This window comes from Heptranchias perlo, unplaced genomic scaffold (genome assembly GCF_035084215.1).
Source record: "Heptranchias perlo isolate sHepPer1 unplaced genomic scaffold, sHepPer1.hap1 HAP1_SCAFFOLD_169, whole genome shotgun sequence".
Taxonomy (NCBI): Eukaryota; Metazoa; Chordata; class Chondrichthyes; order Hexanchiformes; family Hexanchidae; genus Heptranchias; species Heptranchias perlo.
The window spans coordinates 168,005-744,720 of NW_027138958.1; the positions used below are offsets into that span (position 1 = coordinate 168,005).

Here is a 576,716-nt window from a genome sequence, read left to right on the forward strand (position 1 = left end):
TGTCTCTACACACTGTAACCGATGGTAAAGTCCCTGTCTCTACACACTGTAACCGATGGTAAAGTCCCTGTCCCTACACACTGTAACCGATGGTAAAGTCCCTGTCCCTACACACTGTAACCGATGGTAAAGTCCCTGTCTCTACACACTGTAACCGATGGTAAAGTCCCTGTCCCTACACACTGTAACCGATGGTAAAGTCCCTGTCTCTACACACTGTAACCGATGGTAAAGTCCCTGTCTCTACAAACTGTAACCGATGGTAAAGTCACTGTCCCTACACACTGTAACCGATGGTAAAGTCCCTGTCTCCACACAGTGTAACCGATGGTAAAGTCCCTGTCCCCACACACTGTAACCGATGGTAAAGTCCCTGTCCCCACACACTGTCACCGATGGTAAAGTCACTGTCTCCACACACTGTAACCGATGGTAAAGTCCCTGTCCCCACACACTGTAACCGATGGTAAAGTCCCTGTCTCTACACACTGTAACCGATGGTAAAGTCCCTGTCTCTACACACTGTAACCGATGGTAAAGTCACTGTCCCCACACACTGTAACCGATGGTATAGTCCCTGTCCCCACACACTGTAACCGATGGTAAAGTCCCTGTCCCGACACACTGTAACCGATGGTAAAGTCCCTGTCCCCACACACTGTAACCGATGGTAAAGTCCCTGTCTCTACACACTGTAACCGATGGTAAAGTCCCTGTCTCTACACACTGTAACCGATGGTAAAGTCCCTGTCTCTACACACTGTAACCGATGGTAAAGTCCCTGTCTCTACACACTGTAACCGATGGTAAAGTCCCTGTCTCTACACACTGTAACCGATGGTAAAGTCCCTGTCTCTACACACTGTAACCGATGGGAAAGTCCCTGTCCCCACACACTGTAACCGATGGTGAAGTCCCTGTCTCAACACAATGTAACCGATGGTAATATCCCTGTCCCCACACACTGTAACCGATGGTAAAGTCACTGTCTCTACACACTGTAACCGATGGTAAAGTCCCTGTCTCTACACACTGTAACCGATGGTAAAGTCCCTGTCTCTACACACTGTAACCGATGGTAAAGTCCCTGTCTCTACAGACTGTAACCGATGGTAAAGTCCCTGTCTCTACACACTGTAACCGATGGTAAAGTCACTGTCTCTACAAACTGTAACCGATGGTAAAGTCCATGTCTCTGCACACTGTAACCGATGGTAAAGTCCCTGTCTCTACACACTGTAACCGATGGTAAAGTCACTGTCTCTACACACTGTAACTGATGGTAAAGTCACTGTCTCTACAAACTGTAATCGATGGTAAAGTCCCTGTACCCACACACTGTAATCGATGGTAAAGTCACTGTCTCTACACACTGTGACCGATGGTAAAGTCCCTGTTCCTACACACTGTAACCAATGGTAAAGTCACTGTCCCCACACACTGTAACCGATGGTAAAGTCCCTGTCCCCACACACTGTAACCGATGGTAAAGTCCCTGTCTCTACACACTGTAACCGATGGTAAAGTCCCTGTCCCTACACACTGTAACCGATGGTAAAGTCCCTGTCCCTACACACAGTAACCGATGGTAAAGTCCCTGTCCCTACACACTGTAACCAATGGTAAAGTCCCTGTCCCCACACACTGTAACCGATGGTAAAGTCCCTTTCTCGACACACTGTAACCGATGGTAAAGTCCCTATCCCTACACACTGTAATCGATGGTAAAGTCCCTGTCTCTACATACTGTAACCGATGGTAAAGTCCCTGTCCCCACACACTGTAACCGATGGGAAAGTCCCTGTCTCTACACACTGTAACCGATGGTAAAGTCCCTGTCTCTACACACTGTAACCGATGGTAAAGTCACTGTCTCTGCACACTGTAACCGATGGTAAAGTCCCTGTCTCTACACACTGTAACCGATGGTAAATTCCCTGTCCCTACACACTGTAACCGATGGTAAAGTCACTGTCTCTACACACTGTAACCGATGGTAAAGTCCCTGTCTCTACACACTGTAACCGATGGTAAAGTCCCTGTCTCTACACACTGTAACCGATGGTAAAGTCCCTGTCCCCACACACTGTAACCGATGGTAAAGTCACTGTCTCTGCACACTGTAACCGAAGGTAAAGTCCCTGTCTCTACACACTGTAACCGATGGTAAAGTCCCTGTCCCCACACACTGCAACCGATGGTAAAGTCCCTGTCCCCACACACTGTAACCGATGGTAAAGTCCCTGTCTCTACACACTGTAACCGATGGTAAAGTCCCTGTCCCCACACACTGCAACCGATGGTAAAGTCCCTGTCCCCACACACTGTAACCGATGGTAAAGTCCCTGTCTCTACACACTGTAACCGATGGTAAAGTCCCTGTCTCTACACACTGTCACCGATGGTAAAGTCACTGTCTCTACACACTGTAACCGATGGTAAAGTCACTGTCCCCACACACTGTAACCGATGGTAAAGTCCCTGACTCTACACACTGTAACCGATGGTAAAGTCCCTGTCCCCACACACTGTAACCGATGGTAAAGTCACTGTCCCCACACACTGTAACCGATGGTAAAGTCCCTGTCCCTACACACTGTAACCGATGGTAAAGTCCCTGTCCCCACACACTGCAACCGATGGTAAAGTCACTGTCCCCACACACTGTAACCGATGGTAAAGTCCCTGTCTCTACACACTGTAACCGATGGTAAAGTCCCTGTCTCTACACACTGTAACCGATGGTAAAGTCCCTGTCTCTACACACTGTAACCGATGGTAAAGTCACTGTCCCCACACACTGTAACCGATGGTAAAGTCCCTGTCCCTACACACTGTAACCGATGGTAAAGTCCCTGTCCCCACACACTGTAACCGATGGTAAAGTCACTGTCTCTGCACACTGTAACCGATGGTAAAGTCCCTGTCTCTACACACTGTAACCGATGGTAAAGTCCCTGTCCCCACACACTGCAACCGATGGTAAAGTCCCTGTCCCCACACACTGTAACCGATGGTAAAGTCCCTGTCTCCACACACTGTAACCGATGGTAAAGTCCCTGTCTCCACACAGTGTAACCGATGGTAAAGTCCCTGTCCCCACACACTGTAACCGATGGTAAAGTCCCTGTCCCCACACACTGTAACCGATGGTAAAGTCCCTGTCCCTACACACTGTAACCGATGGTAAAGTCACTGTCCCTACACACTGTAACCGATGGTAAAGTCCCTGTCCCCACACACTGTAACCGATGGTAAAGTCCCTGTCTCTACACACTGTAACCGATGGTAAAGTCCCTGTCTCTACACACTGTAACCGATGGTAATGTCACTGTCCCTACACACTGTAACCGATGGTAAAGTCACTGTCCCCACACACTGTAACCGATGGTAAAGTCCCTGTCTCTACACACTGTAACCGATGGTAAAGTCCCTGTCTCCACACACTGTAACCGATGGTAAAGTCCCTGTCTCTACACACTGTAACCGATGGTAAAGTCCCTGTCCCCACACACTGTAACCGATGGTAAAGTCCCTGTCCCCACACACTGTAACCGATGGTAAAGTCCCTGTCCCCACACACTGTAACCGATGGTAAAGTCCCTGTCTCCACACACTGTAACCGATGGTAAAGTCCCTGTCTCTACACACTGTAACCGATGGTAAAGTCCCTGTCCCCACACACTGTAACCGATGGTAAAGTCCCTGTCTCCACACACTGTAACCGATGGTAAAGTCCCTGTCTCTACACACTGTAACCGATGGTAAAGTCCCTGTCCCCACACACTGTAACCGATGGTAAAGTCCCTGTCCCCACACACTGCAACCGATGGTAAAGTCCCTGTCCCCACACACTGTAACCGATGGTAAAGTCCCTGTCTCTACACACTGTAACCGATGGTAAAGTCCCTGTCTCTGCACACTGTAACCGATGGTAAAGTCCCTGTCTCTACACACTGTAACCGATGGTAAAGTCCCTGTCTCTACACACTGTAACCGATGGTAAAGTCCCTGTCTCTACACACTGTAACCGATGGTAAAGTCCCTGTCCCTACACACTGTAACCGATGGTAAAGTCCCTGTCCCTACACACTGTAACCGATGGTAAAGTCCCTGTCTCTACACACTGTAACCGATGGTAAAGTCCCTGTCCCTACACACTGTAACCGATGGTAAAGTCCCTGTCTCTACACACTGTAACCGATGGTAAAGTCCCTGTCTCTACAAACTGTAACCGATGGTAAAGTCACTGTCCCTACACACTGTAACCGATGGTAAAGTCCCTGTCTCCACACAGTGTAACCGATGGTAAAGTCCCTGTCCCCACACACTGTAACCGATGGTAAAGTCCCTGTCCCCACACACTGTCACCGATGGTAAAGTCACTGTCTCCACACACTGTAACCGATGGTAAAGTCCCTGTCCCCACACACTGTAACCGATGGTAAAGTCCCTGTCTCTACACACTGTAACCGATGGTAAAGTCCCTGTCTCTACACACTGTAACCGATGGTAAAGTCACTGTCCCCACACACTGTAACCGATGGTATAGTCCCTGTCCCCACACACTGTAACCGATGGTAAAGTCCCTGTCCCTACACACTGTAACCGATGGTAAAGTCCCTGTCCCCACACACTGTAACCGATGGTAAAGTCCCTGTCTCTACACACTGTAACCGATGGTAAAGTCCCTGTCTCTACACACTGTAACCGATGGTAAAGTCCCTGTCTCTACACACTGTAACCGATGGTAAAGTCCCTGTCTCTACACACTGTAACCGATGGTAAAGTCCCTGTCTCTACACACTGTAACCGATGGTAAAGTCCCTGTCTCTACACACTGTAACCGATGGTAAAGTCCCTGTCTCTACACACTGTAACCGATGGGAAAGTCCCTGTCCCCACACACTGTAACCGATGGTGAAGTCCCTGTCTCAACACAATGTAACCGATGGTAATATCCCTGTCCCCACACACTGTAACCGATGGTAAAGTCACTGTCTCTACACACTGTAACCGATGGTAAAGTCCCTGTCTCTACACACTGTAACCGATGGTAAAGTCCCTGTCTCTACACACTGTAACCGATGGTAAAGTCCCTGTCTCTACAGACTGTAACCGATGGTAAAGTCCCTGTCTCTACACACTGTAACCGATGGTAAAGTCCCTGTCTCTACACACTGTAACCGATGGTAAAGTCCCTGTCTCTACAGACTGTAACCGATGGTAAAGTCCCTGTCTCTACACACTGTAACCGATGGTAAAGTCCCTGTCTCTACACACTGTAACCGATGGTAAAGTCCCTGTCCCCACACACTGTAACCGATGGTAAAGTCACTGTCTCTACACACTGTAACCGATGGTAAAGTCCCTGTCCCCACACACTGTAACCGATGGTAAAGTCCCTGTCTCCACACACTGTAACCGATGGTAAAGTCACTGTCCCTACACACTGTAACCGATGGTAAATTCCCTGTCTCCACACACTGTAACCGATGGTAAAGTCCCTGTCCCCACACACTGTAACCGATGGTAAAGTCCCTGTCCCCACACACTGTAACCGATGGTAAAGTCCCTGTCTCTACACACTGTAACCGATGGTAAAGTCCCTGTCTCTACACCCTGTAACCGATGGTAAAGTCCCTGTCTCTACACACTGTAACCGATGGTAAAGTCCCTGTCTCTACACACTGTAACCGATGGTAAAGTCCCTGTCTCGACACACTGTAACCGATGGTAAAGTCCCTGTCTCTACACACTGTAACCGATGGTAAAGTCCCTGTCCCCACACACTGTAACCGATGGTAAAGTCACTGTCGCTACACGCTGTAACCGATGGTAAAGTCCCTGTCCCCACACAGTGTAACCGATGGTAAAGTCCCTGTCCCCACACACTGTAACCGATGGTAAAGTCCCTGTCTCTACACACTGTAACCGATGGTAAAGTCCCTGTCCCCACACACTGTAACCGATGGTAAAGTCCCTGTCCCCACACACTGTAACCGATGGGAAAGTCCCTGTCCCCACACACTGTAACCGATGGTAAAGTCCCTGTCTCTACACACTGTAACCGATGGTAAAGTCCCTGTCCCTGCACACTGTAACCGATGGTAAAGTCCCTGTCCCCACACACTGTAACCGATGGTAAATTCCCTGTCTCTACACATTGTAACCGATGGTAAAGTCCCTGTCTCTACACACTGTAACCGATGGTAAAGTCCCTGTCCCTACACACTGTAACCGATGGTAAAGTCCCTGTCTCTGCACACTGTAACCGATGGTAAAGTCCCTGTCTCTACACATTGTAACCGATGGTAAAGTCCCTGTCCCTACACACTGTAACCGATGGTAAAGTCCCTGTCTCTACACACTGTAACCGATGGTAAAGTCCCTGTCTCTACACACTGTAACCGATGGTAAAGTCACTGTCCCCACACACTGTAACCAATGGTAAAGTCCCTGTCTCTACACACTGTAACCGATGGTAAAGTCCCTGTCTCTACACACTGTAACCGATGGTAAAGTCCCTGTCTCTACACACTGTAACCGATGGGAAAGTCACTGTCTCTACACACTGTAACCGACGGTAAAGTCCCTGTCTCCACACACTGTAACCGATGGTAAAGTCCCTGTCCCCACACACTGTAACCGATGGTAAAGTCCCTGTCCCCACACACTGTAACCGATGGTAAAGTCCCTGTCCCCACACACTGTAACCGATGGTAAAGTCCCTGTCCCCACACACTGTAACCGATGGTAAAGTCCCTGTCCCCACACACTGTAACCGATGGTAAAGTCCCTGTCCCTACACACTGTAACCGATGGTAAAGTCCCTGTCCCCACACACTGTAACCGATGGTAAAGTCCCTGTCCCCACACACTGTAACCGATGGTAAAGTCCCTGTCCCCACACACTGTAACCGATGGTAAAGTCCCTGTCCCCACACACTGTAACTGATGGTAAAGTCCCTGTCTCTACACACTGTAACCGATGGTAAAGTCCCTGTCCCTACACACTGGAACCGATGGTAAAGTCCCTGTCTCTTCACACTGTAACCGATGGTAAAGTCCCTGTCTCTACACACTGTAATCGACGGTAAAGTCACTGTCTCTACACACTGTAACCGATGGTAAAGTCCCTGTCCCCACACACTGTAACCGATGGTAAAGTCCCTGTCCCCACACACTGTAACCGATGGTAAAGTCACTGTCTCTACACACTGTAACCAATGGTAAAGTCACTGTCCCCACACACTGTAACCGATGGTAATGTCACTGTCCCTACACACTGTAACCGATGGTAAAGTCCATTTCCCTACACACTGTAACCGATGGTAAAGTCACTGTCTCTACACACTGTAACCAATGGCAAAGTCCCTGTCTCTACACACTGTAACCAATGGCAAAGTCCCTGTCTCTGCACACTGTAACCGATGGCAAAGTCCCTGTCCCCACACACTGTAACCGATGGTAAAGTCACTGTCTCTACACACTGTAACCAATGGTAAAGTCCCTGTCCCCACACACTGTAACCGATGGTAAAGTCACTGTCCCCACACACTGTAACCGATGCTAAAGTCACTGTCCCCACAAACTGTAACCGATGGTAAAGTCCCTGTCCCCACACACTGTAACCGATGGTAAAGTCACTGTCCCCACACACTGTAACCGATGGTAAAGTCCCTGTCTCTACACACTGTAACCGATGGTAAAGTCCCTGTCTCTACACACTGTAACCGATGGTAAAGTCCCTGTCCCCACACACTGTAACCGATGGTAAAGTCCCTGTCCCCACACACTGTAACCGATGGTAAAGTCACTGTCTCTACACACTGTAACCGATGGTAAAGTCCCTGTCCCCACACACTGTAACCGATGGTAAAGTCACTGTCCCCACACACTGCAACCGATGGTAAAGTCACTGTCTCTACACACTGTAACCGATGGTAAAGTCCCTGTCCCCACACACTGTAACCGATGGTAAAGTCACTGTCTCTACACACTGTAACCAATGGTAAAGTCACTGTCCCTACACACTGTAACCGATGGTAAAGTCCCTGTCCCCACACACTGTAACCGATGGTAAAGTCCCTGTCCCCACACACTGTAACCGATGGTAAAATCACTGTCCCCACACACTGTAACCGATGGTAAAGTCACTGTCCCCACACACCGTAACCGATGGTAAAGTCACTGTCCCCACACACTGTAACCGATGGTAAAGTCACTGTCCCCACACACTGTAACCGTTGGTAAAGTCACTGTCCCCACACACTGTAACCGATGGTAAAGTCACTGTCCCCACACACTGTAACCGATGGTAAAGTCACTGTCCCCACACACTGTAACCGATGGTAAAGTCACTGTCCCCACACACTGTAACCGATGGTAAAGTCCCTGTCTCTACACACTGTAACCGATGGTAAAGTCCCTGTCTCCACACACTGTAACCGATGGTAAAGTCCCTGTCCCTACACACTGTAACCGATGGTAAAGTCACTGTCTCTGCACACTGTAACCGATGGTAAAGTCACTGTCTCTGCACACTGTAACCGATGGTAAAGTCCCTGTCTCTACACACTGTAACCGATGGTAAAGTCCCTGTCTCTACACACTGTAACCGATGGTAAAGTCACTGTCTCTGCACACTGTAACCGATGGTAAAGTCCCTGTCTCTACACACTGTAACCGAAGGTAAAGTCCCTGTCCCTACACACTGTAACCGATGGTAAAGTCCCTGTCTCTACACACTGTAACCGATGGTAAAGTCCCTGTCTCTACACACTGTAACCGATGGTAAAGTCAATGTCCCCACACACTGTAACCGATGGTAAAGTCCCTGTCTCTACACACTGTAACCGATGGTAAAGTCCCTGTCCCCACACACTGTAACCGATGGGAAAGTCCCTGTCTCTACACACTGTAACCGATGGTAAAGTCACTGTCTCCACACTGTAACCGATGGTAAAGTCACTGTCCCCACACACTGTAACCGATGGTAAAGTCCCTGTCCCCACACACTGTAACCGATGGTAAAGTCCCTGTCTCTACACACTGTAACCGATGGTAAAGTCCCTGTCTCTACACACTGTAACCGATGGTAAAGTCCCTGTCTCCACACAATGTAACCGATGGTAAAGTCACTGTCTCTACACACTGTAACCGATGGTAAAGTCCCTGTCTCTACACACTGTAACCGATGGTAAAGTCCCTGTCTCTACACACTGTAACCGATGGTAAAGTCACTGTCCCCACACACTGTAACCGATGGTAAAGTCACTGTCCCCACACACTGTAACCGTTGGTAAAGTCACTGTCCCCACACACTGTAACCGATGGTAAAGTCACTGTCCCCACACACTGTAACCGATGGTAAAGTCACTGTCCCCACACACTGTAACCGATGGTAAAGTCACTGTCCCCACACACTGTAACCGATGGTAAAGTCCCTGTCTCTACACACTGTAACCGATGGTAAAGTCCCTGTCTCCACACACTGTAACCGATGGTAAAGTCCCTGTCCCTACACACTGTAACCGATGGTAAAGTCACTGTCTCTGCACACTGTAACCGATGGTAAAGTCACTGTCTCTGCACACTGTAACCGATGGTAAAGTCCCTGTCTCTACACACTGTAACCGATGGTAAAGTCCCTGTCTCTACACACTGTAACCGATGGTAAAGTCACTGTCTCTGCACACTGTAACCGATGGTAAAGTCCCTGTCTCTACACACTGTAACCGAAGGTAAAGTCCCTGTCCCTACACACTGTAACCGATGGTAAAGTCCCTGTCTCTACACACTGTAACCGATGGTAAAGTCCCTGTCTCTACACACTGTAACCGATGGTAAAGTCAATGTCCCCACACACTGTAACCGATGGTAAAGTCCCTGTCTCTACACACTGTAACCGATGGTAAAGTCCCTGTCCCCACACACTGTAACCGATGGGAAAGTCCCTGTCTCTACACACTGTAACCGATGGTAAAGTCACTGTCTCCACACTGTAACCGATGGTAAAGTCACTGTCCCCACACACTGTAACCGATGGTAAAGTCCCTGTCCCCACACACTGTAACCGATGGTAAAGTCCCTGTCTCTACACACTGTAACCGATGGTAAAGTCCCTGTCTCTACACACTGTAACCGATGGTAAAGTCCCTGTCTCCACACAATGTAACCGATGGTAAAGTCACTGTCTCTACACACTGTAACCGATGGTAAAGTCCCTGTCTCTACACACTGTAACCGATGGTAAAGTCCCTGTCTCTACACACTGTAACCGATGGTAAAGTCACTGTCTCTACACACTGTAACCGATGGTAAAGTCCCTGTCTCTACACACTGTAACCGATGGTAAAGTCACTGTCCCCACACACTGTAACCGATGGTAAAGTCACTGTCCCCACACACTGTAACCGATGGTAAAGTCCATGTCTCTACACACTGTAACCGATGGTAAAGTCCCTGTCTCCACACACTGTAACCGATGGTAAAGTCCCTGTCCCCACACACTGTAACCGATGGTAAAGTCCCTGTCTCTACACACTGTAACCGATGGTAAAGTCACTGTCTCTACACACTGTAACCGATGGTAAAGTCCCTGTCTCTACACACTGTAACCGATGGTAAAGTCCCTGTCTCTACACACTGTAACCGATGGTAAAGTCACTGTCTCCACACACTGTAACCGATGGTAAAGTCACTGTCCCTACACACTGTAACCGATGGTAAAGTCCCTGTCCCTACACACTGTAACCGATGGTAAAGTCCCTGTCCCCACACACTGTAACCGATGGTAAAGTCACTGTCCCCACACACTGTAACCGATGGTAAAGTCCCTGTCTCCACACACTGTAACCGATGGTAAAGTCCCTGTCTCTACACACTGTAACCGATGGTAAAGTCCCTGTCCCCACACACTGTAACCGATGGGAAAGTCACTGTCTCTGCACACTGTAACCGATGGTAAAGTTCCTGTCCCCACACACTGTAACCAATGGTAAAGTCCCTGTCCCCACACACTGTAACCGATGGTAAAGTCACTGTCTCTGCACACTGTGACCAATGGTAAAGTCCCTGTCTCCACACACTGTAACCGATGGTAAAGTCCCTGTCTCTACACAGTGTAACCGATGGTAAAGTCCCTGTCTCTACACACTGTAACCGATGGTAAAGTCCCTGTCTCCACACACTGTAACCGATGGTAAAGTCCCTGTCCCCACACACTGTAACCGATGGTAAAGTCCCTGTCTCTACACACTGTAACCGATGGTAAAGTCCCTGTCTCTACACACTGTAACCGATGGTAAAGTCACTGTCTCTACACACTGTAACCGATGGTAAAGTCCCTGTCTCTACACACTGTAACCGATGGTAAAGTCACTGTCCCCACACACTGTAACCGATGGTAAAGTCACTGTCCCCACACACTGTAACCGATGGTAAAGTCCATGTCTCTACACACTGTAACCGATGGTAAAGTCCCTGTCTCCACACACTGTAACCGATGGTAAAGTCCCTGTCCCCACACACTGTAACCGATGGTAAAGTCCCTGTCCCCACACACTGTAACCGATGGTAAAGTCCCTGTCTCTACACACTGTAACCGATGGTAAAGTCCCTGTCTCTACACACTGTAACCGATGGTAAAGTCACTGTCTCCACACACTGTAACCGATGGTAAAGTCACTGTCCCTACACACTGTAACCGATGGTAAAGTCCCTGTCCCTACACACTGTAACCGATGGTAAAGTCCCTGTCCCCACACACTGTAACCGATGGTAAAGTCACTGTCCCCACACACTGTAACCGATGGTAAAGTCCCTGTCTCCACACACTGTAACCGATGGTAAAGTCCCTGTCTCTACACACTGTAACCGATGGTAAAGTCCCTGTCCCCACACACTGTAACCGATGGGAAAGTCACTGTCTCTGCACACTGTAACCGATGGTAAAGTTCCTGTCCCCACACACTGTAACCAATGGTAAAGTCCCTGTCCCCACACACTGTAACCGATGGTAAAGTCACTGTCTCTGCACACTGTGACCAATGGTAAAGTCCCTGTCTCCACACACTGTAACCGATGGTAAAGTCCCTGTCTCTACACAGTGTAACCGATGGTAAAGTCCCTGTCCCCACACACTGTAACCAATGGTAAAGTCCCTGTCTCCACACACTGTAACCGATGGTAAAGTCCCTGTCTCTACACACTGTAACCGATGGTAAAGTCCCTGTCTCCACACACTGTAACCGATGGTAAAGTCCCTGTCCCCACACACTGTAACCGATGGTAAAGTCCCTGTCTCTACACACTGTAACCGATGGTAAAGTCACTGTCCCTACACACTGTAACCGATGGTAAAGTCCCTGTACCCACACACTGTAACCGATGGTAAAGTCCCTGTCTCTACACACTGTAACCGATGGTAAAGTCCCTGTCTCGACACACTGTAACCGATGGTAATGTCACTGTCTCTACACAGTGTAACCGATGGTAAAGTCCCTGTCCCCACACACTGTAACCGATGGTAAAGTCCCTGTCTCTACACACTGTAACCGATGGTAAAGTCCCTGTCTCTACACACTGTAACCGATGGTAAAGTCACTGTCCCTGCACACTATAACCGATGGTAAAGTCACTGTCTCTACACACTGTAACCGATGGTAAAGTCCCTGTCTCTACACACTGTAACCGATGTTAAAGTCCCTGTCTCTACACACTGTAACCGATGGTAAAGTCCCTGTCTCTACAAACTGGAACCGATGGTAAAGTCCCTGTCTCTACACACTGTAACCGATGGTAAAGTCCCTGTCCCCACACACTGTAACCGATGGTAAAGTCCCTGTCTCTACACACTGTAACCGATGGTAAAGTCTCTGTCTCTGCACACTGTAACCGATGGTAAAGTCCCTGTCTCCACACACTGTAACCGATGGTAAAGTCCCTGTCCCCACACACTGTAACCGATGGTAAAGTCCCTGTCTCCACACACTGTAACCGATGGTAAAGTCCCTGTCCCCACACACTGTAACCGATGGTAAAGTCCCTGTCTCTACACAGTGTAACCGATGGTAAAGTCCCTGTCTCCACACACTGTAACCGATGGTAAAGTCACTGTCCCCACACACTGTAACCGATGGTAAAGTCCCTGTCCCCACACACTGTAACTGATGGTAAAGTCCCTGTCCCCACACACTGTAACCGATGGTAAAGTCCCTGTCCCCACACACTGTAACCGATGGTAAAGTCACTGTCCCTACACACTGTAACCGATGGTAAAGTCCCTGTCTCCACACAATGTAACCGATGGTAAAGTCCCTGTCCCCACACACTGTAACCGATGGTAAAGTCCCTGTCTCTACACACTGTAACCGATGGTAAAGTCCCTGTCTCCACACACTGTAACCGATGGTAAAGTCCCTGTCTCTACACACTGTAACCGATGGTAAAGTCCCTGTCTCCACACACTGTAACCGATGGTAAAGTCACTGTCTCCACACACTGTAACCGATGGTAAAGTCCCTGTCTCTCCACACTGTAACCGATGGTAAAGTCCCTGTCTCTACACACTGTAACCGATGGTAAAGTCACTGTCTCTACACACAGTAACAGATGGTAAAGTCCCTGTCTCTACACACTGTAACCGATGGTAAAGTCCCTGTCTCTACACACTGTAACCGATGGTAAAGTCCCTGTCCCCACACACTGTAACCGATGGTAAAGTCCCTGTCCCCACACACTGTAACCGATGGTAAAGTCCCTGTCTCTGCACACTGTAACCGATGGTAAAGTCCCTGTCTCTACACACTGTAACCGATGGTAAAGTCACTGTCTCCACACACTGTAACTGATGGTAAAGTCACTGTCCCTACACACTGTAACCGATGGTAAAGTCCCTGTCTCTGCACATTGTAACCGATGGTAAAGTCCCTGTCCCTACACACTGTAACCGATGGTAAATTCCCTGTCCCCACACACTGTAACCGATGGTAAAGTCACTGTCTCCACACACTGTAACCGATGGTAAATTCCCTGTCCCCACACACTGTAACCGATGGTAAAGTCCCTGTCCCCACACACTGTAACCGATGGTAAAGTCACTGTCTCCACACACTGTAACCGATGGTAAAGTCCCTGTCCCCACACACTGTAACCGATGGTAAAGTCCCTGTCTCTACACACTGTAACCGATGGTAAAGTCCCTGTCTCTTCACACTGTAACCGATGGTAAAGTCCCTGTCTCTTCACACTGTAACCGATGGTAAAGTCCCTGTCTCTACACACTGTAACCGATGGTAAAGTCCCTGTCTCTTCACACTGTAACCGATGGTAAAGTCCCTGTCCCCACACACTGTAACCGATGGTAAAGTCCCTGTCCCTACACACTGTAACCGATGGTAAAGTCCCTGTCCCTACACACTGTAACCGATGGTAAAGTCCCTGTCTCTACACACTGTAACCGATGGTAAAGTCCCTGTCCCTACACACTGTTACCGATGGTAAAGTCACTGTCTCTACACACTGTAACCGATGGTAAAGTCACTGTCTCTACACACTGTAACCGATGGTAAATTCCCTGTCCCTACACACTGTAACCGATGGTAAATTCCCTGTCTCTACACACTGTAACCGATGGTAAAGTCCCTGTCCCCACACACTGTAACCGATGGTAAAGTCCCTGTCTCTACACACTGTAACCGATGTTAAAGTCATTGTCTCAACACACTGTAACCGATGGTAAAGTCACTGTCTCTACACACTGTAACCGATGGTAAAGTCCCTGTCTCTACACACTGTAACCGATGGTAAAGTCCCTGTCTCTACACACTGTAACCTATGGTAAATTCACTGTCTCCACACACTGTAACCGATGGTAAATTCCCTGTCCCGACACACTGTAACCGATGGTAAAGTCCCTGTCTCTACACACTGTAACCGATGGTAAAGTCACTGTCCCTACACACTATAACCGATGGTAAAGTCACTGTCTCTGCACACTGTAACCGATGGTAAAGTCACTGTCTCTACACACTGTAACCGATGGTAAAGTCCCTGTCTCTACACACTGTAACCGATGGTAAAGTCCCTGTCTCTACACACTGTAACCGATGGTAAAGTCCCAGTCTCCACACACTGTAACCGATGGTAAAGTCCCTGTCTCTGCACACTGTAACCGATGGTAAAGTCCCTGTCCCCACACACTGTAACCGATGGTAAAGTCCCTGTCTCCACACACTGTAACCGATGGTAAAGTCCCTGTCCCCACACACTGTAACCGATGGTAAAGTCCCTGTCTCTACACAGTGTAACCGATGGTAAAGTCCCTGTCTCCACACACTGTAACCGATGGTAAAGTCACTGTCCCCACACACTGTAACCGATGGTAAAGTCCCTGTCCCCACACACTGTAACTGATGGTAAAGTCCCTGTCTCTACACACTGTAACCGATGGTAAAGTCCCTGTCTCTACACACTGTAACCGATGGTAAAGTCCCTGTCTCCACACACTGTAACCGATGGTAAAGTCACTATCTCCACACACTGTAACCGATGGTAAAGTCCCTGTCTCTACACACTGTAACCGATGGTAAAGTCCCTGTCTCCACACACTGTAACCGATGGTAAAGTCACTGTCTCCACACACTGTAACCGATGGTAAAGTCCCTGTCTCTACACACTGTAACCGATGGTAAAGTCCCTGTCCCCACACACTGTAACCGATGGTAAAGTCCCTGTCCCCACACACTGTAACCGATGGTAAAGTCCCTGTCCCCACACACTGTAACCGATGGTAAAGTCCCTGTCCCCACACACTGTAACCGATGGTAAAGTCCCTGTCTCTGCACACTGTAACCGATGGTAAAGTCACTGTCTCCACACACTGTAACCGATGGTAAAGTCACTGTCTCTACACATTGTAACCGATGGTAAAGTCCCTGTCCCTACACACTGTAACCGATGGTAAATTCCCTGTCCCCACACACTGTAACCGATGGTAAAGTCACTGTCTCTGCACACTGTAACCGATGGTAAAGTCCCTGTCTCTACACACTGTAACCGATGGTAAAGTCACTGTCTCTGCACACTGTAACCGATGGTAAAGTCCCTGTCTCTACACACTGTAACCGATGGTAAAGTCACTGTCTCTGCACACTGTAACCGATGGTAAAGTCCCTGTCCCTACACACTGTAACCGATGGTAAAGTCCCTGTCCCTACACACTGTAACCGATGGTAAAGTCCCTGTCTCTACACACTGTAACCGATGGTAAAGTCCGTGTCTCTACACACTGTAACCGATGGTAGAGTCCCTGTCTCTACACACTGTAACCGATGGTAAAGTCCCTGTCTCTACACACTGTAACCGATGGTAAAGTCATTGTCTCTACACACTGGAACCGATGGTAAAGTCCCTGTCTCTACACACTGTAACCGATGGTAAAGTCACTGTCTCTACACACTGTAACCGATGGTAAAGTCCCTGTCTCTACACACTGTAACCGATGGTAAAGTCACTGTCCCCACACACTGTAACCGATGGTAAAGTCACTGTCCCCACACACTGTAACCGATGGTAAAGTCCATGTCTCTACACACTGTAACCGATGGTAAAGTCCCTGTCTCCACACACTGTAACCGATGGTAAAGTCCCTGTCCCCACACACTGTAACCGATGGTAAAGTCCCTGTCTCTACACACTGTAACCGATGGTAAAGTCACTGTCTCTACACACTGTAACCGATGGTAAAGTCCCTGTCTCTACACACTGTAACCGATGGTAAAGTCCCTGTCTCTACACACTGTAACCGATGGTAAAGTCACTGTCTCCACACACTGTAACCGATGGTAAAGTCACTGTCCCTACACACTGTAACCGATGGTAAAGTCCCTGTCCCTACACACTGTAACCGATGGTAAAGTCCCTGTCCCCACACACTGTAACCGATGGTAAAGTCACTGTCCCCACACACTGTAACCGATGGTAAAGTCACTGTCTCCACACACTGTAACCGATGGTAAAGTCACTGTCTCCACACACTGTAACCGATGGTAAAGTCCCTGTCTCTACACACTGTAACCGATGGTAAAGTCCCTGTCTCTACACACTGTAACCGATGGTAAAGTCCCTGTCTCCACACACTGTAACCGATGATAAAGTCCCTGTCCCCACACACTGTAACCGATGGTAAAGTCACTGTCTCTACACACTGTAACCGATGGTAAAGTCCCTGTCTCTACACACTGTAACCGATGGTAAAGTCCCTGTCTCTACACACTGTAACCGATGGTAAAGTCACAGTCTCCACACACTGTAACCGATGGTAAAGTCCCTGTCTCTACACATTGTAACCGATGGTAAAGTCACTGTCCCCACACACTGTAACCGATGGTAAAGTCACTGTCTCTACACACTGTAACCGATGGTAAAGTCCCTGTCCCCACACACTGTAACCGATGGTAAAGTCACTGTCCCCACACACTGTAACCGATGGTAAAGTCCCTGTCCCTACACACTGTAACCGACGGTAAAGTCCCTGTCCCCACACACTGTAACCGATGGTAAAGTCCCTGTCTCCACACACTGTAACCGATGGTAAAGTCCCTGTCCCCACACACTGTAACCGATGGTAAAGTCCCTGTCTCTACACACTGTAACCGATGGTAAAGTCCCTGTCCCCACACACTGTAACCGATGGTAAAGTCCCTGTCCCCACACACTGTAACCGATGGTAAAGTCCCTGTCTCCACACACTGTAACCGATGGTAAAGTCCCTGTCCCCACACACTGTTACCGATGGTAAAGTCACTATCCCCACACACTGTAACCGATGGTAAAGTCACTGTCTCTACAATTTGTAACCGATGGTAAAGTCCCTGTCTCTACACACTGTAACAGATGGTAAAGTCACTGTCTCCACACACTGTAACCGATGGTAAAGTCACTGTCCCCACACACTGTAACCGATGGTAAAGTCCCTGTCCCCACACACTGTAACCGATGGTAAAGTCCCTGTCCCCACACACTGTCACCGATGGTAAAGTCCCTGTCTCTACACACTGTAACCGATGGTAAAGTCACTGTCTCCACACACTGTAACCGATGGTAAAGTCACTGTCTCTACACACTGTAACCGATGGTAAAGTCCCTGTCTCTACACACTGTAACCGATGGTAAAGTCACTGTCTCCACACACTGTAACCGATGGTAAAGTCACTGTCTCTACACACTGTAACCGATGGTAAAGTCCCTGTCTCTACACACTGTAACCGATGGTAAATCCCTGTCCCTACACACTGTAACCGATGGTAAAGTCCCTGTCTCTACACACTGTAACCGATGGTAAAGTCACTGTCTCCACACACTGTAACCGATGGTAAAGTCACTGTCTCTACACACTGTAACCGATGGTAAAGTCCCTGTCTCCACACACTGTAACCGATGGTAAAGTCACTGTCTCCAAACACTGTAACCGATGGTAAAGTCCCTGTCTCTACACACTGTAACCGATGGTAAAGTCCCTGTCTCCACACACTGTAACCGATGGTAAAGTCCCTGTCTCTACACACTGTAACCGATGGTAAAGTCCCTGTCCCCACACACTGTAACCGATGGTAAAGTCCCTGTCCCTACACACTGTAACCGATGGTAAAGTCACTGTCTCCACACACTGTAACCGATGGGAGAGTCCCTGTCCCCACACACTGTAACCGATGGTAAAGTCACTGTCTCTACACACTGCAACCGATGGTAAAGTCCCTGTCCCCACACACTGTAACCGATGGTAAAGTCACTGTCTCCACACACTGTAACCGATGGTAAAGTCACTGTCCCTACACACTGTAACCGATGGTAAAGTCCCTGTCTCTACACACTGTAACCGATGGTAAAGTCACTGTCTCCACACACTGTAACCGATGGTAAAGTCACTGTCTCTACACACTGTAACCGATGGTAAAGTCCCTGTCTCCACACACTGTAACCGATGGTAAAGTCCCTGTCTCCACACACTGTAACCGATGGTAAAGTCACTGTCTCCACACACTGTAACCGAAGGTAAAGTCCCTGTCCCCACACACTGTAACCGATGGTAAAGTCACTGTCTCTACACACTGTAACCGATGGTAATGTCACTGTCTCTACACAGTGTAACCGATGGTAAAGTCCCTGTCCCCACACACTGTAACCGATGGTAAAGTCCCTGTCTCTACACACTGTAACCGATGGTAAAGTCCCTGTCTCTACACACTGTAACCGATGGTAAAGTCCCTGTCTCTACACACTGTAACCGATGTTAAAGTCCCTGTCTCTACACACTGTAACCGATGGTAAAGTCCCTGTCTCTACACACTGTAACCGATGGTAAAGTCACTGTCTCTACACACTGTAACCGATGGTAAAGTCACTGTCCCTGCACACTATAACCGATGGTAAAGTCACTGTCTCTACACACTGTAACCGATGGTAAAGTCCCTGTCTCTACACACTGTAACCGATGTTAAAGTCCCTGTCTCTACACACTGTAACCGATGGTAAAGTCCCTGTCTCTACAAACTGGAACCGATGGTAAAGTCCCTGTCTCTACACACTGTAACCGATGGTAAAGTCCCTGTCCCGACACACTGTAACCGATGGTAAAGTCCCTGTCTCTACACACTGTAACCGATGGTAAAGTCTCTGTCTCTGCACACTGTAACCGATGGTAAAGTCCCTGTCTCCACACACTGTAACCGATGGTAAAGTCCCTGTCCCCACACACTGTAACCGATGGTAAAGTCCCTGTCTCCACACACTGTAACCGATGGTAAAGTCCCTGTCCCCACACACTGTAACCGATGGTAAAGTCCCTGTCTCTACACAGTGTAACCGATGGTAAAGTCCCTGTCTCCACACACTGTAACCGATGGTAAAGTCACTGTCCCCACACACTGTAACCGATGGTAAAGTCCCTGTCCCCACACACTGTAACTGATGGTAAAGTCCCTGTCCCCACACACTGTAACCGATGGTAAAGTCCCTGTCCCCACACACTGTAACCGATGGTAAAGTCACTGTCCCTACACACTGTAACCGATGGTAAAGTCCCTGTCTCCACACAATGTAACCGATGGTAAAGTCCCTGTCCCCACACACTGTAACCGATGGTAAAGTCCCTGTCTCTACACACTGTAACCGATGGTAAAGTCCCTGTCTCCACACACTGTAACCGATGGTAAAGTCCCTGTCTCTACACACTGTAACCGATGGTAAAGTCCCTGTCTCCACACACTGTAACCGATGGTAAAGTCACTGTCTCCACACACTGTAACCGATGGTAAAGTCCCTGTCTCTCCACACTGTAACCGATGGTAAAGTCCCTGTCTCTACACACTGTAACCGATGGTAAAGTCACTGTCTCTACACACAGTAACAGATGGTAAAGTCCCTGTCTCTACACACTGTAACCGATGGTAAAGTCCCTGTCTCTACACACTGTAACCGATGGTAAAGTCCCTGTCCCCACACACTGTAACCGATGGTAAAGTCCCTGTCCCCACACACTGTAACCGATGGTAAAGTCCCTGTCTCTGCACACTGTAACCGATGGTAAAGTCCCTGTCTCTACACACTGTAACCGATGGTAAAGTCACTGTCTCCACACACTGTAACTGATGGTAAAGTCACTGTCCCTACACACTGTAACCGATGGTAAAGTCCCTGTCTCTGCACATTGTAACCGATGGTAAAGTCCCTGTCCCTACACACTGTAACCGATGGTAAATTCCCTGTCCCCACACACTGTAACCGATGGTAAAGTCACTGTCTCCACACACTGTAACCGATGGTAAATTCCCTGTCCCCACACACTGTAACCGATGGTAAAGTCCCTGTCCCCACACACTGTAACCGATGGTAAAGTCACTGTCTCCACACACTGTAACCGATGGTAAAGTCCCTGTCCCCACACACTGTAACCGATGGTAAAGTCCCTGTCTCTACACACTGTAACCGATGGTAAAGTCCCTGTCTCTTCACACTGTAACCGATGGTAAAGTCCCTGTCTCTTCACACTGTAACCGATGGTAAAGTCCCTGTCTCTACACACTGTAACCGATGGTAAAGTCCCTGTCTCTTCACACTGTAACCGATGGTAAAGTCCCTGTCCCCACACACTGTAACCGATGGTAAAGTCCCTGTCCCTACACACTGTAACCGATGGTAAAGTCCCTGTCCCTACACACTGTAACCGATGGTAAAGTCCCTGTCTCTACACACTGTAACCGATGGTAAAGTCCCTGTCCCTACACACTGTTACCGATGGTAAAGTCACTGTCTCTACACACTGTAACCGATGGTAAAGTCACTGTCTCTACACACTGTAACCGATGGTAAATTCCCTGTCCCTACACACTGTAACCGATGGTAAATTCCCTGTCTCTACACACTGTAACCGATGGTAAAGTCCCTGTCCCCACACACTGTAACCGATGGTAAAGTCCCTGTCTCTACACACTGTAACCGATGTTAAAGTCATTGTCTCAACACACTGTAACCGATGGTAAAGTCACTGTCTCTACACACTGTAACCGATGGTAAAGTCCCTGTCTCTACACACTGTAACCGATGGTAAAGTCCCTGTCTCTACACACTGTAACCTATGGTAAATTCACTGTCTCCACACACTGTAACCGATGGTAAATTCCCTGTCCCGACACACTGTAACCGATGGTAAAGTCCCTGTCTCTACACACTGTAACCGATGGTAAAGTCACTGTCCCTACACACTATAACCGATGGTAAAGTCACTGTCTCTGCACACTGTAACCGATGGTAAAGTCACTGTCTCTACACACTGTAACCGATGGTAAAGTCCCTGTCTCTACACACTGTAACCGATGGTAAAGTCCCTGTCTCTACACACTGTAACCGATGGTAAAGTCCCAGTCTCCACACACTGTAACCGATGGTAAAGTCCCTGTCTCTGCACACTGTAACCGATGGTAAAGTCCCTGTCCCCACACACTGTAACCGATGGTAAAGTCCCTGTCTCCACACACTGTAACCGATGGTAAAGTCCCTGTCCCCACACACTGTAACCGATGGTAAAGTCCCTGTCTCTACACAGTGTAACCGATGGTAAAGTCCCTGTCTCCACACACTGTAACCGATGGTAAAGTCACTGTCCCCACACACTGTAACCGATGGTAAAGTCCCTGTCCCCACACACTGTAACTGATGGTAAAGTCCCTGTCTCTACACACTGTAACCGATGGTAAAGTCCCTGTCTCTACACACTGTAACCGATGGTAAAGTCCCTGTCTCCACACACTGTAACCGATGGTAAAGTCACTATCTCCACACACTGTAACCGATGGTAAAGTCCCTGTCTCTACACACTGTAACCGATGGTAAAGTCCCTGTCTCCACACACTGTAACCGATGGTAAAGTCACTGTCTCCACACACTGTAACCGATGGTAAAGTCCCTGTCTCTACACACTGTAACCGATGGTAAAGTCCCTGTCCCCACACACTGTAACCGATGGTAAAGTCCCTGTCCCCACACACTGTAACCGATGGTAAAGTCCCTGTCCCCACACACTGTAACCGATGGTAAAGTCCCTGTCCCCACACACTGTAACCGATGGTAAAGTCCCTGTCTCTGCACACTGTAACCGATGGTAAAGTCACTGTCTCCACACACTGTAACCGATGGTAAAGTCACTGTCTCTACACATTGTAACCGATGGTAAAGTCCCTGTCCCTACACACTGTAACCGATGGTAAATTCCCTGTCCCCACACACTGTAACCGATGGTAAAGTCACTGTCTCTGCACACTGTAACCGATGGTAAAGTCCCTGTCTCTACACACTGTAACCGATGGTAAAGTCACTGTCTCTGCACACTGTAACCGATGGTAAAGTCCCTGTCTCTACACACTGTAACCGATGGTAAAGTCACTGTCTCTGCACACTGTAACCGATGGTAAAGTCCCTGTCCCTACACACTGTAACCGATGGTAAAGTCCCTGTCCCTACACACTGTAACCGATGGTAAAGTCCCTGTCTCTACACACTGTAACCGATGGTAAAGTCCGTGTCTCTACACACTGTAACCGATGGTAGAGTCCCTGTCTCTACACACTGTAACCGATGGTAAAGTCCCTGTCTCTACACACTGTAACCGATGGTAAAGTCATTGTCTCTACACACTGGAACCGATGGTAAAGTCCCTGTCTCTACACACTGTAACCGATGGTAAAGTCACTGTCTCTACACACTGTAACCGATGGTAAAGTCCCTGTCTCTACACACTGTAACCGATGGTAAAGTCACTGTCCCCACACACTGTAACCGATGGTAAAGTCACTGTCCCCACACACTGTAACCGATGGTAAAGTCCATGTCTCTACACACTGTAACCGATGGTAAAGTCCCTGTCTCCACACACTGTAACCGATGGTAAAGTCCCTGTCCCCACACACTGTAACCGATGGTAAAGTCCCTGTCTCTACACACTGTAACCGATGGTAAAGTCACTGTCTCTACACACTGTAACCGATGGTAAAGTCCCTGTCTCTACACACTGTAACCGATGGTAAAGTCCCTGTCTCTACACACTGTAACCGATGGTAAAGTCACTGTCTCCACACACTGTAACCGATGGTAAAGTCACTGTCCCTACACACTGTAACCGATGGTAAAGTCCCTGTCCCTACACACTGTAACCGATGGTAAAGTCCCTGTCCCCACACACTGTAACCGATGGTAAAGTCACTGTCCCCACACACTGTAACCGATGGTAAAGTCACTGTCTCCACACACTGTAACCGATGGTAAAGTCACTGTCTCCACACACTGTAACCGATGGTAAAGTCCCTGTCTCTACACACTGTAACCGATGGTAAAGTCCCTGTCTCTACACACTGTAACCGATGGTAAAGTCCCTGTCTCCACACACTGTAACCGATGATAAAGTCCCTGTCCCCACACACTGTAACCGATGGTAAAGTCACTGTCTCTACACACTGTAACCGATGGTAAAGTCCCTGTCTCTACACACTGTAACCGATGGTAAAGTCCCTGTCTCTACACACTGTAACCGATGGTAAAGTCACAGTCTCCACACACTGTAACCGATGGTAAAGTCCCTGTCTCTACACATTGTAACCGATGGTAAAGTCACTGTCCCCACACACTGTAACCGATGGTAAAGTCACTGTCTCTACACACTGTAACCGATGGTAAAGTCCCTGTCCCCACACACTGTAACCGATGGTAAAGTCACTGTCCCCACACACTGTAACCGATGGTAAAGTCCCTGTCCCTACACACTGTAACCGACGGTAAAGTCCCTGTCCCCACACACTGTAACCGATGGTAAAGTCCCTGTCTCCACACACTGTAACCGATGGTAAAGTCCCTGTCCCCACACACTGTAACCGATGGTAAAGTCCCTGTCTCTACACACTGTAACCGATGGTAAAGTCCCTGTCCCCACACACTGTAACCGATGGTAAAGTCCCTGTCCCCACACACTGTAACCGATGGTAAAGTCCCTGTCTCCACACACTGTAACCGATGGTAAAGTCCCTGTCCCCACACACTGTTACCGATGGTAAAGTCACTATCCCCACACACTGTAACCGATGGTAAAGTCACTGTCTCTACAATTTGTAACCGATGGTAAAGTCCCTGTCTCTACACACTGTAACAGATGGTAAAGTCACTGTCTCCACACACTGTAACCGATGGTAAAGTCACTGTCCCCACACACTGTAACCGATGGTAAAGTCCCTGTCCCCACACACTGTAACCGATGGTAAAGTCCCTGTCCCCACACACTGTCACCGATGGTAAAGTCCCTGTCTCTACACACTGTAACCGATGGTAAAGTCACTGTCTCCACACACTGTAACCGATGGTAAAGTCACTGTCTCTACACACTGTAACCGATGGTAAAGTCCCTGTCTCTACACACTGTAACCGATGGTAAAGTCACTGTCTCCACACACTGTAACCGATGGTAAAGTCACTGTCTCTACACACTGTAACCGATGGTAAAGTCCCTGTCTCTACACACTGTAACCGATGGTAAATCCCTGTCCCTACACACTGTAACCGATGGTAAAGTCCCTGTCTCTACACACTGTAACCGATGGTAAAGTCACTGTCTCCACACACTGTAACCGATGGTAAAGTCACTGTCTCTACACACTGTAACCGATGGTAAAGTCCCTGTCTCCACACACTGTAACCGATGGTAAAGTCACTGTCTCCAAACACTGTAACCGATGGTAAAGTCCCTGTCTCTACACACTGTAACCGATGGTAAAGTCCCTGTCTCCACACACTGTAACCGATGGTAAAGTCCCTGTCTCTACACACTGTAACCGATGGTAAAGTCCCTGTCCCCACACACTGTAACCGATGGTAAAGTCCCTGTCCCTACACACTGTAACCGATGGTAAAGTCACTGTCTCCACACACTGTAACCGATGGGAGAGTCCCTGTCCCCACACACTGTAACCGATGGTAAAGTCACTGTCTCTACACACTGCAACCGATGGTAAAGTCCCTGTCCCCACACACTGTAACCGATGGTAAAGTCACTGTCTCCACACACTGTAACCGATGGTAAAGTCACTGTCCCTACACACTGTAACCGATGGTAAAGTCCCTGTCTCTACACACTGTAACCGATGGTAAAGTCACTGTCTCCACACACTGTAACCGATGGTAAAGTCACTGTCTCTACACACTGTAACCGATGGTAAAGTCCCTGTCTCCACACACTGTAACCGATGGTAAAGTCCCTGTCTCCACACACTGTAACCGATGGTAAAGTCACTGTCTCCACACACTGTAACCGAAGGTAAAGTCCCTGTCCCCACACACTGTAACCGATGGTAAAGTCACTGTCTCTACACACTGTAACCGATGGTAAAGTCCCTGTCTCCACACACTGTAACCGATGGTAAAGTCCCTGTCTCCACACACTGTAACCGATGGTAAAGTCCCTGTCTCTACACACTGTAACCGATGGTAAAGTCCCTGTCTCTACACACTGTAACCGATGGTAAAGTCCCTGTCTCTACACACTGTAACCGATGTTAAAGTCACTGTCTCCACACACTGTAACCGATGGTAAAGTCACTGTCTCTACACACTGTAACCGATGGTAAAGTCCCTGTCTCCACACACTGCAACCGATGGTAAAGTCCCTGTCTCTACACACTGTAACCGATGGTAAAGTCCCTGTCTCTACACACTGTAACCGATGGTAAATTCCCTGTCCCCACACACTGTAACCGATGGTAAAGTCCCTGTCTCTACACACTGTAACCGATGGTAAAGTCCCTGTCTCTACACACTGTAACCGATGGTAAAGTAACTGTCCCCACACACTGTAACCGATGGTAAAGTCCCTGTCTCTACACAATGTAACCGATGGTAAAGTCCCTGTCTCCACACACTGTAACCGATGGTAAAGTCACTGTCCCCACACACTGTAACCGATGGTAAAGTCCCTGTCTCTACACACTGTAACCGATGGTAAAGTCCCTGTCCCCACACACTGTAACCGATGGTAAAGTCCCTGTCTCTACACACTGTAACCGATGGTAAAGTCCCTGTCTCTGCACACTGTAACCGATGGTAAAGTCACTGTCCCCACACACTGTCACCGATGGTAAAGTCCCTGTCTCTACACACTGTAACCGATGGTAAAGTCCCTGTCCCCACACACTGTAACCGATGGTAAAGTCCCTGTCCCCACACACTGTAACCGATGGTAAAGTCCCTGTCTCTACACACTGTAACCGATGGTAAAGTCCCTGTCTCTACACACTGTAATCGATGGTAATGTCCCTGTCTCTACACACTGTAACCGATGGTAAAGTCACTGTCCCGACACACTGTAACCGATGGTAAAGTCCCTGTCTCTACACACTGTAACCAATGGTAAAGTCCCTGTCTCTACACACTGTAACCGATGGTAAAGTCCCTGTCCCCACACACTGTAACCGATGGTAAAGTCCCTGTCCCGACACACTGGAACCGATGGTAAAGTCCCTGTCTCTACACACTGTAACCGATGGTAAAGTCCCTGTCCCCACACACTGTACCCGATGGTAAAGTCCCTGTCTCTACACACTGTAACCGATGGTAAAGTCCCTGTCTCTACACACTGTAACCGATGGTAAAGTCACTGTCTCTACACACTGTAACCGATGGTAAAGTCCCTGTCCCCACACACTGTAACCGATGGTAAAGTCCCTGTCTCGACACACTGTAACCGATGGTAAAGTCCCTGTCCCCACACACTGTAACCGATGGTAAAGTCCCTGTCTCTACACACTGTAACCGATGGTAAAGTCCCTGTCCCCACACACTGTAACCGATGGTAAAGTCCCTCTCCCCACACACTGTAACCGATGGTAAAGTCCCTGTCCCCACACACTGTAACCGATGTTAAAGTCCCTGTCTCTACACACTGTAACCGATGGTAAAGTCCCTGTCTCTACACACTGTAACCGATGGTAAAGTCCCTGTCTCTACACACTGTAACCGATGGTAAAGTCCCTGTCTCTACACACTGTAACCGATGGTAAAGTCACTGTCTCCACACACTGTAACCGATGGTAAAGTCCCTGTCCCCACACACTGTAACCGATGGTAAAGTCACTGTCCCCACACACTGTAACCGATGGTAAAGTCCCTGTCCCCACACACTGTAACCGATGGTAAAGTCCCTGTCCCCACACACTGTAACCGATGGTAAAGTCCCTGTCCCCACACACTGTAACCGATGGTAAAGTCCCTGTCCCCACACACTGTAACCGATGGTAAAGTCCCTGTCCCCACACACTGTAACCGATGGTAAAGTCCCTGTCCCCACACACTGTAACCGATGGTAAATTCCCTGTCCCCACACACTGTAACCGATGGTAAAGTCCCTGTCCCCACACACTGTAACCGATGGTAAAGTCCCTGTCTCTACACACTGTAACCGATGGTAAAGTCCCTGTCTCTGCACACTGTAACCGATGGTAAAGTCCCTGTCCCCACACACTGTATGCGATGGTAAAGTCCCTGTCTCTGCACACTGTAACCGATGGTAAAGTCCCTGTCCCTACACACTGTAACCGATGGTAAAGTCCCTGTCCCCACACACTGTAACCGATGGTAAAGTCACTGTCTCTACACACTGTAACCGATGGTAAAGTCCCTGTCTCTACACACTGTAACCGATGGTAAAGTCCCTGTCTCTGCACACTGCAACCGATGGTAAAGTCCCTGTCCCCACACAATGTAACCGATGCTAAAGTCCCTGTCTCTACACACTGTAACCGATGGTAAAGTCCCTGTCTCTACACACTGTAACCGATGGTAAAGTCCCTGTCCCCACACACTGTAACCGATGGTAAAGTCCCTGTCTCTACACACTGTAACCGATGGTAAAGTCCCTGTCTCTACACACTATAACCGATGGTAAAGTCCCTGTCTCTACACACTGTAACCGATGGTAAATTCCCTCTCCCTACACACTGTAACCGATGGTAAAGTCCCTGTCTCTACACACTGTAACCGATGGTAAATTCCCTGTCCCTACACACTGTAACCGATGGTAAAGTCCCTGTCTCTACACACTGTAACCGATGGTAAAGTCCCTGTCTCTACACACTGTAACCGATGGTAAAGTCACTGTCTCTACACACTGTAACCGATGGTAAAGTCCCTGTCCCTACACACTGTAACCGATGGTAAAGTCCCTGTCCCTACACACTGTAACCGATGGTAAAGTCCCTGTCCCCACACACTGTAACCGATGGTAAAGTCCCTGTCCCTACATACTGTAACCGATGGTAAAGTCCCTGTCTCTACACACTGTAACCGATGGTAAAGTCCCTGTCCCTACACACTGTAACCGATGGTAAAGTCACTGTCTCTGCACACTGTAACCGATGGTAAATTCACTCTCTCCACACACTGTAACCGATGGTAAAGTCCCTGTCCCCACACACTGTAACCGATGGTAAAGTCCCTGTCCCCACACACTGTAACCGATGGTAAAGTCCCTGTCTCCTCACACTGTAACCGATGGTAAAGTCCCTGTCTCCACACACTGTATCCGATGGTAAAGTCCCTGTCACTACACACTGTAACCGATGGTAAAGTCCCTGTCTCTACACACTGTAATCGATGGTAAAGTCACTGTCTCCACACACTGTAACCGATGGTAAAGTCACTGTCCCTACACACTGCAACCGATGGTAAAGTCCCTGTCTCCACACACTGTTACCGATGGTAAAGTCCCTGTCCCTGCACACTGTAACCGATGGTAAAGTCACTGTCCCCACACACTGTAACCGATGGTAAAGTCACTGTCTCCACACACTGTAACCGATGGTAAAGTCCCTGTCCCTACACACTGTAACCGATGGTAAAGTCCCTGTCTCTACACACTGTAACCGATGGTAAAGTCCCTGTCCCCACACACTGTAACCGATGGTAAAGTCCCTGTCCCTGCACACTGTAACCGATGGTAAAGTCACTGTCCCCACACACTGTGACCGATGGTAAAGTCCCTGTCTCTACACACTGTAACCGATGGTAAAGTCCCTGTCTCTACACACTGTAACCAAGTGTAAAGTCTCTGTCCCCACACACTGTAATCGATGGTAAAGTCCCTGTCCCCACACACTGTGACCGATGGTAAAGTCCCTGTCCCCACACACTGTAACCGATGGTAAAGTCACTGTCCCTGCACACTGTAACCGACGGTAAAGTCACTGTCTCTACACACTGTAACCGATGGTAAAGTCACTGTCTCTACACACTGTAACCGATGGTAAAGTCACTGTCTCTACACACTGTAACCGATGGTAAAGTAACTGTCCCCACACACTGTAACCGATGGTAAAGTCCCTGTCTCTACACACTGTAACCGATGGTAAAGTCCCTGTCTCCACACACTGTAACCGATGGTAAAGTCACTGTCCCCACACACTGTAACCGATGGTAAAGTCCCTGTCTCTACACACTGTAACCGATGGTAAAGTCCCTGTCCCCACACACTGTAACCGATGGTAAAGTCCCTGTCTCTACACACTGTAACCGATGGTAAAGTCCCTGTCTCTGCACACTGTAACCGATGGTAAAGTCACTGTCCCCACACACTGTAACCGATGGTAAAGTCCCTGTCTCTACACACTGTAACCGATGGTAAAGTCCCTGTCCCCACACACTGTAACCGATGGTAAAGTCCCTGTCCCCACACACTGTAAGCGATGGTAAAGTCCCTGTCTCTACACACTGTAACCGATGGTAAAGTCCCTGTCTCTACACACTGTAATCGATGGTAATGTCCCTGTCTCTACACACTGTAACCGATGGTAAAGTCACTGTCCCGACACACTGTAACCGATGGTAAAGTCCCTGTCTCTACACACTGTAACCAATGGTAAAGTCCCTGTCTCTACACACTGTAACCGATGGTAAAGTCCCTGTCCCCACACACTGTAACCGATGGTAAAGTCCCTGTCCCCACACACTTTAACCGATGGTAAAGTCCCTGTCTCTACACACTGTAACCGATGGTAAAGTCCCTGTCCCCACACACTGTACCCGATGGTAAAGTCCCTGTCTCTACACACTGTAACCGATGGTAAAGTCCCTGTCTCTACACACTGTAACCGATGGTAAAGTCACTGTCTCTACACACTGTAACCGATGGTAAAGTCCCTGTCCCCACACACTGTAACCGATGGTAAAGTCCCTGTCTCGACACACTGTAACCGATGGTAAAGTCCCTGTCCCCACACACTGTAACCGATGGTAAAGTCCCTGTCTCTACACACTGTAACCGATGGTAAAGTCCCTCTCCCCACACACTGTAACCGATGGTAAAGTCCCTGTCCCCACACACTGTAACCGATGTTAAAGTCCCTGTCTCTACACACTGTAACCGATGGTAAAGTCCCTGTCTCTACACACTGTAACCGATGGTAAAGTCCCTGTCTCTACACACTGTAACCGATGGTAAAGTCCCTGTCTCTACACACTGTAACCGATGGTAAAGTCACTGTCTCTACACACTGTAACCGATGGTAAAGTCCCTGTCCCCACACACTGTAACCGATGGTAAAGTCACTGTCCCCACACACTGTAACCGATGGTAAAGTCCCTGTCCCCACACACTGTAACCGATGGTAAAGTCCCTGTCCCCACACACTGTAACCGATGGTAAAGTCCCTGTCCCCACACACTGTAACCGATGGTAAAGTCCCTGTCCCCACACACTGTAACCGATGGTAAAGTCCCTGTCCCCACACACTGTAACCGATGGTAAAGTCCCTGTCCCCACACACTGTAACCGATGGTAAATTCCCTGTCCCCACACACTGTAACCGATGGTAAAGTCCCTGTCCCCACACACTGTAACCGATGGTAAAGTCCCTGTCTCTACACACTGTAACCGATGGTAAAGTCCCTGTCTCTGCACACTGTAACCGATGGTAAAGTCCCTGTCTCTACACACTGTAACCGATGGTAAAGTCCCTGTCCCCACACACTGTAACCGATGGTAAAGTCACTGTCTCTACACACTGTAACCGATGGTAAAGTCCCTGTCTCTACACACTGTAACCGATGGTAAAGTCCCTGTCCCCACACACTGTATGCGATGGTAAAGTCCCTGTCTCTGCACACTGTAACCGATGGTAAAGTCCCTGTCCCTACACACTGTAACCGATGGTAAAGTCCCTGTCCCCACACACTGTAACCGATGGTAAAGTCACTGTCTCTACACACTGTAACCGATGGTAAAGTCCCTGTCTCTACACACTGTAACCGATGGTAAAGTCCCTGTCTCTGCACACTGCAACCGATGGTAAAGTCCCTGTCCCCACACAATGTAACCGATGCTAAAGTCCCTGTCTCTACACACTGTAACCGATGGTAAAGTCCCTGTCTCTACACACTGTAACCGATGGTAAAGTCCCTGTCCCCACACACTGTAACCGATGGTAAAGTCCCTGTCTCTACACACTGTAACCGATGGTAAAGTCCCTGTCTCTACACACTATAACCGATGGTAAAGTCCCTGTCTCTACACACTGTAACCGATGGTAAATTCCCTCTCCCTACACACTGTAACCGATGGTAAAGTCCCTGTCTCTACACACTGTAACCGATGGTAAATTCCCTGTCCCTACACACTGTAACCGATGGTAAAGTCCCTGTCTCTACACACTGTAACCGATGGTAAAGTCCCTGTCTCTACACACTGTAACCGATGGTAAAGTCACTGTCTCTACACACTGTAACCGATGGTAAAGTCCCTGTCCCTACACACTGTAACCGATGGTAAAGTCCCTGTCCCTACACACTGTAACCGATGGTAAAGTCCCTGTCCCCACACACTGTAACCGATGGTAAAGTCCCTGTCCCTACATACTGTAACCGATGGTAAAGTCCCTGTCTCGACACAATGTAACCGATGGTAAAGTCACTGTCTCTACACACTGTAACCGATGGTAAAGTCCCTGTCCCTACACACTGTAACCGATGGTAAAGTCACTGTCTCTGCACACTGTAACCGATGGTAAATTCACTCTCTCCACACACTGTAACCGATGGTAAAGTCCCTGTCTCTACACACTGTAACCGATGGTAAAGTCCCTGTCCCCACACACTGTAACCGATGGTTAAGTCCCTGTCCCCACACACTGTAACCGATGGTTAAGTCCCTGTCTCCACACACTGTAACCGATGGTAAAGTCCCTGTCTCCACACACTGTATCCGATGGTAAAGTCCCTGTCACTACACACTGTAACCGATGGTAAAGTCCCTGTCTCTACACACTGTAATCGATGGTAAAGTCACTGTCTCCACACACTGTAACCGATGGTAAAGTCACTGTCCCTACACACTGCAACCGATGGTAAAGTCCCTGTCTCTACACACTGTAACCGATGGTAAAGTCCCTGTCCCTGCACACTGTAACCGATGGTAAAGTCACTGTCCCCACACACTGTAACCGATGGTAATGTCCCTGTCCCCACACACTGTAACCGATGGTAAAGTCCCTGTCCCCACACACTGTAACCGATGGTAAATTCCCTGTCCCCACACACTGTAACCGATGGTAAAGTCCCTGTCCCCACACACTGTAACCGATGGTAAAGTCCCTGTCTCTACACACTGTAACCGATGGTAAAGTCCCTGTCTCTGCACACTGTAACCGATGGTAAAGTCCCTGTCTCTACACACTGTAACCGATGGTAAAGTCCCTGTCCCCACACACTGTAACCGATGGTAAAGTCACTGTCTCTACACACTGTAACCGATGGTAAAGTCCCTGTCTCTACACACTGTAACCGATGGTAAAGTCCCTGTCCCCACACACTGTATGCGATGGTAAAGTCCCTGTCTCTGCACACTGTAACCGATGGTAAAGTCCCTGTCCCTACACACTGTAACCGATGGTAAAGTCCCTGTCCCCACACACTGTAACCGATGGTAAAGTCACTGTCTCTACACACTGTAACCGATGGTAAAGTCCCTGTCTCTACACACTGTAACCGATGGTAAAGTCCCTGTCTCTGCACACTGCAACCGATGGTAAAGTCCCTGTCCCCACACAATGTAACCGATGCTAAAGTCCCTGTCTCTACACACTGTAACCGATGGTAAAGTCCCTGTCTCTACACACTGTAACCGATGGTAAAGTCCCTGTCCCCACACACTGTAACCGATGGTAAAGTCCCTGTCTCTACACACTGTAACCGATGGTAAAGTCCCTGTCTCTACACACTATAACCGATGGTAAAGTCCCTGTCTCTACACACTGTAACCGATGGTAAATTCCCTCTCCCTACACACTGTAACCGATGGTAAAGTCCCTGTCTCTACACACTGTAACCGATGGTAAATTCCCTGTCCCTACACACTGTAACCGATGGTAAAGTCCCTGTCTCTACACACTGTAACCGATGGTAAAGTCCCTGTCTCTACACACTGTAACCGATGGTAAAGTCACTGTCTCTACACACTGTAACCGATGGTAAAGTCCCTGTCCCTACACACTGTAACCGATGGTAAAGTCCCTGTCCCTACACACTGTAACCGATGGTAAAGTCCCTGTCCCCACACACTGTAACCGATGGTAAAGTCCCTGTCCCTACACACTGTAACCGATGGTAAAGTCCCTGTCTCCACACACTGTAACCGATGGTAAAGTCCCTGTCTCTACACAATGTAACCGATGGTAAAGTCACTGTCTCTACACACTGTAACCGATGGTAAAGTCCCTGTCCCTACACACTGTAACCGATGGTAAAGTCACTGTCTCTGCACACTGTAACCGATGGTAAATTCACTCTCTCCACACACTGTAACCGATGGTAAAGTCCCTGTCCCCACACACTGTAACCGATGGTAAAGTCCCTGTCCCCACACACTGTAACCGATGGTTAAGTCCCTGTCCCCACACACTGTAACCGATGGTTAAGTCCCTGTCTCCACACACTGTAACCGATGGTAAAGTCCCTGTCTCCACACACTGTATCCGATGGTAAAGTCCCTGTCACTACACACTGTAACCGATGGTAAAGTCCCTGTCTCTACACACTGTAATCGATGGTAAAGTCACTGTCTCCACACACTGTAACCGATGGTAAAGTCACTGTCCCTACACACTGCAACCGATGGTAAAGTCCCTGTCTCGACACACTGTAACCGATGGTAAAGTCCCTGTCCCTGCACACTGTAACCGATGGTAAAGTCACTGTCCCCACACACTGTAACCGATGGTAAAGTCACTGTCTCCACACACTGTAACCGATGGTAAAGTCCCTGTCCCTACACACTGTAACCGATGGTAAAGTCCCTGTCTCTACACACTGTAACCGATGGTAAAGTCCCTGTCCCCACACACTGTAACCGATGGTAAAGTCCCTGTCCCTGCACACTGTAACCGATGGTAAAGTCACTGTCCCCACACACTGTAACCGATGGTAAAGTCCCTGTCTCTACACACTGTAACCGATGGTAAAGTCCCTGTCTCTACACACTGTAACCAAGTGTAAAGTCTGTGTCCCCACACACTGTAATCGATGGTAAAGTCCCTGTCCCCACACACTGTGACCGATGGTAAAGTCCCTGTCCCCACACACTGTAACCGATGGTAAAGTCCCTGTCTCTACACACTGTAACCGATGGTAAAGTCACTGTCTCTACACACTGTAACCGATGGTAAAGTCACTGTCTCTACACACTGTAACCGATGGTAAAGTCACTGTCCCTGCACACTGTAACCGACGGTAAAGTCACTGTCTCTACACACTGTAACCGATGGTAAAGTCACTGTCTCTACACACTGTAACCGATGGTAAAGTCCCTGTCCCCACACACTGTAACCGATGGTAAAGTCCCTGTCTCTACACACTGTAACCGATGGTAAAGTCCCTGTCCCTACACACTGTAACCAATGGTAAAGTCCCTGTCCCTACACACTGTAATCGATGGTAAAGTCACTGTCTCCACACACTGTAACCGATGGTAAAGTCACTGTCCCTACACACTGTAACCGATGGTAAAGTCCCTGTCCCCACACACTGTAACCGATGGTAAAGTCACTGTCCCTGCACACTGTAACCGACGGTAAAGTCCCTGTCTCTACACACTGTAACCGATGGTAAAGTCCCTGTCCCCACACACTGTAACCGATGGTAAAGTCACTGTCCCTGCACACTGTAACCGACGGTAAAGTCACTGTCTCCACACACTGTAACCGATGGTAAAGTCCCTGTCTCCACACACTGTAACCGATGGTAAAGTCCCTGTCCCCACACACTGTAACCGATGGTAAAGTCCCTGTCTCTACACACTGTAACCGATGGTAAAGTCCCTGTCCCCACACACTGTAACCGATGGTAAAGTCCCTGTCTCTACACACTGTAATCGATGGTAAAGTCCCTGTCCCTACACACTGTAACCGATGGTAAATTCCCTGTCGCCACACACTGTAACCGATGGTAAAGTCCCTGTCCCTACACACTGTAACCGATGGTAAAGTCACTGTCTCTACACACTGTAACCGATGGTAAAGTCCCTGTCCCCACACACTGTAACCGATGGTAAAGTCACTGTCCCTGCACACTGTAACCGACGGTAAAGTCACTGTCTCTACACACTGTAACCGATGGTAAAGTCACTGTCTCTACACACTGTAACCGATGGTAAAGTCCCTGTCCCCACACACTGTAACCGATGGTAAAGTCACTGTCTCCACACACTGCAACCGATGGTAAAGTCCCTGTCTCTACACAATGTAACCGATGGTAAAGTCCCTGTCTCCACACACTGTAACCGATGGTAAAGTCACTGTCTCCACACACTGTAACCGATGGTAAAGTCCCTGTCCCTACACACTGTAACCGATGGTAAAGTCCCTGTCCCCACACACTGTAACCGATGGTAAAGTCACTGTCTCCACACACTGTAACCGATGGTAAAGTCACTGTCTCTACACACTGTAACCGATGGTAAAGTCACTGTCTCCACACACTGTAACCGATGGTAAAGTCCCTGTCCCTACACACTGTAACCGATGGTAAAGTCCCTGTCCCTACACACTGTAACCGATGGTAAAGTCCCTGTCTCTACACACTGTAACCGATGGTAAAGTCCCTGTCTCTACACACTGTAACCGATGGTAAAGTCCCTGTCTCTACACACTGTAACCGATGGTAAAGTCCCTGTCTCTACACACTGTAACCGATGGTAAAGTCACTGTCTCCACACACTGTAACCGATGGTAAAGTCCCTGTCCCCACACACTGCAACCGATGGTAAAGTCACTGTCTCCACACACTGTAACCGATGGTAAAGTCCCTGTCCCCACACACTGTAACCGATGGTAAAGTCCCTGTCCCCACACACTGTAACCGATGGTAAAGTCACTGTCCCCACACACTGTAACCGATGGTAAAGTCCCTGTCTCTACACACTGTAACCGATGGTAAAGTCACTGTCTCTACACACTGTAACCGATGGTAAAGTCCCTGTCTCTACACACTGTAACCGATGGTAAAGTCCCTGTCTCCACACAATGTAACCGATGATAAAGTCCCTGTCTCTACACACTGTAACCGATGGTAAATTCACTGTCTCCACACACTGTAACCGATGGTAAAGTCCCTGTCTCTACACACTGTAATCGATGGTAAAGTCCCTGTCTCTGCACACTGTAACCGATGGTAAAGTCCCTGTCTCTACACACTGTAACCGATGGTAAAGTCCCTGTCTCCACACACTGTAACCGATGGTAAAGTCCCTGTCTCTACACACTGTAACCGATGGTAAAGTCACTGTCTCTACACACTGTAACCGATGGTAAAGTCCCTGTCCCCACACACTGTAACCGATGGTAAAGTCCCTCTCCCCACACACTGCAACCGATGGTAAAGTCCCTGTCCCCACACACTGTAACCGATGGTAAATTCCCTGTCCCCACACACTGTAACCGATGGTAAAGTCCCTGTCTCTACACACTGTAACCGATGGTAAAGTCCCTGTCCCCACACACTGTAACCGATGGTAAAGTCACTGTCCCCACACACTGTAACCGATGGTAAAGTCCCTGTCTCGACACACTGTAACCGATGGTAAAGTCCCTGTCTCTGCACACTGTAATCGATGGTAAAGTCACTGTCCCTACACACTGTAACCGATGGTAAAGTCACTGTCTCTACACACTGTAACCGATGGTAAAGTCCCTGTCCCGACACACTGTAATCGATGGTAAAGTCACTGTCCCTACACACTGTAACCGATGGTAAAGTCCCTGTCTCTACACACTGTAACCGATGGTAAAGTCCCTGTCTCGACACACTGTAACCGATGGTAAAGTCCCTGTCCCGACACACTGTAATCGATGGTAAAGTCACTGTCTCTACACACTGTAACCGATGGTAAAGTCCCTGTCCCTACACACTGTAACCGATGGTAAAGTCACTGTCTCCACACACTGAAACCGATGGTAAAGTCCCTGTCTCTACACACTGTAATCGATGGTAAAGTCCCTGTCTCTACACACTGTAACCGATGGTAAAGTCCCTGTCTCTACACATTGTAACCGATGGTAAAGTCCCTGTCTCCACACACTGTAACCGATGGTAAAGTCCCTGTCTCTACACATTGTAACCGATGGTAAAGTCCCTGTCTCTACACACTGTAACCGATGGTAAAGTCACTGTCTCTACACACTGTAACCGATGGTAAAGTCCCTGTCTCGACACACTGTAACCGATGGTAAAGTCCCTGTCCCTACACACTGTAACCGATGGTAAAGTCCCTGTCTCTACACACTGTAACCGATGGTAAAGTCCCTGTCTCTACACATTGTAACCGATGGTAAAGTCCCTGTCTCGACACACTATAACCGATGGTAAAGTCACTGTCTCTACACACTATAACCGATGGTAAAGTCCCTGTCCCCACACACTGTAACCGATGGTAAAGGCCCTGTCTCTACACACTGTAACCGATGGTAAAGTCCCTGTCTCTACACACTGTAACCGATGGTAAAGTCCCTGTCTCTACACACTGCAACCGATGGTAAAGTCCCTGTCCCCACACACTGTAACCGATGGTAAAGTCACTGTCTCCACACACTGTAACCGATGGTAAAGTCCCTGTCTCTACACATTGTAACCGATGGTAAAGTCCCTGTCTCTACACACTATAACCGATGGTAAAGTCACTGTATCTACACACTATAACCGATGGTAAAGTCCCTGTCCCCACACACTGTAACCGATGGCAAAGTCCCTGTCTCTACACACTGTAACCGATGGTAAAGTCCCTGTCTCTACACACTGTAACCGATGGTAAGTCCCTGTCTCTACACACTGTAACCGATGGTAAAATCCCTGTCCCCACACACTGTAACCGATGGTAAAGTCCCTGTCTCTACACACTGTAACCGATGGTAAAGTCACTGTCTCCACACACTGTAACTGATGGTAAAGTCCCTGTCTCTACACACTGTAACCGATGGTAAAGTCCCTGTCTCGACACACTGTAACCGATGGTAAGTCCCTGTCTCTACACACTGTAACCGATGGTAAAGTCCCTGTCTCCACACACTGTAACCGATGGTAAAGTCCCTGTCCCTACACACTGTAACCGATGGTAAAGTCCCTGTCCCCACACACTGTAACCGATGGTAAAGTCCCTGTCCCCACACACTGTAACCGATGGTAAAGTCCCTGTCCCCACACACTGTAACCGATGGTAAAGTCACTGTCTCCACACACTGTAACCGATGGTAAAGTCCCTGTCCCCACACACTGTAACCGATGGTAAAGTCCCTGTCCCCACACACTGTAACCGATGGTAAAGTCACTGTCTCCACACACTGTAACCGATGGTAAAGTCCCTGTCCCCACACACTGTAACCGATGGTAAAGTCCCTGTCCCCACACACTGTAACCGATGGTAAAGTCCCTGTCTCTACACACTGTAACCGATGGTAAAGTCCCTGTCTCTACACACTGTAACCGATGCTAAAGTCACTGTCTCCACAGACTGTAACCGATGGTAAAGTCCCTGTCCCCACACACTGTAACCGATGGTAAAGTCCCTGTCCCTACACACTGTAACCGATGGTAAAGTCACTGTCCCCACACACTGTAACCGATGGTAAAGTCCCTGTCCCTACACACTGTAACCGATGGTAAACTCACTGTCCCCACACACTGTAACCGATGGTAAAGTCCCTGTCCCCACACACTGTAACCGATGGTAAAGTCCCTGTCTCTGCACACTGTAACCGATGGTAAAGTCACTGTCTCTACACACTGTAACCGATGGTAAAGTCCCTGTCCCCACACACTGTAACCGATGGTAAAGTCACTGTCTCCACACACTGTAACCGATGGTAAAGTCCCTGTCCCCACACACTGTAACCGATGGTAAAGTCCCTGTCTCTACACACTGTAACCGATGGTAAAGTCCCTGTCCCCACACACTGTAACCGATGGTAAAGTCCCTGTCCCCACACACTGTAACCGATGGTAAAGTCCCTGTCTCTACACACTGTAACCGATGGTAAAGTCCCTGTCCCCACACACTGTAACCGATGGTAAAGTCCCTGTCTCTACACACTGTAACCGATGGTAAAGTCCCTGTCTCTACACACTGTAACCGATGGTAAAGTCCCTGTCCCTACACACTGTAACCGATGGTAAAGTCCCTGTCTCTACACACTGTAACCGATGGTAAAGTCCCTGTCTCTACACACTGTAACCGATGGTAAAGTCCCTGTCTCTACACACTGTAACCGATGGTAAAGTCCCTGTCCCTACACACTGTAACCGATGGTAAAGTCACTGTCTCCACACACTGTAACCGATGGTAAAGTCCCGGCCTCTGCACACTGTAACCGATGCTAAAGTCCCTGTCTCTACACACTGTAACCGATGCTAAAGTCCCTGTCTCTACACACTGTAACCGATGGTAAAGTCCCTGTCCCCACACACTGTAACCGATGGTAAAGTCCCTGTCTCTACACACTGTAACCGATGGTAAAGTCCCTGTCTCTACACACTGTAACCGATGGTAAAGTCACTGTCTCCACACACTGTAACCGATGGTAAAGTCCCGGCCTCTGCACACTGTAACCGATGGTAAAGTCCCTGTCCCCACACACTGTAACCGATGGTAAAGTCCCTGTCCCTACACACTGTAACCGATGGTAAAGTCCCTGTCTCGACACACTGTAACCGATGGTAAAGTCCCTGTCTCGACACACTGCAACCGATGGTAAAGTCCCTGTCCCTACACACTGTAACCGATGGTAAAGTCCCTGTCTCGACACACTGTAACCGATGGTAAAGTCCCTGTCCCTACACACTGTAACCGATGGTAAAGTCACTGTCTCTACACACTGTAACCGAAGGTAAAGTCACTGTCTCTACACACTGTAACCGATGGTAAAGTCCCTGTCCCCACACACTGTAACCGATGGTAAAGTCCCTGTCCCTACACACTGTAACCGATGGTAAAGTCACTGTCCCTACACACTGTAACCGATGGTAAAGTCCCTGTCTCTACACACTGTAACCGATGGTAAAGTCCCTGTCTCTACACACTGTAACCGATCGTAAAGTCCCTGTCTCTACACACTGTAACCGATGGTAAAGTCCCTGTCCCTACACACTGTAACCGATGGTAAAGTCACTGTCCCTACACACTGTAACCGATGGTAAAGTCACTGTCCCTACACACTGTAACCGATGGTAAAGTCCCTGTCTCTACACACTGTAACCGATGGTAAAGTCCCTGTCTCTACACACTGTAACCGATGGTAAAGTCCCTGTCCCCACACACTGTAACCGATGGTAAAGTCCCTGTCTCTACACACTGTAACCGATGGTAAAGTCCCTGTCCCCACACACTGTAACCGATGGTAAAGTCCCTGTCCCCACACACTGTAACCGATGGTAAAGTCCCTGTCTCTACACACTGTAACCGATGGTAAAGTCCCTGTCCCTACACACTGTAACCGATGGTAAAGTCCCTGTCCCCACACACTGTAACCGATGGTAAAGTCCCTGTCCCCACACACTGTAACCGATGGTAAAGTCCCTGTCCCCACACACTGTAACCGATGGTAAAGTCACTGTCTCCACACACTGTAACCGATGGTAAAGTCCCTGTCCCCACACACTGTAACCGATGGTAAAGTCCCTGTCTCTACACACTGTAACCGATGGGAAAGTCCCTGTCTCTACACACTGTAACCGATGGTAAAGTCCCTGTCCCCACACACTGTAACCGATGCTAAAGTCCCTGTCTCTACACACTGTAACCGATGCTAAAGTCCCTGTCTCTACACACTGTAACCGATGGTAAAGTCCCTGTCCCCACACACTGTAACCGATGGTAAAGTCCCTGTCTCTACACACTGTAACCGATGGTAAAGTCCCTGTCCCCACACACTGTAACCGATGGTAAAGTCCCTGTCTCTACAAACTGCAACCGATGGTAAAGTCCCTGGCTCTACACACTCTCACCGATGGTAAAGTCCCTGTCTCTACACACTGTAACCGATGGTAAATTCCCTGTCCCTACACACTGTAACCGATGGTAAAGTCCCTGTCTCTACACACTGCAACCGATGGTAAATTCCCTGTCCCTACACACTGTAACCGATGGTAAAGTCCCTGTCTCTACACACTGTAACCGATGGTAAAGTCCCTGTCTCTACACACTGTAACCGATGGTAAAGTCCCTGTCTCTACACACTGTAACCGATGGTAAAGTCCCTGTCTCTACACACTGTAACCGATGGTAAAGTCACTGTCTCTACACACTGTAACCGATGGTAAAGTCCCTGTCTCTACACACTGTAACCGATGGTAAAGTCACTGTCTCCACACACTGTAACCGATGGTAAAGTCCCTGTCTCTACACACTGTAACCGATGGTAAAGTCCCTGTCCCTACACACTGTAACCGATGGTAAATTCCCTGTCCCCACACACTGTAACCGATGGTAAAGTCCCTGTCCCTACACACTGTAACCAATGGTAAAGTCACTGTCCCTACACACTGTAACCGATGGTAAAGTCCCTGTCCCGACACACTGTAACCGATGGTAAAGTCCCTGTCTCTACACACTGTAACCGATGGTAAAGTCCCTGTCTCTACACACTGTAACTGATGGTAAAGTCCCTGTCTCTGCACACTGTAACCGATGGTAAAGTCCCTGTCCCCACACACTGTAACCGATGGTAAAGTCCCTGTCTCCACACACTGTAACCGATGGTAAAGTCCCTGTCTCTACACACTGTAACCGATGGTAAAGTCACTGTCTCTACACACTGTAACCGATGGTAAAGTCCCTGTCCCTACACACTGTAACCGATGGTAAAGTCCCTGTCTCTACACACTGTAACCGATGGTAAAGTCCCTGTCCCCACTCACTGTAACCGATGGTAAAGTCCCTGTCCCCACACACTGTAACCGATGGTAAAGTCCCTGTCTCTACACACTGTAACCGATGGTAAAGTCCCTGTCCCTACACACTGTAACCGATGGTAAAGTCCCTGTCTCTACACACTGTAACCGATGGCAAAGTCCCTGTCTCTGCACACTGTAACCGATGGTAAATTCCCTGTCCCCACACACTGTAACCGATGGTAATATCACTGTCCCCACACACTGTAACCGATGGTAAAGTCACTGTCCCTACACACTGTAACCGATGGTAAAGTCCCTGTCTCTACACAATGTAACCGATGGTAAAGTCACTGTCTCTACACACTGTAACCGATGGTAAAGTCCCTGTCCCTACACACTGTAACCGATGGTAAAGTCACTGTCTCTGCACACTGTAACCGATGGTAAATTCACTCTCTCCACACACTGTAACCGATGGTAAAGTCCCTGTCCCCACACACTGTAACCGATGGTAAAGTCCCTGTCCCCACACACTGTAACCGATGGTTAAGTCCCTGTCCCCACACACTGTAACCGATGGTTAAGTCCCTGTCTCCACACACTGTAACCGATGGTAAAGTCCCTGTCTCCACACACTGTATCCGATGGTAAAGTCCCTGTCTCTACACACTGTAACCGATGGTAAAGTCCCTGTCTCTACACACTGTAATCGATGGTAAAGTCACTGTCTCCACACACTGTAACCGATGGTAAAGTCACTGTCCCTACACACTGCAACCGATGGTAAAGTCCCTGTCTCTACACACTGTAACCGATGGTAAAGTCCCTGTCCCTGCACACTGTAACCGATGGTAAAGTCACTGTCCCCACACACTGTAACCGATGGTAAAGTCCCTGTCTCTACACACTGTAACCGATGGTAAAGTCCCTGTCCCCACACACTGTAACCGATGGTAAAGTCCCTGTCCCTGCACACTGTAACCGATGGTAAAGTCACTGTCCCCACACACTGTAACCGATGGTAAAGTCCCTGTCTCTACACACTGTAACCGATGGTAAAGTCCCTGTCTCTACACACTGTAACCGATGGTAAAGTCCCTGTCTCTACACACTGTAACCGATGGTAAAGTCTCTGTCCCCACACACTGTAATCGATGGTAAAGTCCCTGTCCCCACACACTGTGACCGATGGTAAAGTCCCTGTCCCCACACACTGTAACCGATGGTAAAGTCACTGTCCCTGCACACTGTAACCGACGGTAAAGTCACTGTCTCTACACACTGTAACCGATGGTAAAGTCACTGTCTCTACACACTGTAACCGATGGTAAAGTCCCTGTCTCTACACACTGTAACCGATGGTAAAGTCCCTGTCTCTACACACTGTAACCGATGGTAAAGTCCCTGTCTCTACACACTGTAACCGATGGTAAAGTCCCTGTCCCCACACACTGTAACCGATGGTGAAGTCCCTGTCCCCACACACTGTAACCGATGGTAAAGTCCCTGTCTCTACACACTGTAATCGATGGTAAAGTCCCTGTCTCTACACACTGTAACCGATGGTAAAGTCCCTGTCCCCACACACTGAAACCGATGGTAAAGTCCCTGTCCCTACACACTGTAATCGATGGTAAAGTCACTGTCTCCACACACTGTAACCGATGGTAAAGTCACTGTCCCTACACACTGTAACCGATGGTAAAGTCCCTGTCTCTACACACTGTAACCGATGGTAAAGTCCCTGTCTCTACACACTGTAACCGATGGTAAAGTCCCTGTCCCTACACACTGTAACCAAGTGTAAAGTCTCTGTCCCCACACACTGTAATCGATGGTAAAGTCCCTGTCTCTACACACTGTAACCGATGGTAAAGTCACTGTCTCCACACACTGTAACCGATGGTAAAGTCCCTGTCCCTACACACTGTAACCGATGGTAAAGTCACTGTCTCTACACACTGTAACCGATGGTAAAGTCACTGTCTCCACACACTGTAACCGATGGTAAAGTCCCTGTCCCCACACACTGTAACCGATGGTAAAGTCCCTGTCTCTTCACACTGTAACCGATGGTAAAGTCCCTGTCTCTACACACTGTAACCGATGGTAAAGTCCCTGTCCCCACACACTGTAACCGATGGTAAAGTCCCTGTCCCTACACACTGTAACCGATGGTAAAGTCCCTGTCTCTACACACTGTAACCGATGGTAAAGTCCCTGTCTCTACACACTGTAACCGATGGTAAAGTCCCTGTCTCTACACACTGTAACCGATGGTAAAGTCACTGTCTCTACACACTGTAACCGATGGTAAAGTCCCTGTCCCCACACACTGTAACCGATGGTAAAGTCCCTGTCCCTACACACTGTAACCGATGGTAAAGTCACTGTCTCTACACACTGTAACCGATGGTAAAGTCCCTGTCCCTACACACTGTAACCGATGGTAAAGTCCCTGTCCCTACACACTGTAACCGATGGTAAAGTCCCTGTCTCTACACACTGTAACCGATGGTAAAGTCCCTGTCTCTACACACTGTAACCGATGGTAAAGTCCCTGTCTCTACACACTGTAACCGATGGTAAAGTCCCTGTCTCTACACACTGTAACCGATGGTAAAGTCACTGTCTCCACACACTGTAACCGATGGTAAAGTCCCTGTCCCCACACACTGTAACCGATGGTAAAGTCACTGTCTCCACACACTGTAACCGATGGTAAATTCCCTGTCCCCACACACTGTAACCGATGGTAAAGTCCCTGTCCCCACACACTGTAACCGATGGTAAAGTCACTGTCCCCACACACTGTAACCGATGGTAAAGTCACTGTCTCCACACACTGTAACTGATGGTAAAGTCCCTGTCCCCACACACTGTAACCGATGGTAAAGTCCCTGTCCCCACACACTGTAACCGATGGTAAATTCCCTGTCTCTACACACTGTAACCGATGGTAAAGTCCCTGTCTCCACACAATGTAACCGATGATAAAGTCCCTGTCTCTACACACTGTAACCGATGGTAAAGTCACTGTCTCTACACACTGTAACCGATGGTAAAGTCACTGTCTCTACACACTGTAACCGATGGTAAAGTCCCTGTCTCCACACACTGTAACCGATGGTAAAGTCCCTGTCCCCACACACTGTAACCGATGGTAAAGTCCCTGTCTCCACACACTGTAACCGATGGTAAAGTCACTGTCCCCACACAGTGTAACCGATGGTAAAGTCCCTGTCTCTTCACACTGTAACCGATGGTAAAGTCCCTGTCTCCACACACTGTAACCGATGGTAAAGTCCCTGTCTCTACACACTGTAACCGATGGTAAAGTCCCTGTCTCTACACACTGTAACCGATGGTAAAGTCCCTGTCTCCACACACTGTAACCGATGGTAAAGTCACTGTCCCCACACACTGTAACCGATGGTAAAGTCCCTGTCTCTTCACACTGTAACCGATGGTAAAGTCCCTGTCTCCACACACTGTAACCGATGGTAAAGTCCCTGTCTCTACACACTGTAACCGATGGTAAAGTCCCTGTCTCTACACACTGTAACCGATGGTAAAGTCCCTGTCTCCACACACTGCAACCGATGGTAAAGTCCCTGTCCCTACACACTGTAACCGATGGTAAAGTCCCTGTCTCCACACACTGTAACCGATGGTAAAGTCCCTGTCCCCACACACTGTAACCGATGGTAAAGTCCCTGTCCCGACACACTGTAACCGATGGTAAATTCACTGTCTCCACACACTGTAACCGATGGTAAAGTCCCTGTCTCTACACACTGTAATCGATGGTAAAGTCCCTGTCTCTGCACACTGTAACCGATGGTAAAGTCCCTGTCTCTACACACTGTAACCGATGGTAAAGTCCCTGTCTCCACACACTGTAACCGATGGTAAAGTCCCTGTCTCTACACACTGTAACCGATGGTAAAGTCCCTGTCCCCACACACTGTAACCGATGGTAAAGTCCCTGTCTCTACACACTGTAACCGATGGTAAAGTCCCTGTCTCTACACACTGTAACCGATGGTAAAGTCCCTGTCCCCACACACTGTAACCGATGGTAAAGTCCCTCTCCCCACACACTGCAACCGATGGTAAAGTCCCTGTCCCCACACACTGTAACCGATGGTAAATTCCCTGTCCCCACACACTGTAACCGATGGTAAAGTCCCTGTCCCCACACACTGTAACCGATGGTAAAGTCACTGTCCCCACACACTGTAACCGATGGTAAAGTCCCTGTCTCGACACACTGTAACCGATGGTAAAGTCCCTGTCTCTGCACACTGTAACCGATGGTAAAGTCACTGTCTCTGCACACTTTAACCAATGGTAAAGTCCCTGTCTCGACACACTGTAACCGATGGTAAAGTCCCTGTCCCCACACACTGTAACCGATGGTAAAGTCACTGTCCCCACACACTGTAACCGATGGTAAAGTCACTGTCTCCACACACTGTAACTGATGGTAAAGTCCCTGTCCCCACACACTGTAACCGATGGTAAAGTCCCTGTCCCCACACACTGTAACCGATGGTAAATTCCCTGTCTCTACACACTGTAACCGATGGTAAAGTCCCTGTCTCCACACAATGTAACCGATGATAAAGTCCCTGTCTCTACACACTGTAACCGATGGTAAAGTCACTGTCTCTACACACTGTAACCGATGGTAAAGTCACTGTCTCCACACACTGTAACCGATGGTAAAGTCCCTGTCTCCACACACTGTAACCGATGGTAAAGTCCCTGTCCCCACACACTGTAACCGATGGTAAAGTCCCTGTCTCCACACACTGTAACCGATGGTAAAGTCACTGTCCCTACACACTGTAACCGATGGTAAAGTCCCTGTCTCTTCACACTGTAACCGATGGTAAAGTCCCTGTCTCCACACACTGTAACCGATGGTAAAGTCCCTGTCTCTACACACTGTAACCGATGGTAAAGTCCCTGTCTCTACACACTGTAACCGATGGTAAAGTCCCTGTCTCCACACACTGTAACCGATGGTAAAGTCACTGTCCCCACACACTGTAACCGATGGTAAAGTCCCTGTCTCTTCACACTGTAACCGATGGTAAAGTCCCTGTCTCCACACACTGTAACCGATGGTAAAGTCCCTGTCTCTACACACTGTAACCGATGGTAAAGTCCCTGTCTCTACACACTGTAACCGATGGTAAAGTCCCTGTCTCCACACACTGTAACCGATGGTAAAGTCCCTGTCCCCACACACTGTAACCGATGGTAAAGTCCCTGTCCCGACACACTGTAACCGATGGTAAATTCACTGTCTCCACACACTGTAACCGATGGTAAAGTCCCTGTCTCTACACACTGTAATCGATGGTAAAGTCCCTGTCTCTGCACACTGTAACCGATGGTAAAGTCCCTGTCTCTACACACTGTAACCGATGGTAAAGTCCCTGTCTCCACACACTGTAACCGATGGTAAAGTCCCTGTCTCTACACACTGTAACCGATGGTAAAGTCCCTGTCCCCACACACTGTAACCGATGGTAAAGTCCCTCTCCCCACACACTGCAACCGATGGTAAAGTCCCTGTCGCCACACACTGTAACCGATGGTAAATTCCCTGTCCCCACACACTGTAACCGATGGTAAAGTCCCTGTCCCCACACACTGTAACCGATGGTAAAGTCACTGTCCCCACACACTGTAACCGATGGTAAAGTCCCTGTCTCGACACACTGTAACCGATGGTAAAGTCCCTGTCTCTGCACACTGTAACCGATGGTAAAGTCACTGTCTCTGCACACTTTAACCAATGGTAAAGTCCCTGTCTCGACACACTGTAACCGATGGTAAAGTCCCTGTCCCTACACACTGTAACCGATGGTAAAGTCACTGTCTCCACACACTGAAACCGATGGTAAAGTCCCTGTCTCTACACACTGTAATCGATGGTAAAGTCCCTGTCTCTACACATTGTAACCGATGGTAAAGTCCCTGTCTCTACACACTGTAACCGATGGTAAAGTCCCTGTCTCTACACATTGTAACCGATGGTAAAGTCCCTGTCTCTACACACTGTAACCGATGGTAAAGTCACTGTCTCTACACACTGTAACCGATGGTAAAGTCCCTGTCTCGACACACTGTAACCGATGGTAAAGTCCCTGTCTCTACACACTGTAACCGATGGTAAAGTCCCTGTCTCGACACACTGTAACCGATGGTAAAGTCCCGGTCCCTACACACTGTAACCGATGGTAAAGTCCCTGTCACTACACACTGTAACCGATGGTAAAGTCCCTGTCTCTACACATTGTAACCGATGGTAAAGTCCCTGTCTCTACACACTATAACCGATGGTAAAGTCACTGTCTCTACACACTATAACCGATGGTAAAGTCCCTGTCCCCACACACTGTAACCGATGGTAAAGTCCCTGTCTCTACACACTGTAACCGATGGTAAAGTCCCTGTCTCTACACACTGTAACCGATGGTAAAGTCCTTGTCTCTACACACTGTAACCGATGGTAAAGTCCCTGTCCCCACACACTGTAACCGATGGTAAAGTCACTGTCTCCACACACTGTAACCGATGGTAAAGTCCCTGTCTCTACACATTGTAACCGATGGTAAAGTCCCTGTCTCTACACACTATAACCGATGGTAAAGTCACTGTCTCTACACACTATAACCGATGGTAAAGTCCCTGTCCCCACACACTGTAACCGATGGCAAAGTCCCTGTCTCTACACACTGTAACCGATGGTAAAGTCGCTGTCTCTACACACTGTAACCGATGGTAAGTCCCTGTCTCTACACACTGTAACCGATGGTAAAGTCCCTGTCCCCACACACTGTAACCGATGGTAAAGTCACTGTCTCCACACACTGTAACTGATGGTAAAGTCCCTGTCTCTACACACTGTAACCGATGGTAAAGTCCCTGTCTCGACACACTGTAACCGATGGTAAAGTCCCTGTCTCTACACACTGTAACCGATGGTAAAGTCCCTGTCTCTACACACTGTAACCGATGGTAAGTCCCTGTCTCTACACACTGTAACCGATGGTAAAGTCCCTGTCTCTACACACTGTAACCGATGGTAAAGTCCCTGTCCCTACACACTGTAACCGATGGTAATGTCCCTGTCCCCACACACTGTAACCGATGGTAAAGTCCCTGTCCCCACACACTGTAACCGATGGTAAAGTCCCTGTCCCCACACACTGTAACCGATGGTAAAGTCACTGTCTCCACACACTGTAACCGATGGTAAAGTCCCTGTCCCCACACACTGTAACCGATGGTAAAGTCCCTGTCCCCACACACTGTAACCGATGGTAAAGTCACTGTCTCCACACACTGTAACCGATGGTAAAGTCCCTGTCCCCACACACTGTAACCGATGGTAAAGTCCCTGTCCCCACACACTGTAACCGATGGTAAAGTCCCTGTCCCCACACACTGTAACCGATGGTAAAGTCACTGTCTCTACACACTGTAACCGATGGTAAAGTCCCTGTCCCCACACACTGTAACCGATGGTAAAGTCCCTGTCTCTACACACTGTAACCGATGGTAAAGTCCCTGTCTCTACACACTGTAACCGATGCTAAAGTCACTGTCTCCACACACTGTAACCGATGGTAAAGTCCCTGTCCCCACACACTGTAACCGATGGTAAAGTCCCTGTCCCTACACACTGTAACCGATGGTAAAGTCACTGTCCCCACACACTGTAACCGATGGTAAAGTCCCTGTCCCTACACACTGTAACCGATGGTAAAGTCACTGTCCCCACACACTGTAACCGATGGTAAAGTCCCTGTCCCCACACACTGTAACCGATGGTAAAGTCCCTGTCTCTACACACTGTAACCGATGGTAAAGTCACTGTCTCTACACACTGTAACCGATGGTAAAGTCCCTGTCCCCACACACTGTAACCGATGGTAAAGTCACTGTCTCCACACACTGTAACCGATGGTAAAGTCCCTGTCCCCACACACTGTAACCGATGGTAAAGTCACTGTCTCCACACACTGTAACCGATGGTAAAGTCACTGTCTCTACACACTGTAACCGATGGTAAAGTCCCTGTCTCTACACACTGTAACCGATGGTAAAGTCCCTGTCCCTACACACTGTAACCGATGGTAAAGTCACTGTCTCCACACACTGTAACCGATGGTAAAGTCCCTGTCCCCACACACTGTAACCGATGGTAAAGTCACTGTCTCCACACACTGTAACCGATGGTAAAGTCACTGTCTCCACACACTGTAACCGACGGTAAAGTCCCTGTCTCTACACACTGTAACCGATGGTAAAGTCCCTGTCTCTACACACTGTAACCGATGGTAAAGTCCCTGTCCCCACACACTGTAACCGATGGTAAAGTCCCTGTCCCCACACACTGTAACCGATGGTAAAGTCCCTGTCTCTACACACTGTAACCGATGGTAAAGTCCCTGTCCCCACACACTGTAACCGATGGTAAAGTCCCTGTCTCTGCACACTGTAACCGATGGTAAAGTCCCTGTCTCTACACACTGTAACCGATGGTAAAGTCCCTCTCCCTACACACTGTAACCGATGGTAAAGTCCCTGTCTCTACACACTGTAACCGATGGTAAAGTCCCTGTCTCTACACACTGTAACCGATGGTAAAGTCACTGTCTCCACACACTGTAACCGATGGTAAAGTCCCGGCCTCTGCACACTGTAACCGATGCTAAAGTCCCTGTCTCTACACACTGTAACCGATGCTAAAGTCCCTGTCTCTACACACTGTAACCGATGGTAAAGTCCCTGTCCCCACACACTGTAACCGATGGTAAAGTCCCTGTCTCTACACACTGTAACCGATGGTAAAGTCACTGTCTCCACACACTGTAACCGATGGTAAAGTCCCGGCCTCTGCACACTGTAACCGATGGTAAAGTCCCTGTCCCCACACACTGTAACCGATGGTAAAGTCCCTGTCCCTACACACTGTAACCGATGGTAAAGTCCCTGTCTCGACACACTGTAACCGATGGTAAAGTCCCTGTCTCGACACACTGTAACCGATGGTAAAGTCCCTGTCCCTACACACTGTAACCGATGGTAAAGTCCCTGTCTCGACACACTGTAACCGATGGTAAAGTCCCTGTCCCTACACACTGCAACCGATGGTAAAGTCACTGTCTCTACACACTGTAACCGAAGGTAAAGTCACTGTCTCTACACACTGTAACCGATGGTAAAGTCCCTGTCCCCACACACTGTAACCGATGGTAAAGTCCCTGTCCCTACACACTGTAACCGATGGTAAAGTCACTGTCCCTACACACTGTAACCGATGGTAAAGTCCCTGTCTCTACACACTGTAACCGATGGTAAAGTCCCTGTCCCCACACACTGTAACCGATGGTAAAGTCCCTGTCTCTACACACTGTAACCGATGGTAAAGTCACTGTCCCCACACACTGTAACCGATGGTAAAGTCCCTGTCCCCACACACTGTAACCGATGGTAAAGTCACTGTCTCTACACACTGTAACCGATGGTAAAGTCCCTGTCTCTACACACTGTAACCGATGGTAAAGTCCCTGTCTCTACACACTGTAACCGATGGTGAAGTCCCTGTCCCCACACACTGTAACCGATGGTAAAGTCCCTGTCTCTACACACTGTAACCGATGGTAAAGTCCCTGTCCCCACACACTGTAACCGATGGTAAAGTCCCTGTCCCTACACACTGTAACCGATGGTAAAGTCCCTGTCCCCACACACTGTAACCGATGGTAAAGTCCCTGTCTCTACACACTGTAACCGATGGTAAAGTCCCTGTCCCTACACACTGTAACCGATGGTAAAGTCCCTGTCCCCACACACTGTAACCGATGGTAAAGTCCCTGTCCCCACACACTGTAACCGATGGTAAAGTCCCTGTCCCCACACACTGTAACCGATGGTAAAGTCACTGTCTCCACACACTGTAACCGATGGTAAAGTCCCTGTCCCCACACACTGTAACCGATGGTAAAGTCCCTGTCCCTACACACTGTAACCGATGGTAAAGTCCCTGTCCCCACACACTGTAACCGATGCTAAAGTCCCTGTCTCTACACACTGTAACCGATGCTAAAGTCCCTGTCTCTACACACTGTAACCGATGGTAAAGTCCCTGTCTCTACACACTGTAACCGATGGCAAAGTCCCTGTCTCTACACACTGTAACCGATGGTAAAGTCACTGTCTCTACACACTGTAACCGATGGTAAAGTCCCTGTCCCCACACACTGTAACCGATGCTAAAGTCCCTGTCTCTACACACTGTAACCGATGCTAAAGTCCCTGTCTCTACACACTGTAACCGATGGTAAAGTCCCTGTCCCCACACACTGTAACCGATGGTAAAGTCCCTGTCTCTACACACTGTAACCGATGGTAAAGTCCCTGTCCCCACACACTGTAACCGATGGTAAAGTCCCTGTCTCTACAAACTGTAACCGATGGTAAAGTCCCTGGCTCTACACACTATAACCGATGGTAAAGTCCCTGTCTCTACACACTGTAACCGATGGTAAATTCCCTGTCCCTACACACTGTAACCGATGGTAAAGTCCCTGTCTCTACACACTGTAACCGATGGTAAATTCCCTGTCCCTACACACTGTAACCGATGGTAAAGTCCCTGTCTCTACACACTGTAACCGATGGTAAAGTCCCTGTCTCTACACACTGTAACCGATGGTAAAGTCCCTGTCCCCACACACTGTAACCGATGGTAAAGTCCCTGTCTCTACACACTGTAACCGATGGTAAAGTCCCTGTCCCCACACACTGTAACCGATGGTAAAGTCCCTGTCTCTACACACTGTAACCGATGGTAAAGTCACTGTCTCTACACACTGTAACCGATGGTAAAGTCCCTGTCTCTACACACTGTAACCGATGGTAAAGTCCCTGTCTCTACACACTGTAACCGATGGTAAAGTCCCTGTCTCTACACACTGTAACCGATGGTAAAGTCCCTGTCTCTACACACTGTAACCGATGGTAAAGTCCCTGTCTCTGCACACTGTAACCGATGGTAAAGTCCCTGTCTCTAAACACTGTAACCGATGGTAAAGTCCCTGTCCCCACACACTGTAACCGATGGTAAAGTCCCTGTCTCTGCACACTGTAACCGATGGTAAAGTCCCTGTCCCCACACACTGTAACCGATGGTAAAGTCCCTGTCTCTACACACTGTAACCGATGGTAAAGTCCCTGTCCCTACACACTGTAACCGATGGTAAAGTCCCTGTCCCCACACACTGTAACCGATGGTAAAGTCCCTGTCTCTACACACTGTAACCGATGGTAAAGTCCCTGTCCCTGCACACTGTAACCGATTGTAAAGTCCCTGTCCCCACACACTGTAACCGATGGTAAAGTCCCTGTCCCCACACACTGTAACCGATGGTAAAGTCCCTGTCCCCACACACTGTAACCGATGGTAAAGTCACTGTCTCCACACACTGTAACCGATGGTAAAGTCCCTGTCCCCACACACTGTAACCGATGGTAAAGTCCCTGTCCCTACACACTGTAACCGATGGTAAAGTCCCTGTCCCCACACACTGTAACCGATGCTAAAGTCCCTGTCTCTACACACTGTAACCGATGGTAAAGTCCCTGTCTCTACACACTGTAACCGATGGCAAAGTCCCTGTCTCTACACACTGTAACCGATGGTAAAGTCCCTGTCCCCACACACTGTAACCGATGCTAAAGTCCCTGTCTCTACACACTGTAACCGATGGTAAAGTCCCTGTCCCCACACACTGTAACCGATGGTAAAGTCCCTGTCTCTACACACTGTAACCGATGGTAAAGTCCCTGTCCCCACACACTGTAACCGATGGTAAAGTCCCTGTCTCTACAAACTGTAACCGATGGTAAAGTCCCTGGCTCTACACACTATAACCGATGGTAAAGTCCCTGTCTCTACACACTGTAACCGATGGTAAATTCCCTGTCCCTACACACTGTAACCGATGGTAAAGTCCCTGTCTCCACACACTGTAACCGATGGTAAAGTCCCTGTCTCTACACACTATAACCGATGGTAAAGTCCCTGTCCCTACACACTGTAACCGATGGTAAATTCCCTGTCCCCACACACTGTTACCGATGTTAAAGTCCCTGTCCGTACACACTGTAACCGATGGTAAAGTCACTGTCCCTACACACTGTAACCGATGGTAAAGTCCCTGTCCCTACACACTGTAACCGATGGTAAAGTCCCTGTCTCTACACACTGTAACCGATGGTAAAGTCCCTGTCTCTACACACTGTAACTGATGGTAAAGTCCCTGTCTCTGCACACTGTAACCGATGGTAAAGTCCCTGTCCCCACACACTGTAACCGATGGTAAAGTCCCTGTCTCCACACACTGTAACCGATGGTAAAGTCCCTGTCTCGACACACTGTAACCGATGGTAAAGTCACTGTCTCTACACACTGTAACCGATGGTAAAGTCCCTGTCTCTACACACTGTAACTGATGGTAAAGTCCCTGTCTCTACACACTGTAACCGATGGTAAATTCCCTGTCCCTACACACTGTAACCGATGGTAAAGTCCCTGTCTCTACACACTGTAACCGATGGTAAATTCCCTGTCCCTACACACTGTAACCGATGGTAAAGTCCCTGTCTCTACACACTGTAACCGATGGTAAACTCCCTGTCTCTACACACTATAACCGATGGTAAAGTCCCTGTCCCTACACACTGTAACCGATGGTAAATTCCCTGTCCCCACACACTGTAACCGATGTTAAAGTCCCTGTCCCTACACACTGTAACCGATGGTAAAGTCACTGTCCCTACACACTGTAACCGATGGTAAAGTCCCTGTCCGTACACACTGTAACCGATGGTAAAGTCCCTGTCTCTACACACTGTAACCGATGGTAAAGTCCCTGTCTCTACACACTGTAACTGATGGTAAAGTCCCTGTCTCTGCACACTGTAACCGATGGTAAAGTCCCTGTCCCCACACACTGTAACCGATGGTAAAGTCCCTGTCTCCACACACTGTAACCGATGGTAAAGTCCCTGTCTCGACACACTGTAACCGATGGTAAAGTCACTGTCTCTACACACTGTAACCGATGGTAAAGTCCCTGTCTCTACACACTGTAACTGATGGTAAAGTCCCTGTCTCCGCACACTGTAACCGATGGTAAAGTCCCTGTCCCCACACACTGTAACCGATGGTAAAGTCCCTGTCTCTACACACTGTAACCGATGGTAAAGTCCCTGTCCCCACACACTGTAACCGATGGTAAAGTCCCTGTCTCTACACACTGTAACCGATGGTAAAGTCCCTGTCCCTACACACTGTAACCGATGGTAAAGTCCCTGTCCCCACACACTGTAACCGATGGTAAAGTCCCTGTCTCTACACACTGTAACCGATGGTAAAGTCCCTGTCCCTACACACTGTAACCGATTGTAAAGTCCCTGTCCCCACACACTGTAACCGATGGTAAAGTCCCTGTCCCCACACACTGTAACCGATGGTAAAGTCCCTGTCCCCACACACTGTAACCGATGGTAAAGTCACTGTCTCCACACACTGTAACCGATGGTAAAGTCCCTGTCCCCACACACTGTAACCGATGGTAAAGTCCCTGTCCCTACACACTGTAACCGATGGTAAAGTCCCTGTCCCCACACACTGTAACCGATGCTAAAGTCCCTGTCTCTACACACTGTAACCGATGGTAAAGTCCCTGTCTCTACACACTGTAACCGATGGCAAAGTCCCTGTCTCTACACACTGTAACCGATGGTAAAGTCCCTGTCCCCACACACTGTAACCGATGCTAAAGTCCCTGTCTCTACACACTGTAACCGATGGTAAAGTCCCTGTCCCCACACACTGTAACCGATGGTAAAGTCCCTGTCTCTACACACTGTAACCGATGGTAAAGTCCCTGTCCCCACACACTGTAACCGATGGTAAAGTCCCTGTCTCTACAAACTGTAACCGATGGTAAAGTCCCTGGCTCTACACACTATAACCGATGGTAAAGTCCCTGTCTCTACACACTGTAACCGATGGTAAATTCCCTGTCTCTGCACACTGTAACCGATGGTAAAGTCCCTGTCTCTACACACTGTAACCGATGGTAAAGTCCCTGTCTCTACACACTATAACCGATGGTAAAGTCCCTGTCCCTACACACTGTAACCGATGGTAAATTCCCTGTCCCCACACACTGTTACCGATGTTAAAGTCCCTGTCCGTACACACTGTAACCGATGGTAAAGTCACTGTCCCTACACACTGTAACCGATGGTAAAGTCCCTGTCCCTACACACTGTAACCGATGGTAAAGTCCCTGTCTCTACACACTGTAACCGATGGTAAAGTCCCTGTCTCTACACACTGTAACTGATGGTAAAGTCCCTGTCTCTGCACACTGTAACCGATGGTAAAGTCCCTGTCCCCACACACTGTAACCGATGGTAAAGTCCCTGTCTCCACACACTGTAACCGATGGTAAAGTCCCTGTCTCGACACACTGTAACCGATGGTAAAGTCACTGTCTCTACACACTGTAACCGATGGTAAAGTCCCTGTCTCTACACACTGTAACTGATGGTAAAGTCCCTGTCTCTGCACACTGTAACCGATGGTAAAGTCCCTGTCCCCACACACTGTAACCGATGGTAAAGTCCCTGTCCTCACACACTGTAACCGATGGTAAAGTCACTGTCCCCACACACTGTAACCGATGGTAAAGTCCCTGTCTCTACACACTGTAACCGATGGTAAAGTTCCTGTCTCTACACACTGTAACCGATGGTAAAGTCCCTGTCTCTACACACTGTAACCGATGGCAAAGTCCCTGTCTCTGCACACTGTAACCGATGGTAAATTCCCTGTCCCCACACACTGTAACCGATGGTAATATCACTGTCCCCACACACTGTAACCGATGGTAAAGTCACTGTCCCTACACACTGTAACCGATGGTAAAGTCCCTGTCCCTACACACTGTAACCGATGGTAAAGTCCCTGTCCCTACACACTGTAACCGATGGTAAAGTCCCTGTCCCTACACACTGTAACCAATGGTAAAGTCACTGTCCCCACACACTGTAACCGATGGTAAAGTCCCTGTCCCCACACACTGTAACCGATGGTAAAGTCCCTGTCTCTACACACTGTAACCGATGGTAAAGTCCCTGTCTCCACACACTGTAACCGATGGTAAAGTCCCTGTCTCTACACACTGTAACCGATGGTAAAGTCACTGTACCCACACACTGTAACCGATGGTAAAGTCCCTGTCCCCACACACTGTAACCGATGGTAAAGTCCCTGTCTCTACACACTGTAACCGATGGTAAAGTCACTGTCCCTACACACTGTAACCGATGGTAAAGTCCCTGTCTCTACACACTGTAACCGATGGTAAAGTCACTGTCTCTACACACTGTAACCGATGGTAAAGTCCCTGTCTCTACACACTGTAACCGATGGTAAAGTCCCTGTCTCTACACACTGTAACCGATGGTAAAGTCCCTGTCCCTACACACTGTAACCGATGGTAAAGTCCCTGTCCCCACACACTGTAACCGATGGTAAAGTCCCTGTCTCTACACACTGTAACCGATGGTAAAGTCACTGTCCCTACACACTGTAACCGATGCTAAAGTCCCTGTCTCTACACACTGTAACCGATGGTAAAGTCCCTGTCTCTACACACTGTAACCGATGGTAAAGTCCCTGTCCCCACACACTGTAACCGATGGTAAAGTCCCTGTCTCCACACACTGTAACCGATGGTAAAGTCACTGTCCCCACACACTGTAACCGATGGTAAAGTCCCTGTCCCTACACACTGTAACTGATGGTAAAGTCCCTGTCTCTACACACTGTAACCGATGGTAAAGTCCCTGTCTCTACACACTGTAACCGATGGTAAAGTCACTGTCTCTACACACTGTAACCGATGGTAATGTCACTGTCCCCACACACTGTAACCGATGGTAATGTCACTGTCCCCACACACTGTAACCGATGGTAATGTCACTGTCCCTACACACTGTAACCGATGGTAAAGTCACTGTCTCTACACACTGTAACCGATGGTAAAGTCCCTGTCCCCACACACTGTAACCGATGCTAAAGTCCCTGTCTCTACACACTGTAACCGATGGTAAAGTCCCTGTCCCCACACACTGTAACCGATGGTAAAGTCCCTGTCTCTACACACTGTAACCGATGGTAAAGTCCCTGTCCCCACACACTGTAACCGATGGTAAAGTCCCTGTCTCTACAAACTGTAACCGATGGTAAAGTCCCTGGCTCTACACACTATAACCGATGGTAAAGTCCCTGTCTCTACACACTGTAACCGATGGTAAATTCCCTCTCCCTACACACTGTAACCGATGGTAAAGTCCCTGTCTCTACACACTGTAACCGATGGTAAATTCCCTGTCCCTACACACTGTAACCGATGGTAAAGTCCCTGTCTCTACACACTGTAACCGATGGTAAAGTCCCTGTCTCTACACACTATAACCGATGGTAAAGTCCCTGTCCCTACACACTGTAACCGATGGTAAAGTCCCTGTCCCCACACACTGTAACCGATGGTAAAGTCCCTGTCTCTGCACACTGTAACCGATGGTAAAGTCCCTGTCTCTACACACTGTAACCGATGGTAAAGTCCCTGTCCCTACACACTGTAACCGATGGTAAAGTCCCTGTCTCTACACACTGTAACCGATGGTAAAGTCCCTGTCTCTACACACTGTAACCGATGGTAAAGTCACTGTCTCCACACACTGTAACCGATGGTAAAGTCCCGGCCTCTGCACACTGTAACCGATGCTAAAGTCCCTGTCTCTACACACTGTAACCGATGCTAAAGTCCCTGTCTCTACACACTGTAACCGATGGTAAAGTCCCTGTCCCCACACACTGTAACCGATGGTAAAGTCCCTGTCTCTACACACTGTAACCGATGGTAAAGTCACTGTCTCCACACACTGTAACCGATGGTAAAGTCCCGGCCTCTGCACACTGTAACCGATGTTAAAGTCCCTGTCCCCACACACTGTAACCGATGGTAAAGTCCCTGTCCCTACACACTGTAACCGATGGTAAAGTCCCTGTCTCGACACACTGTAACCGATGGTAAAGTCCCTGTCTCGACACACTGTAACCGATGGTAAAGTCCCTGTCCCTACACACTGTAACCGATGGTAAAGTCCCTGTCTCGACACACTGTAACCGATGGTAAAGTCCCTGTCCCTACACACTGCAACCGATGGTAAAGTCACTGTCTCTACACACTGTAACCGAAGGTAAAGTCACTGTCTCTACACACTGTAACCGATGGTAAAGTCCCTGTCCCCACACACTGTAACCGATGGTAAAGTCCCTGTCCCTACACACTGTAACCGATGGTAAAGTCACTGTCCCTACACACTGTAACCGATGGTAAAGTCCCTGTCTCTACACACTGTAACCGATGGTAAAGTCCCTGTCCCCACACACTGTAACCGATGGTAAAGTCCCTGTCTCTACACACTGTAACCGATGGTAAAGTCCCTGTCCCCACACACTGTAACCGATGGTAAAGTCACTGTCTCTACACACTGTAACCGATGGTAAAGTCCCTGTCTCTACACACTGTAACCGATGGTAAAGTCCCTGTCTCTACACACTGTAACCGATGGTGAAGTCCCTGTCCCCACACACTGTAACCGATGGTAAAGTCCCTGTCTCTACACACTGTAACCGATGGTAAAGTCCCTGTCCCCACACACTGTAACCGATGGTAAAGTCCCTGTCCCTACACACTGTAACCGATGGTAAAGTCCCTGTCCCCACACACTGTAACCGATGGTAAAGTCCCTGTCTCTACACACTGTAACCGATGGTAAAGTCCCTGTCCCTACACACTGTAACCGATGGTAAAGTCCCTGTCCCCACACACTGTAACCGATGGTAAAGTCCCTGTCCCCACACACTGTAACCGATGGTAAAGTCCCTGTCCCCACACACTGTAACCGATGGTAAAGTCACTGTCTCCACACACTGTAACCGATGGTAAAGTCCCTGTCCCCACACACTGTAACCGATGGTAAAGTCCCTGTCCCTACACACTGTAACCGATGGTAAAGTCCCTGTCCCCACACACTGTAACCGATGCTAAAGTCCCTGTCTCTACACACTGTAACCGATGCTAAAGTCCCTGTCTCTACACACTGTAACCGATGGTAAAGTCCCTGTCTCTACACACTGTAACCGATGGCAAAGTCCCTGTCTCTACACACTGTAACCGATGGTAAAGTCACTGTCTCTACACACTGTAACCGATGGTAAAGTCCCTGTCCCCACACACTGTAACCGATGCTAAAGTCCCTGTCTCTACACACTGTAACCGATGCTAAAGTCCCTGTCTCTACACACTGTAACCGATGGTAAAGTCCCTGTCCCCACACACTGTAACCGATGGTAAAGTCCCTGTCTCTACACACTGTAACCGATGGTAAAGTCCCTGTCCCCACACACTGTAACCGATGGTAAAGTCCCTGTCTCTACAAACTGTAACCGATGGTAAAGTCCCTGGCTCTACACACTATAACCGATGGTAAAGTCCCTGTCTCTACACACTGTAACCGATGGTAAATTCCCTGTCCCTACACACTGTAACCGATGGTAAAGTCCCTGTCTCTACACACTGTAACCGATGGTAAATTCCCTGTCCCTACACACTGTAACCGATGGTAAAGTCCCTGTCTCTACACACTGTAACCGATGGTAAAGTCCCTGTCTCTACACACTGTAACCGATGGTAAAGTCCCTGTCCCCACACACTGTAACCGATGGTAAAGTCCCTGTCTCTACACACTGTAACCGATGGTAAAGTCCCTGTCCCCACACACTGTAACCGATGGTAAAGTCCCTGTCTCTACACACTGTAACCGATGGTAAAGTCACTGTCTCTACACACTGTAACCGATGGTAAAGTCCCTGTCTCTACACACTGTAACCGATGGTAAAGTCCCTGTCTCTACACACTGTAACCGATGGTAAAGTCCCTGTCTCTACACACTGTAACCGATGGTAAAGTCCCTGTCTCTACACACTGTAACCGATGGTAAAGTCCCTGTCTCTGCACACTGTAACCGATGGTAAAGTCCCTGTCTCTAAACACTGTAACCGATGGTAAAGTCCCTGTCCCCACACACTGTAACCGATGGTAAAGTCCCTGTCTCTGCACACTGTAACCGATGGTAAAGTCCCTGTCCCCACACACTGTAACCGATGGTAAAGTCCCTGTCTCTACACACTGTAACCGATGGTAAAGTCCCTGTCCCTACACACTGTAACCGATGGTAAAGTCCCTGTCCCCACACACTGTAACCGATGGTAAAGTCCCTGTCTCTACACACTGTAACCGATGGTAAAGTCCCTGTCCCTACACACTGTAACCGATTGTAAAGTCCCTGTCCCCACACACTGTAACCGATGGTAAAGTCCCTGTCCCCACACACTGTAACCGATGGTAAAGTCCCTGTCCCCACACACTGTAACCGATGGTAAAGTCACTGTCTCCACACACTGTAACCGATGGTAAAGTCCCTGTCCCCACACACTGTAACCGATGGTAAAGTCCCTGTCCCTACACACTGTAACCGATGGTAAAGTCCCTGTCCCCACACACTGTAACCGATGCTAAAGTCCCTGTCTCTACACACTGTAACCGATGGTAAAGTCCCTGTCTCTACACACTGTAACCGATGGCAAAGTCCCTGTCTCTACACACTGTAACCGATGGTAAAGTCCCTGTCCCCACACACTGTAACCGATGCTAAAGTCCCTGTCTCTACACACTGTAACCGATGGTAAAGTCCCTGTCCCCACACACTGTAACCGATGGTAAAGTCCCTGTCTCTACACACTGTAACCGATGGTAAAGTCCCTGTCCCCACACACTGTAACCGATGGTAAAGTCCCTGTCTCTACAAACTGTAACCGATGGTAAAGTCCCTGGCTCTACACACTATAACCGATGGTAAAGTCCCTGTCTCTACACACTGTAACCGATGGTAAATTCCCTGTCCCTACACACTGTAACCGATGGTAAAGTCCCTGTCTCCACACACTGTAACCGATGGTAAAGTCCCTGTCTCTACACACTATAACCGATGGTAAAGTCCCTGTCCCTACACACTGTAACCGATGGTAAATTCCCTGTCCCCACACACTGTTACCGATGTTAAAGTCCCTGTCCGTACACACTGTAACCGATGGTAAAGTCACTGTCCCTACACACTGTAACCGATGGTAAAGTCCCTGTCCCTACACACTGTAACCGATGGTAAAGTCCCTGTCTCTACACACTGTAACCGATGGTAAAGTCCCTGTCTCTACACACTGTAACTGATGGTAAAGTCCCTGTCTCTGCACACTGTAACCGATGGTAAAGTCCCTGTCCCCACACACTGTAACCGATGGTAAAGTCCCTGTCTCCACACACTGTAACCGATGGTAAAGTCCCTGTCTCGACACACTGTAACCGATGGTAAAGTCACTGTCTCTACACACTGTAACCGATGGTAAAGTCCCTGTCTCTACACACTGTAACTGATGGTAAAGTCCCTGTCTCTACACACTGTAACCGATGGTAAATTCCCTGTCCCTACACACTGTAACCGATGGTAAAGTCCCTGTCTCTACACACTGTAACCGATGGTAAATTCCCTGTCCCTACACACTGTAACCGATGGTAAAGTCCCTGTCTCTACACACTGTAACCGATGGTAAAGTCCCTGTCTCTACACACTATAACCGATGGTAAAGTCCCTGTCCCTACACACTGTAACCGATGGTAAATTCCCTGTCCCCACACACTGTAACCGATGTTAAAGTCCCTGTCCCTACACACTGTAACCGATGGTAAAGTCACTGTCCCTACACACTGTAACCGATGGTAAAGTCCCTGTCCGTACACACTGTAACCGATGGTAAAGTCCCTGTCTCTACACACTGTAACCGATGGTAAAGTCCCTGTCTCTACACACTGTAACTGATGGTAAAGTCCCTGTCTCTGCACACTGTAACCGATGGTAAAGTCCCTGTCCCCACACACTGTAACCGATGGTAAAGTCCCTGTCTCCACACACTGTAACCGATGGTAAAGTCCCTGTCTCGACACACTGTAACCGATGGTAAAGTCACTGTCTCTACACACTGTAACCGATGGTAAAGTCCCTGTCTCTACACACTGTAACTGATGGTAAAGTCCCTGTCTCCGCACACTGTAACCGATGGTAAAGTCCCTGTCCCCACACACTGTAACCGATGGTAAAGTCCCTGTCTCTACACACTGTAACCGATGGTAAAGTCCCTGTCCCCACACACTGTAACCGATGGTAAAGTCCCTGTCTCTACACACTGTAACCGATGGTAAAGTCCCTGTCCCTACACACTGTAACCGATGGTAAAGTCCCTGTCCCCACACACTGTAACCGATGGTAAAGTCCCTGTCTCTACACACTGTAACCGATGGTAAAGTCCCTGTCCCTACACACTGTAACCGATTGTAAAGTCCCTGTCCCCACACACTGTAACCGATGGTAAAGTCCCTGTCCCCACACACTGTAACCGATGGTAAAGTCCCTGTCCCCACACACTGTAACCGATGGTAAAGTCACTGTCTCCACACACTGTAACCGATGGTAAAGTCCCTGTCCCCACACACTGTAACCGATGGTAAAGTCCCTGTCCCTACACACTGTAACCGATGGTAAAGTCCCTGTCCCCACACACTGTAACCGATGCTAAAGTCCCTGTCTCTACACACTGTAACCGATGGTAAAGTCCCTGTCTCTACACACTGTAACCGATGGCAAAGTCCCTGTCTCTACACACTGTAACCGATGGTAAAGTCCCTGTCCCCACACACTGTAACCGATGCTAAAGTCCCTGTCTCTACACACTGTAACCGATGGTAAAGTCCCTGTCCCCACACACTGTAACCGATGGTAAAGTCCCTGTCTCTACACACTGTAACCGATGGTAAAGTCCCTGTCCCCACACACTGTAACCGATGGTAAAGTCCCTGTCTCTACAAACTGTAACCGATGGTAAAGTCCCTGGCTCTACACACTATAACCGATGGTAAAGTCCCTGTCTCTACACACTGTAACCGATGGTAAATTCCCTGTCCCTACACACTGTAACCGATGGTAAAGTCCCTGTCTCTACACACTGTAACCGATGGTAAAGTCCCTGTCTCTACACACTATAACCGATGGTAAAGTCCCTGTCCCTACACACTGTAACCGATGGTAAATTCCCTGTCCCCACACACTGTTACCGATGTTAAAGTCCCTGTCCGTACACACTGTAACCGATGGTAAAGTCACTGTCCCTACACACTGTAACCGATGGTAAAGTCCCTGTCCCTACACACTGTAACCGATGGTAAAGTCCCTGTCTCTACACACTGTAACCGATGGTAAAGTCCCTGTCTCGACACACTGTAACTGATGGTAAAGTCCCTGTCTCTGCACACTGTAACCGATGGTAAAGTCCCTGTCCCCACACACTGTAACCGATGGTAAAGTCCCTGTCTCCACACACTGTAACCGATGGTAAAGTCCCTGTCTCGACACACTGTAACCGATGGTAAAGTCACTGTCTCTACACACTGTAACCGATGGTAAAGTCCCTGTCTCTACACACTGTAACTGATGGTAAAGTCCCTGTCTCTGCACACTGTAACCGATGGTAAAGTCCCTGTCCCCACACACTGTAACCGATGGTAAAGTCCCTGTCCTCACACACTGTAACCGATGGTAAAGTCACTGTCCCCACACACTGTAACCGATGGTAAAGTCCCTGTCTCTACACACTGTAACCGATGGTAAAGTTCCTGTCTCTACACACTGTAACCGATGGTAAAGTCCCTGTCTCTACACACTGTAACCGATGGCAAAGTCCCTGTCCCCACACACTGTAACCGATGGTAATATCACTGTCCCCACACACTGTAACCGATGGTAAAGTCACTGTCCCTACACACTGTAACCGATGGTAAAGTCCCTGTCCCTACACACTGTAACCGATGGTAAAGTCCCTGTCCCTACACACTGTAACCGATGGTAAAGTCCCTGTCCCTACACACTGTAACCAATGGTAAAGTCACTGTCCCCACACACTGTAACCGATGGTAAAGTCCCTGTCCCCACACACTGTAACCGATGGTAAAGTCCCTGTCTCTACACACTGTAACCGATGGTAAAGTCCCTGTCTCCACACACTGTAACCGATGGTAAAGTCCCTGTCTCTACACACTGTAACCGATGGTAAAGTCACTGTACCCACACACTGTAACCGATGGTAAAGTCCCTGTCCCCACACACTGTAACCGATGGTAAAGTCCCTGTCTCTACACACTGTAACCGATGGTAAAGTCACTGTCCCTACACACTGTAACCGATGGTAAAGTCCCTGTCTCTACACACTGTAACCGATGGTAAAGTCACTGTCTCTACACACTGTAACCGATGGTAAAGTCCCTGTCTCTACACACTGTAACCGATGGTAAAGTCCCTGTCTCTACACACTGTAACCGATGGTAAAGTCCCTGTCCCTACACACTGTAAGCGATGGTAAAGTCCCTGTCCCCACACACTGTAACCGATGGTAAAGTCCCTGTCTCTACACACTGTAACCGATGGTAAAGTCACTGTCCCTACACACTGTAACCGATGCTAAAGTCCCTGTCTCTACACACTGTAACCGATGGTAAAGTCCCTGTCTCTACACACTGTAACCGATGGTAAAGTCCCTGTCCCCACACACTGTAACCGATGGTAAAGTCCCTGTCTCCACACACTGTAACCGATGGTAAAGTCACTGTCCCCACACACTGTAACCGATGGTAAAGTCCCTGTCTCTACACACTGTAACCAATGGTAAAGTCACTGTCCCTACACACTGTAACCGATGGTAAAGTCCCTGTCCCTACACACTGTAACTGATGGTAAAGTCCCTGTCTCTACACACTGTAACCGATGGTAAAGTCCCTGTCTCTACACACTGTAACCGATGGTAAAGTCACTGTCTCTACACACTGTAACCGATGGTAATGTCACTGTCCCCACACACTGTAACCGATGGTAAAGTCCCTGTCCCCACACACTGTAACCGATGGTAAAGTCCCTGTCTCTACACACTGTAACCGATGGTAAAGTCCCTGTCCCCACACACTGTAACCGATGGTAAAGTCCCTGTCTCTACAAACTGTAACCGATGGTAAAGTCCCTGGCTCTACACACTATAACCGATGGTAAAGTCCCTGTCTCTACACACTGTAACCGATGGTAAATTCCCTCTCCCTACACACTGTAACCGATGGTAAAGTCCCTGTCTCTACACACTGTAACCGATGGTAAATTCCCTGTCCCTACACACTGTAACCGATGGTAAAGTCCCTGTCTCTACACACTGTAACCGATGGTAAAGTCCCTGTCTCTACACACTATAACCGATGGTAAAGTCCCTGTCCCTACACACTGTAACCGATGGTAAATTCCCTGTCCCCACACACTGTAACCGATGTTAAAGTCCCTGTCCCTACACACTGTAACCGATGGTAAAGTCACTGTCCCTACACACTGTAACCGATGGTAAAGTCCCTGTCCCTACACACTGTAACCGATGGTAAAGTCCCTGTCTCTACACACTGTAACCGATGGTAAAGTCCCTGTCTCTACACACTGTAACTGATGGTAAAGTCCCTGTCTCTGCACACTGTAACCGATGGTAAAGTCCCTGTCCCCACACACTGTAACCGATGGTAAAGTCCCTGTCTCCACACACTGTAACCGATGGTAAAGTCCCTGTCTCGACACACTGTAACCGATGGTAAAGTCACTGTCTCTACACACTGTAACCGATGGTAAAGTCCCTGTCTCTACACACTGTAACTGATGGTAAAGTCCCTGTCTCCGCACACTGTAACCGATGGTAAAGTCCCTGTCCCCACACACTGTAACCGATGGTAAAGTCCCTGTCCCCACACACTGTAACCGATGGTAAAGTCACTGTCCCCACATACTGTAACCGATGGTAAAGTCCCTGTCTCTACACACTGTAACCGATGGTAAAGTTCCTGTCTCTACACACTGTAACCGATGGTAAAGTCCCTGTCTCTACACACTGTAACCGATGGCAAAGTCCCTGTCTCTGCACACTGTAACCGATGGTAAATTCCCTGTCCCCACACACTGTAACCGATGGTAATATCACTGTCCCCACACACTGTAACCGATGGTAAAGTCACTGTCCCTACACACTGTAACCGATGGTAAAGTCCCTGTCCCTACACACTGTAACCGATGGTAAAGTCCCTGTCCCTACACACTGTAACCGATGGTAAAGTCCCTGTCCCTACACACTGTAACCAATGGTAAAGTCACTGTCCCCACACACTGTAACCGATGGTAAAGTCCCTGTCCCCACACACTGTAACCGATGGTAAAGTCCCTGTCTCCACACACTGTAACCGATGGTAAAGTCCCTGTCTCTACACACTGTAACCGATGGTAAAGTCACTGTACCCACACACTGTAACCGATGGTAAAGTCCCTGTCCCCACACACTGTAACCGATGGTAAAGTCCCTGTCTCTACACACTGTAACCGATGGTAAAGTCACTGTCCCTGCACACTGTAACCGATGGTAAAGTCCCTGTCTCTACACACTGTAACCGATGGTAAAGTCACTGTCTCTACACACTGTAACCGATGGTAAAGTCCCTGTCTCTACACACTGTAACCGATGGTAAAGTCCCTGTCTCTACACACTGTAACCGATGGTAAAGTCCCTGTCCCTACACACTGTAACCGATGGTAAAGTCCCTGTCCCCACACACTGTAACCGATGGTAAAGTCCCTGTCTCTACACACTGTAACCGATGGTAAAGTCACTGTCCCTACACACTGTAACCGATGGTAAAGTCCCTGTCTCTACACACTGTAACCGATGGTAAAGTCCCTGTCTCTACACACTGTAACCGATGGTAAAGTCCCTGTCCCCACACACTGTAACCGATGGTAAAGTCCCTGTCTCCACACACTGTAACCGATGGTAAAGTCACTGTCCCCACACACTGTAACCGATGGTAAAGTCCCTGTCTCTACACACTGTAACCAATGGTAAAGTCACTGTCTCCACACACTGTAACCGATGGTAATGTCACTGTCCCTACACACTGTAACCGATGGTAAAGTCCCTGTCCCTACACACTGTAACTGATGGTAAAGTCCCTGTCTCTACACACTGTAACCGATGGTAAAGTCCCTGTCTCTACACACTGTAACCGATGGTAAAGTCACTGTCTCTACACACTGTAACCGATGGTAATGTCACTGTCCCCACACACTGTAACCGATGGTAATGTCACTGTCCCCACACACTGTAACCGATGGTAATGTCACTGTCCCTACACACTGTAACCGATGGTAAAGTCACTGTCTCTACACACTGTAACCGATGGTAAAGTCCCTGTCCCCACACACTGTAACCGATGGTAATATCACTGTCTCGACACACTGTAACCGATGGTAAAGTCACTGTCTCTACACACTGTAACCGATGGTAAAGTCCCTGTCTCTACACACTGTAACCGATGGTAAAGTCCCTGTCTCTACACACTGTAACCGATGGTAAAGTCACTGTCTCTACACACTGTAACCGATGGTAATGTCACTGTCTCTACACACTGTAACCGATGGTAAAGTCCCTGTCTCTACACACTGTAACCGATGGTAAAGTCACTGTCCCCACACACTGTAACCGATGGTAAAGTCCCTGTCTCTACACACTGTAACCGATGGTAAAGTCACTGTCTCTACACACTGTAACCGATGGTAAAGTCCCTGTCTCTACACACTGTAACCGATGGTAAAGTCACTGTCCCCACACACTGTAACCGATGGTAAAGTCCCTGTCTCCACACACTGTAACCGATGGTAATGTCACTGTCTCTACACACTGTAACCGATGGTAAAGTCCCTGTCTCTACACACTGTAACCGATGGTAAAGTCCCTGTCTCTACACACTGTAACCGATGGTAAAGTCACTGTCCCCACACACTGTAACCGATGGTAAAGTCCCTGTCTCTACACACTGTAACTGATGGTAAAGTCACTGTCTCTACACACTGTAACCGATGGTAATGTCACTGTCCCCACACATTGTAACCGATGGTAATGTCACTGTCCCCACACACTGTAACCGATGGTAATGTCACTGTCCCTACACACTGTAACCGATGGTAAAGTCCCTGTCTCTACACACTGTAACCGATGGTAATGTCACTGTCTCTACACACTGTAACCGATGGTAAAGTCCCTGTCTCTACACACTGTAACCGATGGTAAAGTCACTGTCTCCACACACTGTAACCGATGGTAAATTCCCTGTCCCTACACACTGTAACCGATGGTAAAGTCCCTGTCTCCACACACTGTAACCGATGGTAATGTCACTGTCTCTACACACTGTAACCGATGGTAAAGTCCCTGTCTCTACACACTGTAACCGATGGTAAAGTCACTGTCTCCACACACTGTAACCGATGGTAAATTCCCTGTCCCTACACACTGTAACCGATGGTAAAGTCACTGTCTCTACACACTGTAACCGATGGTAAAGTCCCTGTCTCTACACACTGTAACCGATGGTAAAGTCCCTGTCTCTACACACTGTAACCGATGGTAAAGTCCCTGTCCCCACACACTGTAACCGATGGTAAAGTCCCTGTCCCCACACACTGTAACCGATGGTAAAGTCCCTGTCCCTACACACTGTAACCGATGGTAAAGTCCATGTCTCTACACACTGTAACCGATGGTAATGTCACTGTCTCTACACACTGTAACCGATGGTAAAGTCCCTGTCTCTACACACTGTAACCGATGGTAAATTCCCTGTCCCTACACACTGTAACCGATGGTAAAGTCCCTGTCTCTACACACTGTAACCGATGGTGAAGTCACTGTCTCCACACACTGTAACCAATGGTAAAGTCCCTGTCCCCACACACTGTAACCGATGGTAAAGTCCCTGTCCCCACACACTGTAACCGATGGTAAAGTCACTGTCCCTACACACTGTAACCGATGGTAAAGTCCCTGTCCCCACACACTGTAACCGATGGTAAAGTCCCTGTCTCCACACACTGTAACCGATGGTAAAGTCCCTGTCTCTACACACTGTAACCGATGGTAAAGTCACTGTCTCCACACACTGTAACCAATGGTAAAGTCCCTGTCCCCACACACTGTAACCGATGGTAAAGTCCCTGTCCCCACACACTGTAACCGATGGTAAAGTCACTGTCCCTACACACTGTAACCGATGGTAAAGTCACTGTCTCTACACACTGTAACCGATGGTAAAGTCCCTGTCTCTACACACTGTAACCGATGGTAAAGTCCCTGTCTCTGCACACTGTAACCGATGGTAAAGTCCCTGTCCCCACACACTGTAACCGATGGTAAAGTCCCTGTCTCTACACACTGTAACCGATGGTAAAGTCCCTGTCCCCACACACTGTAACCGATGGTAAAGTCCCTGTCCCCACACACTGTAACCGATGGTAAAGTCACTGTCTCTACACACTGTAACCGATGGTAAAGTCACTGTCTCTACACACTGTAACCGATGGTAAAGTCCCTGTCCCTACACACTGTAACCGATGGTAAAGTCTCTTTCTCTACACACTGTAACCGATGGTAAAGTCCCTGTCTCCACACACTGTAACCGATGGTAAAGTCCCTGTCCCCACACACTGTAACCGATGGTAAAGTCCCTGTCTCTACACAGTGTAACCGATGGTAAAGTCCCTGTCCCCACACACTGTAACCGATGGTAAAGTCCCTGTCTCCACACACTGTAACCGATGGTAAAGTCCCTGTCTCTACACACTGTAACCGATGGTAGAGTCCCTGTCCCTACACACTGTAACCGATGGTAAAGTCCCTGTCTCTACACACTGTAACCGATGGTAAAGTCCCTGTCTCTACACACTGTAACCGATGGTAAAGTCCCTGTCCCTACACACTGTAACCGATGGTAAAGTCCCTGTCCCCACACACTGTAACCGATGGTAGAGTCCCTGTCCCCACACACTGTAACCGATGGTAGAGTCCCTGTCCCCACACACTGTAACCGATGGTAAAGTCCCTGTCCCCACACACTGTAACCGATGGTAGAGTCCCTGTCCCCACACACTGTAACCGATGGTAAAGTCCCTGTCTCTACACACTGTAACCGATGGTAAAGTCACTGTCCCCACACACTGTAACCGATGGTAAAGTCCCTGTCCCCACACACTGTAACCGATGGTAAAGTCCCTGTCTCTACACACTGTAACCGATGGTAAAGTCCCTGTCTCTACACACTGTAACCGATGGTAAAGTCCCTGTCCCCACACACTGTAACCGATGGTAGAGTCCCTGTCCCCACACACTGTAACCGATGGTAAAGTCCCTGTCCCCACACACTGTAACCGATGGTAAAGTCCCTGTCTCTACACACTGTAACCGATGGTAAAGTCCCTGTCTCTACACACTGTAACCGATGGTAAAGTCCCTGTCTCTACACACTGTAACCGATGGTAAAGTCCCTGTCCCCACACACTGTAACCGATGGTAGAGTCCCTGTCCCCACACACTGTAACCGATGGTAAAGTCCCTGTCCCCACACACTGTAACCGATGGTAAAGTCCCTGTCTCTACACACTGTAACCGATGGTAAAGTCCCTGTCCCCACACACTGTAACCGATGGTAAAGTCCCTGTCCCCACACACTGTAACCGATGGTAAAGTCCCTGTCTCTACACACTGTAACCGATGGTAGAGTCCCTGTCTCTACACACTGTAACCGATGGTAAAGTCCCTGTCTCTACACACTGTAACCGATGGTAAAGTCCCTGTCTCTACACACTGTAACCGATGGTAAAGTCCCTGTCCCCACACACTGTAACCGATGGTAAAGTCCCTGTCTCTACACACTGTAACCGATGGTAAAGTCCCTGTCTCTACACACTGTAACCGATGGTAAAGTCCCTGTCCCCACACACTGTAACCGATGGTAAAGTCCCTGTCCCTACACACTGTAACCGATGGTAAAGTCCCTGTCTCTACACACTGTAACCGATGGTAAAGTCCCTGTCCCCACACACTGTAACCGATGGTAAAGTCCCTGTCCCCACACACTGTCACCGATGGTAATGTCACTGTCCCTACACACTGTAACTGATGGTAATGTCACTGTCCCTACACACTGTAACCGATGGTAAAGTCACTGTCCCTACACACTGTAACCGATGGTAAAGTCACTGTCCCCACACACTGTAACCGATGGTAAAGTCCCTGTCTCTACACACTGTAACCGATGGTAAAGTCCCTGTCTCTACACACTGTAACCGATGGTAAAGTCACTGTCTCTACACACTGTAACCGATGGTAAAGTCCCTGTCTCTACACACTGTAACCGATGGTAATGTCACTGTCCCTGCACACTGTAACCGATGGTAAAGTCCCTGTCTCTACACACTGTAACCGATGGTAAAGTCCCTGTCCCCACACACTGTAACCGATGGTAAAGTCCCTGTCCCCACACACTGTAACCGATGGTAAAGTCCCTGTCTCTACACACTGTAACCGATGGTAAAGTCACTGTCCCTACACACTGTAACCGATGGTAAAGTCACTGTCTCTACACACTGTAACCGATGGTAATGTCACTGTCCCTGCACGCTCTATCGGTGGATGGAGAGCTGACCCTTGTGATTACCCTAACGTCAGACTCATATTCCATGGATGGCCCTTGATTGTAACGGCCCTGTCAACACTCTGTGCTCTGTTATCTGCAATCTCCTCAGAGTGTTTTTTTAAATTGTGAAAAATTGTTATTGAAGTGTACTTTGGTTTTTAGTTTATAAATCTAGTGGCATGCTCTCGAGGGTTCAAAGCCAAGAATTTGGTGTATTTTTCGGTGGTTCCGGCAGCCTGTTTCTGTCAGCCGGCACTGTTCTGGTAATGGCATTGGATTCATTCCTTGCCGGCTTCATGTCACCAAAAGGCCTCAGTGATGGTGGCCAAGCAGAAGATGACAGCAGCAGCGGGGGAAGGTCACAGTTTTAAAAGCTATCGAAAGAAGTGTAAGGGAATGCGATGTGTAATTCACAGCACAGGTTTATATTTGTCACCTTTCTCCAGCTGCGATGGCTGAGTGTTACACACCCTCATGGATACCTCAGTGTCCGGTATCTGCTCCTGGGAGGAGTCATTGCCAGTTCCTGCATGTGGGGTTAGTCCTCCTGAAGTGTTGGGTGATGATGCTGAAGGAAATCTGCAAGCGGGAGCTTGAGCAATCACCATTGGCCAGGCCAGACCAGATCAGACCAGGCCAGGCCAGATCAGATCAGATCAGACCAGACCAGATCAGACCAGACCAGGCCAGACCAGATCAGGCCAAGCCAGACCAGACCAGATCAGGCCAGACTAGACCAGACCAGGCCAGGCCAGATCAGACCAGGCCAGGCCAGACCAGATCAGACCAGGCCAGGCCAGACCAGATCAGAACAGACCAGACCCGGCCAGACCAGACCAGACCAGGCCAGGCCAGACCAGATCAGACCAGGCCAGGCCAGACCAGATCAGACCAGGCCAGGCCAGACCAGATCAGAACAGATCAGACCAGGCCAGGCCAGACCAGATCAGACCAGGCCAGGCCAGACCAGATCAGAACAGACCAGACCAGGCCAGACCAGACCAGACCAGGCCGGGCCAGACCAGATCAGGCCAGGCCAGGCCAGACCAGACCAATTCAAGGAGTGACGAAAGGAGCAGTCTGTTTCTCGAGCAGCAGCACACCAACTGTCACGTCCAAGTTACTTATTCCGTGGTTTATATATTTGGTCAAATATGCAGTTTGCAAAATTACACGTTGAACTCTGAAAATTCATTTTTCCCTGTCCCAAAATGGGGCATGTTTCTGTGGGGTTTGCTGCCACCTTGCCTCTGTTATACTGACAGTGACTGGAAGTACCAAAGTCAGTGTCACTAATAGATTCTTTTCACTTACTCTGTCTCTTTTGCAGATCCCTCTGGCCACCTCATCTCCCAACCCCAAAGAATTCCCTTCTAACTTCCAGCACGTTCTTCCATAGTCATCCTTGCACAAGCCTTGTTCCCCTAAAGAAGCCCTCCCACTGTCTGTGTAACTCATGCCCACCCCTCACTCTCACACAAATCTTCAAAGCCAATACCACTGTCAATCAGTTGAGTATCCGTGTCTCCATTGGCCGCAGGCGATTGTTGCTTCCGAGGGAGGATTAAAACAACATTATCCATTGATCGGATCGAGTCCTCGGGGATATCAGGTGAGGAAGGATATCATGAAGGAATCGGAGCAGGCACGCCAGCTCACCCCGACTGTATCACGTGGAGAGAGCAGCGTGGCAGGGGGGTCAGGGTCTCTAGGCGTAGTAGGTGTCCGCTGTCACTGCCTGACAGTACATCGTCATGGCAAAGGTCAGCCCCACAACCTGAGGAGAGCAAGACAAGAAATTCATCAGTGACGACATGGGAAACTGCAGATTACACTGTAATATAAAGAGGGGCTGGATATAGAGATTACAGTACAGTATAAAGAGGGGCTGGATATAGAGATTACAGTACAGTATAAAGAGGGACTGGATATAGAGATTACAGTACAGTATAAAGAGGGACTGGATATAGAGATTACAGTACAGTATAAAGAGGGACCGGATATAGAGATTACAGTACAGTATAAAGAGGGGCTGGATATAGAGATTACAGTACAGTATAAAGAGGGACCAGATATAGAGATTACAGTACAGTATAAAGAGGGACTGGATATAGAGATTACAGTACAGTATAAAGAGGGACTGGATATAGAGATTACAGTACAATATAAAGAGGGGCCAGATATAGAGATTACAGTACAGTATAAAGAGGGACTGGATAGAGAGATTACAGTACAGTATAAAGAGGGACTGGATATAGAGATTACAGTACAGTATAAAGAGGGACTGGATATAGAGATTACAGTACAGTATAAAGAGGGGCTGGATATAGTGATTACAGTACAGTATAAAGAGGGGCTGGATATAGAGATTACAGTACAGTATAAAGAGGGACTGGATATAGAGATTACAGTATATGTAAAGAGGGACCAGATATAGAGATTACAGTACAGTATAAAGAGGGACTGGATATAGAGATTACAGTACAGTATAAAGAGGGACTGGATATAGAGATTACAGTACAGTATAAAGAGGGGCTGGATATAGATATTACAGTACAGTATAAAGAGGGGCTGGATATAGAGATTACAGTACAGTATAAAGAGGGACTGGATATAGAGATTACAGTACAGTATAAAGAGGGACTGGATATAGAGATTACAGTACAGTATAAAGAGGGGCCAGATATAGAGATTACAGTACAGTATAAAGAGGGACTGGATATAGAGATTACAGTACAGTATAAAGAGGGGCCAGATATAGAGATTACAGTACAGTATAAAGAGGGACTGGATATAGAGATTACAGTACAGTATAAAGAGGGGCTGGATATAGAGATTACAGTACAGTATAAAGAGGGGCCAGATATAGAGATTACAGTACAGTATAAAGCGGGACTGGATATAGAGATTACAGTACAGTATAAAGAGGGACTGGATATAGAGATTACAGTACAGTATAAAGAGGGGCCAGATATAGAGATTACAGTACAGTATAAAGAGGGACTGGATATAGAGATTACAGTACAGTATAAAGAGGGGCTGGATATAGAGATTACAGTACAGTATAAAGAGGGACTGGATATAGAGATTACAGTACAGTATAAAGAGGGGCCAGATATAGAGATTACAGTACAGTATAAAGAGGGGCTGGATATAGAGATTACAGTACAGTATAAAGAGGGGCTGGATATAGAGATTACAGTACAGTATAAAGAGGGACTGGATATAGAGATTACAGTACAGTATAAACAGGGGCCAGATATAGAGATTACAGTACAGTATAAAGAGGGACTGGATATAGAGATTACAGTACAGTATAAAGAGGGACTGGATATAGAGATTACAGTACAGTATAAAGAGGGACTGGATATAGAGATTATAGTACAGTATAAAGAGGGACTGGATATAGAGATTACAGTACAATATAAAGAGGGACTGGATATAGAGATTACAGTACAGTATAAAGAGGGACTGGATATAGAGATTATAGTACAGTATAAAGAGGGACTGGATATAGAGATTACAGTACAATATAAAGAGGGGCCAGATATAGAGATTACAGTACAGTATAAAGAGGGACTGGACAAAGAGATTACAGTACAGTATAAAGCGGGACTGGATATAGAGATTACAGTACAGTATAAAGAGGGACTGGATATAGAGATTACAGTACAGTATAAAGAGGGGCCAGATATAGAGATTACAGTACAGTATAAAGAGGGACTGGATATAGAGATTACAGTACAGTATAAAGAGGGGCTGGATATAGAGATTACAGTACAGTATAAAGAGGGACTGGATATAGAGATTACAGTACAGTATAAAGAGGGGCCAGATATAGAGATTACAGTACAGTATAAAGAGGGGCTGGATATAGAGATTACAGTACAGTATAAAGAGGGGCTGGATATAGAGATTACAGTACAGTATAAAGAGGGACTGGATATAGAGATTACAGTACAGTATAAAGAGGGGCCAGATATAGAGATTACAGTACAGTATAAAGAGGGACTGGATATAGAGATTACAGTACAGTATAAAGAGGGACTGGATATAGAGATTACAGTACAGTATAAAGAGGGACTGGATATAGAGATTATAGTACAGTATAAAGAGGGACTGGATATAGAGATTACAGTACAATATAAAGAGGGGCCAGATATAGAGATTACAGTACAGTATAAAGAGGGACTGGACAAAGAGATTACAGTACAGTATAAAGAGGGACTGGATATAGAGATTACAGTACAGTATAAAGAGGGACTGGATATAGAGATTACAGTACAGTATAAAGAGGGGCTGGATATAGAGATTACAGTACAGTATAAAGAGGGGCTGGATATAGAGATTACAGTACAGTATAAAGAGGGACTGGATATAGAGATTACAGTACAGTATAAAGAGGGACCAGATATAGAGATTACAGTACAGTATAAAGAGGGACTGGATATAGAGATTACAGTACAGTATAAAGAGGGACTGGATATAGAGATTACAGTACAGTATAAAGAGGGGCTGGATATAGAGATTACAGTACAGTATAAAGAGGGGCTGGATATAGAGATTACAGTACAGTATAAAGAGGGACTGGATATAGAGATTACAGTACAGTATAAAGAGGGACTGGATATAGAGATTACAGTACAGTATAAAGAGGGGCCAGATATAGAGATTACAGTACAGTATAAAGAGGGACTGGATATAGAGATTACAGTACAGTATAAAGAGGGGCCAGATATAGAGATTACAGTACAGTATAAAGAGGGACTGGATATAGAGATTACAGTACAGTATAAAGAGGGGCTGGATATAGAGATTACAGTACAGTATAAAGAGGGGCTGGATATAGAGATTACAGTACAGGATAAAGAGGGACTGGATATAGAGATTACAGTACAGTATAAAGAGGGACTGGATATAGAGATTACAGTACAGTATAAAGAGGGGCCAGATATAGAGATTACAGTACAGTATAAAGAGGGACTGGATATAGAGATTATAGTACAGTATAAAGAGGGGCTGGATATAGAGATTACAGTACAGTATAAAGAGGGACTGGATATAGAGATTACAGTACAGTATAAAGAGGGGCCAGATATAGAGATTACAGTACAGTATAAAGAGGGGCTGGATATTGAGATTACAGAACAGAATAAAGAGGGGCTGGATATAGAGATTACAGTACAGTATAAAGAGGGACTGGATATAGAGATTACAGTATAGTATAAAGAGGGGCCAGATATAGAGATTACAGTACAGTATAAAGAGGGACTGGATATAGAGATTACAGTATAAAGAGGGACTGGATATAGAGATTACAGTACAGTATAAAGAGGGGCCAGATATAGAGATTACAGTACAGTATAAAGAGGGGCCAGATATAGAGATTACAGTACAGTATAAAGAGGGGCCAGATATAGAGATTACAGTACAGTATAAAGAGGGACTGGATATAGAGATTACAGTACAGTATAAAGAGGGGCCAGATATAGAGATTACAGTACAGTATAAAGAGGGGCCAGATATAGAGATTACAGTACAGTATAAAGAGGGGCCAGATATAGAGATTACAGTACAGTATAAAGAGGGGCCTGATATAGAGATTACAGTACAGTATAAAGAGTGACTGGATATAGAGATCACAGTACAGTATAAAGAGGGACTGGGTATAGAGATTACAGTACAGTATGAAGAGGGGCCAGATATAGAGATTACAGTACAGTATAAAGAGGGGCCAGATATAGAGATTACAGTACAGTATAAAGAGGGGACAGATATAGAGATTACAGTACAGTATAAAGAGGGGCCAGATATAGAGATTACAGTACAGTATAAAGAGGGGCCAGATATAGAGATTACAGTACAGTATAAAGAGGGGCCAGATATAGAGATTACAGTACAGTATAAAGAGGGGCCAGATATAGAGATTAAAGTACAGTATAAAGAGGGACCAGATATAGAGATTACAGTACAGTATAAAGAGGGACTGGATATAGAGATTACAGTACAGTATAAAGAGGGACCAGATATAGAGATTACAGTGCAGTATAAAGAGGGACTGGATATAGAGATTACAGTACAGTATAAAGAGGGACCAGATATAGAGATTACAGTACAGTATAAAGAGGGACTGGATATAGAGATTACAGTACAGTATAAAGAGGGACTGGATATAGAGATTACAGTACAATATAAAGAGGGACTGGATATAGAGATTACAGTACAGTATAAAGAGGGACTGGATATAGAGATTACAGTACAATATGAAGAGGGACTGGATATAGAGATTACAGTACAGTATAAAGAGGGACTGGATATTGAGATTACAGTACAGTATAAAGAGGGGCTGGATATAGAGATTACAGTACAGTATAAAGAGGGGCCAGATATAGAGAATACAGTACAGTATAAAGAGGGACTGGATATAGAGATTACAGTACAATATAAAGAGGGACTGGATATAGAGATTACAGTACAGTATAAAGAGGGACTGGATATAGAGATTACAGTACAGTATAAAGAGGGACTGGATATAGAGATTACAGTACAGTATAAAGAGGGACTGGATATAGAGATTACAGTACAGTATAAAGAGGGGCCAGATATAGAGATTACAGTACAATATAAAGAGGGACTGGATATAGAGATTACAGTACAGTATAAAGAGCGACTGGATATAGAGATTACAGGACAGTATAAAGAGGGACTGGATATAGAGATTACAGTACAGTATAAAGAGGGACTGGATATAGAGATTACAGTACAGTATAAAGAGGGGCCAGATATAGAGATTACAGTACAGTATAAAGAGGGACTGGATATAGAGATTACAGTACAATATAAAGAGGGACTGGATATAGAGATTACAGTACAGTATAAAGAGGGGCCAGATATAGAGATTACAGTACAGTATAAAGAGGGGCCAGATATAGAGATTACAATACAGTATAAAGAGGGACTGGATATAGAGATTACAGTACAGTATAAAGAGGGGCCAGATTTGGAGATTACAGTACAGTATAAAGAGGGACCAGATATAGAGATTACAGTACAGTATAAAGAGGGCCGGATATAGAGATTACAGTACAGTATAAAGAGGGGCCAGATATAGAGATTACAGTACAGTATAAAGAGGGGCCAGATATAGAGATTACAGTACAGTATAAAGAGGGACCAGATATAGAGATTACAGTACAGTATAAAGAGGGGCCAGATATTGAGATTACAGTACAGTATAAAGAGGGACTGGATATAGAGATTACAGTACAGTATAAAGAGGGACTGGATATAGAGATTACAGTACAGTATAAAGAGGGGCCAGATATAGAGATTACAGTACAGTATAAAGAGGGGCCGGATATAGAGATTACAGTACAGTATAAAGAGGGGCCAGATATAGAGATTACAGTACAGTATAAAGAGGGGCCTGATATATAGATTACAGTACAGTATAAAGAGGGTCCAGATATAGAGATTACAGTACAGTATAAAGAGCGGCCAGATATAGAGATTACAGTACAGTATAAAGAGGGGCCAGATATAGAGATTACAGTACAGTATAAAGAGGGACCAGATATAGAGATTACAGTGCAGTATAAAGAGGGGCCAGATATAGAGATTACAGTACAGTATAAAGAGGCACCAGATATAGAGATTACAGTACAGTATAAAGAGGGACTGGATATAGAGATTACAGTACAATATAAAGAGGGAATGGATATAGAGATTACAGTACAGTATAAAGAGGGACTGGATATAGAGATTACAGTACAGTATAAAGAGGGACTGGATATAGAGATTACAGTACAATATAAAGAGTACCGGATATAGAGATTACAGTACAGTATAAAGAGGGACTGGATATAGAGATTACAGTACATTATAAAGAGGGACTGGATATAGAGATTACAGTACAGTATAAAGAGGGGCCAGATATAGAGATTACAGTACAGTATAAAGAGGGGCCAGATATAGAGATTACAGTACAGTATAAAGAGGGGCCTGATATAGAGATTACAGTACAGTATAAAGAGGGACTGGATATAGAGATTACAGTACAGTATAAAGAGGGACTGGATATAGAGATTACAGTACAGTATAAAGAGGGGCCAGATATAGAGATTACAGTACAGTATAAAGAGGGGCCAGATATAGAGATTACAGTACAGTATAAAGAGGGGACAGATATAGAGATTACAGTACAGTATAAAGAGGGGCCAGATATAGAGATTACAGTACAGTATAAAGAGGGGCCAGATATAGAGATTACAGTACTGTATACAGAGGGGCCAGATATAGAGATTACAGTACAGTATAAAGAAGGGCCAGATATAGAGATTACAGTACAGTATAAAGAGGGACCAGATATAGAGATTACAGTACAGTATAAAGAGGGACTGGATATAGAGATTACAGTACAGTATAAAGAGGGACCAGATATAGAGATTACAGTGCAGTATAAAGAGGGACTGGATATAGAGATTACAGTACAGTATAAAGAGGGACTGGATATAGAGATTACAGTACAGTATAAAGAGGGACTGGATATAGAGATTACAGTACAGTATAAAGAGGGACTGGATATAGAGATTACAGTACAATATAAAGAGGGACTGGATATAGAGATTACAGTACAGTATAAAGAGGGACTGGATATAGAGATTACAGTACAGTATAAAGAGGGACTGGATATAGAGATTACAGTACAGTATAAAGAGGGGCCGGATATAGAGATTACAGTAGAATATAAAGAGGGACTGGATATAGAGATTACAGTACAGTATAAAGAGGGACTGGATATAGAGATTACAGTACAGTATAAAGAGGGACTGGATATAGAGATTACAGTACAGTATAAAGAGGGACTGGATATAGAGATTACAGTACAGTATAAAGAGGGGCCAGATATAGAGATTACAGTACAGTATAAAGAGGGACTGGATATAGAGATTACAGTACAATATAAAGAGGGACTGGATATAGAGATTACAGTACAGTATAAAGAGGGGCCAGATATAGAGATTACAGTACAGTATAAAGAGGGGCCAGATATAGAGATTACAATACAGTATAAAGAGGGACTGGATATAGAGATTACAGTACAGTATAAAGAGGGGCCAGATATAGAGATTACAGTACAGTATAAAGAGGGACCAGATATAGAGATTACAGTGCAGTATAAAGAGGGCCAGATATAGAGATTACAGTACAGTATAAAGAGGGGCCAGATATAGAGATTACAGTACAGTATAAAGAGGGGCCAGATATAGAGATTACAGTACAGTATAAAGAGGGACCAGATATAGAGATTACAGTACAGTATAAAGAGGGGCCAGATATTGAGATTACAGTACAGTATAAAGAGGGGCCAGATATAACGATTACAATACAGTATAAAGAGGGGCCAGATATAGAGATTACAGTACAGTATAAAGAGGGGCCAGATATAACGATTACAATACAGTATAAAGAGGGGCCAGATATAGAGATTACAGTACAGTATAAAGAGGGGCCAGATATAGAGATTACAGTACAGTATAAAGAGGGGCCAGATATAGAGATTGCAGTACAGTATAAAGAGGGGCCGGATATAGAGATTACGGTACAGTATAAAGAGGGGCCAGATATAGAGATTACAGTACAGTATAAAGAGGGGCCTGATATATAGATTACAGTACAGTATAAAGAGGGTCCAGATATAGAGATTACAGTGCAGTATAAAGAGGGGCCAGATATAGAGATTACAGTACAGTATAAAGAGGCACCAGATATAGAGATTACAGTACAGTATAAAGAGGGACTGGATATAGAGATTACAGTACAATATAAAGAGGGACTGGATATAGAGATTACAGTACAGTATAAAGAGGGACTGGACATAGAGATTACAGTGCAGTATAAAGAGGGACTGGATATAGAGATTACAGTACAATATAAAGAGTACCGGATATAGAGATGACAGTACAGTATAAAGAGGGACTGGATATAGAGATTACAGTACAATATAAAGAGGGACTGGATATAGAGATTACAGTACAGTATAAAGAGGGACCAGATATAGAGATTACAGTACAGTATAAAGAGGGGCCAGATATAGAGATTACAGTACAGTATAAAGAGGGGCCAGATATAGAGAGTACGGTACAATATATAGCGGGGCCAGATATAGAGATTACAGTACAGTATAAAGAGGGGCCAGATATAGAGATTATAGTACAGTATAAAGAGGGGCCAGATATAGAGATTACAGTACAGTATAAAGAGGGGCCAGATATAGAGATTACAGTACAGTATAAAGAGGGGCCAGATATAGAGATTACAGTACAGTATAAAGAGGGGCCAGATATAGAGATTACAGTAAAGTATAAAGAGTGGCCAGATATAGAGATTACAGTACAGTATAAAGAGGGACTGGATATAGAGATTACAGTACAGTATAAAGAGGGACTGGATATAGAGATTACAGTACAGTATAAAGAGGGACTGGATATAGAGATTACAGTACAGTATAAAGAGGGGCCAGATATAGAGATTACAGTACAATATAAAGAGGGACTGGATATAGAGATTACAGTACAGTATAAAGAGGGACTGGATATAGAGATTACAGTACAGTATAAAGAGGGACTGGATATAGAGATTACAGTACAGTATAAAGAGGGGCCAGATATAGAGATTACAGTACAGTATAAAGAGGGACTGGATATAGAGATTACAGTACAATATAAAGAGGGACTGGATATAGAGATTACAGTACAGTATAAAGAGGGGCCAGATATAGAGATTACAGTACAGTATAAAGAGGGGCCAGATATAGAGATTACAATACAGTATAAAGAGGGACTGGATATAGAGATTACAGTACAGTATAAAGAGGGACTGGATATAGAGATTACAGTACAGTATAAAGAGGGGCCAGATATAGAGATTACAGTACAGTATAAAGAGGGACCAGATATAGAGATTACAGGACAGTATAAAGAGGGGCCAGATATAGAGATTACAGGACAGTATAAAGAGGGGCCAGATATAGAGATTACAGTACAGTATAAAGAGGGGCCAGATATAGAGATTACAGTACAGTATAAAGAGGGACCAGATATAGAGATTACAGTACAGTATAAAGAGGGGCCAGATATAACGATTACAGTACAGTATAAAGAGGGGCCAGATATAACGATTACAGTACAGTATAAAGAGGGGCCAGATATAGAGATTACAGTACAGTATAAAGAGGGGCCAGATATAGAGATTACAGTACAGTATAAAGAGGGACCAGATATAGAGATTACAGGACAGTATAAAGAGGGGCCAGATATAGAGATTACAGGACAGTATAAAGAGGGGCCAGATATAGAGATTACAGTACAGTATAAAGAGGGGCCAGATATAGAGATTACAGTACAGTATAAAGAGGGACCAGATATAGAGATTACAGTACAGTATAAAGAGGGGCCAGATATAGAGATTACGGTGCAGTATAAAGAGGGGCCAGATATAGAGATTACAGTACAGTATAAAGAGGGGCCTGATATATAGATTACAGTACAGTATAAAGAGGGTCCAGATATAGAGATTACAGTACAGTATAAAGAGCGGCCAGATATAGAGATTACAGTACAGTATAAAGAGGGACCAGATATAGAGATTACAGGACAGTATAAAGAGGGACTGGATATAGAGATTACAGTACAATATAAAGAGGGACTGGATATAGAGATTACAGTACAATATAAAGAGGGACTGGATATAGAGATTACAGTACAGTATAAAGAGGGACCAGATATAGAGATTACAGTACAGTATAAAGAGGGGCCAGATATAGAGAGTACGGTACAATATATAGCGGGGCCAGATATAGAGATTACAGTACAGTATAAAGAGGGGCCAGATATAGAGATTATAGTACAGTATAAAGAGGGGCCAGATATAGAGATTACAGTACAGTATAAAGAGGGGCCAGATATAGAGATTACAGTACAGTATAAAGAGGGGCCAGATATAGAGATTACAGTACAGTATAAAGAGGGGCCAGATATAGAGATTACAGTAAAGTATAAAGAGTGGCCAGATATAGAGATTACAGTACAGTATAAAGAGGGACTGGATATAGAGATTACAGTACAGTATAAAGAGGGACTGGATATAGAGATTACAGTACAGTATAAAGAGGGACTGGATATAGAGATTACAGTACAGGATAAAGAGGGGCCAGAGAAAGAGATTACAGTACAGTATAAAGAGGGGCCAAATATAGAGATTACAGTACAGTATAAAGAGGGACTGGACATAGAGATTACAGTACAGTATAAAGAGGGACAAGATATAGAGATTACAGTACAGTATGAAGTGGGGCCAGATATAGAGATTACAGTACAGTATAAAGAGGGGCTGGATATAGAGATTACAGTACAGTATAAAGAGGGACCGGATATAGAAATTACAGTACCCTATAAAGAGGGGCCAGACATAGAGATTACAGTGCAGTATAAAGAGGGGCCAGATATTGAGATTACAGTACAGTATAAAGAGGGACGGGATAGAGAGATTACAGTACAGTATAAAGAGGGGCCAGATATAGAGATTACAGTACAGTATAAAGAGGGGCCAGATATAGAGATTACATTACAGTATAAAGAGGGGCCAGATATAGAGATTACAGTACAGTATAAAGAGCGGCCAGATATAGAGATTACAGTACAGTATAAAGAGGGGCCAGATATAGAGATTACAGTACAGTATAAAGAGGGACTGGATATAGAGATTACAGTACAGTATAAAGAGGGACTGGATATAGAGATTACAGTACAGTATAAAGAGGGACTGGATATAGAGATTACAGTACAATATAAAGAGGGACTGGATATAGAGATTACAGTACAGTATAAAGAGGGACTGGATATAGAGATTACAGTACAGTATAAAGAGGGGCCGGATATAGAGATTACAGTAGAATATAAAGAGGGACTGGATATAGAGATTACAGTACAGTATAAAGAGGGACTGGATATAGAGATTACAGTACAGTATAAAGAGGGACTGGATATAGAGATTACAGTACAGTATAAAGAGGGACTGGATATAGAGATTACAGTACAGTATAAAGAGGGGCCAGATATAGAGATTACAGTACAGTATAAAGAGGGACTGGATATAGAGATTACAGTACAATATAAAGAGGGACTGGATATAGAGTTTACAGTACAGTATAAAGAGGGGCCAGATATAGAGATTACAGTACAGTATAAAGAGGGGCCAGATATAGAGATTACAATACAGTATAAAGAGGGACTGGATATAGAGATTACAGTACAGTATAAAGAGGGGCCAGATATAGAGATTACAGTACAGTATAAAGAGGGACCAGATATAGAGATTACAGTGCAGTATAAAGAGGGCCAGATATAGAGATTACAGTACAGTATAAAGAGGGGCCAGATATAGAGATTACAGTACAGTATAAAGAGGGGCCAGATATAGAGATTACAGTACAGTATAAAGAGGGACCAGATATAGAGATTACAGTACAGTATAAAGAGGGGCCAGATATTGAGATTACAGTACAGTATAAAGAGGGGCCAGATATAACGATTACAATACAGTATAAAGAGGGGCCAGATATAGAGATTACAGTACAGTATAAAGAGGGGCCAGATATAACGATTACAATACAGTATAAAGAGGGGCCAGATATAGAGATTACAGTACAGTATAAAGAGGGGCCAGATATAGAGATTACAGTACAGTATAAAGAGGGGCCAGATATAGAGATTGCAGTACAGTATAAAGAGGGGCCGGATATAGAGATTACGGTACAGTATAAAGAGGGGCCAGATATAGAGATTACAGTACAGTATAAAGAGGGGCCTGATATATAGATTACAGTACAGTATAAAGAGGGTCCAGATATAGAGATTACAGTGCAGTATAAAGAGGGGCCAGATATAGAGATTACAGTACAGTATAAAGAGGCACCAGATATAGAGATTACAGTACAGTATAAAGAGGGACTGGATATAGAGATTACAGTACAATATAAAGAGGGACTGGATATAGAGATTACAGTACAGTATAAAGAGGGACTGGACATAGAGATTACAGTGCAGTATAAAGAGGGACTGGATATAGAGATTACAGTACAATATAAAGAGTACCGGATATAGAGATGACAGTACAGTATAAAGAGGGACTGGATATAGAGATTACAGTACAATATAAAGAGGGACTGGATATAGAGATTACAGTACAGTATAAAGAGGGACCAGATATAGAGATTACAGTACAGTATAAAGAGGGGCCAGATATAGAGATTACAGTACAGTATAAAGAGGGGCCAGATATAGAGAGTACGGTACAATATATAGCGGGGCCAGATATAGAGATTACAGTACAGTATAAAGAGGGGCCAGATATAGAGATTATAGTACAGTATAAAGAGGGGCCAGATATAGAGATTACAGTACAGTATAAAGAGGGGCCAGATATAGAGATTACAGAACAGTATAAAGAGGGGCCAGATATAGAGATTACAGTACAGTATAAAGAGGGGCCAGATATAGAGATTACAGTAAAGTATAAAGAGTGGCCAGATATAGAGATTACAGTACAGTATAAAGAGGGACTGGATATAGAGATTACAGTACAGTATAAAGAGGGACTGGATATAGAGATTACAGTACAGTATAAAGAGGGACTGGATATAGAGATTACAGTACAGTATAAAGAGGGGCCAGATATAGAGATTACAGTACAATATAAAGAGGGACTGGATATAGAGATTACAGTACAGTATAAAGAGGGACTGGATATAGAGATTACAGTACAGTATGAAGAGGGACTGGATATAGAGATTACAGTACAGTATAAAGAGGGGCCAGATATAGAGATTACAGTACAGTATAAAGAGGGACTGCATATAGAGATTACAGTACAATATAAAGAGGGACTGGATATAGAGATTACAGTACAGTATAAAGAGGGGCCAGATATAGAGATTACAGTACAGTATAAAGAGGGGCCAGATATAGAGATTACAATACAGTATAAAGAGGGACTGGATATAGAGATTACAGTACAGTATAAAGAGGGACTGGATATAGAGATTACAGTACAGTATAAAGAGGGGCCAGATATAGAGATTACAGTACAGTATAAAGAGGGACCAGATATAGAGATTACAGGACAGTATAAAGAGGGGCCAGATATAGAGATTACAGGACAGTATAAAGAGGGGCCAGATATAGAGATTACAGTACAGTATAAAGAGGGGCCAGATATAGAGATTACAGTACAGTATAAAGAGGGACCAGATATAGAGATTACAGTACAGTATAAAGAGGGGCCAGATATAACGATTACAGTACAGTATAAAGAGGGGCCAGATATAACGATTACAGTACAGTATAAAGAGGGGCCAGATATAGAGATTACAGTACAGTATAAAGAGGGGCCAGATATAGAGATTACAGTACAGTATAAAGAGGGGCCAGATATAGAGATTACAGTACAGTATAAAGAGGGGCCAGATATAGAGATTACGGTACAGTATAAAGAGGGGCCAGATATAGAGATTACAGTACAGTATAAAGAGGGGCCTGATATATAGATTACAGTACAGTATAAAGAGGGTCCAGATATAGAGATTACAGTACAGTATAAAGAGCGGCCAGATATAGAGATTACAGTACAGTATAAAGAGGGACCAGATATAGAGATTACAGGACAGTATAAAGAGGGACTGGATATAGAGATTACAGTACAATATAAAGAGGGACTGGATATAGAGATTACAGTACAATATAAAGAGGGACTGGATATAGAGATTACAGTACAGTATAAAGAGGGACCAGATATAGAGATTACAGAACAGTATAAAGAGGGGCCAGATATAGAGATTACAGTACAGTATAAAGAGGGGCCAGATATAGAGATTATAGTACAGTATAAAGAGGGGCCAGATATAGAGATTACAGTACAGTATAAAGAGGGGGCAGATATAGAGATTACAGTACAGTATAAAGAGGGGCCAGATATAGAGATTACAGTACAGTATAAAGAGGGGCCAGATATAGAGATTACAGTAAAGTATAAAGAGTGGCCAGATATAGAGATTACAGTACAGTATAAAGAGGGACTGGATATAGAGATTACAGTACAGTATAAAGAGGGACTGGATATAGAGATTACAGTACAGTATAAAGAGGGACTGGATATAGAGATTACAGTACAGGATAAAGAGGGGCCAGAGAAAGAGATTACAGTACAGTATAAAGAGGGGCCAAATATAGAGATTACAGTACAGTATAAAGAGGGACTGGACATAGAGATTACAGTACAGTATAAAGAGGGACAAGATATAGAGATTACAGTACAGTATGAAGTGGGGCCAGATATAGAGATTACAGTACAGTATAAAGAGGGGCTGGATATAGAGATTACAGTACAGTATAAAGAGGGACTGGATATAGAAATTACAGTACCCTATAAAGAGGGGCCAGACATAGAGATTACAGTGCAGTATAAAGAGGGGCCAGATATTGAGATTACAGTACAGTATAAAGAGGGACGGGATAGAGAGATTACAGTACAGTATAAAGAGGGGCCAGATATAGAGATTACAGTACAGTATAAAGAGGGGCCAGATATAGAGATTACATTACAGTATAAAGAGGGGCCAGATATAGAGATTACAGTACAGTATAAAGAGGGGCCAGATATAGAGATTACAGTACAGTATAAAGAGGGGCCAGATATAGAGATTACAGTACAGTATAAAGAGGGGCCAGATATAGAGATTACAATACAGTATAAAGAGGGGCCAGATATAGAGATTACAGTGCAGTATAAAGAGGGGCCAGATATAGAGATTACAGTACAGTATAAAGAGGGGCCAGATATTGAGATTACGGTACCATAGAAAGACGGGCCAGAGAGAGATTACAGTACAGTATAAAGAGGGGCCAGATATAGAGATTACAGTACAGTATAAAGAGGGGCCAGATATAGAGATTACAGTACAGTATAAAGAGGGGCCAGATATAGAGATTACAGTACAGTATAAAGAGGGGCCAGATATAGAGATTACAGTACAGTATAAAGAGGGGCCAGATATAGAGATTACAGTACAGTATAAAGAGGGACCAGATATAGAGATTACAGTACAGTATAAAGAGGGGCCAGATATTGAGATTACAGTACAGTATAAAGAGGGGCCAGATATAACGATTACAATACAGTATAAAGAGGGGCCAGATATATCGATTACAGTACAGGATAAAGAGGGGCCAGATATACAGATTACAGTACAGTATAAAGATGGGCCGGATATAGAGATTACAGTACATTATAAAGAGGGGCCAGGTATAGAGATTACAGTACAGTATAAAGAGGGGCCTGATATAGAGATTACAGTACAGTATAAAGAGGGTCCAGATATTAAGATTACAGTACAGTATAAAGAGGGGCCAGATATAGAGATTACAGTACAGTATAAAGAGGGGCCAGATATAGAGATTACAGTACAGTATAAAGAGGGACCAGATATAGAGATTACAGTGCAGTATAAAGATGGGCCAGATATAGAGATTACAGTACAGTATAAAGAGGGACCAGATATAGAGATTACAGTACAGTATAAAGAGGGGCCAGATATAGAGATTACAGTACAGTATAAAGAGTGGCCAGATATCGAGATTACAGTGCAGTATAAAGAGGGGCCAGCTATAGAGATTACAGTACAGTATAAAGAGGGGCCAGAGAAAGAGATTACAGTACAGTATAAAGAGGGTCCAGATATATAGATTACAGTACAGTATAAAGAGGGACTGGATATAGAGATTACAGTACTGTATAAAGAGGGACTGGATATAGAGATTACAGTACAGTATAAACAGGGGCCAGATATAGAGATTACAGTACAGTATAAAGAGGGACCAGATATAGAGATTACAGTACAGTATAAAGAGGGGCCAGATATAGAGATTACAGTACAGTATAAAGAGGGGCCAGATATGGAGATTACAGTACAGTATAAAGAGGGGCCAGATATAGAGATTACTGTACAGTATAAAGAGGGGCCAGATATAGAGATTACAGTATAGTATAAAGAGGGACTGGATATAGAGATGACAGTACAGTATAAACAGGGGCCAGATATAGAGATTACAGTACAGAATAAAGAGGGGCCAGATATATAGATTACAGTACAGTATAAAGAGGGGCCAGATATAGAGATTACAGTACAGTATAAAGAGGGGCCAGATATAGAGATTACAGTACAGTATAAAGAGGGGCCAGATATAGAGATTACAGTACAGTATAAAGAGGGGCCAGGTATTGAGATTACAGTACAGTATAAAGAGGGACTGGACATAGAGATTACAGTACAGTATAAAGAGGGACCAGATATAGAGATTACAGTACAGTATAAAGAGGGACTGGATATAGAGATTACAGTACAGTATAAAGAGGGACTGGATATAGAGATTACAGTACAATATAAAGAGGGACTGGATATAGAGATTACAGTACAGTATAAAGAGGGACTGGATATAGAGATTACAGTACAATATGAAGAGGGACTGGATATAGAGATTACAGTACAGTATAAAGAGGGACTGGATATTGAGATTACAGTACAGTATAAAGAGGGGCTGGATATAGAGATTACAGTACAGTATAAAGAGGGGCCAGATATAGAGAATACAGTACAGTATAAAGAGGGACTGGATGTAGAGATTACAGTACAATATAAAGAGGGACTGGATATAGAGATTACAGTACAGTATAAAGAGGGACTGGATATAGAGATTACAGTACAGTATAAAGAGGGACTGGATATAGAGATTACAGTACAGTATAAAGAGGGACTGGATATAGAGATTACAGTACAGTATAAAGAGGGGCCAGATATAGAGATTACAGTACAATATAAAGAGGGACTGGATATAGAGATTACAGTACAGTATAAAGAGCGACTGGATATAGAGATTACAGGACAGTATAAAGAGGGACTGGATATAGAGATTACAGTACAGTATAAAGAGGGACTGGATATAGAGATTACAGTACAGTATAAAGAGGGGCCAGATATAGAGATTACAGTACAGTATAAAGAGGGACTGGATATAGAGATTACAGTACAATATAAAGAGGGACTGGATATAGAGATTACAGTACAGTATAAAGAGGGGCCAGATATAGAGATTACAGTACAGTATAAAGAGGGGCCAGATATAGAGATTACAATACAGTATAAAGAGGGACTGGATATAGAGATTACAGTACAGTATAAAGAGGGGCCAGATATAGAGATTACAGTACAGTATAAAGAGGGACCAGATATAGAGATTACAGTACAGTATAAAGAGGGCCGGATATAGAGATTACAGTACAGTATAAAGAGGGGCCAGATATAGAGATTACAGTACAGTATAAAGAGGGGCCAGATATAGAGATTACAGTACAGTATAAAGAGGGACCAGATATAGAGATTACAGTACAGTATAAAGAGGGGCCAGATATTGAGATTACAGTACAGTATAAAGAGGGACTGGATATAGAGATTACAGTACAGTATAAAGAGGGACTGGATATAGAGATTACAGTACAGTATAAAGAGGGGCCAGATATAGAGATTACAGTACAGTATAAAGAGGGGCCGGATATAGAGATTACAGTACAGTATAAAGAGGGGCCAGATATAGAGATTACAGTACAGTATAAAGAGGGGCCTGATATATAGATTACAGTACAGTATAAAGAGGGTCCAGATATAGAGATTACAGTACAGTATAAAGAGCGGCCAGATATAGAGATTACAGTACAGTATAAAGAGGGGCCAGATATAGAGATTACAGTACAGTATAAAGAGGGACCAGATATAGAGATTACAGTGCAGTATAAAGAGGGGCCAGATATAGAGATTACAGTACAGTATAAAGAGGCACCAGATATAGAGATTACAGTACAGTATAAAGAGGGACTGGATATAGAGATTACAGTACAATATAAAGAGGGAATGGATATAGAGATTACAGTACAGTATAAAGAGGGACTGGATATAGAGATTACAGTACAGTATAAAGAGGGACTGGATATAGAGATTACAGTACAATATAAAGAGTACCGGATATAGAGATTACAGTACAGTATAAAGAGGGACTGGATATAGAGATTACAGTACATTATAAAGAGGGACTGGATATAGAGATTACAGTACAGTATAAAGAGGGGCCAGATATAGAGATTACAGTACAGTATAAAGAGGGGCCAGATATAGAGATTACAGTACAGTATAAAGAGGGGCCTGATATAGAGATTACAGTACAGTATAAAGAGGGACTGGATATAGAGATTACAGTACAGTATAAAGAGGGACTGGATATAGAGATTACAGTACAGTATAAAGAGGGGCCAGATATAGAGATTACAGTACAGTATAAAGAGGGGCCAGATATAGAGATTACAGTACAGTATAAAGAGGGGACAGATATAGAGATTACAGTACAGTATAAAGAGGGGCCAGATATAGAGATTACAGTACAGTATAAAGAGGGGCCAGATATAGAGATTACAGTACTGTATACAGAGGGGCCAGATATAGAGATTACAGTACAGTATAAAGAAGGGCCAGATATAGAGATTACAGTACAGTATAAAGAGGGACCAGATATAGAGATTACAGTACAGTATAAAGAGGGACTGGATATAGAGATTACAGTACAGTATAAAGAGGGACCAGATATAGAGATTACAGTGCAGTATAAAGAGGGACTGGATATAGAGATTACAGTACAGTATAAAGAGGGACTGGATATAGAGATTACAGTACAGTATAAAGAGGGACTGGATATAGAGATTACAGTACAGTATAAAGAGGGACTGGATATAGAGATTACAGTACAATATAAAGAGGGACTGGATATAGAGATTACAGTACAGTATAAAGAGGGACTGGATATAGAGATTACAGTACAGTATAAAGAGGGACTGGATATAGAGATTACAGTACAGTATAAAGAGGGGCCGGATATAGAGATTACAGTAGAATATAAAGAGGGACTGGATATAGAGATTACAGTACAGTATAAAGAGGGACTGGATATAGAGATTACAGTACAGTATAAAGAGGGACTGGATATAGAGATTACAGTACAGTATAAAGAGGGACTGGATATAGAGATTACAGTACAGTATAAAGAGGGGCCAGATATAGAGATTACAGTACAGTATAAAGAGGGACTGGATATAGAGATTACAGTACAATATAAAGAGGGACTGGATATAGAGATTACAGTACAGTATAAAGAGGGGCCAGATATAGAGATTACAGTACAGTATAAAGAGGGGCCAGATATAGAGATTACAATACAGTATAAAGAGGGACTGGATATAGAGATTACAGTACAGTATGAAGAGGGGCCAGATATAGAGATTACAGTACAGTATAAAGAGGGACCAGATATAGAGATTACAGTGCAGTATAAAGAGGGCCAGATATAGAGATTACAGTACAGTATAAAGAGGGGCCAGATATAGAGATTACAGTACAGTATAAAGAGGGGCCAGATATAGAGATTACAGTACAGTATAAAGAGGGACCAGATATAGAGATTACAGTACAGTATAAAGAGGGGCCAGATATTGAGATTACAGTACAGTATAAAGAGGGGCCAGATATAACGATTACAATACAGTATAAAGAGGGGCCAGATATAGAGATTACAGTACAGTATAAAGAGGGGCCAGATATAACGATTACAATACAGTATAAAGAGGGGCCAGATATAGAGATTACAGTACAGTATAAAGAGGGGCCAGATATAGAGATTACAGTACAGTATAAAGAGGGGCCAGATATAGAGATTGCAGTACAGTATAAAGAGGGGCCGGATATAGAGATTACGGTACAGTATAAAGAGGGGCCAGATATAGAGATTACAGTACAGTATAAAGAGGGGCCTGATATATAGATTACAGTACAGTATAAAGAGGGTCCAGATATAGAGATTACAGTGCAGTATAAAGAGGGGCCAGATATAGAGATTACAGTACAGTATAAAGAGGCACCAGATATAGAGATTACAGTACAGTATAAAGAGGGACTGGATATAGAGATTACAGTACAATATAAAGAGGGACTGGATATAGAGATTACAGTACAGTATAAAGAGGGACTGGACATAGAGATTACAGTGCAGTATAAAGAGGGACTGGATATAGAGATTACAGTACAATATAAAGAGTACCGGATATAGAGATGACAGTACAGTATAAAGAGGGACTGGATATAGAGATTACAGTACAATATAAAGAGGGACTGGATATAGAGATTACAGTACAGTATAAAGAGGGACCAGATATAGAGATTACAGTACAGTATAAAGAGGGGCCAGATATAGAGATTACAGTACAGTATAAAGAGGGGCCAGATATAGAGAGTACGGTACAATATATAGCGGGGCCAGATATAGAGATTACAGTACAGTATAAAGAGGGGCCAGATATAGAGATTATAGTACAGTATAAAGAGGGGCCAGATATAGAGATTACAGTACAGTATAAAGAGGGGCCAGATATAGAGATTACAGTACAGTATAAAGAGGGGCCAGATATAGAGATTACAGTACAGTATAAAGAGGGGCCAGATATAGAGATTACAGTAAAGTATAAAGAGTGGCCAGATATAGAGATTACAGTACAGTATAAAGAGGGACTGGATATAGAGATTACAGTACAGTATAAAGAGGGACTGGATATAGAGATTACAGTACAGTATAAAGAGGGACTGGATATAGAGATTACAGTACAGTATAAAGAGGGGCCAGATATAGAGATTACAGTACAATATAAAGAGGGACTGGATATAGAGATTACAGTACAGTATAAAGAGGGACTGGATATAGAGATTACAGTACAGTATAAAGAGGGACTGCATATAGAGATTACAGTACAGTATAAAGAGGGGCCAGATATAGAGATTACAGTACAGTATAAAGAGGGACTGGATATAGAGATTACAGTACAATATAAAGAGGGACTGGATATAGAGATTACAGTACAGTATAAAGAGGGGCCAGATATAGAGATTACAGTACAGTATAAAGAGGGGCCAGATATAGAGATTACAATACAGTATAAAGAGGGACTGGATATAGAGATTACAGTACAGTATAAAGAGGGACTGGATATAGAGATTACAGTACAGTATAAAGAGGGGCCAGATATAGAGATTACAGTACAGTATAAAGAGGGACCAGATATAGAGATTACAGGACAGTATAAAGAGGGGCCAGATATAGAGATTACAGGACAGTATAAAGAGGGGCCAGATATAGAGATTACAGTACAGTATAAAGAGGGGCCAGATATAGAGATTACAGTACAGTATAAAGAGGGACCAGATATAGAGATTACAGTACAGTATAAAGAGGGGCCAGATATAACGATTACAGTACAGTATAAAGAGGGGCCAGATATAACGATTACAGTACAGTATAAAGAGGGGCCAGATATAGAGATTACAGTACAGTATAAAGAGGGGCCAGATATAGAGATTACAGTACAGTATAAAGAGGGGCCAGATATAGAGATTACAGGACAGTATAAAGAGGGGCCAGATATAGAGATTACAGGACAGTATAAAGAGGGGCCAGATATAGAGATTACAGTACAGTATAAAGAGGTGCCAGATATAGAGATTACAGTACAGTATAAAGAGGGACCAGATATAGAGATTACAGTACAGTATAAAGAGGGGCCAGATATAGAGATTACGGTGCAGTATAAAGAGGGGCCAGATATAGAGATTACAGTACAGTATAAAGAGGGGCCTGATATATAGATTACAGTACAGTATAAAGAGGGTCCAGATATAGAGATTACAGTACAGTATAAAGAGCGGCCAGATATAGAGATTACAGTACAGTATAAAGAGGGACCAGATATAGAGATTACAGGACAGTATAAAGAGGGACTGGATATAGAGATTACAGTACAATATAAAGAGGGACTGGATATAGAGATTACAGTACAATATAAAGAGGGACTGGATATAGAGATTACAGTACAGTATAAAGAGGGACCAGATATAGAGATTACAGTACAGTATAAAGAGGGGCCAGATATAGAGAGTACGGTACAATATATAGCGGGGCCAGATATAGAGATTACAGTACAGTATAAAGAGGGGCCAGATATAGAGATTATAGTACAGTATAAAGAGGGGCCAGATATAGAGATTACAGTACAGTATAAAGAGGGGCCAGATATAGAGATTACAGTACAGTATAAAGAGGGGCCAGATATAGAGATTACAGTACAGTATAAAGAGGGGCCAGATATAGAGATTACAGTAAAGTATAAAGAGTGGCCAGATATAGAGATTACAGTACAGTATAAAGAGGGACTGGATATAGAGATTACAGTACAGTATAAAGAGGGACTGGATATAGAGATTACAGTACAGTATAAAGAGGGACTGGATATAGAGATTACAGTACAGGATAAAGAGGGGCCAGAGAAAGAGATTACAGTACAGTATAAAGAGGGGCCAAATATAGAGATTACAGTACAGTATAAAGAGGGACTGGACATAGAGATTACAGTACAGTATAAAGAGGGACAAGATATAGAGATTACAGTACAGTATGAAGTGGGGCCAGATATAGAGATTACAGTACAGTATAAAGAGGGGCTGGATATAGAGATTACAGTACAGTATAAAGAGGGACCGGATATAGAAATTACAGTACCCTATAAAGAGGGGCCAGACATAGAGATTACAGTGCAGTATAAAGAGGGGCCAGATATTGAGATTACAGTACAGTATAAAGAGGGACGGGATAGAGAGATTACAGTACAGTATAAAGAGGGGCCAGATATAGAGATTACAGTACAGTATAAAGAGGGGCCAGATATAGAGATTACATTACAGTATAAAGAGGGGCCAGATATAGAGATTACAGTACAGTATAAAGAGCGGCCAGATATAGAGATTACAGTACAGTATAAAGAGGGGCCAGATATAGAGATTACAGTACAGTATAAAGAGGGACTGGATATAGAGATTACAGTACAGTATAAAGAGGGACTGGATATAGAGATTACAGTACAGTATAAAGAGGGACTGGATATAGAGATTACAGTACAATATAAAGAGGGACTGGATATAGAGATTACAGTACAGTATAAAGAGGGACTGGATATAGAGATTACAGTACAGTATAAAGAGGGACTGGATATAGAGATTACAGTACAGTATAAAGAGGGGCCGGATATAGAGATTACAGTAGAATATAAAGAGGGACTGGATATAGAGATTACAGTACAGTATAAAGAGGGACTGGATATAGAGATTACAGTACAGTATAAAGAGGGACTGGATATAGAGATTACAGTACAGTATAAAGAGGGACTGGATATAGAGATTACAGTACAGTATAAAGAGGGGCCAGATATAGAGATTACAGTACAGTATAAAGAGGGACTGGATATAGAGATTACAGTACAATATAAAGAGGGACTGGATATAGAGTTTACAGTACAGTATAAAGAGGGGCCAGATATAGAGATTACAGTACAGTATAAAGAGGGGCCAGATATAGAGATTACAATACAGTATAAAGAGGGACTGGATATAGAGATTACAGTACAGTATAAAGAGGGGCCAGATATAGAGATTACAGTACAGTATAAAGAGGGACCAGATATAGAGATTACAGTGCAGTATAAAGAGGGCCAGATATAGAGATTACAGTACAGTATAAAGAGGGGCCAGATATAGAGATTACAGTACAGTATAAAGAGGGGCCAGATATAGAGATTACAGTACAGTATAAAGAGGGACCAGATATAGAGATTACAGTACAGTATAAAGAGGGGCCAGATATTGAGATTACAGTACAGTATAAAGAGGGGCCAGATATAACGATTACAATACAGTATAAAGAGGGGCCAGATATAGAGATTACAGTACAGTATAAAGAGGGGCCAGATATAACGATTACAATACAGTATAAAGAGGGGCCAGATATAGAGATTACAGTACAGTATAAAGAGGGGCCAGATATAGAGATTACAGTACAGTATAAAGAGGGGCCAGATATAGAGATTGCAGTACAGTATAAAGAGGGGCCGGATATAGAGATTACGGTACAGTATAAAGAGGGGCCAGATATAGAGATTACAGTACAGTATAAAGAGGGGCCTGATATATAGATTACAGTACAGTATAAAGAGGGTCCAGATATAGAGATTACAGTGCAGTATAAAGAGGGGCCAGATATAGAGATTACAGTACAGTATAAAGAGGCACCAGATATAGAGATTACAGTACAGTATAAAGAGGGACTGGATATAGAGATTACAGTACAATATAAAGAGGGACTGGATATAGAGATTACAGTACAGTATAAAGAGGGACTGGACATAGAGATTACAGTGCAGTATAAAGAGGGACTGGATATAGAGATTACAGTACAATATAAAGAGTACCGGATATAGAGATGACAGTACAGTATAAAGAGGGACTGGATATAGAGATTACAGTACAATATAAAGAGGGACTGGATATAGAGATTACAGTACAGTATAAAGAGGGACCAGATATAGAGATTACAGTACAGTATAAAGAGGGGCCAGATATAGAGATTACAGTACAGTATAAAGAGGGGCCAGATATAGAGAGTACGGTACAATATATAGCGGGGCCAGATATAGAGATTACAGTACAGTATAAAGAGGGGCCAGATATAGAGATTATAGTACAGTATAAAGAGGGGCCAGATATAGAGATTACAGTACAGTATAAAGAGGGGCCAGATATAGAGATTACAGAACAGTATAAAGAGGGGCCAGATATAGAGATTACAGTACAGTATAAAGAGGGGCCAGATATAGAGATTACAGTAAAGTATAAAGAGTGGCCAGATATAGAGATTACAGTACAGTATAAAGAGGGACTGGATATAGAGATTACAGTACAGTATAAAGAGGGACTGGATATAGAGATTACAGTACAGTATAAAGAGGGACTGGATATAGAGATTACAGTACAGTATAAAGAGGGGCCAGATATAGAGATTACAGTACAATATAAAGAGGGACTGGATATAGAGATTACAGTACAGTATAAAGAGGGACTGGATATAGAGATTACAGTACAGTATGAAGAGGGACTGGATATAGAGATTACAGTACAGTATAAAGAGGGGCCAGATATAGAGATTACAGTACAGTATAAAGAGGGACTGCATATAGAGATTACAGTACAATATAAAGAGGGACTGGATATAGAGATTACAGTACAGTATAAAGAGGGGCCAGATATAGAGATTACAGTACAGTATAAAGAGGGGCCAGATATAGAGATTACAATACAGTATAAAGAGGGACTGGATATAGAGATTACAGTACAGTATAAAGAGGGACTGGATATAGAGATTACAGTACAGTATAAAGAGGGGCCAGATATAGAGATTACAGTACAGTATAAAGAGGGACCAGATATAGAGATTACAGGACAGTATAAAGAGGGGCCAGATATAGAGATTACAGGACAGTATAAAGAGGGGCCAGATATAGAGATTACAGTACAGTATAAAGAGGGGCCAGATATAGAGATTACAGTACAGTATAAAGAGGGACCAGATATAGAGATTACAGTACAGTATAAAGAGGGGCCAGATATAACGATTACAGTACAGTATAAAGAGGGGCCAGATATAACGATTACAGTACAGTATAAAGAGGGGCCAGATATAGAGATTACAGTACAGTATAAAGAGGGGCCAGATATAGAGATTACAGTACAGTATAAAGAGGGGCCAGATATAGAGATTACAGTACAGTATAAAGAGGGGCCAGATATAGAGATTACGGTACAGTATAAAGAGGGGCCAGATATAGAGATTACAGTACAGTATAAAGAGGGGCCTGATATATAGATTACAGTACAGTATAAAGAGGGTCCAGATATAGAGATTACAGTACAGTATAAAGAGCGGCCAGATATAGAGATTACAGTACAGTATAAAGAGGGACCAGATATAGAGATTACAGGACAGTATAAAGAGGGACTGGATATAGAGATTACAGTACAATATAAAGAGGGACTGGATATAGAGATTACAGTACAATATAAAGAGGGACTGGATATAGAGATTACAGTACAGTATAAAGAGGGACCAGATATAGAGATTACAGAACAGTATAAAGAGGGGCCAGATATAGAGATTACAGTACAGTATAAAGAGGGGCCAGATATAGAGATTATAGTACAGTATAAAGAGGGGCCAGATATAGAGATTACAGTACAGTATAAAGAGGGGGCAGATATAGAGATTACAGTACAGTATAAAGAGGGGCCAGATATAGAGATTACAGTACAGTATAAAGAGGGGCCAGATATAGAGATTACAGTAAAGTATAAAGAGTGGCCAGATATAGAGATTACAGTACAGTATAAAGAGGGACTGGATATAGAGATTACAGTACAGTATAAAGAGGGACTGGATATAGAGATTACAGTACAGTATAAAGAGGGACTGGATATAGAGATTACAGTACAGGATAAAGAGGGGCCAGAGAAAGAGATTACAGTACAGTATAAAGAGGGGCCAAATATAGAGATTACAGTACAGTATAAAGAGGGACTGGACATAGAGATTACAGTACAGTATAAAGAGGGACAAGATATAGAGATTACAGTACAGTATGAAGTGGGGCCAGATATAGAGATTACAGTACAGTATAAAGAGGGGCTGGATATAGAGATTACAGTACAGTATAAAGAGGGACTGGATATAGAAATTACAGTACCCTATAAAGAGGGGCCAGACATAGAGATTACAGTGCAGTATAAAGAGGGGCCAGATATTGAGATTACAGTACAGTATAAAGAGGGACGGGATAGAGAGATTACAGTACAGTATAAAGAGGGGCCAGATATAGAGATTACAGTACAGTATAAAGAGGGGCCAGATATAGAGATTACATTACAGTATAAAGAGGGGCCAGATATAGAGATTACAGTACAGTATAAAGAGGGGCCAGATATAGAGATTACAGTACAGTATAAAGAGGGGCCAGATATAGAGATTACAGTACAGTATAAAGAGGGGCCAGATATAGAGATTACAATACAGTATAAAGAGGGGCCAGATATAGAGATTACAGTGCAGTATAAAGAGGGGCCAGATATAGAGATTACAGTACAGTATAAAGAGGGGCCAGATATTGAGATTACGGTACCATAGAAAGACGGGCCAGAGAGAGATTACAGTACAGTATAAAGAGGGGCCAGATATAGAGATTACAGTACAGTATAAAGAGGGGCCAGATATAGAGATTACAGTACAGTATAAAGAGGGGCCAGATATAGAGATTACAGTACAGTATAAAGAGGGGCCAGATATAGAGATTACAGTACAGTATAAAGAGGGGCCAGATATAGAGATTACAGTACAGTATAAAGAGGGACCAGATATAGAGATTACAGTACAGTATAAAGAGGGGCCAGATATTGAGATTACAGTACAGTATAAAGAGGGGCCAGATATAACGATTACAATACAGTATAAAGAGGGGCCAGATATATCGATTACAGTACAGGATAAAGAGGGGCCAGATATACAGATTACAGTACAGTATAAAGATGGGCCGGATATAGAGATTACAGTACATTATAAAGAGGGGCCAGGTATAGAGATTACAGTACAGTATAAAGAGGGGCCTGATATAGAGATTACAGTACAGTATAAAGAGGGTCCAGATATTAAGATTACAGTACAGTATAAAGAGGGGCCAGATATAGAGATTACAGTACAGTATAAAGAGGGGCCAGATATAGAGATTACAGTACAGTATAAAGAGGGACCAGATATAGAGATTACAGTGCAGTATAAAGATGGGCCAGATATAGAGATTACAGTACAGTATAAAGAGGGACCAGATATAGAGATTACAGTACAGTATAAAGAGGGGCCAGATATAGAGATTACAGTACAGTATAAAGAGGGGCCAGATATCGAGATTACAGTACAGTATAAAGAGGGGCCAGCTATAGAGATTACAGTACAGTATAAAGAGGGGCCAGAGAAAGAGATTACAGTACAGTATAAAGAGGGTCCAGATATATAGATTACAGTACAGTATAAAGAGGGACTGGATATAGAGATTACAGTACTGTATAAAGAGGGACTGGATATAGAGATTACAGTACAGTATAAACAGGGGCCAGATATAGAGATTACAGTACAGTATAAAGAGGGACCAGATATAGAGATTACAGTACAGTATAAAGAGGGGCCAGATATAGAGATTACAGTACAGTATAAAGAGGGGCCAGATATGGAGATTACAGTACAGTATAAAGAGGGGCCAGATATAGAGATTACTGTACAGTATAAAGAGGGGCCAGATATAGAGATTACAGTATAGTATAAAGAGGGACTGGATATAGAGATGACAGTACAGTATAAACAGGGGCCAGATATAGAGATTACAGTACAGAATAAAGAGGGGCCAGATATATAGATTACAGTACAGTATAAAGAGGGGCCAGATATAGAGATTACAGTACAGTATAAAGAGGGGCCAGATATAGAGATTACAGTACAGTATAAAGAGGGGCCAGATATAGAGATTACAGTACAGTATAAAGAGGGGCCAGGTATTGAGATTACAGTACAGTATAAAGAGGGGCCAGATATAACGATTACAATACAGTATAAAGAGGGGTCAGATATAGAGATTACAGTACAGTATAAAGAGGGGCCAGATATAGAGATTACAGTACAGTATAAAGAGGGGCCGGATATAGAGATTACAGTACAGTATAAAGAGGGGGCAGATATAGAGATTACAGTACAGTATAAAGAGGGGCCTGATATAGAGATTACAGTACAGTATAAAGAGGGTCCAGATATAGAGATTACAGTACAGTATACAGAGGGGCCAGATATAGAGATTACAGTACAGTATAAAGAGGGACCAGATATAGAGATTACAGTGCAGTATAAAGAGGGGCCAGATATAGAGATTACAGTACAGTATAAAGAGGGACCAGATATAGAGATTACAGTACAGTATAAAGAGGGACTGGATATAGAGATTACAGTACAATATGAAGAGGGACTGGATATAGAGATTACAGTACAGTATAAAGAGGGACTGGATATAGAGATTACAGTACAGTATAAAGAGGGACTGGATATAGAGATTACAGTACAATATAAAGAGTACCGGATATAGAGATTACAGTACAGTATAAAGAGGGGCCAGATATTGAGATTACAGTACAGTATAAAGAGGGTCCAGATATAGAGATTACAGTACAGTATAAAGAGGGGCCAGATATAGAGATTACAGTACAGTGTAAAGAGGGGCCAGATATAGAGATTGCAGTACAGTATAAAGAGGGGCCAGATATAGAGATTACAGTACAGTATAAAGAGGGGCCAGATATAGAGATTACAGTACAGTATAAAGAGGGGCTGGATATAGAGATTACAGTACAGTATAAAGAGGGGCCGGATATAGAGATTACAGTGCAGGATAAAGAGGGGCCAGATATAGAGATTACAGTACAGTATAAAGAGGGGCCAAATATAGAGATTACAGTACAGTATAAAGAGGGACTGGACATAGAGATTACAGTACAGTATAAAGAGGGACAGGATATAGAGATTACAGTGCAGTATGAAGAGGGGCCAGATATAGAGATTACAGTACAGTATAAAGAGGGGCTGGATATAGAGATTACAGTACAGTATAAAGAGGGACCGGATATAGAGATTACAGTACAGTATAAAGAGGGGCCAGACATAGAGATTACAGTACAGTATCAAGAGGGGCCAGATATTGAGATTACAGTACAGTATAAAGAGGGACTGGATAGAGAGATTACAGTACAGTATAAAGAGGGGCCAGATATAGAGATTACAGTACAGTATAAAGAGGGGCCAGATATAGAGATTACATTACAGTATAAAGAGGGGCCAGATATAGAGATTACAGTACAGTATAAAGAGGGGCCAGATATAGAGATTACAGTACAGTCTAAAGAGGGGCCAGATATAGAGATTACAGTACAGTATAAAGAGGGGCCAGATATAGAGATTACAGTACAGTATAAAGAGGGGCCAGATATAGAGATTACAGTGCAGTATAAAGAGGGGCCAGATATAGAGATTACAGTACAGTCTAAAGAGGGGCCAGATATAGAGATTACAGTACAGTATAAAGAGGGGCCAGATATAGAGATTACAGTACAGTATAAAGAGGGGCCAGATATAGAGATTACAGTGCAGTATAAAGAGGGGCCAGATATAGAGATTACAGTACAGTATAAAGAGGGGCCAGATATAGAGATTACAGGACAGTATAAAGAGGGGCCAGATATAGAGATTACAGTACAGTATAAAGAGGGGCCAGATATAGAGATTACAGTACAGTATAAAGAGGGGCCAGATATAGAGATTACAGTACAGTATAAAGAGGGGCCAGATATAGAGATTACAGTACAGTATAAAGAGGGGCCAGATATAGAGATTACAGTACAGTATAAAGAGGGGCCAGATATAGAGATTACAGTACAGTATAAAGAGGGTCCAGATATAGAGATTACAGTACAGTATAAAGAGGGGCCAGATATAGAGATTACAGTACAGTGTAAAGAGGGGCCAGATATAGAGATTGCAGTACAGTATAAAGAGGGGCCAGATATAGAGATTACAGTACAGTATAAAGAGGGGCCAGATATAGAGATTACAGTACAGTATAAAGAGGGGCTGGATATAGAGATTACAGTACAGTATAAAGAGGGGCCGGATATAGAGATTACAGTACAGGATAAAGAGGGGCCAGATATAGAGATTACAGTACAGTCTAAAAAGGGGCCAAATATAGAGATTACAGTACAGTATAAAGAGGGACTGGACATAGAGATTACAGTACAGTATAAAGTGGGACAAGATATAGAGATTACAGTACAGTATGGAGAGGGGCCAGATATAGAGATTACAGTACAGTATAAAGAGGGGCTGGATATAGAGATTACAGTGCAGTATAAAGAGGGACCGGATATAGAGATTACAGTACAGTATAAAGAGGGGCCAGACATAGAGATTACAGTACAGTATAAAGAGGGGCCAGATATTGAGATTACAGTACAGTATAAAGAGGGACTGGATAGAGAGATTACAGTACAGTATAAAGAGGGGCCAGATATAGAGATTACAGTACAGTATAAAGAGGGGCCAGATATAGAGATTACATTACAGTATAAAGAGGGGCCAGATATAGAGATTACAGTACAGTATAAAGAGGGGCCAGATATAGAGATTACAGGACAGTATAAAGAGGGGCCAGATATAGAGATTACAGTACAGTATAAAGAGTGGCCAGATATAGAGATTACAGTACAGTATAAAGAGGGGCCAGGTATAGAGATTACAGTGCAGTATAAAGAGGGGCCAGATATAGAGATTACAGTACAGTATAAAGAGGGGCCAGATATTGAGATTACGGTACCATATAAAGAGGGGCCAGATATAGAGATTACAGTACAGTATAAAGAGGGGCCAGATATAGAGATTACAGTACAGTATAAAGAGGGGCCAGATATAGAGATTACAGTACAGTATAAAGAGGGGCCAGATATAGAGATTACAGTGCAGTATAACGAGGGGCCAGATATAGAGATTACAGTACAGTATAAAGAGAGGCCAGATATAGAGATTACAGTACAGTATAAAGAGGGGCCAGATATAGAGATTACAGTACAGTATAAAGAGGGGCCAGATATATAGATTACAGTACAGTATAAAGAGGGACCAGATATAGAGATTACAGTGCAGTATAAAGAGGGGCCAGATATAGAGATTACAGTACAGTATAAAGAGGGGCCAGATATAGAGATTACAGTACAGTATAAAGAGGGGCCAGATATAGAGATTACAGTACAGTATAAAGAGGGCCCAGATATAGAGATTACAGTACAGTATAAAGAGGGGCCAGATATTGAGATTACAGTACAGTATAAAGAGGGGCCAGATATAACGATTACAATACAGTATAAAGAGGGGCCAGATATAGAGATTACAGTACAGTATAAAGAGGGGCCAGATATAGAGATTACAGTACAGTATAAAGATGGGCCGGATATAGAGATTACAGTACAGTATAAAGAGGGGCCAGGTATAGAGATTACAGTACAGTATAAAGAGGGGCCTGATATAGAGATTACAGTACAGTATAAAGAGGGTCCAGATATAGAGATTACAGTACAGTATAAAGAGGGGCCAGATATAGAGATTACAGTACAGTATAAAGAGGGGCCAGATATAGAGATTACAGTACAGTATAAAGAGGGACCAGATATAGAGATTACAGTGCAGTATAAAGAGGCACCAGATATAGAGATTACAGTACAGTATAAAGAGGGACCAGATATAGAGATTACAGTACAGTATAAAGAGGGGCCAGATATAGATATTACAGTACAGTATAAAGAGGGGCCAGATATAGAGATTACAGTACAGTATAAAGAGGGGCCAGCTTTAGAGATTACAGTACAGTATAAAGAGGGGCCAGAGAAAGAGATTACAGTACAGTATAAAGAGGGGCCAGATATAGAGATTACAGTACAGTATAAAGTGGGGCCGGATATAGAGATTACAGTACAGTATAAAGAGGGACCAGATATAGAGATTACAGTACAGTATAAAGAGGGACCAGATATAGAGTTTACAGTACAGTATAAAGAGGGGCCAGATATTGAGAGGACAGTACAGTATAAAGAGGGGCCAGATATAGAGATTACAGTACAGTATAAAGAGGGGCCAGATATAGCGATTACAGTACAGTATAAAGAGGGGCCAGATATAGAGATTACAGTACAGTATAATGAGGGGCTAGATATAGAGATTACAGTACAGTATAAAGAGGGGCCAGATATAGAGATTACAGTACAGTATAAAGAGGGGCCAGATATTGAGATTACAGTACAGTATAAAGAGGGGCCAGATATAGAGATTACAGTACAGTATAAAGAGGGGCCAGATATAGAGATTACAGTACAGTCTAAAGAGGGGCCAGATATAGAGATTACAGTACAGTATAAAGAGGGGGCAGACATAGAGATTACAGTACAGTATAAAGCGGGGCCAGATGTTGAGATTACAGTACAGTCTAAAGAGGGGCCAGATATAGAGATTACAGTACAGTATAAAGAGGGGCCAGATATAACGATTACAATACAGTATAAAGAGGGGCCAGATATAGAGATTACAGTGCAGTATAAAGAGGGGCCAGATATAGAGATTACAGTGCTGTATAAAGAGGGGCCAGATATAGAGATTACCGTACAATATAAAGAGGGGCCAGATATAGAGATTACAGTACAGTATAAAGAGGGGACAGATATAGAGATTACAGTGCAGAATAAAGAGGGGCCAGATATAGAGATTACAGTAGAATATAAAGAGGGGCCAGATATAGAGATTACAGTACAGTATAAAGAGGGGCCAGATATAGAGATTACAGTACAGTATAAAGAGGGGCCAGATATAGAGATTACAGTACAGTATAAAGAGGGGCCAGATACAGAGATTACAGTACAGTATAAAGAGGGACCAGATATAGAGATTACAGTACAGTATAAAGAGGGGCCAGATATAGAGATTACAGTACAGTATAAAGAGGGGCCAGATATAGAGATTACAGTACAGTATAAAGAGGGGCCAGATATAGAGATTACAGCACAGTGTAAAGAGGGACCGGATATCGAGATTACAGTACAGTATAAAGAGGGGCCAGGTATTGAGATTACAGTACAGTATAAAGAGGGACTGGATATAGAGATTACAGTACAGTATAAAGAGGGGCCAGATATAGAGATTACAGTACAGTATAAAGAGGGGCCAGATATAGAGATTACAGTACAGTATAAAGAGGGGCCATATATAGAGATTACAGTACAGTATAAAGAGGGGCCAGATATAGCGATTACAGTACGGTATTAAATGGGGCTCGGTGTAGAGATTACAGTGCAATATAAAGAGGGACCGGATATAGGGATTACAGTATAAAGAGGGCCGGATATAGAGCTTGCAGTACAGTATAAAGATGGGCTGATCATAGAGATTACAGTACAGTATAAAGAGGGCCATTAATAGAGATTACAGTGCAATATAAAGATCGCCAGATACTGAGATTACAGTACAGTATAAAGAGGGGCCAGTTATAGAGATTACACTGCAATATAAAGAGGGCCAGATATAGAGATTACAGTGCAATATAAAGAGGGCCAGATACAGAGATTACAGTACAGTATAAAGAGGGGCTGGATATAGAGATTACAGTACAGTATAAGGAGAGGCTGGATATAGAGATTACAGTACAGTATAAAGAGGGGCCAGATATAGAGATTACAGTATGATGAGGGACTGGATATAGAGATTAAAAGACAGGATAAAGTGGGGCTGGATTTAGAGATTGCAGAACAATATAAAGAGGACCGGATATAAAGATTACAGAACAGTATAAAGAGGGACCAGATATAGAGATTACAGTACAGTATAAAGAGGGCCGGATATAGAGATTACAGTACAGTGTAAAGAGGGGCTGGATATAGAGATTGCAGTACAATATAAAGAGGGACCAGATATAGAGATTACAGTACAATATAAAGAGGGACCAGATATAGAGATTACAGTACAATATAAAGAGGGACCAGATATAGAGATTACAGTACAATATAAAGAGGGACCAGATATAGAGATTACAGTGCAATATAAAGAGGGACCAGATATAGAGATTACAGTACAGTATAAAGAGGGGCCAGATATAGAGATTACAGTACAGTATAAAGAGGGGCCGGATATAGAGATTACAGTACAATATAAAGAGGGACCAGATATAGAGATTACAGTACAATATAAAGAGGGACCAGATATAGAGATTACAGTACAATATAAAGAGGGACCAGATATAGAGATTACAGAACAGTATAAAGAGGGGCTGGATATAGAGATTACAGTACAATATAAAGAGGGACCAGATATAGAGATTACAGTACAGTATAAAGAGGACCGGATATAGAGATTACAGTACAGTATAAAGAGGGACTGGATATAGAGATTACAGTACAGTATAAAGAGGGGCCAGATATAGAGATTACAGTACAGTATAAAGAGGGGCCAGATATAGAGATTACAGTACCTTATAAAGAGGGACCAGATATAGAGATTACAGTCCAGTATAAAGAGGGACCAGATATAGAGATTACAGTACAGTATAAAGAGGGGCCAGATATAGAGATTACAGTACAGTATAAAGAGGGACCAGATATAGAGATTACAGTACAGTATAAAGAGGGACTGGATATAGAGATTACAGTACAGTATAAAGAGGGACCAGATATAGAGATTACAGTACAGTATAAAGAGGGGCTGGATATAGAGATTGCAGTACATTATAAAGAGGGACCAGATATAGAGATTACAGTACAGTATAAAGAGGGGCCAGATATAGAGATTACAGTACAGTATAAAGAGGGACCAGATATAGAGATTACAGTACAGTATAAAGAGGGGCCAGATATAGAGATTACAGTACAGTATAAAGAGGGACCAGATATAGAGATTACAGTACAATATAAAGAGGGACCAGATGTAGAGATTACAGAACAGTATAAAGAGGGGCTGGATATAGAGATTACAGTACAATATAAAGAGGGACCAGATATAGAGATTACAGTACAGTATAAAGAGGACCGGATATAGAGATTACAGTACAGTATAAAGAGGGACTGGATATAGAGATTACAGTACAGTATAAAGAGGGGCCAGATATAGAGATTACAGTACAGTATAAAGAGGGGCCAGATATAGAGATTACAGTACAGTATAAAGAGGGGCTGGATATAGAGATTACAGTACAGTATAAAGAGGGACCGGATATAGAGATTACAGTACAGTATAAAGAGGGGCCAGACATAGAGATTACAGTACAGTATCAAGAGGGGCCAGATATTGAGATTACAGTACAGTATAAAGAGGGACTGGATAGAGAGATTACAGTACAGTATAAAGAGGGGCCAGATATAGAGATTACAGTACAGTATAAAGAGGGGCCAGATATAGAGATTACAGTACAGTATAAAGAGGGGCCAGATATAGAGATTACAGTACAGTATAAAGAGGGGCCAGATATAGAGATTACAGTACAGTATAAAGAGGGTCCAGATATAGAGATTACAGTACAGTATAAAGAGGGGCCAGATATAGAGATTACAGTACAGTGTAAAGAGGGGCCAGATATAGAGATTGCAGTACAGTATAAAGAGGGGCCAGATATAGAGATTACAGTACAGTATAAAGAGGGGCCAGATATAGAGATTACAGTACAGTATAAAGAGGGGCTGGATATAGAGATTACAGTACAGTATAAAGAGGGGCCGGATATAGAGATTACAGTACAGGATAAAGAGGGGCCAGATATAGAGATTACAGTACAGTCTAAAAAGGGGCCAAATATAGAGATTACAGTACAGTATAAAGAGGGACTGGACATAGAGATTACAGTACAGTATAAAGTGGGACAAGATATAGAGATTACAGTACAGTATGGAGAGGGGCCAGATATAGAGATTACAGTACAGTATAAAGAGGGGCTGGATATAGAGATTACAGTGCAGTATAAAGAGGGACCGGATATAGAGATTACAGTACAGTATAAAGAGGGGCCAGACATAGAGATTACAGTACAGTATAAAGAGGGGCCAGATATTGAGATTACAGTACAGTATAAAGAGGGACTGGATAGAGAGATTACAGTACAGTATAAAGAGGGGCCAGATATAGAGATTACAGTACAGTATAAAGAGGGGCCAGATATAGAGATTACATTACAGTATAAAGAGGGGCCAGATATAGAGATTACAGTACAGTATAAAGAGGGGCCAGATATAGAGATTACAGGACAGTATAAAGAGGGGCCAGATATAGAGATTACAGTACAGTATAAAGAGTGGCCAGATATAGAGATTACAGTACAGTATAAAGAGGGGCCAGGTATAGAGATTACAGTGCAGTATAAAGAGGGGCCAGATATAGAGATTACAGTACAGTATAAAGAGGGGCCAGATATTGAGATTACGGTACCATATAAAGAGGGGCCAGATATAGAGATTACAGTACAGTATAAAGAGGGGCCAGATATAGAGATTACAGTACAGTATAAAGAGGGGCCAGATATAGAGATTACAGTACAGTATAAAGAGGGGCCAGATATAGAGATTACAGTACAGTATAACGAGGGGCCGGATATAGAGATTACAGTACAGTATAAAGAGGGGCCAGATATAGAGATTACAGTACAGTATAAAGAGGGGCCAGATATAGAGATTACAGTACAGTATAAAGAGGGGCCAGATATATAGATTACAGTACAGTATAAAGAGGGACCAGATATAGAGATTACAGTACAGTATAAAGAGGGGCCAGATATAGAGATTACAGTACAGTATAAAGAGGGGCCAGATATAGAGATTACAGTACAGTATAAAGAGGGGCCAGATATAGAGATTACAGTACAGTATAAAGAGGGCCCAGATATAGAGATTACAGTACAGTATAAAGAGGGGCCAGATATTGAGATTACAGTACAGTATAAAGAGGGGCCAGATATAACGATTACAATACAGTATAAAGAGGGGCCAGATATAGAGATTACAGTACAGTATAAAGAGGGGCCAGATATAGAGATTACAGTACAGTATAAAGATGGGCCGGATATAGAGATTACAGTACAGTATAAAGAGGGGCCAGCTTTAGAGATTACAGTACAGTATAAAGAGGGGCCAGAGAAAGAGATTACAGTACAGTATAAAGAGGGGCCAGATATAGAGATTACAGTACAGTATAAAGTGGGGCCGGATATAGAGATTACAGTACAGTATAAAGAGGGACCAGATATAGAGATTACAGTACAGTATAAAGAGGGACCAGATATAGAGTTTACAGTACAGTATAAAGAGGGGCCAGATATTGAGAGGACAGTACAGTATAAAGAGGGGCCAGATATAGAGATTACAGTACAGTATAAAGAGGGGCCAGATATAGCGATTACAGTAAAGTATAAAGAGGGGCCAGATATAGAGATTACAGTACAGTATAATGAGGGGCTAGATATAGAGATTACAGTACAGTATAAAGAGGGGCCAGATATAGAGATTACAGTACAGTCTAAAGAGGGGCCAGATATAGAGATTACAGTACAGTATAAAGAGGGGGCAGACATAGAGATTACAGTACAGTATAAAGCGGGGCCAGATGTTGAGATTACAGTACAGTCTAAAGAGGGGCCAGATATAGAGATTACAGTACAGTATAAAGAGGGGCCAGATATAACGATTACAATACAGTATAAAGAGGGGCCAGATATAGAGATTACAGTGCAGTATAAAGAGGGGCCAGATATAGAGATTACAGTGCTGTATAAAGAGGGGCCAGATATAGAGATTACCGTACAATATAAAGAGGGGCCAGATATAGAGATTACAGTACAGTATAAAGAGGGGCCAGATATAGAGATTACAGTGCAGAATAAAGAGGGGCCAGATATAGAGATTACAGTAGAATATAAAGAGGGGCCAGATATAGAGATTACAGTACAGTATAAAGAGGGGCCAGATATAGAGATTACAGTACAGTATAAAGAGGGGCCAGATATAGAGATTACAGTACAGTATAAAGAGGGGCCAGATACAGAGATTACAGTACAGTATAAAGAGGGACCAGATATAGAGATTACAGTACAGTATAAAGAGGGGCCAGATATAGAGGTTACAGTACAGTATAAAGAGGGGCCAGATATAGAGATTACAGTACAGTATAAAGAGGGGCCAGATATAGAGATTACAGCACAGTGTAAAGAGGGACCGGATATCGAGATTACAGTACAGTATAAAGAGGGGCCAGGTATTGAGATTACAGTACAGTATAAAGAGGGACTGGATATAGAGATTACAGTACAGTATAAAGAGGGGCCAGATATAGAGATTACAGTACAGTGTAAAGAGGGACCGGATATCGAGATTACAGTACAGTATAAAGAGGGGCCAGGTATTGAGATTACAGTACAGTATAAAGAGGGACTGGATATAGAGATTACAGTACAGTATAAAGAGGGGCCAGATATAGAGATTACAGTACAGTATAAAGAGGGGCCAGATATAGAGATTACAGTACAGTATAAAGAGGGGCCATATATAGAGATTACAGTACAGTATAAAGAGGGGCCAGATATAGCGATTACAGTACGGTATTAAATGGGGCTCGGTGTAGAGATTACAGTGCAATATAAAGAGGGACCGGATATAGGGATTACAGTATAAAGAGGGCCGGATATAGAGCTTGCAGTACAGTATAAAGATGGGCTGATCATAGAGATTACAGTACAGTATAAAGAGGGCCATTAATAGAGATTACAGTGCAATATAAAGATCGCCAGATACTGAGATTACAGTACAGTATAAAGAGGGGCCAGTTATAGAGATTACACTGCAATATAAAGAGGGCCAGATATAGAGATTACAGTGCAATATAAAGAGGGCCAGATACAGAGATTACAGTACAGTATAAAGAGGGGCTGGATATAGAGATTACAGTACAGTATAAGGAGAGGCTGGATATAGAGATTACAGTACAGTATAAAGAGGGGCCAGATATAGAGATTACAGTATGAAGAGGGACTGGATATAGAGATTAAAAGACAGGATAAAGTGGGGCTGGATTTAGAGATTGCAGAACAATATAAAGAGGACCGGATATAAAGATTACAGAACAGTATAAAGAGGGACCAGATATAGAGATTACAGTACAGTATAAAGAGGGCCGGATATAGAGATTACAGTACAGTGTAAAGAGGGGCTGGATATAGAGATTGCAGTACAATATAAAGAGGGACCAGATATAGAGATTACAGTACAATATAAAGAGGGACCAGATATAGAGATTACAGTACAATATAAAGAGGGACCAGATATAGAGATTACAGTACAATATAAAGAGGGACCAGATATAGAGATTACAGTGCAATATAAAGAGGGACCAGATATAGAGATTACAGTACAGTATAAAGAGGGGCCAGATATAGAGATTACAGTACAGTATAAAGAGGGGCCGGATATAGAGATTACAGTACAATATAAAGAGGGACCAGATATAGAGATTACAGTACAATATAAAGAGGGACCAGATATAGAGATTACAGTACAATATAAAGAGGGACCAGATATAGAGATTACAGAACAGTATAAAGAGGGGCTGGATATAGAGATTACAGTACAATATAAAGAGGGACCAGATATAGAGATTACAGTACAGTATAAAGAGGACCGGATATAGAGATTACAGTACAGTATAAAGAGGGACTGGATATAGAGATTACAGTACAGTATAAAGAGGGGCCAGATATAGAGATTACAGTACAGTATAAAGAGGGGCCAGATATAGAGATTACAGTACCTTATAAAGAGGGACCAGATATAGAGATTACAGTCCAGTATAAAGAGGGACCAGATATAGAGATTACAGTACAGTATAAAGAGGGGCCAGATATAGAGATTACAGTACAGTATAAAGAGGGACCAGATATAGAGATTACAGTACAGTATAAAGAGGGACTGGATATAGAGATTACAGTACAGTATAAAGAGGGACCAGATATAGAGATTACAGTACAGTATAAAGAGGGGCTGGATATAGAGATTACAGTACAGTATAAAGAGGGACCAGATATAGAGATTACAGTACAGTATAAAGAGGGGCCAGATATAGAGATTACAGTACAGTATAAAGAGGGACCAGATATAGAGATTACAGTACAGTATAAAGAGGGGCCAGATATAGAGATTACAGTACAGTATAAAGAGGGACCAGATATAGAGATTACAGTACAATATAAAGAGGGACCAGATATAGAGATTACAGAACAGTATAAAGAGGGGCTGGATATAGAGATTACAGTACAATATAAAGAGGGACCAGATATAGAGATTACAGTACAGTATAAAGAGGACCGGATATAGAGATTACAGTACAGTATAAAGAGGGGCCAGATATAGAGATTACAGTATAGTATAAAGAGGGACCAGATATAGAGATTACAGTACAGTATAAAGAGGGCCGGATATGGAAATTACAGTACAGTATAAAGAGGGACCTTCTTTCTCGCAGGTCATGTTTACTCTATGAGGGAGCTCCAGTCACCATCGGCTGCGGTGTTAAACCTTACAGACTGGAAGGTCTCAGGTTGAATGAGGGCTGCAATCAGCCTTCGGTACAGGATCGACAGGTGACGAGCAGGGCCTGTGTCACCCCTGTCGGACAGTCTGTTCGAAGGCACGGCTAACCTGGCCATGATACCTGGGAATGGGCTGCCGAACCTCTGCTCGGGCTCAGACACAAAAAGTGAGTACTGGGCATGGTATCAGAGGCTGTGAAACCATCACCGAGTGAAACAGAGCTCTTTCTGGACAGGGAAACATTTGGACAAAAGACAGGGAGCGATTGAGAACGTGTGTTTCCCTTTTAATTTGGCACGACACAATGATTTAAATCACATGGAAACTCACCACCCTGTCCCCTGTCCATCACATTGTCCTGACAGATCCTTTTTAGATTGGGGAGAGGGAACCTCAAGAGCTGCCAGTCAATCGTCTCTTCAACAAATATCGCTCTGTAACACACCACGGGCAGGGCTGGTGCCAGCTGATTCACATCGCCACCCGGCTGCCATCATCAGGCGGGCGGCTGTCATTCACCCTCGACTCGGTGAGATGTCATTGGATGGCACCTCCCAGTGACCGAGTGATACCATTCCCACTGGGCTTCAGGGGACAACTTTGTGGGGTCGGCTTCAACCTTGGACGGTGGATAATTAATTCCCGGCAACACAGCAGAGCCGTTCCTTACGTTTTCCAGAGCGGATGTGCGAAAGGGGGAAAAGTGTTTGAGTTCAGCAACTCCAGGAACGGGGAAACACGAGAAATGGACCAAGAGAAACCGACTCTCAGCTTCAAACGGTGCTTGGCAGTAAAATGACTTACCTGGACCAGGGCTGTACAAAGTCCGAAGATCCCCACTGCCAGCAGGTTGTCCTGAAGCCACATCTTGACTCTTTCGTAGCAGGCCTGTTGAAAAGGACACAGCTGCCCATTACTACCAGACTCCAGTGTGGAGCTATATTTCGTGCGGAGCTGAATTTCACATTCAGTTTGAGGGAGAGAAGAGCAAGTCTAAGACTAGTGTTTCAAACTTAAATAAGGGCAAATATGAGGGCATGAAGACAGAGCTGGATAAAGTGAACTGGGAAATTAGGTTAAGGGATAGGTCAGTAGAGATGCAGTGGCAGACATTTAATGAGATATTTCATAACACTCAGCAAAGATACATTCCAGTGAGAAAGAAAGACTCTAGGGGAAGGATGTACCATCCATGGCTAACTAAGGAAGTTCAAGATAGTATCAAATTGAAAGAAAAAGCATACAATTCCGCGAAGATTAGTGGCAGGTCAGAAGATTGGTCAGAATGTAAAAACCAGCAAAGAATGACTAAAAGAATAATACAGAGGGAGAAATTAGAGCATGAGAGAAAGCTAGCAAGAGATATAAAAACAGATAGTAAGAGTTTCTACAGGTATTTCAAAAGGAAGAGAGTAAGTAAAGTGAGCATTGGTCCTCTAGAGAGTGAGTCTGGGGAATTAATAATGGAGAATAAAGAAATGGCGGATGAATTGAACAGATATTTTGTGTCCGTCTTCACTGTAGAGGATACAAATAACATGCCAGAAATAATTGTGAATCAAGAGGTGAAAGGGAGGGAGGAACTTAAAACATTTACAATCAGTGGGGAAAGGGTTCTGAAAAAAATATTAGAACTAAAAGCTGACAAGTCCCCAGGTCCTGACTGACTTCATCGTAGGGTCTTAAAAGAAGTGGCTGCAAAGATAGTAGATGCATTGGTATTAATTTTCCAAAATTCCCGAGATTCAGATTGGAAAATAGTGAATGTAACTCCTCTATTCAAGAAAGGAGGGAGACAGAAAGCAGGAAACTACAGGCCAGTTAGCTTAACATCTGTGATAGGGAAAATGCTAGACTCTATTATTAAGGAGGTTATAGCAGGGCACTTAGAAAATCTCAAATCAATCAGGCAGAGTCAACACAGCTTTGTGAAAAGGAAATCGTGTTTGACTAATTTATTAGAGTTCTTTGAGGAACTAACAAGAAACGTGGATAATGGGGATCCTGTGGATAATGGGGATCCTGTGGATAAAGGGGATCCTGTGGATGTGGTGTACTTGGATTTCCAGAAGGCTTTTGACAAGGTGCCACATCAAAGGCTACTACACAAAGTAAGAGCCCATGGTGTAGGGGGTAACATATTAGCATGGATAAAGGATTGGTTAGATAACAGGAAACAGAGAGTAGGCATAAATGGGTCATTTTCAGGTTGGAAAGATGTAATGAGTGGAGAGCCACAGGGATCAGTGCTTGGGCCTCAACTATTGACAATCTATATCAATGACTTGGATGAAGGGACCGAATGTATGGTTTGCTAAATTTGCTGATGACACAAAGGTAGGTAGGAAAGTAAGTTGTGAAGAGGACATAAGGAGTCTGCAAAGGGATATAGATAGGTTAAGTGAGTGGGCAAAAATTTGGCAGATGGAGTATAATGTGGGAAAATGTGAACTTGTCCACTTTGGCAGGAGGAATAGAAAAGCAGTATATTATTTAAATGGAGAGAGATTGCAGAACTCTGAGGTACAGAGAGATCTGGGTGTCCTAGTACATGAATCACAAAAAGTTAGTATGCAGGTACAGCAAGTGATTAGGAAGGTAAATGGAATGTTGTCATTTATTGCAAGGGATGGAATATAAAAGTAGAGATGTTTTGCTACAGTTGTACAGGGCATTGGTGAGACCACATCTGGAATACTGTGTGTAGTTTTGGTCTCCTTATTTAAGAAAGGACATAATTGCTTTGGAGGCGGTTCAGAGAAGGTTCACTCAACTGATTCCTGGGATGCGGGGGTTATCTTATGAGGAAAGGTTGGACAAGTTGGGCCTGTATACACTGGAGTTTAGAAGAATGAGAGGTGATCTTATTGAAACATAGAAGATCCTGAGAGGACTAGAAGGGGTAGATGCTGAGGGGATGTTTCCCCTTGTGGGAGAGACTGGAACTCGGGGTCACAGTTTAAAAATAAGGGGTCTCCCGTTTATGACGGAGATGAGGATCAGTTTTTTCTCTCAGAGGGTCGTGAATCTGTGGAACTCCCTTCCCCAGAGTGCGGGGGAGGCAGGGTCATTGAATATTTTTAAGGCTGAGTTGGATAGATTCCCGATTAACAAGGGAGTCAAAGGCTATAGTAGGTAGACCAGAAAGTAGAGTTGAGGTCACAATCAGATCAGCCATGATCTTATCAAATGGCAGAGCAGGCTCGAGGGGCCGAATGGCCTACTCCTGCTCTTAATTCGTATGTTCGTATGCTCAGCCTATGTGGGCTGGTAGCTCTGTGGGTTAAATCTACACTGGCACTAACCCCTGCACACCACAAAGACCCCCAGTTCAATTCCCAGCTGATCTCAGCCATGGCGAGAGCCAGTGGACTCAGAGCTCTGGGCTAGGGAAAGAGAAGAAAACAAGCACCTGATCACTTCCCAACAACTCTTCCAAAGAGCCGGCACAGGCACGATGGGTCGAACGGCCTCCTTCTGTGCTGTAAGATTCTATGATTCTAACCCCTGTTGGACAGCGTGCGAAGGAATGTTGGGTGAGGTCCAGGCTATGATGCTCCACACAGTTGAATAGCCTGCTGACACTCGCTGTCTAACACGCACATCAGGATGAGCACTTCAGAGGGGGTGAGTGGAACTCGGGAACCAGACCCCAGCGATGAGTTTACATCCTCACCTTTACGTTCAGCAGGGGGAGGGGCAAACACTTCTCGTGCTTGGGGTGTCGCAGGATGTTTTGCTATCTATCAGTGCCTTCTTTACAGTCCCGTTATCTCACCGACAACAACAACTTGTATTTATACAGGGCCTTTAACATAGTAAAACGTCCCAAGGGGCTTCACAGGAACGATTATCAAACAATCTGACTCCGAGCCACATGAAGAGATAGTAGGACAGGTGACCAAAAGCTTGGTCAAAGAAGGAGGTTTTAAGGAGCATCTTAAAGGAGGAGAGAGAGGTAGAGAGGCGGAGTTATAGGGAGGGAATTCCAGAGCTGAGGGCCTCGGCAGCTGCAGGCACGGCCATTAATGGTGGGGCGATTAAAATCAGGGATGCGCAAGAGGCCAGAATTGTAGGAGTGCCGAGATCTCGGAAGGTTGTAGGGCTGGAGGAGGGAGAAAGGGAGGGGTGAGGTCATGGAGGGATTTGAAAACAAGGATGAGAATTTTTAAATCAACGTGTTTCCGGAGCAGGAGCCAACGTAGGTCAACGAGCACTGGGGTGATGGGTGAACGGGACGGTGAGAGTTAGGGTACGGGCAAGCCTTTTATCCTCAAACGCATATTTTTTGGGTGAGTCTTAAGCAGATTTGGCAGACGTCAAATCAGGTACAGCAAACTGTGTGTGGTTCCCTGGCACGGAGGGAAGCTTGGATGTTTACCAGCTGGCCTGCCTTGCCCGTGTTCAAAAATGTGCCCATGTATAGTAGATATCCGGCCAATGGGACTTAGAACGGACCAATTAAATTATCTGCTTGTAACCGACAGCCCAGTGCATTTGGAACCAGTGGAACGCCCCAGGCAGCTCCCGAGCATTCATGCTATTTTTACACTGCGCCTTCATTCATTATTCATCTCCCTTTTTTTCTCTACCGTTTGTTCATCGTTCAGCTTTTTTGATTTACTGTCACAAAACAACAACAATGTGCGTTTATATAGAGCCTTTAACGTAGGAAAATCTCCCAAAATGCTTCACAGAAATGGACGCTGAGCCAAACAAGGAGATATTCGGAGGGGTGACCAAAAGCTCGGTCAAAGAGGTGGGTTTTAAAGAAGGACTTAAAAGGAGGAGAGGGAGGTGGAGAGGTGAAGGGGGGTTTTAGGGAAAGAATTCCAGTGCGTGGGACCTGGCTAGCTGAAGGCATGGCCACCAATAGTGAGGAGAACCAAGTGGGGGATGCCCAAAAGGCCAGAATGAGAGGAACGGAGAGTTTGGGGTTGTGGGGTGTAGGGATGGAGGAGGTTATCGAGATAGGGAGAGGCGAGGCCAAGGAGGGATTTAAACATGAGGATGAGAATTTTAAATTTGAGGCATTGGTGGACTGGGAGCCAACGTAGGTCAGTGAGCACAGGGTGATGGGGTGAACGGACTGCTGGGGAATGGGATATGGACAGCAGAGTCTTGGATGAGCGAGGGCCAAAGTCACAGCTTCGGTTTTCCCGATGTTAAGCTGGAGGAAATTGTGACTCCTGCAGGACTGGATGTGGGACAAGCAACCTGACAACACAGAGGGAATGGAAGGGTGGAGAGAGGTGGTGGAGAGGTAGAGGCGGGTGTCTCCAGGATACGTGTAGAAACTGGGCCTATGTCATGGCTGATGTCACCGAGGGGCAGCATGCAGAGGAGAACTAGGAGAGGGCCAAGGGTAGATCCTTGGGGGACTACAGAGGCAACAGAGCGGAGATGGGAAGAGGAGCCACTGCAGGAGAGTTTCTGACTACTACTGCATAGGTAAGAGTGGAACCAGGTGAGCGCAGTGCCACCCAGCTGGAGGGAACGCATTGGAGGAGGATAGTGTGGTCACAGAGAGTGAGGAGGGAGAGTGCACCATGGTCACAGAGAGTGAGGAGGGAGAGTGCACCATGGTCACAGAGAGTGAGGAGGGAGAGTGCACCATGGTCACAGAGTGTGAGGAGGGAGAGTGCACCATGGTCACAGAGAGTGAGGAGGGAGAGTGCACCATGGTCACAGAGTGTGAGGAGGGAGAGTGCACCATGGTCACAGAGAGTGAGGAGGGAGAGTGCACCATGGTCACAGAGAGTGAGGAGGGAGAGTGCACCATGGTCACAGAGTGTGAGGAGGGAGAGTGCACCATGGTCACAGAGTGTGAGGAGGGAGAGTGCACCATGGTCACAGAGTGTGAGGAGGGAGAGTGCACCATGGTCACAGAGAGTGAGGAGGGAGAGTGCACCATGGTCACAGAGTGTGAGGAGGGAGAGTGCACCATGGTCACAGAGTGTGAGGAGGGAGAGTGCACCATGGTCACAGAGTGTGAGGAGGGAGAGTGCACCATGGTCACAGAGTGTGAGGAGGGAGAGTGCACCATGGTCACAGAGAGTGAGGAGGGAGAGTGCACCATGGTCACAGAGAGTGAGGAGGGAGAGTGCACCATGGTCACAGAGAGTGAGGAGGGAGAGTGCACCATGGTCACAGAGTGTGAGGAGGGAGAGTGCACCATGGTCACAGAGTGTGAGGAGGGAGAGTGCACCATGGTCACAGAGAGTGAGGAGGGAGAGTGCACCATGGTCACAGAGAGTGAGGAGGGAGAGTGCACCATGGTCACAGAGAGTGAGGAGGGAGAGTGCACCATGGTCACAGAGAGTGAGGAGGGATAGTGCACCATGGTCACATTCACAGAGGACATAGTTTGTGACTTTGATTGGGGCCGCTTCAGTACTGTGTCAGAGGCGGAATCCTGATTGGAGGGGTTCAAACATGGAGTTGCGGGTAAGATGGGCCTGGATTTAGGAGATGACAAAACGTTCAAGGACCTTGGAGAGGAAAGGGAGGTTGGAGATAGGGCGGTAGTTTGCAAGGACAGAGGGGTCAAGGGTGGGTGATGATGCAGATTTGGAAGATGAAGGGGGCAGTACCTGAGGAGAGGGAACTATTTACAATATCAGCCAACATGGGGCCAGGAAGGGAGGTTGGGTGGTCAGCAGTTTACTGGGAATGGGCTCGAGAGAAATTATATGGGGAGATAGGAGAGAAACGAGAGAAAGATGCGATTAGGCAGAGTCAACATGGTTTTGTGAAAGGGAAATCGTGTTTGACAAATTTATTCGAGTTTTTTGAGGGTGTAACTTGCAGGGTAGATAAAGGGGAACCAGTGGATGGCGTATATTTGGATATTCAAAAGGCATTTGATAAGGTGCCACAGAAAAGGTTGTTACACAAGATAAGGTCTCATGGGTAGAGGATTGGTTAAAGGACAGAAAACAGAGAGTAGGGATAAACGGGTCATTTTCAGGCTGTAACCAGTGGGGTGCCTCAAGGATCAGTGCTTGGGCCTCAGCTATTTACAATCTATATTAATGATTTAGATGAAGGGACCGAGTGTAATGTATCCAAGTTTGTTGACGATACAAAGATTGGTGGAAAGTAAGCTGTGAGGAGGACACAAAGAGTCTGCAAAGGGATATAGACAGGTTAAGTGAGTGGGCGAGAAGGTGGTTGATGGAGTATAATGTGGGGAAATGTGAGGTTATTCACTTTGATAGGAAGAATAGAAAAACAGAATATTTTTAAATGGTGAGAAACTATTAAATGTTGGTGTTGAGAGAGACTTGGGTGTCCTGGTACAAGAAATACAAAAAGTTAGTATGCAGGTGCAGCAAGTAATTAGGAAGGTAAATGATATGTTGGCCTTTATTGCAAGGGGGTTGGAGTATAAGAGTAAGGAAGTCTTGCTGCAGTTGTACAGGGCTTTGGTGAGACCTCACCTGGAGTACTGTGTACAGATTTGGTCTCCTTACCTAAGGAAGGATATACTTGCCTTAGAGATGATGCAACGGAGGTTCATTAAATTAATTCCTGGGATGAGAGGGTTGTCCTATGAGGAGAGGTTGAGTAGAATGGGCCTATACTCTCTGGAGTTTAGAAGAATGAGAGGTGATCTCATCGAAACATATGAGATTCTGAGGGGGCTTGACAGCGTAGATGCTGAGAGGTTGTTTCCCCTGGCTGGAGAGTCTGGAACGAGGGGACATAGTCTCAGGATAAGGGGTCGGCCATTTAGGACTGAGATGAGAAGGAATTTCTTCACTCAGAGGGTTGTGAATCTTTGGAATTCTCTACCCCAGAGGGCTGTGGGTGCTCAGTTGTTGAGTATATTCAAGACTGAGATCGATAGATTGTTGGACTCTAGGGGAATCAAGGGATATGGGGATCAGGCAGGAAAGTGGAGTTGAGGTAGAAGATCAGCCATGATCTGATTGAATGGCGGAGCAGGCTTACGGGGCCGTATGGCCTACTCCTGCTCCTATTTCTTATGTTCTTATGAGTTCAGGGCTAGGGCAGGGGGGAACCGTCGGGGAAGTTTGGCTTGGTGGGCTCGGGGGAAGAGAGGGAAGCGGCAGAGGCAGCTGAATGGATGGTCTCAATCTTAGTGACAAAGAAGTCCACGAGCTCCTCGCACTTTTTTGTTGGAGGCGAGGGTGGGGGTGGGGGCAGGGGAGAGCGGTTTAAGGAGACGGTTGATAAGAAGCCGAGGATTATCTTTGCATTCCAGGATGATCCAGTGGGTGGTTTTGGCAGAGGACAGTGAGGCCCGATTGTGCTTGACGTGCTGCAGCCTGACCTGGTGATAGAGGCTAACCAGACGTGTGCCAAGTATGCTCAAGTCCACAACCCTTGGACTTGAGGGAGTGAAGATGGAGGTCGTGCCAGGGGGAACGACCAGGGTGGGAGAGAGTAAGGCTTTTACTGGGGACAAGGGCATCAAAGGCAGAGGTGAGGCTATCATTGAGCAGATCAGTACCTGCAGATGTGTTGTGGAGAATGGAGGTCCATAGGCTAGATGGTTGGGAGTTGTAACTGCCATTGTAAGTGTCTTGGAGGAGTTTTTTTCCCCAGGGGCAGATGCTGAAGGAAGCGGGTTGGAAACGGGTAGGGAGTGTGGATGGTGAGGGATACAAGGACCTGGTCAGAGATGGCCGTATCTGTGATTGAGACGATGGGAATAGAGAGGTCACAGAGAGGGCAAGGTCAAGGGAGTTTTATGGAAATGGGTAGGTATATAGAGGGATAGGTTTAGGGAGGACAGGAGAGCAGTGAATTTAGAGCAGAGAGGGGTAGGGGGAGCTGCGATGGAGATGTGATACAAGTGCCCTGAACACAGTAGAGGCAGCGTGGCAGATGTGAAAGGGTTAGAGGGATGCAGAAACGCAGAGGCTGAAGATCGGATGTGTCAGCTGGCTGTTGTTGAGGGATACTTCCGTCAGTTACACTGGATAATATAACACACAACATCGAGGGCCAGGGGTCTGATTTCTTTGAAGAGGAGGAGACTTTGAGATGACTTCATCGCATGGTGAAGATTATGAAGGAAATGGAGGATTCTCCTGGCAAATTGTTCACCATAGTCAAATCCAAGGAGAGCCAGATTAAAATGAGGACGTTAGGGGTACAAAGAGAAGTTGGGGGACCTTCTTCACCCAAAGACTTGTGCAGTAAGTTAGCAGGAGAGAGGTTGAAGCAGACTTTTTGCAGATATGACACACTTTTAGCACGTGGGAAAGCGTAATGTGTACCCAGATTATTACACACTCTGAACAGTATCAATGGTCCAATTAATGAAGGAGTCCTGGTCACTCAAACTCTCCTCCTCACAGTGTCATCCTTTGGGAGATATTTTGTTTTTACCGCAGATGTTAATGATTTACAGTCTCAGGAGACTGTTAACACCGCAGTGCTCAGTGGGAATGAGCTGGGGCTTGCTGCTCTGCAGCCGAGGCTCGTGGCAGCTGAATTAATGGACACTGAGTCAGAGAATGAGCCATCATCTGCAGCCCAGATTTCAGTGGAAACCAAACAACCATGAACATGGTTGTCACCAACTAACTGCACACACATCACCCGCGCAACAGCACCAGTGTCAGCGAGTGCCCGGGCTCTACGACAGACATCGTGGGGACGCTTAGTCACAGAACATTAGGTTCTACCCTATAACATTCTTACCCACCCCACCTCCCCCCCGGATCGTCCTCCCCTGGAGGTACTGACTCCTCGATGGGGTACAGTCCACGAGCATTAGGAACCCCTCCAACTCCTTCTGCAAGTGACCATTCCTCGCGCGTGAGCCTGATTATCTGTAGGCTGTTCGACCATGGACAGCATCGCAGCCGAGTGCCCGCTTGATCTCACTCCCAGCAGGGGTGACAGGGCGGGGGTAAGACTGGATGATTTTTGCCTCACCAGCCCAGGGGTGAGGAGGCTGCGGCTGGGATTAGCCGAGGGATTGTGTACGGCTCGAGCCCTCGCCACTTTTACCAACTGGGCCATCAGGGAGCCAGTTCCAAAAACGCAGCGACCCACGCACAGCCCATGGGCGACGGTGCTCTGGTACTTACATCTTTCCACCATGTGTCCGGAGAATGCAGGCCACAGCTCGCACTGTATTCCCGACAGCAGGAGTCTGGCACTTGGGTGGTGTTGAAGACCTCAAACCAGTCGGTGTAGTTTGAAACTCCACAGCACCTGAACTGGAACAGCCAATGTAAACAAGTCAGGGCAGACCGCGAATGGACCGCGAACTCCGATAACCTTTCATCAACCTCATCCGCTCCCACCTTTCACACGAGCATAAAGGCCTGTATGGACTGCTTGGGCCCAAGGGCCTGTTTCCGTGTTGTCATTTCTATGTAGTTCTATGTGACGTGTGCCTCTGAACGTAGCCCCGCCCTACACCTCTCTCCCAGTCTGCCTTTCGTTCTCCTGCAACATTTACCCATGTTGACCCTATTCCTTAAATAGCTGCTCATTCCAACCTTTCCAATTCCCATTTAAATCTGTCCTTTCAAAGTGATTGATAATTTCAGCAGCTTACAGTAATTTCAGTAAGTTCTGGCCCGATCCACGATCACACCCTGGTTTCCAGCATTGGCCTTTCCGCTCCTGAACGTGTTACTCTATTCTGCAACACTTCATTGAATTGAGTCATTTCCTTTGACGTGTCTGAAGGGAGAAAGCTATGCTCACGGTTGTTTGGTTTCCACTCAAATCTGGGCTGCAGTTTGTGGCTCATTCTCTTACTCATTGTCCGTTGATTCAGTGGTTCCTCAAAGCTCTTCTCCCTCCCAGCCTCCTCTTTCTTCGTATCAGCACCCCCTCCACTCAAAACCCGACACTAGCCACCCTCTTGCTGATGATTCCACTCCCCATTCACCAGCTTCCTTCACGTTCCACACCCTCATTGCTCCCAAGTTTCAATCCTCTTTCAGTGCAATCGAATGAGCCCTCCATGCCTTCAGAATCTAGTTTCTCACAGGCACAATTTCTTTCTATTTCCCATCCCTTAGGTGTGGAAGGGCTAAGGAGCCATCAGTTGCCATGCTCGGCCTCACCATCCTCGCTGAACTTAAACAGAACTCCCACATCTCCTCCGACACTAAAACTGTCTCCAAGAAGTTTGGATTCTGTGCTAAAGACGTCTCATTTCATTTGACAACACTTAACCGTCAAAATAAAGCCCGAGTCGGACCAGAGATGAACGCTGCTCTCTTAACTAGGGAGGCTCCTGTAGTACCAATCTTTTTTTCAAAATTCGTTCATGGGATGTGGGCGTCGCTGGCAAGGCCGGCATTTATTGCCCATCCCTAACTGCCCTTGAGAAGGTGGTGGTGAGCCGCCTTCTTGAACCGCTGCAGTCCGTGTGGTGAAGGTTCTCCCACAGTGCTGTTAGGAAGGGAGTTCCAGGATTTTGACCCAGCGACGATGAAGGAACAGCGATATATTTCCAAGTCGGGATGGTGTGTGACTTGGAGGGGAACGTGCAGGTGGTGTTGTTCCCATGCGCCTGCTGCCCTTGTCCTTCTAGGTGGTAGAGGTTGCGGGTTTGGGAGGTGCTGTCGAAGAAGCCTTGGTGAGTTGCATTCTGTAGATGGACTCTCTTGGACAGGATACGGTGAAAACAATTACGGTTTAACAGGTGACCTTCTCTCGCCTCTAGCCTCCAACTCCTCTTGTCTCTGTTCTATCGCTATTACTATGGTCAGTGTTTCTCTGAATTTCCTCTCTTGCTCCTTCAGATGTACCATCCATAACATATTTCCTCTTCCTTTACACAAACCCAGGGCAGGTACAGCACGTAACTCATTCTGTACCTACACTGTGTTCAAATCAAGTCACTAAAGACTCTCCAATGCTGATATGCTCTTTCCCAGAACCTCTAGACTTACTTCTCCCAATTTTCCCTTCCTCCTACAATCTTCAGGTTTTTAAATCCCAAGCCTGGCACTACCAGCTCACCATTTACTAATTATTTAACCTTTTCTACTTTTCCAACCTGGCGTGTTAATACTAACCAGATACACTGTCCCATCAAACACTCTCAGAGCAGGTACAGCACGGGTTAGATACAGAGGTCTTGGTCCTTCACCTGGGTCTGTCAATAAAAAGTCAGCTGAGGTAGAGCTTAACACAATAAATCAGGGGGGTAGAATGTCCCAGGGGCTTCACTGACCTGCCAACATAACTCGTGCTGTACCTGACCCGCGAGGCCTTATTAAAGCAATGAAAGGGGAGCTTTATTCTGTATCTAACCCGTGCTGTACCTGCCCTGGGAGTGTTTGATGGGACAGTGTAGAGGGAGCTTTACTCTGTATCTAACCCGTGCTGTCCCTGCCCTGGGAGTGTTTGATGGGACAGTGTAGAGGGAGCTTTACTCTGTATCTAACCCGTGCTGTACCTGCCCCGGGGAGTGTTTGATGGGACAGTGTAGAGGGAGCTTTACTCTGTATCTAACCCGTGTTGTACCTGCCCTGGGAGTGTTTGGTGGGACAGTGTAGAGGGAGCTTTACTCTGTATCTAACCCGTGCTGTACCTGCCCTGGGAGTGTTTGATGGGACAGTGTAGAGGGAGCTTTACTCTGTATCTAACCCGTGCTGTACCTGCCCTGGGAGTGTTTGATGGGACAGTGTAGAGGGAGCTTTACTCTGTATCTAACCCATGCTGTACCTGCCCTGGGAGTGTTTGATGGGACAGTGTATCTGGTTAGTAGTAACACGCCCACTCGGCCCACACCCACTCGGAAGTGGACTGAGACTCAACTCATTTCACACGGGACCCTTACAGCCAGCAGGCAGAAGAGACTTTTGTCCAATCAGTCTGGGCTGGATTTAAACTTAGGTCCCAGAGGTGAAAGACCAGTGTGTGACACACTACACCCCCCAGTGATGTGTGAAACGGAGATACAGGTGAACCTACATCTGTCTGTATGATGCTCCAAGCGTTTGTGAGTCCGATATTTCCTTCCGTCTCAAACAGCCGAAGCCCTTCCTTCAGATCCTCCTGAGCGTAAGTGTCAATCTGAGAGTAGAAAGGAGAGAGGCTTGTGTTAATAGGTTATGGGAAAGTAACAGGCAGGACAGCGGGAACCTGTGAGTAATACAAAGTGAAGGGGATCAGATAACATCAGAGACTGTTGAGGGCACAGCATGAGTGGAATCTCCAGGTTACAAAACACTGAACTAGTGGCTGCTGCCTCCGACCAGGTTGGATTAAACTATACACCGGGTGAGATTTGTATTTCACCTGTTTTACATAGAATTATATTATATAGAATTTACAGCACAGAAAAAGGCCATTCGGCCCAACTGGTCTGTGCTGGTGTTTATGCTCCACTCGAGCCTCCTCCCACCCAACTTCATCTAACCCTATCAGCATACCCTTCTATTCCCTTCTCCCTCATGTGTTTATCGAACTTCCCCTTAAATGCCAGTCGCCTCAACTACTCCTTGTGGTAGTGAGTTCCACATTCTTACTCTCTCTGGATAAAGAAGTTTCTCCTGAATTCCCTATTGGATTTATTAGTGACGATCTTACAGTGATGACCTCTAGTTTTGGTCTCCCCTGCAAGTGGAAACATTTTCTCTACGTCTTCCCTATCAAACCCTTTCATTATCTTAAAGACCTCTATCAGGTCACCCCTCAGCCTTCTCTTTTCTAGAGAAAAGAGCCCCAGCCTGTTCACTCTTTCCTGATAGTTATAACCTCTCATTTTAAAATCAAGGCGTTCCAGGACTGGGAGCCCATGTCAGCGAGCACAGGGGTGATGGGTGAACGGGACTTGGTGTGAGTTAGGATACGGGCAGCAGAGTTTTGGAAGAGCTCAAATTTACAGAGGGTGGGAGATGGGAGGCCGGCCAGGAGAGCATTGGAATAGTAGATTCTGGAGGTAACAAAGGCATGGATGAGGGTTTCAGCAGCGGATGAGCTGAGGCGGGGGTAGAGACGGGCGATGTTACGGAGGTGGAAGGTCTTGGTGATTGAGGAGATATGTGGTCAAAGCTCATCTCAGGGTCAAGGTTGTGAATGGTGTGGTTCAGCCTCAGACAGTGGTTAGGGAGAGGGATCGAGTCAGTGGCTGGGAACGGAATTGTTGTGGGGACCGAAGACAATGGCTTTGGTCTTCCCAGTATTTAGTTGGAGGAAATTTCTGCTCATCCAGTACTGGATGTTGGACAAGCCGTGTGACAAATGAGAGACAGTGGATGGGTCGAGGGTGGTGGTGGTGTGGTAGAGCTGGGTGTCGGCAGAATACATGTGGAATCTGGCATTGTGTTTTCGGATGATGTCGCCATGTAGATGAGAAATAGGAGGGGGCCAAGGATTGATCCTCAGGGGGACTCCAGAGGTAACGGTGCGGGAGCGGGAAGAGAAGCCGTTGCAGGGGATTCTCTGGCTACGACTGGATAGATAAGAATGGAACCAGGTGAGCGCAGTCCCACCCAGCTGGACGACGGAGGAGAGGCCTTGGAGGAGGATGGTGTGGTCAACCGTGTCAAAGGCTGCAGACAGGTCGAGAAGGATGAGGAGGTTATAATAGTGCATCATGGTCACAGTCACAGAGGATGTCATTTGTGACTTTGATAAGGGCCTATTCTGTGCTGTGACGGGGCAGAAACCTGATTGGAGGGGTTCAAACATGGAGTTACAGGAAAGATGGGCCCGGATTTGGGAGGTGACAACACGTTCAAGGACTTCGGGGAGGAAAGGGAGGTTGGAGATGGTGCGGTAGTTTGCAAGGACAGAGGGGTCAAGGGTGGGATTTTTGAGGAGGGGGGTGATGACGGCAGATTTGAAGGGGAGGGGGACGGTACCTGAGGAGAGGGAATGGTTAACAATATCAGCTAACATGGGGGCCAGGAAGGGAAGTTCGGTGGTCAGCAGTTTCGTGGGAATAGTGTGGAGGGAGCAGGAGGTGGATCTCATGGTCAAGATAAGCTTGGAGAGGGCATGAGGGGAGATAGGAGAGAAACTAGAGAAAGATGTGAGTTCAGGGCTGAGGGAAGGGGAACCATAGGTGAAGCTTGGCTTGGTGGGCTAGGGGGAAGGGAGGGAAGCGGCAGAGGCAGCTGAACGGATGGTCTCAATCTTAGTGACAAAGTAGTCGGGGAGAGCGAGCACGGATGGGGGAAGGGGGGGTGTCTAAAGTGGAGGAGGGAGAGTTCACCCGCTGGGACCTTTCTGGTGTTTTCAGGCTTCGTTCCAAATGATTGATCTTTAATGGTCGACGATCAGTGTGACACACGCTGGCTGATGGCGAGTGCTGCTGCTTTGACTGTTATCTCAGGCACTCCAACACACTCAGGGTCGGCAGGCCCAGTGTCACGGGTTCCATTAGAGCCTGGCACCGATGGCATATTCCCATCGGGCACCTCCGTCCCACGGTTACTTCGCAGAGTGCGCCAGGTATGTTGATGCCACCATGGCGTGTGACACCGAGGAATTTATTTGTTTGATCAGAGAGTAGGGATGATGGATATGTGCTCTGATTGGCAGAATGTGACTAGTGGTGTCCCCCCAGGTATCTGTACTAGGGCCTCAGCTTTTCATTATATTTATAAATGATTTAGATGAAGGAATAGAGAGCCGTGTATTGGGCTCTGATTAGACCTCATCTGGAGTGCTGCGTTCAGTTCTGGGCACCGCACCTCAGGAAGGATATACTGGCCTTGGAGATGGTGCAGTGCAGATTCACTGGAATGATACCGGGGCTAAAAGGGTTAAATTAAGAGGACAGGTCGCATCGACTCGGCTTGTATTCCCTTGAGTATAGGAGATTAAGGGATGATCTAATTGAGATGCTTAAGATGATTAAAGGATTTGATAGGGTGGATAGAGAGAAACTATTTCCTCCGGTGGGAGAGTTCAGAACAAGGAGAGCCAGGCTCTTCAGGGGTGATGTCAGGAAGCAGTTCACACCGAGGGGAGTGGAAATCTGGAACTCACTCCCCCAAAAAGCAGCTGAGGCTGGGGGTCAATTGAAAATTTCAAGACTGAGATTGATAGGGTTTTGTTTGGCGAGGGTATTAAAGATTACGGAACCCAGGCAGGTAAATGAAATTGAGATACAGATCACCTATGGTCTAATTAATGGCGGAACAGGCTCGAGGGGCTGAATGGCCTACCCCTGTTGATCACCTGATGAAAGGTGAGTGATAAAGTCAGTCTGGCAGCCAGTGTAGGATTGGGCCTCTGTGAGCAGCCTGCAGTGTGAACCACCCTCATCAGGAGCGAGGCAATCAACCATACCAAACTGAATTACACAGACACCCCGCTCTGAGAATAACAGCAATCTCTAATTAGTCACGACAAAAGTCCGAACATAAAAAAAACAAATTGAAATAAGAAGGCTGGTCCTTGTCTTGCCAAGTGATTTGGATGAATAGATATGGATTGGATGAGAAGGAATTCAGGGATCCAGCTCTAATCCACCGGGATTGTACGAGAATTAATTGAGGAATGCCAACAAAATCGGCCTTTCAATCTCACTCTGCCGTCAGCCCGGCCTACCACAGTCCTAGGGCCTCTCGCTCACCCATGCTGCTCATATCAGAGCCCGGCACTCGAGGCTTGGATCTGGCTGGACGCTCAGCATCCAACTTGCTGGAGAAATGCCAGCAAGAGACGGCCTAATACATCGGCTGATTTGAAAGACCGCCCCCTTTTACTGTGCTGAACGTAATGGAGAGTCCTCTGGTGGGGAAAGCTCTGCCCAGTGACACTGGAGGAAATGAGAGGAGAGTCACGGCAGAATCTGCCAGCTGGTTTAATTAATGTTGGAATCGGAAGACTGGAGCCATTGTCTGCCGTCCCTGCCTCCAACTCTGTTCCCTGCCTCCACCGATTCCATCCCCCTCCCTGGTCACTGTCTTAAGGCTGAACCAGACTGTTCGCAACCTCGGCATTCTATTTGACCCTGAGCTGAGCCTCCAACCCCCATATCCTCTCCATCATCCAATGCTGTCTTGGCCGGCCTCCCATCTTCCACCTTGCATAAACTCTGCTGCCCGACACCAAGTCCCATTCACCCGTAGACCACAGTGCTCGCTGACCTACATTGGCTCCCGGTCCAGGAACGCCTCGATTTTAAAATTCTCATCTTCGTGCTCAATTCCCTCCGTGGCCTCGCCCCTCCCTATCTCTGTAACCTCCTCCAGCCCTACAACCCTCCGAGATCTCGGCGCTCCTCCAATTCTGGCCTCTTGTGCATCCCCGATTTTAATCGCTCCACCATTGGCGGCCGTGTCTTCAGCTGCCTAGGCCCTCAGCTCTGGAACTCCCTCCCGAAACCTCTCCACATCTCTCTCCTCCTTTAAGACACTCCTTAAAACCTACTTCTTCGACCAAGGCTTTGGTCACCTGTCCTAATATCTTCTTCTTTGGCTCAGTCTCAAATTTTGTTTGATAATTGCTCCTGTGAAGCACCTCGGGACGTTTTACTACATTAAAGACACGATATAAATGCAAGTTATTGTTGTTGAATCACTGACCTGGCTTAAACAGGCACTCCTCTCCGTCCCTCCTACTCCACCACACAAACTAGAAATATTTGCTCAGTCCAGTTCATTCACTTCAAGACCATCCTAACAGGATGTGGTCATTATTTTTTGCATGTGTGTCTGTGTGTCCAAGTGTGTGTGCGTGTGTGTATACATGCATGTGCGAGTGTGACCCCATGTGTATGTGTGCACAGATGTGTGAGGGTATATGTGTATGTCTGTGTCCCCGTGTATATGTGCATGTGTTTGTGCGTGCGTATGCAAGTGTGACTCCGAGTGTGTGTGTGTCCATGTGTGTCTGTGTTTGTGTGTGTGCGCACCTGTGTTTGTGTGAATGTGTGTTTCAGTAAGGCCTTCGATAAAGTCCCCCACAGGAGACTGGTCAAGAAGGTACGAGCCCATGGAATCCAGGGTGCCTTGGCACTTTGGATACAAAACTGGCTTAGTGGCAGAAGGCAGAGGGTGATGGTCGAAGGTTGTTTTTGTGACTGGAAGCCTGTGGCCAGTGGGGTACCACAGGGATCGGTGCTGGGTCCCTTGCTGTTTGTGGTCTACATTAATGACTTGGATATGAATGTAAAAGGTATGCTCAGTAAGTTCGCTGATGATACAAAAATTGGTAGGGTGGTAAATAGCGAGGAGGATAGCCTCAGTCTGCAGGACGATATAGATGGGTTGGTCAGGTGGGCGGAACAGTGGCAAATGGAATTTAACCCGGAAAAGTGCGAGGTGATGCACTTTGGAGGGACTAACAAGGCAAGGGAATACACAATGAATGGGAGGACCCTAGGCAAGACAGAGGGTCAGAGGGATCTTGGTGTGCAAGTTCACAGATCCCTGAAGGCGGCGGAACAGGTAGATAAGGTGGTAAAGAAGGCATATGGGATACTTGCCTTTATTAGCCAAGGCATAGAATATAAGAGCAAGGAGGTTATGATGGAGCTGTATAAAACACTGGTTAGGCCACAGCTGGAGTACTGTGTGCAGTTCTGGTCGCCACACTACAGGAAGGATGTGATCGCTTTGGAGAGGGTGCAGAGGAGATTTACCAGGATGTTACCAGGGCTGGAGCGCTTCAGCTATGAAGAGAGACTGGGAAGATTGGGTTTGTTTTCCTTGGAGCAGAGGAGGCTGAGGGGGGACATGATTGAGGTGTACAAAATTATGAGGGGCACAGATAGGATGGATACTAAGGAGCTTTTTCCCTTCGTTGAGGGTTCTATAACAAGGGGACATAGATTCAAGGTAAAAGGCGGGAGGTTTAGAGGGGATTTGAGAAAGAACTTTTTCACCCAGAGGGTGGTTGGAGTCTGGAACTCACTGTCTGAAAGGGTTGTGGAGGCAGGAACCCTCACAACATTCAAGAAGCATTTGGATGAGCACTTGAAATGCCATAGCATACAAGGCTACGGACCAAATGCTGGAATATGGGATTAGAGTAGACAGGGCTGATGGCCGGCGCGGACACGATGGGCCGAAGGGCCTCTATCCGTGCTGTATAACTCTATGACTCTATGTGCACGTGTGTGTGTCTGTATATGAGTATGCATGTGAGCATGTGCACAAGTGTGACCCTTGTGTGTCTATGTCCCCGTGTGCATGTGTGTCCCGTGTACATGCGTGTCCCTGTGTACATGTGTCCCCGTGTACATGTGTGAGGGTAACCCCGTGTGTGTGTGCGCATATCAATGTGTGTGTGTCTGTGTGCGTGTATGTCTCCATGTATGTGTGTGCATGTGTGTGTCCCTGTGTGTGTGTGTGTGTCCCCGTATATGAATGTATGTGCATGCGTGCGTATACGAGTGACTCCGTGTGTGGGTGTGCATGTGTGTCCATGTATGTGTGCATGTGCATGTATGTCCCCGTGTGTCCGTGTGCACTTGTGCGTGTGTTTGTGTGTGTTGGTGTGTCCATGTGTGTCCCCGTGTGTGTGCGTGCATGTCCCTGTGTATGTGTGTGCATGTTTGAGTGTGGCCCCGTGTATGTATGTGCACGTTTTTGTGTGTGTGTGCATGTACATATGTGCGTTCCCTTATGTGTGTCCGTATGCATGCATGTGTGTGTGTTTTTTTGTACCTGTCTGTCTGTCCACCCAGACTCCATGAGCTCATAGTGTGATCACAGCCTGTCTCAGTGTCTGTCTGTGTTTGTGATGGTTCTGATTCTGATTCTCACCGAGAGCTGTGCTGGATGTGTCTACAGTGCAGCCTGCCAGATACTGCAATGTGCAGCCAGGAACATTATTAAAAGCTTTGACCACTCACTGCCCAATCCAGGTCAAATGAGTTCCCATTCAGAGCCCCCGAATCATCCCTTTTTCGAACGGCCTCAATCCAGCTTTTAAATTAAAACCCAACCACAGTCCAGGTGATTCTCGCTGATTGTGACATTTAAAGACAATTACACAGCATCAGTTAGCACCTTCCCCAGCCAATCAGCCAGCGCGTTACTACTGTACTCAGACTGAGCTGCACCAATCGATTCCTGCCCCACTTTCATCTCCCTTTAGCTCAGGTTGTTTCCTGACCTTCAGTCACCCTTTGTTGTTTCAGAGAATTGAATGACTGGAGAATTCAATCAGCTTTAATTCTCCGTGCTGCTGCCTCATTTACATCCTTTAAACTCTTCCGGGAATTGGCGCTTTCTGTCTCAGAGAATTGAAAATAATTGTGAGCCGCTTTCGCCATTGAAGATGCTAAAACCGCTTTATTTTATCCTGTTCCTGCCTGCTCAGATCACTGTGTTAGATCAAATAATCTGTGAACAATCAGCATTATTTTGTCCAGATGTGGCTGCAGTTAAACTCGGAGAAAGACCACTGCATAGGGACCCCAGCCCGTTTCATGGAGGGTCTTGGCATTCGAGATCACGCTCTGTTTTCGACATCTTACTCCCAAAACCATCAATAGTCTCACTCAGCACATTTTTCAAACTATCACCCCTATTACTGTAAAACCTCAATGCCCTTTTTTTAAATTCGTTCATGGGATGTGGGCGTTGCTGGCGAGGCCGGCATTTATTGCCCATCCCTAATTGCCCTCGAGAAGGTGGTGGTGAGCCGCCTTCTTGAACCGCTGCAGTCCGTGTGGTGACGGTTCTCCCACAGTGCTGTTAGGAAGGGAGTTCCAGGATTTTGACCCAGCGATGAAGGAACGGCGATATATTTCCAAGTCGGGATGGTGTGTGACTTGGAGGGGAACGTGCAGGTGGTGTTGTTCCCATGTGCTGCTGCTCTTGTCCTTCTAGGTGGTAGAGGTCGCGGGTTTGGGAGGTGCTGTCGAAGAAGCCTTGGCGAGTTGCTGCAGTGCATCCTGTGGATGGTACACACTGCAGCCACGGTGCGCCAGTGGTGAAGGGAGTGAATGTTTAGGGTGGTGGATGGGGTGCCAATCAAGCGGGCTGCTTTATCCTGGATGGTGTCGAGCTTCTTGAGTGTTGTTGGAGCTGCACTCATCCAGGCAAGTGGAGAGTATTCCATCACACTCCTGACTTGTGCCTTGTGGATGGTGGAAAGGCTTTGGGGAGTCAGGAGGTGAGTCACTCGCCGCAGAATACCCAGCCTCTGATCTGCTCTTGCAGCCACAGTATTTACATGGCGGGTCCAGTTTCTGGTCAATGGTGACTCCCAGGATGTTGATGGTGGGGGATTCGGCGATGGTAATGCCGTTGAATGACCCTCTCTAGTTCGAGATGGTCATTGCCTGGCACTTATCTGGCGCGAATGTTACTTGCCACTTCCCAGCCCAAGCCTGGATGTTGTCCAGGTCTTGCTGCATGCGGGCACGGACTGCTTCATTATCATGCAGCGAATGGAACTGAACACTGTGCAGTCATCAGCGAACATCCCCATTTCTGACCTTATGATGGAGGGAAGGTCATTGATGAAGCAGCTGAAGATGGTTGGGCTCGGACACAGCCCTGAGGAACTCCTGCAGCAATGCCCTGGGGCTGAGATGATTTCTCACACTCCGTCCCATTTCCCCACTCCAGCCATCTTTTCGCTCACCCAGAGGGACTGGCAGCTCACCCAAATAGCCATTATTCTGGTCTGATCCTTGATTGTGAGTGTTTTGAGCTTTTTGAACATGAGGACATCTCACTCCTGTCCTCACATGATTTACACTCAATCCTCTGGCAGTGGTTACTTGACAGTGATGAGGAACGGGAATCCTTCCTGGCTTTTCACCCCTTAAATCAGAGATGGGGCACTGAAGCCAATCGTACCAACCAACTGATCATGGACTAGGATGGAACCTTAACCTTCTAGGTTGGGACTCATTGATTCCTGTACAATTCGGGCAGGGGTGGGGGGGTGGTCGGGGGATGTGCTCGGTTATTAAAGCTTTGAGTTAATAGTGAGAGGAGTTGGGTCTATTGAGGCTTTTCGGGTGCAGGTGAAAGGGCACGGACCCATGAATACAGACAGTTCCACCAGTCAGCAGCATTGCTCAGCATCATAGAGTTAAGAGGCACAGTGAGTAGTGTAGATGGGAGCAGGAAGTTACAAGTGAGTGGGCAAAACCGTGGCGGATGGAGTTTAACGTGGGAAAGTGTGGGGTCACCCACTTTTGACTTAAGAAAGATAAATCGAAATATTTTCTAAATGGTGAGAGACTAGGAACTGTGAAAAGCAAAGGTTGTCCAGGTACACAAATCACTAAAAGCTCGTAGACAGGAACAAAAAGTTATCAAAAAGGCTAATGGAATGTTGGCCTTTATCTCGAGGGGGCTGGAATACAAAGGGGTAGAAGTTATGATTCAGTTGTAAAGGGCCTTGGTCAGTCCCTATCTGGAGCACTGCGTTCAGTTCTGGACACCCCACCTCAGGAAGGATATATTGGCCTTGGAGGGGGTGCAGCACAGATTCGCCAGAATGATACTGGGGCTCAAAGGGTTAAAGGACAGGTTGCAGAGACGAGGCTTGTATTCCCTTGAGTGTAGAAGATTAAGGGGTGATCTAATTGAGGTGTTTAAGATGATTCAAGGATTTGAAAGGATAGATAGAGAGAAACTATTTCCTCTGGTGGGGGAGTCTAGAACAAGGGGGCATAACCTTAAAATTAGAGCCAGGCCATTCAGGGGTGATGTCAGGAAGCACAGAGGGGAGTGGAAATCTGGGACTTTCTCCCCCAAAAAGCTGTTGAGGCTGGGGGTCAATTGAAAATGTCAAAACTGAGATTGATAGATTTTTGTTAGGTAAGGGTATTAAAGGTTATTGAACCAAGGTGAGTAAATAGAGCTGAGGTACAGATCAAGATCGAATTGAATGGTGGAACAGGCTTGAAGGGCTGAATGGCCTACCCTGTTCCTATGTTCCAAGTAATCTGTACAGTGACTAACAGACTCACACCCCTCCACCCACTGAGTTCAGTTTCGATGGGGTGATTTGATAAACTCTAATATCTGCTGTGCGATGTGTGGCTGCTCCTCTCTGACTTTCAGTGGAGTACTCACACTGTTTTCCCCTCCCAGCCACATTGTATTTACGACTGAATCTCAGAGCCAGATCTGACATGAATGCTGAACAGAGGCCTCATTCATTTTTCATGTGGGAGTACATTAAAGATTTCAGAGATAGTCTCCATACCTGACCTTTGTGGACACAGAAGAGGATCCCTCCAATCACCTCCACCACAAAGATAATTAGCAGCAGGATGAAGAACTAACAAAGAGGGAAGGAAACACAGGAAAACTGTAAGTCCAAGGAGGTGATTTATTATAAGGAATAAACACACTCACAGTCACCAAACAGACAGCATCCTCACACATATACATATCCACACACTGTCCTTTATAACACACCACAGTCCTCTATAAGACAGTAGTGGTGAACGGTTGTTTTTCGGACTGGAGGGAGGTGTACAGTGGTGTTCCCCAGGGGTCAGTGCTGGGACCACTGCTTTTCTTGATATATTAATGACTTGGATTTGGGTGTACAGGGCACAATTTCCAAATTTGCAGATTATACAAAACTTGGAAGTGTGAACAGTGAGGAGGATAGTGATAGACTTCAAGAGGATATAGACAGGCTGGTGGCATGGGCGGACACATGGCAGATGAAATTTAACACAGAAAAATGCGAAGTGGTACATTTTGGTAGGAAGAGCGAGGAGAGGCAATATAAACTAGAGGGCACAACTCTAATCGTTGAAAGTGTCAGGGCAGGTTGAGAAAGTGGTTAAAAAAGCATACGAGATCCTGGACTTTATAAATAGAGGCATAGAGTACAAAAGTATGGAAGTCATGATGAACCTTTATAAAACACTGGTTCGGCCACAACTGGAGTATTGTGTCCAGTTCTGGGCACCGCACTTCAGGAAAGATGTGAAGGCCTTAGAGAGGGTGCAGAAGAGATTTACCAGAATGATTCCAGAGATGAGGGACTTCAGTTACGTGGATAGACTGGAGAAGCTGGGGTTGTTCTCCTTGGAACAGAGACGGTTGAGAGGAGATTTGATAGAGGTATTCAAAATCATGAAGGGTCCAGACAGAGTAGATAGAGAGAAACTGTTCCCATTGGCGGAAGGGTCAAGATCCAGAGGACATAGATATAAGGTGATTGGCAAAAGAACCAAAGGTGACATGAGGAAAAACTTTTTTACACAGTGAGTGGTCCAGATCTGGAATGCACTGCCTGAGGGGGTGGTGGAGGCAGATTCAATCACGGCCTTCAAAAGGGAACTGGATAAGTACTTGAAAGGAAAAAAATTGCAGGGCTACGGGGAAAGGGCGGGGGAATGGAACTAGCTGGATTGCTCTTGCATAGAGCCGGCACGTACTTGATGGGCCGAATAGCCACCTGTTCTGTAACAACACACACACACACACGCACACACACAGACCTTTATAACACACACACACAGTCCTTTATCATACACACACAGTCCTTTATAAGTCCTAGAAGTAAAGGGAATTAGGGGTTACGGGGAGCGGGCAGGAAATTGGACATGAATTTAGATTTGAGGTTAGGATCAGATCAGCCATGATCTTATTGAATGGCGGAGCAGGCTCGAGGGGCCGATTGGCCTACTCCTGCTCCTATTTCTTATGTTCTTATGTACACACACACACACACAAACACAATCCTTTATAACACACACACACACAATCCTTTATAACACACACACACAATCCTTTATAACACACACACACACAATCCTTTATAACACACACACACAATCCTTTATAACACACACACACACAATCCTTTATAACACACACACACAATCATTTATAACACACACACAATCCTTTATAACACACACACACAATCCTTTATAACACACACACACAATCCTTTATAACACACACACACAATCCTTTATAACACACACACACAATCCTTTATAACACACACACAATCACAATCCTTTATAACACACACACAATCCTTTATAACACACACGCACAATCCTTTATAACACACACACACAATCCTTTATAACACACACACACAATCCTTTATAACACACACAATCACAATCCTTTATAACACACACACAATCCTTTATAACACACACACACACAGTCCTTTATAACACACACACACAGTCCTTTATAACACACACACACACAATCCTTTATAACACACACACAGTCCTTTATAACACACACAGTCCTTTATAACACACACAAACACAATCCTTTATAACACACACACAAAGTCCTTTATAACACACACACAAACACAATCCTTTATAACACACACACACAATCCTTGAAAACACACACACGCACAATCCTTTATAACACACACACACACAGTCCTTCATAACACACAAACACAATCCTTTATAACACACACACACAATCCTTTATAACACACACACACAATCCTTTATAACACACACGCACAATCCTTTATAACACACACACACACAGTCCTTCATAACACACAAACACAATCCTTTATAACACACACACACAATCCTTTATAACACACACACACAATCCTTTATAACACACAAACACAATCCTTTATAACACACAAACACAATCCTTGAGAACACACACACACACAATCCTTTATAACACACACACACAATCCTTTATAACACACACAAACACAATCCTTTATAACACACAAACACAATCCTTTATAACACACACACACACAATCCTTTATAACACACACACACAGTCCTTTATAACACACACACACACAATCCTTAAAAACACACACACACAATCCTTAAAAACACACACACACAATCCTTTATAACACACACACACAATCCTTTATAACACACAAACACAATCCTTGAGAACACACACACACACAATCCTTTATAACACACACACACAATCCTTTATAACACACACAAACACAATCCTTTATAACACACAAACACAATCCTTTATAACACACACACACACAATCCTTTATAACACACACACACACAATCCTTTATAACACACACACACAATCCTTTATAACACACACACACACAATCCTTAAAAACACACACACACAATCCTTAAAAACACACACACACAATCCTTTACAACACACACACACAATCATTTATAACACACACACAATCCTTGAAAACACACACACACACAGAGTGCTTTATAAAACACACACACACAGTCCTTTAAAACACACACACACAGTCCTTTAAAACACACACACACAGTCCTTTAAAACACACACACAGTCCTTTAAAACACACACACACAGTCCTTTAAAACACACACACACAGTCCTTTATAACACACACACACACAGTCCTTTAAAACACACACACACAGTCCTTTAAAACACACACACACAGTCCTTTATAACACACACACACACAGTCCTTTAAAACACACACACACAGTCCTTTAAAACACACACACACAGTCCTTTATAACACACACACACACAGTCCTTTAAAACACACACACACAGTCCTTTATAACACACACACACAGTCCTTTACAACACACACACACAGTCCTTTAAAACACACACACACAGTCCTTTATAACACACACACACAGTCCTTTATAACACACACACACAATCCTTTATAACACACACACACAGTCCTTTATAACACACACACACACAGTCCTTTAAAACACACACACACAATCCTTTATAACACACACACACAGTCCTTTAAAACACACACACAATCCTTTATAACACACACACACACAATCCTTTAAAACACACACACACAGTCCTTTATAACACACACACACACAATCCTTTATAACACACACACACAGTCCTTTATAACACACACACACACAATCCTTTATAACACACACACACAGTCCTTTATAACACACACACACACAGTCCTTTAAAACACACACACACAGTCCTTTATAACACACACACACAGTCCTTTATAACACACACACACAGTCCTTTAAAACACACACACACAGTCCTTTATAACACACACACACAGTCCTTTATAACACACACACACAATCCTTTATAACACACACACACAGTCCTTTATAACACACACACACACAGTCCTTTAAAACACACACACACAGTCCTTTATAACACACACACACAATCCTTTAAAACACACACACACAGTCCGTTATAACACACACACACACAATCCTTTATAACACACACACACAGTCCTTTAAAACACACACACAATCCTTTATAACACACACACACACAATCCTTTATAACACACACACACAGTCCTTTAAAACACACACACAGTCCTTTATAACACACACACACAGTCCTTTATAACACACACACAGTCCTTTATAACACACACACACACACACAGTCCTTTATAACACACACACACACAGTCCTTTATAACACACACACACACAGTCCTTTAAAACACACACACAGTCCTTTATAACACACACACACACAATCCTTTATAACACACACACACAGTCCTTTAAAACACACACACACAGTCCTTTATAACACACACACACACAGTCCTTTAAAACACACACACACAGTCCTTTAAAACACACACACAGTCCTTTATAACACACACACACACAATCCTTTATAACACACACACACAGTCCTTTAAAACACACACACAGTCCTTTATAACACACACACACACACAATCCTTTATAACACACACACACAGTCCTTTAAAACACACACACACAGTCCTTTATAACACACACACACACAGTCCTTTATAACACACACACACACAGTCCTTTAAAACACACACACAGTCCTTTATAACACACACACACACAATCCTTTATAACACACACACACAGTCCTTTAAAACACACACACACAGTCCTTTATAACACACACACACACAGTCCTTTAAAACACACACACACAGTCCTTTAAAACACACACACAGTCCTTTATAACACACACACACACAATCCTTTATAACACACACACACAGTCCTTTAAAACACACACACAGTCCTTTATAACACACACACACACAATCCTTTATAACACACACACACAGTCCTTTAAAACACACACACACAGTCCTTTAAAACACACTCACACAGTCCTTTAAAACACACACACAGTCCTTTATAACACACACACACACAATCCTTTATAACACACACACACAGTCCTTTAAAACACACACACAGTCCTTTATAACACACACACACACAATCCTTTATAACACACACACACAGTCCTTTATAACACACACACACAATCCTTTATAACACACACACACAGTCCTTTAAAACACACACACACACAGTCCTTTAAAACACACACACACAGTCCTTTAAAACACACACACACAGTCCTTTAAAACACACACACACACAGTCCTTTAAAACACACACACACAGTCCTTTAAAACACACACACACAGTCCTTTATAACACACACACACACAATCCTTTATAACACACACACACAGTCCTTTATAACACACACACACACAGTCCTTTAAAACACACACACACAGTCCTTTAAAACACACACACACAGTCCTTTATAACACACACACACAGTCCTTTATAACACACACACACACAATCCTTTATAACACACACACACAGTCCTTTAAAACACACACACAATCCTTTATAACACACACACACAGTCCTTTAAAACACACACACAATCCTTTATAACACACACACACACAGTCCTTTATAACACACACACACAGTCCTTTATAACACACACACACACAATCCTTTATAACACACACACACAGTCCTTTATAACACACACACACACAATCCTTTATAACACACACACACACAATCCTTTATAACACACACACACAATCCTTTATAACACACACACACACAATCCTTTATAACACACACACACAATCCTTTATAACACACACACACAATCCTTTATAACACACACACACAATCCTTTATAACACACACACACACAATCCTTTATAACACACACACACAGTCCTTTAAAACACACACACAGTCCTTTATAACACACACACACACAATCCTTTATAACACACACACACAATCCTTTATAACACACTCACACAGTCCTTTATAACACACACACACAGTCCTTTAAAACGCACACACAGTCCTTTAAAACACACACACACAGTCCTTTAAAACACACACACACAGTCCTTTAAAACACACACACAGTCCTTTATAACACACACACACACAATCCTTTATAACACACACACACAGTCCTTTAAAACACACACACAGTCCTTTAAAACACACACACAGTCCTTTATAACACACACACACACAATCCTTTATAACACACACACACAGTCCTTTAAAACACACACACAGTCCTTTAAAACACACACACAGTCCTTTATAACACACACACACACAATCCTTTACAACACACACACACAGTCCTTTATAACACACACACACAGTCCTTTATAACACACACACACAGTCCTTTATAACACACACACACACAGTCCTTTAAAACACACACACACAATCCTTTAAAACACACACACACAGTCCTTTATAACACACACACACACAGTCCTTTATAACACACACACACAGTCCTTTAAAACACACACACAGTCCTTTATAACACACACACACAGTCCTTTATAACACACACACACAGTCCTTTATAACACACACACACACAGTCCTTTAAAACACACACACACAGTCCTTTATAACACACACACACAGTCCTTTATAACACACACACACACAGTCCTTTATAACACACACACACACAGTCCTTTAAAACACACACACACAGTCCTTTATAACACACACACACAGTCCTTTATAACACACACACACACAGTCCTTTAAAACACACACACACAGTCCTTTATAACACACACACACAGTCCTTTATAACACACACACACAGTCCTTTATAACACACACACACACAGTCCTTTATAATTCACAGTCCTTTATAACACACACACAGTCCTTTATAACACACAGTCCTTTATAACACACACACAGTCCTTTATAACACACACACACAGTCCTTTATAACACACACCCACAGTCCTTTATAAAACACACACCCACAGTCCTTTATAAAACACACCCACACAGTCCTGTATAAAACACACACCCAGTCCTTTATAAAACACACACCCACAGTCCTTTATAAAACACACACCCACAGTCCTGTATAAAACACACACCCACAGTCCTTTATAAAACACACACCCACAGTCCTGTATAAAACACACACCCACAGTCACTGAGCGGCTTCAGGGCATTCTCAAGGGGGAGGGTGAGCAGGCAGAGGTCGTGGTCCACATTGGGACCAACGACATAGGTAGGAAGGGAGATGAGGTCCTGCATCAAGAATTTAGGGAGCTAGGTAGCAGATTAAAGAGCAGGACCTCAAAGGTTGTAATCTCTGGATTACTCCCAGTGCCACGGGCTAGTGAGTATAGAAATAGGAGGATAGAACAGATGAATGCGTGGCTAAAGAGTTGGTGCAGGAGGGAGGGTTTCAGTTTCCTGGATCACTGGGCCTGCTTCTGGGGAAGGTGGGACTTGTACAAGTCGGACGGGTTGCACCTGAACCAGAGCGGGACAAATATCCTTGCGGGGAGGTTTGCGAGCACTGTTCGGGGGGGTTTAAACTAACTTGGCAGGGGGATGGGATACAGAGTGGAGCTACAATAGGGGGTGATGTGCAGCCAAATATAGAGAAAAGAACAAGTCAGCTTGGAAGACAGGGCAAATATGTGAGGGCAAGGCTGGATGGCATCTATTTTAATGCAAGGAGTCTTGCGAATAAGGTGGATGAACTGAAGGTGTTGATAAACACATGGGAGTATGATATTATTGCTGTCACAGAGACATGGTTGAGGGAGGGGCAAGACTGGCAGCTCAATATTCCGGGGTACAGAACCTTCAGGCGAGACAGAGGGGGAGGTATAAGAGGAGGGGGGGTCGCAATATTAATTAAAGAATCAATTACTGCCATAAGGAGGGATGATATATTAGCAGGTTCCTCTAATGAGGCCATATGGGTGGAGCTTAAAAACAAAAAGGGGGCAAGCACTTTGATGGGAGTGTACTATAGGCCCCCAAACAGTCAGGGGGAGATAGAGGAACAGATATGTAGGCAAATCTCAGAAAATTGTGCAAATAATAGGGTAATAATAGTGGGGGATTTCAACTTCCCCAATATTAACTGGGATACTCAGAGTGTAAAAGGCTTAGAGGGTACAAAATTCTTAACGTGCATCCAGGAGAGCTTTTTGAGCCAGCATGTAGAAAGTCCTACAAGAGAGGGGGCGGTACTGGACCTAATTCTAGGGAATGTGGCCGGCCAAGTGGAAGAAGTGCTAGTAGGTGAGCACTTTGGTGACAGTGACCATAATTCGGTGAGATTTAAGGTGGTCATGGAAAAGGACAGGGAGGGGCCGGAAATAAAGGTTCTAAATTGGGGGAAGGCCGATTTTAATAGGATAAGGCAGGATCTGGCCAAAATGGACTGGGATCAGCTGCTTGTAGGAAAATCCGCATCGGAGCAATGGGAGTCTTTCAGAAGGGAGATTGAGACCATACAATGGCAACATGTTCCCGTAAAGGTCAAGGGTGGTTCCAAGAACTCCAGGGAACCTTGGATGTCAGGGGATATACGAGAATGGATTAGGAAAAAAAGGAAGGCTTTTGGCAGATACAAAAGGCTAAAGATGGAGGAAGCCCTAGAGGAGTACAAAAAGTGCAGGGGGATACTTAAAAAAGAAATTAGGAGATCAAGGAGGGGCCATGAAATAACACTGGCGAGCAAAATAAAGGAAAATCCTAAGATGTTTTATAAGTATATTAAGGGTAAGAGGATGACTAGGGAAAAAATAGGGCCCATTAGGGACAAAAATGGCAATCTGTGTGTGGAGCCGGCAGATGTAGGAGGGGTTCTAAATGAATTTTTTGCATCTGTTTTCACTATGGAGAAGGACGATGTAGACATAAAAATACGGCAGGGGGACTGTGATATACTCGAACATATTAACATCGAGCGGGAGGAGGTATTGGCGGTTTTAGCAGGCCTAAAAATGGATAAATCCCCAGGCCCGGACTAAATGTATCCCAGGCTACTGTGTGAGGCAAAGGAGGAGATTGCGGGGGCTCTGACACATATATTCAGAACCTCTCTGGCCACAGGGGATGTGCCAGAGGACTGGAGAACCGCTAATGTAATACCATTATTCAAGAAGGGGAGTAGGGAAAAACCGGGGAACTACAGGCCAGTGAGCCTAACATCAGTGGTAGGAAAATTATTGGAAAAAATTCTGAAGGACAAAATTAGTCTCCACTTGGAGAAGCAAGGATTAATCAGGGATAGTCAACATGGCTTTGTCAAGGGAAGATCATGTCTGACTAATTTGATTGAATTTTTTGAGGGGGTGACTAGGCGTGTGGATGAGGGTAACGCAGTGGATGTGGTATACATGGATTTCAGTAAGGCCTTCGATAAAGTCCCACACAGGAGACTGGTCAAGAAGGTACGAGCCCATGGAATCCAGGGTGCCTTGGCACTTTGGATACAAAACTGGCTTAGTGGCAGAAGGCAGAGGGTGATGGTCGAAGGTTGTTTTTGTGACTGGAAGCCTGTGGCCAGTGGGGTACCACAGGGATCGGTGCTGGGTCCCTTGCTGTTTGTGGTCTACATTAATGACTTGGATATGAATGTAAAAGGTATGATCAGTAAGTTCGCTGATGATACAAAAATTGGTAGGGTGGTAAATAGCGAGGAGGATAGCCTCAGTCTGCAGGACGATATAGATGGGTTGGTCAGATGGGCGGAACAGTGGCAAATGGAATTTAACCCGGAAAAGTGCGAGGTGATGCACTTTGGAGGGACTAACAAGGCAAGGGAATACACAATGAATGGGAGGACCCTAGGCAAGACAGAGGGTCAGAGGGATCTTGGTGTGCAAGTTCACAGATCCCTGAAGGCAGCGGAACAGGTAGGTAAGGTGGTAAAGAAGGCATATGGGATACTTGCCTTTATTAGCCGAGGCATAGAATATAAGAGCAAGGAGGTTATGATGGAGCTGTATAAAACACTGGTTAGGCCACAGCTGGAGTACTGTGTGCAGTTCTGGTCGCCACACTACAGGAAGGATGTGATCGCTTTGGAGAGGGTGCAGAGGAGATTCACCAGGATGTTACCAGGGCTGGAGCGCTTCAGCTATGAAGAGAGACTGGGAAGATTGGTTTTTTTTCCCTTGGAGCAGAGGAGGCTGAGGGGGGACATGATTGAGGTGTACAAAATTATGAGGGGCACAGATAGGATGGATACTAAGGAGCTTTTTCCCTTCGTTGAGGGTTCTATAACAAGGGGACATTGATTCAAGGTAAAAGGCGGGAGGTTTAGAGGGGATTTGAGAAAGAACTTTTTCACCCAGAGGGTGGTTGGAGTCTGGAACTCACTGTCTGAAAGGGTTGTGGAGGCAGGAACCCTCACAACATTCAAGAAGCATTTGGATGAGCACTTGAAATGCCATAGCATACAAGGCTACGGACCAAATGCTGGAATATGGGATTAGAGTAGACAGGGCTGATGGCCGGCGCGGACACGATGGGCCGAAGGGCCTCTATCCGTGCTGTATAACTCTATGACTCTATGACTCAGTCCTTTATAAATCACACCCACACAGTCCTGTAATAAACACACACCCACAGTCCTTTATAAAACACACCCACACAGTCCTGTATAAAACACACACCCACAGTCCTTTATAAAACACACCCACACAGTCCTGTATAAAACACACACCCACAGTCCTTTATAAAACACACCCACACAGTCCTGTATAAAACACACACCCACAGTCCTTTATAAAACACACCCACACAGTCCTGTATAAAACACACACCCACAGTCCTTTATAAAATACACCCACACAGTCCTGTATAAAACACACACCCACAGTCCTTTATAAAACACACCCACACAGTCCTGTATAAAACACACACCCACAGTCCTTTATAAAACACACCCACACAGTCCTGTATAAAACACACACCCACAGTCCTTTATAAAACACACCCACACAGTCCTGTATAAAACACACACCCACAGTCCTTTATAAAACACACACCCACAGTCCTTTATAAAACACACACCCACAGTCCTTTATAAAACACACACCCACAGTCCTTTATAAAACACACACCCACAGTCCTTTATAAAACACACCCACACAGTCCTTTATAAAACACAGACCCACAGTCCTTTATAAAACACACACCCACAGTCCTTTATAAATCACACCCACACAGTCCTGTAATAAACACACACCCACAGTCCTTTATAAAACACACCCACACAGTCCTGTATAAAACACACACCCACAGTCCTGTATAAAACACACACCCACAGTCCTTTATAAAACACACCCACACAGTCCTGTATAAAACACACACCCACAGTCCTTTATAAAACACACCCACACAGTCCTGTATAAAACACACACCCACAGTCCTTTATAAAACACACCCACACAGTCCTGTATAAAACACACACCCACAGTCCTTTATAAAACACACCCACACAGTCTTGTATAAAACACACACCCACAGTCCTTTATAAAACACACACCCACAGTCCTTTATAAAACACACACCCACAGTCCTTTATAAAACACACACCCACAGTCCTTTATAAAACACACACCCACAGTCCTTTATAAAACACACACCCACAGTCCTTTATAAAACACACCCACACAGTCCTTTATAAAACACACCCACACAGTCCTTTATAAAACACACACCCACAGTCCTTTATAAAACACACCCACACAGTCCTTTATAAAACACACACCCACAGTCCTTTATAAAACACACACCCACAGTCCTGTATAAAACACACCCACACAGTCCTTTATAAAACACACACCCACAGTCCTTTATAAAACACACCCACACAGTCCTTTATAAAACACACCCACACAGTCCTGTATAAAACACACACCCACAGTCCTTTATAAAACACACACCGACAGTCCTTTATAAAACACACCCACACAGTCCTTTATAAAACACACCCACACAGTCCTTTATAAAACACACACCCACAGTCCTTTATAAAACACACACCCACAGTCCTTTATAAAACACACACCCACAGTCCTTTATAAAACTCACACCCACAGTCCTTTATAAAACACACACCCACAGTCCTTTATAAAACTCACACCCACAGTCCTTTATAAAACACACCCACACAGTCCTGTATAAAACACACACCCACAGTCCTTTATAAAACACACACCCACAGTCCTTTATAAAACACACACCCACAGTCCTTTATAAAACACACACCCACAGTCCTTTATAAAACACACACCCACAGTCCTTTATAAAACACACACCCACAGTCCTGTATAAAACACACACCCACAGTCCTTTATAAAACACACCCACACAGTCCTGTATAAAACACACACCCACAGTCCTTTATAAAACACACCCACACAGTCCTGTATAAAACACACACCCACAGTCCTTTATAAAACACACCCACACAGTCCTGTATAAAACACACACCCACAGTCCTTTATAAAACACACACCCACAGTCCTTTATAAAACACACACCCACTGTCCTTTATAAAACACACACCCACAGTCCTTTATAAAACACACCCACACAGTCCTTTATAAAACACACACCCACAGTCCTTTATAAAACACACCCACACAGTCCTTTATAAAACACACACCCACAGTCCTTTATAAAACACACACCCACTGTCCTTTATAAAACACACACCCACAGTCCTTTATAAAACACACACCCACTGTCCTTTATAAAACACACACCCACAGTCCTTTATAAAACACACCCACACAGTCCTTTATAAAACACACACCCACAGTCCTTTATAAAACACACACCCACAGTCCTTTATAAAACACACCCACACAGTCCTTTATAAAACACACACCCACAGTCCTTTATAAAACACACCCACACAGTCCTTTATAAAACACACACCCACAGTCCTTTATAAAACACACCCACACAGTCCTTTATAAAACACACACCCACAGTCCTTTATAAAACACACACCCACAGTCCTGTATAAAACACACCCACACAGTCCTTTATAAAACACACACCCACAGTCCTTTATAAAACACACCCACACAGTCCTTTATAAAACACACCCACACAGTCCTTTATAAAACACACACCCACAGTCCTTTATAAAACACACACCCACAGTCCTTTATAAAACACACACCCACAGTCCTTTATAAAACACACACCCACTGTCCTTTATAAAACACACCCACACAGTCCTTTATAAAACACACACCCACAGTCCTTTATAAAACACACCCACACAGTCCTTTATAAAACACACACCCACAGTCCTTTATAAAACACACACCCACAGTCCTGTATAAAACACACCCACACAGTCCTTTATAAAACACACACCCACAGTCCTTTATAAAACACACCCACACAGTCCTTTATAAAACACACCCACACAGTCCTTTATAAAACACACACCCACAGTCCTTTATAAAACACACCCACACCGTCCTTTATAAAACACACCCACACAGTCCTGTATAAAACACACACCCACAGTCCTTTATAAAACACACACCCACAGTCCTTTATAAAACACACACCCACAGTCCTTTATAAAACACACACCCACAGTCCTTTATAAAACACACCCACACAGTCCTGTATAAAACACACCCACACAGTCCTGTATAAAACACACCCACACAGTCCTGTATAAAACACACACCCACAGTCCTTTATAAAACACACACCCACAGTCCTTTATAAAACACACACCCACAGTCCTTTATAAAACACACACCCACTGTCCTTTATAAAACACACCCACACAGTCCTTTATAAAACACACACCCACAGTCCTTTATAAAACACACCCACACAGTCCTTTATAAAACACACACCCACAGTCCTTTATAAAACACACACCCACAGTCCTGTATAAAACACACCCACACAGTCCTTTATAAAACACACACCCACAGTCCTTTATAAAACACACACCCACAGTCCTGTATAAAACACACACCCACAGTCCTTTATAAAACACACCCACACCGTCCTTTATAAAACACACCCACACAGTCCTGTATAAAACACACACCCACAGTCCTTTATAAAACACACACCCACAGTCCTTTATAAAACACACACCCACAGTCCTTTATAAAACACACACCCACAGTCCTTTATAAAACACACACCCACAGTCCTTTATAAAACACACACCCACAGTCCTTTATAAAACACACCCACACAGTCCTGTATAAAACACACACCCACAGTCCTTTATAAAACACACACCCACAGTCCTTTATAAAACACACACCCACAGTCCTTTATAAAACACACACCCACAGTCCTTTATAAAACACACCCACACAGTCCTGTATAAAACACACCCACACAGTCCTGTATAAAACACACCCACACAGTCCTGTATAAAACACACACCCACAGTCCTTTATAAAACACACACCCACGGTCCTGTATAAAACACACACCCACAGTCCTTTATAAAACACACACCCATAGTCCTTTATAAAACACACCCACACAGTCCTGTATAAAACACATCATCCTCTCACACACACATTTGGACAGGATCACAGAGGGTAATCCCCCCACTGTGTTGTCGAAGTTCTTGGACCATTTCCATTTAAGCAGCGAAGGCTAAGAGGAAATGAAGTGGAGGTTTTGAAAATGATGAGGAGTTTCGATAGAGTGAATTGGGACAGACTATTTCCTGCATCAATGACGAGGGCTCATCTATTTAAAATGATCGCTGTCAGGTGGGAGAAATCACCGAGGGTTGTTGGCGTATTGGAAGCTTTGCCTCAGGGAATATGACTCGAACAACCTCAAACCTCAGTTATAGCTCCCTTTTTCTCTCTGGGATGAGGTGCTGGCAATTTGGGATGGGTGTACTGGCATTTCTGGGGTTGAGGGTACGGAGCAGGTTGGGGTGGGCACTGCCACTGTCCGAACGTGGTGCTGGTGAGGTGGTCTCCACCCCTGCTCTTCACCTGCTCCTCTCTTCTACTGACCTGCTCCACTTTGCCAGTTGTTCATATTTCCCATTCTACCTGCCTGTCCCCCCCTCTATAACCTTTCACACACTCTCTGGGTCTCAGCTACGTCTTCTGTTTCTGTGATTTCTCTCTATGTCCCCTATTGTCTCATGATAACATCACTTCTACCACTAAACCCCATCTCCCGTCTTCCACCTAGGCACTTGAGACTATTTGAAAGAGGAGCAGGGGAATTCTCCTGGTGTCCTGGTCAATATTTATCCCTCAACCAACACCACTAAAAACTCATTACCTGCTCATTATCTCATTGCTGTTTGTGGGTCCTTGCTGTGTGCAAAATTGGCTGCTGTGATTCCCACATTACAACAGTGACTACACGTCAAAAAAAATACTTAATTTGCTGTAAAGTTTCAGAATTTACCTGCACTATTTTGCTTTTTGAACACAGATCAGTATATTGTTGGTCTCTCTCTATCCTTTTCCTTCCCCTGCCCTCCCACCTCTCAAGCCCCGCTCGAGAGCTGGAGGTTGATGGGACGGTGCAGTACAGAGGGAGGGAGTGCAGTGTTGATGATCCATTACTGCTCTGAAGGTTCAGGGGGAGGCTGAAGTTCCCACAGGCATTCTCCTGTTGCCCTCGGCTAACATTCACCCCTTGAGCAAAGCTCACCAAAAACGGACTGACCACTTGTACATCTCCCTCCGACTTGAGGGACCTTGATGTGCACAAACAGGCTTCTGCATTTGCCAAGACAGCAGTGACTGCTCTTCAAGCTCTGAGTTGTTTGAGAAATATGAGATGGTTCTATATAAATGCAAGTCTGTTTTTTTGTTTAACTTGCCCCGCTCTGCCCTCAAACCCCCCCCCTCCCCCACCATGGGTAATGGCACAGGGTCTGCTCAATACCTGCCCTGGTGAGTAGGCCCAGATTGTAAACTCACTGCACAGAGACTCACAGGAACAGCATAACTCAGCACCGGCATTTCAACTCTGGACTGTGTCCTGTGACCATGGTATCGATACTGTCCTTTTCCCTTGTCTCTCCCTTCTTTCTCTCTCTGCAAGAAAGTTCATGGCCTGTCCCTCCGTCGGAAGCCTGGGGCTCGGTTTCTGCTGGGTTACCACAGGTCACAACTTGCCATCGGCTGGATATACGAGTTTCGGCACACCCACCCGCAGTGACCAAGGACGGCTGCAGATCACCGGGGGCCATCGTGACCTCTGTTCAGAGCAGTCAGAGAAGGCCCAGTAATTACACCTTAGGGCCTAGAGGTGATGGGGCAGCCTACTGCGAGCAATGCCCGGGAGGTCAGCCAGCACTCTTACCAGGGTCATGGGGCACTGTTACCAGGGTCATGGGGCACTGTTACCAGGGTCATGGGGCACTGTTACCAGGGTCATGGGGCATTGTTACCAGGGTCATGGGGCACTGTTACCAGGGTCATGGGGCACTGTTACCAGGGTCATGGGGCACTGTTACCAGGGTCATGGGGCACTGTTACCAGGGTCATGGGGCACTGTTACCAGGGTCATGGGGCATTGTTACCAGAGTCATGGGGCATTGTTTCCAGGGTCATGGGGCATTGTTTCCAGGGTCATGGGGCACTGTTACCAGGGTCATGGGGCACTGTTACCAGGGTCATGGGGCATTGTTACCAGGGTCATGGGGCATTGTTTCCAGGGTCATGGGGCATTGTTACCAGGGTCATGGGGCACTGTTTCCAGGGTCATGGGGCATTGTTACCAGGGTCATGGGGCACTGTTTCCAGGGTCATGGGGCATTGTTACCAGGGTCATGGGGCACTGTTACCAGGGTCATGGGGCATTGTTACCAGGGTCATGGGGCATTGTTACCAGGGTCATGGGGCACTGTTACCAGGGTAATGGGGCACTGTTACCAGGGTCATGGGGCATTGTTACCAGGGTCATGGGGCACCGTTACCAGGGTCATGGGGCACTGTTACCAGGGTCATGGGGCACTGTTACCAGGGTCATAGGGCATTGTTAACAGGGTCGTGGGGCACTGTTAGCAGGGTCATGGGGCATTGTTACCAGGGTCATGGGGCACTGTTACCAGGGTCATGGGGCACTGTTACCAGGGTCATGGGGCACTGTTACCAGGGTCATGGGGCATTGTTTCCAGGGTCATGGGGCACTGTTACCAGGCTCATGGGGCACTGTTACCAGGCTCATGGGGCACTGTTACCAGGGTCATGGGGCACTGTTACCAGGGTCATGGGGCATTGTTACCAGGGTCATGGGGCACTGTTACCAGGGTCATGGGGCACTGTTACCAGGGTCATGGGGCATTGTTTCCAGGGTCATGGGGCACTGTTACCAGGGTCATGGGGCACTGTTACCAGGGTCATGCGGTGATGCCGCTGTGATTCTCGCTGCATTAACTCTCAGCAAAGGTTACACACGGACCCCAAACCTCCACGCCCACCCCCGGGGTTCATGATGCCCGTTTTTATCGTCTCTCCCGGGCTGAAACCAAGAGCTGAAAGGAGTGAGGAATCTCAGCAGATTGTGACTGGACAAGCCCAAATATAGAGGACCAGGGAGAGCCTGTGAGTCATTCAGGAAACAAACAGGCCTCTGGCCTGGAACTGTTCCCAGTCCCTCTGCTGCCGCTGGACTTGTCTGAAACGCATTCAACTTATGTACTTTAAAGACACGTCCTGTGGTCAGCTCTGCCGATACTGCGGGCGGTCACTACAAGGGTTTATCAACAAGATTTCACTCTCAGAGATCACTGCTACTGCCCCTCAGCATCCTCTCACATTCAATACAACCGAAGGGACAACCGAGCCTTGGCTAAAGATGGGAAAGCTACGCCCCAGAGCAAGCACTGGTGTCATTTTCAAGCTCTCCTCCCCTCTCCTCCCTCAGCTGGCTCAGGGTAACAGTGAAAGGTTCCTGACGAGGAACGAAAGAGAGATGAGAGGAGCTGAACGATGCCTATCTCTCCGAGAGCTGATGGGACAATCCTGCAGCCCCGCCCCTGGTAAACAAGCAGATCGAGCGAGAGGCAGGGGAACACACATAAGAACTCAAACTTTAACCGGGAAGCGTCTTCAAAACCCAAAATCCACTCCGAAATTCATCATCCCAGAGTTCAGAGGTCGGCTCCCTCTAGCCTCCAGTGGAAGCTCAAATTTATTTAATGTTAGTTAAATTAATGAGAAAAAAACGTGCCATCTGTGAGTGACGGTTTGGGAACCTGACACTGACCATTTTTTAATTCAGAAATGCCTGAAACTCAATATACCAAGTGGCATCCCATTTAACGACAGACTCCTCCATTTTGGGACTATTTTCTTGCTGCAACACATCAATAATAAGATAGTAACATCCCAGGATCAGTATTGATAAACTTCAGAGAGACTCCACGAGAGAGCCCATAGATACCAGGGACTGTACAATCCCTGAATACATCACCAGGGACTGTACAATCCAGGAATACATCCCCAGGGACTGTACAATCCAGGAATACATCCCCAGGGACTGTACAATCCAGGAATACATCCCCAGGGACTGTACAATCCAGGAATACATCCCCAGGGACTGTACAATCCCTGAATACATCACCAGGGACTGTACAATCCAGGAATACATCACCAGGGACTGTACAATCCAGGAATACATCACCAGGGACTGTACAATCCAGGAATACATCACCAGGGACTGTACAATCCAGGAATACATCCTCAGGGACTGTACAATCCAGGAATACATCACCAGGGACTGTACAATCCAGGAATACATCACCAGGGACTGTACAATCCAGGAATACATCACCAGGGACTGTACAATCCAGGAATACATCCTCAGGGACTGTACAATCCAGGAATACATCACCAGGGACTGTTCAATCACTGAATACATCACCAGGGACTGTACAATCCAGGAATACATCACCAGGGACTGTACAATCCCTGAATACATCACCAGGGATTGTACAATCCAGGAATACATCACCAGGGACTGTACAATCCAGGAATACATCACCAGGGACTGTACAATCCCTGAATACATCACCAGGGACTGTACAATCCCTGAATACATCACCAGGGATTGTACAATCCAGGAATACATCCTCAGGGACTGTACAATCCAGGAATACATCACCAGGGACTGTACAATCACTGAATACATCACCAGGGACTGTACAATCCAGGAATACATCCCCAGGGACTGTACAATCCAGGAATACATCCCCAGGGACTGTACAATCCCTGAATACATCCCCAGGGACTGTACAATCCCTGAATACATCACCAGGGACTGTACAATCCAGGAATACATTACCAGGGACTGTACAATCCAGGAATACATCACCAGGGACTGTACAATCCCTGAATACATCACCAGGGACTGTACAATCCAGGAATACATCACCAGGGACTGTACAATCCCTGAATACATCACCAGGGACTGTACAATCACTGAATACATCACCAGGGACTGTACAATCCCTGAATACATCACCAGGGACTGTACAATCCAGGAATACATCACCAGGGACTGTACAATCCCTGAATACATCACCAGGGAATGTACAATCACTGAATACATCACCAGGGACTGTACAATCCCTGAATACATCACCAGGGACTGTACAATCCAGGAATACATCACCAGGGACTGTACAATCACTGAATACATCACCAGGGACTGTACAATCCAGGAATACATCACCAGGGACTGTACAATCACTGAATACATCACCAGGGACTGTACAATCCCTGAATACATCACCAGGGACTGTACAATCCAGGAATACATCACCAGGGACTGTACAATCACTGAATACATCACCAGGGACTGTACAATCCAGGAATACATCACCAGGGACTGTACAATCACTGAATACATCACCAGGGACTGTACAATCACTGAATACATCACCAGGGACTGTACAATCCAGGAATACATCACCAGGGACTGTACAATCCAGGAATACATCACCAGGGACTGTACAATCCAGGAATACATCACCAGGGACTGTACAATCCCTGAATACATCACCAGGGACTGTACAATCCAGGAATACATCACCAGGGACTGTACAATCCAGGAATGCATCACCAGGGACTGTACAATCCAGGAATACATCCCCAGGGACTGTTCAATCCAGGAATACATCACCAGGGACTGTACAATCCAGGAATACATCCCCAGGGACTGTACAATCCCTGAATACATCTCCAGGGACTGTACAATCCAGGAATACATCACCAGGGACTGTACAATCCAGGAATACATCACCAGGGACTGTACAATCCCTGAATACATCACCAGGGACTGTACAATCCCTGAATACATCACCAGGGACTGTACAATCCAGGAATCCATCACCAGGGACTGTACAATCCCTGAATACATCACCAGGGACTGTACAATCCCTGAATACATCACCAGGGACTGTACAATCCCTGAATACATCCTCAGGGACTGTACAATCCAGGAATACATCACCAGGGACTGTACAATCCAGGAATACATCACCAGGGACTGTACAATCCCTGAATACATCACCAGGGACTGCACAATCCCTGAATACATCACCAGGGACTGTACAATCCCTGAATACATCACCAGGGACTGTACAATCCAGGAATACATCCCCAGGGACTGTACAATCCCTGAATACATCACCAGGGACTGTACAATCCAGGAATACATCACCAGGGATTGTACAATCCAGGAAAAGATCACTAGGGACTGTACAATCCAGGAATACATCCCCAGGGACTGTACAATCCAGGAATACATCCCCAGGGACTGTACAATCCAGGAATACATCACCAGGGACTGTACAATCCAGGAATACATCACCAGGGACTGTACAATCCAGGAATACATCACCAGGGACTGTACAATCCAGGAATACATCACCAGGGACTGTACAATCCCTGAATACATCACCAGGGACTGTACAATCCAGGAATACATCACCAGGGACTGTACAATCCAGGAATACATCACCAGGGACTGTACAATCCCTGAATACATCACAAGGGACTGTACAATCCAGGAATACATCACCAGGGACTGTACAATCCAAGAATAATTCACCAGGGACTGTACAATCCCTGAATACATCAACAGGGACTGTACAATCCAGGAATACATCACCAGGGACTGTACAATCCCTGAATACATCACCAGGGACTGTACAATCCCTGAATACATCACCAGGGACTGTACAATCCCTGAATACATCACCAGGGACTTTACATTCTAGCAATGCATCACCAGGGACTGTACAATCCCTGAATACATCCCCAGGGACTGTACAATCCCTGAATACATCACCAGGGACTTTACATTCTAGCAATGCATCACCAGGGACTGTACAATCCCTGAATACATCCCCAGGGAATGTACAATCCCTGAATACATCACCAGGGACTTTACATTCTAGCAATGCATCACCAGGGACTGTACAATCCCTGAATACATCACCAGTGACTGTACAATCCCTGAATACATCACCAGGGACTGTACAATCCAGGAATACATCCCCTGGGACTGTACAATCCCTGAATACATCACCAGTGACTGTACAATCCAGGAATACATCCCCAGGGAATGTACAATCCCTGAATACATCACCAGGGACTGTACAATCCAGGAATACATCCCCAGGGACTGTACAATCCCTGAATACATCACCAGGGACTGTACAATGCAGGAATACATCCCCAGGGACTGTACAATCCAGGAATACATCACCAGGGACTGTACAATACAGGAATACATCACCAGGGACTGTACAATCCCTGAATACATCACCAGGGACTGTACAATCCAGGAATACATCATCAGGGACTGTACAATCCCTGAATACATCACCGGTCACTGTACAATCCCTGAATACATCACCAGGTACTGTAAAATACAGGAATACATCACCAGGGACTGTACAATCCCTGAATACATCACCAGGGACTGTACAATCCAGGAATACATCATCAGGGACTGTACAATCCCTGAATACATCACCGGGGACTGTACAATCCCTGAATACATCACCAGGGACTGTACAATACAGGAATACATCACCAGGGACTGTACAATCCAGGAATACATCACCAGGGACTGTACAATCCCTGAATACATCACCAGGGACTGTACAATCCAGGAATACATCAGCAGGGACTGTACAATCCCTGAATACATCACCAGGGACTGTACAATCCAGGAATACATCAGCAGGGACTGTACAATCCAGGAATACATCACCAGGGACTGTACAATCCAGGAATACATCACCAGGGACTGTACAATCCAGGAATACATCACCAGGGACTGTACAATCCAGGAATACATCCCCAGGGACTGTACAATCACTGAATACATCAACAGGGACTGTACAATCCAGGAATACATCACCAGGGACTGTACAATTCCTGAATACATAACCAGGGACTGTACAATCCCTGAATACATCACCAGGGACTGTACAATCCCTGAATACATCCCCAGGGACTGTACAATCCAAGAATAAATCACCAGGGACTGTAGAATTCCTGAATACATCCCCAGGGACTGTACAATCCCTGAATACATCCCCAGGGACTGTACAATCCAAGAATAAATCACCAGGGACTGTACAATCCCTGAATACATCAACAGGGACTGTACAATCCAGGAATACATCACCAGGGACTGTACAATTCCTGAATACATCACCAGGGACTGTACAATCCCTGAATACATCACCAGGGACTGTACAATTCCTGAATACATCACCAGGGACTGTACAATTCCTGAATACATCACCAGGGACTGTACAATCCCTGAATACATTACCAGGGATTGTACAATCCAGGAATACATCACCAGGGACTGTACAATCCAGGAATACATCACCAGGGACAGTAGAATCCTTAAATACATCAGCAGGGACTGTACAATCCAGGAATACATCACCAGGGACTGTACAATCCCTGAATACATCCCCAGGGACTGTACAATCCAGGAATACATCACCAGGGACTGTACAATCCCTGAATACATTACCAGGGATTGTACAAACCATAAATTCATCACCAGGGACTGTACAATCCAGGAATACATCCCCAGGGACTGTACAATCCAGGAATACATCACCAGGGACTGTACAATCCAAGAATACATCCCCAGGGACGGTACAATCCAGGAATACATCACCAGGGACTGTACAATCCAAGAATACATCACCAGGGACTGTACAATCCAAGAATACATCACCAGGGACTGTACAATCCAGGAATACATCACCAGGGACTGTACAATCCAGGAACACATCACCAGGGATTGTACAATCCAGGAATACATCACCAGGGACTGTACAATCCAAGAATACATCACCAGGGACTGTACAATCCAGGAATACATCCTCAGGGACTGTACAATCCAGGAATACATCACCTGGGACTGTACAATCCAAGAATACATCCCCAGGGATTGTACAATCCAAGAATACATCACCAGGGACTGTACAATCCAAGAATACATCCCCAGGGACTGTACAATCCAAGAATACATCACCAGGGACTGTACAATCCAGGAATACATCACCAGGGACTGTACAATCCAAGAATACATAACCAGGGACTGTACAATCCAGGAATACATCCCCAGGGACTGTACAATCCAAGAATACATCACCAGGGACTGTACAATCCAGGAATACATCACCAGGGACTGTACAATCCAAGAATACATCACCAGGGACTGTACAATCCAGGAATACATCACCAGGGACTGTACAATCCAGGAATACATCACCAGGGACTGTACAATCCCTGAATACATCACCAGGGACTGTACAATCCAAGAATACATCCCCAGGGACTGTACAATCCAAGAATACATCACCAGGGACTGTACAATCCAAGAATACATCCCCAGGGACTGTACAATCCAATAATACATCACCAGGGACTGTACAATCCAGGAATACATCACCAGGGACTGTACAATCCAAGAATACATCCCCAGGGACTGTACAATCCAAGAATACATCACCAGGGACTGTACAATCCAGGAATACATCCCCAGGGACTGTACAATCCAAGAATACATCACCAGGGACTGTACAATCCAAGAATACATCACCAGGGACTGTACAATCCCTGAATACATCACCAGGGACTGTACAATCCCTGAATACATCACCAGGGACTTTACAATCCAAGAATACATCACCAGGGACTGTACAATACAGGAATACATCCCCAGGGACTGTACAATCCAGGAATACATCACCAGGGACTGTACAATCCAAGAATACATCCCCAGGGACTGTACAATCCCTGAATACATCACCAGGGACTGTACAATCCAGGAATACATCACCAGGGACTGTACAATCCAGGAATGCATCACCAGGGACTGTACAATCCAGGAATACATCACCAGGGACTGTACAATCCCTGAATACATCCCCAGGGACTGTACAATCCAGGAATACATCACCAGGGACTGTACAATCCAGGAATGCATCACCAGGGACTGTACAATCCAGGAATGCATCACCAGGGACTGTACAATCCAGGAATACATCACCAGGGACTGTACAATCCAGGAATACATCACCAGGGACTGTACAATCCCTGAATACATCACCAGGGACTGTACAATCCAGGAATACATCACCAGGGACTGTACAATCCCTGAATACATCACCAGGGACTGGACAATCCAGGAATACATCACCAGGGACTTTACAATCCAGGAATGCATCACCAGGGACTGTACAATCCCTGAATACATCCCCAGGGACTGTACAATCCAGGAATACATCACCAGGGACTGTACAATCCAGGAATGCATCACCAGGGACTGTACAATCCAGGAATGCATCACCAGGGACTGTACAATCCAGGAATACATCACCAGGGACTGTACAATCCAGGAATACATCACCAGGGACTGTACAATCCCTGAATACATCACCAGGGACTGTACAATCCAGGAATACATCACCAGGGACTGTACAATCCAGGAATACATCACCAGGGACTGTACAATCCAGGAATACATCACCAGGCACTGTACAATCCCTGAATACATCACCAGGGACTGTACAATCCAGGAATGCATCACCAGGGACTGTACAATCCAGGAATACATCCCCAGGGACTGTACAATCCAGGAATACATCACCAGGGACTGTACAATCCCTGAATACATCCCCAGGGACTGTACAATCCCTGAATACATCCCCAGGGACTGTACAATCCAGGAATACATCACCAGGGACTGTACAATCACTGAATACATCCCCAGGGACTGTACAATCCAGGAATACATCACCAGGGACTTTACAATCCAGGAATACATCACCAGGGACTGTACAATCCAGGAATACATCACCAGGGACTGTACAATCCCTGAATACATCACCAGGGACTGTACAATCCAGGAATGCATCACCAGGGACTGTACAATCCAGGAATACATCCCCAGGGACTGTACAATCCAAGAATACATCACCAGGGACTTTACAATCCAGGAATACATCACCAGGGACTGTACAATCCCTGAATACATCCCCAGGGACTGTACAATCCAAGAATACATCACCAGGGACTTTACAATCCAGGAATACATTCCCAGGGACTGTACAATCCAGGAATGCATCACCAGGGACTGTACAATCCAGGAATACATCACCAGGGACTGTACAATCCAGGAATACATCACCAGGGACTGTACAATCCCTGAATACATCACCAGGGACTGTACAATCCAGGAATACATCACCAGGGACTGTACAATCCCTGAATACATCACCAGGGACTGTACACTCCATGAATACATCACCAGGGACTGTACAATCCAGGAATGCATCACCAGGGACTGTACAATCCAGGAATACATCACCAGGGACTGTACAATCCCTGAATACATCACCAGGGACTGTACAATCCAGGAATACATCCCCAGGGATTGTTCAATCCAGGAATACATCACCAGGGATTGTACAATCCAGGAATGCATCACCAGGGACAGTACAATCCAGGAATATATCCCCAGGGACTGTACAATCCCTGAATACATCACCAGGGACTGTACAATCCAGGAATACATCACCAGGGACTGTACAATCCAGGAATACATCCCCAGGGACTGTACAATCCCTGAATACATCACCAGGGACTGTACAATCCAGGAATACATCCCCAGGGACTGTACAATCCAGGAATGCATCACCAGGGACTGTACAATCCAGGAATACATCACCAGAGACTGTACAATCCAGGAATACATCACCAGGGACTGTACAATCCCTGAATACATCACCAGGGACTGTACAATCCAGGAATACATCCCCAGGGACTGTACAATCCCTGAATACATCACCAGGGACTGTACAATCCAGGAATACATCCCCAGGGACTGTACAATCCCTGAATACATCACCAGGGACTGTACAATCCAGGAATACATCCGCAGGGACTGTACAATCCAGGAATGCATCACCAGGGACTGTACAATCCAGGAATGCATCACCAGGGACTGTACAATCCAGGAATACATCACCAGGGACTGTACAATCCCTGAATACATCCCCAGGGACTGTACAATCCAGGAATACATCCCCAGGGACTGTACAATCCCTGAATACATCACCAGGGACTGTACAATCCCTGAATACATCACCAGGGACTGTACAATCCAGGAATACATCATCAGGGACTGTACAATCCCTGAATACATCACCAGGGACTGTACAATCCCTGAATACATCACCAGGGACTGTACAATCCAGGAATACATCCCCAGGGACTGTACAATCCCTGAATACATCACCAGGGACTGTGCAATCCAGGAATACATCCCCAGGGACTGTACAATCCAGGAATGCATCACCAGGGACTGTACAATCCAGGAATACATCCCCAGGGACTGTACAATCCAGGAATACATCCCCAGGGACTGTACAATCCAGGAATACATCCCCAGGGACTGTACAATCCAGGAATACATCCCCAGGGACTGTACAATCCAGGAATACATCATCAGGGACTGTAAAATCCAGGAATACATCACCAGGGACTGTACAATCCAGGAATACATCCCCAGGGACTGTACAATCCAGGAATACATCCCCAGGGACTGTACAATCCAGGAATACATCATCAGGGACTGTAAAATCCAGGAATACATCACCAGGGACTGTACAATCCAGGAATACATCCCCAGGGACTGTACAATCCAGGAATACATCCCCAGGGACTGTACAATCCAGGAATACATCACCAGGGACTGTACAATCCCTGAATACATCACCAGGGACTGTACAATCCCTGAATACATCCCCAGGGACTGTACAATCCAGGAATACATCACCAGGGACTTTACAATCCAGGAATACATCACCAGGGACTGTACAATCCAGGAATACATCACCAGGGACTGTACAATCCCTGAATACATCACCAGGGACTGTACAATCCAGGAATGCATCACCAGGGACTGTACAATCCAGGAATACATCCCCAGGGACTGTACAATCCAAGAATACATCACCAGGGACTTTACAATCCAGGAATACATCACCAGGGACTGTACAATCCCTGAATACATCCCCAGGGACTGTACAATCCAAGAATACATCACCAGGGACTTTACAATCCAGGAATACATTCCCAGGGACTGTACAATCCAGGAATGCATCACCAGGGACTGTACAATCCAGGAATACATCACCAGGGACTGTACAATCCAGGAATACATCACCAGGGACTGTACAATCCCTGAATACATCACCAGGGACTGTACAATCCAGGAATACATCACCAGGGACTGTACAATCCCTGAATACATCACCAGGGACTGTACACTCCATGAATACATCACCAGGGACTGTACAATCCAGGAATGCATCACCAGGGACTGTACAATCCAGGAATACATCACCAGGGACTGTACAATCCCTGAATACATCACCAGGGACTGTACAATCCAGGAATACATCCCCAGGGATTGTTCAATCCAGGAATACATCACCAGGGATTGTACAATCCAGGAATGCATCACCAGGGACAGTACAATCCAGGAATATATCCCCAGGGACTGTACAATCCCTGAATACATCACCAGGGACTGTACAATCCAGGAATACATCACCAGGGACTGTACAATCCAGGAATACATCCCCAGGGACTGTACAATCCCTGAATACATCACCAGGGACTGTACAATCCAGGAATACATCCCCAGGGACTGTACAATCCAGGAATGCATCACCAGGGACTGTACAATCCAGGAATACATCACCAGAGACTGTACAATCCAGGAATACATCACCAGGGACTGTACAATCCCTGAATACATCACCAGGGACTGTACAATCCAGGAATACATCCCCAGGGACTGTACAATCCCTGAATACATCACCAGGGACTGTACAATCCAGGAATACATCCCCAGGGACTGTACAATCCCTGAATACATCACCAGGGACTGTACAATCCAGGAATACATCCGCAGGGACTGTACAATCCAGGAATGCATCACCAGGGACTGTACAATCCAGGAATGCATCACCAGGGACTGTACAATCCAGGAATACATCACCAGGGACTGTACAATCCCTGAATACATCCCCAGGGACTGTACAATCCAGGAATACATCCCCAGGGACTGTACAATCCCTGAATACATCACCAGGGACTGTACAATCCCTGAATACATCACCAGGGACTGTACAATCCAGGAATACATCATCAGGGACTGTACAATCCCTGAATACATCACCAGGGACTGTACAATCCCTGAATACATCACCAGGGACTGTACAATCCAGGAATACATCCCCAGGGACTGTACAATCCCTGAATACATCACCAGGGACTGTGCAATCCAGGAATACATCCCCAGGGACTGTACAATCCAGGAATGCATCACCAGGGACTGTACAATCCAGGAATACATCCCCAGGGACTGTACAATCCAGGAATACATCCCCAGGGACTGTACAATCCAGGAATACATCCCCAGGGACTGTACAATCCAGGAATACATCCCCAGGGACTGTACAATCCAGGAATACATCATCAGGGACTGTAAAATCCAGGAATACATCACCAGGGACTGTACAATCCAGGAATACATCCCCAGGGACTGTACAATCCAGGAATACATCCCCAGGGACTGTACAATCCAGGAATACATCATCAGGGACTGTAAAATCCAGGAATACATCACCAGGGACTGTACAATCCAGGAATACATCCCCAGGGACTGTACAATCCAGGAATACATCCCCAGGGACTGTACAATCCAGGAATACATCACCAGGGACTGTACAATCCCTGAATACATCACCAGGGACTGTACAATCCCTGAATACATCACCAGGGACTGTACAATCCCTGAATACATCACCAGGGACTGTACAATCCAGGAATACATCACCATGGAATGTACAATCCCTGAATACATCACCAGGGACTGTACAATCCAGGAATACATTACTAAGACTCTGGTGCAGTCTCCAGTGCTGTTATTATCCCCTCTGGTACAGTCTCCAGTGCTGTTATTACCCTCTCTGATACAGTCTCCAGTGCTGTTATTATAACCTCTGGTACAGTCTCCAGTGCTGTTATTATCCCCTCTGGTACAGTCTCCAGTGCTGTTATTATCCCCTCTGGTACAGTCTCCAGTGCTGTTATTACCCTCACTGGTACAGTCTCCAGTGCTGTTATTACCCTCACTGGTACAGTCTCCAGTGCTGTTATTACCCTCTCTGGTACAGTCTCCAGTGCTGTTATTATCCTCTCTGGTACAGTCTCCAGTGCTGTTGTTATCCTCACTGGGCACAGTCTCCAGTGCTGTTATTATCCTCTCCGATACAGTCTCCAGTGCTGTTATTATCCCCTCTGGAACTGTCTCCAGTGCAATTATTATCATCTGGGTACAGTCTCCAGTGCTGTTATGATCCTCTCTGGTACAGTCTCCAGTGCTATTTTTACCCTCACTGGTACAGTCTCCAGTGCTGTTATTACCCTCTCTGGTACAGTCTCCAGTGCTATTTTTACCCTCACTGGTACAGTCTCCAGTGCTGTTATTACCCTCTCTGGTACAGTCTCCAGTGCTATTTTTACCCTCACTGGTACAGTCTCCAGTGCTGTTATTATCCTCTCTGGTACAGTCTCAAGTGCTGTTATTATCCTCACTGGGTACAGTCTCCAGTGCTGTTATTACCCTCTCTGGGCACAGTCTCCAATGCTGTTATTAACTTCTCTGGTACAGTCTCCAGTGCTGTTTTTATCCTCTCTGGTACAGTCTCCAGTGCTGTTATTATCCTCTCTGGTACAGTCTCCAGTGCTGTTATTATCCTCACTGGGCACAGTCTCCAGTGCTGTTATTAACCTCTCTGGTACAGTCTCCAGTGCTGTTATTATCCTCTCTGGTACAGTCTCCAGTGCTGCTTTTACCCTCTCTGGTGCAGTCTCCAGTGCTGTTATTATCCCCTCTGGTGCAGTCTCCAGTGCTGTTATTATCCCCTCTGGTACAATCTCCAGTGCTGTTATTATCCCCACTGGTACAGTCTCTAGTGCTGTTATTACCCTCTCTGGTACAGTCTCCAGTGCTGTTATTATCCTCTCCGATACAGTCTCCAGTGCTGTTATTATCCCCTCTGGAACTGTCTCCAGTGCAATTATTATCATCTGGGTACAGTCTCCAGTGCTGTTATGATCCTCTCTGGTACAGTCTCCAGTGCTATTTTTACCCTCACTGGTACAGTCTCCAGTGCTGTTATTACCCTCTCTGGTACAGTCTCCAGTGCTATTTTTACCCTCACTGGTACAGTCTCCAGTGCTGTTATTACCCTCTCTGGTACAGTCTCCAGTGCTATTTTTACCCTCACTGGTACAGTCTCCAGTGCTGTTATTATCCTCTCTGGTACAGTCTCAAGTGCTGTTATTATCCTCACTGGGTACAGTCTCCAGTGCTGTTATTACCCTCTCTGGGCACAGTCTCCAATGCTGTTATTAACTTCTCTGGTACAGTCTCCAGTGCTGTTTTTATCCTCTCTGGTACAGTCTCCAGTGCTGTTATTATCCTCTCTGGTACAGTCTCCAGTGCTGTTATTATCCTCACTGGGCACAGTCTCCAGTGCTGTTATTAACCTCTCTGGTACAGTCTCCAGTGCTGTTATTATCCTCTCTGGTACAGTCTCCAGTGCTGCTTTTACCCTCTCTGGTGCAGTCTCCAGTGCTGTTATTATCCCCTCTGGTGCAGTCTCCAGTGCTGTTATTATCCCCTCTGGTACAATCTCCAGTGCTGTTATTATCCCCACTGGTACAGTCTCTAGTGCTGTTATTACCCTCTCTGGTACAGTCTCCAGTGCTGTTATTATCCTCTCTGGTACAGTCTCCAGTGCTGTTGTTATCCTCACTGGGCACAGTCTCCAGTGCTGTTATTATCCTCTCCGATACAGTCTCCAGTGCTGTTATTATCCCCTCTGGAACTGTCTCCAGTGCAATTATTATCATCTGGGTACAGTCTCCAGTGCTGTTATGATCCTCTCTGGTACAGTCTCCAGTGCTATTTTTACCCTCACTGGTACAGTCTCCAGTGCTGTTATTACCCTCTCTGGTACAGTCTCCAGTGCTATTTTTACCCTCACTGGTACAGTCTCCAGTGCTGTTATTATCCTCTCTGGTACAGTCTCAAGTGCTGTTATTATCCTCACTGGGTACAGTCTCCAGTGCTGTTATTACCCTCTCTGGGCACAGTCTCCAATGCTGTTATTAACTTCTCTGGTACAGTCTCCAGTGCTGTTTTTATCCTCTCTGGTACAGTCTCCAGTGCTGTTATTATCCTCTCTGGTACAGTCTCCAGTGCTGTTATTATCCTCACTGGGCACAGTCTCCAGTGCTGTTATTAACCTCTCTGGTACAGTCTCCAGTGCTGTTATTATCCTCTCTGGTACAGTCTCCAGTGCTGCTTTTACCCTCTCTGGTGCAGTCTCCAGTGCTGTTATTATCCCCTCTGGTACAATCTCCAGTGCTGTTATTATCCCCACTGGTACAGTCTCTAGTGCTGTTATTATCCTCTCTGGTACAGTCTCCAGTGCTGTTATTACCCTCTCTGGTACAGTCTCCAGTGCTGTTATTAACTTCTCTGGTACAGTCTCCAGTGCTGTTATTATCCTCTCTGGTACAGTCTCCAGTGCTGTTATTATCCTCTCTGGTACAGTCTCCAGTGCTGCTTTTACCCTCTCTGGTACAGTCTCCAGTGCTGTTATTATCCCCACTGGTACAGTCTCTAGTGCTGTTATTATCCTCTCTGGTACAGTCTCCAGTGCTGTTATTATCCTCTCTGGTACAGTCTCCAGTGCTATTTTTACCCTCACTGGTACAGTCTCCAGTGCTGTTATTATCCTCTCTGGTACAGTCTCAAGTGCTGTTATTATCCTCACTGGGTACAGTCTCCAGTGCTGTTATTACCCTCTCTGGGCACAGTCTCCAATGCTGTTATTAACTTCTCTGGTACAGTCTCCAGTGCTGTTTTTATCCTCTCTGGTACAGTCTCCAGTGCTGTTATTATCCTCTCTGGTACAGTCTCCAGTGCTGTTATTATCCTCACTGGGCACAGTCTCCAGTGCTGTTATTAACCTCTCTGGTACAGTCTCCAGTGCTGTTATTATCCTCTCTGGTACAGTCTCCAGTGCTGCTTTTACCCTCTCTGGTGCAGTCTCCAGTGCTGTTATTATCCCCTCTGGTGCAGTCTCCAGTGCTGTTATTATCCCCTCTGGTACAATCTCCAGTGCTGTTATTATCCCCACTGGTACAGTCTCTAGTGCTGTTATTACCCTCTCTGGTACAGTCTCCAGTGCTGTTATTATCCTCTCTGGTACAGTCTCCAGTGCTGTTGTTATCCTCACTGGGCACAGTCTCCAGTGCTGTTATTATCCTCTCCGATACAGTCTCCAGTGCTGTTATTATCCCCTCTGGAACTGTCTCCAGTGCAATTATTATCATCTGGGTACAGTCTCCAGTGCTGTTATGATCCTCTCTGGTACAGTCTCCAGTGCTATTTTTACCCTCACTGGTTCAGTCTCCAGTGCTGTTATTACCCTCTCTGGTACAGTCTCCAGTGCTATTTTTACCCTCACTGGTACAGTCTCCAGTGCTGTTATTATCCTCTCTGGTACAGTCTCAAGTGCTGTTATTATCCTCACTGGGTACAGTCTCCAGTGCTGTTATTACCCTCTCTGGGCACAGTCTCCAATGCTGTTATTAACTTCTCTGGTACAGTCTCCAGTGCTGTTTTTATCCTCTCTGGTACAGTCTCCAGTGCTGTTATTATCCTCTCTGGTACAGTCTCCAGTGCTGTTATTATCCTCACTGGGCACAGTCTCCAGTGCTGTTATTAACCTCTCTGGTACAGTCTCCAGTGCTGTTATTATCCTCTCTGGTACAGTCTCCAGTGCTGCTTTTACCCTCTCTGGTGCAGTCTCCAGTGCTGTTATTATCCCCTCTGGTACAATCTCCAGTGCTGTTATTATCCCCACTGGTACAGTCTCTAGTGCTGTTATTATCCTCTCTGGTACAGTCTCCAGTGCTGTTATTACCCTCTCTGGTACAGTCTCCAGTGCTGTTATTAACTTCTCTGGTACAGTCTCCAGTGCTGTTATTATCCTCTCTGGTACAGTCTCCAGTGCTGTTATTATCCTCTCTGGTACAGTCTCCAGTGCTACTTTTACCCTCTCTGGTACAGTCTCCAGTGCTGTTATTATCCCCACTGGTACAGTCTCTAGTGCTGTTATTATCCTCTCTGGTACAGTCTCCAGTGCTGTTATTATCCTCTCTGGTACAGTCTCCAGTGCTGCTATTACCTTCTCTGGGTACAGTCTCCAGTGCTGTTATTATCCTCTCTGGTACAGTCTCCAGTGCTGCTTTTACCCTCTCTGGTACAGTCTCCAGTGCTGTTATTATCCCCTCTGGTACAGTCTCCAGTGCTGCTTTTACCCTCTCTGGTACAGTCTCCAGTGCTGTTATTATCCCCAATGATACAGTCTCCAGTGCTGTTATTATCCTCTCTGGTACAGTCTCCAGTGCTGCTTTTACCCTCTCTGGTACAGTCTCCAGTGTTGTTATTATCATCTCTGGTACAGTCTCCAGTGCTGTTATTATCCTCTCTGGTGCAGTCTCCAGTGCTGCTATTACCTTCTCTGGGTACAGTCTCCAGTGCTGTTATTATCCTGTCTGGCACAGTCTCCAGTGCTGCTTTTACCCTCTCTGGTACAGTCTCCAGTGCTGTTATTATCCCCTCTGGTACAGTCTCCAGTGCTGTTATTATGCCCACTGGTACAGTCTCTAGTGCTGTTATTACCCTCTCTGGTACAGTCTCCAGTGCTGTTATTGTCCTCTCTGGTACAGTCTCCAGTTCTGTTATTACACTCACTGGTACAGTCTCCAGTGCTGTTATTATCCTCTCTGGTACAGTCTCCAGTGCTGTTATTATCCTCACTGGGCACAGTCTCCAGTGCTGTTATTATCCTCTCTGGTACAGTCTCCAGTGCTGTTATTACCTTCTCTGGTTCAGTCTCCAGTGCTGTTATTATCCTCACTGGGCACAGTCTCCAGTGCTGTTATTATCCTCTCTGGTACAGTCTCCAGTGCTGTTATTATCCTCTCTGGTTCAGTCTCCAGTGCTGTTATTATCCTCACTGGGCACAGTCTCCAGTGCTGTTATTATCCCCTCTGGAACAGTCTCCAGTGCAATTATTATCATCTGGGTGCAGTCTCCAGTGCTGCTTTTACCCTCTCTGGTACAGTCTCCAGTGCTGTTATTATCCTCACTGGGCACAGTCTCCAGTGCTGTTATTATCCTCTCTGTTACAGTCTCCAGTGCTGTTATTACCCTCTCTGGTACAGTCTCCAGTGCTGTTATTAACTTCTCTGGTACAGTCTCCAGTGCTGTTATTACCCTCTCTCGTTCAGTCTCCAGTGCTGTTATTATCCTTTCTGGGCACAGTCTCCAGTGCTGTTATTATCCTCTCTGGTATAGTCTCCAGTGCTGTTATTACCCTCTCTGGGCACAGTCTATAGTGTTGTTATTATCCTCACTGGGTACAGTCTCCAGTGCTGTTATTACCCTCTCTGGTACAGTCTCCAGTGCTGTTATTATCCTCTCTGGTACAGTCTCCAGTGCTGCTTTTACCCTCACTGGGCACAGTCTCCAGTGCTGTTATTATCCTCTCTGGTACAGTCTCCAGTGCTGTTATTACCCTCTCTGGTTCAGTCTCCAGTGGTTTTATTATCCTTTCTGGGCACAGTCTCCAGTGCTGTTATTATCCTTTCTGGGCACAGTCTCCAGTGCTGTTATTATCCTCTCTGGTACAGTCTCCAGTGGTTTTATTATCCTCTCTGGGCACAGTCTCCAGTGCTGTTATTATCCTCTCTGGTACAGTCTCCAGTGCTGTTATTATCCTCTCTGGTACAGTCTCCAGTGCTGTTATTATCCTCACTGGGCACAGTCTCCAGTGCTGTTATTAACCTCTCTGGTACAGTCTCCAGTGCTGTTATTATCCTCTCTGGTACAGTCTCCAGTGCTGCTTTTACCCTCTCTGGTACAGTCTCCAGTGCTGTTATTATCCCCTCTGGTACAGTCTCCAGTGCTGTTATTATCCTCTCTGGTACAGTCTCCAGAGCTGCTTTTACCCTCTCTGGTACAGTCTCCAGTGCTGTTATTATCCCCACTGGTACAGTCTCCAGTGCTGTTATTATCCTCTCTGGTACAGTCTCCAGTGCTGCTTTTACCCTCTCTGGTACAGTCTCCAGTGCTGTTATTATCCCCACTGGTACAGTCTCCAGTGCTGTTATTATCCTCTCTGGTACAGTCTCCAGTGCTGTTATTATCCTCTCTGGTACAGTCTCCAGTGCTGTTATTATCCTCACTGGGCACAGTCTCCAGTGCTGTTATTGCCCTTTCTGGTCCAGTCTCCAGTGCTGTTATTATCCTCTCTGGTACAGTCTCCAGTGCTGTTATTACCCTCTCTGGTTCAGTCTCCAGTGGTTTTATTATCCTTTCTGGGCACAGTCTCCAGTGCTGTTATTACCCTCTCTGGTACAGTCTCCAGTGTTGTTATTATCCCCACTGGGTACAGTCTCCAGTGCTGTTATTATCCTCTCTGGTACAGTCTCCAGTGTTGTTATTATCCTCACTGGGTACAGTCTCCAGTGCTGTTTTTATCCTCTCTGGTACAGTCTCCAGTGCTATTATTACCCTCACTGGTACAGTCTCCAGTGCTGTTATTATCCCCACTGGGCACAGTCTCCAGTGCTGTTATTACCCTCTCTGGTACAGTCTCCAGTGTTGTTATTATCCTCTCTGGGTACAGTCTCTAATGCTGTTATTACCCTCTCTGGTACAGTCTCCAGTGTTGTTATTATCCCCACTGGGTACAGTCTCCAGTGCTGTTATTATCCTCTCTGGTACAGTCTCCAGTGTTGTTATTATCCTCACTGGGTACAGTCTCCAGTGCTGTTTTTATCCTCTCTGGTACAGTCTCCAGTGCTATTATTACCCTCACTGGTACAGTCTCCAGTGCTGTTATTATCCTCTCTGGTACAGTCTCCAGTGCTGTTATTATCCTCTCTGGTACAGTCTCCAGTGCTGTTATTACCTTCTCTGGTTCAGTCTCCAGTGCTGTTATTACCCTCTCTGGTACAGTCTCCAGTGCTGTTATTATCCTCACTGGTACAGTCTCCAGTGCTGTTATTATCCTCACTGGTACAGTCTCCATTGCTGTTATTATCCTCACTGGGTACAGTCTCCAGTGCTGTTATTATCCTCACTGGGCACAGTCTCCAGTGCTGTTATTAACCTCTCTGGTACAGTCTCCAGTGCTGTTATTATCCTCTCTGGTACAGTCTCCAGTGCTGCTTTTACCCTCTCTGGTACAGTCTCCAGTGCTGTTATTATCCCCTCTGGTACAGTCTCCAGTGCTGTTATTATCCTCTCTGGTACAGTCTCCAGAGCTGCTTTTACCCTCTCTGGTACAGTCTCCAGTGCTGTTATTATCCCCACTAGTACAGTCTCCAGTGCTGCTTTTACCCTCTCTGGTACAGTCTCCAGTGCTGTTATTATCCTCTCTGGTACAGTCTCCAGTGCTGTTATTACCCTCTCTGGTACAGTCTCCAGTGCTGTTATTATCCTCACTGGTACAGTCTCCATTGCTGTTATTATCCTCACTGGTACAGTCTCCAGTGCTGTTATTATCCTCACTGGGTACAGTCTCCAGTGCTGTTATTATCCTCACTGGTACAGTATCCAGTGCAGTTATTATCCTCACTGGGTACAGTCTCCAGTGCTGTTATTATCCTCTCTGGGTACAGTCTCCAGTGCTGTTATTATCCTCACTGGGTACAGTCTCCAGTGCTGTTATTACACTCTCTGGGTACAGTCTCCAGTGCTGTTATTATCCTCACTGGGTACAGTCTCCAGTGCTGTTATTATCCTCTCTGGGTACAGTCTCCAGTGCTGTTATTATCCTCACTGGGTACAGTCTCCAGTGCTGTTATTACACTCTCTGGGTACAGTCTCCAGTGCTGTTATTATCCTCACTGGGTACAGTCTCCAGTGCTGTTATTATCCTCTCTGGGTACAGTCTCCAGTGCTGTTATTATCCTCTCTGGTTCAGTCTCCAGTGCTGTTATTATCCTCTCTGGTACAGTCTCCAGTGCTGTGATTATCCATTCTGGTACAGTCTCCAGTGCTGTTATTACCCTCTCTGGGTACAGTCTCCAGTGCTGTTATTACCCTCTCTGGGTACAGTCTCCAGTGCTGTTATTATCCTCTCTGGTACAGTCTCCAGTGCTGTTATTACCCTCTCTGGGTTGTCTCCAGTGCTGTTGTTACCCTCTGTGGGTACAGTCTCCAGTGCTGTTATTATCCTCTCTGGTACAGTCTCCAGTGCTGTTATTACCCTCTCTGGGTACAGTCTCCAGTGCTGTTATTATCCTCTCTGTTACAGTCTCCAGTGCTGTTATTACCCTCTCTGGGTTGTCTCCAGTGCTGTTGTTACCCTCTGTGGGTACAGTCTCCAGTGCTGTTATTATCCTCTCTGGTTTGTCTCTAGTGCTGTTATTACCCTCTCTGGGTACAGTCTCCAGTGCTGTTATTATCCTCTCTGCGTACAGTCTCCAGTGCTCTTATTACCCTCTCTGGTTCAGTCTCCAGTGCTGTTATTACCCTCTCTGGGTTCGGTCTCCAGTGCTGTTATTATCCTCACTGGGCACAGTCTCCAGTGCTGTTATTATCCTCTCTGGTACAGTCTCCAGTGCTGTTATTATCCTCTCTGGTTCAGTCTCCAGTGCTGTTGTTATCCTCACTGGGCACAGTCTCCAGTGCTGTTATTACCCTCTCTGGGTACAGTCTCCAATGTTGTTATTAACTTCTCTGGTACAGTCTCCAGTGCAATTATTATCATCTGGGTGCAGTCTCCAGTGCTGCTTTTATCCTCTCTGGTACAGTCTCCAGTGCTGTTATTATCCTCACTGGGCACAGTCTCCAGTGCTGCTTTTACCCTCTCTGGTACAGTCTCCAGTGCTGTTATTATCCCCACTGGTACAGTCTCCAGTGCTGTTATTATCCCCACTGGTACAGTCTCCAGTGCTGTTATTATCCTCTGAGGTACAGTCTCCAGTGCTGTTATTATCCTCTGAGGTACAGTCTCCAGTGCTGTTATTATCCTCTCTGGTACAGTCTCCAGTGCTGTTATTATCCTCACTGGGCACAGTCTCCAGTGCTGTTATTGCCCTCTCTGGTCCAGTCTCCAGTGCTGTTATTATCCTCTCTGGTACAGTCTCCAGTGCTGTTATTACCCTCTCTGGTTCAGTCTCCAGTGGTTTTATTATCCTTTCTGGGCACAGTCTCCAGTGATGTTATTACCCTCTCTGGTACAGTCTCCAGTGTTGTTATTATCCCCACTGGGTACAGTCTCCAGTGCTGTTATTATCCTCTCTGGTACAGTCTCCAGTGTTGTTATTATCCTCACTGGGTACAGTCTCCAGTGCTGTTTTTATCCTCTCTGGTACAGTCTCCAGTGCTATTATTACCCTCACTGGTACAGTCTCCAGTGCTGTTATTATCCCCACTGGGCACAGTCTCCAGTGCTGTTATTACCCTCTCTGGTACAGTCTCCAGTGTTGTTATTATCCTCTCTGGGTACAGTCTCCAATGCTGTTATTACCCTCTCTGGTACAGTCTCCAGTGTTGTTATTATCCCCACTGGGTACAGTCTCCAGTGCTGTTATTATCCTCTCTGGTACAGTCTCCAGTGTTGTTATTATCCTCACTGGGTACAGTCTCCAGTGCTGTTTTTATCCTCTCTGGTACAGTCTCCAGTGCTATTATTACCCTAACTGGTACAGTCTCCAGTGCTGTTATTATCCTCTCTGGTACAGTCTCCAGTGCTGTTATTATCCTCTCTGGTACAGTCTCCAGTGCTGTTATTACCTTCTCTGGTTCAGTCTCCAGTGCTGTTATTACCCTCTCTGGTACAGTCTCCAGTGCTTTTATTATCCTCACTGGTACAGTCTCCAGTGCTGTTATTATCCTCACTGGTACAGTCTCCATTGCTGTTATTATCCTCACTGGGTACAGTCTCCAGTGCTGTTATTATCCTCACTGGTACAGTATCCAGTGCTGTTATTATCCTCACTGGGTACAGTCTCCAGTGCTGTTATTATCCTCACTGGGCACAGTCTCCAGTGCTGTTATTAACCTCTCTGGTACAGTCTCCAGTGCTGTTATTATCCTCTCTGGTACAGTCTCCAGTGCTGCTTTTACCCTCTCTGGTACAGTCTCCAGTGCTGTTATTATCCTCTCTGGTTCAGTCTCCAGTGCTGTTATTATCCTCTCTGGTACAGTCTCCAGTGCTGTTATTACCCTCTCTGGTACAGTCTCCAGTGCTGTTATTATCCTCACTGGTACAGTCTCCAGTGCTGTTATTATCCTCACTGGTACAGTCTCCAGTGCTGTTATTATCCTCACTGGGTACAGTCTCCAGTGCTGTTATTATCCTCACTGGTACAGTATCCAGTGCTGTTATTATCCTCTCTGGGTACAGTCTCCAGTGCTGTTATTATCCTCACTGGGTACAGTCTCCAGTGCTGTTATTACCCTCTCTGGGTACAGTCTCCAGTGCTGTTATTATCCTCACTGGGTACAGTCTCCAGTGCTGTTATTATCCTCTCTGGGTACAGTCTCCAGTGCTGTTATTATCCTCTCTGGTACAGTCTCCAGTGCTGTTATTATCCTCTCTGGGTACAGTCTCCAGTGCTGTAATTACCCACTCTGGTTCAGTCTCCAGTGCTGTTATTATCCTCTCTGGTACAGTCTCCAGTGCTGTGATCATCCATTCTGGTACAGTCTCCAGTGCTGTTATTACCCTCTCTGGGTACAGTCTCCAGTGCTGTTATTACCCTCTCTGGGTACAGTCTCCAGTGCTGTTATTATCCTCTCTGGTACAGTCTCCAGTGCTGTTATTACCCTCTCTGGGTTGTCTCCAGTGCTGTTGTTACCCTCTCTGGGTACAGTCTCCAGTGCTGTTATTATCCTCTCTGGTACAGTCTCCAGTGCTGTTATTACCCTCTCTGGGTTGTCTCCAGTGCTGTTATTACCCTCTCTGGGTTCGGTCTCCAGTGCTGTTATTTCCCTCTCTGGGTACAGTCTCCAGTGCTGTTATTACTCTCTCTGAGTACAGTCTCCAGTGCTGTTATTACCCTCTCTGGGTACAGTCTCCAGTGCTCTTATTACCCTCTCTGGTTCAGTCTCCAGTGCTGTTATTACCCTCTCTGGGGTCAGTCTCCAGTGCTGTTATTACCCTCTCTGGTTCCGTCTCCAGTGCTGTTATTACCCTCTCTGGTACATTCTCCAGTGCTGTTATTACCCTCACTGGTACAGTCTCCAGTGCTGTTATTACCCTCACTGGTACAGTCTCCAGTGCTGTTATTACCCTCTCTGGTACACTCTCCAGTGCTGTTATTATCCTCACTGGGTACAGTCTCCAGTGCTGTTATTATCCTCTCTGGTACAGTCTCCAGTGCTGTTATTATCCTCTCTGGTACAGTCTCCAGTGCTGCTTTTATCCTCACTGGTACAGTCTCCAGTGCTTTTATTACCCTCTCTGGGTACAGTCTCCAGTGCTGTTATTACCCTCTCTGGTACACTCTCCAGTGCTGTTATTATCCCCTCTGGTACAGTCTCCAGTGCTGTTATTATCCTCACTGGGTACAGTCTCCAGTGCTGTTATTATCCTCTCTGGTACAGTCTCCAGTGCTGTTATTATCCTCTCTGGTACAGTCTCCAGTGCTGCTTTTACCCTCTCTGGTACAGTCTCCAGTGCTGCTTTTACCCTCTCTGGTACAGTCTCCAGTGCTGTTAATATTCTCTCTGGGTACAGTCTCCAGTGCTGTTATTATCCTCTCTGGTACCATCTCCAGTGCTGTTATTATCCCCTCTGGTTCAGTCTCCAGTGCTGTTATTACCCTCTCTGGGGTCGGTCTCCATTGCTGTTATTATCCTCACTGGGCACAGTCTCCAGTGCTATTATTATCCTCTCTGGTACATTCTCCAGTGCTGTTATTACCCTCTCTGGGTACAGTCTCCAGTGCTGTTATTACCCTCTCTGGGTACAGTCTCCAGTGCTGTTATTATCCTCTCTGGTTCAGTCTCCAGTGCTGTTATTACCCTCTCTGGTACAGTCTCCAGTGCTGTTATTATCCTCACTGAGCACAGTCTCCAGTGCTATTATTATCCTCTCTGGTACATTCTCCAGTGCTGTTATTACCCTCTCTGGGTACAGTCTCCAGTGCTGTTATTACCCTCTCTGGGTACAGTCTCCAGTGCTGTTATTATCCTCTCTGGTACAGTCTCCAGTGCTGCTATTATCCTCTCTGGAACAGTCTCCAGTGCTGTTATTACCCTCTCTGGGTACAGTCTCCAGTGCTGTTATTATCCTCTCTGGTTCAGTCTCCAGTGCTGTTATTACCCTCTCTGGGTTCAGTCTCCAGTGCTGTTATTATCTTCTCTGGTACAGTCTCCAGTGCTGTTATTACCCTCTCTGGGGTCGGTCTCCAGTGCTGTTATTATCCTCTCTGGTTCAGTCTCCAGTGCTGTTATTACCCTCTCTGGGTTCAGTCTCCAGTGCTGTTATTATCCTCTCTGGTACATTCTCCAGTGCTGTTATTACCCTCTCTGGGTACAGTCTCCAGTGCTGTTATTATCCTCTCTGGTTCAGTCTCCAGTGCTGTTATTACCCTCTCTGGGTTCAGTCTCCAGTGCTGTTATTATCTTCACTGGGCACAGTCTCCAGTGCTGTTATTATCCTCACTGGGTACAGTCTCCAGTGCTGTTATTACCCTCTCTGGTACAGTCTCCAGTGCTGTTATTACCCTCACTGGTACAGTCTCCAGTGCTGTTATTATCCCCTCTGGTACAGTCTCCAGTGCTGTTATGATCCTCACTGGTACAGTCTCCTGTGCTGTTATTATCCTCTCTGGTACAGTCTCCAGTGCTATTTTTACCCTCACTGGTACAGTCTCCAGTGCTGTTATTATCCTCTCTGGTACAGTCTCCAGTGCTGTTATCATCCCCTCTGGTACAGTCTCCAGTGCTGTTATGATCCTCACTGGTACAGTCTCCAGTGCTGTTATTACTCTCTCTGGGTTCTGTCCTAGTTTGCCTTGGAGCTCTCCATCCATATCCTGGGAATCTACTCTCAGTGGATCCATGATAGATCTAATGTAATCGATCACCTGAGCAGAGAGTGGAGTGTGACTCACTGTAACTCCAAACCCCAGGGGGAGGAGTGAGACAGATGTGTGAGTGCGATATGCAACAGCATGGTGTGACCGGGAAGTGTGAGCGGGAGGTGTGAGAGGGGAGTTGTGACCAGGAGGTGTGAGACGGGAGGTGTGAGAGGGGAGTTGTGACCGGGAGGTATGGGACGGGAGGTGTGAAACGTAGGTGTGAGAGGGAGGTGTGAACCGGAGGTGAAAGATAGAGGTGTGGGGAGGAGGTATCAGGGGGAGGTGTGAGCAGGAGGTGTGTGCAGGAGATGTGAGTCGGGAGGTGTGAGCGGGGAGGTGTGAGTATGGAGGTGTGAGCAGGAGGTATGACCGGGAGATGTGAGCAGGGAGGTGTGAGTAGGGAGTTGTGAGCAGGAGGTGTGAGTGGGAGATGTGAGTGGGGAGGTGTGAGCAGGGAGGTGTGAGCAGGAGATATGAGCGGGGAGGTGTGAGCAGGGAGGTGTGAGCAGGAAGTGTGAGTAGGGAGGTGTGAGTAGGGAGGTGTGAGCAGGAGTTGTGAGCAGGAGATATGAGTGGGGAGGTGTGAGCGGGGAGGTGTGAGCAGGAGGTGTGAGCAGGAGGTGTGAGCGGAAGATGTGAGCGGGGAGGTGTGAGCAGGAGGTGTGAGCGGGGAGGTGTGAGCAGGAGGTGTGAGCGGAAGATGTGAGCGGGGAGGTGTGAGCGGGGAGGTGTGAGTGGGGAGGTGTGAGCAGGAGGTGTGAGCGGAAGATGTGAGCGGGGAGGTGTGAGCAGGAGATATGAGTAGGGAGGTGTGAGTGGGGAGGTGTGAGCAGGAGGTGTGAGCGGGGAGGTGTGAGCAGGAAGTGTGAGTAGGGAGGTGTGAGATGCTTTATTGATACTCACAGTCAGTAGGAGACACTTGTTTTCTTTAATTGCACCAATACATCCCAGAAATGCGACTATCATCACCACGGTACCGATGCCAATGAGCAGGTTGGCGGCCGATAATGAGGGGAAGGTGGCAGAGAGCGTGGCAAAGTTACCCTGCGTTATGGCCAGCCAGATCCCAACTCCCAGAATTCCACAGCCTCCCAGCTAGGAAGTAAGCAAAATAAAAATCATGAGATGTTTATCATAAGAACATAAGGAATAGGAGCAGGAGTAGGCCATTCGGCCCCTCGAGCCTGCTCCACCATTCAATCAGATCATGGCTGATCTTCTACCTCAACTCCACTTTCCCGCCCGATCTCCATATCCCTCGATGCCTTTAATATCTAGAAATCTATCGATCTCTGACACACACTCACTGATACACACACACACTCACTGACACACACACACACTGATACACATACACACTCACTGACACACACACTCACTGATACACATACACACTCACTGACACACACACTCACTGATACACACACACACTCACTGACACACACACTCACTGATACACACACACACTCACTGACACACACTCACTGATACACACACACACTCACTGACACACACACACTGATACACATACACACTCACTGACACACACACACTGATACACACACACACTCACTGACACACACTCACTGATACACATACACACTCACTGACACACACACTCACTGATACACATACACACTCACTGACACACACACACTGATACACATACACACTCACTGACACACACACACTGATACACATACACACTCACTGACACACACACACTGATACACATACACACTCACTGACACACACTCACTGATACACATACACACTCACTGACACACACACTCACTGACACACACACTGATAAACACACACTGACACACACACTGATACACACTCACTGACACACACACTCACTGACACACACACTGATAAACACACACTGACACACACACTGATAAACACACACTGACACACACTCACTGATAAACACTCACTGACATACACACTGATATACACACTGATACACACTCACTGACACACACACTCACTGACATACACACTCACTGACATACACGCTGACACACACACTGACACACTCACTGACACACACACTCACTGACATACACACTGACACACACACTCACTGACATACACACTGACACACACACTGACACACTCACTGACACACACACTCACTGACATACACACTGACACACACACTGATACACACACTGATACACACTCACTGACACACACACTCACTGACATACACACTGACACACACACACACACAGACTGACAGACACAAGTACACAACCAGACAGACAACACATGCGCACACACAGACACAGACAAAGATTTTCTGAGCAACTGTAGCTTCCAGTGAGAGACCCTCAGCCACTTTATTTCAGGACCCAGCAGTGTGTGGTCACTTTCTGTTCCACACCCACCCGTGATCAGTGACAATCGATTCGATTTTGATAAATCAGCGGATGAATGATTTCTTTTAGCGCACTGTTGATTTTTAATATTGAACAGTGCGGGCCTGCGGGAATGGGTCCTCATGTTTTCAGGTAATACCTGCCCTCACTGCAGCTACTGGCAGACGATGCTGTCCTAAATCCTATTACAGGTCTGGGTTTCTGGGCTCCTTGTGTAAAGGGCCAGTCCCTCGAGTGGTTATTTTCTCCCGTTCCCCAGGATAATTTAGCCCATTAATAGCCCGTGCTTTTTCACATAGCTCCTGTTGGATAGTGTTCTTGTACTTGCCCATCGTGCAAGATGTATGAGCTGCCTCTTCAGGGACTGGGCCTTGGGGCAGTTTGTCTAATGGATTTTCCCTGCCCCACTGCACACAGCAACACTCCATCCTGGAGCGATATGATCATGAACCGAAACATTTTATTGTGGCGGCGCAGTTGAAGCAAGGCGATGGACGACTGGGCCTCGCACTCAGTGCTCCAGATAAATTATTCAGCGGGAGTGCATGAAAGCACATTAATTGTCCCGACACGTTCTCCCACTGTGCAGCGTTGGTAACAGACAGTCCCGCAGTCAGGAACCTGAACCTGCCAGTAAACCTGAGCGAGGCTTCACGGGGGGAGAAACTGGCTTGCCTCGCGATGCTTTTTCGGGGGTCAAAGTTGGGGGGGCAAAGCGTGCCAATTTAGCAGTGGGACGGCCTGGCCCAGTCGGCTCAGGGGTCAATCCCACTGCCAAATCCCGGGCGGACGCCTGAAACAGGCATCAGGTCCCTTGAACATGTCAATTAGGGGCCGATGCCCGTTAAAGGAGCCCTTCCACATAACTGGTCACCTCATGAGACAAGAGACGTCGGGACTGCCCCTCCCCCTCTCAGGTTTCTTCAGCCAACTACACACAAGTTTTTGAAACTTTGTTTCACAAAAACGTCTTCCTACGAAGCCAAGAGGAGCAGATGGAGCAGGAGTGCACCCCCATTTCTTGTGGTCCGCTCCAACCTCCCCCCTAATGTGGCCCACTCCACCGCCCACTTCTTGTGGCCCGCTACAACCCCCCACTCCTGTGGCCTGCTCCAACCCCCCCCCAATCCTGTGGCCTGCTCCAACCCCCCCCCAATCCTGTGGCCTGCTCCAACCCCCCCCCAATCCTGTGGCCTGCTCCAACCCCCCCCCAATCCTGTGGCCCGCTCCAACCCCCCCCCCCCCCCCAACTCCTGTGGCCCGCTCTAACCCCCCCCCCTCTCCTGTGGCCCACTCCAACCCCCCCCCCCCTCTCCTGTGGCCCGCTCTAACCCCCCCCCCCTCTCCTGTGGCCCGCTCTAACCCCCCCCCCTCTCCTGTGGCCCACTCCAACCCCCCCCCCCCTCTCCTGTGGCCCGCTCTAACCCCCCCCCCCTCTCCTGTGGCCCGCTCTAACCCCCCCCCCAATCCTGTGGCCCGCTCTAACCCCCCCCCCCTCTCCTGTGGCCCGCTCTAACCCCCCCCCCAATCCTGTGGCCCACTCCAACCCCCCCCCCCCTCTCCTGTGGCCCGCTCTAACCCCCCCCCCTCTCCTGTGGCCCACTCCAACCCCCCCCCCCCTCTCCTGTGGCCCGCTCTAACCCCCCCCCCCTCTCCTGTGGCCTGCTCTAACCCCCCCCCCAATCCTGTGGCCTGCTCCAACCCCCCCCCAATCCTGTGGCCCGCTCTAACCCCCCCCCCCCTCTCCTGTGGCCCGCTCTAACCCCCCCCCCCTCTCCTGTGGCCCGCTCTAACCCCCCCCCCCCTCTCCTGTGGCCCGCTCTAACCCCCCCCCCCCCCAATCCTGTGGCCCGCTCTAACCCCCCCCCCCCTCTCCTGTGGCCCGCTCTAACCCCCCCCCCCCCAATCCTGTGGCCCGCTCTAACCCCCCCCCCCTCTCCTGTGGCCCGCTCTAACCCCCCCCCCCAATCCTGTGGCCCGCTCTAACCCCCCCCCCCCCCCTCCTGTGGCCCACTCTAACCCCCCCCCAATCCTGTGGCCCACTCTAACCCCCCCCCAATCCTGTGGCCCACTCTAACCCCCCCCCTCTCCTGTGGCCCACTCTAACCCCCCCCCCCCCCCTCCTGTGGCCCACTCTAACCCCCCCCCAATCCTGTGGCCCACTCTAACCCCCCCCCAATCCTGTGGCCCGCTCTAACCCCCCCCCCTCTCCTGTGGCCCGCTCTAACCCCCCCCCCCCTCTCCTGTGGCCCACTCTAACCCCCCCCCCCCCTCTCCTGTGGCCCGCTCTAACCCCCCCCCCCCTCTCCTGTGGCCCGCTCTAACCCCCCCCCCCCTCTCCTGTGGCCCGCTCTAACCCCCCCCCCTCTCCTGTGGCCCACTCTAACCCCCCCCCTCTCCTGTGGCCCGCTCTAACCCCCCCCCCCAATCCTGTGGCCCGCTCTAACCCCCCCCTCTCCTGTGGCCCGCTCTAACCCCCCCCCCCCCCCCTCTCCTGTGGCCCACTTCACCCTGCCCCTCCTGGGACTTACCCGAGGGCCGCTGATGACGAGGCAGGTAGTCTGATATTGGTACCTCCCGGGGTCCGAGTAGCCTTTGGAGGCACGACCAATGCCGGCAGCTCACCGCGAGTATGCAGGTGAGGGGAGAAACAAATTTCCATCAGTCCTCGACCCCCTGGGTCCAGGCCCTCTCTCTCCACAACACCAAGTCAACGGGCCCAGACTCATTTCTACCCCCATGTGTCCAATGTGGATCACAGTACAGGTGAGGGGTCGGACTGTCAGAGACTCCAGGTGTACAGAGCTCTGGAGAAGCTCCTCACTCAATGCATCAGGGGGTTTAATTAGGGAGAAACTGAGCCACAGGTAGATCCAAATCAGGAGGCCGTTTGGTGATTCATGGATTATCTGTCCAGGACCACCCGACTGCCCTTCCATTGCAGCATCTGACTGCTTCTTAACATATTCCAGAGTTTCCCCTCCCCCGCTCTGTCTGAAAGACAACTCCAAGTATCGGTCACTCTCTGTGTGAAGAACTTCCCGATATAAGAACAGAAGAAATAGGGGCAGGGGTAGGTCTTTCGGCCCCTCGAGCCTGCTCCGTCATTCAACAAGTCCATGGCTGATCTTCAACCTCAACGCTATTTTCCTGCACTATCCCCATATCCCTCGATGCCTTTAATATCTAGAAATCTATCGATCTCTGTTTTGAATGTACTCAATGACTGAGCCTCCACAGCCCTCGGGGGTAGAGAATTCCAAAGATTCACAACCCTCCGAGTGAAGAAATTTCTCCACATCTGAGTCCTAAATGGCCAACCCCGTATCCTGAGACTGTGACCCCTGATTCTAGACTCCCCAGCCAGGGGAAACATCCTCCTTGTATCTACCCTGTCGAGCCCTGTAAGAATTTTGTATGTTACGATGAGATCACCTCCCATTCTTCTAAACTCTAGAGAATACAGGCCTAGTCTACTCAATCTCTTCTCATACGACAAACCCAGCAATCAGTCTGGTGAATCTTCATTGCACTCCCTCTATGGCAAGTATATCCCAGTACATCACTAGGTTGAACCTCTGACCTTTCGTCACAGTTTTTCTGGAAGAATTATTCTGGATTTACCTGTTCTCTACCATTTACTATTGTTTGTGCCTCTGGAAGATGACCTCTCAGACCCTCCTTTCCAGATTGAAGAGCCCCAGTCTCACCAGTCTCATAACTCAGACCCCTGACACCAGGGACCAGCCTCGTGGCTTCTCCTCTGCACATCCCCCAGGTCTTGGATGTCTCTCGTTTCTCCATCTGGACACAGTGACTCAAGGTGTGATCTGACCAGAGTACAGTGCAGTGTGATCAGGACTCACTCTGACTCATCTTCTACTGTTGTGTCTACATCGTTCAATCTTCTATTGGGTTTTGCTGCTGTGCAATGATTGGACACGTTAAATGTGAAGTCTAATGGTTCACTTTCCCTTTCCCCCTTAGCGATGTTTATGGAGTCCCTTTCCCCTTACTGTGTGGGCAGTACTTCACATTGATCCATTAGAAATCCCATCGTTCCACCGTTTACATATTGTGTTTCATTCATTTGGAATTTCCCGAGCTGCCCCCTCAGTGTCAACTCTCTTTCCTCAATTGGGATCGACCACAAATTTGACCCAGTTTCAGAATCCGGGCCGTTAATGCAAATGACAAACGGTCGTGATCCCAACTGCGATCCCGAGGGTGTCCCACTCAGCATATCCCCCCACCCCCCATCGACATCACTCCCTTGACAATAGCAGCTTCTTACCTTTCAGCCACCTGTTCCCATCTTTTGCTCTGACTCCCTGTTGTTTCAGTCTTAGGCAGTGACCTTTCATACTGAACCTGATGATGATCTGAGCAGTGGAGGTGCTGCAATTAGCCCTCAGTACCCTCCGGGGAGCGGGGGGGGGGGAGGGGGAGTAAAATTCGGCAGGATTCTCACTCCTGATCACAATACAGCACCCCCCGTGGATGCATGGGCATCGGGTGAGGACAGGACTACGTTTGGCTGCGATGCATCCTAAGGTTGACTAGCCTGCTGACACTCACTGTCCGGGCTGACGGGTGAAGAATGGGGAGGTACTGCAGTAGTCCGCAGCCCAGATTACAGGGTTTACTGAACGAGGGGAAGAGTTAACTGAAAACGGGAAGACCAGACCTCCTCCCGGCCAGCTGGGGATGAATGAAGTTTCCAGCAACTGCAGCTCATTGCTGATCTGGATACTGGGCTCAGTAAATTAAGGTGCCTGGAGCCGAGCCCACCCTGCAGATTAGCATCAAGGCCCACCCACACCTTCGCTATGCTTAAGCTCGTACTTACCGCACTGTCCGACTCTCACTCACGGGATCCACAAAGTGTGAAGCTCCTCCTCTCCCTCCCTCACTCCTTTCCTCTGCCATTCGACAGGCTTTTAAAAGCCAAACTTGATTTGCCTCATCTTCACGTTTGAGCAATGTCCTACATTACGGCCTAGGCCTTTCAGTAAGGTTTCTCAATCCTATTTTCTGCCCCTAAATCTGTTGCCACTTTGAATGGAGGCACTACACCTCAATGTGGGCCTGAGAGCAGGGCCGGCCGACTGCTGACCCCTTCGCTAAAACCCCACACAAATAGGATTCTGAATCCACTCCAAACTCCACCAGGTTTTAACGTTTAAAAAAATTCATCCTTGGGATGTGGGCATCGCTGGCAAGGCCGGCATTTATTGCCCATCCCTAGTTGCCTTGTTCAACTGAGCGGTTTGCTAGGCCACTTTAGAGGGCATTAAAGAGTGAACCACATTCATGTGGACTGGAGTCACACATAGACCGGGTAAGGTCGACAGGAGTCCTTCACTAAAGGACGTTAGTGAGTCAGTGGGTTTTCATGACACTTTACTGACACTAGCTTTTTATTTCTAGACGTTTTAAAGTGAATTTGGAATTTGAACTGACATTCTCTGGATTACGAGTCCAGTATCATAACCACTACACTACCATATAGCAACAGTTATAAACCAATGACTTGTTTCTGCTGTTATTTAACAAGCTCGACATGTGCTATGCGAATGGGAGATCTCCTGGCAATTTTATGAATGCCGTGTGTACAGGAGCCCGGCCCAAGGGCAGCTCACATTCATCAAAGCAGGAACTGATTCTCCGTCCCATGTTCCCTTGGAGTGCAGCCCCTGTTGGGAGTGCGAGATCAGTGAATTCACCTGCTTGTGAAGAACACCATCAATAATGTCCTCCAGCAATCTCCGGGATGGGATTTGGAACAAAATCCAAAACACAATCAGGAACATTTCAGAGGACCAAAAATGTCAGTGAGTTGGATCTCAGCCACCCTCCGTGCTCCATTTCACTCTGTGGAGTATGGAGTCCAGATCCTCAACACAATCCAGCCCTCTCCATCAATGAGCTCTGGGGGTTAGAGGGATTGTACTGTGGAGGCAGAGGGACAGTGGAGAGTCTGATTTAATACCATCATTACACATTGACCACTGGACAGGGTGAACTCGACAACACAATGTCTATCACTCTCGTCCAATCTATTGCTATTTAACTGTCACCAATCAGACTTTCATGCTGCTCTCCATCTTGTCAAAGGTGCCTGGCGGCAGCAATAAGATCTCCCACCTCTGTCACTGCGATCACTGACGGAGCAAGGCAGATTAATGACAACAATGATCAGACCAATCTCACATCATTCAAACGCAGGGCTCCCGACACGTTAAATATTGGACCATTTACCTCCTCGTTACCTCAAATATCTGACTTCAGAACACAACCTGCTCTCTGCTAAACACTGAACAATAACATACCATTGCACAATGAGTAATCCTCACCCTGCTGAATAAACGGTGACTGAGAGTAATCCTCACCCTGCTGAATAAACAGTGACTGAGAGTAATCCTCACCCTGCTGAATAAACAGTGAGTGAGAGTAATCCTTACCCTGCTGAATAAACAGTGACTGAGAGTAATCCTCACCCTGCTGAATAAACAGTGACTGAGAGTAATCCTTACCCTGCAGAATAAACAGCGACTGAGAGTAATCCTTACCCTGCAGAATAAACAGCGACTGAGAGTAGTCATCACCCTGCTGAATAAACATTGACTGAGAGTAATCCTTACCCTGCTGAATAAACAGTGACTGAGAGTAACCCTTACCCTGCTGAATAAACAGTGACTGAGAGTAACCCTTACCCTGCTGAATAAACCGTGACTGTGAGTAACCCTTACCCTGCTGAATAAACAGTGACTGAGAGTAATCCTTACCCTGCTGAATAAACCGTGACTGTGAGTAACCCTTACCCTGCTGAATAAACAGTGACTGAGAGTAACCCTTACCCTGCTGAATAAACAGTGACTGAGAGTAACTCTTATCCTCCTGAATAAACAGTGACTGAGAGTAACCCTCAACATGCTGAATAAACAGTGAATGAGAGTAACCCTTACACTGCTGAATAAACAGTGACTGAGAGTAACCCTTAACCTGCTGAATAAACAGTGACTGAGAGTAACCCTAACTGTGCAGAATAAACAGTGACTGAGAGTAACCCTTAACCTGCAGAATAAACAGTGAGTAAGAGTATTCCTTACCATGCTGAATAAACAGTGACTGAGAGTAATCCTTACCCTGCTGAATAAACAGTGACTGAGAGTAACCCTTACTCTGCTGCATAAACAGTGACTGAGAGGAATCCTTACCCTGCTGAATAAACAGTGACTGAGAGCAATCCTCACCCTGCTGAATAAACAGTGACTGAGAGTAACTCTTACTCTTCTGAATAAAGAGTGACTGAGAGGAATCCTTACCCTGCTGAATAAACAGTGACTGAGAGTAATCCTTACCCTGCTGAAAAAAAAACTGAGAGTAATCCTTACCCTGCTGAATAAACAGTGACTGAGAGTAATCCTTACCGTGCAGAATAAAGAGTGACTGAGAGTAACCCCCACCTTCAGAATAAAAAGTGCCTGAGAGTAACCCTTACTCTGCTGAATAAACAGTGACTCAAGGTGTGATCTGACCAGAGTACAGTGCAGTGTGATCAGGACTCACTCTGACTCATCTTCTACTGTTGTGTCTACATCGTTCAATCTTCTATTGGGTTTTGCTGCTGTGCAATGATTGGACACGTTAAATGTGAAGTCTAATGGTTCACTTTCCCTTTCCCCCTTAGCGATGTTTATGGAGTCCCTTTCCCCTTACTGTGTGGGCAGTACTTCACATTGATTTATTTGAAATCCCATCGTTCCACCGTTTACATATTGTGTTTCATTCATTTGGAATTTCCCGGGCTGCCCCCTCAGTGTCAACTCTCTTTCCTCAATTGGGATCGACCACAAATTTGACCCAGTTTCAGAATCCGGGCCGTTAATGCAAATGACAAACGGTCGTGATCCCAACTGCGATCCCGAGGGTGTCCCACTCAGCATATCCCCCCACCCCCCATCGACATCACTCCCTTGACAATAGCAGCTTCTTACCTTTCAGCCACCTGTTCCCATCTTTTGCTCTGACTCCCTGTTGTTTCAGTCTTAGGCAGTGACCTTTCATACTGAACCTGATGATGATCTGAGCAGTGGAGGTGCTGCAATTAGCCCTCAGTACCCTCCGGGGAGCGGGGGGGGGGGGGGAGGGGGAGTAAAATTCGGCAGGATTCTCACTCCTGATCACAATACAGCACCCCCCGTGGATGCATGGGCATCGGGTGAGGACAGGACTACGTTTGGCTGCGATGCATCCTAAGGTTGACTAGCCTGCTGACACTCACTGTCCGGGCTGACGGGTGAAGAATGGGGAGGTACTGCAGTAGTCCGCAGCCCAGAGTACAGGGTTTACTGAACGAGGGGAAGAGTTAACTGAAAACGGGAAGACCAGACCTCCTCCCGGCCAGCTGGGGATGAATGAAGTTTCCAGCAACTGCAGCTCATTGCTGATCTGGATACTGGGCTCAGTAAATTAAGGTGCCTGGAGCCGAGCCCACCCTGCAGATTAGCATCAAGGCCCACCCACACCTTCGCTATGCTTAAGCTCGTACTTACCGCACTGTCCGACTCTCACTCGCGGGATCCACAAAGTGTGAAGCTCCTCCTCTCCCTCCCTCACTCCTTTCCTCTGCCATTCGACAGGCTTTTAAAAGCCAAACTTGATTTGCCTCATCTTCACGTTTGAGCAATGTCCTCCATTACGGCCTAGGCCTTTCAGTGAGGTTTCTCAATCCTATTTTCTGCCCCTAAATCTGTTGCCACTTTGAATGGAGGCACTGCACCTCAATGTGGGCCTGAGAGCAGGGCCGGCCGACTGCTGACCCCTTCGCTAAAACCCCACACAAATAGGATTCTGAATCCACTCCAAACTCCACCAGGTTTTAACGTTTAAAAAAAATTCATCCTTGGGATGTGGCATCGCTGGCAAGGCCGGCATTTATTGCCCATCCCTAGTTGCCTTGTTCAACTGAGCGGTTTGCTAGGCCACTTTAGAGGGCATTAAAGAGTGAACCACATTCATGTGGACTGGAGTCACACATAGACCGGGTAAGGTCGACAGGAGTCCTTCACTAAAGGACGTTAGTGAGTCAGTGGGTTTTCATGACACTTTACTGACACTAGCTTTTTATTTCTAGACGTTTTAAAGTGAATTTGGAATTTGAACTGACATTCTCTGGATTACGAGTCCAGTATCATAACCACTACACTACCATATAGCAACAGTTATAAACCAATGACTTGTTTCTGCTGTTATTTAACAAGCTCGACATGTGCTATGCGAATGGGAGATCTCCTGGCAATTTTATGAATGCCGTGTGTACAGGAGCCCGGCCCAAGGGCAGCTCACATTCATCAAAGCAGGAACTGATTCTCCGTCCCATGTTCCCTTGGAGTGCAGCCCCTGTTGGGAGTGCGAGATCAGTGAATTCACCTGCTTGTGAAGAACACCATCAATAATGTCCTCCAGCAATCTCTGGGATGGGATTTGGAACAAAATCCAAAACACAATCAGGAACATTTCAGAGGACCAAAAATGTCAGTGAGTTGGATCTCAGCCACCCTCCGTGCTCCATTTCACTCTGTGGAGTATGGATTCCAGATCCTCAACACAATCCAGCCCTCTCCATCAATGAGCTCTGGGGGTTAGAGGGATTGTACTGTGGAGGCAGAGGGACAGCGGAGAGTCTGATTTAATACCATCATTACACATTGACCACTGGACAGGGTGAACTCGACAACACAATGTCTATCACTCTCGTCCAATCTATTGCTATTGAACTGTCACCAATCAGACTTTCATGCTGCTCTCCATCTTGTCAAAGGTGCCTGGCGGCAGCAATAAGATCTCCCACCTCTGTCACTGCTATCACTGACGGAGCAAGGCAGATTAATGAGAACAATGATCAGACCAATCTCACATCATTCAAACGCAGGGCTCCCGACACATTAAATATTGGACCATTTACCTCCTCGTTACCTCAAATATCTGACTTCAGAACACAACCTGCTCTCTGATAAACACTGAACAATAACATACCATTGCACAGTGAGTAATCCTCACCCTGCTGAATAAACGGTGACTGAGAGTAATCCTCACCCTGCTGAATAAACAGTGACTGAGAGTAATCCTTACCCACTGAATAAACAGTGACTGAGAGTAATTCTTACCCTGCTGAATAAACAGTGACTGAGAGTAATCCTTACCCTGCTGAATAAACAGTGACTGAGAGTAACCCTTACCCTCCTGAATAAACAGTGACTGAGAGTAATCCTCAGCCTGCTGAATAAACAGTGACTGAGAGTAATCCTCACCCTGCTGAATAAACAGTGACTGAGAGTAATCATCACCCTGCTGAATAAACAGTGACTGAGAGTAATCCTTAACCTGCTGAATCAACAGTAACTGTGAGTAACACTTTCCCTGTTGAAAAAGAGTGACTGAGAGTAACTATAACACTGCTGAATAAACAGTGACTGTGAGTAATCCTGACCCGACTTTGAGTAATCCTTACCCTGCTGAATAAACAGTGACTGAGAGTAACCCTTACCCTACTGAATAAACAGTGACTGAGAGTAAACCTTACCCTACTGAATAAACAGTGACTGAGAGTAACCTTTACCCTGCTGAATAAACAGTGACTGAGAGTAATCCTTCCCCTGCTGAATAAACAGTGACTGAGCGTAATCCTTCCCCTGCTGAATAAACAGTGACTGAGCGTAATCCTTACCTCCTGAATAAACAGTGACTGAGAGTAATCCTTACCCTGCTGAATAAACAGTGACTGTGAGTAATCCTTACCTCCTGAATAAACAGTGACTGTGAGTAATCCTTACCGAGCTGAATGAACAGTGACTGTGAGTAACACTTTCCCTGTTGAAAAAGAGTGACTAAGAGTAACTCGAACACTGCTGAATAAACAGTGACTGTGAGTAATCCTTACCCTACTGAATAAACAGTGACTGAGAGTAAACCTTACCCTACTGAATAAACAGTGACTGAGAGTAACGTTTACCCTGCTGAATAAACAGTGACTGAGAGTAACCCTTACCCCGCTGAATAAACAGTGACTGAGAGTAATCCTTCCCCTGCTGAATAAACAGTGACTGAGCGTAATCCTTATCCTGCTGATTAAACATTGACTGAGAGTAACCCTTACCTCCTGAATAAACAGTGACTGAGAGTAATCCTTACCCTGCTGATTAAACATTGACTGAGAGTAACCCTTACCTCCTGAATAAACAGTGACTGAGAGTAATCCTCACCCTGCTGAATAAACAGTGACTGAGAGTAATCCTCACCCTGCTGAATAAACAGTGACTGAGAGTAATCCTCAACCTGCTGAATCAACAGGAACTGTGAGTAACACTTTCCCTGTTGAAAAAGAGTGACTGAGAGTCACTCTAACACTGCTGAATAAACAGTGACTGTGAGTAATCCTTAACCCGACTGAATAAACAGTGACTGAGAGTAACCCTTACCCTACTGAATAAACAGTGACTGAGAGTAACCCTTACCCTGCTGAATAAACAGTGACTGAGAGTAATCCTAACCCTGCTGAATAAACATTGACTGAGAGTAATCCTCACCCTGCTGAATAAACAGTGACTGAGAGTAATCCTCAGCCTGCTGAATAAACAGGGACTGAGAGTAATCCTTACCCTGCTGAATAAACAGGGACTGAGAGTAATCCTCACCCTGCTGAACAAACAGTGACTGTGAGTAACCCTTACCATGCTGAATAAACAGTGACTGTGAGTAATCCTTACACTGCTGAATAAACATTGACTGAGAGTAAACCTTACCTTGCTGAATAAACAGTGACTGAGAGTAATCCTCACCCTGCTGAATAAACAGTGACTGAGAGTAATCCTCACCCTGCTGAATAAACAGTGACTGAGAGTAATCCTTACCCTGCTGAATAAACAGTGACTGAGAGTCATCCTTACCTTGCTGAATAAACAGTGACTGAGAGTAATCCTCACCCTGCTGAATAAACAGTGACTGAGAGTAATCCTTGCACTGCTGAATAAACAGTGACTGAGACTAATCCTTACCCTGCTGAATAAACAGTGACTGACAGTAATCCTTACCCTGCTGAATAAACAGTGACTGAGACTAATCCTTACCCTGCTGGATAAACAGTGACTGAGAGTAACCCTTACCCTGCTGAATAAACAGTGACTGAGACTAATCCTTACCCTGCTGAATAAACAGTGACTGAGAGTAACCCTTACCTCCTGAATAAACAGTGAGTGAGAGTAATCCTCACCCTGCTGAATAAACAGTGGCTGAGAGTAATCCTCACCCTGCTGAATAAACAGTGACTGAGAGTAATCCTTAGCCTGCTGAATAAACAGTGACTGAGACTAATCCTTACCCTGCTGAATAAACAATGACTGAGAGTAATCCTTCCCCTGCTGAATAAACAGTGACTGAGAGTAATCCTCACCCTGCTGAATAAACAGTGACTGAGAGTAATCCTTACCCTGCTGAATAAACAGTGACTGTGAGTAATCCTTACCCTGCTGAATAAACAGTGACTGAGAGTAACCCTTACCTCCTGAATAAACAGTGACTGAGAGTAATCCTCACCCTGCTGAATAAACAGTGACTGAGAGTAATCCTTAGCCTGCTGAATGAACTGTGACTGAGAGTAACCCTTACCCTGCTGAATAAACAGTGACTGAGAGTAATCCTCAGCCTGCTGAATAAACAGGGACTGATAGTAATCCTTACCCTGGGGAATAAACAGTGACTGTGAGTAATCCTTACCCTGCTGAATAAACAGTGACTGTGAGTAATCCTTACACTGCTGAATAAACAGTGACTGTGAGTAATCCTTACCCTGCTGAATAAACAGTGACTGTGAGTAATCCTTACCCTGCTGAATAAACAGTGACTGTGAGTAATCCTCAGCCTGCTGAATAAACAGGGACTGAGAGTAATCCTTACCCTGGGGAATAAACAGTGACTGTGAGTAATCCTTACCCTGCTGAATAAACAGTGACTGTGAGTAATCCTTACCCTACTGAATAAACAGTGACTGAGAGTAACCCTTACCCTGCTGAATAAACAGTGACTGAGAGTAATCCTTACCCTGCTGAATAAACATTGACTGAGAGTAATCCTCACCCTGATGAATAAACAGTGACTGAGAGTAATCCTCACCCTGATGAATAAACAGTGACTGAGAGTAATCCTCAGCCTGCTGAATAAACAGGGACTGAGAGTAATCCTTACCCTGCTGAATAAACAGGGACTGAGAGCAATCCTCACCCTGCTGAATAAGCAGTGACTGTGAGTAACCCTTACCATGCTGAATAAACAGTGACTGTGAGTAATCCTTACACTGCTGAATAAACATTGACTGAGAGTAACCCTTACCTTGCTGAATAAACAGTGACTGAGAGTAATCCACACCCTGCTGAATAAACAGTGACTGAGAGTAATCCTCACCCTGCTGAATAAACAGTGACTGAGAGTAATCCTCACCCTGCTGAATAAACAGTGACTGAGAGTCATCCTTACCCTGCTGAATAAACAGTGACTGAGAGTAATCCTTACCCTGCTGAATAAACAGTGACTGAGACTAATCCTTACCCTGCTGAATAAACAGTGACTGAGAGTAACCCTTACCCTGCTGAATTAGCAGTGACTGAGACTAATCCTTACCCTGCTGAATAAACAGTGACTGAGAGTAATCCTTACCCTGCTGAATAAACAGTGACTGAGACTAATCCTTACCCTGCTGAATAAACAGTGACTGAGAGTAATCCTTCCCCTGCTGAATAAACAGTGACTGAGAGTAATCCTCACCCTGCTGAATAAACAGTGACTGAGAGTAATCCTCTCCCTGCTGAATAAACAGTGACTGTGAGTAATCCTTACCCTGCTGAATAAACAGTGACTGAGAGTAACCCTTACCTCCTGAATAAACAGTGACTGAGAGTAATCCTCACCCTGCTGAATAAACAGTGACTGAAAGTAATCCTCACCCTGCTGAATAAACAGTGACTGAGAGTAATCCTTAGCCTGCTGAATGAACTGTGACTGAGAGTAACCCTTACCCTGCTGAATAAACAGTGACTGAGAGTAATCCTTACCCTGCTGAATAAACAGTGACTGTGAGTAATCCTCAGCCTGCTGAATAAACAGGGACTGAGAGTAATCCTGACCCTGGGGAATAAACAGTGACTGTGAGTAATCCTTACCCTGCTGAATAAACAGTGACTGTGAGTAAACCTTACCCTGCTGAATAAACAGTGACTGTGAGTAACCCTTACCATGCTGAATAAACAGTGACTGTGAGTAATCCTTACACTGCTGAATAAACAGTGACTGAGAGTAATCCTCACCCTGCTGAATAAACAGTGACTGAGAGTAATCCTCACCCTGCTGAATAAACAGGGACTCAGAGTAATCCTCACCCTGCTGAATAAACAGTGACTGAGAGTCATCCTGACTTTGCTGAATAAACAGTGACTGAGAGTAATCCTCACCCTGCTGAATAAACAGTGACTGAGAGTAATCCTCACCCTGCTGAATAAACAGTGACTGAGACTAATCCTTACCCTGCTGAATAAACAGTGACTGAGAGTAATCCTCACCCTGCTGAATAAACAGTGACTGTGAGTAATCCTTACCCTGCTGAATAAACATTGACTGAGAGTAACCCTTACCTCCTGAATAAACAGTGACTGAGAGTAATCCTCACCCTGCTGAATAAACAGTGACTGACAGTAATCCTCACCCTGCTGAATAAACAGTGACTGAGAGTAATCCTTAACCTGCTGAATCAACAGTAACTGTGAGTAACACTTTCCCTGTTGAAAAAGAGTGACTGTGAGTAACTCTAACACTGCTGAATAAACAGTGACTGTGAGTCATCCTTAACCTGACTGAATAAACAGTGACTGAGAGTAACCCTTACCGTACTGAATAGCAGTGACTGAGAGTAACGTTTACCCTGCTGAATAAACAGTGACTGAGAGTCATCATACCCTGCTGAATAAACAGTGACTGAGAGTAATCCTTACCTTGCTGAATAAACATTGACTGAGAGTAACCCTTACCCTGCTGAATGAACAGTGACTGAGAGTAATCCTTACCCTGCTGAATGAACTGTGACTGAGAGTAACCCTTACCCTGCTGAATAAACAGTGACTGAGAGTAATCCTCAGCCTGCTGAATAAACAGGGACTGAGAGTAATCCTTACCCTGCTGAATAAACAGTGACTGTGAGTAATCCTTACCCTGCTGAATAAAAAGTGAATGAGAGTAATCCTTACCCTGCTGAATAAACAGTGACTGTGAGTAACCCTTACCATGCTGAATAAACAGTGACTGTGAGTAATCCTTACACTGCTGAATAAACATTGACTGAGAGTAACCCTTACCTTGCTGAATAAACAGTGACTGAGAGTAATCCTCACCCTGCTGAATAAACAGTGACTGAGAGTAATCCTCACCCTGCTGAATAAACAGTGACTGAGAGTAATCCTTACCCTGCTGAATAAACATTGACTAAGAGTAACCTTTACCTTGCTGAATAAACAGTGACTGAGAGTAACCCTCACCCTGCTGAATAAACAGTGACTGAGAGTAATCCTTACCCTGCTGAATAAACAGTGACTGAGACTAATCCTTACCCTGCTGAATAAACAGTGACTGAGAGTAATCCTCACCCTGATGAATAAACAGTGACTGTGAGTAATCCTTACCCTGCTGAATAAACATTGATTGAGAGTAACCCTTACCTTGCTGAATAAACAGTGACTGAGAGTAATCCTCACCCTGCTGAATAAACAGTGACTGAGACTAATCCTCTCCCTGCTGAATAAACAGTGACTGAGAGTAACCGTACCCTGCTGAATAAACAGTGACTGAGAGTAACCCTTACCCTGCTGAATAAACAGTGACTGAGAGTAATCCTTACCCTGCTGAATAAACAGTGACTGAGAGTAATCCTTACCCTGCTGAATAAACAGTGACTGAGAGTAATCCTTCCCGTGCAGAATAAACAGTGACTGAGAGTAATCCATACCCTGCTGAATAAACAATGACTGAGAGTAATCCTTACCCTGCTGAATAAACAGTGACTGAGAGTAATCCTTACCCTGCTGAATAAACAGTGACTGAGAGTAATCCTTACCATGCTGAATGAACTGTGACTGAGAGTAACCCTTACCCTGCTGAATAAACAGTGACTGAGAGTAATCCTCACCCTGCTGAATAAACAGGGACTGAGAGTAATCATTACCCTGCTGAATAAACAGTGACTGAGAGTAATCCTTACCCTGCTGAATTAACAGTGACTGTGAGTAATCCTTACCGTGCTGAATAAACATTGACTGAGAGTAACCCTTACCTTGCTGAATAAACAGTGACTGAGAGAAATCCTCACCCTGCTGAATAAACAGTGACTGAGACTAATCCTTACCCTGCTGAATAAACAGTGACTGAGAGTAACTCTTACCCTGCTGAATAAACAGGGATTGAGAGTAATCCTTACCCTGCTGAATAAACAGTGACTGAGAGTAATCCTCACCCTGCTGAATAAACAGTGACTGAGAGTAATCCTTCCCGTGTAGAATAAACAGTGACTGAGAGTAATCCTTACCCTGCTGAATAAACAGTGACTGTGAGTAATCCTTACCCTGCTGAACAAACAGTGACTGAGAGTAATCCTCACCCTGCTGAATTAACAGTGACTGAGAGTAATCCTTACCCTGCCGAATAAACAGTGACTGAGAGTAATCCTCACCCTGCTGAATTAACAGTGACTGAGAGTAATCCTTACCCTGCTGAATAAACAGTGACTGAGAGTAATCCTCACCCTGCTGAATAAACCGTGACTGTGAGTAATCCTCACCCTGCTGAATTAACAGTGACTGAGAGTAATCTTTACCCTGCTGAATAAACAGTGACTGAGAGTAATCCTCACCCTGCTGAATTAACAGTGACTGAGAGTAATCCTTACCCTGCTGAATAAACAGTGACTGAGAGTAATCCTTACCTTGCCGAATAAACAGTGACTGAGAGTAATCCTCACCCTGCTGAATTAACAGTGACTGAGAGTAATCCTTACCCTGCTGAATAAACAGTGACTGAGAGTAATCCTTACCCTGCTGAATAAACAGTGACTGAGAGTAATCCTCACCCTGCTGAATAAACAGTGACTGAGACTAATCCTCACCCTGCTGAATAAACTGTGACTGAGAGTAACTCTTACCCTGCTGAATAAACAGAGATTGAGAGTAATCCTTACCCTGCTGAATAAACAGTGACTGAGAGTAATCCTCACCCTGCTGAATAAACAGTGACTGAGAGTAATCCTTCCCGTGCAGAATAAACAGTGACTGAGAGTAATCCTTACCCTGCCGAATAAACAGTGACTGAGAGTAATCCTTACCCTGCTGAATAAACAGTGACTGAGAGTAATCCTTACCCTGCTGAATAAACAGTGACTGAGAGTAATCCATACCCTGCTGAATAAACTGTGACTGTGAGTAATCCTTACCCTGCTGAATAAACAGTGACTGAGAGTAACCCTTACCCTGCTGAATAAACAGTGAGTGAGAGTAATCCTCACCCTGCTGAATAAACAGTGACTGAGAGTAATCCTCACCCTGCTGAATAAACAGTGACTGTGAGTAATCCTTACCCTGCTGAATAAACAGTGACTGAGAGCAACCCTTACCTCCTGAATAAACAGTGACTGAGAGTAATCCTCACCCTGCTGAATAAACAGTGACTGAGAGTAATCCTCACCATGCTGAATAAACAGTGACTGAGAGTAATCCTTAGCCTGCTGAATGAACTGTGACTGAGAGTAACCCTTACCCTGCTGAATAAACAGTGACTGAGAGTAATCCTCAGCCTGCTGAATAAACAGGGACTGAGAGTAATCCTTACCCTGGGGAATAAACAGTGACTGTGAGTAATCCTTACCCTGCTGAATAAACAGTGACTGTGAGTAATCCTTACACTGCTGAATAAACAGTGACTGTGAGTAATCCTTACCCTGCTGAATAAACAGTGACTGTGAGTAATCCTTACCCTGCTGAATAAACAGTGACTGAGAGTAATCCTCACCCTGCTGAATTAACAGTGACTGAGAGTAATCCTTACCCTGCCGAATAAACAGTGACTGAGAGTAATCCTCACCCTGCTGAATTAACAGTGACTGAGAGTAATCCTTACCCTGCTGAATAAACAGTGACTGAGAGTAATCCTTCCCCTGCTGAATAAACAGTGACTGAGAGTAATCCTCACCCTGCTGAATAAACAGTGACTGAGAGTAATCCTCACCCTGCTGAATTAACAGTGACTGAGAGTAATCCTTACCCTGCTGAATAAACAGTGACTGAGAGTAATCCTCACCCTGCTGAATAAACCGTGACTGTGAGTAATCCTCACCCTGCTGAATTAACAGTGACTGAGAGTAATCCTTACCCTGCTGAATAAACAGTGACTGAGAGTAATCCTCACCCTGCTGAATTAACAGTGACTGAGAGTAATCCTTACCCTGCTGAATAAACAGTGACTGTGAGTAATCCTTAACCTGCTGAATAAACAGTGACTGTGAGTAATCCTCAGCCTGCTGAATAAACAGGGACTGAGAGTAATCCTTACCCTGGGGAATAAACAGTGACTGTGAGTAATCCTTACCCTGCTGAATAAACAGTGACTGTGAGTAATCCTTACCCTGCTGAATAAACAGTGACTGTGAGTAACCCTTACCATGCTGAATAAACAGTGACTGTGAGTAATCCTTACACTGCTGAATAAACAGTGACTGAGAGTAATCCTCACCCTGCTGAATAAACAGTGACTGAGAGTAATCCTCACCCTGCTGAATAAACAGTGACTGAGAGTAATCCTCACCCTGCTGAATAAACAGTGACTGAGAGTCATCCTGACCTTGCTGAATAAACAGTGACTGAGAGTAATCCTCACCCTGCTGAATAAACAGTGACTGAGAGTAATCCTCACCCTGCTGAATAAACAGTGACTGAGACTAATCCTTACCCTGCTGAATAAACAGTGACTGAGAGTAATCCTCACCCTGCTGAATAAACAGTGACTGTGAGTAATCCTTCCCCTGCTGAATATACATTGACTGAGAGTAACCCTTACCTCCTGAATAAACAGTGACTGAGAGTAATCCTCACCCTGCTGAATAAACAGTGACTGACAGTAATACTCACCCTGCTGAATAAACAGCGACTGAGAGTAATCCTTAACCTGCTGAATCAACAGTAACTGTGAGTAACACTTTCCCTGTTGAAAAAGAGTGACTGTGAGTAACTCTAACACTGCTGAATAAACAGTGACTGTGAGTAATCCTAAACCTGACTGAATAAACAGTGACTGAGAGTAACCCTTACCGTACTGAATAAACAGTGACTGAGAGTAACGTTTACCCTGCTGAATAAACAGTGACTGAGAGTAACCCTTACCCTGCTGAATAAACAGTGACTGAGAGTCATCCTTACCCTGCTGAATAAACAGTGACTGAGAGTAATCCTTACCTTGCTGAATAAACATTGACTGAGAGTAACCCTTACCCTGCTGAATGAACAGTGACTGAGAGTAATCCTTACCCTGCTGAATGAACTGTGACTGAGAGTAACCCTTACTCTGCTGAATAAACAGTGACTGAGAGTAATCCTCAGCCTGCTGAATAAACAGGGACTGAGAGTAATCCTTACCCTGCTGAATAAACAGTGACTGTGAGTAATCCTTACCCTGCTGAATAAACAGTGACTGAAAGTAATCCTTACCCTGCTGAATAAACAGTGACTGAGAGTAATCCTTACCCTGCTGAATAAACAGTGACTGTGAGGAATCCTTACACTGCTGAATAAACATTGACTGAGAGTAATCCTCACCCTGCTGAATAAACAGTGACTGAGAGTAATCCTCACCCTGCTGAATAAACAGTGACTGAGAGTAATCCTTACCCTGCTGAATAAACATTGACTAAGAGTAACCTTTACCTTGCTGAATAAACAGTGACTGAGAGTAACCCTCACCCTGCTGAATAAACAGTGACTGAGAGTAATCCTTACCCTGCTGAATAAACAGTGACTGAGAGTAATCCTTACCCTGCTGAATAAACAGTGACTGAGAGTAATCCTTACCCTGCTGAATAAACAGTGACTGAGAGTAATCCTTCCCGTGCAGAATAAACAGTGACTGAGAGTAATCCATACCCTGCTGAATAAACAATGACTGAGAGTAATCCTTACCCTGCTGAATAAACAGTGACTGAGAGTAATCCTTACCCTGCTGAATAAACAGTGACTGAGAGTAATCCTTACCATGCTGAATGAACTGTGACCGAGAGTAACCCTTACCCTGCTGAATAAACAGTGACTGAGAGTAATCCTCACCCTGCTGAATAAACAGGGACTGAGAGTAATCCTTACCCTGCTGAATAAACAGTGACTGAGAGTAATCCTTACCCTGCTGAATTAACAGTGACTGTGAGTAATCCTTACCCTGCTGAATAAACATTGACTGAGAGTAACCCTTACCTTGCTGAATAAACAGTGACTGAGAGTAATCCTCACCCTGCTGAATAAACAGTGACTGAGACTAATCCTTACCCTGCTGAATAAACAGGGATTGAGAGTAATCCTTACCCTGCTGAATAAACAGTGACTGAGAGTAATCCTCACCCTGCTGAATAAACAGTGACTGAGAGTAATCCTTCCCGTGTAGAATAAACAGTGACTGAGAGTAATCCTTACACTGCTGAATAAACAGTGACTGTGAGTAATCCTTACCCTGCTGAATAAACAGTGACTGAGAGCAATCCTCACCCTGCTGAATTAACAGTGACTGAGAGTAATCCTTACCCTGCCGAATAAACAGTGACTGAGAGTAATCCTCACCCTGCTGAATTAACAGTGACTGAGAGTAATCCTTACCCTGCTGAATAAACAGTGACTGAGAGTAATCCTTACCCTGCTGAATAAACAGTGACTGAGAGTAATCCTCACCCTGCTGAATAAACAGTGACTGAGAGTAATCCTCACCCTGCTGAATTAACAGTGACTGAGAGTAATCCTTACCCTGCTGAATAAACAGTGACTGAGAGTAATCCTCACCCTGCTGAATAAACCGTGACTGTGAGTAATCCTCACCCTGCTGAATTAACAGTGACTGAGAGTAATCCTTACCCTGCTGAATAAACAGTGACTGAGAGTAATCCTCACCCTGCTGAATTAACAGTGACTGAGAGTAATCCTTACCCTGCTGAATAAACAGTGACTGAGAGTAATCCTTACCCTGCCGAATAAACAGTGACTGAGAGTAATCCTCACCCTGCTGAATTAACAGTGACTGAGAGTAATCCTTACCCTGCTGAATAAACAGTGACTGAGAGTAATCCTTACCCTGCTGAATAAACAGTGACTGAGAGTAATCCTTCCCCTGCCGAATAAACAGTGACTGAGAGTAATCCTTACCCTGCTGAATAAACAGTGACTGAGAGAAATCCTTACCCTGCTGAATAAACAGTGATTCAGAGTAATCCTTACCCTGCTGAATAAACAGTGACTGAGAGTAATCCTCACCCTGCTGAATAAACAGTGACTGAGAGTAATCCTTCCCGTGCAGAATAAAGAGTGACTGAGAGTAATCCATACCCTGCTGAACAAACTGTGACTGTGAGTAAGCCTTACCCTGCTGAATAAACAGTGACTGAGAGTAACCCTTACCCTGCTGAATAAACAGTGACTGAGAGCAATCCTTACCCTGCTGAATAAACAGTGACTGAGAGTAATCCTCACCCTGCTGAATAAACAGTGACTGAGAGTAATCCTTACCCTGCTGAATAAACAGTGACTGAGAGTAATCCTCACCCTGCTGAACAAACAGTGACTGAGAGTAATCCTTACCCTGCTGAATAAACAGTGACTGAGAGTAATCCTCACCCTGCTGAATAAACAGTGACTGAGAGTAATCCTTACCCTGCTGAATAAACAGTGACTGAGAGTAATGCTAACCCTGCTGAATAAACAGGGACTGAGAGTAATCCTTTCCCTGCTGAATAAACAGTGACTGAGAGTAATCCTTACCCTGCTGAATAAACATTGACTGTGAGTGATCCTTACCCTGCTGAATAAACAGTGACTGAGAGTAACCCTGAACCTGACTGAATAAACAGTGACTGAGAGTAACCATTACCGTACTGAATAAACAGTGACTGAGAGTAACGTTTACCCTGCTGAATCAACAGTGACTGAGAGTAATCCTTACCCTGCTGAATAAACAGTGACTGAGAGTCATCCTTACCCTGCTGAATAAACAGTGACTGAGAGTAATCCTTACCCTGCTGAATAAACATTAACTGAGAGTAACCCTTACCCTGCTGAATGAACAGTGACTGAGAGTAATCCTTACCCTGCTGAATGAACTGTGACTGAGAGTAACCCTTACCCTGCTGAATAAACAGTGACTGAGAGTAATCCTCAGCCTGCTGAATAAACAGGGACTGAGAGTAATCCTTACCCTGCTGAATAAACAGTGACTGTGAGTAATCCTTACCCTGCTGAATAAACAGTGACTGAGAGTAATCCTTACCCTGCTGAATAAACAGTGGCTGAGAGTAATCCTTACCCTGCTGAATAACCAGTGACTGTGAGTAATCCTTACACTGCTGAATAAACATTGACTGAGAGTAACCCTTACCTTGCTGAATAAACAGTGACTGAGAGTAATCCTCACCCTGCTGAATAAACAGTGACTGAGAGTAATCCTCACCCTGCTGAATAAACAGTGACTGAGAGTAATCCTTACCCTGCTGAATAAACATTGACTAAGAGTAACCTTTACCTTGCTGAATGAACAGTGACTGAGAGTAACCCTCACCCTGCTGAATAAACAGTGACTGAGAGTAATCCTTACCCTGCTGAATAAACAGTGACTGAGACTAATCCTTACCCTGCTGAATAAACAGTGACTGAGAGTAATCCTCACCCTGATGAATAAACAGTGACTGTGAGTAATCCTTACCCTGCTGAATAAACATTGACTGAGAGTAACCCTTACCTTGCTGAATAAACAGTGACTGAGAGTAATCCTCACCCTGCTGAATAAACAGTGACTGAGACTAATCCTCTCCCTGCTGAATAAACAGTGACTGAGAGTAACCATTACCCTGCTGAATAAACAGTGACTGAGAGTAACCCTTACCCTGCTGAATAAAGAGTGACTGAGAGTAATCCTTACCCTGCTGAATAAACAGTGACTGAGAGTAATCCTTACCCTGCTGAATAAACAGTGACTGAGAGTAATCCTTCCCGTGCAGAATAAACAGTGACTGAGAGTAATCCATACCCTGCTGAATAAACAGTGACTGAGAGTAATCCTTACCCTGCTGAATAAACACTGACTGAGAGTAATCCTTACCCTGCTGAATGAACTGTGACTGAGAGTAACCCTTACCCTGCTGAATAAACAGTGAGTGAGAGTAATCCTCACCCTGCTGAATAAACAGGGACTGAGAGTAATCCTTACCCTGCTGAATAAACAGTGACTGAGAGTAATCCTCACCCTGCTGAATTAACATTGACTGTGAGTAATCCTTACCCTGCTGAATAAACATTGACTGCGAGTAACCCGTACCTTGCTGAATAAACAGTGACTGAGAGTAATCCTCACCCTGCTGAATAAACAGTGACTGAGACTAATCCTTACCCTGCTGAATAAACAGTGATTGAGAGTAACTCTTACCCTGCCGAATAAACAGTGACTGAGAGTAATCCTTACCCTGCTGAATAAACAGTGACTGAGAGAAATCCTTTCCCTGCTGAATAAACAGTGATTCAGAGTAATCCTTACCCTGCTGAATAAACAGTGACTGAGAGTAATCCTCACCCTGCTGAATAAACAGTGACTGAGAGTAATCCTTACCCTGCTGAATAAACAGTGACTGAGAGTAATCCATACCCTGCTGAATAAACTGTGACTGTGAGTAATCCTTACCCTGCTGAATAAACAGTGACTGAGAGTAACCCTTACCCTGCTGAATAAACAGTGACTGAGAGTAATCCTTACCCTGCTGAATAAACAGTGACTGAGAGTAATCCTTACCCTGCTGAATAAACAGTGACTGAGAGTAATCCTCACCCTGCTGAATAAACAGTGACAGAGAGTAATCCTTACCCTGCTGAATAAACAGTGACTGAGAGTAATCCTTACCCTGCTGAATAAACATTGACTGCGAGTGATCCTTACCCTGCTGAATAAACAGTGACTGAGAGTAACCCTTAACCTGACTGAATAAACAGTCACTGAGAGTAACCCTTACCGTACTGAATAAACAGTGACCGAGAGTAACGTTTACCCTGCTGAATAAACAGTGACTGAGAGTAACCCTTACCCTGCTGAATAAACAGTGACTGAGAGTCATCCTTACCCTGCTGAATAAACAGTGACTGAGAGTAATCCTTACCCTGCTGAATAAACATTGACTGAGAGTAACCCTTACCCTGCTGAATGAACAGTGACTGAGAGTAATCCTTACCCTGCTGAATGAACTGTGACTGAGAGTAACCCTTACCCTGCTGAATAAACAGTGACTGAGAGTAATCCTCAGCCTGCTGAATAAACAGGGACTGAGAGTAATCCTTACCCTGCTGAATAAACAGTGACTGTGAGTAATCCTTACCCTGCTGAATAAACAGTGACTGAGAGTAATCCTTACCCTGCTGAATAAACAGTGACTGAGAGTAATCCTTACCCTGCTGAATAAACAGTGACTGTGAGTAATCCTTGCACTGCTGAATAAACATTGACTGAGAGTAACCCTTACCTTGCTGAATAAACAGTGACTGAGAGTAATCCTCACCCTGCTGAATAAACAGTGACTGAGAGTAATCCTCACCCTGCTGAATAAACAGTGACTGAGAGTAATCCTTACCCTGCTGAATAAACATTGACTAAGAGTAACCTTCACCTTGCTGAATAAAAAGTGACTGAGAGTAACCCTCACCCTGCTGAATAAACAGTGACTGAGAGTAATCCTTAACCTGCTGAATAAACAGTGACTGAGACTAATCCTTACCCTGCTGAATGAACAGTGACTGAGAGTAATCCTCACCCTGATGAATAAACAGTGACTGTGAGTAATCCTTACCCTGCTGAATAAACATTGACTGAGGGTAACCCTTACCTTGCTGAATAAACAGTGACTGAGAGTAATCCTCACCCTGCTGAATAAACAGTGACTGAGACTAATCCTCTCCCTGCTGAATAAACAGTGACTGAGAGTAACCATTACCCTGCTGAATAAACAGTGACTGAGAGTAACCCTTACCCTGCTGAATAAACAGTGACTGAGAGTAATCCTTACCCTGCTGAATAAACAGTGACTGAGAGTAATCCTTACCCTGCTGAATAATCAGTGACTGAGTGTAATCCTTCCCGTGCAGAATAAACAGTGACTGAGAGTAATCCATACCCTGCTGAATAAACAGTGACTGAGAGTAATCCTTACCCTGCTGAATAAACAGTGGCTGAGAGTAATCCTTACCCTGCTGAATAAACAGTGACTGAGAGTAATCCTTTCCCTGCTGAATGAACTGTGACTGAAGTAACCCTTACCCTGCTGAATAAACAGTGACTGAGAGTAATCCTCACCCTGCTGAATAAACAGGGACTGAGAATAATCCTTACCCTGCTGAATAAACAGTGACTGAGAGTAATCCTCACCCTGCTGAATTAACAGTGACTGTGAGTAATCCTTACCCTGCTGAATAAACATTGACTGAGAGTAACCCTTACCTTGCTGAATAAACAGTGACTGAGAGTAATCCTCACCCTGCTGAATAAACAGTGACTGAGACTAATCCTTACCCTGCTGAATAAACAGTGACTGAGAGTAACTCTTACCCTGCTGAATAAACAGGGATTGAGAGTAATCCTTACCCTGCTGAATAAACAGTGACTGAGAGTAATCCTCACCCTGCTGAATAAACAGTGACTGAGAGTAATCCTTCCCGTGTAGAATAAACAGTGACTGAGAGTAATCCTTACCCTGCTGAATAAACAGTGACTGTGAGTAATCATTACCCTGCTGAATAAACAGTGACTGAGAGTAATCCTCACCCTGCTGAATTAACAGTGACTGAGAGTAATCCTTACCCTGCCGAATAAACAGTGACTGAGAGTAATCCTCACCCTGCTGAATTAACAGTGACTGAGAGTAATCCTTACCCTGCTGAATAAACAGTGACTGAGAGTAATCCTCACCCTGCTGAAGTAACATTGACTGTGAGTAATCCTTACCCTGCTGAATAAACATTGACTGTGAGTAATCCTTACCCTGCTGAATAAACATTGACTGTGAGTAATCCTTTCCCTGCTAAATTAACAGTGACTGAGAGTAATCCTTACCCTGCTGAATAAACAGTGACTGAGAGTAATCCTCACCCTGCTGAATTAACATTGACTGTGAGTAATCCTCACCCTGCTGAATAAACAGTGACTGCGAGTAACCCTTACCTTGCTGAATAAACAGTGACTGAGAGTAATCCTCACCCTGCTGAATAAACAGTGACTGAGACGAATCCTTATCCTGCTGAATAAACAGTGACTGAGAGTAACTCTTACCCTGCTGAATAAACAGGGATTGAGAGTAATCCTTACCCTGCTGAATAAACAGTGACTGAGAGTAATCCTCACCCTGCTAAATAAACAGTGACTGAGAGTAATCCTTCCCGTGCAGAATAAACAGTGACTGAGAGTAATCCTTACCCTGCCGAATAAACAGTGACTGAGAGCAATCCTTACCCTGCTGAATAAACAGTGACTGAGAGAAATCCTTACCCTGCTGAATAAACAGTGATTCAGAGAAATCCTTACCCTGCTGAATAAACAGTGACTGAGAGTAATCCTCACCCTGCTGAATAAACAGTGACTGAGAGTAATCGTTACCCTGCTGAATAAACAGTGACTGAGAGTAATCCATACACTGCTGAATAAACTGTGACTGTGAGGAATCCTTACCCTGCTGAATAAACAGTGACTGAGAGTAACCCTTACCCTGCTGAATAAACAGTGACTGAGAGTAATCCTTACCCTGCTGAATAAACAGTGACTGAGAGTAATCCTCACCCTGCTGAATAAACAGTGACTGAGAGTAATCCTTACCCTGCTGAATAAACAGTGACTGAGAGTAATCCTCACCCTGCTGAATAAACAGTGACTGAGAGTAATCCTTACCCTGCTGAATAAACAGTGACTGAGAGTAATCCTCACCCTGCTGAATAAACAGTGACTGAGAGTAATCCTTACCCTGCTGAATAAACAGTGACTGAGAGTAACCCTTACCCTGCTGAATAAACAGTGACTGAGAGTAATCCTTACCCTGCTGAATAAACAATGACTGTGAGTAATCCTTACCTCCTGAATAAACAGTGACTGTGAGTAATCCTTACCCTGCTGAATAAACAGTGACTGAGAGTAATCCTTACCCTGCTGAATAAACAGTGACTGAGAGTAATCCTTACCCTGCTGAATAAACAGTGACTGTGAGTAATCCTTGCACTGCTGAATAAACATTGACTGAGAGTAACCCTTACCTTGCTGAATAAACAGTGACTGAGAGTAATCCTCACCCTGCTGAATAAACAGTGACTGAGAGTAATCCTCACCCTGCTGAATAAACAGTGACTGAGAGCAATCCTTACCCTGCTGAATAAACAGTGACTGAGAGAAATCCTTACCCTGCTGAATAAACAGTGATTCAGAGTAATCCTTACCCTGCTGAATAAACAGTGACTGAGAGTAATCTTCACCCTGCTGAATAAACAGTGACTGAGAGTAATCGTTACCCTGCTGAATAAACAGTGACTGAGAGTAATCCATACACTGCTGAATAAACTGTGACTGTGAGGAATCCTTACCCTGCTGAATAAACAGTGACTGAGAGTAACCCTTACCCTGCTGAATAAACAGTGACTGAGAGTAATCCTTACCCTGCTGAATAAACAGTGACTGAGAGTAATCCTCACCCTGCTGAATAAACAGTGACTGAGAGTAATCCTTACCCTGCTGAATAAACAGTGACTGAGAGTAATCCTCACCCTGCTGAATAAACAGTGACTGAGAGTAATCCTTACCCTGCTGAATAAACAGTGACTGAGAGTAATCCTCACCCTGCTGAATAAACAGTGACTGAGAGTAATCCTTACCCTGCTGAATAAACAGTGACTGAGAGTAATGCACACCCTGCTGAATAAACAGGGACTGAGAGTAATCCTGACACTGCTGAATAAACAGTGACTGAGAGTAATCCTTACCCTGCTGAATAAACATTGACTGTGAGTGATCCTTACCCTGCTGAATAAACAGTGACTGAGAGTAACCCTTACCCTGCTGAATAAACAGTGACTGAGAGTAATCCTTACCCTGCTGAATAAACAATGACTGTGAGTAATCCTTACCTCCTGAATAAACAGTGACTGTGAGTAATCCTTACCCTGCTGAATAAACAGTGACTGTGAGTAATCCTTACCCTGCTGAATAAACAGTGACTGTGAGTAATCATTACCCTGCTGAATAAACAGTGACTGAGAGTAATCCTCACCCTGCTGAATTAACAGTGACTGAGAGTAATCCTTACCCTGCCGAATAAACAGTGACTGAGAGTAATCCTCACCCTGCTGAATTAACAGTGACTGAGAGTAATCCTTACCCTGCTGAATAAACAGTGACTGAGAGTAATCCTCACCCTGCTGAAGTAATATTGACTGTGAGTAATCCTTACCCTGCTGAATAAACATTGACTGTGAGTAATCCTTACCCTGCTGAATAAACAGTGACTGTGAGTAATCATTACCCTGCTGAATAAACAGTGACTGAGAGTAATCCTCACCCTGCTGAATTAACAGTGACTGAGAGTAATCCTTACCCTGCCGAATAAACAGTGACTGAGAGTAATCCTCACCCTGCTGAATTAACAGTGACTGAGAGTAATCCTTACCCTGCTGAATAAACAGTGACTGAGAGTAATCCTCACCCTGCTGAAGTAACATTGACTGTGAGTAATCCTTACCCTGCTGAATAAACATTGACTGAGAGTAATCCTGACACTGCTGAATAAACAGTGACTGAGAGTAATCCTTACCCTGCTGAATAAACAGTGACTGAGACTAATCCTTACCCTGCTGAATAAACAGTGACTGAGAGTAACTCTTACCCTGCTGAATAAACAGGGATTGAGAGTAATCCTTACCCTGCTGAATAAACAGTGACTGAGCGTAATCCTCACCCTGCTGAATAAACAGTGACTGAGAGTAATCCTTCCCGTGTAGAATAAACAGTGACTGAGAGTAATCCTTACCCTGCTGAATAAACAGTGACTGTGAGTAATCATTACCCTGCTGAATAAACAGTGACTGAGAGTAATCCTCACCCTGCTGAATTAACAGTGACTGAGAGTAATCCTTACCCTGCCGAATAAACAGTGACTGAGAGTAATCCTCACCCTGCTGAATTAACAGTGACTGAGAGTAATCCTTACCCTGCTGAATAAACAGTGACTGAGAGTAATCCTCACCCTGCTGAAGTAACATTGACTGTGAGTAATCCTTACCCTGCTGAATAAACATTGACTGTGAGTAATCCTTACCCTGCTGAATAAACATTGACTGTGAGTAATCCTTTCCCTGCTAAATTAACAGTGACTGAGAGTAATCCTTACCCTGCTGAATAAACAGTGACTGAGAGTAATCCTCACCCTGCTGAATTAACATTGACTGTGAGTAATCCTCACCCTGCTGAATAAACAGTGACTGCGAGTAACCCTTACCTTGCTGAATAAACAGTGACTGAGAGTAATCCTCACCCTGCTGAATAAACAGTGACTGAGACGAATCCTTACCCTGCTGAATAAACAGTGACTGAGAGTAACTCTTACCCTGCTGAATAAACAGGGATTGAGAGTAATCCTTACCCTGCTGAATAAACAGTGACTGAGAGTAATCCTCACCCTGCTAAATAAACAGTGACTGAGAGTAATCCTTCCCGTGCAGAATAAACAGTGACTGAGAGTAATCCTTACCCTGCCGAATAAACAGTGACTGAGAGCAATCCTTACCCTGCTGAATAAACAGTGACTGAGAGAAATCCTTACCCTGCTGAATAAACAGTGATTCAGAGTAATCCTTACCCTGCTGAATAAACAGTGACTGAGAGTAATCCTCACCCTGCTGAATAAACAGTGACTGAGAGTAATCGTTACCCTGCTGAATAAACAGTGACTGAGAGTAATCCATACACTGCTGAATAAACTGTGACTGTGAGGAATCCTTACCCTGCTGAATAAACAGTGACTGAGAGTAACCCTTACCCTGCTGAATAAACAGTGACTGAGAGTATTCCTTACCCTGCTGAATAAACAGTGACTGAGAGTAATCCTCACCCTGCTGAATAAACAGTGACTGAGAGTAATCCTTACCCTGCTGAATAAACAGTGACTGAGAGTAATCCTCACCCTGCTGAATAAACAGTGACTGAGAGTAATCCTTACCCTGCTGAATAAACAGTGACTGAGAGTAATCCTCACCCTGCTGAATAAACAGTGACTGAGAGTAATCCTTACCCTGCTGAATAAACAGTGACTGAGAGTAATGCACACCCTGCTGAATAAACAGGGACTGAGAGTAATCCTGACACTGCTGAATGAACAGTGACTGAGAGTAATCCTTACCCTGCTGAATAAACATTGACTGTGAGTGATCCTTACCCTGCTGAATAAACAGTGACTGAGAGTAACCCTTACCCTGCTGAATAAACAGTGACTGAGAGTAATCCTTACCCTGCTGAATAAACAATGACTGTGAGTAATCCTTACCTCCTGAATAAACAGTGACTGTGAGTAATCCTTACCCTGCTGAATAAACAGTGACTGTGAGTAACACTTTCCCTGTTGAAAAAGAGTGACTGAGAGTTACTCGAACACTGCTGAATAAACAGTGACTGTGAGTAATCCTTACCCGACTGAATAAACAGTGACTGAGAGTAACCCTTACCCTACTGAATAAACGGTGACTGAGAGTAACGTTTACCCTGCTGAATAAACAGTGACTGAGCGTAATCCTTACCCTGCTGAATAAACATTGACTGAGAGTAACCCTTACCCTGCTGAATAAACAGTGACTGAGAGTAATCCTTACCCTGCTGAATAAACAGTGACTGAGAGTAATCCTCAGCCTGCTGAATAAACAGGGACTGAGAGTAATCCTTACCCTGCTGAATAAACAGTGACTGAGAGTAATCCATACCCTGCTGAATAAACAGTGACTGAGAGTAATCCTTACCCTGCTGAATAAACAGTGACTGAGAGTAATCCTTACCCTGCTGAATAAACAGTGACTGAGAGTAATCCTTTCCCTGCTGAATGAACTGTGACTGAAGTAACCCTTACCCTGCTGAATAAACAGTGACTGAGAGTTATCCTCACCCTGCTGAATAAACAGGGACTGAGAATAATCCTTACCCTGCTGAATAAACAGTGACTGAGAGTAATCCTCACCCTGCTGAATTAACAGTGACTGTGAGTAATCCTTACCCTGCTGAATAAACATTGACTGAGAGTAACCCTTACCTTGCTGAATAAACAGTGACTGAGAGTAATCCTCACCCTGCTGAATAAACAGTGACTGAGACTAATCCTTACCCTGCTGAATAAACAGTGACTGAGAGTAACTCTTACCCTGCTGAATAAACAGGGATTGAGAGTAATCCTTACCCTGCTGAATAAACAGTGACTGAGAGTAATCCTCACCCTGCTGAATAAACAGTGACTGAGAGTAATCCTTCCCGTGTAGAATAAACAGTGACTGAGAGTAATCCTTACCCTGCTGAATAAACAGTGACTGTGAGTAATCCTTACCCTGCTGAATAAACAGTGACTGAGAGTAATCCTCACCCTGCTGAATTAACAGTGACTGAGAGTAATCCTTACCCTGCCGAATAAACAGTGACTGAGAGTAATCCTCACCCTGCTGAATTAACAGTGACTGAGAGTAATCCTTACCCTGCTGAATAAACAGTGACTGAGAGTAATCCTCACCCTGCTGAAGTAACATTGACTGTGAGTAATCCTTACCCTGCTGAATAAACATTGACTGTGAGTAATCCTTACCCTGCTGAATAAACATTGACTGTGAGTAATCCTTTCCCTGCTAAATTAACAGTGACTGAGAGTAATCCTTACCCTGCTGAATAAACAGTGACTGAGAGTAATCCTCACCCTGCTGAATTAACATTGACTGTGAGTAATCCTCACCCTGCTGAATAAACAGTGACTGCGAGTAACCCTTACCTTGCTGAATAAACAGTGACTGAGAGTAATCCTCACCCTGCTGAATAAACAGTGACTGAGACGAATCCTTACCCTGCTGAATAAACAGTGACTGAGAGTAACTCTTACCCTGCTGAATAAACAGGGATTGAGAGTAATCCTTACCCTGCTGAATAAACAGTGACTGAGAGTAATCCTCACCCTGCTAAATAAACAGTGACTGAGAGTAATCCTTCCCGTGCAGAATAAACAGTGACTGAGAGTAATCCTTACCCTGCCGAATAAACAGTGACTGAGAGCAATCCTTACCCTGCTGAATAAACAGTGACTGAGAGAAATCCTTACCCTGCTGAATAAACAGTGATTCAGAGTAATCCTTACCCTGCTGAATAAACAGTGACTGAGAGTAATCCTCACCCTGCTGAAAAAACAATGACTGAGAGTAATCGTTACCCTGCTGAATAAACAGTGACTGAGAGTAATCCATACACTGCTGAATAAACTGTGACTGTGAGGAATCCTTCCCCTGCTGAATAAACAGTGACTGAGAGTAACCCTTACCCTGCTGAATAAACAGTGACTGAGAGTAATCCTTACCCTGCTGAATAAACAGTGACTGAGAGTAATCCTCACCCTGCTGAATAAACAGTGACTGAGAGTAATCCTTACCCTGCTGAATAAACAGTGACTGAGAGTAATCCTCACCCTGCTGAATAAACAGTGACTGAGAGTAATCTTTACCCTGCTGAATAAACAGTGACTGAGAGTAATCCTCACCCTGCTGAATAAACAGTGACTGAGAGTAATCCTTACCCTGCTGAATAAACAGTGACTGAGAGTAATGCATACCCTGCTGAATAAACAGGGACTGAGAGTAATCCTGACACTGCTGAATAAACAGTGACTGAGAGTAATCCATACCCTGCTGAATAAACATTGACTGTGAGTGATCCTTACCCTGCTGAATAAACAGTGACTGAGAGTAACCCATACCCTGCTGAATAAACAGTGACTGAGAGTAATCCTTACCCTGCTGAATAAACAATGACTGTGAGTAATCCTTACCTCCTAAATAAACAGTGACTGTGAGTAATCCTTACCCTGCTGAATAAACAGTGACTGTGAGTAACACTTTCCCTGTTGAAAAAGAGTGACTGAGAGTTACTCGAACACTGCTGAATAAACAGTGACTGTGAGTAATCCTTACCCGACTGAATAAACAGTGACTGAGAGTAACCCTTACCCTACTGAATAAACGGTGACTGAGAGTAACGTTTACCCTGCTGAATAAACAGTGACTGAGCGTAATCCTTACCCTGCTGAATAAACATTGACTGAGAGTAACCCTTACCCTGCTGAATAAACAGTGACTGAGAGTAATCCTTACCCTGCTGAATAAACAGTGACTGAGAGTAATCCTCAGCCTGCTGAATAAACAGGGACTGAGAGTAATCCTTACCCTGCTGAATAAACAGTGACTGAGAGTAACCCTTACCCTGCTGAATAAACAGTGACTGAGAGTAATCCTTACCCTGCTGAATAAACAGTGACTGAGCGTAATCCTTACCCTGCTGAATAAACATTGACTGAGAGTCACCCTTACCCTGCTGAATAAACAGTGACTGAGAGTAATCCTTACCCTGCTGAATAAACAGTGACTGAGAGTAATCCTCAGCCTGCTGAATAAACAGGGACTGAGAGTAATCCTTACCCTGCTGAATAAACAGTGACTGAGAGTAATCCTTACCCTGCTGATTAAACAGTGACTGTGAGTAATCCTTAACCTGCTGAATAAACAATGAATGAGAGTAATCCTCACCCTGCTGAATAAACAGTGACTGAGAGTAATCCTTACCCTGCTGAATAAACAGTGACTGAGAGTAACCCTTACCCTGCTGAATAAACATTGACTGAGAGGAACCCTTACCCTGCTGAATAAACAGTGACTGTGAGTAATCCTTACCCTGCTGAATAAACAGTGACTGAGAGTAATCCTTACGCTGCTGAATAAACAGTGACTGTGAGTAATCCTTACCCTGCTGAATAAACAGTGACTGAGAGTAATCCTTACCCTGCTGAATAAACAGTGACTGGGAGTAATCCTTACCCTGCTGAATAAACAATGACTGAGAGTAATCCTTACCCTGCTGAATAAACAGTGACTGTGAGTAATCCTTACCCTGCTGAATAAACAGTGACTGAGAGTTACCCTTACCCTGCTGAATAAACAGTGACTGAGAGTAATCCTTCCCCTGCTGAATAAACAGTGACTGAGAGTAATCCTTACCCTGCTGAATAAACAGTGACTGTGAGTAATCCTTACCCTGCTGAATAAACAATGACTGTGAGTGATCCTTACCCTGCTGAATAAACAGTGACTGAGAGTAACCCATACCCTGCTGAATAAACAGTGACTGAGAGTAATCCTTACCCTGCTGAATAAACAATGACTGTGAGTAATCCTTACCTCCTGAATAAACAGTGACTGTGAGTAATCCTTACCCTTCTGAATAAACAGTGACTGTGAGTAACACTTTCCCTGTTGAAAAAGAGTGACTGAGAGTTACTCGAACACTGCTGAATAAACAGTGACTGTGAGTAATCCTTACCCGACTGAATAAACAGTGACTGAGAGTAACCCTTACCCTACTGAATAAACGGTGACTGAGAGTAACGTTTACCCTGCTGAATAAACAGTGACTGAGCGTAATCCTTACCCTGCTGAATAAACATTGACTGAGAGTAACCCTTACCCTGCTGAATAAACAGTGACTGAGAGTAATCCTTACCCTGCTGAATAAACAGTGACTGAGAGTAATCCTCAGCCTGCTGAATAAACAGGGACTGAGAGTAATCCTTACCCTGCTGAATAAACAGTGACTGAGAGTAACCCTTACCCTGCTGAATAAACAGTGACTGAGAGTAATCCTTACCCTGCTGAATAAACAGTGACTGAGCGTAATCCTTACCCTGCTGAATAAACATTGACTGAGAGTCACCCTTACCCTGCTGAATAAACAGTGACTGAGAGTAATCCTTACCCTGCTGAATAAACAGTGACTGAGAGTAATCCTCAGCCTGCTGAATAAACAGGGACTGAGAGTAATCCTTACCCTGCTGAATAAACAGTGACTGAGAGTAATCCTTACCCTGCTGATTAAACAGTGACTGTGAGTAATCCTTAACCTGCTGAATAAACAATGAATGAGAGTAATCCTCACCCTGCTGAATAAACAGTGACTGAGAGTAATCCTTACCCTGCTGAATAAACAGTGACTGAGAGTAACCCTTACCCTGCTGAATAAACATTGACTGAGAGGAACCCTTACCCTGCTGAATAAACAGTGACTGTGAGTAATCCTTACCCTGCTGAATAAACAGTGACTGAGAGTAATCCTTACGCTGCTGAATAAACAGTGACTGTGAGTAATCCTTACCCTGCTGAATAAACAGTGACTGAGAGTAATCCTTACCCTGCTGAATAAACAGTGACTGGGAGTAATCCTTACCCTGCTGAATAAACAATGACTGAGAGTAATCCTTACCCTGCTGAATAAACAGTGACTGTGAGTAATCCTTACCCTGCTGAATAAACAGTGACTGAGAGTTACCCTTACCCTGCTGAATAAACAGTGACTGAGAGTAATCCTTCCCCTGCTGAATAAACAGTGACTGAGAGTAATCCTTACCCTGCTGAATAAACAGTGACTGTGAGTAATCCTTACCCTGCTGAATAAACAATGACTGAGAGTAATCCTTACCCTGCTGAATAAACAATGACTGAGAGTAATCCTTACCCTGCTGAATAAACAGTGACTGTGAGTAATCCTTACCCTGCTGAATAAACAGTGACTGAGAGTAATCCTTACCCTGCTGAATAAACAGTGACTGTGAGTAATCCTTACCCTGCTGAATAAACAATGACTGAGAGTAATCCTTACCCTGCTGAATAAACAGTGACTGTGAGTAATCCTTACCCTGCTGAATAAACAGTGACTGAGAGTAATCCTTACCCTGCTGAATAAACAGTGACTGTGAGTAATCCTTACCCTGCTGAATAAACAATGACTGAGAGTAATCCTGACCCTGCTGAATAAACAGTGACTGTGAGTAATCCTTACCCTGCTGAATAAACAGTGACTGAGAGTTACCCTTACCCTGCTGAATAAACAGTGACTGAGAGTAATCCTTCCCCTGCTGAATAAACAGTGACTTTGAGTAATCCTTGCACTGCTGAATAAACATTGACTGAGAGTAACCCGTACCTTGCTGAATAAACAGTGACTGAGAGTAATCCTCACCCTGCTGAATAAACAGTGACTGAGAGTATTCCTCACCCTGCTGAATAAACAGTGACTGAGAGTAATCCTCACCCTGCTGAATAAACAGTGACTGAGAGTAATCCTTCCCCTGCTGAATAAACATTGACTGAGAGTAATCCTTACCCTGCTGAATAAACAGTGACTGAGAGTAATCCTTACCCTGCTGAATAAACTGCGACTGTGAGTGTTCCTTACCCTGCTGAATGAACAGTGACTGAGAGTAACCCTTACCCTGCTGAATAAACAGTGACTGAGAGTAATCCTTTCCCTGCTGAATAAACAATGACTGTGAGTAATCCTTACCTCCTGAACAAACAGTGACTGTGAGTAATCCTTACCCTGCTGAATAAACAGTGACTGTGATTAACACTTTCCCTGTTGAAAAAGAGTGACTGAGAGTAACTCTAACACTGCTGAATAAATAGTGACTGTGAGTAATCCTTACCCGACTGAATAAACAGTGACTGAGAGTAATCCTTACCCTACTGAATAAACAGTGACTGAGAGTAACGTTTACCCTGGTGAATAAACAGTGACTGAGAGTAATCCTTACCCTGCTGAATGAACTGTGACGGAGAGTAACGCTTACCCTGCTGAATAAACAGTGACTGAGAGTAATCCTCAGCCTGCTGAATAAACAGGGACTGAGAGTAATCTTTACCCTGCTGAATAAACAGTGACTGAGAGTAATCCTTACCCTGCTGAATAAACAGTGACTGTGAGTAATCCTTAACCTGCTGAATAAACAATGAATGAGAGTAAGCCTTACCCTGCTGAATAAACAGTGACTGAGAGTAATCCTTCCCCTGCTGAATAAACAGTGACTGTGAGTAATCCTTACACTGCTGAATAAACATTGACTGAGAGTAACCCTTACCTTGCTGAATAAACAGTGACTGAGAGTAATCCTCACCCTGCTGAATAAACAGTGACTGAGAGTAATCCTCACCCTGCTGAATAATCAGTGACTGAGAGTAATCCTCAGCCTGCTGAATAAACAGTGACTGAGAGTAATCCTTACCCTGCTGAATAAACAGTGACTGAGAGTAACCCTCACCCTGCTGAATAAACAGTAACTGAGAGTAATCCTTACCCTGCTGAATAAACAGTGACTGTGAGTAATCCTTACCATGCTGAATAAACATTGACTGAGAGTAACCCTTATCTTGCTGAATAAAGAGTGACTGAGAGTAATCCTCACCCTGCTGAATAAACAGTGACTGAGACTAATCCTTCCCCTGCTGAATAAACAGTGACTGAGTGTAACTCTTACCCTGCTGAATAAACAGGGATTGAGAGTAATCCTTATCCTGCTGAATAAACAGTGACTTAGAGTAATCCTCACCCTGCTGAATAAACAGTGACTGAGAGTAACCATTACCCTGCTGAATAAACAGTGACTGAGAGCAACCCTTCCCGTGCAGAATAAACAGTGACTGAGAGTAATCCATACCCTGCTGAATAAACAGTGACTGAGAGTAATCCTTACCCTGCTGAATAAACAGTGACTGAGAGTAATCCTTACCCTGCTGAATGAACTGTGACTGAGAGTAACCCTTACCCTGCTGAATAAACAGTGACTGACAGTAATCCTCACCCTGCTGAATAAACAGGGACTGAGAGTAACCCTTCCCCTGCTGAATAAACAGTGACTGAGAGTAACCCTTACCCTGCTGAATAAACAGTGACTGAGAGTAATCTTTACCCTGCTGAATTAACAGTGACTGAGAGTAATCCTCACCCTGCTGAATAAACAGTGACTGAGAGTAATCCTTCCCCTGCGGGATAAGCAGTGACTGAGAGTAATCCTTACCCTGCTGAATAAACAGTGACTGAGAGTAACCCTTACCCTCCTGAATAAACAGTGACTGAGAGTAATCCTTACCCTGCTGAATAAACAGTGACTGAGAGTAATCCTTACCCTGCTGAATAAACAGTGACTGAGAGTAATCCTCACCCTGCTGAATAAACAGTGACTGAGAGTAATCCTCACCCTGCTGAATAAACAGTGACTGAGAGTAATCCTCACCCTGCTGAATAAACAGTGACTGAGAGTAATCCTTACCCTGCTGAATAAACAGTGACTGAGCGTAATCCTCACCCTGCTGAATAAACAGTGACTGAGAGTAATCCTTCCCCTGCTGAATAAACACGACCTCGGTGAGTTTACCCATCATTGTTTTAATGAATCTGTAATGTCCAGCTCTATTAAGTGCCCAGGGGTGTCTGTCGATGCTGTGATTTCTCTCTGCAGTCTAACCCCGGGACTGCTAGCTCCTTATGACATACCAGCAGCGACTCTGTGGATGCTGTAATGTATTACCAACAGGGTGTTTAAAAATGAATCACTGACAGTTTGTCTGAAGCATCAGGAAACTCTGTTTGTGGCAGTCACTGACAGCAGTTAGCAGACTGCATCGCAATCCTTCAGTTTGAGTGACACACAGCAGATAAATATTCTGGTAGATCTCGGAGCAATGGACTGTCTCCCAGCAGCACCAGGCGTCTGATTGAGAAGGATGAACATTGTCGCTCTGTCAGGACTCTGCTAGAAACAGCAGACGCTCCCAGGACACAAATTACCTGTAACGTGTGACATATTGTGAGCTGAATGGGACCTGAGGCTGAGTCAGTGCCCGGTGTTCTAACAAGAAGGACTGCTGGAGATAACCCAGTGTAACAGGCACTCGGACCACTGCCAGGGACTGTGCCTCGGTCCCACCCCTGGTCGGGCAGCGCCCGGCCTGTTCTCCTTTGCCAGAAGCTGATCGGACTGAACCAATTCATGCAACAAAGTCTTTGAGAAATCGTCTTGATGTAACTGGGGGAGCTTGGCTGTCTGGGCTCGGCTGAAAGCCCAGGCTGTTCTTGGATTTGATTTTAAAGGCCATGGGGTGGGTTAACCATTGCCGAAAGAGTTCCATATAATAACTGAGGCTTTCTAGAGGCTGCAGCACCTGCTGGGGTTGGGCCCAGTGGGCACTGGCAGCCCTTACAGTACCTCATCCAATGGGTCAGCATTCTCACGTGAGACTTGACAGGGAGTGCCAGCAGGCTACACAACTGTCATGAGCTTATCCCGTCCATGTCCAGGAGACAGGGTCACGTCCACACAGACACATCTCCCCCAAAAGATTATCCCGTCTGTGTCCGGGAGACAGGGTCACGCCCACACAGACACATCTCCCCCAAAAGATTATCCCGTCTGTGTCCGGGAGACAGGGTCACGTCCACACAGACACATCTCCCCCAAAAGAATGCTCACCAAAAGGCCAAATGCTGCAGAGGCTGGAAATCTGCTGCAAAAAACAAAATGTTGGAAAGACTCAGTCAGCATCTGTGGAGACACCAGACTAATACTATCACAAGGGAACGGTAGCGTCGTGGTTATGTTACTGGGCGAGTAATCCAGAGGCCTGGACTAAAATCCAGAGTCGTGAGTTCAAATCCCACCACGGCAGCTGGCGAATTTAAATTCAATTAATTAATTAAATTCAATTAATTAAATAAAAATCTGGAATTAAAATACTAGTATCAGTAATGATGGCCATGAAACTACCGGATTGTCGTAAAAAACCCATCTGGTTCACGAATGTCCTTTAGGGAAGGAAACCTGCCGTCCTTACCCGGTCTGGCCGAGATGTGACTCCAGACCCACAGCAATGTGGTTGATTCTTAATTGCCCTCTGAAATGGCCAAACAAGCCACTCAGTTGTAAAAAATCTCACTACGAAAAGTCATAATAAGAATAAAACCGGACAGGGCACTGGACACGACAATGGCAAAACACCAAGCCCAGTCGACCCTGCAAGGTCCTCCTTACGAACATTTGGGGACTTGTGCCAAAATTGGGAGAGCTGTCCCACAGACCAGTCAAGCAACAGCCTGACATAGCCATACTCACAGAATCATATCTTTCAGCCAACGTCCCAGACTCTTCCATCACCATCCCTGGGTATGTCCTGTCCCACCGGCAGGACAGACCCAGCAGAGGTGGTGGTACAGTGATATACAGTCAGGAGGGAGTGGCCCTGGGAGTCCTCAACATTGACTCTGGACCCCATGAAATCTCATGGCATCAGGTCAAACATGGGCAAGGAAATCTCCTGCTGATTAACACCTACCGTCCTCCCTCAGCTGATGAATCAGTCCTCCTCCATGTTGAACACCACTTGGAGGAAGCACTGAGGGTAGCAAGGGCACAAAATGTACTCTGGGTGGGGGACTTCAATGTCCATCACCAAGAGTGGCTCGGTAGCACCGAGCTGGCTGAGTCCTGAAGGACATAGCTGCCAGACTGGGCCTGCGGCAGGTGGTGAGCGAACCAACACGAGGGAAAAACTTACTTGACCTCGTCCTCACCAATCTACCTGTCGCAAATGCATCTGTCCATGACAGTATTGGTAGGAGTGACCACTGCACAGTCCTCGTGGAGATGAAATCCCGTCTTCGCACTGAGGATACCATCCAACGTGTTGTGTGGCACTACCACCGTGCTAAATGGGATAGATTCAGAACAGATCTCGCAGCTCAAAACTGGGCATCCATGAGGCGCTGTGGGCCATCAGCAGCAGCAGAATTGTATTCCAGCACAATCTGTAACCTCATGGCCCGGCATATTCCTCACTCTACCATTACTAACAAGCCAGGGGATCAACCCTGGTTCAATGAGGAGTGTAGAAGAGCATGCCAGGAGCAGCACCAGGCGTACCTAAAAATGAGGTGCCAACCTGGTGAAGCTACAACTCAGGACTACATGCATGCTAAACAGCGGAAGCAACATGCTATAGACAGAGCTAAGCGATTCTACAACCAACGGATCAGATCAAAGCTCTGCAGTCCTGCCACATCCAGTCGTGAATGGTGGTGGACAATTAAACAACTAACGGGAGGAGGAGGCTCTGCAAACATCCCCATTCTCAATGATGGCGGAGTCCAGCACGTGAGTGCAAAAGACAAGGCTGAAGCGTTTGCAACCATCTTCAGCCAGAAGTGCCGAGTGGATAATCCATCTCAGCCTCCTCCCGATATCCCCACCATCACGGAAGCCAGTCTTCGGCCAATTTGATTCACTCCACGTGATATCAAGAAACGGCTGAGTGCACTGGATACAGCAAAGGCTATGGGCCCCGACAACATCCCAGCTGTAGTGCTGAAGACTTGTGCTCCAGAACTAGCTGCGCCTCCAGCCAAGCTGTTCCAGTACAGCTACAACACTGGCATCCACACGACAATGTGGAAAATTGCCCAGGTATGTCCTGTCCACAAAAAGCAGGACAAATCCAATCCGGCCAATTACCGCCCCATCAGTCTACTCTCAATCATCAGCAAAGTGATGGAAGGTGTCGTCGACAGTGCTATCAAGCGGCACTTACTCACCAATAACCTGCTCACCGATGCTCAGTTTGGGTTCCGCCAGGACCACTCGGCTCCAGACCTCATTACAGCCTTGGTCCAAACATGGACAAAAGAGCTGAATTCCAGAGGTGAGGTGAGAGTGACTGCCCTTGACATCAAGGCAGCATTTGACCGAGTGTGGCACCAAGGAGCCCTAGTAAAATTGAAGTCAATGGGAATCAGGGGGAAAACTCTCCAGTGGCTGGAGTCATACCTAGCACAAAGGAAGATGGTAGTGTTTGTTGGAGGCCAAGCATCTCAGCCCCAGGGCATTGCTGCAGGAGTTCCTCAGGGCAGTGTCCTAGGCCCAACCATCTTCAGCTGCTTCATCAATGACCTTCCCTCCATCATAAGGTCAGAAATGGGGATGTTCGCTGATGACTGCACAGTGTTCAGTTCCATTCGCAACCCCTCAGATAATGAAGCAGTCCGAGCCCGCATGCAGCAAGACCTGGACAACATCCAGGCTTGGGCTGATAAGTGGCAAGTAACATTCGTGCCAGATAAGTGCCAGGCAATGACCATCTCCAACAAGAGAGAGTCTAACCACCTCCCCTTGACATTCAACGGCATTACCATCGCCGAATCCCCCACCATCAACATCCTGGGGGTCACCATTGACCAGAAACTTAACTGGACCAGCCATATAAATACTGTGGCTACGAGAGCAGGTCAGAGGCTGGGTATTCTGCGGCGAGTGACTCACCTCCTGACTCCCCAAAGCCTTTCCACCATCTACAAGGCACAAGTCAGGAGTGTGATGGAATACTCTCCACTTGCCTGGATGAGTGCAGCTCCAACAACACTCAAGAAGCTCGACACCATCCAAGATAAAGCAGCCCGCTTGATTGGCACCCCATCCACCACCCTAAACATTCACTCCCTTCACCACCGGCGCACTGTGGCTGCAGTGTGCACCATCCACAGGATGCACTGCAGCAACTCGCCAAGGCTTCTTCGACAGCACCTCCCAAACCCGCGACCTCTACCACCTAGAAGGACAAGGGCAGCAGGCGCATGGGAACAACACCACCTGCACGTTCCCCTCCAAGTCACACACCATCCTGACTTGGAAATATATCGCCGTTCCTTCATTGTCGCTGGGTCAAAATCCTGGAACTCCCTTCCTAACAGCACTGTGGGAGAACCGTCACCACACGGACTGCAGCGGTTCAAGAAGGCGGCTCACCACCACCTTCTCGAGGGCAATTAGGGATGGGCAATAAATGCCGGCCTTGCCAGCGAAGCCAACCCGTGAACGAATAAAAAAAAAAACATTAGGGTGGGACTTCTGAAGGAGGGCATGCCCTGGAAACATTAACTTGTCTGTTCTCTCCACCGATGAAGAATACTCGGCACATTGCTCTGGTTCACAAGGTCGATTTTAACCTTGTTTTCAAATCCCTCCATGGCCTCGCCCCTCCCTATCTCTGTAACCTCCTCCAACCTACAACCCTCCAGATCTCTGCGCTCCTCCAATTCTGGTCCCCACTTTTAATCGTTCCACCATTGGCAGCCGTGCCTTCAGCTGCCTCGGCCCTAGGCTCTGGAATTCCCTCCCTAAACCTCTCTGCCTCTCTACCTCTCTCTCCTCCTTTAAGACGCTACTTAAAACCTACCTCTTTGACCAAGCTTTTGGTCACCTGTCCTGATATCCTAAATTATGTGACTCGGTGTCAAATTTTATTTGATAACGCTCCTGCAAAGCCTTGGGATGTTTTACTATGTTTTACTATGTTAAAGGCGCTATATAAATGCAGTCGTTGTTTTTGATGTGCTCCCAGTCATCCATCTCTAATGTAAGCAGGGTTACTGCCCAGGGGAACCAGCCCAGTTAATGTCACAGGGATTATACATAATAGACAATACACCAACAAGTCTGAAAGTAAAGAGGACAAACAGGCTGAATGAAGCAGTGACTTTTCTAAAAGAGAAGACATTTAACTGAATATAATGGTGCTGACTGGCACAGGTTGGCAGGTATCTTGTACCTCAGACCTAGCTGATTCCTGTCTGCGTCCCTAACCAGGAAACATCCTGAAGTATGAGCTCACGGCTGAGGTGACAATGTTTGAATAAGTTGCTGTGGTTAATAACATGGGAAAGAAACAGCACCTTTTAAAACAACAAATTACATCTTTCAAAATCCATTAGTTTGAGCTTAATATTGTGCACCTAACATTCTCGCCTCTCTGTAAAGCCAACCAGAGTGGGTCCAGAGCCCTGGATATACAAGGAGCCTGTTCTTGTGCCAATATTTTGAACCTAGTTCTTGTATTAACTCTTTTTCATGGATCTTGGAATTTTTGTGCCAATGTTACGAGGTGTTTCGAAGATTAATATTGTTGTTTTTAATTGTGGGCAAAAGAGCTTGGTAGTGTGGTTATCAGAACCAATCAAAATACAGGGACTTTCTACGTCAGATCCTCGGAATGGGACAAAAGTCTCGCTGGCATCGATTGGCCTTGATTTCAGCTCCCCTGTTGATGACTGCCCATCTCATCGAGGGCTTTTGGCTAATGTGGCACCAACTCAACTCTTCAGGATCCACTTGAGTAGAATCCAAAGCTGGAAGGGGTGGGGAGGGGGAGTATCGATCTTCTAATCTCAAGAGTAAGATTGATTGGGTCACTGATGGCCTAGTTGTGAAGGAGCAGGAGGAGCCCAAAGTTGAAGGGGAAAAAGCAGGGAAGTGGGTCTAATTGGATAGCTCTTTCAAAGGGCCGGCACAGGTACGATGAGCCGAATGGCCTCCTTCTATGCTGTAAGAGTCTATGATTCTCTCCTGCATCTGATCTCCTTGTCTTACCTCCAGGTCCAGTGCCTCAAACCAACATTACTCATCCCTACAGCTTAATGGAAGTCCTGCTGTGAGGGGTTTTGGCAATAGAGGCCCTGTCTCGCCCCAGAGTGGATGTAGGATGGAGCCCCCTTTCCTGCAGCCATTCCCCCATTTGCCATCTGACAGCTCGATCCTGGATCCTGAGACCTTTACCCTGGACCATGCACATGGGCCAGAGAAAGCTCTTCCATTGCATGACCCGGAGCTGTCTGGATCACAGGACTTTGACGTCACTGAAGAAAAATGACATAAATCAAAGTGCCTTGCACCCATTCTCAGTGCTGCCCCAAGGCTGAAGCCGGCATCTACCAGGACCCCAGCTGCTGATATGAATCAACAATTGGAAAAGATGCCCTTCCAACTTCCAGTCAATACCACTGAGATCCCCTCTTGTGCCATCCAAAGCCATATGGGTAGCTCACCACCATATCCCATGGAAGAGCCCAGTGTCTGAGATAAGGAAGACCACAAGTCCTTCAGAAATGCCCAAAACGGACATTCTGTGGGTGTCCCTCACAATATCATCCAACATGTCAACGAGGGTGGATGACAGCAGACAAACCTCACCTCACTCCTCTTAGAGAGAGAGAGAGAGAGAGAGCGAGAGGGTCAGTGAGTCTTCCACCCCCGACACCCCCACCCTCCCCACCCTCTCACACGAGTCCTAGACCTGGAGTATAATGGGAGAGAAAAAAGTACCAAAACAAATAATAATTTGAGATAGGCTGAGGAGGTTAAAGAGAGAAAGACTTGCATTTATATAGCGTCTTTCATGACCTCAGGACATCCCAAAGCACTTTACAGCCAATGAAGTACTTTTCAAAAGTGTTGTAATATAGGAATCGCAGCAGCCAATTTGCGCACAGTAAGATCCCACAACCAGCAATGTGATAATGACCAGAGCATCTGTTTTAGTGATGTTAGTTGAGGAATTATTATTGGCCAGGACACCGGGAAGAACTCCCCTCTTCTTCTCCAAAATATTGCCGTGGGATATTTTACGTCCACCTGAGAGGGCAGTCGGGGCTTTGGTTTAATGTCTCATCTGAAAACAAGGCACCAAGCCTTGATTGACTTCATACTTAAAGAAGAGACCAGTGAAGTCTGGCAGATCCTAGTCTTTAGGGAACCATTGGAAATGGGAATAGTGCCCAAAGAATGGAAAATAGGGAATACAATAAATACCATTTTTTAAAAAGGGTCATAAAGGGGAAGGTGTGCAAAAGGTCGGATATAAATGCAGTCCTGGTGAGTGACGGGACGGCAGGTGAGGAGGACAGCTCAGGGTCGAGCAGGACTGGGAAGGTGAACACTGCAGGGCTCAGGTTGAGTGGGCAGCCAGGCCAGGAACTGGAAACAGAGCTACACAGGTGCAGGCAATAGTCGGAAAGGATTGGCTGACATTGAAGTGAAGGGCAGTTTGGCTCATCCAGGCAGTCAGGTGAAGAGCATGTCTCTTGCGTAGGGGTTGCCATCTCTGGTTGGATGTAATCCTGGAGGTATCGTCACATGACCCTCCCGCCTCTACCTGCCCAGCACACTCTCCCCATTGGTTGCTTGAAACATCCATCGTCACGGTGCACCGCCTTCCCACACCAATTGGAAAGAGGGCAGACTCTCCTTTACCTGATTGGATGATTCTTGACTGTCAGTCAAACAGCCTTTCTCACCCTCTCCAATATTTTTATGACTAATAAATTTAAAAAAAACATTTTTCTTAATGCCCCAACAATGTTTTCTCCTGGTTTGCTGGAAGCAGTGTCCAAGAGATTAATCTTTAATTCCTGCAGTCTCCAGGACAATCCTGGAAGGTTGGCAACCCCACGTTTTACATTGTGCGCCCAATAAAAGAGGCTTTGATTTCAATCGTAAGTAACCACATAGATTTCTTTCCAAAGATTGGAAGCACCATCTATCTGAGTTTTTAAGCTGGATAAATCAGGTTTGAAAAAACCATCCCTGCGATAATGATTTGGCCTCGAATAAAAATAGAAATACATCCAGATTGGAGAAACCTGATTTGTGGCTGACTCCCAGTCATTGTAGGTGTAGAATTAGCCCTGCAGGTCTCAGAGGTTTAAATTCAAGTCTGCATCTGCACAGCACAGGCCTTCTAAACTACTCCACAAACCATTCTCCACATGTAGAGTCAAGCCATCAAAATCAGAGGCAGTGAGAGGCTGCTTTGCAAGACCTTGGTTTAAAAAGGGTCCCCGGGAAAGGTTTAGACACCAGCACTTCAGTCAATCGGAGGCTGCTGACATAAGGGGAGTGGAGGAGGGGGCAAGGGCCGTATTTAATGGTTACTGCTATTTCAAAAATTCGGCTAATCAGAAATCAGACAAAATTTAGGCCTTTTACACAATACTCTATGATTCTATGATTCTCCAGGGGTCGGTGCTGGGACCACTGCTTTTCTTGATATAAATTAATGACTTGGACTTGGGTGTACAGATCACAATTTCAAAATCTGCAGATGACACAAAACTTGGAAGTGTAGGGAACATTGAGGAGGATAGTGATAGACTTCAAGAGGACATAGACAGGCTGGTGGCATGGACAGATGAAATTTAATGCAGTAAAATGCGAAGTGATACATTTCAGTAGGAAGAATGAGGAGAGGCAATATACACTAGAGGGCACAACTCTAAAAGGGGTACAGGAACAGAGTGATCTGGGGGTATATGTACACAAATCATTAAAGGTGGCAGGGCAGGTTGAGAAAGCGGTCAAAAAAGCATACGGGGACCCTGGGCTTTATAAATAGAGGCATAGAGTATAAAAGCAAGGAAGTCATGATGAAACACTTTATGAACTTTATGAAACACTAATTCGGCCACAACTCGAGTACTGAGTCCAGTTCTGGGCACCGCACTTTAGGAAAGATGTGAAGGCCTTAGAGAGGGTGCAGAAAAGATTTACTAGAATGATTCCAGGAATGAGGGACTTTAGTTACGTGGATAGACTGGAGAAGCTGGGGTTGTTCTCCTTGGAACAGAGACGGTTGTGAGGAGATTTGATAGAGGTATTCAAAATCATGAAGGGTCTAGACAGAGTAGATAGAGAGAAACTGTTCCCATTGGCGGAAGGGTCAAGAACCAGAGGACATAGATTTAAGGTGATTGGCAAAAGAACCAAAGGTGACATGGTCAGCGAGTGATTAGGATCTGGAATGCTCTGCCTGAGGGGGTGGTGGAGGCAGATTCAAAAAGGAACTGGATAAGTAGTTGAAAGGAAAAAATGTGCAGGGCTACGGGGATAGGGGAGGGAGTGGGATGAGCTGGATTGCTCGTGCATGGAGCCGGCACAGACTCGATGGGCCGAATGGCTTCCTTCCGTGCTGTAACTTTTCCATGATTCTATGGTTCTATGATTACCAAATGCTCCCCTGCCTTGTGGCGACCATGGGTTAACCCTTCAACTTCCGTCAGGTTCTGGGAGACTCCGGACTCCCTGGATGGCCTGTTCATCCATGGCCTCGCCCCTCCCTACCTCTGTAACTTCCTCTAGCCCTACAACCCTCTGAGATCTCTGCGTTCCTCCAATTCTGCTCTCTTGCACATCCTCGATTTCCTTTGTCTCTCCATTGGTAACTGTGTCTTCAGCTGTCTAGGCCCTAAGCTCTGGAATTCCCTCCTCAATCCTCTCCGCCTCTCCACCTCGCTTCCCTTTAAGACGCTCCTTAAAACCTATCTCTCCGACCAAGCTTTTGGTCACCTGTCCTGATATCCCTTCATGTGGCTCGGTGTCAGATTTTTTCTGATAACGCGACTGTGAAGCCCCTTGGGACGTTTTACGTTAACGGCACTATATAAAGGCATGTTGTTGTTCTGCTTTTCTATAGCTCACAAAATATGACGACCAATAATATATAAAATAAAACAAAATAGAAAGGCCCACAACCACCAGCAATAACTTTAACAAATGGAAATTTAGCTACAACCCACCAAAAGTACACCGGAGTATGACACAAATAAATGTTGTATATACATGAGTATTAACCATATAAACTGCCAAAAATACAAGGGAATATTAACCACCAAAGAGGGCAGACAGGGCCTGGGTTTAATGTCTCATCCAAGAGATGGCACCTCCGACATTGCAGCACTGTAGCATAGGCCGAGGTTATGAGCTCAAATTTCTGGCGTGGGACCTGATCATATAAAGCACAAAAAATACAAAAGAATATTAAAAATATGAACCACCAAGATACAAGGGAATATTAACTGTATATTAAACGTAAACTGCCAAATTCCTTCCTAATTCGCCATCTGAACAAACAGCATGTTCCAGGAGGTCCTGGAACATTTCCCATCATCGTCCAGGAGCAGTGTTGAACCGGTCAGGGCCCGCAACCAGAGCAACTCTCCCCAGCTCTATCCTCGTCCCTCAGAGTCAGGGCCCGCAACCAGAGCAACTCTCCCCAGCTCTACTCTCGTTACCTCAGAGTCAGGGCCCGCAACCAGAGCAACTCTCCCCAGCTCTATCCTCGTCCCTCAGAGTCAGGGCCCGCAACCAGAGCAACTCTCCCCAGCTCTACTCTCGTCCCTCAGAGTCAGGGCCCACAACAAGAGCAACTCTCCCCAGCTCTACTCTCGTTACCTCAGAGTCAGGGCCCGCAACCAGAGCAACTCTCCCCAGCTCTATCCTCGTCCCTCAGAGTCAGGGCTCGCAACCAGAGCAACTCTCCCCAGCTCTATCCTCGTCCCTCAGAGTCAGGGCCCGCAACCAGAGCAACTCTCCCCAGCTCTACTCTCGTCCCTCAGAGTCAGGGCCCACAACCAGAGCAACTCTCCCCAGCTCTACTCTCGTTACCTCAGAGTCAGGGCTCGCAACCAGAGCAACTCTCCCCAGCTCTACTCTCGTACCTCAGAGTCAGGGCCCGCAACCAGAGCAACTCTCCCCAGCTCTATCCTCGTCCCTCAGAGTCAGGGCCCACAACCAGAGCAACTCTCCCCAGCTCTACTCCCGTACCTCAGAGTCAGGGCCTGCAACTCTCCCCAGCTCTACTCCCGTACCTCAGAGTCAGGGCCTGCAACTCTCCCCAGCTCTACTCTCGTCCCTCAGAGTCAGGGCCCGCAACTCTCCCCAGCTCTACTCTTGTACCTCAGAGTCAGGGCCTGTAACCAGAGCAACTCTCCCCAGCTCTACTCTTGTACCTCAGAGTCAGGGCCTGCAACCAGAGCAACTCTCCCCAGCTCTACTCTCGTACCTCAGAGTCAGGGCCTGCAACCAGAGCAACTCTCCCCAGCTCTACTCTCGTACCTCAGAGTCAGGGCCCGCAACTCTCCCCAGCTCTACTCTCGTCCCTCAGAGTCAGGGCCCTCAACCAGAGCAACTCTCCCCAGCTCTACTCCCGTACCTCAGAGTCAGGGCCTGCAACCAGAGCAACTCTCCCCAGCTCTACTCTCGTACCTCAGAGTCAGGGCCCGCAACCAGAGCAACTCTCCCCAGCTCTACTCTCGTCCCTCAGAGTCAAGGCCCTCAACCAGAGCAACTCTCCCCAGCTCTACTCCCGTACCTCAGAGTCAGGGCTCGCAACTCTCCCCAGCTCTACTCTCGTACCTCAGAGTCAGGGCCTGCAACCAGAGCAACTCTCCCCAGCTCTACTCTCGTACCTCAGAGTCAGGGCTCGCAACTCTCCCCAGCTCTACTCTCGTACCTCAGAGTCAGGGCCCTCAACCAGACCAACTCTCCCCAGCTCTACTCTCGTACCTCAGAGTCAGGGCCCGCAACTCTCCCCAGCTCTACTCTTGTACCTCAGAGTCAGGGCCTGTAACCAGAGCAACTCTCCCCAGCTCTATCCTCGTCCCTCAGAGTCAGGGCCCGCAACCAGAGAAACTCTCCCCAGCTCTACTCTCGTCCCTCAGAGTCAGGGCTCGCAACTCTCCCCAGCTCTACTCTCGTCCCTCAGAGTCAGGGCCCGCAACCAGACCAACTCTCCCCAGCTCTACTCTCGTCCCTCAGAGTCAGGGCTCGCAACTCTCCCCAGCTCTACTCTCGTACCTCAGAGTCAGGGCCTGTAACCAGACCAACTCTCCCCAGCTCTACTCTCGTCCCTCAGAGTCAGGGCTCGCAACTCTCCCCAGCTCTACTCTCGTACCTCAGAGTCAGGGCCCTCAACCAGACCAACTCTCCCCAGCTCTACTCTCGTCCCTCAGAGTCAGGGCCCTCAACCAGACCAACTCTCCCCAGCTCTACTCTCGTACCTCAGAGTCAGGGCCCTCAACCAAAGCAACTCTCCCCACTCCACACTGTTGCTTTAAGGCCTAATATCTCAGGCCCCAGTTTACCTCACTGCCCCATTTAAATACTTCTATGGAATCCACACAGTTCTGTTGGATACTATCCTTACAGAGACGAGATTCATTGCCTGAGATGACACTGGAACCAGTACTCCCTGGGTGTTGAGGCCCTGGGTCCCAGTTACATGGACTTACACTGTGCCCTACCTTGACACACTGTGTGTAACTGTGGGACAGAGCCCTGCGCTAAAATCACCCCACGTACCAGTAGGTACATGAATCCCTACACTGATTAATGAGCCGATCCCAGCTGGAGCAGGCTCGCACTGTCTGGAAAAATTGAAAATGAAAGATGAGTGGTGAGTCCTGGAATCTCATTCGGGAATCACCCGGTACCTCCTGATCAATAGAAGGACTGGAGGGAGAAAGACAGCACAGTAAGTGAGGATTTATGAGCTCAGGCAGATTTTCAATCCTCAGAGGGGGTTTTGAGCTGATAAATCCTCAATTTATGCGGTACATCTATAGACATGGCAGCAGCTAGCAGCTGAGGCAGGCAGTGAGTGTCTGCAGCATCCCAGAAATTCCCGATAGCTCCTCTTTATATTAAAAAAATATTAATAAACAGAAAATTTGCATCTGAAATGATATGACCGATTAATGGTCTACAAACAAAATGAAATGAGTAGATTAAAGAATGGGAGGCAGTGGGATGCAGATGGGACCCTGTTATCCAGCAGGCCTGATAGGGCTGATTCTGCTTTCATTATTGATTCCTGAGCTGGGATTCTCCACTGCAAGGGCTGTATACCAGGCAGAGGGGTCCTCACTCCTGAATCCTGCTTCACTCTATCAGGTACAGCTAGGATTGCCAACTCTGGTTGGACGTATTCCTGGAGGCTTTATCACATGATCTCCCTCCTCCAATCATCCCACTCAAACGGCCTATTCCTCCCACTGTCCCGTCATCTGCAATATTTTTATAACTAACAAACAAAAGTGTTCAAAAAAGTGAAATAAAGTATTTTTTTAAATGCCCCCTTTGATTTTTCTCCCAGGTTTGCTTGCAGCAGTGTCCAGGAGGTTAATCATTAATTCCTGGAGAGTCCAGGATAATCCTGGCAGGTTGGCAACCCTAGGTACAGGCACGGGCAGGCCTCAGGCAGCTGAGCGAGAGCAGGGTCTGAGTCATGTTGGTAATTCTGAGACAACCTTCACCAAAGGGCTTGGGACATGGAACAGTGATGGGAGAGGGGTTAGGGAGGTAACTACATGCCTGGTCAATGAGATAGGTTTAGAGGGGACTTATGATAAAGGGAGAGAGGTAGCAAGGCTGAGGGGTGTGGGAGAGGCCTAGGAAAAGCGGACCATCATTGCCAATGTTGGAGTGGGGTGGGGGGGTGGGGGGGGAATGAAAAGGAGGTCAGAGTCGGAAGGGCGGAGGGCACTTGCTGACATGTAAAGCTGGAGGAGGATGCAGGAAGGGGGGAGGGGGAGGCCATGGAGTGACTTGCAGCAAAGGACAAGGATTTTGAAGTTGATGGGTTGGGGGGACGGTGATTGGCGAGGACGGTGTGATTGGTGCAGGATAGGACGTGAGCAGCAGAGTTTGGACAGGTTGGAGTTTTTACAGGGTGGAAGGTGAGAGGCCAGTGAAGGGAGAGTTGAGGTCCTTGAACCTGGAGATGATGAAGGTGTGGAGAACAATTTCAGCAGCATTGGGCGAGAGATAACGTCAGAGATGGGCAATGTTGTGGAGATGGAAACAGGCAGTCTTGCTGGTGGAAAGAATTGGGATTTCAAGTTTTGCCCAGAGCCAGAGAGGATACAGATGCGAAGCCATTGTTGAGCTCAGTGTGGGTGAGCAGCCAAGGCAGCGGTGAAGACAGGGCAGGGGTGAAGAATTATTGTCAGGGTCCGAACAGGAAGGATTCAGTCTCGTCACACTGAACTTTGGCTAAATCTCAGCAGCTAACAACACGGGAGGAAATCACAGTATTGCTACTGAGACTTGTGACCAGTTCCTCGGAGAGTGAGTGGGGAGAGTCTATTCCATCCTGGGATAGTGAGTGGGGAGAGTCTATTCTATCCTGGGATAGTGAGTGGGGAGAGTCTATTCTATCCTGGGATAGTGAGTGGGGAGAGTCTATTCTATCCTGGGATAGTGAGTGGAGAGAGTCTATTCTATCCTGGGAGAGTGAGTGGAGAGAGTCTATTCTATCCTGGGATAGTGAGTGGAGAGAGTCTATTCTATCCTGGGATAGTGAGTGGAGAGAGTCTATTCTATCCTGGGATAGTGAGTGGGGAGAGTCTATTCTATCCTGGGATAGTGAGTGGGGAGAGTCTATTCTATCCTGGGATAGTGAGTGGAGAGAGTCTATTCTATCCTGGGAGAGTGAGTGGAGAGAGTCTATTCTATCCTGGGAGAGTGAGTGGAGAGAGTCTATTCTATCCTGGGAGAGTGAGTGGAGAGAGTCTATTCTATCCTGGGAGAGTGAGTGGGGAGAGTCTATTCTATCCTGGGATAGTGAGTGGGGAGAGTCTATTCTATCCTGGGATAGTGAGTAGGGAGAGTCTATTCTATCCTGGGATAGTGAGTGGAGAGAGTCTATTCTATCCTGGGAGAGTGAGTGGGGAGAGTCTATTCTATCCTGGGAGAGTGAGTGGAGAGACTCTATTCTATCCTGGGATAGTGAGTGGGGAGAGTCGATTCTATCCTGGGATAGTGAGTGGGGAGAGTCTATTCTATCCTGGGACAGTGAGTGGAGAGAGTCTATTATATCCTGGGACAGTGAGTGGAGAGAGTCTATTCTATCCTGGGAGAGTGAGTGGAGAGAATCTATTCTATCCTGGGAGAGGGAGTGGAGAGAGTCTATTCTTTCCTGGGAGAGTGAGTGGGGAGAGTATATTCTATCCTGGGATAGTGAGTGGAGAGAGTCTATTCTATCCTGGGAGAGTGAGTGGAGAGAGTCTATTCTATCCTGGGAGAGTGAGTGGAGAGAGTCTATTCTATCCTGGGACAGTGAGTGGAGAGAGTCTATTCTATCCTGGGAGAGTGAGTGGAGAGAATCTATTCTATCCTGGGAGAGGGAGTGGAGAGAGTCTATTATATCCTGGGAGAGTGAGTGGAGAGAGTCTATTCTATCCTGGGACAGTGAGTGGAGAGAGTCTATTCTATCCTGGGAGAGTGAGTGGAGAGAATCTATTCTATCCTGGGAGAGTGAGTGGGGAGAGTCTATTCTATCCTGGGAGAGTGAGTGGAGAGAGTCTATTCTATCCTGGGATAGTGAGTGGAGAGAGTCTATTCTATCCTGGGACAGTGAGTGGAGAGAGTCTATTCTATCCTGGGAGAGTGAGTGGAGAGAATCTATTCTATCCTGGGAGAGGGAGTGGAGAGAGTCTATTCTTTCCTGGGAGAGTGAGTGGGGAGAGTATATTCTATCCTGGGATAGTGAGTGGAGAGAGTCTATTCTATCCTGGGAGAGTGAGTGGAGAGAGTCTATTCTATCCTGGGATAGTGAGTGGGGAGAGTCTATTCTATCCTGGGAGAGGGAGTGGAGAGAGTCTATTCTATCCTGGGATAGTGAGTGGGGAGAGTCTATTCTATACTGGGATAGTGAGTGGGGAGAGTCTATTCTATCCTGGGATAGTGAGTGGAGAGAGTCTATTCTATCCTGGGATAGTGAGTGGGGAGAGTCTATTCTATCCTGGGATAGTGAGTGGAGAGAGTCTATTCTATTCTGAGATAGTGAGTGGAGAGAGTCTATTCTATCCTGGGATAGTGAGTGGAGAGAGTCTATTCTATCCTGGGATAGTGAGTGGGGAGAGTCTATTCTATCCTGGGATAGTGAGTGGAGAGAGTCTATTCTATCCTGGGATAGTGAGTGGAGAGAGTCTATTCTATCCTGGGATAGTGAGTGGGGAGAGTCTATTCTATCCTGGGATAGTGAGTGGAGAGAGTCTATTCTATCCTGGGATAGTGAGTGGAGAGAGTCTATTCTATCCTGGGAGAGTGAGTGGAGAGAGTCTATTCTATCCTGGGATAGTGAGTGGGGAGAGTCTTTTCTATCCTGGGAGAGGGAGTGGAGAGAGTCTATTCTATCCTGGGAGAGTGAGTGGGGAGAGTCTATTCTATCCTGGGACAGTGAGTGGAGAGAGTCTATTCTATCCTGGGAGAGGGAGTGGAGAGAGTCTATTCTATCCTGGGAGAGTGAGTGGGGAGAGTCCATTCTATCCTGGGAGAGTGAGTGGGGAGAGTCTATTCTAACCTGGGAGAGTGAGTGGGGAGAGTCTATTCTATCCTGGGATAGTGAGTGGAGAGAGTCTATTCTATCCTGGGAGAGTGAGTGGGGAGAGTCTATTCTATCCTGGGACAGTGAGTGGAGAGAGTCTATTCTATCCTGGGATAGTGAGTGGGGAGAGTCTATTCTATCCTGGGATAGTGAGTGGGGAGAGTCGATTCTATCCTGGGAGAGGGAGTGGAGAGAGTCTATTCTATCCTGGGATAGTGAGTGGGGAGAGTCTATTCTATCCTGGGATAGTGAGTGGAGAGAGTCTATTCTATCCTGGGATAGTGAGTGGGGAGAGTCTATTCTATCCTGGGATAGTGAGTGGAGAGAGTCAATTCGATCCTGGGATAGTGAGTGGAGAGAGTCTATTCTATTCTGAGATAGTGAGTGGAGAGAGTCTATTCTATCCTGGGATAGTGAGTGGAGAGAGTCTATTCTATCCTGGGATAGTGAGTGGGGAGAGTCTATTCTATCCTGGGATAGTGAGTGGAGAGAGTCTATTCTATCCTGGGAGAGGGAGTGGAGAGAGTCTATTCTATCCTGGGATAGTGAGTGGGGAGAGTCTATTCTATCCTGGGATAGTGAGTGGAGAGAGTCTATTCTATCCTGGGATAGTGAGTGGAGAGAGTCTATTCTATCCTGGGATAGTGAGTGGAGAGAGTCTATTCTATCCTGGGAGAGTGAGTGGAGAGAGTCTATTCTATCCTGGGAGAGTGAGTGGAGAGAGTCTATTCTATCCTGGGATAGTGAGTGGAGAGAGTCTATTCTATCCTGGGAGAGTGAGTGGAGAGAGTCTATTCTATCCTGGGATAGTGAGTGCAGAGAGTCTATTCTATCCTGGGAGATTGAGTGGAGAGAGTCTATTCTATCCTGGGATAGTGAGTGGGGAGAGTCTATTCTATCCTGGGATAGTGAGTGGGGAGAGTCTATTCTATCCTGGGATAGTGAGTGGGGAGAGTCTATTCTATCCCGGGAGAGGGAGTGGGGAGAGTCTATTCTATCCTGGGATAGTGAGTGAAGAGAGTCTATTCTATCCTGGGAGAGGGAGTGGGGAGAGTCTATTCTATCCTGGGATAGTGAGTGGAGAGAGTCTATTCTATCCTGGGATAGTGAGTGGAGAGAGTCTATTCTATCCTGGGATAGTGAGTGGGGAGAGTCTATTCTATCCTGGGAGAGTGAGTGGGGAGAGTCTATTCTATCCTGGGATAGTGAGTGGGGAGAGTCTATTCTATCCTGGGATAGTGAGTGGGGAGAGTCTATTCTATCCTGGGATAGTGAGTGGGGAGAGTCTATTCTATCCTGGGATAGTGAGTGGAGAGAGTCTATTCTATCCTGGGATAGTGAGTGGGGAGAGTCTATTCTATCCTGGGATAGTGAGTGGGGAGAGTCTATTCTATCCTGGGAGAGTGAGTGGGGAGAGTCTATTCTATCCTGGGATAGTGAGTGGGGAGAGTCTATTCTATCCTGGGATAGTGAGTGGGGAGAGTCTATTCTATCCTGGGAGAGTGAGTGGGGAGAGTCTATTCTATCCTGGGATAGTGAGTGGGGAGAGTCTATTCTATCCTGGGAGAGTGAGTGTGGAGAGTCTATTCTATCCTGGGATAGTGAGTGGGGAGAGTCTATTCTATCCTGGGAGAGGGAGTGGGGAGAGTCTATTCTATCCTGGGAGAGGGAGTGGGGAGAGTCTATTCTATCCTGGGAGAGGGAGTGGGGCGAGTCTATTCTATCCTGGGATAGTGAGTGGGGAGAGTCTATTCTATCCTGGGAGAGTGAGTGGGGAGAGTCTATTCTATCCTGGGAGAGGGAGTGGAGAGAGTCTATTCTATCCTGGGAGAGTGAGTGGAGAGAGTCTATTCTATCCTGGGATAGTGAGTGGAGAGAGTCTATTCTATCCTGGGAGAGTGAGTGGGGAGATTCTATTCTATCCTGGGAGAGGGAGTGGAGAGAGTCTATTCTATCCTGGGATAGTGAGTGGGGAGAGTCTATTCTATCCTGGGAGAGGGAGTGGAGAGAGTCTATTCTATCCTGGGATAGTGAGTGGGGAGAGTCTATTCTATCCTGGGATAGTGAGTGGAGAGAGTCTATTCTATCCTGGGATAGTGAGTGGGGAGAGTCTATTCTATCCTGGGAGAGTGAGTGGAGAGAGTCTATTCTATCCTGGGATAGTGAGTGGAGAGAGTCTATTCTATCCTGGGAGAGTGAGTGGAGAGAGTCGATTCTATCCTGGGATAGTGAGTGCAGAGAGTCTATTCTATCCTGGGAGATTGAGTGGAGAGAGTCTATTCTATCCTGGGATAGTGAGTGGGGAGAGTCTATTCTATCCTGGGATAGTGAGTGGGGAGAGTCTATTCTATCCTGGGATAGTGAGTGGGGAGAGTCTATTCTATCCCGGGAGAGGGAGTGGGGAGAGTCTATTCTATCCTGGGATAGTGAGTGGAGAGAGTCTATTCTATCCTGGGAGAGGGAGTGGGGAGAGTCTATTCTATCCTGGGATAGTGAGTGGAGAGAGTCTATTCTATCCTGGGAGAGTGAGTGGGAAGAGTCTATTCTATCCTGGGATAGTGAGTGGAGAGAGTCTATTCTATCCTGGGATAGTGAGTGGAGAGAGTCTATTCTATCCTGGGATAGTGAGTGGGGAGAGTCTATTCTATCCTGGGAGAGTGAGTGGGGAGAGTCTATTCTATCCTGGGATAGTGAGTGGGGAGAGTCTATTCTATCCTGGGATAGTGAGTGGGGAGAGTCTATTCTATCCTGGGATAGTGAGTGGGGAGAGTCTATTCTATCCTGGGATAGTGAGTGGAGAGAGTCTATTCTATCCTGGGATAGTGAGTGGGGAGAGTCTATTCTATCCTGGGATAGTGAGTGGGGAGAGTCTATTCTATCCTGGGAGAGTGAGTGGGGAGAGTCTATTCTATCCTGGGATAGTGAGTGGGGAGAGTCTATTCTATCCTGGGATAGTGAGTGGGGAGAGTCTATTCTATCCTGGGAGAGTGAGTGGGGAGAGTCTATTCTATCCTGGGATAGTGAGTGGGGAGAGTCTATTCTATCCTGGGAGAGTGAGTGGGGAGTGTCTATTCTATCCTGGGAGAGGGAGTGGGGAGAGTCTATTCTATCCTGGGAGAGGGAGTGGGGAGAGTCTATTCTATCCTGGGAGAGGGAGTGGGGCGAGTCTATTCTATCCTGGGATAGTGAGTGGGGAGAGTCTATTCTATCCTGGGAGAGTGAGTGGGGAGAGTCTATTCTATCCTGGGAGAGGGAGTGGAGAGAGTCTATTCTATCCTGGGAGAGTGAGTGGAGAGAGTCTATTCTATCCTGGGATAGTGAGTGGAGAGAGTCTATTCTATCCTGGGAGAGTGAGTGGGGAGATTCTATTCTATCCTGGGAGAGGGAGTGGAGAGAGTCTATTCTATCCTGGGATAGTGAGTGGGGAGAGTCTATTCTATCCTGGGAGAGGGAGTGGAGAGAGTCTATTCTATCCTGGGATAGTGAGTGGGGAGAGTCTATTCTATCCTGGGATAGTGAGTGGGGAGAGTCTATTCTATCCTGGGATAGTGAGTGGGGAGAGTCTATTCTATCCTGGGAGAGTGAGTGGGGAGAGTCTATTCTATCCTGGGAGAGTGAGTGGGGAGAGTCTATTCTATCCTGGGACAGTGAGTGGGGAGAGTCTATTCTATCCTGGGAGAGTGAGTGGGGAGAGTCTATTCTATCCTGGGAGAGTGAGTGGGGAGAGTCTATTCTATCCTGGGAGAGTGAGTGGAGAGAGTCTATTCTATCCTGGGATAGTGAGTGGGGAGAGTCTATTCTATCCTGGGAGAGTGAGTGGAGAGAGTCTATTCTATCCTGGGAGAGTGAGTGGAGAGAGTCTATTCTATCCTGGGAGAGGGAGTGGAGAGAGTCTATTCTATCCTGGGAGAGTGAGTGGAGAGAGTCTATTCTATCCTGGGATAGTGAGTGGGGAGAGTCTATTCTATCCTGGGAAAGTGAGTGGGGAGAGTCTATTCTATCCTGGGAGAGGGAGTGGAGAGAGTCTATTCTATCCTGGGATAGTGAGTGGAGAGAGTCTATTCTATCCTGGGATAGTGAGTGGAGAGAGTCTATTCTATCCTGGGAGAGTGAGTGGGGAGAGTCTATTCTATCCTGGGAGAGTGAGTGGAGAGAGTCTATTCTATCCTGGGATAGTGAGTGGAGAGAGTCTATTCTATCCTGGGATAGTGAGTGGAGAGAGTCTATTCTATCCTGGGATAGTGAGTGGAGAGAGTCTATTCTATCCTGGGAGAGTGAGTGGGGAGAGTCTATTCTATCCTGGGAGAGTGAGTGGAGAGAGTCTATTCTATCCTGGGATAGTGAGTGGAGAGAGTCTATTCTATCCTGGGATAGTGAGTGGAGAGAGTCTATTCTATCCTGGGAGAGTGAGTGGAGAGAGTCTATTCTATCCTGGGAGAGTGAGTGGGGAGAGTCTATTCTATCCTGGGATAGTGAGTGGGGAGAGTCTATTCTATCCTGGGAGAGGGAGTGGATAGAGTTTATTCTATCCTGGGATAGTGAGTGGAGAGAGTCTATTCTATCCTGGGATAGTGAGTGGAGAGAGTCTATTCTATCCTGGGATAGTGAGTGGAGAGAGTCTATTCTATCCTGGGAGAGTGAGTGGGGAGAGTCTATTCTATCCTGGGAGAGTGAGTGGGGAGAGTCTATTCTATCCTGGGATAGTGAGTGGGGAGAGTCTATTCTATCCTGGGATAGTGAGTGGAGAGAGTCTATTCTATCCTGGGAGAGGGAGTGGAGAGAGTCTATTCTATCCTGGGAGAGGGAGTGGAGAGAGTCTATTCTATCCTGGGATAGTGAGTGGAGAGAGTCTATTCTATCCTGGGATAGTGAGTGGGGAGAGTCTATTCTATCCTGGGAGAGGGAGTGGAGAGAGTCTGTTCTATCCTGGGATAGTGAGTGGAGAGAGTCTATTCTATTCTGGGAGAGTGAGTGGAGAGAGTCTATTCTATCCTGGGAGAGGGAGTGGAGAGAGTCTATTCTATCCTGGGAGAGTGAGTGGGGAGATTCTATTCTATCCTGGGAGAGGGAGTGGAGAGAGTCTATTCTATCCTGGGATAGTGAGTGGGGAGAGTCTATTCTATCCTGGGAGAGGGAGTGGAGAGAGTCTATTCTATCCTGGGATAGTGAGTGGGGAGAGTCTATTCTATCCTGGGATAGTGAGTGGGGAGAGTCTATTCTATCCTGGGATAGTGAGTGGGGAGAGTCTATTCTATCCTGGGAGAGTGAGTGGGGAGAGTCTATTCTATCCTGGGAGAGTGAGTGGGGAGAGTCTATTCTATCCTGGGACAGTGAGTGGGGAGAGTCTATTCTATCCTGGGAGAGTGAGTGGGGAGAGTCTATTCTATCCTGGGAGAGTGAGTGGGGAGAGTCTATTCTATCCTGGGAGAGTGAGTGGAGAGAGTCTATTCTATCCTGGGATAGTGAGTGGGGAGAGTCTATTCTATCCTGGGAGAGTGAGTGGAGAGAGTCTATTCTATCCTGGGAGAGGGAGTGGAGAGAGTCTATTCTATCCTGGGAGAGTGAGTGGAGAGAGTCTATTCTATCCTGTGATAGTGAGTGGGGAGAGTCTATTCTATCCTGGGAAAGTGAGTGGGGAGAGTCTATTCTATCCTGGGAGAGGGAGTGGAGAGAGTCTATTCTATCCTGGGATAGTGAGTGGAGAGAGTCTATTCTATCCTGGGATAGTGAGTGGAGAGAGTCTATTCTATCCTGGGAGAGTGAGTGGGGAGAGTCTATTCTATCCTGGGAGAGTGAGTGGAGAGAGTCTATTCTATCCTGGGATAGTGAGTGGAGAGAGTCTATTCTATCCTGGGATAGTGAGTGGAGAGAGTCTATTCTATCCTGGGAGAGTGAGTGGAGAGAGTCTATTCTATCCTGGGAGAGTGAGTGGGGAGAGTCTATTCTATCCTGGGATAGTGAGTGGGGAGAGTCTATTCTATCCTGGGAGAGGGAGTGGATAGAGTTTATTCTATCCTGGGATAGTGAGTGGAGAGAGTCTATTCTATCCTGGGATAGTGAGTGGAGAGAGTCTATTCTATCCTGGGATAGTGAGTGGAGAGAGTCTATTCTATCCTGGGAGAGTGAGTGGGGAGAGTCTATTCTATCCTGGGAGAGTGAGTGGGGAGAGTCTATTCTATCCTGGGATAGTGAGTGGGGAGAGTCTATTCTATCCTGGGATAGTGAGTGGAGAGAGTCTATTCTATCCTGGGAGAGGGAGTGGAGAGAGTCTATTCTATCCTGGGAGAGGGAGTGGAGAGAGTCTATTCTATCCTGGGATAGTGAGTGGAGAGAGTCTATTCTATCCTGGGATAGTGAGTGGGGAGAGTCTATTCTATCCTGGGAGAGGGAGTGGAGAGAGTCTGTTCTATCCTGGGATAGTGAGTGGAGAGAGTCTATTCTATTCTGGGAGAGTGAGTGGAGAGAGTCTATTCTATCCTGGGAGAGGGAGTGGAGAGAGTCTATTCTATCCTGGGAGAGGGAGTGGAGAGAGTCTGTTCTATCCTGGGATAGTGAGTGGAGAGAGTCTATTCTATCCTGGGAGAGTGAGTGGAGAGAGTCTATTCAATCCTGGGATAGTGAGTGGGGAGAGTCTATTCTATCCTGGGATAGTGAGTGGAGAGAGTCTATTCAATCCTGGGATAGTGAGTGGGGAGAGTCTATTCTATCCTGGGAGAGGGAGTGGAGAGAGTCTATTCTATCCTGGGAGAGTGAGTGGGGAGAGTCTATTCTATCCTGGGATAGTGAGTGGGGAGAGTCTATTCTATCCTGGGAGAGTGAGTGGGGAGAGTCTATTCTATCCTGGGAGAGGGAGTGGAGAGAGTCTATTCTATCCTGGGAGAGTGAGTGGGGAGAGTCTATTCTATCCTGGGATAGTGAGTGGGGAGAGTCTATTCTATCCTGGGAGAGGGAGTGGAGAGAGTCTATTCTATCCTGGGAGAGTGAGTGGGGAGAGTCTATTCTATCCTGGGAGAGGGAGTGGGGAGAGTCTATTCTATCCTGGGAGAGTGAGTGGGGAGAGTCTATTCTATCCTGGGATAGTGAGTGGGGAGAGTCTATTCTGTCCTGGGAGAGGGAGTGGAGAGAGTCTATTCTATCCTGGGAGAGTGAGTGGAGAGAGTCTATTCTATCCTGGGAGAGTGAGTGGAGAGAGTCTATTCTATCCTGGGATAGTGAGTGGGGAGAGTCTATTCTATCCTGGGAGAGGGAGTGGAGAGAGTCTATTCTATCCTGGGATCGTGAGTGGGGAGAGTCTATTCTATCCTGGGAGAGGGAGTGGAGAGAGTCTATTCTATCCTGGGAGAGTGGGTGGAGAGAGTCTATTCTATCCTGGGAGAGTGAGTGGAGAGAGTCTATTCTATCCTGGGATAGTGAGTGGGGAGAGTCTATTCTATCCTGGGATAGTGAGTGGAGAGAGTCTATTCTATCCTGGGATAGTGAGTGGAGAGAGTCTATTCTATCCTGGGATAGTGAGTGGAGAGATTCTATTCTATCCTGGGATAGTGAGTGGGGAGAGTCTATTCTATCCTGGGAGAGGGAGTGGAGAGAGTCTGTTCTATCCTGGGATAGTGAGTGGAGAGAGTCTATTCTATCCTGGGAGAGTGAGTGGAGAGAGTCTATTCTATCCTGGGAGAGGGAGTGGAGAGAGTCTATTCTATCCTGGGAGAGGGAGTGGGGAGAGTCTATTCTATCCTGGGATAGTGAGTGGAGAGAGTCTATTCTATCCTGGGAGAGGGAGTGGGTAGAGTCTATTCTATCCTGGGATAGTGAGTGGAGAGAGTCTATTCTATCCTGGGAGAGTGAGTGGGAAGAGTCTATTCTATCCTGGGATAGTGAGTGGAGAGAGTCTATTCTATCCTGGGATAGTGAGTGGAGAGAGTCTATTCTATCCTGGGATAGTGAGTGGGGAGAGTCTATACTATCCTGGGAGAGTGAGTGGGGAGAGTCTATTCTATCCTGGGATAGTGAGTGGGGAGAGTCTATTCTATCCTGGGATAGTGAGTGGGGAGAGTCTATTCTATCCTGGGATAGTGAGTGGAGAGAGTCTATTCTATCCTGGGATAGTGAGTGGGGAGAGTCTATTCTATCCTGGGATAGTGAGTGGAGAGAGTCTATTCTATCCTGGGATAGTGAGTGGAGAGAGTCTATTCTATCCTGGGATAGTGAGTGGAGAGATTCTATTCTATCCTGGGATAGTGAGTGGGGAGAGTCTATTCTATCCTGGGAGAGGGAGTGGAGAGAGTCTGTTCTATCCTGGGATAGTGAGTGGAGAGAGTCTATTCTATCCTGGGAGAGTGAGTGGAGAGAGTCTATTCTATCCTGGGAGAGGGAGTGGAGAGAGTCTATTCTATCCTGGGAGAGGGAGTGGGGAGAGTCTATTCTATCCTGGGATAGTGAGTGGAGAGAGTCTATTCTATCCTGGGAGAGGGAGTGGGTAGAGTCTATTCTATCCTGGGATAGTGAGTGGAGAGAGTCTATTCTATCCTGGGAGAGTGAGTGGGAAGAGTCTATTCTATCCTGGGATAGTGAGTGGAGAGAGTCTATTCTATCCTGGGATAGTGAGTGGAGAGAGTCTATTCTATCCTGGGATAGTGAGTGGGGAGAGTCTATTCTATCCTGGGAGAGTGAGTGGGGAGAGTCTATTCTATCCTGGGATAGTGAGTGGGGAGAGTCTATTCTATCCTGGGATAGTGAGTGGGGAGAGTCTATTCTATCCTGGGAGATTGAGTGGGGAGAGTCTATTCTATCCTGGGATAGTGAGTGGGGAGAGTCTATTCTCTCCTGGGAGAGTGAGTGGGGATTGTCTATTCTATCCTGGGATAGTGAGTGGGGAGAGTCTATTCTATCCTGGGATAGTGAGTGGGGAGAGTCTATTCTATCCTGGGAGAGTGAGTGGAGAGAGTCTATTCTATCCTGGGATAGTGAGTGGAGAGAGTCTATTCTATCCTGGGAGAGTGGGTGGAGAGAGTCTATTCTATCCTGGGATAGTGAGTGGGGAGAGTCTATTCTATCCTGGGAGAGTGAGTGGGGAGAGTCTATTCTATCCTGGGAGAGGGAGTGGAGAGAGTCTATTCTATCCTGGGAGAGTGAGTGGAGAGAGTCTATTCTATCCTGGGATAGTGAGTGGGGAGAGTCTATTCTATCCTGGGATAGTGAGTGGGGAGAGTCTATTCTATCCTGGGAGAGTGAGTGGGGAGAGTCTATTCTATCCTGGGAGAGTGAGTGGAGAGAGTCTATTCTATCCTGGGATAGTGAGTGGGGAGAGTCTATTCTATCCTGGGAGAGTGAGTGGAGACTGTCTGTTCTATCCTGGGAGAGTGAGTGGGGAGAGTCTATTCTATCCTGGGAGAGTGAGTGGGGAGAGTCTATTCTATCCTGGGAGAGTGAGTGGAGAGAGTCTATTCTATCCTGGGATAGTGAGTGGGGAGAGTCTATTCTATCCTGGGATAGTGAGTGGAGAGAGTCTATTCTATCCTGGGATAGTGAGTGGAGAGAGTCTATTCTATCCTGGGATAGTGAGTGGAGAGATTCTATTCTATCCTGGGATAGTGAGTGGGGAGAGTCTATTCTATCCTGGGAGAGGGAGTGGAGAGAGTCTGTTCTATCCTGGGATAGTGAGTGGAGAGAGTCTATTCTATCCTGGGAGAGTGAGTGGAGAGAGTCTATTCTATCCTGGGAGAGGGAGTGGAGAGAGTCTATTCTATCCTGGGAGAGGGAGTGGGGAGAGTCTATTCTATCCTGGGATAGTGAGTGGAGAGAGTCTATTCTATCCTGGGAGAGGGAGTGGGTAGAGTCTATTCTATCCTGGGATAGTGAGTGGAGAGAGTCTATTCTATCCTGGGAGAGTGAGTGGGAAGAGTCTATTCTATCCTGGGATAGTGAGTGGAGAGAGTCTATTCTATCCTGGGATAGTGAGTGGAGAGAGTCTATTCTATCCTGGGATAGTGAGTGGGGAGAGTCTATTCTATCCTGGGAGAGTGAGTGGGGAGAGTCTATTCTATCCTGGGATAGTGAGTGGGGAGAGTCTATTCTATCCTGGGATAGTGAGTGGGGAGAGTCTATTCTATCCTGGGATAGTGAGTGGGGAGAGTCTATTCTATCCTGGGATAGTGAGTGGAGAGAGTCTATTCTATCCTGGGATAGTGAGTGGGGAGAGTCTATTCTATCCTGGGATAGTGAGTGGGGAGAGTCTATTCTATCCTGGGAGAGTGAGTGGGGAGAGTCTATTCTATCCTGGGATAGTGAGTGGGGAGAGTCTATTCTATCCTGGGATAGTGAGTGGAGAGAGTCTATTCTATCCTGGGAGAGTGGGTGGAGAGGGTCTATTCTATCCTGGGATAGTGAGTGGGGAGAGTCTATTCTATCCTGTGAAAGTGAGTGGGGAGAGTCTATTCTATCCTGGGATAGTGAGTGGGGAGAGTCTATTCTCTCCTGGGAGAGTGAGTGGGGATTGTCTATTCTATCCTGGGATAGTGAGTGGGGAGAGTCTATTCTATCCTGGGATAGTGAGTGGGGAGAGTCTATTCTATCCTGGGAGAGTGAGTGGAGAGAGTCTATTCTATCCTGGGATAGTGAGTGGAGAGAGTCTATTCTATCCTGGGAGAGTGGGTGGAGAGAGTCTATTCTATCCTGGGATAGTGAGTGGGGAGAGTCTATTCTATCCTGGGAGAGTGAGTGGGGAGAGTCTATTCTATCCTGGGAGAGGGAGTGGAGAGAGTCTATTCTATCCTGGGAGAGTGAGTGGAGAGAGTCTATTCTATCCTGGGATAGTGAGTGGGGAGAGTCTATTCTATCCTGGGATAGTGAGTGGGGAGAGTCTATTCTATCCTGGGAGAGTGAGTGGGGAGAGTCTATTCTATCCTGGGAGAGTGAGTGGAGAGAGTCTATTCTATCCTGGGATAGTGAGTGGGGAGAGTCTATTCTATCCTGGGAGAGTGAGTGGAGAGTGTCTATTCTATCCTGGGAGAGTGAGTGGGGAGAGTCTATTCTATCCTGGGAGAGTGAGTGGGGAGAGTCTATTCTATCCTGGGATAGTGAGTGGGGAGAGTCTATTCTATCCTGGGAGAGTGAGTGGAGAGAGTCTATTCTATCCTGGGAGAGTGAGTGGAGAGAGTCTATTCTAGCCTGGGAGAGGGAGTGGAGAGAGTCTGTTCTATCCTGGGATAGTGAGTGGAGAGAGTCTATTCTATCCTGGGAGAGTGGGTGGAGAGAGTCTATTCTATCCTGGGATAGTGAGTGGAGAGAGTCTATTCTATCCTGGGATAGTGAGTGGAGAGAGTCTATTCTATCCTGGGAGAGTGAGTGGGGAGAGTCTATTCTATCCTGGGAGAGTGGGTGGAGAGAGTCTATTCTATCCTGGGATAGTGAGTGGAGAGAGTCTATTCTATCCTGGGATAGTGAGTGGAGAGAGTCTATTCTATCCTGGGAGAGTGAGTGGGGAGAGTCTATTCTATCCTGGGAGAGTGAGTGGGGAGAGTCTATTCTATCCTGGGATAGTGAGTGGGGAGAGTCTATTCTATCCTGGGATAGTGAGTGGGGAGAGTCTATTCTATCCTGGGAGAGTGAGTGGAGAGAGTCTATTCTATCCTGGGAGAGGGAGTGGAGAGAGTCTATTCTATCCTGGGATAGTGAGTGGAGAGAGTCTATTCTATCCTGGGATAGTGAGTGGGGAGAGTCTATTCTATCCTGGGAGAGGGAGTGGAGAGAGTCTGTTCTATCCTGGGATAGTGAGTGGAGAGAGTCTATTCTATCCTGGGAGAGTGAGTGGAGAGAGTCTATTCTATCCTGGGAGAGGGAGTGGAGAGAGTCTATTCTATCCTGGGAGAGGGAGTGGAGAGAGTCTGTTCTATCCTGGGATAGTGAGTCGAGAGAGTCTATTCTATCCTGGGAGAGTGAGTGGAGAGAGTCTATTCAATCCTGGGATAGTGAGTGGGGAGAGTCTATTCTATCCTGGGATAGTGAGTGGAGAGAGTCTATTCAATCCTGGGATAGTGAGTGGGGAGAGTCTATTCTATCCTGGGAGAGGGAGTGGAGAGAGTCTATTCTATCCTGGGAGAGTGAGTGGGGAGAGTCTATTCTATCCTGGGATAGTGAGTGGGGAGAGTCTGTTCTATCCTGGGAGAGTGAGTGGGGAGAGTCTATTCTATCCTGGGAGAGGGAGTGGAGAGAGTCTATTCTATCCTGGGAGAGTGAGTGGGGAGAGTCTATTCTATCCTGGGATAGTGAGTGGGGAGAGTCTATTCTATCCTGGGAGAGGGAGTGGAGAGAGTCTTTTCTATCCTGGGAGAGTGAGTGGGGAGAGTCTATTCTCTCCTGGGAGAGGGAGTGGGGAGAGTCTATTCTATCCTGGGAGAGTGAGTGGAGAGAGTCTATTCTATCCTGGGATAGTGAGTGGGGAGAGTCTATTCTATCCTGGGAGAGTGAGTGGGGAGAGTCTATTCTATCCTGGGAGAGGGAGTGGAGAGAGTCTATTCTATCCTGGGATAGTGAGTGGAGAGAGTCTATTCTATCCTGGGATAGTGAGTGGAGAGAGTCTATTCTATCCTGGGAGAGTGAGTGGGGAGAGTCTATTCTATCCTGGGAGAGTGAGTGGAGAGAGTCTATTCTATCCTGGGACAGTGAGTGGAGAGAGTCTATTCTATCCTGGGATAGTGAGTGGAGAGAGTCTATTCTATCCTGGGAGAGTGAGTGGAGAGAGTCTATTCTATCCTGGGAGAGTGAGTGGGGAGAGTCTATTCTATCCTGGGATAGTGAGTGGGGAGAGTCTATTCTATCCTGGGAGAGGGAGTGGATAGAATTTATTCTATCCTGGGATAGTGAGTGGAGAGAGTCTATTCTATCCTGGGATAGTGAGTGGAGAGAGTCTATTCTATCCTGGGATAGTGAGTGGAGAGAGTCTATTCTATCCTGGGAGAGTGAGTGGGGAGAGTCTATTCTATCCTGGGAGAGTGAGTGGGGAGAGTCTATTCTATCCTGGGATAGTGAGTGGGGAGAGTCTATTCTATCCTGGGATAGTGAGTGGAGAGAGTCTATTCTATCCTGGGAGAGGGAGTGGAGAGAGTCTATTCTATCCTGGGAGAGGGAGTGGAGAGAGTCTATTCTATCCTGGGATAGTGAGTGGAGAGAGTCTATTCTATCCTGGGATAGTGAGTGGGGAGAGTCTATTCTATCCTGGGAGAGGGAGTGGAGAGAGTCTGTTCTATCCTGGGATAGTGAGTGTGAGAATCCCTACATGGTCAGTTTTCGGTAAAATATTAAAATGTCTACGTGGCAAAGAAGCAGAATGCAAAATGGTTAGAAAGGGTTAATTAGTTAGTAACTGAGATTGATACAAGTGGCCTGGCCCTCCTGCTGGGCCATATGTTTGCTTAGTCAGCAGGCCTGCATTGTCTTATCAATGATAGGTCTTTGATGTGAGTCAAGGACTGGTCTGAATGTCTCCATGTTTATGGCAGATCAATATAGGTAACGAGCTTAGCCAAAGTTGAAAGACATTCCAGGTTGGGAGATAAGGAACAGAAGGAACAGGGAAGAACATTCCAAGTTGGAAAGTGAGGAAGTTATCCCCTTTGATGTCTAACAGCAGCATGATCAGCACATGATTATTTATGATTGGCCGGAAATAATGTAACCTCGCATGGCAACCTATGCCCGGCTTATGATTGGTGTTGACCCTCGTTAAGTATGTTCCAACCCTATTGATTTGTATAAAAACGTGTGGATTTCTGTATGTTGTTGTTCTTGCTCTGCCAGCATAGAGGGACTCTATCAGGAGTCCAAATCAATGTTGCAGACTAAGAACCCTGCTATTAAAGATGTGTTGAACTTTAAAATGTATTCGACTTCAGTTATTACTGAACCAGACTGAGGGGAAAGAATCCGGATCGTCAAGTGGAGAGAGTCTATTCTATTCTGGGAGAGTGAGTGGAGAGAGTCTATTCTATCCTGGGAGAGGGAGTGGAGAGAGTCTATTCTATCCTGGGAGAGGGAGTGGAGAGAGTCTGTTCTATCCTGGGATAGTGAGTGGAGAGAGTCTATTCTATCCTGGGAGAGTGAGTGGAGAGAGTCTATTCAATCCTGGGATAGTGAGTGGGGAGAGTCTATTCTATCCTGGGATAGTGAGTGGAGAGAGTCTATTCAATCCTGGGATAGTGAGTGGGGAGAGTCTATTCTATCCTGGGAGAGGGAGTGGAGAGAGTCTATTCTATCCTGGGAGAGTGAGTGGGGAGAGTCTATTCTATCCTGGGATAGTGAGTGGGGAGAGTCTATTCTATCCTGGGAGAGTGAGTGGGGAGAGTCTATTCTATCCTGGGAGAGTGAGTGGGGAGAGTCTATTCTATCCTGGGATAGTGAGTGGGGAGAGTCTATTCTATCCTGGGAGAGTGAGTGGGGAGAGTCTATTCTATCCTGGGAGAGGGAGTGGAGAGAGTCTATTCTATCCTGGGATAGTGAGTGGAGAGAGTCTATTCTATCCTGGGATAGTGAGTGGAGAGAGTCTATTCTATCCTGGGAGAGTGAGTGGGGAGAGTCTATTCTATCCTGGGAGAGTGAGTGGAGAGAGTCTATTCTATCCTGGGACAGTGAGTGGAGAGAGTCTATTCTATCCTGGGATAGTGAGTGGAGAGAGTCTATTCTATCCTGGGAGAGTGAGTGGAGAGAGTCTATTCTATCCTGGGAGAGTGAGTGGGGAGAGTCTATTCTATCCTGGGATAGTGAGTGGGGAGAGTCTATTCTATCCTGGGAGAGGGAGTGGATAGAATTTATTCTATCCTGGGATAGTGAGTGGAGAGAGTCTATTCTATCCTGGGATAGTGAGTGGAGAGAGTCTATTCTATCCTGGGATAGTGAGTGGAGAGAGTCTATTCTATCCTGGGAGAGTGAGTGGGGAGAGTCTATTCTATCCTGGGAGAGTGAGTGGGGAGAGTCTATTCTATCCTGGGATAGTGAGTGGGGAGAGTCTATTCTATCCTGGGATAGTGAGTGGAGAGAGTCTATTCTATCCTGGGAGAGGGAGTGGAGAGAGTCTATTCTATCCTGGGAGAGGGAGTGGAGAGAGTCTATTCTATCCTGGGATAGTGAGTGGAGAGAGTCTATTCTATCCTGGGATAGTGAGTGGGGAGAGTCTATTCTATCCTGGGAGAGGGAGTGGAGAGAGTCTGTTCTATCCTGGGATAGTGAGTGTGAGAATCCCTACATGGTCAGTTTTCGGTAAAATATTAAAATGTCTACGTGGCAAAGAAGCAGAATGCAAAATGGTTAGAAAGGGTTAATTAGTTAGTAACTGAGATTGATACAAGTGGCCTGGCCCTCCTGCTGGGCCATATGTTTGCTTAGTCAGCAGGCCTGCATTGTCTTATCAATGATAGGTCTTTGATGTGAGTCAAGGACTGGTCTGAATGTCTCCATGTTTATGGCAGATCAATATAGGTAACGAGCTTAGCCAAAGTTGAAAGACATTCCAGGTTGGGAGATAAGGAACAGAAGGAACAGGGAAGAACATTCCAAGTTGGAAAGTGAGGAAGTTATCCCCTTTGATGTCTAACAGCAGCATGATCAGCACATGATTATTTATGATTGGCCGGAAATAATGTAACCTCGCATGGCAACCTATGCCCGGCTTATGATTGGTGTTGACCCTCGTTAAGTATGTTCCAACCCTATTGATTTGTATAAAAACGTGTGGATTTCTGTATGTTGTTGTTCTTGCTCTGCCAGCATAGAGGGACTCTATCAGGAGTCCAAATCAATGTTGCAGACTAAGAACCCTGCTATTAAAGATGTGTTGAACTTTAAAATGTATTCGACTTCAGTTATTACTGAACCAGACTGAGGGGAAAGAATCCGGATCGTCAAGTGGAGAGAGTCTATTCTATTCTGGGAGAGTGAGTGGAGAGAGTCTATTCTATCCTGGGAGAGGGAGTGGAGAGAGTCTATTCTATCCTGGGAGAGGGAGTGGAGAGAGTCTGTTCTATCCTGGGATAGTGAGTGGAGAGAGTCTATTCTATCCTGGGAGAGTGAGTGGAGAGAGTCTATTCAATCCTGGGATAGTGAGTGGGGAGAGTCTATTCTATCCTGGGATAGTGAGTGGAGAGAGTCTATTCAATCCTGGGATAGTGAGTGGGGAGAGTCTATTCTATCCTGGGAGAGGGAGTGGAGAGAGTCTATTCTATCCTGGGAGAGTGAGTGGGGAGAGTCTATTCTATCCTGGGATAGTGAGTGGGGAGAGTCTATTCTATCCTGGGAGAGTGAGTGGGGAGAGTCTATTCTATCCTGGGAGAGTGAGTGGGGAGAGTCTATTCTATCCTGGGATAGTGAGTGGGGAGAGTCTATTCTATCCTGGGAGAGTGAGTGGGGAGAGTCTATTCTATCCTGGGAGAGGGAGTGGAGAGAGTCTATTCTATCCTGGGAGAGTGAGTGGGGAGAGTCTATTCTATCCTGGGATAGTGAGTGGGGAGAGTCTATTCTATCCTGGGAGAGGGAGTGGAGAGAGTCTATTCTATCCTGGGAGAGGGAGTGGGGAGAGTCTATTCTATCCTGGGAGAGTGAGTGGGGAGAGTCTATTCTATCCTGGGATAGTGAGTGGGGAGAGTCTATTCTGTCCTGGGAGAGGGAGTGGAGAGAGTCTATTCTATCCTGGGAGAGTGAGTGGGGAGAGTCTATTCTATCCTGGGAGAGTGAGTGGAGAGAGTCTATTCTATCCTGGGAGAGTGAGTGGAGAGAGTCTATTCTATCCTGGGATAGTGAGTGGGGAGAGTCTATTCTATCCTTGGAGAGGGAGTGGAGAGAGTCTATTCTATCCTGGGATAGTGAGTGGGGAGAGTCTATTCTATCCTGGGAGAGGGAGTGGAGAGAGTCTATTCTATCCTGGGAGAGTGGGTGGAGAGAGTCTATTCTATCCTGGGAGAGTGAGTGGAGAGAGTCTATTCTATCCTGGGATAGTGAGTGGGGAGAGTCTATTCTATCCTGGGATAGTGAGTGGAGAGAGTCTATTCTATCCTGGGATAGTGAGTGGAGAGAGTCTATTCTATCCTGGGAGAGGGAGTGGAGAGAGTCTATTCTATCCTGGGATAGTGAGTGGAGAGAGTCTATTCTATCCTGGGATAGTGAGTGGGGAGAGTCTATTCTATCCTGGGAGAGGGAGTGGAGAGAGTCTGTTCTATCCTGGGATAGTGAGTGGAGAGAGTCTATTCTATCCTGGGAGAGTGAGTGGAGAGAGTCTATTCTATCCTGGGAGAGGGAGTGGAGAGAGTCTATTCTATCCTGGGAGAGGGAGTGGGGAGAGTCTATTCTATCCTGGGATAGTGAGTGGAGAGAGTCTATTCTATCCTGGGAGAGGGAGTGGGGAGAGTCTATTCTATCCTGGGATAGTGAGTGGAGAGAGTCTATTCTATCCTGGGAGAGTGAGTGGGAAGAGTCTATTCTATCCTGGGATAGTGAGTGGAGAGAGTCTATTCTATCCTGGGATAGTGAGTGGAGAGAGTCTATTCTATCCTGGGATAGTGAGTGGGGAGAGTCTATTCTATACTGGGAGAGTGAGTTGGGAGAGTCTATTCTATCCTGGGATAGTGAGTGGGGAGAGTCTATTCTATCCTGGTATAGTGAGTGGGGAGAGTCTATTCTATCCTGGGATAGTGAGTGGGGAGAGTCTATTCTATCCTGGGATAGTGAGTGGAGAGAGTCTATTCTATCCTGGGATAGTGAGTGGGGAGAGTCTATTCTATCCTGGGATAGTGAGTGGGGAGAGTCTATTCTATCCTGGGATAGTGAGTGGAGAGAGTCTATTCTATCCTGGGAGAGTGGGTGGAGAGAGTCTATTCTATCCTGGGATAGTGAGTGGGGAGAGTCTATTCTATCCTGGGAGAGTGAGTGGAGAGAGTCTATTCTATCCTGGGATAGTGAGTGGGGAGAGTCTATTCTATCCTGGGAGAGTGAGTGGGGAGAGTCTATTCTATCCTGGGATAGTGAGTGGGGAGAGTCTATTCTATCCTGGGATAGTGAGTGGGGAGAGTCTATTCTATCCTGGGAGAGTGAGTGGAGAGAGTCTATTCTATCCTGGGATAGTGAGTGGAGAGAGTCTATTCTATCCTGGGAGAGTGGGTGGAGAGAGTCTATTCTATCCTGGGATAGTGAGTGGGGAGAGTCTATTCTATCCTGGGAGAGTGAGTGGGGAGAGTCTATTCTATCCTGGGATAGTGAGTGGGGAGAGTCTATTCTATCCTGGGAGAGGGAGTGGAGAGAGTCTATTCTATCCTGGGAGAGTGAGTGGAGAGAGTCTATTCTATCCTGGGATAGTGAGTGGAGAGAGTCTGTTCTATCCTGGGAGAGTGAGTGGGGAGAGTCTATTCTATCCTGGGAGAGGGAGTGGAGAGAGTCTATTCTATCCTGGGAGAGTGAGTGGAGAGAGTCTATTCTATCCTGGGATAGTGAGTGGGGAGAGTCTATTCTATCCTGGGATAGTGAGTGGGGAGAGTCTATTCTATCCTGGGAGAGTGAGTGGGGAGAGTCTATTCTATCCTGGGAGAGGGAGTGGAGAGAGTCTGTTCTATCCTGGGAGAGTGAGTGGGGAGAGTCTATTCTATCCTGGGAGAGGGAGTGGAGAGAGTCTATTCTATCCTGGGAGAGTGAGTGGGGAGAGTCTATTCTATCCTGGGATCGTGAGTGGGGAGAGTCTATTCTATCCTGGGAGAGGGAGTGGAGAGAGTCTATTCTATCCTGGGATAGTGAGTGGAGAGAGTCTATTCTATCCTGGGAGAGGGAGTGGAGAGAGTCTATTCTATCCTGGGAGAGTGAGTGGAGAGAGTCTATTCTATCCTGGGAGAGGGAGTGGAGAGAGTCTATTCTATCCTGGGACAGTGAGTGGGGAGAGTCTATTCTATCCTGGGACAGTGAGTGGGGAGAGTCTATTCTATCCTGGGAGAGTGAGTGGGGAGAGTCTATTCTATCCTGGGATAGTGAGTGGGGAGAGTCTATTCTATCCTGGGAGAGTGAGTGGAGAGAGTCTATTCTATCCTGGGAGAGTGAGTGGAGAGAGTCTATTCTATCCTGGGACAGTGAGTGGGGAGAGTCTATTCTATCCTGGGACAGTGAGTGGGGAGAGTCTATTCTATCCTGGGAGAGTGAGTGGGGAGAGTCTATTCTATCCTGGGATAGTGAGTGGGGAGAGTCTATTCTATCCTGGGAGAGTGAGTGGAGAGAGTCTATTCTATCCTGGGAGAGTGAGTGGAGAGAGTCTATTCTATCCTGGGAGAGGGAGTGGAGAGAGTCTATTCTATCCTGGGAGAGTGAGTGGAGAGAGTCTATTCTATCCTGGGAGAGTGGGTGGAGAGAGTCTATTCTATCCTGGGATAGTGAGTGGAGAGAGTCTATTCTATCCTGGGATAGTGAGTGGAGAGAGTCTATTCTATCCTGGGAGAGTGAGTGGGGAGAGTCTATTCTATCCTGGGAGAGTGAGTGGGGAGAGTCTATTCTATCCTGGGATAGTGAGTGGGGAGTGTCTATTCTATCCTGGGATAGTGAGTGGAGAGAGTCTATTCTATCCTGGGAGAGGGAGTGGAGAGAGTCTATTCTATCCTGGGAGAGGGAGTGGAGAGAGTCTATTCTATCCTGGGATAGTGAGTGGAGAGAGTCTATTCTATCCTGGGATAGTGAGTGGGGAGAGTCTATTCTATCCTGGGAGAGGGAGTGGAGAGAGTCTGTTCTATCCTGGGATAGTGAGTGGAGAGAGTCTATTCTATCCTGGGAGAGTGAGTGGAGAGAGTCTGTTCTATCCTGGGAGAGGGAGTGGAGAGAGTCTATTCTATCCTGGGAGAGGGAGTGGAGAGAGTTTGTTCTATCCTGGGATAGTGAGTGGAGAGAGTCTATTCTATCCTGGGAGAGTGAGTGGAGAGAGTCTATTCAATCCTGGGATAGTGAGTGGGGAGAGTCTATTCTATCCTGGGATAGTGAGTGGAGAGAGTCTATTCAATCCTGGGATAGTGAGTGGGGAGAGTCTATTCTATCCTGGGAGAGGGAGTGGAGAGAGTCTATTCTATCCTGGGAGAGTGAGTGGGGAGAGTCTATTCTATCCTGGGATAGTGAGTGGGGAGAGTCTATTCTATCCTGGGAGAGTGAGTGGGGAGAGTCTATTCTATCCTGGGAGAGGGAGTGGAGAGAGTCTATTCTATCCTGGGAGAGTGAGTGGGGAGAGTCTATTCTATCCTGGGATAGTGAGTGGGGAGAGTCTATTCTATCCTGGGAGAGGGAGTGGAGAGAGTCTATTCTATCCTGGGAGAGTGAGTGGGGAGAGTCTATTCTATCCTGGGAGAGGGAGTGGGGAGAGTCTATTCTATCCTGGGAGAGTGAGTGGGGAGAGTCTATTCTATCCTGGGATAGTGAGTGGGGAGAGTCTATTCTGTCCTGGGAGAGGGAGTGGAGAGAGTCTATTCTATCCTGGGAGAGTGAGTGGGGAGAGTCTATTCTATCCTGGGAGAGTGAGTGGAGAGAGTCTATTCTATCCTGGGAGAGTGAGTGGAGAGAGTCTATTCTATCCTGGGATAGTGAGTGGGGAGAGTCTATTCTATCCTGGGAGAGGGAGTGGAGAGAGTCTATTCTATCCTGGGATAGTGAGTGGGGAGAGTCTATTCTATCCTGGGAGAGGGAGTGGAGAGAGTCTATTCTATCCTGGCAGAGTGGGTGGAGAGAGTCTATTCTATCCTGGGATAGTGAGTGGGGAGAGTCTATTCTATCCTGGGAGAGGGAGTGGAGAGAGTCTATTCTATCCTGGGAGAGTGAGTGGAGAGAGTCTATTCTATCCTGGGAGAGTGAGTGGAGAGAGTCTATTCTATCCTGGGATAGTGAGTGGGGAGAGTCTATTCTATCCTGGGAGAGGGAGTGGAGAGAGTCTATTCTATCCTGGGAGAGTGAGTGGGGAGAGTCTATTCTATCCTGGGATAGTGAGTGGGGAGAGTCTATTCTGTCCTGGGAGAGGGAGTGGAGAGAGTCTATTCTATCCTGGGAGAGTGAGTGGAGAGAGTCTATTCTATCCTGGGAGAGTGAGTGGAGAGAGTCTATTCTATCCTGGGAGAGTGAGTGGAGAGAGTCTATTCTATCCTTGGTTGTTGGACGTTGAGGGCTAGATTTTCCACTTGATGCCAGGGCCTAAAACTGGAATGAGTATCCAGTGGTTTTCCACAATGTGCGGCCGATCTGCCAGCCTGAAGCTTGGTGGCAGGTTGTAAAATCTCGTCCATGGTGTTGGCGACAGACCCTGATCTATCGGATCAACTATGTATATTTGTCCAGTGTTTCCTGCCCCTCCCACCTGGATCTCCCAGGAGGGGACATTGACTTCATCGTCTCTCTGACACACGGCTGTGACATCTTTGCCACTGTTGGATGCCCTGCCAGTCCTTAACAAGGGAAGACTGGCTCTCCACCTTCGCAACCATCCATTTTACAAAAATGGTGTGTCCTCTACTGCCACATTATCAAGTTTACACGGGTTAGACGGCCATCAGCAGTCTGAGGAGTCGGATAGGATCATTATCACAGCTGCACTCTGACTCGCTGTTTTATTTTTAGTTGTATCTGCTAACAAAGCTTTCATGTTCCAAAACCGTGTCTTCCACTATTTTGTTCAAGGTTGTAACAAGGTAAAATGAGCCATTACCCCAACCTTTGGCAAAAGAGGTCAGTAAGGTTGTAAGCTCCGAGTCCAGTTGATAATCTTTCTTTATCACTGTCAATCCTGTCTGATTGCCCCATCTCCTTATCCTTACTCTTAAACCTTCAGTCCTGTCCCTCGCCACACACTGACCTGGCAATTATTTTTTACAGAAAGTAGTCAGCACACCCTTGCCTGCTGTATCTGAATTCTGTACCACACCAGCTCCCTCTCTGTAGGGAAGGAGCCTTCTCGTCTCTCTGCTGGGGGCTTGTTCCTGTGCCTGTGCCCTCTAGCTTTACACACAGTTTGATTGGAATAATCCTCTTCCATCCACTCCACGATTCACATCCTTCAGCAGTTTTTTATAAAACTATTTGTGGGATTTTATTTTACACACAAATAACAAATTCTAAATTTCCAACAAAAGAAAAGGTCAAACTAATCCAGGAGCCAAGAGCCAGGCTATCGAGGGGGCACGACACTCGAACCCGAGGCGTTCCAACAAAGCAACACCATGGAACCCATCAAACACACAGAGGGGAGACATCAACGAGAGACAGGAGGAAGAATACAAGAAGGGCAAGAAAGGGCAGTAAAGAATGGTCAGGAACAGAGGGCAGAAATCTCTTCACCCCTCCATCTCCCTTTGAATGGGAGGGCAGGCCCACACTGCAATCAGCAGAAGTAGGAAGTCTGCAAGAGGAAAAGCAAAGCAGAAGGAAAGGAAGGCAACAGGACAAGCAAGGATGTATCTCATTGGGAAAATAGGGGAGGTCCTTAGTCACACCATCTCCTTGCCATCGCTGAATCCCCCACCATCAATATCCTGGGGGTCGTCATTGACCAGAAACTTTACTGGACCAGCCACATAAATTCCATGGCTACCAGAGCAGGTCAGAGGCTGGGTATTCTGCGGCAAGTGACTCACCTGTTGACTCCCCAAAGCCTTTCCACCATCTACAAGGCACAAGTCAGGAGTGTGATGGAATACTGTCGACTTCCCTGGATGGGTGCGGATACAACAACACTCAAGAAGCTCGACACCATCCAGGACAAAGTAGCCCGCTTGATCAGAAGCCCCATCCACCACCCTAAGCATTCACTCCCTCCATCACCGCCGTACCACGGCTGCAGTGTGTACTATCTACAGGATGCACTGCAGCAACTCGCCAAGGCTTCTTCGACAGCACTTCCACCACATAGAAAGACAAGGGCAGTGGGTGCATGGGAACACCACCACCTGCACGTTCCCCTCCACTCAAGACCTGGTACAACTGGGTGGGCTTGCGCGGTGAAAGCTCCGCCCATTTGCACCTGAATTTTGCATCGGGGGTCCTACAACCAGCGTCTCACCTGATTTTCCCAGAAAAGGCGCCGTATGCCTGTTTCAGGCGGGTAGACTGCTTGCCCGTTTACAGGCCCGCCTGAAACATGATATCACGTGGGCCTTGGTCATTAATGGGGCACCCACTCCCCCCCAACCCCCGATTTGCAACTCCTGGCTGCCTATTTTTCAGGCAAAGAGCAGGTGGCTGTGAGTTGAATTTCTCCCCCATTCAGTTACCTGAGCCTCCCTTCTTAACCTTTACATTGATTCTGGACATGGGGGTAAAATGCAACCTGAGTGAGGACACCAATCAGGCAGTATCAGATCGCCCGCCTGACTTTCCATCCTACTGAAGTCATTGGAAAGGATAATCGAGTGGCAGATAATAACAGGCAGCCAATCTGATATCGGCTGGTTTGCGCTATGGCAAAAGTTGAATATTATCCCTCTGCAAACAGCTGAAACAAGTCCAAACATCACAAACTCCATTATGGCACCTTCAAATCCACACCGGGAGCTGGAGAACATTACTTGTACATAAACCACAATATTTGCCTCAGAACTTGTACATCACCTACCTTTACGTTCTACTCTGCATGCTGGGCTCCATTAGCCTATGGTTGGAGAGCTATGATCAGGTAGCAATTCCCTTAATGCACAGCAGGGCTTCCAATTAATCCAACAAGAGAAAGGGAAAGTCTGTTCAATAACTTCCTTTTATTGTTCTAATAGTGAAGGCTTGCCTTGCGCCATGCTACTGGATCAGTACAAAGAGCTCCATGCACCATCCCTGAGAGGAACTCTCTTGTAGCCTCCAATATTATTTTGCTGATATTATTTATTTATCGTCTTGTAGAGGATTGTCCATGGAGCTCTGTAAATTGGGCTCTATGAGAGCCTGTGCCAATGTGGAGCCGACCTAGCAGGATGATATCGGCGTGGGAAAACTCTCAAGGGCAATTAGGGATGGGCAATAAATGCCAGCCTCGCCAGCGACGCCCACATCCCATGAACAAATTTTTAAAAACTCCTACAGTGCACCAGCTCCACTGAATTGGTGGTGGGGGTGGGGGTCTCCTCTCATCACTGCCTATCTGCCAGCATCGTACATAAAATAACATAGAAATTACAACACCAAAGCAGGCCGCTTGACTCAACCTTTCACCCCACAGGAGTAATAGTCCCAATTCCATCAGTTCCCATATCCTTTATTCCTCTTTCCTTCAACCCCCTATCCAACCTATTAGATATTGACATGGTTTCTGCTTCAATTACTAACTCTGGTAGTGAATTCTACAGACTCATAACCCTCTGTATATATAAATTTCTACTGCTCTCTGCCCTAAATTTCTTACATTTAAACTTAGATCTATGTCCCCTCGTTGTAGACCACTCAACCACTGGAAACAGCCATTGGGGACTCACTGAAAGATAATGAATAACAATTATCCAGCAGCAGTTCCAGGACAATACACGCTGCCCGATCAAAGGACAAGGTAAGATGATAAAGTGTGGGTAATGCAGGGAATAGAACGTGACTGAGTCCAGACAGCTAAGGGCTGCCACAATGTTTCAGCTGGTTACGGCAGCGAACAGACAAGGCACATACACCAGCCAGGAGCTGAGTTTCATCTGGGCTGAGGGGAGGTGGTACAATTGGAGTTGGTGGCCCAGGTTAGGAAGGGGTTTGACAGGACAGACTTTCCTCTTATGACTGATATCCAACAGTTCCGTGTCATACAAGACTGGGCCTGGCTGTGAGGCCCCCCATGGTGGAATACGTTGCCACCGCTCACTGTCTGGGCTCACACATGAAGAATGGCCACTTGAATGAGGCTCTGTACCCCAGCAATGAGCCAACGCCTTCAAGGAGAGAGAGTGGTGAGAGAACATTGGCAGAAAATGAAGGAAGTAAAAATGGTTCTGGACTGTGAGAGGGAGATGCAATGATCAACTCCATCATCTAATGAGAGGGCCCTTGAGGGGAAGTCCTAGGTTCTGAACTGATCCCAGTAACAATTCAGCTCAATAACAAGGATGGAACAGTTCCTCAGTGAAACAAAACAGGAAGATGGGATTCTAAGACCTGCTGTGGGTCTTACATGTCCTTCCTATATTACTCTGGTGCTGTGCAGTAAGTGTAGGTGTTAGGGGATCAATACTTGATTTCACCTCCAAACTGTTGCAATCTTTGGCTACAACTACAATCCAATAGAGAATTCAGGAGAAACATCTTTACCCAGAGCATGGTTAGAATGTGGAACTCGCATAGAATAGTTGAGGCGACGAGCATAGATGCATTTAAGGGGGAGTTAGATAAACACATGAGGGAGAAAGGATATGCTGATAGGGTTAGATGAAGTAGGGAGGGAGAAGGCGTGTGTGGAGCATAATCACCAGCATGGACCTGTTGGGCCGAATGGCCTGTTTCTGTGGTGTACATTCTATGTAATTCTATGTGACTGCGGTCAAATCGATGAAGCGTCCATCAGATTAAACAGATTGAACAAAGAGAAAGAACTTTGAGAAAGTAAAAGAAACAAAGGAACAAGAAACAGAAACACATATTGATGAACAAAGACTGGCCATTATGGGGTCTGCCATCTCTATGTAACATGACTGTACAGCAGCTTCACTCCCACTGTGCAGTTACTGCTGGGTGTTGTATCTTACACCTCCAGGCCCCCCTCCAGGTCACGCACCAATCTGACTTGGACATATATCGCTGTACCTTCATCATCGCTGGGTCAATATTCCGGCCCTCCCTACCTAAGACCATTGTGGAAGCACCTTCACCACAAGGACTGCAGTGGGTTCAAGGAGAAGGCCCACCAGCACCTTCTCAGGGTGACCAGAGATGGTAGGTTTCTGTGGAAACAAGAGCTAGATGGGCTGAATGGCCTCTCTGATCTGTGCTTTTAGCTTCTTAGCTAGGCTGTCCTGTTCTGTGCTCCAGCTGTTACTACTTCTTTTGCAGATGGGTGGAGTTCAAACCCATTATAAGTCAACTGCTGTATAACCTTTGACCTTTCAGATGACACCCGACTGTTTCATTATCTCTATGAAGCCTAAATCAGCATTCTGACTGAGTACGAGCAGAAGCCTAAGGGGCTGGGGCATCTAATTTCATTCATACATTCCCGCATCGATCTTCACCCAACCAGCCTTCCAATATCCACATCGACCTCTCACACATTCCCCAATTCTAATCTCACGCAGATTCGAGAAAGGAGGCGGCCTTCTCAATAGGGAGAAGCCTCCAAATGGGACAGCTGCATTTTTCTTTGTTTGGTCAGTGCTTTAGCAAAGAGATACCAAAGGGAAATGGAAATATACTGACTGCCCAAAGTGTCTTCAATATTTCTGTAGTAATTTACTTGCAAAGTTATGAAGTATTTTATATCAAATCTCAGGTGATATGCACTTACATCTTCCCTTCTAATATATTACTTTCAATTTGGGCAATCTACATCTATCCTTTATGTCTTGTCAAACTTTACAATCCCCAGGGTCACGTCCTTTCTCACAGTTGGCAAGGCTCCAGTTTAAAGGAGAATCTCCTGGCAGTGGAATGGTATTATGGCAGTCATTGATCTAAACCTGGACCTGACACATCTTCCATCCCACAGGTTCACATTTAAAGGCATACTGTCTCCACGAAAAAGATGTTTAGCAAACTTTGTTTTGTTTTTCCTCACAGGCTGTGCGTGATTGTCATGGTGACCGCGGTGATTGGCACGGTGTGTTTCAGTGAGACTGGCATAACCAAGCCTGGTTTTTTGGCTAAGAAATTTTCTCTTGTTTTCTCCCCTCCCTCGCTGCGAGTTGATTTGTTGCTGGGCTACGGTTCCATGGGTGCGACCCTCTAGTATCTCGCTAAAATGACCAACAAGTTATTCAACCACTGGGAGCTTCAGAGTCAAGCACAGTCATAACTGATGGACAATATCAGTTCACAGTCTTCCTCTTTTAATATTTAGGTAATACATTAAGCAGAATATATCGCTGCAGCTCTTACACGCCCTCTGATAATCCTCAAATGTGTTGGCATAATTTATTGCAGCCTTTGATGTGTCAGGTAACATTAGTGTGAGCGAGATGCTGTGAAGCAAATCTTCTCCTATTTTGAGTTAAATCTACATATATCCAGTCTTGATTTTAGCAAATTGGTGACAATGTTTCCTTCTGTGCAGGTTGTCACTAATACCCAGTGGTGCTCCTGGCATTGTAAGTACTGGCTGTTAGGTACATGCCTGGTGAGATATACTGCCCCTTCCATGGTGACCTATTCTATCTGGAGCAGGACCACACCGAGTGATGAGACTCTCTACAGTCAGAAGGTCATCAGTTTCAGTCAGGTTCACCTGATGAAATTGGACCAAGTCTTGACTTCCAATTGTAATCGGGCTGGGCGACTCCTGCCTGAACTCACACTGTGCGGTATTACCGTCCAAACACTTACCCATCGGGGTCGAGGCCCCTCTCTGCTACTTTAATGGAGCCATTAAACCAGCTGTTTATCGCGGGCAAGAAGAAATCGGTATTTGTACCACAACTTCTCATTCTTGGTCAACGTGTGTGTGAGTGAGTGTGTGAGTGTGTGAGTGTGAGTGAGTGTGTGAGTGTGAGCAAACTATCGGCCCATCTCCAGCCTCACTTTCCTCTCCAATGTCTTTGAACATTTTGTTGTCTCCCAAATCTGTCCATGTTTCCCGTCACTTCATGTTTGATTCTGTCCAATCGGGTTTCCGCCCCTGCCACAGCACTGAAACGGCCCTAATCAAAGTCATCAATAACATCCTCTGTGGGTTAGCTTCCACATAGACACTGGACACACCCACTCTATCTCTTCACCACCTCTCTCGACTCCTCCACTGACTCTATGTTGTCAGACTTCTTGTCCAATATCCAGTCCTGGATGAACTGCAATTTCCTCTAGTTAAACATTGGGAACTCCAAAACCATCGTTTTCGGCCCGTGCCCTCCCTGAACCAGACTGTTCACAGCCTCGACGTCCTGTATGACCCTGAGCTGAGCTTCTGACTCGATGCCCTACTGGACAAAGACCGTCTACTTCCACCTCCATAGTATCGCCCGTCTCCACCCCTGCCTCAGCCCGTTGGCTGCTCAAACCCTCACCCATGCCTTTGTTACCAACAGACTCGACTATTCCAATGCTCTTCTGGCCGCCCTCCCATCCTTCACCCTCCGTAAACAGCAGCTCATCCAAAGATTTGCTGCCCATTTTCTATTCCACTCATCCATCACCCCTGCCTTTCCTGACCGACATTGGCCCCCAATCCTCCAACACCTCCAACTTAAAATTCTCCTCCATGGCCTCGTCCCTCCCCATGTCTGTAACATCCTCCAGCCCTGCAACCCTCCAGGAATTTTGCGTTCCTCCGAGTTCATCTTTCCTCAGCCGGCGTTGGCCTCTTCTGTGCAGAATAATAGCCAAGATCATTTATAACTCAGCAACATCACAGCTGCCTGTGCTTGGTGGAAGGAAGAGGTGGTGAACACAAGATTAGGATAATTCTTGTGTACAGATTACTGCTGGTTCAGTGCTTGCGCAGACATAGACGGCACCTTGCATTCTCCACTTTGAGCAGTGGATAGAACGGACGATTTTAAAACAGGGGCTGAATTACGTCAGTGCTCCCTGGTTCTACAATTCCACACCCTCGAACCAGGTATCCCCGAAAGATCACACTTGGTCTTGTCTCCCACCTTGCATCGTCCGTAAACTTGAGCAATCCAAAACTCTGCTGCCCGTATCCGAACTCACACCAAGCCTCGTTCCCCCATCACCCCTGTGATCGCTGACCTACATACCTAATGGAATGTTGGCCTTTATATCTAGAGGACTAGAGTACAAGGGGGCAGAGGTTGTGCTGCAGCTATACAAAACCCTGGTTAGACCGCACCTGGAGTACTGTGAGCAGTTCTGGGCACCGCATCTTCGGAAGGACATATTGGCCTTGGAGGGAGTGCAGCGTAGGTTTACTAGAATGATACCTGGACTTCAAGGGTTAAGTTACAAGGAGAGATTGCACAAATTGGGGTTGTATTCTCTAGAGTTTAGAAGGTTAAGGGGTGATCTGATCGAAGTTTGTAAGATATTAAGGGGAACAGAGAGGGTGGATAGAGAGAAACTATTTCCACTGGTTGGGGATTCCAGGAGTAGGGGGCACAGTCTAAAAATTAGAGCCAGACCTTTCAGGAGCGAGATTAGAAAACATTTCTTCACACAAAGGGTTATAGAAGTTTGGAACTCTCTTCCGCAAACGGCAATTGATACTAGCTCAATTGCTAAATTTAAATGTGAGATAGATAGCTTTTTGGCAACCAAAGATATTAAGGGATATGGGCCAAAGGCAGGTATATGGAGTTAGATCACAGATCAGCCATGATCTTATCAAATGGCGGAGCAGGCACGAGGGGCTGAATGGCCTACTCCCGTTCCTATGTTCCTACATTGGCTCCCAGTCCGGCAACACCTCGATTTTAAAATTCTCATCCTTGTTTTCAAATTGCTCCATGGCCTCGCCCCTTCCTATCTCTGTAAGATCTTCCAACCCTACAACGCTCCGAGACCTCTGCGCTCCTCCAGTTCTTGCCTCTTCTGCTTCTCTGATTTTAATCGCTCCACCACTGTCAGTCATGCCTTCAGCTGCCTAGGTCCTAAGCTCTGGAACTCCCTCCCTAAACCTCTCCACCTCACTACCTCTCTCTCCTCCTTTAAGACGTTCCTTAAAACCTACCTGTTTGACCAAGCTTTTGGTCCTCTGCCCTAATATCTCTTTGTTTGATAATCGCTCCTGTGAAGCGCATTTGGACGTTTTACTACGTTAAAAGCGCTATATAAATGTAAGTTGTTGTTGTTATTATTGTGCAACACCACGGGACGAGTATTAGCCAAAAAAATTACTTGGAGCGTGAATTCCTCAGGGGTTCTCCCTTTCGTCCGGCTCAACGTTGATGGAAGAGCTGCGGAAATGCTGGAAAACCAGCGGAAATGGCCTTTTCGTCCGTTGCCAGAACGAGCTGCGCCTCTAGCCAAGCTGTTCCAGTACAGCTACAACACTAGCATCCACCCGGCAATGTGGAAAATTGCCCGGGTATGTCCTGTCCACAAAAAGCAGTACAAACCCAATCCGGCCAATTACCACCCCATCAGTCTACTCTCAATCACCAGCAAAGTGATGGAAGGTGTCGTCGACAGTGCTATCAAGTGGCACTTACTCACCAATAACCTGCTCACCGATGCTCAGTTTGGGTTCCGCCAGGACCACTCGGCTCCAGACCTCATTACAGCCTTGGTCCAAACATGGACAAAAGAGCTGAATTCCAGAGGTGTGGTGAGAGTGACTGCCCTTGACATCAAGGCAGCATTTGACCGAGTATGGCACCAAGGAGCCCTAGTAAAATTGAAGTCAACAGGAATCAGGGGGAAATCTCTCCAGTGGCTGGAGTTATACCTAGCACAAAGGAAGATGGTAGTGGTTGTTGGAGGCCAATCATCTCAGCCCCAGGACATTGCTGCAGGAGTTCCTCAGGGCAGTGTCCTCGGCCCAACCATCTTCAGCTGCTTCATCAATGACCTTCCCTCCATCATAAGGTCAGAAATGTGGATGTTCGCTGATGATTGCACTGTGTTCAGTTCCATTCACAACCCCTCAGATAATGAAGCAGCCTGTGCTCGCATGCAGCAAGACCTGGACAACATCCAGGCTTGGGCTGATAAGTGGCAAGTAACATTCGTGCCAGACAAGTGCCAGGCAATGACCATCTCCAACAAGAGAGAGTCTAACCACCTCCCCTTGACATTCAACAGCATTACCATTGCCGAATCCCCCACCATCAACGTCCTGGGGGTCACCATTGACCAGAAACTTAACTGGACCAGCCATATAAATACTGTGGCTACGAGAGCAGGTCAGAGGCTGGGTATTCTGCGGCGAGTGGCTCACCTCCTGACTCCCCAAAGCCTTTCCACCATCCACAAGGCACAAGTCAGGAGTGTGATGGAGTGAGTGCAGCTCCAACAACAATCAAGAAGCTCAACACCATCCAGGACAAAGCAGCCCGCTTGATTGGCACCCCATCCACCACCCTAAACATTCACTCCCTTCACCACCGGCGCACAGTGGTTGCAGTGTGTACCATCCACAGGATGCACTGCAGCAACTCGCCAAGGCTTCTTCGACAGCACCTCCCAAACCCGCGACCTCTACCACCTAGGGCAGCAGGCACATGGGAACACCACCACCTGCACGTTCCCCTCCAAATCACACACCATCCCGACTTGGAAATATATCGGCGTTCCTTCATCATCACTGGGTCAAAATACTGGAACTCCCTTCCTACAGCACTGTGGGAGAACCTTCACCACACGGACTGCAGCGGTTCAAGAAGGCGGCTCACCACCACCTTCTCAAGGACAATTAGGGATGGGCAATAAATGCCGGCCTCGCCAGTGACGCCCACATCCCATGAACGAATACAAAGAAATGTGTATGGATATTGAGTGAGTTGCAGTCTGACCACACAAAAGCCATCGAGGGTTCAAGGGAGGTGGTGAAGAAGTCGAGCTGGGTGTTGTTGGTATACAAGTGTTTGGACGGTAATACCGCACAGTGTGAGTTCAGGCAGGAGTCGCCCAGCCCGATTACAATTGGAAGTCAAGACTTGGTCCAATTTCATCAGGTGAACCTGACTGAAACTGATGACCTTCTGACTGTAGAGAGTCTCATCACTCGGTGTGGTCCTGCTCCAGATAGAATAGGTCACCATGGAAGGGGCAGTATACCTCACCAGGCATGGACCTAACAGCCAGTACTTACAATGCCAGGAGCACCACTGGGTATTAGTGACAACCTGCACAGAAGGAAACATTGTCACCAATTTGCTAAAATCAAGACTGGATATATGTAGATTTAACTCAAAATAGGAGAAGATTTGCTTCACAGCATCTCGCTCACACTAATGTTACCTGACACATCAAAGGCTGCAATAAATTATGCCAACACATTTGAGGATTATCAGAGGGCGTGTAAGAGCTGCAGCGATATATTCTGCTTGGTGTATTACCTAGGGCTGCAGGGACTTGTGATAAATATTAAAAGAGGAAGACTGTGAACTGATATTGTCCATCAGTTATGTCAATGCCTGATTTAATCATAAATCATCTCTGAATTATGCCGCAGATGTACTTTTACAATGTAGAACAAGCCAGTGACCTTCTCTCAAATGACAAAATATGTCAGAGAACTCAGCTGTTATCAACTGTACAGTGCAGGTGGAGACAGAGTGCAGAAACTACCCTGGACATCAAACACTTGTAGGAAGTCTTTCTGCTCTCTCAAGAAAGAACAGACTAGAAATAAAAAAAGTTCCCTTTCCTCTATAAAACCAAGCATTTCATTCACAACTCCTCACCAGGGCACCATCCACTGCAACTGACCAGGGAACAAGCTTTTGAATCTGATCAGGGCTCCATCTACCACATCTGATCAGGGCTCCATCTACCACATCTGATCAGGGCTCCATCTACCACATCTGATCAGGGCTCCATCTACCACATCTGATCAGGGCTCCATCTACCACATCTGATCAGGGCTCCATCTACCACATCTGATCAGGGCTCCATCTACCACATCTGATCAGGGCTCCATCTACCACATCTGATCAGGGCTCCATCTACCACATCTGATCAGGGCTCCATCTACCACATCTGATCAGGGCTCCATCTACCACATCTGATCAGGGCTCCATCTACCGCATCTGATCAGGGCTCCATCTACCACATCTGATCAGGGCTCCATCTACCGCATCTGATCAGGGCTCCATCTACCGCATCTCATCAGGGCTCCATCTACTACATCTGATCAGGGCTCCATCTACTACATCTGATCAGGGCTCCATCTACCGCATCTGATCAGGGCTCCATCTACCACATCTGATCAGGGCTCCATCTACCACATCTCATCAGGGCTCCATCTACCGCATCTGATCAGGGCTCCATCTACCACATCTGATCAGGGCTCCATCTACCACATCAGATGAGGGCTCCATCTACCGCATCAGATGAGGGCTCCATCTACCGCATCTGATCAGGGCTCCATCTACCGCATCTGAGCAGGGCTCCATCTACCACATCTCATCAGGGCTCCATCTACCACATCTGCTCAGGGCTCCATCTACCACATCTCATGGTGGCTCCATCTACCACATCTGATCAGGGCTCCATCTACCACATCTGATCAGGGCTCCATCTACCGCATCTGATCAAGGCTCCATCTACCGCATCAGATGAGGGCTCCATCTACCACATCTGACCAGGGCTCCATCTACCACATCTGATCAGGGCTCCATCTACCGCATCTGATCAGGGCTCCATCTACCGCATCTGATCAGGGCTCCATCTACCACATCTGATCAGGGCTCCATCTACCTCATCTGATCAGGGCTCCATTTATCGCATCTGATCAGGGCTCCATCTACCGCATCTGATCAAGGCTCCATCTACCGCATCTGATCAAGGCTCCATCTACCGCATCAGATGAGGGCTCCATCTACCACATCTGACCAGGGCTCCATCTACCACATCTGATCAGGGCTCCATCTACCGCATCTGATCAAGGCTCCATCTACCGCATCAGATGAGGGCTCCATCTACCACATCTGATCAGGGCTCCATCTACCGCATCTGTAGAACTGTTATATTATCCTTGATCAATAGTGCCACCCATCCCCCTCCTTTCTTTTTTCCTTCCCTATCATTCCTGAATACATCGTAGCCGGGAATGTTTAGTTCCCACTCCTGCCCATGTTTAAGCCAGGTCTCCGTTATAGCCATTATATCATAACGTCATGTGGCAATTTGTGCCTGCAGCTCATCAGCCTTATTTGTAAAACTCCTCGCATTAACACACATGCAATCCAGCACCCTGCTAGTCTGCTTTGCTTCCTCCATCTAATTCCTGCTCTTTCTGCACTATTCTTTACTCGATCGCTGTTTGTCACTGCTAGTTTTCTATGCACCTTGTCTCTCCTCTCTGCTGTTCCGTCCTGGTTCCCCTCACTCTGTCAAATTAGTTTAAACCCTCCCCCACAGCACTAGTTAAACTCCCTGCAAGGACATTGGCCCCAGCTCGATTCAGGTGCAAAATGTTCGGCTTGTACAGGTCCCTCTTGCCCCAGAACTGGTCCCAATGCCCCAGGAATCTGAAATCCTCCCTCCTGCATCACTTCTCCAGCCACACATAGGCCTGCACGACCTTCCTGTTTCTGTGCTCGCTAGCACGTGGCACTGGGAGTAATCTGGAGATTACCACTGTGCTGTACCTGCCCTGGGAGTGTTTGATGGGACAGTGTAGAGGGAGCTTTACTCTGTATCTAACCCGTGCTGTACCTGCCCTGGGAGTGTTTGATGGGACAGTGTAGAGGGAGCTTTACTCTGTATCTAACCCGTGCTGTACCTGCCCAGGGAGTGTTTGATGGGACAGTGTAGAGGGAGCTTTACTCTGTATCTAACCCGTGCTGTACCTGCCCCGGGAGTGTTTGATGGGACAGTGTAGAGGGAGCTTTACTCTGTATCTAACCCGTGCTGTACCTGCCCTGGGAGTGTTTGATGGGACAGTGTAGAGGGAGCTTTACTCTGTATCTAACCCGTGCTGTACCTGCCCTGGGAGTGTTTGATGGGACAGTGTAGAGGGAGCTTTCCTCTGTATCTAACCCGTGCTGTCCCTGCCCTGGGAGTGTTTGACGGGACAGTGTAGAGGGAGCTTTACTCTGTATCTAACCCGTGCTGTCCCTGCCCTGGGAGTGTTTGATGGGACAGTGTAGAGGGAGCTTTACTCTGTATCTAACCCGTCCTGTCCCTGCCCTGGGAGTGTTTGATGGGACACTGTAGAGGGAGCTTTACTCTGTATCTAACCCGTGCTGTACCTGCCCTGGGAGTGTATGATGGGACAGTGTAGAGGGAGCTTTACTCTGTATCTAACCCGTGCTGTACCTGCCCTGGGAGTGTTTGATGGGACAGTGTAGAGGGAGCTTTACTCTGTATCTAACCCGTGCTGTCCCTGCCCTGGGAGTGTTTGATGGGACAGTGTAGAGGGAGCTTTACTCTGTATCTAACCCGTCCTGTCCCTGCCCTGGGAGTGTTTGATGGGACACTGTAGAGGGAGCTTTACTCTGTATCTAACCCGTGCTGTACCTGCCCTGGGAGTGTATGATGGGACAGTGCAGAGGGAGCTTTACTCTGTATCTAACCCGTGCTGTACCTGCCCTGGGAGTGTTTGATGGGACAGTGTAGAGGGAGCTTTACTCTGTATCTAACCCGTGCTGTACCTGCCCTGGGAGTGTTTGATGGGACAGTGTAGAGGGAGCTTTATTCTGTATCTAACCCGTGCTGTACCTGCCCTGGGAGTGTTTGATGGGACAGTGTAGAGGGAGCTTTACTCTGTATCTAACCCGTGCTGTACCTGCCCTGGGAGTGTTTGATGGGACAGTGCAGAGGGAGCTTTACTCTGTATCTAACCCGTGCTGTACCTGCCCTGGGAGTGTTTGATGGGACAGTGTAGAGGGAGCTTTACTCTGTATCTAACCCGTGCTGTCCCTGCCCTGGGAGTGTTTGATGGGACAGTGCAGAGGGAGCTTTACTCTGTATCTAACCCGTGCTGTACCTGCCCTGGGAGTGTTTGATGGGACAGTGTAGAGGGAGCTTTACTCTGTATCTAACCCGTGCTGTACCTGCCCTGGGAGTGTTTGATGGGACAATGTAGAGGGAGCTTTACTCTGTATCTAACCCGTGCTGTACCTGCCCTGGGAGTGTTTGGTGGGACAGTGTAGAGGGAGCTTTACTCTGTATCTAACCCGTGCTGTACCTGCCCTGGGAGTGTTTGATGGGACAGTGTAGAGGGAGCTTTACTCTGTATCTAACAGAGCTTTACTCTGTATGCCTGCACTTCCTTTTTCTGGTGTATGCTGCCCTGGGTATCAAACAGCCTTTACCTTCTTCCCCTTATGTCTGCCGGCTTTATCTCCACCTCGGCTCCGGACAATCGCGGGGCCGTGGTCATTGCAAGACCCACCCCCCCCACCCAGATGGTGCCCTTCATTCTGCCATCTCTTATCAACATTCAAGTGTAGCTCCATCCAGCTCTCTCTATGATTCTCCCCTCCCTGAGTGACCTGCTCTGCTTCTGGCCTTTTCTGCTGCCGCATCTTGCCTAGATTTCCCACCCTCCCAGCGACAGGGGTCCAGTCAGGAACAGGACTGACAGGGAAATCCCACACTACATACTCAAGGAGCCCACCATGCAGTGTCAGGGAAATCCAGGCCTAAACGTCAAGCTCATAGTGTGGGACTGGAGTCACACGTAGGCCAGCGTGGGTCAAGTCTCAGGTCCTCCCCTCTGAGGGACGTTAATGAACCAGTTTTGTTTTGAACAGATTTCATTGCTGCTTTTCCTGGTGCTGCCCTACATATTAGCAGCTTTATTGAAGTCAGTGTCATGACGTACCGTGGTGGGATTTGAACTCACGACCTCTAGGTTATAATAGCCGCTGGGCTACCATAGGTGACTCAGTGACAGTACAAGATCATCCCAGTAAGTCAGTGTCCCTGTGACTGTTTGCTGTGCTGCAGGCACCTCTTGTGATCTGTAATTCTCGCCTGGATCTCAACAATAAATCAGTTTCAAAGTGCTAGTACTGCTACATGAATAAGTGGAACATTTCAGACAACTTCCTCAAAGGCACATCAATACTTCAGACACTTTAAAAGCTTGCTGACAGACTGACCTCCCTCTCAATCTGAACACTACCTCTCCATTATCTTCATGGCACAGCCTCTCCGAGAGGTACAGACTTGTCACAGAACAGTGCCACTTATAGTAATGTGACGAGCACAAATCTGCCTGTTAAATTGTAACCAGGTAATAGTTACCAAAGAGATTACATAGAATTACATAAAATTTACAGCACAGAAACAGGCCATTCGGCCCAATAGCTGCATGCCGGTGTTTATGCTCCAGACGAGCCTCCTCCCACCTCACATCACCTCACCCTATCAGAATACCCTTCTGTTCCTTTCTCCTTCATGTACTTTTCTAGCATCCCCTTAAATGCATCTATCCAATCACCTGAACTTCTCCATGTGGTAGCAAGTTCCACATTCTTACTCTCTCTGTGTATAGAAGTTTCTCCTGAATTCCCTATTGGATTTATTAGTGACTAGCTTATATTTATGATCCCTAGTTTTGGACTCCCTCACAAGTAGAAACATTTTCTCTACGTCTACCCTATCAAACCCTTTCATTATCTTAAAGACCTCTATCAGGTCACCCCTCGGCCCTCTCTTTTCTGGAGAAAAGAGCACCAGCCTGTTCAGTTTTTCCTGATCATTATAACCTCTCAGTTCTGGTATCATCCTTATAAATCTTTTTTGCACCTTCTCCAGTGCCTCTATATCCTCTATATAAGACCAGAACTGTGCACAGTACTCCAAGTGTGGTCTAACCAAGGTTCTATTCAAGTTTAACATAACTTTCCTGCATTTCAATTCTATCCCTCTAGAAATGAACCCTGGTGCTTTTGTTTGCATTTTTTATGGCCTTATTAACCTGGTTACTAGTCGGAGCTGGTTAATCTCTGCAATTAAAAAATAAAATTGCTTTAGACAATCTCAGTCATAACACTGGCATCCAATCAGATGCTGGTGCAGTGTGCATGATGCAGGCTTTAGCAGCTGTGACCCAGACATATAGAGATGGAGAGTGAACCATTCAAAGGGCTTAGCTCTGTGCTGGAAACCTTCACCGCCTGTTACAAACTTAAGGTCTGCACTCGATATCTCTCAGGTTCAGCATCACTAGTCGCTCCCATAATTGTCCCCCATGTCCCCTACGATCGGGAGTTCACCTTTACTGCCCAATATCTAGTTCAATGACCTGGGGCTGTAACAATTAGGCCCCTTGTTGTGTGTGTTTAAGTCTGTGGCCTCGCACATGCCCCAAGCATGCTCCTCCTATCTGTCGGAAGGCTGACTGATAAACATTCCAGTCAGACAAGGCAAATTGTAAATAAACAAACTGGTTTACTTTTCATGAAGTGCATGATTGCACAGAATACAGCTTTCAGTGAAATTCAATCTATTTAATTTTGCTCCTCATCACATGGGAAGTAATGAAGAATTCCACTTCACCCCTGTCAGTAATCTCATCTCACAGCACAGGTTAGCAATCCCAGAAACTAGCTGGCCCCAGTCTTTCTCTTACAGGACATGTTCATATCTACACTCGGTGACTCTCCATTTCACACTGGCTGAGACCTCTATGCCTGACTGGCTATTTCAAAAGACTACTTAATGGCAGGCTGCGATGATGATCAGGAAGTTTCTTTTTAATTCCTTCTCAGGATGTGGGCATCACTGGCAAGGTTGGCATCCATTGCCCATCCCTAGTTGCTCTGAGAAGGCACTTTGATATAACTGAGTGGTTTTCTGGGCCATTTTAGAGGGCAGTGAGATTGGTGTGGGATTTAAGTCACACGTAGACCAGACTGGGTAATTTTATTGATACCAGCTTTTTATTTCCAGATTTTTAGAACTGAATTCAAATTCTCAAACTGCCATGGTGGGATTTAACCTTATCTTCTCTAGATTATTATCCAGATCTCTGGGTTACTAGTCTAGTAACATAACCACTACACTACCGTACCCAAGTGAAGTGAAGGAGGGCATCGAGAGAGCAGGATGTGGGTCTCAGGGACGAGATTAGTTAGGGACAGTGTAAGAAAAGGTAACTGCAAAGAATGCTCATACCATGGGGGGTAAGGTGCCTGGATTACTGGATTAGCATTGTACACAGCAGTAGGAAATAATGGAAGAGTCAGAGCTAATGATTGTGATACAAGATTGCTTTATGGCCATATAGGGACCCCCTGCGATTGATTCCCAAGCCCCCCTCCCATCGGACCCCCCCCCCCCCCGGCGATTGGACCTCCCCCCGCGATCGATTTCCCCCTCCCCACCGTGTGGTTGATCGGACCCCAACCCACCCCTCCGGCCCCTCCTATGTCTCCGACCCCCGAACGACCTCTCCAGCCCCCTCCCGATGTTCACCCCTCTGATGTTCTCCCTGGGCCGCCACCACCCCCCCATCCCGATGTGCCTCCATCGACCCATGATCTCCCCCTCCCTCCTCTACATAAGAACATAAGAAATAGGAGCAGGAGTAGGCCATACGGCCCCTCGAGCCTGCTCCGCCATTCAGTAAGATCATGGCTGATCTTCGACCTCAACTCCACTTTCCCGCCTGATCCCTATATCCCTTGATACCCCTAGAGTACAGAAATTTATTGATCTCAACCTTGAATGTACTCAATGACTGAACATCCACCGCCCTCTGGGGTAGATAATTTGAAAGATTCACAACCCTCTGAATGAAGAAATTCCTCCTCGTCTCAGTCCTAAATGGCTGACCCCTTATCCTGCGACTATGCCCCCTAGTTCTAGACTCTCCAGCCAGAGGAAACAGCCTCTCAGCATCTACGCTGTCAAGCCCTCTCAGAATCTTATATGTTTCGATGAGATCACCTCTCATTCTTCTAAACTCCAGAGAGTATAGGCCCATTCTACTCAATCTCTCCTCATAGGACAACCCTCTCATCCCAGGAATCAATCTAGTGAATCTTTGTTTCACCTCCTCTAAGGCAAGTATATCCTTCCTTAGGTAAGGAGAACAAAACTGTACACAGTACTCCAGGTGAGGTCTCACCAAAGCCCTGTATAATTGTAGCAAGACTTCCTTACTCTTATACTCCAACCCCCTTGCAATAAAGGCCAACATACCATTTGCCTTCCTAATTGCTTGCTGTACCTGCATGTTAACTTTCTGTGTTTTGTGTACGAGGACACCCAAATCCCTCTGATTACCAACATTTTTTAGTCTCTCACCTTTTAAAAAATATTCTGTTTTTCTATTCTTCCCACCTAAGTGAATAACCTCACATTTCCCCACATTATACTCCATCAACCACCTTCTTGCCCACTCACTTAACCTGTCTATATCCCTTTGCAGACTCTTTGTGTCCTCCTCACAGCTTACTTTCCCACCTAGCTTTGTATCATCAGCAAACTTGGATACATTACACTCGGTCCCTTCATCTAAGTCATTAATATAGATTGTAAATAGCTGAAGCCCAAGCACTGATCCTTGAGGCACCCCACTGGTTACAGCCTGCCAACCTGAGAATGACCTGTTTATCCCTACTCTCTGTTTTCTGTCCTTTAACCGATCCCTAATATATTACCCCCAATCCCATGAGCCCTAATCTTGTGTAACAGCCTCTTATGTGGCATCTTATCGAATGCCTTTTGAAAATCCAAATATACTATATCCACTGGTTCTCCTTTATCCACCCTGTTAGTTACATCCTCAAAAAACTAATAAATTTGTCAAACACGATTTCCCTTTCATATAAACCTTGTTGACTCTGCCTAATCATATTATGATTTTCTAAGTGCCCTGTTACCACTTCCTTAATAATAGATTCCAGCATTTTCCCTACTACTGATGTCAGGCTAACTAGCCTGTAGTTCCCTGTTTTCTCTCTCCGTCCTTTCTTGAATAGCGGGGTTACATTTGCTACCTTCCAATCCACTGGGACCATTCTAGAATCTAGGGAATTTTGGAAGATAATGACCAATGCATCCACTATCTCTGCAGCCACCTCTTTTAGAACCCTAGGATGTAGGCCATCAGGTCCAGGGCATTTGTCAGCTTTTAGTCCCATTAATTTCTCCAGTACTTTTTTTTTGCTAATATTAACTACTTTAAGTTCCTCCCTCTCATTAGACCATTGGTTCACCACTATTTCCGGTATGTTTTTGTATCTTCTACTGTGAAGACAGATACAAAATATTTGTTTAAAGTCTCTGCCATTTCCTTATTCCCCATTATAATTTCTCCTGTCTCTGCCTCTAAGGGACCCATGTTTACTTTCACTAATCTCTTCCTTTTTGCATACTTGTAGAAGCTCGTACAATCTGGTTTTATATTTCTTGCTACTTTACTCTCATTCTTTTTTCTCCCTTTATCAATATCTTGGTCATCCTTTTCTGGTTTCTAAAACTCTCCCAATCCTCAGGTTTACTGCTCTTTTTGGCAACATTATAAACCTCTTCTTTTAATCTAATACTATCCTTAACTTCTCTAGTTAGTCACGGTTGGATCACTTTTCTCGTGGAGTTTTTATTCCTCAAGGGATTGTACATTAATTGAGAACTATGAATTATTTCTTTTAATGTTCACCATTGTTTATCTACCATCATATCTTTTAATTTAATTTCCCAATCTACCTTCGCCAACTCGCCCCTCATACCTACATAATTGGCTTTGTTTAAATTTAAGACCCTGGTTTTGGACTTAACTAGATCATTCTCAAACTCAATGTGAAATTCTATCATATTATGATCACTCTGCCCCAGAGGATCCTTAAACATGAGATTACTAATTAACCCTATCTCATTACACAAGAGAAGATCTAAAATAGCCTGTTCCCTGGTTGGTTCCATGACGTATTGTTCTAGGAAACTGTCTCGAATGCATTCCATGAACTCGTCCTCTGAACTATTTTTACCAATTTGATTTGCCCAGTCTATATGAAGATTAAAGTCCCCACGATTATTACATTACCCTTGTTACAAGCTCCTCTAAATTCCTGATTAATACTCTGTCCAACACTATAACTACTGTTAGGGGGCCTATAAACTATTCCCACCAGTGTTTTCTGCCCCTTGTTATTTCTTAGCTCCTCTCACACTGATTCCACATCCTGATTTTCTGAGCTAAGATCCTTTCTCACTATTGTCCTTATCTCATCCTTTATTATCAGGGCTACCCCACCCCCTTCCCCTTTTCCATTCTGCCCGTCTTTTCTAAAAGTCAAGTACCCTGGAATATTTAGTTCCCAACCTTGGTCACTCTGCAACCATGTCTCAGTAATGGCTACTAGATCAAACCCATTTATCTCTCTTCGTGCCATAAGTGGCGCCTGTCCTAATGGAACAGGTCTCTCTTTCCCCAGTACTGGTGCCAGTGCCCCATGAATTAAAACCCTACCTCCCACACCACTCTTTCAGCCGCACAATTAACCATCTCATTGTTTGTCCCTATGCCAATTTGCTCATGGATCAGGCAGTAATCCAGAGATTATTACCTTTGAGGTTCTGCTTATTAATTTGGACCCTGGCTCCTCAAACTGTCTCAGCAGAACCTCATTCCCAGTCCTACCTATGTTGTTGGTTCCTACATGGACCTCGACAACTGGATCCTCCCCCTCCTGCTCCAAGTTCTTCTCCAGCCGCGAGGCGATATCCGTAACCCTGGCACCGGGCAGGCATCACAGCCTTTGGGACTCCTGGTCGCGGCTGCAGAGAACAGTGTCTATCCTCCTGACTATACTATCCCCTATCACTACCACAACCACATTCCTTGTTACTCCCCCACTTGAATGGCCTCCTGTATCATGGTCAATTTGCCCATCCTCCCTGCAGTCTTTGTTCTCATCCACACAGGTAGCAAGTACCTCGTACCTGTTGGACAAGGTCAAAGACTGAGGCTCCTCCTTCACTGCATCTGGGTTCCCCTTACCAGCCTGAGTCACAGTCACATCCTCCTGTCCCTGACCACTGACCAACTCTAAACCACCACCTACCCTAAGGGATGTGACTGCCTCCTGGATTAAAGTGTCCAGGTAATTCTCCCCTCCCTGATGCATCGCAATGTCGGCACCTCGGACTCCAGCTCAACAACTCTGAGCCGAAGTTCCTCGAGTTACAGAACTTACTGCAGATGTGGTTCCCTGGGATCACTCTGCTCTCCACAAACTCCCACATGTTGCAGTTACAACACACCACCTGCACTGCCATCCCGATCGAATCTTGTTTTATATATTTACTTAATTAAAGTCATTAATTCATATGGTTTATTTTTAGTTATTGTTTACATTAATTTATCTAGTTTAAGATATTAATTTAATAAAGTATAAGCAAGTTACAGGTTCCTAGTTTAAACCACTCCTCCAGCTTAGAGAGCAAAAAATCTATGACTCACCACCAGTCACCAACCTGCTGTCCTCTGATGTCACTCTTTCAAAACTCTGCCTGTGTTTGAGTTGTTCTCAGCTTTATATCCCCGCCCTGCTCTCGGTCACTGCTCCCTCTCCTCCTGCTCTCGGTCACTGCTCCCTCTCCTCCTGCTCTCGGTCACTGCTCCCTCTCCTCCTGCTCTCGGTCACTGGTCCCTCTCCTCCTGCTCTCGGTCACTGGTCCCTCTCCTCCTGCTCTCGGTCACTGCTCCCTCTCCTCCTGCTCTCGGTCACTGCTCCCTCTCCTCCTGCTCTCGGTCACTGGTCCCTCTCCTCCTGCTCTCGGTCACTGGTCCCTCTCCTCCTGCTCTCGGTCACTGGTCCCTCTCCTCCTGCTCTCGGTCACTGGTCCCTCTCCTCCTGCTCTCGGTCACTGGTCCCTCTCCTCCTGCTCTCGGTCACTGGTCCCTCTCCTCCTGCTCTCGGTCACTGCTCCCTCTCCTCCTGCTCTCGGTCACTGCTCCCTCTCCTCCTGCTCTCGGTCACTGGTCCCACTCCTCCTGCTCTCGGTCACTGCTCCCTCTCCTCCTGCTCTCGGTCACTGCTCCCTCTCCTCCTGCTCTCGGTCACTGGTCCCTCTCCTCCTGCTCTCGGTCACTGCTCCCTCTACTCCTGCTCTCGGTCACTGGTCCCTCTCCTCCTGCTCTCGGTCACTGGTCCCTCTCCTCCTCCTCTCGGTCACTGGTCCCTCTCCTCCTGCTCTCGGTCACTGCTCCCTCTCCTCCTGCTCTCGGTCACTGCTCCCTCTCCTCCTGCTCTCGGTCACTGGTCCCTCTCCTCCTGCTCTCGGTCACTTGTCCCTCTCCTCCTGCTCTCGGTCACTGGTCCCTCTCCTCCTGCTCTCGGTCACTGGTCCCTCTCCTCCTGCTCTCGGTCACTTGTCCCTCTCCTCCTGCTCTCGGTCACTGGTCCCTCTCCTCCTGCTCTCGGTCACTGGTCCCTCTCCTCCTGCTCTCGGTCACTGGTCCCTCTCCTCCTGCCCTCGGTCACTGGTCCCTCTCCTCCTGCTCTCGGTCACTGGTCCCTCTCCTCCTGCTCTCGGTCACTGGTCCCTCTCCTCCTGCTCTCGGTCACCGGTCCCTCTCCTCCTGCTCTCGGTCACCGGTCCCTCTCCTCCTGCTCTCGGTCACCGGTCCCTCTCCTCCTGCCCTCGGTCACCGGTCCCTCTCCTCCTGCTCTCGGTCACCGGTCCCTCTCCTCCTGCTCTCGGTCACAGGTCCCTCTCCTCCTGCTCTCGGTCACCGGTCCCTCTCCTCCTGCTCTCGGCCACCGGTCCCTCTCCTCCTGCTCTCGGTCACTGCTCCCTCTCCTCCTGCTCTCGGTCACTGGTCCCTCTCCTCCTGCCCTCGGTCACTGGTCCCACTCCTCCTGCCCTCGGTCACTGGTCCCTCTCCTCCTGCTCTCGGTCTCTGGTCCCTCTCCTCCTCCTCTCGGTCACTGGTCCCTCTCCTCCTGCTCTCGGTCACTGGTCCCTCTCTTCCTGCTCTCGGTCACTGGTCCCTCTCCTCCTGCTCTCGGTCACTGGTCCCTCTCCTCCTGCTCTCGGTCACTGGTCCCTCTCCTCCTGCTCTCGGTCACTGGTCCCTCTCCTCCTGCCCTCGGTCACTGGTCCCTCTCCTCCTGCTCTCGGTCACTGGTCCCTCTACTCCTGCTCTCGGTCACCGGTCCCTCTCCTCCTGCTCTCGGTCACCGGTCCCTCTACTCCTGCTCTCGGTCACCGGTCCCTCTCCTCCTGCTCTCGGTCACTGGTCCCTCTCCTCCTGCTCTCGGTCACTGGTCCCTCTCCTCCTCCTCTCGGTCACTGGTCCCTCTCCTCCTGCTCTCGGTCACTGGTCCCTCTCCTCCTGCTCTCGGTCACCGCTCCCTCTCCTCCTGCTCTCGGTCACTGGTCCCTCTCCTCCTGCTCTCGGTCACTTGTCCCGCTCCTCCTGCTCTCGGTCACTGGTCCCTCTCCTCCTGCTCTCGGTCACTGGTCCCTCTCCTCCTGCTCTCGGTCACTGGTCCCTCTCCTCCTGCTCTCGGTCACTGGTCCCTCTCCTCCTCCTCTCGGTCACTGCTCCCTCTCCTCCTGCTCTCGGTCACTTGTCCCGCTCCTCCTGCTCTCGGTCACTGGTCCCTCTCCTCCTGCTCTCGGTCACTGGTCCCTCTCCTCCTGCTCTCGGTCACTGGTCCCTCTCCTCCTGCTCTCGGTCACCGGTCCCTCTCCTCCTGCTCTTGGTCACTGGTCCCTCTCCTCCTGCTCTCGGTCACTTGTCCCTCTCCTCCTGCTCTCGGTCACTGGTCCCTCTCCTCCTGCTCTCGGTCACTGGTCCCTCTCCTCCTGCTCTCGGTCACTGGTCCCTCTCCTCCTGCTCTCGGTCACTGGTCCCTCTCCTCCTGCCCTCGGTCACCGGTCCCTCTCCTCCTGCTCTCGGTCACTGCTCCCTCTCCTCCTGCTCTCGGTCACTGGTCCCTCTCCTCCTGCTCTCGGTCACCGGTCCCTCTCCTCCTGCTCTCGGTCACTGGTCCCTCTCCTCCTGCTCTCGGTCACTGGTCCCTCTCCTCCTGCTCTCGGTCACCGGTCCCTCTCCTCCTGCTCTCGGTCACCGGTCCCTCTCCTCCTGCTCTCGGTCACCGGTCCCTCTCCTCCTGCTCTCGGTCACTGGTCCCTCTCCTCCTCCCCTCGGTCACTGGTCCCTCTCCTCCTGCTCTCGGTCACTGGTCCCTCTCCTCCTGCTCTCGGTCACTGGTCCCACTCCTCCTGCTCTCGGTCACTGGTTCCCTTTCCTGTTATCCCCAATAACCATAAATAACCATTAGCCAATGAACTAAATCACAGAATCATAGAAAGGTTACAGCATGGAAGGAGTCCATTTAGCGCATCGAGTCCATGCCAGCTCCATGTAAGAGCAATCCAGCTCGTCCCACTCCCCCGCCCTCTTCCCAAAGCCCTGCAAATTTTTCCCTTTCAAGTGTTTATCCAGTTCCCTTTTGAAGGCCATGATTGAATCTGCCTCCACCACCCCCTCAGGCAGTGCAATCCAGATCCTAACCATTTGTTGTGTAAAAAAGTTTTTCCTCATTTCACCTTTGGTTCTTTTGTCAATCACCTTAAATCTATGCACTCTGGTTCTTGACCCTTCTGCCAATGGGAACAGTTCCTCTCTATCTACTCTGTCTGGACCCTTCATGATTTTGAATACCTCGATCAAATCTCCTCGCAACCATCTCTGTTCCAAGGAGAACAACCCCAGCTTCTCCAGTCTGACCACGTAACTGAAGTCCCTCATCCCAGGAATCATTCTAGTAAATCTTTTCTGCATCCTCTCTGAGGCCTTCACATCTTTCCTGAAGTGCGGTGCCCAGAACTGGACACAATACTCCAGCTGTGGCCGAACCAGTGTTTTATAAAGGTTCATCATGACTTCCATACTTTTGTACTCTATGCCTCTATTTATAAAGCCCAGGATCCCGTATGCTTTTTTAACCAGTTTCTCAACCTGCCCTGCCACCTTTAATGATTTGTGTATATATACCCCCAGATCACTCTGTTCCTGTACCCCTTTTAGAGTTGTGCCCTCTAGTTTATATTGCCTCTCCTCGTTCTTCCTACTGAAATGTATCACTTCGCATTTTTCTGCGTTAAATTTCATCTGCCATGTGTCCGCCCTTGTCACCAGCCTGTCTATATCCTCTTGAAGTCTATCACTATCCTCCTCACTGTTTACTACACTTCCAAGTTTTATGTCATCTGCAAATTTGGAAATTGTGCCCTCTGCACCCAAGTCCAAGTTATTAATATATATCAAGAAAAGCAGTGGTCCCAGCACTGACCCCTGGGGAACACCACTGTACGCCTCCCTCCAGTCCGAAAAACAACCGTTCACTACTACTCTCTGTTTCCTGTTACTTAGCCAATTCTGTATCCATGTTGCTACTGCCCCTTTTATTCCATGGGCTTCAATCTTGATGACAAGTCTATTATGCGGCACTTTATCAAATGCCCTTTGAAAGTCCATATACACCACATCAACTGCATTGCCCTCATCTACCCTCTTAGTTATCTCATCAAAAAACTCAATCAAGTTAGTTAAACATGATTTGCCTTTAACAAATCCGTGCTGGCTTTCCCTAATCAATCCACACTTGTCCAATTGACTGCTAATTCTGTCCCGGATTATCGTTTCTAAAAGTTTCCCCATCACCGAGGTTAAACTGACTGGCCTATAGTTGCTGGGTTTATCCTTACACCCTTTTTTTGAACAAGGGTGTAACATTTGCATTCTCCAGTCCTCTGACACCACCCCCGGTATCTAAGGATGTTTGGAAGATTATGACCAGTACCTCCGCAATTTCCACCCTTACTTCCCTCAGCAACCTAGAGTGCATCCCATCCGGATCAGGTGACTTATCTACTTTAAGTACAGCTAGCCTTCTAGTACCTCCTCTTTATCAATTTTTAGCCCATCCAGTATCTCAACTAGATCTTCCTTTACTGAGCATCTTCTTCCTCGGTAAAGACAGATGCAATGTACTCATTTAGTACCTCGACCATGCCCTCTGCCTCCATTAGTAGATCTCCTTTATGGTCCCTAATCGGCCCCACCCCTCCTCTTACTACCCATTTACTATTTACATGCCTGTAGAAGACTTTTGGATTCCCTTTTATATTGGCCGCCAGTCTATTCTCATACTCTCTCTTTGCCCCTCTTATTTCCTTTTTCACTTCCCCTCTGAACTTTCTCTATTCTGCCTGGTTCTCACTTGTGTTATCAACCTGACATCTGTCATACACCCCCTTTTTTCTGCTTCATCTTACTGATAAATATTTACTGACTTACTCGGCACTCCTCCTTGCCTTGATTTGATTCCTCTTGAGACTCCCTTTATGATCCGCTCAGTCTTGGTCTATAGTTCTTTGGTTTAAATCACTCAGCACCTCCTTCCCCCTCTGCACCTAATTCCCACACTCACCAAATTCCCAGTTGAAAGTCCTCACTCTGTTAGCACTTCACTCGTTAGAGGTTCACTCTCTGTCCTTCCCAACCTCTATCCCACCCGTTAGCCGGACAGCCTCTCAATCTGGCTGGCTGCAGCCAGGAAATGGAGTCCAAAAATGTTAATCAGGTCCTGCTGTTAAATTCGGCAGAACCTCTGGGAAACCCGTACCTCTGGATTTCCTGGCCACTAAACCTGCCCCAACCATTCCATCTCCGCTTCCCCGTAAATATCAGGGCCAATGTGTTAGACCTGATTGTGGCTGACTCAAGGCGAGACCTGAATCTTACAAGTGATCAGCTTAACATCCATAATGTAGTAGTAATGGGGCCTCCAGGAGCTAGTGAACACAATGTGCTTACATTTAATAGTCTGGTAAATGGCAGAATAAAAACATGGCAGTTCAAAAAGGACAACTTCAAAGGGATGAACTGGAGGAAATGTCACTGAAAGTATCTCGGTTGCGCAAAATTGAGAACTTTTCAAACAATCATGTTGAGTATAAAGGGTAAATATGAACAAGAACAGCAAGTGTAAACTAAACGAGCAGGCCCCAAAATGGAGGAGCAGGGAGAGGGCACTGGGAATAAGAAAGGCAAACAAAGTATACAAAGCGATGGGACAGAGGAGGGAGAGCTCGTAGTGGTCAGCAATTTAACCTGGTTCAGTAAAAAGGTGAAAAATGGAGCCTGGAGAAAGGGGCTGGAAAATATATCACAGCATTATAGGAAAACATTCCTCCAGTATCAGGATAGTAAAAGGGAAGTCAGAATGAGATGAAGGTTACCTGAAGTAAGGCAAAACGGTTGAAACGTTAAACTAATATTTTCTAGAACTATTCTCTAGAGGATAACACTGATTTGTTGTCCAACTTCACGAGAGATCCAAGACCATAAAAGGTGTTGAATTCACTTTACCAGAGGTAAGTTGAAGAGACTTAAGGCTAAGTTTTGGCCAGACGCCATATATCTCCCAGGGTGCTGAAGTGGGAGGAATCACTGACCCAGCCCCCAGTAAGGTTCTACAGGCCGAGAAGTGGGCAAGTGCAGCAAGTATTTTAAAAAGGATGATCTGGACAGCTCCAGAGCATCGGCCAAACAACAAGTGATAGATGGAAGACTAATGTAGCTCCAAGTTAATAGGTAGCAGTCTGCAGGACGATCCAGCTCAAACAAATCTCAACCTCTCAGAGGATCTTACAGGTATTGTAAACAGTGGAATTCCCGATGGCTTGGTGTGTTTGGAACTTTCCAAAAGCTTTTGATAAAGTTCCATATGATAGATTGCTAATTGAACTAAAAGGCACAGGAATATTTATTAACGACTTAGATGAAGGCATAGAAAGACCCATATCTAAGTTTGCCGATGACACAGAGATTGGTGGCGTTGTGAGCAGTGTCGATGAAAACATAAAATTACAAAGCGATATTGATAGATTAGGTGAATGGGCAAAACTGTGGCAAATGGAATTCAATGTAGACAAATGTGAGGTCATCCACTTTGGATCAAAAAAGGACAGAACAGGGTACTTTCTAAATGGTAAAAAGTTAAAAACAGTGGGTGTCCAAAGGGACATCCAAAGGGTTCAGGTACATAGATCATTGAAGTGTCATGAACAGGTGCAGAAAATAATCAATAAGGCGAATGGAATGCTGGCCTTTATATCCAGAGGACTAGAGTACAAGGGGGCGGAAGTTATGCTGCAGCTATGCAAAACCCTGGTTAGACCGCACCTGGAGTACTGTGTTTGGAAACTGAGACTCGTGGGAGATGTGATCCCAGGCTGGGGCAGGTGCTGAGTGTAGTTCCACATGGGACAGTGCTCAGACCCAATATACTTCAATATACATAACCCTGCCTGACAAAAACACAACCGGGCACCAGCAGGACCTCCATGAACGGTCCATTCCTGAGGATGAAAGCTCCATTCCCCCACTATCTCTGTGCTGCTAGATCTTTTTCAAGACACATCCAGCTACTTATCTCTCCCTCTGTCTTTTGGGATTGCTCTATAAAATATGAGCCCATTACTGTACACTGACAGCTCCTTTTACCACTAGTTCTGTTTACTGTCGGAGGATTCTGTTTTACAATCTCTCTCTATTGTTCAACTGTGATTCCAGAGGTAATAAACCCTCCCCACGGCCCAGACCACTGCTCGGTTTTTTCCTTTCTCAATGTCTAAAAGACACAGCCTTCAACCAACACTGCAAGGGAGGAGAGACGCAGTGGCCAAATGTCCTCTCGAACGCGATGGTTGCGGTGATTTCACTGCGGCCCTGGGATCCATCACCGTCTCCAGTCAAGGCTGGGACCATTCTGTCACTCACTTCCACTTTTTGCAATCACATATACTACACCAGAGGCTACAAGGCATGGCAAGAGATCACGGAAGATGTAGTTATAGAATCAAGCTCCCTCTACACTGTCCCATCAAACACTCCCAGGGCAGGTACAGCACGGGTTAGATACAGAGTAAAGCTCCCTCTACACTGTCCCATCAAACACTCCCAGGGCAGGTACAGCATGGGTTAGATACAGAGTAAAGCTCCCTCTACACTGTCCCATCAAACACTCCCAGGGCAGGGACAGCACGGGTTAGATACAGAGTAAAGCTCCCTCTACACTGTCCCATCAAACACTCCCAGGGCAGGTACAACACGGGTTAGATACAGAGTAAAGCTCCCTCTACACTGTCCCATCAAACACTCCCAGGGCAGGTACAGCATGGGTTAGATACAGAGTAAAGCTCCCTCTACACTGTCCGATCAAACACTCTCAGGGCAGTTACAGCACGGGTTAGATACAGAGTAAAGCTCCCTCTACACTGTCCCATCAAACACTCTCAGGGCAGTTACAGCACGGGTTAGATACAGAGTAAAGCTCCCTCTACACTGTCCCATCAAACACTCCCAGGGCAGGTACAGCACGGGTTAGATACAGAGTAAAGCTCCCTCTACACTGTCCCATCAAACACTCCTCATGGTGGGGTGGGGGGTACAGTAAAGCTCCCTCTATACTGTGCTTTTATTAGTGTAGAATTACAGGTATGTGGAAGCTGCAGATTAGTTGAGGTGAACTGGCTAAGGAAGGACTACTGAGTGCTCCTGTATAACTAGTCACCAATTTAACACATTAGTCCCAGACTAATTCGTAATGCTTGGAACAATAATCAGAGCGACACAACCCTGTCAGACCGCGAACACACCTCGCCATGTGGCAAGGCTGAAGACTGCCTCTGTCCATGGACCATACCCCTCTATTCACCTTCTAGGCTGCAGGCTACTCTTGTCCTGAGGTTTGGTGAGGAATTTAATCATACCGAAAGGAGATTTGGTGAGGATTTTAACCATACCGAAAGGAGATTTGGTGAGGATTTTAACCATACCGAAAGGACATTTGGTGAGGATTTTAACCATACCGAAAGGAGATTTGGTGACGATTTTAACCACACCGAAAGGAGATTTGGTGAGGATTTTAACCATACCGAAAGGAGATTTGGTGAGGATTTTAACCATACTGAAAGGAGATTTGGTGAGGATTTTAAACATACTGAAAGGAGATTTGGTGAGGATTTTAACCATACTGAGAGGAGATTTGGTGAGGATTTTAACCATACCGAAAGGATATTTGGTGAGGATTTTAACCATACTGAAAGGACATTTGGTGATTTTAACCATACCGAAAGGACATTTGGTGAGGATTTTCACCATACTGAAAGGACATTTGGTGATTTTAAACATACCGAAAGGACATTTGGTGAGGATTTTCACCATACTGAAAGGACATTTGGTGATTTTAACCATACCGAAAGGAAATTTGGTGAGCATTTTAACCATACCGAAAGGAGATTTGGTGAGGATTTTAACCATACCAAAAGGAGATTTAGTGAGGATTTTAACCATATTGAAAGGAGATTTGGTGACGATTTTAACCATATCGAAAGGAGATTTGGTGAGGATTTTAACCGTACAGAAAGGAGATTTGGTGAGGATTTTAACCATACTGAAAGGATATTTGGTGAGGATTTTAACCATACCGAAAGGATATTTGGTGAGGATTTTAACCATACCGAAAGGACATTTGGTGAGGATTTTAACCATACCGAAAAGAGATTTGGTGAGGATTTTAACCATACCGAAAGGAGATTAGGTGAGGATTTTAACCATACCGAAAGGACATTTGGTGAGGATTTTAACCATACCGAAAGGACATTTGGTGAGGATTTTAACCATACCGAAAGGAGATTTGGTGAGGATTTTAACCATACCGAAAGGACATTTGGTAAGGATTTTAACCATACCGAAAGGACATTTGGTGAGGATTTTAACCATACTGAAAGGATATTTGGTGAGGATTTTAACCATACTGAAAGGATACTTGGTGAGGATTTTAACCATGCACAAAGGAGATTTGGTGAGGATTTTAACCATACTGAAAGGACATTTGGTGAGGATTTTAACCATACCGAAAGGAGATTTGGTGAGGATTTTAACCATACCGAAAGGAGATTTGGTGAGGATTTTAACCATACTGAAAGGACATTTGGTGAAGATTTTAACCATACTGAAAGGAGATTTGTTGAGGATTTTAACCATACCAAAAGAACATTTAGTGAGGATTTTAACCATACTGAAAGGACATTTGGTGAGGATTTTAACCATACTGAAAGGAGATTTGGTGAGGATTTTAACCATACTGAAAGGAGATTTGGTGAGGATTTTAACCATACTGAAAGGAGATTTGGTGAGGATTTTAACCATACTGAGAGGAGATTTGGTGAGGATTTTAACCATACCGAAAGGATATTTGGTGAGGATTTTAACCATACTGAAAGGACATTTGGTGATTTTAACCATACCGAAAGGAAATTTGGTGAGGATTTTCACCATACTGAAAGGACATTTGCTGATTTTAACCATACCGAAAGGACATTTGGTGAGGATTTTCACCATGCTGAAAGGACATTTGGTGATTTTAACCATACCGAAAGGAAATTTGGTGAGCATTTTAACCATACCGAAAGGACATTTGGTGAGGATTTTAAGCATACCGAAAGGAGATTTAGTGAGGATTTTAACCATATTGAAAGGAGATTTGGTGACGATTTCAACCATATCGAAAGGAGATTTGGTGAGGATTTTAACCATACTGAAAGGAGATTTGGTGAGGATTTTAACCATACTGAAAGGATATTTGGTGAGGATTTTAACCATACCGAAAGGATATTTGGTGAGGATTTTAACCATACCGAAAGGACATTTGGTGAGGATTTTAACCATACCGAAAAGAGATTTGGTGAGGATTTTAACCATACCGAAAGGAGATTAGGTGAGGATTTTAACCATACCGAAAGGACATTTGGTGAGGATTTTAACCATACCGAAAGGACATTTGGTGAGGATTTTAACCATACCGAAAGGAGATTTGGTGAGGATTTTAACCATACCGAAAGGATATTTGGTGAGGATTTTAACCATACCGAAAGGACATTTGGTGAGGATTTTAACCATACCGAAAGGACATTTGGTGAGGATTTTAACCATACCGAAAGGACATTTGGTGAGGATTTTAACCATACCGAAAGGAGATTTGGTGAGGATTTTAACCATACCGAAAGGATATTTGGTGAGGACTTTAACCATACTGAAAGGATATTTGGTGAGGATTTTAACCATACCGAAAGGAGATTTGGTGAGGATTTTAACCATACTGAAAGGATATTTGGTGAGGATTTTAACCATACTGAAAGGATACTTGGTGAGGATTTTAACCATACACAAAGGAGATTTGGTGAGGATTTTAACCATACTGAAAGGACATTTGGTGATGATTTTAACCATACCGAAAGGAGATTTGGTGAGGATTTTAACCATACCGAAAGGAGATTTGGTGAGGATTTTAACCATACTGAAAGGACATTTGGTGAGGATTTTAACCATACTGAAAGGAGATTTGTTGAGGATTTTAACCATACCAAAAGAACATTTAGTGAGGATTTTAACCATACTGAAAGGACATTTGGTGAGGATTTTAACCATACTGATAGGAGTTTTGGTGAGGATTTCAACCATACCGAGAGGAGATTTGGTGAGGATTTTAACCATACCGAAAGAATATTTCGTGAGGATTTTAACCATACCGAGAGGAGATTTGGTGAGGATTTTAACCAAACTGAAAGGACATTTGGTGATTTTAACCATACCGAAAGGACATTTGGTGAGGATTTTAACCAGACTGAAAGGACGTTTGGTGATTTTAACCATACAAAAAGGACATTTGGTGAGGATTTTAACTATACCGAAAGGAGATTTGGTGAGGATTTTAACCATACCGAAAGGAGATTTGGTGAGGATTTTAACCATATTGAAAGGAGATTTTGTGACGATTTTAACCATACTGAAAGGAGATTTGGTGAGGATTTTAACCATACCGAAAGGAGATTTGGTGAGGATTTTAAACATAACGAAAGGACATTTGGTGAGGATTTTAACCATGCTTAAAGGATATTTGGTGAGGAATTTAACCACACCGAAAGGAGATTTGGTGAGGATTTTAACCATACCGAAAGGAGATTTGGTGACAATTTTAACCATACTGAAAGGATATTTGGTGAGGATTTTAACCATACTGAAAGGATCTTTGTTGAGGATTTTAAACATAACGAAAGGACATTTGGTGAGGATTTTAACCATACTTAAAGGATATTTGGTGAGGATTTTAACCATACTGAAAGGAGATTTGGTGAGGATTTTAACAATACCGAAAGGAGATTAGGTGAGGATTTTAACCATACCAAAAGGATATTTGGTGAGGATTTTAACCATACTGAAAGGATATTTGGTGAGGATTTTAACCATACCGAAAGGACATTTGGTGAGGATTTTAACCATACCGAAAGGAGATTTGGTGAGGATTTTAACCATACTGAAAGGATATTTGGTGAGGATTTTAACCATACCGAAAGGATATTTGGTGAGGATTTTAACCATACCGAACGGAGATTTAGTGAGGATTTTAACCATACCGAAAGGAGATTTGGTGAGGATTTTAACCATACAGAAATGAGATTTGGTGAGGATTTTAACCATACCGAAAGGACATTTGGTGAGGATTTTAACCATACCGAAAGGACATTTGGTGAGGATTTTAACCATACCGAAAAGAGATTTGGTGAGGATTTTAACCATACCGAAAGGAGATTAGGTGAGGATTTTAACCATACCGAAAGGACATTTGGTGAGGATTTTAACCATACCGAAAGGACATTTGGTGAGGATTTTAACCATACCGAAAGGAGATTTGGTGAGGATTTTAACCATACCGAAAGGACATTTGGTGAGGATTTTAACCATACCGAAAGGACATTTGGTGAGGATTTTAACCATACCGAAAGGACATTTGGTGAGGATTTTAACCATACCGAAAGGACATTTGGTGAGGATTTTAACCATACCGAAAGGAGATTTGGTGAGGATTTTAACCATACCGAAAGGATATTTGGTGAGGATTTTAACCATACTGAAAGGATATTTGGTGAGGATTTTAACCATACCGAAAGGAGATTTGGTGAGGATTTTAACCATACTGAAAGGATATTTGGTGAGGATTTTAACCATACTGAAAGGATACTTGGTGAGGATTTTAACCATACACAAAGGAGATTTGTTGAGGATTTTAACCATACTGAAAGGACATTTGGTGAGGATTTTAACCATACCGAAAGGAGATTTGGTGAGGATTTTAACCATACCGAAAGGATATTTGGTGAGGATTTTAACCATACTGAATGGAGATTTGGTGAGGATTTTAACCATACCGAAAGGATATTTGGTGAGGATTTTCACCATACTGAATGGAGATTTGGTGAGGATTTTAAACATACCGAGAGGAGATTTGGTGAGGATTTTAACCATACTGAAAGGACATTTGGTGATTTTAACCATACCGAAAGGACATTTGGTGAGGATTTTCACCATACTGAAAGGACATTTGGTGATTTTAACCATACCGAAAGGAAATTTGGTGAGCATTTTAACCATACCGAAAGGACATTTGGTGAGGATTTTAACCATACCGAAAGGAGATTTGGTGATGATTTTAACCATACCGAAAGGAGATTTAGTGAGGATTTTAACCATATTGAAAGGAGATTTGGTGACGATTTTAACCATATCGAAAGGAGATTTGGTGACGATTTTAACCATACTGAAAGGAGATTTGGTGAGGATTTTAACCATACTGAAAGGATATTTGGTGAGGATTTTAACCATACCGAAAGGATATTTGGTGAGGATTTTAACCATCCCGAAAGGACATTTGGTGAGGATTTTAACCATACCAAAAGGAGATTTGGTGAGGATTTTAACCATACCGAAAGGAGATTTGGTGAGGATTTTAACCATACCGAAAGGAGATTAGGTGAGGATTTTAACCATACCGAAAGGACATTTGGTAAGGATTTTAACCATACCGAAAGGACATTTGGCGCGGATTTTAACCATACCGAAATGAGATTTGGTGAGGATTTTAACCATACCAAAAGGACATTTGGTGAGGATTTTAACCATACCGAAAGGACATTTGGTGAGGATTTTAACCATACCGAAAGGACATTTGGTGAGGATTTTAACCATACCGAAAGGAGATTTGGTGAGGATTTTAACCATACCGAAATGAGATTTGGTGAGGATTTTAACCATACCAAAAGGATATTTGGTGAGGATTTTAACCATACTGAAAGGATATTTGGTGAGGATTTTAACCATACCGAAAGGAGATTTGGTGAGCATTTTAACCATATTGAAAGGAGATTTGGTGAGGATTTTAACCATACCAAAAGGAGATTTGGTGAGGATTTTAACCATACTGAAAGGATATTTGGTGAGGCTTTTAACCATACTGAAAGGATATTTGGTGAGGATTTTAACCATACACAAAGGAGATTTGGTGAGGATTTTAATCATACCGAAAGGAGATTTGGTGAGGATTTTAACCATACCGAAAGGATATTTGGTGAGGATTTTAACCATACCGAAAGGACATTTGGTGAGGATTTTAACCATACCGAAAGGAGATTTGGTGATGATTTTAACCATACCGAAAGGAGATTTGGTGAGGATTTTAACCATACCGAAAGGAGATTTGGTGAGGATTTTAACCATACTGAAAGGACATTTGGTGAGGATTTTAACCATACTGAAAGGAGATTTGTTGAGGATTTTAACCATACCAAAAGAACATTTAGTGAGGATTTTAACCATACTGAAAGGACATTTGGTGAGGAATTTAACCATACTGAAAGGAGATTTGGTGAGGATTTTAACCATACCGAAAGGATATTTGGTAAGGATTTTAACATACTGATAGGAGTTTTGGTGAGGATTTCAACCATACCGAGAGGAGATTTGGTGAGGATTTTAATCATACCGAAAGGATATTTGGTGAGGATTTTAACCATACCGAGAGGAGATTTGGTGAGGATTTTAACCATACTGAAAGGACATTTGGTGATTTTAACCATACCGAAAGGACATTTGGTGAGGATTTTAACTATACCGAAAGGAGATTTGGTGAGGATTTTAACCATACCGAAAGGAGATTTGGTGAGGATTTTAACCATACCGAAAGGATATTTGGTGAGGATTTTAACCATACCAAAAGGAGATTAGGTGAGGATTTTAACCATATTGAACGGAGATTTGGTGATGATTTTAACCATACCGAAAGGATATTAGGTGAGGATTTTAAACATACCGAAAGGAGATTTGGTGAGGATTTTAACCATACCGAAAGGATATTTGGTGAGGATTTTAACCATACCGAAAGGACATTTGGTGAGGATTTTAACCATACCGAAAGGAGATTTGGTGGTGATTTTAACCATACCGAAAGGAGATTTGGTGAGGATTTTAACCATACCGAAAGGAGATTTGGTGAGGATTTAAACCATACTGAAAGGATATTTGGTGAGGATTTTAACCATACTGAAAGGAGATTTGTTGAGGATTTTAACCATACCAAAAGAGCATTTAGTGAGGATTTTAACCATACTGAAAGGACATTTGGTGAGGATTTTAACCATACTGAAAGGAGATTTGGTGAGGATTTTAACCATACCGAAAGGATATTTGGTAAGGATTTTAAACATACTGATAGGAGTTTTGGTGAGGATTTCAACCATACCGAGAGGAGATTTGGTGAGGATTTTAACCATACCGAAAGGACAATTGGTGAGGATCTTAACCATACCGAGAGGAGATTTGGTGAGGATTTTAACCATACTGAAAGGACATTTGGTGATTTTAACCATACCAAAAGGACATTTGGTGAGGATTTTAACTATACCGAAAGGAGATTTGGTGAGGATTTTAACCATACCGAAAGGAGATTTGGTGAGGATTTTAACCATATTGAAAGGAGATTTTGTGACGATTTTAACCATACTGAAAGGAGATTTGGTGAGGATTTTAACCATACCGAAAGGAGATTTGGTGAGGATTTTAAACATAACGAAAGGAGATTTGGTGACGATTTTAACCATACTGAAAGGATATTTGGTGAGGATTTTAACCATACCGAAAGGAGATTTGGTGAGGATTTTAAACATAACGAAAGGACATTTGGTGAGGATTTTAACCATACTTAAAGGATATTTGGTGAGGATTTTAACCATACTGAAAGGAGATTTGGTGAGGATTTTAACAATACGGAAAGGAGATTAGGTGAGGATTTTAACCATACCAAAAGGATATTTGGTGAGGATTTTAACCATACTGAAAGGATATTTGGTGAGGATTTTAACCATACCGAAAGGACATTTGGTGAGGATTTTAACCATACCGAACGGAGATTTGGTGAGGATTTTAACCATACTGAAAGGATATTTGGTGAGGATTTTAACCATACCGAAAGGATATTTGGTGAGGATTTTAACCATACCGAACGGAGATTTGGTGAGGATTTTAACCATACCGAAAGGAGATTTGGTGAGGATTTTAACCATACTGAAATGAGATTTGGTGAGGATTTTAACCATACCGAAAGGACATTTGGTGAGGATTTTAACCATACCGAAAGGATATTTGGTGAGGATTTTAACCATACTGAATGGAGATTTGCTGAGGATTTTAACCATACCGAGAGGAGATTTGGTGAGGATTTTAACCATACCGAAAGGACATTTGGTGAGGATTTTAACCATACCGAAAGGATATTTGGTGAGGATTTTAACCATACTGAATGGAGATTTGCTGAGGACTTTAACCATACCGAGAGGAGATTTGGTGAGGATTTTAACCATACCGAAAGGATATTTGGTGAGGATTTTAACCATACTGAGAGGACATTTGGTGATTTTAACCATACCGAAAGGATATTTGGTGAGGATTTTAAACATACTGAAAGGACATTTGGTGAGGATTTTAACCATACCGAAAGGAGATTAGGTGAGGATTTTAACCATACCGAAAGGATATTTGGTGAGGATTTTAACCATATTGAACGGAGATTTGGTGATGATTTTAACCATACCGAAAGGAGATTAGGTGAGGATTTTAACCATATTGAACGGAGATTTGGTGATGATTTTAACCATACTGAAAGGACATTTGGTGAGGATTTTAACCATATTGAACGGAGATTTGGTGATGATTTTAACCATACCGAAAGGAGATTAGGTGAGGATTTTAACCATACCGAAAGGATATTTGGTGAGGATTTTAACCATACTGAAAGGATATTTGGTGAGGATTTTAACCATACTGAAAGGATATTTGGTGAGGATTTTAACCATACCGAAAGGAGATTTGGTGAGGATTTTAACCATACTGAAAGGAGATTTGGTGAGGATTTTAACCATACCGAAAGGAGATTAGGTGAGGATTTTAACCATACCGAAAGGATATTTGGTGAGGATTTTAACCATACTGAAAGGAGATTTGGTGAGGATTTTAACCATACCGAAAGGAGATTTGGTGAGGATTTTAACCATAATGAAAGGACATTTGGTGAGGATTTTAACCACACCGAAAGGACATTTGGTGAGGATTTTAACCATACTGAAAGGACATTTGGTGAGGATTTTAACCATATTGAACGGAGATTTGGTGATGATTTTAACCATACCGAAAGGAGATTAGGTGAGGATTTTAACCATACCGAAAGGATATTTGGTGAGGATTTTAACCATACTGAAAGGATATTTCGTGAGGATTTTAACCATACTGAAAGGAGATTTGGTGATGATTTTAACCATACCGAAAGGAGATTTGGTGAGGATTTTAACCATACTGAAAGGAGATTTGGTGAGGATTTTAACCATACCGAAAGGAGATTAGGTGAGGATTTTAATCATACTGAAAGGAGATTTGGTGAGGATTTTAACCATACCGAAAGGACATTTGGTGAGGATTTTAACCATACCGAAAGGACATTTGGTGAGGATTTTAACCATACCAAAAGAACATTTAGTGAGGATTTTAACCATACTGAAAGGACATTTGGTGATTTTAACCAAACCGAAAGGAGATTTGGTGAGGATTTTAACAATACCGAAAGGATATTTGGTGAGGATTTTAACCATGCCGAAAGGATATTTGGTGAGGATTTTAACCATACCAAGAGGAGATTTGGTGAGGATTTTAACCATACCGAAAGGATATTTGGTGAGGATTTTAACCATACTGAAAGGACATTTGGTGATTTTAACCATACCGAAAGGACATTTGGTGAGGATTTTAACCATAATGAAAGGACATTTGGTGATTTTAACCATACCGAAAGGACATTTGTTGAGGATTTTAACCATACCGAAAGGACATTTGGTGATGATTTTAACCATACCGAAAGGAGATTTGGTGAGGATTTTAACCATACCGAAAGGAGATTTGGTGAGGATTTTAACCATATTGAAAGGAGATTTTGTGACGATTTTAACCATACTGAAAGGAGATTTGGTGAGGATTTTAAGCATACCGAAAGGAGATTTGGTGAGGATTTTAACCATACCGAAAGGAGATTTGGTGACAATTTTAAATATACCAAAAGGAGATTTGGTGACGATTTTAACCATACTGAAAGGAGATTTGGTGAGGATTTTAACAATACCGAAAGGAGATTAGGTGAGGATTTTAACCATACCAAAAGGATATTTGGTGAGGATTTTAACCATACTGAAAGGACATTTGGTGAGGATTTTAACCATACCGAAAGGATATTTGGTGAGGATTTTAACCATACCGAACGGAGATTTGGTGAGGATTTTAACCATACCGAAAGGAGATTTGGTGAGGATTTTAACCATACCGAAAGGAGATTTGGTGAGGATTTTAACCATACCGAAAGGACATTTGGTGAGGATTTTAACCATACCGAAAGTATATTTGGTGAGGAATTTAACCATACTGAATGGAGATTTGGTGAGGATTTTAACCATACCGAGAGGAGATTTAGTGAGGATTTTAACCATACCGAATGGATATTTGGTGAGGATTTTAACCATACTGAAAGGACATTTGGTGATTTTAACCATACCGAAAGGATATTTGGTGAGGATTTTAAACATACTGAAACATTTGGTGATTTTAACCATACCGAAAGGACATTTGGTGAGGATTTTAACCATACCGAAAGGACATTTGGTGAGGATTTTAACCATATTGAACGGAGATTTGGTGATGATTTTAACCATACCGAAAGGAGATTAGGTGAGGATTTTAACCATACCGAAGGATATTTGGTGAGGATTTTAACCATACTGAAAGGATATTTGGTGAGGATTTTAATAATACCGAAAGGACATTTGGTGAGGATTTTAACCATACCGAAAGGAGATTTGGTGAGGATTTTAACCATACCGAAAGGAGATTTGGTGAGGATTTTAACCATAACGAAAGGAGATTTGGTGAGGATTTTAACCATATCGAAAGGAGATTTGGTGAGGATTTTAACCATACTGAAAGGAGATTTGGTGAGGATTTTAACCATACCGAAAGGAGATTTGGTGAGGATTTTAACCATACCGAAAGGAGATTTGGTGAGGATTTTAACCATACCGAAAGGAGATTTGGTGAGGATTTTAACCATAACGAAAGGAGATTTGGTGAGGATTTTAACCATACTGAAAGGAGATTTGGTGAGGATTTTAACCATACCGAAAGGAGATTAGGTGAGGATTTTAACCATACCGAAAGGATATTTGGTGAGGATTTTAACCATACTGAAAGGTGATTTGGTGAGGATTTTAACCATACCGAAAGGAGATTTGGTGAGGATTTTTCCCATACTGAAAGGACATTTGGTGATTTTAACCAAACCGAAAGGAGATTTGGTGAGGATTCAAACCATACCGAAAGGAGATTTGGTGAGGATTTTAACCATACCGAAAGGAGATTTGGTGAGGATTTTAACCATACCAAAAGGATATTTGGTGAGGATTTTAACCATACTGAAAGGATATTTGGTGAGGATTTTAACCATACTGAAAGGAGATTTGGTGTGGATTTTAACCATACCGAAAGGAGATTTGGTGAGGATTTTAACTATACTGAAAGGACATTTGGTGAGGATTTTAACCATACCGAAAGGAGATTTGGTGAGGATTTTAACCATATTGAAAGGAGATTTGGTGAGGATTTTAACCATATTGAAAGGAGATTTGTTGAGGATTTTAACCATACCGAAAGGAGATTTGGTGAGGATTTTAACCATACCGAAAAGAGATTTGGTGAGGATTTTAACCATACCGAAAGGATATTTGGTGAGGATTTTAACCATACCGAAAGGAGATTTGGTGAGGATTTTTACCATACCAAAAGGAGATTTGGTGAGGATTTTAACCATATTGAAAGGAGATTTGGTGAGGATTTTAACCATACCGAAAGGAGATTTGGTGAGGATTTTAACCATACCGAAAGGACATTTGGTGAGGATTTTAACCATACTGAAAGGAGATTTGGTGAGGATTTTAACCATACCGAAAGGAGATTTGGTGAGGATTTTAACCATACCGAATGTGGATTTGGTGAGGACTTTAACCATATTGAAAGGAGATTTGGTGAGGATTTTAACCATACCGAAAGGAGATTTGGTGAGGATTTTAACCATACCGAATGTGGATTTGGTGAGGATTTTAACCATATTGAAAGGAGATTTGGTGAGGATTTTAACCATACCGAAAGGAGATTTGGTGAGGATTTTAACCATACCGAAACGAGATTTGGTGAGGATTTTAACCATACCGAAAGGAGATTAGGTGAGGATTTTAACTGTACACAATGATGATTTGATAGTGATTTCAACCTACAAAATTGAGTTTTGGTGAGGTTTTTAACCATAAACATTGGAAGTATGATAAGGATTTTAATTAATCACAATGGGGTTTGTTGGGGATTTTATCCATACACATGAACAACTGGAGGACTGCAGCAACAATGCAGCTAGCTCCTGTTTTACTATTACAGGATCGTTTCATTCACTATACAACCTCTGTAACCTTCTGAGGGAACTCAGTGACCACATAGAGATTGGCTAAGAATTGAAACCATTGTGAAATGACCCTGTGATCCTGAAGGTGAGAGAGTGAATCTACAGGATATCAGCATAATATCTGAGTCTTCAGCAAAACCTCCATTATTGAGGGGATCACACCCCCTGAAAGGTGAATAATGGCCATCAACGGGGATTCAAGAGTGCCTTAAATCTCGTTTCACACAGGCAGTAATACCCCAGCAACACCTTGGGCAATTGGAATCACGGCAAAGGGCAAGTTGAAGGAGATAAATGTAATTGAATGTGTCTTGTACTGATTCCTGTCAGACAGGAGGAGATTGGAGTCAGTGAGTTGTGTAATGAAGTGATGTCTCACACAAGCCTTTGTGCAGTGGAAGTTCCGGTGGAGACTTGAGAAGATAGATAATTGGAGTGTGGGCAATGGAAACTGCACTCGACACTATTCCTGACTGGTAACATTGTGCAGCTGGGAATCCATTTTACTGAATATTCAATCACTTCCTTCTCCAGCAATGTCCACTTGTATTTAAACAGAATGAAACAGTTTGGAAATGAATGAGGGAGGGAATTGAGACCTTTATAAACGAGGATCGAAAAGAATGGGAGGATGTGCCTGATGGACCCGTTCTGACTCGCTGAATGGGCAGAGCTACCTGCTTTGTAGAGACCCATCTAAATTTACAAGTCCACTCACGGGCCTGCAGTTTAAGATTTCAGCCTTCACTATGGGGCGGGCTGTCACACAGCAAAAGGCTCCAGTGCATGAAGCCTTAATAACAGTATTAAAACTTGTTGCAATTTCTTTTGAAGTACTAAAATCGTACAACTCTTCAAGTGACAAGGAAGCTGGAGCTCTTCCTCTGCAGAGACTGAGGCAGACAATCGAGGTGCTCAAACATGTAAGGGAAGTACCTATCACAATCTGTTTATGAAAAGGGCTGAAAGTGAAGTGAAGTAAATGAAATATTTCTCTCCATCACACTTTCTCTCTCACCTTTTCTCTCCATCACACTTTCTCTCTCTCCTTTTCTCTCCATCACACTTTCTCTCTCTCCTTTTCTCTCCATCACACTTTCTCTCTGTCCTTTTCTCTCCATCACACTTTCTCTCTCTCCTTTTCTCTCCATCACACTTTCTCTCTCTCCTTTTCTCTCCATCACACTTTCTCTCTGTCCTTTTCTCTCCATCACACTTTCTCTCTCTCCTTTTCTCTCCATCACACTTTCTCTCTCTCCTTTTCTCACCATCACACTTTCTCTCTCTCCTTTTCTCTCCATCACACTTTCTCTCTCTCCTTTTCTCTCCATCACACTTTCTCTCTCTCCTTTTCTCTCCATCACACTTTCTCTCTCTCCTTTTCTCTCCATCACACTTTCTCTCTGTCCTTTTCTCTCCATCACACTTTCTCTCTCTCCTTTTCTCTCCATCACACTTTCTCTCTCTCCTTTTCTCACCATCACACTTTCTCTCTCTCCTTTTCTCTCCATCACACTTTCTCTCTCTCCTTTTCTCTCCATCACACTTTCTCTCTCTCCTTTTCTCTCCATCACACTTTCTCTCTCTCCTTTTCTCTCCATCACACTTTCTCTCTCTCCTTTTCTCACCATCACACTTTCTCTCTCTCCTTTTCTCTCCATCACACTTTCTCTCTCTCCTTTTCTCTCCATCACACTTTCTCTCTCTCCTTTTCTCTACATCACACTTTCTCTCTCTCCTTTTCTCTCCATCACACTTTCTCTCTCTCCTTTTCTCTCCATCACACTTTCTCTCTGTCCTTTTCTCTCCATCACACTTTCTCTCTCTCCTTTTCTCTCCATCACACTTTCTCTCTCTCCTTTTCTCTCCATCACACTTTCTCTCTGTCCTTTTCTCTCCATCACACTTTCTCTCTCTCCTTTTCTCTCCATCACACTTTCTCTCTCTCCTTTTCTCACCATCACACTTTCTCTCTCTCCTTTTCTCTCCATCACACTTTCTCTCTCTCCTTTTCTCTCCATCACACTTTCTCTCTCTCCTTTTCTCTCCATCACACTTTCTCTCTCTCCTTTTCTCTCCATCACACTTTCTCACTCTCCTTTTCTCACCATCACACTTTCTCTCTCTCCTTTTCTCTCCATCACACTTTCTCTCTCTCCTTTTCTCTACATCACACTTTCTCTCTCTCCTTTTCTCTCCATCACACTTTCTCTCTCTCCTTTTCTCTCCATCACACTTTCTCTCTCTCCTTTTCTCTCCATCACACTTTCTCTCTCTCCTTTTCTCTCCATCACACTTTCTCTCTCTCCTTTTCTCTCCATCACACTTTCTCTCTCTCCTTTTCTCACCATCACACTTTCTCTCTCTCCTTTTCTCTCCATCACACTTTCTCTCTCTCCTTTTCTCTACATCACACTTTCTCTCTCTCCTTTTCTCTCCATCACACTTTCTCTCTCTCCTTTTCTCTCCATCACACTTTCTCTCTCTCCTTTTCTCACCATCACACTTTCTCTCTCTCCTTTTCTCTCCATCACACTTTCTCTCTCTCCTTTCTCACCATCACACTTTCTCGCTCTCCTTTTCTCTCCATCACACTTTCTCTCTCTCCTTTTCTCTCCATCACACTTTCTCTCTCTCCTTTCTCACCATCACACTTTCTCTCTCTCCTTTTCTCTCCATCACACTTTCTCTCTCTCCTTTCTCACCATCACACTTTCTCTCTCTCCTTTTCTCTCCATCACACTTTCTCTCTCTCCTTTTCTCTCCATCACACTTTCTCTCTCTCCTTTTCTCTCCATCACACTTTCTCTCTGTCCTTTTCTCTCCATCACACTTTCTCTCTCTCCTTTTCTCTCCATCACACTTTCTCTCTCTCCTTTTCTCACCATCACACTTTCTCTCTCTCCTTTTCTCTCCATCACACTTTCTCTCTCTCCTTTTCTCTCCATCACACTTTCTCTCTCTCCTTTTCTCTCCATCACACTTTCTCTCTCTCCTTTTCTCTCCATCACACTTTCTCACTCTCCTTTTCTCACCATCACACTTTCTCTCTCTCCTTTTCTCTCCATCACACTTTCTCTCTCTCCTTTTCTCTCCATCACACTTTCTCTCTCTCCTTTTCTCTCCATCACACTTTCTCTCTCTCCTTTTCTCTCCATCACACTTCCTCTCTCTCCTTTTCTCTCCATCACACTTTCTCTCTCTCCTTTTCTCTCCATCACACTTTCTCTCTCTCCTTTTCTCTCCATCACACTTTCTCTCTCTCCTTTTCTCACCATCACACTTTCTCTCTCTCCTTTTCTCTCCATCACACTTTCTCTCTCTCCTTTTCTCTCCATCACACTTTCTCTCTCTCCTTTTCTCTCCATCACACTTTCTCTCTCTCCTTTTCTCTCCATCACACTTTCTCTCTCTCCTTTTCTCACCATCACACTTTCTCTCTCTCCTTTTCTCTCCATCACACTTTCTCTCTCTCCTTTCTCACCATCACACTTTCTCTCTCTCCTTTTCTCTCCATCACACTTTCTCTCTCTCCTTTTCTCTCCATCACACTTTCTCTCTCTCCTTTCTCACCATCACACTTTCTCTCTCTCCTTTTCTCTCCATCACACTTTCTCTCTCTCCTTTTCTCACCATCACACTTTCTCTCTCTCCTTTTCTCTCCATCACACTTTCTCTCTCTCCTTTTCTCACCATCACACTTTCTCTCTCTCCTTTTCTCTCCATCACACTTTCTCTCTCTCCTTTTCTCTCCATCACACTTTCTCTCTCTCCTTTTCTCTCCATCACACTTTCTCTCTCTCCTTTTCTCTCCATCACACTTTCTCTCTCTCCTTTTCTCTCCATCACACTTTCTCTCTCTCCTTTTCTCTCCATCACACTTTCTCTCTCTCCTTTTCTCTCCATCACACTTTCTCTCTCTCCTTTTCTCTCCATCACACTTTCTCTCTCTCCTTTTCTCTCCTTCACACTTTCTCTCTCTCCTTTTCTCTCCATCACACTTTCTCTCTCTCCTTTTCTCTCCATCACACTTTCTCTCTCTCCTTTTCTCTCCATCACACTTTCTCTCTCTCCTTTTCTCTACATCACACTTTCTCTCTCTCCTTTTCTCTCCATCACACTTTCTCTCTCTCCTTTTCTCTCCATCACACTTTCTCTCTCTCCTTTTCTCACCATCACACTTTCTCTCTCTCCTTTTCTCTCCATCACACTTTCTCTCTCTCCTTTTCTCTCCATCACACTTTCTCTCTCTCCTTTTCTCTCCATCACACTTTCTTTGCGCTCTCCATGCCTTTATTCCATGTTTCCCCATACTTGTATCCTTCTAGTTTTTGCTGCAAACATCTCTTGTTCACTTTCTCGAAAATAAGCGAAGCAAATTCTTGAGAATCTCAGTAGAAAGACATCCGATAGGCTGCCCCTTGAAAGAAATCTCCCAATTAACCAGTATGAGCTGTATAGCTTTGAACGGCAAGTACGAATGTAACAATATGGATGATTGGGAGGACACAGCTGAAGATGGAGATGACCAGAATCAAGGGATTAATCAGCAATAACTAACAGCATCCAGATTCTCACAGCAACTCCCCAAGCAGATGATTTAAACAGCTGAGATGGTGTTCCGAGTTATTAATAAAGGAGCAGCAGCAGGGGGCTGAGCCACGGCAGCTCAGGACCTGGAGCACAGTGCCTGCTCTCATTTAATCCGGAGTTTGTGCATCTTGTCAGTTAAGTAGCTGGAACCGCTACCCCGTAGAACGAGAATTAGTGAGTCACAGAAAAGGACAAATTATATCAAGTCTGGAATGAAACTAGTGCACAGACTCTCAGAGTGAAGTAGGAGTGAGGATGAAACGAGTGCACAGACTCTCAGGGTGAAGTAGGAGTGAGGATGAAACTCGTGCACAGACCCACAGTTTGAAGTAGGAGTGAGGATGAAACTAGTGCACACACTCTCAGAGTGAAGTAGGAGTGAGGATGAAACTCATGCACAGACCCACAGAGTGAAGTAGGAGTGAGGATGAAACGAGTGCACAGACTCTCAGAGTGAAGTAGGAGTGAGGATGAAACGAGTGCACGGACTCTCAGAGTGAAGTAGGAGTGAGGATGAAACTAGTGCGCAGACTCTCAGAGTGAAGTGGGAGCGAGGATGAAACTAGTGCACAGACTCTCAGAGTGAAGTAGGAGTGAGAATGGAACTATTGCACAGACTCTCAGGGTGAAGTCGGAGTGAGGATGAAACTAGTGCACAGACTCTCAGGGTGAAGTAGGAGTGAGGATGAAACTAGTGCACAGACTCTCAGAGTGAAGTAGGAGTGAGGATGAAACTAGTGCACAGACTCTCAGAGTGAAGTAGGAGTGAGGATGAAACTAGTGCACAGACTCTCAGGGTGAAGGAGGAGTGAGGATGAAACGAGTGCACAGACTCTCAGAGTGAAGTAGGAGTGAGGATGAAACTAGTGCACAGACCCACAGAGTGAAGTAGGAGTGAGGATGAAACTAGTGCACAGAGTCTCAGAGTGAAGTAGGAGTGAGGATGAAACTAGTGCACAGAATCTCAGAGTGAAGCAGGAGTGAGGATGAAACGAGTGCACAGACGCTCAGGGTGAAGTGTGAGTGAGGATGAAACCAGTGCACAGACTCTCAGAGTGAAGTAGGAGTGAGGATGAAACTAGTGCACAGATTCTCAGAGTGAATGAGGAGTGAGGATGAAACGAGTGCACAGACTCTCAGAGTGAATGAGGAGTGAGGATGAAACGAGTGCACAGACTCTCAGAGTGAAGGAGGAGTGAGGATGAAACGAGTGCACAGACTCTCAGGGTGAATTAGGAGTGAGGATGAAACTAGTGCGCAGACTCTCAGAGTGAAGTGGGAGTGAGGATGAAACTAGCGCACAGTCTCTCAGAGTGAAGTAGGAGTGAGGATGAAACTAGTGCGCAGACTCTCAGAGTGAAGTGGGAGTGAGGATGAAACTAGTGCACAGACTCTCAGAGTGAAGGAGGAGTGAGGATGGAACTAGTGCACAGACTCTCAGAGTGAAGTAGGAGTGAGGATGAAACTAGTGCACAGACTCTCAGGGTGAAGTCGGACTGAGGATGAAACTCGTGCACAGACTCTCAGAGTGAAGTAGGAGTGAGGATGGATCTAGTGCACAGACTCACAGGGTGAAGTAGGAGTGAGGATGAAACTCGTGCACAGACTCTCAGAGTGAAGTGGGAGTGAGGATGAAACTAGTGCACAGACTCTCAGGGTAAAGTAGGAGTGAGGATGAAACTAGTGCACAGACTCTCAGAGTGAAGTAGGAGTGAGGATGAAACTAGTGCACAGACTCTCATGGTGAAGTAGGAGTGAGGATGAAACTAGCGCTCAGTCTCTCAGAGTGAAGTAGGAGTGATAATATGAGTGCACAGACTCTCAGAGTGAAGTGGGAGTGAGGATGAAACCAGTGCACAGACTCTCAGAGTGAAGTTGGAGTGATGATGGAACTAGTGCACAGACTCTCAGAGTGAAGTAGGAGTGAGGATGAAACTATTGCACAGACTCTCAGAGTGAAGTGGGAGTGAGGATGAATCTCATGCACAGACTCTCCGAGTGAAGTGGGATTGAGGATGAAACTAGTGCACCTAATCTCAGAGTGAAGAAGGAGTGAGGATGAAACCAGTAGACAGACTCTCAGAGTGAAGTGTGAGTGACGAAGAAACAAGTGCACATAATCTCCGGGTGAAGTCGGAGTGAGGATGAAACTAGTGCACAGACTCTCAGGGTGAAGTCGGAGTGAGGATGAAACTAGTGCACAGACTCTCAGAGTGAAGTAGGAGTGAGGATGAAACTATTGCACAGACTCCCAGAGTGAAGTGGGAGTGAGGATGAATCTCATGCACAGACTCTCAGAGTGAATTCGGAGTGAGGATGAAACTAGTGCACAGACTCTCAGAGTGAAGTAGGAGTGAGGATGAAACTAGTGCACAGACTCTCAGAGTGAAGTCGGAGTGAGGATGAAACGAGTGCACAGACTCTCAGAGTGAAGTAGGAGTGAGGATGAAACTAGTGCACAGATTCTCAGAGTGAATGAGGAGTGAGGATGAAACGAGTGCACAGACTCTCAGAGTGAATGAGGAGTGAGGATGAAACGAGTGCACAGACTCTCAGAGTGAAGGAGGAGTGAGGATGAAACGAGTGCACAGACTCTCAGGGTGAATTAGGAGTGAGGATGAAACTAGTGCACAGACTCTCAGAGTGAAGTAGGAGTGAGGATGAAACTAGTGCGCAGACTCTCAGAGTGAAGTGGGAGTGAGGATGAAACTAGCGCACAGACTCTCAGAGTGAAGTAGGAGTGAGGATGAAACTAGTGCGCAGACTCTCAGAGTGAAGTGGGAGTGAGGATGAAACTAGTGCACAGACTCTCAGAGTGAAGGAGGAGTGAGGATGGAACTAGTGCACAGACTCTCAGAGTGAAGTGGGATTGAGGATGAAACTCGTGCACAGACTCTCAGAGTGAAGTAGGAGTGAGGATGACACGAGTACACAGACTCTCAGCGTGAAGTGGCAGTGAGGATGAAACTAGTGCACAGACTCTCAGAGTGAAGGAGGAGTGAGGATGGAACTAGTGCACAGACTCTCAGAGTGAAGTAGGAGTGAGGATGAAACTGGGGCACAGACTCTCAGAGTGAAGTGGGAGTGAGAATGAAACTAGTGCACAGACTCTCAGGGTGAAGTCGGACTGAGGATGAAACTAGTGCACAGACTCTCAGGGTGAAGTAGGAGTGAGGATGAAACTAGTGCACAGACTCTCAGGGTAAAGTAGGAGTGAGGATGAAACTAGTGCACAGACTCTCAGAGTGAAGTGGGAGTGAGGATGAAACTAGTGAAAAGATTCTCAAAGTGAAGTAGGAGTGAGGATGAAACTCGCGCTCAGTCTCTCAGAGTGAAGTAGGAGTGATAATACGAGTGCACAGACTCTCAGAGTGAAGTGGGAGTGAGGATGAAACTAGTGCACAAACTCTCATGGTGAAGTAGGAGTGAGGATGGAACTAGTGCACAGACTCTCCGAGTGAAGTAGGAGTGAGGATGCCACTAGTGTGCAGACTCTCAGAGTGAAGTGGGAGTGAGGATGAAACTAGCGCACAGTCTCTCAGAGTGAAGTAGGAGTGAGGATGAAACTAGTGCGCAGACTCTCAGAGTGAAGTGGGAGTGAGGATGAAACTAGTGCACAGACTCTCAGAGTGAAGGAGGAGTGAGGATGGAACTAGTGCACAGACTCTCAGAGTGAAGTAGGAGTGAGGATGAAACTAGTGCACAGACTCTCAGGGTGAAGTGGGATTGAGGATGAAACTGGTGCACAGACTCTCAGAGTGAAGTGGGATTGAGGATGAAACTCGTGCACAGACTCTCAGAGTGAAGTAGGAGTGAGGATGACACGAGTACACAGACTCTCAGCGTGAAGTGGCAGTGAGGATGAAACTAGTGCACAGACTCTCAGAGTGAAGGAGGAGTGAGGATGGAACTAGTGCACAGACTCTCAGAGTGAAGTAGGAGTGAGGATGAAACTAGTGCGCAGACTCTCAGAGTGAAGTGGGAGTGAGAATGAAACTAGTGCACAGACTCTCAGGGTGAAGTCGGACTGAGGATGAAACTCGTGCACAGACTCTCAGAGTGAAGTAGGAGTGAGGATGAATCTAGTGCACAGACTCACAGGGTGAAGTAGGAGTGAGGATGGAACTAGTGAAAAGACTCTCAGAGTGAAGTAGAAGTGAGGATGAAACTCGTGCACAGACTCTCAGAGTGAAGTGGGAGTGAGGATGAAACTAGTGCACAGACTCTCAGGGTAAAGTAGGAGTGAGGATGAAACTAGTGCACAGACTCTCAGAGTGAAGTGGGAGTGAGGATGAAACTAGTGCACAGACTCTCAGAGTGAAGTAGGAGTGAGGATGAAACTAGTGCACAGACTCTCATGGTGAAGTAGGAGTGAGGATGAAACTCGCGCTCAGTCTCTCAGAATGAAGTAGGAGTGATAATACGAGTGCACAGACTCTCAGAGTGAAGTGGGAGTGAGGATGAAACTAGTGCACAAACTCTCATGGTGAAGTAGGAGTGAGGATAAAACTAGCGATCAGTCTCTCAGAGTGAAGTAGGAGTGATAATACTAGTGCACAGACTCTCAGAGTGAAGTGGGAGTGAGGATGAAACTAGTGCACAGACTCTCAGAGTGAAGTAGGAGTGAGGATGAAACTAGTGCACATACTCTCCGGGTGAAGTCGGAGTGAGGATGAAACTAGTGCACAGACTCTCAGAGTGAAGTAGGAGTGAGGATGAAACTATTGCACAGACTCTCAGAGTGAAGTAGGAGTGAGGATGAAACTATTGCACAGACTCCCAGAGTGAAGTGGGAGTGAGGATGAATCTCATGCACAGACTCTCAGAGTGAATTCGGAGTGAGGATGAAAATAGTGCACAGACTCTCAGAGTGAAGTAGGAGTGAGGATGAAACGCGTGCACAGACTCTCAGGGTGAAGGAATGAGGATGAAACTAGTGCACAGACTCTCAGGGTGAAGTCGGAGTGAGGATGAAACTAGTGCACAGACTCTCAGAGTGAAGTAGGAGTGAGGATGGAACTAGTGCACAGACTCTCAGGGTGGCGTAGGAGTGAGGATGAAACTAATGCACCGAATCTCAGAGTGAACAAGGAGTGAGGATGAAACTAGTAGACAGACTCTCAGAGTGAAGTATGAGTGAGGATGAAACTCGTGAACAGACTCTCAGCATGAAGTGTGAGTGAGGATGAAACAAGTGCACAGACTCTCAGAGTGAACAAGGAGTGAGGATTGACTCCTGCACAGAGTCTCAGAGTGATGTCGGAGTGAGGATGAAACAAGTGCACAGACTCTCAGGGTGAAGTCGGAGTGAGGATGAGACTAATGCATAGACTCTCAGTGTGAAGAAGGAGTGAGGACGAAACTGGTGCACAGATTCTCAGAGTGAAGTCGGAGTGAGGATGAGACTAATGCAGAGACTCTCAGAGTGAACTTGTTTTGAGGCTGAAACGAGTGAACAGACTCTCGGGGTGACGTACGAGTTAGGATGAAACTAGTGCACAGACTCTCAGAGTGAAGTAGGAGTGAGGATGAAACTCGTGCACAGACTTCAGGGTGAAGTTGGAGTGAGGATCAAACTAGTGCACAGACTCTCAGGGTGAAGTAGGAGTGAGGATCAAACTAGTACACAGACTCTCAGAGTGAAGTAGGAATGAGGATGAAACTATTGCACAGACTCCCAGAGTGAAGTAGGATTGAGGATGAATCTATTGCACAGACTCTCAGAGTGAAGTAGGAGTGAGGATGAAACGAGTGCACAGACTCTCAGCGTGAAGTGTGAGTGACGATGAAACAAGTGCACAGACTCTCAGAGTGAAGTAGGAGTGACGATGAAACTAGTGCACAGACTCTCCGGGTGAAGTAGGAGTGAGGATGAAACTAGTGCACAGACACTCCGTGTGAAGTAGGAGTGAGGATGAAACTAGTGCACAGACTCTCAGAGTGAAGTAGGAGTGAGGATGAAACTAGTGCACAGACTCTCAGAGTGATGTAGGAGTGAGGATGAAACAAGTGCATAGACTCTCAGGGTGAAGTCGGAGTGAGGATGAGACTAATGCACAGACTCTAAGTGTGAAGAAGGAGTGAGGATGAAACTGGTGCACAGATTCTCAGAGTGAATAAGAGTGAGGATGAAACCAGTGCAGAGACTCTCAGAGTGAACTTGTTGTGAGGATGAAACTAGTGCACAGACTCTCAGTGTGAAGTAGGAGTGAGGATGAAACTATTGCACAGACTCCCAGAGTGAAGTAGGATTGAGGATGAATCGAGTGCACTGACATTCAGAGTGAAGGAGGAGTGAGGATGAAACTAGTGCACAGACTCTCAGGGTGAAGGAGTGAGGCTGGAACTTGTGCACAGACTCTCAGAGTGAAGTAGGAGTGAGGATGAAACTAGTGTACAGACTCTCAGAGTGAAGTAGGAATGAGGATGAAACTAGTGCACAGACTCTCAGAGTGAAGTAGGAGTGAGGATGAAACTCGTGAACAGAGTCTCAGTGTGAAGCAGGAGTGAGGATGAAACTAGTGCACAGACTCTCAGGGTGAAGTAGGAGTGAGGATGAAACTCGTGAACAGACTCTCAGTGTGAAGTAGGAGTGAGGATGAAACTGATGCACAGACTCTCAGAGTGAAGTAGGAGTGAGGATGAAACTAGTGCACAGACTCTCAGGGTGAAGTAGGAGTGAGGATGAAACTAGTGCACAGACTCTCAGAGTGAATGAGGAGTGAGGATGAAACTCGTGCACAGACTCTCAGGGTGAAGTAGGAGTGAGGATGAAACTAGTGCACAGACTCTCAGGGTGAAGTAGGAGTGAGGATGAAACTGGTGCACAGACTCTCAGAGTGAAGTAGGAGTGAGGATGAAACTAGTGCACAGACTCTCAGGGTGAACTTGGAGTGAGGATGAAACTGGAGCACAGACTCTCAGGGTGAAGAATGAGTGAGGATGAAACGAGTGCACAGACTCTCAGAGTGAACTCGGAGTGAGGATGAAACTAGTGCACAGACTCTCAGGGTGAAGAATGAGTGAGGATGAAACTAGTGCACAGACTCTCAGAGTGAAGTAGGAGTGAGGATGAAACGACTGAACAGACTATCATTTTGATGTAGGAGTGAAGATGAAACTCGTGAACAGACTCTCAGTGTGAAGTAGGAGTGAGGATGAAACTAGTGCACAGACTCTCAGAGTGAAGTAGGAGTGAGGATGAAACTAGTGCACAGACTCTCAGGGTGAATGAGGAGTGAGGATGAAACTAGTGCACAGACTCTCAGGGTGAAAGAGGAGTGAGGATGAAACTGGTGCATAGACTCTCAGAGTGAAGTAGGAGTGAGGATGAAACAAGTGCACAGACTCTCAGAGTGAAGTAGGAGTGAGGATGAAACTAGTGCACAGACTCTCAGGGTGAAAGAGGAGTGAGGATGAAACTAGTGCACAGACTCTCAGGGTGAACTTGGAGTGAGGATGAAACTGGAGCACAGACTCTCAGGGTGAAGAATGAGTGAGGATGAAACGAGTGCACAGACTCTCAGAGTGAACTCGGAGTGAGGATGAAACTAGTGCACAGACTCTCAGCGTGAAGTCTGAGTGAGGATGAAAGTAGTGCACAGACTCTCAGAGTGAACTTGGATTGAGGATGAAACTGATGCACAGAATCTCAGAATGAAGTAGGAGTGAGGATGAAACTAGTGCACAGACTCTCAGTGTGAAGTAGGAGTGAGGATGAAACTGATGCACAGAATCTCAGAATGAAGTAGGAGTGAGGATGAAACTAGTGCACAGACTCTCAGTGTGAAGTAGGAGTGAGGATGAAACTAGTGCACAGACTCTCAGGGTGAAGTAGGAGTGAGGATGAAACGAGTGCACAGACTCTCAGGGTGAAGTAGGAGTGAGGATGAAACTGGTGCACAGACTCTCAGGGTGAAGTAGGAGTGAGGATGAAACTGGTGCACAGACTCTCAGGGTGAAGTAGGAGTGAGGATGAAACTAGTGCACAGACTCTCAGGGTGAAGTAGGAGTGAGGATGAGTCTAGTGCACAGACTCACAGGGTGAACTTGGAGTGAGGATGAAACTGGAGCACAGACTCTCAGGGTGAAGAATGAGTGAGGATGAAACTAGTGCACAGACTCTCAGAGTGAAGTAGTAGTGAGGATGAAACTGGTGCACAGACTCTCAGAGTGAAGTAGGAGTGAGGATGGAAACAGTGCACAGACTCTCAGGGTGGCGTAGGAGTGAGGATGAAACTAATGCACCGAATCTCAGAGTGAAGAAGGAGTGAGGATGAAACTAGTAGACAGACTCTCAGAGTGAAGTCGGAGTGAGGATGAAACGAGTGAACAGACTCTCAGCGTGAAGTGTGAGTGACGATGAAACAAGTGCACAGACTCTCAGTATGAAGTAGGAGTGACGATGAAACTAGTGCACAGACTCTCCGGGTGAAGTAGGAGTGAGGATGAAACTAGTGCACAGACACTCCGTGTGAAGTAGGAGTGAGGATGAAACTAGTGCACAGACTCTCAGAGTGAAGTAGGAGTGAGGATGAAACTAGTGCACAGACTCTCAGAGTGATGTAGGAGTGAGGATGAAACAAGTGCATAGACTCTCAGGGTGAAGTCGGAGTGAGGATGAGACTAATGCACAGACTCTAAGTGTGAAGAAGGAGTGAGGATGAAACTGGTGCACAGATTCTCAGAGTGAATAAGAGTGAGGATGAAACCAGTGCAGAGACTCTCAGAGTGAACTTGTTGTGAGGATGAAACTAGTGCACAGACTCTCAGTGTGAAGTAGGAGTGAGGATGAAACTATTGCACAGACTCCCAGAGTGAAGTAGGATTGAGGATGAATCGAGTGCACTGACATTCAGAGTGAAGGAGGAGTGAGGATGAAACTAGTGCACAGACTCTCAGGGTGAAGGAGTGAGGCTGGAACTTGTGCACAGACTCTCAGAGTGAAGTAGGAGTGAGGATGAAACTAGTGTACAGACTCTCAGAGTGAAGTAGGAGTGAGGATGAAACTAGTGCACAGACTCTCAGGGTGAAGGAGTGAGGCTGGAACTTGTGCACAGACTCTCAGAGTGAAGTAGGAGTGAGGATGAAACTAGTGTACAGACTCTCAGGGTGAAGTAGGAGTGAGGATGAAACTCGTGAACAGACTCTCAGTGTGAAGTAGGAGTGAGGATGAAACTGATGCACAGACTCTCAGAGTGAAGTAGGAGTGAGGATGAAACTAGTGCACAGACTCTCAGGGTGAAGTAGGAGTGAGGATGAAACTAGTGCACAGACTCTCAGAGTGAATGAGGAGTGAGGATGAAACTCGTGCACAGACTCTCAGGGTGAAGTAGGAGTGAGGATGAAACTAGTGCACAGACTCTCAGGGTGAAGTAGGAGTGAGGATGAAACTGGTGCACAGACTCTCAGAGTGAAGTAGGAGTGAGGATGAAACTAGTGCACAGACTCTCAGGGTGAACTTGGAGTGAGGATGAAACTGGAGCACAGACTCTCAGGGTGAAGAATGAGTGAGGATGAAACGAGTGCACAGACTCTCAGAGTGAACTCGGAGTGAGGATGAAACTAGTGCACAGACTCTCAGGGTGAAGAATGAGTGAGGATGAAACTAGTGCACAGACTCTCAGAGTGAACTTGGAGTGAGGATAAAACGACTGAACAGACTATCATTGTGATGTAGGAGTGAAGATGAAACGAGTGAACAGCCTCTCAGCGTGAAGTCTGAGTGAGGATGAAAGTAGTGCACAGACTCTCAGAGTGAACTTGGATTGAGGATGAAACTAGTGCACAGACTCTCAGGGTGAATTAGGAGTGAGGATGAAACTCGTGAACAGACTCTCAGTGTGAAGTAGGAGTGAGGATGAAACGAGTGCACAGACTCTCAGAGTGAAGTAGGAGTGAGGATGAAACTGGTGCACAGACTCTCAGGGTGAAGTAGGAGTGAGGATGAAACTAGTGCACAGACTCTCAGGGTGAAGTAGGAGTGAGGATGAGTCTAGTGCACAGACTCTCAGAGTGAACTTGGAGTGAGGATGAAACTGGAGCACAGACTCTCAGGGTGAAGAATGAGTGAGGATGAAACTAGTGCACAGACTCTCAGAGTGAACTTGGAGTGAGGATGAAACTAGTGCACAGACTCTCAGGGTGAAGAATGAGTGAGGATGAAACTAGTGCACAGACTCTCAGAGTGAACTTGGAGTGAGGATGAAACGACTGAACAGACTCTCATTGTGAAGTAGGAGTGAGGATGAAACTAGTGCACAGACTATCAGGGTGAAGTAGGAGTGAGGATGGAACGAGTGCACAGACTCTCAGAGTGAAGTAAGAGTGAGGATTGACTCGTGCACAGAGTCTCAGAGTGATGTAGGAGTGAGGATGAAACAAGTGCACAGACTCTCAGGGTGAAGTCGGAGTGAGGATGAGACTAATGCACAGACTCTCAGTGTGAAGAAGGAGTGAGGATGAAACTGGTGCACAGATTCTCAGAGTGATGTCGGAGTGAGGATGAGACTGATGCAGAGACTCTCCGAGTGAACTTGTTGTGAGGATGAAACTAGTGCACAGACTCTCAGTGTGAAGTAGGATTGAGGATGAATCGAGTGCACTGACTCTCAGAGTGAAGTAGGAGTGAGGATTAAACTAGTGCACAGACTCTCAGGGTGAAGTAGGAGTGAGGATGAAACTCGTGCACAGACTCTCAGGGTGAAGTAGGAGTGAGGATGAAACTAGTGCACAGACTCTCAGAGTGAATGAGGAGTGAGGATGAAACTAGTGCACAGACTCTCAGGGTGAAGTTGGAGTGAGGATGAAACTAGTGCACAGACTCTCAGGGTGAAAGAGGAGTGAGGATGAAACTGGTGCACAGACTCTCAGAGTGAAGTAGGAGTGAGGATGAAATGAGTGCACAGACTCTCAGGGTGAACTTGGAGTGAGGATGAAACTGGATCACAGACTGTCAGGGTGAAGAATGAGTGAGGATGAAACTAGTGCACAGACTCTCAGAGTGAACTCGGAGTGAGGATGAAACTAGTGCACAGACTCTCAGGGTGAAGTAGGAGTGAGGATGGAACTCGTGCACAGACTCTCAGAGTGAAGTGGGAGTGAGGATGAAACTAGTGCACAGACTCTCAGAGTGAAGTAGGAGTGAGGATGAAACTAGTGCACAGACTCTCAGAGTGAAGTGGGAGTGAGGATGAAACTAGTGCACAGACTCTCAGAGTGAAGTAGGAGTGAGGATTGACTCGTGCACAGAGTCTCAGAGTGATGCAGGAGTGAGGATGAAAAAAGTGCACAGACTCTCAGGGTGAAGTCGGAGTGAGGATGAGACTAATGCACAGACTCTCAGTGTGAAGAAGGAGTGAGGATGAAACTGGTGCACAGATTCTCAGAGTGATGTCGGAGTGAGGATGAGACTGATGCAGAGACTCTCCGAGTGAACTTGTTGTGAGGATGAAACTAGTGCACAGACTCTCAGTGTGAAGTAGGATTGAGGATGAATCGAGTGCACTGACTCTCAGAGTGAAGTAGGAGTGAGGATGAAACTAGTGCACAGACTCTCAGGGTGAAGGAGTGAGGCTGGAACTTGTGCACAGACTCTCAGAGTGAAGTAGGAGTGAGGATGAAACTCGTGAACAGACTCTCAGAGTGAAGTAGGAGAGAGGTTGAAACTAGTGCACAGACTCTCAGGGTGAAGTCGGAGTGAGGATGAAACTAGTGCACAGACTCTCAGAGTGAAGTAGGAGTGAGGATGAAACTAGTGCACAGACACTCAGGGTGAAGTAGGAGTGAGGATGAAACTAGTGCACAGACTCTCAGGGTGAAGTAGGAGTGATGATGAAACTAGTGCACAGACTCTCAGAGTGAAGTAGGAGTGAGGATGAAACTAGTGCACAGACTCTCAGGGTGAAGTAGGAGTGAGGATGAAACTCGTGCACAGACTCTCAGGGTGAAGTAGGAGTGAGGATGAAACTAGTGAACAGACTCTCAGAGTGAAGTAGAAGTGAGGATGAAACTGGTGCACAGACTCTCAGGGTGAACTTGGAGTGAGGATGAAACTGGAGCACAGACTGTCAGGGTGAAGAATGAGTGAGGATGAAACAAGTGCACAGACTCCAAGAGTGAACTCGGAGTGAGGATGAAACTAGTGCACAGACTCTCAGGGTGAAGTGTGAGTGAGGATGAAACTAGTGCACAGACTCTCAGAGTGAACTTGGAGTGAGGATGAAACGACTGAACAGACTCTCATTGTGATGTAGGAGTGAAGATGAAACGAGTGAACAGCCTCTCAGCGTGAAGTCTGAGTGAGGATGAAACTAGTGCACAGACTCTCAGCGTGAAGTCTGAGTGAGGATGAAACAAGTGCACAGACTCTAAGAGTGAAGTAGGAGTGAGGATGAAACAAGTGCACAGACTCTCAGGGTGAAGTAGGAGTGAGGATGAAACAAGTGCACAGACTCTCAGGGTGAAGTAGGAGTGAGGATGAAACTAGTGCACAGACTCTCAGGGTGAAGTAGGAGTGAGGATGAAACAAGTGCACAGACTCTAAGAGTGAAGTAGGAGTGAGGATGAAACTAGTGCACAGACTCTCAGGGTGAAGTAGGAGTGAGGATGAAACTAGTGCACAGACTCTCAGAGTGATGTAGGAGTGAGGATGAAACTAGTGCACAGACTCTCAGGGTGAAGTAGGAGTGAGGATGAAACTAGTGCACAGACTCTCAGAGTGAAGTAGGAGTGAGGATGAAACTAGTGCACAGACTCTCAGGGTGAAGTAGGAGTGAGGATGAAACAAGTGCACAGACTCTAAGAGTGAAGTAGGAGTGAGGATGAAACTAGTGCACAGACTCTCAGGGTGAAGTAGGAGTGAGGATGAAACTAGTGCACAGACTCTCAGAGTGAAGTAGGAGTGAGGATGAAACTAGTGCACAGACTCTCAGGGTGAAGTAGGAGTGAGGATGAAACTAGTGCACAGACTCTCAGGGTGAAGTAGGAGTGAGGATGAAACAAGTGCACAGACTCTAAGAGTGAAGTAGGACTGAGGATGAAACTAGTGCACAGACTCTCAGGGTGAAGTAGGAGTGAGGATGAAACTAGTGCACAGACTCTCAGAGTGATGTAGGAGTGAGGATGAAACAAGTGCACAGACTCTCAGGGTGAAGTAGGAGTGAGGATGAAACTAGTGCACAGACTCTCAGAGTGAAGTAGGAGTGAGGATGAAACTAGTGCACAGACTCTCAGGGTGAAGTAGGAGTGAGGATGAAACTAGTGCACAGACCCTCAGAGTGAAGTCGGAGTGAGGATGAAACTAGTGCACAGACTCTCAGGGTGAAGTCGGAGTGAGGATGAAACTAGTGCACAGACTCTCAGGGTGAAGTGTGAGTGAGGATGAAATTAGTGCACAGACTCTCAGAGTGAAGTCGGAGTGAGGATCAAACTAGTGCACAGACTCTCAGTGTGAAGTAGGAATGAGGATGCAACGAGTGCACAGATTCACAGAGTGAAGTATGAGTGAGGATGAATCTATTGCACGGACTCTCAGGGTGAACTTGTTTTGAGGATGAAACTAGTGAACAGACTCTCAGAGTGAACTTGGAGTGAGGATGAAACTATGGATCAGACTCTCAGAGTGAAGTCGGAGTGAGGATGAAACTAGTGCACAGACTCTCAGGGTGAACTTGTTTTGAGGATGAAACTAGTGAACAGACTCTCAGAGTGAACTTGGAGTGAGGATGAAACTAGTGCCCAGACTCTCAGAGTGAAGTGTGAGTGAAGATGAAACGAGTGCACAGACTCTCAGAGTGAAGTAGGAGTGAGGATGAAACTACTGCACAGACTCTCAGGGTGAAGTAGGAGTGAGGATGAAATGAGTTCACAGACTCTCAGAGTGAAGTAGGAGTGAGGATGAAACTCGTGAACTGACTCTCAGTGTGAAGAAGGAGTGAGGATGAAACTAGTGCACAGATTCACAGAGTGAAGTGGGAGTGAGGATGAAACTAGTGCACAGACTCTCAAAGTGAAGAATGAGTGAGGATGAAACTAGTGCACAGATTCTCTGAGTGAAGTGTGAGTGACGATGAAACGAGTGCACAGACTCTCAGAGTGAAGTAGGAGTGAGGGTGTAACTAGTGCATCGACCCTCAGAGTGAACTTGGAGTGAGGATCAAACTAGTGAACAGACTCTCAGTGTGAAGCAGGAGAGAGGTTGAAACTAGTGCACAGACTCTCAGAGTGAAGTAGGAGTGAGGATGAAACTGGTGCACAGACTCTAAGAGTGAAGTAGGAGTGAGGATGAAACTAGTGCACAGACTCTCAGAGTGAAGTAGGAGTGAGGATGAAACTAGTGCACAGACCCTCAGGGTGAAGTAGGAGTGAGGATGAAACTAGAGCACAGACTCTCAGTGTGAAGTAGGAGTGAGGATGAAACTAGAGCACAGACTCTCAGGGTGAAGTAGGAGTGAGGATGAAACTAGAGCACAGACTCTCAGGGTGAAGTAGGAGTGAGTATGGAACTTGTGCACAGACTCTCAGAGTGAAGTAGGAGTGAGGATGGAACTTATGCACAGACTCTCAGAATGAAGTAGGAGTGAGGATGAATCGAGTGCACAGACTCTCAGAGTGAAGTCGGAGTGAGGATGAAACTAGTGAACAGACTCTCAGAGTGAAGTCGGAGTGAGGATGAATCTATTGCACGGACTCTCAGAGTGAAGTAGGAGTGAGGATGAATCTAGTGCACAGATTCACAGAGTGAAGTATGAGTGAGGATGAATCTATTGCACGGACTCTCAGGGTGAACTTGTTTTGAGGATGAAACTAGTGAACAGACTCTCAGAGTGAACTTGGAGTGAGGATGAAACTATAGATCAGACTCTCAGAGTGAAGTCGGAGTGAGGATGAAACTAGTGCACAGACTCTCAGGGTGAACTTGTTTTGAGGATGAAACTAGTGCACAGACTCTCAGAGTGAACTTGGAGTGAGGATGAAACTAGTGCCCAGACTCTCAGAGTGAAGTGTGAGTGAAGATGAAACGAGTGCACAGACTCTCAGAGTGAATTAGGAGTGAGGATGAAACTACTGCACAGACTCTCAGGGTGAACTAGGAGTGAGGATGAAATGAGTTCACAGACTCTCAGAGTGAAGTAGGAGTGAGGATGAAACTCGTGAACTGACTCTCAGTGTGAAGAAGGAGTGAGGATGAAACTAGTGCACAGATTCACAGAGTGAAGTGGGAGTGAGGATGAAACTAGTGCACAGACTCTCAAAGTGAAGAATGAGTGAGGATGAAACTAGTGCACAGATTCTCTGAGTGAAGTGTGAGTGATGATGAAACGAGTGCACAGACTCTCAGAGTGAAGTAGGAGTGAGGGTGAAACGAGTGCATCGACCCTCAGAGTGAACTTGGAGTGAGGATGAAACTAGTGCACAGACTCTCAAAGTGAAGAATGAGTGAGGATGAAACTAGTGCACAGACTCTCAGAGTGAGGTAGGAGTGAGGATGAAACTGGTGCACAGATTCTCAGAGTGAAGTAGGAGCGAGGATGAGACTAACGCACAGACTCTCAGAGTGAAGTATGAGTGAGGATGAAACTAGTGCACAGACTCTCAGGGTGAAGTAGGAGTGAGGATGAAACTAGTGCACAGACTCTCAGGGTGAAGTAGGAGTGAGGATGAAACTAGTGCACAGACTATCAGAGTGAAGTAGGAGTGAGGATGAAACTAGTGCACAGACTCTCAGGGTGAAGTAGGAGTGATGATGGAACTAATGCACAGACTCTCAGAGTGAAGTAGGAGTGAGGATGAAACTAGTGCACAGACTCTCAGGGTGAAGTAGGAGTGAGGATGGAACTAATGCACAGACTCTCAGAGTGAAGTAGGAGTGAGGATGAAACTAGTGCACAGACTCTCAGAGTGAAGTAGGAGTGAGGATGAAACTAGTGCACAGACTCTCAGGGTGAAGTAGGAGTGAGGATGAAACTAGTGCACAGACTCTCAGGGTGAAGTAGGAGTGAGGATGAAACTAGTGCACAGACTCTCAGGGTGAAGTAGGAGTGAGGATGAAACTAGTGCACAGACTCTCAGGGTGAAGTAGGAGTGAGGATGAAACTAGTGCACAGACTATCAGAGTGAAGTAGGAGTGAGGATGAAACTAGTGCACAGACCCTCAGGGTGAAGTAGGAGTGAGGATGAAACTAGTGCACAGACTATCAGAGTGAAGTAGGAGTGAGGATGAATCTAGTGCACAGACCCTCAGGGTGAAGTAGGAGTGAGGATGAAACTAGTGCACAGACTCTCAGGGTGAAGTAGGAGTGAGGATGAAACTAGTGCACAGACTCTCAGTGTGAAGTAGGAGTGAGGATGAATCTATTGCACGGACTCTCAGAGTGAAGTAGGAGTGAGGATGAATCTAGTGCACAGATTCACAGAGTGAAGTATGAGTGACGATGAATCTATTGCACGGACTCTCAGGGTGAACTTGTTTTGAGGATGAAACTAGTGAACAGACTCTCAGAGTGAACTTGGAGTGAGGATGAAACTGTAGATCAGACTCTCAGAGTGAAGTCGGAGTGAGGATGAAACTAGTGCACAGACTCTCAGGGTGAACTTGTTTTGAGGATGAAACTAGTGCACAGACTCTCAGGGTGAACCTGTTTTGAGGATGAAACTAGTGAACAGACTCTCAGAGTGAACTTGGAGTGAGGATGAAACTAGTGCCCAGACTCTCAGAGTGAAGTGTGAGTGAAGATGAAACGAGTGCACAGACTCTCAGAGTGAAGTAGGAGTGAGGATGAAACTACTGTACAGACTCTCAGGGTGAAGTAGGAGTGAGGATGAAATGAGTTCACAGACTCTCAGAGTGAAGTAGGAGTGAGGATGAAACTCGTGAACTGACTCTCAGTGTGAAGAAGGAGTGAGGATGAAACTAGTGCACAGATTCACAGAGTGAAGTGGGAGTGAGGATGAAACTAGTGCACAGACTCTCAGAGTGAAGTAGGAGTGAGGATGAAATGAGTTCACAGACTCTCAGAGTGAAGTAGGAGTGAGGATGAAACTCGTGAACTGACTCTCAAAGTGAAGAATGAGTGAGGATGAAACTAGTGCACAGATTCTCTGAGTGAAGTGTGAGTGATGATGAAATGAGTGCACAGACTCTCAGAGTGAAGTAGGAGTGAGGGTGAAACGAGTGCATCGACCCTCAGAGTGAACTTGGAGTGAGGATCAAACTAGTGAACAGACTCTCAGTGTGAAGCAGGAGAGAGGTTGAAACGAGTGCACAGACTCTCAGAGTGAGGTAGGAGTGAGGATGAAACTGGTGCACAGACTCTCAGAGTGAAGTAGGAGCGAGGATGAGACTAATGCACAGACTTTCAGAGTGAAGTAGGAGTGAGGATGAAACTAGTGCACAGACTCTTAGTGTGAAGTAGGAGTGAGTATGGAACTTGTGCACAGACTCTCAGAGTGAAGTAGGAGTGAGGATGGAACTTATGCACAGACTCTCAGAATGAAGTAGGAGTGAGGATGAATCGAGTGCACAGACTCTCAGAGTGAAGTCGGAGTGAGGATGAAACGAGTGCACAGACTCTCAGTGTGAAGTAGGAGTGAGGATGGAACTAGTGAACAGACTCTCAGAGTGAAGTCGGAGTGAGGATGAATCTATTGCACGGACTCTCAGAGTGAAGTAGGAGTGAGGATGAATCTAGTGCACAGATTCACAGAGTGAAGTATGAGTGAGGATGAATCTATTGCACGGACTCTCAGGGTGAACTTGTTTTGAGGATGAAACTAGTGAACAGACTCTCAGAGTGAACTTGGAGTGAGGATGAAACTGGTGCCCAGACTCTCAGAGTGAACTTGTTTTGAGGATGAAACTAGTGAACAGACTCTCAGAGTGAACTTGGAGTGAGGATGAAACTGGTGCCCAGACTCTCAGAGTGAAGTGTGAGTGAAGATGAAACGAGTGCACAGACTCTCAGAGTGAAGTAGGAGTGAGGATGAAACTACTGCACAGACTCTCAGGGTGAAGGAGGAGTGAGGATGAAATGAGTTCACAGACTCTCAGAGTGAAGTAGGAGTGAGGATGAAACTAGTGCACAGACTCTCAAAGTGAAGAATGAGTGAGGATGAAACGAGTGCATCGACCCTCAGAGTGAAGTAGGAGTGAGGATGAAACTCGTGCATCGACCCTCAGAGTGAACTTGGAGTGAGGATCAAACTAGTGAACAGACTCTCAGTGTGAAGCAGGAGAGAGGTTGAAACGAGTGCACAGACTCTCAGAGTGAAGTAGGAGTGAGGATGAGACAATTGCACAGACTCTCAGGGTGAAGTAGGAGTGAGAATGAAACTAGTGCACAGACTCTCAGGGTGAAGAAGGAGTGAGGATGAAACTGGTGCATAGACTCTCAGAGTGAAGTAGGAGTGAGGATGAGACTAACGCACAGACTCTCAGGGTGAAGTAGGAGTGAGGATGAAACTGGTGCACAGACTCTCAGAGTGAAGTAGGAGTGAGGATGAAACTAGTGCACAGAATCTGATGGTGAAGAAGGAGTGAGGATGAAACTTGTGCACAGACTCTCAGAATGAAGTAGGAGTGAGGATGAATCGAGTGCACAGACTCTCAGAGTGAAGTAGGAGTGAGAATGGAATTTGTGCACAGACTCTCAGAGTGAAGTAGGAGTGAGGATGAAACTAGTGCACAGACTCTCAGAGTGAAGTAGGAGTGAGGATGAAACTAGTGCACAGACTCTCAGGGTGAAGTGAGAGTGAGGATGAAACTAGTGCACAGACTCTCAGGGTGAAGTGTGAGTGAGGATGAAACGAGTGCACAGACTCTCAGAGTGAAGTAGGAGTGAGGATGAAACTGGGGCACAGACTCTCAGTGTGAAGTAGGATTGAGGATGAAACGAGTGCACAGACTCTCAGGGTGAAGTGTGAGTGAGGATGAAACTAGTGCCCAGACTCTCATAGTGAAGTAGGAGTGAGGATGAAACTAGTGCACAGACTCTCAGAGTGAAGTAGGAGTGAGGATGGAACTCATGCACAGACTCTCAGAGTGAAGTAGGAGTGAGGATGAAACAATGCACAGACTCTCAGGCTGAAGTGTGAGTGAGGATGAAACTCGTGCACAGACTCTCAGAGTGAAGTAGGAGTGAGATTGAAACTAGTGCACAGACTCACATGGTGAAGGAGTGAGGATGAAACTAGTGCACAGACTCTCAGAGTGAAGTAGGAGTGAGGATTAAACTAGTGCACAGACTCTCAGAGTGATGTAGGAGTGGGGATGAAACTGGGGCACAGACTCTCAGTGTGAAGTAGGAGTGAGGATGAAACGAGTGCACAGACTCTCAGAGTGAAGTTGGAGTGAGGATGACACTCGTGATCAGACTCTCAGGGTGAAGTAGGAGTGAGGAAGAAACAATGCACAGACTCACAGGATGAAGTAGGAGTGAGGATGAAACGAGTGCACAGACTCTCAGAGTGAAGTAGGAGTGAGGGTGGAACTTGTGCACAGACTCTCAGAGTGAAGTAGGAGTGAGGATGAATATAGTGCACAGACTCTCAGAGTGAAGTAGGAGTGAGTATGGAACTTGTGCACAGACTCTCAGAGTGAAGTAGGAGTGAGGATGGAACTTGTGCACAGACTCTCAGAATGAAGTAGGAGTGAGGATGAATCTAGTGCACAGACTCTCAGAGTGAAGTAGGAGTGAGACAGAATTTGTGCACAGACTCTCAGGGTGAAGTAGGAGTGAGGATGGAACTTGTGCACAGACTCTCAGAATGAAGTAGGAGTGAGGATGAATCTAGTGCACAGACTCTCAGAGTGAAGTAGGAGTGAGGATGAAACGAGTGCACAGACTCTCAGAGTGAAGTAGGAGTGAGAATGGAATTTGTGCACAGACTCTCAGAGTGAAGTAGGAGTGAGGATGAAACGAGTGCACAGACTCTCAGGGTGAAGTGTGAGTGAGGATGAATCTAGTGCACAGACTCTCAGAGTGAAGGAGTGAGGATGAATCTAGTGCACAGACTCTCAGAGTGAAGTAGGAGTGAGGATGACACTGGTGATCAGACTCTCAGGGTGAAGTTGGAGTGAGGATGAAACTAGTGCACAGACTCTCAGGGTGAAGTGGGAGTGAGGATGAAACAAGTGCACAGACTCTCAGAGTGAAGTAGGAGTGAGGATGGAACTTGTGCACAGACTCTCAGAGTGAAGTAGGAGTGAGGATGAAACTAGTGCACAGACTATCAGGGTGAAGCTGGAGTGAGGATGATACTACTGCACAGACTCTCAGAGTGAAGTATAAGTGAGGATGGAACTTGTGCACAGACTCTCAGAGTGAAGTAGGAGTGAGGATGAATCTAGTGCACAGACTCTCAGAGTGAAGTAGGAGTGAGGATGAAACGAGTGCACAGACTCTCAGGGTGAAGTACGAGTGAGGATGAATCTAGTGCACAGACTCTCAGAGTGAAGTCGGAGTGAGGACGGAACTTGTGCACAGACTCTCAGAGTGAAGCTGAAGTGAGGATGAAACAAGTGCACAGACTCTAAGGGTGAAGTGTGAGTGAGGATGAAACTCGTGCACAGAATCTCAGGGTGAAGTGGGAGTGATGATGAAACTAGTGCACAGACACTCAGGGTGAAGTGGGAGTGAGGATGAAAGTAGTGCACAGACTCTCAGAGTGAAGTAGAAGTGAGGATGGAACTTGTGCACAGACTCTCAGAGTGAAGTAGGAGTGAGGATGAAACTAGTGCACAGACTCTCAGGGTGAAGTAGGAGTGAGGATGAAACGAGTGCACAGACTCTCAGAGTGATGTAGGAGTGAGGATGAAACTGGTGCACAGACTCTCAGAGTGAAGTAGGAGTGAGGATTAAACTAGTGCACAGACTCTCAGAGTGATGTAGGAGTGAGGATGAAACTGGGGCACAGACTCTCAGTGTGAAGTAGGAGTGAGGATGAAACTAGTGCACAGACTCTCAGAGTGAAGTTGGAGTGAGGATGACACTCGTGATCAGACTCTCAGGGTGAAGTAGGAGTGAGGAAGAAACAATGCACAGACTCACAGGATGAAGTAGGAGTGAGGATGAAACGAGTGCACAGACTCTCAGAGTGAAGTAGGAGTGAGGGTGGAACTTGTGCACAGACTCTCAGAGTGAAGTAGGAGGTGAGGATGGAACTTGTGCACAGACTCTCAGAGTGAAGTAGGAGGTGAGGATGGAACTTGTGCACAGACTCTCAGAGTGAAGTAGAAGTGAGGATGGAACTTGTGCACAGACTCTCAGAGTGAAGTAGGAGTGAGGATGAATCTAGTGCACAGACTCTCAGAGTGAAGTAGGAGTGAGTATGGAACTTGTGCACAGACTCTCAGAGTGAAGTAGGAGTGAGTATGGAACTTGTGCATAGACTCTCAGAGTGAAGTAGGAGTGAGAATGAAACGAGTGCACAGACTCTCAGGGTGAAGTAGGAGTGAGGATGAAACGAGTGCACAGACTCTCAGGGTGAAGTAGGAGTGAGGATGGAACTCGTGCACAGACTCTCAGGGTGAAGTAGGAGTGAGGATGAAACTCGTGCACAGACTCTCAGGGTGAGGTAGGAGTGAGGATGAAACTCGTGCACAGACTCTCAGGGTGAAGTAGGAGTGAGGATGAAACTAGTGCACAGACTCTCAGAGTGAATTAGGAGTAAGGATTACATTCGTGCACAGACTCTCAGGGTGAAGTAGGAGTGAGGATGAAACTAGTGCACAGACTCTCAGGGTGAAGTAGGAGTGAGGATGAAACTCGTGCACAGACTCTCAGGGTGAGGTAGGAGTGAGGATGAAACTCGTGCACAGACTCTCAGGGTGAAGTAGGAGTGAGGATGAAACTAGTGCACAGACTCTCAGAGTGAAGTAGGAGTGAGGATGGAACGAGTGCACAGACTCTCAGGGTGAAGTAGGAGTGAGGATGAAACTAGTGCACAGAGTCTCAGAGTGAAATAGGAGTGAGGATGAAACGAGTGCACAGACTCTCAGAGTGAATGAGGAGTGAGGATGAAACGAGTGCACATACTCTTAGAGTGAAGTAGGAGTGAGGATGGAACTTGTGCACAGACTCTCAGAGTGAAGTAGGAGTGAGGATGAAACTCGTGCACAGACTCTCAGAGTGAAGCAGGAGTGAGGATGAAACTAGTGCACAGACTGTCAGGGTGAAGAAGGAGTGAGGATGAAACCAGTGCACAGACTCTCAGGGTGCAGGAGTGACGATGAAACTACTGCACAGACTCTCAGAGTGAAGTGGGAGTGAAGATGACACGAGTGATCAGACTCTCAGGGTGAAGTAGGAGTGAGGATGAAACTAGTGCACAGACTCTCAGGGTGAAGTAGGAGTGAGGATGAAACTAGTGCACAGACTCTCAGGGTGAAGTAGGAGTGAGGATGAAACTAGTGCACAGACTCTCAGGGTGAAGTCGGAGTGAGGATGAAACGAGTGATCAGACTCTCAGGGTGAAGTAGGAGTGAGGATGAAACGAGTGAACAGACTCTCAGGGTGAAGTAGGAGTGAGGATGAATCTAGTGCACAGACTCTCAGAGTGAAGTAGGAGTGAGTATGGAACTTCTGCACAGACTCTCAGAGTGAAGTAGAAGTGAGGATGGAACTTGTGCACAGACTCTCAGAGTGAAGTAGGAGTGAGGATGAAACTAGTGCACAGACTCTCAGTGTGAAGTGTGAGTGAGGATGAATCTAGTGCACAGACTCTCAGAGTGAAGTAGGAGTGAGGATGAAACGAGTGCACAGACTCTCAGGGTGAAGTAGGAGTGAGGATGAATCTAGTGCACAGACTCTCAGAGTGAAGTAGGAGTGAGTATGGAACTTGTGCACAGACTCTCAGAGTGAAGTAGAAGTGAGGATGGAACTTGTGCACAGACTCTCAGAGTGAAGTAGGAGTGAGGATGAAACTAGTGCACAGACTCTCAGGGTGAAGTAGGAGTGAGGATGAAACGAGTGCACAGACTCTCAGGGTGAAGTAGGAGTGAGGATGGAACTCGTGCACAGACTCTCAGAGTGAATTAGGAGTAAGGATTACACTCGTGCACAGACTCTCAGGGTGAAGTAGGAGTGAGGATGAAACGAGTGCACAGACTCTCAGGGTTAAGTGTGACTGAGGATGAAACTTGTGCACAGACTCTCAGAGTGAAGTAGGAGTGAGGATGAAACTAGTGCACAGACTCGCAGAGTGAAGTAGGAGTGAGGATGGAACGAGTGCACAGACTTTCAGGGTGAAGTAGGAGTGAGGATGAAACTAGTGCACAGACTCTCAGAGTGAAGCAGGAGTGAGGATGAAACTAGTGCACAGACTCTCAGGGTGAAGTAGGAGTGAGGATGAAACTCGTGCACAGACTCTCAGGGTGAGGTAGGAGTGAGGATGAAACTAGTGCACAGACTCTCAGGGTGAAGTAGGAGTGAGGATGAAACTAGTGCACAGACTCTCAGAGTGAAGTAGGAGTGAGGATGGAACGAGTGCACAGAGTCTCAGAGTGAAATAGGAGTGAGGATGAAACGAGTGCACAGACTCTCAGAGTGAATGAGGAGTGAGGATGAAACGAGTGCACAGACTCTTAGAGTGAAGTAGGAGTGAGGGAGAAACAATGCACAGACTCTCAGAATGACGTCGGAGTGAGGATGTAACTATTGCACAGACTCTCAGAGTGACGTAGGAGTGAGGATGAAACTAGTGCACAGACTGTCAGGGTGAAGAAGGAGTGAGGATGAAACCAGTGCACAGACTCTCAGGGTGCAGGAGTGACGATGAAACTACTGCACAGACTCTTAGAGTGAAGTAGGAGTGAAAATGACACGAGTGATCAGACTCTCAGGGTGAAGTAGGAGTGAGGATGAAACTAGTGCACAGACTCTCAGCGTGAAGTGTGAGTGAGGATGAAACTAGTGCACAGACTCTCAGGGTGAAGTAGGAGTGAGGATGGAACTCGTGCACAGACTCTCAGTGTGAATTAGGAGTGAGGATGGAACTCGTGCACAGTCTCTCAGAGTGAAGTAGGAGTGAGGATGAAACCAGTGCACAAACTCTCAGTGTGAAGTGTGAGTGAGGATGAAACGAGTGCACAGACTCTCAGGGTGAAATAGGAGTGAAGATGACACTAGTGATCAGACTCTCAGGGTGAAGTAGGAGTGAGGATTAAACTAGTGCACAGACTCTCAGTGTGAAGTAGGAGTGAGGATGGAACTCGTGCACAGACTCTCAGAGTGAAGTAGGAGTGAGAATGAAACGAGTGCACAGACTCTCAGAGTGAATAAGGAGTGAGGATGGAACTAGTGCACAGACTCTCAGCGTGAAGTAGGAGTGAAGATGACACTAGTGATCAGACTCTCAGGGTGAAGTAGGAGTGAGGATGAAACCAGTGCACAGACTCTCAGCGTGAAGTAGGAGTGAAGATGACACTAGTGATCAGACTCTCAGGGTGAAGTAGGAGTGAGGATTAAACTAGTGCACAGACTCTCAGTGTGAATTAGTAGTGAGGATGGAACTCGTGCACAGACTCTCAGAGTGAAGTAGGAATGAGGATGAAACAATGCACAGACTCTCAGGGTGAAGTGTGAGTGAGGATGAAACTCGTGCACAGACTCTCAGAGTGAAGTAGGAGTGAGGATGAAACTAGTGCACAGACTCTCAGTGTGAATTAGTAGTGAGGATGGAACTCGTGCACAGACTCTCAGAGTGAAGTAGGAATGAGGATGAAACAATGCACAGACTCTCAGGGTGAAGTGTGAGTGAGGATGAAACTCGTGCACAGACTCTCAGAGTGAAGTAGGAGTGAGGATGAAACTAGTGCACAGACTCTCAGAGTGAAGTAGGAGTGAGGATGAAACTCGTGCACAGACTCTCAGGGTGAAGTGGGAGTGAGGATGAAACGAGTGCACAGACTCTCAGGGTGAAGTGGGGGTGATGATGAAACTAGTGAAAAGACTCTCAGAGTGAAGTAGGAGTGAGGATGAAACTAGTACACAGACTCTCAGGGTGAAGTAGGAGTGAGGATGAAACTCGTGCACAGACTCTCAGGGTGAAGTGGGAGTGAGGATGAAACAAGTGCACAGACTCTCAGGGTGAAGTGGGGGTGATGATGAAACTAGTGAAAAGACTCTCAGAGTGAAGTAGGAGTGAGGATGAAACTAATGCACAGACTTTCTGTGAAGAAAGAGTGAGGATGAAACTCGTGCACAGACTCTCAGAGTGAAGTAGGGGTGAGGATGAAACTAGTGCCCAGACTCTCAGAGTGAATTAGGAGTGAGGATGGAACTAGTGCACAGACTCTCAGAGTGAAGTAGGAGTGAGGATGGAATGAGTGCACAGAGTCTCAGAGTGAAATAGGAGTGAGGATGAATTTAGTGCACAGACTCTTAGAGTGAATAAGGAGTGAGGATGAAACTGGTGCACAGACTCTCAGAGTGAAGTCGGAGTGAGGGAGAAACAATGCACAGACTCTCAGAATGAAGTCGGAGTGAGGATGAAACTATGCCACAGACTCTCAGAGTGAAGTAGGAGTGAGGATGAAACTAGTGCACAGAATCTGATGGTGAAGAAGGAGTGAGGATGAAACTAGTGCACAGACTCTCAGTGTGAAGTGTGAGTGAGGATGAATCTAGTGCACAGACTCTCAGAGTGAAGTAGGAGTGAGGATGGAACTGGTGCACAGACTCTCAGTGTGAAGTGTGAGTGAGGATGAATCTCGTGCACAGACTCTCAGAGTGATGTAAGAGTGAGGATGAAACTAGTGCACAGACTCTCAGCGTGATGTAGGAGTGAGGATGGAACTCGTGCACAGACTCTCAGAGTGAAGTAGGAGTGAGGATGAAACAATGCACAGACTCTCAGGGTGAAGTGTGAGTGAGGATGAAATTAGTACACAGACTCTCAGAGTGAAGTGTGAGTGAGGATGAAACTAGTGCACAGAATCTGATGGTGAAGAAGGAGTGAGGATGAATCTAGTGCACAGACTCTCAGAGTGAAGTAGGAGTGAGGATGAAACTAGTGCACAGACTCTCAGAGTGAAGCAGGAGTGAGGATGGAACTAGTGCACAGACTCTCAGCGTGAAGTAGGAGTGATGATGAAACTAGTGCACAGACTCTCAGAGTGAAGTGGGAGTGAGGATGGAACTAGTGCACAGACTCTCAGAGTGAAGTGGGAGTGAGGATGAAACTAGTGCACAGACTCTCAGAGTGAAGTGGGAGTGAGGATGGAACTAGTGCACAGACTCTCAGGGTGAAGTAGGAGTGATGATGGAACTAGTGCACAGACTCTCAGAGTGAAGGTGGAGTGAGGATGAAACTGGTGAACAGACTCTCAGCGTGAAGTAGGAGTGATGATGAAACTAGTGCACAGACTCTCAGAGTGAAGTGGGAGTGAGGATGGAACTAGTGCACAGACTCTCAGAGTGAAGTAGGAGTGAAGATGACACTAGTGATCAGACTCTCAGGGTGAAGTAGGAGTGAGGATTAAACTAGTGCACAGACTCTCAGTGTGAATTAGTAGTGAGGATGGAACTCGTGCACAGACTCTCAGGGTGAAGTGTGAGTGAGGATGAAACTCGTGCACAGACTCTCAGAGTGAAGTAGGAGTGAGGATGAAACTAGTGCACAGACTCTCAGTGTGAATTAGTAGTGAGGATGGAACTCGTGCACAGACTCTCAGAGTGAAGTAGGAATGAGGATGAAACAATGCACAGACTCTCAGGGTGAAGTGTGAGTGAGGATGAAACTCGTGCACAGACTCTCAGAGTGAAGTAGGAGTGAGGATGAAACTAGTGCACAGACTCTCAGAGTGAAGTAGGAGTGAGGATGAAACTCGTGCACAGACTCTCAGGGTGAAGTGGGAGTGAGGATGAAACGAGTGCACAGACTCTCAGGGTGAAGTGGGGGTGATGATGAAACTAGTGAAAAGACTCTCAGAGTGAAGTAGGAGTGAGGATGAAACTAGTACACAGACTCTCAGGGTGAAGTGGGAGTGAGGATGAAACAAGTGCACAGACTCTCAGGGTGAAGTGGGGGTGATGATGAAACTAGTGAAAAGACTCTCAGAGTGAAGTAGGAGTGAGGATGAAACTAATGCACAGACTTTCTGTGAAGAAAGAGTGAGGATGAAACTCGTGCACAGACTCTCAGAGTGAAGTAGGGGTGAGGATGAAACTAGTGCCCAGACTCTCAGAGTGAATTAGGAGTGAGGATGGAACTAGTGCACAGACTCTCAGAGTGAAGTAGGAGTGAGGATGAAACAAGTGCACAGGCTCTCAGGGTGAATTAGGAGTGAGAATGAAACTAGTGCACAGACTCTCAGAGTGAAGTAGGAGTGAGGATGGAATGAGTGCACAGAGTCTCAGAGTGAAATAGGAGTGAGGATGAATTTAGTGCACAGACTCTTAGAGTGAATAAGGAGTGAGGATGAAACTGGTGCACAGACTCTCAGAGTGAAGTCGGAGTGAGGGAGAAACAATGCACAGACTCTCAGAATGAAGTCGGAGTGAGGATGAAACTATGCCACAAACTCTCAGAGTGAAGTAGGAGTGAGGATGAAACTAGTGCACAGAATCTGATGGTGAAGAAGGAGTGAGGATGAAACTAGTGCACAGACTCTCAGTGTGAAGTGTGAGTGAGGATGAATCTAGTGCACAGACTCTCAGAGTGAAGTAGGAGTGAGGATGGAACTGGTGCACAGACTCTCAGTGTGAAGTGTGAGTGAGGATGAATCTCGTGCACAGACTCTCAGAGTGATGTAAGAGTGAGGATGAAACTAGTGCACAGACTCTCAGCGTGATGTAGGAGTGAGGATGAAACAATGCACAGACTCTCAGGGTGAAGTGTGAGTGAGGATGAAATTAGTACACAGACTCTCAGAGTGAAGTAGGAGTGAGGATGAAACTAGTGCACAGAATCTGATGGTGAAGAAGGAGTGAGGATGAATCTAGTGCACAGACTCTCAGAGTGAAGTAGGAGTGAGGATGAAACTAGTGCACAGACTCTCAGAGTGAAGTGGGAGTGAGGATGAAACTAGTGCACAGACTCTCAGAGGGATGTCGGAGTGATGATGAAACTAGTGCACAGACTCTCAGAGTGAAGTAGGAGTGATGATGGAACTAGTGCACAGACTCTCAGAGTGAAGTGGGAGTGAGGATGGAACTAGTGCACAGACTCTCAGAGTGAAGTAGGAGTGATGATGGAACTAGTGCACAGACTCTCAGAGTGAAGTGGGAGTGAGGATGGAACTAGTGCACAGACTCTCAGCGTGAAGTAGGAGTGATGATGAAACTAGTGCACAGACTCTCAGAGTGAAGTGGGAGTGAGGATGGAACTAGTGCACAGACTCTCAGAGTGAAGTAGGAGTGATGATGGAACTAGTGCACAGACTCTCAGAGTGAAGGTGGAGTGAGGATGAAACTGGTGAACAGACTCTTAGTTTGAACTTGGAGCGAGGATGAATCTAGTGCACAGACTCTCAGAGTGAAGTAGGAGTGATGATGAAACTAGTGCACAGACTCTCAGAGTGAAGTCGGAGTGAGGATGGAACGAGTGCACAGACTCTCAGACAGTCTGAAGGGACTGGCATTGTTGATAATAAATCCATCTCCATCCCCACATCCACAGATTTTCCACATTAAATATTTCAAAGTGAGATCATCCAGTCTGTCAGCGAATATTGACCTCATTCATTGATGCGTACACCAGAGGCAGCTCGCTGACAACATGGATGAACCCGGGCAGATTTGTGTATTGGTCAATCCTTTGAGAAAGAAACAAAGGGATTCCTGTTTAATTGATTTATCTAAAGTCATGTCATGAAAGTATAAGACAGAAATTTGTCTGATTTGATTCCAAACCAAAACTCTACTTTCATCACCGTAAACTACATATTTTCACAGATATCCCTCTTCTGAATTATAAATGAAAACCTAATGAAGAATTAGAGAGCGCAGAATTCAGCATGAAAGCCAGAACCTAGTGTGCAGTCTCCAGACACAATAAAAGCAAAATCATCCTGTCCTCTGGTTGCTTTTTTAATTCCCCCTTTAATTAGATTTCACAGCGAGTCTATTTTAAACCAGTGCACTTCCTGGTTATTAATGTGAGTGGGAGCTTGGTGAGCTGCCGGGGAGGTATCTGTGGATTACAGAGCGACAGTCTGCTGGATGGGATTTAATTACCTGCTCCCTGCTCAGGGAGGGTAGTGTCAATGACACAGCCTGCTGAAGGGCAGAGGCTGCAAACCGAGCGAGAACTTTCTTCCATTGAATTGAAGTGCCTGGAGCATGCCCAGGGCACTGGGCAATATCCATTCAGAAAACTAAAAGCCTGTAGGATAAATTTGGGAAGCAAGATATTCGAGTGCCAGCTTGAAAGTAATTCGAACGAATGGCGCAGCCCAGCATGGTAGTTTAACGCTACCTAACGGGAACACAGTGGAGTACTTCCCTGTCCTGAATTCTCTCCCTTCAGTCACTGCTTCTTTCTGTACTTCTTGCTGCACCAAGAAGTTTCATGGAGCAGCCTCAAACAGCGGGAGAAAGGAAAAAGGAAGACTTGCAATTATGTAACACCTTTCATGGTCTCAGGATGTCCCAAAATGCCTCATAGCAAATGAAGTACTTTCGAACTGTAGTCACTGTTGTAATGTAGGAAACGCAGCAGCCAATTTAGGCACAGCAAGGACCCACAAACAGCAATGAGATACATGACCAGATCACCTGTTTTAGTGCTAATATAGGCTAGGACACTGGGAAGATCTCCTCTGTTCTTTTAGTTATGGGATTTTTTTATGTCCACCTGAAAGGGCAGACGGGGCCTTGGTTTAACATCTCATCCAAAAGACGACCCCTCCGTCAGTGCAACATTCCCTCGGTACTGCACTGAAATGTCAGCTTAGATTGTGTGTTCAGGTCTGCGGAGTGCGACTTGAACCCATGACATTCTGAGTCAGAGGCGCGAGTGCTCCCACTGAGTCAAGGCTGACACTTGGTGGGAGTTCAACTAATCACCAGGGAGTCGCTGACCTCGAAAAGGGTCGATGGAAACAGCCCAGAACTCAGGCCCCTAATTTCAGGTCAAACAGTTTTCTTAGCGAGTGTGTGTCTTTTCAAATAACCCCTCCCCCACAATGAGGCAATCGGAGACCCTGTGGGGTTTAGGGCAGCCCAGTACTGCCCTCACCCCTCCTCCCAAACTGCCACCTTGTTTTTCAGGCTTCCTCTCCCCAGCTCCCCCTCCCACTCCCCACCCCAGGTATCCAATGCACAGCTCCCCTCAGTGCTGTAGGTATTGTGTTAATGTATTTCAGTCCCAATGGAAGTGCTGCAGGACTCTGTGGAGAATTGAGGCCATTCATACCCCGTGTTATAGGATCAAGGGAGCAAGAGGCCGTGCAACCTTTCAAACCAGTGTGTGAGGCAGCACCACACTGGGTGTCAGGATTGGACAAGCAGCTTCGCATGCTGCACTCTGTGGGCTCCGTCATTCCTGGCTACTGAGGCAAGCCTGTTATGGAATTAGAGGCGACAACTCATACTTTTGTGCAATGAAAGGAGCAGAGGGTTTAAGATCAGTCACTTGCCTTCTGATACCTCACTGTGACGAGATAAGGTGAGGCCTGAAACAGAACGTTCATTCCACAGAGCACCAAAGAGAACAAGTTCACTCTCTCAGAACACCGTAAACTACACACAACATGAGGAGATTTACCTTCAGTTAGCCCCCGTACCCGTCTCTTGTAATGCCAGTGACTATCAGAGTGATGGCTGGTTGGTGGGTTCAGAGTTAGATAGTCTGCCACAGCGGCAGCTCAACAAACAAAAGGCTTCACAACCAAGCAGTCGGCCAACAGGTCCGATGAACTGCCCTTGGCTTTCAGATTAACACTAGCAATCCCCGCACCACCACCAAACCCCATCACCACCAATCCCCCATCACCACCAAACCCCATCACCACCAATCCCCATAACCACCAATCCCCATACCCACCAATCCCCCATCACCACCAATCCCCCATCGCCACCAATCCCCATCACCACCAATCCCCAATCGCCACCAATCACCATCACCACCAATCCCCCATCACCAACAATCCCCCATCGCCACCAATCCCCATCACCACCAATCCCCCATCACCACCAATCCCCATACCCACCAATCCCCATCACCACCAATCCCCCATCACCACCAATCCCCCATCGCCACCAATCACCATCACCACCAATCCCCCATCACCACCAATCCCCATACCCACCAATCCCCATACCCACCAATCCCCCATCACCACCAATCCCCATACCCACCAATCCCCATACCCACCAATCCCCCATCGCCACCAATCCCCATCACCACCAATCCCCCATACCCACCAATCCCCATACCCACCAATCCCCCATCACCACCAATCCCCATCACCACCAATCCCCCATCACCACCAATCCCCATCACCACCAATCCCCCATACCCACCAATCCCCATACCCACCAATCCCCCATAACCACCAATCCCCCATCACCACCAATCCCCCATCGCCACCAATCGCCATCACCACCAATCCCCCATACCCACCAATCCCCATACCCACCAATCCCCCATCACCACCAATCCCCATCACCACCAATCCCCCATCACCACCAATCCCCCATCACCAACAATCCCCATCACCACCAATCCCCATCACCCCCAATCCCCCATCACCACCAATCCCCATACCCACCAATCCCCCATAACCACCAATCCCCCATCACCACCAATCCCCCATCGCCACCAATCCCCATCACCACTAATCCCCCATCACCACCAATCCCCATCACCACCAATCCCCATACCCACCAATCCCCCATCACCACCAATCCCCCATCACCACCAATCCCCATACCCACCAATCCCCCATAACCACCAATCCCCCATCACCACCAATCCCCCATCACCACCAATCCCCCATCACCACCAATCCCCATACCCACCAATCCCCCATCACCACCAATCCCCATCACCACCAATCCCCCATCACCACCAATCCCCCATCACCAACAATCCCCATCACCAGCAATCCCCATCACCACCAATCCCCCATCGCCACCAATCCCCCATACCCACCAATCCCCATACCCACCAATCCCCCATCACCACCAATCCCCATAACCACCAATCCCCCATCACCACCAATCCCCCATCACCACCAATCCCCCATCACCACCAATCCCCATCACCACCAATCCCCCATCACCACCAATCCCCCATCACCACCAATCCCCATCACCACCAATCCCCCATCACCACCAATCCCCATCACCACCAATCCCCCATCGCCACCAATCCCCCATCACCACCAATCCCCCATCACCACCCATCCCCATACCCACCAATCCCCCATGGCCACCAATCCCCCATCACCACCAATCCCCCATCACCACCAATCCCCCATCACCACCAATCCCCATACCCACCAATCCCCCATGGCCACCAATCCCCCATCACCACCAATCCCAATCACCACCAATCCCCATCACCACCAATCCCCAACACCACCAATCCCCATACCCACCAATCTCCCATGGCCAACAATCCCCCATCACCACCAATCCCCATCACCACCAATCCCCCATCACCACCAATCCCCCATCACCACCAATCCCCATCACCACCATTCCCCATCGCCACCAATCCCCCATCACCACCAATCCCCATCACCACCAATCCCCCATCACCACCAATCCCCCATCACCACCAATCCCCATCACCACCGATCCCCATCACCACCAATCCCCCATCGCCACCAATCCCCATCACCACCAATCCCCCATCACCACCAATCCCCCATCACCACCAATCCCCCATCACCACCAATCCCCATCACCACCAATCCCCCATCACCACCAATCCCCCATCACCACCAATCCCCCATCACCACCAATCCCCCATCACCACCAATCCCCCATCACCACCAATCACCATCACCACCAATCCCACATCGCCACCAATAACAAATCGCCACCAATCCCCCATCACCACCAATGCCCCATCACCACCAATCCCCCATCACCACCAATCACCATCACCACCAATCCCCCATCACCACCAATGCCCCATCACCACCAATCCCCCATCACCACCAATCCCCCATCACCACCAATCACCATCACCACCAATCCCCATCACCCCCAATCCCCCATCACCACCAATCACCATCACTACCAATCCCCATCACCACCAATCCCCTATCACCACCAATCACCATCACCACCAATCCCCATCACCACCAATCACCATCACCACCAATCCCCATCACCACCAATCCCCTATCACCACCAATCCCCACAACCACCAATCCCCATCACCACCAATCCCCATCACCACCAATCCCCCATCGCCACCAATCTCCATCACCAACAATCCCCATGAGCACCAATCCCCATCACCACCAATCCCCCATCACCACCAATCCCCCATCACCACCAATCCCCATCGCCACCAATCTCCATCACCACCAATCCCCATCACCAACAATCCCCATGAGCACCAATACCCCATCACCACCAATCCCCATCACCACCAATCCCCATCACCACCAATCCCCATCACCACCAATCCCCATCACCACCAATCCCCATCACCACCAATCCCCATCACCACCAATCCCCATCACCACCAATCCCCCATCACCACCAATCCCCCATCACCACCAATCCCCATACCCAACAATCCCCCATGGCCACCAATCCCCATCACCACCAATCCCCCATCGCCACCAATCCCCATCACCACCAATCCCCCATCACCAACAATCCCGATCACCAGCAATCCCCATCACCACCAATACCCCATCACCAGCAATACCCCATCACCACCAATCCCCCATCACCACCAATCACCCATCACCACTAATCCTCATCACCACCAATCCCCATCGCCACCAATCCCCCATCACCATCAATCCCCATCACCACCAATCCCACATCGCCACCAATCCCCATCGCCACCAATCCCCATCACCCCCAATCCCCCATCACCACCAATCCCCATCACCCCCAATCCCCCATCACCACCAATCCCACATCGCCACCAATAACAAATCACCACCAATCCCCATCACCACCAATCCCCCATCACCACCAATACCCCATGACCACCAATGCCCCATCACCACCAATCCCCCATCACCACCAATCCCCATCACCCCCAATCCCCATAACCACCAATCCCCATCACCACCAATCCCCTATCACCACCAATCACCATCACCACCAATCCCCATCACCACCAATCCCCTATCACCACCAATCACCATCACCACCAATCCCCATCACCACCAATCCCCTATCACCACCAATCCCCATAACCACCAATCCCCATCACCACCAATCCCCCATCACCACCAATCCCATATCACCACCAATCACCATCACCACCAATCCCCATCACCACCAATCCCCTATCACCACCAATCACCATCACCACCAATCCCCATCACCACCAATCCCCTATCACCACCAATCCCCATAACCACCAATCCCCATCACCACCAATACCCCATCGCCACCAATCCCCCATCACCAACAATCCCCATCACCAGCAATCCCCATCACCACCAATCCCCCATCGCCACCAATCCCCATACCCACCAATTCCCCATCGCCACCAATCCCCATCACCAACAATCCCCATCACCACCAATCCCCATCGCCACCAATCCCCCATCACCACCAATAACCCAATTACCACCAATCCCCCATCGCCAGCAATCCCCCATCACCACCAATCCCCCATCACCACCAATCACCATCACCACCAATCCCCATCACCACCAATCCCCATACCCACCAATCCCCCATCACCACCAATCACCATCACCACCAATCCCCCATCACCACCAATCCCCCATCGCCAGCAATCCCCCATCACCACCAATCACCCATCACCACCAATCACCATCACCACCAATCCCCATCACCACCAATCCCCCATCTCCACCAATCACCATCACCACCAATCCCCAGCACCACCAATCCCCATCACAACCAATCACCATCACCACCAATCCCCCATCGTCACCAATGCCCCATCACCACCAATCCCCAGCACCACCAATCCCCATCACAACCAATCACCATCACCACCAATCCCCCATCGTCACCAATCCCCCATCACCACCAATCAACATCACCACCAATCCCCCATCGTCACCAATGCCCCATCACCACCAATCCCCATACCCACCAAACCCCATCGCCATCAATCCCCCATCGCCACCAATCCCCCATTGCCACCAATCCGCCATCACCAACAATCACCATCACCACCAATCCCCATAGCCACCAATCCCCATCACCACCAATCCCCCATCACCAACAATCCCCTTCACCACCAATCCCCATACCCACCAATCCCCATACCCACCAATCCCCCATCACCACCAATCCCCATACCCACCAATCCCCATACCCACCAATCCCCATACCCACCAATCAACCATCACCACCAATCCCCATAACCACCAATCCCCATACCCACCAATCCCCATCACCACCAATCCCCCATCACCACCAATCCCCCATCGCCACCAATCCCCATACCCACCAATCCCCCATCACCACCAATCCCCATACCCACCAATCCCCATACCCACCAATCCCCCATCGCCAACCAATCCCCATCACCACCAATCCCCCATACCCACCAATCCCCCATAACCACCAATCCCCCATAACCACCAATCCCCCATCACCACCAATCCCCCATCGCCACCAATCGCCATCACCACCAATCCCCCATACCCACCAATCCCCATACCCACCAATCCCCCATCACCACCAATCCCCCATCACCACCAATCCCCCATCACCAACAATCCCCATCGCCACCAATCCCCAACACCACCAATCCCCCATACCCACCAATCCCCATCACCACCAATCCCCCATACCCACCAATCCCCATACCCACCAATCCCCCATCACCACCAATCCCCATCACCACCAATCCCCCATCACCACCAATCCCCCATCACCACCAATCCCCATCACCACCAATCCCCCATACCCACCAATCCCCATACCCACCAATCCCCCATCACCACCAATCCCCATCACCACCAATCCCCCATCACCACCAATCCCCCATCACCACCAATCCCCCATCACCAACAATCCCCATCACCACCAATCCCCCATCACCACCAATCCCCATCACCACCAAACCCCCATCACCACCAATCCCCCATACCCACCAATCCCCCATAACCACCAATCCCCCATCACCACCAATCCCCATCACCACCAATCCCCCATAACCACCAATGCCCCATCACCACCAATCCCACATCGCCACCAATAACAAATCGCCACCAATCCCCCATCACCACCAATCCCCATCACCACCAATCCCCCATCACCACCAATCCCCATCACCACCAATCCCCATCACCACTAATCCCCATCACCACCAATCCCCATCACCACCAATCCCCATCACCACCAATCCCCATCACCACCAATCCCCATATCCACCAATCCCCCATCACCACCAATCCCCATACCCACCAATCCGCCATCACCACCAATCCCCCATCACCACCAATCCCCATACCCAACAATCCCCCATGGCCACCAATCCCCCATCGCCACCAATCCCCATCACCAGCAATCCCCATCACCAGCAATGCCCCATCACCACCAATCCCCATCGCCACCAATCCCCCATCACCATCAATCCCCATCACCACCAATCCCACATCGCCACCAATCCCCATCGCCACCAATCCCCATCACCCCCAATCCCCCATCACCACCAATCCCCATCACCCCCAATCCCCCATCACCACCAATCCCACATCGCCACCAATAACAAATCGCCACCAATCCCCATCACCACCAATCCCCCATCACCACCAATACCCCATGACCACCAATGCCCCATCACCACCAATCCCCCATCACCACCAATCCCCATCACCCCCAATCCCCATAACCACCAATCCCCATCACCACCAATCCCCTATCACCACCAATCACCATCACCACCAATCCCCATCATCACCAATCCCCTATCACCACCAATCCCCATAACCACCAATCCCCATCACCACCAATCCCCCATCACCACCAATCCCCTATCACCACCAATCACCATCACCACCAATCCCCATCACCACCAATCCCCTATCACCACCAATCACCATCACCACCAATCCCCATCACCACCAATCCCCTATCACCACCAATCCCCATAACCACCAATCCCCATCACCACCAATCCCCCATCACCACCAATCCCCTATCACCACCAATCCCCCATCACCACCAATCCCCATACCCACCAATCCGCCATCACCACCAATCCCCCATCACCACCAATCCCCATACCCAATAATCCCCCATGGCCACCAATCCCCCATCGCCACCAATCCCCATCACCACCAATCCCCCATCACCACCAATCCCCCATCGCCACCAATCCCCCATCACCAACAATCCCCCATCGCCACCAATACCCCATCGCCACCAATCCCCCATCACCAGCAATCCCCATCACCACCAATCCCCCATCGCCACCAATCCCCATCACCACCAATCCCCCATCACCAACAATCCCCATCGCCACCAATCCCCCATCACCACCAATAACCCAATCACCACCAATCCCCATCACCACCAATCCCCCATCACCACCAATACCCCAATCACCACCAATCCCCCATCGCCAGCAATCCCCCATCACCACCAATCCCCCATCACCACCAATCACCATCACCACCAATCCCCATCACCACCAATCCCCATACCCACCAATCCCCCATCACCACCAATCACCATCTCCACCAATCACCATCACCACCAATCCCCAGCACCACCAATCCCCATCACAACCAATCACCATCACCACCAATCCCCCATCACCAACAATCGACATCACCACCAATGCCCCATCACCACCAATCCCCATACCCACCAAACCCCATCGCCATCAATCCCCCATCGCCACCAATCCCCCATCACCACCAATCCCCCATCGCCAGCAATCCCCCATCACCAACAATCCCCATCACCACCAATCCCCATCACCACCAATCCCCCATCACCAACAATCCCCTTCACCACCAATCCCCATCACCACCAATCTCCCATCACCAACAATTCCCATCACCAGCAATCCCCATCACCACCAATCCCCCATCACCAACAATCCCCTTCACCACCAATCCCCATCACCACCAATCCCCCATCACCACCAATCACCATCACCACCAATCCCCATCACCACCAATCCCCATACCCACCAATCCCCATCACCACCAATCCTCCATCATCACCAATCACCATCACCACCAATCCCCATATCCACCAATCCCCATCACAACCAATCCCCATCACCACCAATCCCCATATCCACCAATCCCCATACCCACCAATCCCCCATCACCACCAATCACCATCACCACCAATCACCATCACCACCAATCCCCATCACCACCAATCCCAATCACAAACAATCACCATCACCACCAATCCCCCATCACCACCAATCACCATCACCACCAATCCCCATACCCACCAATCCCCATCACCACCAATCCCCCATCAACACCAATCACCATCACCACCAATCCCCCATCACCACCAATCACCATCACCACCAATCACCATCACCACCAATCCCCATCACCACCAATCCCAATCACAAACAATCACCATCACCACCAATCACCCATCACCACCAATCCCCATACCCACCAATCCCCATTGCCACCAATCACCATCACCACCAATCCCCCATCACCACCAATCACCATCACCACCAATCCCCCATCACCACCAATCACCATCATCACCAATCCCCCATCACCACCAATCCCCATCGCCACCAATCCCCATGAGCACCAATCTCCATCACCACCAATCCCCATCAGGACCAATCCCCATCACCACCAATCACTTATCACCACCAATCCCCATACCCACCAATCCCCATCACCACCAATCCCCATCGCCAACAATCCCCCATCGCCACCAATCCCCATGTGCACCAATCTCCATCACCACCAATCCCCATCACCACCAATCCCCCATCACCACCAATACCCCATCACCACCAATACCCCATCACCACCAATCCCCCATCACCAACAATCCCCATCACCACCAATCCCCCATCGCCACAAATCCCCCATCACCACCAATATCCCAATCACCACCAATCCCCCATCACCACCAATCCCCCATCACCACCAATCGCCCATCACCACCAATCCCCCATCACCAACAATCACCATCACCACCAATCCCCCATCACCACCAATCCCCATCACCACCAATCTCCATCACCACCAATCCCCCATCACCACCAATCCCCAATCACCACCAATCCCCCATTGCCACCAATCCCCCATCACCACCAATCCTCATCACCACCAATCCCCATCACCACCAATCCCCCATCACCACCAATCCCCCATCACCACCAATCCCCCATCACCACCAATCCCCATCACCACCAATCTCCATCACCACCAATCCCCCATCACCACCAATCCCCAATCACCACCAATCCCCCATTGCCACCAATCCCCCATCACCACCAATCCTCATCACCACCAATCCCCATCACCACCAATCCCCCATCACCACCAATCCCCCATCACCACCAATCCCCATCACCACCAATCTCCATCACCACCAATCCCCCATCACCACCAATCCCCAATCACCACCAATCCCCCATTGCCACCAATCCCCCATCACCACCAATCCTCATCACCACCAATCCCCATCACCACCAATCCCCCATCACCACCAATCCCCATCACCACCAATCCCCATCACCACCAATCCCCCATCACCACCAATCCCCATCACCACCAATCCCCCATCATCAACAATCCCCATCACCACCAATCCCCCATCACCACCAATCCCCCATCACCACCAATCCCCATCACCACCAATCCCCCATATCCACCAATCCCCATCACCACCAATCTCCATCACCACCAATCCCCCATCACCACCAATCCCACATCACCACCAATCCCCCCTCGCCACCAATCCCCCATCACCACCAATCCCCCATCACCACCAATCCCCCATCACCACCAATCCCCCATCGCCACCAATCCCCCATCGCCACCAATCCCCATCACCACCAATTCCCCATCACCACCAATCCCCCCTCGCCACCAATCCCCCATCACCACCAATCCCCCATCACCACCAATCTCCATCACCACCAATCCCCCATCACCACAAATCCCCCATCACCACCAATCCCCCATCGCCACCAATCCCCATCACCACCAATCCCCCATCGCCACCAATCCCCATCACCACCAATCCCCCATCACCACCAATCCCCCATCACCACCAATCCCCCATCACCACCAATCCCCCATCACCACCAATCCCCATCACCACCAATCTCCATCATCACCAATCCCCATCACCACCAATCCCCATCACCACCAATCTCCATCACCACCAATCCCCATCACCACCAATCCCCCATCACAACCAATCCCCCATCACCACCAATCACCATCACCACCAATCCCCATCACCACCAATCCCCCATCACAACCAATCCCCCATCACCACCAATCACCATCACCACCAATCACCATCACCACCAATCCCCCATCACCACCAATCCCCCATCACCACCAATCCCCATCATCACCAATGCGCCATCACCAACAATCCCCATCACCAGCAATCCCCATCACTGCCAATAACCCATCACCAGCAATACCCCATCACCACCAATACCCCATGACCACCAATGCCCCATCACCACCAATCCCCCATCACCAGCAATCCCCCATCGCCACCAATCCTCATCACCACCAATGCCCATCACCACCAATCCCCATCACCACCAATCCCCATCACCACCAATTCCCCATCACCACCAATCCCCATCACCACCAATCCCCCATCACAACCAATCCCCATCACCACCAATCCCCCATCACCACCAATCACCATCACCACCAATCCCCCATCGCCACCAATTTCCATCACCACCAATCCTCATCACCACCAATCCACCATCACCACCAATCCCCCATCACCACCAATCACCATCACCACCATTCCCCCATCACCACCAATCACCATCACCACCAATCCCCCATCGCCACCAATTCCCATCACCACCAATCCCCCATCACCACCAATCCTCATCACCACCAATCCCCATCACCACCAATCCCCCATCACTACCAATCACCATCACCACCAATCCCCCATCACCACCAATCACCATCACCACCAATCCCCCATCACCACCAATCACCATCACCACCAATCCCCCATCACCACCAATCACCATCACCACCAATCACCATCACCACCAATCCCCATCACCACCAATCCCAATCACAAACAATCACCATCACCACCAATCACCCATCACCACCAATCCCCATACCCACCAATCCCCATTGCCACCAATCACCATCACCACCAATCCCCCATCGCCACCAATCCCCCATCACCACCAATCACCATCATCACCAATCCCCCATCACCACCAATCCCCATCGCCACCAATCCCCATGAGCACCAATCTCCATCACCACCAATCCCCATCAGGACCAATCCCCATCACCACCAATCACTTATCACCACCAATCCCCATACCCACCAATCCCCATCACCACCAATCCCCATCGCCAACAATCCCCCATCGCCACCAATCCCCATGTGCACCAATCTCCATCACCACCAATCCCCATCACCACCAATCCCCCATCACCACCAATACCCCATCACCACCAATACCCCATCACCACCAATCCCCCATCACCAACAATCCCCATCACCACCAATCCCCCATCGCCACAAATCCCCCATCACCACCAATATCCCAATCACCACCAATCCCCCATCACCACCAATCCCCCATCACCACCAATCGCCCATCACCACCAATCCCCCATCACCAACAATCACCATCACCACCAATCCCCCATCACCACCAATCCCCATCACCACCAATCTCCATCACCACCAATCCCCCATCACCACCAATCCCCAATCACCACCAATCCCCCATTGCCACCAATCCCCCATCACCACCAATCCTCATCACCACCAATCCCCATCACCACCAATCCCCCATCACCACCAATCCCCCATCACCACCAATCCCCCATCACCACCAATCCCCATCACCACCAATCTCCATCACCACCAATCCCCCATCACCACCAATCCCCAATCACCACCAATCCCCCATTGCCACCAATCCCCCATCACCACCAATCCTCATCACCACCAATCCCCATCACCACCAATCCCCCATCACCACCAATCCCCATCACCACCAATCCCCATCACCACCAATCCCCCATCACCACCAATCCCCATCACCACCAATCCCCCATCATCAACAATCCCCATCACCACCAATCCCCCATCACCACCAATCCCCCATCACCACCAATCCCCATCACCACCAATCCCCCATATCCACCAATCCCCATCACCACCAATCTCCATCACCACCAATCCCCCATCACCACCAATCCCCCATCACCACCAATCCCCCCTCGCCACCAATCCCCCATCACCACCAATCCCCCATCACCACCAATCCCCCATCACCACCAATCCCCCATCACCACCAATCCCCCATCGCCACCAATCCCCATCACCACCAATCCCCCATCACCACCAATCCCCCCTCGCCACCAATCCCCCATCACCACCAATCCCCCATCACCACCAATCTCCATCACCACCAATCCCCCATCACCACAAATCCCCCATCACCACCAATCCCCCATCGCCACCAATCCCCATCACCACCAATCCCCCATCGCCACCAATCCCCATCACCACCAATCCCCCATCACCACCAATCCCCCATCACCACCAATCCCCCATCACCACCAATCCCCCATCACCACCAATCCCCATCACCACCAATCTCCATCATCACCAATCCCCATCACCACCAATCCCCATCACCACCAATCTCCATCACCACCAATCCCCATCACCACCAATCCCCCATCACAACCAATCCCCCATCACCACCAATCACCATCACCACCAATCCCCATCACCACCAATCCCCCATCACAACCAATCCCCCATCACCACCAATCACCATCACCACCAATCACCATCACCACCAATCCCCCATCACCACCAATCCCCCATCACCACCAATCCCCATCATCACCAATGCCCCATCACCAACAATCCCCATCACCAGCAATCCCCATCACTGCCAATAACAAATCACCAGCAATACCCCATCACCACCAATACCCCATGACCACCAATGCCCCATCACCACCAATCCCCCATCACCAGCAATCCCCCATCGCCACCAATCCTCATCACCACCAATGCCCATCACCACCAATCCCCATCACCACCAATCCCCATCACCACCAATTCCCCATCACCACCAATCCCCATCACCACCAATCCCCCATCACAACCAATCCCCATCACCACCAATCCCCCATCACCACCAATCACCATCACCACCAATCCCCCATCGCCACCAATTCCCATCACCACCAATCCTCATCACCACCAATCCACCATCACCACCAATCCCCCATCGCCACCAATTCCCATCACCACCAATCCCCCATCACCACCAATCCTCATCACCACCAATCCCCATCACCACCAATCCCCCATCACTACCAATCACCATCACCACCAATCCCCCATCACCACCAATCACCATCACCACCAATCCCCCATCACCACCAATCACCATCACCACCAATCCCCCATCGCCACCAATTCCCATCACCACCAATCACCATCACCACCAATCCCTTATCACCACCAATCCCCATACCCACCAATCCCCCATCACCACCAATCACCAGCACCACCAATCCCCATCACCACAAATCCCCCATCACCACCAATCCCCATCACCACCAATCTCCATCACCACCAATCCCCCATCACCACCAATCCCCAATCAGCACCAATCCCCCATTGCCACCAATCCCCCATCACCACCAAACCTCATCACCACCAATCCCCATCACCACCAATCCCCCATCACCACCAATCCCCCATCACCACCAATCCCCATCACCACCAATCTCCATCACCACCAATCCCCCATCACCACCAATCCCCAATCACCACCAATCCCCCATTACCACCAATCCCCCATCACCACCAATCCTCATCACCACCAATCCCCATCACCACCAATCCCCCATCATCAACAATCCCAATCACCACCAATCCCCATCACCACCAATCCCCCATCACCACCAATCCCCCATCACCACCAATCCCCATCACCACCAATCCCCCATATCCACCAATCCCCATCACCACCAATCTCCATCACCACCAATCCCCCATCACCACCAATCCCCCATCACCACCAATCCCCCCTCGCCACCAATCCCCCATCACCACCAATCCCCCATCACCACCAATCTCCATCACCACCAATCCCCCATCACCACCAATCCCCCATCACCACCAATCCCCCATCGCCACCAATCCCCATCACCACCAATCCCCCATCACCACCAATCCCCCCTCGCCACCAATCCCCCATCACCACCAATCTCCATCACCACCAATCCCCCATCACCACAAATCCCCCATCACCACCAATCCCCCATCGCCACCAATCCCCATCACCACCAATCCCCCATCGCCACCAATCCCCATCACCACCAATCCCCCATCACCACCAATCCCCCATCGCCACCAATCCTCATCACCACCAATCCCCCATCACCACCAATCCCCCATCACCACCAATCCCCATCACCACCAATCTCCATCATCACCAATCCCCATCACCACCAATCCCCATCACCACCAATCCCCATCACCACCAATCCCCCATCACAACCAATCCCCCATCACCACCAATCACCATCACCACCAATCCCCATCACCACCAATCCCCCATCACCACCAATCCCCCATCACCACCAATCCCCATCACCACCAATCCCCCATCACCACCAATCCCCCATCACCACCAATCCCCATCACCACCAATCCCCCATATCCACCAATCCCCATCACCACCAATCTCCATCACCACCAATCCCCCATCACCACCAATCCCCATCATCACCAATGCCCCATCACCAACAATCCCCATCACCAGCAATCCCCATCACTGCCAATAACCCATCACCAGCAATACCCCATCACCACCAATACCCCATGACCATCAATGCCCCATCACCACCAATCCCCCATCACCAGCAATCCCCCATTGCCACCAATCCTCATCACCACCAATGCCCATCACCACCAATCCCCATCACCACCAATCCCCATCACCACCAATCCCCCATCACCACCAATCCCCATCACCACCAATCCCCCATCACCACCAATCACCATCACCACCAATCCCCCATCGCCACCAATTCCCATCACCACCAATCCCCCATCACCACCAATCCCCATCACCACCAATCCCCCATCACCACCAATCCCCATCACCACCAATCCCCCATCACCACCAATCACCATCACCACCAATCCCCCATCACCACCAATCACCATCACCACCAATCCCCCATCGCCACCAATTCCCATCACCACCAATCACCATCACCACCAATCCCTTATCACCACCAATCCCCATACCCACCAATCCCCCATCACCACCAATCACCAGCACCACCAATCCCCATCACCACAAATCCACATCACCACCAATCCCCATCACCACCAATCCCCATCACCACCAATCCCCATCACCACCAATCCCCATGAGCAACAATCCCCATCACCACCAATCCCCATCACCACAAATCCACATCACCACCAATCCCCATCACCACCAATCCCCATCACCACCAATCCACCATCAACACCAATCCCCCATCACCACCAATCACCATCACCACCAATCCCCCATCACCACCAATCCCCATACCCACCAATCACCCATCACCACCAATCCCCATCACCACCAATCCCCCATCACAACCAATCCCCATCACCACCAATCCCCATCACCACAAATCCACATCACCACCAATCCCCATCACCACCAATCCCCATCACCACCAATCCCCATGAGCAACAATCCCCATCACCACCAATCCCCCATCACCATCAATCCCCCATCACCACCAATCCCCATCACCACCAATCCCCCATCGCCACCAATCCCCATCACCACCAATCCCCCATCACCACCAATCCCCATCACCACCAATCCCCATCACCACCAATCCCCCATCACCACCAATCCCCATCACCACCAATCCCCATCACCACCAATCCCCCATCACCACCAATCCCCATCACCACCAATCCCCCATCGCCACCAATCCCCATCACCACCAATCCCCCATCGCCACCAATCCCCATCACCACCAATCCCCATCACCACCAATCCCCCATCACCACCAATCCCCATCACCACCAATCCCCATCACCACCAATCCCCCATCACCACCAATCCCCCATCACCACCAATCCCCCATCACCACCAATCCCCATCACCACCAATCCCCCATCACCACCAATCCCCATCACCACCAATCCCCATCACCACCAATCCCCATCACCACCAATCACCATCACCACCAATCACCATCACCACCAATCCCCATCACCACCAATCCCCATCACCACCAATCCCCCATCACCACCAATCCCCCATCACCACCAATTCCAATCGCCACCAATCCCCCATCGCCACCAATCCCCATGAGCACCAATCTCCATCACCACCAATCCCCATCACCACCAATCCCCATCACCACCAATCCCCATGACCACCAATCCCCCATCACCACCAATCCCCATATCCACCAATCCCCCATCACCACCAATCCACACACCCACCAATCCCCATCACCACCAATCCCCATGACCACCAATCCCCCATCACCACCAATCCCCATATGCACCAAACCCCCATCACCACCAATCCACCATCGCCACCAATCCCCATGAGCACCAATCCCCATCACCACCAATCCCCCATCACCACCAATCCCCATCACCACCAATCCCCATCACCACCAATCCCCCATCACCACCAATCCCCCATCACCACCAATCCCCCATCACCACCAATCCCCCATCACCACCAATCCCCCATCACCACCAATCCCCATCACCACCAATCCCCATCATCACCAATCTCCATCACCACCAATCCCCCATCACCATCAATCCCCATCACCACCAATCTCCATCACCACCAATCCCCCATCACCACCAATCCCCATCACCACCACTCCCCATCACCACCAATCCCCATCACCACCAATCCCCATCACCATCAATCCCCATCACCACCAATCCCCATCACCACCAATCCCCATCACCACCAATCTCAAATATTCAGAACCTATTGTTCTGGGTCGAAATTCACTCTGACTATTAATGTTTTACAATAAATATGAAGCCACCAGCCAGCACAAGAAATGCTGAGATTATTATTAGTCGTGAGATTATAGATTCAAAGACATTGTAGAAGGGATGGGAGCTGGTAGATTGCATGGGAAGGGGAAGCCAGAATGGGGCAACCTTCAACACAAATCGAAATGCTCAGAGATTTGAGCTGTTCCTTCATGTGCAACATTTATTCCATTTTGTTTTGCTTAAAATTCTCCTAATATCATTTTATCCAGTAAACATTATACCAACCCCAGCTCACTGTCAAAACAGATTAGAGCTTTCTTGTGTGAAAAGTATTTTTCCGAGTAGTTTGTTTGTTTCTAGCTGAAGATTTCAAATGCTGTTAGATTGCAGTTTTCTATTGATCTGGATGCTTGTTCTTTGCCAGCACCTCTTACTGCTGTCTTCTGAATATTTATCTGCCGGTCCAATCCACAAGCCTGCACTATTAATGTCACTACTCACTGCTATAGTTAATACTCAGCATCTGTCAGTGCTGATTTACAGTGTCTGTGTAACCATTGTGACCTATTTTGTTAAGTAACTCCGTCCATTAATGTTTTGCTACTTTCCTGCTAGATAACTCTGGTTATACAAGCAATGTCTAGTAAGCGTTCGTGGATCCAGCTTTAACTTGAAGTCGTGATTTGTAACTATTAACTAGTGTTTGGTGCTTGACTTGTGGTCTGGCTTCTCCTTTGATGGTTTGATAGGGTAACCTAATCAAGGGCTACTAAATTCGACACATTTTGATCTGAACTGGTTAGTGTAAGACGGCTCGACGAGTTGTCAGCCTTCATTCATCGAGACCTACGATAGGAGGTAAACACTTAGTGAGGAGTTAAAAGGGCAAATGAAGGATTCATCAGTTTGCGCCGCAAATATTGGTCAGGATACGGAAAGTCAGCTTTCTTACATGCTGCCTTATTTCCCAGTGATGGGGTCCTGGTCAGTAAATACAGACTTGGACCCCTCCTCGATTTCCCACAGACACAGGTCTGGTCAGTGGTCCCTCTCCAGAGACTTAAGCACATAACCTAGGCTAGCAGCTCAATGGAGTATTGAGGGGGTGCTACCCTGTCGGAGGTGCCAACTTTCAGATGAGACGTTAAACCAAGGCCCCTTCTGCCATCTCAAGTAAACGTAAATGATCCCATGGCACTATTTCGAAGAAGAGCAAGGGAGTTTCTCTTCAGTGTTGTGGCCAATATTTATCCCTCAACCAACAGTACTAAATGGTCATTATCTCATTGCTGTTTCTGGGACTTGGCAGTGCACAAATTGGCGACTACGTTTCCAACATTACAACAGTGACTGCATCTCAAGAGTACATCAATGGCTGTAAAGCACTTTGGGACATCCAGAGATGGTGAAAGATGCTCTATAAATGCAAGTTCTTTCTTTGTTTCAGTAATTGGGGGGGCTCCGTTATGGACATGTGATCGTCCCTCATCCTGAATTTCCATCCATTAATTAGGGGGTTGCATGCGATCATTCCCTCCCACCCCACCCCTGCTCCCAGCTGACACTTTATACCAACTGCAATGAGGGAACTCTGACCCTACAAGTGGTCCGTGGAGTTCCATGGTGAACATCTAGATGAGCCAGGGAGGAACAAGCCTTGGGCACCTCCTGTTTAGACTTAAATACTTTACGAAGGGCTGGAGAACGTGTGGACAGACTGCCAGGAGCGCAGGGGAGGTAGGTAGTATGGACAAATTAGGGTAAGATTGGATTAATATTTGGGTCAGTGGGCAATTGAGAGGTGTTAGATTTGGGAGTCTAATTGTACACAGAACAGTCAGGATCAATGCTGAAAGCCAGCTCAGTAAAGAATATGTTGTATGTAGGACAGATGGACAGAACTGGAGGGTACATGAAACACATGGAGCCAGACTTTCCTGTGAAAATAACGGTGACACTAACAGGGCTCACTGTGCAAGTGGTCGGGCAACTTCTGGCGAGCGACATACACAGTTAAACGTGGACATTCAGAAGTTGCTGTACCAGGTGGGACCCTCCTCTCATCTGCACATGAACGGCATCTTGCCGGCTGGCTCTCCGTTCAAATGAATGGAACAGTGTGAAGTTCCTGCACTTACCCGATGGATTGGAACTAATCTCGCCAAAAACAGCAAGTCATTTTAAGTCGAAGCACCCTGTTAATGATGTGGTAAGTCTTAATTATGACCAAACAACCTCTCCGGCACTAAAAATTAACCTTTATAAGTGTGGAGTCTCATTCCTTCAGCTTTTAATTGTTCTTGTACATTTAAAAAATAAATTCTTAAATGTTTTCTTTTTTTACTTTTTCTTTCTGTCCCTCTTATCACAATCTCTTAATTCAATACTTCTTAACCTCTCTTTATTTCTCTTTGTCCATGTGACTTTACCTTTAATTCACGATTCTAACATCCACTTCCTGGTTCCGACTCTGTGCAGCTTATTAACATGCTTCAATCTGATTGGTTAAGGGGATAGACAGTTGCTGCCCCGTTCACACAGGTCGCAGATGCCCAGGAGAGGGTGTTGTGTTGGATTGGGAGCCCCATGAGGGCAACGACCGGGAAAGGGCAAGGTGCAAGTCGACAGAACGGCGAGAGCCAATCGTTACTGCTCACAGAACAATCCGACTCATTCACTGGTCACTGGAGAGTACCTGAAATAGGGGACTGAACCCCAACAACCAGTCACTGGTCACTGGAGAGTACCTGAAATAATGGACTGAACCCCAACAATCACTGGTCACTGGAGAGTACCTGAAATAATGGACTGAACCCCAACAACCAGTCACTGGTCACTGGAGGGTACCTGAAATAATGGACTGAACCCCAACAACCAGTCACTGGTCACTGGAGGGTACCTGAAATAATGGACTGAACCCCAACACTCACTGGTCACTGGAGAGTACCTGAAATAATGGACTGAACCCCAACAACCAGTCACTGGTCACTGGAGAGTACCTGAAATAATGGACTGAACCCCAACAATCACTGAGCACTGGAGAGTACCTGAAATAATGGACTGAACCCCAACAACCAGTCACTGGTCACTGGAGAGTACCTGAAATAATGGACTGAACCCCAACAATCACTGAGCACTGGAGAGTACCTGAAATAATGGACTGAACCCCAACAACCAGTCACTGGTCACTGGAGAGTACCTGAAATAATGGACTGAACCCCAACAATCACTGAGCACTGAAGGGTAATTGAAACTGGGGGACTGAACCCCAATAATCACTGGTCACTGATGGATAAATAAAACTGGGGGACTGAACCCCAATAATCACCAGTCACTGATGGATAAATAAAACTGGGGGACTGAACCCCAACAATCACTGGTCACTGAAGGATAATTGAAACTGGGGGACTGAACCCCAATAATCACTGGTCACTGAAGGATAAATAAAACTGGGGGACTGAACCCCAATAATCACTGGTCACTGAACCTTCAGGAGTGGAGCGGAGGGGGAGAAAATGTTCAAATTTGCAGATTTTTAAATGAAATGCTGATTGAGAATCAGATTGTGTCCCGTCCAGATCGAGGTGTACTGGACACCACGGTATGTGTACAGGCTTGAGGCATTTGGACTGAATTCCTACAACATGGAGAATGAGTGAAGTTCACAGGGATACCAGCTCTTCAATCCCCAGCACAGCATGTTCTGCTCTCAATTTCCATCACCAAGCTTTGGTGACCCGAGCGATGTCCTGAACTGTAGTGTCCAAGGACGCAACACCTGCCAATCGGTACACCACACTGCTGTGTGCCTTGTGTGGACAAACCTTCATTGACAACTCTCCAATTACTCACTTTTTAATGCACATTGCTCATTTTTTGAAACTGTGGGATGCAGTATCCTATTTACATCTCCGTATAAAGATATACAGTCCCACAACGACACACCCTGTAAAGATATAAACTACCACACTGACATCTCCATGTAAAGATACACAGTCCCACAATGATGTGTCCATGTAAAGATACACAGTCCTACACTGATATCTCCATGTTAAGACACACAGTCCCACAATGATGTGTCCATGTAAAGATACACAGTCCTACACTGATATCTCCATGTAAAGATACACAGTCCCATAATGATGTGTCCATGTAAAGATACACAGTCCTACACTGATATCTCCATGTAAAGATACACAGTCCTACACTGATATCTCCATGTAAAGATACACAGTCCTACACTGATATCTCCATGTAAAGATACACAGTCCGACACTGATATCTCCATGTAAAGATACACAGTCCGACACTGATATCTCCATGTAAAGATACACAGTCCCACAATGATGTGTCCATGTAAAGATACACAGTCCTACACTGATATCTCCATGTAAAGATACACAGTCCTACACTGATATCTCCATGTAAAGATACACAGTCCCACACTGATATCTCCATGTAAAGATACACAGTCCGACACTGATATCTCCATGTAAAGATACACAGTCCGACACTGATATCTCCATGTAAAGATACACAGTCCGACACTGATATCTCCATGTAAAGATACACAGTCCCACACTGATATCTCCATGTAAAGATACACAGTCCCACACTGATATCTCCATGTAAAGATACACAGTCCGACACTGATATCTCCATGTTAAGATACACAGTCCGACACTGATATCTCCATGTAAAGATACACAGTCCCACACTGATATCTCCATGTAAAGATACACAGTCCGACACTGATATCTCCATGTAAAGATACACAGTCCGACACTGATATCTCCATGTAAAGATACACAGTCCTACACTGATATCTCCATGTAAAGATACACAGTCCGACACTGATATCTCCATGTAAAGATACACAGTCCGACACTGATATCTCCATGTAAAGATACACAGTCCCACACTGATATCTCCATGTAAAGATACACAGTCCCACACTGATATCTCCATGTAAAGATACACAGTCCTACACTGATATCTCCATGTAAAGATACACAGTCCCATAATGATGTGTCCATGTAAAGATACACAGTCCTATACTGATATCTCCATGTAAAGATACACAGTCCTACACTGATATCTCCATGTAAAGATACACAGTCCCATAATGATGTGTCCATGTAAGGATACACAGTCCTACACTGATATCTCCATGTAAAGATACACAGTCCCATAATGATGTGTCCATGTAAAGATACACAGTCCTATACTGATATCTCCATGTAAAGATACACAGTCCCACACTGATATCTCCATGTAAAGATACACAGTCCTACACTGATATCTCCATGTAAAGATATACAGTCCCATAATGATGTGTCCATGTAAAGATACACAGTCCTATACTGATATCTCCATGTAAAGATACACAGTCCTACACTGATATCTCCATGTAAAGATACACAGTCCGACACTGATATCTCCATGTAAAGATACACAGTCCGACACTGATATCTCCATGTAAAGATACACAGTCCCACAATGATGTGTCCATGTAAAGATACACAGTCCTACACTGATATCTCCATGTTAAGATACACAGTCCCACAATGATGTGTCCATGTAAAGATACACAGTCCTATACTGATATCTCCATGTAAAGATACACAGTCCTACACTGACATCTCCATGTTAAGATACACAGTCCTACACTGATATCTCCATGTAAAGATACACAGTCCCACACTGATATCTCCATGTAAAGATACACAGTCCCACACTGATATCTCCATGTAAAGATACACAGTCCTACACTGATATCTCCATGTTAAGATACACAGTCCCACAATGATGTGTCCATGTAAAGATACACAGTCCTACACTGATATCTCCATGTAAAGATACACAGTCCTACACTGATATCTCCATGTAAAGATACACAGTCCGACACTGATATCTCCATGTAAATATACACAGTCCCACAATGACATCCTCCTGTAAAGATAGGAACATAGGAACGGGAGTAGGCCATTCAGCCCCTCGTGCCTGCTCCGCCATTTGATAAGATCATGGCTGATCTGTGATCTAACTCCATATACCTGCCTTTGGCCCATATCCCTTAATACCTTTGGTTGCCAAAAAGCTATCTATCTCAGATTTAAATTTAACAATTGAGCTAGTATCAATTGCCGTTTGCGGAAGAGAGTTCCAAACTTCTACACCCTTTGTGTGTAGAAATGTTTTCTAATCTCGCTCCTGAAAGGTCTGGCTCTAATTTTTAGACTGTGCCCCCTACTCCTAGAATCCCCAACCAGCGGAAATAGTTTCTCTCTATCCACCCTATCTGTTCCCCTTAATATCTTATAAACTTCGATCAGATCACCCCTTAACCTTCGAAACTCTAGAGAATACAACCCCAATTTGTGTAATCTCTCCTCGTAACTTAACCCTTGAAGTCCGGGTATCATTCTAGTAAACCTACGCTGCACTCCCTCCAAAGCCAGTATGTCCTTCCGAAGATGCGGTGCCTCGAACTGCTCACAGTACTCCAGGTGCGGTCTAACAGGGTTTTGTATAGCTGCAGCATAACTTCTGCCCCGTTGTACTCCAGTCCTCTAGATATAAAGGCCAGCATTCCATTAGTGGTCCCACAATCATATGTCCATGTAAAGATACACAGTCCCACAATGATATCACCCTGTAAAGATACACAGTCCCACAATCATATCTCCATGTAAAGATACACAGTCCCACAATCATATCTCCATGTAAAGATACACAGTCCCACAATGATATCACCCTGTAAAGATACACAGTCCCACAATGATATCACCCTGTAAAGATACACAGTCCCACAGTGATATCACCCTGTAAAGATACACAGTCCCACAGTGATATCACCCTGTAAAGATACACAGTCCCACAATGATATCACCCTGTAAAGATACGCAGTCCCACAATGATATCACCCTGTAAAGATACACAGTCCCACAATGATATCACCCTGTAAAGATACACAGTCCCACAGTGATATCACCCTGTAAAGATACACAGTCCCACAATGATATCACCCTGTAAATATACACAGTCCCACAATGATATCACCCTGTAAAGATACACAGTCCCACAATGATATCACCCTGTAAAGATACACAGTCCCACAGTGATATCGCCACATAAAGATACACAGTCCCACAGTGATATCGCCACATAAAGATATACAGTCTGAAATGATATCGCCACGTAAAGATACACAGTCCCACAGTGATATCGACAATGACATGCCCTGTGAAGATACACAAGCCCATAATAATAACTGCTGCAACAACAACAACAACAACAACAACAACAATGTTGATGATGATGACGACAACAACAACAACAACAATGTCAACAACAACGTGCATTTACATAGCACCTTTAATGTAGTAAAATGTCCCAATGCGATTCACAGGAACAGGATTTGACACCGAGCCACTTAAGGAGATATTGGGTCAGGTCACCAAATGCATGGTCAAAGGGGAACATTTTAAGCAGCGTCTTAAAGAAGCAGATAGATACAGAGAGACGGAGGGGTTTAAAATCATAAGAAATAGGAGCAGGAATAGGCCATACGGCCCCTCGAGCCTGGTCCACCATTCAAGTCAGGAGTGTGATGGAATACTCTCCACTTGCCTGGATGAGTGCAGCTCCAACAACACTCAAGAAGCTTGACACCATCCAGGATAAAGCAGTCCGCTTGATTGGCACCCCATCAGTCATGATCTTATTGAATGGCGGAGCAGGCTCGAGGGGCCGATTGGCCTACTCCTGCTCCTATTTCTTATGTCCTTATCCACCACCCGAAACATTCACTCCCTTCACCACCGGCACACTGTGGCTGCAGTGTGTACCATCCACAGGATGCACTGCAGCAACTCGCCAAGGCTTCTTCGACAGCACCTCCCAAACCCACGACCTCTACCACCTGGAAGGACAAGGGCAGCAGGCACATGGGAACAACACCACCTGCACATTCCCCTCCAAGTCACACACCATCCTGACTTGGAAATATATCGCCGTTCCTTCATCGTCGCTGGGTCAAAATCCTGGAACTCCCTTCCTAACAGCACTGTGGGAGTCTAACCACCTCCCCTTGACATTCAATAGCATTACCATCGCCGAATCCCCCACCATCAACATCCTGGGGGTCACCATTGACCAGAAACTGGACCCGCCACATAAATACTGTGGCTGCAAGAGCAGGTCAGAGGCTGGGTGTTCTGTGGCGAGTGACTCACCTCCTGACTCCCCAAAGCCTTTCCACCATCTACAAGGTACAAGTCAGGGGTGTGATGGAATACTCTCCACTTGCCTGGATGAGTGCAGCTCCAACAACACTCAAGAAGCTCGACACCATCCAGGACAAAGCAGCCCGCTTGGTTGGTACCCCATCAACCACCCTAAACATTCACTCTCTTCACCACCGGCGCATTGTGGCTGCAGTGTGTACCATCCACAGGATGCACTGCAGCAACTCGCCAAGGCTTCTTCGACAGCACCTCCCAAACCCGCGACCTCCACCACCGAGAAGGACAAGGGCAGGAAGTACATGGGAACAACACCACCTGCACGTTCCCCTCCAAGTCACACACCATCCCGACTTGGAAATATATCGCCGTTCCTTCATCGTCGCTGGGTCAAAATCCTGGAACTCCCTTCCTAACAGCATTGTGGGAGAATCTTCATCACACGGACTGCAGCGGTTCAAGAAGGCGGCTCACCACCACCTTCTCAAGGGCAGTTAGGGATGGGCAATAAATGCTGGCCTCACCAGCGACGCCCACATCCCATGAATGAATTTTTAAAAATAGACCCACAATGATACCCCCATGCAATGAAACATATTCCAATGATGACAACCCCTATAAAGATTCACAGCCAAATAAAAATATCTCCATGTGAAGAAATACAGTCCCAGCGAGATATCACCATCTAAAGATTCACATTCCCATAATGATATCTCCATCTAAAGATACACATTCCCATAATGATATCTCCATCTAAAGATACACATTCCCATAATGATATCTCCATCTAAAGATACACATTCCCACAATGATATCTCCATCTAAAGATACACATTCCCATAATGATGTCTCCATCTAAAGATACACATTCCCATAATGATATCACCATCTAAAGATACACATTCCCATAATGATATCTCCATCTAAAGATACACATTCCCATAATGATATCTCCATCTAAAGATACACATTCCCATAATGATATCTCCATCTAAAGATACACATTCCCATAATGATATCTCCATCTAAAGATACACATTCCCATAATGATATCTCCATCTAAAGATACACATTCCCATAATGATATCTCCATCTAAAGATACACATTCCCATAATGATATCTCCATCTAAAGATACACATTCCCATCATGATATCTCCATCTAAAGATTAACATTCCCATAATGATATCTCCATCTAAAGATACACATTCCCATAATGATATCTCCATCTAAAGATTCACATTCCCATAATGATATCTCCATCTAAAGATACACATTCCCATAATGATATCTCCATCTAAAGATACACATTCCCATAATGGTATCTCCATCTAAAGATACATATTCCCATAATGATATCTCCATCTAAAGATACACATTCCCATACTGATATCACCATCTAAAGATACACATTCCCATAATGATATCTCCATCTAAAGATTCACATTCCCATAATGATATCTCCATCTAAAGATACACATTCCCATAATGATATCACCATCTAAAGATACACATTCCCATAATGATATCTCCATCTAAAGATACACATTCCCATCATGATATCTCCATCGAAAGATTCACATTCCCATAATGATATCTCCATCTAAAGATACACATTCCCATCATGATATCTCCATCGAAAGATTCACATTCCCATAATGATATCTCCATCTAAAGATACACATTCCCATCATGATATCTCCATCTAAAGATACACATTCCCATAATGATATCTCCATCTAAAGATACACATTCCCATAATGATATCTCCATCTAAAGATACACATTCCCATAATGGTATCTCCATCTAAAGATACACATTCCCATAATGATATCTCCATCTAAAGATACACATTCCCATAATGATATCACCATCTAAAGATACACATTCCCATAATGATATCTCCATCTAAAGATTCACATTCCCATAATGATATCTCCATCTAAAGATACACATTCCCATAATGATATCACCATCTAAAGATACACATTCCCATAATGATATCTCCATCTAAAGATACACATTCCCATACTGATATCTCCATCTAAAGATTCACATTCCCATAATGATATCTCCATCTAAAGATTCACATTCCCATAATGATATCTCCATCCAAAGATACACATTCCCATAATGATATCTCCATCTAAAGATACACATTCCCATAATGATATCTCCATCTAAAGATACACATTCCCATAATGATATCACCATCTAAAGATACACATTCCCATAATGATATCACCATCTAAAGATTCACATTCCCATAATGATATCTCCATCTAAAGATACACATTCCCATAATGATATCACCATCTAAAGATACACATTCCCATAATGATATCACCATCTAAAGATACACATTCCCATAATGATATCTCCATCTAAAGCTATAGATTCCCATAATGATATCTCCATCTAAAGATTCACATTCTCATAATGATATCTCCATCTAAAGATACACATTCCCATAATGATATCACCATCTAAAGATACACATTCCCATAATGATATCTCCATCTAAAGATACACATTCCCATAATGATATCTCCATCTAAAGATACACATTCCCATAATGATATCTCCATCTAAAGATTCACATTCCCATAATGATATCTCCATCTAAAGATACACATTCCCATAATGATATCTCCATCTAAAGATACAAATTCCCAAAATGATATCTCCATCTAAAGATACACATTCCCATAATGATATCTCCATCTAAAGATACACATTCCCATAATGATATCTCCATCTAAAGCTATAGATTCCCATAATGATATCTCCATCTAAAGATTCACATTCCCATAATGATATCTCCATCTAAAGATTCACATTCCCATAATGATATCTCCATCTAAAGATACACATTCCCATAACGATATCTCCATCTAAAGATTCACATTCCCATAATGATATCACCATCTAAAGATACACATTCCCATAATGATATCTCCATCTAAAGATTCACATTCCCATAATGATATCTCCATCTAAAGATTCACATTCCCATAATGATATCTCCATCTAAAGATTCACATTCCCATAATGATATCTCCATCTAAAGATTCACATTCCCATAATGATATCTCCATCTAAAGATACACATTCCCATAATAATATCTCCATCTAAAGATTCACATTCCCATAATGATATCTCCATCTAAAGATTCACATTCCCATAATGATATCTCCATCTAAAGATTCACATTCCCATAATGATATCACCATCTAAAGATACACATTCCCATAATGATATCTCCATCTAAAGATTCACATTCCCATAATGATATCACCATCTAAAGATACACATTCCCATAATGATATCTCCATCTAAAGATTCACATTCCCATAATGATATCTCCATCTAAAGATTCACATTCCCATAATGATATCACCATCTAAAGATACACATTCCCATAATGATATCTCCATCTAAAGATTCACATTCCCATAATGATATCACCATCTAAAGATACACATTCCCATAATGATATCTCCATCTAAAGATTCACATTCCCATAATGATATCTCCATCTAAAGATACACATTCCCATAATGATATCTCCATCTAAAGATTCACATTCCCATAATGATATCTCCATCTAAAGATTCACATTCCCATAATGATATCTCCATCTAAAGATTCACATTCCCATAATGATATCTCCATCTAAAGATTCACATTCCCATAATGATATCTCCATCTAAAGATTCACATTCCCATAATGATATCACCATCTAAAGATACACATTCCCATAATGATATCTCCATCTAAAGATTCACATTCCCATAATGATATCACCATCTAAAGATACACATTCCCATAATGATATCTCCATCTAAAGATTCACATTCCCATAATGATATCTCCATCTAAAGATTCACATTCCCATAATGATATCACCATCTAAAGATACACATTCCCATAATGATATCTCCATCTAAAGATTCACATTCCCATAATGATATCACCATCTAAAGATACACATTCCCATAATGATATCTCCATCTAAAGATTCACATTCCCATAATGATATCACCATCTAAAGATACACATTCCCATAATGATATCTCCATCTAAAGATTCACATTCCCATAATGATATCTCCATCTAAAGATTCACATTCCCATAATGATATCTCCATCTAAAGATTCACATTCCCATAATGATATCTCCATCTAAAGATTCACATTCCCATAATGATATCTCCATCTAAAGATACACATTCCCATAATAATATCTCCATCTAAAGATTCACATTCCCATAATGATATCACCATCTAAAGATTCACATTCCCATAATGATATCTCCATCTAAAGATACACATTCCCATAATAATATCTCCATCTAAAGATTCACATTCCCATAATGATATCTCCATCTAAAGATTCACATTCCCATAATGATATCTCCATCTAAAGATTCACATTCCCATAATGATATCTCCATCTAAAGATTCACATTCCCATAATGATATCTCCATCTAAAGATACACATTCCCATAATAATATCTCCATCTAAAGATTCACATTCCCATAATGATATCTCCATCTAAAGATTCACATTCCCATAATGATATCTCCATCTAAAGATTCACATTCCCATAATGATATCTCCATCTAAAGATTCACATTCCCATAATGATATCACCATCTAAAGATACACATTCCCATAATGATATCTCCATCTAAAGATTCACATTCCCATAATGATATCTCCATCTAAAGCTATAGATTCCCATAATGATATCTCCATCTAAAGATACACATTCCCATAATGATATCTCCATCTAAAGATTCACATTCCCATAATGATATCACCATCTAAAGATACACATTCCCATAATGATATCTCCATCTAAAGATTCACATTCCCATAATGATATCTCCATCTAAAGCTATAGATTCCCATAATGATATCACCATCTAAAGATACACATTCCCATAATGATATCTCCATCTAAAGATTCACATTCCCATAATGATATCTCCATCTAAAGATTCACATTCCCATAATGATATCTCCATCTAAAGATTCACATTCCCATAATGATATCTCCATCTAAAGATACACATTCCCATAATGATATCTCCATCTAAAGATTCACATTCCCATAATGATATCTCCATCTAAAGCTATAGATTCCCATAATGATATCACCATCTAAAGATACACATTCCCATAATGATATCTCCATCTAAAGATACACATTCCCATAATGATATCTCCATCTAAAGCTATAGATTCCCATAATGATATCTCGATCTAAAGATACACATTACCATAATGATATCTCCATCTAAAGATTCACATTCCCATACTGATATCTCCATCTAAAGATTCACATTCCCATAATGATATCTCCATCTAAAGATTCACATTCCCATAATGATATCACCATCTTAAGATACACATTCCCATACTGATATCTCCATCTAAAGATTCACATTCCCATAATGATATCTCCATCTAAAGATACACATTCCCATAATGATATCTCCATCTAAAGATACACATTCCCATACTGATATCTCCATCTAAAGATACACATTCCCATAATGATATCACCATCTAAAGATACACATTCCCATAATGATATCTCCATCTAAAGATACACATTCCCATAATGATATCTCCATCTAAAGATACACATTCCCATAATGATATCTCCATCTAAAGCTATAGATTCCCATAATGATATCTCCATCTAAAGATACACATTCCCATACTGATATCTCCATCTAAAGATTCACATTCCCATACTGATATCTCCATCTAAAGATTCACATTCCCATAATGATATCTCCATCTAAAGATTCACATTCCCATACTGATATCTCCATCTAAAGATTCACATTCCCATAATGATATCACCATCTTAAGATACACATTCCCATACTGATATCTCCATCTAAAGATTCACATTCCCATAATGATATCACCATCTAAAGATACACATTCCCATAATGATATCTCCATCTAAAGATACACATTCCCATACTGATATCTCCATCTAAAGATACACATTCCCATAATGATATCACCATCTAAAGATACACATTCCCATAATGATATCTCCATCTAAAGATACACATTCCCATAATGATATGTCCATCTAAAGATACACATTCCCATAATGATATCTCCATCTAAAGCTATAGATTCCCATAATGATATCTCCATCTAAAGATACACATTCCCATAATGATATCTCCATCTAAAGATACACATTCCCATAATGATATCTCCATCTAAAGATACACATTCCCATAATGATATCTCCATCTAAAGATACACATTCCCATAATGATATCTCCATCTAAAGCTATAGATTCCCATAATGATATCTCCATCTAAAGATTCACATTCCCATAATGATATCTCCATCTAAAGATTCACATTCCCATAATAATATCTCCATCTAAAGATACACATTCCCATAATGATATCTCCATCTAAAGATACACATTCCCATAATGATATCTCCATCTAAAGATTCACATTCCCATAATGATATCTCCATCTAAAGATACACATTCCCATAATGATATCACCATCTAAAGATACACATTCCCATAATGATATCTCCATCTAAAGATACACATTCCCATACTGATATCTCCATCTAAAGATACACATTCCCATAATGATATCACCATCTAAAGATACACATTCCCATAATGATATCTCCATCTAAAGATACACATTCCCATAATGATATGTCCATCTAAAGATACACATTCCCATAATGATATCTCCATCTAAAGCTATAGATTCCCATAATGATATCTCCATCTAAAGATACACATTCCCATAATGATATCTCCATCTAAAGATACACATTCCCATAATGATATCTCCATCTAAAGATACACATTCCCATAATGATATCTCCATCTAAAGATACACATTCCCATAATGATATCTCCATCTAAAGCTATAGATTCCCATAATGATATCTCCATCTAAAGATTCACATTCCCATAATGATATCTCCATCTAAAGATTCACATTCCCATAATAATATCTCCATCTAAAGATACACATTCCCATAATGATATCTCCATCTAAAGATACACATTCCCATAATGATATCTCCATCTAAAGATTCACATTCCCATAATGATATCTCCATCTAAAGATACACATTCCCATAATGATATCTCCATCTAAAGATTCACATTCCCATAATAATATCTCCATCTAAAGATACACATTCCCATAATAATATCTCCATCTAAAGATACACATTCCCATAATGATATCTCCATCTAAAGATACACATTCCCATACTGATATCTCCATCTAAAGATACACATTCCCATACTGATATCTCCATCTAAAGATACACATTCCCATAATGATATCTCCATCTAAAGATACACATTCCCATAATGATATCTCCATCTAAAGATTCACATTCCCATAATGATATCACCATCTAAAGATTCACATTCCCATCATAATATCTCCATCTAAAGATACACATTCCCATAATGATATCACCATCTAAAGATTCACATTCCCATAATAATATCTCCATCTAAAGATACACATTCCCATAATGATATCTCCATCTATAGATTCACATTCCCATAATAATATCTCCATCTAAAGATACACATTCCCATAATGATATCTCCATCTAAAGATTCACATTCCCATAATGATATCACCATCTAAAGATTCACATTCCCATAATAATATCTCCATCTAAAGATACACATTCCCATAATAATATCTCCATCTAAAGATACACATTCCCATAATATTATCTCCATCTAAAGATTCACATTCCCATAATGATATCACCATCTAAAGATTCACATTCCCATAATAATATCTCCATCTAAAGATACACATTCCCATAATGATATCTCCATCTAAAGATTCACATTCCCATAATGATATCACCATCTAAAGATTCACATTCCCATAATAATATCTCCATCTAAAGATTCACATTCCCATAATAATATCTCCATCTAAAGATACACATTCCCATAATGATATCTCCATCTAAAGCTACAGATTCCCATAATGATATCTCCATCTAAAGATTCACATTCCCATGATGATATCTCCATCTAAAGATACAAATTCCCACAATGATATCACCATCTAAAGATACACATTCACATAGTGATATCTCCATCTAAAGATACACATTCACATAATGATATCTCCATCTAAAGATACACATTCCCATAATGATATCTCCATCTTAAGATACACATTCCCATAATGATATCACCATCTAAAGATACACATTCCCAACATGATATCTCCATCTAAAGATACATATTCCCATAATGATATCTCCATCTAAAGATTCACAGGCCCATAATGATATCACCATGTAAAGATATACAGTCCCACAATAACATCTCCCTGTAAAGATACACAGTCCATTCAAGATATTTCCATTTAAAGATACATGATCTCAGCGTGATATCTCCATGTAAAGATACACAGCCCAACAGTGAATCATAGAATCATAGAAAGATTACAACACGGAAGGAGGCCATTTGGCCCATCGAGTCTATGCCGGCTCTATGCAGTAGCAATCCAGCTAGTCCCACTCCCCCACCCTTTCCCTGTAGCCCTGCAAATTTTCCCTTTCAAGTACTTATCCAGTTCCCTTTTGAAGGCCATGATTGAATCTGCCTCCACCACCCCCTCAGGCAGTGCATTCCAGATCATAACCACTCAATGTGTAAAAAAGTTTTTCCTCATGTCACCTTTGGTTCTTTTGTCAATCACCTTAAACCTATGTCCTCTGGTTCTTGACCCTTCTGCCAATGGGAACAGTTTCTCTCTATCTACTCTGTCTAGACCCTTCATGATTTTGAACACCTCTATCAAATCTCCTCTCAACCATCTCTGTTCCAAGGAGAACAACCCCAGCTTCTCCAGTCTATCCACATAACTAAAATCCGTCATCCCTGGAATCATTCTGGTAAATCTCTTCTGCACCCTCTCTAAGGCCTTCACATCTTTCCTGAAGTGCGGTGCCCAGAACTGGACACAATACTCCACTTGTGGCCGAACCAGTGTTTTATAAAGGTTCATCATGACTTCCATACTTTTGTACTCTATGCCTTTATTTATAAAGCCCAGGATCCCATTTGCTTTTTTAACCGCTTTCTCAACCTGCCCTGCCACCTTCAATGATTTGTGCACATATACCCCCAGATCTCTCTGTTCCTGTACCCCTTTTAGATTTGTGCCCTCTGGTTTATATTGCCTCTCCTCGTTCTTCCTACTGAAATGTATCACTTCGTATCAAGAAAAGCAGTGGTCCCAGCACTGACCCCTGGGGAACACCACTGTACACCTCCCTCCAGTCCGAAAAACAACCGTTCACCACTACTCTCTCTTTCCTGTCACTTAGCCAATTCTGTATCCATGTTGCTACTGCCCCCTTTATTCCATGGGCCGCAATCTTGATGATAAGCCTACCATGCACCACTTTATCAAACACCTTTTGAAAGTCCATATACACCACACCAACCGCATTGCCCTCATCTACCCTCTCTGTTACCTCATCAAAAAACTCTATCAGGTTAGTTAAACACGATTTGCCTTTAACAAATCCGTGCTGGCTTTTCCTAATCAATCCACCCTCGTCCAAGTAACTGTTAATTCTCTCCCGGATTATCGTTTCTAAAAGTTTCCCCACCACTGAGGTTAAACTGACTGGCCTATGGTTGCTGGGTTTATCCTTACACTCTTTTTTGAACAAGGGTGTAATATTTGCAATTCTCCAGTCCTCTGACACCACTCCTGTATCTAAGGATGTTTGGAAGATTATGACCAGTACCTCTGCAATTTCCACCCTTACTTCCCTCAGCAACCTAGAGTGCATCCCATCCGGATCAGGTGACTTATCTACTTTAAGTACAGCTAGCCTTTCAAGTACCACTTCTTTATCAATTTTTAGCCCATCTAGTATCTTAATTATATCTTCCTTTACTGAGACTCTGGCAGCATCTTCTTCCTTGGTAAAGACAGATGCAATGTACTCATTTAGTACCTCGACCATCCCCTCTGCCTCTATAAGTAGATCTTCTTTATGGCCTCTAATTGGCCCCACCCCTCCTCTTACTATCCTTTTACTGTTTACATGCTTGAAGAAGACTTTTGGATTCCCTTTTATATTGGCCGCCAGTCTATTCTCATACTCTCTCTTTGCCCCTCTTATTTCCTTTTTCACTTCCCCTCTGAACTTTCTATATTCAGCCCGGTTCTCACTTGTGTTATTAACCTGACATCTGTCATATGCCCCTTTTTCTGCTTCATCTTACTCACTATCTCTTCTGTCGTCCAGGGAGCTCTGGCTTTAGTTGCCCTACCTTTCCCCCTCGTGGGAATGTACCTAGACTGTAGCTGAACCATCTCCTCTTTAAAGGCCGCCCATTGTTCAATTACAGTTCTGCCTGCAAATCTTTGATTCTAATTTACCCGGGCCAGATCTGTTCTCATCCCACTGAAATTGGCTCTCCTCCAATTGAGTATTTTTACTTTACAGTGGTCCATGTCCTTTTTATAGCTATTCTAAACCTTATGATCCTGTGATCGCTGCTCCCTAAATGTTCCCCCACTGACACTTGCTCCACTTGGCCCGTCTCATTACCGAGAACCAAGTCCAGCAATGCCTCCTTCTTCATTGGGCCAGAAACATACTCGTTAAGAAGTATGTAAAGATACACAGTCCCACAATGACATCTGCATGTAAAGATACACAGTCCAACAATAATATCACCATGTAAAGATACACAGTCCAACAATAATATCACCATGTAAAGATACACAGTCCAACAATAATATCACCATGTAAAGATACACAGTCCAACAATAATATCACCATGTAAAGATACACAGTCCAACAATAATATCGCCATGTAAAGATACACAGTCCCATAATAATATCACCATGTAAAGATACACAGTCCAACAATAATATCACCATGTAAAGATACACAATCCAACAATAATATCACCATGTAAAGATACACAGTCCCATAATAATATCACCATGTAAAGATACACAGTCCAACAATAATATCACCATGTAAAGATACACAGTCCAACAATAATATCACCATGTAAAGATACACAGTCCAACAATAATATCACCATGTAAAGATACACAGTCCAACAATTATATCACCATGTAAAGATACACAGTCCAACAATAATATCACCATGTAAAGATACACAGTCCCATAATAATATCACCATGTAAAGATACACAGTCCCATAATAATATCACCATGTAAAGATACACAGTCCCATAATAATATCACCATGTAAAGATACACAGTCCAACAATAATATCACCATGTAAAGATACACAGTCCAACAATTATATCACCATGTAAAGATACACAGTCCCATAATAATATCACCATGTAAAGATACACAGTCCAACAATAATATCACCATGTAAAGATACACAGTCCAACAATAATATCACCATGTAAAGATACACAGTCCAACAATAATATCACCATGTAAAGATACACAGTCCAACAATAATATCACCATGTAAAGATACACAGTCCAACAATAATATCACCATGTAAAGATACACAGTCCAACAATAATATCACCATGTAAAGATACACAGTCCAACAATAATATCACCATGTAAAGATACACAGTCCCATAATAATATCACCATGTAAAGATACACAGTCCAACAATAATATCACCATGTAAAGATACACAGTCCAATAATAATATCACCATGTAAAGATACACAGTCCAACAATTATATCACCATGTAAAGATACACAGTCCAACAATAATATCACCATGTAAAGATACACAGTCCCACAATAATATCACCATGTAAAGATACACAGTCCAACAATAATAGCACCATGTAAAGATACACAGTCCCACAATAATATCACCATGTAAAGATACACAGTCCAACAATAATATCACCATGTAAAGATACACATTCCCACAATAATATCACCATGTAAAGATACACAGTCCAACAATAATATCACCATGTAAAGATACACAGTCCCATAATAATATCACCATGTAAAGATAATCCAAAAATGATATCTCCATGTAAAGGTACATGGTCTCACAGTGACATCTACATGTAAAGATACACAGTCCCATTTTGACATCCCCCTGAAAAGGTATACAGTTCCACAATGATATCCCCCTGTAAAGATACACTACCCTACAATGCTATCTCCATATAAAGATACACAGTCCCACAATGAAATCTCCATTTAAAGAAGCACAGTCCCATAATGATATCCACCTGTAAAGATTACAGTCCAACCATGACATCTCCCTGTAAAGATACACAGTCCAACCCTGACATCTCCCTGTAAAGATACACAGTCCAACCATGACATCTCCCTGTAAAGATACACAGTCCAACCATGACATCTCCCTGTAAAGATACACAGTCCAACCATGACACCTCCCTGTAAAGATACACAGTCCAACCATGACATCTCCCTGTAAAGATACACAGTCCAACCCTGACATCTCCCTGTAAAGATACACAGTCCAACCATGACATCTCCCTGTAAAGATACACAGTCCAACCATGACATCTCCCTGTAAAGATACACAGTCCAACCATGACACCTCCCTGTAAAGATACACAGTCCAACCATGACATCTCCCTGTAAAGATACACAGTCCAACCCTGACATCTCCCTGTAAAGATACACAGTCCAACCATGACATCTCCCTGTTAAGATACACAGTCCAACCATGACACCTCCCTGTAAAGATACACAGTCCAACCATGACATCTCCCTGTAAAGCTACGCAATCCAATAAAATATCTCCATGTAAAGATACATGATCCATGCATGATATCTCCATGTAAAGATACACAATCCCACAATGACATCTCCATGTAAAGATACACAATCCCACAATGACATCTCCATGTAAAGATACACAGTCCTGTAATTACATTCCCTGTAAAGCTACACAGTCCCACAACGATGTCACAATGTAACGATACACAGTCTCCCAGTGATATCTCCATGTAAAGATACACAATCACACCATCATATCTCTGTGTAAAGATATACAGTCCCACCGTGATATCTCCATGTAATGATACACTGTCCCAGAATGTTTATCTCCATCTAAAGATACACAGTCCCACAATGATGTCACCCTGTAAAGATACACATCCCCATAATGACATCCGCCTGTAAAGAAACACAGCACCATAGCGATATCACCATTTAAAGCTACACAGTCCCACAATAACATCTCCCTGCAAAGATACAGAGACCTACAATGATATTTCCATGTAAAGATACACAACCCCACAAAAGCATCCCCCTGAAAATATACACAGTCCCACAATGACGACTCCATGTATAGATACACAATCTCACCATGATATCTCTACGTAAACATACACAGTCCCATAATAATATAACCACATAAAGATACATTCCCATGATAATGTAACCATGTAAAGATACACAGTCCCACAGTGACATTTCCCTGTAAAGATCCACAGTGACATCGCCACGTAAAGATACACAGTCCCATAATTACATACCTTGTAAAGATACGCAGTACCAAAATTACATCTGCATATAAAGCTACACAGTCCCACAACGATATCACAGTCTCCCAGTGATATCTCCATGTAAAGATACACAATCACACCATCATATCTCTGTGTAAAGATATACAGTCCCACCATGATATCTCCATGTAATGATACACTGTCCCAGAATGTTAGCTCCATCTAAAGATACACAGTCCCATAATGACAACTTCCTGTAAAGAAACACAGTTGCACATTGACATCTCACTGTAAAAATACACTGTCCCACAATGCATCTCCTTGTGAATATACACAGTCCCATAACGATATCTCCATGTAATGATATACAGTCCCATAATGCATCTCCTTGTGAATATACACAGTCTCATAACGATATCTCCATGTAATGATACACAGTCCCATAATGCATCTCCTTGTGAATATAACGATATCTCCATGTAATGATATACAGTCCCATAATGCATCTCCTTGTGAATATAACGATATCTCCATGTAATGATACACAGTCCCACAATGACATCTCCATTAAAAGATACACAGTCCTACAATGAAATGGCACCTCGACTCTCACTGAAACAAAATCTTGTCTGCCCCCGACAGCAGTGACAGACCACAGGCCACAATGTGTTGACCCAAGTCAGCAGCCAGTAAATGATTTCATTCAATGTGGAAAAACATTTAAAAGAGTTAACCCCAGAGTGTTGTTGGAGGGCATGTGCAGGGGTAACATTCTCTCCAATTCACTTGTAAATCTCCGAGCCCCTGGTTTCACACACTGTGATACTATCATAACTTTCATGCACTACAGTAATGGTGATTTAAAGGGGCATTGTCTTTTTAGAAATCTGGTTCCTGTTTCATATACAAACACAAAAATATGAAGATTTAAATCAGGTCCAAAGACATTGTGCTGCCTTCTGCCATCTGGCTCTTCTCTTTTCCCAAATAAGAACAGCTGGACGGGCTCAACATGCCATCCAATCAGGAGAAGGGCAGACGACGACACAACTGGACGGGCTCAACACACCATCCAATCAGGAGAAGGGCAGACGCCGTGCCATCCAATTAATGGAACACCCTTGGAGTGTTATGTTTGGCAACATCTTGATGGAGAAGTGACAATACTTATCCTGGCGAGGACCGGTGGGGGGGGTGGGTGGGTATAAGGACCGGGGGGGAGTAGGACCGGGTGGGTATAAGGACCGGTGGGGAGTAGGACCGGGGGTGGGGGTAATAAGGACCGGGGGGGAGTAGGACCGGGGTGGGGGGTATAAGGACCGGGGGGGAGTAGGACCGGGAGGATATAAGGACCGGGGGAGAGTAGGACCGGGGGGTATAAGGACTGGGGGTGAGTAGGACCGGGGGGGGTATAAGGACCGGGGGGAGTAGGACCGGGGGGGTATAAGGACCGGGGGGGGTATAAGGACCGGGGGGGAGTAGGACCGGGGGGGGGTATAAGGACCGGGGGTTATAAGGACCGGGGGTGAGTAGGACTGGGGGGTATGAGGACCGGGGGGGTATAAGGACTGGGGGGTATAAGGACTGGGGGGGGTATGAGGACTGGGGGGTATAAGGACCAGGTAGGGTATTAGGACCAGGGGGGGGGTATAAGGACTGGGGGGTATATAAGGACCGTGGGGAATAAGGACCGGGGAGGTATAAGGACTGGGGGGGTATGAGGACTGGGGGGTATAAGGACCAGGGAGGGTATTAGGACCGGGGAGGGGGTATAAGGACTGGGGGGGTATTAGGACTGGGGGGGTATGAGGACTGGGGGGGGTATGAAAGCCGGGGGTATATAAGGACCGGGAGGTATAAGGACCAGGGGGTATGAGGACCAGGGGGTATGAGGACCGGGGGATATGAGGACCGGTGGATATAAGGACCGGGGGGGTATAAGGACCGGGGGTATAAGGACCGGGGGTATAAGGACCGGGGGGAATGAGGACCAGAGGGTATAAGGACCGGGGGTATAAGGACCGGGGGTATAAGGACCGGGGGGTATGAGGACCGGGGGGTATAAGGACCGGGGGGTATGAGGACCTGGGCTATAAGGACCGGGGGATATAAGGACCAGGGGATATAAGGACCGGGGGTATAAGGACCGGGGGGTATAAGGACCGGGGGATATAAGGACCGGGGGTATAAGGACCGGGGGTATAAGGACCGGGGGATATAAGGACCGGGGATATAAGGACCGGGTGTATAAGGACCGGGAGGTATGTGGACCGGGGAGTATAAGGACCGGGGGGGTATAAGGACCGGGGGTATAAGGACCGGGGGGTATGAGGACCGGGGGGGTATAAGGACCGGGGGGTATGAGGACCGGGGGGTATAAGGACCGGGGAGTATAAGGACCGGGGAGTATAAGGACTGGGGGGTATAAGGACCGGGGGGTATGAGGACCGGGGGGTATAAGGACCGGGGGTATGAGGACCGGGGGGTATGAGGACCGGGGGTATAAGGACCGGGGTGGTATAAGGACCGGGGGTATAAGGACCGGGGAGTATGAGGACCGGGGGGTATAAGGACCGGGGGTATGAGGACCGGGGGTATAAGGACCGGGGTGGTATAAGGACCGGGGAGTATAAGGACCGGGGGTATAAGGACCGGGGGGTATGAGGACCGGGGGTATAAGGACCGGGGGTATAAGGACCGGGGTGGTATAAGGACCGGGGAGTATAAGGACCGGGGGGGTATAAGGACCGGGGGGGTATGAGGACCGGGGGTATAAGGACCGGGGGGTATAAGGACCGGGGGGTATAAGGACCGGGGTGGTATAAGGACCGGGGGGTATAAGGACCGGGGGTATAAGGACCGGGGGGTATGAGGACCGGGGGGTATAAGGACCGGGGGTATAAGGACCGGGGGTTACAAGGACCGGGGGGTATGAGGACCGGGGGTATAAGGACCGGGGGTATAAGGACCGGGGGGTATGAGGACCGGGGGTATAAGGACCGGGGGGTATAAGGACCGGGGTGGTATAAGGACCGGGGAGTATAAGGACCGGGGGTATAAGGACCGGGGGGTATGAGGACCGGGGGGTATAAGGACCGGGGGTATAAGGACCGGGGGTATGAGGACCGGGGGTATAAGGACCAGGGGGTATAAGGACCGGGGGGTATAAGGACCGGGGGTATAAGGACCGGGGGGTATAAGGACCGGAGGTATAAGGACCGGGGGGCTATGAGGACCGGAGGTATAAGGACCGGGGGGTATGAGGACCGGGGATATAAGGACCGGGGGGTATGAGGACCGGGGGTATAAGGACCGGAGGTATAAGGACCGGGGGGTATAAGGACCGGAGGTATAAGGACCGGGGGGTATAAGGAACGGAGGTATAAGGACCGGGGGGGTATGAGGACCAGAGGTATAAGGACCGGGGGGTATGAGGACCGGGGATATAAGGACCGGGGGGTATGAGGACCGGGGGTATAAGGACCGGGGTGGTATAAGGACCGGGGGGTATAAGGACCGGGGTGGTATAAGGACCGGGGGGTATAAGGACCGGAGGTATAAGGACCGGGGGGTATGAGGACCGGGGGTATAAGGACCGGGGGGTATGAGGACCGGGGGTTACAAGGACCGGGGGGGGTATAAGGACTGGGGGGGTATGAGGACCAGGGGGTATAAGGACCGGGGGGGGTATAAGGACCGGGGGATATAAGGACCGGGGGGGGTATGAGGACCGGGGGGGGTTATGAGGGCCGGGGGTTACAAGGACCGGGGGGGTATAAGGACTGGGGGGGTATGAGGACCAGGGGGTATAAGGAACGGGGGGGTTTAAGGACCGGGGGGGGGGGTATGAGGACTGGGGGGGTATAAGGACTGGGGGGGTATAAGGGCTGGGGGGGTATATGGACTGGGGGGGTATAAGGACTGGGGGGTATAAGGACTGTGGGGGGTGGTATGAGGACCGGGGGGTATAAGGACTGGGGGGTTTTAAGGATCGGGGGGGGTATGAGGACTGGGGGGGGTATAAGGACTGGGGGATATAAGGACTGGGGGGGGTGGTATGAGGACCGGGGGTGTTTAAGGACCGGGATGGGGGGGTGGAGGAGAGGGACCTCACAACGTTCTGTCTGTAATTGGAACACACTTTCCACCAACAGGCTCCCCTTAAGGACAAAGAGAGTGAATTTCTTAAGGGGAAGGGGTTTAGGGTGTTGGGTGTTGGGGGTCAGAGGTGGGGCATCAGGAGTGGGGTGTGGAGTGTTGGGGCTTGGGGGTCAATGGAGGGCATGTTGGGGTTTGGTGTCAGGTTGGGGGTATTGGGGGTTGGGAGTGAGGGTCGGGGGTCAATAGTAGGGGTGTTGGGGTTGGGGGTCAGGGGTGGAGGTGTGAGGGGTCGGAGGTCGGGGCATTGGGGGTGTTGGTGGCTGCAGGTTTGGGATGGGAGGTGTGAGGTGGAGGGGTCGGGGTGGGGTTTGGTGGGGGTTCGGGGGTCGGAGGCGGGGGCTTGGGGGTGGGGTGGGGTTCGGGGTGGAGCTGGGGGTCCAGGGGTGTGGTGGGGGTTCGGGGGTGGAGTGGGGGTTCGGGGGTGGGGTGGGGGTTCGGGAGTCGGGGTGTGGGGTGGAAGGGTCGGGGGTGGAGGTGGGAGTTCGGGTTGGGGTGGGGGTTTCGGGGGTCGGGGGTGTTGGTTCAGGGGTCGGGGTGGGGGTTCGAGGGTCGGGTGTGGGGGTTTGGGGGGTCAGGGTGGGTGTTTGGGGGTGTGAGTTCGGGTTGGCGGTGGGGGTTCGGGGGTCTGAGGTTCGGGGGTGGGGGTTCAGGGGTCGGAGGTTCGGGGGTGGGGGTTTAGGGGTCGGAGTTCGGGGGTGGGGGTTCGGGGGTCGGAGGTTCGGGGGTGGGGGTTCAGGGGTCGGAGGTTCGGGGGTGGGGGTTTAGGGGTCGGAGGTTCGGGGGTGGGGGTTCAGGGGTCGGAGGTTCGGGGGTGGGGGTTCAGGGGTCGGAGGTTCGGGGGTGGGGGTTTAGGGGTCGGAGTTTGGGGGTGGGGGTTCAGGTTGGAGGTGGGAGTTCAGGGTTGGGGTCGAGGGTTCGGCGGTGGGGGTGGGGGTTCAGGGGTGGGAGTGGGGGTGGGGGTTCAGGGGTGGGGGTGGGGGTGGGGGTTCAGGGGTGGGGATGGGGGTGAAGTTTCAGGGGTGGCAGTGGGGGTTTGGGGTACGTGGGTGGGGGTTCGGTAGTCTGAGGTTCGGTGGTGGGGACTCAGGGTCGGAGGTTCGGGGGTGGGGGTTTAGGGGTCGGAGTTCGGGGGTGGGGGTTCGGCTTGGAGGTGGGAGTTCAGGTTGGGGGTTCGGGGGTTGGGGTGGGGGTGGGGGTTCGGGGGTGGGGGTTTGGGGGTCGGGGGCCAGGGGTCGGGGGTCGGGGGTCGGTGCTGGGACGTGGTCTGCCCACCCTGCCACCCTAACTTAACCCTGTCAACGAAGTGGAACGGGAGGTAAATTCACCCCCAACCCCTGCCTCGACATTCCGGAGCAAGGCCGGGATATAAAGGCAACATTGAACTGAAACACAGGCAGGTGGTGATGGGGGATAAAGATGGGATAATGTGCGGAGACTGAGATTGAAGAGACCGAGCAGGCTGGCGATACTTGAAAGGAGCGAGAAGGCAAACAGCACTTACCCAGAACAAGAGGTTAAAGATGAACATGAGGTACTTGAGACACTGCAAGCAGTTCTGAGCCATGCTGCATCTCTTCAGCTCCAGAAGGAATATAAAGGAGAGATCCAGGTAAAAGACCACGTATTTACTGCCCTTCGGGGACGTATACTCCGCTTTGCTGGCTTTAGGCCCTGGGTTAGTGTGCAATCCAAAGAAGGAGGAGTTGGCCCCAAACTGGCCGCCGTACAGGCTGCTGTAGCGGCGAAAGGCCCCGTGTGCAGCAGAGTAGTCCTTGCTGTCCAGGGACGGGCTGCGGTGATAGGCCGATTCATCGCTGTCCGATCGATTCATCTTCGAACGACTTCTGTGGGATCTTTTCATGCACAAGAAACTCTTCTGCACATCAGCATGCTCTCAGAGTGAGAGGAGCCAAGCAAGGAAGTGGCATTCAGAGGAATCCCGATGGAGCGAGAAGTGGCTTCAAAGCAATCGCTGCCACTTGGGGGGATGATCTAACCCTCTTCAATTCCACCACAGGCAGCAGCACAGTAAGTGCCAATCACAAGCCCTTTCGCACATGGTGCAGCCAGCGACAGCCTCCCGGAGATCAGCTCTGTTTTGTATCCTGTGTGCCTGCTCGGCTGCAGGCTGTGATCTCCCCTCACTTCCAGCAAGTCAGCTCACCTGCCTCTCAATATCTACTCCCCACAGCAGCAGGTCCTGCCCTCATTCAGACCTCTGTCCTTCACTCCAGACTGAAGCTGCTCCTGACATCCAACCATCCCCGTCAGTCAGTGTCAAAGCACTCGCTGCTCTCTCCACAGATATTGCCTTTCCTCAGTGCCTGGTCAGCAATCTCAGCTCCTGCTCTCTGCCTCTCTCTCTCTCTCTCCAATCAAAGCTTCCCCGTCATTCCCCACAGCTCCCTCTCAGCCAATCATGGCTGTAGGTCCGGCAGCCAATAAGAGAGAGAGAGCAGCAGCAGGCTTCTGCAGAGGGGAGAAACATCTCCCTCTCCACACGGACACACAATCTCCCTCTCCACACGGACACACAATCTCCCTCTCCACACGGACACACAATCTCCCTCTCCACACGGACACACAATCTCCCTCTCCACACGGACACACAATCTCCCTCTCCACACGGACACACAATCTCCCTCTCCACACGGACACACAATCTCCCTCTCCACACGGACACACAATCTCCCTCTCCACACGGACACACAATCTCCCTCTCCACACGGACACACAATCTCCCTCTCCACACGGACACACAATCTCCCTCTCCACACGGACACACAATCTCCCTCTCCACACGGACACACAATCTCCCTCTCCACACGGACACACAATCTCCCTCTCCACACGGACACACAATCTCCCTCTCCACACGGACACACAATCTCCCTCTCCACACGGACACACAATCTCCCTCTCCACACGGACACACAATCTCCCTCTCCACACGGACACACAATCTCCCTCTCCACACGGACACACAATCTCCCTCTCCACACGGACACACAATCTCCCTCTCCACACGGACACACAATCTCCCTCTCCACACGGACACACAATCTCCCTCTCCACACGGACACACAATCACCCTCTCCACACGGACACACAATCTCCCTCTCCACACGGACACACAATCTCCCTCTCCACACGGACACACAATCTCCCTCTCCACACGGACACACAATCTCCCTCTCCACACGGACACACAATCTCCCTCTCCACACGGACACACAATCTCCCTCTCCACACGGACACACAATCTCCCTCTCCACACGGACACACAATCTCCCTCTCCACACGGACACACAATCTCCCTCTCCACACGGACACACAATCTCCCTCTCCACACGGACACACAATCTCCCTCTCCACACGGACACACAATCACCCTCTCCACACGGACACACAATCTCCCTCTCCACACGGACACACAATCTCCCTCTCCACACGGACACACAATCTCCCTCTCCACACGGACACACAATCTCCCTCTCCACACGGACACACAATCTCCCTCTCCACACGGACACACAATCTCCCTCTCCACACGGACACACAATCTCCCTCTCCACACGGACACACAATCTCCCTCTCCACACGGACACACAATCTCCCTCTCCACACGGACACACAATCTCCCTCTCCACACGGACACACAATCTCCCTCTCCACACGGACACACAATCACCCTCTCCACACGGACACACAATCTCCCTCTCCACACGGACACACAATCTCCCTCTCCACACGGACACACAATCTCCCTCTCCACACGGACACACAATCTCCCTCTCCACACGGACACACAATCTCCCTCTCCACACGGACACACAATCTCCCTCTCCACACGGACACACCGATACAACATCTCCCTCTCCACACGGACACATCGATACAACATCTCCCTCTCCACACGGACACATCGATACAACATCTCCCTCTCCACACGGACACAGCATCTCCCTCTCCACACGGACACACAATCTCCCTCTCCACACGGACACACAATCTCCCTCTCCACACGGACACACAATCTCCCTCTCCACACGGACACAGCATCTCCATCTCCACACGGACACACAATCTCCCTCTCCACACGGACACACAATCTCCCTCTCCACACGGACACACAATCTCCCTCTCCACACGGACACACAATCTCCCTCTCCACACGGACACACAATCTCCCTCTCCACACGGACACAGCATCTCCCTCTCCACACGGACACACAATCTCCCTCTCCACACGGACACAACATCTCCCTCTCCACACGGACACACAATCTCCCTCTCCACACGGACACACAATCTCCCTCTCCACACGGACACACAATCACCCTCTCCACACGGACACACAATCTCCCTCTCCACACGGACACACAATCTCCCTCTCCACACGGACACACAATCTCCCTCTCCACACGGACACACAATCTCCCTCTCCACACGGACACACAATCTCCCTCTCCACACGGACACACAATCTCCCTCTCCACACGGACACACAATCTCCCTCTCCACACGGACACACAATCTCCCTCTCCACACGGACACACAATCTCCCTCTCCACACGGACACAGCATCTCCCTCTCCACACGGACACACAATCTCCCTCTCCACACGGACACACAATCTCCCTCTCCACACGGACACACAATCTCCCTCTCCACACGGACACACAATCTCCCTCTCCACACGGACACACAATCTCCCTCTCCACACGGACACACAATCTCCCTCTCCACACGGAAACACAATCTCCCTCTCCACACGGACACACAATCTCCCTCTCCACACGGACACACAATCTCCCTCTCCACACAGACACACAATCTCCCTCTCCACACGGACACACAATCTCCCTCTCCACACGGACACAGCATCTCCCTCTCCACACGGACACACAATCTCCCTCTCCACACGGACACACAATCTCCCTCTCCACACGGACACACAATCTCCCTCTCCACACGGACACACAATCTCCCTCTCCACACGGACACAGCATCTCCCTCTCCACACGGACACACAATCTCCCTCTCCACACGGACACACAATCTCCCTCTCCACACGGACACACAATCTCCCTCTCCACACGGACACACAATCTCCCTCTCCACACGGACACAGCATCTCCCTCTCCAAACGGACACACAATCTCCCTCTCCACACGGACACAGCATCTCCCTCTCCACACGGACATACAATCTCCATCTCCACACGGACACAGCATCTTCCTCTCCACACGGACACACAATCTCCCTCTCCACACGGACACACAATCTCCCTCTCCACACGGACACAGCATCTCCCTCTCCACACGGACACACAATCTCCCTCTCCACACGGACACAGCATCTCCCTCTCCACACGGACACACAATCTCCCTCTCCACACGGACACACAATCTCCCTCTCCACACGGACACACAATCTCCCTCTCCACACGGACACACAATCTCCCTCTCCACACGGACACACAATCTCCCTCTCCACACGGACACACAATCTCCCTCTCCACACGGACACACAATCTCCCTCTCCACACGGACACAGCATCTCCCTCTCCACACGGACACACAATCTCCCTCTCCACACGGACACACAATCTCCCTCTCCACACGGACACAGCATCTCCCTCTCCACACGGACACACCATCTCCCTCTCCACACGGACACACAATCTCCCTCTCCACACGGACACACAATCTCCCTCTCCACACGGACACACAATCTCCCTCTCCACACGGACACACAATCTCCCTCTCCACACGGACACACAATCTCCCTCTCCACACGGACACACAATCTCCTTCTCCACACGGACACACAATCTCCCTCTCCACACGGACACACAATCTCCCTCTCCACACGGACACACAATCTCCCTCTCCACACGGACACAGCATCTCGCTCTCCACACGGACACACAATCTCCCTCTCCACACGGACACACAATCTCCCTCTCCACACGGACACACAATCTCCCTCTCCACACGGACACACAATCTCCCTCTCCACACGGACACACAATCTCCCTCTCCACACGGACACACAATCTCCCTCTCCACACGGACACCCCATCTCCCTCTCCACACGGACACACAATCTCCCTCTCCACACGGACACAGCATCTCCCTCTCCACACGGACACACAATCTCCCTCTCCACACGGACACCCCATCTCCCTCTCCACACGGACACACAATCTCCCTCTCCACACGGACACAGCATCTCCCTCTCCACACGGACACACCATCTCCCTCTCCACACGGACACACAATCTCCCTCTCCACACGGACACACAATCTCCCTCTCCACACGGACACACAATCTCCCTCTCCACACGGACACACAATCTCCCTCTCCACACGGACACACAATCTCCCTCTCCACACGGACACACAATCTCCTTCTCCACACGGACACACAATCTCCCTCTCCACACGGACACAGCATCTCCCTCTCCACACGGACACACAATCTCCCTCTCCACACGGACACACAATCTCCCTCTCCACACGGACACACAATCTCCCTCTCCACACGGACACACAATCTCCCTCTCCACACGGACACACAATCTCCCTCTCCACACGGACACAGCATCTCCCTCTCCACACGGACACACAATCTCCCTCTCCACACGGACACACAATCTCCCTCTCCACACGGACACACAATCTCCCTCTCCACACGGACACACAATCTCCCTCTCCACACGGACACACAATCTCCCTCTCCACACGGACACACAATCTCCCTCTCCACACGGACACACAATCTCCCTCTCCACACGGACACACAATCTCCCTCTCCACACGGACACACAATCTCCCTCTCCACACGGACACACAATCTCCCTCTCCACACGGACACAGCATCTCCCTCTCCACACGGACACACAATCTCCCTCTCCTCACGGACACACAATCTCCCTCTCCACACGGACACACAATCTCCCTCTGGACACGGACACAGCATCTCCCTCTCCACACGGACACACTATCTCCCTCTCCACACGGACACACAATCTCCCTCTCCACACGGACACACAATCTCCCTCTGGACACGGACACAGCATCTCCCTCTCCACACGGACACAGCATCTCCCTCTCGACACGGACACAGCATCTCCCTCTCCACACGGACACACAATCTCCCTCTCCACACGGACACACAATCTCCCTCTCCACACGGACACACAATCTCCCTCTCCACACGGACACACAATCTCCCTCTCCACACGGACACACAATCTCCCTCTCCACACGGACACACAATCTCCCTCTCCACACGGACACACAATCTCACTCTCCACACGGACACACAATCTCCCTCTCCACACGGACAAACAATCTCCCTCTCCACACGGACACACAATCTCCCTCTCCACACGGACACACAATCTCCCTCTCCACACGGACACACAATCTCCCTCTCCACACGGACACACAATCTCCCTCTCCACACGGACACACAATCTCCCTCTCCACACGGACACACAATCTCCCTCTCCACACGGACACACAATCTCCCTCTCCACACGGACACACAATCTCCCTCTCCACACGGACACACAATCTCCCTCTCCACACGGACACACAATCTCCCTCTCCACACGGACACACAATCTCCCTCTCCACACGGACACACAATCTCCCTCTCCACACGGACACACAATCTCCCTCTCCACACGGACACACAATCTCCCTCTCCACACGGACACAGCATCTCCCTCTCCACACGGACACACAATCTCCCTCTCCACACGGACACACAATCTCCCTCTCCACACGGACACAGCATCTCCCTCTCCACACGGACACACAATCTCCCTCTCCACACGGACACACAATCTCCCTCTCCACACGGACACACAATCTCCCTCTCCACACGGACACACAATCTCCCTCTCCACACGGACACACAATCTCCCTCTCCACACGGACACAGCATCTCCCTCTCCACACGGACACACAATCTCCCTCTCCACACGGACACAGCATCTCCCTCTCCACACGGACACACAATCTCCCTCTCCACACGGACACACAATCTCCCTCCCCACACGGACACACAATCTCCCTCTCCACACGGACACGCAATCTCCCTCTCCACACGGACACACAATCTCCCTCTCCACACGGACACACAATCTCCCTCTCCACACGGACACACAATCTCCCTCTCCACACGGACACAGCATCTCCCTCTCCACACGGACACACAATCTCCCTCTCCACACGGACACACAATCTCCCTCTCCACACGGACACACAATCTCCCTCTCCACACGGACACACAATCTCCCTCTCCACACGGACACACAATCTCCCTCTCCACACGGACACACAATCTCCCTCTCCACACGGACACACAATCTCCCTCTCCACACGGACACAGCATCTCCCTCTCCACACGGACACACAATCTCCCTCTCCACACGGACACACAATCTCCCTCTCCACACGGACACACAATCTCCCTCTCCACACGGACACACAATCTCCCTCTCCAAACGGACACACAATCTCCCTCTCCACACGGACACACAATCTCCCTCTCCACACGGACACACAATCTCCCTCTCCACACGGACACACAATCTCCCTCTCCACACGGACACACAATCTCCCTCTCCACACGGACACACAATCTCCCTCTCCACACGGACACAGCATCTCCCTCTCCACACGGACACACAATCTCCCTCTCCACACGGACACACAATCTCCCTCTCCACACGGACACACAATCTCCCTCTCCACACGGACACACAATCTCCCTCTCCAAACGGACACACAATCTCCCTCTCCACACGGACACACAATCTCCCTCTCCACAGGGACACACAATCTCCCTCTCCACACGGACACACAATCTCCCTCTCCACACGGACACAGCATCTCCCCCTCCACACGGACACACAATCTCCCTCTCCACACGGACACAGCATCTCCCCCTCCACACGGACACACAATCTCCCTCTCCACACGGACACAGCATCTACCCCTCCACACGGTCACACAATCTACCTCTCCACACGGACACACAATCTCCCTCCCCACACGGACACACAATCTCCCTCTCCACACGGACACACAATCTCCCTCTCCACACGGACACACAATCTCCCTCTCCACACGGACACACAATCTCCCTCTCCACACGGACACACAATCTCCCTCTCCACACGGACACACAATCTCCCTCTCCACACGGACACACAATCTCCCTCTCCACACGGACACACAATCTCCCTCTCCACACGGACACACAATCTCCCTCTCCACACGGACACACAATCTCCCTCTCCACACGGACACAGCATCTCCCTCTCCACACGGACACACAATCTCCCTCTACACACGGACACACAATCTCCCTCTCCACACGGACACACAATCTCCCTCTCCACACGGACACACAATCTCCCTCTCCACACGGACACACAATCTCCCCCTCCACACGGACACACAATCTCCCCCTCCACACGGACACACAATCTCCCTCTCCACACGGACACACAATCTCCCTCTCCACACGGACACACAATCTCCCTCTCCACACGGACACACAATCTCCCTCTCCACACGGACACACAATCTCCCTCTCCACACGGACACACAATCTCTCTCTCCACACGGACACACAATCTCCCTCTCCACACGGACACACAATCTCCCCCTCCACACGGACACACAATCTCCCCCTCCACACGGACACACAATCTCCCTCTCCACACGGACACACAATCTCCCTCTCCACACGGACACACAATCTCCCTCTCCACACGGACACACAATCTCCCCCTCCACACGGACACACAATCTCCCTCTCCACACGGACACACAATCTCCCCCTCCACACGGACACACAATCTCCCTCTCCACACGGACACACAATCTCCCTCTCCACACGGACACACAATCTCCCTCTCCACACGGACACACAATCTCCCTCTCCACACGGACACACAATCTCCCTCTCCACACGGACACAGCATCTCCCTCTCCACACGGACACACAATCTCCCTCTCCACACGGACACACAATCTCCCTCTCCACACGGACACACAATCTCCCTCTCCACACGGACAAACAATCTCCCTCTCCACACGGACACACAATCTCCCTCTCCACACGGACACACAATCTCCCTCTCCACACGGACACACAATCTCCCTCTCCACACGGACACACAATCTCCCTCTCCACACGGACACACAATCTCCCTCTCCACACGGACACACAATCTCCCTCTCCACACGGACACACAATCTCCCTCTCCACACGGACACACAATCTCCCTCTCCACACGGACACACAATCTCCCTCTCCACACGGACACACAATCTCCCTCTCCACACGGACACACAATCTCCCTCTCCACACGGTCACACAATCTCCCTCTCCACACGGACACAGCATCTCCCTCTCCACACGGACACACAATCTCTCTCTCCACACGGACACACAATCTCCCCCTCCACACGGACACACAATCTCCCTCTCCACACGGACACACAATCTCCCTCTCCACACGGACACACAATCTCCCCCTCCACACGAACACACAATCTCCCTCTCCACACGGACACACAATCTCCCTCTCCACACGGACACAGAATCTCCCTCTCCACACGGACACACAATCTCCCTCTCCACACGGACACACAATCTCCCTCTCCACACGGACACACAATCTCCCTCTCCACACGGACACACAATCTCCCTCTCCACACGGACACACAATCTCCCTCTCCACACGGACACACCATCTCCCTCTCCACACGGACACACAATCTCCCTCTCCACACGGACACACAATCTCACTCTCCACACGGACACACAATCTCCCTCTCCACACGGACACACAATCTCCCTCTCCACACGGACACACAATCTCCCCCTCCACACGGACACACAATCTCCCTCTCCACACGGACACACAATCTCCCTCTCCACACGGACACACAATCTCCCTCTCCACACGGACACACAATCTCCCTCTCCACACGGACACACCATCTCCCTCTCCACACGGACACAGCATCTCCCTCTCCACACGGACACACAATCTCCCTCTCCACACGGACACACAATCTCCCTCTCCACACGGACACACAATCTCCCTCTCCACACGGACACACAATCTCCCTCTCCACACGGACACACAATCTCCCTCTCCACACGGACACAGCATCTCCCTCTCCACACGGACACACAATCTCCCTCTCCACACGGACACACAATCTCCCTCTCCACACGGACACACAATCTCCCTCTCCACACGGACACACAATCTCCCTCTCCACACGGACACACAATCTCCCTCTCCACACGGACACACAATCTCCCTCTCCACACGGACACACAATCTCCCTCTCCACACGGACACACAATCTCCCTCTCCACACGGACACACAATCTCCCTCTCCACACGGACACACAATCTCCCTCTCCACACGGACACACAATCTCCCTCTCCACACGGACACACAATCTCCCTCTCCACACGGACACACAATCTCCCTCTCCACACGGACACACAATCTCCCTCTCCACACGGACACAGCATCTCCCTCTCCACACGGACACACAATCTCCCTCTCCACACGGACACACAATCTCCCTCTCCACACGGACACACAATCTCACTCTCCACACGGACACACAATCTCCCTCTCCACACGGACACACAATCTCCCTCTCCACACGGACACACAATCTGCCTCTCCACACGGACACACAATCTCCCTCTCCACACGGACACACAATCTCCCTCTCCACACGGACACACAATCTCCCTCTCCACACGGACACACAATCTCACTCTCCACACGGACACACAATCTCCCTCTCCACATGAACACAGCATCTCCCTCTCCACACGGACACACAATCTGCCTCTCCACACGGACACACAATCTCCCTCTCCACATGGACACACAATCTCCCTCTCCACACGGACACACAATCTCCCTCTCCACACGGACACAGCATCTCCCTCTCCACACGGACACACAATCTGCCTCTCCACACGGACACACAATCTCCCTCTCCACACGAACACACAATCTCCCTCTCCACACGGACACACAATCTCCCTCTCCACACGGACACAGCATCTCCCTCTCCACACGGACACTCAATCTGCCTCTCCACACGGACACACAATCTCACTCTCCACACGGACACACAATCTCCCTCTCCACACGGACACAGCATCTCCCTCTCCACACGGACACACAATCTCCCTCTCCACACGGACACACAATCTCCCTCTCCACACGGACACACAATCTCCCTCACCACACGGACACACAATCTCCCTCTCCACACGGACACACAATCTCCCTCTCCACACGGACACACAATCTCCCTCTCCACACGGACACACAATCTCCCTCTCCACACGGACACACAATCTCCCTCTCCACACGGACACACAATCTCACTCTCCACACGGACACACAATCTACCTCTCCACACGGACACACAATCTCCCTCTCCACACGGACACACAATCTCCCTCTCCACACGGACACACCATCTCCCTCTCCACACGGACACACAATCTCCCTCTCCACACGGACACAGCATCTACCTCTCCACACGGACACACAATCTCCCTCTCCACACGGACACAGCATCTCCCTCTCCACACGGACACACAATCTCCCTCTCCACACGGACACACAATCTCCCTCTCCACACGGACACACAATCTCCCTCTCCACACGGACACACCGATACAACATCTCCCTCTCCACACGGACACACTGATACAACATCTCCTTCTCCACACGGACACACCGATACAACATCTCCCTCTCCACACGGACACATCGATACAACATCTCCCTCTCCACACGGACACACCGATACAACATCTCCCTCTCCACACGGACACATCGATACAACATCTCCCTCTCCACACGGACACACTGATACAACATCTCCCTCTCCACACGGACACATCGATACAACATCTCACTCTCCACACGGACACATCGATACAACATCTCCCTCTCCACACGGACACATCGATACAACATCTCCCTCTCCACACGGACACATCGATACAACATCTCCCTCTCCACACGGACACATCGATACAACATCTCCCTCTCCACACGGACACATGGATACAATATCTCCCTGTCCACACGGACACATCGATACAACATCTCCCTCTCCACACGGACACATCGACACAACATCTCCCTCTCCACACGGACACACCGACACAACATCTCCCTCTCCACACGGACATCGACACAACATCTCCCTCTCCACACGGACACATCGATACAACATCTCCCTCTCCACACGGACACATCGATACAACATCTCCCTCTCCACACGGACACACCGATACAACATCTCCCTCTCCACACGGACACACCGATACAACATCTCCCTCCGCACACGGACACATCGATACAACATCTCCCTCTCCACACGGACACATCGATACAACATCTCCCTCTCCACACGGACACATCGATACAACATCTCCCTCTCCACACGGACACACTGATACAACATCTCCCTCTCCACACGGACACATCGATACAACATCTCCCTCTCCACACGGACACACTGATACAACATCTCCCTCTCCACACGGACACATCGACACAACATCTCGCTCTCCACACGGACACATCGATACAACATCTCCCTCTCCACACGGACACATCGACACAACATCTCCCTCTCCACACGGACACATCGATACAACATCTCCCTCTCCACACGGACACATCGACACAACATCTCCCTCTCCACACGGACACATCGATACAACATCTCCCTCTCCACACGGACACATCGACACAACATCTCCCTCTCCACACGGACACACTGATACAACATCTCCCTCTCCACACGGACACATCGACACAACATCTCCCTCTCCACACGGACACATCGATACAACATCTCCCTCTCCACACGGACACATCGATACAACATCTCCCTCTCCACACGGACACATTGATACAACATCTCCCTCTCCACACGGACACACTGATACAACATCTCCTCTCCACGCGGACACATCGATACAACATCTCCCTCTCCACACGGACACATGGACACAACATCTCACTCTCCACACGGACACACTGATACAACATCTCCCTCTCCACACGGACACATCGATACAACATCTCCCTCTCCACACGGACACATCGATACAACATCTCCCTCTCCACACGGACACATGGACACAACATCTCCCTCTCCACACGGACACACTGATACAACATCTCCCTCTCCACACGGACACATCGATACAACATCTCCCTCTCCACACGGACACATCGATACAACATCTCCCACTCCACACGGACACATCGATACAACATCTCCCTCTCCACACGGACACACGGATACAACATCTCCCTCTCCACACGGACACACTGATACAACATCTCCCTCTCCACACTGACACACTGATACAACATCTCCCTCTCCACACGGACACATCGATACAACATCTCCCTCTCCACACGGACACACTGATACAACATCTCCCTCTCCACACGGACACACTGATACAACATCTCCCTCTCCACACGGACACATCGACACATCTCCCTCTCCACACGGACACACTGATACAACATCTCCCTCTCCACACGGACACATCGATACAACATCTCCATCTCCACACGGACACATCGATACAACATCTCCCTCTCCACACGGACACATCGATACAACATCTCCCTCTCCACACGGACACACGGATACAACATCTCCCTCTCCACACGGACACACTGATACAACATCTCCCTCTCCACACGGACACACCGATACAACATCTCCCTCTCCACACGGACACATCGATACAACATCTCCCTCTCCACACGGACACACTGATACAACATCTCCCTCTCCACACGGACACATCGATACAACATCTCCCTCTCCACACGGACACACTGATACAACATCTCCCTCTCCACACGGACACACTGATACAACATCTCCCTCTCCACACGGACACATCGATACAACATCTCCCTCTCCACACGGACACATCGATACAACATCTCACTCTCCACATGGACACACTGATACAACATCTCCATCTCCACACGGACACATCGATACAACATCTCCCTCTCCACACGGACACATCGATACAACATCTCCCTCTCCACACGGACACATCGATACAACATCTCCCACTCCACACGGACACATCGATACAACATCTCCCTCTCCACACGGACACATCGATACAACATCTCCCTCTCCACACGGACACATCGATACAACATCTCCCTCTCCACACGGACACATGGACACAACATCTCACTCTCCACACGGACACACTGATACAACATCTCCCTCTCCACACGGACACATCGATACAACATCTCCCTCTCCACACGGACACATCGATACAACATCTCCCTCTCCACACGGACACATGGACACAACATCTCCCTCTCCACACGGACACACTGATACAACATCTCCCTCTCCACACGGACACATCGATACAACATCTCCCTCTCCACACGGACACATCGATACAACATCTCCCTCTCCACACGGACACATCGATACAACATCTCCCTCTCCACACGGACACACGGATACAACATCTCCCTCTCCACACGAACACACTGATACAACATCTCCCTCTCCACACGGACACACTGATACAACATCTCCCTCTCCACACGGACACATCGATACAACATCTCCCTCTCCACATGGACACACTGATACAACATCTCCCTCTCCACACGGACACACTGATACAACATCTCCCTCTCCACACGGACACATCGACACATCTCCCTCTCCACACGGACACACTGATACAACATCTCCCTCTCCACACGGACACATCGATACAACATCTCCATCTCCACACGGACACATCGATACAACATCTCCCTCTCCACACGGACACATCGATACAACATCTCCCTCTCCACACGGACACACGGATACAACATCTCCCTCTCCACACGGACACACTGATACAACATCTCCCTCTCCACACGGACACACCGATACAACATCTCCCTCTCCACACGGACACATCGATACAACATCTCCCTCTCCACACGGACACACTGATACAACATCTCCCTCTCCACACGGACACATCGATACAACATCTCCCTCTCCACACGGACACACTGATACAACATCTCCCTCTCCACACGGACACACTGATACAACATCTCCCTCTCCACACGGACACATCGATACAACATCTCCCTCTCCACACGGACACATCGATACAACATCTCACTCTCCACATGGACACACTGATACAACATCTCCATCTCCACACGGACACATCGATACAACATCTCCCTCTCCACACGGACACATCGATACAACATCTCCCTCTCCACACGGACACATCGATACAACATCTCCCTCTCCACACGGACACATCGATACAACATCTCCCTCTCCACACGGACACATGGACACAACATCTCCCTCTCCACACGGACACATCGATACAACATCTCCCTCTCCACACGGACACATCGATACAACATCTCCCTCTCCACACGGACACATCGATACAACATCTCCCTCTCCACACGGACACATCGATACAACATCTCCCTCTCCACACGGACACATCGATACAACATCTCCCTCTCCACACGGACACATCGATACAACATCTCCCTCTCCACACGGACACATCGATACAACATCTCCCTCTCCACACGGACACATCGATACAACATCTCCCTCTCCACACGGACACATGGACACAACATCTCCCTCTCCACACGGACACATCGATACAACATCTCCCTCTCCACACGGACACACGGACACAACATCTCCCTTTCCACACGGACACACTGACACAACATCTCCCTCTCCACACGGACGCACCGATACAACATCTCCCTCTCCACACGGACACATCGATACAACATCTCCCTCTCCACACGGACACATGGAGACAACATATCCCTCTCCACACGGACACATCGATACAACATCTCCCTCTCCAAACGGACACATCGATACAACATCTCCCTCTCCACACGGACACATGGAGACAACATATCCCTCTCCACACGGACACATCGATACAACATCTCCCTCTCCACACGGACACATCGATACAACATCTCCCTCTCCACACGGACACACGGATACAACATCTCCCTCTCCACACGGACACACGGATACAACATCTCCCTCTCCACACGGACACATCGATACAACATCTCCCTCTCCACACGGACACATCGATACAACATCTCCCTCTCCACACGGACACATCGATACAACATCTCCCTCTCCACACGGACACATCGATACAACATCTCCCTCTCCACACGGACACACTGATACAACATCTCCCTCTCCACACGGACACATCGATACAACATCTCCCTCTCCACACGGACACATCGATACAACATCTCCCTCTCCACACGGACACATCGATACAACATCTCCCTCTCCACACGGACACATCGATACAACATCTCCCTCTCCACACAGACACACCGATACAACATCTCCCTCTCCACACGGACACACAATCTCCCTCTCCACACGGACACACAATCTCCCTCTCCACACGGACACACAATCTCCCTCTCCACACGGACACACAATCTCCCTCTCCACACGGACACACAATCTCCCTCTCCACACGGACACACAATCTCCCTCTCCACACGGACACACAACCTCCCTCTCCACACGGACACACAATCTCCCTCTCCACACGGACACACAATCTCCCTCTCCACACGGACACACAATCTCCCTCTCCACACGGACACACCGATACAACATCTCCCTCTCCACACGGACACATCGATACAACATCTCCCTCTCCACACGGACACATCGATACAACATCTCCCTCTCCACACGGACACATCGATACAACATCTCCCTCTCCACACGGACACATCGATACAACATCTCCCTCTCCACACGGACACATCGATACAACATCTCCCTCTCCACACAGACACATCGATACAACATCTCCCTCTCCACACGGACACATCGATACAACATCTCCCTCTCCACACGGACACATCGATACAACATCTCCCTCTCCACACGGACACATCGATACAACATCTCCCTCTCCACACGGACACATCGATACAACATCTCCCTCTCCACACGGACACACCGATACAACATCTCCCTCTCCACACGGACACACAGATACAACATCTCCCTCTCCACACGGACACATCGATACAACATCTCCCTCTCCACACGGACACATCGATACAACATCTCCCTCTCCACACGGACACACCGATACAACATCTCCCTCTCCACACGGACACATCGATACAACATCTCCCTCTCCACACGGACACATCGATACAACATCTCCCTCTCCACACGGACACATCGATACAACATCTCCCTCTCCACACGGACACATGGATACAATATCTCCCTGTCCACACGGACACATCGACACATCATCTCCCTCTCCACACAGACACATCGACACAACATCTCCCTCTCCACACGGACATCGACACAACATCTCCCTCTCCACACGGACACATCGATACAACATCTCCCTCTCCACACGGACACATCGATACAACATCTCCCTCTCCACACGGACACATCGATACAACATCTCCCTCTCCACACGGACACACTGATACAACATCTCCCTCTCCACACGGACACATCGATACAACATCTCCCTCTCCACACGGACACACCGATACAACATCTCCCTCTCCACACGGACACATCGATACAACATCTCCCTCTCGACACGGACACACCGATACAACATCTCCCTCTGCACACGGACACATCGATACAACATCTCCCTCTCCACACGGACACATCGATACAACATCTCCCTCTCCACACGGACACATCGATACAACATCTCCCTCTCCACACGGACACATCGATACAACATCTCCCTCTCCACACGGACACATGGACACAACATCTCCCTCTCCACACGGACACATCGATACAACATCTCCCTCTCCACACGGACACACGGACACAACATCTCCCTCTCCACACGGACACATCGATACAACATCTCCCTCTCCACACAGACACACCGATACAACATCTCCCTCTCCACACGGACACATCGATACAACATCTCCCTCTCCACACGGACACATCGATACAACATCTCCCTCTCCACACGGACACACCGATACAACATCTCCCTCTCCACACGGACACACAGATACAACATCTCCCTCTCCACACGGACACAGCGATACAACATCTCCCTCTCTACACGGACACATCGATACAACATCTCCCTCTCCACACGGACACACTGATACAACATCTCCCTCTCCACACGGACACATCGATACAACATCTCCCTCTCCACACGGACACATCGATACAACATCTCCCTCTCCACACGGACACATCGATACAACATCTCCCTCTCCACACGGACACATCGATACAACATCTCCCTCTCCACACGGACACATGGATACAATATCTCCCTGTCCACACGGACACATCGACACAACATCTCCCTCTCCACACGGACACATCGACACAACATCTCCCTCTCCACACGGACATCGACACAACATCTCCCTCTCCACACGGACACATCGATACAACATCTCCCTCTCCACACGGACACATCGATACAACATCTCCCTCTCCACACGGACACACCGATACAACATCTCCCTCTCCACACGGACACATCGATACAACATCTCCCTCTCCACACGGACACACCGATACAACATCTCCCTCTCCACACGGACACATCGATACAACATCTCCCTCTCCACACGGACACACCGATACAACATCTCCCTCTGCACACGGACACATCGATACAACATCTCCCTCTCCACACGGACACATCGATACAACATCTCCCTCTCCACACGGACACATCGATACAACATCTCCCTCTCCACACGGACACATCGATACAACATCTCCCTCTCCACACGGACACACGGACACAACATCTCCCTCTCCACACGGACACACAATCTCCCTCTCCACACGGACACACAATCTCCCTCTCCACACGGACACACAATCTCCCTCTCCACACGGACACACAATCTCCCTCTCCACACGGACACATAATCTCCCTCTCCACACGGACACACAATCTCCCTCTCCACACGGACACACAATCTCCCTCTCCACACGGACACACAATCACCCTCTCCACACGGACACACAATCTCCCTCTCCACACGGACACACAATCTCCCTCTCCACACGGACACACCGATACAACATCTCCCTCTCCACACGGACACATCGATACAACATCTCCCTCTCCACACGGACACATCGATACAACATCTCCCTCTCCACACGGACACATCGATACAACATCTCCCTCTCCACACGGACACATCGATACAACATCTCCCTCTCCACACAGACACATCGATACAACATCTCCCTCTCCACACGGACACATCGATACAACATCTCCCTCTCCACACGGACACATCGATACAACATCTCCCTCTCCACACGGACACATCGATACAACATCTCCCTCTCCACACGGACACATCGATACAACATCTCCCTCTCCACACGGACACACCGATACAACATCTCCCTCTCCACACGGACACATGGATACAATATCTCCCTGTTCACACGGACACATCGACACATCATCTCCCTCTCCACACAGACACATCGACACAACATCTCCCTCTCCACACGGACATCGACACAACATCTCCCTCTCCACACGGACACATCGATACAACATCTCCCTCTCCACACGGACACATCGATACAACATCTCCCTCTCCACACGGACACATCGATACAACATCTCCCTCTCCACACGGACACACGGATACAACATCTCCCTCTCCACACGGACACATCGATACAACATCTCCCTCTCCACACGGACACACCGATACAACATCTCCCTCTCCACACGGACACATCGATACAACATCTCCCTCTCGACACGGACACACCGATACAACATCTCCCTCTGCACACGGACACATCGATACAACATCTCCCTCTCCACACGGACACATCGATACAACATCTCCCTCTCCACACGGACACATCGATACAACATCTCCCTCTCCACACGGACACATCGATACAACATCTCCCTCTCCACACGGACACATGGACACAACATCTCCCTCTCCACACGGACACATCGATACAACATCTCCCTCTCCACACGGACACACGGACACAACATCTCCCTCTCCACACGGACACATCGATACAACATCTCCCTCTCCACACAGACACACCGATACAACATCTCCCTCTCCACACGGACACATCGATACAACATCTCCCTCTCCACACGGACACATCGATACAACATCTCCCTCTCCACACGGACACACCGATACAACATCTCCCTCTCCACACGGACACACAGATACAACATCTCCCTCTCCACACGGACACATCGATACAACATCTCCCTCTCTACACGGACACATCGATACAACATCTCCCTCTCCACACGGACACACTGATACAACATCTCCCTCTCCACACGGACACATCGATACAACATCTCCCTCTCCACACGGACACATCGATACAACATCTCCCTCTCCACACGGACACATCGACACAACATCTCCCTCTCCACACGGACATCGACACAACATCTCCCTCTCCACACGGTCACATCGATACAACATCTCCCTCTCCTCACGGACACATCGATACAACATCTCCCTCTCCACACGGACACACCGATACAACATCTCCCTCTCCACACGGACACATCGATACAACATCTCCCTCTCCACACGGACACACCGATACAACATCTCCCTCTCCACACGGACACATCGATACAACATCTCCCTCTCCACACGGACACACCGATACAACATCTCCCTCTGCACACGGACACATCGATACAACATCTCCCTCTCCACACGGACACATCGATACAACATCTCCCTCTCCACACGGACACATCGATACAACATCTCCCTCTCCACACGGACACATCGATACAACATCTCCCTCTCGACACGGACACACGGACACAACATCTCCCTCTCCACACGGACACATCGATACAACATCTCCCTCTCCACACGGACACACGGACACAACATCTCCCTCTCCACACGGACACACCGATACAACATCTCCCTCTCCACACGGACACACGGACACAACATCTCCCTCTCCACACGGACGCACCGATACAACATCTCCCTCTCCACACGGACACATCGATACAACATCTCCCTCTCCACACGGACACATGGAGACAACATATCCCTCTCCACACGGACACATCGATACAACATCTCCCTCTCCACACGGACACATCGATACAACATCTCCCTCTCCACACGGACACGTCGACACAACATCTCCCTCTCCACACGGACACATCGACACAACATCTCCCTCTCCACACGGACACATCGACACAACATCTCCCTCTCCACACGGACACATCGATACAACATCTCCCTCTCCACACGGACACATCGATACAACATCTCCCTCTCCACACGGACACATCGATACAACATCTCCCTCTCCACACGGACACATCGATACAACATCTCCCTCTCCACACAGACACACCGATACAACATCTCCCTCTCCACACGGACACACAATCTCCCTCTCCACACGGACACACAATCTCCCTCTCCACACGGACACACAATCTCCCTCTCCACACGGACACACAATCTCCCTCTCCACACGGACACACAATCTCCCTCTCCACACGGACACACAATCTCCCTCTCCACACGGACACACAATCTCCCTCTCCACACGGACACACAATCTCCCTCTCCACACGGACACACAATCTCCCTCTCCACACGGACACACAATCTCCCTCTCCACACGGACACACAATCTCCCTCTCCACACGGACACACCGATACAAGATCTCCCTCTCCACACGGACACATCGATACAACATCTCCCTCTCCACACGGACACATCGATACAACATCTCCCTCTCCACACGGACACATCGATACAACATCTCCCTCTCCACACGGACACATCGATACAACATCTCCCTCTCCACACGGACACATCGATACAACATCTCCCTCTCCATACGGACACACCGATACAACATCTCCCTCTCCAAACGGAAACATGGATACAACATCTCCCTCTCCACACGGACACATCGATACAACATCTCCCTCTCCACACGGACACACTGATACAACATCTCCCTCTCCACACGGACACATCGATACAACATCTCCCTCTCCACACGGACACATCGATACAACATCTCCCTCTCCACACGGACACATCGATACAACATCTCCCTCTCCACACGGACACATCAATCCAACATCTCCCTCTCCACACGGACACATCGATACAACATCTCCCTCTCCATACGGACACACCGATACAACATCTCCCTCTCCAAACGGAAACATGGATACAACATCTCCCTCTCCACACGGACACATCGATACAACATCTCCCTCTCCACACGGACACACTGATACAACATCTCCCTCTCCACACGGACACATCGATACAACATCTCCCTCTCCACACGGACACATCGATACAACATCTCCCTCTCCACACGTACACATCGATACAACATCTCTCTCTCCACACGGACACATCGATACAACATCTCCCTCTCCATACGGACACATCGATACAACATCTCCCTCTCCACACGGACATCGATACAACATCTCCCTCTCCACACGGACACATCGATACAACATCTCCCTCTCCACACGGACATCGATACAACATCTCCCTCTCCACACGGACACATCGATACAACATCTCCCTCTCCACACGGACATCGATACAACATCTCCCTCTCCACACGGACACATCGATACAGCATCTCCCTCTCCACACGTACACATCGATACAACATCTCCCTCTCCACACGGACACATCGATACAACATCTCCCTCTCCACACGGACATCGACACAACATCTCCCTCTCCACACGGACACACCGATACAACATCTCCCTCTCCACACGGACACATCGATACAACATCTCCCTCTCCACACGGACACACTGATACAACATCTCCCTCTCCACACGGACACATCGATACAACATCTCCCTCTCCACACGGACACATCGATACAACATCTCCCTCTCCACACGGACATCGACACAACATCTCCCTCTCCACACGGACACACCGATACAACATCTCCCTCTCCACACGGACACATCGATACAACATCTCCCTCTCCACACGGACACACTGATACAACATCTCCCTCTCCACACGGACACATCGATACAACATCTCCCTCTCCACACGGACACATCGATACAACATCTCCCTCTCCACACGGACACATCGACACAACATCTCCCTCTCCACACTCACACATCGATACAACATCTCCCTCTCCACACGGACACATCGATACAACATCTCCCTCTCCACACGGACACATCGATACAACATCTCCCTCTCCACACGGACACATCGATACAACATCTCCCTCTCCACACGGACACACTGATACAACATCTCCCTCTCCACACCGACACATGGACACAACATCTCCCTCTCCACACGGACACATGGACACAACATCTCCCTCTCCACACGGACACATCGATACAACATCTCACTCTCCACACGGACACATCGACACAACATCTCCCTCTCCACACGGACACATCGATACAACATCTCCCTCTCCACACGGACACATCGATACAACATCTCCATCTCCACACGGACACACTGATACAACATCTCCCTCTCCACACGGACACACGGATACAACATCTAACTCGCCACACGGACACACTGATACAACATCTCCCTCTCCACACGGACACACCGATACAACATCTCCCTCTCCACACGGACACATCGACACAACATCTCCCTCTCCACACGGACACATCGAAACAACATCTCCCTCTCCACACGGACACATCGACACAACATCTCCCTCTCCACACGGACACATCGATACAACATCTACCTCTCCACACGGACACATCGATACAACATCTCCCTCTCCACACGGACACATCGATACAACATCTCCCTCTCCACAGGGACACACGGACACAACATCTCCCTCTCCACACGGACACATCGACACAACATCTCCCTCTCCACACGGACACATCGATACAACATCTCCCTCTCCACACGGACACATGGATACAACATCTCCCTCTCCACACGGACACATCGATACAACATCTCCCTGTCCACACGGACACACCGATACAACATCTCCCTCTCCACACGGACACACCGATACAACATCTCCCTCTCCACACGGACACATCGATACAACATCTCCCTCTCCACACGGACACATGGATACAACATCTCCCTCTCCACATGGACACATCGATACAACATCTCCCTCTCCACACGGACACACCGATACAACATCTCCCTCTCCACACGGACACACCGATACAACATCTCCCTCTCCACACGGACACATCGATACAACATCTCCCTGTCCACACGGACACATGGACACAACATCTCCCTCTCCACACGGACACATCGATACAACATCTCCCTCTCCACACGGACACATCGATACAACATCTCCCTCTCCACACGGACACATCGATACAACATCTCCCTCTCCACACGGACACATCGATACAACATCTCCCTCTCCACACGGACACATCGATACAACATCTCCCTCTCCACACGGACACACCGATACAACATCTCCCTCTCCACACGGACACACGGATACAACATCTCCCTCTCCACACGGACACACGGATACAACATCTCCCTCTCCACACGGACACACGATACAACATCTCCCTCTCCATACGGACACACCGATACAACATCTCCCTCTCCACACGGACACATCGACACAACATCTCCCTCTCCACACGGACACATCGATACAACATCTCCCTCTCCAAACGTAAACATGGATACAATATCTCCCTCTCCACACGGACACATCGATACAACATCTCCCTCTCCACACGGACACATCGATACAACATCTCCCTCTCCACACGTACACATCGATACAACATCTCCCTCTCCACACGGACACATCGATACAACATCTCCCTCTCCACACGGACACACCGATACAACATCTCCCTCTCCACACGTACACATCGATACAACATCTCCCTCTCCACACGGACACATCGATACAACATCTCCCTCTCCACACGGACACATCGATACAACATCTCCCTCTCCACACGGACACATCGATACAACATCTCCCTCTCCACACGGACACATCGATACAACATCTCCCTCTCCACACGGACACATCGAAACAACATCTCCCTCTCCAGACGGACACATCGATACAACATCTCCCTCTCCACACGGACACATCGATACAACATCTCCCTCTCCACACAGACACATCGATACAACATCTCCCTCTCCACACGGACACAGCGATACAACATCTCCCTCTCCACACGGACACATCGATACAACATCTCCCTCTCCACACGGACACACTGATACAACATCTCCCTCTCCACACGGACACATCGATACAACATCTCCCTCTCCACACGGACACATCGATACAACATCTCCCTCTCCACACGTACACATCGATACAACATCTCCCTCTCCACACGGACACATCGATACAACATCTCCCTCTCCACACGGACACATCGATACAACATCTCCCTCTCCACACGGACACACAGATACAACATCTCCCTCTCCATACGGACACACCGACACAACATCTCCCTCTCCACACGGACACATCGACACAACATCTCCCTCTCCACACGGACACACCGACACAACATCTCACTCTCCACACGGACACACCGATACAACACCTCCCTCTCCACACGGACACATCGATACAACATCTCCCTCTCCACACGGACACATCGATACAACATCTCCCTCTCCACACGGACACATCGATACAACATCTCCCTCTCCAAACGGACACATCGATACAACATCTCCCTCTCCACACGGACACATCGATACAACATCTCCCTCTCCACACGGACACACTGATACAACATCTCCCTCTCCACACGGACACACTGATACAACATCTCCCTCTCCACATGGACACATGGACACAACATCTCCCTCTCCACACGGACACATCGATACAACATCTCCCTCTCCACACGGACACATCGATACAACATCTCCCTCTCCACACGGACACATCGATACAACATCTCCCTCTCCACACGGCCACACTGATACAACATCTCCCTCTCCACACGGACACATCGACACAACATCTCACTCTCCACACGGACACATCGATACAACATCTCCCTCTCCACACGGACACATCGATACAACATCTCCCTCTCCACACGGACACACCGATACAACATCTCCCTCTCCACACGGACATCGACACAACATCTTCCTCTCCACACGGACACCCCGACACAACATCTCCCTCTCCACACGGACACACCGATACAACATCTCCCTCTCCACACGGACACATCGATACAACATCTCCCTCTCCACACGGACACATCGATACAACATCTCCCTCTCCACACGGACACATCGATACAACATCTCCCTCTCCACACGGACACATCGATACAACATCTCCCTCTCCACACGGACACATCGATACAACATCTCCCTCTCCACACGGACACACCGATACAACATCTCCCTCTCCATACGGACACATCGATACAACATCTCCCTCTCCACACGGACACATCGACACAACATCTCCCTCTCCACACGGACACATCGATACAACATCTCCCTCTCCACACGGACACATCGATACAACATCTCCCTCTACAAACGGAAACATGGATACAACATCTCCCTCTCCACATGGACACATCGATACAACATCTCCCTCTCCACACGGACACACCGATACAACATCTCCCTCTCCACACGGACATACTGACACAACATCTCCCTCTCCACACGGACACATCGATACAACATCTCCCTCTCCACACGGACACATCGATACAACATATCCCTTTCCACACGGACACATCGAGACAACATCTCCCTCTCCACACGGACACATCGATACAACATCTCCCTCTCCACACGGACACATCGAAACAACATCTCCCTCTCCACACGGACACACCGATACAACATCTCCCTCTCCACACGGACACATCGATACAACATCTCCCTCTCCACACGGACACATCGATACAACATCTCCCTCTCCACACGGACACATCGATACAACATCTCCCTCTCCACACGGACACATCGATACAACATCTCCCTCTCCACACTGACACATCGATACAACATCTCCCTCTCCACACGGACACATCGATACAACATCTCCCTCTCCACACGGACACACTGATACAACATCTCCCTCTCCACACGGACACATCGATACAACATCTCCCTCTCCACACTGACACATCGATACAACATCTCCCTCTCCACACGGACACATCGATACAACATCTCCCTCTCCACACGGACACACTGATACAACATCTCCCTCTCCACACGGAAACATCGATACAACATCTCCCTCTCCACACGGACACACCGATACAACATCTCCCTCTCCACACGGACACATCGATACAACATCTCCCTCTCCACACGGACACATCGATACAACATCTCCCTCTCCACACGAACACACTGATACAACATCTCCCTCTCCACACGGACACATCGATACAACATCTCCCTCTCCACACGGACACATCGATACAACATCTCCCTCTCCACACGGACACACTGATACAACATCTCCCTCTCCATACGGACACACCGACACAACATCTCCCTCTCCACACGGACACACCGACACAACATCTCCCTCTCCACACGGACACACCGACACAACATCTCCCTCTCCACACGGACACATCGATACAACATCTCCCTCTCCACACGGACACATCGATACAACATCTCCCTCTCCACTCGGACACATCGATACAACATCTCCCTCTCCACACGGACACATCGATACAACATCTCCCTCTCCAAACGGACACATCGATACAACATCTCCCTCTCCACACGGACACATCGATACAACATCTCCCTCTCCACACGGACACATCGATACAACATCTCCCTCTCCACACGGACACATCGATACAACATCTCCCTCTCCACACGGACACATCGATACAACATCTCCCTCTCCACACGGACACACCGATACAACATCTCCCTCTCCACATGGACACATCGATACAACATCTCCCTCTCCACACGGACACACCGATACAACATCTCCCTCTCCACACGGACACACCGATACAACATCTCCCTCTCCACACGGACACATGGACACAACATCTCCCTCTCCACACGGACACATCGATACAACATCTCCCTCTCCACACGGACACATCGATACAACATCTTCCTCTTCACACGGACACATCGATACAACATCTCCCTCTCCACACGGACACATGGACACAACATCTCCCTCTCCACACTGATACATCGATACAACATCTCCCTCTCCACACGGACACATCGATACAACATCTCCCTCTCTCACGGACACATCGATACAACATCTCACTCTCCACACGGACACACCGATACAACACCTCCCTCTCCACACGGACACATCGATACAACATCTCCCTCTCCACACGGACACATCGATACAACATCTCCCTCTCCACACGGACACATCGATACAACATCTCCCTCTCCACACGGACACATCGATACAACATCTCCCTCTCCACACGGACACATCGATACAACATCTCCCTCTCCACACGGACACACTGATACAACATCTCCCTCTCCACACGGACACACTGATACAACATCTCCCTCTCCACACGGACACATGGACACAACATCTCCCTCTCCACACGGACACATCGATACAACATCTCCCTCTCCACACGGACACATCGATACAACATCTCCCTCTCCACACGGACACATCGATACAACATCTCCCTCTCCACACGGACACATCGATACAACATCTCCCTCTCCACACGGACACATGGACACAACATCTCCCTCTCCACACGGACACATCGATACAACATCTCCCTCTCCACACGGACACATCGATACAACATCTCCCTCTCCACACGGACACAACGATACAACATCTCCCTCTCCACACGGACACACGGACACAACATCTCCCTCTCCACACGGACACATGGACACAACATCTCCCTCTCCACACGGACACATCGATACAACATCTCCCTCTCCACACGGACACATCGATACAACATCTCCCTCTCCACACGGATACATCGATACAACATCTCCCTCTCCACACGAACACATCGATACAACATCTCCCTCTCCACACGGACACACCGATACAACATCTCCCTCTCCACACGGACACATCGACACAACATCTCCCTCTCCACACGGACACACCGACACAACATCTCCCTCTCCACACGGACATCGACACAACATCTCCCTCTCCACACGGACACACTGATACAACATCTCCCTCTCCACACGGACACATCGATACAACATCTCCCTCTCCACACGGACACACTGATACAACATCTCCCTCTCCACACGGACACACGGATACAACATCTCCCTCTCCACACGGACACATCGATACAACATCTCCCTCTCCACACGGACACACTGATACAACATCTCGCTCTCCACACGGACACACCGATACAACATCTCCCTCTCCGCACGGATACATCGATACAACATCTCCCTCTCCACACGGACACACGGATACACCATCTCCCTCTCCACACGGACACACTGATACAACATCTCCCTCTCCACACGGACACACCGATACAACATCTCCCTCTCCGCACGGATACATCGATACAACATCTCCCTCTCCACACGGACACACGGATGCAACATCTCCCTCTCCACACGGACACACTGATACAACATCTCCCTCTCCACACGGACACATCGATACAACATCTCCCTCTCCACACGGACACATCGATACAACATCTCCCTCTCCACACGGACACATCGATACAACATCTCCCTCTCCACACGGACACATCGATACAACATCTCCCTCTCCACACGGACACATCGATACAACATCTCCCTCTCCACACGGACACATCGATACAACATCTCCCTCTCCACACGGACACACCGATACAACATCTCCCTCTCCACACGGACACACCGATACAACATCTCCCTCTCCACACGGACATCGACACAACATCTTCCTCTCCACACGGACACCCCGACACAACATCTCCCTCTCCACACGGACACACCGATACAACATCTCCCTCTCCACACGGACACATCGATACAACATCTCCCTCTCCACACGGACACATCGATACAACATCTCCCTCTCCACACGGACACATCGATACAACATCTCCCTCTCCACACGGACACATCGATACAACATCTCCCTCTCCACACGGACACATCGATACAACATCTCCCTCTCCACACGGACACACCGATACAACATCTCCCTCTCCATACGGACACATCGATACAACATCTCCCTCTCCACACGGACACATCGACACAACATCTCCCTCTCCACACGGACACATCGATACAACATCTCCCTCTACAAACGGAAACATGGATACAACATCTCCCTCTCCACATGGACACATCGATACAACATCTCCCTCTCCACACGGACACACCGATACAACATCTCCCTCTCCACACGGACATACTGACACAACATCTCCCTCTCCACACGGACACATCGATACAACATCTCCCTCTCCACACGGACACATCGATACAACATATCCCTTTCCACACGGACACATCGATACAACATCTCCCTCTCCACACGGACACATCGATACAACATCTCCCTCTCCACACGGACACATCGATACAACATCTCCCTCTCCACACGGACACACCGATACAACATCTCCCTCTCCACACGGACACATCGATACAACATCTCCCTCTCCACACGGACACATCGATACAACATCTCCCTCTCCACACGGACACATCGATACAACATCTCCCTCTCCACACGGACACATCGATACAACATCTCCCTCTCCACACGGACACATCGATACAAAATCTCCCTCTTCACACGGACACATCGATACAACATCTCCCTCTCCACACTGAAACATCGATACAACATCTCCCTCTACACACGGACACATCGATACAACATCTCCCTCTCCACACGGATACACTGATACAACATCTCCCTCTCCACACGGAAACATCGATACAACATCTCCCTCTCCACACGGACACATCGATACAACATCTCCCTCTCCACACTGATACATCGATACAACATCTCCCTCTCCACACGGACACACCGATACAACATCTCCCTCTCCACACGGACACATCGATACAACATCTCCCTCTCCACACGGACACACTGATACAACATCTCCCTCTCCACACGGACACATCGATACAACATCTCCCTCTCCACACGGACACATCGATACAACATCTCCCTCTCCATACGGACACACCGATACAACAACTCCCTCTCCATACGGACACATCGACACAACATCTCCCTCTCCACACGGACATCGACACAACATCTTCCTCTCCATACGGACACATCGACACAACATCTCCCTCTCCACACGGACACACCGACACAACATCTCCCTCTCCACACGGACATCGACACAACATCTTCCTCTCCATACGGACACATCGACACAACATCTCCCTCTCCACACGGACACACCGACACAACATCTCCCTCTCCACACGGACACATCGATACAACATCTCACTCTCCACACGGACACATCGATACAACATCTCCCTCTCCACACGGACACACTGATACAACATCTCCCTCTCCACACGGACACATCGATACAACATCTCCCTCTCCACACGGACACATCAATACAACATCTCCCTCTCCACACGAACACACTGATACAACATCTCCCTCTCCACACGGACACATCGATACAACATCTCCCTCTCCACACGGACACATCGATACAACATCTCCCTCTCCACACGGACACACAGATACAACATCTCCCTCTCCATACGGACACACCGACACAACATCTCCCTCTCCACACGGACACACCGACACAACATCTCCCTCTCCACACGGACACACCGACACAACATCTCCCTCTCCACACGGACACATCGATACAACATCTCCCTCTCCACACGGACACACTGATACAACATCTCCCTCTCCATACGGACACACCGATACAACATCTCCCTCTCCACACGGATACATCGACACAACATCTCCCTCTCCACACGGACACATCGATACAACATCTCCCTCTCCAAACGGAAACATGGATACAACATCTCCCTCTCCACACGGACACATCGATACAACATCTCCCTCTCCACACGGACACATCGATACAACATCTCCCTCTCCACACGGACACATCGATACAACATCTCCCTCTCCACACGGACACATCGATACAACATCTCCCTCTCCACACGGACACATCGATACAACATCTCCCTCTCCACACGGACACACCGATACAACATCTCCCTCTCCACATGGACACATCGATACAACATCTCCCTCTCCACACGGACACACCGATACAACATCTCCCTCTCCACACGGACACACCGATACAACATCTCCCTCTCCACACGGACACATGGACACAACATCTCCCTCTCCACACGGACACATCGATACAACATCTCCCTCTCCACACGGACACATCGATACAACATCTTCCTCTTCACACGGACACATCGATACAACATCTCCCTCTCCACACGGACACATGGACACAACATCTCCCTCTCCACACTGATACATCGATACAACATCTCCCTCTCCACACGGACACATCGATACAACATCTCCCTCTCTCACGGACACATCGATACAACATCTCACTCTCCACACGGACACACCGATACAACACCTCCCTCTCCACACGGACACATCGATACAACATCTCCCTCTCCACACGGACACATCGATACAACATCTCCCTCTCCACACGGACACATCGATACAACATCTCCCTCTCCACACGGACACATCGATACAACATCTCCCTCTCCACACGGACACACTGATACAACATCTCCCTCTCCACACGGACACACTGATACAACATCTCCCTCTCCACACGGACACATGGACACAACATCTCCCTCTCCACACGGACACATCGATACAACATCTCCCTCTCCACACGGACACATCGATACAACATCTCCCTCTCCACACGGACACATCGATACAACATCTCCCTCTCCACACGGACACATCGATACAACATCTCCCTCTCCACACGGACACATGGACACAACATCTCCCTCTCCACACGGACACATCGATACAACATCTCCCTCTCCACACGGACACAACGATACAACATCTCCCTCTCCACACGGACACACGGACACAACATCTCCCTCTCCACACGGACACATGGACACAACATCTCCCTCTCCACACGGACACATCGATACAACATCTCCCTCTCCACACGGACACATCGATACAACATCTCCCTCTCCACACGGATACATCGATACAACATCTCCCTCTCCACACGAACACATCGATACAACATCTCCCTCTCCACACGGACACACCGATACAACATCTCCCTCTCCACACGGACACATCGACACAACATCTCCCTCTCCACACGGACACACCGACACAACATCTCCCTCTCCACACGGACATCGACACAACATCTCCCTCTCCACACGGACACACTGATACAACATCTCCCTCTCCACACGGACACATCGATACAACATCTCCCTCTCCACACGGACACACTGATACAACATCTCCCTCTCCACACGGACACACGGATACAACATCTCCCTCTCCACACGGACACATCGATGCAACATCTCCCTCTCCACACGGACACACTGATACAACATCTCCCTCTCCACACGGACACACCGATACAACATCTCCCTCTCCGCACGGATACATCGATACAACATCTCCCTCTCCACACGGACACACGGATACAACATCTCCCTCTCCACACGGACACACTGATACAACATCTCCCTCTCCACACGGACACACCGATACAACATCTCCCTCTCCGCACGGATACACCGATACAACATCTCCCTCTCCACACGGACACACGGATACAACATCTCCCTCTCCACACGGACACACTGATACAACATCTCCCTCTCCACACGGACACATCGATACAACATCTCCCTCTCCACACGGACACATCGATACAACATCTCCCTCTCCACACGGACACATCGATACAACATCTCCCTCTCCGCACGGACACATCGATACAACATCTCCCTCTCCACACGGACACACCGATACAACATCTCCCTCTCCACACGGACACATCGATACAACATCTCGCTCTCCATACTGACACATCGATACAACATCTCCCTCTCCACACGGACACATCGATACAACATCTCCCTCTCCACACGGACACATCGATACAACATCTCCCTCTCCACACGGACACATCGATACAACATCTCCCTCTCCACACGGACACATCGATACAACATCTCCCTCTCCACACGGACACATCGATACAACATCTCCCTCTCCACACGGACACATCGATACAACATCTCCATCTCCACACGGACACATCGATACAACATCTCCCTCTCCACACTGATACATCGATACAACATCTCCCTCTCCACACGGACACATCGAGACAACATCTCCCTCTCCACACGGACACACGGATACAACATCTCACTCTCCACACGTACACATGGACACAACATCTCCCTCTCCACACGGACACATCGATACAACATCTCCCTCTCCACACGGACACACCGATACAACACCTCCCTCTCCACACGGACACATCGATACAACATCTCCCTCTCCACACGGACACATCGATACAACATCTCCCTCTCCACACGGACACATCGATACAACATCTCCCTCTCCACACGGACACATCGATACAACATCTCCCTATCCACACGGACACATCGATACAACATCTCCCTCTCCACACGGACACACTGATACAACATCTCCCTCTCCACACGGACACACTGATACAACATCTCCCTCTCCACACGGACACATCGATACAACATCTCCCTCTCCACACGGACACATCGATACAACATCTCCCTCTCCACACGGACACATCGATACAACATCTCCCTCTCCACACGGACACATCGATACAACATCTCCCTCTCCACACGGACACATCGATACAACATCTCCCTCTCCACACGGAAACATGGACACAACATCTCCCTCTCCACACGGACACATCGATACAACATCTCCCTCTCCTCACGGACACATCGATATAACATCTCCCTCTCCACACGGACACAACGATACAACATCTCCCTCTCCACACGGACACACGGACACAACATCTCCCTCTCCACACGGACACACGGACACAACATCTCCCTCTCCACACGGACACATCGATACAACATCTCCCTCTCCACACGGACACATCGATAAAACATCTCCCTCTCCACACGGACACATCGATACAACATCTCCCTCTCCACACGGATACATCGATACAACATCTCCCTCTCCACACGGACACACCGATACAACATCTCCCTCTCCACACGGACACATCGATACAACATCTCCCTCTCCACACGGACACACCGATACAACATCTCCCTCTCCACACGGACACATCGACACAACATCTCCCTCTCCACACGGACACACCGACACAACATCTCCCTCTCCACACGGACATCGACACAACATCTCCCTCTCCATACGGACACATCGATACAACATCTCCCTCTCCACACGGACACACTGATACAACATCTCCCTCTCTACACGGACACACGGATACAACATCTCCCTCTCCACACGGACACATCGATACAACATCTCCCTCTCCACACGGACACACTGATACAACATCTCCCTCTCCACACGGACACACTGATACAACATCTCCCTCTCCACACGGACACACTGATACAACATCTCCCTCTCCACACGGACACATGGACACAACATCTCCCTCTCCACACGGACACATCGATACAACATCTCCCTCTCCACACGGACACATCGATACAACATCTCCCTCACCACACGGACACATCGATACAACATCTCCCTCTCCACACGGACACATCGATACAACATCTCCCTCTCCACACGGACACATCGATACAACAGCTCCCTCTCCACACGGAAACATGGACACAACATCTCCCTCTCCACACGGACACATCGATACAACATCTAACTCTCCTCACGGACACATCGATACAACATCTCCCTCTCCACACGGACACAACGATACAACATCTCCCTCTCCACACGGACACACGGTCACAACATCTCCCTCTCCACACGGACACACGGACACAACATCTCCCTCTCCACACGGACACATCGATACAACATCTCCCTCTCCACACGGACACATCGATAAAACATCTCCCTCTCCACACGGACACATCGATACAACATCTCCCTCTCCACACGGACACATCGATAAAACATCTCCCTCTCCACACGGACACACCGATACAACATCTCCCTCTCCACACGAACACATCGATACAACATCTCCCTCTCCACACGGACACACCGATACAACATCTCCCTCTCCACACGGACACATCGATACAACATCTCCCTCTCCACACGGACACACCGATACAACATCTCCCTCTCCACACGGACACATCGACACAACATCTCCCTCTCCACACGGACACACCGACACAACATCTCCCTCTCCACACGGACATCGACACAACATCTCCCTCTCCATACGGACACATCGATACAACATCTCCCTCTCCACACGGACACACTGATACAACATCTCCCTCTCTACACGGACACACGGATACAACATCTCCCTCTCCACACGGACACATCGATACAACATCTCCCTCTCCACATGGACACACTGATACAACATCTCCCTCTCCACACGGACACACCGATACAACATCTCCCTCTCCGCACGGACACACCGACACAACATCTCCCTCTCCACACGGACACACTGATACAACATCTCCCTCTCCACACGGACACACCGATACAACATCTCCCTCTCCGCACGGATACATCGAGACAACATCTCCCTCTCCACACGGACACACGGATACAACATCTCCCTCTCCACACGGACACACTGATACAACATCTCCCTATCCACACGGACACATCGATACAACATCTCCCTCTCCACACGGACACATCGATACAACATCTCCCTCTCCACACGGACACATGGACACAACATCTCCCTCTCCACACGGACACACCGACACAACATCTCCCTCTCCACACGGACACATCGATACAACATCTCCCTCTCCACACGGACACATCGATACAACATCTCCCTCTCCACACGGACACATCGATACAACATCTCCCTCTCCACACGGACACATCGATACAACATCTCCCTCTCCACACGGACACACTGATACAACATCTCCCTCTCCACACGGACACACTGATACAACATCTCCCTCTCCACACGGACACACCGATACAACATCTCCCTCTCCGCACGGATACATCGAGACAACATCTCCCTCTCCACACGGACACACGGATACAACATCTCCCTCTCCACACGGACACACTGATACAACATCTCCCTCTCCACACGGACACATCGATACAACATCTCCCTCTCCACACGGACACATGGACACAACATCTCCCTCTCCACACGGATACATCGATACAACATCTCCCTCTCCACACGGACACATCGATACAACATCTCCCTCTCCACACGGACACATCGATACAACATCTCCCTCTCCACACGGACACATGGACACAACATCTCCCTCTCCACACGGACACACCGACACAACATCTCCCTCTCCACACGGACACATCGATACAACATCTCCCTCTCCACACGGACACATCGATACAACATCTCCCTCTCCACACGGACACATCGATACAACATCTCCCTCTCCACACGGACACATCGATACAACATCTCCCTCTCCACACGGACACATCGATACAACATCTCCCTCTCCACACGGACACATCGATACAACATCTCCCTCTCCACACGGACACATCGATACAACATCTCCCTCTCCACACGGACACATCGATACAACATCTCCCTCTCCACACGGACACATCGATACAACATCTCCCTCTCCACACGGACACATCGATACAACATCTCCCTCTCCACACGGACACACTGACACAACATCTCTCTCTCCACACGGACACATCGACACAACATCTCCCTCTCCACACGGACACATCGATACAACATCTCCCTCTCCACACGGACACATCGACACAACATCTCCCTCTCCACACGGACACATCGATACAACATCTCCCTCTCCACACGGACACATTGATACAACATCTCCCTCTCCACACGGACACATCGATACAACATCTCCCTCTCCACACGGACACACCGATACAACATCTGCCTCTCCACACGGACACACTGATACAACATCTCCCTCTCCACACGGACACATCGATACAACATCTCCCTCTCCACACGGACACATCGATACAACATCTCCCTCTCCACACGGACACACTGATACAACATCTCCCTCTCCACACGGACACATCGATACAACATCTCCCTCTCCACACGGACACACTGATACAACATCTCCCTCTCCACACGGACACATCGATACAACATCTCCCTCTCCACACGGACACATCGATACAACATCTCCCTCTCCACACGGACACACTGATACAACATCTCCCTCTCCACACGGACACATCGATACAACATCTCCCTCTCCACACGGACACACTGATACAACATCTCCCTCTCCACACGGACACATCGATACAACATCTCCCTCTCCACACGGACACACTGATACAACTTCTCACTCTTCACACGGACACATCGACACAACACTCACCATTAACCTGCTCACCGATGCTCAATTTAGGTTCTGCCAGGACCACTCGGCTCCAGACCTCATTACAGCCTTTGTCCAAACATGGACGAAAGAGCTGAATTCCAGAGGTGAGGTGAGAGTGACTGCCCTTGACATCATGGCAACATTTGACTGAGTGTGGCACCATGGAGCCCTCGTAGAATTGAAGTCAATGGGAATCAAGGGGAAAAGTCTCCAGTGGCTGGAGTCATACCGAGCACAAAGGAAGATGGTCGTGGTTGTTGGAGGCCAATCATCTCAGCCCCTGGGCATTGCTGCAGGAGTTCCTCAGGGCAGTGTCCTAGGCCCAACCATCTTCAGCTGCTTCATCAATGACCTTCCCTCCAACGTAAGGTCAGAAATGGGGATGTTCGCTGATGATTGCACAATGTTCAGTTCCATTCGCAACCCCTCAGATAATGAAGCAGTCCGAGCCCGCATGCAGCAAGACCTGGACAACATCCAGGCTTGGGCTCATAAGTGGCAAGTAACATTCGCGCCAGATAAGTGCCAGGCAATGACCATCTCCAACAAGAGAGAGTCTAACCACCTCCCCTTGACATTCAATGGCATTACCATCGCCGAATCGCCCACAATCAATATCCTGGGTGTCACCATTGACCAGAAACTTAACTGGACCAGCCATATAAATACTGTGGCTACGAGAGCAGGTCAGAGGCTGGGTATTCTGCGGCGAGTGACTCACCTCCTGACTCCCCAAAGCCTTTCCACGATATACAAGGCACATGTCAGGATTGTGATGGAATACTCTCCACTTGCTTGGATGAGTGCAGCTCCAACAACACTCAAGAAGCTCGACACCATCCAAGATAAAGCAGCCCGCTTGATTGGCACCCCATCCACCACCCTAAACATTCACTCCCTTCACCACCGGCGCACAGTGGCTGCAGTGTGCACCATCCACAGGATGCACTGCAGCAACTCACCAAGGCTTCTTCGACAGCACCTCCCAAACCCGCGACCTCTACCACCGAGAAGGACAAGAGCAGCAGGCACATGGGAACAACACCACCGACACGTTCCCCTCCAAGTCACACACCATTCCAACTTGGAAATATATCGCCGTTCCTTCATCGTCGCTGGGTCAAAATCCTGGAACTCCCTTCCTAACAGCATTGTGGGAGAACCGTCACCACACGGACTGCAGCGGTTCAAGAAGGCGGCTCACCACCACCTTCTCAAGGGCAATTCGGGATGGGCAATAAATGCCGGCCTCACCAGCGACGCCCACATCCCATCAACGAATAAAAATTAAAACAGCTCCCTCAGTATCTCAGTGTACAGCTCCCTCAGTATCTCAGTGAACAGCTCCCTCAGTATCTCAGGGTACAGCTCCCTCAGTATCTCAGTGCACAGCTCCCTCAGTATCTCAGTGTACAGTTCCCTCAGTATCTCAGTGTACAGCTCCCTCAGTATCTCAGGGTACAGCTCCCTCAGTATCTCAGTGTACAGCTCCCTCAGTATCTCAGGGTACAGCTCCCTCAGTATCTCAGTGTACAGCTCCCTCAGTATCTCAGTGTACAGCTCCCTCAGTGTCTCAGGGTACAGCTCCCTCAGTATCTCAGTGTACAGCTCCCTCAGTATCTCAGTGTGCAGCTCCCTCAGTGTCTCAGTGTACAGCTCCCTTAGTGTCTCAGTGTACTGTACCCTCAGTATCTCAGTGCACAGCTCCCTCAGTATCTCAGTGTACAGCTCCCTCAGTATCTCAGTGCACGGCTATCTCAGTATCTCAGTGTACAGCTCCCTCAGTATCTCAGTGTACAGCTCCCTCGGTATCTCAGTGTACAGTTTCCTCAGTGTCTCAGTGTACAGCTCCCTCAGTATCTCAGTGTACAGCAAACTCAGTATCTCAGTGTACAGCTCCCTCAGTATCTCAGTGTCCAGCTCCCTCAGTATCTCAGTGTACAGCTCCCTCAGTATCTCAGTGTACAGCCCCCTCAGTACCTCAGTGTACATCTCCCTCAGTATCTCAGTGTACAGCTCCCTCAGTATTTCAGTGTACATCTCCCTCAGTATCTCAGTACACAGCTCCCTCAGTATCTCAGTGTTCATCTCCGTCAGTATCTCAGTGTACATCTCCCTCAGTATCTCAGTATACAACTCTCTCAGTATCTCGGTGCACAGCTCCCTCATATCTCAGTGCACATCTCCCTCAGTATCTCAGTGTCTCGTTCCCTCAGTCTCACAGTGTACAGCTCCCTCAGTATCTCAATGTATAGTTCCCTCAGTGTCTCAGTGTACAGCTCACTCAGTATCTCAGAGTACAGTTCCCTCAGTATCTCAGTGCTCAGCTCCCCCAGTATCACAGTGTACAGCTACCTCATTGTCTCGGTGTACAGCTCCCTCAGTTTCTCCGTGTGCAGCAAACTCAGTGTCTCAGTGTACAGCCGCCTCAGAATCTAAGTGTACAGCTCCCTCAATATCTCAGTGTGCAGCCCCCTCAGTATCTCTATGTGCAGCTCCCTCAGTATCTCAGTGTACAGTTCCCTCAGTATCTCAGTGTACAGCTCCATCAGTGTCTCAGTGTGCAGCTACCTCAGTATCTCAGTGTACAGTTCCCTCAGTAACTCAGTGTACAGCTCCCTCGGTATCTCAGTGCACAGCTCCCTCAGTATCTCAGTGTACAGCCCCCTCAGTATCTCAGTGTACAGCTCCCTCAGTGTCTCAGGGTACAGCTCCCTCAGTATCTCAGTGTACAGCTCCCTCAGTATCTCAGTGTACAGCCCCCTCAGTATCTCAGTGCACAGCTCCCTCAGTATCTCAGTGTACAGTTCCCTCATTATCTCAGTGCACAGTTCCCTCAGTATCTCAGCGTACAGCTCCCTCAGTATCTCAGTGTACAGCCCCCTCAGTACCTCAGTGTACATCTCCCTCAGTATCTCAGTGTACAGCTCCCTCAGTATTTCAGTGTACATCTCCCTCAGTATCTCAGTACACAGCTCCCTCAGTATCTCAGTGTTCATCTCCGTCAGTATCTCAGTGTACATCTCCCTCAGTATCTCAGTATACAACTCTCTCAGTATCTCGGTGCACAGCTCCCTCATATCTCAGTGCACATCTCCCTCAGTATCTCAGTGTCTCGTTCCCTCAGTCTCACAGTGTACAGCTCCCTCAGTATCTCAATGTATAGTTCCCTCAGTGTCTCAGTGTACAGCTCACTCAGTATCTCAGAGTACAGTTCGCTCAGTATCTCAGTGCGCAGCTCCCCCAGTATCACAGTGTACAGCTACCTCATTGTCTCGGTGTACAGCTCCCTCAGTTTCTCCGTGTACAGCAAACTCAGTGTCTCAGTGTACAGCCGCCTCAGAATCTAAGTGTACAGCTCCCTCAGTATCTCAGTGTGCAGCCCCCTCAGTATCTCAGTGTGCAGCTCCCTCAGTATCTCAGTGTACAGTTCCCTCAGTATCTCAGTGTACAGCTCCATCAGTGTCTCAGTGTGCAGCTCCCTCAGTATCTCAGTGTACAGTTCCCTCAGTATCTCAGTGCACAGCTCCCTCAGTATCTCAGTGTACAGCCCCCTCAGTATCTCAGTGTACAGCTCCCTCAGTGTCTCAGGGTACAGCTCCCTCAGTATCTCAGTGTACAGCTCCCTCAGTATCTCAGTGTACAGCCCTCTCAGTATCTCAGTGTACAGCTCCCTCAGTATCTCAGTGTACAGTTCCCTCATTATCTCAGTGCACAGTTCCCTCAGTATCTCAGTGTACAGCTCCCTCAGTGTCTCAGTGTACAGCTCCCTCAGTTTCTCAGTGTACAGCTCCCTCAGTATCTCAGTGTACATCTCCCTCAGTATCTCAGTACACAGCTCCCTCAGTTACTCTGTGTGCATCTCCCTCAGTATCTCAGTGTACATCTCCCTCAGTATCTCAGTGCACAGCTCCCTCGGTATCTCAGTGTACAGCAAACTCAGTATCTCAGTGTACAGCTCCCTCAGTATCTCAGTGTGCAGCTCCCTCAGTATCTCAGTGCACAGGTCCCTCAGTATCTCAGTACACAGCTCCCTCAGTATCTCAGTGTACATCTCCTTCAGTATCTCTGTGTGCATCTCCCTCAGTGTCTCAGTGTACAAATCCCTCAGTATCTCGGTGTACAGCTCCCTCAGTATCTCAGTGCACATCTCCCTCAGTATCTCAGTGTCTCGTTCCCTCAGTATCACAGTGTACAGCTCCCTCAGTATCTCAATGTATAGTTCCCTCAGTATCTCAGTGCGCAGCTCCCTCAGTATTTCAGAGTACAGTTCCCTCAGTATCTCAGTGCGCAGCTCCCTCAGTATCTCAGTGTGCAGCTCCCTCAGTATCTCAGTGCACAGCTCCCTCAGTATCTCAGTGTACAGCTCCCTCATTGTCTCGGTGTACAGCTACCTCAGTATCTCCGTGTACATCTCCCTCAGTATCCCAGTGTACAGCTCCCTCAGTATCTCAGTGTACAGTTCCCTCAGTGTCCCAGTGTACAGCTCCCTCAGTATCTCAGTGTACAGTTCCCTCAGTATATCCGTGTACAGTTCCCTCAGTATCTCAGTGTACAGTTCCCTCAGTATCTCAGTGTACAGCTCCCTCAGTTTCTCAGTGTACAGCTCCCTCAGTATATCAGTGTACATCTCCCTCAGTATCTCAGTACACAGCTCCCTCAGTTACTCTGTGTGCATCTCCCTCAGTATCTCAGTGTACATCTCCCTCAGTATCTCAGTGCACAGCTCCCTCGGTATCTCAGTGTACAGTTTCCTCAGTGTCTCAGTGTACAGCTCCCTCAGTATCTCAGTGTACAGCTCCCTCAGTATCTCAGTGCACAGGTCCCTCAGTATCTCAGTACACAGCTCCCTCAGTATCTCAGTGTACATCTCCTTCAGTATCTCAGTGTACATCTCCTTCAGTATCTCTGTGTGCATCTCCCTCAGTGTCTCAGTGTACAACTCCCTCAGTATCTCGGTGTACATCTCCCTCAGTATCTCAGTGCACATCTCCCTCAGTATCTCAGTGTCTCGTTCCCTCAGTATCACAGTGTACAGCTCCCTCAGTATCTCAATGTATAGTTCCCTCAGTATCTCAGTGCGCAGCTCCCTCAGTATTTCAGAGTACATTTCCCTCAGTATCTCAGTGCACAGCTCCCTCAGTATCTCAGTGTACAGCTCCCTCAGTATCTCAGTGCACAGCTCCCTCAGTATCTCAGTGTACAGCTCCCTCATTGTCTCGGTGTACAGCTCCCTCAGTATCTCCGTGTACATCTCCCTCAGTATCCCAGTGTACAGCTCCCTCAGTATCTCAGTGTACAGTTCCCTCAGTGTCCCAGTGTACAGCTCCCTCAGTATCTCAGTGTACAGTTCCCTCAGTATATCAGTGTACAGTTCCCTCAGTATCTCAGTGTACAGTTCCCTCAGTATCTCAGTGTACAGCTCCCTCAGTATCTCAGTGCACAGCTCCCTCAGTATCTCAGTGTACAGCCAACTCAGTATCTCAGTGTACAGCTCCCTCAGTATCTCAGTGTACAGCTCTCTCAGTGTCTCAGTGCACAGCTCCCTCAGTATCTCAGTGTACAGCTCCCTCAGTATCTCAGTGTACATCTCCCTCAGTATCTCAGTACACAGCTCCCTCAGTATCTCAGTGTACATCTCCCTCAGTATCTCAGTGTGCAGCTCCCTCAGTATCTCAGTGCACAGCTCCCTCAGTATCTCAGTGTACAGCTCCCTCATTGTCTCGGTGTACAGCTACCTCAGTATCTCCGTGTACATCTCCCTCAGTATCCCAGTGTACAGCTCCCTCAGTATCTCAGTGTACAGTTCCCTCAGTGTCCCAGTGTACAGCTCCCTCAGTATCTCAGTGTACAGTTCCCTCAGTATATCAGTGTACAGTTCCCTCAGTATCTCAGTGTACAGTTCCCTCAGTATCTCAGTGTACAGCTCCCTCAGTTTCTCAGTGTACAGCTCCCTCAGTATATCAGTGTACATCTCCCTCAGTATCTCAGTACACAGCTCCCACAGTTACTCTGTGTGCATCTCCCTCAGTATCTCAGTGTACATCTCCCTCAGTATCTCAGTGCACAGCTCCCTCGGTATCTCAGTGTACAGTTTCCTCAGTGTCTCAGTGTACAGCTCCCTCAGTATCTCAGTGTACAGCTCCCTCAGTATCTCAGTGCACAGGTCCCTCAGTATCTCAGTACACAGCTCCCTCAGTATCTCAGTGTACATCTCCTTCAGTATCTCAGTGTACATCTCCTTCAGTATCTCTGTGTGCATCTCCCTCAGTGTCTCAGTGTACAACTCCCTCAGTATCTCGGTGTACATCTCCCTCAGTATCTCAGTGCACATCTCCCTCAGTATCTCAGTGTCTCGTTCCCTCAGTATCACAGTGTACAGCTCCCTCAGTATCTCAATGTATAGTTCCCTCAGTATCTCAGTGCGCAGCTCCCTCAGTATTTCAGAGTACATTTCCCTCAGTATCTCAGTGCACAGCTCCCTCAGTATCTCAGTGTACAGCTCCCTCAGTATCTCAGTGCACAGCTCCCTCAGTATCTCAGTGTACAGCTCCCTCATTGTCTCGGTGTACAGCTCCCTCAGTATCTCCGTGTACATCTCCCTCAGTATCCCAGTGTACAGCTCCCTCAGTATCTCAGTGTACAGTTCCCTCAGTGTCCCAGTGTACAGCTCCCTCAGTATCTCAGTGTACAGTTCCCTCAGTATATCAGTGTACAGTTCCCTCAGTATCTCAGTGTACAGTTCCCTCAGTATCTCAGTGTACAGCTCCCTCAGTATCTCAGTGCACAGCTCCCTCAGTATCTCAGTGTACAGCCAACTCAGTATCTCAGTGTACAGCTCCCTCAGTATCTCAGTGTACAGCTCTCTCAGTGTCTCAGTGCACAGCTCCCTCAGTATCTCAGTGTACAGCTCCCTCAGTATCTCAGTGTACATCTCCCTCAGTATCTCAGTACACAGCTCCCTCAGTATCTCAGTGTACATCTCCCTCAGTATCTCAGTGTACATCTCCCTCAGTATCTCAGTGTACATCTCCCTCAGAATCTCGGTGCACAGCTCCCTCAGTATCTCAGTGTACAGCCCGCTCAGCATCTCAGTTCCCCGTTCCCTGAGTATCTCAGTGTGCAGCTCGCTCAGTATCTCAGTGTACAGTACCCTCAGTATCTCAGTGTACAGTTCCCTCAGTATCTCAGTGTACGGTTCCCTCAGTATCTCAGTGTACAGTTCCCACAGTGTCCCAGTGTCCAGCTCCCTCAGTATCTCAGTGTACAGTTCCCTCAGCATATCAGTGTACAGTTCCCTCAGTATCTCAGTGTACAGTTCCCTCAGTATCTCAGTGTACAGCTCCCTCAGTATCTCAGTGTACAGCCAACTCAGTATCTCAGTGTACAGCTCCCTCAGTATCTCAGTGTACAGTTCACTCATTATCTCAGTGTACAGTTCCTCAGTATCTCAGTGTACAGCTCCCTCAGTGTCTCAGTGTACAGCTCCCTCAGTATTTCAGTGTACAGCTCCCTCAGTATCTCAGTGTACATCTCCCTCAGTATCTCAGTACACAGCTCCCTCAGTATCTCAGTGCACATCTCCCTCAGTATCTCAGTGTACATCTCCCTCAGTATCTCAGTGTACATCTCCCTCAGTATCTCGGTGCACAGCTCCCTCAGTATCTCAGTGTACAGCCCCCTCAGTATCTCAGTTCCCCGTTCCCTGAGTATCTCAGTGCACAGCTCGCTCAGTATCTCAGTGTACAGTTCCCTCAGTATCTCAGTGCACAGCTCCCTCAGTATCTCAGTGTACAGCTCCCTCAATATCTCAGTGTACAGCTCCCTCAGTATCTCAGTGTGCAGCTCCCTCAGTGTCTCAGTGTACATCTCCCTCAGTATCTCAGTGTACAGTTCCCTCGGTATCTCAGTGTACAGCTCCCTCAGTATCTCAGTGTACAGCTCCCTCAGTATCTCAGTGTACAGTTCCCTCAGTATCTTAGTGTACAGCTCACTCAGTATCTCAATGTACAGTTCCCTCTGTGTACCTGTGAACAGCTCCCTCAGTATCTCAGTGTGCAGTTCCCACAGTATCTCATTGTTCAGCTCCCTCTGTATCTCAGTGTACAGCTCCCTCAGTATCTCAGTGTACAGCAAACTCAGTGTCTCAGTATACTGCTCCCTCAGTATCTCAGTGTACAGTTCCATCAGCATCTCAGTGTACAGCTCCCTCAGTATCTCAGTGTACAGTTCCCTCAGTGTCCCAGTGTCCAGCTCCCTCAGTATCTCAGTGTACAGTTACCTCAGTATATCAGTGGACATTTCCCTCAGTATCTCAGTGTACAGTTCCCTCAGTATCTCAGTGTACAGCTCCCTCAGTATCTCAGTGCACAGCTCCCTCAGTATCTCAGTGTACAGCCAACTCAGTATCTCAGTGTACAGCTCCCTCAGTATCTCAGTGTACAGCTCTCTCAGTGTCTCAGTGCACAGCTCCCTCAGTATCTCAGTGTACAGCCAACTCAGTATCTCAGTGTACAGCTCCCTCAGTATCTCAGTGTACAGCTCCCTCGGTATCTCAGTGTACAGCTCCCTCGGTATCTCAGTGTACAGCTCCCTCGGTATCTCAGTGTACAGTTCCCTCGCGATCTCAGTGTACAGCTCCCTCAGTATCTCAGTGTACAGCTCCCTCAGTATCTCAGTGTACAGTTCCCTCAGGATCTCAGTGAACAGCTCACTCAGTATCTCACTATACAGTTTCCTCAGTGTCACAGTGTACAGCTCCCTCAGTATCTCAGTGTACATGTCCCTCACTATCTCAGTGTACAGTTCCCTCAGTATCTCAGTGGACAGCTCCCTCAGTATCTCATTGTACAGCTCCCTCAGTATCTCAGTGTACAGTAAACTCAATGTATAAGTGCACAGCTCCCTCAGTATCTCATTGTACAGCTCCCTCAGTATCTCAGTGTACAGCACCCTCATTATCCCAGTGTACTGCTCCCTCAGTATCTCAGTTTACAGCTCCCTCAGTATCTCAAGGTGCAGCTCCCTCAGTATCTCAGTGTACAGCTCCCTCAGTATCTCAAGGTGCAGCTCCCTCAGTATCTCATTGTACAGCTCCCTCAATATCTCAGTGTACAGCTCCCTCATTATCTCAGTGCATAGCCCCCTCAGTATCTCAGTGTGCAGCTCCCTCAGTATCTCAGTGTGCAGCTCCCTCAATATCTCAGTGTACAGTTCCCTCATTATCCCGGTGTACATCTCCCTCAGTATCTCAGTGTACAGCTCCCTCAGTATCTCAGGGTACAGCTCCCTCAGTATCTCAGTGTACAGCTCCCTCAGTATCTCAGTGTACAGCTCCCTCAGTGTCTCAGGGTACAGCTCCCTCAGTATCTCAGTGTACAGCTCCCTCAGTGTCTCAGTGTACAGCTCCCTTAGTGTCTCAGTGTACTGTACCCTCAGTATCTCAGTGCACAGCTCCCTCAGTATCTCAGTGTACAGCTCCCTCAGTGTCTCAGTGTATAGCTCCCTCAGTATCTCAGTGTACAGCTCCCTCAGTGTCTCAGTGTATAGCTCCCTCAGTATCTCAGTGCACGGCTACCTCAGTATCTCAGTGCACAGCTCCCTCAGTATCTCAGTGTACAGCTCCCTCGGTATCTCAGTGTACAGTTTCCTCAGTGTCTCAGTGCACAGCTCCCTCAGTATCTCAGTGTACAGCAAACTCAGTATCACAGTGTACAGCTCCCTCAGTATCTCAGTGTCCAGCCACCTCAGTACCTCAGTGTACATCTCCCTCAGTATCTCAGTGTACAGCTCCCTCAGTATTTCAGTGTACATCTCCCTCAGTATCTCAGTACACAGCTCCCTCAGTATCTCAGTGTTCATCTCCGTCAGTATCTCAGTGTACATCTCCCTCAGTATCTCAGTATACAACTCTCTCAGTATCTCGGTGCACAGCTCCCTCATATCTCAGTGCACATCTCCCTCAGTATCTCAGTGTCTCGTTCCCTCAGTCTCACAGTGTACAGCTCCCTCAGTATCTCAATGTATAGTTCCCTCAGTGTCTCAGTGTACAGCTTACTCAGTATCTCAGAGTACATTTCCCTCAGTATCTCAGTGCACAGCTCCCTCAGTATCTCAGTGTACAGCTCCCTCAGTATCTCAGTGCACAGCTCCCTCAGTATCTCAGTGTACAGCTCCCTCATTGTCTCGGTGTACAGCTCCCTCAGTATCTCCGTGTACATCTCCCTCAGTATCCCAGTGTACAGCTCCCTCAGTATCTCAGTGTACAGTTCCCTCAGTGTCCCAGTGTACAGCTCCCTCAGTATCTCAGTGTACAGTTCCCTCAGTATATCAGTGTACAGTTCCCTCAGTATCTCAGTGTACAGTTCCCTCAGTATCTCAGTGTACAGCTCCCTCAGTATCTCAGTGCACAGCTCCCTCAGTATCTCAGTGTACAGCCAACTCAGTATCTCAGTGTACAGCTCCCTCAGTATCTCAGTGTACAGCTCTCTCAGTGTCTCAGTGCACAGCTCCCTCAGTATCTCAGTGTACAGCTCCCTCAGTATCTCAGTGTACAGCTCCCTCGGTATCTCAGTGTACAGCTCCCTCGGTATCTCAGTGTACAGTTCCCTCGCGATCTCAGTGTACAGCTCCCTCAGTATCTCAGTGTACAGCTCCCTCAGTATCTCAGTGTACAGTTCCCTCAGGATCTCAGTGAACAGCTCACTCAGTATCTCACTATACAGTTTCCTCAGTGTCACAGTGTACAGCTCCCTCAGTATCTCAGTGTACATGTCCCTCACTATCTCAGTGTACAGTTCCCTCAGTATCTCAGTGGACAGCTCCCTCAGTATCTCATTGTACAGCTCCCTCAGTATCTCAGTGTACAGTAAACTCAATGTATAAGTGCACAGCTCCCTCAGTATCTCATTGTACAGCTCCCTCAGTATCTCAGTGTACAGCACCCTCATTATCCCAGTGTACTGCTCCCTCAGTATCTCAGTTTACAGCTCCCTCAGTATCTCAAGGTGCAGCTCCCTCAGTATCTCAGTGTACAGCTCCCTCAGTATCTCAAGGTGCAGCTCCCTCAGTATCTCATTGTACAGCTCCCTCAATATCTCAGTGTACAGCTCCCTCATTATCTCAGTGCAGAGCCCCCTCAGTATCTCAGTGTGCAGCTCCCTCAGTATCTCAGTGTGCAGCTCCCTCAATATCTCAGTGTACAGTTCCCTCATTATCCCGGTGTACATCTCCCTCAGTATCTCATTGTACAGCTCCCTCAGTATCTCAGGGTACAGCTCCCTCAGTATCTCAGTGTACAGCTCCCTCAGTATCTCAGTGTACAGCTCCCTCAGTGTCTCAGGGTACAGCTCCCTCAGTATCTCAGTGTACAGCTCCCTCAGTGTCTCAGTGTACAGCTCCCTTAGTGTCTCAGTGTACTGTACCCTCAGTATCTCAGTGCACAGCTCCCTCAGTATCTCAGTGTACAGCTCCCTCAGTGTCTCAGTGTATAGCTCCCTCAGTATCTCAGTGTACAGCTCCCTCAGTGTCTCAGTGTATACCTCCCTCAGTATCTCAGTGCACGGCTACCTCAGTATCTCAGTGTACAGCTCCCTCAGTATCTCAGTGTACAGCTCCCTCGGTATCTCAGTGTACAGTTTCCTCAGTGTCTCAGTGCACAGCTCCCTCAGTATCTCAGTGTACAGCAAACTCAGTATCACAGTGTACAGCTCCCTCAGTATCTCAGTGTCCAGCCACCTCAGTACCTCAGTGTACATCTCCCTCAGTATCTCAGTGTACAGCTCCCTCAGTATTTCAGTGTACATCTCCCTCAGTATCTCAGTACACAGCTCCCTCAGTATCTCAGTGTTCATCTCCGTCAGTATCTCAGTGTACCTCTCCCTCAGTATCTCAGTATACAACTCTCTCAGTATCTCGGTGCACAGCTCCCTCATATCTCAGTGCACATCTCCCTCAGTATCTCAGTGTCTCGTTCCCTCAGTCTCACAGTGTACAGCTCCCTCAGTATCTCAATGTATAGTTCCCTCAGTGTCTCAGTGTACAGCTTACTCAGTATCTCAGAGTACATTTCCCTCAGTATCTCAGTGCGCAGCTCCCCCAGTATCACAGTGTACAGCGACCTCATTGTCTCGGTGTACAGCTCCCTCAGTATCTCCGTGTACAGCAAACTCAGTGTCTCAGTGCACAGCCGCCTCAGAATCTAAGTGTACAGCTCCCTCAGTATCTCAGTGTGCAGCCCCCTCAGTATCTCAGTGTGCAGCTCCCTCAGTATCTCAGTGTACAGTTCCCTCAGTATCTCAGTGTACAGTTCCCTCAGTATCTCAGTGTACAGTTCCCTCAGTAACTCAGTGTACAGCTCCCTCGGTATCTCAGTGCACAGCTCCCTCAGTATCTCAGTGTACAGCCCCCTCAGTATCTCAGTGTACAGCTCCCTCAGTATCTCAGTGTACAGCTCCCTCAGTATCTCAGTGTACAGCTCCCTCAGTGTCTCAGGGTACAGCTCCCTCAGTATCTCAGTGTACAGCTCCCTCAGTATCTCAGTGTACAGCTCCCTCAGTGTCTCAGTGTACAGCTCCCTTAGTGTCTCAGTGTACTGTACCCTCAGTATCTCAGTGCTCAGCTCCCTCAGTATCTCAGTGTACAGCTCCCTCAGTGTCTCAGTGTATAGCTCCCTCAGTATCTCAGTGCACGGCTATCTCAGTATCTCAGTGTACAGCTCCCTCAGTATCTCAGTGTACAGCTCCCTCGGTATCTCAGTGTACAGTTTCCTCAGTGTCTCAGTGTACAGCTCCCTCAGTATCTCAGTGTACAGCAAACTCAGTATCTCAGTGTACAGCTCCCTCAGTATCTCAGTGTCCAGCTCCCTCAGTATCTCAGTGTACAGCTCCCTCAGTATTTCAGTGTACATCTCCCTCAGTATCTCAGTACACAGCTCCCTCAGTATCTCAGTGTTCATCTCCGTCAGTATCTCAGTGTACATCTCCCTCAGTATCTCAGTATACAACTCTCTCAGTATCTCGGTGCACAGCTCCCTCATATCTCAGTGCACATCTCCCTCAGTATCTCAGTGTCTCGTTCCCTCAGTCTCACAGTGTACAGCTCCCTCAGTATCTCAATGTATAGTTCCCTCAGTGTCTCAGTGTACAGCTCACTCAATATCTCAGAGTACATTGCCCTCAGTATCTCAGTGCGCAGCTCCCCCAGTATCTCAGTGTACAGCTCCCTCAGTATCTCAGTGCACAGCTCCCTCAGTATCTCAGTGTACAGCCAACTCAGTATCTCAGTGTACAGCTCCCTCAGTATCTCAGTGTACAGCTCTCTCAGTGTCTCAGTGCACAGCTCCCTCAGTATCTCAGTGTACAGCTCCCTCGGTATCTCAGTGTACAGCTCCCTCGGTATCTCAGTGTACAGCTCCCTCGGTATCTCAGTGTACAGTTCCCTCGCGATCTCAGTGTACAGCTCCCTCAGTATCTCAGTGTACAGCTCCCTCAGTATCTCAGTGTACAGTTCCCTCAGGATCTCAGTGAACAGCTCACTCAGTATCTCACTATACAGTTTCCTCAGTGTCACAGTGTACAGCTCCCTCAGTATCTCAGTGTACATGTCCCTCACTATCTCAGTGTACAGTTCCCTCAGTAGCTCAGTGGACAGCTCCCTCAGTATCTCATTGTGCAGCTCCCTCAGTATCTCAGTGTACAGTAAACTCAATGTATAAGTGCACAGCTCCCTCAGTATCTCATTGTACAGCTCCCTCAGTATCTCAGTGTACAGCACCCTCATTATCCCAGTGTACTGCTCCCTCAGTATCTCAGTTTACAGCTCCCTCAGTATCTCAAGGTGCAGCTCCCTCAGTATCTCAGTGTACAGCTCCCTCAGTATCTCAAGGTGCAGCTCCCTCAGTATCTCATTGTACAGCTCCCTCATTATCTCAGTGCACAGCCCCCTCAGTATCTCAGTGTGCAGCTCCCTCAGTATCTCAGTGTGCAGCTCCCTCAGTGTCTCAGTGTACAGCTCCCTCAGTATCTCAGTGTACAGTTCCCTCGGTATCTCAGTGTACAGCTCCCTCAGTATCTCAGTGTACAGCTCCCTCAGTATCTCAGTATACAGTTCCCTCAGTATCTTAGTGTACAGCTCACTCAGTATCTCAATGTACAGTTCCCTCTGTGTACCTGTGAACAGCTCCCTCAGTATCTCAGTGTGCAGTTCCCACAGTATCTCATTGTTCAGCTCCCTCTGTATCTCAGTGTACAGCTCCCTCAGTATCTCAGTGTACAGCAAACTCAGTGTCTCAGTATACTGCTCCCTCAGTATCTCAGTGTACAGTTCCATCAGCATCTCAGTGTACAGCTCCCTCAGTATCTCAGTGTACAGTTCCCTCAGTGTCCCAGTGTCCAGCTCCCTCAGTATCTCAGTGTACAGTTCCCTCAGTATATCAGTGTACATTTCCCTCAGTATCTCAGTGTACAGTTCCCTCAGTATCTCAGTGCACAGCTCCCTCAGTATCTCAGTGTACAGCCAACTCAGTATCTCAGTGTACAGCTCCCTCAGTATCTCAGTGTACAGCTCTCTCAGTGTCTCAGTGCACAGCTCCCTCAGTATCTCAGTGTACAGCCAACTCAGTATCTCAGTGTACAGCTCCCTCAGTATTTCAGTGTACAGCTCCCTCGGTATCTCAGTGTACAGCTCCCTCGGTATCTCAGTGTACAGCTCCCTCGGTATCTCAGTGTACAGTTCCCTCGCGATCTCAGTGTACAGCTCCCTCAGTATCGCAGTGTACAGCTCCCTCAGTATCTCAGTGTACAGTTCCCTCAGGATCTCAGTGAACAGCTCACTCAGTATCTCACTGTACAGTTTCCTCAGTGTCACAGTGTACAGCTCCCTCAGTATCTCAGTGTACATGTCCCTCACTATCTCAGTCTACAGCTCCCTCAGTATCTCAGTGTACAGCTCCCTCAGTATCTCAGTTTACAGCTCCCTCAGTATCTCAAGGTGCAGCTCCCTCAGTGTCTCAGTATACAGTTCCCTCAATATCTCAGTGTACAGCTCCCTCAGTATCTCATTGTTCAGCTCGCTCTGCATCCCAGTGTCCAGTTCCCTCAGTGTCTCAGTGTACAGCTCCCTCAGTGTCTCAGTGTACAGCTCCCTCAGTATCTCAGTGCACAGCTCCATCAGTATCTCAGTGTCCAGCTCCCTCAGTATCTCAGTGTACAGTTCCCTCAGTATATCAGTGTACAGTTCCCTCAGTATCTCAGTGTACAGTTCCCTCAGTATCTCAGTGTACAGCCTCCTCAGTATCTCAGTGCACAGCTCCCTCAGTATCTCAGTGTACAGCCAACTCAGTATCTCAGTGTACAGCTCCCTCAGTATCTCAGTGTACAGCTCTCTCAGTGTCTCAGTGCACAGCTCCCTCAGTATCTCAGTGTACAGCTCCCTCAGTATCTCAGTGTACATCTCCCTCAGTATCTCAGTACACAGCTCCCTCAGTATCTCAGTGTACATCTCCCTCAGTATCTCAGTGTACATCTCCCTCAGTATCTCAGTGTACATCTCCCTCAGAATCTCGGTGCACAGCTCCCTCAGTATCTCAGTGTACAGCCCGCTCAGCATCTCAGTTCCCCGTTCCCTGAGTATCTCAGTGTGCAGCTCGCTCAGTATCTCAGTGTACAGTACCCTCAGTATCTCAGTGTACAGTTCCCTCAGTATCTCAGTGTACGGTTCCCTCAGTATCTCAGTGTACAGTTCCCACAGTGTCCCAGTGTCCAGCTCCCTCAGTATCTCAGTGTACAGTTCCCTCAGCATATCAGTGTACAGTTCCCTCAGGATCTCAGTGTACAGTTCCCTCAGTATCTCAGTGTACAGCTCCCTCAGTATCTCAGTGTACAGCCAACTCAGTATCTCAGTGTACAGCTCCCTCAGTATCTCAGTGTACAGTTCACTCATTATCTCAGTGTACAGTTCCTCAGTATCTCAGTGTACGACTCCCTCAGTGTCTCAGTGTACAGCTCCCTCAGTATTTCAGTGTACAGCTCCCTCAGTATCTCAGTGTACATCTCCCTCAGTATCTCAGTACACAGCTCCCTCAGTATCTCAGTGCACATCTCCCTCAGTATCTCAGTGTACATCTCCCTCAGTATCTCAGTGTACATCTCCCTCAGTATCTCGGTGCACAGCTCCCTCAGTATCTCAGTGTACAGCCCCCTCAGTATCTCAGTTCCCCGTTCCCTGAGTATCTCAGTGCACAGCTCGCTCAGTATCTCAGTGTACAGTTCCCTCAGTATATCAGTGTACAGTTCCCTCAGTATCTCAGTGTACAGTTCCCTCAGTATCTCAGTGTACAGCTCCCTCAGTATCTCAGTGCACAGCTCCCTCAGTATCTCAGTGTACAGCCAACTCAGTATCTCAGTGTACAGCTCCCTCAGTATCTCAGTGTACAGCTCTCTCAGTGTCTCAGTGCACAGCTCCCTCAGTATCTCAGTGTACAGCTCCCTCAGTATCTCAGTGTACATCTCCCTCAGTATCTCAGTACACAGCTCCCTCAGTATCTCAGTGTACATTTCCCTCAGTATCTCAGTGTACATCTCCCTCAGTATCTCAGTGTACATCTCCCTCAGAATCTCGGTGCACAGCTCCCTCAGTATCTCAGTGTACAGCCCGCTCAGCATCTCAGTTCCCCGTTCCCTGAGTATCTCAGTGTGCAGCTCGCTCAGTATCTCAGTGTACAGTACCCTCAGTATCTCAGTGTACAGTTCCCTCAGTATCTCAGTGTACGGTTCCCTCAGTATCTCAGTGTACAGTTCCCACAGTGTCCCAGTGTCCAGCTCCCTCAGTATCTCAGTGTACAGTTCCCTCAGCATATCAGTGTACAGTTCCCTCAGTATCTCAGTGTACAGTTCCCTCAGTATCTCAGTGTACAGCTCCCTCAGTATCTCAGTGTACAGCCAACTCAGTATCTCAGTGTACAGCTCCCTCAGTATCTCAGTGTACAGTTCACTCATTATCTCAGTGTACAGTTCCTCAGTATCTCAGTGTACAGCTCCCTCAGTGTCTCAGTGTACAGCTCCCTCAGTATTTCAGTGTACAGCTCCCTCAGTATCTCAGTGTACATCTCCCTCAGTATCTCAGTACACAGCTCCCTCAGTATCTCAGTGCACATCTCCCTCAGTATCTCAGTGTACATCTCCCTCAGTATCTCAGTGTACATCTCCCTCAGTATCTCGGTGCACAGCTCCCTCAGTATCTCAGTGTACAGCCCCATCAGTATCTCAGTTCCCCGTTCCCTGAGTATCTCAGTGCACAGCTCGCTCAGTATCTCAGTGTACAGTTCCCTCAGTATCTCAGTGCACAGCTCCCTCAGTATCTCAGTGTACAGCTCCCTCAATATCTCAGTGTACAGCTCCCTCAGTATCTCAGTGTACAGCTCCCTCAGTGTCTCAGTGTACATCTCCCTCAGTATCTCAGTGTACAGTTCCCTCGGTATCTCAGTGTACAGCTCCCTCAGTATCTCAGTGTACAGCTCCCTCAGTATCTCAGTGTACAGTTCCCTCAGTATCTTAGTGTACAGCTCACTCAGTATCTCAATGTACAGTTCCCTCTGTGTACCTGTGAACAGCTCCCTCAGTATCTCAGTGTGCAGTTCCCACAGTATCTCATTGTTCAGCTCCCTCTGTATCTCAGTGTACAGCTCCCTCAGTATCTCAGTGTACAGCAAACTCAGTGTCTCAGTATACTGCTCCCTCAGTATCTCAGTGTACAGTTCCATCAGCATCTCAGTGTACAGCTCCCTCAGTATCTCAGTGTACAGTTCCCTCAGTGTCCCAGTGTCCAGCTCCCTCAGTATCTCAGTGTACAGTTCCCTCAGTATATCAGTGTACATTTCCCTCAGTATCTCAGTGTACAGTTCCCTCAGTATCTCAGTGTACAGCTCCCTCAGTATCTCAGTGCACAGCTCCCTCAGTATCTCAGTGTACAGCCAACTCAGTATCTCAGTGTACAGCTCCCTCAGTATCTCAGTGTACAGCTCTCTCAGTGTCTCAGTGCACAGCTCCCTCAGTATCTCAGTGTACAGCCAACTCAGTATCTCAGTGTACAGCTCCCTCAGTATTTCAGTGTACAGCTCCCTCGGTATCTCAGTGTACAGCTCCCTCGGTATCTCAGTGTACAGCTCCCTCGGTATCTCAGTGTACAGTTCCCTCGCGATCTCAGTGTACAGCTCCCTCAGTATCGCAGTGTACAGCTCCCTCAGTATCTCAGTGTACAGTTCCCTCAGGATCTCAGTGAACAGCTCACTCAGTATCTCACTGTACAGTTTCCTCAGTGTCACAGTGTACAGCTCCCTCAGTATCTCAGTGTACATGTCCCTCACTATCTCAGTCTACAGCTCCCTCAGTATCTCAGTGTACAGCTCCCTCAGTATCTCAGTTTACAGCTCCCTCAGTATCTCAAGGTGCAGCTCCCTCAGTGTCTCAGTATACAGTTCCCTCAATATCTCAGTGTACAGCTCCCTCAGTATCTCATTGTTCAGCTCGCTCTGCATCCCAGTGTCCAGTTCCCTCAGTGTCTCAGTGTACAGCTCCCTCAGTGTCTCAGTGTACAGCTCCCTCAGTATCTCAGTGCACAGCTCCATCAGTATCTCAGTGTCCAGCTCCCTCAGTATCTCAGTGTACAGTTCCCTCAGTATATCAGTGTACAGTTCCCTCAGTATCTCAGTGTACAGTTCCCTCAGTATCTCAGTGTACAGCCTCCTCAGTATCTCAGTGCACAGCTCCCTCAGTATCTCAGTGTACAGCCAACTCAGTATCTCAGTGTACAGCTCCCTCAGTATCTCAGTGTACAGCTCTCTCAGTGTCTCAGTGCACAGCTCCCTCAGTATCTCAGTGTACAGCTCCCTCAGTATCTCAGTGTACATCTCCCTCAGTATCTCAGTACACAGCTCCCTCAGTATCTCAGTGTACATCTCCCTCAGTATCTCAGTGTACATCTCCCTCAGTATCTCAGTGTACATCTCCCTCAGAATCTCGGTGCACAGCTCCCTCAGTATCTCAGTGTACAGCCCGCTCAGCATCTCAGTTCCCCGTTCCCTGAGTATCTCAGTGTGCAGCTCGCTCAGTATCTCAGTGTACAGTACCCTCAGTATCTCAGTGTACAGTTCCCTCAGTATCTCAGTGTACGGTTCCCTCAGTATCTCAGTGTACAGTTCCCACAGTGTCCCAGTGTCCAGCTCCCTCAGTATCTCAGTGTACAGTTCCCTCAGCATATCAGTGTACAGTTCCCTCAGGATCTCAGTGTACAGTTCCCTCAGTATCTCAGTGTACAGCTCCCTCAGTATCTCAGTGTACAGCCAACTCAGTATCTCAGTGTACAGCTCCCTCAGTATCTCAGTGTACAGTTCACTCATTATCTCAGTGTACAGTTCCTCAGTATCTCAGTGTACGACTCCCTCAGTGTCTCAGTGTACAGCTCCCTCAGTATTTCAGTGTACAGCTCCCTCAGTATCTCAGTGTACATCTCCCTCAGTATCTCAGTACACAGCTCCCTCAGTATCTCAGTGCACATCTCCCTCAGTATCTCAGTGTACATCTCCCTCAGTATCTCAGTGTACATCTCCCTCAGTATCTCGGTGCACAGCTCCCTCAGTATCTCAGTGTACAGCCCCCTCAGTATCTCAGTTCCCCGTTCCCTGAGTATCTCAGTGCACAGCTCGCTCAGTATCTCAGTGTACAGTTCCCTCAGTATATCAGTGTACAGTTCCCTCAGTATCTCAGTGTACAGTTCCCTCAGTATCTCAGTGTACAGCTCCCTCAGTATCTCAGTGCACAGCTCCCTCAGTATCTCAGTGTACAGCCAACTCAGTATCTCAGTGTACAGCTCCCTCAGTATCTCAGTGTACAGCTCTCTCAGTGTCTCAGTGCACAGCTCCCTCAGTATCTCAGTGTACAGCTCCCTCAGTATCTCAGTGTACATCTCCCTCAGTATCTCAGTACACAGCTCCCTCAGTATCTCAGTGTACATTTCCCTCAGTATCTCAGTGTACATCTCCCTCAGTATCTCAGTGTACATCTCCCTCAGAATCTCGGTGCACAGCTCCCTCAGTATCTCAGTGTACAGCCCGCTCAGCATCTCAGTTCCCCGTTCCCTGAGTATCTCAGTGTGCAGCTCGCTCAGTATCTCAGTGTACAGTACCCTCAGTATCTCAGTGTACAGTTCCCTCAGTATCTCAGTGTACGGTTCCCTCAGTATCTCAGTGTACAGTTCCCACAGTGTCCCAGTGTCCAGCTCCCTCAGTATCTCAGTGTACAGTTCCCTCAGCATATCAGTGTACAGTTCCCTCAGTATCTCAGTGTACAGTTCCCTCAGTATCTCAGTGTACAGCTCCCTCAGTATCTCAGTGTACAGCCAACTCAGTATCTCAGTGTACAGCTCCCTCAGTATCTCAGTGTACAGTTCACTCATTATCTCAGTGTACAGTTCCTCAGTATCTCAGTGTACAGCTCCCTCAGTGTCTCAGTGTACAGCTCCCTCAGTATTTCAGTGTACAGCTCCCTCAGTATCTCAGTGTACATCTCCCTCAGTATCTCAGTACACAGCTCCCTCAGTATCTCAGTGCACATCTCCCTCAGTATCTCAGTGTACATCTCCCTCAGTATCTCAGTGTACATCTCCCTCAGTATCTCGGTGCACAGCTCCCTCAGTATCTCAGTGTACAGCCCCCTCAGTATCTCAGTTCCCCGTTCCCTGAGTATCTCAGTGCACAGCTCGCTCAGTATCTCAGTGTACAGTTCCCTCAGTATCTCAGTGCACAGCTCCCTCAGTATCTCAGTGTACAGCTCCCTCAATATCTCAGTGTACAGCTCCCTCAGTATCTCAGTGTACAGCTCCCTCAGTGTCTCAGTGTACATCTCCCTCAGTATCTCAGTGTACAGTTCCCTCGGTATCTCAGTGTACAGCTCCCTCAGTATCTCAGTGTACAGCTCCCTCAGTATCTCAGTGTACAGTTCCCTCAGTATCTTAGTGTACAGCTCACTCAGTATCTCAATGTACAGTTCCCTCTGTGTACCTGTGAACAGCTCCCTCAGTATCTCAGTGTGCAGTTCCCACAGTATCTCATTGTTCAGCTCCCTCTGTATCTCAGTGTACAGCTCCCTCAGTATCTCAGTGTACAGCAAACTCAGTGTCTCAGTATACTGCTCCCTCAGTATCTCAGTGTACAGTTCCATCAGCATCTCAGTGTACAGCTCCCTCAGTATCTCAGTGTACAGTTCCCTTAGTGTCCCAGTGTCCAGCTCCCTCAGTATCTCAGTGTACAGTTACCTCAGTATATCAGTGTACATTTCCCTCAGTATCTCAGTGTACAGTTCCCTCAGTATCTCAGTGTACAGCTCCCTCAGTATCTCAGTGCACAGCTCCCTCAGTATCTCAGTGTACAGCCAACTCAGTATCTCAGTGTACAGCTCCCTCAGTATCTCAGTGTACAGCTCTCTCAGTGTCTCAGTGCACAGCTCCCTCAGTATCTCAGTGTACAGCCAACTCAGTATCTCAGTGTACAGCTCCCTCAGTATCTCAGTGTACAGCTCCCTCGGTATCTCAGTGTACAGCTCCCTCGGTATCTCAGTGTACAGCTCCCTCGGTATCTCAGTGTACAGTTCCCTCGCGATCTCAGTGTACAGCTCCCTCAGTATCTCAGTGTACAGCTCCCTCAGTATCTCAGTGTACAGTTCCCTCAGGATCTCAGTGAACAGCTCACTCAGTATCTCACGATACAGTTTCCTCAGTGTCACAGTGTACAGCTCCCTCAGTATCTCAGTGTACATGTCCCTCACTATCTCAGTGTACAGTTCCCTCAGTATCTCAGTGGACAGCTCCCTCAGTATCTCATTGTACAGCTCCCTCAGTATCTCAGTGTACAGTAAACTCAGTGTATAAGTGCACAGCTCCCTCAGTATCTCATTGTACAGCTCCCTCAGTATCTCAGTGTACAGCACCCTCATTATCCCAGTGTACTGCTCCCTCAGTATCTCAGTTTACAGCTCCCTCAGTATCTCAAGGTGCAGCTCCCTCAGTATCTCAGTGTACAGCTCCCTCAGTATCTCAAGGTGCAGCTCCCTCAGTATCTCATTGTACAGCTCCCTCAATATCTCAGTGTACAGCTCCCTCATTATCTCAGTGCATAGCCCCCTCAGTATCTCAGTGTGCAGGTCCCTCAGTATCTCAGTGTGCAGCTCCCTCAATATCTCAGTGTACAGTTCCCTCATTATCCCGGTGTACATCTCCCTCAGTATCTCAGTGTGCAGCTCCCTCAGTATCTCAGGGTACAGCTCCCTCAGTATCTCAGTGTACAGCTCCCTCAGTATCTCAGTGTACAGCTCCCTCAGTGTCTCAGGGTACAGCTCCCTCAGTATCTCAGTGTACAGGTCCCTCAGTGTCTCAGTGCACAGCTCCCTTAGTGTCTCAGTGTACTGTACCCTCAGTATCTCAGTGCACAGCTCCCTCAGTATCTCAGTGTACAGCTCCCTCAGTGTCTCAGTGTATAGCTCCCTCAGTATCTCAGTGTACAGCTCCCTCAGTGTCTCAGTGTATAGCTCCCTCAGTATCTCAGTGCACGGCTACCTCAGTATCTCAGTGTACAGCTCCCTCAGTATCTCAGTGTACAGCTCCCTCGGTATCTCAGTGTACAGTTTCCTCAGTGTCTCAGTGCACAGCTCCCTCAGTACCTCAGTGTACAGCAAACTCAGTATCACAGTGTACAGCTCCCTCAGTATCACAGTGTCCAGCCCCCTCAGTACCTCAGTGTACATCTCCCTCAGTATCTCAGTGTACAGCTCCCTCAGTATTTCAGTGTACATCTCCCTCAGTATCTCAGTACACAGCTCCCTCAGTATCTCAGTGTTCATCTCCGTCAGTATCTCAGTGTACATCTCCCTCAGTATCTCAGTATACAACTCTCTCAGTATCTCGGTGCACAGCTCCCTCATATCTCAGTGCACATCTCCCTCAGTATCTCAGTGTCTCGTTCCCTCAGTCTCACAGTGTACAGCTCCCTCAGTATCTCAATGTATAGTTCCCTCAGTGTCTCAGTGTACAGCTTACTCAGTATCTCAGAGTACATTTCCCTCAGTATCTCAGTGCGCAGCTCCCCCAGTATCGCAGTGTACAGCTACCTCATTGTCTCGGTGTACAGCTCCCTCAGTATCTCCGTGTACAGCAAACTCAGTGTCTCAGTGCACAGCCGCCTCAGAATCTAAGTGTACAGCTCCCTCAGTATCTCAGTGTGCAGCCCCCTCAGTATCTCAGTGTGCAGCTCCCTCAGTATCTCAGTGTACAGTTCCCTCAGTATCTCAGTGTACAGTTCCCTCAGTATCTCAGTGTACAGTTCCCTCAGTAACTCAGTGTACAGCTCCCTCGGTATCTCAGTGCACAGCTCCCTCAGTATCTCAGTGTACAGCCCCCTCAGTATCTCAGTGTACAGCTCCCTCAGTATCTCAGTGTACAGCTCCCTCAGTATCTCAGTGCACAGCTCCCTCAGTGTCTCAGGGTACAGCTCCCTCAGTATCTCAGTGTACAGCTCCCTCAGTATCTCAGTGTACAGCTCCCTCAGTGTCTCAGTGTACAGCTCCCTTCGTGTCTCAGTGTACTGTACCCTCAGTATCTCAGTGCTCAGCTCCCTCAGTATCTCAGTGTACAGCTCCCTCAGTGTCTCAGTGTATAGCTCCCTCAGTATCTCAGTGCACGGCTATCTCAGTATTTCAGTCTACAGCTCCCTCAGTATCTCAGTGTACAGCTCCCTCAGTATCTCAGTGTACAGCTCCCTCGGTATCTCAGTGTACAGTTTCCTCAGTGTCTCAGTGTACAGCTCCCTCAGTATCTCAGTGTACAGCAAACTCAGTATCTCAGTGTACAGCTCCCTCAGTATCTCAGTGTCCAGCTCCCTCAGTATCTCAGTGTACAGCTCCCTCAGTATCTCAGTGTACATCTCCCTCAGTATCTCAGTGTACAGCTCCCTCAGTATTTCAGTGTACATCTCCCTCAGTATCTCAGTACACAGCTCCCTCAGTATCTCAGTGTTCATCTCCGTCAGTATCTCAGTGTACATCTCCCTCAGTATCTCAGTATACAACTCTCTCAGTATCTCGGTGCACAGCTCCCTCATATCTCAGTGCACATCTCCCTCAGTATCTCAGTGTCTCGTTCCCTCAGTCTCACAGTGTACAGCTCCCTCAGTATCTCAATGTATAGTTCCCTCAGTGTCTCAGTGTACAGCTCACTCAATATCTCAGAGTACATTTCCCTCAGTATCTCAGTGCGCAGCTCCCCCAGTATCACAGTGTACAGCTACCTCATTGTCTCGGTGTACAGCTCCCTCAGTATCTCCGTGTACAGCAAACTCAGTGTCTCAGTGTACAGCCGCCTCAGAATCTAAGTGTACAGCTCCCTCAGTATCTCAGTGTGCAGCCCCCTCAGTATCTCAGTGTGCAGCTACCTCAGTATCTCAGTGTACAGTTCCCTCAGTATCTCAGTGTACAGCTCCATCAGTGTCTCAGTGTGCAGCTCCCTCAGTATCTCAGTGTACAGTTCCCTCAGTATCTCAGTGTACAGTTCCCTCAGTAACTCAGTGTACAGCACCCTCGGTATCTCAGTGCACAGCTCCCTCAGTATCTCAGTGTACAGCCCCCTCAGTATCTCAGTGTACAGCTCCCTCAGTATCTCAGTGTACAGTTCCCTCATTATCTCAGTGCACAGTTCCCTCAGTATCTCAGTGTACAGCTCCCTCAGTGTCTCAGTGTACAGCTCCCTCAGTTTCTCAGTGTACAGCTCACTCAGTATCTCAGTGTACATCTCCCTCAGTATCTCAGTACACAGCTCCCTCAGTTACTCTGTATGCATCTCCCTCAGTATCTCAGTGTACATCTCCCTCAGTATCTCAGTGCACAGCTCCCTCGGTATCTCAGTATACCGTTTCCTCAGTGTCTCAGTGTACAGCTCCCTCAGTATCTCAGTGTACAGCAAACTCAGTATCTCAGTGTACAGCTCCCTCAGTATCTCAGTGTCCAGCTCCCTCAGTATCTCAGTGTACAGCTCCCTCAGTATCTCAGTGCACAGGTCCCTCAGTATCTCAGTACACAGCTCCCTCAGTATCTCAGTGTACATCTCCCTCAGTATCTCGGTGCACAGCTCCCTCAGTATCTCAGTGTACAGCCCCCTCAGTATCTCAGTTCCCCGTTCCCTGAGTATCTTAGTGCACAGCTCGCTCAGTATCTCAGTGTACAGTTCCCTCAGTATCTCAGTGCACAGCTCCCTCAGTATCTCAGTGTACAGCTCCCTCAATATCTCAGTGTACAGCTCCCTCAGTATCTCAGTGTACAGCTCCCTCAGTTTCTCAGTGTACAGCTCCCTCAGTATCTCAGTGTACAGTTCCCTCGGTATCTCAGTGTACAGCTCCCTCAGTATCTCAGTGTACAGCTCCCTCAGTATCTCAGTGTACAGTTCCCTCAGTATCTTAGTGTACAGCTCACTCAGTATCTCAATGTACAGTTCCCTCTGTGTACCTGTGAACAGCTCCCTCAGTATCTCAGTGTGCAGTTCCCACAGTATCTCATCGTTCAGCAACCTCAGTATCTCAGTGTACAGCTCCCTCAGTATCTCAGTGTACAGCAAACTCAGTGTCTCAGAAGACTGCTCCCTCAGTATCTCAGTGTACAGTTCCATCAGCATCTCAGTGTACAGCTCCCTCAGTATCTCAGTGTACAGTTCCCTCAGTGTCCCAGTGTCCAGCTCCCTCAGTATCTCAGTGTACAGTTCCCTCAGTATATCAGTGTACATTTCCCTCAGTATCTCAGTGTACAGTTCCCTCAGTATCTCAGTGTACAGCTCCCTCAGTATCTCAGTGCACAGCTCCCTCAGTATCTCAGTGTACAGCCAACTCAGTATCTCAGTGTACAGCTCCCTCAGTATCTCAGTGTACAGCTCTCTCAGTGTCTCAGTGCACAGCTCCCTCAGTATCTCAGTGTACAGCCAACTCAGTATCTCAGTGCACAGCTCCCTCAGTATCTCAGTGTACAGCTCCCTCGGTATCTCAGTGTACAGCTCCCTCGGTATCTCAGTGTACAGCTCCCTCGGTATCTCAGTGTACAGTTCCCTCGCGATCTCAGTGTACAGCTCCCTCAGTATCTCAGTGTACAGCTCCCTCAGTATCTCAGTGTACAGTTCCCTCAGGATCTCAGTGAACAGCTCACTCAGTATCTCACTATACAGTTTCCTCAGTGTCACAGTGTACAGCTCCCTCAGTATCTCAGTGTACATGTACCTCACTATCTCAGTGTACAGTTCCCTCAGTAGCTCAGTGGACAGCTCCCTCAGTATCTCATTGTGCAGCTCCCTCAGTATCTCAGTGTACAGTAAACTCAATGTATAAGTGCACAGCTCCCTCAGTATCTCATTGTACAGCTCCCTCAGTATCTCAGTGTACAGCACCCTCATTATCCCAGTGTACTGCTCCCTCAGTATCTCAGTTTACAGCTCCCTCAGTATCTCAAGGTGCAGCTCCCTCAGTATCTCAGTGTACAGCTCCCTCAGTATCTCAAGGTGCAGCTCCCTCAGTATCTCATTGTACAGCTCCCTCAATATCTCAGTGTACAGCTCCCTCATTATCTCAGTGCACAGCCCCCTCAGTATCTCAGTGTGCAGCTCCCTCAGTATCTCAGTGTGCAGCTCCCTCAGTGTCTCAGTGTACAGCTCCCTCAGTATCTCAGTGTACAGTTCCCTCGGTATCTCAGTGTACAGCTCCCTCAGTATCTCAGTGTACAGCTCCCTCAGTATCTCAGTATACAGTTCCCTCAGTATCTTAGTGTACAGCTCAATCAGTATCTCAATGTACAGTTCCCTCTGTGTACCTGTGAACAGCTCCCTCAGTATCTCAGTGTGCAGTTCCCACAGTATCTCATTGTTCAGCTCCCTCTGTATCTCAGTGTACAGCTCCCTCAGTATCTCAGTGTACAGCAAACTCAGTGTCTCAGTATACTGCTCCCTCAGTATCTCAGTGTACAGTTCCATCAGCATCTCAGTGTACAGCTCCCTCAGTATCTCAGTGTACAGTTCCCTCAGTGTCCCAGCGTCCAGCTCCCTCAGTATCTCAGTGTACAGTTCCCTCAGTATATCAGTGTACATTTCCCTCAGTATCTCAGTGTACAGTTCCCTCAGTATCTCAGTGTACAGCTCCCTCAGTATCTCAGTGCACAGCTCCCTCAGTATCTCAGTGTACAGCCAACTCAGTATCTCAGTGTACAGCTCCCTCAGTATCTCAGTGTACAGCTCTCTCAGTGTCTCAGTGCACAGCGCCCTCAGTATCTCAGTGTACAGCCAACTCAGTATCTCAGTGTACAGCTCCCTCAGTATTTCAGTGTACAGCTCCCTCGGTATCTCAGTGTACAGCTCCCTCGGTATCTCAGTGTACAGCTCCCTCGGTATCTCAGTGTACAGTTCCCTCGCGATCTCAGTGTACAGCTCCCTCAGTATCTCAGTGTACAGCTCCCTCAGTATCTCAGTGTACAGTTCCCTCAGGATCTCAGTGAACAGCTCACTCAGTATCTCACTGTACAGTTTCCTCAGTGTCACAGTGTACAGCTCCCTCAGTATCTCAGTGTACATGTCCCTCACTATCTCAGTGTACAGTTCCCTCAGTAGCTCAGTGGACAGCTCCCTCAGTATCTCATTGTACAGCTCCCTCAGTATCTCAGTGTACAGTAAACTCAATGTATAAGTGCACAGCTCCCTCAGTATCTCATTGTACAGCTCCCTCAGTATCTCAGTGTACAGCACCCTCATTATCCCAGTGTACTGCTCCCTCAGTATCTCAGTTTACAGCTCCCTCAGTATCTCAAGGTGCAGCTCCCTCAGTATCTCAGTGTACAGCTCCCTCAGTATCTCAAGGTGCAGCTCCCTCAGTATCTCATTGTACAGCTCCCTCAATATCTCAGTGTACAGCTCCCTCATTATCTCAGTGCACAGCCCCCTCAGTATCTCAGTGTGCAGCTCCCTCAGTATCTCAGTGTGCAGCTCCCTCAGTATCTCCGTGTACAGTTCCCTCATTATCCCGGTGTACATCTCCCTCAGTATCTCAGTGTACATCTCCCTCAGTATCTCACTGTACATCTCCCTCAGTGTCTCAGTATACAGTTCCCTCAATATCTCAGTGTACAGCTCCCTCAGTATCTCATTGTTCAGCTCGCTCAGCATCCCAGTGTCCAGTTCCCGCAGTATCTCAGTGTTCAGCTCGCTCAGCATCCCAGTGTCCAGTTCCCTCAGTGTCTCAGTGTACAGCTCCCTCAGTGTCTCAGTGTACAGCTCCCTCAGTATCTCAGTGCACAGCTCCATCAGTATCTCAGTGTACAGCTCCCTCAGTATCTCACTGTACATCTCCCTCAGTATCTGAGTGCAGAGCTCCCTCAGTATCTCAGTGTACAGTTCCATCAGTATCTCAATGTACAGCTCCCTCAGCTTCTCAGTGTACAGTTCCCTCAGTATCTCACTGTACAGCTCCATCAATATCTCAGTGTACAGTTCCCTCAGTATCCCAGTGTACAGCTCCCTCAGTATATCAGTGCACAGTTCCCTCAGTTTCTCAGTGTACAGCTCCCTCAGTATCTCAGTGTACAGTTTCCTCAGTATCACAGTGTACAGTTCCCTCTGTATATCAGTGCACAGCTCCATCAGTATCTCAGTGTTCAGTTCACTCATTATCTCAGTGTACAGTTCCCTCAGTATCTCAGTGCACAGCTCCCTCAGCGTCTCAGTGTACAGCTCCATCAGTACCTCAGTGTACAGGTCCCTCAGTATCTCAGTGTACAGCTCCATCAGTGTCTCAGTGTGCAGCTCCCTCAGTATCTCAGTGTACAGTTCCCTCAGTATCTCAGTGTACAGTTCCCTCATTATCTCAGTGCACAGTTCCCTCAGTATCTCAGTGTACAGCTCCCTCAGTGTCTCAGTGTACAGCTCCCTCAGTTTCTCAGTGTACAGCTCCCTCAGTATCTCAGTGTACAGCTCCCTCAGTATCTCAGTGCACAGGTCCCTCAGTATCTCAGTACACAGCTCCCTCAGTATCTCAGTGTACATCTCCTTCAGTATCTCAGTGTACATCTCCTTCAGTATCTCTGTGTGCATCTCCCTCAGTGTCTCAGTGTACAACTCCCTCAGTATCTCGGTGCACAGCTCCCTCAGTATCTCAGTGCACATCTCCCTCAGTATCTCAGTGTCTCGTTCCCTCAGTATCACAGTGTACAGCTCCCTCAGTATCTCAATGTATAGTTCCCTCAGTATCTCAGTGCGCAGCTCCCTCAGTATTTCAGAGTACAGTTCCCTCAGTATCTCAGTGCGCAGCTCCCTCAGTATCTCAGTGTACAGCTCCCTCAGTATCTCAGTGCACAGCTCCCTCAGTATCTCAGTGTACAGCTCCCTCATTGTCTCGGTGTACAGCTCCCTCAGTATCTCCGTGTACATCTCCCTCAGTATCCCAGTGTGCAGCTCCCTCAGTATCTCAGTGTACAGTTCCCTCAGTGTCCCAGTGTACAGCTCCCTCAGTATCTCAGTGTACAGTTCCCTCAGTATATCAGTGTACAGTTCCCTCAGTATCTCAGTGTACAGTTCCCTCAGTATCTCAGTGTACAGCTCCCTCAGTATCTCAGTGCACAGCTCCCTCAGTATCTCAGTGTACAGCCAACTCAGTATCTCAGTGTACAGCTCCCTCAGTATCTCAGTGTACAGCTCTCTCAGTGTCTCAGTGCACAGCTCCCTCAGTATCTCAGTGTACAGCTCCCTCAGTATCTCAGTGTACATCTCCCTCAGTATCTCAGTACACAGCTCCCTCAGTATCTCAGTGCACATCTCCCTCAGTATCTCAGTGTACATCTCCCTCAGTATGTCAGTGTACATCTCCCTCAGTATCTCAGTGTACATCTCCCTCAGTATCTCAGTGTACAGTTCCCTCAGTATCTCAGTGAACAGCTCACTCAGTATCTCACTATACATTTTCCTCAGTGTCACAGTGTACAGCTCCCTCAGTATCTCAGTGTACATGTCCCTCACTATCTCAGTGTACAGTTCCCTCAGTATCTCAGTGGACAGCTCCCTCAGTATCTCATTGTACAGCTCCCTCAGTATCTCATTGTACAGCTCCCTCAGTATCTCAGTGTACAGCAAACTCAGTGTCTCAGTATACTGCTCCCTCAGTATCTCAGTGTACAGTTCCATCAGCATCTCAGTGTACAGCTCCCTCAGTATCTCAGTGTACAGTTCCCTCAGTGTCCCAGCGTCCAGCTCCCTCAGTATCTCAGTGTACAGTTCCCTCAGTATATCAGTGTACATTTCCCTCAGTATCTCAGTGTACAGTTCCCTCAGTATCTCAGTGTACAGCTCCCTCAGTATCTCAGTGCACAGCTCCCTCAGTATCTCAGTGTACAGCCAACTCAGTATCTCAGTGTACAGCTCCCTCAGTATCTCAGTGTACAGCTCTCTCAGTGTCTCAGTGCACAGCGCCCTCAGTATCTCAGTGTACAGCCAACTCAGTATCTCAGTGTACAGCTCCCTCAGTATTTCAGTGTACAGCTCCCTCGGTATCTCAGTGTACAGCTCCCTCGGTATCTCAGTGTACAGCTCCCTCGGTATCTCAGTGTACAGTTCCCTCGCGATCTCAGTGTACAGCTCCCTCAGTATCTCAGTGTACAGCTCGCTCAGTATCTCAGTGTACAGTTCCCTCAGGATCTCAGTGAACAGCTCACTCAGTATCTCACTGTACAGTTTCCTCAGTGTCACAGTGTACAGCTCCCTCAGTATCTCAGTGTACATGTCCCTCACTATCTCAGTGTACAGTTCCCTCAGTAGCTCAGTGTACAGCTCCCTCAGTATCTCATTGTACAGCTCCCTCAGTATCTCAGTGTACAGTAAACTCAATGTATAAGTGCACAGCTCCCTCAGTATCTCATTGTACAGCTCCCTCAGTATCTCAGTGTACAGCACCCTCATTATCCCAGTGTACTGCTCCCTCAGTATCTCAGTTTACAGCTCCCTCAGTATCTCAAGGTGCAGCTCCCTCAGTATCTCAGTGTACAGCTCCCTCAGTATCTCAAGGTGCAGCTCCCTCAGTATCTCATTGTACAGCTCCCTCAATATCTCAGTGTACAGCTCCCTCATTATCTCAGTGCACAGCCCCCTCAGTATCTCAGTGTGCAGCTCCCTCAGTATCTCAGTGTGCAGCTCCCTCAGTATCTCAGTGTACAGTTCCCTCATTATCCCGGTGTACATCTCCCTCAGTATCTCAGTGTACATCTCCCTCAGTATCTCACTGTACATCTCCCTCAGTGTCTCAGTATACAGTTCCCTCAATATCTCAGTGTACAGCTCCCTCAGTATCTCATTGTTCAGCTCGCTCAGCATCCCAGTGTCCAGTTCCCGCAGTATCTCAGTGTTCAGCTCGCTCAGCATCCCAGTGTCCAGTTCCCTCAGTGTCTCAGTGTACAGCTCCCTCAGTGTCTCAGTGTACAGCTCCCTCAGTATCTCAGTGCACAGCTCCATCAGTATCTCAGTGTACAGCTCCCTCAGTATCTCACTGTACATCTCCCTCAGTATCTGAGTGCAGAGCTCCCTCAGTATCTCAGTGTACAGTTCCATCAGTATCTCAATGTACAGCTCCCTCAGCTTCTCAGTGTACAGTTCCCTCAGTATCTCACTGTACAGCTCCATCAATATCTCAGTGTACAGTTCCCTCAGTATCCCAGTGTACAGCTCCCTCAGTATATCAGTGCACAGTTCCCTCAGTTTCTCAGTGTACAGCTCCCTCAGTATCTCAGTGTACAGTTTCCTCAGTATCACAGTGTACAGTTCCCTCTGTATATCAGTGCACAGCTCCATCAGTATCTCAGTGTTCAGTTCACTCATTATCTCAGTGTACAGTTCCCTCAGTATCTCAGTGCACAGCTCCCTCAGCGTCTCAGTGTACAGCTCCATCAGTACCTCAGTGTACAGGTCCCTCAGTATCTCAGTGTACAGCTCCATCAGTGTCTCAGTGTGCAGCTCCCTCAGTATCTCAGTGTACAGTTCCCTCAGTATCTCAGTGTACAGTTCCCTCAGTAACTCAGTGTACAGCTCCCTCGGTATCTCAGTGCACAGCTCCCTCAGTATCTCAGTGTACAGCCCCCTCAGTATCTCAGTGTACAGCTCCCTCAGTATCTCAGTGTACAGTTCCCTCATTATCTCAGTGCACAGTTCCCTCAGTATCTCAGTGTACAGCTCCCTCAGTGTCTCAGTGTACAGCTCCCTCAGTTTCTCAGTGTACAGCTCCCTCAGTATCTCAGTGTACAGCTCCCTCAGTATCTCAGTGCACAGGTCCCTCAGTATCTCAGTACACAGCTCCCTCAGTATCTCAGTGTACATCTCCTTCAGTATCTCAGTGTACATCTCCTTCAGTATCTCTGTGTGCATCTCCCTCAGTGTCTCAGTGTACAACTCCCTCAGTATCTCGGTGCACAGCTCCCTCAGTATCTCAGTGCACATCTCCCTCAGTATCTCAGTGTCTCGTTCCCTCAGTATCACAGTGTACAGCTCCCTCAGTATCTCAATGTATAGTTCCCTCAGTATCTCAGTGCGCAGCTCCCTCAGTATTTCAGAGTACAGTTCCCTCAGTATCTCAGTGCGCAGCTCCCTCAGTATCTCAGTGTACAGCTCCCTCAGTATCTCAGTGCACAGCTCCCTCAGTATCTCAGTGTACAGCTCCCTCATTGTCTCGGTGTACAGCTCCCTCAGTATCTCCGTGTACATCTCCCTCAGTATCCCAGTGTGCAGCTCCCTCAGTATCTCATGTACAGTTCCCTCAGTGTCCCAGTGTACAGCTCCCTCAGTATCTCAGTGTACAGTTCCCTCAGTATATCAGTGTACAGTTCCCTCAGTATCTCAGTGTACAGTTCCCTCAGTATCTCAGTGTACAGCTCCCTCAGTATCTCAGTGCACAGCTCCCTCAGTATCTCAGTGTACAGCCAACTCAGTATCTCAGTGTACAGCTCCCTCAGTATCTCAGTGTACAGCTCTCTCAGTGTCTCAGTGCACAGCTCCCTCAGTATCTCAGTGTACAGCTCCCTCAGTATCTCAGTGTACATCTCCCTCAGTATCTCAGTACACAGCTCCCTCAGTATCTCAGTGCACATCTCCCTCAGTATCTCAGTGTACATCTCCCTCAGTATGTCAGTGTACATCTCCCTCAGTATCTCAGTGTACATCTCCCTCAGTATCTCAGTGTACAGTTCCCTCAGTATCTCAGTGAACAGCTCACTCAGTATCTCACTATACATTTTCCTCAGTGTCACAGTGTACAGCTCCCTCAGTATCTCAGTGTACATGTCCCTCACTATCTCAGTGTACAGTTCCCTCAGTATCTCAGTGGACAGCTCCCTCAGTATCTCATTGTACAGCTCCCTCAGTATCTCAGTGTACAGTAAACTCAATGTATAAGTGCACAGCTCCCTCAGTATCTCATTGTACAGCTCCCTCAGTATCTCAGTGTGCAGCACCCTCATTATCCCAGTGTACTTCTCCCTCAGTATCTCAGTTTACAGCTCCCTCAGTATCTCAAGGTGCAGCTCCCTCAGTATCTCAGTGTGCAGCTCCCTCAATATCTCAGTGTTCAGCTCGCTCAGCATCTCAGTGTACAGTTCACTCAGTATCTCAGTGTACAGCTCCTTCAATATCTCAGTGTACAGTTCCCTCAGTATCCCAGTGTACAGTTCCCTCTGTATATCAGTGTACAGCTCCCTCAGTATCTCAGTATACAGTTCACTCATTATCTCAGTGTACAGTTCCCTCAGTATCTCAGTGTACAGCTCCCTCAGTATCTCAAGGTGCAGCTCCCTCAGTATCTCATTGTACAGCTCCCTCAATATCTCAGTTTACAGCTCCCTCATTATCTCAGAGCACAGCCCCCTCAGTATCTCAGTGTGCAGCTCCCTCAGTATCTCAGTGTGCAGCTCCCTCAATATCTCAGTGTACAGTTCCCTCATTATCCCGGTGTACATCTCCCTCAGTATCTCAGTGTACATCTCCCTCAGTATCTCACTGTACATCTCCCTCAGTGTCTCAGTATACAGTTCCCTCAATATCACAGTGTTCAGCTCGCTCAGCATCCCAGTGTCCAGTTCCCGCAGTGTCTCAGTGTACAGCTCCCTCAGTATCTCAGTGCACAGCTCCATCAGTATCTCAGTGTACAGCTCCCTCAGTATCTCACTGTACATCTCCCTCAGTATCTGAGTGCAGAGCTCCCTCAGTATCTCAGTTTACAGTTCCATCAGTATCTCAGTGTACAGCTCCCTCAGCTTCTCAGTGTACAGTTCCCTCAGTATCTCAGTGTACAGCTCCATCAATATCTCAGTGTACAGTTCCCTCAGTATCCCAGTGTACAGCTCCCTCAGTATATCAGTGCACAGTTCCCTCAGTATCTCAGTGTACAGCTCCCTCAGTATCTCAGTGTACAGTTCCCTCAATATCACAGTGTACAGTTCCCTCTGTATATCAGTGCAAAGCTCCATCAGTATCTCAGTGTACAGTTCACTCATTATCTCAGTGTACAGTTCCCTCAGTATCTCAGTGCACAGCTCCCTCAGCGTCTCAGTGTACAGCTCCATCAGCACCTCAGTGTACAGGTCCCTCAGTATCTCAGTGTACAGTTCCCTCTTTATCTCAGTGTACAGTTCCCTCAGTATTTCAGTGTACAGCCCCCTCAGTATCTCAGTGTACAGCTCCATCAGCATCTCGGTGTACAGTTCCCTCAGTATCTCAGTGTGCAGCTCCCTCAATATCTCAGTGTACAGTTCCCTCATTATCCCGGTGTACATCTCCCTCAGTATCTCAGTGTACATCTCCCTCAGTATCTCACTGTACATCTCCCTCAGTGTCTCAGTATACAGTTCCCTCAATATCACAGTGTTCAGCTCGCTCAGCATCCCAGTGTCCAGTTCCCGCAGTGTCTCAGTGTACAGCTCCCTCAGTATCTCAGTGCACAGCTCCATCAGCATCTCAGTGTACAGCTCCCTCAGTATCTCACTGTACATCTCCCTCAGTATCTGAGTGCAGAGCTCCCTCAGTATCTCAGTGTACAGTTCCATCAGTATCTCAGTGTACAGCTCCCTCAGCTTCTCAGTGTACAGTTCCCTCAGTATCTCAGTGTACAGCTACATCAATATCTCAGTGTACAGTTCCCTCAGTATCCCAGTGTACAGCTCCCTCAGTATATCAGTGCACAGTTCCCTCAGTATCTCAGTGTACAGCTCCCTCAGTATCTCAGTGTACAGTTCCCTCAATATCACAGTGTACAGTTCCCTCTGTATATCAGTGCACAGCTCCATCAGTATCTCAGTGTACAGTTCACTCATTATCTCAGTGTACAGTTCCCTCAGTATCTCAGTGCACAGCTCCCTCAGCGTCTCAGTGTACAGCTCCATCAGTATCTCAGTGCACAGCTCCCTCAGCGTCTCAGTGTACAGCTCCATCAGCACCTCAGTGTACAGGTCCCTCAGTATCTCAGTGTACAGTTCCCTCTTTATCTCAGTGTACAGTTCCCTCAGTATTTCAGTGTACAGCCCCCTCAGTATCTCAGTGTACAGCTCCCTCAGCATCTCGGTGTACAGTTCCCTCAGTAGCTCAGTGTACAGATCCCTCAGTATCTCAGTGTCCAGCTCCCTCAGTATCTCAGTGTACAGCTCCCTCAGTGTCTCAGTGTACAGCTCCCTCAGGACCTCAGTGTACAGCTCACTCAGGACCTCAGTGTACAGCCCCCTCAGTATCTCATTGCACAGCTCCCTCAGTATCTCAGTGTACAGCTCCCTCGGTATCTCAGTGTACAGCCAACTCAGTATCTCAGTGTACAGCTCCCTCAGTATCTCAGTGTACAGCTCTCTCAGTGTCTCAGTGCACAGCTCCCTCAGTATCTCAGTGTACAGCCAACTCAGTATCTCAGTGTACAGCTCCCTCAGTATCTCAGTGTACAGCTCCCTCGGTATCTCTGTGTACAGCTCCCTCGGTATCTCAGTGTACAGCTCCCTCGGTATCTCAGTGTACAGTTCCCTCGCGATCTCAGTGTACAGCTCCCTCAGTATCTCAGTGTACAGCTCCCTCAGTATCTCAGTGTACAGTTCCCTCAGTATCTCAATGAACAGCTCACTCAGCATCTCAGTGTACAGTTCCCTCAGTAGCTCAGTGCACAGATCCCTCAGTATCTCATGTCCAGCTCCCTCAGTATCTCAGTGTACAGCTCCCTCAGTGTCTCAGTGTACAGCTCCCTCAGGACCTCAGTGTACAGCCCCCTCAGTATCTCAGTGCACAGCTCCCTCAGTATCTCAGTGTACAGATCCCTCAGTATCTCAGTGTACAGCTCCCTCATTATCTCAGTGTAGAGCTCCGTCAGTTTCTCAGTGTACAGCTCCCTCAGTATCTCAGTGTACATCTCCCTCAGTATCTCGGTGCACAGCTCCCTCAGTATCTCAGTGTACATCTCCCTCAGTATCTCAGTGTCCTGTTTCCTCAGTATCTCAGTGCACAGCTCCCTCAGTATTTCTGTGTACAGTTCCCTCAGTATCTCAGTGCACAGCTCCCTCAGTATCTCAGTGTACAGCTCCCTCAGTATCTCAGTGTGCAGTTCCCTCATTAGCCCGGTGTACATCTCCCTCAGTATCTCAGTGTACATCTCCCTCAGTATCTCACTGTACATCTCCCTCAGTGTCTCAGTATACAGTTCCCTCAATATCTCAGTGTGCAGCTCCCTCAGTATCTCAGTGTTCAGCTCGCTCAGCATCCCAGTGTCCAGTTCCCGCAGTGTCTCAGTCTACAGCTCCCTCAGTGTCTCAGTGTGCAGCTCCCTCAGTATCTCAGTGCACAGCTCCCTCAGTATCTCAGTGTACATCTCCCTCAGTATCTCAGTGTACAGTTCCCTCTTTATCTCAGTGTACAGTTCCCTCAGTATTTCAGTGTACAGCCCCCTCAGTATCTCATTTTACAGCTCCCTCAGCATCTCAGTGTACAGTTCCCTCAGTATCTCAGTGTACAGATCCCTCAGTATCTCAGTGTACAGCTCCCTCAGTATTTCAGTGTACAGCTCCCTCAGTGTCTCAGTGTACAGCTCCCTCAGGACCTCAGTGTACAGCCCCCTCAGTATCTCAGTGCACAACTCCCTGAGTATCTCAGTGTACAGCTCCCTCAGTATCTCAGTGTACAGATCCCTCAGTATCTGTGCATAGCTCCCTCAGTATCTCAGTGTACAGCCCCCTCAGTATCTCAGTGCACAGCTCCCTGAGTATCTCAGTGTACAGCTCCTTCAGTTTCTCAGTGTACAGCTCCCTCAGTATCTCGGTGCACAGCTCCCTCAGCTTCTCAGTGTACAGTTCCCTCAGTATCTCAGTGTCCCGTTCCCTCAGTATCTCAGTGCACAGCTCCCTCAGTATTTCTGTGTACAGTTCCCTCAGTATCTCATTGCACAGCTTCCTCGCTATCTCAGTGGACAGCTCCCTCAGTATCTCAAGGTACAACTCCCTCATTATCCCGGTGTACATCTCCCTCAGTATCTCAGTGTACATCTCCCTCAGTATCTCACTGTACATCTCCCTCAGTGTCTCAGTATACAGTTCCCTCAATATATCAGTGCACAGCTCCCTCACTATCTCAGTGTTCAGCTCGCTCAGCATCCCAGTGTCCAGTTCCCGCAGTGTCTCAGTGTACAGCTCCCTCAGTGTCTCAGTGTACAGCTCCCTCAGTATCTTAGTGCACAGCTCCCTCAGTATCTCAGTGTACAGCTCCCTCAGTATCTCACTGTACATCTCCCTCAGTATCTGAGTGCAGAGCTCCCTCAGTATCTCTGTGTACAATTCCGTCAGTATCTCAGTGTACAGCTCCCTCAGTGTCTCAGTGTACAGTTCCCTCAGTATCTCAGTGTACAGCTCCCTCAATATCTCAGTGTACAGTTCCCTCAGTATCCCAGTGCACAGCTCCCTCAGTATCTCAGTGCACAGTTCCCTCAGTATCTCAGTGTACAGCTCCCTCAGTATCTCAGTGTACAGTTCCCTCAGTATACCAGTGTACAGTTCCCTCTGTATATCAGTGTGCAGCTCCCTCAGTATCTCAGTGTACAGTTCACTCATTATCTCAGTGTACAGTTCCCTCAGTATCTCAGTGTACAGCTCCCTCAGCGTCTCAGTGTACAGCTCCATCAGTACCTCAGTGTACATGCCCCTCAGTATCTCAGTGTACAGTTCCCTCTTTATCTCAGTGTACAGTTCCCTCAGTATTTCAGTGTACAGCCCCCTCAGTCTCTCAGTGTACAGCTCCCTCAGCATCTCAGTGTAAAATTCCCTCAGTATCTCAGTGTACAGATCCCTCAGTATCTCAGTGTACAGCTCCCTCATTATCTCAGTGTACAGCTCCCTCAGTGTCTCAGTGTACAGCTCCCTCAGGACCTCAGTGTACAGCCCCCTCAGTATCTCAGTGCACAGCTCCCTGAGTATCTCAGTGTACAGCTCCCTCAGTATCTCAGTGTACAGATCCCTCAGTATCTGTGTGTAGCTCCCTCAGTATCTCAGTGTACAGCTCCCTCATTATCTCAGTGTACAGCTCCATCAGTTTCTCAGTGTACAGCTCCCTCAGTATCTCAGTGCACATCTCCCTCAGTATCTCGGTGCACAGCTCCCTCAGTATCTCAGTGTACATCTCCCTCAGTATCTCAGTGTCCCGTTCCCTCAGTATCTCAGTGCACAGCTCCCTCAGTATTTCTGTGTACAGTTCCCTCAGTATGTCAGTGTACAGCTCCCTCAATATCTCAGTGTACAGCTCCCTCATTATCTCAGTGCACATCTCCCTCAGTATCTCTGTGTACATCTCCCTCAGTATCTCACTGTACATCTCCCTCAGTGTCTCAGTATACAGTTCCCTCAATATCACAGTGTACAGCTCCCTCAGTATCTCAGTGTTCAGCTCGCTCAGTATCCCAGTGTCCAGTTCCCACAGTGTCTCAGTTTACAGCACCCTCATTGTCTCAGTGTACAGCTCCCTCAGTATCTCAGTGTACAGCTCCCTCAGTATCTCAGTGTGCAGCTCCCTCAGTATGTCACTGTACATTCCCTCAGTATCTGAGTGTCGAGCTCCCTCAGTATCTCAGTGTACAGTTCCCTCAGTATCTCAGTGTACAGCTCCCTCCGTATCTCAGTGTACAGTTCCCGCAGTATCTCAGTGTACAGCTCCCTCAATACCTCAGTGTACAGTTCCCTCAGTATCCCAGTGCACAGCTCCCTCAGTATCTCAGTGCACAGTTCCCTCAGTATCTCAGTGTACAGCTCCCTCAGTATCTCAGTGTACAGTTCCCTCAGTATCCCAGTGTACAGCTCCCTCAGTATCTCCGTGTACATCTCCCTCAGTATCCCAATGTACAGCTCCCTCAGTATCTCAGTGTACAGTTCCCTCAGTGTCCCAGTGTACAGTTCACTCATTATCTCAGTGTACATTTCCCTCAGTATCTCAGTGCACAGCTCCCTCAGCATCACAGTGTACAGCTCCCTCATTATCTGAGTGTACATTTCCCTCAGTATTTCAGTGTACAGCCCCCTCGGTATCTCAGTGTACTGCTCCCTCAGCATCTCAGTGTACAGTTCCCTCAGTATCTCAGTGTACAGATCGCTCAGTATCTCATTGTACAGCTCCCTCAGTATATCAGTGTACAGCAAACTCAGTGTCTCAGTGTACAGCTCCCACAGGATCTCAGTGTACAGCTCGCTCAGTATCTCAGTGCACAGCTCCCTCAGTATCTCAGTGTACAGATCCCTCAGCATCTCAGTGTACAGCCCCCTCAGTATATCAGTGCACAGCTCCCTTAGGATCTCAGTGTACAGCTCCCTCAGTATCTAAGTGTACAGATCCCTCAGTATCTCAGTGCATAGCTCCCTCAGTATCTCAGTGTGCAGCTCCCTCATTATCTCAGTGTACAGCTCCCTCAGTGTCTCAGTGTACAGCTCCCTCAGTATCTCAGTGTATATCTCCCTCAGTATCTCGGTGCATAGCTACCTCAGTATCTCAGTGTACATCTCCCTCAGTATCTCAGTGTCCCGTTCCCTCAGTATCTCAGTGCACAGCTCCCTCAGTATCTCTGTGTACAGTTCCCTCAGTATCTCAGTGCACATCTCCCTCGGTATCTCAGTGTACAGCTCCCTCAGTATCTCAGTGTCCAGCTCCCTCAGTATCTCAGTGTACAGCTCCCTCAGTGTCTCAGTGTACAGCTCCCTCAGGACCTCAGTGTACAGCTCCCTCAGGAACTCAGTGTACAGCCCCCTCAGCATCTCATTGCACAGCTCCCTCAGTATCTCAGTGTACAGCTCCCTCGGTATCTCAGTGTACAGCCAACTCAGTATCTCAGTGTACAGCTCCCTCAGTATCTCAGTGTACAGCTCTCTCAGTGTCTCAGTGCACAGCTCCCTCAGTATCTCAGTGTACAGCCAACTCAGTATCTCAGTGTACAGCTCCCTCAGTATCTCAGTGTACAGCTCCCTCGGTATCTCAGTGTACAGCTCCCTCGGTATCTCAGTGTACAGCTCCCTCGGTATCTCAGTGTACAGTTCCCTCGCGATCTCAGTGTACAGCTCCCTCAGTATCTCAGTGTACAGCTCCCTCAGTATCTCAGTGTACAGTTCCCTCAGTATCTCAGTGAACAGCTCACTCAGCATCTCAGTGTACAGTTCCCTCAGTAGCTCAGTGTACAGATCCCTCAGTATCTCAGTGTCCAGCTCCCTCAGTATCTCAGTGTACAGCTCCCTCAGTGTCTCAGTGTACAGCTCCCTCAGGACCTCAGTGTACAGCCCCCTCAGTATCTCAGTGCACAGCTCCCTCAGTATCTCAGTGTACAGATCCCTCAGTATCTCAGTGTACAGATCCCTCAGTATCTGTGTATAGCTCCCTCAGAATCTCAGTGTACAGCTCCCTCATTATCTCAGTGTAGAGCTCCTTCAGTTTCTCAGTGTACAGCTCCCTCAGTATCTCAGTGTACATCTCCCTCAGTATCTCGGTGCACAGCTCCCTCAGTATCTCAGTGTACATCTCCCTCAGTATCTCAGTGTCCTGTTTCCTCAGTATCTCAGTGCACAGCTCCCTCAGTGTCTCAGTGTACAGCTCCCTCAGGACCTCAGTGTACACCCCCCTCAGTATCTCAGTGCACAGCTCCCTCAGTATCTCAGTGTACAGCTCCCTCAGTATCTCAGTGTGCAGTTCCCTCATTAGCCCGGTGTACATCTCCCTCAGTATCTCAGTGTACATCTCCCTCAGTATCTCACTGTACATCTCCCTCAGTGTCTAAGTATACAGTTCCCTCAATATCTCAGTGTGCAGCTCCCTCAGTATCTCAGTGTTCAGCTCTCTCAGCATCCCAGTGTCCAGTTCCCGCAGTGTCTCAGTCTACAGCTCCCTCAGTGTCTCAGTGTGCAGCTCCCTCAGTATCTCAGTGCACAGCTCCCTCAGTATCTCAGTGTACATGTCCCTCAGTACCTCAGTGTACAGTTCCCTCTTTATCTCAGTGTACAGTTCCCTCAGTATTTCAGTGTACAGCCCCCTCAGTATCTCAGTGTACAGCTCCCTCAGCATCTCAGTGTACAGTTCCCTCAGTATCTCAGTGTACAGATCCCTCAGTATCTCAGTGTACAGCTCCCTCAGTATTTCAGTGTACAGCTCCCTCAGTGTCTCAGTGTACAGCTCCCTCAGGACCTCAGTGTACAGCCCCCTCAGTATCTCAGTGCACAGCTCCCTGAGTATCTCAGTGTACAGCTCCCTCAGTATCTCAGTGTACAGATCCCTCAGTATCTGTGCATAGCTCCCTCAGTATCTCAGTGTACAGCCCCCTCAGTATCTCAGTGCACAGCTCCCTGAGTATCTCAGTGTACAGCTCCTTCAGTTTCTCAGTGTACAGCTCCCTCAGTATCTCGGTGCACAGCTCCCTCAGTATCTCAGTGTACATCTCCCTCAGTATCTCAGTGTCCCGTTCCCTCAGTATCTCAGTGCACAGCTCCCTCAGTATTTCTGTGTACAGTTCCCTCAGTATCTCATTGCACAGCTTCCTCGGTATCTCAGTGGACAGCTCCCTCAGTATCTCAAGGTACAACTCCCTCATTATCCCGGTGTACATCTCCCTCAGTATCTCAGTGTACATCTCCCTCAGTATCTCACTGTACATCTCCCTCAGTGTCTCAGTATACAGTTCCCTCAATATATCAGTGTACAGCTCCCTCACTATCTCAGTGTTCAGCTCGCTCAGCATCCCAGTGTTCAGTTCCCGCAGTGTCTCAGTGTACAGCTCCCTCAGTGTCTCAGTGTACAGCTCCCTCAGTATCTTAGTGCACAGCTCCCTCAGTATCTCAGTGTACAGCTCCCTCAGTATCTCACTGTACATCTCCCTCAGTATCTGAGTGCAGAGCTCCCTCAGTATCTCTGTGTACAATTCCGTCAGTATCTCAGTGTACAGCTCCCTCAGTATCTCTGTGTACAGCTCCCTCAGTATCTCTGTGTACAGCAACCTCAGTATCTCAGTGTACAGCTCCCTCAGTATCTCGATGGATAGCTCCCTCAGTATCTCAGTGTACATCTCATTCAGTATCTCAGTGTACAGCTCACTCAGTATCTCAGTGTGCAGTTCCCTCAGTATCTCAGTGTCCAGCTCCCTCAGTATCTCAGTTTCCAGCTCCCTCAGTATCTCAGCATACAGCTCCCTCAGTATCTCATTGTACAGCTCCCTCAGTATATCAGTGTACAGCAAACTCAGTGTCTCAGTGTACAGCTCCCACAGCATCTCAGTGTACAGTTCCCTCAGTATCTCAGTGTACAGATCGCTCAGTATCTCATTGTACAGCTCCCTCAGTATATCAGTGTACAGCAAACTCAGTGTCTCAGTGTACAGCTCCCACAGGATCTCAGTGTACAGCTCGCTCAGTATCTCAGTGCACAGCTCCCTCAGTATCTCAGTGTACAGATCCCTCAGCATCTCAGTGTACAGCCCCCTCAGTATATCAGTGCACAGCTCCCTTAGGATCTCAGTGTACAGCTCCCTCAGTATCTAAGTGTACAGATCCCTCAGTATCTCAGTGCATAGCTCCCTCAGTATCTCAGTGTGCAGCTCCCTCATTATCTCAGTGTACAGCTCCCTCAGTGTCTCAGTGTACAGCTCCCTCAGTATCTCAGTGTATATCTCCCTCAGTATCTCGGTGCACAGCTACCTCAGTATCTCAGTGTACATCTCCCTCAGTATCTCAGTGTCCCGTTCCCTCAGTATCTCAGTGCACAGCTCCCTCAGTATCTCTGTGTACAGTTCCCTCAGTATCTCAGTGCACATCTCCCTCGGTATCTCAGTGTACAGCTCCCTCAGTATCTCAGTGTCCAGCTCCCTCAGTATCTCAGTGTACAGCTCCCTCAGTGTCTCAGTGTACAGCTCCCTCAGGACCTCAGTGTACAGCTCCCTCAGGAACTCAGTGTACAGCCCCCTCAGCATCTCATTGCACAGCTCCCTCAGTATCTCAGTGTACAGCTCCCTCGGTATCTCAGTGTACAGCCAACTCAGTATCTCAGTGTACAGCTCCCTCAGTATCTCAGTGTACAGCTCTCTCAGTGTCTCAGTGCACAGCTCCCTCAGTATCTCAGTGTACAGCCAACTCAGTATCTCAGTGTACAGCTCCCTCAGTATCTCAGTGTACAGCTCCCTCGGTATCTCAGTGTACAGCTCCCTCGGTATCTCAGTGTACAGCTCCCTCGGTATCTCAGTGTACAGTTCCCTCGCGATCTCAGTGTACAGCTCCCTCAGTATCTCAGTGTACAGCTCCCTCAGTATCTCAGTGTACAGTTCCCTCAGTATCTCAGTGAACAGCTCACTCAGCATCTCAGTGTACAGTTCCCTCAGTAGCTCAGTGTACAGATCCCTCAGTATCTCAGTGTCCAGCTCCCTCAGTATCTCAGTGTACAGCTCCCTCAGTGTCTCAGTGTACAGCTCCCTCAGGACCTCAGTGTACAGCCCCCTCAGTATCTCAGTGCACAGCTCCCTCAGTATCTCAGTGTACAGATCCCTCAGTATCTCAGTGTACAGATCCCTCAGTATCTGTGTATAGCTCCCTCAGAATCTCAGTGTACAGCTCCCTCATTATCTCAGTGTAGAGCTCCTTCAGTTTCTCAGTGTACAGCTCCCTCAGTATCTCAGTGTACATCTCCCTCAGTATCTCGGTGCACAGCTCCCTCAGTATCTCAGTGTACATCTCCCTCAGTATCTCAGTGTCCTGTTTCCTCAGTATCTCAGTGCACAGCTCCCTCAGTGTCTCAGTGTACAGCTCCCTCAGGACCTCAGTGTACAGCCCACTCAGTATCTCAGTGCACAGCTCCCTCAGTATCTCAGTGTACAGCTCCCTCAGTATCTCAGTGTGCAGTTCCCTCATTAGCCCGGTGTACATCTCCCTCAGTATCTCAGTGTACATCTCCCTCAGTATCTCACTGTACATCTCCCTCAGTGTCTAAGTATACAGTTCCCTCAATATCTCAGTGTGCAGCTCCCTCAGTATCTCAGTGTTCAGCTCGCTCAGCATTCCAGTGTCCAGTTCCCGCAGTGTCTCAGTCTACAGCTCCCTCAGTGTCTCAGTGTGCAGCTCCCTCAGTATCTCAGTGCACAGCTCCCTCAGTATCTCAGTGTACATGTCCCTCAGTACCTCAGTGTACAGTTCCCTCTTTATCTCAGTGTACAGTTCCCTCAGTATTTCAGTGTACAGCCCCCTCAGTATCTCAGTGTACAGCTCCCTCAGCATCTCAGTGTACAGTTCCCTCAGTATCTCAGTGTACAGATCCCTCAGTATCTCAGTGTACAGCTCCCTCAGTATTTCAGTGTACAGCTCCCTCAGTGTCTCAGTGTACAGCTCCCTCAGGACCTCAGTGTACAGCCCCCTCAGTATCTCAGTGCACAGCTCCCTGAGTATCTCAGTGTACAGCTCCCTCAGTATCTCAGTGTACAGATCCCTCAGTATCTGTGCATAGCTCCCTCAGTATCTCAGTGTACAGCCCCCTCAGTATCTCAGTGCACAGCTCCCTGAGTATCTCAGTGTACAGCTCCTTCAGTTTCTCAGTGTACAGCTCCCTCAGTATCTCGGTGCACAGCTCCCTCAGTATCTCAGTGTACATCTCCCTCAGTATCTCAGTGTCCCGTTCCCTCAGTATCTCAGTGCACAGCTCCCTCAGTATTTCTGTGTACAGTTCCCTCAGTATCTCATTGCACAGCTTCCTCGGTATCTCAGTGGACAGCTCCCTCAGTATCTCAAGGTACAACTCCCTCATTATCCCGGTGTACATCTCCCTCAGTATCTCAGTGTACATCTCCCTCAGTATCTCACTGTACATCTCCCTCAGTGTCTCAGTATACAGTTCCCTCAATATATCAGTGTACAGCTCCCTCACTATCTCAGTGTTCAGCTCGCTCAGCATCCCAGTGTTCAGTTCCCGCAGTGTCTCAGTGTACAGCTCCCTCAGTGTCTCAGTGTACAGCTCCCTCAGTATCTTAGTGCACAGCTCCCTCAGTATCTCAGTGTACAGCTCCCTCAGTATCTCACTGTACATCTCCCTCAGTATCTGAGTGCAGAGCTCCCTCAGTATCTCTGTGTACAATTCCGTCAGTATCTCAGTGTACAGCTCCCTCAGTATCTCTGTGTACAGCTCCCTCAGTATCTCTGTGTACAGCAACCTCAGTATCTCAGTGTACAGCTCCCTCAGTATCTCGATGGATAGCTCCCTCAGTATCTCAGTGTACATCTCATTCAGTATCTCAGTGTACAGCTCCCTCAGTATCTCAGTGTGCAGTTCCCTCAGTATCTCAGTGTCCAGCTCCCTCAGTATCTCAGTTTCCAGCTCCCTCAGTATCTCAGCATACAGCTCCCTCAGTATCTCAGTGTGCAGCTCCCTCAGTATCTCGATGTATAGCTCCCTCAGTATCTCAGTGTACAGCTCCCTCAATATCTCAGTGTACAGCTCCCTCATTATCTCAGTGCACAGCTCCCTCAGTATCTCAGTGTACAGCTCCCTCAGTATCTCAGTGTGCAGTTCCCTCATTAGCCCGGTGTACATCTCCCTCAGTATCTCAGTGTACATCTCCCTCAGTATCTCACTGTACATCTCCCTCAGTGTCTCAGTGTACAGTTCCCTCAATATCTCAGTGTACAGCTCCCTCAGTATCTCAGTGTTCAGCTCGCTCAGCATCCCAGTGTCCAGTTCCATCAGTATCTCAGTGTACAGCTCACTCAGTGTCTCAGTGTACAGCTCCCTCAGTATCTCAGTGCACAGCTCCCTCAGTATCTCAGTGTACAGCTCCCTCAGTATCTCACTGTACATCTCCCTCAGTATCTGAGTGCAGAGCTCCCTCAGTATCTCAGTGTACAATTCCGTCAGTATCTCAGTGTACAGCTCCCTCAGTGTCTCAGTGTACAGTTCCCTCAGTATATCAGTGTACAGCTCCCTCAATATCTCAGTGTACAGTTCCCTCAGTATCCCAGTGTACAGCTCCCTCAATATTTCAGTGCACAGTTCCCTCAGTATCTCAGTGTACAGCTCCCTCAGTATCTCAGTGTACAGTTCCCTCAGTATACCAGTGTACAGTTCCCTCTGTATATCAGTGTGCAGCTCCCTCAGTATCTCAGTGTACAGTTCACTCATTATCTCAGTGTACAGTTCCCTCAGTATCTCAGTGTACAGCTCCCTCAGCGTGTCAGTGTGCAGCTCCATCAGTACCTCAGTGTACATGTCCCTCAGTATCTCAGTGTACAGTTCCCTCTTTATCTCACTGTACAGTTCCCTCAGTATTTCAGTGTACAGCCCCCTCAGTCTCTCAGTGTATAGCTCCCTCAGCATCTCAGTGTAAAATTCCCTCAGTATCTCAGTGTACAGATCCCTCAGTATCTCAGTGTACAGCTCCCTCATTATCTCAGTGTACAGCTCCCTCAGTGTCTCAGTGTGCAGCTCCCTCAGGACCTCAGTGTACAGCCCCCTCAGTATCTCAGTGCACAGCTCCCTGAGTATCTCAGTGTACAGCTCCCTCAGTATCTCAGTGTACAGATCCCTCAGTATCTGTGTATAGCTCCCTCAGTATCTCAGTGTACAGCTCCCTCATTATCACAGTGTACAGCTCCTTCAGTTTATCAGTGTACAGCTCCCTCAGTATCTCAGTGCACATCTCCCTCAGTATCTCGGTGCACAGCTCCCTCAGTATCTCAGTGTACATCTCCCTCAGTATCTCAGTGTCCCGTTCCCTCAGTATCTCAGTGCAGAGCTCCCTCAGTATTTCTGTGTACAGTTCCCTCAGTATGTCAGTGTACAGCTCCCTCAATATCTCAGTGTACAGCTCCCTCATTATCTCGGTGCACAGCTCCCTCAGTATCTCAGTGTACAGCTCCCTCAGTATCTCAGTGTGCAGTTCCCTCATTATCCCGGTGTACATCTCCCTCAGTATCTCAGTGTCCATCTCCCTCAGTATCTCACTGTACATATCCCTCAGTGTCTCAGTATACAGTTCCCTCAATATCTCAGTGTACAGCTCCCTCAGTATCTCAGTGTTCAGCTCGCTCAGTATCCCAGTGTCCAGTTCCCACAGTGTCTCAGTTTACAGCTCACTCATTGTCTCAGTTTACAGCTCCCTCAGTATCTCAGTGTACAGCTCCCTCAGTATCTCAGTGTGCAGCTCGCTCAGTATGTCACTGTACATTTCCCTCAGTATCTGAGTGTCGAGCTCCCTCAGTATCTCAGTGTACAGTTCCCTCAGTATCTCAGTGTACAGCTCCCTCCGTATCTCAGTGTACAGATCCCGCAGTATCTCAGTGTACAGCTCCCTCAATACCTCAGTGTACAGTTCCCTCAGTATCCCAGTGTACAGCTCCCTCAGTATCTCAGTGCACAGTTCCCTCAGTATCTCAGTGTACAGCTCCCTCAGTATCTCACTGTACATCTCCCTCAGTATCTGAGTGCAGAGCTCCCTCAGTATCTCTGTGTACAATTCCGTCAGTATCTCAGTGTACAGCTCCCTCAGTGTCTCAGTGTACAGTTCCCTCAGTATATCAGTGTACAGCTCCCTCACTATCTCAGTGTACAGTTCCCTCAGTATCCCAGTGTACAGCTCCCTCAGTATCTCAGTGCACAGTTCCCTCAGTATCTCAGTGCACAGCTCCCTCAGTATCTCAGTGTACAGTTCCCTCAGTATACCAGTGTACAGTTCCCTCTGTATATCAGTGTGCAGCTCCCTCAGTATCTCAGTGTACAGTTCACTCATTATCTCAGTGTACAGTTCCCTCAGTATCTCAGTGTACAGCTCCCTCAGCGTGTCAGTGTGCAGCTCCATCAGTACCTCAGTGTACATGTCCCTCAGTATCTCAGTGTACAGTTCCCTCTTTATCTCAGTGTACAGTTCCCTCAGTATTTCAGTGTGCAGCCCCCTCAGTCTCTCAGTGTACAGCTCCCTCAGCATCTCAGTGTAAAATTCCCTCAGTATCTCAGTGTACAGATCCCTCAGTATCTCAGTGTACAGCTCCCTCATTATCTCAGTGTACAGCTCCCTCAGTGTCTCAGTGTACAGCTCCCTCAGGACCTCAGTGTACAGCCCCCTCAGTATCTCAGTGCACAGCTCCCTGAGTATCTCAGTGTACAGCTCCCTCAGTATCTCAGTGTACAGATTCCTCAGTATCTGTGTATAGCTCCCTCAGTATCTCAGTGTACAGCTCCCTCATTATCACAGTGTGCAGCTCCTTCAGTTTATCAGTGTACAGCTCCCTCAGTATCTCAGTGCACATCTCCCTCAGTATCTCGGTGCACAGCTCCCTCAGTATCTCAGTGTACATCTCCCTCAGTATCTCAGTGTCCCGTTCCCTCAGTATCTCAGTGCACAGCTCCCTCAGTATTTCTGTGTACAGTTCCCTCAGTATGTCAGTGTACAGCTCCCTCAATATCTCAGTGTACAGCTCCCTCATTATCTTGGTGCACAGCTCCCTCAGTATCTCAGTGTACAGCTCCCTCAGTATCTCAGTGTGCAGTTCCCTCATTATCCCGGTGTACATCTCCCTCAGTATCTCAGTGTCCATCTCCCTCAGTATCTCACTGCACATATCCCTCAGTGTCTCAGTATACAGTTCCCTCAATATCTCAGTGTACAGCTCTCTCAGTATCTCAGTGTACATTTCCCTCAGTATCTCAGTGTACAGCTCCCTCAGCGTCACAGTGTACAGCTCCCTCATTATCACAGTGTACAGCTTCTTCAGTTTATCAGTGTACAGCTCCCTCAGTATCTCAGTGCACATCTCCCTCAGTGTCTCGGTGCACAGCTCCCTCAGTATCTCAGTGTACATCTCCCTCAGTATCTCAGTGTCCCGTTGCCTCAGTATCTCAGTGCACAGCTCAATCAGTATTTCTGTGTACAGTTCCCTCAGTATGTCAGTGTACAGCTCCCTCAATATCTCAGTGTACAGCTCCCTCATTATCTCGGTGCACAGCTCCCTCAGTATCTCAGTGTACAGCTCCCTCAGTATCTCAGTGTGCAGTTCCCTCATTATCCCGGTGTACATCTCCCTCAGTATCTCAGTGTCCATCTACCTCAGTATCTCACTGTACATATCCCTCAGTGTCTCAGTATACAGTTCCCTCAATATCTCAGTGTACAGTTCCCTCAGTATCTCAGTGTACAGCTACCTCAGTATCTCAGTGTACAGTTCCCTCAGTATACCAGTGTACAGTTCCCTCTGTATATCAGTGTACAGCTCCCTCAGTATCTCAGTGTACAGTTCACTCATTATCTCAGTGTACAGCCCCCTCAGTATCTCAGTGTGCAGCACCCTCAGCATCTCAGTGTACAGTTCCCTCAGTGTCTCAGTGTACAGCTCCCTCAGTATCTCAGTGTACAGCTCCCTCAGTGTCTCAGTGTACAGCTCCCTCAGGACCTCAGTGCACAGCCCCCTCAGTATCTCAGTGCACAGCTCCCTGAGTATCTCAGTGCACAGCTCCCTGAGTATCTCAGTGTACAGTTCCCTCATTATCTCAGTGTACAGCTCCTTCAGTTTCTCAGTGTACAGCTCCCTCAGTATCTCAGTGTACATCTCCCTCAGTATCTCGGTGCACAGCTCCTTCAGTATTTCTGTGTACAGTTCCCTCAGTATCTCAGTGTACAGCTCCCTCAGTATCCCAGTGTACAGCTCCATTGGTATCTCAGTGAACAGCTCCCTCAGTATTCCAGTGTACAGTTCCCTCAGTATCCCAGTGTGCAGTTCCCTCAGTATCCCAGTGTACAGTTCCCTCTGTATATCAGTGAACAGCTCCCTCAGTATCTCAGTGTACAGCTCCCTCAGTATCTCAGTGTGCAGCTGCCTCAGTATCTCAGTGCACAGCTCCCTCAGTATCTCAGTGTACAGCTCCCTCAATATCTCGATGTATAGCTCCCTCAGTATCTCAGTGTGCAGCAACCTCAGTATCTCAGTGTACAGCTCCTCTGTATCTCAGTGTACAGCTCCCTCAGTATGTCAGTGTGCAGTTCCCTCAGTATCTCAGTGTCCAGCTCCCTCAGTATCTCAGTTTCCAGCTCCCTCAGTATCTCAGCATACAGCTCCCTCAGTATCTCAGTGTGCAGCTCCCTCAGTATCTCTGTGTACAGCTCCCTCAGTATCTCTGTGTACAGCAACCTCAGTATCTCAGTGTACAGCTCCCTCAGTATCTCGATGGATAGCTCCCTCAGTATCTCAGTGTACATCTCATTCAGTATCTCAGTGTACAGCTCCCTCAGTGTCTCAGTGTACAGTTCCCTCAGTGTCTCAGTGTACAGCAACCTCAGTATCTCAGTGTACAGCTCCCTCAGTATCTCGATGGATAGCTCCCTCCGTATCTCAGTGTACATCTCATTCAGTATCTCAGTGTGCAGCTCCCTCAGTATCTCAGTGTACAGCTCCCTCAGCGTGTCAGTGTGCAGCTCCATCAGTACCTCAGTGTACATGTCCCTCAGTATCTCAGTGTACAGTTCCCTCTTTATCTCAGTGTACAGTTCCCTCAGTATTTCAGTGTGCAGCCCCCTCAGTCTCTCAGTGTACAGCTCCCTCAGCATCTCAGTGTAAAATTCCCTCACTATCTCAGTGTACAGATCCCTCAGTATCTCAGTGTACAGCTCCCTCATTATCTCAGTGTACAGCTCCCTCAGTGTCTCAGTGTACAGCTCCCTCAGGACCTCAGTGTACAGCCCCCTCAGTATCTCAGTGCACAGCTCCCTGAGTATCTCAGTGTACAGCTCCCTCAGTATCTCAGTGTACAGATTCCTCAGTATCTGTGTATAGCTCCCTCAGTATCTCAGTGTACAGCTCCCTCATTATCACAGTGTGCAGCTCCTTCAGTTTATCAGTGTACAGCTCCCTCAGTATCTCAGTGCACATCTCCCTCAGTATCTCGGTGCACAGCTCCCTCAGTATCTCAGTGTACATCTCCCTCAGTATCTCAGTGTCCCGTTCCCTCAGTATCTCAGTGCACAGCTCCCTCAGTATTTCTGTGTACAGTTCCCTCAGTATGTCAGTGTACAGCTCCCTCAATATCTCAGTGTACAGCTCCCTCATTATCTTGGTGCACAGCTCCCTCAGTATCTCAGTGTACAGCTCCCTCAGTATCTCAGTGTGCAGTTCACTCATTATCCCGGTGTACATCTCCCTCAGTATCTCAGTGTCCATCTCCCTCAGTATCTCACTGCACATATCCCTCAGTGTCTCAGTATACAGTTCCCTCAATATCTCAGTGTACAGCTCTCTCAGTATCTCAGTGTACATTTCCCTCAGTATCTCAGTGTACAGCTCCCTCAGCGTCACAGTGTACAGCTCCCTCATTATCACAGTGTACAGCTTCTTCAGTTTATCAGTGTACAGCTCCCTCAGTATCTCAGTGCACATCTCCCTCAGTGTCTCGGTGCACAGCTCCCTCAGTATCTCAGTGTACATCTCCCTCAGTATCTCAGTGTCCCGTTGCCTCAGTATCTCAGTGCACAGCTCAATCAGTATTTCTGTGTACAGTTCCCTCAGTATGTCAGTGTACAGCTCCCTCAATATCTCAGTGTACAGCTCCCTCATTATCTCGGTGCACAGCTCCCTCAGTATCTCAGTGTACAGCTCCCTCAGTATCTCAGTGTGCAGTTCCCTCATTATCCCGGTGTACATCTCCCTCAGTATCTCAGTGTCCATCTACCTCAGTATCTCACTGTACATATCCCTCAGTGTCTCAGTATACAGTTCCCTCAATATCTCAGTGTACAGTTCCCTCAGTATCTCAGTGTACAGCTACCTCAGTATCTCAGTGTACAGTTCCCTCAGTATACCAGTGTACAGTTCCCTCTGTATATCAGTGTACAGCTCCCTCAGTATCTCAGTGTACAGTTCTCTCATTATCTCAGTGTACAGCCCCCTCAGTATCTCAGTGTGCAGCACCCTCAGCATCTCAGTGTACAGTTCCCTCAGTGTCTCAGTGTACAGCTCCCTCAGTATCTCAGTGTACAGCTCCCTCAGTGTCTCAGTGTACAGCTCCCTCAGGACCTCAGTGCACAGCCCCCTCAGTATCTCAGTGCACAGCTCCCTGAGTATCTCAGTGCACAGCTCCCTGAGTATCTCAGTGTACAGTTCCCTCATTATCTCAGTGTACAGCTCCTTCAGTTTCTCAGTGTACAGCTCCCTCAGTATCTCAGTGTACATCTCCCTCAGTATCTCGGTGCACAGCTCCTTCAGTATTTCTGTGTACAGTTCCCTCAGTATCTCAGTGTACAGCTCCCTCAGTATCCCAGTGTACAGCTCCATTGGTATCTCAGTGAACAGCTCCCTCAGTATTCCAGTGTACAGTTCCCTCAGTATCCCAGTGTGCAGTTCCCTCAGTATCCCAGTGTACAGTTCCCTCTGTATATCAGTGAACAGCTCCCTCAGTATCTCAGTGTACAGCTCCCTCAGTATCTCAGTGTGCAGCTGCCTCAGTATCTCAGTGCACAGCTCCCTCAGTATCTCAGTGTACAGCTCCCTCAATATCTCGATGTATAGCTCCCTCAGTATCTCAGTGTGCAGCAACCTCAGTATCTCAGTGTACAGCTCCTCTGTATCTCAGTGTACAGCTCCCTCAGTATGTCAGTGTGCAGTTCCCTCAGTATCTCAGTGTCCAGCTCCCTCAGTATCTCAGTTTCCAGCTCCCTCAGTATCTCAGCATACAGCTCCCTCAGTATCTCAGTGTGCAGCTCCCTCAGTATCTCTGTGTACAGCTCCCTCAGTATCTCTGTGTACAGCAACCTCAGTATCTCAGTGTACAGCTCCCTCAGTATCTCGATGGATAGCTCCCTCAGTATCTCAGTGTACATCTCATTCAGTATCTCAGTGTACAGCTCCCTCAGTGTCTCAGTGTACAGTTCCCTCAGTGTCTCAGTGTACAGCAACCTCAGTATCTCAGTGTACAGCTCCCTCAGTATCTCGATGGATCGCTCCCTCAGTATCTCAGTGTACATCTCATTCAGTATCTCAGTGTGCAGCTCCCTCAGTATCTCTGTGTACAGCTCCCTCAGTATCTCTGTGTACAGCAACCTCAGTATCTCAGTGTATAGCTCCCTCAGTATCTCGATGGATAGCTCCCTCAGTATCTCAGTGTACATCTCATTCAGTATCTCAGTGTACAGCTCCCTCAGTATGTCAGTGTGCAGTTCCCTCAGTATCCCAGTGTACAGTTCCCTCTGTATATCAGTGAACAGCTCCCTCAGTATCTCAGTGTACAGCTCCCTCAGTATCTCAGTGTGCAGCTGCCTCAGTATCTCAGTGCACAGCTCCCTCAGTATCTCAGTGTACAGCTCCCTCAATATCTCGATGTATAGCTCCCTCAGTATCTCAGTGTGCAGCAACCTCAGTATCTCAGTGTACAGCTCCTCTGTATCTCAGTGTACAGCTCCCTCAGTATGTCAGTGTGCAGTTCCCTCAGTATCTCAGTGTCCAGCTCCCTCAGTATCTCAGTTTCCAGCTCCCTCAGTATCTCAGCATACAGCTCCCTCAGTATCTCAGTGTGCAGCTCCCTCAGTATCTCTGTGTACAGCTCCCTCAGTATCTCTGTGTACAGCAACCTCAGTATCTCAGTGTACAGCTCCCTCAGTATCTCGATGGATAGCTCCCTCAGTATCTCAGTGTACATCTCATTCAGTATCTCAGTGTACAGCTCCCTCAGTGTCTCAGTGTACAGTTCCCTCAGTGTCTCAGTGTACAGCAACCTCAGTATCTCAGTGTACAGCTCCCTCAGTATCTCGATGGATAGCTCCCTCAGTATCTCAGTGTACATCTCATTCAGTATCTCAGTGTGCAGCTCCCTCAGTATCTCAGTGTACAGCTCCCTCAGCGTGTCAGTGTGCAGCTCCATCAGTACCTCAGTGTACATGTCCCTCAGTATCTCAGTGTACAGTTCCCTCTTTATCTCAGTGTACAGTTCCCTCAGTATTTCAGTGTGCAGCCCCCTCAGTCTCTCAGTGTACAGCTCCCTCAGCATCTCAGTGTAAAATTCCCTCACTATCTCAGTGTACAGATCCCTCAGTATCTCAGTGTACAGCTCCCTCATTATCTCAGTGTACAGCTCCCTCAGTGTCTCAGTGTACAGCTCCCTCAGGACCTCAGTGTACAGCCCCCTCAGTATCTCAGTGCACAGCTCCCTGAGTATCTCAGTGTACAGCTCCCTCAGTATCTCAGTGTACAGATTCCTCAGTATCTGTGTATAGCTCCCTCAGTATCTCAGTGTACAGCTCCCTCATTATCACAGTGTGCAGCTCCTTCAGTTTATCAGTGTACAGCTCCCTCAGTATCTCAGTGCACATCTCCCTCAGTATCTCGGTGCACAGCTCCCTCAGTATCTCAGTGTACATCTCCCTCAGTATCTCAGTGTCCCGTTCCCTCAGTATCTCAGTGCACAGCTCCCTCAGTATTTCTGTGTACAGTTCCCTCAGTATGTCAGTGTACAGCTCCCTCAATATCTCAGTGTACAGCTCCCTCATTATCTTGGTGCACAGCTCCCTCAGTATCTCAGTGTACAGCTCCCTCAGTATCTCAGTGTGCATTTCACTCATTATCCCGGTGTACATCTCCCTCAGTATCTCAGTGTCCATCTCCCTCAGTATCTCACTGCACATATCCCTCAGTGTCTCAGTATACAGTTCCCTCAATATCTCAGTGTACAGCTCTCTCAGTATCTCAGTGTACATTTCCCTCAGTATCTCAGTGTACAGCTCCCTCAGCGTCACAGTGTACAGCTCCCTCATTATCACAGTGTACAGCTTCTTCAGTTTATCAGTGTACAGCTCCCTCAGTATCTCAGTGCACATCTCCCTCAGTGTCTCGGTGCACAGCTCCCTCAGTATCTCAGTGTGCATCTCCCTCAGTATCTCAGTGTCCCGTTGCCTCAGTATCTCAGTGCACAGCTCAATCAGTATTTCTGTGTACAGTTCCCTCAGTATGTCAGTGTACAGCTCCCTCAATATCTCAGTGTACAGCTCCCTCATTATCTCGGTGCACAGCTCCCTCAGTATCTCAGTGTACAGCTCCCTCAGTATCTCAGTGTGCAGTTCCCTCATTATCCCGGTGTACATCTCCCTCAGTATCTCAGTGTCCATCTACCTCAGTATCTCACTGTACATATCCCTCAGTGTCTCAGTATACAGTTCCCTCAATATCTCAGTGTACAGTTCCCTCAGTATCTCAGTGTACAGCTACCTCAGTATCTCAGTGTACAGTTCCCTCAGTATACCAGTGTACAGTTCCCTCTGTATATCAGTGTACAGCTCCCTCAGTATCTCAGTGTACAGTTCACTCATTATCTCAGTGTACAGCCCCCTCAGTATCTCAGTGTGCAGCACCCTCAGCATCTCAGTGTACAGTTCCCTCAGTATCTCAGTGTACAGCTACCTCAGTATCTCAGTGTACAGTTCCCTCAGTATACCAGTGTACAGTTCCCTCTGTATATCAGTGTACAGCTCCCTCAGTATCTCAGTGTACAGTTCACTCATTATCTCAGTGTACAGCCCCCTCAGTATCTCAGTGTGCAGCACCCTCAGCATCTCAGTGTACAGTTCCCTCAGTGTCTCAGTGTACAGCTCCCTCAGTATCTCAGTGCACAGCCCCCTCAGTATCTCAGTGCACAGCTCCCTGAGTATCTCAGTGCACAGCTCCCTGAGTATCTCAGTGTACAGTTCCCTCATTATCTCAGTGTACAGCTCCTTCAGTTTCTCAGTGTACAGCTCCCTCAGTATCTCAGTGTACATCTCCCTCAGTATCTCGGTGCACAGCTCCTTCAGTATTTCTGTGTACAGTTCCCTCATTATCTCAGTGTACAGCTCCCTCAGTATCCCAGTGTACAGCTCCATTGGTATCTCAGTGAACAGCTCCCTCAGTATTCCAGTGTACAGTTCCCTCAGTATCCCAGTGTGCAGTTCCCTCAGTATCTCAGTGTACAGCTCCCTCAGTATCTCAGTGTGCAGCTGCCTCAGTATCTCAGTGCACAGCTCCCTCAGTATCTCAGTGTACAGCTCCCTCAATATCTCGATGTATAGCTCCCTCAGTATCTCAGTGTGCAGCAACCTCAGTATCTCAGTGTACAGCTCCTCTGTATCTCAGTGTACAGCTCCCTCAGTATGTCAGTGTGCAGTTCCCTCAGTATCTCAGTGTCCAGCTCCCTCAGTATCTCAGTTTCCAGCTCCCTCAGTATCTCAGCATACAGCTCCCTCAGTATCTCAGTGTGCAGCTCCCTCAGTATCTCTGTGTACAGCTCCCTCAGTATCTCTGTGTACAGCAACCTCAGTATCTCAGTGTACAGCTCCCTCAGTATCTCGATGGATAGCTCCCTCAGTATCTCAGTGTACATCTCATTCAGTATCTCAGTGTACAGCTCCCTCAGTGTCTCAGTGTACAGTTCCCTCAGTGTCTCAGTGTACAGCAACCTCAGTATCTCAGTGTACAGCTCCCTCAGTATCTCGATGGATAGCTCCCTCAGTATCTCAGTGTACATCTCATTCAGTATCTCAGTGTGCAGCTCCCTCAGTATCTCTGTGTACAGCTCCCTCAGTATCTCTGTGTACAGCAACCTCAGTATCTCAGTGTATAGCTCCCTCAGTATCTCGATGGATAGCTCCCTCAGTATCTCAGTGTACATCTCATTCAGTATCTCAGTGTACAGCTCCCTCAGTATGTCAGTGTGCAGTTCCCTCAGTATCTCAGTGTCCAGCTCCCTCAGTATCTCAGTTTCCAGCTCCCTCAGTATCTCAGCATACAGCTCCCTCAGTATCTCAGTGTGCAGCTCCCTCAGTATCTCTGTGTACAGCTCCCTCAATATCTCTATGTACAGCAACCTCAGTATCTCAGTGTACAGCTCCCTCAGTATCTCGATGGATAGCTCCCTCAGTATCTCAGTGTACATCTCATTCAGTATCTCAGTGTACAGCTCCCTCAGTGTCTCAGTGTACAGTTCCCTCAGTGTCTCAGTGTACTGCTTCCTCAGTATCTCATTGCACAGCTCCCTCAGTATCTCAGTGTACATCTCATTTAGTATCTCAGTGTACAGCTCCCTCAGTATCTCAGTGTGCAGTTCCCTCAGTATCTCAGTGTCCAGCTCCCTCAGTATCTCAGTGTGCAGTTCCCTCAGTATCTCAGTGTCCAGCTCCCACACTATCTCAGTGTACAGCTCCCTCAGTCTCTCAGTGTACAGTCCCCTCAGTGTCTCAGTGTACTGCTTCCTCAGTATCTCAGTGCACAGTTCCCTCAGTATCTCAGTGTACAGCTCCCTCAGTATCTCTGTGTACAGCTCCCTCAGTATCTCTGTGTACAGCAACCTCAGTATCTCAGTGTACAGCTCCCTCAGTATCTCTGTGTACAGCTCCATCAGTATCTCTGTGTACAGCAACCTCAGTATCTCAGTGTACAGCTCCCTCAGTATCTCGATGGATAGCTCCCTCAGTATCTCAGTGTACATCTCCCTCAGTATCTCAGTGTACAGCTCCCTCAGTGTCTCAGTGTACAGTTCCCTCAGTATCTCGATGGATAGCTCCCTCAGTATCTCAGTGTCCAGCTCCCTCAGTATCTCAGTGTACATCTCCCTCAGTATCTCAGTGTACAGCTCCCTCAGTATCTCAGTGTACAGCTCCCTCAGTATCTCGATGGATAGCTCCCTCAGTATCTCAGTGTCCAGCTCCCTCAGTATCTCAGTGTACAGCTCCCTCAGTATCTCAGTGTCCAGCTCCCTCAGTATCTCAGTGTACAGCTCCCTCAGTATCTCGATGGATAGCTCCCTCAGTATCTCAGTGTACAGCTCCCTCAGTATCTCAGTGTCTCGCTCCCTCAGTATCTCAGTGTACAGCTCCCTCAGTATCTCAGTGTACAGCTCCCTCAGTATCTCAGTGTACAGCTCCCTCAGTATCTCAGTGCACAGCTCCCTCAGTGTCTCAGTGTACTGCTTCCTCAGTATCTCAGTGCACAGCTCCCTCAGTATCTCAGTGTACAGCTCCCTCAGTATCTCTGTGTACAGCTCCCTCAGTATCTCTGTGTGCAGCAACCTCAGTATCTCAGTGTACAGCTCCCTCAGTATCTCGATGGATAGCTCCCTCAGTATCTCAGTGTACATCTCCCTCAGTATCTCAGTTTACAGCTCCCTCAGTATCTCAGTGCACAGCTCCCTCGGTATCTCAGTGTGCAGCTCCCTCAATATCTCGATGTATTGCTCCCTCAGTATCTCAGTGTACAGCAACCTCAGTATCGCAGTGTCCAGCTCCCTCAGTATCTCAGTGTTTAGTTCCCTCAGTATCTCAGTGTACAGCTCCTCTGTATCTCAGTGTACGGTTCCCTCAGTATCTCAGTGTACAGCTCCTCAGTATCTCAGTGTACAGTTCCCTCAGTATATCACTGTACATTTCCCTCAGTATCTCAGTGTCCAGCTCTCTCAGTATCTCAGTGTCCAGCTCCCTCAGTATCTCAGTGTACAGCTCCCTCAGTATCTCGATGGATAGCTCCCTCAGTATCTCAGTGTCCAGCTCCCTCAGTATCTCAGTGTACAGCTCCCTCAGTATCTCAGTGTCTCGCTCCCTCAGTATCTCAGTGTACAGCTCCCTCAGTATCTCAGTGTACAGCTCCCTCAGTATCTCAGTGTACAGCTCCCTCAGTATCTCGATGGATAGCTCCCTCAGTATCTCAGTGCACAGCTCCCTCAGTATCTCAGTGTACAGCTCCCTCAGTATCTCAGTGTCTCGCTCCCTCAGTATCTCAGTGTACAGCTCCCTCAGTATCTCAGTGCACAGCTCCCTCGGTATCTCAGTGTGCAGCTCCCTCAATATCTCGATGTATTGCTCCCTCAGTATCTCAGTGTACAGCAACCTCAGTATCTCAGTGTGCAGCTCCCTCAGTATCTCAGTGTACAGATCCCTCAGCATCGCAGTGTCCAGCTCCATCAGTATCTCAGTTTCCAGCTCCCTCAGTATCTCAGTATACAGCTCCCTCAGTATCTCAGTTTCCAGCTCCCTCAGTATCTCAGTGTACAGCTCCCTCAGTATCTCGATGTATAGCTCCCTCAGTATCTCAGTGTACAGTTCCCTCAGTGTCTCAGTGTTCAGTTCCCTCAGTGTCTCAGCGTGCAGCTCACTCAGTATCTCAGTGCACAGCTCCCTCAGTGTCTCAGTGTGCAGCTCCCTCAATATCTCGATGTATAGCTCCCTCAGTATCTCAGTGTACAGCTCCCTCAATATCTCGATGTATAGCTCCCTCAGTATCTCGGTGTGCAGCAACCTCAGTATCTCAGTGTACAGTTCCCTCAGTATCTCAGTGTACAGCTCCCTCAATATCTCGATGTATAGCTCCCTCAGTATCTCGGTGTACTGCAACCTCAGTATCTCAGTGTACAGCTCCCTCAGTATCTCAGTGCACAGCTCCCTCAGTATCTCATTGTACAGTTCCCTCAGTATCTCAGTGTACAGCTCCCTCAATATCTCGATGTATAGCTCCCTCAGTATCTCAGTGTGCAGCAACCTCAGTATCTCAGTGTACAGCTCCTCTGTATCTCAGTGTACAGCTCCCTCAGTATCTCAGTGTGCAGTTCCCTCAGTATCTCAGTGTCCAGCTCCCTCAGTATCTCAGTTTCCAGCTCCCTCAGTATCTCAGCATACAGCTCCCTCAGTATCTCAGTGTGCAGCTCCCTCAGTATCTCTGTGTACAGCTCCCTCAGTATCTCTGTGTACAGCAACCTCAGTATCTCAGTGTACAGCTCCCTCAGTATCTCGATGGACAGCTCCCTCAGTATCTCAGTGTACATCTCATTCAGTATCTCAGTGTACAGCTCCCTCAGTGTCTCAGTGTACAGTTCCCTCAGTGTCTCAGTGTACAGCAACCTCAGTATCTCAGTGTACAGCTCCCTCAGTATCTCGATGGATAGCTCCCTCAGTATCTCAGTGTACATCTCATTCAGTATCTCAGTGTGCAGCTCCCTCAGTATCTCTGTGTACAGCTCCCTCAGTATCTCTGTGTACAGCAACCTGAGTATCTCAGTGTACGGCTCCCCCAGTATCTCGATGGATAGCTCCCTCAGTATCTCAGTGTACATCTCATTCAGTATCTCAGTGTACAACTCCCTCAGTATCTCAGTGTGCAGTTCCCTCAGTATCTCAGTGTCCAGCTCCCTCAGTATCTCAGTTTCCAGCTCCCTCAGTATCTCAGCATACAGCTCCCTCAGTATCTCAGTGTGCAGCTCCCTCAGTATCTCGATGTATAGCTCCCTCAGTATCTCAGTGTACATTTCCCTCAGTGTCTCAGTGTTCAGTTCCCTCAGTGTCTCAGCGTGCAGCTCACTCAGTATCTCAGTGCACAGCTCCCTCAGTGTCTCAGTGTGCAGCTCCCTCAGTATCTCAGTGCACAGCTCCCTCGGTATCTCAGTGTACAGCTCCCTCAATATCTCGATGTATAGCTCCCTCAGTATCTCGGTGTACTGCAACCTCAGTATCTCAGTGTACAGCTCCCTCAGTATCTCAGTGCACAGCTCCCTCAGTATCTCATTGTACAGTTCCCTCAGTATCTCAGTGTACAGCTCCCTCAATATCTCGATGTATAGCTCCCTCAGTATCTCAGTGTGCAGCAACCTCAGTATCTCAGTGTGCAGCTCCTCTGTATCTCAGTGTACAGCTCCCTCAGTATCTCAGTGTGCAGTTCCCTCAGTATCTCAGTGTCCAGCTCCCTCAGTATCTCAGTTTCCAGCTCCCTCAGTATCTCAGCATACAGCTCCCTCAGTATCTCAGTGTGCAGCTCCCTCAGTATCTCTGTGTACAGCTCCCTCAGTATCTCTGTGTACAGCAACCTCAGTATCTCAGTGTACAGCTCCCTCAGTATCTCGATGGATAGCTCCCTCAGTATCTCAGTGTACATCTCATTCAGTATCTCAGTGTACCGCTCGCTCAGTGTCTCAGTGTACAGTTCCCTCAATGTCTCAGTGTACAGCAACCTCAGTATCTCAGTGTACAGCTCCCTCAGTATCTCGATGGATAGCTCCCTCAGTATCTCAGTGTACATCTCATTCAGTATCTCAGTGTGCAGCTCCCTCAGTATCTCTGTGTACAGCTCCCTCAGTATCTCTGTGTACAGCAACCTCAGTATCTTAGTGTACAGCTCCCTCAGTATCTCGATGGATAGCTCCCTCAGTATCTCAGTGTACATCTCATTCAGTATCTCAGTGTACAGCTCCCTCAGTATCTCAGTGTGCAGTTTCCTCAGTATCTCAGTGTCCAGCTCCCTCAGTATCTCAGTTTCCAGCTCCCTCAGTATCTCAGCATACAGCTCCCTCAGTATCTCAGTGTGCAGCTCCCTCAGTATCTCTGTGTCCAGCTCACTCAGTATCTCTGTGCACAGCAACCTCAGTATCTCAGTGTACAGCTCCCTCAGTATCTCGATGGATAGCTCCCTCAGTATCTCAGTGTACATCTCATTCAGTATCTCAGTGTACAGCTCCCTCAGTGTCTCAGTGTACAGCTCCCTCAGTGTCTCAGTGTACTGCTTCCTCAGTATCTCATTGCACAGCTCCCTCAGTATCTCAGTGTACATCTCCTCTGTATCTCAGTGTACAGCTCCCTCAGTATCTCAGTGTGCAGTTCCCTCAGTATCTCAGTGTCCAGCTCCCTCAGTATATCAGTGTCCAGCTCCCTCAGTATCTCAGTGTGCAGTTCCCTCAGTATCTCAGTGTCCAGCTCCCTCACTATCTCAGTGTACAGCTCCCTCAGTCTCTCAGTGTACAGTCCCCTCAGTGTCTCAGTGTACTGCTTCCTCAGTATCTCAGTGCACAGTTCCCTCAGTATCTCAGTGTACAGCTCCCTCAGTGTCTCAGTGTACAGCTCCCTCAGTATCTCTGTGTACAGCAACCTCAGTATCTCAGTGTACAGCTCCCTCAGTATCTCTGTGTACAGCTCCCTCAGTATCTCTGTGTACAGCAACCTCAGTATCTCAGTGTACAGCTCCCTCAGTATCTCGATGGATAGCTCCCTCAGTATCTCAGTGTACATCTCCCTCAGTATCTCAGTGTACAGCTCCCTCAGTGTCTCAGTGTACAGTTCCCTCAGTATCTCGATGGATAGCTCCCTCAGTATCTCAGTGTCCAGCTCCCTCAGTATCTCAGTGTACATCTCCCTCAGTATCTCAGTGTACAGCTCCCTCAGTATCTCAGTGTACAGCTCCCTCAGTATCTCGATGGATAGCTCCCTCAGTATCTCAGTGTCCAGCTCCCTCAGTATCTCAGTGTACAGCTCCCTCAGTATCTCAGTGTCCAGCTCCCTCAGTATCTCAGTGTACAGCTCCCTCAGTATCTCGATGGATAGCTCCTTCAGTATCTCAGTGTACAGCTCCCTCAGTATCTCAGTGTCTCGCTCCCTCAGTATCTCAGTGTACAGCTCCCTCAGTATCTCAGTGTACAGCTCCCTCAGTATCTCAGTGTACAGCTCCCTCAGTATCTCAGTGCACAGCTCCCTCAGTCTCTCAGTGTACTGCTTCCTCAGTATCTCAGTGCACAGCTCCCTCAGTATCTCAGTGTACAGCTCCCTCAGTATCTCTGTGTACAGCTCCCTCAGTATCTCTGTGTACAGCAACCTCAGTATCTCAGTGTACAGCTCCCTCAGTATCTCGATGGATAGCTCCCTCAGTATCTCAGTGTACATCTCCCTCAGTATCTCAGTGTACAGCTCCCTCAATATCTCAGTGCACAGCTCCCTCGGTATCTCAGTGTGCAGCTCCCTCAATATCTCGATGTATTGCTCCCTCAGTATCTCAGTGTACAGCAACCTCAGTATCTCAGTGTACAGCTCCTCAGTATCTCAGTGTGCAGTTCCCTCAGTATATCACTGTACATTTCCCTCAGTATCTCAGTGTCCAGCTCTCTCAGTATCTCAGTGTCCAGCTCCCTCAGTATCTCAGTGTACAGCTCCCTCAGTATCTCGATGGATAGCTCCCTCAGTATCTCAGTGTCCAGCTCCCTCAGTATCTCAGTGTACAGCTCCCTCAGTATCTCAATGTCTCGCTCCCTCAGTATCTCGATGGATAGCTCCCTCAGTATCTCAGTGTACAGCTCCCTCAGTATCTCAGTGTACAGCTCCCTCAGTATCTCAGTGTCTCGCTCCCTCAGTATCTCGATGGATAGCTCCCTCAGTATCTCAGTGTCCAGCTCCCTCAGTATCTCAGTGTACAGCTCCCTCAGTATCTCGATGGATAGCTCCCTCAGTATCTCAGTGTACAGCTCCCTCAGTATCTCAGTGTCTCGCTCCCTCAGTATCTCAGTGTACAGCTCCCTCAGTATCTCAGTGTACAGCTCCCTCAGTATCTCAGTGTCTCGCTCCCTCAGTATCTCGATGGATAGCTCCCTCAGTATCTCAGTGTACAGCTCCCTCAGTATCTCTGTGTCTCGCTCCCTCAGTATCTCGATGGATAGCTCCCTCAGTATCTCAGTGTACAGCTCCCTCAGTATCTCAGTGTACAGCTCCCTCAGTATCTCAGTGTCTCGCTCCCTCAGTATCTCGATGGATAGCTCCCTCAGTATCTCAGTGTCCAGCTCCCTCAGTATCTCAGTGTACAGCTCCCAGTGTATCTCGATGGATAGCTCCCTCAGTATCTCAGTGTACAGCTCCCTCAGTATCTCAGTGTCTCGCTCCCTCAGTATCTCAGTGTACTGCTCCCTCAGTATCTCAGTGTACAGCTCCCTCAGTATCTCAGTGTACAGCTCCCTCAGTATCTCAGTGTCTCGCTCCCTCAGTATCTCAGTGTACAGCTCCCTCAGTATCTCAGTGTCTCGCTCCCTCAGTATCTCAGTGTACAGCTCCCTCAGTATCTCAGTGTACAGCTCCCTCAGTATCTCAGTGTCTCGCTCCCTCAGTATCTCGATGGATAGCTCCCTCAGTATCTCAGTGTACAGCTCCCTCAGTATCTCAGTGTCTCGCTCCCTCAGTATCTCGATGGATAGCTCCCTCAGTATCTCAGTGCACAGCTCCCTCAGTATCTCAGTGTACAGCTCCCTCAGTATCTCAGTGTCTCGCTCCCTCAGTATCTCAGTGTACAGCTCCCTCAGTATCTCAGTGTACATCTCCCTCAGTATCTCAGTGTACAGCTCCCTCAGTATCTCAGTGTCTCGCTCCCTCAGTATCTCAGTGTACAGCTCCCTCAGTATCTCAGTGTACAGCTCCCTCAGTATCTCAGTGTACAGCTCCCTCAGTATCTCAGTGTCTCGCTCCCTCAATATCTCAGTGTACAGCTCCCTCAGTATCTCAGTGTCCAGCTCCCTCAGTATCTCAGTGTACAGCTCCCTCAGTATCTCGATGGATAGCTCCCTCAGTATCTCAGTGTACAGCTCCCTCAGTATCTCAGTGTCTCGCTCCCTCAGTATCTCAGTGTACAGCTCCCTCAGTATCTCAGTGTCTCGCTCCCTCAGCGTCTCAGTGTACAGCTCCCTCAGTATCTCAGTGTACAGCTCCCTCAGTATCTCAGTGTACAGCTCCCTCAGTATCTCAGTGCACAGCTCCCTCAGTGTCTCAGTGTACAGCTCCCTCAGTATCTCAGTGTACAGCTCCCTCAGTATCTCAGTGTACAGCTCCCTCAGTATCTCAGTGTACAGCTCCCTCAGTATCTCAGTGTACAGCTCCCTCAGTATCTCAGTGTACAGCTCCCTCAGTATCTCAGTGTACAGCTCCCTCAGTATCTCAGTGTACAGCTCCCTCAGTATCTCAGTGTACAGCTCCCTCAGTGTCTCAGTGTACAGCTCCCTCAGTATCTCAGTGTACAGCTCCCTCAGTATCTCAGTGTACAGCTCCCTCAGTATCTCAGTGTCTCGCTCCCTCAGTATCTCAGTGTACAGCTCCCTCAGTATCTCAGTGTACAGCTCCCTCAGTATCTCAGTGTCTCGCTCCCTCAGTATCTCGATGGATAGCTCCCTCAGTATCTCAGTGTACAGCTCCCTCAGTATCTCAGTGTCTCGCTCCCTCAGTATCTCGATGGATAGCTCCCTCAGTATCTCAGTGCACAGCTCCCTCAGTATCTCAGTGTACAGCTCCCTCAGTATCTCAGTGTCTCGCTCCCTCAGTATCTCAGTGTACAGCTCCCTCAGTATCTCAGTGTACATCTCCCTCAGTATCTCAGTGTACAGCTCCCTCAGTATCTCAGTGTCTCGCTCCCTCAGTATCTCAGTGTACAGCTCCCTCAGTATCTCAGTGTACAGCTCCCTCAGTATCTCAGTGTACAGCTCCCTCAGTATCTCAGTGTCTCGCTCCCTCAATATCTCAGTGTACAGCTCCCTCAGTATCTCAGTGTCCAGCTCCCTCAGTATCTCAGTGTACAGCTCCCTCAGTATCTCGATGGATAGCTCCCTCAGTATCTCAGTGTGCAGCTCCCTCAGTATCTCAGTGTCTCGCTCCCTCAGTATCTCAGTGTACAGCTCCCTCAGTATCTCAGTGTCTCGCTCCCTCAGCGTCTCAGTGTACAGCTCCCTCAGTATCTCAGTGTACAGCTCCCTCAGTATCTCAGTGTACAGCTCCCTCAGTATCTCAGTGCACAGCTCCCTCAGTGTCTCAGTGTACAGCTCCCTCAGTATCTCAGTGTACAGCTCCCTCAGTATCTCAGTGTACAGCTCCCTCAGTATCTCAGTGTACAGCTCCCTCAGTATCTCAGTGCACAGCTCAATACAAAATAGTCACTCATAAATGCCACAGGGTATTTAGAAGAAATATGTGCATCGAGAGAATGTTTCGAATGTGGAACTCACTCCCACAAGTAATAGTTGAGGCGAATAGCATCGATGCATTTAAAGGGAAGCTGGATAAATACATGAGGGAGAAAGGAATCGAAGGATATGTTGATCGGGTTAGATGAAGTGGGGGGAGAAGACTTGTGTGGAGCTTGAACACTGGCATCGAGCAGTTGGGCCGAATGGGCTGTTGTCGTGCTGTGCATTCTGTGTAATTCTATACGTCACTGAAACCCTGACACCAGGGATCAGCCTCAGGGCTATCCTGTGTCTCCAGCTCTTGAATATCTCCCTTGTGCCTCAGTGACCAGAACTGTTCACAGTACTGAGAGTTTGATCTGTCCAGAGCCCTGTACGGTGTGATTAGGACTTCCTCTGACTTGTGTCCTACTCTTTGGATATTGTAGTAACACGTTCTGTTGCCTTCGTTGATTGCTGCTCTGCATCGACCGGACATGTTTGTCATTGAGTCTAAGACTCCCAGATCTCTGGTCTTCACTCTTCGCTACTTTTACACTGTTCCTGGACTCGGTGTGCTCTCGATTTTTCCTTCCCCAGTGCAGCACTTTACACTTCTCTCTATTAACATTCACCTGCAGAATTATTGGAGAGAAAAATCCCAAGTGGAAAGAGGTCCTGCTACCAATCGGCCTCCTCTAACTCGAGCTCAGCCTCTCCCAGTTCCACTGCCTCTCCGAGTTAGATGTCATCTACAAACGTGACCAATTAGCATTGAGTTTCAGAATCCAACGAGGAGCGGCTGGTCCAATACTGAGCCCTGGGACACTCCACTCACTACCTGCCCCCACCCCACGGCATTGCCCCTCTAATCTTCCTACCCATTGTTCTCTACCCTTCAGCCACTTTCTTATCCATATCCTGACTCCCCAGAGACTTGAGTTTAATTAGTAATCTGTCATGTGGAACTTGTGGAAGTCTAAGTACACAATGTGCAGTCAAGTCGGGTTGACATTCTCTCAAAGGAATCAAGCCTGTTGGTCAGGCAGGAACTTCCCTTTCTGAATCAATACTGACTGCTGTTAAGTAGGTTATTGTTGTACAGATCATCCTCAAGTTTACTCCTGACAATCAATTCCTTTATTTTAAACAGAGTTAAGGTGAGATTCATGGCTCTGTCGTTGCCTTTGTTTGTTCTGCCCCCCTTTTTAATTATAGGCACCACATTAGCCGGCTTCCAATGTCCATTGACTCACTCATAATGATTGTGAGCATCTCACAAATCTCCTCAGTCTCTCAGCATTCTGAGATAAGGACCATCTAATAATTTGCTTTAAGCCCTTTCAGATTGTCTGGGACTTCCATCTCCCTTATATGGAAGTCTTGACTTCTGTCCAGGTACGAAGGGCTCAGAGACAGAAAATGCTGGAAATAGGTCCGCTAGCATCTAACAGATGATCGTTCAGGTGAGGAACCCTTCACTTGACGGACGAGCCAGGATCAGAAGGCAATTCAGCTGTTAACAAAGGCCTGATATCAGCCCGGCCATGGGAAGCAGGCAACCAGCGGGGCCAAGGTACATTCCCCACAAGGAGGGTGCAGGTAAAAGATACAGAGGAGGAGTCAACCCATGGAGCATTGTTGGATGTCCAAGTGGCTCATTACAGGGAAACATGGGCAGCACCTGAAGTCATGTCTAGCCCTTCGGTCACAGATGAGGTGTGGCCCAGGGAGATTGGAATGGACGAGAGGGATTTGATACCTGAACAAATGTTATGAAAACAATTGGTAGGAGAACCTCTTTCTGCTTCGGATTTTTCTCTCCAAAAATTCTGCCCTCCTCCCCTTCAGCTAGGATATGGCTCCAGGAGTTCAACAGATGATCCTGTCATTACTTAGCAACTACAGAGCTGGGGTGGGGGGGGGTGGTCACATGAATCCTGGCTCTGGGATGTCGAGGCCAATTCTAGTGTTCACACCGCTCCCACAGCAGAGATCTGCTATCTCAGTACAGACCTGGGCCCATTGAATTAAACCACACTAGAATCTCCGGGCCTCAGTGCTTTCTTCCTGTCATCTTGACTCACTTCCATCAGTCATGGTGCAACGGAAAAAGTTTCCCTGCACCGTCAACATGACCTATGGACCTCCTGGTCCAGCAGGCACCTCTTCCAGCTGCACACGGTCAGAATCAGGTCATTGCCCACCTGAAGCTGGGGTCAGTTTGTAGGAACGGTGGACTGTAAAATTGCCCGAAGGGTTACCTTTGAAATTCGTAGAGGGAATATCCTGTAAACTGCCTGAGGATGGCCCCTACAATACAGAGCTCGGCTGTTACATAAACTGCCTGAGGATGGTCCCTACAATACAGAGCTCGGCTGTTACATAAACTGCCTGAGGATGGCCCCTACAATACAGAGCTCGGCTGTTACAAAAACTGCCTGAGGATGGTCCCTACAATACAGAGCTCAGCTGTTACAAAAACTGCCTGAGGATGGTCCCTACAATACAGAGCTTGGCTGTTACATAAACTGCCTGAGGATGGTCTCTACAATACAGAGCTCGGCTGTTACAAAAACTGCCTGAGGATGGCCCCTACAATACAGAGCTCGGCTGTTACATAAACTTGATCTCATCCAAAACTGTGCTGTGCGTATCCTAACTCACACCCATCGCTCTTGTGCTCGCTGACCTACATTGGCTCTCAGTCCAGGAATGCCTCGATTTTAAAATTCTCATCCTTGTTTTCAAATCCCTCCATGGCCTCGCCCCTCCCTATCTCTGTAACCTCCTCCAACCCTACAATCCTCCGAGACCTCGACGCTCCTTCAATTTTTGCCTCCTGCGCATCCCTGATTTTAATCGTTCCACCATTGCTGGCCGTGCCTTCAGTTGCCTAGGACCTAAGCTCTGGAATTCCCTCCCTAAACCTCTCCGCCTCTTGACCTCCCTCTCCTCCTTTAAGATGCTCCTTAAAACCTCCTTCTTTGACCAAGCTTTTGGTCACCTGTCCTAATATCTCTTCATGTGGCTCGGTGTCCAACTTTGTTTGATGATCGGTCCTGTGAAGCCCCTTGGGATGTTTTACTATGTTAAAGGCCCTGTATAAATACAAGTTGTTGTTGAACTGAGTGCTGCGATGTGAATAGTTAATACAGGCTTCCAAACATTGAAAACAGGCTTTTAAGCAATTAAGTCGTAAAGTCATTATCCTTGGCTGAGGTCCAGGGAAGAATCACTTAGTCAGTTGTAAACAGGTCACGACCCCTCATATCTGTTAAAACTCAGGATGTAAGGTAAGGGGGAGGTTGTGAACGTGGAGCCGACAGTCTGGAGACCCATGTCTCAGTACTGAATTGTTGAGGATGATTCACACAAGAAGATCGGAGCCCTTCTGACACATGAGTTACTCAGAAGCAGAGATTTTCTTTGTCTTTCCTAGAAGATGTAATCTTTCTTAGTCTCTCTGTGTAGCAAGAGAAATTCTTTTATTTCCTCTATTCTTCAGTAAGAACTTTAATCGAGCGGGGGTAAGGTTTATCCTTACTGTTACAAGGAACCTTGAAGGACAGAGGGTCAGAGATTCAAGACCAAATTGTGGCTTTAGCAACTGCTTTACAGGCAGAGATAAGAGGGTCACTTAATTGCATGTTGTTTGAGCTGGAGAAAGGTGAGAAGGAAGCCAGCTGAGGGATGGTCACTCGTGTGTTAGATGGATTCAGAGAGGGAAGGGGGAATGGACAGAGAGAGAGAGAGATGATAGAGATAAAGAGGGGGAGAGTGTACAGAGATAGAGTGAGAGGGGAGGGTGAACAGAGGGAAAGAGTGAATGTTGAGGCATCGAGAGAGAGGATGTACAGAATGAGATAAAATATTGGAGACAGAGAGGGAGAGAGGATGTACAGAGTGAGACAGACTGTAGGAGATAGAGAGGGAGAGAGGATGTACAGAGTGAGACAGACTGTAGGAGATAGAGAGGGAGAGAGGACGTACAGAGTGAGACAAAATATAGGAGATAGAGAGGATGCACAGAGTGAGACAGACTGTAGGAAATAGAGAGGGAGAGAGGATGTACAGAGTGAGACAGACTGTAGGAGATAGAGAGGGAGAGAGGACGTACAGAGTGAGACAAAATATAGGAGATAGAGAGGGAGAGAGGATGCATAGAGTGAGACAAAATATAGGAGATAGAGAGGGAGAGAGGATGTACAGAGTGAGACAGACTGTAGGAGGGAGAGAGGATGTACAGAGTGAGACAGACTGTAGGAGGGAGAGAGGATGTACAGAGTGAGACAGAATATTGGAGATGGAGAGGGAGAGAGGATGTACAGAGTGAGACAGACTGTAGGAGACAGAGAGGGAGAGAGGATGCACAGAGTGAGACAGACTGTAGGAGATAGAGAGGGAGAGAGGATGTACAGAGTGAGACAGACTGTAGGAGACAGAGAGGGAGAGAGGATGCACATAGTGAGACAAAATATAGGAGATAGAGAGGGAGAGAGGATGCATAGAGTGAGACAAAATATAGGAGATAGAGAGGGAGAGAGGATGCATAGAGTGAGACAGACTGTAGGAGATAGAGAGGGAGAGAGGATGCACAGAGTGAGACAGACTGTAGGAAATAGAGAGGGAGAGAGGATGCACAGAGTGAGACAGACTGTAGGAGATAGAGAGGGAGAGAGGATGTACAGAGTGAGACAGAATATAGGAGATAGAGAGGATGTACAGAGTGAGACAGAATATAGGAGATAGAGAGGGTGACAGAGTGAGACAGACTGTAGGAAATAGAGAGGGAGAGAGGATGTACAGAGTGAGACAGACTGTAGGAGATAGAGAGGGAGAGAGGATGTACAGAGTGAGACAGACTGTAGGAAATGGAGAGGGAGAGAGGATGTACAGAGTGAGACAGACTGTAGCAGATAGAGAGGGAGAGAGGATGTACAGAGTGAGACAGACTGTAGGAAATAGAGAGGGAGAGAGGATGTACAGAGTGAGACAGACTGTAGCAGACAGAGAGGGAGAGAGGATGTACAGAGTGAGACAGACTGTAGCAGATAGAGAGGGAGAGAGGATGTACAGAGTGAAACAGACTGTAGGAGATAGAGAGGGAGAGAGGATGTACAGAGTGAGACAAAATATAGGAGATAGAGAGGGAGAGAGGATGTACAGAGTGTGACAGAATTTAGGAGATAGAGAGGATGTACAGAGTGAAACAGACTGTAGAAAATAGAGAGGGAGAGAGGATGTACAGAGTGAGACAGACTGTAGGAAATAGAGAGGGAGAGAGGATGTACAGAGTGAGACAGAATATAGGAGATAGAGAGGATGTACAGAGTGAGACAGACTGTAGGAAATAGAGAGGGAGAGAGGATGTACAGAGTGAGACAGAATATAGGAGATAGAGAGGATGTACAGAGTGAGACAGACTGTAGGAAATAGAGAGGGAGAGAGGATGTACAGAGTGAGACAGAGTGTAGGAGACAGAGAGGATGTACAGAGTGAGACAGAATATAAGAGATAGAGAGGATGTACAGAGTGAGACAGACTGTAGGAGATAGAGAGGGAGAGAGGATATACAGAGTGAGACAGACTGTAGGAAATAGAGAGGGAGAGAGGATGCACAGAGTGAGACAGACTGTAGGAGATAGAGAGGGAGAGAGGATATACAGAGTGAGACAGACTGTAGGAAATAGAGAGGGAGAGAGGATGTACAGAGTGAGACAGACTGCAGGAAATAGAGAGGGAGAGAGGATGGACAGAGTGAGACAAAATATAGGAGATAGAGAGGGAGAGAGGATGTACAGAGTGAGACAGACTGTAGGAGACAGAGATGGAGAGAGGATGTACAGAGTGAGACAAAATATAGGAGATAGAGAGGGAGAGAGGATGTACAGAGTGAGACAGAATATAGGAGATAGAGAGGATGTACAGAGTTAGACAGACTGTAGTAGATAGAGAGGGAGAGAGGATGTACAGAGTGAGACAAAATATAGGAGATAGAGAGGGAGAGAGGATGCATCGAGTGAGACAAAATATAGGAGATAGAGAGGGAGAGAGGATGTACAGAGTGAGACAGACTGCAGGAGATAGAGAGGGAGAGAGGATGTACAGAGTGAGACAGGCTGCAGGAGATAGAGAGGGAGAGAGGATGTACAGATTGAGACAAAATATAGGAGATAGAGAGGGAGAGAGGATGTACAGAGTGAGACAGACTGTAGGAGATAGAGAGGGAGTGAGGATGCACAGAGTGAGACAGACTGTAGGAGATAGAGAGGGAGAGAGGATGTACAGAGTGAGACAGACTGTAGGAGATAGAGAGGGAGAGAGGATGTACAGAGTGAGACAGACTGTAGGAGATAGAGAGGGAGAGAGGATGTACAGAGTGAGACAAAATATAGGAGATAGAGAGGGAGAGAGGATGTACAGAGTGAGACAGACTGTAGGAGATAGAGAGGGAGAGAGGATGCACAGAGTGAGACAGAATATAGGAGATAGAGAGGATGTACAGAGTGAGACAGAATATAGGAGACAGAGAGGGAGAGAGGATGTACAGAGTGAGACAGACTGTAGGAGATAGAGAGGGAGAGAGGATGCACAGAGTGAGACAGAATATAGGAGATAGAGAGGATGTACAGAGTGAGACAGAATATAGGAGACAGAGAGGGAGAGAGGATGTACAGAGTGAGACAGACTGTAGGAGATAGAGAGGGAGAGAGGATGCACAGAGTGAGACAGACTGTAGGAGATAGAAAGGGAGAGAGGATGTACAGAGTGAGACAGACTGTAGGAGATAGAGAGGGAGAGGGAATGTACAGAGTGAGACTGACTGTAGGAGACAGAGAGGCAGAGAGGATGTACAGAGTGAGACAGACTGTAGGAAATAGAGAGGGAGAGAGGATGTACAGAGTGAGACAGACTGTAGGAAATAGAGAGGGAGAGAGGATGTCCAGAGTGAGACAGAATATAGGAGATAGAGAGGGAGAGAGGATGTACAGATTGAGACAAAATATAGGAGATAGAGAGGGAGAGAGGATGCATAGAGTGAGACAGACTGTAGGAGATAGAGAGGGAGAGAGGATGTACAGAGTGAGACAGACTGTAGGAGATAGAGAGGGAGAGAGAATGTACAGAGTGAGACAGACTGTAGGATATAGAGAGGGAGAAAGGATGTACAGAGTGAGACAGAATATTGGAGATAGAGAGGGAGAGAGGATGTACAGAGTGAGACAGACTGTAGGAAATAGAGAGGGAGAGAGGATGTACAGAGTGAGACAGAATATCGGAGATAGAGAGGATGTACAGAGTGAGACAGAATATAGGAGATAGAGAGGGTGACAGAGTGAGACAGACTGTAGGAGATAGAGAGGGAGAGAGGATGTACAGAGTGAGACAGAATATAGGAGATAGAGAGGATGTACAGAGTGAGACAGAATATAGGAGACAGAGAGGGAGAGAGGATGTACAGAGTGAGACAGAATATAGGAGATAGAGAGGATGTACAGAGTGAGACAGACTGTAGGAAATAGAGAGGGAGAGAGGATGCACAGAGTGAGACAGACTGTAGGAGATAGAGAGGGAGAGAGGATGTACAGAGTGAGACAGACTGTAGGAGATAGAGAGGGAGAGAGGATGCACAGAGTGAGACAGACTGTAGGAGATAGAGAGGGAGAGAGGATGTACAGAGTGAGACAGACTGTAGGAGACAGAGAGGGAGAGAGGATGTACAGAGTGCGACAGACTGTAGGAGATAGAAAGGGAGAGAGGATGTACAGAGTGAGACAGACTGTAGGAGACAGAGAGGGAGAGAGGATGTACAGTGTGAGACAGACTGTAGGAGATAGAGAGGGAGAGAGGATGTACAGAGTGAGACAGAATATTGGAGATAGAGAGGGAGAGAGGATGTACAGATTGAGACAAAATATAGGAGATAGAGAGGGAGAGAGGATGCATAGAGTGAGACAGACTGTAGGAGATAGAGAGGGAGAGAGGATGTACAGAGTGAGACAGACTGTAGGAGATAGAGAGGGAGAGAGAATGTACAGAGTGAGACAGACTGTAGGATATAGAGAGGGAGAAAGGATGTACAGAGTGAGACAGAATATTGGAGATAGAGAGGGAGAGAGGATGTACAGAGTGAGACAGACTGTAGGAAATAGAGAGGGAGAGAGGATGTACAGAGTGAGACAGAATATCGGAGATAGAGAGGATGTACAGAGTGAGACAGAATATAGGAGATAGAGAGGGTGACAGAGTGAGACAGACTGTAGGAGATAGAGAGGGAGAGAGGATGTACAGAGTGAGACAGAATATAGGAGATAGAGAGGATGTACAGAGTGAGACAGAATATAGGAGACAGAGAGGGAGAGAGGATGTACAGAGTGAGACAGAATATAGGAGATAGAGAGGATGTACAGAGTGAGACAGACTGTAGGAAATAGAGAGGGAGAGAGGATGCACAGAGTGAGACAGACTGTAGGAGATAGAGAGGGAGAGAGGATGTACAGAGTGAGACAGACTGTAGGAGATAGAGAGGGAGAGAGGATGCACAGAGTGAGACAGACTGTAGGAGATAGAGAGGGAGAGAGGATGTACAGAGTGAGACAGACTGTAGGAGACAGAGAGGGAGAGAGGATGTACAGAGTGCGACAGACTGTAGGAGATAGAAAGGGAGAGAGGATGTACAGAGTGAGACAGACTGTAGGAGACAGAGAGGGAGAGAGGATGTACAGTGTGAGACAGACTGTAGGAGATAGAGAGGGAGAGAGGATGTACAGAGTGAGACAGAATATTGGAGATAGAGAGGGAGAGAGGATGTACAGATTGAGACAAAATATAGGAGATAGAGAGGGAGAGAGGATGCATTGAGTGAGACAGACTGTAGGAGATAGAGAGGGAGAGAGGATGTACAGAGTGAGACAGACTGTAGGAGATAGAGAGGGAGAGAGAATGTACAGAGTGAGACAGACTGTAGGATATAGAGAGGGAGAAAGGATGTACAGAGTGAGACAGAATATTGGAGATAGAGAGGGAGAGAGGATGTACAGAGTGAGACAGACTGTAGGAAATAGAGAGGGAGAGAGGATGTACAGAGTGAGACAGACTGTAGGAGATAGAGAGGGAGAGAGGATGTCCAGAGTGAGACAGACTGTAGGAGATAGAGAGGGAGAGAGGATGTACAGAGTGAGACAGACTGTAGGAGATAGAAAGGGAGAGAGGATGTACAGAGTGAGACAGACTGTAGGAGATAGAGAGGGAGAGAGGATGTACAGAGTGAGACAGACTGTAGGAGATAGAGAGGGAGAGAGGATGTACAGAGTGAGACAGACTGTAGGAGATAGAAAGGGAGAGAGGATGTACAGAGTGAGACAGACTGTAGGAGATAGAGAGGGAGAGAGGATGCACAGAGTGAGACAAAATATAGGAGATAGAGAGGGAGAGAGGATGCATAGAGTGAGACAGACTGTAGGAGATCGAGAGGGAGAGAGGATGTACAGAGTGAGACAGAATATTGGAGATAGAGAGGGAGAGAGGATGTACAGAGTGAGACAGACTGTAGGAGACAGAGAGGGAGAGAGGATGTACAGAGTGAGACAGACTGTAGGAGATCGAGAGGGAGAGAGGATATACAGAGTTAGACAGACTGTAGGAGATAGAGAGGGAGAGACGATGTACAGAGTGAGACAGACTGTAGGAGATAGAGAGGGAGAGAGGATGCACAGAGTGAGACAAAATATAGGAGATAGGGAGAGAGGATGCATCGAGTGAGACAAAATATAGGAGATAGAGAGGGAGAGAGGATGTACAGAGTGAGACAGACTGTAGGAGATAGAGAGGGAGAGAGGATGTACAGAGTGAGACAGACTGTAGGAGACAGAGAGATAGAGAGGATGTACAGAGTGAGACAAAATATAGGAGATATAGAGGGAGAGAGGATGTACAGAGTGAGACAGACTGTAGGAGATAGGGAGAGAGGATGTACAGAGTGAGACAGACTGTAGGATATAGAGAGGGAGAAAGCATGTACAGAGTGAGACAGAATATTGGAGATAGAGAGGGAGAGAGGATGTACAGAGTGAGACAGACTGTAGGAGACAGAGAGGGAGAGAGGATGTACAGAGTGAGACAGACTGTAGGAGATAGAGAGGGAGAGAGGATGTACAGAGTGAGACAGACTGTAGGAGACAGAGAGGGAGAGAGGATGTACAGAGTGAGACAGACTGTAGGAGATAGAGAGGGAGAGAGGATGTACAGAGTGAGACAGACTGTCGGAGACAGAGAGGGAGAGAGGATGTACAGAGTGAGACAGACTGTAGGAGTTAGAAAGGGAGAGAGGATGTACAGAGTGAGACAGACTGTAGGAGATAGAGAGGGAGAGAGGATGTACAGAGTGAGACTGACTGTAGGAGATAGAGAGGGAGAGAGGATGTACAGAGTGAGACAGAATGTAGGAGATAGAGAGGGAGAGAGGATGTACAGAGTGAGACAGACTGTAGGAGACAGAGAGGGAGAGAGGATGTACAGAGTGAGACAAAATATAGGAGATATAGAGGGAGAGAGGATGCATAGAGTGACACAGACTGTAGGAGATAGAGAGGGAGAGAGGATGCATAGAGTGAGACAGACTGTTGGAGATAGAGACGGCTTGTCATGTAATCCATATTTGCTGATTCAGTGGTTTCTCTCAGTGATTGGCCATTTCACGGAATATTACACATTGAGGTTTTCATGACTGTTATTTATTACTTGCTCCAGTTCCCGCTCTGTCTTCGTGCTATCTGCAGTGAGCTGTGTGCAGCCAGCTCCCCCTCGACTGGCTGATCAGTGATAAGCTCATTATTACGAGCAGTGATCATTTTCGTACTGTCGATAAACAGGGCGTGTGTTTCAACCCACAAAATCCTGCATCAGCTCAGAGCAGTTTAAACATGTGACCTCGCACCAAATGAAGACACGACCAGTTACTCTTAATTCACATCAAGGAACTTGAACTGCTTCAATGGAAAATATTAAATAGATCTTAACAGAAAATGTGGATTGACTAAAATGTCCAGAGAAAGTGAGAGAGAATACAGAGAAATCGAATGGGAAGAAAGGCTGTACAGAGGGAGGGAGAGGAAAGAGAGGCTTTGCAGAGAGAGATAATAGGTGGAGGCTAAAGGAAATAGTACAGAGAGATTACAGAGAGAAGGGGAATGGAGGATTTACAGAGAGATTATAGAGAGAGAGGGAATGGGGAGGATCAGAGAGATTACAGAGAGAGAGGGAATGGGGAGGTACATGGAGATTATGGAGAGAGAGAGAGGGAATGGGGAGGGTCAGGGAGATTCTAGAGAGAGAGAGGGAATGGGGAGGGTCAGAGAGATTATAGAGAGAGAGAGAGGGAATGGGGAGGGTCAGAGAGATTATAGAGAGAGAGAGAGGGAATGGGGATGGTCAGAGAGATTATCGAGAGAGAGAGTGGGAATGAGGAGGTACAGAGAGATTATAGAGAGAGAGAGAGGGAATGGGGAGGGTCAGAGAGATTATAGAGATAGAGAGGGAATGGGGAGGTACATAGAGATTATGAAGAGAGAGACGGAATGGAGAGGGTCAGAGAGATTATAGAGAGAGACAGGGAATGGGGAGGTACACAGAGATTAAAGAGAGAGGGAATGGGGAGGGTCAGAGAGATTATAGAGAGAGAGGGCATGGGGAGGGTCAGAGAGATTATAGAGAGAGAGGGCATGGGGAGGGTCAGAGAGAGATTATAGAGAGAGAGAGGGGGAATGGGGAGGTACAGAGAGATTAAAGAGAGAGAGAGGGATTGGGGAGGTACAGAGAGACATTATAGAGAGAGGGAAAGGAGGAGGGTCAGAGAGATTATAGAGAGAGAGGAAATGGGGAGTAACAGAGAGATTATAGAGAGAGGGAAAGGAAATTGTGCAGAGAGATTACAGAGAGAGGGGGATAGGAGGATTTACAGAAAGATTATAGAGAGAGAGAGGGAATGGGAAGGGTCAGGGAGATTATAGAGATAGAGAGGGAATGGGGAAGTACATAGAGATTATGAAGAGAGAGACGGAATGGGGAGGTTCAGAGAGATTATAGAGAGAGAGAGGGAATGGGGAGGTACACAGAGATTAAAGAGAGAGGGAATGGGGAGGTACAGAGAGATTATAGAGAGAGAGAGAATGGGGAGGTACACAGAGATTATAGAGGGAGAGATGGAATGGGGAGGTACAGAGAGATTATAGAGAGAGGGAATGGGGAGGGTCAGAGAGATTAGAGAGAGAAAGGGAATGGGGAGGGTCAGAGAGATTATATAGAGAGAGAGGGAATGGGGAGGGTCAGACAGATTATATATAGAGAGAGGGAATGGGGATGTACAGAGAGATTATAGAGAGAGGGAATGGGGAGGGTCAGAGAAATTATAGAGAGGGAATGGGGAGGGTCAGAGAGATTATAGAGAGAGGGGGAAAAGAGGATTTACAGAGAGATTATAGAGAGAGGGAATGCGGAGGTACATGGAGATTATAGAGGGAGAGAGGGAATGGGGAGGTACAGAGAGATTATAAAGAGAGAGGGAATGGAGAGGTACAGAGAGATTATAGAGAGAGAGAGGGAATGGGGAGGATCAGAGAGATTATAGAGAGAGACGGGGAATGGGGAGGGTCAAAGAGATTATAAAGAGAGAGGGAATGGACAGGTACAGAGAGATTATAGAGAGATGGAGTGAATAGGGAGGGTCAGAAAGATTTTCGAGAGAGAGGGAATGGGGAGGGTCAGAGAGAGATTATAGAGTGAGAGGGGGAATGGGGAGGTACAGAGAGAGATTATAGAGAGAGGGAATGGGGAGGTAAAGAGAGAGATTATAGAAAGAGAGAGAATGTATGGGGAGGGTCAGAGAGATTATAGAGAGAGAGGGAATGGGGAGGTACATGGAGATTATGAAGAGAGAGAGGGAATGGGGAGGGTCAGAGAGATTATAGAGAGAGGGGGAATGGGGTGGTACATAGAGATTATCGAGAGAGAGAAGGAATGGAGTGGGTCAGAGATTATAGAGAGAGATGGAATGGGGAGGGTCAGATAGATTTTCGAGAGAGACGGAATGGTGAGGGTCAGAGAGAGATAATGGAGAGAGGGAATGGGAAGGGTCAGGGAGATTATAGAGAGAGAGAATGGGAAGGGTCAGGGAGATTATAGAGAGAGAGAATGGGAAGGGTCAGGGAGATTATAGAGAGAGAGGGAATGGGGAGGTACAGAGAGATTATAAAGAGAGAGGGAATGGAGAGGTACAGAGAGATTATGGAGAGAGAGAGGGAATGGGGAGGATCAGAGAGAGATTATAAAGAGAGAGGGAATGGAGAGGTACAGAGAGATTATGGAGAGATAGAGTGAATGGGGAGGGTCAGATAGATTTTCGAGAGAGAGGGAATGGGGAGGGTCAGAGAGAGATTATAGAGTGAGAGGGGGAATGGGGAGGTACAGAGAGAGATTATAGGGAGAGGGAATGGGGAGGTAAAGAGAGAGATTATAGAAAGAGGTAGAATGTATGGGGAGGGCCAGAGAAATTATAGAGAGAGAGGGAATCGGGAGGTACATGGAGATTATGAAGAGAGAGAGGGAATGGGGAGGGTCAGAGAGATTATAGAGAGAGGGGGAATGGGGTGGTACATAGAGATTATCGAGAGAGAGAGAGAATGGGGAGGGTCAGAGAGATTATAGAGAGAGAGGGAATGGGGAGGGTCAGAGAGATTTTCGAGAGAGAGGGAATGAGGAGGGTCAGAGAGAGATTATGGAGAGAGGGAATGGGAAGGGTCAGGGAGATTATAGAGAGAGAGGGAATGGGGAGGGTCAGAGAGATTATAGAGAGAGAGAGGGAATGGGGAGGGTCAGAGAGATTATAAAGAGAGAGGGAATTGGGAGGTACGGAGAGATTATGGAGAGATAGAGTGAATGGGGAGGGTCAGATAGATTTTCGAGAGAGAGGGAATGGGGAGGGTCAGAGAGAGATTATAGAGAGAGAGGGAATGGGGAGGTACAGAGAGAGATTATAGAGAGAGAGGGAATGGGGAGGGTCAGAGAGAGATTATAGAGGCAGAGAGGGAATGGGGAGGTACAGAGAGAGATTATAGAGAGAGAGAGGTAATGAGGAGGTTCAGAGAGAGATTATAGAGAGAGTGGTAATGGGGAGGTTCAGAGAGAGATTATGGAGAGAGAGAGGTAATGGGGAGGTTCAGAGAGAGATTATAGAGAGAGAGAGGCAATGGGGAGTTTCAGAGAGAGATTTTCGAGAGAGAGAGGTAATGGGGAGGTTCAGAGAGAGATTATAGAGAGAGAGCGGAGTTGGGGAGGGTCAGAGAGATTATAGAGAGAGGGGGAATGGGGAGGATCAGAGAGATGATGGGGAGGATCAGAGAGATTATGGAGAGTGAGAGGGAATGGGGAGGTACAGGGAGATTGGAGAGAGAGAGAGAGAGAGAATGGGGAGGGTCAGAAAGATTTTCGAGAGAGACGGAATGAGGAGGGTCAGAGAGAGATTATAGAGAGAGGGAATGGGAAGGGTCAGGGAGATTATAGAGAGAGAGAATGGGAAGGGTCAGGGAGATTATAGAGAGAGAGGGAATGGGGAGGGTCAGAGAGATTATAAAGAGAGAGGGAATGGAGAGGTACAGAGAGATTATAGAGAGAGAGAGGGAATGGGGAGGGTCAGAGAGATTATAAAGAGAGAGGGAATGGAGAGGTACAGAGAGATTATGGAGAGATAGAGTGAATGGGGAGGGTCAGATAGATTTTCGAGAGAGAGGGAATGGGGAGGGTCAGAGAGAGATTATAGAGTGAGAGGGGGAATGGGGAGGTACAGAGAGAGATTATAGGGAGAGGGAATGGGGAGGTAAAGAGAGAGATTATAGAAAGAGGTAGAATGTATGGGGAGGGCCAGAGAAATTATAGAGAGAGATGGAATCGGGAGGTACATGGAGATTATGAAGAGAGAGAGGGAATGGGGAGGGTCAGAGAGATTATAGAGAGAGGGGGAATGGGGTGGTACATAGAGATTATCGAGAGAGAGAAGGAATGGGGAGGCTCAGAGAGATTATAGAGAGAGAGGGTATGGGGAGGGTCAGATAGATTTTCGAGAGAGAGGGAATGAGGAGGGTCAGAGAGAGATTATGGAGAGAGGGAATGGGAAGGGTCAGGGAGATTATAGAGAGAGAGGGAATAGGGAGGTACAGAGAGATAATGGAGAGAGATGGAATGGGGAGGGTCAGAGAGATTATAGAGAGAGGGGGAATGGGGAGGTACAGAGAGAGATTATAGAGAGTGAGAGGGAATGGGGAGGGTCAGAGAGATTATAAAGAGAGAGGGAATGGGGAGGTACAGAGAGATTATGGAGAGATAGAGTGAATAGGGAGGGTCAGATAGATTTTCGAGAGAGAGGGAATGGGGAGGGTCAGAGAGAGATTATAGAGAGAGAGGGAATGGGGAGGTACAGAGAGAGATTATAGAGAGAGAGGGAATGGGGAGGGTCAGAGAGAGATTATAGAGGCAGAGAGGGAATGGGGAGGTACAGAGAGAGATTATAGAGAGAGTGGTAATGGGGAGGTTCAGAGAGAGATTATGGAGAGAGAGAGGTAATGGGGAGGTTCAGAGAGAGATTACAGAGAGAGAGAGGCAATGGGGAGTTTCAGAGAGAGATTTTCGAGAGAGAGAGGTAATGGGGAGGTTCAGAGAGAGATTATAGAGGGAGAGCGGAGTTGGGGAGGGTCAGAGAGATTATAGAGAGAGGGGGAATGGGGAGGATCAGAGAGATGATGGGGAGGATCAGAGAGATTATAGAGAGTGAGAGAGAATGGGGAGGTACAGAGAGATTAGAGAGAGAGAGAGAGAGAGAGAATGGGGAGGGTCAGAAAGAGATTTTCGAGAGAGAGAGGGGCATGGGGAGGTACAGAGAGAGATTATAGAGAGAGGGAGGGAATGGCGAGGTTCAGAGAGAGATTATAGAGAGAGAGAGGTAATGGGGAGGTTCAGAGAGAGATTATCGAGAGAGAGAGGTAATGGGGAGGTTCAGAGAGAGATTATCGAGAGAGAGAGGTAATGGGGAGGTACAGAGAGAGATTATAGAGAGAGAGAGGTAATGGGGAGGTTCAGAGAGAGATTATCGAGAGAGAGAGGTAATGGGGAGGTTCAGAGAGAGATTATAGAGAGAGAGAGGTAATGGGGAGGTTCAGAGAGAGATTATAGAGAGAGAGCGGAGTTGGGGAGGGTGAGAGAGATTATAGAGAGAGGGGGAATGGGGAGGATCAGAGAGATTATGTGGAGGATCAGAGAGAGATTATCGAGAGAGGGAGGGAATGGGAAGGTACAGAGAGAGATTATAGAGAGAGGGAAAGGAGAAGGGTCAGAGAGATTATAGAGAGAGAGAGGGAATGGGGAGTAACAGGGAGATTCTCGAGAGAGTGAAAGGAAATTGTGCAGAGAGATTACAGAGAGAGAGGGAAAGGAGGATTTACTGAGAGATTATAGAGAGAGAGGGAATGGGGAGGTTCAGGGAGATTATAGAGTGAGAGAATGGGGAGGGTCAGAGAGATTATAGAGAGAGAGTGAATGGGGAGAGTCAGAGAGAGATTATAGTGAGAAAGTGAATGGGGAGAGTCAGAGAGATTATAAAGAGAGTGGGAATGGGGAGAGTGAGAGAGATTATAGAGTGAGAGGGAGCAGGGAGGGTCAGAGAGTGATTATCGAGAGTGAGAGGGAATGGGGAGGTTCCGAGAGATTATAGAGAGAGAGAGGGAATGGGGAGAGTTAGAGAGATAATAGAGAGAGACAGAGAATGGAGAGAGTCAGAGAGAGATTATCAAGAGAGGGAATGTGGAGGTACACAGAGATTCTCGAGAGAGAGGGAATGGGGAGGTACAGAGAGATTATAGAGAGAGAGGGAATGGGGAGGGTCTGAGAGATTATAGAGAGAGAGTGAATGGGGAGAGTCAGAGAGAGATTATAGAGAGAAAGTGAATGGGGAGAGTCAGAGAGATTATTGAGAGAGAGGGAATGGGGAGAGTGAGAGAGATTATCGAGTGAGATGGAGTAGGGAGGGTCAGAGAGTGATTATCGAGAGTGAGAGGAAGTGGGGAGGTACAGAGAGATTATAGAGAGAGAGAGGAAATGGGGAGGCACACAAAGATTATGGAGAGAGAGGTAATGGGGAGATACAGAGAGATTATACAGAGAGAGAGAGAATGGGGAGGTGCAGAGAGAGATTATAGAGAGAGAGAGGTAATGGGGAGGTTCAGAGAGAGATTATGGAGAGAGAGGTAATGTGGAGGTTCAGAGAGAGATTTTCGAGAGAGAGAGGTAATGGGGAGGTTCAGAGAGAGATTTTCGAGAGAGAGAGGTAATGGGGAGTTTCAGAGAGAGATTATAGAGAGAGAGCGGAGTTGTTGAGGGTCAGAGAGATTATAGAGAGAGGGGGAATGGGGAGGATCAGAGAGATTATAGAGAGTGAGAGAGAATGGGGAGGTACAGAGAGATTAGAGAGAGAGAGAGAGAATGGGGAGGGTCAGAAAGAGATTATGGAGAGAGAGAGGGGCATGTGGATGTACAGAGAGATTAAAGAGAGAGAGAGGGATTGGGGAGGTACAGAGCGATTCTCGAGAGAGAGAGAGGAAATGGGGAGGGACAGAGAGAGATTATAGAGAGAGGGAGGGAATGGGGAGGTACAGAGAGAGATTATAGAGAGAGAGAGGTAATGGGGAGGTTCAGAGAGAGATTATAGAGAGAGAGAGGTAATGGGGAGGTTCAGAGAGAGATTATCGAGAGAGAGAGGTAATGGGGAGGTTCAGAGAGAGATTTTCGAGAGAGAGAGGTAATGGGGAGGTTCAGAGAGAGATTATGGAGAGAGAGAGGTATTGGGCAGGTTCAGAGAGAGATTATAGAGAGAGAGCGGAGTTGTTGAGGGTCAGAGAGATTATAGAGAGAGGGGGAATGGGGAGGATCAGAGAGATTATGGGGAGGATCAGAGAGATTATAGAGAGTGAGAGAGAATGGGGAGGTACAGAGAGATTAGAGAGAGAGAGAGAATGGGGAGGGTCAGAAAGAGATTATAGAGAGAGAGAGGGGCATGTGGATGTACAGAGAGATTAAAGAGAGAGAGAGGGATTGGGGAGGTACAGAGCGATTCTCGAGAGAGAGAGAGGAAATGGGGAGGTACAGAGAGAGATTATAGAGAGAGGGAGGGAATGGGGAGGTACAGAGAGAGATTATAGAGAGAGAGAGGTAATGGGGAGGTTCAGAGAGAGATTATAGAGAGAGAGAGGTAATGGGGAGGTTCAGAGAGAGATTATCGAGAGAGAGAGGTAATGGGGAGGTTCAGAGAGAGATTATAGAGAGAGAGAGGTAATGGGGAGGTTCAGAGAGAGATTTTCGAGAGAGAGAGGTAATGGGGAGTTTCAGAGAGAGATTATGGAGAGAGAGAGGTATTGGGGAGGTTCAGAGAGAGATTATAGAGAGAGAGCGGAGTTGGGGAGGGTGAGAGAGATTATAGAGGGAGGGGGAATGGGGAGGATCGGAGAGATTATGGGGAGGATCAGAGAAATTATAGAGAGTGAGAGGGAATGGGGAGGTACAGAGAGATTAGAGAGAGAGAGAGAATGGGGAGGGTCAGAAAGAGATTGTGGAGAGAGAGAGGGGCATGGGGAGGTACAGAGAGATTAAAGAGAGAGAGAGGGATTGGGGAGGTACAGAGAGAGATTATAGAGAGAGGGAGGGAATGGGGAGGTACAGAGAGATTAAAGAGAGAGAGAGGGATTGGGGAGGTCCAGAGAGAGATTATAGAGAGAGGGGGGAATGGGGAGGTACAGAGAGAGATTATAGAGAGAGGGAAAGGAGAAGGGTCAGAGAGATTATAGAGAGAGAGAGGGAATGGGGAGTAACAGGGAGAGTCTCGAGAGAGTGAAAGGAAATTGTGCAGAGAGATTACAGAGAGAGAGGGAAAGGAGGATTTACAGAGAGATTATAGAGAGAGAGGGAATGGGGAGATTCAGGGAGATTATAGAGAGAGAGAATGGGGAGGGTCAGAGAGATTATCGAGAGAGGGAAAGGAAATTGTACAGAGAGATTACAGAGAGAGGGGGAAATGAGGATTTACAGAGAGATTATAGAGAGAGTGGGAATGGGGAGGGACAGAGAGATTATAGAGAGAGAGGGAATGGGGAGGTACAGAAAGATTATAGAGAGAGGGAATGGGGAGGTACACGGAGATTATAGAGAGAGAGGGAATGGGGAGGTACAGAGAGATTAGAGAGAGAGAGGGAATGGGGATGTACACAGAGATTATAGAGAAAGAGGGAATGGGGAGGGTCAGAGAGATTATAGAGAGATAGAGTGAATGGGGAGGGTCAGAGAGAGATTATAGAGGCAGAGAGGGAATGGGGAGGGTCAGAGAGATTGTAGAGAGAGAAAGGGAATGGAGAGGTACAGAGAGATTATAGAGAGAGAGGGAATGGGGAGGTACAGAGAGATTATAGAGAGAGAGGGAATGGGGAGGGTCTGAGAGATTATAGAGAGAGAGTGAATGGGGAGAGTCAGAGAGAGATTATAGAGAGAAAGTGAATGGGGAGAGTCAGAGAGATTATTGAGAGAGAGGGAATGGGGAGAGTGAGAGAGATTATAGAGTGAGAGGGAGTCGGGAGGGTCAGAGAGTGATTATCGAGAGTGAGAGGAAGTGGGGAGGTACAGAGAGATTATAGAGAGAGAGAGGAAATGGGGAGGCACACAGAGATTATAGAGAGAGGTAATGGGGAGGTACAGAGAGATTATACAGAGAGAGAGAGAATGGGGAGGTTCAGAGAGAGATTATAGAGAGAGAGGTAATGGGGAGGTTCAGAGAGAGATTATGGAGAGAGACAGGTAATGGGGAGGTTCAGAGAGAGATTATAGAGAGAGAGAGGTAATGGGGAGTTTCAGAGAGAGATTTTCGAGAGAGAGAGGTAATGGGGAGGTTCAGAGAGAGATTATAGAGAGAGGGAAAGGAGAAGGGTCAGAGAGATTATAGAGAGAGAGAGGGAATGGGGAGTAACAGGGAGATTCTCGAGAGAGTGAAAGGAAATTGTGCAGAGAGATTACAGAGAGAGAGGGAAAGGAGGATTTACAGAGAGATGATAGAGAGAGAGGGAATGGGGAGGTTCAGGGAGATTATAGAGAGAGAGAATGGGGAGGGTCAGAGAGATTATCGAGAGAGGGAAAGGAAATTGTACAGAGAGATTACAGAGAGAGGGGGAAAGGAGGATTTACAGAGAGATTGTAGAGAGAGTGGGAATGGGGAGGGTCAGGGAGATTTTCGAGAGAGAGGGAATGGGGAGGGTCAGAGAGAGATTATAGAGACAGAGAGTGAATGGGGAGGGTCAGAGAGATTATAGAGAGATCGAGTGAATGGGGAGGGTCAGATAGATTTTCGAGAGAGAGGGAATGGGGAGGGTCAGAGAGAGATTATAGAGACAGAGAGGGAATGGGGAGGGTCAGAGCGATTATAGAGAGAGAGAGGGAATGGGGAGGTTCAGAGAGTTTAAAGGGAGAGAGCACAAATGTGGAGGGTCAGAGAGATTATGGAGTGAGAGGGAGCAGGGAGGGTCAGAGAGTGATTATCGAGAGTGAGAGGGAATGGGGAGGTTCCGAGAGATTATAGAGAGAGAGAGGGAATGGGGAGAGTTGGAGAGATAATAGAGAGAGACAGAGAATGGAGAGAGTCAGAGAGAGATTATCAAGAGAGGGAATGTGGAGGTACACAGAGATTAAAGAGAGAGAGGGAATGGGGAGGTACATAGAGATTATAGAGAGAGAGTGAATGGGGAGAGTCAGAGAGAGATAATAGAGAGAAAGTGAATGTGGAGAGTCAGAGAGATTATAGAGAGAGAGGGAATGGGGAGAGTGAGAGAGATTATCGAGTGAGAGGGAGTAGGGAGGGTCAGAGAGTGATTATCGAGAGTGAGAGGAAGTGGGGAGGTACAGAGAGATTATAGAGAGAGAGAGGAAATGGGGAGGCACACAGAGATTATAGAGAGAGAGGTAATGGGGAGGTACAGAGAGATTATACAGAGAGAGAGAGAATGGGGAGGTACAGAGAGAGATTATAGAGAGAGAGAGGTAATGGGGAGGTTCAGAGAGAGATTATAGAGAGAGTGGTAATAGGGAGGTTCAGAGAGAGATTATGGAGAGAGAGAGGTAATGGGGAGGTTCAGAGAGAGATTATAGAGAGAGAGAGGTAATGGGGAGTTTCAGAGAGAGATTTTCGAGAGAGAGAGGTAATGGGGAGGTTCAGAGAGAGATTATAGAGAGAGAGCGGAGTTGGGGAGGGTCAGAGAGATTATAGAGAGAGGGGGAATGGGGAGGATCAGAGAGATTATGGGGAGGATCAGAGAGATTATAGAGAGTGAGAGGGAATGGGGAGGTACAGAGAGATTAGAGAGAGAGAGAGAGAGAATGGGGAGGGTCAGAAAGAGATTTTCGAGAGAGAGAGGGGCATGGGGAGGTACAGAGAGATTAAAGAGAGAGAGAGGGATTGGGGAGGTACAGGGCGATTCGAGAGAGAGAGAGAGAGAGAGGGAATGGGGAGGTACAGAGAGAGATTATAGAGAGAGGGAGGGAATGGGGAGGTTCAGAGAGAGATTATCAAGAGAGAGAGGTAATGGGGAGGTTCAGAGAGAGATTATGGAGAGAGAGCGGAGATGGGGAGGGTGAGAGAGATTATAGAGAGAGGGGGAATGGGGAGGATCAGAGAGATTATGTGGAGGATCAGAGAGAGATTATCGATAGAGGGAGGGAATGGGGAGGTACAGAGAGAGATTATAGAGAGAGGGAAAGGAGAAGGGTCAGTGAGAATATAGAGAGAGAGAGGGAATGGGGAGTAACAGGGAGATTCTCGAGAGAGTGAAAGGAAATTGTTCAGAGAGATTACAGAGAGAGGTGGAAAGGAGGATTTACTGAGAGATTATAGAGAGAGAGGGAATGGGGAGGTTCAGGGAGATTACAGAGAGAGAGAATGGGGAGGGTCAGAGAGATTATAGAGAGAGAGTGAATGGGGAGAGTCAGAGAGAGATTATAGTGAGAAAGTGAATGGGGAGAGTCAGAGAGATTATAAAGAGAGTGGGAATGGGGAGAGTGAGAGAGATTATAGAGTGAGAGGGAGCAGGGAGGGTCAGAGAGTGATTATCGAGAGTGAGAGGGAATGGGGAGGTTCCGAGAGATTATAGAGAGAGAGAGGGAATGGGGAGAGTTAGAGAGATAATAGAGAGAGACAGAGAATGGAGAGAGTCAGAGAGAGATTATCAAGAGAGGGAAAGTGGAGGTACAGAGAGATTATAGAGAGAGAGGGAATGGGGAGGGTCTGAGAGATTATAGAGAGAGAGTGAATGGGGAGAGTCAGAGAGAGATTATAGAGAGAAAGTGAATGGGGAGAGTCAGAGAGATTATTGAGAGAGAGGGAATGGGGAGAGTGAGAGAGATTATAGAGTGAGAGGGAGTAGGGAGGGTCAGAGAGTGATTATCGAGAGTGAGAGGAAGTGGGGAGGTACAGAGAGATTATAGAGAGAGAGAGGAAATGGGGAGGCACACAGAGATTATAGAGAGAGAGATAATGGGGAGGTACAGAGAGATTATACAGAGAGAGAGAGAATGGGGAGGTACAGAGAGAGATTATATAGAGAGAGAGGTAATGGGGAGGTTCAGAGAGAGATTATGGAGAGAGACAGGTAATGGGGAGGTTCAGAGAGAGATTATAGAGAGAGAGAGGTAATGGGGAGTTTCAGAGAGAGATGATAGAGAGAGAGCGGAGTTGGGGAGGGTCAGAGAGATTATAGAGAGTGAGAGGGAATGGGGAGGTACAGAGCGATTCTCGAGAGAGAGAGAGAGGGAATGGGGAGGTACAGAGAGAGATTATAGAGAGAGGGAGGGAATGGGGAGGTACAGAGAGAGATTATAGAGAGAGGGAGGTAATGGGGAGGTTCAGAGAGAGATTATAGAGAGAGAGGTAATGGGGAGGTTCAGAGAGAGATTATCGAGAGAGAGGTAATGGGGAGGTTCAGAGAGAGATTATAGAGAGAGAGCGGAGTTGGGGAGGGTGAGAGAGATTATAGAGGGAGGGGGAATGGGGAGGATTGGAGACATTATGGGGAGGATCAGAGAGATTATAGAGAGTGAGAGGGAATGAGGAGGTACAGAGAGATTAGAGAGAGAGAGAGAGAATGGGGAGGGTCAGAAAGAGATTATGGAGAGAGAGAGGTAATGGGGAGGTTCAGAGAGAGATTATGGAGAGAGAGGTAATGTGGAGGTTCAGAGAGAGATTTTCGAGAGAGAGAGGTAATGGGGAGGTTCAGAGAGAGATTTTCGAGAGAGAGAGGTAATGGGGAGTTTCAGAGAGAGATTATAGAGAGAGAGCGGAGTTGTTGAGGGTCAGAGAGATTATAGTGAGAGGGGGAATGGGGAGGATCAGAGAGATTATGGGGAGGATCAGAGAGATTATAGAGAGTGAGAGAGAATGGGGAGGTACAGAGAGATTAGAGAGAGAGAGAGAGAATGGGGAGGGTCAGAAAGAGATTGTGGAGAGAGAGAGGGGCATGTGGATGTACAGAGAGATTAAAGAGAGAGAGAGGGATTGGGGAGGTACAGAGCGATTCTCGAGAGAGAGAGAGGGAATGGGGAGGTACAGAGAGAGATTATAGAGAGAGGGAGGGAATGGGGAGGTACAGAGAGAGATTATAGAGAGAGAGAGGTAATGGGGAGGTTCAGAGAGAGATTATAGAGAGAGAGAGGTAATGGGGAGGTTCAGAGAGAGATTATCGAGAGAGAGAGGTAATGGGGAGGTTCAGAGAGAGATTATAGAGAGAGAGAGGTAATGGCGAGGTTCAGAGAGAGATTTTCGAGAGAGAGAGGTAATGGGGAGGTTCAGAGAGAGATTATGGAGAGAGAGAGGTATTGGGGAGGTTCAGAGAGAGATTATAGAGAGAGAGCGGAGTTGGGGAGGGTGAGAGAGATTATAGAGGGAGGGGGAATGGGGAGGATCGGAGAGATTATGGGGAGGATCAGAGAAATTATAGAGAGTGAGAGGGAATGGGGAGGTACAGAGAGATTAGAGAGAGAGAGAGAATGGGGAGGGTCAGAAAGAGATTGTGGAGAGAGAGAGGGGCATGGGGAGGTACAGAGAGATTAAAGAGAGAGAGAGGGATTGGGGAGGTACAGAGAGAGATTATAGAGAGAGGGAGGGAATGGGGAGGTACAGAGAGATTAAAGAGAGAGAGAGGGATTGGGGAGGTCCAGAGAGAGATTATAGAGAGAGGGGGGAATGGGGAGGTACAGAGAGAGATTATAGAGAGAGGGAAAGGAGAAGGGTCAGAGAGATTATAGAGAGAGAGAGGGAATGGGGAGTAACAGGGAGAGTCTCGAGAGAGTGAAAGGAAATTGTGCAGAGAGATTACAGAGAGAGAGGGAAAGGAGGATTTACAGAGAGATTATAGATAGAGAGGGAATGGGGAGATTCAGGGAGATTATAGAGAGAGAGAATGGGGAGGGTCAGAGAGATTATCGAGAGAGGGGGAAATGAGGATTTACAGAGAGATTATAGAGAGAGTGGGAATGGGGAGGGACAGAGAGATTATAGAGAGAGAGGGAATGGGGAGGTACAGAAAGATTATAGAGAGAGGGAATGGGGAGGTACACGGAGATTATAGAGAGAGAGGGAATGGGGAGGTACAGAGAGATTATAGAGAGAGAGGGAATGGGGAGGTACAGAGAGATTATAGAGAGAGAGGGAATGGGGATGTACACAGAGATTACAGAGAAAGAGGGAATGGGGAGGGTCAGAGAGAGATTATAGCGAGAGGGAATGGAGAGGGTCAGAGAGATTGTAGAGAGAGAAAGGGAATGGGGAGGGTCGGAGAGATTATGGAGAGAGAGAGGGAATGGGAGGGTCACAGAGATTATAGAGAGAGAGGGAATGGGGAGGTACAGAGAGATTATAGAGAGAGAGGGAATGGGGAGGGTCTGAGAGATTATAGAGAGAGAGTGAATGGGGAGAGTCAGAGAGAGATTATAGAGAGAAAGTGAATGGGGAGAGTCAGAGAGATTATTGAGAGAGAGGGAATGGGGAGAGTGAGAGAGATTATAGAGTGAAAGGGAGTCGGGAGGGTCAGAGAGTGATTATCGAGAGTGAGAGGAAGTGGGGAGGTACAGAGAGATTATAGAGAGAGAGAGGAAATGGGGAGGCACACAGAGATTATACAGAGAGAGGTAATGGGGAGGTACAGAGAGATTATACAGAGAGAGAGAGAATGGGGAGGTTCAGAGAGAGATTATAGAGAGAGAGGTAATGGGGAGGTTCAGAGAGAGATTATGGAGAGAGACAGGTAATGGGGAGGTTCAGAGAGAGATTATAGAGAGAGGGAAAGGAGAAGGGTCAGAGAGATTATAGAGAGAGAGAGGGAATGGGGAGTAACAGGGAGATTCTCGAGAGAGTGAAAGGAAATTGTGCAGAGAGATTACAGAGAGAGAGGGAAAGGAGGATTTACAGAGAGATGATAGAGAGAGAGGGAATGGGGAGGTTCAGGGAGATTATAGAGAGAGAGAGAATGGGGAGGGTCAGAGAGATTATAGAGAGAGGAAAAGGAAATTGTACAGAGAGATTACAGAGAGAGGGGGAAAGGAGGATTTACAGAGAGATTATAGAGAGAGTGGGAATGGGGAGGGTCAGGGAGATTTTCGAGAGAGAGGGAATGGGGAGGGTCAGAGAGAGATTAGAGAGACAGAGAGGGAATGGGGAGGGTCAGAGAGATTATAGAGAGATCGAGTGAATGGGGAGGGTCAGATAGATTTTCGAGAGAGAGGGAATGGGGAGGGTCAGAGAGAGATTATAGAGACAGAGAGGGAATGGGGAGGGTCAGAGCGATTATAGAGAGAGAGAGGGAATGGGGAGGTTCAGAGAGTTTATAGGGAGAGAGCACAAATGTGGAGGGTCAGAGAGATTATGGAAAGAGAGGGATGCGGAGGGTCAGAGAGTGATTATCGAGAGTGAGAGGGAATGGGGAGGTTCCGAGAGATTATAGAGAGAGAGAGGGAATGGGGAGAGTTGGAGAGATAATAGAGAGAGACAGAGAATGGAGAGAGTCAGAGAGAGATTATCAAGAGAGGGAATGTGGAGGTACACAGAGATTAAAGAGAGAGAGGGAATGGGGAGGTACATAGAGATTATAGAGAGAGAGTGAATGGGGAGAGTCAGAGAGAGATAATAGAGAGAAAGTGAATGGGGAGAGTCAGAGAGATTATAGAGAGAGAGGGAATGGGGAGAGTGAGAGAGATTATCGAGTGAGAGGGAGTAGGGAGGGTCAGAGAGTGATTATCGAGAGTGAGAGGAAGTGGGGAGGTACAGAGAGATTATAGAGAGAGAGAGGAAATGGGGAGGCACACAGAGATTATAGAGAGAGAGGTAATGGGGAGGTACAGAGAGATTATACAGAGAGAGAGAGGTAATGGGGAGGTTCAGAGAGAGATTATAGAGAGAGTGGTAATAGGGAGGTTCAGAGAGAGATTATGGAGAGAGAGAGGTAATGGGGAGGTTCAGAGAGAGATTATAGAGAGAGAGAGGTAATGGGGAGTTTCAGAGAGAGATTTTCGAGAGAGAGAGGTAATGGGGAGGTTCAGAGAGAGATTATAGAGAGAGAGCGGAGTTGGGGAGGGTCAGAGAGATTATAGAGAGAGGGGGAATGGGGAGGATCAGAGAGATTATGGGGAGGATCAGAGAGATTATAGAGAGTGAGAGGGAATGGGGAGGTACAGAGAGATTAGAGAGAGAGAGAGAGAGAATGGGGAGGGTCAGAAAGAGATTTTCGAGAGAGAGAGGGGCATGGGGAGGGACAGAGAGATTAAAGAGAGAGAGAGAGATTGGGGAGGTACAGGGCGATTCGAGAGAGAGAGAGAGAGAGAGAGGGAATGGGGAGGTACAGAGAGAGATTATAGAGAGAGGGAGGGAATGGGGAGGTTCAGAGAGAGATTATCAAGAGAGAGAGGTAATGGGGAGGTTCAGAGAGAGATTATGGAGAGAGAGCGGAGATGGGGAGGGTGAGAGAGATTATAGAGAGAGGGGGAATGGGGAGGATCAGAGAGATTATGTGGAGGATCAGAGAGAGATTATCGAGAGAGGGAGGGAATGGGGAGGTACAGAGAGAGATTATAGAGAGAGGGAATGTGAAGGGTCAGTGAGATTATAGAGAGAGAGAGGGAATGGGGAGTAACAGGGAGATTCTCGAGAGAGTGAAAGGAAATTGTTCAGAGAGATTACAGAGAGAGGGGGAAAGGAGGATTTACTGAGAGATTATAGAGAGAGAGGGAATGGGGAGGTTCAGGGAGATTACAGAGAGAGAGAATGGGGAGGGTCAGAGAGATTATAGAGAGAGAGTGAATGGGGAGAGTCAGAGAGAGATTATAGTGAGAAAGTGAATGGGGAGAGTCAGAGAGATTATAAAGAGAGTGGGAATGGGGAGAGTGAGAGAGATTATAGAGTGAGAGGGAGCAGGGAGGGTCAGAGAGTGATTATCGAGAGTGAGAGGGAATGGGGAGGTTCCGAGAGATTATAGAGAGAGAGAGGGAATGGGGAGAGTTAGAGAGATAATAGAGAGAGACAGAGAATGGGGAGGGTCTGAGAGATTATAGAGAGAGAGTGAATGGGGAGAGTCAGAGAGAGATTATAGAGAGAAAGTGAATGGGGAGAGTCAGAGAGATTATTGAGAGAGAGGGAATGGGGAGAGTGAGAGAGATTATAGAGTGAGAGGTAGTAGGGAGGGTCAGAGAGTGATTATCGAGAGTGAGAGGAAGTGGGGAGGTACAGAGAGATTATAGAGAGAGAGAGGAAATGGGGAGGCACACAGAGATTATAGAGAGAGAGATAATGGGGAGGTACAGAGAGATTATACAGAGAGAGAGAGAATGGGGAGGTACAGAGAGAGATTATATAGAGAGAGAGGTAATGGGGAGGTTCAGAGAGAGATTATGGAGAGAGACAGGTAATGGGGAGGTTCAGAGAGAGATTATAGAGAGAGAGAGGTAATGGGGAGTTTCAGAGAGAGATGATAGAGAGAGAGCGGAGTTGGGGAGGGTCAGAGAGATTATAGAGAGTGAGAGGGAATGGGGAGGTACAGAGCGATTCTCGAGAGAGAGAGAGAGAGGGAATGGGGAGGTACAGAGAGAGATTATAGAGAGAGGGAGGGAATGGGGAGGTACAGAGAGAGATTATAGAGAGAGAGAGGTAATGGGGAGGTTCAGAGAGAGATTATAGAGAGAGAGGTAATGGGGAGGTTCAGAGAGAGATTATCGAGAGAGAGGTAATGGGGAGGTTCAGAGAGAGATTATAGAGAGAGAGCGGAGTTGGGGAGGGTGAGAGAGATTATAGAGGGAGGGGGAATGGGGAGGATCGGAGAGATTATGGGGAGGATCAGAGAGATTATAGAGAGTGAGAGGGAATGAGGAGGTACAGAGAGAGATTATAGATAGAGGGAGGGAATGGGGAGGTACAGAGAGAGATTGTAGAGAGAGAGAGAGAATGGGGAGGGTCAGAAAGAGATTATGGAGAGAGAGAGGGGCATGGGGAGGTACAGCGAGATTAAAGAGAGAGAGAGGGATTGGGGAGGTACAGAGAGAGATTATAGAGAGAGGGAGGGAATGGGGAGGTACAGAGAGAGATTGTAGAGAGAGGGAGGGAATGGGGAGGTACAGAGAGAGATTATAGAGAGAGGGAGGGAATGGGGAGGTACAGAGAGATATTATCGAGAGAGGGAGGGAATGGGGAGGTATAGAGAGAGATTATCGAGAGAGGGAGGGAATGGAGAGGTACAGAGAGAGATTATAGAGAGAGGGAGGGAATGGGGAGGTACAGAGAGATATTATCGAGAGAGGGAGGGAATGGGGAGGTATAGAGAGAGATTATCGAGAGAGGGAGGGAATGGGGAGGTACAGAGAGAGATTATCGAGAGAGGGAGGGAATGGGGAGGTACAGAGAGAGATTATCGAGAGAGGGAGGGAATGGGGAGGTACAGAGAGAGATTATAGAGAGAGGGAAAGGAGAAGGGTCAGAGAGATTATAGAGAGAGAGAGGGAATGGGGAGTAACAGGGAGATTCTCGAGAGAGTGAAAGGAAATTGTGCAGAGAGATTACAGAGAGAGAGGGAAAAGAGGATTTACAGAGAGATTATAGAGAGAGAGAGGGAATGGGGAGGTTCAGGGAGATTATAGAGAGAGAGAATGGGGAGGGTCAGAGAGATTATAGAGAGAGGGAAAGGAAATTGTACAGAGAGATTACAGAGAGAGGGGGAAAGGAGGATTTACAGAGATATTATAGAGAGAGTGGGAATGGGTAGGGTCAGGGAGATTATAGAGAGAGAGAGTGGGAATGGGGAGGGTCAGGGAGATTATCGAGAGAGGGAGGGAATGGGGAGGTACAGAGAGATATTATCGAGAGAGAGAGGGAATGGGGAGGTACAGAGAGATTAGAGAGAGAGAGAGAGAGGGAATGGGGAGGGTCAGAGAGATTATAGAGATATAGAGTGAATGGGGAGGGTCAGATAGATTTTCGAGGGAGAGGGAATGAGGGGGTCAGAGAGAGATTATAGAGAAAGGGAATGGGGAAGTACAGAGAGAGATTATAGAAAGAGAGAGAATAAATGGGGAGGGTCAGAGAGATTATAGAGAGAGAGAGGAAATTGGAGGGTCACAGAGATTAGAGAGAGAGGGAAAGGAAATTGTACAGAGAGGTTACAGAGAGAGGGGGAAAGGAGGATTTACAGAGCGATTATAGAGAGAAAGGGAATGGGGAGGTTCAGAGAGATTATAGAGAGATAGAGGGAATGGGGAGAGTCAGAGAGATAATTGAGAGAGAGAGGGAATGGCGAGGGTCAGAGAGATTATAGAGAGAGGGAATGGGGAGGTACAGAGAGATTATAGAGAGAGAGAGGGAATGGGGAGAATCAGAGAGATAATAGAGAGAGGGGGAATGGGGAGGATCAGAGAGATTATAGAGAGAGGGGGAATGGGGAGGGTCAGACAGATTATAGAGACTGAGAGGGAGTGGGGAGGGTCAGAGAGATTATAGAGAGAGGGGGAATGGGGAGGGTCAGACAGATTATAGAGACTGAGAGGGAGTGGGGAGGGTCAGAGAGATTATAGAGAGAGAGGGAATGGGGAGGTACAGAGGGATTATAGAGAGAGAGGGAATGGGGAGGTACAGAGGGATTATAGAGAGAGAGGGAATGGGGAGGTACAGAGTGATTATAGAGAGAGGGGGAATGGGGAGGTACAGAGAGAGATGATAGAGATAGGGAAAGGAGAAGGGTCAGTGAGATTATAGAGATAGAGAGGGAATGGGGAGAAACAGGGAGATTCTCGAGAGAGTGAAAGGAAATTGTTCAGAGAGATTACAGAGAGAGAGGGAAAGGAGGATTTACTGAGAGATTATAGAGAGAGAGGGAATGGGGAGGTTCAGGGAGATTATAGAGAGAGAGAATGGGGAGGGTCAGAGAGATTATAGAGAGAGAGTGAATGGGGAGGTACAGAGAGATTAGAGAGAGAGGGAATGGGGATGGTCAGAGAGATTATAGAGAAAGAGGGAATGGGGAGGGTCAGAGAGATTATAAAGAGAGAGGGAATGGAGAGGTACAGAGAGATTATAGAGAGATCGAGTGAATGGGGAGGGTCAGATAGATTTTCGAGAGAGAGGGAATGGGGAGTGTCAGAGAGAGATTATGGAGAGAGAGGGAATGGGGAGGGTCAAAGAGATTATCGAGGGAGAGAGGGAATGGGGATGGTCAAAGAGATTATAGAGAGCGGGAATGGGGAGGGTCAGAGAGATTATAGAGAGAGAGAGAGGGAATGGGGAGGTACAGAGAGAGATTATAGAGAGAGGGAGGGAATGGGGAGGTACAGAGAGAGATTATAGAGAGAGAGAGGTAATGGGGAGGTTCAGAGAGAGATTATAGAGAGAGAGGTAATGGGGAGGTTCAGAGAGAGATTATCGAGAGAGAGGTCACGGGGAGGTTCAGAGAGAGATTATAGAGAGAGAGCGGAGTTGGGGAGGGTGAGAGAGATTATAGAGGGAGGGGGAATGGGGAGGATCGGAGAGATTATGGGGAGGATCAGAGAGATTATAGAGAGTGAGAGGGAATGAGGAGGTACAGAGAGATTAGAGAGAGAGAGAGAGAATGGGGAGGGTCAGAAAGAGATTATGGAGAGAGAGAGGGGCATGGGGAGGTACAGAGAGATTAAAGAGAGAGAGAGGGATTGGGGAGGTACAGCAGAGATTATAGAGAGAGGGAGGGAATGGGGAGGTACAGAGAGAGATTGTAGAGAGAGGGAGGGAATGGGGAGGTACAGAGAGAGATTATAGAGAGAGGGAGGGAATGGGGAGGTACAGAGAGATATTATCGAGAGAGGGAGGGAATGGGGAGGTATAGAGAGAGATTATCGAGAGAGGGAGGGAATGGAGAGGTACAGAGAGAGATTATAGAGAGAGGGAGGGAATGGGGAGGTACAGAGAGATATTATCGAGAGAGGGAGGGAATGGGGAGGTATAGAGAGAGATTATCGAAAGAGGGAGGGAATGGGGAGGTACAGAGAGAGATTATCGAGAGAGGGAGGGAATGGGGAGGTACAGAGAGAGATTATCGAGAGAGGGAGGGAATGGGGAGGTACAGAGAGAGATTATAGAGAGAGGGAAAGGAGAAGGGTCAGAGAGATTATAGAGAGAGAGAGGGAATGGGGAGTAACAGGGAGATTCTCGAGAGAGTGAAAGGAAATTGTGCAGAGAGATTACAGAGAGAGAGGGAAAAGAGGATTTACAGAGAGATTATAGAGAGAGAGGGAATGGGGAGGTTCAGGGAGATTATAGAGAGAGAGAATGGGGAGGGTCAGAGAGATTATAGAGAGAGGGAAAGGAAATTGTACAGAGAGATTACAGAGAGAGGGGGAAAGGAGGATTTACAGAGATATTATAGAGAGAGAGGGAATGGGTAGGGTCAGGGAGATTTTCGAGAGAGAGTGGGAATGGGGAGGGTCAGAGAGATTATAGAGATATAGAGTGAATGGGGAGGGTCAGATAGATTTTCGAGGGAGAGGGAATGAGGGGGTCAGAGAGAGATTATAGAGAAAGGGAATGGGGAAGTACAGAGAGAGATTATAGAAAGAGAGAGAATAAATGGGGAGGGTCAGAGAGATTATAGAGAGAGAGAGGAAATTGGAGGGTCACAGAGATTAGAGAGAGAGGGAAAGGAAATTGTACAGAGAGGTTACAGAGAGAGGGGGAAAGGAGGATTTACAGAGCGATTATAGAGAGAAAGGGAATGGGGAGGTTCAGAGAGATTATAGAGAGATAGAGGGAATGGGGAGAGTCAGAGAGATAATAGAGAGAGAGAGGGAATGGCGAGGGTCAGAGAGATTATAGAGAGAGGGAATGGGGAGGTACAGAGAGATTATAGAGAGAGAGAGGGAATGCGGAGAATCAGAGAGATAATAGAGAGAGGGGGAATGGGGAGGATCAGAGAGATTGTAGAGAGAGGGGGAATGGGGAGGGTCAGACAGATTATAGAGACTGAGAGGGAGTGGGGAGGGTCAGAGAGATTATAGAGAGAGGGGGAATGGGGAGGGTCAGACAGATTATAGAGACTGAGAGGGAGTGGGGAGGGTCAGAGAGATTATAGAGAGAGAGGGAATGGGGAGGTACAGAGGGATTATAGAGAGAGAGGGAATGGGGAGGTACAGAGGGATTATAGAGAGAGAGGGAATGGGGAGGTACAGAGTGATTATAGAGAGAGAGGGAATGGGGAGGTACAGAGAGAGATTATAGAGATAGGGAAAGGAGAAGGGTCAGTGAGATTATAGAGATAGAGAGGGAATGGGGAGAAACAGGGAGATTCTCGAGAGAGTGAAAGGAAATTGTTCAGAGAGATTACAGAGAGAGAGGGAAAGGAGGATTTACTGAGAGATTATAGAGAGAGAGGGAATGGGGAGGTTCAGGGAGATTATAGAGAGAGAGAATGGGGAGGGTCAGAGAGATTATGGAGAGAGAGGGAATGGGGAGGTACAGAGAGATTAGAGAGAGAGGGAATGGGGATGGTCAGAGAGATTATAGAGAAAGAGGGAATGGGGAGGGTCAGAGAGATTATAAAGAGAGAGGGAATGGAGAGGTACAGAGAGATTATAGAGAGATCGAGTGAATGGGGAGGGTCAGATAGATTTTCGAGAGAGAGGGAATGGGGAGTGTCAGAGAGAGATTATGGAGAGAGAGGGAATGGGGAGGGTCAAAGAGATTATCGAGGGAGAGAGGGAATGGGGATGGTCAAAGAGATTATAGAGAGCGGGAATGGGGAGGGTCAGAGAGATTATAGAGAGAGAGAGAGGGAATGGGGAGGGTCAGAGAGATTATAGAGAGAGGGAGGGAATGGGGAGGGTCAGATAGATTTTCGAGGGAGAGGGAATGAGGGGGTCAGAGAGAGATTATAGAGAAAGGGAATGGGGAAGTACAGAGAGAGATTATAGAAAGAGAGAGAATAAATGGGGAGGGTCAGAGAGATTATAGAGAGAGAGAGGAAATTGGAGGGTCACAGAGATTAGAGAGAGAGGGAAAGGAAATTGTCCAGAGAGGTTACAGAGAGAGGGGGAAAGGAGGATTTACAGAGCGATTATAGAGAGAAAGGGAATGGGGAGGTTCAGAGAGATTATAGAGAGAGAGAGGGAATGGGGTGAGTCAGAGAGATAATTGAGAGAGAGAGGGAATGGCGAGGGTCAGAGAGATTATAGAGAGAGGGAATGGGGAGGTACAGAGAGATTATAGAGAGAGAGAGGGAATGGGGAGAATCAGAGAGATAATAGAGAGAGAGAGGGAATGGGGAGGGTCAGAGAGATTGTAGAGAGAGAGGGAATGGGGAGAGTGAGAGAGATTATAGAGTGAGAGGGAGTGGGGAGGGTCAGAGAGTGATTATCAAGAGTGAGAGGAAGTGGGGAGGTACAGAGAGATTATAGAGAGAGGGGGAATGGGGAGGTACAGAGTGATTATAGAGAGAGGGGGAATGGGGAGGTACAGAGAGAGATTATAGAGATAGGGAAAGGAGAAGGGTCAGTGAGATTATAGAGATAGAGAGGGAATGGGGAGAAACAGGGAGATTCTCGAGAGAGTGAAAGGAAATTGTTCAGAGAGATTACAGAGAGAGAGGGAAAGGAGGATTTACTGAGAGATTATAGAGAGAGAGGGAATCGGGAGGTTCAGGGAGATTATAGAGAGAGAGAATGGGGAGGGTCAGAGAGATTATATAGAGAGAGAAGAAATGGGGAGGCACACAGAGATTATAGAGAGAGAGGTAATGGGGAGGTATAGAGAGATTATACAGAGAGAGAGAATGGGGAGGTACAGAGAGAGATTATAGAGAGAGAGAGGTAATGGGGAGTTTCAGAGAGAGATTATACAGAGAGAGGTAATGGGGAGCTTCAGAGAGAGATTATGGAGAGAGACAGGTAATGGGGAGGTTCAGAGAGAGATTATATAGAGAGAGAGGTAATGGGGAGGTTCAGAGAGAGATTATAGAGAGAGAGAGGTAATGGGGAGGTTCAGAGAGAGATTATCGAGAGAGAGAGGGGAATGAGGAGGTACAGAGAGATTAAAGAGAGAGAGAGGGATTGGGGAGGTACAGGGCGATTCTCGAGAGAGAGAGAGAGAGAGGGAATGGGGAGGTACAGAGAGAGATGATAGAGAGAGGGAGGGAATGGGGAGGTACAGAGAGAGAGATTATAGAGAGAGAGAGGTAATGGGGAGGTTCAGAAAGAGATTATGGAGAGAGAGAGGGGCATTTGGGAGGTACAGAGAGATTAAAGAGAGAGAGAGGGATTGGGGAGGTACAGAGAGAGATTATAGAGAGAGGGAGGGAATGGGGAGGTACAGAGAGAGATTATAGAGAGAGGGAGGGAATGGGGAGGTACAGATAGAATAGAGAGAGAGAGAGAGAGAATGGGGAGGGTCAGAAAGAGATTATGGAGAGAGAGAGGGGCATTTGGGAGGTACAGAGAGATTAAAGAGAGAGAGAGGGATTGGGGAGGTACAGAGTGATTCTCGAGAGAGAGAGAGGGAATGGGGAGGTACAGAGAGAGATTATAGAGAGAGGGAGGGAATGGGGAGGTACAGAGAGAGATTATAGAGAGAGGGAGGGAATGGGGAGGTACAGAGAAATATTATAGAGAGAGGGAAAGGAGAAGGGTCAGAGAGATTATAGAGAGAGAGAGGGAATGGGGAGTAACAGGGAGATTCTCGAGAGAGTGAAAGGAAATTGTGCAGAGAGATTACAGAGAGAGAGGGAAAGGAGGATTTACAGAGAGATTATGGAGAGAGAGGGAATGGGGAGGTTCAGGGAGATTATAGAGAGAGAGAATGGGGAGGGTCAGAGAGATTATAGAGAGAGGGAAAGGAAATTGTACAGAGAGATTACAGAGAGAGGGGGAAAGGAGGATTTACAGAGAGATTATAGAGAGAGTGGGAATGGGGAGGGTCAGGGAGATTATAGAGAGAGAGTGGGAATGGGGAGGGTCAGGGTGATTATAGAGAGAGAGAGGGAATGGGAAGGTACATGGAGATTATAGAGAGAGAGGGAATGGGGAGGTACAGAGAGATTAGAGAGAGAGGGAATGGGGATGGTCAGAGAGATTATAGAGAAAGAGGGAATGGGGAGGGTCAGAGAGATTATAAAGAGAGAGGGAATGGAGAGGTACAGAGAGATTATAGAGAGATCGAGTGAATGGGGAGGGTCAGATAGATTTTCGAGAGAGAGGGAATGGGGAGGGTCAGAGAGAGATTATAGAGAGAGAGGGAATGGGGAGGGTCAAAGAGATTATAGAGGGAGAGAGGGAATGGGGATGGTCAAAGAGATTATAGAGAGCGGGAATGGGGAGGGTCAGAGAGATTATAGAGAGAGAGAGAGAGAGGGAATGGGGAGGGTCAGAGAGATTATAGAGATATAGATGAATGGGGAGGGTCAGATAGATTTTCGAGGGAGAGGGAATGAGGGGGTCAGAGAGAGATTATAGAGAGAGGGAATGGGGAAGTACAGAGAGAGATTATAGAAAGAGAGAGAATAAATGGGGAGGGTCAGAGAGATTATAGAGAGAGGGAAAGGAAATTGTACAGAGAGGTTGCAGAGAGAGGGGGAAAGGAGGATTTACAGAGCGATTATAGAGAGAAAGGGAATGGGGAGGTTCAGAGAGATTATAGAGAGAGAGAGAGGGAATGGCGAGGGTCAGAGAGATTATAGAGAGAGGGAATGGGGAGGTACAGAGAGATTATAGAGAGAGAGAGGGAATGGGGAGAATCAGAGAGATAATAGAGAGAGAGAGGGAATGGGGAGGGTCAGAGAGATTGTAGAGAGAGAGGGAATGGGGAGAGTGAGAGAGATTATGGAATGAGAGGGAGTGGGGAGGGTCAGAGAGTGATTATCGAGAGTGAGAGGAAGTGGGGAGGTACAGAGAGATTATAGAGAGAGAGGGAATGGGGAGGTTCAGAGAGATTATCGAGAGAGAGGTAATGGGGAGGGTCAGAGAGATTATAGAGAGTGAGAGGGAGTGGGGAGGGTCAGAGAGATTATAGAGAGAGGGGGAATGGGGAGGGTCAGAGAGATTATAGAGACTGAGAGGGAGTGGGGAGTGTCAGAGAGATTATAGAGAGAGAGGGAATGGGGAGGTACAGAGGGATTATAGAGAGAGAGGGAATGGGGAGGTACAGAGTGATTATAGAGAGAGGGGGAATGGGGAGGATCAGAGAGATTATAGAGAGAGGGGGAATGGGGAGGCTCAGAGAGATTATAGAGAGAGAGAGGGAATGGGGTGGGTCATGGAGATTATGGAGAGAGAGAGGGAATGTGGAGGGTCATGGAGATTATAGAGAGAGAGGGGGAATGGGGAGGGTCAGAGAGATTATAGAGAGCGGGAATGGGGAGGGTCAGAGAGATTATAGAGATATAGAATGAATGGGGAGGGTCAGATAGATTTTCGAGAGAGAGGGAATGGGGAGGGTCAGAGAGAGATTATAGAGAGAGAGGGAATGGGAGGGTCACAGAGATTTTAGAGAGAAGGAAAGGAAATTGTGCAGAGAGGTTACTGAGAGAGGGGGAAAGGAGGATTTACAGAGGGATTATAGAGAGAGAGGGAAAGGTGGAGGGTCAGAGAGAGATTATAGAGACAGAGAGGGAATGGGGAGGCTCATAGCGATTGTGGAGAAAGAGGGAATGGGGAGGTTCAGAGAGCTTATAGGGAGAGAGCACAAATGTGGATGGTCAGAGAGATTATGGAAAGAGAGGGATGAGGAGGGTCAGAGAGTGATTATCGGGAGAAGGAATGTGGAGGTACACAGAGATTATCGAGAGAGAGGGAATGGGGAGGTACAGAGAGATTATAGAGAGAGGGGGAATGGGAAGGTACAGAGAGATTATAGAGAAAGAGGGAATGGGGAGGGTCAGAGAGATTATAGAGGGAGGGAGGGAATGGGGCGGGTCAAAGAGATTATAGAGAGCGGGAATGGGGAGGGTCAGAGAGATTATAGAGAGAGAGAGGGAATGGGGAGGGTCAGAGAGAGATTATAGAGACAGAGAGGGAATGTGGAGGCACATAGAGATTATAGAGAGAGAGGGAATGGGGCGGTACAGAGAGATTATAGAGAGAGAGGGAATGGGGAGGTACAGAGAGATTTTGGAGAGGGAGGGAATGGGGAGGGTCAGAGAGATTATAGAGAGAGAGGGAATGGGGAGGGTCAGAGAGAGATTATAGAGAGCGGGAATGGGGAGGGTCAGAGAGATTATAGAGATGTAGAGTGAATGGGGAGGGTCAGATAGATTTTCGAGGGAGAGGGAATGAGGAGGGTCAGAGAGAGATTATAGCGAGAGGGAATGGGAAGGGTCAGAGAGATTATAGAGAGAGAGAGGGAATGGGGAGGGTCAGAGAGATTATAGAGAGAGAGAGGGAATGGGGAGGGTCACAGAGATTAAAGAGAGAGGGAAAGTAAATTGTACAGAGAGATTACAGAGAGGGGGGAAAAGGAGGATTTACAGAGAGATCATAGAGAGAGAGGGAATGGAGAGGGTCAGAGAGAGATTATAGAGACAGAGAGGGAATGGGGAGGGTCAGAGCGATTATAGAGAGAGAGGGAATGGGGAGGTCCAGAGAGTTTATAGGGAGAGAGCACAAATGTGGAGGGTCAGAGAGATTATGGAAAGGGAGTGATGGGGAGGGTCAGAGAGTGATTATCGAGAGTGAGAGGGAATGGGGAGGTACCGAGAGATTATAGAGAGAGAGAGGGAATGCGGAGAGTTAGAGAGATAATAGAGAGAGAGGGAATGTGGAGGTACACAGAGATTATAGAGAGAGAGAGGGAATGGGGAGAGTTAGAGAGATAATAGAGAGAGCCAGAGAATGAGGAGAGTCAGAGAGAGATTATCGAGAGAGGGAATGTGGAGGTACACAGAGATTATAGAGAGAGAGGGAATGGGGAGGTACAGAGAGATTAGAGAGAGAGAGGGAATGGGGAGGGTCTGAGAGATTATAGAGAGAGAGTGAATGGGGAGAGTCAGAGAGAGATTATAGAGAGAAAGTGAATGGGGAGAGTCAGAGAGATTGTAGAGAGAGAGGGAATGGAGAGAGTTAGAGAGATTATAGAGTGAGAGGGAATGGGGAGTGTCAGAGAGTGATTATCGAGATTGAGAAGAAGTGGGGAGATACAGAGAGATTATAGAGAGAGAGAGGGAATGGGGAGGTTCAGAGAGAGATTATGGTGAGAGAGGTAATGGGGAGGTTCAGAGAGAGATTATAGAGAGAGAGGTAGTGGCGAGGTTCAGAGAGAGATTTTCGAGAGAGAGAGGTAATGGGGAGGTTCAGAGAGAGATTATAGAGAGAGAGCGGAGTTGGGGAGGGTCAGAGAGATTATAGAGAGAGGGGGAATGGGGAGGATCAGAGAGATTATGGGGAGGATCAGAGAGATTTTTGAGAGTGAGAGGGAATGGGGAGGTACAGAGAGATTAGAGAGAGAGAGAGAGAATGGGGAGGGTCAGAAAGAGATTTTCGAGAGAGAGAGGGGCATAGGGAGGTACAGAGAGAGATTATAGAGAGAGGGAGGGAATGGGGAGGTACAGAGAGAGATTATAGAGAGAGGGAGGGAATGGGGAGGTACAGAGAGAGATTATAGAGAGAACGAGGGAATGGGGAGGTTGAGAGAGATTATACAGAGAGAGAGAATGGGGAGGTACAGAGAGAGATTATACAGAGAGAGAGGTAATGGGGAGGTTCAGAGAGAGATTATACAGAGAGAGGTAATGGGGAGCTTCAGAAAGAGATTATGGAGAGAGAGAGGTAATGGGGAGGTTCAGAGAGAGATTATATAGAGAGAGAGGTAATGGGGAGGTTCAGAGAGAGATTATAGAGAGAGAGAGGTAATGGGGAGGTTCAGAGAGAGATTATCGAGAGAGAGAGGGGAATGAGGAGGTACAGAGAGATTAAAGAGAGAGAGAGGGATTGGGGAGGTACAGGGCGATTCTCGAGAGAGAGAGAGAGAGAGGGAATGGGGAGGTACAGAGAGAGATGATAGAGAGAGAGAGGTAATGGGGAGGTTCAGAGAGAGATTATCGAGAGAGAGAGGTAATGGGGAGGTTTAGAGAGAGATTATAGAGAGAGAGCGGAGTTGTGGAGGGTGAGAGAGATTATAGAGGGAGGGGGAATGGGGAGGATCGGAGAGATTATGGGGAGGATCAGAGAGATTATAGAGAGTGAGAGGGAATGGGGAGGTACAGAGAGATTAGAGAGAGAGAGAGAGAGAATGGGGAGGGTCAGAAAGAGATTATGGAGAGAGAGAGGGGCATTTGGGAGGTACAGAGAGATTAAAGAGAGAGAGAGGGATTGGGGAGGTACAGAGAGAGATTATAGAGAGAGGGAGGGAATGGGGAGGTACAGAGAGAGATTATAGAGAGAGGGAGGGAATGGGGAGGTACAGATAGAATAGAGAGAGAGAGAGAGAGAATGGGGAGGGTCAGAAAGAGATTATGGAGAGAGAGAGGGGCATTTGGGAGGTACAGAGAGATTAAAGAGAGAGAGAGGGATTGGGGAGGTACAGAGTGATTCTCGAGAGAGAGAGAGGGAATGGGGAGGTACAGAGAGAGATTATAGAGAGAGGGAGGGAATGGGGAGGTACAGATAGAATAGAGAGAGAGAGAGAGAGAATGGGGAGGGTCAGAAAGAGATTATGGAGAGAGAGAGGGGCATTTGGGAGGTACAGAGAGATTAAAGAGAGAGAGAGGGATTGGGGAGGTACAGAGTGATTCTCGAGAGAGAGAGAGGGAATGGGGAGGTACAGAGAGAGATTATAGAGAGAGGGAGGGAATGGGGAGGTACAGAGAGAGATTATAGAGAGAGGGAGGGAATGGGGAGGTACAGAGAGAGATTATAGAGAGAGGGAAAGGAGAAGGGTCAGAGAGATTATAGAGAGAGAGAGGGAATGGGGAGTAACAGGGAGATTCTCGAGAGAGTGAAAGGAAATTGTGCAGAGAGATTACAGAGAGAGAGGGAAAGGAGGATTTACAGAGAGATTATGGAGAGAGAGGGAATGGGGAGGTTCAGGGAGATTATAGAGAGAGAGAATGGGGAGGGTCAGAGAGATTATAGAGAGAGGGAAAGGAAATTGTACAGAGAGATTACAGAGAGAGGGGGAAAGGAGGATTTACAGAGAGATTATAGAGAGAGTGGGAATGGGGAGGGTCAGGGAGATTATAGAGAGAGAGTGGGAATGGGGAGGGTCAGGGTGATTATAGAGAGAGAGAGGGAATGGGAAGGTACATGGAGATTATAGAGAGAGAGGGAATGGGGAGGTACAGAGAGATTAGAGAGAGAGGGAATGGGGATGGTCAGAGAGATTATAGAGAAAGAGGGAATGGGGAGGGTCAGAGAGATTATAAAGAGAGAGGGAATGGAGAGGTACAGAGAGATTATAGAGAGATCGAGTGAATGGGGAGGGTCAGATAGATTTTCGAGAGAGAGGGAATGGGGAGGGTCAGAGAGAGATTATAGAGAGAGAGGGAATGGGGAGGGTCAAAGAGATTATAGAGGGAGAGAGGGAATGGGGATGGTCAAAGAGATTATAGAGAGCGGGAATGGGGAGGGTCAGAGAGATTATAGAGAGAGAGAGAGAGAGGGAATGGGGAGGGTCAGAGAGATTATAGAGATATAGATGAATGGGGAGGGTCAGATAGATTTTCGAGGGAGAGGGAATGAGGGGGTCAGAGAGAGATTATAGAGAGAGGGAATGGGGAAGTACAGAGAGAGATTATAGAAAGAGAGAGAATAAATGGGGAGGGTCAGAGAGATTATAGAGAGAGGGAAAGGAAATTGTACAGAGAGGTTACAGAGAGAGGGGGAAAGGATGATTTACAGAGAGATTATAGAGAGAGAGGGAATGGGGAGGTTCAGAGAGATTATAGAGAGAGAGAGAGGGAATGGTGAGGGTCAGAGAGATTATAGAGAGAGGGAATGGGGAGGTACAGAGAGATTATAGAGAGAGAGAGGGAATGGGGAGAATCAGAGAGATAATAGAGAGAGAGAGGGAATGGGGAGGGTCAGAGAGATTGTAGAGAGAGAGGGAATGGGGAGAGTGAGAGAGATTATGGAATGAGAGGGAGTGGGGAGGGTCAGAGAGTGATTATCGAGAGTGAGAGGAAGTGGGGAGGTACAGAGAGATTATAGAGAGTGAGATGGAATGGGGAGGTTCAGAGAGATTATCGAGAGAGAGGTAATGGGGAGGGTCAGAGAGATTATAGAGAGTGAGAGGGAGTGGGGAGGGTCAGAGAGATTATAGAGACTGAGAGGGAGTGGGGAGTGTCAGAGAGATTATAGAGAGAGAGGGAATGGGGAGGTACAGAGGGATTATAGAGAGAGGGGGAATGGGGAGGATCAGAGAGATTATCGAGAGAGGGGGAATGGGGAGGGTCAGAGAGATTATAGAGAGAGAGAGGGAATGGGGTGGGTCATGGAGATTATGGAGAGAGAGAGGGAATGTGGAGGGTCATGGAGATTATAGAGAGAGAGGGGGAATGGGGAGGGTCAGAGAGATTATAGAGAGCGGGAATGGGGAGGGTCAGAGAGATTATAGAGATATAGAATGAATGGGGAGGGTCAGATAGATTTTCGAGAGAGAGGGAATGGGGAGGGTCAGAGAGAGATTATAGAGAAAGGGAATGGGGAGGTACAGAGAGAGATTATAGAGAGAGAGGGAATGGGAGGGTCACAGAGATTTTAGAGAGAAGGAAAGGAAATTGTGCAGAGAGGTTACAGAGAGAGGGGGAAAGGAGGATTTACAGAGGGATTATAGAGAGAGAGGGAAAGGTGGAGGGTCAGAGAGAGATTATAGAGACAGAGAGGGAATGGAGAGGCTCATAGCGATTGTGGAGAAAGAGGGAATGGGGAGGTTCAGAGAGCTTATAGGGAGAGAGCACAAATGTGGATGGTCAGAGAGATTATGGAAAGAGAGGGATGAGGAGGATCAGAGAGTGATTATCGGGAGAAGGAATGTGGAGGTACACAGAGATTATCGAGAGAGAGGGAATGGGGAGGTACAGAGAGATTATAGAGAGAGGGGGAATGGGAAGGTACAGAGATATTATAGAGAGAGAGGGAATGGGGAGGGTCAGAGAGATTATAGAGGGAGGGAGGGAATGGGGAGGGTCAAAGAGATTATAGAGAGCGGGAATGGGGAGGGTCAGAGAGATTATAGAGAGAGAGAGAGGGAATGGGGAGGGTCAGAGAGATTTTCGAGAGAGAGGGAATGGGGAGGGTCAGAGAGAGATTATAGAGAGAGAGGGAATGTGGAGGCACATAGAGATTATAGAGAGAGAGGGAATGGGGCGGTACAGAGAGATTATAGAGAGAGAGGGAATGGGGAGGGTCAGAGAGATTATAGAGATGTAGAGTGAATGGGGAGGGTCAGATAGATTTTCGAGGGGGAGGGAATGAGGAGGGTCAGAGAGAGATTATAGCGAGAGGGATTGGGAAGGGTCAGAGAGATTATGGAGAGAGAGAGAATGAATGGGGAGGGTCAGAGAGATTATAGAGAGAGAGAGGGAATGGGGAGGGTCACAGAGATTAAAGAGAGAGGGAAAGTAAATTGTGCAGAGAGATTACAGAGAGGGGGGAAAAGGAGGATTTACAGAGAGATCATAGAGAGAGAGGGAATGGAGAGGGTCAGAGAGAGATTATAGAGACAGAGAGGGAATGGGGAGGGTCAGAGCGATTATAGAGAGAGAGGGAATGGGGAGGTCCAGAGAGTTTATAGGGAGAGAGCACAAATGTGGAGGGTCAGAGAGATTATGGAAAGGGAGTGATGGGGAGGGTCAGAGAGTGATTATCGAGAGTGAGAGGGAATGGGGAGGTACCGAGAGATTATAGAGAGAGAGAGGGAATGGGGAGAGTTAGAGAGATAATAGAGAGAGAGGGAATGTGGAGCTACACAGAGATTATAGAGAGAGAGAGGGAATGGGGAGAGTTAGAGAGATAATAGAGAGAGCCAGAGAATGAGGAGAGTCAGAGAGAGATTATCGAGAGAGGGAATGTGGAGGTACACAGAGATTATAGAGAGAGAGGGAATGGGGAGGTACAGAGAGATTAGAGAGAGAGAGGGAATGGGGAGGGTCTGAGAGATTATAGAGAGAGAGTGAATGGGGAGAGTCAGAGAGAGATTATAGAGAGAAAGTGAATGGGGAGAGTCAGAGAGATTGTAGAGAGAGAGGGAATGGAGAGAGTTAGAGAGATTATAGAGTGAGAGGGAATGGGGAGTGTCAGAGAGTGATTATCGAGATTGAGAAGAAGTGGGGAGATACAGAGAGATTATAGAGAGAGAGAGGGAATGGGGAGGTTCAGAGAGAGATTATGGTGAGAGAGGTAATGGGGAGGTTCAGAGAGAGATTATATAGCGAGAGAGGTAGTGGCGAGTTTCAGAGAGAGATTATAGAGAGAGAGCGGAGTTGGGGAGGGTCAGAGAGATTATAGAGAGAGGGGGAATGGGGAGGATCAGAGAGATTATGGGGAGGATCAGAGAGATTATAGAGAGTGAGAGGGAATGGGGAGGTACAGAGAGATTAGAGAGAGAGAGAGAGAATGGGGAGGGTCAGAAAGAGATTTTCGAGAGAGAGAGGGGCATGGGGAGGTACAGAGAGAGATTATAGAGAGAGGGAGGGAATGGGGAGGTACAGAGAGAGATTATAGAGAGAGGGAGGGAATGGGGAGGTACAGAGAGAGATTATAGAGAGAGAGAGGGAATGGGGAGGTAAAGACAGAGATTATAGAGAGAGGGAATGGGGAGGTAAAGACAGAGATTATAGAGAGAGGGAAAGGAGAAGGGTCAGAGAGATTATAGAGAGAGAGGGAATGGGGAGTAACAGGGAGATTCTTGAGAGAGGGAAAGGAAATTGTGCAGAGAGATTACAGAGCGAGAGGGAAAGGAGGATTTACAGAGAGATTATAGAGAGAGAGGGAATGGGGAGGTTCAGGGAGATTATAGAGAGAGGGAAAGGAAATTGTACAGAGAGATTACAGAGAGAGGGGGAAAGGAGGATTTACAGAGAGATTATAGAGATAGTGGGAATGGGGAGGGTCAGGGAGATTATACAGAGAGAGAGGGAATGGGAAGGTACATGGAGATTATAGAGAGAGAGGGAATGGGGAGGTTCAGAGAGTTCATAGGGAGAGAGCACAAATGTGGAGGGTCAGAGAGATTATGGAAAGAGAGGGATGCGGAGGGTCAGAGAGTGATTATCGAGAGTGAGAGGGAATGGGGAGGTTCCGAGAGATTATAGAGAGAGAGAGGGAATGGGGAGAGTTAGAGAGATAATAGAGAGAGACAGAGAATGGGGAGGGTCTGAGAGATTATAGAGAGAGAGTGAATGGGGAGAGTCAGAGAGAGATAATAGAGAGAAAGTGAATGGGGAGAGTCAGAGAGATTATAGAGAGAGAGGGAATGGGGAGAGTGAGAGAGATTATAGAGTGAGAGGGAGTAGGGAGGGTCAGAGAGTGATTATCGAGAGTGAGAGGAAGTGGGGAGGTACAGAGAGATTATAGAGAGAGAGAGGAAATGGGGAGGCACACAGAGATTATAGAGAGAGAGGTAATGGGGAGGGACAGAGAGATTATACAGAGAGATAGAGAATGGGGAGGTACAGAGAGAGATTATACAGAGAGAGAGGTAATGGGGAGGTTCAGAGAGAGATTATGGAGAGAGAGAGGTAATGGGGAGGTTCAGAGAGAGATTATAGAGAGAGAGAGAGGTAATGGGGAGTTTCAGAGAGAGATTTTCAAGAGAGAGAGGTAATGGGGAGGTTCAGAGAGAGATTATAGAGAGAGAGCGGATTTGGGGAGGGTCAGAGAGATTATAGAGAGAGGGGGAATGGGGAGGATCAGAGAGATTATGAGGAGGATCAGAGAGATTATAGAGAGTGAGAGGGAATGGGGAGGTACAGAGAGATTAGAGAGAGAGAGAGAGAATGGGGAGGGTCAGATAGAGATTATAGAGAGAGGGAGGGGCATGGGGAGTTACAGAGAGATTAGAGAGAGAGAGAGAGAATGGGGAGGGTCAGAAAGAGATTTTCGAGAGAGAGAGGGGCATGGGGAGGTACAGAGAGAGATTATAGAGAGAGGGAGGGAATGGGGAGGTACAGAGAGAGATTATAGAGAGAGGGAGGGAATGGGGAGGTACAGAGAGAGATTATAGAGAGAGAGAGGGAATGGGGAGGTAAAGACAGAGATTATAGAGAGAGGGAATGGGGAGGTAAAGACAGAGATTATAGAGAGAGGGAAAGGAGAAGGGTCAGAGAGATTATAGAGAGAGAGGGAATGGGGAGTAACAGGGAGATTCTCGAGAGAGGGAAAGGAAATTGTGCAGAGAGATTACAGAGCGAGAGGGAAAGGAGGATTTACAGAGAGATTATAGAGAGAGAGGGAATGGGGAGGTTCAGGGAGATTATAGAGAGAGGGAAAGGAAATTGTACAGAGAGATTACAGAGAGAGGGGGAAAGGAGGATTTACAGAGAGATTATAGAGATAGTGGGAATGGGGAGGGTCAGGGAGATTATAGAGAGAGAGAGGGAATGGGAAGGTACATGGAGATTATAGAGAGAGAGGGAATGGGGAGGTACAGAGAGATTATAGGGAGAGAGAATGGGGAGGGTCAGAGAGATTATGGAAAGAGAGGGATGGGGTGGGTCAGAGAGTGATTATCGGGAGTGAGAGGGAATGGGGAGAGTGAGAGAGATTATAGAGTGAGAGGGAATGGGGAGGGTCAGAGAGTGATTATCGAGAGTGAGAGGGAATGGGGAGGTTCCGAGAGATTATAGAGAGAGAGAGGGAATGGGGAGAGTTAGAGAGATAATAGAGAGAGACAGAGAATGGGGAGGGTCTGAGAGATTATAGAGAGAGAGTGAATGGGGAGAGTCAGAGAGAGATAATAGAGAGAAAGTAAATGGGGAGAGTCAGAGAGATTATAGAGTGAGAGGGAGTAGGGAGGGTCAGAGAGTGATTATCGAGAGTGAGAGGAAGTAGGGAGGTACAGAGAGATTATAGAGAGAGAGAGGAAATGGGGAGGCACACAGAGATTATAGAGAGAGAGGTAATGGGGAGGGACAGAGAGATTATACAGAGAGATAGAGAATGGGGAGGTACAGAGAGAGATTATACAGAGAGAGAGGTAATGGGGAGGTTCAGAGAGAGATTATGGAGAGAGAGAGGTAATGGGGAGGTTCAGAGAGAGATTATAGAGAGAGAGAGGTAATGGGGAGTTTCAGAGAGAGATTTTCGAGAGAGAGAGGTAATGGGGAGGTTCAGAGAGAGATTATAGAGAGAGAGGGGATTTGGGGAGGGTCAGAGAGATTATAGAGAGAGGGGGAATGGGGAGGATCAGAGAGATTATGCGGAGGATCAGAGAGATTATAGAGAGTGAGAGGGAATGGGGAGGTACAGAGAGATTCGAGAGAGAGAGAGAGAATGGGGAGGGTCAGATAGAGATTATAGAGAGAGGGAGGGGCATGGGGAGTTACAGAGAGATTAAAGAGAGAGAGAGGGATTGGGGAGGTACAGGGCGTTTCTCGAGAGAGAGAGAGAGAGAGGGAATGGGGAGGTACAGAGAGAAATTATGGATAGAGGGAGGGAATGGGGAGGTACAGAGAGAGATTATAGAGAGAGAGAGGTCATGGGGAGGTTCAGAGAGAGATTATAGAGAGAGAGAGGTAATGGGGAGGTTCAGAGAGAGATTATTGAGTGAGAGAGGTAATGGGGAGGTTCAGAGAGAGATTATAGAGAGACGGGGAATGGGGAGGATCAGAGAGATTATGTGGAGGATCAGAGAGAGATTATCGAGAGAGGGAATGTGGAGGTACACAGAGATTATAGAGAGAGAGGGAATGGGGAGGTACAGAGAGATTATAGAGAGAGAGGGAATGGGGAGGGTCTGAGAGATTATAGAGAGAGAGTGAATGGGGAGAGTCAGAGAGAGATTATAGAGAGAAAGTGAATGGGGAGAGTCAGAGAGATTATAGAGAGAGAGGGAATCGGGAGAGTGAGAGAGATTATCGAGTGAGAGGGAGTAGGGAGGGTCAGAGAGTGATTATCGAGAGTGAGAGGAAGTGGGGAGGTACAGAGAGATTATAGAGAGAGGAAATGGGGAGGCACAAAGAGATTATAGAGAGAGAGGTAATGGGGAGGTACAGAGAGATTATACAGAGAGAGAGAGAATGGGGAGGTACAGAGAGAGATTATATAGAGAGAGAGGTAATGGGGAGGTTCAGAGAGAGATTATGGAGAGAGACAGGTAATGGGGAGGTTCAGAGAGAGATTATAGAGAGAGAGAGGTAATGGGGAGTTTCAGAGAGAGATGATAGAGAGAGAGCGGAGTTGGGGAGGGTCAGAGAGATCATAGAGAGTGAGAGGGAATGGGGAGGTACAGAGCGATTCTCGAGAGAGAGAGAGAGAGGGAATGGGGAGGTACAGATAGAATAGAGAGAGAGAGAGAGAGAGAATGGGGAGGGTCAGAAAGAGATTATGGAGAGAGAGAGGGGCATTTGGGAGGTACAGAGAGATTAAAGAGAGAGAGAGGGATTGGGGAGGTACAGAGTGATTCTCGAGAGAGAGAGAGGGAATGGGGAGGTACAGAGAGAGATTATAGAGAGAGGGAGGGAATGGGGAGGTACAGAGAGAGATTATAGAGAGAGGGAGGGAATGGGGAGGTACAGAGAGAGATTATAGAGAGAGGGAAAGGAGAAGGGTCAGAGAGATTATAGAGAGAGAGAGGGAATGGGGAGTAACAGGGAGATTCTCGAGAGAGTGAAAGGAAATTGTGCAGAGAGATTACAGAGAGAGAGGGAAAGGAGGATTTACAGAGAGATTATGGAGAGAGAGGGAATGGGGAGGTTCAGGGAGATTATAGAGAGAGAGAATGGGGAGGGTCAGAGAGATTATAGAGAGAGGGAAAGGAAATTGTACAGAGAGATTACAGAGAGAGGGGGAAAGGAGGATTTACAGAGAGATTATAGAGAGAGTGGGAATGGGGAGGGTCAGGGAGATTATAGAGAGAGAGTGGGAATGGGGAGGGTCAGGGTGATTATAGAGAGAGAGAGGGAATGGGAAGGTACATGGAGATTATAGAGAGAGAGGGAATGGGGAGGTACAGAGAGATTAGAGAGAGAGGGAATGGGGATGGTCAGAGAGATTATAGAGAAAGAGGGAATGGGGAGGGTCAGAGAGATTATAAAGAGAGAGGGAATGGAGAGGTACAGAGAGATTATAGAGAGATCGAGTGAATGGGGAGGGTCAGATAGATTTTCGAGAGAGAGGGAATGGGGAGGGTCAGAGAGAGATTATAGAGAGAGAGGGAATGGGGAGGGTCAAAGAGATTATAGAGGGAGAGAGGGAATGGGGATGGTCAAAGAGATTATAGAGAGCGGGAATGGGGAGGGTCAGAGAGATTATAGAGAGAGAGAGAGAGAGGGAATGGGGAGGGTCAGAGAGATTATAGAGATATAGATGAATGGGGAGGGTCAGATAGATTTTCGAGGGAGAGGGAATGAGGGGGTCAGAGAGAGATTATAGAGAGAGGGAATGGGGAAGTACAGAGAGAGATTATAGAAAGAGAGAGAATAAATGGGGAGGGTCAGAGAGATTATAGAGAGAGAGAGGAAATTGGAGGGTCACAGAGATTAGAGAGAGAGGGAAAGGAAATTGTACAGAGACGTTACAGAGAGAGGGGGAAAGGAGGATTTACAGAGCGATTATAGAGAGAAAGGGAATGGGGAGGTTCAGAGAGATTATAGAGAGAGAGAGGGAATGGGGAGAGTCAGAGAGATAATAGAGAGAGAGAGGGAATGGCGAGGGTCAGAGAGATTATAGAGAGAGGGAATGGGGAGGTACAGAGAGATTATAGAGAGAGAGAGGGAATGGGGAGAATCAGAGAGATAATAGAGAGAGAGAGGGAATGGGGAGGGTCAGAGAGATTGTAGAGAGAGAGGGAATGGGGAGAGTGAGAGAGATTATGGAATGAGAGGGAGTGGGGAGGGTCAGAGAGTGATTATCGAGAGTGAGAGGAAGTGGGGAGGTACAGAGAGATTATAGAGAGAGAGGGAATGGGGAGGTTCAGAGAGATTATCGAGAGAGAGGTAATGGGGAGGTACAGAGAGATTATAGAGAGAGGGGGAATGGGGAGGATCAGAGAGATTATGGAGAGAGGGGGAATGGGGAGGTACAGAGAGATTATAGAGAGAGGGGGAATGGGGAGGATCAGAGAGATTATGGAGAGAGGGGGAATGGGGAGGGTCAGAGAGATTATAGAGAGTGAGAGGGAGTGGGGAGGGTCAGAGAGATTATAGAGAGAGGGGGAATGGGGAGGGTCAGAGAGATTATAGAGACTGAGAGGGAGTGGGGAGTGTCAGAGAGATTATAGAGAGAGAGGGAATGGGGAGGTACAGAGGGATTATAGAGAGAGAGGGAATGGGGAGGTACAGAGTGATTATAGAGAGAGGCGGAATGGGGAGGATCAGAGAGATTATAGAGAGAGGGGGAATGGGGAGGGTCAGAGAGATTATAGAGTGAGAGAGGGAATGGGGTGGGTCATGGAGATTATGGAGAGAGAGAGGGAATGTGGAGGGTCATGGAGATTATAGAGAGAGAGGGGGAATGGGGAGGGTCAGAGAGATTATAGAGAGCGGGAATGGGGAGGGTCAGAGAGATTATAGAGATATAGAATGAATGGGGAGGGTCAGATAGATTTTCGAGAGAGAGGGAATGGGGAGGGTCAGAGAGAGATTATAGAGAGAGGGAATGGGGAGGGTCAGAGAGAGATTATAGAGAGAGAGGGAATGGGAGGGTCACAGAGATTTTAGAGAGAAGGAAAGGAAATTGTGCAGAGAGGTTACAGAGAGAGGGGGAAAGGAGGATTTACAGAGGGATTATAGAGGGAGAGGGAAAGGTGGAGGGTCAGAGAGAGATTATAGAGACAGAGAGGGAATGGAGAGGCTCATAGCGATTGTGGAGAAAGAGGGAATGGGGAGGTTCAGAGAGCTTATAGGGAGAGAGCACAAATGTGGATGGTCAGAGAGATTATGGAAAGAGAGGGATGAGGAGGGTCAGAGAGTGATTATCGGGAGTGAGAGGGAATGGGGAGGTACCGAGAGATTATCGAGAGCGAGAGGGAATGGGGAGAGTCAGAGAGATAATAAAGAGAGAGAGGGAATGGGGAGAGTCAGAGAGAGATTATCGAGAGAAGGAATGTGGAGGTACACAGAGATTATCGAGAGAGAGGGAATGGGGAGGTACAGAGAGATTATAGAGAGAGGGGGAATGGGGAGGTACAGAGAGATTATAGAGAAAGAGGGAATGGGGAGGTACAGAGAGATTATAGAGAGAGAGGGAATGGGGAGGTACAGAGAGATTATAGAGAAAGAGGGAATGGGGAGGGTCAGAGAGATTATAGAGGGAGAGAGGGAATGGGGAGGGTCAAAGAGATTATAGAGAGCGGGAATGGGGAGGGTCAGAGAGATTATAGAGAGAGAGAGGGAATGGGGAGGGTCAGAGAGATTATAGAGAGAGGGGGAATGGGGAGGATCAGAGAGATTATGCGGAGGATCAGAGAGATTATAGAGAGTGAGAGGGAATGGGGAGGTACAGAGAGATTAGAGAGAGAGAGAGAGAATGGGGAGGGTCAGATAGAGATTATAGAGAGAGGGAGGGGCATGGGGAGTTACAGAGAGATTAAAGAGAGAGAGAGGGATTGGGGAGGTACAGGGCGTTTCTCGAGAGAGAGAGAGAGAGAGAGAGGGAATGGGGAGGTACAGAGAGAGATTATGGATCGAGGGAGGGAATGGGGAGGTACAGAGAGAGATTATAGAGAGAGAGAGGTCATGGGGAGGTTCAGAGAGAGATTATTGAGAGAGAGAGGTAATGGGGAGGTTCAGAGAGAGATTATTGAGTGAGAGAGGTAATGGGGAGGTTCAGAGAGAGATTATAGAGAGAGAGCGGAGTTGGGGAGGGTGAGAGAGATTATAGAGAGAGTGGGAATGGGGAGGATCAGAGAGATTATGTGGAGGATCAGAGAGAGATTATCGAGAGAGGGAATGTGGAGGTACACAAAGATTATAGAGAGAGAGGGAATGGGGAGGTACAGAGAGATTATAGAGAGAGAGGGAATGGGGAGGGTCTGAGAGAGATTATAGAGAGAAAGTGAATGGGGAGAGTCAGAGAGATTATAGAGAGAGAGGGAATGGGGAGAGTGAGAGAGATTATCGAGTGAGAGGGAGTAGGGAGGGTCAGAGAGTGATTATCGAGAGTGAGAGGAAGTGGGGAGGTACAGAGAGATTATAGAGAGAGGAAATGGGGAGGCACACAGAGATTATAGAGAGAGAGGTAATGGGGAGGTACAGAGAGATTATACAGAGAGAGAGAGAATGGGGAGGTACAGAGAGAGATTATAGAGAGAGAGAGGTAATGGGGAGGTTCAGAGAGAGATGACAGAGAGAGAGCGGAGTTGGGGAGCTTGAGAGAGATTATAGAGGGAGGGGGAATGGGGAGGATCGGAGAGATTATGGGGAGGATCAGAGAGATTATAGAGAGTGAGAGGGAATGGGGAGGTACAGAGAGATTAGAGAGAGAGAGAGAGAGAATGGGGAGGGTCAGAAAGAGATTATGGAGAGAGAGAGGGGCATGGGGAGGTACAGAGAGATTAAAGAGAGAGAGAGGGATTGGGGAGGTACAGAGCGATTCTCGAGAGAGAGAGAGGGAATGGGGAGGTACAGAGAGAGATTATAGAGAGAGGGAGGGAATGGGGAGGTACAGAGAGAGATTATAGAGAGAGGGAAAGGAGAAGGGTCAGAGAGATTATAGAGAGAGAGAGGGAATGGGGAGTAACAGGGAGATTCTCGAGAGAGTGAAATGAAATTGTGCAGAGAGATTACAGAGAGAGAGGGAAAGCAGGATTTACAGAGAGATTATAGAGAGAGAGGGAATGGGGAGGTTCAGGGTGATTATAGAGAGAGAGAATGGGGAGGGTCAGAGAGATTATAGAGAGAGGGAAAGGAAATTGTGCAGAGAGATTGCAGAGAGAGGGGGAAAGGAGGATTTACAGAGAGATTATAGAGAGAGTGGGAATGGGGAGGGTCAGGGAGATTATAGAGAGAGAGAGAGGGAATGGGGAGGGTCAGGGTGATTATAGAGAGAGAGAGGGAATGGGAAGGTACATGGAGATTATAGAGAGAGAGGGAATGGGGAGGTACAGAGAGATTAGAGAGAGAGGGAATGGGGAGGGTCAGAGAGATTATAGAGAAAGAGGGAATGGGGAGGGTCAGAGAGATTATAAAGAGAGAGGGAATGGAGAGGTACAGAGAGATTATAGAGAGATCGAGTGAATGGGGAGGGTCAGATAGATATTCGAGGGAGACGGAATGGGGAGGGTCAGAGAGAGATTATAGAGAGAGGGAATGGGGAGGTACAGAGAGATTATAGAGAGAGAGGGAATGGGAGGGTCAGAGAGATTTTAGAGAGAAGGAAAGGAAATTGTACAGAGAGGTTACAGAGAGAGGGGGAAAGGAGGATTTACAGAGAGATTATAGAGAGAGAGGGAATGGGGAGGGTCAGAGAGATATTATAGAGACAGAGAGGGAATGGGGAGGCTCAGAGCGATTATAGAGAAAGAGGGAATGGGGAGGTTCAGAGAGCTTATAGGGAGAGAGCACAAATGTGGATGGTCGGAGAGATTATGGAAAGAGAGGGATGAGGAGGGTCAGAGAGTGATTATCGGGAGTGAGAGGGAATGGGGAGGTACCGAGAGATTACAGAGAGCGAGAGGGAATGGGCAGAGTCAGAGAGATAATAGAGAGAGGGAATGGGGTGAGTCAGAGAGAGATTATCGAGACAGGGAATGTGGAGGTACACAGAGATTATCGAGAGAGAGGGAATGGGGAGGTACAGAGAGATTATAGAGAGAGGGGGAATGGGGAGGTACAGAGAGATTATAGAGAGAGAGGGAATGGGGAGGTACAGAGAGATTATAGAGAAAGAGGGAATGGGGAGGGTCAGAGAGATTATCGAGGGAGAGAGGGAATGGGGAGGGTCAAAGAAATTATAGAGAGTGGGAATGGGGAGGGTCAGAGAGATTATAGAGAGAGAGAGGGAATGGGGAGGGTCAGATAGATTTTCGAGAGAGAGGGAATGGGGAGGATCAGAGAGAGATTATAGAGTGAGAGGGAATGTGGAGGCACATAGAGATTATAGAGAGAGAGGGAATGGGGCGGTACAGAGAGATTATAGAGAGAGAGGGAATGGGGAGGTACAGAGAGATTTTGGAGAGGGAGGGAATGGGGAGGGTCAGAGAGATGATAGAGAGAGAGGGAATGGGGAGGGTCAGTGAGAGATTATAGAGAGAGAGGGAATGGGGATGGTCAGAGAGATTATAGAGATGTAGAGTGAATGGGGAGGGTCAGATAGATTTTCGAGGGAGAGGGAATGAGGAGGGTCAGAGAGAGATTGTGGCGAGAGGGAATGGGGAGGGTCAGAGAGATTATAGAGAGAGAGAGGGAATGGGAGGGTCACAGAGATTAAAGAGAGAGGGAAAGTAAATTGTACAGAGAGATTACAGAGAGGGGGGAAAAGGAGGATTTACAGAGAGATCATAGAGAGAGAGGGAATGGAGAGGGTCAGAGAGAGATTATAGAGACAGAGAGGGAATGGGGAGGGTCAGAGCGATTATAGAGAGAGAGGGAATGGGGAGGTTCAGAGAGTTTATAGAGAGAGAGGGAATGGGGAGGTTCAGAGAGTTTATAGGGAGAGAGCACAAATGTGGAGGGTCAGAGAGATTATGGAAAGAGAGGGATGAGGAGGGTCAGAGAGTGATTATCGAGAGTGAGAGGGAATGGGGAGGTACCGAGAGATTATAGAGAGAGAGAGGGAATGGGGAGAGTCAGAGAGAGATTATCGAGAGAGGGAATGTGGAGGTACACAGAGATTATAGAGAGAGAGGGAATGGGGAGGTACAGAGAGATTATAGAGAGAGAGGGAATGGGGAGGTACAGAGAGATTAGAGAGAGAGTGGGAATGGGGAGGGTCTGAGAGATTATAGAGAGAGAGTGAATGGGGAGAGCCAGAGAGAGATTATAGAGAGAGAGAGGGAATGGGGAGAGTCAGAGAGAGATTCTCGAGAGAGGGAATGTGGAGGTACACAGAGATTATAGAGAGAGAGGGAATGGGGAGGTACAGAGAGATTAGAGAGAGAGTGGGAATGGGGAGGGTCTGAGAGATTATAGAGAGAGAGTGAATGGGGAGAGCCAGAGAGAGATTATAGAGAGAAAGTGAATGGGGAGAGTCAGAGAGATTATCGAGAGAGAGGGAATGGAGAGAGTTCGAGAGATTATAGAGTGAGAGGGAGTGGGGAGTGTCAGAGAGTGATTATCGAGATTGAGAAGAAGTGGGGAGGTACAGAGAGATTATAGAGAGAGAGGGAATGAGGTGGTACAGAGAGAGATTATAGAGAGAGAGAGGTAATGGGGAGGTTCAGAGAGAGATTATGGAGAGAGAGAGGTAATGGGAAGTTTCAGAGAGAGATTATAGAGAGAGAGGTAATGGGGAGGTTCAGAGAGAGATTATATAGAGAGAGAGGTAATGGGGAGTTTCAGAGAGAGATTATAGAGAGTGAGGTAATGGGGAGGTTCAGAGAGAGATTATAGAGAGAGAGAGGTAATGGGGAGTTTCAGAGAGAGATTATAGAGAGAGAGCGGAGTTGGGGAGGGTGAGAGAGATTATAGAGAGAGGGGGAATGGGGAGGATCGGAGAGATTATGGGGAGGATCAGAGAGATTATAGAGAGTGAGAGGGAATGGGGAGGTTCAGAGAGAGATTATGGAGAGAGAGAGGTAATGGGAAGTTTCAGAGAGAGATTATAGAGAGAGAGGTAATGGGGAGGTTCAGAGAGAGTTTATATAGAGAGAGAGGTAATGGGGAGTTTCAGAGAGAGATTATAGAGAGTGAGGTAATGGGGAGTTTCAGAGAGAGATTATGGAGAGAGAGAGGTAATGGGGAGTTTCAGAGAGAGATTATAGAGAGAGAGCGGAGTTGGGGAGGGTGAGAGAGATTATAGAGAGAGGGGGAATGGGGAGGATCAGAGAGATTATGGGGAGGATCAGAGAGATTATAGAGAGTGAGAGGGAATGGGGAGGTACAGTGAGATTAGAGAGAGAGAGAGAGAATGGGGAGGGTCAGAAAGAGATTATAGAGAGAGAGAGGGGCATGGGGAGGTACAGAGAGATTAAAGAGAGAGAGAGGGATTGGGGAGGTACAGAGAGATTAAAGAGAGAGGGAATGGGGAGGGTCAGAGAGATTATAGAGAGAGGGAATGGGGAGGGTCAGAGAGATTATAGAGAAAGAGGGAATGGGAAGGTTCAGAGAGATTATAAAGAGAGAGGGAATGGAGAGGTACAGAGAGATTATAGAGAGATAAAGTGAATGGGGAGGGTCAGATCGATTTTCGTGAGAGAGGGAATGGGGAGGGTCAGAGAGAGATTATAGAGAGAGAGGGAATGGGGAGGTACACAGAGATTATGGAGAGAGAGAGGGAATGGGGAGGGTCAGAGAGATTATCGAGAGATAGGGAATGGGGAGGGTCAGAGAGAGATTATGGAGGCAGAGAGTGAATGGGGAGGTACAGAGAGATTATAGAGGGAGAGAGGGAATGGGGAGGGTCAGAGAGATTACAGAGAGAGAGAGAGGGAATGGGGAGGGTCAGAGAGATTATAGAGGGAGAGGGAATGAGGAGGTCAGAGAGAGATTATAGATACAGAGAGGGAATGGGGAGGGTCAGAGCGATTATAGAGAGAGAGGGAATGGGGAGGGTCAGAGAGATTATAGAGAGAGAGGGAATGGGGAGGGTCAGAGAGATTATAGAGAGAGCGAGGGAATGGGGAGAGTCAGAGAGATTACAGAGAGAGAGAGAGGGAATGGGGAGGGTCAGAGAGATTATAGAGAGAGGGAATGGGGAGGGTCAGAGAGATTATAGAGAGAGGGAATGGGGAGGGTCAGAGAGATTATAGAGAGAGCGAGGGAATGGGGAGAGTCAGAGAGATTATAGAGAGAAAGTGAATGGGAAGAGTTAGAGAGATTATAGAGAGAGAGGGAATGGGGAGAGAGAGAGAGATTATAGAGTGAGAGGGAGTGGGGAGGGTCAAAGAGTGATTATCGAGAGTGAGAGGAAGTGGGGAGGTACAGAGAGATTATCGAGAGAGAGGGAATGGGGAGAGTGAGAGAGATTATAGAGTGAGAGGGAGTGGGGAGGGTCAAAGAGTGATTATCGAGAGTGAGAGGAAGTGGGGAGGTACAGAGAGATTATCGAGAGAGAGGGAATGGGGAGGATCAGAGAGATTATAGAGAGAGGGGGAATGGGGAGGATCAGAGAGATTATAGAGAGAGGGGGAATGGGGTGGGTCAGAGAGATTAAAGAGAGAGGGGAAATGGGGAGGTTCAGAGAGATTATAGAGAGATTGGGAATGGGGAGGTACAGAGAGATTATAGAGAGAGGGGAAATGGGGAGTATCAGAGAGATTATAGAGAGGGGAAATGGGGAGGGTCAGAGAGATTATTGAGAGTGAGAGGGAGTGGGGAGGTACAGAGAGATTATAGAGAGAGGGGGAATGGGGAGGGTCAGAGAGATTATAGAGAGAGAGGGAATGGGGAGGGTCAGGGAGATCCTCCGGTTCAGTACCTGCCCCTCTCCACCCCTCCCCCAGTTCAGTACCTACCTCCCCCCTCCACCCATCCCCCAGTTCAGTACCTGCCCCCCTCTCCACCCCTCCCCCGGTTCAGTACCTACCTCCCCTCTCCACCCATCTCCCGGTTCAGTACCTGCCCCCCCTCCACCCATCCCCCAATTCAGTCCTTGCCACCCCCTCCACCCACCCATCCCCCAGTTCAGTACCTGCCCCCACCTCCACCCCTCCCCCAGTTCAGTCCCTGCCACCCCCTCCACCCACCCCTCCGCCAGTTCAGTCCCTGCCCCCCCTCCACTCCTCCCCCGGTTCAGTACCTGCCCCCCCTCCACCGCTCCCCCGGTTCAGTACGTGCCCCCCCTCCACCCCTCCCCGAGTTCAGTCCCTGCACCCCCCCACCCACCCCTCCCCCAGTTCAGTCCCTGCCCCCCCTCCACCCACTCCTCCCCCTGCTCAGTACCTCCCCACCTCCCATCCCTCCGCCGGTTCAGTCCCTGCTCCCTCATCCATCCCATCACTCCCCCATTTCAATAGCTGCCCCCCTCCCTCCCCCCTGCCCCTACTCCCCTGGTACTGTTAGGGGAAAGGTGCACTGTCGGGACAGAGGGGCACAGTCGGGACAAGGGGGCACTGTCGGGACAGAGGGGCACAGTCTGGACAAGGGGGCACTGTCGGGACAGAGGGGCACTGTCGGGACAGAGGGGCACAGTCTGGACAGAGGGGCACTGTCGGGACAAGGGGGCACTGTCGGGACAAGGGGGCACTGTCGGAGCAGAGAGGCACTGTCGGGACAAGGGGGCACTGTCGGGACAGAGGGGCACTGTCGGAGCAGAGGGGCACAGTCGGGACAAGGGGGCACTGTCGGGACAGAGGGCCACTGTCGGGACAGAGGGGGCACTGTCGGGACAGAGGGGCACAGTCTGAGCAGAGGGGCACAGTCGGGACAGAGGGGCACTGTCGGGACAAGGGGACACTGTCGGAGCAGAGGGGCACTGTCGGGACAAGGGGGCACTGTCGGAGCAGAGGGGTACTGTCGGGACAAGGGGGCACTGTCGGAGCAGAGGGGCACTGTCGGGACAAGGGGGCACTGTCGGAGCAGAGGGGCACTGTCGGAACAAGGGGGCACTGTCGGAGCAGAGGGGCACAGTCGGGACAGAGGGGCACTGTCGGGACAAGGGGGCACTGTCGGGGCAGAGGGGCACTGTCGGGGCAGAGGGACACTGTCGGGACAAGGGGGCACTGTCGGGACAAGGGGGCACTGTCGGGGCAGAGGGGCACTGTCGGGACAGAGGGACACTGTCGGGACAAGGGGGCACTGTCGGGACAAGGGGGCACTGACGGGACAAGGGGGCACCGTCGGGACAAGGGGGCACTGTCGGGGCAGAGGGGCACTGTCGGGACAAGGGGGCACTGTCGGGCAGAGGGGCACTGTCGGGACAGAGGGGCACTGTCAGGACAAGGGGGCACTGTCGGGACAGAGGGGCACTGTCGGGACAAGGGGGCACTGTCGGGGCAGAGGGACACCGTCGGAACAAGGGGGCACTGTCGGGACAGAGGGGCACTGTCGGAGCAGAGGGGCACCGTCGGGACAGAGGGGCACTGTCGGGACAGAGGGGCACTGTTGGAGCAGAGGGACACTGTCAGGACAGAGGGGCACTGTCAGAAAAGAGAGGAACTTTCGGGACAGAGGGGCACTGTCGTAGCAGAGGGGCACTGTCGGGACAAGGGGGCACTGTCGGGACAAGGGGGCACTGTCTAGACAAGGGGGCACTGTCGGGGCAGAGGGGCACTGTCGGGACAGAGGGACACTGTCGGGACAAGGGGGCACTGTCGGGACAAGGGGGCACTGTCGGGACAGAGGGACACTTTCGGGACAAGGGGGCACTGTCTAGACAAGGGGGCACTGTCTCGACAAGGGGGCACTGTCGGGGCAGAGGGGCACTGTCGGGACAGAGGGACACTGTCGGGACAAGGGGGCACTGTCGGGACAAGGGGGCACTGTCGGGACAAGGGGGCACTGTCGGAGCAGAGGGGCACTGTCGGAGCAGAGGGGCACCGTCGGAACAAGGGGGCACCGTCGGAGCAGAGGGGCACTGTCGGAGCAGAGGGGCACTGTCGGGACAGAGGGGCACTGTCGGAGCAGAGGGACACTGTCAGGACAGAGGGGCATTGTCGGAGCAGAGGGGAACTGTCGGGACAAGGGGGCACTGTCGGGACAAGGGGGCACCGTCGGGACAAGGGGGCACTGTCGGAACAAGGAGGCACTGTCGGATCAAGGGGGCACTGTCGGGGCAGAGGGGCACTGTCGGGGCAGAGGGGCACTGTCGGGACAAGGGGGCACTGTCTGGGCAGAGGGGCACTGTCGGGGCAGAGGGGCACTGTCGGGACAAGTGGGCACTGTCGGGGCAGAGGGGCACTGTCGGGAGAAGGGGGCACTGTCGGGACAAGGGGGCACTGTCGGGACAAGTGGGCACTGTCGGGGCAGAGGGGCACTGTCGGGACAAGTGGGCACTGTCGGGACAAGGGGGCACCGTCGGGACAAGTGGGCACCGTCGGAGCAGAGGGGCACTGTCGGGACAAGGGGGCACTGACGGGACCAGGAGGCACTGTCGGGACAATGGGGCACTGTCGGGGCAGAGGGGCACTGTCGGGACAAGGGGGCACTGTCGGAGCAGAGGGGCACTGTCGGGACAAGGGGGCACTGTCGGAGCAGAGGGGCACGGTCGGCGCAGAGGGGCACTGTCGGGACAGAGGGGCACTGTCGGGACAAGGGGGCACTGTCGGGGCAGAGGGGCACAGTCTGAGCAGAGGGGCACTGTCGGGACAGAGGGGCACTGTCGGGACAGAGGGGGCACTGTCGGAGCAGAGGGGCACTGTCGGGGCAGAGGGGCACTGTCGGGGCAGAGGGGCACTGTCGGGACAAGGGGGCACTGTCGGGACAAGGGGGCACTGACGGGACAAGGGGGCACCGTCGGGACAAGGGGGCACTGTCGGGGCAGAGGGGCACTGTCGGGACAAGGGGGCACTGTCGGGCAGAGGGGCACTGTCGGGACAGAGGGGCACTGTCAGGACAAGGGGGCACTGTGGGGACAGAGGGGCACTGTCGGGACAAGGGGGCACTGTCGGGGCAGAGGGACACCGTCGGAACAAGGGGGCACTGTCGGAGCAGAGGGGCACCGTCGGGACAGAGGGGCACTGTCGGGACAGAGGGGCACTGTTGGAGCAGAGGGACACTGTCAGGACAGAGGGGCACTGTCGGAAAAGAGAGGAACTTTCGGGACAGAGGGGCACTGTCGTAGCAGAGGGGCACTGTCGGGACAAGGGGGCACTGTCGGGACAAGGGGGCACTGTCTAGACAAGGGGGCACTGTCGGGGCAGAGGGGCACTGTCGGGACAGAGGGACACTGTCGGGACAAGGGGGCACTGTCGGGACAAGGGGGCACTGTCGGGACAGAGGGACACTTTCGGGACAAGGGGGCACTGTCTAGACAAGGGGGCACTGTCTCGACAAGGGGGCACTGTCGGGGCAGAGGGGCACTGTCGGGACAGAGGGACACTGTCGGGACAAGGGGGCACTGTCGGGACAAGGGGGCACTGTCGGGACAAGGGGGCACTGTCGGAGCAGAGGGGCACTGTCGGAGCAGAGGGGCACCGTCGGAACAAGGGGGCACCGTCGGAGCAGAGGGGCACTGTCGGAGCAGAGGGGCACTGTCGGGACAGAGGGGCACTGTCGGAGCAGAGGGACACTGTCAGGACAGAGGGGCACTGTCGGAGCAGAGGGGAACTGTCGGGACAAGGGGGCACTGTCGGGACAAGGGGGCACCGTCGGGACAAGGGGGCACTGTCGGAACAAGGAGGCACTGTCGGATCAAGGGGGCACTGTCGGGGCAGAGGGGCACTGTCGGGGCAGAGGGGCACTGTCGGGACAAGGGGGCACTGTCTGGGCAGAGGGGCACTGTCGGGGCAGAGGGGCACTGTCGGGACAAGTGGGCACTGTCGGGGCAGAGGGGCACTGTCGGGAGAAGGGGGCACTGTCGGGACAAGGGGGCACTGTCGGGACAAGTGGGCACTGTCGGGGCAGAGGGGCACTGTCGGGACAAGTGGGCACTGTCGGGACAAGGGGGCACCGTCGGGACAAGTGGGCACCGTCGGAGCAGAGGGGCACTGTCGGGACAAGGGGGCACTGACGGGACCAGGAGGCACTGTCGGGACAATGGGGCACTGTCGGGGCAGAGGGGCACTGTCGGGACAAGGGGGCACTGTCGGAGCAGAGGGGCACTGTCGGGACAAGGGGGCACTGTCGGAGCAGAGGGGCACGGTCGGCGCAGAGGGGCACTGTCGGGACAGAGGGGCACTGTCGGGACAAGGGGGCACTGTCGGGGCAGAGGGGCACAGTCTGAGCAGAGGGGCACTGTCGGGACAGAGGGGCACTGTCGGGACAGAGGGGGCACTGTCGGAGCAGAGGGGCACTGTCGGGACAGAGGGGCACTGTCGGGGCAGAGGGGCACTGTCGGGGCAGAGGGGCACTGTCGGGACAAGGGGGCACTGTCGGAGCAGAGGGGCACTGTCGGGACAGAGGGGCACTGTCGGGACAAGGGGGCACTATCGGGACAAGGGGGAACTGTCGTGACAAGGGGGCACCGTCGGAACAAGGGGGCACCGTCGGGACAAGGGGCCACTGTCGGAACAAGGGGGAACCGTCGGGACAAGGGGGCACTGTCGGGGCAGAGGGGCACTGTCGGGACAAGGGGGCACTGTCGGAGCAGAGGGGCATTGTCGGCGCAGAGGGGCACTGTCGGGACAGAGGGACACTGTCGGGATAAGGGGGCACTGTCGGGGCAGAGGGGCACAGTCGGAGCAGAGGGGCACTGTCGGGACAGAGGGGCACTGTCGGGACAGAGGGGGCACTGTCGGAGCAGAGGGGCACTGTCGGGACAAGGGGGCGCTGTCGGGACAAGGGGGCACTGTCGGATCAGAGGTGCACTGTCGGAGCAGAGGGGCACTGTCGGGACAGAGGGGCACTGTCGGGACAAGGGGGCACTGTCGGGACAAGGGGGCACTGTCGGAGCAGAGGGACACTGGCGGGACAAGGGGGCACTGTCGGGACAGAGTATAACTGTCGGGACAAGGGGGCACTGTCGGGGCAGAGGGGCACTGTCGGGACAGAGGGGCACTGTCGGAACAAGGGGGCACTGTTGGGACAAGGGGGCACTGTCCGAGCAGAGGGACACCGTCGGGACAGAGGGGCACTGTCGGGACAGAGGGGCACTGTCGGGACAAGGGGGCACTGTCGGAACAAGGGGGCACTGTCGCAGCAGAGGGGCACTGTCGGGCCAGAGGGGCACTGTCGGGACAAGGGGGCACTGTCGGGACAGAGGGGCACTGTCGGGACAGATGGGCACCGTCGGAACAAGGGGGCACTGTCGGAGCAGAGGGGCACTGTCGGGACAGAGAGGCAATGTCGGAGCAGAGGGGCACTGTCGGGACAGAGGGGCACTGTCGGAGCAGAGGGGAACTGTCGGGACAGAGGGGCACCGTCGGAACAAGGGGGCACTGTCGGGGCAGAGGGGCACTGTCGGGGCAGAGGGGCACTTTGGGAACAAGGTGCACTGTTGGGGCAGAGGGGGCACCGTCGGAGCAGAGGGGCACTGTCGGAGCAAAGGGGCACTTTCGGGACAGAGGGGCACTGTCGGGACAAGGGGGCACTGTCGGAACAAGGGGGCACTGTCGAGGCAGAGGGGCACTGTCGGGACAAGTGGGCACTGTCGGAACAAGGGGGCACTGTTGGAACAAGGGGGCACTGTCGGGACAAGGGGGCACTGTCGGGACAAGGGGGCACAGTCGGCACAGAGGGGGCACTGTCGGGACAGAGGGGCACTGTCGGGACAAGGGGGCACAGTCGGCACAGAGGGGGCACTGTCGGGACAGAGGGGCACTGTCGGAGCAGAGGGGCACTGTCGGGACCAGGGGGCACTGTCGGGACAGAGTGGGCACTGTCGGGACAAGGGGGCACTGTCGGGACAAGGGGGCACTGTCGGAACAAGGGGGCACTGTCGGGACAAGGGGGCACTGTCGGGACAGTGGGGGCACTGTCGGAGCAGAGGAACACCGTCGGAGCAGAGGGGCACTGTCGGGACAAGTGGGCACCGTCGGGACAGAGGGGCACTGTCGGGACAGAGGGGCACTGTCGGGACAAGGGGGCACAGTCGGCACAGAGGGGGCACTGTCGGGACAGAGGGGCACTGTCGGAGCAGAGGGGCACTGTCGGGAACAGGGGGCACTGTCGGGACAGAGGGGGCACTGTCGGGACAAGGGGGCACTGTCGGGGCAGAGGGACACCGTCGGGACAAGGGGGCACCGTCGGAACAGAGGGGCACTGTCGGGACAAGGGGGCACTGTCGCGACAGAGGGGGCACTGTCGGGACAGAGGAGGCACTGTCGGGGCAGAGGGACACCGTCGGGAAAAGGGGGCACTGTCGGAGCAGAGGGGCACCGTCGGGGCAGAGGGGGCACTGTCGGGACAAGGGGGCACTGTCGGGACAAGGGGGCACTGTCGGGACAAGAGGGCACTGTCGGGACAAGGGGGCACTGTCGGGACAGAGGGGCACTGTCGGGACAGAGGGGCACTGTCGGAGCAGATGGGCACTGTCGGGACAAGGGGGCACTGTCGGAGCAGAGGGGCACTGTCGGGACAAGGGGGCACTGTCGGGGCAGAGGCGCACTGTCGGGACAAGGGGGCACTGTCGGGACAAGGGGGCACCGTCGGGACAAGGGGGCACTGTCGGGACAAGGGGGCACTGTCGGGACAGAGGGACACTTTCGGGACAAGGGGGCACTGTCGGGACAAGGGGGCACTGTCGGGACAGAGGGGCACTGTCGGGACAGAGGGGCACTGTCGGAACAAGGAGGCACTGTTGGAACAAGGGGGCACTGTCGGGACAAGGGGGCACTGTCGGAACAAGGAGGCACTGTCGGAACAAGGGGGCACTGTCGGGGCAGAGGGGCACTGTCGGGGCAGAGGGGCACTGTCGGGGCAGAGGGGCACTGTCGGGACAAGGTGGCACTGTCGGGACAAGGGGGCACTGTCGGGGCAGAGGGGCACTGTCGGGGCAGAGGGGCACTGTCGGGACAAGGGGGCACTATCGGGACAAGGGGGCACTGTCGGGACAAGGGGGCACCGTCGGGACAAGGGGCCACTGTCGGAACAAGGGGGCACCGTCGGGACAAGGGGGCATTGTCGGGGCAGAGGGGCACTGTCGGGACAAGGGGGCACTGTCGGAGCAGAGGGGCACTGTCGGGACAGAGTGGCACTGTCGGGACAAGGGGGCGCTGTCGGGACAAGGGGGCACTGTCGGAGCAGAGGTGCACTGTCGGAGCAGAGGGGCACTGTCGGGACAGAGGGGCACTGTCAGGACAAGGGGGCACTGTCGGGACAGAGGGGCACTGTCGGGACAGAGGGGCACCGTCGGAACAAGGGGGCACTGTCGGAGCAGAGGTGCACCGTCGGGACAGAGGGGCACTGTCGGGACAGAGGGGCACTGTCGGAGCAGAGGGACACTGTCAGGACAGAGGGGCACTGTCGGAAAAGAGGGGAACTGTCGGGACAGAGGGGCACTGTCGTAGCAGAGGGGCACTGTCGGGGCAGAGGGACACTATCGGGACAGAGGGGCACTGTCGGGACAGAGGGGCACTGTCGGAGCAGAGGGACACTGTCAGGACAGAGGGGCACTGTCGGAAAAGAGGGGAACTGTCGGGACAGAGGGGCTCTGTCGTAGCAGAGGGGCACTGTCGGGGCAGAGGGACACTATCGGGACAGAGGGGCACTGTCGGGACAGAGGGGGCACTGTCGGAACAGAGGGTCACTGTCGGGACAAGGGGGCGCTGTCGGGACAAGAGGGCACTGTCGGGACAAGAGGGGCACTGTCGGGACAAGGGGGCACTGTCGGAGCAGAGGGGCACTGTCGGGACAAGGGGGCACTGTCGGGGCAGAGGGGCACTGTCGGAACAAGGGGGCACTGTCGGGACAAGGGGGCACTGTCGGGACAAGGGGGCACTGTCGGAACAGAGGGACACTGTCGGAACAAGGGGGCACTGTCGGAGCAGAGGGACACCGTCGGAACAAGGTGGCACTGTCGGGACAAGGGGCCACCGTCGGGACAAGGGGGCACCGTCGGGACAAGGGGGCACTGTCGGGACAAGGGGGCACTGTCGGGACAGAGGGACACTTTCGGGACAAGGGGGCACTGTCGGGACAGAGGGGCACTGTCGGAACAAGGAGGCACTGTCGGAACAAGGGGGCACTGTCGGGACAAGGGGGCACTGTCGGAGCAGAGGAGCACTGTCGGGACGGAGGGACACTGTCGGGACAAGGGGGCACTGTCGGGACAAGGGGGCACTGTCGGGGCAGAGGGGCACTGTCGGGATAGAGGGACACTGTCGGGACAAGGGGGCACTGTCGGGAAAAGGGGGCACTGACGGGACAAGGGGGCACCGTCGGGACAAGGGGGCACTGTCGGGGCAGAGGGGCACTGTCGGGACAAGGGGGCACTGTCGGGCAGAGGGGCACTGTCGGGACAGAGGGGCACTGTCAGGACAAGGGGGCACTGTCGGGACAGAGGGGCACTGTCGGGACAAGGGGGCACTGTCGGGGCAGAGGGACACCGTCGGAACAAGGGGGCACTGTCGGAGCAGAGGGACACCGTCGGGACAGAGGGGCACTGTCGGGACAGAGGGGCACTGTCGGAGCAGAGGGACACTGTCAGGACAGAGGGGCACTGTCGGAAAAGAGGGGAACTGTCGGGACAGAGGGGCACTGTCGTAGCAGAGGGGCACTGTCGGGACAAGGGGGCACTGTCGGGACAAGGGGGCACTGTCGGGACAGAGGGGCACTGTCGGGACAAGGGGGCACTGTCGGAACAAGGGGGCACTGTCGGGACAGAGGGACACTTTCGGGACAAGGGGGCACTGTCTAGACAAGGGGGCACTGTCTAGACAAGGGGGCACTGTCAGGGCAGAGGGGCACTGTCGGGACAGAGGGACACTGTCGGGACAAGGGGGCACTGTCGGGACAAGGGGGCACTGTCGGAGCAGAGGGGCACTGTCGGAGCAGAGGGGCACTGTCGGGACGGAGGGGCACTGTCGGAGCAGAGGGACACTGTCAGGACAGAGGGGCACTGTCGGAGCAGAGGGGAACTGTCGGGACAAGGGGGCACTGTCGGGACAAGGGGGCACCGTCGGGACAAGGGGGCACTGTCGGAACAAGGAGGCAATGTCGGATCAAGGGGGCACTGTCGGGGCAGAGGGGCACTGTCGGGGCAGAGGGGTACTGTCGGGACAAGGGGGCACTGTCTGGGCAGAGGGGCACTGTCGGGGCAGAGGGGCACTGTCGGGACAAGTGGGCACTGTCGGGGCAGAGGGGCACTGTCGGGAGAAGGGGGCACTGTCGGGACAAGGGGTCACTGTCGGGACAAGTGGGCACTGTCGGGGCAGAGGGGCACTGTCGGGACAAGTGGGCACTGTCGGGACAAGGGGGCACCGTCGGGACAAGGGGGCACCGTCGGAGCAGAGGGGCACTGTCGGGACAAGGGGGCACTGACGGGACAAGGAGGCACTGTCGGGACAATGGGGCACTGTCGGGGCAGAGGGGCACTGTCGGGACAAGGGGGCACTGTCGGAGCAGAGGGGCACTGTCGGAGCAGAGGGGCACGGTCGGCGCAGAGGGGCACTGTCGGGACAGAGGGGCACTGTCGGGACATGGGGGCACTGTCGGGGCAGAGGGGAACAGTCTGAGCAGAGGGGCACTGTCGGGACAGAGGGGCACTGTCGGGACAGAGGGGGCACTGTCGGAGCAGAGGGGCACTGTTGGGACAGAGGGGCACTGTCGGGGCAGAGGGGCACTGTCGGGGCAGAGGGGCAGTGTCGGGACAAGGGGGCACTGTCGGAGCAGAGGGGCACTGTCGGGACAGAGGGGCACTGTCGGGACAAGTGGGCACTATCGGGACAAGGGGGAACTGTCGTGACAAGGGGGCACCGTCGGAACAAGGGGGCACCGTCGGGACAAGGGGCCACTGTCGGAACAAGGGGGAACCGTCGGGACAAGGGGGCACTGTCGGGGCAGAGGGGCACTGTCGGGACAAGGGGGCACTGTCGGAGCAGAGGGGCATTGTCGGCGCAGAGGGGCACTGTCGGGACAGAGGGACACTGTCGGGATAAGGGGGCACTGTCGGGGCAGAGGGGCACAGTCGGAGCAGAGGGGCACTGTCGGGACAGAGGGGCACTATCGGGACAGAGGGGGCACTGTCGGAGCAGAGGGGCACTGTCGGGACAAGGGGGCGCTGTCGGGACAAGGGGGCACTGTCGGAGCAGAGGTGCACTGTCGGAGCAGAGGGGCACTGTCGGGACAGAGGGGCACTGTCGGGACAAGGGGGCACTGTCGGGACAAGGGGGCACTCTCGGAGCAGAGGGACACTGGCGGGACAAGGGGGCACTGTCGGGACAGAATATAACTGTCGGGACAAGGGGGCACTGTCGGGGCAGAGGGGCACTGTCGGGACAGAGGGGCACTGTCGGAACAAGGGGGCACTGTTGGGACAAGGGGGCACTGTCCGAGCAGAGGGACACCGTCGGGGCAGAGGGGCACTGTCGTGACAAGGGGGCACTGTCGGGACAAGGGGGCACTGTCGGAGCAGAGGGACACCGTCGGAGCAGAGGGACACCGTCGGGGCAGAGGGGCACTGTCGGGACAGAGGGGCACTGTCGGGACAGAGGGGCACTGTCGGGACAGAGAGCCACTGTCGGGACAAGGGGGCACTGTCGGAACAAGGGGGCACTGTCGCAGCAGAGAGGCACTGTCGGGCCAGAGGGGCACTGTCGGGACAAGGGGGCACTGTCGGGACAGAGGGGCACTGTCGGGACAGAGGGGCACCGTCGGAACAAGGGGGCACTGTCGGAGCAGAGGGGCACTGTCGGGACAGAGAGGCACTGTCGGAGCAGAGGGGCACTGTCGGGACAGAGGGGCACTCTCGGAGCAGAGGGGAACTGTCGGGACAGAGGGGCACCGTCGGAACAAGGGGGCACTGTCGGGGCAGAGGGGCACTGTCGGGGCAGAGGGGCACTTTGGGAACAAGGTGCACTGTTGGGGCAGAGGGGGCACCGTCGGAGCAGAGGGGCACTGTCGGAGCAAAGGGGCACTGTCGGGACAGAGGGGCACTGTCGGGACAAGGGGGCACTGTCGGAACAAGGGGGCACTGTCGAGGCAGAGGGGCACTGTCGGGACAAGTGGGCACTGTCGGAACAAGGGGGCACTGTTGGAACAAGGGGGCACTGTCGGGACAAGGGGGCACTGTCGGGACAAGGGGGCACTGTCGGAACAAGGGGGCACTGTCGGGACAAGGGGGTACTGTCGGGACAGTGGGGGCACTGTCGGAGCAGAGGAACACCGTCGGAGCAGAGGGGCACTGTCGGGACAAGTGGGCACCGTCGGGACAGAGGGGCACTGTCGGGACAGAGGGGCACTGTAGGGACAAGGGGGCACAGTCGGCACAGAGGGGGCACTGTTGGGACAGAGGGGCACTGTCGGAGCAGAGGGGCACTGTCGGGACCAGGGGGCACTGTCGGGACAGAGGGGGCACTGTCGGGACAAGGGGGCACTGTCGGGGCAGAGGGACACCGTCGGGACAAGGGGGCACCGTCGGAACAGAGGGGCACAGTCGGGACAAGGGGGCACTGTCGCGACAGAGGGGGCACTGTCGGGACAGAGGAGGCACTGTCGGGGCAGAGGGACACCGTCGGGAAAAGGGGGCACTGTCGGAGCAGAGGGGCACCGTCGGGGCAGAGGGGGCACTGTCGGGACAAGGGGGCACTGTCGGGACAAGGGGGCACTGTCGGGACAAGGGGGCACTGTCGGGACAAGGGGGCACTGTCGGGACAGAGGGGCACTGTCGGAGAAGATGGGCACTGTCGGGACAAGGGGGCACTGTCGGAGCAGAGGGGCACTGTCGGGACAAGGGGGCACTGTCGGGGCAGAGGCGCACTGTCGGGACAAGGGGGCACTGTCGGGACAAGGGGGCACCGTCGGGACAAGGGGGCACTGTCGGGACAAGGGGGCACTGTCGGGACAGAGGGACACTTTCGGGACAAGGGGGCACTGTCGGGACAAGGGGGCACTGTCGGGACAGAGGGGCACTGTCGGGACAGAGGGGCACTGTCGGAACAAGGAGGCACTGTCGGAACAAGGAGGCACTGTCGGAACAAGGGGCACTGTCGGGACAAGGGGGCACTGTCGGAACAAGGAGGCACTGTCGGAACAAGGGGGCACTGTCGGGGCAGAGGGGCACTGTCGGGGCAGAGGGGCACTGTCGGGGCAGAGGGGCACTGTCGGGACAAGGTGGCACTGTCGGGACAAGGGGGCACTGTCGGGGCAGAGGGGCACTGTCCGGGCAGAGGGGCACTGTCGGGACAAGGGGGCACTATCGGGACAAGGGGGCACTGTCGGGACAAGGGGGCACCGTCGGGACAAGGGGCCACTGTCGGAACAAGGGGGCACCGTCGGGACAAGGGGGCATTGTCGGGGCAGAGGGGCACTGTCGGGACAAGGGGGCACTGTCGGAGCAGAGGGGCACTGTCGGCGCAGAGGGGCACTGTCGGGACAGAGTGGCACTGTCGGGACAAGGGGGCACTGTCGGGACAAGGGGGCACTTTCGGAGCAGAGGGGCACTGTCGGGACAGAGGGGCACTGTCGGGACAGAGGGGCACTGTCGGGACAGAGGGGCACTGTCGGGACAGAGGGGGCACTGTCGGAGCAGAGGGACACTGTCGGGACAAGGGGGCGCTGTCGGGACAAGTGAGCACTCTCGGAGCAGAGGTGCACTGTCGGAGCAGAGGGGCACTGTCGGGACAGAGGGGCACTGTCAGGACAAGGGGGCACTGTCGGGACAGAGGGGCACTGTCGTAGCAGAGGGGCACTGTCGGGGCAGAGGGACACTATCGGGACAGAGGGGCACTGTCGGGACAGAGGGGCACTGTCGGAGCAGAGGGACACTGTCAGGACAGAGGAGGACTGTCGGAAAAGAGGGGAACTGTCGGGACAGAGGGGCACTGTCGTAGAAGAGGGGCACTGTCGGGGCAGAGGGACACTATCGGGACAGAGGGGCACTGTCGGGACAGAGGGGGCACTGTCGGAACAGAGGGTCACTGTCGGGACAAGGGGGCGCTGTCGGGACAAGAGGGCACTGTCGGGACAAGAGGGGCACTGTCGGGACAAGGGGGCACTGTCGGAGCAGAGGGGCACTGTCGGGACAAGGGTGCACTGTCGGGGCAGAGGGGCACTGTCGGAACAAGGGGGCACTGTCGGAGCAGAGGGACACCGTCGGAACAAGGTGGCACTGTCGGAACAAGGGGGCACCGTCGGGACAAGGGGGCACCGTCGGGACAAGGGGGCACTGTCGGGACAAGGGGGCACTGTCGGGACAGAGGGACACTTTCGGGACAAGGGGGCACTGTCGGGACAGAGGGGCACTGTCGGAACAAGGAGGCACTGTCGGAACAAGGGGGCACTGTCGGAACAAGGAGGCACTGTCGGAACAAGGGGGCACTGTCGGGACAAGGGGACACGATCGGGACAGAGGGGCTCTGTCGGGACAGAGGGGGCACTGTCGGAACAGAGGGTCACTGTCGGGACAAGGGGGCGCTGTCGGGACAAGAGGGCACTGTCGGGACAAGAGGGGCACTGTCGGGACAAGGGGGCACTGTCGGAGCAGAGGGGCACTGTCGGGACAAGGGGGCACTGTCGGGGCAGAGGGGCACTGTCGGAACAAGGGGGCACTGTCGGGACAAGGGGGCACTGTCGGAACAGAGGGACACTGTCGGAACAAGGGGGCACTGTCGGAGCAGAGGGACACCGTCGGAACAAGGTGGCACTGTCGGGACAAGGGGGCACCGTCGGGAAAAGGGGGCACCGTCGGGACAAGGGGGCACTGTCGGGACAGAGGGACACTTTCGGGACAAGGGGGCACTGTCGGGACAGAGGGGCACTGTCGGAACAAGGAGGCACTGTCGGAACAAGGGGGCACTGTCGGAACAAGGAGGCACTGTCGGAACAAGGGGGCACTGTCGGGGCAGAGGGGCACTGTCGGGGCAGAGGGGCACTGTCGGGACAAGGGGGCACCGTCGGAGCAGAGGGGCACTGTCGGGAAAAGGGGGCACTGTCGGGACAAGGGGGCACCGTCGGGACAAGTGGCCACTGTCGGAACAAGGGGGCACTGTAGGGACAAGAGGGCACTGTCGGAGCAGAGGGGCACTGTCGGCCAGAGGGGCACTGTCTGGACAGAGGGGCACTGTCGGGACAGAGGGGCACTGTCGGGACAAGGGGGCACTGTCGGGACAAGGGGGCGCTGTCGGGACAAGGGGGCACTGTCGGAGCAGAGGTGCACTGTCGGAGCAGAGGGGCACTGTCGGGACAGAGGGGCACTGTCGGAGCAGAGGGGCACCGTCGGAACAAGGGGGCACCGTCGGAGCAGAGGGGCACTGTCGGAGCAGAGGGGCACTGTCGGGACAGAGGGGCACTGTCGGAGCAGAGGGACACTGTCAGGACAGAGGGGCACTGTCGGAGCAGAGGGGCACTGTCGGGGCAGAGGGACACTGTCGGAACAAGGAGGCACTGTCGGAACAAGGGGGCACTGTCGGAACAAGGAGGCACTGTCGGAACAAGGGGGCACTGTCGGGGCAGAGGGGCACTGTCGGGGCAGAGGGGCACTGTCGGGACAAGGTGGCACTGTCGGGACAAGGGGGCACTGTCGGGGCAGAGGGGCACTGTCGGGGCAGAGGGGCACTGTCGGGACAAGGGGGCACCGTCGGAGCAGAGGGGCACTGTCGGGAAAAGGGGGCACTGTCGGGACAAGGGGGCACCGTCGGGACAAGTGGCCACTGTCGGAACAAGGGGGCACTGTAGGGACAAGCGGGCACTGTCGGAGCAGAGGGGCACTGTCGGCCAGAGGGGCACTGTCTGGACAGAGGGGCACTGTCGGGACAGAGGGGCACTGTCGGGACAAGGGGTCACTGTCGGGACAAGGGGGCGCTGTCGGGACAAGGGGGCACTGTCGGAGCAGAGGTGCACTGTCGGAGCAGAGGGGCACTGTCGGGACAGAGGGGCACTGTCGGAGCAGATGGGCACCGTCGGAACAAGGGGGCACCGTCGGAGCAGAGGGGCACTGTCGGAGCAGAGGGGCACTGTCGGGACAGAGGGGCACTGTCGGAGCAGAGGGACACTGTCAGGACAGAGGGGCACTGTCGGAGCAGAGGGGCACTGTCGGGGCAGAGGGACACTGTCGGGACAGAGGGGCACTGTCGGGACAGATGGGCACTGTCGGAGCAGAGGGGCACTGTCGGGACAAGGGGGCGCTGTCGGGACAAGGGGGCACTGTCGGAGCAGAGGTGCACTGTCAGAGCAGAGGGGCACTGTCGGGACAGAGGGGCACTGTCGGGACAGAGGGGGCACTTTCGGAGCAGAGGGGCACTGTCGGGACAAGGGGGCGCTGTCGGGACAAGGGGGCACTGTCGGAGCAGAGGTGCACTGTCGGAGCAGAGGGGCACTGTCGGGACAGAGCGGCACTGTCAGGACAAGTGGGCACTCTCGGGACAGAGGGGCACTGTCGGGACAGAGGGGCACCGTCGGAACAAGGGGGCACTGTCGGAGCAGAGGGGCACTGTCGGAGCAGAGGGGCACTGTCGGGACAGAGGGGCACTGTCGGAGCAGAGGGACACTGTCAGGAGAGAGGGGCACTGTCGGAGCAGAGGGGAACTGTCGGGACAGAGGGGCACTGTCGGAGCAGAGGGGCACTGTCGGGGCAGAGGGACACTGTCGGGACAGAGGGGCACTGTCGGAGCAGAGGGGCACTGTCGGAGCAGAAGGGAACTGTCGGGACAGAGGGGCACTGTCGGAGCAGAGGGGCACTGTCGGGGCAGAGGGGCACTTTGTGAACAAGGGGCACTGTTGGGGCAGAGGGGGCACCGTCGGAGCAGAGGGGCACTGTCGGAGCAGAGGGGGCACTGTCGGGACAGAGGGGGCACTGTCGGGACAGAGGGGGCACTGTCGGGACAAGGGGGCACTGTCGGGACAGAGGGGCACTGTCGGGACAAGGGGGCACTGTCGGGGCAGAGGGACACCGTCGGAACAAGGGGGCACTGTCGGAGCAGAGGGGCACCGTCGGGACAGAGGGGCACTGTCGGGACAGAGGGGCACTGTCGGAGCAGAGGGACACTGTCAGGACAGAGGGGCACTGTCGGAAAAGAGGGGAACTGTCGGGACAGAGGGGCACTGTCGTAGCAGAGGGGCACTGTCGGGACAAGGGGGCACTGTCGGGACAAGGGGGCACTGTCGGGACAGAGGGGCACTGTCGGGACAAGGGGGCACTGTTGGGACAGATGGACACTGTCGGAGCAGAGGGACACTGTCAGGACAGAGGGGCACTGTCGGAAAAGAGGGGAACTGTCGGGACAGAGGGGCACTGTCGTAGAAGAGGGGCACTGTCGGGGCAGAGGGACACTATCGGGACAGAGGGGCACTGTCGGGACAGAGGGGGCACTGTCGGAACAGAGGGTCACTGTCGGGACAAGGGGGCGCTGTCGGGACAAGAGGGCACTGTCGGGACAAGAGGGGCACTGTCGGGACAAGGGGGCACTGTCGGAGCAGAGGGGCACTGTCGGGACAAGGGGGCACTGTCGGGGCAGAGGGGCACTGTCGGAACAAGGGGGCACTGTCGGAGCAGAGGGACACCGTCGGAACAAGGTGGCACTGTCGGGACAAGGGGGCACCGTCGGGACAAGGGGGCACCGTCGGGACAAGGGGGCACTGTCGGGACAAGGGGGCACTGTCGGGACAGAGGGACACTTTCGGGACAAGGGGGCACTGTCGGGACAGAGGGGCACTGTCGGAACAAGGAGGCACTGTCGGAACAAGGGGGCACTGTCGGAACAAGGAGGCACTGTCGGAACAAGGGGGCACTGTCGGGGCAGAGGGGCACTGTCGGGGAAGAGGGGCACTGTCGGGACAAGGTGGCACTGTCGGGACAAGGGGGCACTGTCGGGGCAGAGGGGCACTGTCGGGGCAGAGGGGCACTGTCGGGACAAGGGGGCACCGTCGGAGCAGAGGGGCACTGTCGGGAAAAGGGGGCACTGTCGGAACAAGGGGGCACTGTAGGGACAAGAGGGCACTGTCGGAGCAGAGGGGCACTGTCGGCCAGAGGGGCACTGTCTGGACAGAGGGGCACTGTCGGGACAGAGGGGCACTGTCGGGACAAGGGGGCACTGTCGGGACAAGGGGGCACTGTCGGAGCAGAGGTGCACTGTCGGAGCAGAGGGGCACTGTCGGGACAGAGGGGCACTGTCGGAGCAGAGGGGCACCGTCGGAACAAGGGGGCACCGTCGGAGCAGAGGGGCACTGTCGGAGCAGAGGGGCACTGTCGGGACAGAGGGGCACTGTCGGAGCAGAGGGACACTGTCAGGACAGAGGGGCACTGTCGGAGCAGAGGGGCACTGTCGGGGCAGAGGGACACTGTCGGAACAAGGAGGCACTGTCGGAACAAGGGGGCACTGTCGGAACAAGGAGGCACTGTCGGAACAAGGGGGCACTGTCGGGGCAGAGGGGCACTGTCGGGGCAGAGGGGCACTGTCGGGACAAGGTGGCACTGTCGGGACAAGGGGGCACTGTCGGGGCAGAGGGGCACTGTCGGGGCAGAGGGGCACTGTCGGGACAAGGGGGCACCGTCGGAGCAGAGGGGCACTGTCGGGAAAAGGGGGCACTGTCGGGACAAGGGGGCACCGTCGGGACAAGTGGCCACTGTCGGAACAAGGGGGCACTGTAGGGACAAGAGGGCACTGTCGGAGCAGAGGGGCACTGTCGGCCAGAGGGGCACTGTCTGGACAGAGGGGCACTGTCGGGACAGAGGGGCACTGTCGGGACAAGGGGGCACTGTCGGGACAAGGGGGCGCTGTCGGGACAAGGGGGCACTGTCGGGGCAGAGGTGCACTGTCGGAGCAGAGGGGCACTGTCGGGACAAGGGGGCACTGTCGGGACAAGGGGGCACTGTCGGGACAGAGGGGCACTGTCGGGACAAGGGGGCACTGTTGGGACAGATGGACACTGTCGGAACAAGGAGGCACTGTCGGGACAAGGGGGCACTGTCGGGACAGAGGGACACTTTCGGGACAAGGGGGCACTGTCTAGACAAGGGGGCACTGTCTAGACAAGGGGGCACTGTCGGGGCAGAGGGGCACTGTCGGGACAGAGGGACACTGTCGGGACAAGGGGGCACTGTCGGGACAAGGGGGCACTGTCGGGACAAGGGGGCACTGTCGGAGCAGAGGGGCACTGTCGGAGCAGAGGGGCACCGTCGGAACAAGGGGGCACCGTCGGAGCAGAGGGGCACTGTCGGAGCAGAGGGGCACTGTCGGGACAGAGGGGCACTGTCGGAGCAGAGGGACACTGTCAGGACAGAGGGGCACTGTCGGAGCAGAGGGGAACTGTCGGGACAAGGGGGCACTGTCGGGACAAGGGGGCACCGTCGGGACAAGGGGGCACTGTCGGAACAAGGAGGCACTGTCGGATCAAGGGGGCACTGTCGGGGCAGAGGGGCACTGTCGGGGCAGAGGGGCACTGTCGGGACAAGTGGGCACTGTCGGGGCAGAGGGGCACTGTCGGGAGAAGGGGGCACTGTCGGGACAAGGGGGCACTGTCGGGACAAGGGGGCACCGTCGGGACAAGGGGGCACCGTCGGGACAAGGGGGCACCGTCGGAGCAGAGGGGCACTGTCGGGACAAGGGGGCACTGACGGGACCAGGAGGCACTGTCGGGACAATGGGGCACTGTCGGGGCAGAGGAGCACTGTCGGGACAAGGGGGCACTGTCGGAGCAGAGGGGCACTGTCGGGACAAGGGGGCACTGTCGGAGCAGAGGGGCACGGTCGGCGCAGAGGGGCACTGTCGGGACAGAGGGGCACTGTCGGGACAAGGGGGCACTGTCGGGGCAGAGGGGCACAGTCTGAGCAGAGGGGCACTGTCGGGACAGAGGGGCACTGTCGGGACAGAGGGGGCACTGTCGGAGCAGAGGGGCACTGTCGGGACAGAGGGGCACTGTCGGGGCAGAGGGGCACTGTCGGGGCAGAGGGGCACTGTCGGGACAAGGGGGCACTGTCGGAGCAGAGGGGCACTGTCGGGACAGAGGGGCACTGTCGGGACAAGGGGGCACTATCGGGACAAGGGGGAAATGTCGTGACAAGGGGGCACCGTCGGAACAAGGGGGCACCGTCGGGACAAGGGGCCACTGTCGGAACAAGGGGGAACCGTCGGGACAAGGGGGCACTGTCGGGGCAGAGGGGCATTGTCGGGACAAGGGGGCACTGTCGGAGCAGAGGGGCATTGTCGGAGCAGAGGGGCACTGTCGGGACAGAGGGACACTGTCGGAATAAGGGGGCACTGTCGGGGCAGAGGGGCACAGTCGGAGCAGAGGGGCACTGTCGGGACAGAGGGGCACTGTCGGGACAGAGGGGGCACTGTCGGAGCAGAGGGGCACTGTCGGGACAAGGGGGCGCTGTCGGGACAAGGGGGCACTGTCGGAGCAGAGGTGCACTGTCGGAGCAGAGGGGCACTGTCGGGACAGAGGGGCACTGTCGGGACAGAGGGGCACTGTCGGGACAAGGGGGCACTGTCGGGACAAGGGGGCACTCTCGGAGCAGAGGGACACTGGCGGGACAAGGGGGCACTGTCGGGACAGAGTATAACTGTCGGGACAAGGGGGCACTGTCGGGGCAGAGGGGCACTGTCGGGACAGAGGGGCACTGTCGGAACAAGGGGGCACTGTTGGGACAAGGGGGCACTGTCCGAGCAGAGGGACACCGTCGGGGCAGAGTGGCACTGTCGTGACAAGGGGGCACTGTCGGGACAAGGGGGCACTGTCGGAGCAGAGGGACACCGTCGGAGCAGAGGGACACCGTCGGGGCAGAGGGGCACTGTCGGGACAGAGGGGCACTGTCGGGACAGAGGGGCACTGTCGGGACAGAGAGCCACTGTCGGGACAAGGGGGCACTGTCGGAACAAGGGGGCACTGTCGCAGCAGAGGGGCACTGTCGGGCCAGAGGGGCACTGTCGGGACAAGGGGGCACTGTCGGAACAAGGGGGCACTGTCGCAGCAGAGGGGCACTGTCGGGCCAGAGGGGCACTGTCGGGGCAAGGGGGCACTGTCGGGACAGAGGGGCACTGTCGGGACAGAGGGGCACCGTCGGAACAAGGGGGCACTGTCGGAGCAGAGGGGCACTGTCGGGACAGAGAGGCACTGTCGGAGCAGAGGGGCACTGTCGGGACAGAGGGGCACTGTCGGAGCAGAGGGGAACTGTCGGGACAGAGGGGCACCGTCGGAACAAGGGGGCACTGTCGGGGCAGAGGGGCACTGTCGGGGCAGAGGGGCACTTTGGGAACAAGGTGCACTGTTGGGGCAGAGGGGGCACCGTCGGAGCAGAGGGGCACTGTCGGAGCAAAGGGGCACTGTCGGGACAGAGGGGCACTGTCGGGACAGAGGGGCACCGTCGGAACAAGGGGGCACTGTCGGAGCAGAGGGGCACTGTCGGGACAGAGAGGCACTGTCGGAGCAGAGGGGCACTGTCGGGACAGAGGGGCACTGTCGGAGCAGAGGGGAACTGTCGGGACAGAGGGGCACCGTCGGAACAAGGGTCACTGTCGGGGCAGAGGGGCACTGTCGGGGCAGAGGGGCACTTTGGGAACAAGGTGCACTGTTGGGGCAGAGGGGGCACCGTCGGAGCAGAGGGGCACTGTCGGAGCAAAGGGGCACTGTCGGGACAGAGGGGCACTGTCGGGACAAGGGGGCACTGTCGGAACAAGGGGGCACTGTCGAGGCAGAGGGGCACTGTCGGGACAAGTGGGCACTGTCGGAACAAGGGGGCACTGTTGGAACAAGGGGGCACTGTCGGGACAAGGGGGCACTGTCGGGACAAGTGGGCACTGTCGGAACAAGGGGGCACTGTCGGGACAAGGGGGTACTGTCGGGACAGTGGGGGCACTGTCGGAGCAGAGGAACACCGTCGGAGCAGAGGGGCACTGTCGGGACAAGTGGGCACCGTCGGGACAGAGGGGCACTGTCGGGACAGAGGGGCACTGTAGGGACAAGGGGGCACAGTCGGCACAGAGGGGGCACTGTCGGGACAGAGGGGCACTGTCGGAGCAGAGGGGCACTGTCGGGACCAGGGGGCACTGTCGGGACAGAGGGGGCACTGTCGGGACAAGGGGGCACTGTCGGGGCAGAGGGACACCGTCGGGACAAGGGGGCACCGTCGGAACAGAGGGGCACTGTCGGGACAAGGGGGCACTGTCGCGACAGAGGGGGCACTGTCGGGACAGAGGAGGCACTGTCGGGGCAGAGGGACACCGTCGGGAAAAGGGGGCACTGTCGGAGCAGAGGGGCACCGTCGGGGCAGAGGGGGCACTGTCGGGACAAGGGGGCACTGTCGTGACAAGGGGACACTGTCGGGACAAGGGGGCACTGTCGGGACAGAGGGGCACTGTCGGAGCAGATGGGCACTGTCGGGACAAGGGGGCACTGTCGGAGCAGAGGGGCACTGTCGGGACAAGGGGGCACTGTCGGGGCAGAGGCGCACTGTCGGGACAAGGGGGCACTGTCGGGACAAGGGGGCACCGTCGGGACAAGGGGGCACTGTCGGGACAAGGGGGCACTGTCGGGACAGAGGGACACTTTCGGGACAAGGGGGCACTGTCGGGACAAGGTGGCACTGTCGGGACAGAGGGGCACTGTCGGGCCAGAGGGGCACTGTCGGGACAAGGGGGCACTGTCGGAACAAGGGGGCACTGTCGCAGCAGAGGGGCACTGTCGGGCCAGAGGGGCACTGTCGGGGCAAGGGGGCACTGTCGGGACAGAGGGGCACTGTCGGGACAGAGGGGCACCGTCGGAACAAGGGGGCACTGTCGGAGCAGAGGGGCACTGTCGGGACAGAGAGGCACTGTCGGAGCAGAGGGGCACTGTCGGGACAGAGGGGCACTGTCGGAGCAGAGGGGAACTGTCGGGACAGAGGGGCACCGTCGGAACAAGGGGGCACTGTCGGGGCAGAGGGGCACTGTCGGGGCAGAGGGGCACTTTGGGAACAAGGTGCACTGTTGGGGCAGAGGGGGCACCGTCGGAGCAGAGGGGCACTGTCGGAGCAAAGGGGCACTGTCGGGACAGAGGGGCACTGTCGGGACAAGGGGGCACTGTCGGAACAAGGGGGCACTGTCGAGGCAGAGGGGCACTGTCGGGACAAGTGGGCACTGTCGGAACAAGGGGGCACTGTTGGAACAAGGGGGCACTGTCGGGACAAGGGGGCACTGTCGGGACAAGTGGGCACTGTCGGAACAAGGGGGCACTGTCGGGACAAGGGGGTACTGTCGGGACAGTGGGGGCACTGTCGGAGCAGAGGAACACCGTCGGAGCAGAGGGGCACTGTCGGGACAAGTGGGCACCGTCGGGACAGAGGGGCACTGTCGGGACAGAGGGGCACTGTAGGGACAAGGGGGCACAGTCGGCACAGAGGGGGCACTGTCGGGACAGAGGGGCACTGTCGGAGCAGAGGGGCACTGTCGGGACCAGGGGGCACTGTCGGGACAGAGGGGGCACTGTCGGGACAAGGGGGCACTGTCGGGGCAGAGGGACACCGTCGGGACAAGGGGGCACCGTCGGAACAGAGGGGCACTGTCGGGACAAGGGGGCACTGTCGCGACAGAGGGGGCACTGTCGGGACAGAGGAGGCACTGTCGGGGCAGAGGGACACCGTCGGGAAAAGGGGGCACTGTCGGAGCAGAGGGGCACCGTCGGGGCAGAGGGGGCACTGTCGGGACAAGGGGGCACTGTCGTGACAAGGGGACACTGTCGGGACAAGGGGGCACTGTCGGGACAGAGGGGCACTGTCGGAGCAGATGGGCACTGTCGGGACAAGGGGGCACTGTCGGGACAGAGGGGCACCGTCGGAACAAGGGGGCACTGTCGGAGCAGAGGGGCACTGTCGGAAAAGAGGGGAACTGTCGGGACAGAGGGGCACTGTCATAGCAGAGGGGCACTGTCGGGGCAGAGGGACACTATCGGGACAGAGGGGCACTGTCGGGACAGAGGGGCACTGTCGGGACAAGGTGGCACTGTCGGGACAAGGGGGCACTGTCGGGGCAGAGGGGCACTGTCGGGGCAGAGGGGCACTGTCGGGACAAGGTGGCACTGTCGGGACAAGGGGGCACTGTCGGGGCAGAGGGGCACTGTCGGGGCAGAGGGGCACTGTCGCGACAAGGGGGCACTATCGGGACAAGGGGGCACTGTCGGGACAAGGGGGCACCGTCGGGACAAGGGGCCACTGTCGGAACAAGGGGGCACCGTCGGGACAAGGGGGCATTGTCGGGGCAGAGGGGCACTGTCGGGACAAGGGGGCACTGTCGGAGCAGAGGGGCACTGTCGGCGCAGAGGGGCACTGTCGGGACAGAGTGGCACTGTCGGGACAAGGGGGCACTGTCGGGACAAGGGGGCACTTTCGGAGCAGAGGGGCACTGTCGGGACAGAGGGGCACTGTCGGGACAGAGGGGCACTGTCGGGACAGAGGGGGCACTGTCGGAGCAGAGGGACACTGTCGGGACAAGGGGGCGCTGTCGGGACAAGGGGGCACTGTCGGAGCAGAGGTGCACTGTCGGAGCAGAGGGGCACTGTCGGGACAGAGGGGCACTGTCAGGACAAGGGGGCACTGTCGGTACAGAGGGGCACTGTCGGGACAGAGGGGCACCGTCGGAACAAGGGGGCACTGTCGGAGCAGAGGGGCACTGTCGGAAAAGAGGGGAACTGTCGGGACAGAGGGGCACTGTCGGGGCAGAGGGGCACTGTCGGGGCAGAGGGACACTATCGGGACAGAGGGGCACTGTCGGGACAGAGGGGCACTGTCGGAGCAGAGGGACACTGTCAGGACAGAGGGGCACTGTCGGAAAAGAGGGGAGCTGTCGGGACAGAGGGGCACTGTCGTAGAAGAGGCGCACTGTCGGGGCAGAGGGACACTATCGGGACAGAGGGGCACTGTCGGGACAGAGGGGGCACTGTCGGAACAGAGGGTCACTGTCGGGACAAGGGGGCGCTGTCGGGACAAGAGGGCACTGTCGGGACAAGGGGGCACTGTCGGAGCAGAGGGGCACTGTCGGGACAAGGGGGCACTGTCGGGGCAGAGGGGCACTGTCGGAACAAGGGGGCACTGTCGGGACAAGGGGGCACTGTCGGGACAAGGGGGCGCTGTCGGGACAAGAGGGCACTGTCGGGACAAGAGGGGCACTGTCGGGGCAGAGGGGCACTGTCGGAACAAGGGAGCACTGTCGGGACAAGGGGGCACTGTCGGGACAAGGGGGCACTGTCGGAACAGAGGGACACTGTCGGAACAAGGGGGCACTGTCGGAGCAGAGGGACACCGTCGGAACAAGGTGGCACTGTCGGGACAAGGGGGCACCGTCGGGACAAGGGGGCACCGTCGGGACAAGGGGGCACTGTCGGGACAAGGGGGCACTGTCGGGACAGAGGGACACTTTCGGGACAAGGGGGCACTGTCGGGACAGAGGGGCACTGTCGGAACAAGGAGGCACTGTCGGAACAAGGGGGCACTGTCGGAACAAGGAGGCACTGTCGGAACAAGGGGGCACTGTCGGGACAAGGGGACACTATCGGGACAGAGGGGCACTGTCGGGACAGAGGGGGCACTGTCGGAACAGAGGGTCACTGTCGGGACAAGGGGGCGCTGTCGGGACAAGAGGGCACTGTCGGGACAAGAGGGGCACTGTCGGGACAAGGGGGCACTGTCGGAGCAGAGGGGCACTGTCGGGACAAGGGGGCACTGTCGGGGCAGAGGGGCACTGTCGGAACAAGGGGGCACTGTCGGGACAAGGGGGCACTGTCCGGACAAGGGGGCACTGTCGGAACAGAGGGACACTGTCGGAACAAGGGGGCACTGTCGGAGCAGTGGGACACCGTCGGAACAAGGTGGCACTGTCGGGACAAGGGGGCACCGTCGGGACAAGGGGGCACCGTCGGGACAAGGGGGCACTGTCGGGACAAGGGGGCACTGTCGGGACAGAGGGACACTTTCGGGACAAGGGGGCACTGTCGGGACAGAGGGGCACTGTCGGAACAAGGAGGCACTGTCGGAACAAGGGGGCACTGTCGGAACAAGGGGGCACTGTCGGAACAAGGAGGCACTGTCGGAACAAGGGGGCACTGTCGGGGCAGAGGGGCACTGTCGGGGCAGAGGGGCACTGTCGGGACAAGGTGGCAATGTCGGGACAAGGGGGCACTGTCGGGGCAGAGGGGCACTGTCGGGGCAGAGGGGCACTGTCGGGACAAGGGGGCACCGTCGGAGCAGAGGGGCACTGTCGGGAAAAGGGGGCACTGTCGGGATAAGGGGGCACCGTCGGGACAAGTGGCCACTGTCGGAACAAGGGGGCACTGTAGGGACAAGAGGGCACTGTAGGGACAAGAGGGGCACTGTCGGCCAGAGGGGCACTGTCGGGACAGAGGGGCACTGTCGGGACAGAGGGGCACTGTCGGGACAAGGGAGCACTGTCGGGACAAGGGGGCGCTGTCGGGACAAGGGGGCACTGTCGGAGCAGAGGTGCACTGTCGGAGCAGAGGGGCACCGTCGGAACAAGGGGGCACCGTCGGAGTAGAGGGGCACTGTCGGAGCAGAGGGGCACTGTCGGGACAGAGGGGCACTGTCGGAGCAGAGGGACACTGTCAGGACAGAGGGGCACTGTCGGAGCAGAGGGGCACTGTCGGGGCAGAGGGACACTGTCGGGACAGAGGGGCACTGTCGGGACAGATGGGCACTGTCGGAGCAGAGGGGCACTGTCGGGACAAGGGGGCGCTGTCGGGACAAGGGGGCACTGTCGGAGCAGAGGTGCACTGTCAGAGCAGAGGGGCACTGTCGGGACAGAGGGGCACTGTCGGGACAGAGGGGGCACTTTCAGAGCAGAGGGGCACTGTCGGGACAAGGGGCGCTGTCGGGACAAGGGGGCACTGTCGGAGCAGAGGTGCACTGTCGGAGCAGAGGGGCACTGTCGGGACAGAGCGGCACTGTCAGGACAAGTGGGCACTGTCGGGACAGAGGGGCACTGTCGGGACAGAGGGGCACCGTCGGAACAAGGGGGCACTGTCGGAGCAGAGGGGCACTGTCGGAGCAGAGGGGCACTGTCGGGACAGAGGGGCACTGTCGGAGCAGAGGGACACTGTCAGGAGAGAGGGGCACTGTCGGAGCAGAGGGGAACTGTCGGGACAGAGGGGCACTGTCGGAGCAGAGGGGCACTGTCGGGGCAGAGGGACACTGTCGGGACAGAGGGGCACTGTCGGAGCAGAGGGGCACTGTCGGAGCAGAAGGGAACTGTCGGGACAGAGGGGCACTGTCGGAGCAGAGGGGCACTGTCGGGGCAGAGGGGCACTTTGTGAACAAGGGGCACTGTTGGGGCAGAGGGGCACCGTCGGAGCAGAGGGGCACTGTCGGAGCAGAGGGGGCACTGTCGGAACAAGGGGGCACTGTCGGGACAGAGGGGGCACTGTCGGGACAGAGGGGGCACTGTCGGGACAAGGGGGCACTGTCGGGGCAGAGGGGCACCGTCGGGGCAGAGGGGGCACTGTCGGGACAAGGGGGCACTGTCGCGACAGAGGGGGCACTGTCGGGACAGAGGGGGCACTGTCGGGGAAGAGGGACACCGTCGGGAAAAGGGGGCACTGTCGGAGCAGAGGGGCACCGTCGGGGCAGAGGGGGCACTGTCGGGACAAGGGGGCACTGTTGGGACAAGGGGGCACTGTCGGGACAAGGGGGCACCGTCGGAACAGAGGGGCACTGTCGGGACAAGGTGGCACTGTCGGGGCAGAGGGGCACTGTCGGGACAAGGGGGCACTGTCGGGACAAGGGAGCACTGTCGGGACAGAGGGGGCACTGTCGGGACAGGGGGGGCACTGTCGGGGCAGAGGGACACCGTCGGGAAAAGGGGGCACTGTCGGAGCAGAGGGGCACCGTCGGGGCAGAGGGGGCACTGTCGGGATAAGGGGGCACTGTTGGGACAAGGGGGCACTGTCGGAACAGAGGGGCACTGTCGGGACAAGGGGGCACTGTCGGGGCAGAGGGGCACTGTCGGGACAAGGGGGCACTCTCGGGACAAGGGGGCACTGTCGGGACAAGGGGGCACTGTCGGGGCAGAGGGGCACTGTCGGGGCAGAGGGGCACTGTCGGGACAAGGGGGCACTGTCGGGACAAGGGGGCACTGTTGGGGCAGAGGGGCACTGTTGGGACAAGGGGGCACTGTCGGGACAAGGGAGCACTGTCGGAGCAGAGGGGCACTGTCGGGGCAGAGGGGGCACTGTCGGGATAAGGGGGCACTGTTGGGACAAGGGGGCACTGTCGGAAAAGAGGGGCACTGTCGGGACAAGGGGGCACTGTCGGGACAAGGGGGCACTGTCGGGGCAGAGGGGCACTGTCAGGGCAGAGGGGCACTGTCGGGACAAGGGGGCACTGTCGGGACAAGGGGGCACTGTCGGGACAAGGGGGCACTGTCGGGATAGAGGGGCACTGTCGGAGCAGAGGGGCACTGTCGGGACAAGTGGGCACTGTCGGAGCAGAGGGGCACTGTCGGGACCAGGGGGCACTGTCGGAGCAGAGGGGCACTGTCGGGACAAGGGGGCACTGTCGGGGCAGAGGGGCACAGTCGGAGCAGAGGGGCACTGTCTGGACAAGGGGGCACTGTCGGGACCAGGGGGCACTGTCGGGATAGAGGGACACTTTCGGGACAAGGGGACACTGACGGGGCAGAGGGGCACTGTCGGAGCAGAGGGGCACTGTCGGGACAAGGGGGCACTGTCGGGACAAGGGGGCACTGTCGGAGCAGAGGTGCACTGTCGGGACAGAGGGGCACTGTCGGGACAGAGGGGCACCGTCGGAACAAGGGGGCACTGTCGGAGCAGAGGGGCACCGTCGGGACAGAGGGGCACTATCGGGACAGAGGGGCACTGTCGGAGCAGAGGGACACTGTCAGGACAGAGGGGCACTGTCGGAGAAGAGGGGAACTGTCGGGACAGAGGGGCACTGTTGGAGCAGAGGGGCACTGTCGGGACAGAGGGACACTATCGGGACAGAGGGGCACTGTCGGGACAGAGGGGGCACTGTCGGAACAGAGGGTCACTGTCGGGACAAGGGGGCGCTGTCGGGACAAGAGGGCACTGTCGGAGCAAGGGGGCACTGTCGGAGCAGAGGGGCACTGTCGGGACAAGGGGGCACTGTCGGGGCAGAGGGGCACTGTCGGAACAAGGGGGCACTGTCGTGACAAGGGGGCACTGTCGGGACAAGGGGGCACTGTCGGAACAGAGGGACACTGTCGGAACAAGGGGGCACTGTCGGAGCAGATGAGCACTGTCGGGGCAGAGGGACACCGTCGGAACAAGGTGGCACTGTCGGGACAAGGGGGCACCGTCGGGACAAGGGGGCACCGTCGGGACAAGGGGGCACTGTCGGGACAAGGGGGCACTGTCGGGACAGAGGGACACTTTCGGGACAAGGGGGCACTGTCGGGACAGAGGGGCACTGTCGGAACAAGGAGGCACTGTCGGAACAAGGGGGCACTGTCGGAACAAGGAGGCACTGTCGGAACAAGGGGGCACTGTCGGAACAAGGGGGCACTGTCGGGGCAGAGGGGCACTGTCGGGGCAGAGGGGCACTGTCGGGACAAGGTGGCACTGTCGGAACAAGGGGGCACTGTCGGGGCAGAGGGGCACTGTCGGGGCAGAGGGGCACTGTCGGGACAAGGGGGCACCGTCGGAGCAGAGGGGCACTGTCGGGAAAAGGGGGCACTGTCGAGATAAGGTGGCACTGTCGGGACAAGGGGGCACTGTCGGGGCAGAGGGGCACTGTCGGGGCAGAGGGGCACTGTCGGGACAAGGGGGCACCGTCGGAGCAGAGGGTCACTGTCGGGAAAAGGAAGCAACTGTCGGGACAAGGGGGCACCGTCGGGACAAGTGGCCACTGTCGGGACAGAGGGGCACTGTCGGGACAGAGGGGCACTGTCGGAGCAGAGGGGCACTGTCGGGACAAGGGGGCGCTGTCGGGACAAGGGGGCACTGTCGGAGCAGAGGTGCACTGTCAGAGCAGAGGGGCACTGTCGGGACAGTGGGGCACTGTCGGAGCAGAGGGGCACTGTCGGGACAAGGGGGCGCTGTCGGGACAAGGGGGCACTGTCGGAGCAGAGGTGCACTGTCGGAGCAGAGGGGCACTGTCGGGACAGAGGGGCATTGTCAGGACAAGGGGGCACTGTCGTGACAGAGGGGCACTGTCGGGACAGAGGGGCACCGTCGGAACAAGGGGGCACTGTCGGAGCAGAGGGGCACTGTCGGAGCAGAGGGGCACTGTCGGGACAGAGGGGCACTGTCGGAGCAGAGGGACACTCTCATGAGAGAGGGGCACTGTCGGAGCAGAGGGGAACTGTCGGGACAGAGGGGCACTGTCGGAGCAGAGGGGCACTGTCGGGGCAGAGGGACACTGTCGGGACAGAGGGGCACTGTCGGAGCAGAGGGGCACTGTCGGAGCAGAAGGGAACTGTCGGGACAGAGGGGCACTGTCGGAGCAGAGGGGCACTGTCGGGGCAGAGGGGCACTTTGGGAACAAGGGGCACTGTTGGGGCAGAGGGGGCACCGTCGGAGCAGAGGGGCACTGTCGGAGGAGAGGGGGCACTGTCGGAACAAGGGGGCACTGTCGGGACAGAGGGGGCACTGTCGGGACAGAGGGGGCACTGTCGGGACAAGGGGGCACTGTCGGGGCAGTGGGGCACCGTCGGGGCAGAGGGGGCACTGTCGGGACAAGGGGGCACTGTCGCGACAGAGGGGGCACTGTCGGGACAGAGGGGGCACTGTCGGGGAAGAGGGACACCGTCGGGAAAAGGGGGCACTGTCGGAGCAGAGGGGCACAGTCGGGGCAGAGGGGGCACTGTCGGGACAGAGGGGCACTGTCGGAGCAGAGGGACACTGTCAGGACAGAGGGGACTGTCGGAGCAGATGGGAACTGTCGGGACAGAGGGGCACTGTCGGAGCAGAGGGACACTGTCGGGACAGAGGGGCACAGTCGGAGCAGAAGGGAACTGTCGGGACAGAGGGGCACTGTCGGAGCAGAGGGGCACTGTCGGAGCAGAGGGGCACTGTCGGGGCAGAGGGGCACTTTGGGATCAAGGGGCACCGTTGGGGCAGAGGGGGCACCGTCGGAGCAGAGGGGCACTGTCGGAGCAGAGGGGGCACCGTCGGAACAAGGGGGCACTGTCGGGACAGAGGGGGCACTGTCGGGACAGAGGGGGCACTGTCGGGACAAGGGGGCACTGTCGGGGCAGAGGGACACCGTCGGGACAAGGGGGCACCGTCGGAACAGAGGGGCACTGTCGGGACAAGGGGACACTGTCGGGACAGAGGGGGCACTGTCGGGGCAGAGGGACACCGTCGGGAAAAGGGGGCACTGTCGGAGCAGAGGGGCACCGTCGGGGCAGAGGGGGCACTGTCGGGACAAGGGGGCACTGTTGTGACAAGGGGGCACTGTCGGGATAGAGGGGCACTGTCGGAGCAGAGGGACACTGTCGGGACAAGGGGGCACTGTCGGGACAAGTGGGCACTGTCGGAGCAGAGGGGCACTGTCGGGACAAGGGGGCGCTGTCGGGGCAGAGGGGCACTGTCGGAACAAGGGGGCACCGTCGGGACAAGTGGGCACTGTCGGAGCAGAGGGGCACTGTCGGGACAAGGGGGCGCTGTCGGGGCAGAGGGGCACTGTCGGAACAAGGGGGCACTGTCGGGGCAGAGGGGCACTGTCGGGACAAGGGTACACCGTCGGGACAAGGGGGCACTGTCGGGACAAGGGGGCACTGTCGGGACAGAGGGACACTTTCGGGACAAGGGGGCACTGTCGGAACAAGGAGGCACTGTCGGGACAGAGGGGCACA

At 48.4% G+C, this 576,716-nt stretch overlaps 1 protein-coding gene across 1 annotated transcript; it reads right to left on the bottom strand.

Moving 5' to 3' along the window:
* Positions 1 to 75,540: 75,540 nt before the first annotated feature.
* LOC137309568 (tetraspanin-4-like) lies at positions 75,541 to 384,089 on the bottom strand. Its single transcript, XM_067977703.1, has 7 exons — positions 383,760 to 384,089; positions 183,824 to 184,015; positions 140,233 to 140,307; positions 130,066 to 130,167; positions 127,212 to 127,343; positions 117,946 to 118,029; positions 75,541 to 75,609 (listed from the first exon to the last, which is right to left on the bottom strand). The coding sequence occupies exons 1-7, from the start codon at positions 384,087 to 384,089 to the stop codon at positions 75,541 to 75,543; spliced, it is 984 nt and encodes a 327-aa protein (XP_067833804.1).
* Positions 384,090 to 576,716: the final 192,627 nt, after the last annotated feature.

Excerpts from the sequence above, each read along its gene's own strand:
- LOC137309568 (XM_067977703.1), bottom strand. The coding sequence starts at position 384,089 with ATGAATCGATCGGACAGCGATGAATCGGCCTATCACCGCAGCCCGTCC. Across the intron at positions 140,308-183,823 it reads ACAAGTGTCTCCTACTGACT|TTCTTCATCCTGCTGCTAAT; the intron begins GTGAGTATCAAT and ends CCTCTTTGTTAG. Across the intron at positions 130,168-140,232 it reads TCTGTGTCCACAAAGGTCAG|ATTGACACTTACGCTCAGGA; the intron begins GTATGGAGACTA and ends TTCTACTCTCAG.